Raw genomic sequence first — 576,716 nt, 5'->3', positions numbered from 1 at the left:
CTCGTGTTTTTCAGAAAAATGAACTCAGAATGGTTTGTTTAGACGTTTCTGCCAGACATGCTAAGATCATTTTAAAGCTTCCCGTTCCTCTGTGTTTGAAATGTCCATGTCATGGTGTGAAAGCGGCAAATGATGTGACAAACACAGCACAAGCGGTGATCTGTGTGCGGTTTTAAATACAGACCACATACACAGAAAAAAATCCATTTTTTTTCTCTGCACTTCCTTTAAGTGTAGAGCTCCCATAAGCAGGTGGATAACTAGTAATATCTTTAAAGTCGTGTGCGGTCAGATTTATGTTTTTGCCTGTTTTCATGGCTGTCTGTTCCTACCAAGTGATGCTGTCTGTTTTCTTTGTTCTTTTCTCTCTTTTCTTTCATTTGTGTGAACCTTTTTGAACTTTCATCACTGCCATCTTAGAGGAGAGCAGTGCTAAGCAGACTATTTACCCTGATGAGTAAGTTACTTCATGAGCTTGTAGTATATTTCAGACTCTAGTGTGTAGTCCTGCTAGCACTACTAGAATTTAGGAGTATGATGGGTCTGACGATTATAGTTTCTTTTTGTTTTGTTTTTTGCCTCATTACGCACCATAGATCTGACTGAAACCAAAGTAAGACATTGGTCCTCATTGATCAAATGTGGAAAAGTCTGAACTGTCATTTTCACATCAGGTTTGTGGTGCATTTTGTAAGTATATGAAACGCTTAAAACCTGGGCTCAGATCAGCGCAGCTCAGTCTCTCTCTGATGATTCTCAATAATTGAAAATTGTAGGGGTGCACCAGTTTGAAAATGTGGTTATGTATTTTTTTTTTTTTTTATAATTTTTTTTCTGCTACAGTTAATTATCGATATTCTAATATATATCTTTTCCAACACAGTGAAAAAAACAGCCAGACCACTGACATTACGTCTCTGCTTCAGTTAAACAGGCCACAGTCTTTCACTGCATCACCATCACTGTCACATGGCCGAACAAACACCATGTGGCCGACCTGCTCCAATCCAACTTCCAGAAACACAAACGGCAACGAGAAGAAAAAAACGAACATTGGTTGTTTACATTGGCTCGGTTTTATTTATTGGACCGATACGTTAAAATAAGACCAGCATTGGTCGATACCGATGTTAATGCCGGTTCATGGTGCATCCCTAAGAAACCGCAAAGGTTTAAGGTGATCATTTAAAGCAGATTGTTTTTGTTTGTTTTTTTCTCCGTTTGCTTTGATTTTTTTTGATAATGAGGCTCATTGACGTTACACTGTAATGTTTTTTATTTGTCACTCACTGATTTGTAGGTTTTATTTAAAATTTTAAATTGACCAACTTCTTAACTGTAGCGTGTTTCCAGATTGTAGACGGAAACGAAGGAAGCATGCTAGTTGGACTCAGTGATGATACAGTTTGTGTGTGTTAGCTGGTATTTATAGAACCATCAATATCTACAATCATTTTCATCTAATCATCCGTTATAGACGCCATTGAAAGTCCAATTAACACTTAGCCTGTACCACTTTCAGTTCCCCGTTTGTTTCTTAATCTTTCAGATTCTCTAAAGTTACTGGACACGCAATACTTTTCTTCAATGTCATGCTAACTTGTTTCTTTATTTTTCCTTCCTGCAGGGAGCTTCCTTCAGAAGAGCGCCAAGCTCTTCTTCCGGCGTCGTCACCAGCGCAAAGAGCCGGGGATGAGCCAGTCGCACAACGACCTGGTTTACCTCGAGTCTCCGGCTGCAGTGGAGCGGGCCAGCAGAACCGCCACGCTCAGCCGCATGCTCGTCCGCAAGAGCAAGGGCAGCAAGAACAGGAGCAAAGCTAACGGCTCGACTCCCTCGGGGGATCCGCGCGCGTGACCTCAGCCTCTCTCACAGCCACCATCATCACCTCCATGTCAAAGATGCACTGGCAAAACATCAAGGCTAACCTTGCTCCTCGCTAGCGCCTAGCCTGCAGTCGGGAGCCACCGCACTGTGAACAGGAAGGCTCAACATAAGTACTTCCTGTAAAGTCCTGACATTTTACAAACTGCATGGGTTTACACGTCAACAAAAGCGACCTGTCCAAGGTCGATGGCCGATATCATTTAGCTTGGTTTCTTTTGATCTATTTTTATTTTCCTTTTTTGGGAATATTAAGTGCTTTTGCGACCCCGTCACAGACCGATTGGGACTGATGCGGGCCGTCTTGTCTTTACCTCACCGACGCAGAAATTCTCCCTGGTGTACGCCGCTGGGTTTCCTACGGCGGATCAGCAGCACCAAAGATGAAGAGCGGAGCGCCGTTTTGGATGAATCGCACGAGTAACTTAAATTAACCGTGGGATGACACGGTTAAAATTGTTCGCAAAGGGAGATCAGCATCATCGGATTCCGACTTTAACACTAACGTTACAATACGAACGGGTTGAAAATCATGAAATTTGTCTTTTAATATGCATTTGCAGTGGATGCAAAATCTCTACAAACCTCCCACCCTCTTATTTTTTTTAACTTATTTTCTCTGAATGTAGAAGAAATGTGATGATGATGATGATGATAGATCTAGTGTAGCATGAGTAAGACATTAATTTCAACATAAAAACGTTTCACAAGTGAGCTCTAAGTACACTGAAAGCATTGCGTAAAGGTTGTAAAGCGGTTTTCTTTTTACAAAATTAGCTGTTTCGGTTGAATTATCGGTTGTAGAGAGGTTATGTTGCCTTGTACCACTAGCTTTTATCACAGCAGCATGCTTCCAGCTCGCTGTGATGATGCATGTCTAGTCTTCCTAAAATATTCCTCCTGTTCACTACTGCTGTCAGCGGTGGGCCTGTCACGATAACAAATTTTACTGAGCGATTAATTGTCCCAAAAATGATTGCGATAAACGATAATATTGTTTGAAGACCATTTTTAAATTGATGTAATGGTAATGACATAATAATGCAACAGATATCATGCGAAAAGAAATGCACTTGATTTTCAAACGAACATTTAACACTGGAACTGGAAAACTACATTCAACCAAAAGAGTGCAGATTATGAAGTCTATGCTATGTTACCCTTCATAATCATTAGATGTAGATGGACACATCCAACTACCTTATGCAATAGTTCACACTACACGATTTTTCCCTTACTACAATCTTAGAACGTCTAACGTTTTAAGATTGGACTTGGCTACAATCGCAACTGATCATCCTGCAGTGTGTGGTGTGTTCGGACTGATTGGGTCCAGTCGGTCCGCTCAGATCTAAATCAGGCATATTCAACATGTTGGATTGTCTTGGCCAGTTTATCACTGCAGCCTGTGGGGTTTTCCCCGACTGGGGGGCGAGAAGGCAGCCCGTTGAATGTGACAGGTAGCCAATCAGAAAGCAAGGGGAGGAATCCCAAACAGCTGACACGGCGCATCCCAAAATTTAAAATTGACCACGTCATCTCCGATATCCGGAGAGGACATCGGAGATGTTGAATAAACGTTGATGTTCATTCAACATTTGACGAGGAGAGGAGTTGGAGCAAAATTGCTACCGCAGCTGATAAACCCGGTAACTTTTCAGCTGTTCGTCATTAACGTGACATAAACGGGTTATAATGATAAGGTTATTCATTCAGTCAGGACTTGACGCTGATACTACATGCATTGCAGGTAGACTGTAGTAAAACATTGATTAACCAGATTAATGCCTGGTTTTAAAATTAGTTAACTGGACTTGGAGCCAATATTTCATGCCCATTGTTGGACACCACACGGCACGACCAAACCGTTAAACCTATGATTTCTGTCGGCTGGCTTGTGGTCTGTCAGGTTTTGAAAATGGGCCGACGATTCCAAAATCGTGTAGTGTGAACTGGACTTTACGCTAAGGAAATGAGGAAGGGAGTTGAGTCTTTTTTCATCCATCGTCATCAATAGAAAGAGAAAAAGACCGGAAGAAACGATAAAGCCGATGAATTAAAATGAGGTCGATAATTTTCATTTATATTGCGATTAAATTGATTTATTGTTTATCGCGACAGGCCTCGTCAGCGGGGGTATTGGTGTGTCCAAAGGGAACTGATGAACCTTAAAACACTTTCATGCTACATGCTTCACAAACCTGCCAAAATTGTTGGCCCCTTCTCCTCTCTGCTTTGTCATTTATTCCATTGTTGGGTTTTCATGCATTTCTGGAGCAAACCAAATAGTCTGGCTGCTTTGTTTAAATCCAGCTAATGATTGTATTTCTCTCTCGTTACTGTGCGTCCTTTTTTTAACTGCTGTTTATCTGTGATGTCTTTGCTCGGAGGACAGATGCAGCGCAGAGACGGCGCTAACGGATCGCCTTATAGCTCCTCGGAAAACGACTTCAGCCACTTTAGGCATGTTCCTCAGCTTTCCTCATCCATCAAGACTAAAGGACTGGAGTGTGTTGTTAGGGTTGCCCTGAGAGACAGCCATACAACCTCTTGCACCATCAGCTGTGTTTGTAACCTAGAAGCCTATGCACATATCGAATTCCTGGATGTTTACGTTACGGGACGATTAAAAAAACACTTCTTTTGTTTTTTATGTCTTAAGGACAACGCGTCCTTCGAGGTTGTTGGCTTCCCTGCATCGTTGTACATTCATGACAGCAGTTTAAGTCTCCTACTGTCTTTTCTTGTTTGGTTTCTTTAAGAATCGGTCACGACTGAGGTCGGGGAAGAGAAAAACGATTTTCTCACATCTCCTCCAGCTCCGCAACCCTCAAGAACTTCCCTGTTGTTCATTCACTAATAAGCATCAGGGCTATGTATGTTTATCAGAATGCTTAACTTTGTATGTTTTTCATTTTGTTTAACGATGTCTGTTCTGTGCGCATGAATTGGCTGCAGTGCTGCTGCAGAATGTCAGATTTTGGAACTGAAATCCAATGGAGTTATTTAATTTCCAGCAATAAATACTGAGTGACTACACGAGGCTGTGCTGATGCTGATTGAATGATGTGTACGTTTTCTGTGTGCCGTTTTAAACAGACGGTGGGATACGAGTAGTCCTTACGGGACCCAGCAGCTGAAGTTTAAACATACGTCAGTTTTATTTGTCTACTTTTGTTCCAGTTTAGACCACAGCTCTGACTTGTTTTTGCTGATCATTTCTCAAAGTATGAGTTTCTTGAAATGCTCTTTAAACTTTTCATCCATCCATCCATTTTCTAAGACCCTTGTCCCTAGTGGAGTCACCGTGGACAGGTCGCCAGTCGATCAAACACAGAGACAGACATGACAACCATGCACACACACACACACACCCACACCTAGGGAGAATTTAGAGAGTGAACTTTTTATTTGCTGTAATTATTTATTTATGGTTTCAAAATGTAAACAATTTGTATTCAACTCAATATTTAGAGAGGTAATGCTTTGTCTGACGTCTCAAAAGTTGTCTTTGGTCTTTACTAGATTTAATAGCCAGGACCTCAAGTTGCATACGCGCTTCTTTTTTCTTTCTTTCTTTCTTTTTTTTTTTTTTTTTACTGCAAACCACCTTGGCTTCAAGCCTTTAGCAGTTTGTAAAACGTTTTGCTTCCTGAATGTAGCTTCACTCATCCTCCTGACAAGCTTCACGTCCCTTACTGCCTCCCCTCAGCATAATGCTGCCACCTCCAGGTTTCCCAGTGGTGCGTTCAGGGTGTTTGCTCTGAATATACACCCCAGTTTTGGGATAAGCAGAAACTTGTGGGATTTACAAAAGGGTTTGATAGTACGGGGATCGAAAAGCTAATTTCATACAGTTTTCACACTTAAGTTTTTCTTTCGTTTCACAATTAAGCGTCATGTTTTTTCTTTGGCTAAAACAGACAACAACTCGAATATATTTACGTTTCCAAAGCAGCATGAATACCTTTGCAAGATGGCGCATATTGGCTTTTAAATAAGCTACATACTTATAAATATGTTTATGTTAAACACATTCCGTCATGATATTATGTAAAACAAACACACGTAGTCATGTTTTCATAGAGTAACGTCAAAGTGAAACAACGCTCGAATAACAAACGGCGGCAATAACTAAGGTCTTTTCTCGTTTTCTGCTTTGAGCGCTAAAAGAAAACCCAAACTGTTCCCAGCACTACAGCTCCCAAGATGCAATGGGCTCGGCTTCGCTTCCGGTCCTGCGCCGTTTCTGGAGCGGATTGGAACCCGGAGTCAGGACTCGCTAAATGAAGGCTGTTTTGCAGAGAAGGTAACGTGTTTTCCTCACTCATTCACTGGCGTTTCCGTCAAAATGGCGACGCAGTCTGCCAGCGGAGGTGCAGCCGGTGTGTCCGGGTCGCCCGGGCCTCCTCTGAGCCGCTCCCACGGCTCTCACCCCGCCGCCGAACAGCACCGACTCCGGTTTGGGGGTTTGCGTCTCCGATCCAGCCGCCATGCCGACTGTTCTTTGTTACATTGTGGAGGAGAGAAGCCGCTCAGATCGGAGTTAAAACCCGGCTAGAGCTCGGGCACCGCTCAAATCCTGGATCCCGACTCTCACACGGATTCCTTAGATTGGAAGGAAAATAAATAAATCAATAAATGCAGCCTCATAAACATGGAAATAAAAAAAAACAACAACAACAACAAAAAAAAACGGAGTTAGTGCCTTCAAACACGCTGTCATATATCAGAGGGGTTGATGTGTTCAGGTACAGCCGAAAAGCACCGTAAAAAAAAAAGAATACTTCTGCGGGTTCGTCTCTTTCAAACCACTCACTCCTACAAGTAGTTGCGTTCAAATGACCACGAATGTTGTCTGCTTCCTCCTCTCTTCACGGCCAAACTCGGAATAAAAACCCGTCTCCTCTCTGTGCAGGCTGGCGTAATGGCTGAGCAGACCCCAGATGAGTTCATCTGTGAGTATGGACCCACCCGGCGCTGTACTCTGACTCTTGACAGCGTGGGAGCAGGCTGTGGTGACAGATGTGATCCCTTCCACAGGGTGCGAGGACTGTGGTCAGTACCATGACTCTGAGTGTCCCGAGCTGGGGCCCCTGGTGACCGTGCAGGACTCCTTCGTCCTCAGCCGGGCTCGGTGAGTTGGGAGCACTGAAATAGTAGTTATTAAAGTTAGAACATTAGAAGCACAGGTTAATATTTTTTAGATTTTTTTGGTTGTTTGTTTTTTGTGGCAATGCTTCAGATCAAACAAATGTGTTTATAAAAATAGCCTGGGCGACATGAAATATCGATACGAAACACGATATTTGTGTTTCATATCAGTCGATGTCGATAATGATATGCTGCCTCTTTTATCCACAATTTAATCTCGAGGTGTTGTTCTAATATCCTCCCTTCACTCCACGCCATGATTTTTATATGTATGTATAAAACTCGGCACTTCCATTTATTTTGGAAATAATAAAAATGTCCGAATCCTATCTATGATCATACTAAATTGTGACGTTTTACTACTGAGGATGGACAATTATTGGTGGTGCAGTTATGAGGCATAGTGATGAATCAAATTACTCAGCAGGGGTAACCAAAGAGCGAAGTAAGTTAGTTGATGGCACCTGTGAGAAGATGAGGCTAAAGTGTTTCCTCTGCCTACATCCCCCAGAATGCTGTACGGTTATGGAGCAGAGTACAGTGACATTATTGAACAAGCATTGTGCATTTTCTGTTGGTATTGATGACGTGTCTGTCGCGATATAGATTGATTTATTTCCCAGCCCTGATATAAAAAAAATGCACCCTGAGTAAAGACTAATTGTTTTGAAATTATTTCCTTTACCAAGATACAAAAGAAAAAAAAACATCTTGATGCAGCAACATCTGCCATTAAATGTTTGAAAAACTTGCAGTGAGTTTTTGCATCACTGTGGAGGAATTTTGTCCTGCAGTTGTTTGCATTGGACATAAGGACGGGCCGACATGGACTTCTACATTTATTGCATTATTTGGTGGTGCTATTGTAACAAAATCAAAATGATAATAAAACCGCATGGTAAAAATGACTTCTCCGGGACACTGCTGCACAAAATAACTGCATAGTAATTTCCAAATGGCTGATATTTATCGATGCTCTCGCAGAACAATCAAAGGAGAAAAGAGCGAACGTAGCATTTTCCATAATTTGGCCTTTTTGGGGGAAGGAATAAGGTCATTAATTAAAATTTATCTAGACAACAATACATCGAAAATTTGATCACAACGGGACATTTTCCACAATAAATCATAAACGGTGCAATAAATGAACACCACTACTTGGTGCTCTCTTAAAGAACAAAATTAAAAAACACTCAAATCCTGGGTGCAACTCTTTTTATCGTCTCTTAATGTACAATGATGAACTTTGACCTCAACTTGTTTTCGGCTTGTTTCTTTAAAAAATTTGGACTCCAAACTCCACTCTAAAATTCAAACCAACAAAATAAATAAATTTCAGCCCCCTTACTTCACCTGTTTAGCTATTTCCAACAAACCCCACTAATGCAGGTATTATTAATGTGCATCTCCTTTAATCCTGCTGGATTTTGCTCATTTTTTTAAACAAACTCCCGCTCTCTGTCCTGCGTCAGATCGTCTCTCCCTAACAGCTTGGAGATCAGAGAGGTGGGTAACAGAGAGGAGGGGGTGTTCGTCCTGCGTCGACTGGTCAAGCGGACCCGCTTCGGACCCTTCGAAGCAAAGAGAGTGCCGGTTCTGGAGAACGAAGGAGCATTCCCTCTGAAGGTGCGGCCAGATAAACCCTCACGACTTAAAGCACGATTCAAGCCCTGCTTTGTGCTGGGAAGATTTCGTCCTGGCATGTGTACTTTGTCGTCTGTCGGGCAGATCTTCCAGAAGGACGGAGCCGTGGTGTGCTTTGACTGCAGCAGCGAGGACGACTGCAACTGGATGATGCTGGTGCGACCTGCCGCCGACCACAGGCACCAAAACCTGACCGCTTACCAGCAGGATGACGACGTTTACTTCAACACGTCTCAGGTACCCTCGCCCAGCCTGGCCGGGACATCATGCTATCCGAGGGTTGCACTCTTCCTACCTGTGGTTCTGCTGTTTACCAGGACGTGCTCCCAGGAACGGAGCTGAGAGTCTGGTATGGCGCCTTCTATGCCAAGAAGATGGAGAAACCGATGCTGAAGCTGCCACCACCGCTGCCTCCACCAGGTAACCGGAAATCACAAACCTCAGCGTGTTTCGCATGGATTTTATGCGACAGATTAAAAGAAAGTAGCGCGTAATTTATTATCGGCGTCTGTGAAGACCAGTTTTCAAATCTTGCAACAGATTCTTGGTTGCATTTCGGTCTGGTCTTTGACTGGGCCACTCTGACTCATGATTCTCGAATTGTAATACGAGCTCCATCCAATCCATCGACCACCACTGGTCCAGACCAACGCACCAGATTGAAGTATTTTGTATTTTGGCAGAAAGAGAGCAAGGCATGAGAAAAACAATCATGCAAGTGGAAAATATTGACTTCATTTTAATTTTTACCACTTCCAATACAAACACGTCCCATATTTTTTGGGGACTTTTAGTGGCAAAAAACTGAAACGAGACTTGCATCCTTTTCCTCTTCACAACTACACTCTGCTTTTGTCGCTCTGCCGCATGTAAGGGTGCCCTCATAAATCAGCCTCAATTTTTGTAAATTTGGGAAATGCAATTGGCCAGCATCTATTGATCCATCTTCTCTGTCTCCACAAAGGTCTAAAAAAAATCAGCCACCGTCTCCTGAAGCTCTCTGCATGTGTGCGGTTAACAATGGTCACCCCACTATTGCCAACCAGCAATTTTACCACTATTTTTAGCAACTTTTCAAAATAAATAAATACATTTATCAGCCAAATTTAGAGTTGGCTGGTTAGGCTTTTTTTTTTTTAATTGGGGATCAGTGAGAAATCTGCAGTCGGTGAACCCAGAGTCTGATGAAGTCCCAATAAAATCCAGTGAAAGTTGTGGTTTGCAGTGCGGCAAACTGTGAAACAGGTCCATGAACACCTTTGAGTAGCTCTGTGCGTCACAAAGACTTTACAGCACATATTCTGGTGAGCCGGTGTAGAAACAACGTGCCGTCTGCTCTTTCCTCCTGAACAGATGTCGCATTGTCCTCTGCTAAAATGAAGATATCAGACGCCCACTTGCTGCTTCACACGGCTGAAGACGACAATGCAGGTAAAGCAACTTGACGCATCAATCACCTGAATTCCCACAAATCTGTAAAAGGCGGCTTTAAATTTCAGTCAAGTTTGCAATGCTTTCTCTGAGCTTTCTGTCCTCAGTATTTATTCTTAATAGGATGGGGATCCAGACATGTTTCCGTGCTCCAATACATTTATTTCCCTTTTACTGATTCCAGGTATAACCCTGGATCTCAGCAGTGAGGTTGCCTCAGTGGAGTCCTTGGTTGCCCCCAGTATTGAGGAAGGGAAACCCCACACGGCCCCGGTTTGCCGTAAAAGAGGGCAGGGCCGCGGGAGGAGGGCCAGGGGTCGCAGGCCTGGAGCGGCCTCCTTCACAAGCAGGACCAAAGGTAAGAAAGGAAAGAGTCCGGCTTCTAAGGAATTCACCAAAAATCTGGCTTTTTGGATGAGTCTTAAACAAATGAGCAGATACTTGGATTTTGATTCTTTGACCTTAAAATTTTTTACATCTATTTTTTCTTAAATTAGTTTCAGATACACTAACTTGGACGGCAGAGATGGAGAAAATCAGTTTCCCACTTAAATATTGGCTGAACCTCCCAAAGTTAACTAAATCGGCGCAGCCCTACGAGATACTGCAGCTAAAAAGCAGGTCTCCTTATGTTGACTCATCAGTGTGTGTGTGTGTGTGTGTTCTTGACGTGTGCAGACATAAAGCCCATGCTGGGAGGCCTGGAGCCGGTGGCCTCGGAGGCGGCCGCAGCCTCAGAGAGCAGCAGCCTGCTCACGCCCTCCGACGGCGCGGCTGTCCAAAGGAGGCACAAAGCCAGAGAGCACAAGCGGGTTTATCGCTGCTCCCTCTGCAGTAAAATCTTCCAGAACAGCAGCAACCTGAACAGACACATCCGGTCTCACGGTAAGAGCCAGGTGTCGTCTTTCGCAAACCGGAGTCGATCGAGCAAAGTGGCTGTGCAGTGTGTAACATCGCAGGATTCCTCTGCGCCCGTCTCAGGTGATAAGCTGTTCAAGTGCGACGAATGCGATAAGTTATTCAGCCGCAAGGAGAGTCTGAAGCAGCACATTTCCTACAAGCACAGCAAGAACATGGTGAGTGACACTCCAGAACGCCTCCTCCGGCTTTGGACCTTCTCCCGCTTGTTGATGTCTTTGTGTTTTCTCTGCAGCCTGACCAAGACTACAAATATAAGTGCAACACATGCGAGAAATCGTTTCGCCTGGAAAACGCTCTAAAGTTCCACAACTGCCGCACAGGTGCCGTTTCTCTGCTCTTCTCGCAAGACGCTCCGAGGCGCTTTCGTGTCCCGCCTGGATCTGCTCTCTCGTTTCATTCCGTCCCACCTCTCACGTCCCCAGATGACAAGACGTTCCAGTGCGACATCTGCTCGCGATTCTTCTCCACCAACAGCAACCTCTCCAAGCATAAGAAGAAGCACGGCGAGAAGCTCTACTCCTGCGAGATCTGCAACAAAATGTTCTACCGCAAAGACGTGATGCAGGAGCACCACAGGAGGCACAGCGTGGGTGAGTGGCTGTGACCGGAGAGCAGGATCAGGAGAGCCGGGGAGAGCGGTTTAGTTTGTGGTGGAGATTCTTCTTCCAACTGGACAATGACCCTAAACCAGTCTTCAAAATGTTGGGACGTTTTCTTGCGATTGTTGCAGCATAAAATGACTCATTATCTGGCAACTTTCTCTAAACTTTGCGGTCAGAGTTGCACTTCTTTGGTATGTTTTACTTTTGCAATAACATAAAGAAAAAAATGGAATTGCTGCATATAATCATCCTAGAACAAGTTTTTTTTTGCATAGTTGACGTTTAAAGTCCAAATAACCTTTTCAAGTATCTTCTTAATACGTAAAAAATCAACTTCTTGAAAAGTTGTCAAGATGCAACTCGAGTTAACGTGAACTGTTTACATAGTCGAAGCAATTCCTACAGAACTGAGCTACTTTGCAAAGAAGAAAGGGCAAAAATGTCATGCTCTAGACATGCCAAGCCGGGCCATCCTCATCGTCTTCAACTTGTTATACTTGTAAACAGGCCCAAAACAGATGAAAAAAGAAGAGCTGGAGGCGAACGGAGAGGAAGGGACCAAGTACAGGAAGGAACCGTCTCCCTGCCCCATCTGTGGCAAGGTAAGAGTTCGTCTCAGGCGCTGCCGGCGACCGGTCTGATGCCTGGTTGGAAGCAGACATGCAGTAAAAGCGCTCTCGGATGCTGTATTCGTCACACACGTACTGCGTGCCTGTGCGCGCAGGTGTTTTCTTGCAGGAGCAACATGAACAAGCACCTGTTGACTCACGGAGACAAGAAATACACCTGCGAGATCTGCGGGCGGAAGTTCTTCCGCGTGGACGTCCTCCGGGACCACATCCACGTGCATTTCAAGGTGACCTTGAGTCCTGCTCCGATCTGCGTTTTCAACTTTAGGAAAGATGTCTGTTAAAAAAAAAAATCATTTAAATTAATGGAGTTGTTTTGGTTCCAGGACATTGCTTTGATGGATGAGCAAGAGAGAGAGGACTTCATCAAGAAGATCGGCATCTCGCCAGACGACAGCGATGAAACGGATGAAGAAGATGAGGACGATGATCCTGACCACCACAAATACAACTGCAAGAAATGTCAAGTAAGCTTAATTTTTTTGGTTTAAAAAAAATAGCAGAAAATGCAAACCGGACAGGAGGCTGTTTTCAGGGATCAGTACGTGACCCAGGTCATCTGCTTCCGTGTGCCTAGTTGTCGTTTGCGAAGGGCAGAGATTACCTGAAGCACATCATGGAGCAACACAAGGAGAAAGGCCACAGCTGTGCGATCTGCAACCGTCACTTTGCTCTGAAGGCCACGTACAACGCTCACCTGGTCATTCACAGGGAGCAGCTGCCCGACCCTGCAGTGCAGAAGTAAGTCAGCAGGGAGCGCCTCTATTGCGCGCTGCTTGAAACTACATGAAAGATGAGTTAAACTGCAGCTGGTTCTGTCCTCCAGGTACATCCATCCGTGTGAAATGTGCGGTCGAATCTTCAACAGCATCGGCAACCTGGAAAGACACAAGATTATCCACACTGGTGAGCAGCGCGCCGGGAACTCTGTAGGATCTTAAAACGGAATAACTTTAAAGTCGCTTTCATGTTGGACACAATATGCTCTGAGCATGCTTTGTTCAGCCTTCCTGTTATCTCCTTAAAATAGTTCTGGGATTTGCTAGTCAATCGCTAGTTCTTTAAGGCAGACAGGAACTGACCTCATAAAAAAACAGTCGGCTGGCTGTTTTTGTTTTTGTTGAGCCCATTTTCCTTTAGTTTACGGCTGAAGAGGGTTGTTCTCAGCTAATCGCACTTTTGCCTGGTGTGTTCAATCACCGCAAAAAGATTTTAGTTGAGGCAGTTGTATCAGCATTGCTTTCTGAATGGTCTCCATCCTTAAGATATTCTTTAATTGATATGTAGACATTGACAAAACACTGCAACAACATATTAGGTGAATTATTTTTTTCCATTTTTACCTTCTGGAAAGAACTGGGGAGAAAAAAAATCCAATTATTTTCTTCTCCTGTTTATTTGAATGCCAAAACATATCTTTGATGTCACGATCCAGGGGTAAAGAGCCACTGCTGTGAGAAATGTGGTAAATCATTTGCCAGGAAGGACATGCTGAAGGAGCACCTCAGGGTTCACGATGACAATCGGGACTATCTGTGTGCAGAGTGTGGGAAAGGTTTGCATCACACCCCTCATGTTTTTCACTAAGTCGAAGCTTGATCCCTTAAGTTATACTCGGATTATAATTATAGATTGGCAATGTCTTCCTTTGCAGGCATGAAAACCAAGCACGCTCTGAGGCACCACATGAAGCTTCACAAAGGCATCAAAGAGTACGAGTGTAAAGAATGCAACCGCAAGTTTGCCCAAAAAGTCAACATGCTGAAGCACTTCAAGAGACACACAGGTGGTTTGGGATGTTTCAGTGAACTTTTCCATTTAGCTGAAACATTCATACTATTGCTGATTGACCGCAATACCAACTTGGTTGCAGGTGTTAAGGACTTTATGTGTGAACTGTGTGGGAAGACGTTCAGCGAGAGGACAACCCTGGAGACGCACAAGCTAATCCACACAGGTCAGGCTCTCATGAGAAGAGGTTTTGTTAATGTGTATTATTTTGAGACTTCCTACATTGTCATAAAATGCAATCTTTAAAATGTACTAATTAAAATAGTTGCGTTGTACAAAACATTTTATGTAGCCAGCATTTTACAGAGTGATCGACTGTGTCCTGAACTGACCATTGTTTCATTGTGGCTGCAGTGGGTAAGACGTGGAAATGTGAACATTGCGACAAGAAGTACCTGACGGAGTACATGCTGCAGAAGCACATCCACCTGACCCATGAAAAGGTGGAAGCCCAGTCGTGTCACCTCTGTGGGACTAAGGTGTCGACCCGTGCCTCCATGAACCGCCATCTGCGCCGCAAACACCCCGAGGTAAGCCCGGACGAGCCCCCAGGGGAGGGATGATTACATGATCAGAGGTGGGTAGCAATTACTTAGATTTACTTGAGAAACTTTTTGGGAGTAGTTTTACTACACCATACTTTTTAGTTTTACTTAATTGAGATTATGAAATATCACTACTCTTACTTGAGTAAAATTTACATATAGATATAAATATATATAGTCACAGCAAGTAACTTTACTAAATGAAGAACAAGTTATATATATATATATATATATATATATATATATATATATATATATATATATATATATATATATATATATATATAAATGCAGTTGTAGCTTAATCACTGCTGTAGGGGTGTGGTTCTTTCAGAAAACTGCCTTATTTTAGTTTGTATACTCCAGTTAACAATTAATTGATTAGTAACATAGCCAATGATTTTTTTTTTCAATAATCACGATTAGTCTGATTAATCATTTCAGTCCTAATGAAGTCATATGTTATGAACTCAAAACAAGGAGTTTTGTGGCATTTTTACCAAATCCTTTCTCACTTTGACTTTAGTAGTTTTGTTAGGTTACTACTTTGTATTTTTATTTGAGTAAAATTGAAGTAGTGCTAGTTTTACTTGTGTGAATTTTGTTCTGCGCTACACACTCCTCTGTATGATAGCAGTCAGACCTGACCCATTATCCCACCTCACACCCAGACTCCCTGATGTAACTATTCCTTTTTTTTTGCCTCCAGGTGGCGCCAATGAGAATTGATGAGTATGATGATTTTCAAGAAAATTCAACAGTTACTAATTCCTCCATCAGTATTGTGCAGGTTTGTTTACTCTTGAGGATTATATGGAGATATTATGTCTCAGTACAGAGAGGGACACTGGTTGGAGACAGAAAAACAAATCTGACTTGGTCTGTTGCTGTTGTGCTTTTTGTGAATGGTCCGGTCTGACAGCCAACCCTCTCCTTGGAGAAAGACGGCATGTCCCATGAGAAGCCTGTCCGACCTAACCGGCACCACAAGAAGAAGCAGAGAGTCCCAGTGGAACCGGAGCTCTCCGAGTCTGACGACTACAGCGATTTCACTGAGCCCAGGCACACGGCCATGCCTGAATTCAACACCGTCATTGTTGGCGAAGAGACGGAGACGAGCTCTGCTGTGCAGAGCATCCAGCAGGTAGATGTCAAGTTTTTATAAAAGGCACCCCTTTAAGAGTTTGTCATTTTTAGAAGAAGAGAGGAGACAATGGGTTTTCCTTAAGAAGAAATAGATGCAACAATATTGTAGCGAGATTACGATTGAATATTCGTCAGAAGGAAAACTGGAGTAATGTTCCTCTCTGTGACGTCATCAGTGAATTACCTTGTCTGGTGTTTCAGGTTGTGGTCCTGACTGATCCCAACGCTCCATCAACCCCCTCCCCTAGCAGCTCGGTCGGACTGACCAACATCACCGTTACACCAATCACCAGCCATTCCCAAGCCCAGTTCACCAGCCTGCAGCCGGTAGCCGTGGGCCACCTGACCGCCACCGATCGGCCCCTCACACTAGACAACTCCATCCTCACCGTCACCTTCGACACCGTCAGCGGCTCCGCCATGCTCCACAACAGACCGTCTGAACTTGTCCCGGAGACGGTGGGTCCTACCAACGGTGGAGCACCTCAGTCCGTGGCCCACTTCATCAACCTTACCACTCTGGTCAACCCGATTAGCCACCAGCTGGAGGCGCCAACTCTGGCTTGGAGGCCTGTGTCAACTGCTGAGGGCAGCCAGGTCACCCACATGGACGGAGAACCTCAGGAGACCCAGAATCAGGGTCCAGATCCAGCCCAGAGCAATCCCACAGCCACCCAACAACAACAGCAGCAGCAGAGCAACTCTGCCCAGCAGATGTTCAGCTACTGAGTACTTACTGGAGGCGCCGGTCACCTCACTTAGACATTGTCACATAGCAGATCTTTTTTCTTATCAGACTGATTTCCCTCAGATGCCTCTGAATCTAGATGAAGTGTACAGACTTGTTTTCCCTTTTTTTTTATTTTGACAGAATTAAGTGGCTGCTATTGACAAAATAAAGCATGAAACAAATGGTATGTCCACCCAAAACCCAGCGACCTACCACCTGTAGTCGAAACCAAAGCAATATTTCTCAGACATCCACTTGCCTTTTCCAGCCTTTCAAAGCATGCCTGTTATTCAGATGAATCTGCATTGTAAAAGTGAATTTCAAAGGAGAACTTTATGTTAAAGTTCACTGATAAAATATTTTTTTGATTCATGTAAAATGTAGTTTTTGTTTATATTTAAAAAAAAAAGTTGTTTTTTTTTTCAGTTTTTCTGTGTTTGTGTGTGTTTTCTTCCACAGAATTCAATACCACTGCATTACAACTTTGCAGCTGGTACTTGACTTTGCAAATTCATAAAGTACAACAAAAGTAAAATTCATGAAGTACAACAAAAGTATCTTCGGCATACATATTGGTATGTCGAAGATAAAAGTAAAAATGTGGGCACATGGCATGTGTCCTGAACTGTAGTCAAAATGATGGTTCAATCCAAAGGTTATGAAAGTGCAAGATTAGTATGTCCCTCTTGATTTTCAGCTTTTTATTGAACAACTTGGGATATTCTACCTTTAAGGAATTAGTATTTGGAGCAGTTAATTGTTGCATCCAGTTTAAAGCTTGGTATCTGGACATTTTATCCAGGTCTGAATGTTCTAATTGAAGATTTCCATCTTAACACCATGCTCTTTATTTCAGACAATGGATTGTTGCCACATATAGACTTGTACACTATTACCAAAACATTGGTTATACCTTCAGAAAATTAAATTAAAATTCATTTTTTTAGACAAAAGCTCACTGAGCATGCGCAGAAGGAACTAATGTTCCGTGGAACCCCGACATTAGCTCGTTATACCCCACTAGGTTTTCCCCTTACAACACCATGTTTTAGAACTACATTCCTTGAATGTTTTTTAGATACATTTTTCTTGACACAACTGTTGTCGAACAACGAAGACAAAGACGGCCTAACGTGCGTCTTCAGGAAAATGTAAACTTTTTTAAAAAGTTAGCTTTAGCTAACATATAAAAGCTCATTAAATACTTGACCGCTAGATGGCGACAAAGCCTAGCAATTTTATTGCACACGGGCGCTGGAACGTTCCAAACCGTTAACGCGATTAAAGAGTCTTCGCCTCGGTAAAGAAAAATACGTTTTTATTCAAGTAGATGAAACCAATCAAAGAAACCGGTGAAAGACCAAAAAGGTTCTCTCTTTTTTTTTTTTATTGTAATTGTAATTCAGGGGATGGGAACCCGTCCGAGACTACATTAGCATTTCGTAGAATGGCTCGATTAACGGTTTTTGACTTTCACCTTTGAACTGCCCCCTGCTTCTGGTAATGGCCTCCAGGGCCACCGCCTGCAGGGAGAGAGCACTGCTCGCCTCACCAGCAGCACTCATCTCCTCTTGACAGTGTAATTAGGCTCCACGGCCTTCCTGATGACATATTTATTCCTTTGATCTGGTCCTTCCAGTTTTTTTCATTAGCCGAGGAGGTGACATCATGTCTTCAGTGAATCCAGGTGGTGGAAAACAAGCTGCAGACATTCATGCATGCAGAAATCCTCATACTGTTGATGAAATGAAGAAACACAAACACTGAAAGAAACATCGACCTGTTTTCAGTTGGTTTGGAGGAATCTACCCTTTTGAACCTTTTGCAGATTTCGTCACAATAAAACCATGAACTCTGTCTTTTATTGGGGCTTTATGCAATGGACAATAACAAGGTAGTCCAGAATTGTAAGACAAATGATGCAGGCTTTTTACTATTCATTAATGTTTTCTGCCAATCAGTATTTTGTAGGCTCCATTTTGTTCCAAATACAGGTGCAAGTCCTTGGGGTATGTCTTGACTTCTCATTTGTGATCTAGCTTAAGCTCCGTCAGGTTCAATGGACTGCATTTGAAAACATCAATTTTCATGTTTTGCCCCAATTTCTCAATTAGATTTAGTTCTGGACTTTGACTGGTCTGTTCTAACACATTAATTTCCTCTGTGATTAGGGTAGCTGAATCCTTTAACAAGTTTTCTTCCAGGACTGTCCTGTAATTATTAGCTTCCCATCACCCTGCAGGACATTGAAAAGAACGACCACAGTCCTAAATACTACAAAGCCCTTGCAATGGGCTTTGTAGTATTTACTAATGAGAAAAATTTTGAAAGCATTTGGTTCCACTGGATTTTATTTAAGGACATGAGAGTCAAGAATCCTGGATAAATGCAGGACTAACCCTGAACTAAAGAAAAATGCTTTTAAAAACGTGGATTCCTTTGTGCTTTTCATTTGTTTTCAGGTAATTTAATTTAATTTACTTGTGTACTTTCTAATATAACCCTGTGTTTTTTGTTTGTTGTTCCAGGGCGAGAAAGCCAAGACCTTCGGGGTGTCTTCAAAACAATCTGCAGTGCTACTGAGGTGCCTTGCTGGCCGTCACTTTTCCCTTATGAACTTTTCCATGTTTCAACATCCAGATGATGTCACAGCAGCTAGCCCAGCCCCCATACCTGAGGAAGTGGGAGGAGTCACGCCGGGAAGTAGACTCGGGCAACAAACAAGGAAGAGCTCACAGGCTGTTCAGGTTAGTGTTTGTGTGTGTGCTGCTACACTTTCTATCTTGGAGACGAAGGAATACAGGAATTATCCTCCCCCGGTTGGTGGGTCCCTCGACATGGATATGGACGTCCCGGACTCCCCTCACGAGGACATGGGGCTGCTAAAGACGTTTGACTCCTCTGAGTTTGGCAACTGGGAGAAGATCGGCTCAGGTGGATTTGGGCAGGTATACAAAGTGCGGCATGTGAAGTGGAAAACATGGCTGGCCATCAAGTGTCCTCCCTGCCTTCATCTGGATGAAAAGTGAGTAATAAAAGCCCCCCGTCTTGGCTTGGGCTTAAAGGAATTCAGCTCTCCTCCAGCAGAGCTGAGGTGTGTCTTATTTCTGTTCTTGTCCGTCAAAGAGCTGCATTCACAGACCTGACCCACGGCTCAACCTTCTCACCTCCCGTTTCACTCCCCTTTCTAAGATAGAGGCGGGTGACTCATCGACTTGTAGTCTGGACGCAGAGTGCCTGGAACAGGATATTTCAACACAGGGGAGATGTGTGGAGTCACGACATCCTCATTTATTCACAGAACAAGCACTACCTCCACGCGACTCCAGGTCATTCAAAGCTACTACACCGAGCTCCCAAATGTTTCTTGCCTCCAGTCAGAGATGTTATCACGCTCTGACCCCGGGGAGCGGCCCATTGAAGTCGATGTGTGGGGGTAGCAGAGGGATCTTCTTTCTCACAGGCGCTCCTGACGATTGCGCAAACACCGAGAGTAGTTTAGCATTTGCACATCTGTCACTCCTGAGTTCTTCAACAGAGGGGGGAAAAAAAGGCAGTTGAGGCCTTTTCCACTTTTTTTTCTCTTCCAGGTGTTTGTGCCATGCTGCTGTAAGTTCAGGTTCCTGCAGGTCCTTATTAGAGGTCGTTCTGTCACAGAGCCTTTGAGTGGAAGCCTCTTTTGCTATCAGTTTTGTTACTAATTGCTCTTTAAAGCACGAGATCCCTTCCATTAACCCTCCTGGACATTCTTTTTTGTTGACATAGCTTACATAATATTTGTATATATTTTTTTATTACTCTTACTTTATCTTAATTTTTCTTTTTTTTCCTGTTTGTTCTTTTAAAATGAAAAGAGAAATCTATGTCCTTTCTAAGATTTTTGTATCCTTTTCTTCCATTTAAAATGCTTTTTAAAAACTTCTGGGAATGTATGGAATTTGATTTCTGTATGTCTGAGTAAGTAAATAAGAGTATGGAAAAGTATCAATAGTTCTACACTTTGATTTTTTTTTTCATTGCTTCCTTCCTTCCCTATTTCCTTTTCTCCTTGTTTCATCCCTTATTTTCCTTCCCTCCTTCAGCCTTTCCTACTTATTTTGTATCACTGCTTTCTTCCTTGTGCCCTACCTTCTGTCACTATTCCCTTATTTGTCTCCTTTCCTTATTTTCTCTTTTTCTATTAAAGTTTCTGGATTTGGCAGGTTCCTTATTGAAAGACTCGCTTTAAAAAATATGCACCACAGATTTGTAGTTTTTATTATTATTTTATTTATTTATTTTGAACATACAAAAGTAAAAGTAAAATGAAGGAAGAAGAAAAAGAAAATATTTTTATATTTTATATGCCAATACAAATTTAAATGACTGAGAACTGGAACGCTGAGTCGAGAAACGTACAGACTGTTTATAATAATTTATAGTCCGCTTGGTGAAGACATTTCGCCATGTACTGGAAATTAGAGTTGAGTGAATGATTAATGTGATTCGAATTTTAAGTGCTCATTGTAAATCTATCAGGAAATTTGTTTGGACAACTTTTTGTTGTACTTGCAAAAACAGAAAAAAAGAAACTGATCAGAATCTGACCTCAAAAAATCCATTTTGTGGAGGAAGTTTTCTAAAAAAAAATTAAATGAATTGCAGAGGAAAAAAATGGCATTGAAGAGATTAAAACTCAGAAAACGTGTTAATATTTATGTCAATGTCAGCGTGAGAACGGTGGGAAAGAGGTAACTAACAAAAAATGAAGAGATGAATGTGATTTTTTTTAATAAGAGAGACACTGGTGGCGCTTTGACCCTCAGCCTGTTGTGTTTAATAATGGTGATGAAATCAGCTGGTTGATACCGACACATGTCACAAAAACATTCGGAAACTTTTGACTGTCAGCTCCCGTCTCATTCATGTTGCTTGAAGCCAAAGGTGTCATCTCCTCCATCAACATCTGCTGAGGTACATAAACAGTCATCTGTCTTCAGGCTGTGCACTGACCCACACATAACATCCAGCAGCAGGTACTGAAAGCCACCTTTGTCTGGCTGCCACTGTGTGGCACAGACAATATAAGAAGTGGCGGAACCGGTCTGTCCAGGCCTCCCTCTGTTAAAGCAGAGACATTGTTTGATCTGGATGAGCTACTTGAATTGGATGAAGCATTAACCAAACAAGTTCCTACCTGGTTTTCCATCTAATGTTCGATTTTGCTCCCTTCCAGGAAGGGTGAAATTCTGTCCCCTGTATTTTTGCACTTGTCTCTGATTTCATATTGTTCACGTTTGAGAAGCTGGATTCCCACTCTGGCTCACCACATTTCGCCTCTTAAAGCTCATGCTTGCGAGTGGCAGCGTAGCGAGAGGGATTTATGCTACTTTGATCCGTCCTCTTTAGCAGGCTAACAGCCTGCCTCTGAGATAAGTGAACCGAGGTCATGCACGAACTGCACAGTTGTGTTTGGGATATTGCAGCAGGCTCAGTGAGCTGATAAAGCGGAGCTGTGTTCAACCCCCTGTGGATTTTGCGAAAAACTGGAAGGTTTTCTAGGCTTTGAAAGTGCTACTGTGCGATTTAAAGAGTGCTGCTCACTTTAATTTAGGATAAATGAGTGAAGTACAGATATTCATAAAAGTGCTCCTTGTCATGTAGCTTATGTTTGAACCAAGTAATGATGTGTGCAGAAATTCAGGTCGGAACGAAAGCAGGTTAATGTTTAATAAGAGGGAACATTGGATAGAAAACCAGAATGACTTGCATAAATTTCACCCGCAGTTTGATTGCACTTTACCGTGCACTTTCCGACAACGTGTTCCTCTGTTCCCGTTTTGTGTGGGGTCCCACAGGGCACTGAGTTAGGCCCCCTTCGTTTTGCTTTTTATTCGTTTTTATTCTGCCTGGCCCTGCCGCTGAGGAAGCGTGTTGTGTTGCACTTTGAAACAGCAGTCCACGTGTTCTTCATAACACAGTGAAATCACTCTTAGGTGTTAGTGGATCCTCTATTGCTCTGCTGCAGATGAAAAAAACATGTGCCGTGAGTCCGTTAAGTAGCATAATGTGAGCACATTTGTCTTGTTTTTGCTGCATTTCCTGACACTCCCAAACATTTTAGGACTCATTTAACATTTCTTTGTTGTCGCCTACCTTGTCTTGCCCTGTCCTTTCTTTCTGAGTTGCAGCTCAATAATACACCCTTCTGTTGTCATAATCAACTGCTCCTCATTGCTTAGACGGGTCAACGTCTCTGCAGCTCTTTTGCACTTTTTAGGCCACTTCTGTTCCAATTTCTTCAAATTGGCATTTGAGAAATAACCCTGATTTCCTTCATTTTAGGACACTTTTCAATAAGACAATATTTACATGTGAAACCAGTCTTGTTCACTGATCTCTTTTACCTATGCTTCTGTCTGAGAGACCTGCTCATGAGGTCACTGTTGCCAACTTAGCAATATTGTTTGCAACTTTTCAGACAAAAAAAAAAAATCAGGTATCGTCAAAAATCGGAATCGGCAAGGCGGACATTTTAAAGTTTGATGATCGTCCAGAAAACTACAATCCGTGCACCGCTACCTTTGATGGTACTTGAGATGCTAATGTAGCTTTTTTTGGGTTATTTTTAAGTATTTCATTTTATGGCAGGTCTTCTATGTTTTTCTGCAGTGTAATAATTATATTGGCTTTTATCCCCAGTCTTTTTATCGTAGCTTAAAACTGCTTTATACGTCAAACTGACTGAGTTATGCTGGAAAATCTGGCGTAATTGTTTTGCACTCTAAATGTGAACTCTATTCCTTAACTAAGGGATCGCTCTGAGCTCCTCGAGGAGGCAAAGAAGATGGAGGCGGCCAAGTTCAGGTACATCCTGCCCGTGTACGGGATCTGCAACGACCCTCAGGGCCTGGTCATGGAGTACATGGAGACCGGCTCTCTGGAGAACCTGCTGGCCAATGAGCCTCTGCCCTGGGAGCTTCGCTTCCGCATCATCCACGAGACGGCGGTGGGCATGAACTTCCTGCACTGCATGAACCCGCCGCTTCTCCACCTGGACCTGAAGCCCGCCAACATCCTGCTGGACGGCCACTACCACGTCAAGGTACGGAGCGCTGCTTTGCAAACAGTCAGAGACGGAGAAACATTTCATTCCTCATTTCTGCCGTTTCGGCACCAAAAGCGTAGGAATGGGTCCGTGAAAATATTGCAAAAGATTCAAATAAAACACAAAAATTGTGTTTTATTTGTCCCCTCACCTTGACAGGTGTTTCTGAGGTTTTTTTCTGCAACCTCTAGGCAGTTCAGCTGTGCAGCTTGTAAATGGATGGGAACCGTCTTTTCTAGAGCTTAATACCTGGATGTAAACACCTCAGTTGGGCCTGTCCCAACAGGATCAATTTAGCTTCCATCAAATCTCCCTCTCTGAGTGTGTGTGTGTGCTGGGGTGTGCACTCCTCTGCACAAAAATACAGGGCCTATCCTCTTCAGCAGGTTGGGACATGGCCGTGTTGCCCTCATCATACCATTCAGCGCACATAATAAAAGCTTAGCTGCCTGTCACACTCGACGGGCAAAGTTAGTCATCGCTGCCGTGGCATTTCACGAGAAATCTGACGCCGGTGATGCGATTGAACTCGGTCTCTGATCTCCTTTCAGATATCTGATTTTGGCCTGGCCCGGTGGAATGGCCTGGCCCAGACTGATGACATCAGCAGAGAGGGCTTCTGCGGCACCATAGCCTACCTGCCGCCAGAAAGAATCATAGAGAAGGACAGAGTGTCGGACACGAAGCACGATGTGTACAGGTTGGTTTCCCCAGAACTTGACACGCAGTTTGTTGATTGTTGATGCAGATGTTCCTGTTCAGATTTCTCATCCATTATCATTGTTGATCAAGTGTGGTAGATTTATTTAGTCATAAATTAGGCAGTAACTGGCATGAAATGACAAACTAATTTGTCATTTCATGCCAGTGCTGGATTTAAAAAGATTTTGGCCCCTGGGCTGGAATTAATTTGGTGCCCCATCCACTAGAAAAAAATAGTTTGCTAATGAAAATTACAGTGTTAATAGGTAAAACTATATAATTAGGCAGGAACTGTTGACACCAGCTGATGATGATGAGTTAAATATGTCTCCTGGCCAGTAGCTCCATGTTGTTCCCCCCAAAAATGAGTATTATGTAGTCATAAAATCCCAAAATATTATTACTACTCACCTGATATGAGCTTACCACTCCATGTAAAGTATAATGTCTGCAAACCATTCATTTACTAAAGTAGAACAATAAAATCTGTGCCCCCAATACAACAGAGCTCTGGACTATTGCCCCTTTAAGCCCTTTCTAAAGTCTGGCCAGTTACTAGCATACAACAAAACATCAGACAGCATTCCTAAGCTATCTAATATGCAGATTCATCATATTTACACACACTATTTGTAAATCTTCCCCAAACTCTTAAGTGGTGTTTATTTCATTATTCTGCCAATGGCCGTTCTTTTTCCTTCCACGCAATTTTGCATCAGTATGCTTGGATACAGCACTCTGAATACCTGGCCTCGTTAGCGATGTTTTACTGCTTAGCCTCCTTTTGGAAGGTGATAGTGGCCAAAGCCTCAAGGACCAGTAACCTGCACGTTTTAGATACCCTGATTCAGCAAAATCAACAGAACGGTTCGTTAGCATGGCTCCATAGAGCTTGGGGTCATGCCGTTTACATCAGCTATGTCAGAGCAGGGAGACATTTAAACCTAGCAGGACACCGGGTTCTTCAGGACCTGAAGTGGACAACCCTGATCTACAGGACAAGTGGCAATTTAGCAGTCTTTGCTGTGATTTTTGTCAGGCAACGCTGAAAGTTTCTGCATTAGAACAATTTTTCTGTTTGCTCTTATGGGGCATTCTGAGTAGAAAAACTAGTTAAAGTAACAAAATGTGCTGCTGGAGAAAGAACATGTGCATTGACGTCACTGGAACAGTAACCTTGGACTTCTATAGCGTTAGATTAAATACCAAATTATATGCAGTTTAATGTTTTCTAGGAAAATGACGCCTCTTTATTATTTTTTTTAAATCTCTTTCAGCTTCTCCATCGTGATCTGGGGCATTATCACCCAGAAGAAACCCTACCAGGGTAAGGCCTGCTGCACAACACAAGCAATAACGTTTTTTTGTGACGAAAACCAAATGAGGCTAATACCGCCGGTTGCTTTGACAACTTTTCAACTGTTTCCATCTTAATATCAATCCTCCCTTTTATTTTTAAACTTAGACCACAGTATTCAAGGCTTGTACCTGAGTGTGTTTATTGTGGAAATTCCACAGCAGGCAGGTGGACTGGGAAAGGTTGGAATTTTTTTCTTTCGTTTTCCCAGGTGTATAGTGTAGCCTTGTTTTTTTTTTTTGTTTTTTTTAACAACTGGCACCTAGTTTAGGCAGGGTTGGCGCTGCCTATATTGACCCAGACAAAATGAAAAAGTGAGGAATTGCCAGGTTGATTACTAAGCCGCCCCCTTATGGCTACAATAGCTGCTTCAAGCTGTTGCGTCTTCTCTGTGAATCACTTGAATTGGCTGACTCCCACCGCTGGATAGAACTGGGTCAGACCATTTAGGCTGCCGTGGGAAACGAGCACACGGTGTGCGGGCGCTAAGAAAGATGGTGATAACACTGCGCATCACTGGTTGTTCTTGTAGGTAGAGGGACGTGGTGCACTCTGATGTCGTTTAGGATGAAATGTATCCGACTGGTATGGTAATAATTAAACTGGCATTTTCCTCCTTAGGAGAAAACAACATCCTGCAGATCATGGTGAAAGTGGTGAAAGGAGTTCGTCCAGATCTGGGTTTAGTGCCAAGAAGCCGACCTTCTACCTGCGCCGGTTTCCTGAGCCTCATGCAGCGCTGCTGGGTCAACAGCCCTAATGCCAGACCCACCTTTCAAGGTTAGTGTGGACTTTTTGTTTTATCTTTGCACTAAAGGAAAACATCAATGACACAAACTGTCTCATGTCTGCTAGTATGGGATGCTTTTTTCCTTTCTTTTTGATCCAATTTCACTTGCAAGTGACGGTTGATTTAATAATTTCTTCTCTCAGAAATTACATCTGAAGCTGAGGAGCTTTGCTCCAAACCTCAAGATGAGCCCAGGACTCCAAGGTTATCAACGTCATCGGAACCAGAACCCTTGTCCCCTAACCCAGTCGCCAGTGACAAGGTAAGTCATGTCAGAATTACACACACTGATTTTGAGATGACGTATTATCTTTATTAAATAATTATTGAGGTGGCTCAGGCTGTTAATTGGGACAAAATGTTGGATGGAAATGAGGGAAGCTGAGCAACCAACCAGACTGTTCTTGGTTGACACCAACATTCGTTTCTTTTTAAGGTCTAATGTGCCAGCACTGACTTCCTCCAATCACATTTTGTTCCAAATACTATATTTGCATAAAGTGGAAAAAAATGTGCTGCCAGTTTTTCCTAGAAGTTGGTTGATGCTTTTATGAGTCCATCCAGAAATCCCACATTTTTTCACCATAATGTAATATTGTGTTTATTGTTTTATTTTTACCAAAATGGTCAAAAGCGTTGGTTTAACTCCCATCCACAGGTGCTGCCTCAAAATTACTTTGTCAAGTAGCAGACCATGAAAGATGTAGCAAGTAATGAAACTCCAACTATTTAGGTTCTTCAAAGGCATGAAAGTGTTTGTGTGTCCAATCTGTCTGCTTGCTGTTGTTTTTCTTATCTTTTTTCTTCTAGATGTAGATTTTGTAAGGGAGTTAATGAGGAGAGAATATCGCAAGATTCAAATATTTCAGAAGTCACAGTACCAAATTAGTGATTTTGATTGCAAAAAGTAACAAAAATCACAGAGGACTGTTTTATAAATTAAAAAATGGTTAGAGTTCTTCGCTTTACTGCGCTTCATGAATAAAGGAAAAAAGACTCAAAATCACGTCTAGCCAAATAATTTCTGCATCGGATCAGAATCCTAAATCACAAATCACATTGTCCCTCTCATTGAACAATCTACAACCAACATCAGTCCAATAGAACATTTTCTTTAAGCTGTAGTCCACATTAAGCCACTTGAGTTCTGGCATTCTGTGGATTTTAAAATAAATCAAACGCCTTTAGAATTCCTCCATAGATGACAGGACTCCTAATTACTGCTCTCTAGATGCGTAGGTTAAACATGTGTCCTTAGAGGTATTTTAACAGCCCACTTTAGAAAAACACAGTAGAAGCATTTGTCTACTTTTGCGTAACAGCCTAGATTATTATCAGGTCTTAGTCAGGATTATCTATTCAGTGTGCACATGGTTTAAAAGACTCCAGCTTGGCTGATTAGAAAGGCATGAAGAGATCCGCCCTACCACATGTAACTTCTCTGCCCTGGCTGTCTGTTAGATTTTATTTGAGGTTGTAAAGTTTAACTCCTGACACTGAAGCCGTTAAAAGGCCTCGCACATAAACACGTCTCAAACTCTCTGGCCTCTTATGAGAGCCTCTGGCTACTGAGATCTGTAGATTGCACTTTTCAAACAATTACCCAATCACCGCCCGTGACAGGCTGAGAATACTGAGTTTGGAATTATGAACTCGAGCTGAACTCTCTTGTTATCATTAGATGTAGATGTTTAATTATTAAAGTTCTGACCGTAACAGTTTAACAGAATGTTTTGAAAAGCCACTGAAGACCTCATTTTTATGCTTGGCAGCTTCTTGCTTTCATTGCATCGGCGCGCTGCTTCGCTTATTAATATGTTACCAAGGAGGTTATCTCTCTCCAGTGTATCAGATGAGGTTATGACTTTAAGTCAGATGTTTGGTCCAGAGCAAGCATTTCGTCATAGGAGAGGAATGCCGACCAACCTGTGTGTTGCACTATGGTTTCCAGCCTGTTCAGGTGTTCAGTACGTGACTAGAAGCAAACATCCAGCTCCGGCTTGGTGAAAGCCGATAAGCAGCGACGTCCGTAAGAACAAAAAGGAAGTTGTTTAAAGTCTCCAGCTGCATTTAAGGCACAGATTTTCCAGTGAGCTGACATTGAAAGTGAAATATGAAACGAGTCCCAGCGGCATGTTGGAGTGTCAATGTAATGGCATGTACAGAATGTCAAGGAACTATTTGTCCAAAGGTTGGACGCTAACCGAAGGATTTTTCCACAGAGTGACGCCAGCAAACCAGTGCGTCCAAAGTCAGCCATGCTGCCGGAAAAAGACTACAGCCTGTCAGAGCTGCTGAACCAGGTGGATTCTGGGATCTCGAGAAGCTTCGATCGAGTGAAGGAGGACAGCATCCACAGCAAAGAGAACACCTGTAAGAGACTCTCGGGCATCTCCTCCGCAGATTCAGCCTTCTCATCCCAAGACTCCATTACCCTGTCCTTTGAAAAGGAAACCACATTTGGTAAGAGATAATTAAAGGCCTACAGGTGGAGGTGTAGCCCAAATGAGTTATCAGTCTTCTAAAGTCCGTTTTGGTCCTTTCCTACTCTCCAGATTCCGCTGAAGTCCAGAAGCGGAAGCTATGTGACGCCATCAGGACCAAAGACACCGCTAAGCTAATGAAAATCCTCCAGCCTCAGGATGTTGACCTTCCTCTTGAAGGAGGAGACAGCCTCCTCCACTTTGCCATCACTTTCGGCAATGAGGAGGCCGTCAAGTTCCTTCTTCTGAATGACGCCAATCCAAACCTTCCGAACGTCCGCGGTTCCACGCCTCTCCATCTGGCCACAGAAAAACACCAGAAGCTACTGGCCGAACTTCTGCTCGGTCGGCGCAGGACTAATGTGAACGCCAAAGACGAGGACCAGTACACGGCTTTGCACTGGGCGGCCCAGAACGGAGACGAGGCCATGACGCGACTGCTGCTGGACCGCGGGGCAACTATCAATGAGACTGATGGCCAGGGACGCACACCGGCCCATGTGGCGTGCCAACATGGCCAGGAGAACGTGATCCGGGTGCTGCTCAGCCGCAACGCCGATGTTCAGGTCAAGGGCAAGAACAATTGGACGGCACTTCATTTTGCCGCCTGGCAGGGACACCTGGGCATCGTCAAGCTGCTGGTCAAGCAGGCCGGTGTGAACGTGGACAGCCAGACGACAGACGGCCGTACGGCGCTGCATCTCGCATCCCAAAGGGGGCAATACAGAGTAGCGCGGATTCTGATTGAACTGGGGGCGGATGTCCGCGTAACGTCATCCGAGCTAAACACGGCGCTACACATAGCGGCAGAAACGGGCCACACCAGCACCTCCCGCCTGCTCATCAAACACCAGGCAGAAGTAAACGTCCAAAACGCCCAAGGACTCACACCACTCCACCTAGCGTCTCAGCGCGGCCACCTGGCCACAGTCAAGATGCTGATCGCAGAGGGGGCTGACCCATACGTGTCCGACTGCGCTCAGCGCATCCCCTGCCACTTGGCAGCAGAGAACGGACACAGTGAAGTTCTCAAAGAGCTGATCCTTCACTGTCCAGACGGCGGTGGTCTGTCGGACCAGCAGGGACTCAGCCCGCTGCACCTTGCAGTGCAGGGCGGACACTCGAACGTCATTACCATGCTGCTGCCGCCACACATCTGCCAGGACTTAAAAGAGAGCGCAGTCCAACCCGTGGCTGAGGAACCCCCTGCAGCGGAGGTCAAGCAGCTCCAAAGGAAGATTGTTATTCTCAAATTGACGGAGCACAAGGACAAAGACTGCCCACAGTCCCCCAGCCAACAGTCCCCCAGCCCACAGTGTGCCTCTGCACCATGCTAACAGGAACAAACACACTGTGGACTTTGTACAGAACTGTCTTCCGTACTTACCAGCTGCCTCACACATTGGTAGGGCATTTGTATTTTTTTTTTTTTGAAACTCTTGGACCAGTGTAGATGTCTCCCAATTGTGATAAAAGCTATATGTAGTGCGTGCACTGTAAATAGAATGTATAAACCTTTTTGTTCGACTGTTTTTGGGGAAGTTAACGTGTATTGAATCTGTGGAATACCTTCTTTGTTGACTTTTTGAGTGCCTCCACAGCTCAAAGAGCTGATCCTTCACTGTCCAGAAGGATCAGCTACTGATTGGTCACTGCTGCCTGTAGATAACAATAACACAGACTGTATTTGCACCTCAGTGTTTGGAAACGAGATATTGATTTGTAAGCTGTTAAAATTGGAATATGATTTTTATTGATGTTTTGGAAAGCCGCCTTTAGGTACCAATGTTACCATTGTTACCTTCATTGGTACCAATGTTACCATTGTTACCTTCATTGGTAACAATGGTAACATTGACACTGTTCTGCAACTCGCTGTTTGAAGACAACATTATTAATCTTAAGCTGTTAAAATTGGGATATGTTCTTTGCTGTAATCTGCAGGTAAGAATAATGGAACACCGACTGTACTACACCTGATTGTTCAGATATATGTTTTGGAGCTCAGTCTGTAAAGACCAAGGATGTATTGTATTAAAAGCCTTTGAACCTTTTCCAGTGAACTCTGTTTTAATTTTTGATAATCATTAAACGTGGGAATGAATAAGATATTGAATTTTTTCCGATGGTAGAATACGCCAATCAGTCGGCCATTCAGTGAAATCAGACGATTGATCAAATCCTGAAAATTTGATCTTTTTTCTTTCTGATTTTGATGTATTTTTGTTCTTTTTCTATTGTATTCAAGCTACAAACTCTGTAAAAGAACCTCCAATATATTTATTGTATTGCAAAACAGAATCAGCCAGTCAGACATAGTAGAACAAGAAAAGCCTGAAATTGTTCAATGTTGGCTTTCCACAAACTATTGTTACGTACATAATCTTACGCTTGTTTCGTTCGCCTTTTCTTAATATGACTGGTTCTTTAAAAAAAAAATGTAGGAAAAGCCAGCCCCTCGTGTCACTGCAGGCTCGGAGGAGAAAGTCTTTCAGAGTCAATTTGCCACTGCTCCGCCTACACGTGTGTGCAGTACCTTTCAGCCTTGATCTGGACAAGAGTTGGCATGTCTGCATCTGCAGCCTCTCCTGCAGTGTTGTTATTATCTTTCTGCTTGTGCTCAGGAGCATGCTCAGGTTGGCACGGACCATGGGAACTGCCCCTGAGGGGGATCTCAGGCTGTAAGATAATGGATGATTGAGAAGGGGCGCTGATGTACGACCTGCAATTCCACCCTGTTGGCTAATTCCTCAGACCACTTTAACTTTTCATCACTCTTAAACCAACACACCAGCCCCCCTTCACCACCACCACCACCTCCCTCCGCCAACTGACGCCTCGAGGGCTCGGCTTTTTGCAACCGGAGAAAGTGTGTACGGGTGGCAGATGCTGGAGGTCGGGGCTGTTTTCTCACCTCGTGTTTGCTAAGGGCCCAGAAGATGTGTGTAATTTAACGCCTCCGTCGTGCGCACAATAGACTCTGCTCTGCCTGTTGCCTGGTGACGAGTCTCATCTTCCGTGAGGGAAGAACAATGTGAACTTGTTGGCCAATCTCAGTTCTCATCTCATGTCAAGTCCGTTGCCACGCCGGTAATCCAAGTTGAGCGCCCGCTAAAAGGAATTCATGCAATCAGCTCCACATTACTACGGCTTGCAAATGAAATCTGAATTATTGCAGCGCGCATTAATATTCCTCCTCCTATGCGCTGATTTATGGAAAACATGCATCCACACAAAAATGCATCTATGTGTGTGTGTACATAAATATCTACAAGAAAAAGAAACAAAAATATAATTTTTTAGGCCAAACTAACAAGAGAAAGTAAAAACAAAAAATGCATATTTCTGCTTTTATTTTGGTCCTTCATATTCTTGCACCTATTGAGGTTACTCACTATTTTGAGTTGGTTTGTCACATAAATTTTCAAAAAAACGTTCATTTTGTTATAGTGGTGATGAAAACTGTGGAAAATGTTTAACTTCAGTCCATCGCAGGGCAACATGGAGTCTTGCAATCGTTTTGTAGTCTTTGACACCTCAATCATTTCTGGAGTTGAGGGGAACGGTGAAGTTACTTAGTGCCACATGATTGTATGAAAAGTGTTCTGCAAAAAAACATCTTGTGTTCTAAAAAAAAAAAAAGGTTTCTCCTTCTCGCTCTTGGATCGGGTTTAAAAGATGGATATGGAAAAATGGCCTGTATTCATTCCTGGAAACAGTAAAACTAAAGGCCTTAATGAGTTTTCGTTTCAGTACATACATCCATATTTGAGTTGATCTGTCGTTCAGCTACTGTCACAGCATTACTGGACACTCGTGGACATGGAAGGAACATGCTGTCCAAGCTGTCACAAAGCCATGCCATTCATATCTTATGGTGAAAACAAACAACCTGTTCTGTCGAGATTTCTTCTGGGAAACGAAAACAAAAACCTTCAGTAAAGGATTTTAAAAACGGACGGGATCCAAAGGGTGAAGTTTGCTTTGCAACCACAAACTGGGAACCACGAGCCATTATAAGTGCTAATTAGAGTTAGCCACAGGCCAGGTAGGACCGGTAAAACTGAAAGGTGGCATTCCGGAACACTCCATTCCCACCAAAACCTAAAGGACTTGAGACTAAAACTGCGGTTAACTTTCCAACGAGTCAACGGCCCTAAAGTTGCATCCGGAGGGCTCACGGGATAGTTTGACCAAAACATGTTTGTGTGTCAGAATGGTCCAGTCAAAGTCAAGAACTAAATCCAATTGATGGCAACACTGGAAAAGGGATTTTCACAAATACGCTACATTCCATCTAACCGACCCATAGCTGATCTGTAAAGACTAATAGGCAAAAATATCAAAGGGTGACTCTGCTCAGTGATTCAGATTCTTCTTAAGAGTGGAACTATCTAAACAGCATCATTTTCCTTCTTTTCACAATTGCATGTTTTGTTGGTCTGTAACATAAAATCCCAATAAAGCACACAGGTCTGGTTTGCAGCTAACTTTTCCTCACAGGACCCGCTGTGTGATCAAGCAACGTCTCAGGGATTGCATGGCTTCATTTTTCTGTGAATTGTTTGTATACTTTCTTTGTGTCGCAGTACCACAAACTTTTCCACTCAGGTGAGTCACGGCTCTGTCAGACTCGCAGACGGAAGCCCTCGTGAATCACGGTGCGTTCGACGCGCCGGCCAACGGGCCCCGTATCGCGATACATCGGCAACATTCACTCAAAAACATCAAAACAGTAAAAGTTTTTTTAGTAGGCTTTTTTTTTTTTTTTTTTTTTGCAGCAGATCACCTGAAAACAAAACTCTAATCAGAGTTGCTCTGGCTTCTTTGGGGCCCGTGTGTTTTTCCTCTTTTATTTTTAATCTCACAGAACTCGCTCAGCAGGATCCAAGAGATCGCTCGTCTGAGCGGCGAGGCAAGCTGCGACACGCGGACAAAAGCTCCGGGGATGTGAAGGCAAATCTGCAGCGATGAGCTCTGAGATTTACGACTAAGCAACCCCAAAGCGCTCGGTGGTAACCGAAAGTATTAAAATCAAAAGTATGTCGGCGTCGAAGTAACTCCGTGCTGAACAAAAAGCTCCGGTACAAAAAGCTCCGGCACGTTGCTCACCTCCTAAATGTTTGAATCGGGCAAAGAAACCGAAGTCTGCGGGTGAGAGTGTGATTACTTGGGCAGGTCAAAGTTCAGCATCTGTGGAGGGCAAAGCGTCTGCGAGGCATGAAAACGGGCGCGGGGTCGCTGCACAGTAACAACGCCTCTGCCACCGCGTCAACGTGTGGCCCTCCTGTTTGTTCATGGAGGAGCCCAGAGAGACGTGTCAGGATTTGTTTTCAGCGTGACATCAGTCTTGGCAATATTTGTTGCGAGCGATGAGGCAAAAGAGCACATGTGCGATGGCAAAGTCTGATTCGCCGACTTGTTCTTATGACACTGGCTCTCAAAGAGCCGTGCATTCACGTGTCTCTGCAAATGACACATAAATCAGTGACTGCCAGTACTCCCGGCCAAAGTGTTGGTATCCCCTTTTCGCCTTTTGCACATTTTGTTCTTCAAAGCAAGCGTCTTTTAATGGGACTGAGAGTGAGTTTGGGTTGAAACTTTGACTAGGCCTTTTCAACACTTTGCTTCAGGCTAACTGTATGTTTTGGGGTTGCTATCCTTCTGTGAAGTGAACCTGCTCAACCCAGTCTCACTTCTTTTTTTTTTTCTTCCTTTTTTTGTTTTTTGCAGCATCTCTCCGGTTTTCTACCAGAATCTCCCTGTATTTAGCTTCATCCACCTTCAATCAATTATCGCCAGTTTAATGTTTAACAAAACTAACAATTATTTTTTATTGCATTTTTTTAGCCTGCATCTTGGGGTTGTGTTGAGTCGTTTTGGAGTTTAATCTGTTGATTCTAGTTTCATTATTATTCTGTGTTTCTTTGTTTATGTTTTACTTCAGTTCAGCTCTTTCTTAGTGACTCTAGTTTATTATGTTAATCTTTTGCGTCTGGTCATTTAAAGTTACTCGAGTCTTATCATCTTCATTACGTCCAGTCATTGTTTTGGTGTTAGATTCATTTCCTTGTCACCCTGTCTACTCTCTCTTGCCCCCTGTGCCACTTTCTCTCTCTCTCTCTTGACAGCCTGCCTTCTGTCCCCTCATATCTGCAATCAGTTAGCTAATCAGCCCAGGTCCATTGTCCCAGCATTCACTCTCCCAGTACTCACACACCTCGTCTGTTCTGACTCCTTGCTGGTTCCTCCCGTTACCTGCCTGTCTGCCCCCTGCCACTCTCTGCCATCTTCTCATCTAGATTTCAGTTTTTTGCTCTTCTCTGGTTCCCCGTGTTCTCCATGATTTTTGTTGTAAGTTTTTTTCTTGTTGTTTTTTTTTGTCTTAACTTTTTCATTAAATTCACAGAACCTACTTGATGCCTGCCGCCTGCTGAATTCGGGCTCACTTTAAAACCACAAACCATGGCACTGTGCTCGTTCAGTCTGCCAACAAGTCAGTTGATCACTTCAATAATCAACTAAATCCAACATTATGCTAATAGCATGACATTAGCCCTCCTGCTAGCACCATGTTTTATGGTGGTGCTCAGATTTCCTCAACAAATGGGGTTGTGTGTGTCGCCCTGGCAGTTTTGAGTTTGGTCTGATTTAACAGAGCAGCACCTCATTCAGTGTTTTCTTTGTCCTCTACTATAATTTGGACTTCCTCAGTCATCGAGTGCATGATTAACAGTTGTCCCTCCCTGTTGTTGTCTCAGCCGATTCTTTCATTAAAAGTCTCCTTGCCTGGCCAGCCAGTTTAGACGGATGGTCATGCCCGGGTAAGATTACAGCTGTTGTACCAGTTTTGCGTTCGGATGAACGACAATGCAATGCTATTGAGGTGCTCCAGTCTTCTGATGTGATTTCCTAACCTAACTGTGCTTCAGACGTCTCCACGACTTCCTCCCCGTCCTGTTGATTGCGCATGTTGGTCTTCTTGAGACTTTGTTCTGTAATTGTCGCAAACTGCTGCACTTGCCTTCAGATCTACGTATGAAAAAAGATCTACGTATGAAAAAAACTCACTCAGAATAAATCCTCTTTCCCAAGAGTGTCCTGGTCAAGATGGCAGCGAAAACAAGCAAAGGGACCAAATACAAACAAGAGACACGTTAAGGTTTCGTGCTTATGAGTTAAAGCTGATAAGTGAGCCTTCAGAACCAGTTCTCCTTTTTTTTTTTTTTTAACAATTCACTTGAACTGCTCCAAAGTTATAAGGGGTATTTTAAGGCCCTTTCACCCAGTTCAGGTGTAACTTTTGGGACTTGCAAGAGCACAGACCATAATGACTCAAGTTTCTACACAGAAACAAGTACAATGTATAGGAAGAAGCCCCAGAATCTCTTTCAGTGAGGCTCTGAGATCAGTTAAAGGGGGACATTTTGTCGTAGCACGCTGTGAGTAATGACACATTTGACAAAAAAAAAAACAACCAATGTCATATAATGTGTCAGATTTTTTAAATTGTTTTTTCCAAAAGCTGGGCTGAAGAGTTCATGAGAAGCAGATCTAAATAATTAATGATGATCCAATTTAAGTTTTTGCTCAGAAATTTGTTTCTCAGTAAGATTTATCAATCACAATACCTGAATATACGTAGCATCGACCTTTCGAGCAGTTAGCAAGCCGGGGAGGAGTAGTGGGTGTTGTTTACCACCATGCTTTTGATTTATCTGCATTAAAAACCAGCTTAAGCCTCATCAGACAGCACTGAATAAAATCCACGTTTAAATGATTGAGAAACTGAAGAAGATGGATGATAAATAGCCGCATCATCGACATAAAGATGGGATTTAGCATCAGGCAATTTATCACAGGTTGTTGACACAAATTATGAACAACAATGGCCTGAGTAAGGAGCCATGAGGCACTCCTTGCTTGAGCCTGGAGGCACACCCCATGAAACAGGAAGGAGGGAGAAAAACGACACGAAGCCTGGACACAGTGTGTCCTGCTGTGTAAATAGTTTGAGAACTGGCTCCAACTTGAAGAAGACGCGACACCATTTTTTTTTTCAGAGTCGATTCATCAAGACGTGATCGAAAACTTGAGATGAGTCGATTAAAAAAAAAAAAAGGTGCATGATATTTAACATGTGTGTTGTCATTTCCCACTTTCAGAGAAGCAGATGTTGGATTGTGGTTTTTACAAATGAAGGAGAAGAAGAACAACAAGAAAGATTGACTGGAACCATTTAATCTAAAAAAATATATATACATTTTTATTTTTTCCCCGCAACCAATTTATTTCCCAGAACGTCACTTGTTAGCTTCAACTCTCCTCACTTGCTCAAGAAAATGTAACTTTGCTTTGCAGAGCTGCATTAACAGAAGGCAGGAGAAAGTTCTGGTCCCGGCTTGCATCCGAGCACAGCTTTGAGTTTTGCTTGAATTACTCATGTTTCTCCAGGAGGGGGCGCCCGAGTCACTGCTGAACAGTCACTGGGTCACATTCTAGTACCGTCTGGATCAGTGGTATTTACAGTAGTATTCACTAAATACTACTGAAGTATTTACAATCCTAGCCTAGGAACCAAATGACCAAATGAATTTAAAAAATACTTTATTAATTCTAGAGGGAAATAAAATAAAATAAAATAAAATAAAATTAAATAAATAAATAAATAAATAAATAAATAAATAAATAAATAAATAAATAAATAAACAAATTTTGCAGGCTTGTTGAGAAAAGAAAACCCAGCTCTCCAGCTACTAAATAAGGAAATTTGTAGCTGAGCCGCCATTTTATTGCGCCTAGTGGGTTTTAAAAATGATAAAAAAGTATACCTTTTATCCTGTTGATCCCACACAAGGATCAACTTCCTTTGTATGGGATGTTGATATTTGTGAAAAATGAAGTCGAGTGGAGGCGGGACATAATCTCTAATCTCATGCTAAGAATTTGCTGCTGCGTCTGAAACGCGGATCACTTTCTGTCAAAGTTATTTGGAGCCGCTGTGGAGGGTCCAAAGAGCCACTTGTTCCTCTGGAGAGGAGCTCTGGACTGCATCAATAACAAGCTTCAATGATTATCCATTGAAAATTGATTTTATTTTTGCTTGTTCTTGTGAAACATTTTTGATTGTTCTATCAGTAAATGAGATAAAACAACAAAAAAGAAGGAAAGCTATTCTCTGTAGCCCACTAACCCTCACCCTGACCCTGACCCTTACTCCCTCTCTCCCCAAAATGTGCCACTTGTATTATGCTTTTTTTTTTAAATTTTTAAATGTATTTATTTATTTATTTTTGCAAAAACACTTTTCACTGCAAGTACATCTGCAACGCTGTCCCAGACAGAGACTAAAATCTGTCCTCACCGGTATCTTGCCACAGAATGTCCTTTAGATTTAGATCTTTACTTTGACTGGGCCACTCCAGCACAACCATATACAGGTTATGCGCCGGCCTACATTACTCTGAGATTATGTTTAGGTCAGTCATCTTATATAAGGGTGAATTTCCACCCCAGCCTCAAGTCTTTCAACATTAAACAAAAACGCAACATTAAACAAAAACGCTCAGACCAGCATTTTTGTCCCTGCTCAAGGAAAGCATCCCCACAGCGTGATGCTGTCACTACCATATGTCATCGTGGAAATGTTATGTTCAGGTGTGATCTGACCAGAGCACCTTCTTCCAAGTGGCGAGTATGCAACTATTAGTTTTTCTGTCAGGATATTCTCCCACTGATGTGAATCTCTGCAGCTCCTCCAGAGTGACCATCGGTGCATCTCTGATTAACGCTCTCCTGTTGGCTTAGGCAGAAGGTTGTATCTCTTGCTGGTTTGAACTCTTATCACTTTCAAACAATATATTACGCAGTGTGATGAGAAATGTTCAAAGCTAAACCTGTGGTTTCATGACTTCCTGCGTGTAACAAAAAAAAAAAGATAAGTAAGGACTCAAAGGAAAAGTTTACGAATGAGAATTTTAAAGAAAATATCAGCGAGTAAACAAATAAAATTACTAATTAAGTCTCTAAAATTAGTCATGTCAACGTGAAGGGGGAACATGCTGAAATCAGACTTTGTGAAGACAATATCAGGATTAATCAACATGTTCCTGATACTTTTCATAACTTACTATCAAACACTTTTTTATGAGTCATATGCCACAGAAGATATCCATCGGTTTAAGGACAAGTACAGTCCAGCTAACAAGCCAAATGCATTATCAATATTATGAAGAGACATAAACTGCAAAATGCTGCAAAGTAATAATAATTTAGTTACCTAACGTGATAGCATTTTAAATGTCAAAAATAACAGCTCGGAAATAATAATAATAATAATAATAATAATAATAATAATAATAATAATAATAATAATAATAATAATAAGTATATGTAAGAATTTCAACGAATTCTTTTTTTTTATGTATTGTTTAACAGTTGTTTCTGTTTAGCGTTAGGGGAAGAGAGGGTCTGTTGTGTTGTCGCCTTCCAGACATGTTGGGTGAACGTGATTTACACTGAAATCATTTAATCCTTCAAAATAATAACTCCAGCTCCGGGTGTCTCGCGGCAGTTCCCCGCGTGCCCTGCCATGTTCCCGTAAATGTCAACAGGAAGTAGTAAAAAAAAAAACCTGAAAGACTTGTTCGATGTAAATATATTAATATTTGACGTTGTATATTTCTAATTGAGAAATTGTTTCCCATATTTTTTGTGTGACTTGTGATTCTTTTTTTTTCGGGTTTTTTCCAAACATGCGCGTGTTTTGGTGACGCGCGGAAGAGAAGACTAGTTTGAATCGTAGGGGTGCCCTGGCGGCCATTGTTGTCTTTGGGCCGTTCATTTAACAAAGTTCTGTGTTGGAAGAGGAGCGCTTCGTGAGGGAAGGGCGCTAAATATCATTTTGTTCTTAGGATATTTATATTGCCGTCAAAATGTCACATGTCTAAGCGTATAATTACTTTATGCCCCCTCACTCCGAAAAGTGGTTCCTTCCGCTTAGATGCTACAGAGGTTCCTGTGGCTTCCTCGGATTCACCGTGACGCGCAGCCTCGCTTAATGTCTGAGGTCCCCCAGAGACCGTGAACTACCGAGGTGTCCACTCAGAGAGAAAAGCTGTCCGAAAAGAGCCGTCGGTTGAGGGGTAAGTTCGCCAGACGTGGTGTGTCCAACGCTGAGAAATAAAACCCCGTTTTTCCCCTAATAAGCCTTCTCTGTTTAGCGCCGCGGAATAACGGTCACGAAGCAGACCGAGGATGCGAGTGAGCTGCTAGCATAACTTCTTGTTAGCACTCGTTTGTTTAACGCTCTGAGGTGGAACACTTTGCGGGACACTCGGTTCCTCTGAAACTGTAAAGTGTCTGGCTTATAACTCCGTGTGCTTTTAGGCATTAAAGAATCCACCAGTCGCGGGGAGAACCGGTTCTGAAGGTCATACGTGGATGCGTTTCCACCGACATGGTGGAAAGTTTGTCAAATAACCGAGTCTCTTTGTTGGTACAGTGTCAGTAACCACGTCTTATGGTTTCATCTGCAATTTTGCTCGTTTTAGGATACTAGGGGCTGGGTTCATAATGTACTCATTATTTTTGACAGTGTGTTGTCGAAAGAACAAAGCGAAACAGAGCTTTCGAAATGACTGAAGGCTGTTTACCTTGAGCTGAACCGGTCGAGAAGAACCAGGGACATTATTTCTATCACCTGCGAAGAGAAAATGGAAGCAAAAGATGTGACGCTCTGTTGAGTTGCTAGACTGTTATGGTGGTGCTAATTTGCTTTCAGGTCTAGTTTATAACAAGGGGTGCTTCAGTTGCGTTCACCTCGATCAAGAATTGATTAGAGACAGCATCATGCAAGCTCTCTGTCATGTAGAGTTTTGGATCATGATTGGTCTGTGATGGTTTTTACTGACTGAATGTCCCCCGATTTAGACAACGCCTTTAATTTTGCCTGTGTCATTTCTCTATTTTTAATTTCCAAGAATATTAATGGGTTATTTTTTTTTTATTTAAAGCAATAACCTACCTTCCTTTATTCTCTCTTGTGCGATGAAATAAGTTGAGCTACTTCACTTTCTTTAAAACTCACACTGACCCTTAACTTTGTCAGTCAAGGGTCAGTGTGATTGGTTCGTCTGAGTTCAAGTGAGCAATAGTTGGTTGGGGATGCTCATTAAAAGCACAACTATTCCATAACTCTCTGATTTGATGTTTATGGATGCTAACATATGAACCACACTTTTTTTTGTTTTTATTTTTTGGACAAAGCAAACAAAAACATTGACTAGAGAGTGCTTTTTTTTGTCTGTGGCTCTTCAATTTAATGGAAACCATTCCCAATGTGTTCTCAGTGCGTTCAAACTATTCATACATAATAAGATCACTCAAGACGGTGCCAGGTCTGAACGGTGTCGACATTAGCATCCTTTTTATTGTATCACCGTGTGGAAGGCTCTGTGTCTTTGCCGCATTTTTTTTTTTTGTAAATTGACACAAAGTAGAAGCAATTCTGAAAGCTGTTGACGACTTGAATTAAAAAGCCAAACCTAACCTTTTGGGGATGCCATCACCATCTTTTAACGGTTGTGTTTCAGAAGAGGCACAATGGATGAAGAGGAGCAGTTTGTGAACATCGACCTGAATGACGACAATATCTGCAGCGTCTGCAAATTAGAGACTGAAACGGGGACCCTGTCCTTCTGCCACGTCTGCTTTGAACTCAGCATCGAGGGTAAGAAACTGGAGAAGAGGAAGTGAGTTGTTTGTTTGTGGAGAGCAAACAACTTTTTATGTTGTTTGCAAAGTTGGTGGTGATGGATTATCCCTCTTCTCCCATTGGAATCAACAGTTCATTCAGCTGCCAGATACTTGTTCTCAACTTTAATGATTGTAAAAATGTGAATCTGTAACAGCAGAAACGAGGTAATAAAGCCTTAGCCTGTGAAATATTAGGAAATGAGTATTTGGTCATTGCCACATATGTCACCATAACAAGTTTAGCTTACCCCAGTAATTATTGCGATAAAAAATAATATTGTCATTTTGAGACCATTTTTTACTCTTATAACAATGGTGCATGTACATCTTCTCAGAGAATAATAAAAAAGAAAGTAATTTCTACAGAAAATGTATCGCTGGAACTGAAAAACATTTTACATGTTCATAGTAAAGAACCAAGACAACTGTAACAACAATAATTAAAATAGATTAGGAAGTCTCGGCAATCAAAATTGCATTTTAGTAAATAATAATCATTCAGCTTAGACAGGGAAAACAGGCAAAAGTGGCAGGTAGCGCAAACTAACTCCTGTGTCCAATGTTGGCAGCGTTTCCCCGAAACGTCGGCTTTTCAACAATCTCTATAACAACTGCTGCCCAAGTGGAAATTATTGTGCTCATTTTATTTATCACATGATTAATTGTTTTGACTTATTGTCATAGGTGTAGCCTTGTAAAAGTTAAAAATTTATCTTATACACATTCACAGTGGTCTCCTACCTATTCATCTTTCAGTATTCGCAGATTCACCTTTTCCTGGATTGTTTTGTGGACCGCAGCATTAAATTATTTCCGGAAAATTTGCTGGTGTGTGGATTTTTTTTTCTCAAAACATTCGAAAGGAAATGCAGCGTGGGAAGCCGATATACCTCGCGCAACTATTATAATAGGCACCTATAAGCATTTTTGGAGTTGCTCCTCAAGTACTTGTGGATTTTTATATACCCTCCACATGGTTTTAGCTGCTGCAGGTCTGTAGCATTTGGAGGAATATCCAGATTAGCAGAACTCTTTGTCCAAGCAAATTCATACTGCTTCCATTTATATTTCCCTAAAAGATTTTCCATAAACAATTGTTATCCTCATGAACAATTTATAAGCCTTATATAAGAATAAAAGCTTTTTATGACCAAAGCATTTATTATGACAAACTACAATGATCCCCCCTCCTGTTTGATGTGCCACTCCAGCTCAAGTGTGTGTTTGAAGTTTTTTTTTTTTTTTCATCTTTTAATTACTGAGTGGCCTATTTGAAAAAGAATGGGGAATCATCTAGGGCTCATCTCATACATACACAAAGGCTTTTTGTTTTTCTGCACACAATATGACTTTCAGCTACTTGTTAGCATGCTGTTCCAGATGCTGACGGAGTTCCCGTCATTTTCACGTCCGCAGCTGAAGCGGCCGCTGTGGATTTACACACGCAGCCTGTCACGGTGGAAGGAGACGGTGTGTGGGTACTGAGGAATTGTTGTTCACCGCGCAGTAAAGTGTTGTCAGTGAATGTTTGCACGCTCATTAATCATCATGCAGGCGACAAGAATAGTAGCCGTACATACGCTAGAGAGATGCCTGCAACCTAAATAACTCAATACAAGTGAATTATGTCAAAAGCCGGTGTGAAGAAAGAATTCATACGTCAATCGGCGTATGTTAATGTTTCAGTTTCGCACGGTCACACACTGTTACCTCAGCAGCTGGCAGTTTTTTGGTGGCTTTCACTGTTATGTTTTCCTGCAGTTGCACAAAGGAATCATTCCGGTTTGTAGTTTTATCAGGTGAGAAACTCAAAAATCCAGCCTTTTTCCTGATCATTGAACATAGCCTTCGTAATGACCAATGACCAGTAGTCTGGGGTTTTGCAGACAAGCGCATGTTTCTGATGCAGCTCTGCATTTTATTATTATAAAAAGGCTGCCACATTTCTTTTGGCAACTTTTAGGGCGAGTGAGTGACAACAAAGGCCAAAGCCTGTCTTTGCTGATTGCTCATGTAGACTTAATGGCTTTTCTTTGTGTGTAATCGCTCGTTGAAATGGACTGCCAAGTTGGCATTGTTTTTCTCACACAGACAGATGTACTCTGTGAGAAACCTCTCCATCACGCAACTGTTTTTCCCCCAAATTCATTTTTAGCCGCACGTCCCTTCATCTGTTGCCTCATGTTGTTGGAATACAGCGGTAATGACGGTCACAGTACTGATTTGTGGAGTCACAGCAGGACTTGGAATTGTAATTGCTAACGAATGAATACAGAAACATGGACTCATCATTGCTATTCTCAGATAATTCTGCTTCATTTTGGCACTGAGTTAATGGATTCTGTCATGTAGCAGACAATGTTTGCTGTGTTCTTCATTGTAGATTTTGAAAGAGATGTTAATTATTATAATTCCCAAAATGTTTTCTGATGAAATTTGACAGAAAATGTTGGGTCTGCCAGGCCAATCGATGACGGTGTAACGCTGCTATAGAACGACACAGAAACACAAAACAATGACACTGACGTCATTGTTCAATAAAAGACCTGGCTCTCATACACAGATGTAAACTTGAAACTGGCATCCTGAAAATTATCCGCTTTGGAACCCAATTTCAGGAATGATCTTTTCTGATTTCTTCTGCTCAGCATGTCTGATTTTCATGTGGGCGCACAGCCTAAACGAGAAAAAAAAAAGTCTGCGGATACAGCTAGCATCTTCTCTGTGGAGTTTAAAACCTACCGGTGTCCGATCAGTAATTTTTAAAAAGCATGACATTCCAACATCGGCCAATATAGGATTTGTATTTATTTTTTTGTCTGAAAAGTTTTTTTTTTTTGCTGATAACTATACTGAGTACTTGTGGCCAAAGATAGAGCATTAAAATGGCATCTACAGGAAATCAGTTGATCTATAAAATAACTAAGAGATGGTATACTCATAGCAGAAATCAGTGCGACGCTATGTGACCTTTGTATTCATTTCCGCCCCCGGCATCCTGGTCGTTTGGATGTTTGTACGGAAGACTTGTCGAGACTTGCTTGTAAGAATGGTTGCTGCTGGCTTGCTGTTTAGTCAGATTATCTACAATCAGCTATAACTTTTAACAATTTGTCCTTCTGAGAGTTCCAAAATAACTAATCAGCCATGTTCCAAAAATCATGAAGTACATAAGCATAAAGCAAAGATTTAACGCTGTCTGCGTATGAAACTGATTATCCACAAGCAATCTCTCCACAGCGATGATGAAAACACTAACTTCAATAGGACTTTGGGACACAGTTTTACACAGGAAGTGAAGGCATTGTTGTATCTGAGGAAACCCCATATACCTGTGTGCCAGTTTATTCAAAATAGACATCACTTGGCTTGTTTCTGCGTTGCTCACCCTTTGACTTAATATTCTTTCTCTTGGAGATGTTTATTTTCTCCTCTCTTACTGCTCCATCTCAATTGGGTGCTTCGCATTGCCCTGAGCGTCAACACAGTCGGTCTGTTGTTCAGAAGCAGAACAGTTGGAGCCAGTTTAGCTAGTTGTTGTTTTCATTTAACGGCAAACGCAGCGTCAACCTGAACCAACATGTAATCCAGAGCTGGGAATTTGATACTGGCTAACCTAAACCACAAACTACCAAACTTCACTTATTAGTGGTTGTTTATATCAGCTGTTGGTTTGAGTTAAATTCTGAACATAATCCAAGTCATAATTTGCTGTGGTGGAAGCACATAATTCCAGACAAAACATTTGATAGCTTATCTATCGTTTTTATCTTTAGTTTTTGTAGCTTCCTGTCATGCTAACTACAGAGCAGGCATGCAGTTGTTTGACTGTTATTAGTTCAAACATAAAGAAAGTATTTGTGGTAATAAATCCTGCAAAGCATTGGATAAAACCCATCGGTAGATTTTCATCTACTGGTATCCAGTGAATTGAAAATACATTTCATGCTAAAAATATAACGCAAAGAGCAAACTTTGATTTGATTTTAATATAAATCCATATGACGCTGTAAAAAAACTAATCAGATTGTCACTTCAGCTTATTATAGATAATGAAGAGTCTATGCTTGGATAACATACTTATTTATTTAATAAGACCATCTGTCTGATTCCCTAAATGGCTGATTAAAGCCCAAGTAAACTCACTGGTACCGGGCCTGTTGGTCCCATAATTAGGCTGCTGAAGTAAGTGCGTTGTTCTTTGTTCAAAATAATCTATGTGTTATTTAAGCCGCCTCAAGTATATTTTTGTCCCACAACAGCATCAGCAGAGTCGTTCTAACCTGACACCTCGCACGTGCCAAGCTGCGTGTGTAAAATGTGTTTAGGGTGACCACAATCCTCTCCTTTCATTGGTCTTTTGGTCATCTCTGGCCGCTTGTTAAGAGCAAGGTGTCGAATTCAGCAGAATTCCTATATGTGCTTACATAATGCAGATGCAGATATTCGCTGAGTCCTCGTAACACAACGAGCCTGTTTTCAGATCGAATAAACAGAAAAATCCCACAGCAGGCGCCTGGCGAAACAGACGTCGATTGTTGCAGCTCTACAGGGTTTATTGTTACGCGCTCTTCTCAGCAACTAATTTACCGAGGCTCAACTCTTCACCCCGCCTGCTATAGAGATGCCTGGTAATATTGCTCCCTGTCGCAGCTATATAATTGAACACAGAAGCTGTTATGACGAACGCTCCAGAGCCCTCCTGCTTACCATTATGCTTTTGCTCCTTCAAAAAGATTTAGTCTCTGTTAACCTGGCAATTGCAAATAAACTGTCACTGTTGAGTTTGGTCTTTGTTTCATTAAGCCTTTTATAACAGGCTTTGGTCAGAAGGCAAAATATTTTTATCATGTAAACTCTTGAAAATCCTCTTTTGTCTGAGTAACACTTTTAATTGGACGTTAAAGGCATTTTCTGCCATAACATGAGCCAGTTTGAGATTATTTACACTGCACAAATACATGTGACCATATATAAACAGGACCTTTATCCTCAGTCATATAATGCAGCCATTTATGCTCCTTCACAAAACAGAATAGAGCCCACGACATCTCAAAATATGTGATGTCGTGCTAAAAATATAACGCAAAGAGCAAACTTTAGGGTGACCGCTTGTTAAGAGCAAGGTGTCGAATTCAGCAAGTTACTCTCCCATCCCCAACACAAGAATAACAAAAACAATAATAGTGTGTCCAACCTAGTATTTGTATCCTAAAAGCTTTGACCTGCTGTTATATTAGCTTGACAATTTATTATCAAGATAAATCTGTTAGCGACAGGCTTGCCCAAATTTCACTTTTTCACATAAAGTTTGTCCAACGGTTAAAATACATTATCAACATGCAGAGCGCAAATACTTGACACTTGACATTTAATAACCTACCAAATAATGCATTCACGCTATCCTTTTCAGTTGCACTATTGAAAACACAGATATGGTTACTTGTTTCGCAAATTTGACGAACTTCTCATCTTCTATGCTTTTTATAATACCGCTAAAAATCCCTCATGGATGTCGTTTGTTCGAGGTAGCTCTTCAGTTTTGGATTGACGAAGCAGCTTGAATCATTCAGCCATGGATCTAAGAAGCCATTTGTCTTCGTCTGTCTTCTTCCAGTCACAGAGATGGGACTCCTGAGCAACATTTCAAGGCAGATGGTGGCCAGATGTGACTGTGACTCGCTGTGTACCATCTGTCCAATTCTGCTCTACAGTTATCAATAATGAGATCCTGAACAGTCTTTTTGTTACGTTTGTTTTTCTGATAGAGTTGATCTGTTTGTTTTTTTACCGTTAAAAATTTTTACATTACTACATCTTTACATTGAGTAATCCCAGTAATCTTCACGTTTCTAGAAGTTTAATGTGAACCGAACTGTGGAGGGGTGTGGTTACTGTTTAGTTAGTGGGATTTCCTGCAGTTACACTGGAAGGAAGCGTTGTGGAGTTTGCAGTGGTTGGCAGGTGTTTGAACCGTTTTTCTGGAGCTCCCTGCTTTACATATTATCTCAGGGTTGATGAGAAAGCCGGCCTGCTTCCATGCTGTAGCAGCAGCTGCAGCTAACAGATTCTATTGAGCTGAGGAAAACCTCTGATGACCTCTGTCCCACTTGTTCTCACTACCAACTTTCAACCGTCCACTACTCTGAAGTGTGTCAAGGATCGGGTGTCCTTCCCCAGCTCTTCCACCTAGAGCAAAACCAGATGGCTGGTTGATTCTAGCCACGCCGTGTGCTAGCCTTGGTTATCGCTCTCAGCCGCAATATGTCTCAATATGAAACATGCTTGAATAGCAAAAAAAACTTTTTTTTTTATTTCCACGATCAAGTTAAAGAAATTATAAATGACTGAATTTGGCCCTTTACACAGTGACTCAAATATTCAACTAAAACCTCCTGTTCAAAACAGGCATTTCAAAGTGAATGTTTTGAAAACTAATGACATACAGGGCCACTGTGCGTTTCCTCATAAGAAACCACAATGTTTGCTCTCCACACACTGAGATATCTGTGTTGGAGAAGTGAAAAAGTTGTAGCGGCTCCCCTAAAACCAAACTGTCCGCCTTTTAATAACTCCATCCTCAAAACTAAAGACATGTTTTGCATGTTTAAGGAAATACCCAGTAAAGTACCAGAGCGATCAGGGGTTTCTGTTGCTAAATGAAACATAGATTTGCTGTTGCCACTCAGTTGGCTTTGCCTCTCCTTTACCCAAACTGCTTGACTAATGAACCAGTTAATATCAACTCATTTGAGTTTTTCTACAAAGAACAGAACAATAAAAGCTGTAATAATTCCAGAAATTAGAACTTACTGCTAAATTTAGCCTCCTTTCAGTTTTTAATTATATATTATAGAGAATGTAAATGCAATAATCGGTGTTAGATTAGATCAGCGAGAGCGTGACTAATTGCGTCTTTTCTATTTTGGAATAGACGCAATTAGAGCCTATTAAAATATAGTTTTAAACCTTTGTGTAAAAACTTTGAAACTGTAATATTTAAGCTTTAAGGATAGGAGTGGGGATTTGGCCCTCTTTTTATTTATAGACTTTGCTTGTTCAGTTCTTGCTTGACTGATCCCAGTGCTGTAGAATAATTGACTCGGCTCGCAGCCACTGCTGCCTTCAGACTGAAACAGATCAATAATACCAGCTGTTTACATTTCAGAGGTTTCTGTCAGACTTAACCAAGCACGTTTTCCATCTTTCTCTGCTGGCAAGTCTGACTCCTCCCTCAGGAGAGCAGAGGAAAGAAACCCCAAGCGTATTGGTCCGTGGTGTGTATTATCGCTACTTGTCACAGCTCAACAATGTTGACTTCACCTCCACTGAATAGTCTGTGTGTTTGTGCTTAATGTGTGCGCCCATGAAAGGCAGCAATGCTAAGCTGCTTAGGCTGAGTGAGGTCTTTGGCTGGTTGCACACTGCCCTGGTTCTGGGCCAATGTTTTTTTTTATTTTTTATATATATTATTGTTATGAAGCTAGTGGTAGAGAATGTGCTTCAGTAACTGATCAGCTTACTAACGCTGTTTGACTGAAAGCTTTTGCAGCTGTTATTAAAGGTCCTTTGACCAGAGTTGCAACCAACTTGGATTACGTAATGTGGTTTCCTCACAAGGCTAATCCACAGAATAAAAATCTGTCTTTCCAGGCACTCTGGGCCAAGCACAAATATGCAGAAGCTAAGAATAGATTCCCAAACACACGGTTGTGTAATGGTCTAAAACTCTGCTGTGGAAGAGAGCCATTAAAGCTAACGATCCAAACGAAAACCACATTTTGAATCTATTTGCAAGCACTAAAAAACTACTTAAGAAAATTAAGGAGAAAATGAAACATATACTGTCTGGTTTTAGACTTTCTAGCTAGTTATTTCTGGAGTTATTCCCTTCTTTTCACTTCCGATATGATGCAGATATCTGAGGTTCAGTATCGTCTGATACCAATCTGATACAGAAGAAAAATGTTTGAAATGTTTCTTTTTCTGTCAAACACGGACATAAATGTGCTGAATTACAAAATTATTTGATAACTTTGCACCAATACAGCGCACTTAAATACACTAATAATTTCACAGGTTTGGTCAAAGAGGTAAAACCACAACATTAATTTGTGCTGTCAGTGCATTTAGGAGCAAAAACAGGCAATGTCAAGACAAACTTTCTGACAAATGGTTCAGAAAGTCCAATTAGAAATTCTAAATAAAATGTAAAATAAATGATAGCCATATAGTCTATTAGACTCTAAGTCTAATAGATCTGCCCGCATGGATTGAGCACATTGACACGACACCCGGTCTAGAAATGTTTTTAAATATCGGACCGATGCAGAGATTAATATTGGATCGGTGCATCACTATTCATTACTAGAAAATAGGTTCCTGAACACTATAACAAAGTTTCAAGAGCAGTCAGCTTGGACTGCAGTTGCTCCAGTTTTAAATGCAACATTTAAACTGCAAGCAAGAGGAGAAAACATGATTTCTGCATTTCCTAAGATGTTCAACTATTTCCTTTCTGGACTGTCTAGTCTTTGGCAGCTCTACCTGGTGGAGCTAGATGACCAGGAGAGACTTGAATCTAATTTGCTTAATCTAGTTTGACACCATCTTGTAGCTGCAAATAGAAAAGAACCAGATTCAGGTGTAAAATTTTCTATGAGCTCATTTGTAAACATTTTATGGGTGTTTTAGAGACACTTTACTGTTAATGGAACAGTACATTAAAACATCAAGGGACATTTCTACACTGTATCCGGTGGCAGATTCTCATGTTTTGACCTGTTTGGGGAGTAATTTTGAACGGAGCTGTGCTCCAGTTTTGACTGCATTTTGCTTTGTGGTGCAAAAGCGGCCGTGGCGATTTGAAGTGCAAGCTAAGCGTGCCACAGTGATCTCCTGTAACAGTTTAAAGATCAGTTTCTGATCTCCTCAAGTCATCATGTACCTCTTACCTCCTGAGAAATGTAGGCCGTGCTAAGAAAGCCACCACTCACTCTGCTGTTTGTCACACACTCCTCTCTGCAGATTCAAACACACACACAAGAGATTTTCACCTTCAACTTCCCTCGGTTTATCAAGGCGACCCATTTTACAGGTGCTCTACTTCCTGTCTGAGGGATGGAGGACTTCACTGGGGAAATTTATTGAATAAATTTAAATAATATTTTTTTCCCAGAACAATTGGGAGCCAATTGTTTGGCCCCATTTTCCTTAATCTTCAGAGATTGGTGATCGGACGATACTTGAATGAGAAACTGATCGTATACACAAATCTTGTCTACCTCCTCAAAGGTCTAAATATCATTAATTGTGTGCGGTTATCAACACACAGTTTAGATTTTTAGACACAGTTGAAGAATTATGAACCACAAATATGTAGAAAAACCCAATTTTTTTTTTTTTTTTTTTTTTAGTTGTGGCGCTAATCCTCTTTGTTTTTGTCCGTTTCTCATGCAGGCGTCTCCTCAGCCTCCTTGTTGCACTCGAAGTCGCTGCGTGGCCACAGAGACTGCTTTGAGAAATGCCACCTCATTGCCAATCAGAAGCTGTCCCATTCCAAGGTCTCCAGAAGTGCCTATGAGGGTATGAAGCTGGCCCTCAGCCAGAAGCTGAACCGCATCATCCAGTTCGCCCAGAACAAAGACTCGCTCTCCTCCGGCGGCTGCACCAGACGGGGAGCAAAGCTCCTTTGTTACAGCCAGCAGGACGAGCGCAAGCTGCTGCCCCAGTCTGACGCCCAGGTGCCCCGCTACGCCCCCTGCTGGGACAGGGCCGGGGCGATGGGGCTGCCGGCGTACGCAGCGGGGATGCTGGAGAGTCAAACGGCCGAGGAGGTGGAGCTGCTGCGCGAGTCGCGGGCCGACGGTCGGAGCAAGAACGGACGGAAGGATCTGCACAACTGGAAGCAGTCGTCAGGACAGAAGCAGCACAGAAACCAGGGGCACAGCAGAGACGAATGTACGCTATAATAATTCCCTTTTTTGTAGGAGTTAATGTAGATTTTAAATCTTTTATTTCTTTGTTATTAAGTCAAAATAGAATATTCATAGGAGGTAAAGTAGAAGAAATTAGATGTTTTTTCCCCATCTTTGCATCTCATTCCACCCTGCAGAGTTCTTTCTGTACAAGAATTTAATATATGTTCCTCTAATAACAATAAACCAATGTGTTCTCTTTCAGTGACTAAAATGAGTGTGGATGAGCTCCATCAGCTGAACAGCCAACTGCTGAAGCAGATTGAAAGTAAGTTTCCTACCAACATCATGGGATTCTTTTAGCTGTGTATCTGAATCCAATATTCAGATTTTAATATTATTTAAGTTCATCCAGGTTATTCATAATTAATCTTCATCTCAGGACTGCAACATATTCTATATCTGATTATTGGACCATTTTGTATCACTGAAAACTAGGGTCAGACAAAGAAATGTTTAATTAAAAGGTAGACTATTACCAGACTATTACCAGAAAAAAAGACAAAAACACCAGAAGAAAGTCATGAGAGTGGTTTTAATGAGACCAAGCTCCAGTCTGTGATTTTTTTTTTCTTCTACAAAATATATGCTGAAGTTTGGAAAACCATTTCTAGTTATTCTAATAATATTTTGATGCGTATGTGTTAAAAAAATGTTTTCTTATTTGTTAAAGTGATACCAAAGTAACTTCACAAGATGCTCAACATTCCTCGTTTTAATATTTTATTGGTTTTCATGTTGGAGTTCTCATAAAGTTACTACTTAATTCAACTAATGTTACGGCTTTATTGTGGTAAAATTATTCACGTAGAACTACTACTTTTTCCCCCTCACATTATTGTGACATTATTCCAATAAAGTCACAAAATGACTTTTTATCTTGATATTACAAATTTACTCTTGTGAAGACTTAATTCTTGAATTACTTTTTTCTAAATTTTTTTATTTATTTCATCCTTTTCTTGGCCGTAATGCTACATCGTAATTTTTACCCTGGCATATGTATATATATTTCATTTTTTTATTTTTTTAAAGAAAATAAACAAATATGTAACTTTGAAGAGATGAGGGTTGATTAACTGATTTACTACAGCTGTGGTATTCCAAAAGTCAGATCTGGTCAGGAGCAGAACTTGGCGAAGCCTCTCCATTCTAGTTTGTGAGGAAACATCGCTGAAGTCGTGACTTTTTTGTGCGTTTGCTCACAATGCTTGAAGAGATTTAATCCTTTCATACGTGTGTGTGCCGCCCGTCTCCACAGAGGTCTTTGAGGAGCTGACGGCCGCCGTGCAGGAGAAGGATGCCTTGGCGTCAGAGCTGCACGTCCGTCATGTCGCCATCGAGCAGCTCTTTAAAAACTGCACCAAACTGCCCTGGCTGCACATCAGCAGGGCCGGCGTGAAGGCCAGCACCAGCGGAGCCGCCGTGGAATAAAGGGCTGGAAGACGGCAGCACCCCCAAAGATGGACTCTCTGAAAATGATGATGATGATGATGAAGTGGACTGCCACAGCATGGAGGAAGCGTCTGGATTCCATTAGACTTTTACACTATGTCGCCATTGGGCCACCGGCTCTGCATCCGCACAAGTTATCAAGGGCTCTGTGGTTCTGCGGGCGCAGAAACGATGCGAGAGTTTTCAGTGCTTGGCTTGTTGCGGCTCGAGTTGCAGACTGCTGATTACCCAGGATGCATGTTGAGAACGGCGAGTTCCAGACACGCCACAGCGTAGAACTGGAAGGGAACGTCTTGCGTTTTAACGTGCCGCAGATTCTTAAGAAAAAACAAATTTTTTTATATTGACTTTACATATTTACTTATTTTCTTTTACTGTGAGTTTTATTTTCTATGCTGTTCAATAATTAATCATTTCATTGTGCCCGGCACAATTTTACCTTCGTTCTCTTGAACGAATGTAAAATAGCTACGGACCTTCAGTTTTTTTAGTATTTCTTCAATTCGTTTTCAGTTCAGAGATGAAGATCAGTATTTTGATCTTTGAAAAGTGAAAAAGCATTCTATTCAATCAAACTTCTTAGCTGCACAATAATGACCCAAAATAGCTAAAGAATTGAGGTGTCGGATTGTCTTGAAACTGCTCTGTTTGGATTTGAAGACTGACTGTCTGAAATCAGCAAACCGCTGCTTGTCCATTCATATTTCTTTATAGTTAAATTATGGAGAAAAAAATTGTCATAAAGTAATGTAATAGTTATTTTCTGAAAGCTTTATTTTCTACCATATGTCCGTTTATTGTCACGCTGGACCTTGTTTGGATCAGATGATTATGGTCCTAGATCTAACCAGAAGTAATTTAAAAATGACTTATACTCCAGCTTGAGGATATTGGTTAATGTGAGTAACTTCACACCTTAAAATACTCCAAAAGCATCAAATTTCCACCGATTCAGTGTTTGGGAACGACATACAAACTAGACTTCTGTTAGTTTGGCTTCCAATTATGTTTTCAATCATGACTTTTTACACTCTGTTGACTGAGGAGACGTGTTATGTGAAGCTTCCCTTCAGTCTATGACCATTCTGGTGTAATTAGTTTCCCATTTTATACAAAGCAGTGTGATGTCTATCGTGTAGCTATCAAGCACCATGGACGGTTAAACACTTATTAAAAAAAAAAACAAAAAAAACATAGAGCTTCTGAAAAGCAAATTCAGTTGCAATACCAAAGTCTGTTCTTCATTTTATTTTTTAAAAATAGAAGAAATAAAACACCATATGACGATGATGCAACACCAAACAGATTTTATAACCCATGTGACTTACCCTTACTTGTTTTCATGTGTTCAGAGCATACTTTGTTGATTCGTTCTCAAGTTGCTTTCTTTCCCGCCTGTTCAAATGTGTCGGAGCAAAGTGTCCACATAGCAATACAAACAGGGCGGTTTGGTCTTCAGTGCCTATGGACGTCCCTAACTTTTAAAACAAAGGAAGACAAAGGTTTATGAATCCTATGCAAGTTACAGACTAAAATACATACGGCCTTATCGAGAGAGTATTGGTTTGACTTTTCTTCAGAGGGCGAGGTCACCGATTTTAAGAGTTTCTAAGCTTGATGTGTAGAAAAACTCAGCATTATGTGTATTTTGCTCTTTGTAAGAGATTAGATGTTTTTGACCCTTTTTAGGGTCTAAAGAAATGGTTTTAGCTCGGTTTTAAGCTTCCCCCCCCCCATGGGTTTTATTTTAGTCGTCTTGCTTGAGTGAGTTTTTGTTTGGTTGTTTTTATTTATTTATTTACAGCCTTTTAAATCTTTGGCTGTACATTTGTTTTTGAGTTGCTTTCGTGTGCTGTTAGAACATGTCTGAACCTTTCTCCCCGCTCGGTGGGAGAACCAGTCCCATTATCTCCAGCTCAACATGGAGGCATATCTGTTACACTTCTGCAGTAGTTGTAGCCTGACTGCTCATTTTCTTACATTTTTTTAAAAAATTTGTACTTGTTTATGACTGAATCTGTCTTCGATGTATTTGCATTATATTTATTGTGTGTGGAAATAATTTGTCTTTTGAATTGTGCTTAAATGACTTGTTTTTTCCAATAAAAATAAAAATGCAGGTATTTTTACATTATCTTGATATGCAGTTTTTTTTATACCAATTACAAACTTTTTTTTAAATTGCATTTTAAAGTATTCACACCCAGTTTGCCTCATTTTTATATAATTGGGAATAGGAAGGAAAGGGAAAACATGTTCTACAATTGTGAGTTCTGAAAAGCTTGCTGTGCACTTTTATTCCCCCAATAAATAAGACGATACTTTGTGAAGCCACTACTACTTTTCGCTGCAATCACACATCTAGAGGCTGAAATGTTGATAAATTCTTATTTGCAATTTAGTCTTAATAGTATCTGTTAATCCTGCTCCTTTTTTCCTCCCCATTGTTGAAAGATATAATCCAGATCATTTCAACTCTGTATGTTTCATGCCGTTTGTGGATGAAAAGCTGAAACTCTTCCCCAGTTTCCAGTCTTTTGCAGCCTCTGTTACTTAGCCAGCTAAGGGAGGATGTATCTTGGACAAATGAAAGCAAAAGTTGAGGTCACGTTAAAACAGTTTTTAACACCAGACTAGTTTTCATTAGTAAAACTTTAGAATGAAAGAAAGGGATCCATAAAATATTACATTATTTTATGGAAATCTCTATGATCATGATTCTCCAGATAATCCAAAGTATTTTCCAAATTCAATGAAGCAAATGATCTCTTATTAGGTGAAGATTATGGGGGGCGGGTGTTTTTGTATGGCCAAATCACTGGTTGCTTGCACAAAGCACATCTTTGTGTCCCAATATTCCACTCTGTGGTGCGACACTGCCCCCTGCAGTTACACGTGCAAAGTGATGCTGTTATCTTCCATGTTTACTGAACAAGAACAGGCAGAACAGGCCCAGATGCTGTCAGCCCCCCGAGTCCTACAGGCTTTGTGCAGAGCAGCTGTGTGGGAGTCTCAACCTGACTCAGGAGAAGGTTCCACTGAAAACAAAATGACAGATTACTGTCCTACTTCCACAGGAGGGCCTTCCTGCCCACAGCCCTCCTGGGATAAACACATAAAGAGCGCCACCCTGAGGACAAAAAAGCGCATAAAGCTTTACAATACTTTATAAAAAAAAAAAACTTAGTGTTCTTAATTCTACGGCACCTTCCGGTTGAATACAATTTAACATGTCTTTGTTCACCGTTTCAATGTTTGAGGACGGGTATCGTATCGCAATGTTACACCCGTGATTGCAACCCACAGAGCTAACGATATGAGTCACAGAAATGACTCACCATTGATAGGCATATATTCGACCAATGAATGCGATGCACAGCTCAATTTTGACCAATGAGAAAATGAGTAGGCGGGACTGAAACTGTAATGGGCGGAGTCACCATGGAACGTCAAGAGTTTTCCGTTACCCAGTCACCTCTGACCATTCATTCTTAGTCCATGCTGCGAGGGACGTCGTTGATTTATATAAGGTAGGCTGTATTCAAACGTTTGGGTGCTGTGGTTTAATAAGAGCGGGACCGTGTTGTTTTTCTGTCACATTGTGCTGTCGTATTCTTCCTCTGTAGCCGTGGCAACCTACCTGGACTGTTGGCAAGATGTCAGCCGTAACATAGAGTGGTGATTAATGTAGCCTGCGCTCGGTTTCGGTTATAACAGGACAGTACTTGTTTTCTACGCTCCCGAGCGACTCTGAGCTACAGCTAAAAGGCTTACGCCGGCTCCTTTTCAGTTCTGAGTTCATTTATGAGCGAAGCGAGCCCACTGTTTTCGTCCCCAGCCGTTAGCTTTCAGCTAGCCTCGGTTAGCTTTGTTGTGGAGCGTGCTGTGCGGGAACAAACGGAACCTCTGCGTCACAGCCCGCCTTCCCAGGACCTATTTGATCAACAGACCGTTAAACTTGAGCGGGTTTATCCCCTCGTAGCTTTTGAGAGCAGCCTTTTGCCATTTGTGATGTATTTCCCTCATTGTGTTGGAGTTTGTGGAAAACAAACAGACAAACGCTAAGAGTGAACGTTAACCAGGGCGGTGAGCTTTTCTCCAGCTTCTAAATGTTTTCTCTCGAAGACTTAGTCGGTAGTTTGTAAAAAAAAATGAAGGCATTTTTATCGACCTTTTATTTCAGACACTGGTCCAGCAGTATACAGTAAAATTATATAAGATATAGTGACCGATCCGATGCAATTTGTGTAAATGTCACACAGAAATGCAGCGATCATTAACCATTATTTTTCTTATTAATAGAAATTCTGAAAAACCCAGTCAATGAGATGGCATGTTTTTTTACATTCTCACAAGGCTTCTAATTTCACCCTGATTATTTAGAATGTTGACTTTACTTTAATTACACCACCAGTGAGCTCCATAAAACGAAAACCGGCCATCTGCATGGGCCAGTTTGCTGTCTGTGCACTTGTAAACTTTACATTTCCAGATGGCAGATGTGCTTGCATGTGTAACTTGGAGAAATGTTTACAAACAATATAATGACTTTTGGTGTGGCCTCGGTATTTTGTATTCATGTTTTTCATTTTTAGCAAACTTGTTTGTCTGGGGGTGGGGGCTCAGAAGATCTTTACTTTGACACTTTGTCTGCTAAATTAAAAGAAATTGGAACATTTTATGGCTCTTAAAATTGTTGTATTCTATATTTTCTGTGGACTTTTAATTTCCTTCACAGGTGAGTATTGTGCTGTAGGGGTGCGCAGATTCCAAATTATTTTTTTCCCCCTGAAAAGTCTGTAAATATAGTGATGAAGTTGGCAACAGTGGGGTCTGGCTCTCACATAAGAGCATAACAGGACAGTGGCTGATTTTCAGACCTGTGCAGAAGTAGATAAGTTCAGTTTCACATGCAAGTACCAAACTGATTACGTAATGTTGGCTAGCAATTTTGTCTAAAGACACATTTAAAGACATAAGCCACTTTTCCTGTTCCGTGAGTCTCATTCAATTCCAATTTTCTTGCAGAAGCTCACGAGCCGTAATGACCAGACGTGAAACATGATGCGAGAGATAGCAGCAGTGGTTTTCTTTCTCAAGAGACTCGTGAAGAAAGGGGAGAAGCTGGAATCTGACAAGATTGAGCTGTTTATTGAGAGGCTGGCTGTTGCACTACAGGAGAAGTTCAAGGGTCACTGGTACCCTGAAAGCCCCAGCAAAGGCCAGGCATATAGGTACTGACGATATTTAACAACACTGACTGTGAAGTAAGTCTGTACTGGGAATAAGCTTTTAGTTGTTAAACAAAACCTGGTCTTGTTTGGGGTTTTTTGGGTGATTTTTCAGGTGCATCCGAATAAACAGAGTCCATAGGCAGGATCCGGATCTCCTTCGGGCTTGCCGGGAGAGCGGGATAAAATATAGTGACCTAGGACTTCCCCGTGAGCTCACACTGTGGGTGGATCCTGGAGAGGTTTGTTGCAGGTGAGACTTGGTCAACCTTTCTTCTTCTTCTTCTTTTTTTTATTGTTTTTGCCAGATGTTTTCCTGGGTTGTTAATATTACAAGTGACACAATTCTTCTCTAATAAATATAACAAAAAAGAATTGTCATAACTTCTTGACGCAACTAATAATAATTTTAATAACTGATTAAAATAATTATGATAGATGTTATCATCTATTATTTAGATAACAGGAGAAAAAAAAGGCATATTCTGCTTTTTTTTTTGTATTTCATATTTTTTATTCAACATTAGAAACATCTTAAAAGATGCAAATAAAGAAATAATGTAATTCCTTATTGAAATAACAAAATAAATATTCCCTAAAATGTGATAAAATGTTACCTACTCAGTAAACCTGAACCGAGTGAATTAAAACGGTTTACCACCTGAGGAGTTTTGCAACAACATATTTACAGACAATATTGTTTTTATCTTATGTGCTTTTTTTTTTCTTTTGCACAGCTTTGGCTTAATTACTGTTCTGAATATGTTGTCTTTCATACTCTCTGTTCTAGTTAACAATTAGCCTATTATTAAATTTGTTTACGATTATTTCAATAATCGATTAATCATCTCAACCCTAGATTAGATTTTTTTTTTTTTTTTGTGCAAAAAACATATTTTTTTATTTCATTCAAAAATAAACAAGTATCCCGTCCAGCATAGAGGTCTAGACGCTTTTCTTCTTCTCCAACAGAATGCTCTGTAGTTGATCTTTTCCTTATTTTCTCCAATTGCCAGGTATGGAGAGCAAAATCCTTGCTTCTCAGTCGCCACTTTCAGGAGTGATGATGAGGATGATAAAGATGTTGCAAAGAAGGTGACCAGCGCTCTGGAGAGAGTGACATCAGACTACCATTCAGGTTCTTCTTCTGACGAGGAAAGCACCCGTAGTTCCCCCCTCACTGTCCCCAACAGCCGCTGGACCCACCAGGTACTGTGCCCGATGCTAACCTGTGTCGGATCTTGTAATCCTGCCCTTGTTCTTTTCATATACTCCTCAGTAGCTGCATTTCCGGTACAAATGTGCTCGAAACATTGTTGACATTCTACTAATGTCAGAAAAACAAATTTTTGTAATTGCGATGTTTCCAATAAATAAGGAACGCAATTAAAATTCCGCGTGAACGTTTGTTCACCCGATAAGTTATTAAAAATCATGCCACGCCATTGTCTTCCTCCCACTTCCTGTCGTCATCTTCATCTTTTCCGCCAGTAGTAACATTTTGATCATGTGACTCGTGTGATGCGAAAAAAGTGTTTCCATTGCAGTTTTTGAGAAATATAGTGATGTCAATACATCCCAAAAACCACCTCATCCTAGGGCAAAAAAACTTTTTATGAAAAGATGTGAGATTTTCCAATATTGCATTGTTCCCATTATGCACATTTAATTTCAGACATCTGGTAATATGGTCAATGGAAACACAGCTAATAAGTAGCATTATCGAAGTATTATGCAAAATTAACTTCTGAGATTTGCATCATGTCATAATGGACCCACACCTTGTGTCTTGCTTTGCTTCTTTCATGCATGTTTGAAAAACCCTTTAGTTTCCCATTGGAACCATTTAGCAGTGCAAAATACCTGGTTGGAACTAGTGCTGCCTTCAAGGCACATCTCCTCATCAAAGTTGCAGTTTCAAAATTACAAGCGCACCATCTCCTGTGTCTCCCCCATTCAGGTCCTTGAGACTAGCCAGCAGCATTTAGCAAATACTCGGTGGAACCGTGCATGTGCTCGTTAGATGGACTGTTTCTCAGTGAAACTGCTGTAAAAACATTTAAAAAGGATTGATAGAGGAGCAATGCGATGGCTTCCTGGAAGTGGAGATTCAGAAAGAGGAGGAGTTTTTAAGGAGACAGAGGTCCAATTTCAAGGCATTAAATTATGAAATAACATTTCTTTTTTGATGTATATAGCATTTTTTTATAACAACTGAAGGTGGCATATTTACCTAACTGTGATATAAAACGGTTTAGTTGTACAGTGAGAACTCTTGTGTAGTTTGAACCACAAATGTAATAAAACAATACCGTCTTTGCTCGACGATTATGATGCTCCATTGATTTTGTTCGGCGAACCAGAAATAAAGCTTCTGATGGCCTTTCCTCCCGTTTTTAGACCATGAATCCTGGAGCTCCTTCTTGGCACCCCAAAAAGATGGTGCCAGGGAAGGGCCACGTCCTTCCGCGGCCTCACTACTGCTACAGGCCGCGTGGCAGAGCCTCCCACACGTTGAGGAGTAACGTTTGGATCCCTCCTGTCTACAGAGCGGGCCCCGAATACTGGGACACCCACCAAAACGTGGCACATAGTTACAGTTAGGGACCACGGTGCTTGTGGATCACACTGGACATTAGACCTAGAAAAAACTTTGAGACTTAAAAAAAAAAAACATGAATTTTTATAACACAAATATTGTTTTTCAGTCTTTTTGCACTTTAGATGTTTTTGTTATAGTTGGAATAACTTGTATGAAATTAGGCAATAAAATTGGAATACTACATGTGTAATTTTGTGAAGTACTGTATTTTTACTACAGGAGATGTTCATGTATGCAGCTTAATGTCCTTTGTGATGAAATGTTTTATTTATTAAGCAAAGATTTTCAGATGTATAGGCTTAATGTTATAAACTTTTATTAAACATTTCCAAGCATCACACCTTGTTTATTCCTCTGCTGTTTTGTTCAAAGAACGTATAGGTGCATAAAAAAAAAAAGGGTTGCGCTGACTTGAGGATTTTTTAAAAATTCAGTGGATAAGCACCAGATGACGCAACACCCCAAACAATCACTGACTGGAAACGGCAAGCAATGCCTCTGCGAATTTCCCCCAGATGTTAGTTGACCAATTATTTAATTATTAAAGGTTGACTTCCATATAAACAGGCTTTGCACCAACAAGCAACAGTTTCAGTACATGTCCTTTTCTGAAGATGTGTTTTGTTCTGAGGGAAGAAAAAATACATATTGAATTTATCTTGATGTGAATTTCAAATCCTAAATATTACCATCATATGCCTTAACATCTGGCTGCAACACTAAAACACCTCGGAAGAGGATTTAAAGTAGACAACCTGATATCTTTAGGTTTGCAATCTGCAGAGCTGTTTTTGTTGTTGGTTTCAATCCTTTTAATGCCATCAAATAAATTAGAACATCTGTTCTGAGAAGGTATGAAACAATTTTCATTAAGATCACATTTCTATGTTAATGGTTTTCTTTTTCATTGGACTGATGTAATCTTCTAATCTATATAGTTTAATTAGCCGTAAGCAGAAAATCGTAATTGGCGGTGATAAAAGCTTGATAACATCAGCTTGTGTGTACCGCTTCACTCAGTGAGTTAAGTCGCTGACAAGTATTGATGCAAGATTGTGAAGCAAAATGGAGACCGACCTCCTTAATAAACAGCCACATTTCTATTCAATTTTGCAGAGAACCGCAAGTTGTGGTTCAGACACCAATTTCAACTGCATCAAACACACAGGAATATTTCCTTGCAGCGCATTCAACGCTGATACTGCAAGGAGTTGCCTATTTCTACTGGAACAGGGACCCCCTATTGTTTGTCCTTACTGCCTCTTTTGACCATGAAAGTCATATTGCCCATATCAAAAACTATCTGCGTATCTTTAATCATGCATACCTTACTTCAAATGGAAAAAAGGACAAGTATATTGATGACTATCAACAGGCCCGTGCACAGAAAGAGACACGATATGATGCTGGAGAACCCTCCATTTTTCCCTGGATAAAAAAGTGCCCTTCTGATTTTTTTTTCTTCTTCTTTTTACAGTGTGGTCAGGTTTTATGTGCCACACCAGATGCTTATTTTCATTCTCAAACACCTGGCCCCCATTATGTATGTGCACATCCTTGAACATCAATAAGAAATACGCATATGCAAGTATTCTTTTATTGCTAGGGCAGCTAATTTTCATCTGCAGTTCCTCAGCAGAGAATATATAACAAGTACCAATTATTGCAGAAAAAAACAACAGCCACATGATGCAATATCATAAGATCTGTTGTATATATTGTATAAAGAGCCTAGAGCAAAATGCATTTGCTATGTGCAAGATGAAAATTCAACACTTCAATAAGGGTTAGCGTTCCAGATTAAGAAAAGACAGAAAAAGAAGGGCCTGAACAGGATCAAAAATCCATTACAACCAGTGTGTGCATGTGCGATTATTATGCATACAATAATCGCACATGCAGATTTGGTCTGTGACAATTCACCTTCAATTTCAGAGGTCTAAAGAGAATTTCTTGGCCTTCATTGTTTTGTTTTATTCAATGTCAGCCAGTGCCCTACTAATTCTGGTAGAATGCACATCATTGGGTGGACTGAAATCAGGTCATTTCAAGGATGATCAGCGGAAATCAGATGTACCTGAGCTCAAGTCTCAGTTAACAAAAGCTGCAAAACATATATTTAAATGTTAAATTTTTTCAATTGATTAGGAAAAAAAATAAATCTGAAAATAAGCTTTTACTTTGTGATTAAGGGCTGTTTGATATCATATTTGAACCCATACTAGTAACCCTGTAACGTGACAAAATGAGGAATAAGGAAGCAAAGGCTGTGAATATTTTCTGATGCTGAACGTTCACCTGCCACGGACTCCAATTCTGTTTTAAAAGGAACTTCTTTTTTTTTTAACATGGGTACTGAACGTGTCACCTCTTTTCCCACATATCATTGTGTATTATTTTCGTACTGAATCTTAGAACAGGACGAAAGTATATGAAGTGTTAAATCCATCAAATGATTGCTGAAAACAAAACTGTTCTGATACAATGTATTTCTCGATGATAGATTTAAAAAAAATAATAAAATAAAAAGGCACCGAGGACAAACACAAGTTTTTATTTTTCGCCAGCAGAGGGCGACCGTGAACCGTCTAAACGCGCGTCCTCTGGGTTGTCACGTGACAGCCCGAGGCGCGCTCCGCTGTGCACCTGCACGGAGAGAGAGCGGCGGAGGAGGAGGAGGCGGAGTGGAGTTCGGATGCTTCGGTGGAACAGAGCGAGGCTGACGTTTCCCGGTCGGTGTCGGTACAACTTCTTTCGGCAAGTTTCTCCAAAGAGCTGTTGGGATATTCGCCACAAGGATGGAGCTCCCGAACCCCCGGCTTTGCGTGGTGCTGTTGAGCCTCCTCCCAGGTAAGTTCCCAGACGCCACAGCGGACTACTTTGATGAATTTTACTTCCAGTAAAAACGACAACGGAGCAAAAAAATAGGGCAGTCCAACAGAACGGTCAGTCGTTAGCCTCTGGCGGGTAACTGCTTTCGTCGAGCTTTGACCAAGTGTTTAGTTTTTGGAGGGTTTTGTACCACCTGAAGTTGATAGTTAATGTTAACTATGGCACATATAAATATATAAATGACCACTACTAGTTAAATGACTCCGAAACTGGTAGTCAAAGGTCGGTTAGTTAGCTAGGAAGCTCGAACCCGCGTGCAACAAAGTGAGATTTAAGTGAAATAACTGTTTAAAAGTTTGATTTTTAATAGTTGTGCTATTTGTTTTTCCACTAATTTACAGAAAATAACAGAGAAATAAAAATTCTGCAGTCATTTACATTATTTCTCTGTTTTATCCTAAGCAACCACCATGTAAAGTTACAGGGATTTAAAATGTATTGATTTATGATAGCAGCTAAAATACCAGGGCTTTTAAAAAAAAAAAATTTATTCAATGTCAGAAACGTCTGCATGTGTGTCTTTTGGTTTATCGTTCGCTGGTGAACACAAAAGCTTGATCCGCTTTTAAACCTGTGGCTGGAGGACTTCAAAGTGCTGCTTTTTTGGTCTGCCATCTGCCAGCGCCCCTCCACCCCACCTCCCCTTCTCTACCCCCTTATCCAGTCTGAAATCCCGGCTTTCATATCAACTTAAATACACGTTTGCTCATGTTGGCAGATTTATTTTCTCTGCTGGTTTAAATGATTCAGAGGAAGGAAGTCAGCTGTTTAAAGTTTAATGAAGGGATTTTTGTTGGCTCTTGGCCTTTCTGAAAGTGCATTGTGTTGTGTAAAACATCTGATTGGATGAGTTATTTCTTTTTTCCTCTTGTGCGATTTTGCCAGTTTCTAGTCAAGATCATATGTTTCAGTGAATCAAATCGGAACGTTTTATTTTAAAGACGCATCGTGTTTTACTTTGAGTTTCCAGTCACAAACTACTAGTCGGACGTTTGTGTAAATCAAACAAGCTTTAGGTAAAGTTTGTCACCAAAAGAGTAATATGTTATTGTCACATTTTGTCATTCTTTCGTTTTTGTGTTTTGACACATTGTCCATGTGCCTTTGGTGAGATCACAACATAAAACTAATCGGTGTTCTTTAATTTCCTGCAAAGGTAGTGACTTCATGCAACAAAACATTTGAGCTGCATCTTAGTGCGCTCTAGCCTCTGGAGTTGATTTGATTTTACCCAATTGCGAACGTTTGGCTGACATATGTAATGCTCTGGCTCCACCATGAAGAAGCTTCCCAGAAATTGCGTGCACCGTAAACAATCATCCCCCACAAAAAGAGACGTAGCACTGTTAGCCCATACATCTTAGCCAATGTCTAGCCTGTCTTTAAACATTCATCTTATTCTGACTTTAATTGTTTAATATTTAGAATGTGGCCAACACTGACTGAATGTTGTTGTTTGCTTTGTCCACTTCCAAACTCCAGCCCGACGGAGGCAGGCTACAATTCTTAAACAGTGCACAAAATTGATGTCATCTTTCACAACTCCTTCTGTTTGCTGATTGGATAAGATGGAATGTATTCTGAGGAATCAAATTCAATGGGAGAAATCTCAGACGAAGCATTGACGGGAGATGAGAATCTAGTGGAACGGCTTACCTTTGGGCCAAATCAAGATCATGAAGGCTCATACAGGGTCGGTTGTGCCAAAATGTATTGCTAAAACCTGTTCACAAACGATTAAAATATCAATAAATTCTTAAAGTTAAATAATATTGACCATCTTATCAGTCCCTCCAAGATTTTGTGATTCTTTTTGTGATTTTTTATTTTTTTTTGTTGCAATTTATGGTACTAATTTGGAAATATTTGCACTTATTTATGAGAGTAAATGTGACTTTTGATGACTCTGTATAGATCATGGACTATAATCTGATATGATTTACGTCTGAGGCAGCTGTTTAGTACAGGTAAAAAAGTTTCTGGCAATTTTTGAGAAAAATTTGCACTAAACTCCCAGTTATTAGTGCAATTTGTTAATTTTGTGTGAATTTCCAGGATAATTCTCAAGAAAATGGAGAGACTGATTGATATAATTTGGCAGTAAACAGATAAAAACTGCATTCATTTGATTGATGACTCTTAGTGTTTAGTCTAGAATCTAAAGGGCCACATAAAAAGTCAGAGCGGGCCAGATTTGTCCCACAGGGCTTGAGTTTGACACACGTGACATACACTATGCATATTTCGGGACTATTTAGGACCAATCAAAACCCATGGAGGAGGTGATAAGAAGTCAGACTAGATTAGATTGTAAATGCTTCAGAATTATCTGAAATTTGTCAAAAGTAGTTAATCTGTGGTAGTGTTTACTATGGCCACCTGGTCAAAGCCTCGTGTGACGTCATTGATGCAAATGGGCATGAATGTTTTTCTTCGGTGTGCTTTCAAGAAGCTTCACATTGTGTGAAATGTGATAGTTGAAATCTACAGACCGTTATGCAGCTGGGTTGTTTTTATCAATAGCGTGTATTTGGTAGTGTAAAAAACCCCAAAACAAACAAACCCGACTGGTGTCTTTAATGTTTAGCACTGTTAGCCCATTCTTTGTTTTGAAAATGAGCAAATACGCAGCTTGATCTCATTAGTACGGGCGTGGCATTTGGTGTGCTGGAATTTGAACTGAAACCGCACAATCACTCCTCCCTCTGAAGAATAGGGTGAAACATTAGCCACCCAGTTGTCTTTTGGCTTCAGTCAGTGATATGTCATGGTGCATAATGAACTACAGGAGACTTTTGCTGGGTTAGCCACCGAGCGTCAGACAAGGGAGGCACATTCCAGCGGTCTGACTAGTTGCAGAATCAGACGAAATGCAGAAGTTCTTTGTTGCGGATCTTTGAGCCCATCTCTGCAATGTACCGATTCCGGTTATTGTGTGTAATATCAGGCCAACATAGTGTTGCTTTGAGTCTGTCTTTGTCCCATGATTCGTATTGTTGTGTCCACGCTAGTTTGGCCTCATTACCATCTTAATGGCACCGTGGTCTCGTTATGTGAGCTCCGTTCCACTTCGGCAGACAAGAACAGTAGCTGCAGGATTCATGGCATTCTTCTGACTTGGCTTTGAAATGAATGGTAACGTGCAAAGCTCTCTTTAATGGCTAAGCAACAAGTGGAAGATGTCTGCTCCATTTATTTGTTTGTTCGACGCAAGACGTTGACAAAAGAAATGAGGCAAAATGGCGGGCAAAAAAGTGAATTTACTGAAACAACCAGAAATGGTTTCTTTCCTCTCACTAGCTGCAGGTAAACAATAGACATATAATAGCACCAGCAAATAGTTTTTCTTCTAGCTTAATGAAACAGAGAGAAACATAAAAATGAGTCATTCTTGGGTTCTTAAATGAGTTCCTACAGCAAAGCATCTGTAGATGGGACGTTTAGTGGAAAACGTATGAAAAATAGCTTTTTCCATATGTTAAATTCAAATCCTTACTGCTGTTTATTTATTGTCTCTAATGAACAAAGAGCACATGTCTGCTATGGAGAGAATGAGAGTTTTCTTCTTTTTCATATTTGTCTATTTTAGTTGGTGTGCTGGTTATAAACTAGATCAAAATCCAAATACTTCTCAAAAAGAAGTATTTCTGTAGCAGGCACTTCTGGTGTTTCAAGAGAACAACTAAGTCAACTAAGATTTAAAAATTGTTTTTTTTTCGTTTCACCTCAATAATTTCTTCTATAAGTTGACCTGAATTCAAAGTGCAAATAAATAGAGGATGTAAAATGCTCTTGTCAAAGAAAGATTAAGCTCGCTGACAGCTCTCTGAAACCAAAGGACTGCCTTGGTGGGAAAATAATTTTCTTTTTACATTTTCCGAAAAAATGAATTCTTCAAAAACAGAAAGAACACATTTGTTCATAGATACATGTTTGCAGAGCCGGTATGTTACCAGTGATTGCGTTTTTACGCTTGGGCAATCTGCAAAGCAAATTGCGAGCTTTGTAGTACACACTTGCTGCACTGGTGAAGATCTGCCCTGTCAGCAGTTTTCTGCATGGAAAGAACTGGAATAGTCCCGCTTTCTAACATCCTCCTTTTAGGGTCACTTTCTGTGAAACACCGCGAGTTGGAACAGATCAGAGTTGGAGTTCATGTGTAGCATTTTGGGAAAGATTAAATCCCTTTGAAGTGAACCGCGGGTGAGGTTGTAACAGTGTTATGTGATAAGCCGAAAACCGAAGGCCCCGGCCAGCTAACTGGTTGCTTGGTTACTACTACAAAAAAAACAAGACGCGCACATCCAGGGAGTGTACTTGAGTGTCCTCCAATTGCCTAAGAAATCTACCCTCCCCCTTGTTCGGCTGTTTGTGTTTGTTGTTCGGTAGATGAAGCTCTTATATCATTTGAAACAGTTGTATGCCTTCACTTCATAACTCTGCTTTGGTCCCTTTTACAATCTGCTGCCATGTTTCCATGAACTGGGTACAGACACTGGGTGCAGACGCAAAGCAGTGAATTTGAGCACTTGTCGTTCGGCCTCATGCAGATGATGATGACAACTGGAGGTCAGGTTCACCTTCCATCATCCGCTGCTCATCTCCTGTTGGCAGAAACATGTTGCTGCTGCAAACCGCCAAACGCCCTCTCCACCCAGAAGCCCCTTGTCCTTGAGAGCCAAACGGGGACGCTCAGAATCGGATTACACTCCGGGGACAGCGGCCCGTCCTCTACGATCTGATGAGGGGGGACAAGCGCACATGAATATTCACAGCCTCAGACGTTAATATTTTAGCATGCCAGGCCTGTCCTGTTCACCTGTGTGGAAACGCTAAGAGCAGATCGCACCCTCACTTTGCTACATTACCCTCAGCTCTCTTTCTCTCTCTCTCCTCCACCCTCCATTTCATATCTGGATTACTGAATGGACAAATTACTGCCTTCTGGAGCTCGAGGGAAGGTGATTAATAGTGCTGCTTGTTTTGAAGTGCAGCCACTTTGTATTCAGAGCTCATTCCTTCCTTACAGGTAGACAGGGAAACTGCTTTCCAGGGCTGCTGAAGCTTTTTTGTGGGATGCCTTGATTCTGCTTTAACCTCACCGTCTTGAAGTTGGTGTCAGAATGACTGATCGGTCAAGCCTTTATACGTTTAGCTGCATCCATGTGCTGCCAGGTATTTGAGCCTCAACGCGTCATAAGTTGGTTATCCACCATGGTTTTTTTTACTGGCTATCCCAGCCAGCTGGTTTATTTTCTTCAGCTGCTTTCCAGAGGCGTGGTGCTATGTACTTTCCAATAATTCAGAGAAAAACAGATGATTCACTTTAGAAACTGATAAATGAGGCTCTACAATATCCAGCCTTGGTTGTAACTCATCTATTCTTATGTTAAGGTGTATAATCACACTTTCTGATGCGTTCTACTTGGTTCATTAATGCAGTGGCACTTTTTGACTGTGGCCTACTTCCTTAGGGTGTTTTCACATCTGGGACACTCAATTTGATTTGGAACCGAAGTTGCAACGTTTTTACATTTCCAGATGGTGCGTTTCGCTTTGACCTTCCACAATGCCAAACAAATAAAACCCTTAGAAGAAGCTATTCCTCCTCCTCACTTGTGGTGGCGCTGCACCAACAACCACTGAAGGAAATGACACGAAAATCTCTGAAGACACTGAGCGAATCTAAAATGTAAACAAAAGTGGGGTGAAGTGAGAATTTATAATCTAAAGGTTGTAGGATTTTTCTTTTTTCTTTGGTAATCAATCAAATTTGAGCAGCAAAGCATTTCAAAGTGCTATACATCGTAACAAACACAAAGTCAGGATACACAGAATCAACAATCAAAACATCACATTAAGTCAAGTTCCATCATTAAATTCGTAGTTGATTACGTTTTGAATACGATTCTAAACAGGTGGGTTTGTTGTAGAGTTTTAAAGGAAGCGCTAGAATTGTACGTTTGTTTTGATTGTACACCCAGAATGCTGTGCGCTTTAGTACGCTTCCCGATTTTAGTGCAGTCTTCGTCAGCTTGGTGTTCACATATGCATTCGAACAGCACCAGAGTTCACTTTGGTCTAATCAAGACCTATGCTTGTAGGCAGACTAGAGTTTAATTGTGCCTTCTCACCTCCAAAACTAACTTGACATTCCAGGCAAAAAAACTAAAGTCCAATTAAATCAAACACAACAGAGCCTTGTTTCATTTTTTTTATAACCTTTTAATACTTTATATGTTGGTCGAACTTCATGTTTAACACCATTAAAAAGTCTAGTTGTCCCTGGAGGCTAAAGTGTTTTTTCTCTCTCACATGAAAAGAGACACTATATACTTGGAGTTTCTTGGGTAGTATAGCAAAAATAATATTGCTGGGCATAAGGCTGTCAACAATAATTCAATTAATTGCATAATAAATTCAAATGGGCTCTATAATTTCCATTTTCATAATTACTTTTCTCATGTCTCTGTCTGTTTCTACCAATAACTGGATGACAAAATGCGTCAGTCAGGTGCATCGATCTCAACTGATCCGTTTTTGGAGGGCCAATTTTGTTTCCAGAGACTACAGTGTCCATTTTATTTGTTGCTTTGATGAAATATTTTGGATATTTAAATGTCTTTTAGTTCCAGAGATAAATGTTTAATAATGAAAGCTTATTGCTCTTTGAAAGGGTGTACTTAAATTATTAAGCCGTGAAATGACTGATTAAATGGTCTCAAAACAACAATAATGTCATTTATCGCAGTGAAGTCTAGGAAAATTTATTGCCAAGCAAAATATATTGTGACAGGCCAATTAGGGAATAAATATGCTTGCATACTTTGCATTAACTTTGCGCAAACCTTCCATCCGCCATGTTTGCTGCGGTTCCCTGAGCTCCTGAGCCACCAATAACAGGTTTTGGGTTTGTCCTTGTACCAGTTAGGGAAATAAGGGCTGAGGACTCTGGAAATTTGTGATTGGAAAAACAAAAAATAATTATGAGAACCAAAATATGTTGGATCCTTGTATCTTAAACATCTAAAACGCTTTTGTTCAGTGGTCTCCATAAGGCAGCATAAAGAGAGTGCGTGTGTGTGTGTAAAGGTTCTGTTTTAATGAATAAGACGTTGTATCTGCAATGTGTGATAAACACCACAGCCTTCAATGGTTGTTTTAACCTGCAGCACCTTCTAAGACAAAAAGAGAAAATAAATGATGAATTATATGGTCACCTTTTACAACGGAGAGAGATTTAATTGGCTGATGCCTGGTGGAAAACAAAAACCAGTTGCAGGTATGAGTTTCCTCTGAAGCGTAATCTGACAGCAGGAGCTGTTAGAATCCAAGTCTAGCAAGGATGGGGCAGAAAGACGGGATCTAAGGATTGCAGAGGGACTGTCTGTCATTTGAAACAAGGTCAAAGCATGGCCGCTTCCCCCGCCCCGCTCTCCTGAGTCCATCGGTCATCATCACTGTGTGGCACTGTGAGGGTGATAAACACCCCCCCAGCACATTCATCACTTAGCCACTACATGCTCGACTCTGAAGCTCCCACAATGCCCTCTGCTCCTAATGAGGAATAATAGGCCTTGTGACAAATATGCTTCTCTTAGGGAAAATAATTTTTGTTATATATGCTGGTTTTATATAAAAAAATATTTATAAATTGGCTGCTCCTTTTCTGCGCGTTTCATAAAAAAATACTACTACATAATACTAAAATACTCCTCAAGTTTTGGAACTTTAAGAAGTGCTTATTGTACAAAATCTGACTTTGTTTTTAAAGAGTTAGCATTATGTATTAGTATTGTTGACTTCTGAGTTTCTGCTCCTTCAGACTAGCCAACAGCAGCAGCAATTAGCAAACACCTGGTGGAACTGCACACCTGCTGTACTCATTATATGAGTTACTTCTCAGTGCAATGCTGGTGAACACAGTGTTGGTCAACAGAGAAGCGACATTGTGATGACTTCCCAAAGGTGTGGTTCCTTGAAGAGACAGAGGACCAATTTCAAGGTATTAAATATCAAAATCAAATTTATTTTCAGTCAAATTTGATATGTACAGTAATTTTATGACAACTGAAGGGAACATATTTTCTTTATTGTGCCACTTGCCTCGAAAACACATACTACTGCCCTTTTACTTGTATATGGCAAGTTTATTGTCATTGCAGTATTGATGTGATGAAGTTCTTGAATTCCTGTAAATATCCCTGTAAAGCAGATTTAAGTGGTTTCTTATTTACCACAAATCTTGTGACATTCACTAACAATGTGCCATATTGCATATTTTCCGTATAATATCCTTTTATAACTCATCAAAATGCATGGTTGATGTGCTGTGTATCTCAAAAATCCACTGATCAGAGATTTATGACTGATTTTCTATCTTTAGTGTTTCTGATGTTCGACCAGTTTTACTTGATCTGCAAAACCATCCAAAATATTCTTTCAAGCCCAACAGCTGCGAGCAGTCAATCATTTTAATCAGCTTTTAACAAAGAGAATAGTTCTCTACTGTTTTAACAATGTTTTTTTGTTGTTGCAGATTTAATTAAAGCTCATGTCAGTCTTCCCACATTAATGCAATAGTCTCAATCGAGATTGTTTCCAACGGCAGAAACTCTGAGTGCAGCTAGGAACGCGTAATCGAACTCTGATGCGGACCAAAACGGCAAACTCTGGTCTACAAACCTAGAACTCGTTTTGGTTGAAGTGAACTCTGGTGTGGTTTGAATGCACATATGAAAGCCAAGCAGACGGGAGACTGCTCCAAAATTAGGAAGTGTACTATAGCACAAGGCATTCTACCAAAACAAAGGCAAAGGTCTATCCTTAGCTGGAGAAATGACCCGTGGTCTTTGCCAAAGACAAAAGAGAAATCCCACCCCCACTAAAATCCGACACAGCTCTTTTGTTGTTTACATTTCATGCGTTCATGTCGACTTTGGAGGTTTTTGTGTCATTTTCTTCGATGGATCTTGATGCAGTGCCACTACAGGCGGGGAGGGGAACAAGTTGTCCAAAGGATTTGGATTATTTGACAGCAAACCAAACCAGCTGAAAATACAACATGTTCCAGTTTTGGTCTCCAGTCAAACCAAGTCTACCGAAATTATCAAGTATGAAAAATATCAAAAATATTGATATTTTTGTTTGTTTTGGTCAATACTTTACGACCGTTTTGTATCCCTCTGATAGCATCTTCAGTGTCTGAATGGAACGGATGATCAGAGGGCACAGACAGATCTTGGTGTCTGTAAACATTTACAGCTATTGGAAGCAGCTAGTTATTTCCCTGTGCTTTAATGATGCTCATAAGCTGAGCATTGGTGGGCCTTTAAGCAGCTTTCACGACTGTGTTCATAAATGCACTTTGATGTTGTAACAGGTTTTAGTTGGTGATGATAAACCCTGGTTGCAATGTAAATCATAAATAGTAGTTGACATGACAACCCGTTTATGCAACCAATGGCTTCTGCTCGCTTCAACATTCATGATAACATCAAAACATCAGAGCAGAGTGAAAAACGAGAGTTCAGCTCAGGGAGGAGACTAGATTTGAAGTTCAGAAACAAACAAAAAAAATCCTTTTTGGGAAGTTGAAATCAATCTAAAACAGTGTTTGACAAGATGTAAGCGTGGATGTGTAGAAACTCCCTAACCTCGTTCCGTTCCTGAACTATCCTCATGTCTTCAGTTCTCTGGGCTCGACGTCTCGGTGTGAAGATACTCAGTGTGGTTGGCAGCCCCTCAGGGTGCTGCAGCTGCAGTTGCTGGTGTGCTGCTTCCTCTCTGCATACCTGCTGGGTAGGTGTCAGCTCAGCTCTCCACATCCCTCAGCCTCTGGTAAATTATCTGTTGTGCGGTGTTTTTCTGCACAGCGTCGTGGAGGCCGGGTGAAAGAAAATGAAAATAATCCCTTTATCAAGAAAAGCAGGCTCCGCAATTTATCGTAACGCCACGTTTTCTTTTTAAATCTTTTCCCCCACAAAGCATAGTTTTTCAAGAGGTTGGCATTGTGTAGTTTATGGTGTGCATCACCTTTTATCAGCTGCTGTCACAGAATGGGTTTACTCAGAGCAGAGCGGCGCAGGGCAGGGTTCTGTTGTTCTGTCCTCCAGCAGAATGAGCAGAAGGTGAGGTGAATTGGAGGGAATAGCAGGTGGGGGTGAAGCAGCTGTTGAAGTAGCCATTTTTAGCACTTCATCTCATTGAAAAACATTACATATAGTTAACTGCAGGCATGGTGAAGAGGGAATGCAAGAATTGTGCATGGTGTGTGTAAATTCTTTATTGATTTGTTTTCACTTGGCATTTTTAGATGCATTGCAAGACTGCACATTATACTTTTAGATCTAATAGTATTATATTATCCACATTAAATTAATGTTTGCTGTAAATAAGGCCTGCTGATATAAACTTAGTGTTTTCTTATAAAATATTTACACATTAATTGGTTTTAAAATTGGATTGAATAATTTATGTGCAAAATATTTTCCAATGTAATTTGAATTATATCAAGAACAATAAAAAAAAAAGTTTCATCATTGATCATAAATATAACCAGTGGCCATGACCATTTAATCACATCATTTGTTGCCTTTATAACAAAGTCAGTGCTGAACTGAAGCCTTTGACTGCAACAATATGTTCTTATATGTAGCACATCTATCTTGCTTTGAACAGTTAATGTGTTTAGAATACGTCAAGGGATTAAAGGGTTAGAAAGTAGATAAAATGTTTTTAATTCTTTTTGTAAGTTTGAGCTTAGAGTAGAAGAAACATTGTGGAATTTATGATTGAAAAATGTGACCACAACATTCTAGGTAACATTGCAGCTCTCTAGACAGAATAATTTTCACTCAAGTAGTTAAAGCAGTGTTGAAAGTTTCAGGTTACCTAGATGATCAAATGTTATTATAAAGTGGATTTGCAGCAGTCAGGATTTTCCCATAGAAAACCTGCAAAGGCTGGTGTTAGAGGTGATAGGTCAGTCCACCAACACTGTGTTTATGTATTAAAAAAAGTTTAATACTTAAATAATGGATATTTAGTCTTCAGAGTTGATGTATTTGCTCTTTTGGACTGTATACACATACTTTATTAAGAGCTTAGTTCTTCTTTTCAGGCAGAGACCTAAAACTGGTTTAAAGGTTGCTGTCAAAGCATTTTTATGGCAGATTCTGCTTTGACATCCAAGTCAAAAGTTGCGGTGCACCCAATAAATCGGCCCCAATTCCCTTAATTTTGGGAGACAGGCAACCCTCTTTTGACCCTGCTGATGGGCATGGGTTTACCTGGCTATTATTACCTGATTCTCATAGTTAAAAATTTATGACTGGTTGCATGTGTTTAACTAAGATCAGGTTTTAGTCTGTACCAGGAGTTTTGGATCATGATTTCTGTGGGGCAGAGTGCTTGCTCTGGTAAAACCTACGGATTTAGGAATTTGACAGTAGCCGATATATCTTATCAAAAGTAGTCTGAGAAAGGCGTATTGGTGAGTGGCTTCAGGTCTCATTGATTCATAGAGTGACAGCTGCTCTGTGGGTCAGTTCAAATAATTTCTTCTGATTGTGATTGAAAGATGCAGTACAGTCTGCTTGGTAGCCACAAACCAATCCGGGTCTCCATAATGTAATGCCTTATGGACAAGTGTTCACGTTTGAATAAGTAGACCCACAGCCAGACAGACAGCAGAGCCGCTACTGCCGCCGCTAAATTCTCCAAGAAACAGCTGTTAAGTGTCTTAATAGAGCCCATGTATAATTCATAGGCACACACAAAGCTTTGTTGGATGACTGGCTTTCTCCAAGGGGCCAATAATTAGAAAAATAGTAAATCTACCGCCCAGTCACCGAGCCGCTTCCTACGACGCAGCTTTCTTTTATAAGGTGTGCGAGGGCATTGCTTTCATATTTAATCGCTCTGAGACAGATGAGCGTTAAGAAATTATTCATCTGCGACGGCTCGAACCATAACACACCTCAGCGCTCCAGCTGTCAATGAATGACCTTCGAGAATATAAGAAGATCCTCTTCTTTGTTGTCTTGACTTTTTTCTGGAAGCAGCTGAAGCAGCACATTAAGTTCTAATCTATATCATTTTTTTAATCTTTACAGTTGTTTTTAAAGTATTTGGTTGTTATTTCTCTTTTCTCAATTTCTATGTCAAACCCAACATATCAGGAGGTGAGAAGCCACAGTGCTGCACCTCAGAGAGATTATCTTGTTGTCCGACTGATCCACAAGATGTGCTATAAGCAGCGTTTGGCTGGCTGTCTGGGCTACTGTCGGTCAGACCTTTTTAGACGTCATTAGAGTCATCAGGGAGTTGGCGGTTTGAACAGGTTTCAGGCAAAAGCACTTAACTTCAGGTGCAACACCCTCAGCACTCAGATGACCTTGCAGAAGCTTTTCTAGGTGCCATTTTTCTTTTGACTGCGTGTGGACTGTTTGTTTTTAGTGGAATTCGTCCACTTTGGACCCAGATAGATGTAACTTACTGCTTTATTAAAGTTTTGCAGCTGATTGCTAATTGTCTGAAGTATATTCGACATAATGCAATATCCGGATATACTTTGATCTAAAGAATCCCAGTGGAAACTGTATTTCTGGAGTTGTACTCTCTCTTCCATAGATCCTCCAAATATTTCACACACTCGTTCCATTTTAGAGGGAGAATTAAAAAGCTGTGGTTATAGTTTAATAACCTACCTCTTCTTTAAAGCTCGTAAATAGTTCAAAGCAATTCATGATTGTTTTTCTTTCCTCTTTGCAATTCATATTTTAGGTTGATTTGTCACACAAAAGCCCAGTGTGGTATGTTGAGGTTCGTGCTTCAACACAAACCTCAGTATATTAACCTTCTTTATAAGATTTCCGTAGTAAATTCTGATATTACTGCATTTGCTTTTGAGCAAGCAAGTCTAATAATAGAGGCAATGGATAATCAAGCACAATTATCCCGGCGTTGCGTCGTCATGCTGTCATCGCTGTTTTAGTGGTAACGTAAGCTCATCATTTCAGCCGACACTTCTCCTTTAACTGCATCAAAGGAAGCAAAAATATTTTTTTCCCCCACACATCAAAAAGTTGATGCTTTTTGAGTGTTTCAATTAAAACCCACATAAGAGAAAGAATGTATGGAGTTGACCGGTTGATTTGATGAGAAAATAACCAGATTTTGGCTGCATTATTATTATTATTATTATTATTATTATTATTAGATGGATTCAAAGGATTTTACTGTAACATTAAACTCTACCTGCTGTTACCACGGTAACTACGCTTACAGCCAATCAGTTTGTGAGGAATCTAAAACGAGAAGCGCTGATTTGATTCCTTCTTAGGCACTGAGTGAATAATACCCAGTGAGAATTACACAAATATTTGGGGATAATTGGACAGAGATTTTAGATTTGATTTATTTATAAACATCATCATTAAAGGAGGGAAAACATCGAGAGAAATGCTAATAAATTAGATCCTCTTCGGTTGTGAAATAATGCAACCACTTTTTTATTCTGGTTTTCAGAGTTGCATTGTGGTAACTCAGTTAACAAATGCTTCTTGGAAAAAAACAACAGTTTGTGGCAGTCCATGCAGAAAACTTGAAACAAGAATTGCCCTCTCTCTTGAAAAGTTTGAAAACATGTCAGGGGGAGAAAAAAAAAAAAAATCCCTGCTGGTTTAGTCAGGTCACAAATTGTGGCATCACCATCGTGCGGGATGACTCCGCTCATGCAGCGGAGTTATTTTTAACATCCCCAATTGCGTCTTGTCAGAGTTGGATGTCGACAAGCCCGGGTGTTTGGAGCTCCCTCCTCCTGCCGAGGCGTGAATCAAAAAACTCCAGCGGTCTCGGTTAAGCTGTAACAACAACTGACAAGCTTTGCCCTGTTGCTTTTCCACGGAGCTTCAGCCGCAGAGGTGCGTTTTACTCCACCTGGATTCGCCAAGCTTTGAGAGAAGAAGAAACTGCAGCCTTGATAATAAATATCTGGCCTGTTCCAGCCCCGGCTCGGTTTACAAAGAGAGGAGGAGAAAGATTACCCATGCTGTTATCTTCTAACAACATCCTTATCTTAATGTCCTGCTGTAGAGTCTGCGAGGACAGGACGGCATGCTCTGAGTTGTTACTCTTCCACAAACTCCTCATTCGAACTCCTCTGACTGCCGTGTATTTTATTTTTTTTAAATGCTTTTAAAAAAATATTGACTTCAGCGGTTATTCCAAAGTGCTTTGGCAACGTTTCAGATTTGCTCGAGTCCCGAGGCAAAATTTGACCACATTTTGTTTGATGAAATGCACAATGTTTGACGGGTTGGCAACTATTGATGGCACGCTCTGAGAGTAAAACATACAGAGGACCTTATTCCTCCAGTGTCCAGAGGTCTAGCATTATACAATGCCCTTAAGGACAGAGAGTCTAATTTTAGCTTGGAACCTAGAGAAAATGGCATGATGAAAGCAGAGTCATTGTCTGCCTGCTGGCCAGTTCGGCCGATAGCCATACTTGTATCTGCGCTACATGGAAAGTGGGTTACTATGCAAATGTAGCATAAGCATTGGTAATGTCTTAATAGAGTTGACCTTTTTAAGTTATTAAGATCTTCTAATCACTTTACCACTTCATAAAGATGAATAGCTTTAGGGAATGTTGTGAATGAAACGTACAGCGCCTTGCAAAAGTATGAAAACCTTTTGAACATTTCTGTTATCTTCTAACAAGAGAAGATAACAGTTTGAAAACATGTCTTTGCAAATTCCAATTTAATGTTTTTTACTTGGATATTTTGATGTATCAACACAACAGAGTGTGTAATGGAGCTCCAGCAAAGTCAGATTAGATGGAGAATTTCTGTAAAGATCAATTTCTGAGGTTTGGATTTAGGTCGGGCTGTAACGATCTCAAACCAACACATAAATAAACTTTATGAAAACTATTTATCAATCAGCAAAATCTGACCGATATCGATATTGGCCCTATACAATATTACCACAAAACATACATTTTTGTACTTATTTTGTAATGTGCAATGTTAGAAAAGGGTTGGCTAAGTGCTGGAGCAGAGTACTTCTATCGGCATGCACGTATCTAAGACTGTACATGCAGGCCGATATATCAGAACTTCATCTTTAGCTGATATCGGACCAATTTCCGATAATATCTGATTGGAATATCCTTACCTTTTATCTTCCAACCTACTCTGACCGGTGTCCAAGTAGATTACAGCTAATTATTCAAGTGAAGTATCAATTTGTTTTGTTGGATTTAATTTGTAGCATTAAAGTAAAGGCTTTCTTAATAAACATGCATGCAACACGTTCTATTTCTAAAAACGTGTAAAAAACCTTCAATCATCTTCCTCCCGCTTTATAATTGTACTGTTTTGTACTTACTTGCTACTGAAAATCCAAGTAACTATTGATGTTTGTGGTTTTCAGAACATGTTTTCTGATTCAGTGGAGGGAACAATGCGGAAGGGAATGCAGTCATGCGGCGGTTTCAGTAATGGTCAGAGAATAGATGCCTGGAAGAACAAGGGAGGAACCCAGGAATTCAGCTGGAGCCCTTTCTGCCCGAGTATTCACTTGAATCTGCGCTGCATCTGCAGGATCAACTGGCAGCTTAATCCTTTTAGTGGTCTGGCGGTGAACCCGCAGTCGTCATGTCTCGGCGATATCTCGGGCATGTTTGCAGCTAAATGAATGCTCTCAGTTGAGCAGATCAGCCTGGCAGAAAAGTTCTGCGATTTGTTTCAGCTGGTATGAGGAAGTATTTTCTTATCGCAAGTCAGACCAGAGTCTGTTCATTCTCACAGCTTTCAGGACACACACTTCAGTCAAATATTTAAGCCTTACCAAACTGAAAAGATGAACTTGCTCTCCTGACTCATTCATTTATAGTTTATTATTTAAGGAGAAACCTTCTCCTATGATATTTGTGCCTGATTGGTGACCATTTTCAGAATTGTTTTTCAGGATTCCACACACCCAGGAGTGTGAATGAAGTAGCTGCTGTGCGATTCAGTGTTTGATCAGTGAAGTTGCCTCCGGATCACGGTTGGCTTTCTGCCCCGGGGCTCACACAAAGGCTGGGGCACCGATGGGAGTCTGGGTTGTATCCAGATGCTTTATTTGTTTTAGGGGTTGGTTTGGGGTGGGGGCAGATAGACGAGGGTTCAACATTGCTGCCTTGTTGCAACAGAGACGCCCCATTGTTATACCCCACCGAGACATGTGGTTTCCATTTCTTCTTTGCTTCACAGTAAACTGCTGGAAGCTCACAAGACAAATACCTGCATTTATTAGACATTGTTTGTTTAACAGGATCACTAAATCCCTGTGTGGTATTTAATGAAAGGGCAACAATATGAACGGTTTGGGTTGAAGGGTTTTTAGCCCCCTTTTATTCTACTTTCTCCACTTTCATGGCTGCAGATTGGTTAGTTTCAGAAATATTCAAGTTGTTTTACAGCCTTATTTAGTATATTAGATTTTTATTATTGAAAAGTTCATTTATTTCACTAAGCGAAACACACACACTGATGTTTTAAAGCCTTTGTTTTTGTTAATGAATGCGATTTTCTGCTTACAGTGAATAAAAACATGAAAATATTACATCAGACCAAAAAAAAAAAGAAAAATTAATACATAAATGTGGGGTTAATGAAAAGAAGGTTGAATTCATGCTTAATGGTTATTTTTTCAAAACGAGACTATTACGATATTTTTTACTTATTTACAAAAAAGATATGAGGTTACGATCCTCCAAAAAAAAAAGTGCTGAATTGACTTGAAACTTTACTTTTTCCTTTAAGATGGACATAAGTGATAAGTGTACTAAAAATGTATTTGCTAACTCTGCACCAGGATGGCACACTTAAATACACCAATAGCTTCACAAACTTGGTCAAACGTAAAAACAGCATAACTTTAAACAGTTCAGTCAGTGCAAATGAGAGTATAACAACCAATGTGAAACAAATAATACAGAAACTGTGACATAAATAACAAAGCAAGACATCAATCACAATAAATAAAGAAAAAAAGCTGATTTGTACTGAATATATCTGCCTTTATGAGTTGGGCACATTCTCACTAATACCTGATGCAGAATTTTTTTTCAGTATTGGGACCGATAAAGATATTAATATCGAATCGGTGCATCTCTACTTTTAAGATCACAAACAAATCACGTGCTGTCTCATTTGCACCATTTCTCCAGCCTTTCATTTTTCTTTAGCATTTCCTGCCTGTTTTTTCTTTCTAATTCCCCCATTAGCATCACCAAAACCGTTTGTGTGTGACATCTTCATTGACATTTTTAGAAACATGACATTCTGATGTCTCTCTCACACGCCTCATATTCAGTATGTACAGTTTGTCCTGTTTTAATTATTTCCTCCTCCTATGATAATATTGGCACATTTAGCATTGTTTCCCCCTGAGGATGATATCAGCGTGTTATCTGGGAACTGCAAGCAGCTCTGGCGCCTTGCCTATCAGCTCTGTGACAGAGCCAGCCCTCGCATTGTCACCAGCTCTGGCCATTTGCTTCAGCTGATTCCTGGAGGAAAGGAGCTTTTTATGGTAATGTGCTTAAGTTAGCTCACATTTGAGATGTTAAAAAGGCTGTAGAGAAGCTTGGTGTTCGTTTTCGGGATGGTGATGGGGACAGCAGAGAAAGGGATTCGTCAAAATCTGGCAGAGTTTGGGTGTAGTGGTGTTTTACTGACAAAATAAATATCACTATTTTATTTCCATTTTATCGATGAATATATTGTCTTAATTTTGAACACTAATTACCCATCAATGACAACCATAGGCTTGTGCCATAGCTGGTTGTTAGTAAAATGATACTAAAATAATGCATTTAGGTTTTTGGGGGGTTTTGACTTGCAGTTTTTCTGCCAAAATGTCACTTCATTATTTTAGAATATAGTTTTTACCAATAAAATAATAAGAGTAAGGGCTAATTGACCACCACTTTAGCAAACAAATCTTGGGTGTTTCAAATACTAAATATTTGGACCATTTAGGTAAAAGATAAAAAAAAAATACACTCATTTGTTTTCAAATAGATCCAACAAGGTTTTGTTTTCAAGAATGAGCTCCTGTTATGGTTCTCAAAAGAAAAGTCAATACTGAATAATATTCTGCATTCATGGGGTCACCAAGAGGTGATGGCACAAATGATTATATTTTCTTTTGTTATTAAACATATCTGCATTATTCTAAGGAAAATGCATCTCAGGAAGCTGAAGTATCTTTGCTCAATGCTACCTGACGCGCTATTGGTTGGTGTTTGCAAAGCAGCCAATCCGAGACCACCATTTACTGTACTTTCTGGACTTTTATTCCCCACAGTTCCATAAGTTACTGTGACTTGTATGTTTTTTCTGTAATTAATCAGAATCAAGACCCATAACATAACATGAAAATGGATATCTTTAAACCGCTGGTTGAAATATTTCCTCTTTCAGAAGCTGAAAGTTTTCCCCCATCATTCTCAGTTCTGTCAAATAAGTAGGCTAGGATTACAACTTTAAAGCCTGCCAGAGTGTTTAGGCTTCATTATGTCCAGCCTGTGCTACAATAAGTCAGCCTCTACCCTTCACAGTAATTTAATCAACAAAGGAAATGAATAGTAAAAGATAAGATGAAGTCAACATACCAATTAAAGTATTCATCATTTCTTGTTAGTTTGGACCTGAAGTTTGGTTAATCATACCCAAGACTTGGTGTGGGATTTCAGGATCCTGCCTTCATGTCCTCATGCCTAAAGAAGCATGAGACGTACACCCTACACCCGTTTCTTTAACTTTTATTGGTTTGTGAATCTTTAAAGCAATCCATAACTGATTAAATTCTGCTGTATTTTTTTTAAAATGTAGTTTAGTGTGTCAGCTCAGAGGTCAGTAATTAAAACTGAATCACTCATTATGAAATAACTGAGCTTCGCTCTGCCTCTACTTCCCTTGCTGTATTCCCACAGTTGTTTAATGACTTTAGTTTTTTTTTTCTACTGGTATGGCAGGATTCCAGATGAACTAGAATTTATCTCATAGTGGCTTTCTTTCTACCCGAGTAGAAGGGTTTCTGGTAAGCAAGGCATTTCATTAGTCTTTAACTAATGACATGAGCTTTACTGCTAGAATTGATGTTTACGAATTCAAATTGGATGTTGCAGACATGCAATAACCACATCCTCTGGGGGCCTGCACTAAAAGCTGTCAAACACTCAGGCAACGGTGTAAAGTGCCAGTCATTCATCATTCCCACCATCATTTAATGTTCAATTATGTCAAAACAGCCTTTAGGTCCTCTTCACTGGGGGATTGATGGCTGCTCTGTGTGGCAAGTGGAGCTTTCAGGCTGCATTATAACACAATCAGTATGGTTCAACAGTCCCAGCTCTCTGCTACATTAAATAAACGCCAGCCAAGCTCCCTCTCTGGGCACCCACCCCGGTTCAAATTGAACGGTTCCAGCAGGAGCGCCGTGGCTGCCGTTCAGAGCGTTCGTTCACACCGGCAAAGGAGTTAAGGAGATGGCCTTTGTTGTGCCGGAAATAATTGATGTGCCTCAGCATTGGTGAGAGGGATTGGCTCGCCCAGGTTTGATTTGGAGTTTGGCTGCGCTGGGTTATTTGCTCGTTCCACAGCCCCACGGACTGCAGTTACTGTAATAAATCACGAATGTTCGTTCCAACATTGCTGCAGATCCAGAAAAATGTGAATCGCTCATCCAAAACTCTGTCACTGCGGTTTATGTTTCAACTTAGTTTTTGTTTCTCCTCTGCACTTTATTATTCAAGATTTTTGTTTTATAGACTCAAGACAGGGAGTTCACACATTCCTTTAAATTATCTAAATTAATTTTAAACAATTTGGTTGGGCCTTAAATACATTAAACACGTTACATTTTGAATTTTGCCATGATAGGACCACCTAGTCGCTCCCATTCTATGCATTTCTTTTTTTCCTGAACTTTTTTGTCATGTAAATGTTTGCCGACATCTTCATTACATTCAGTGACTAGAAGCAGTTGCAGCTAACAGTAACTAGCAGCTAATGTCCTCTTCCTATCAAATCAGCTAGCAGGCCAGCTTTTTTGTATCTGTCATGGGTAAAGAAAAATTTGTCAGTTGACTGGACAATGTTCATCTTTGCAATTAGCTCACTTCTGTTGCTAACCCATACAATGCTATATGTGTTAAGGGTGCAGAGAGTATGAGAAGCAAAAAGCTGCTGCCAAGAGCCACAAACAAAAAGATAATAGTTTTGCTTTTTTGATGTGCTGACCACTTCCACTGGAAGCTAGCCTTTTGGGTCACTATTAGCACAGATCTAAGAACATTTGGCACGACAAACTTAAAATATACACATTTGTTGCGATGAAGGCCTTAAATGTCATCCATAATTGTCTTAAAATGGTCCTGAAATGTCTTAGATTTGAATTGTTGAAACTGTTGGAAACCCTAAAAAGAATATTACTCTTGCTGGGTAATAAATAAAAGAGTGTGCCTATCTCTTTTCTTGGAACCATCTCCTCCATTACTGTCATAATACATTTCGCTATTTTCAGCTGATTGGCTGCAATACTTCAAAGTTGACTGATTGTGAACTAAAGCTGTCAGAGGCTCTGAAGCACGCTGTAGACCAAATGCGTAGTTTTAACAGGATTAAGGAGATGCAAAGCATGAAGAAGGTAAATAGAAGTAAATCCCAGCGCAGTGTAATTCACCTCTTTCACTTAGCCAAGCTTCCTCTGTCACTGTTGTTGCCTTGTGAGCCTGAAATAGCTGCTGGCTTTATCTCTGGGTGGTAAGAGTTGGTTTTCTGAGCTTCAGGAGAAGCTTATCATCCACCATGGTCTCTGCCAGGGCTTTGAGGGTCTTGGGCGTTGGGCTAACAAAGGTCGGCTTGTCAAACTGTAAGGCTTATTAATAGTAAAAGGTGAAGTCGCTCCTTGAAGCACATGACTTTGCTTTGTCTGTGGAACATTCAAAGTTAAAACTGATGGTTGAAACCAAAAATTTACATATGCTGAGTAACAATAAATATATGTACAGAAGCCAAAGACCTTGTGAAGATACAGGATGAAACAAAAAAGATAGCGTCACTGTTCACTGAAAATGTGTTCTGTATCAACATGGACTGAAAGGTCACTCAGTGAAGAGGAAGTCATAATTCAAAAACAAAAAATAGCAAAATTGCAGTTTAAAAAGAACAAAAACCTTCACTTTTGGAGAGATGTTGGAGATGTGTAATGAAACTAAAGTGGAACTGTTTGGTCATAACGACCAGCATCGCTACATTTGGAGGAAAAACTGGGATCCGAACCATGAAGTATGGGGATTACAGTATCATGTTCCTGGGCTGTTTTGCAGCATGAAGAACTTGATAAAATAGATTGGATCATGGGGAAAAATATGTAAAGATACCAAACAGGAAGTTGAAGCTTGGGCTCAGATGGGTCTTCCAATGGGACAATAATGTTTAGCATACATCCAAAGTTGTCTAAGGACAACAAAGTCAATGTTTTGGTGTGGCCTCCACAAAGCTCTGTTCTCATTCCTAGAGACAATCTGCAATGCTATCAAATACTGAGGAAATGTATTTGACTTCTGATTTTGAAAACGTTAGTAAAACAAAATCTGACATTCTCTCATTATTGAGGCATTTAGCTAATAGAAATAATGTTGGTAATTCCAACTAACCTAAAGCAAGAGGAACTTGATCTGATGTAACTTCAGACAGTGAGGGGGAAGAAAAAGGTACTTTTATTCGCTGTCTGTAAACTCCTGGCTTCATCTGCGTCTGATGAAATCGACCTGTGTACACATCAGTGGAAAAACTGAGCTACTTTCAAGTACTGCAAGACAGATGAGAAATGCAGGCCAGTTATCTCAGCATCTCATCTCATCTGTAGGTTTTCATCATTACCTCTGGAGAGCAGCTGCGGCTCAACTGGAGCTACGATCTGCCTTCTCTGTAAAAACAAACTGACTGGGGAATGTTTAGAACTGCAACGACATTAAAATTTGTAGAAAATATTGAGGTTGATGTTGTGCAATAATTACTCAGACCTATGCGGAATTGTAAAACAATAAATTTATCTCAATTATCTCAATTAATCGCATGCTGAATTAAAATAAGTCCGATTGTTTCAATTTTTGCTCACAGGGACTTGATATCTTGTTTTCTTAATTTATTTTGGATATTTAAAATGTTTTCCACTTACACTGTTGTTGTTTTTTCCTTTTTTGTAGAAATGAAAACATTTTTTTACGTTTGAGAGTTTACTTGCACTTTTATACTGTACCAAAATGACAGTATTATAACTTGTAGCAAAGATTTCTGGGGCAACTTATCGTCCAGCAACATTTGGTAACGTCACACACCTTATGTGTGCCACACACATAACGTTCGCTTGCAAAGCCTTTTCATCAGTTCTCCTACTTAACTTCTCTCTGTTGCTCCTCAACTCCTTCACCGCCTGTCTCTCTTCCCCTCCCTGCGTCACGCCGCCCCTTGAGCACCACAGCAACCTTCACCGAGGGATCGGTTGCCAGGAGACAGGCTTCTCGCCCCATTGTACGCCGACAAAAAGGTGGATGGGGTGGGTGGCGGGTTTACAATCAGCAGGCCCGCGGAGAGTCGGAGGCCAGGGGACTCTCGCACTCCACAATCACGATTGTGTTAAAGAGGAGGAGGGCTGGCGGGAAGGGCAGGAAGAGGCCACTGATTGAGTGAGCGCAGACTGGAGCAATGCTGACACCCCCCGACCCCGAATTCCTCGAGCTTACTCCAGATCTCCCAGTAATCGCGCTGGGTGTGCTGCGTCACGGGAGGATGGAGATTGGAGGCAGTGGGCGACTCGCAGAAACCCAGCCAGACGGGATTAGTTATTATAACAAACTTTTTAATTAGGCAACACGGCTCCTCCCCCGCTGCCCTGCAACCTCACCACCCGGCTCCTGCAGAGTAAAGACACACAAACACACACTGGCATGCATCTTAATTTAACTACAGACACTAGGCTCATGGAAATAAATGAGTGTCTGCTTTGCGTGCATGGCTGCATTTACCAGCAATCCAATTTTCATTTCATTTTCTTGTTTTCCTTGGACTAAGATGATGGCCTTTCTTATCAATCCATTATATTCACTTAAAGCTAGAAGGCCAGTTTACTTTTGCCCCGGTGCCATTACTCTAAATAACGATCGCATTCACCCTAAATAAACTAATGATTACATGTAGCAGCCTCACACCGCAGCGTTCTTCATTCATCATTGATGCCTCTGAGGAACATCCTGCAGGGTTCACACACTGTACAGAGAAAGTGCTGCAGATAGTTACTGATTAACACCCTGAGCTAATTTCTGTTTGCATGTCAAAAGGTTTGATTATGGTCTTGTTTTTTTTTTTGTTTTTTTTACCAGAAGATCTCAGTGGTAGGTTAGGTAATTAAAAACAGTATTTTTTTTGTTTGGATTTCTGTAGTTGCTTTGTTATTGTTGTTGGTTTTGAAAAATGTCAGAATACAAACTTTCTGTCAGAATACAAACTGAATTAATTCTTGGAATTAATTCAGTTTTTTTTAAAAGTTTTTTTTATGTTCCACTCATTTTTTTTCTCCATTCTCTTTACATGTGTAACTTGTGTGTGTTAATGCTGGAAAAAACAGCAGCAGCATTTTTTGGGGGAAATGAATGTTATCATCCAATTATTAGTCGGCCACCTGTTAGAGAAATTAATATTGTACATTTTATAGTCATAAATGTTTATAATTGAAGTCGCAAGATTGAATGTTTTTCAATCATTATTGTACATTATACTAAAGGTATGCTAATTTATTGAAGTTTTATTTGCCATGCTCATATTTGAGTCAAATGTACCAAACTGTTTTGCTCCTCAAGCCAGCTATTTAGGCATCCAATATGACTAAAGTTTAGCCATTTTGTAAAGAAAAAGCTGTCAAACGTTTCTCCTCTATATGCCTAGAAGTGGAGCAGTAATCACCTTACCAGTCATTACATTGACAGTGATTCTACAAGCCTTGCTTCATCTTCTATGGTACTTTGTGCTGGTCCTTCACATTTAATTCAATAGAAAAAAAGGGACATGGATACTTTTACAAGGTAATGTAGTTATTTAAGTTTTTAAGTTACCAAAACGTGATCTTTGATGTGTGAGTGCCCGAAGCTGCAGACTTTTTCAGTTTTTGGTTTCCGAATGAAGCTGAGTTCCAACCTAGACAAATAGTTTATGAACCCGGGGTGTCACAGATTTAACAGATGTATCAGACTGTTCCCTTTATTACCTGCCAGAAATCAATCACTTTAGTCTACTGTTCCAGCTGAATGCGTTCTTCTTCTTCTTCTTTCCTCACAATACAATCTTCTCCGCTTTTGAAGCAACTGTGAATAACGCCCCAGCTCCTCGTAGCGCATGATGAATTGACACAGCTTTCCTTCATGCGGATGACAAGCCGAATATCCGTTTTGACATTGATAGACACATATCTGCTTTTTTTCCCCCTCCATTTTACTCCTCCTTTCCTGAGCCCCCGCTGAAGGCAATGGATCACTCCCCAGTCAAGGGCGTCTGTCAGAATCTGTGGGCTCAAACGACCAGCTGCAGCTCCGGCAGTCGGAAAATGAAACCACCGTGTCACACGCTTACAGGCTCTGAAATTCAGCTTTAGTGGATGTGACTGGGATTGCTTCATGTTGTGCATCTCATTTAGTTGTGTGTCGATGCTCAGAGTACGGTTCTGAAGTTGAAATGGAGCAAATAGAGATAAATCTGCGACTGTTTCCTGTGAGCCCAAATTTTCATCAGTAGAATGATCCTTATCCTTTCAGCTTCTTCATCAAGAAATGATGGATTGACTTAAAACATGTTTTTTTTTTTAAACACCCATAAATGATCTGAATTACAAATTCATTTGATAACTCTGCACCAGTAAAGCGCATAAGCTTGATGAAACACAAATTTATTCATTCAGTACTATTTGGAGTATAAGAGCCAATGTAAGAAAAAGAAACTGACAGAAAAAAATAGATTGATGATCTTGGTCAAACATGTAAAAATAAACTTTCTTTCAAATGGTTTAAGTGCATCAAGGAATTCTAAATATAATGTAAAATAAACAATAAAGCATTACATTGCTCTGAGCATGAAGCACAGAATTAGACTGAATAGATCAGCCCCTATGGATCAGGGACATCATAACCGAGAATATCTGACGCATATACTAATATTTGACTGTGCATCTCTATAGAGTATTTAAAATGTGGCATTTGTTTGCCTATGAATTGCATGACCGACCATGAAAGGAAGCATGGCTTTTCATTCGCCATGGTTATGAAAGCATCGACCATCATCATACAAATTGTCAAAAAAAAATTGTGATGATTTATTATCGCAATAAATAAAAAAAAAAATGTCAAGAAATTGTCCCAACAAATTATTTCGGTAAATGATAATATTCTCATTTTGAGAGCATCTGGAACTGATGTAATTTCCATAAAGAAATACAAATTTCCCTCTTCCCTGATTGTCTTTTCACACGACAGTAGACTCTTTCCGTCAGTGGGAAGGCACTTAACTGTAACGCTGATGTAGCCAAAGGAAAATCCCATGTTTTATTTATTACACATAGAGCTTTTGGTATCAACAGAACAGTTTGATTATAGATATGTACTTAAAGAAATCTCCCCAACCCTATTTATTTATCGGTATGTGGGAGGTTGTCAAACGGATCTTAACACATTATGACAGCGTGTGACAGCTCTATTCTCTATGGGCTGCATTTCTGTCACAGCTGAAATCTCCCATAGAACGAGATATTTTAGCCCATTTTGTATCTGGAGAAGAACATCTGCAGCTTCTTGTCATTTTTAATGGACCAGTTTCTCATTGTGTCATTTATTTCTGTTTTTTTTTTTGTTTTGTTTTTTGTTTTGTTTTTCCATACTGCGCAGTTATTTATTTTCTGAAAACATGTGGATATAATTACAGAGAATATGTACCTATTACTCAGCCAGAGATGAGAACTTGATCATTTTCCCTTAATCAGCAGATTCAATTCCAAAAGTCTGTTTTGTATGCATCAAAATGAGGAACTCTCATCTTCTGACTATAAATGAATCAGCTGACTGACTTCAGTTTGACTGTCATTTATACAAATCAGATAAAAACTTTAATAATGGGGGAAACTTTGTGAGTCTTTCATTTTCGACTTTGAAAATGAAAGAATAACAATCTTCTCATTCTATCAAGAACCTGTAGCACAGGATTTTTCTTCTATGCTTTCTACTCCTGAACAGGAAACCATAATTAATCCAGGCGAGGTTCCTCAAAAGGCTCGGTCTGTTTGACACAATGCAGTTTGAAAGCAAACCTCACCAGCAGAAAATGTAGCCTGTTGCTATTTTTGGTCCCAATCGAACTGTACCGGACCATCAGTCGTGAAACCACCCTTAATCTGTAAAATCCATTTCCTACTTTGTTGTTAAACAATGTCCTCCTTTTAATCTGAATAGTAATAAATAAATCTTACCCTAAAAGTTTGGTCTGAGTCCTATTTTCCAGTGCTGTGGATCCACTGATTATGACCATGACAGGCTCATAAACTGTGTTTATAATAGCATTAATAAATCAGGCTGATGTCAACAAGGCATCTGTTTGCAATGATACAGAGATATATAATGTTTTATGAAGTAAAGCAATCTCCATCACTACTACCCGACTATGGTATAAGACAAAATTCATCCCAGGCAGAGGAGAGTGTCCAGCAGATTTTACGTGCTTCAGGTGAAATATTGCTAAGTTTGTTGCTCGACATGTTACAGCTTTGACTTTGACGTTCTTTATCCCTCTCTGTCCAGCCTTGGTCTCAGCTCTACAGATCACATCTAGTCCGACTGCACCTGTAGAGAAGGCCAGCGGGCAGAGCGTGAAGCTGGACTGCCAGTTCTCCCTGAGCTCCTCAGACACTGGACCTCTGGACATAGAATGGAGTTTGCTGGCCTCCGACAACCAAATTAACGACCAAGTGGTACGTGACCATGTTTTTTTTATATATATATTTTGAGCTTTTTATTTGTCTTTGGTGGAATTCTTGATATTTCTACCATCATTTCTGACTTGAATAAAATAGAGCACAATTTATTGTTCTTCACTGTGTTTATACCATTTCATACCTATAGGACATGGTGACTGTGTGTAGCTATAGCTGAGGTTTTCTTCTTCTCTTTCTCTCTTTCTCCTGTGGCTTTAGTGACTGTTTTTCCTTCCAAAATTCTTTTATTCTCGTTAGTCAAAAATGGGTCAGTACATCGTCATTAGGTACCTCTGTTAATAACGCAGCCCTCTCTGTCTGCTGACCCAACAAGCCCCACTCTGACTGGAGAGACCTAAATCCTCCCCTGTTCACTGGTTTCTGATTTGAACTGATCCTTTCCAGTTAGGATTTACCTTCTCTTTCTTCCCCTCGACGAAACTAAGGCTTATTGTTTTTAAGTATCGTTTCACGCGCTTTGGTTTCACACGGCGTATGTTCCCGAGAATTTAAATATTTCCGACATCTCTCGGGGAACACATTTGTTCTCCTTGACCTGTTAGATTCCCACACGTTCTAGTAGCCTTTAACCAACACATAGTCACGCACGGACTAAATTCTTCGCAATTAGTGGCACATTAATTCCAAGTGGCTGTTTTAGTATATGTGACGGGGATAGAATTAGGCCAATGTGCTGCTGTGTCAGACAATGAAAGGAGAGTGAAAGTTTATAGCCGGAGGCTCCCAGATGCTCAGGAACCATGATGAACCTTTGCTCACATTAAAGGCGAGTAAAATCCAGGCTGGACTCAGCAGGGCAGTTTGCTACAACATGTGGGCTTGCCTACAATATCTCATATATCAGTATCTTTTTGTGGCTGGTGAGCCGGAGCTAATTTGTGGCGCTTTTGTCGGATGGAGTGAGAGATGCCTGGGATTCTGGAACCAACAGTCATTTGCATTTTTTTCTCACTGCCTGGCCGCGGACTCGCTAAAGGGAGAGTCTGTCCTGAATGTTTCCCACCACGGTGACGGCGACACACGGCCCATTATCAGACTCTCACGTTATTGCAACTTTGAGTAAAGTTGCCGTGGTTTCCAGGTCTGCTGTGTAAATAATGTAACATAATCATTGTCTTAATTGTTTTTTTGAACATTTATTTTACTTTTGAGTTTGATATGCAGACTGTTTCAGTTTCCAGAAATATACATATTACCTAATTTGTCCTTTTGCTTTAATTTGAGGAAAAATAAGGGAGGTGTGAAGTGTAAACGTGCTGATAAATCAGCTCAGATTTCCTTAATTTTGGGAGATTGGACAATAGTTAACCAATCTGATCCACTGATCTTATCTTCCTCCATAAAGGTATGAAAATCTGCCACTGTCATGATAGAGCTTTCACCGACACACAGGCTCACCAAGTCACGTCTGGACTGTTCACAATAGTCTCTGCAATGTAGCTTTGTTTCGTACACAGGGTCTGGGCTCTCGGCTTTTGAGAAAGAAGATTAACAACATCCAATTGGCACATTGCGTCATGGAAAACAGTAGCGATTGGGTAAAATTTAAAACTCCAGTCCACATCTCTAGATGTATCCGCAGGCGACATGAATACTTTTGAGGAACATTCAGATGCATTTATTTGATGTAGTGAGGAATTAAATATAGATTTTTTTTTTTTACGATTCTTCACCAGACAACTACAAAGATACCAAATGGCTTAAAAACCTCATGTATGGAAATTTCTACGTCGTTGTGCACAAAGGAAGCCGTCTGCAGAAATGTGTGTCGCTCTCTACCTGACTGCTTCATAAAAGCAAAATGGAGAATGTGGGGAGAGAGTAATCTAAGCACAGATCCCATTTAAATGGAATTAATGTGGAAAAAGGCACTTTGACATTTCCATTAGTCATTCTGCCTTACACAGCAGACTGGGCTAGATCCACAGGATCCTGAGCAGAAATCTTTATGAATAATTGTTGTGAATTGAAAATTTATTTTTGACTCAAATCATGGACTCAAAAATCAGAATCGAATTGAGATGGTGAAAGATTCCCAATCCAACATGTGGTGACTTTTCAGGCAAAGATAAAGTCAAAATCAGTAGGAAATTACAATCAGTGCACCCCTACTGAAGTTGTGTCACCATGTGCTCTATACAGGAGATAACACTTTTCCTTATATCTCATAGAAAAAATGTTAATTGTATGAATACTATGTTAGCATTTTTTTGAAACGGTGACTTGTTAAAAAAACAAATCACATATCTATTGGTACCAAGAACTGACCCAGGCCTTTTATTTATGAAACAGTTTTTTGTTTGCTGGTGGAAAATAGTGTAAGAGTTGAAGGATTTTAGGAGTTTCGGGGGGAAACAGGACATTGCTTTCACATGCTGATGGCCGTGTCTTTTTTTTTTCTTCCCCATAGAAGTTAATCTGTTAACCTTGAGCCTAATCAGAAGCAGAGATGTGAACTTCCAGGCTTGCAGGCTGACTCATTCAAATGAAAAGCCTCGGTGGGGAGCAGAGATAATGAAACGTTGCTCTCCCTGAGCCTGTTTGCAGTACACAGGTAACGCGGCTCTCTGCTTTGCCTCTCAAATAAGCACCGCCTCCACCTTTAACTCTCGTCGCAGACGCGTCACATGACGGTGATGTCATCCTAAAGCGGATCCGGTGAAGCCAAGGTTGAACTAATAACACTGTGCCGTGTTGTCTGTTGACAGGGAAGGGTCGGTTGCTACCGGTTATGAGCGTGGCGCTGGCTGCGCCGCTCTGCCGTCCTGACCCTGACTTGGCTCGCTTGCCTTCTCATTGGCCCGTTTCATATTCCTTTTTCCCAGACTCTCAAGGTTACTGTGCAGTTTTAGGAGCTCGAGGTGTCTGCGTGTGTAAGCACTCCCATCTGTTTGCTCACAAAGGGGCTAAGCTGGAGGGAGACCTCATCCAACCCACCTTGGGGCGTTTCCATTTCCTTTCTTTTGTGGTCTTGTCTCACATAATGTTATTCCTGCTGGGTTTGCTGTCCCAGTAAAGTTACTGGAATCTGCCTTCCTCCCCAGAGAGCAATGTGGAGTTTTAACAGAATTACCTGCTTTAATGGTTGAAAGTGTACAAGATGAGTCATGCACTTTCCAAGAGCTGTTGGCCTGATACTTTGGAGACTAGTGTTGCTGCAGCAAGTACGCAGCTGTCACCAGAGGAAATTCCAACTTAAAAACAAAATTTCTGCAATAATTTGAAGAAAAGGAAGATGAGAAATAATTTCTTTACATTGACGAGGATCAATCTGGTTTTCTATTAACGGTATCAGAATACAGAGCAAAGTAATAATTTAGTTAAACTGCTCTATTTAATGAAAGATGCATTGATTTAAAAACACTCGTTTTTGTAAATCTTTGCTCTTCCGATACCGGTTTTTGATTATTTGGATTTAAGAATATTTTTTTAAGATGCGTTTCGATTATAAAGTTGTGCAAATCTTTGTCGACATTCTGCTAACGTCCAAAAAAAACAAACAAACAAAATTTTGCAATCGCCGCCTAAGTCATTGAAAAAAATTCTTGAGAATTATACATTTTGAAATGCAGTGGAATAATTTTAGTCCAAATATCACCAGTTCCTAAATGGTCTCTGACGATCAGATGATCAGAAGCTAATTTCTATTATAAACCTGATGACTTTTCAAAGAAGTTGATATTTTGTGTTCTTAATACTGAAACTGTGGGAACATTGACGTTACTAAGTTGGTGCAAAATAATTTCTGAGATTTCATACAATTTAATTTAATATAATTTCATGTCTACCCCCCCTTTTTTTTTTTTTTTTTTAAGCAAAGTGATTTCTAGCTAGAGAAGAACTGCTGTAATGAAGCAGCAGTTTCAGGACATCGTCTCTTACTGGATGTACTTAATAAGTGTCTCTTGATTAAAATTAATCTTTCAGTCAGAAAAGAACATTTTGGATCATCCATGGATTATAATATCATATATACTACCCAGCATTCCTTGTGGTACTTTAGTTGTTCTCTTTTCTTTGCATCCTTAAAACAAATCCTACCTTCTGAAGCTGCAGGTTATAAACTCTGGCCTGCCAAGTGTTTCGAATCTGATCTTTAGAGAAACTGAATTATGTTTGAAAGAGTTGAGAAGGAAGAGAAGTGAGTGGATACAGTAAGCTCCTTACTGAGAGGACAGGCAGCGCAGAGTTGTTTTAAAGGAGAGAGATTCGTGGAAACTCTCCAGTCACACAACACACACACACACGGCCACACACACACACACACACAGCCACACACACACACACACATGCGCACACACCCGTGGTTAGTTTGATGGTGCTGAAAGCAGCTCAGGGTAGTGAACATCAGCCAGCGTTCCTGTATTCAGCAGGTGCTGCTTGTCTGTCTGTGTGAAGTTGCCAACTGGAGGAAACAAAGGCAGCGCTGTTGTTCCTGATTCTGTTCAAAATGAGTTTCTACACAAACACACACACACGTATGTATATATATATATATATATATATATATAAAGTTCTAGTTATTACCGGAGTACTGTTTGCAACTGTCTCACTGAGTGTTTATGTAGTGGAATGTTTTCTGTCCTTATTTGGTTCAGACTTCCATTATAGATTCATCATCCTGCTTCTTCATGCTCCTCACTCAGGGGTGTTGCTGTTCTGTCGATAGTGGCACAGAAAACCTTGTTGATCACTGTCTCCATGGAGACTTGCAAGAATATGATGGTGCGTGGAAAAGAGAATGGGAACCCTTTTCATTATGTGCTCTCCTTTCCCCTCATTTTGATGGTGATGTCTTCTTCCGACACCATGACTGTCGCAGGATTCCTATTAGCTTCACCTGACTGTGTGTGTGCTTTGTTGACTCTGCGGCTGTTGGTTTTTCTCCGCTGTAGTGGCTTTGTTTGTTCCACCTTCACTTTACTTGAGCAGAGAAAGGACATAGTGACACAGTGGCGGGTTGAGGACCACTCTAAGGTTGATCTCCGTCTGTTTCATTTGTTCTTGGCTGCTGTAATAAGCAAGGAATTTGTTGCATGAATTAAAAATTTCGTTGTGTTTCCTCGCACAATGACAATAAAGCAATTCCAATTCATAAATAGACCATCTCTCCTACTATTTTTTTTCTTATTGACAGATTTTATTTTCTTTGGTCAAAATTATGAGTAGGGATGCGTGATCCACTTTTTTCACTTCTGGCACGGATAACGTCATATTGTCCGATATGATCCGATGCAAAAAACAGTACTGAATTTACTTAAAACTTTTCTTTTTTTTTTTAAACACAGACATGTATGCAGTAAATTTGACATTTATTTGCTAACTGTGCACCGGTTCTTCCCACTTAAATACACCAAGATCTTCACAACCTTGGTCAAACATGTAAAAACAACACAACTGTAATTTGTTCAGTCAGTGTAAGCAGGAGCAGAACAGCAAACGTAAAACAAATAAAAGAGAACTTGGTGGGGACATGGGGAAAAATAAACTGTAGCAAGCCTTTCAAATAGTTCAGAAAATGCAGTGAGGAATTCTAAATTTAATGCAAAATAAATAATAAGAAATAACATAACTGATTATTTTTTTTCTGCGTCCAGGTGATTCTGTACTCGGGCGACCGGGTGTACGAGGATTATTACGAACCCATGAAGGGTCGAGTCCACTTCAACACACCCGATCCGAAGAGCGGCGACGCCTCCATCAACTTGACCGGGCTGAAGTCGACGGACACCGGCACCTACCAGTGCAAAGTAAAGAAGGCTCCCGGCATCAGCAGCAAGAAAATGCAGCTGATTGTCATGGGTGAGAACAATACGAACTCCTCTAGAGGTTCACAACCATTCATCATGGCCAGGAATGTCGTACTCATTTATTTTCTATCTGGTGAAATCATAGCACAACAATCTAATTACTTTTTAAAAATAATGAAAACTGAAATGACAAGTTTTTATTATTTACAGTGGGCTCTTCAAATGCTTTTTGTCAGCAAGCGTCTGCTGAATATTTAATCGCTTTTCCTTCAAAAGTGGAAGAGCTCTTCTAGATGAGTTGAATTCCTTTCCTTTTAACCTCGGGCATCTTTTTGAGACATTTGTTCAAAAATGTTATGCCCAAAATATCAGCAACCTCCACGGTTTATTTGAATTGTTCTGCTTTCAAAATGAGGTTCAGACTTTAGAGAACTAAAAATCAACACTCCTGTTACTCAGTGAAAAATGTAAAAAAAATTTAAAAATTCTTGATAAGAAAATGCACTTTGTGATGTGAATATTCCTTTGAAAGCGTGCAGTTGCTATGCAGAACATCGAGCAAACAAACCGACAATTTATTGTGCCAAAATTCATGGAAAAACAGTGAAGCTAAGAAGGTTTGGAGAGGTATCAGGTGATTAAAACCCAATCAAACCATCCAAATGGGCAACTTTGGCACAATTTAGTGTTTTGTGTGCCTTTTGAAATTTCTCAGGATTCTTTCCTAGATTCTTTTTTTCTCCACTTATAGTCATTCCAGCTAATTGTTTTGGGAACAAAATAAGAATCCAAGTGCCATTAAAAACATTTCTCCATTCACTCTCTGCTCTGTGTCAGATCATCAAAACCAATGAGAATACATGGGTTTTGTGTTGAATTTATCTATTACCATTATTATTATTTAGCTGTTATTTAACCAGGTGAACTCTTATTCACTTCTTCTTTACAAAACTCAGACATCACTCACCAATCACAGAACACATAGCTCCAATTCTTGATTACATAGCTCTAATTGAAAATGATTGTATCTCTAATGTGTTTTATTACAACTCTCACAATATGACTGATCGTTTTCTGTATGCAGAGTCATTTTGTTTTTCACTGGGCAGCCAACAGGAAGTAAAGACTACGCGCTCCGCTTTTCATCCACAGACGGAACTGGATGACACATCATAGTTGTATAAGTCAGATGATTTAGTCCCTAGGCAAACACGCTCTGTGGCCTTGCTGATCAGTCAACCAGTTAAATGATGTCGAAAGTGAATCGCCTCCCGAAACTCGCGCTCCATTTGCATACGGGACAAACACATGAAACTCTAATCTCTGTTGTGACGTGAGCTGCTGTTATTATGAAATACACAGGTCGGAGAAGACTTCCTCCGCTTGAAATATAAGTTTTAGAAATTGGCTGCTGTTCCTCTTAAAATAATGTGCGTATGAAAAAAATCTGGGCGTGCCGAGAACACAAACAGGTTTGTCAGACGTTGTTACGGCACTGACCTCATCAGTAATGATAGAGCTGAATGTCAACAAGTGTTCTCAGCATTTATTGTGGCTACAGCTGACTCAGAAACCATTAACACAGCATTTTATGACTCATGCACATTTAAAGGCAGACCCGAACACAAGGAACATGGAAACATTGGGAACTTTACGAGTTGTTGGTAGTTTGAATTAACCTTAAGATCCTGATGTACGTTACGTTTATGGCTCTTCTTAAAGTGTTGCCATCAGCCCAGCAAGAAACTTTCAGTACTTTACTCCAAGCACAAAATGGCAGCTAAAGAAAAGAAAACATTTCTTACTTGAAAATTAGAGTTTTAAACATAGATGCAGGATTTCAACCCTAGATTCCACACCATCCAATAACTATAACCACTAATCTTTTTTTATGCCTTATGTTAAAAGTAAGCACACATAGTTATTCCCAGTGAATGGATTTTTTTTCTTTTAATGATTCTTCGGTTGTCCTGATGTTCTTGGCCTTTCATTGATTATAAGGTGTTATATTCCAGTCTTTATCAGCAAAACAACAAGAAAAACAGACTTGAAATATTCCACTGTGTGTGTTTAATAAACCAATATGATTTGTGTTTTTTTTTTCTGGAATGAAACAAAAATATATATTCAACTTCTTTAATGTAAACTTGAAAAAATTACAAACCCCCTCCTTTCATGGTTCAGAGCATGTACAAATAGATTCAAATGGGGGTAAAACCACACATATTACAGTAAAAAGCACTAAATTAAACTAAATAAGGCACCTCTATGCCTGAGGCTGCTGAGATGCACAAATGTGTGTGCATAATAATGGGTGGTTGCTGGAGGCCATGGCAGCATACAGGCTGCTAGCTGTTGACCTCAGGGTCAAAGCAACATTGACAAGCAGAGGTGGGGACATGTTGCTGACTCTGCATTTTTACCTTGAGCTCGTCTCCTTAAGAGGAGAGGAGTCACGCATGTAGAAGTGTACACACAGGTAAACATTCCTCAAGTTCATTTGATGTTCATCTCTTTAACACACTCACACACTGTAGTCCACACAGTGTAACCCAGGTAAAGGGGGCAGTGTTTCCTATTGTGTGGGACATTGAAGTTAACAGAAAGAGAGCTTCCAGAAGAAGCCCAGCTCTGCATGTCAGCAGCTCCCCAAACACCTTGTGACCACCGACGTTCCATTGAGCCGCATCAATTCACAATACATTTACACGTTAGACTTCATCAGAATTCAAAAATACCCTGAATCTGAACATTTTCACTGATTCCAGGCCATTCAAAAAAAGATCCAAATTAAAATCCTAAAGTGGAAAGTGCAAGGCGCAACACTGAGTGTTCACCGAGGTTTTTGTTTTCAGTTTAATTCCATTTTTTAGTAATAGGGGACCAAAAACATACCATGGCTTTTACTAAAATCAAATGCGCACCCATTGCATGCTAATAAACGTGGCACAATACAAGAGGAGAGCCATATCCGATTCTCCTTGCTGAAAAGACAAGCAAGCCATATTGTGAGCTGTCTTTATGTGGCTCTGAAAAAAAACAGGTCTGAGTTCATCACCACACCCAGATTTTGGGCCCTTATGCCTAGTTTCTAGCTTTAATAACTGAAGTTGTTTGACGCTTTAGGTCCAAAGTTAACTTCAGTTTTGTTCCTGTCATGACACCTTGACACATTTATCTGTTTCGAGTCACCTTGTGATATTGTAATGTAGAGTTGTGTATCAACAATAAATTATATTTATTGTTGTAACCTGAGCTAGTGGGAGCATGTTGATATTAAATTGGAGGAGTCCAAGAATTGAGCCTTGTGGTACACCACATGTGATTTCTATCCACTCTGATAACTTATCTATTAAAACAAAGAAATCCCAGTCTACATGCAAACTTGTTAGTTCCTCACATTTTATTTTTCTATTCAGCCGTTTGTCACCATGCTCTCCTCAGCAGTAATGCATCTCTGTTCTCAGTGGGTATCTCATGAATTTCCTCAGAGCCGGGTCACGGGTGCCGCTGCCGACTCCGTCAACCCTCCTCTTTGACCTCATCTCCCCAACAAATAAATCTGCTCCTCGGACAGCCGACCTAACATAGGGAGGCGCGCACCGCGGCCCCGCAGACGTGTTGGGTTGACTTTCACCTTTAAAAGACGCGTTCAAAATGTCATAGCTCCCTGACATTTGCGGCGCGATGCGCGGATGCGCGCGTAGGCGGAACATGGCGGCCGCATGAAGCGAGGAGACGCGTAGCTCTGTTGCCACGTGCCCGTGGCCGCTCACCTCATTTTTGAACTGTCGCCCTGTGTCCTTCCCCTTGCTTGTGTTTATTAGATTGATAAGAGCAGTCAGTGCTGTCAGCGTCCTGTTAATCCTTATGCTTATGTCTGCTAAGCTGGCCCCTCCCGACTGGCACCTGGCTGCCCTCCCAGCAGCCCCCACTGCTAAACGGGGTTTTTGTTCCTGATGCCATGATGTCACTGTTCTGTCAGTGTTTGCTGAGCGCAGACCTTAGCCTCAGATTCACTCTATCCAAACAACATCAGAGTCCCGTTCTTTGCTGTGCTGGCCCATGTACCTCCCCTCTTGCTGGCCTGTTTTTAATTTTGAGCTGTGTTTGCTTTAGACCTCCCCCGTCTCATATCCTGGCTACACTGTGACCCGACTGCTCACATTCTTCTGCCCTGATTTCACACACACAACGGCGGTCCTGTATCGCTTCTGCCGAGCGGCATATTCACCTGCATTTGGACTCCCAGACGTTCACAGCTCCCTCGCCACTCGTTTGTGGCGATTATCCTGAGTGACGGCTCCCTGTAACGACGGCAGCTGTATCAATTTCTCTGATTACTGCGTTCGTTCAGCGGATGACTGCTGCTTGAGCCAGAAGGGGGAGTTGAGTTTTAAAACCGCAAGGAGCTCATACACATATCGCACACTGCAAAAACAAAATCTCACCAAGCGTTTCTGGTTGTCTAGTGCAAATATCTTGGTATTTCTAAAAAAGCCAAAGCTAGCTTACAAGTGACTTCAGCAAGATATTGGAGCTTGTTTAAGGTCTATAATACCTTAATATTCATGAAAAAGTATTTCTTCCACTGACAGATTGTTTTTTCATTTATACCAAGACATTTTTCCCATGTTATAACTAAAATAATCTGCCAGTGGAACTTCTTTTTATTGAGGAATTATTTTAGTTTGATTTAGTTTTGCTTGTTTGGATCCCCATTAACCATCATTCAAAAAACAAATATTTATTATAAAAGTAGTTACACACACTTACTATAACATTAGTATCATAGCATATGATAAATATACAATTATGGAAACAACACAAAGATGACTTGGCAAGATTTTACGATTTTGCAGAGCGCACACAGCAGAAACAGACTTATCTCATTCTAATCTGGATGTGTTTGTTGTTTTTTCTTGTCTTTTGCAGTGCGGCCATCAAAGCCAAAGTGTTCTGCCGATGGTACCCTAGAGGAAGGCAAAGACATTGTGCTGAGATGCTCAGCTGCAGAGGGAACGAAGCCGATGCAGTACAAATGGGAAAAAACCAGTGACAGCAAGCAGATGCCTTCTACTGCTGTGATGGGTATTTCACATTTTCACCAGCTGAAAATGACCGTCAGTCACCCCTTCGCTTTAATTTCCATCTGTAATCGGTGGGATGTTGTGCATTTGCCTCCTTATCAGACCCCGTGGAAGGAACCGTCAATGTGAGGAACGTTTCTGCCAGTGCGTCTGGTAGCTACCGCTGTGTGGCGAGCAACCGCGTTGGCTCAGAGGAGTGCATCCTTTACCTCCAAGTGACCCCACGTAGGTTCTCCGTTAACATTTTCTTAACTGTTCAAGGAGTATTGATTGTTTAGATCACATTTGATTTACAGTGTCTGACAAGGACAATTATATTTTAACATTAGACTGCCTTAGTTCTAATAACTTATTCTTTTAACAAATGAAAGCATGAGTTATATTTTCTCAGTCTTTTTTTCCAAAGATCATGAAACATTTTTGTCTCTAGTTTGCTCCAGTAGTTCAGCTGGAGTGAGGATAAAATGGCTCTTTGTACTATGTAGGTTATAGATTCCTGTAATAAAGCAATGAGAGGAGTTATAAGTGGAAGCACAGGATTAAATAGTTTTCAGATGTTCAACAGATAAACTGAAGACTCTAGCAGTTAAGATTCTTCTGAATGTATTAGTTGTTTTGGATTTTATTTACAAACATCAGAATAAAGGGGTTTAAACAGGAATATACGCCACACTTTTGTGAATTTTAGTAGATTTGTATTTAAAATCTAAATCTTTAATGCTTTTTTCTTCCACTTCACGACACTGAACCATAAAGTTCACTGGTACCATAACAAAATGCAGCGGAAGCTGAAGAGAAAGCACTTTGACAAGTGCAAAGGCTGGCTGGGCATTTTAAGCTTCTTTATGAAGGATTTCTCTTTCCATAAGGCAAAAGGTTTATCAGAGCATTGACCTGTTAATAACAAGAACGTGCACTTTCTTTTAAATCAAGAAAATCAAATATAAATTCTGTGGCGAAAGGTTTGCGTGTATTTGATTAACCTTAATTTAAAACTGAATGCACAGGAGATCCAGAAGATCAAAGCTCACGTACAGAAAACGATGTCGGCACAAAAATAATTGCATACCTCTGATGGTACTGTTGTTCTCAGTGAAAGGACACCCAAATGGAAATCTAATGCTTTGTTGCAATAGATCACAAAGTACTGATGTTTTATTAAAACTAGAATTCCAATATTGAAAAGCAGTATATGAAAAACGTATTGGTATTGAGCTCAACCTTTTTACCCACTCACTCACTCGAAGTTCAAACAGAAATTTTTGAATTTTTTTCTTTTTAATCTGAAGAGCAAACATATTTCAAAAACAATAAATAAATAAATATAAATATATATATATATATATATATTTAACCAAATTACTTGTACATGCCTTCTTTAAAACTCTTCTTCTTGTGTCTCCCAGCGCGCAACACTGGAGGCATCATCGCAGGATCCATCATAGCCGTTCTCCTGATCCTGCTCCTTCTCGCCATCCTCCTCTACTGTTTCTGCCGCGTTCGCAAGAACAAGAAGTACGAGAAGGAAATCTGCAACGAGATCAGGTACAGCATCCAAAACGCCCTGGAGGTTGGCTCCAGTATGGAGTTTAATTTGAACTGGGGGAATTGCCCAGTTCCTTGTAAAAGTGAAGGTTTGTGTATTTCACTGGGATTTAAAGTGATAGGCCACCACAAATCGGCATGTAACTGTGGAAGGAAGAGGATAGGTGGTTTTTAGAAAACATCTCAAACAAACCTGAATTCTTCCCACAACTATTGTTTCCACTTAAATTCAATAACACACAGTTGACTCTTTTTGCCAGTCAAGCCTCGCTCATACCGGACAATTTTTATTCCTGTTTTTATCCTGATTTCCAACTTCTGACAGCCTTAAGTACTCTCAATTATTGAGATGACTCTAAAGATGATATTAAGAAATATTCCTGTTGTGTGTGTGTGTGTCTAAAATCTGGGATATTCAACAAGTTTGATCGACTTAACCCAATGTGGCAGCGTATGTGGTGTGTCCCGGACAACAAACGACTGCACAGCATGTTGAATGTGACGGAAATATGGATAGGAATCCAAAGATACACAAATGACAAAGCCACTTCCGTGGCGCTCCAGAAGGTTTGGTGAACGTTGCGTCAAACTATCACCAGTGCTTCCTCTAAGTCGGCCATGTTTGTTTGCTCTGAACTCACATTTGCTTTCGAGTGCCACCAGACATCTATGTTGGTGGATGAAATCTGTTGGTGTGTGTAGAGTTGCTGTGAATCAGGCGTTGCGTGACTTGTGAAGCCAATTGACTTTCTTTTGGGTCATCATAACAAAACACTTAATTTGCAAAAACCATTGAAAACGTGAAGTTGGTCCGTCGCATAAAAGCAACTGAATTTTGTGTTTTATACATAAGAAATGTAAAGCAGGTCTCCAGCAGCCATGCAAAAAGCTTTTTCTCTATCAGCGGTTTATTTTTTATTTTTTTCACCTCTCCTCAAATAAACAGCTGTGGTAATCAGTTTGAAAGCTTTCTTTGCTCTGTGGATCCTGTGTCATGTCTGCCTGTGGCTGCCTCCCCACCACCCACCACAGATCAAGCTCTCTCCTCCTCCGGCTCGTCCACGGCTCCATCCGGCCTGTGGGCTCTCCTGCTATCACTCCGCCGCGGACTGAACCACCACGATGTGACACTGCTCACAGTGGAGGACAAAGAGGATTAGACCTCTGGTCCCGTCTCTCTTCCACACATTCGCCGACACGTTGCTGCGCCACGCTAACGGACTAAACAGGCTGTGGCCCCTGAGGCTATATTTGATTGAGCATTTAACTGGATTATTGCTGCTTATTAGTTGTTAATGTGGTGGCAGAGGGAGGAGAGGGCATAGTTGTACTTGGATTCTGTGCGCCACCCTGCAGGCTGTTGCACAGTGTTTGTGCTTTAGCAGTGCAGACATGGCTCCATCAGTTAGATTCGCCGTGTCCAATTATCTGTCTCCTTTTTATTGAGTCCAGCCATGTTTTACTCTTGAAATGACTCCTACAGGTTCTATGGCAGGGTTCCTGCACTCTATAGAAAAAAAAAATACCGTATCTACTTAAAAAAAAATCAAGTGGAATTCTTTAAAGATGCAGTATATATGTTTTACAAAAAAATCTTTTTTTCCTATTTGTTAAAAATGTCACCATGCATGAGTCATGATTTTGTGGAAAGATCCATCCAATTCGCCTCTCTGAGCTGCTATTGCCATCTGAAAAAATTCACCGCTGTCGACCAAACACAACCAGAGCCAGGAGGATCTTAGCGCTGTCAATCATGGCCGTATACTTGCTGCTAAATGGGATGGTGGAGATCTGTAGTCAATGGTGGCCATGCTAACTAGCATAAGCATTCTGCTATCGGGTAGAATCTGGAGCATAGCAGAGATCAAGGGGGTGTGAGCCTCTAATAACACAAAAATGATAGGCAGCGCTAAAACCCTCCCCTTGACTCTTATTGGTTATTTCTGACTGATTGGTTTATTTGGTGGGGTTTTTTTCACAGATTTTGTGTGTATATATATATACGGATATATATATAAAAAGCATTATTTTACAAAAGTTACTACAGCTTTAAGGTCAAAGCCAGTCAGAAACAGCCTTGTTTAAATATGGTGGCCATGTGAAATTTCAAAGGCCAGAACCATTGCTGACCAGAAAGAACTTCCTAAAGACTTTTAGGTGAATATTCTGTGGGCTATCAAGGCAAAAATTTTACTTTGGATGTATGTCCCATTACATCTGGTTGGAAAAAGAACATCAGCAATCAAACAAGGTGGTGGTGATGGTGATCTGAATTTCCTTTCCTGCTTTAGGTTTCCCATGTTTGATGGAACCGTGAATAATATTTGTCCTTTAAAAATGATGCAACATCTAAGTATTAATAAGTATTAATTTTCTCCAACATGCAAATGAATGTTTTGTCTGTGCTTCCTTCCAGAGAGGACGTCCCCCCTCCGAAGAGCCGCGTTTCCAGCACGCGCAGCTTCAGCCAGATGGGCAGCCAGCGTTCGTCCCTGGGGTCCATGTCGCCATCCAACCTGCACGAGTACACGCTAAAGTCCCAGTACTCCATGAAGTCCCAGTACGACAAGATCCCGTCCACCGAAGAGTACGAGCGCCCGCCGAGTCAGGTCCCGCTGCCCCCGCCGACCGCCGCCAGAATGGCCGGCCCCAACCTCAGTCGCATGGGGGCCATTCCCGTCATGACCCCGGCCCAGAACAGGGACGGCTCCATCGTCTAGAGAAAGAACCCTGGACAAAACGGCAGTTATGGGGAAAAAAAAAAATGAAACGGTTTTGCTCGACAGCATCTACAAAACGAAAAGGTCCTCCTATGAAGACATGGCCCTGCTGTGTTGGTGATGTGCTGTGCTGGAAATAGAGCACATTAACTTTTTATCAAATACAAAACGACGACAACAAAAAAGATAAAGAAAAAAACACTTATGCATTTAATGTCATGGATCTTCTCCCAGGAAATGATCGGTGTGGATATATAAAAGCAAGAATGGTCAATATACAAATTCTATTGTACATAACTGAATGCATGTTTTTTCTCTTTCTTTTTTTTTTTTTTTTACATTGATATCTTGCTGTAGATATACTGTTTAAAACACAATCAACCCCTTAGTTGGCACCCTGTACAGCTGTGTGCATGCCTCTGTGTGTGTGTAAACAGATGTCTGGAAAACTTACCATTTCTTTAAGTCAAAGCCTAACTCTTCCTTTACCTGTCCGGTTTTGATTGGTTGTGGCTTTCTGATTCAATATAATTTAATATAGCTGTTATTTGTTTCACAGTTCACTGAGAACAAACTGACTTCATCCCAGAAGAGACTCTACAAGTCAGCTGTTTGCTAATGAACTGTTGTATTTCTTTGACTTTACGTAGGGGGGGCTTTAAAGGGTCTGGATTGGCTGATAGGGAAAGAGAGGTTTTGGTTTCCATGAATTGTGTTTGGATGGATGATTGGTACTTGACCCAACTCTTAAAAAAAAATCCATTCTCCATTCTTCCTTTGAGGCTCTTAGGGGGGAGTACGGGTAACAGCTGGACAACAAGGTTCACTGAGCAATCAGCTTTGATTGTGCTTGACTATATAAAGCCCTGCCACCCCCACCACAACCCCTCTTACATCCATACACACCAAATTAACAGGACAAAAGGAGCATCCCTTGGTCTATCTGGCTGTGCATCGTGTGTAATCCCACGTATTTGTTGTTGCGCCACAAGGAGGCGGAACCTTGATTAACCTTCTCCCTGTGGTCGATACGAAACCGGTCAGAGCTGATGTAGCATTAATTTGAGATTTTAATGAAGGACGGTAATCACGGCTGGATGAAGGAGTTTCCCACAGAGCGGAATGCGGCTTACTGTTTCACTCTACATTAAAAGCTGACCTTCGTTTCCAATCTCGGCACAATCAGTCAGTTTAACCTACAATAACCGTGACCTTGCTACTCCTATCTGCCGTTCTCTAAAAGCCTAACTTATCATCTGGATCCCATCTTTTTGGACAAACAGTAGAAAGTGCAAAACTTCTGGTTGTTTTCTTCTTTGATGCCTTATTCTATCCTTGTTTTTGGCCTTACACTCTTCCCTTCGGTTAACCTCTTATTGATCCGATTCTTTCTTGCCTTGTTGCCTTAGTTGAAATGTTCAAACTGTGTTTTGTGCGTTCTTCATGGCCGTCGCTTTCTGAGGACTGTGACCATTGCTGTAGACATGGGCTGGGACAAACCCCACAGTTCCCTAGTTGGTACACAGGATTTTAAACTAAAAATATTCTGACAGTTTTAATGTAGCGGTGTCCAAAGTGTGGCCCTCAAAACAATTTTGTTCCTTTACATGGTTAAAACTTTTGCCAACAAAATAGAAAACAATTTGTTTTCTAGAGGGAATTTCAATCACCCTGACCTTTTGATGTAAAATAAATTATTTGAACAGTATGACAGAATTTTCATTGGCAATAGCAGGAAGCAGCCCATATGATACAAGGTTTCGCCTTGATTGGCTCTCATCTTTAAGATCTCAGTCTTTGTTTTTTAGCTTTTTGAATGAATTACAGCAAAGATGAATTAAAAAAATGTATGTACTTTCTGTTAGAAAAGAAATAGATTCTGGCTCCTTATTGAAGATACCTATTGAAGTACCAACAAAACTGAATGAACGAAGCATCAAATATCCTGTTTATAAATATATGTGTGTGTGTGGGGGGGTGAGACTGTGAGACACTGCAGATCTATGTGTAAAGCTGTGTGTATGTTCTGGTGCCACTATATGGAGTTTTATATTACTTATTCCCAAAAAGCAGCAAAAATGAGACCTTAGCTGAGCTACACAAAGCTATACATATATCTGTCATTTTTTGTTTGTTTTGTTTTGTTTTTTGGTGTGTGTGAGCAGCTGTATTTAATACTTGTTGCTAGGCAGGATGTGGCCCATGTAAAGATCAGCTGGTGAAGTGTACAGAGCTATATTGCTCCTCCATGCTCCTAACTTTAATGTAAACAACTACTAACAATACTAACAGTAGCTTTGAAATCTGTACTAATACCGTATGAAGACTCCCTTGAGGTGCACACTGTGTTCAAATCATATTTTCTCTCTGTGTATTTTTGTGCTGTATTTTTGAATAATAAAAGTCATTGAAATGAAGAAATAGTTACGTTTTTTGTTATTTTAAGGATGTTTTGGCTCCACCGCATACGTAAGAGCGTGGCGGTTGAATACCGGAAACGAGGGGAGGATGACGGAAGTGACGCGAGAGCGGAGGGGGGACACGTTATTTAGTTTCCCGGCCAAAACGGGAGTCTTGACAGGTCTGCTGGACTGGCCTTTATTTGAATGTAAAGCGGTTTGACAGAGCGGGAGGATTCAAACCTGTGACGGTCACATCGAATACGGAAGGCCTCCGTCCGTGGGTCGCGCGCTTCAGCCCTGCGTCATCGCCGCGACAGAACAAGTTGCTGTTAGCTTGCTGAAGCTAGTTAGCATCCTCCGCTCCGGCCGGAAGCGCGGCCTCCTGCAGCTTTTCCACTCTGATTCATTTCTGCTTCTCACTGTTGATGTTGACATGGGAGGATAGATCAATGCCTGATTATTAGCCGGTGGCTCCACTATGTGTAGCCCGTTGATAGCTAGTCAATAAAAAGACTAAAGCACTTAGTAGCAGTGCCAAGCGGACGTCCATTGCTATAATTGGATGTCAGTAATGGATAGGGCCCTGGAGCATTGATCTGTGACTGGTCGAAGTCTCTGCAGGTCGGCTCATCTGTGGTTCTGGTCTGAGATCCCACTAATGGATGTGAACAAACTTTAAACAGATTTTAATTAAAAAAAAACATGTCATGACCATTTCTGTTTTCTATTCTGTTGTAAAATATTTAATCAAGATAGAAATGAACTCATCAAAATGGGCTTCCATCTGCAGATGGTGACGTCAAATAAGAAAACTGATCAGTGTCAAATACAGATTTTAATCTAGTTATTTCTTCAAATCAGGGGTGATTCCAAAGGGTGGCCTTGGGGGGTCGTGGGCCCTGTAGATAAGCTTCCACTCAGTAATAAATTAAGGTCATACAGACCATAAAGTCATACATAAATATAAAACCCAATGACCACACATATGAATGAGCAAACATATATTTATATATGTATTTAATTTTTGGTGTGGGATTGTTAAATTTTCGGGGGGCACCACTTTTTCAAAAGAGTGTGCCTTTAACTGATCTTTTACTCTTGATTTTTCTATAAATCACTCTGAATTGTCTTTTACACAAACTGTGCTTTGCAAATAAAGGTACCTTCTCTTTTTTGCAACAAAACATTTGAACTATACGAGAACACGGAAGCAGATCACGAATACAGCCAGTGTAGACCGGGATGTCTGGATTTCTTCATCAGAGCGCTACAACAATCCTTTTGAGCCAAGTTGTTTCAGAACTAATTTTTCCACCAAGATCAGAGCTGCCATAATTGGTAAGATCAATCAATCGCCATGGTATGCTGCTAGGCAGGATGTGGCCCATCTACAGTATGAGCGATATCATTGGAAAGCTGCTGAGATATAATGTGTGGTAGGGTAGGCTGTTATAATTCAGACGTCACGCATTCACTCTCCGCATATTGATATCATGTTTGCCCAGTTGGATGATGGGCTGTAAATGCACGTATTGATGCTCCCACCTGAACGATACCAGTGGTTTCTCAGATACAAAAACTCGTAGATCAGTGGGGACATAATGACAGAGAGAAAAGTGGCAGGAAAGGATAATGCTCCCACTGCAATTTTAACACAATTTCCTGATATCCTGCAGCTATACGATTACAATAATTTCGTAAAAATCCCAAGAATTTTTCCTGTCGGGCTTCTGCATCATCAGCTACCTCAGCCCAAAATGACATAATTAAAAGGAGCCGTATCCTATAGTTAGCCACACCTTTCTTGCGATGGCGTTATTCCAGTCAACAGCAGTAGTTAATTTCATCGTTGTTGGAGTTCTGCCTGTGTGCAGTGCTACTGCTACAAGCATGATGTGACATTTAACAGGTTGTACATTTTCAGAACTAACTCAAATGCTCGACAGACCTCAGTTCTTTTGATGTGACGTAAACAAAGCTGAGTAAAGTAGTTTTTACTCAGTGCATGTAAAAAACAAACAAACAAAACAACAAAACTTTGAATTGTGTGAAATCCTGCTGGTTTTTTATTATCTGCACACGCTTCTCAGTGGGAAATAATACACCAGTAGATAGCATTTTAATGATTACACATTCATTACATTCATTAAGAAGACATTAGTGACGTGTTCCCCTGCATTACGTGCACATTACATTTATGGACTAAAATGCTGTTCCCTCATTGAGTTAATGTACAGTGAGTCATACATCATCCCTTTGTGTCCTTCTGTCCAATATCCATTTCTGACTTCTTCTATTTTATATATATATATATATATATATATTATTTTTACCTCGTTCTCATCCTGCCAGCGGAAGGGACAGAGTGGTGCTCTTGCGCTAAGCACCACAGGGATTTACGCCTGCCTCCTACTTCTGTCTCTGTCCTCTCTGCCTGGATAAGGTATTAATTGTTTGCACTGATAGAGAGAGAGGAGGGGGTTGGTGGTGGCGGGGAAATCGAGGTTCTCCACCAGGGTTTCTTTGGCAACCTTATCTGCTTGTACACAGTCTTAAGCCGGCTGCCGGTGGGATGATTCATCTTGTAAGGCGCGAATCGCTCCCCGCTCACAAAAGGAGGCCTCTAAAAGCACGGGTTTCATCAAAGTTGCTCTCCTCCGGCGCCACGTCTGCTGTCACGGGCGCTAAAGCTTTTCTGCTGTTTTCAGAAACCCCAGCCAGGTTGGGAGTGAGCTGAAGAGGGAATTCTGCTCGAACAGCGGAACAGTGCATACGAATGAAGGCCGAGCTCAATTAGTGCTATCTGCGCGGCGGTGCAGTCACAGTTTTGGCTCGGCGCTCGCAGCACTCTGGATGTCAAATGACAGATTACAAAATGAATGGAGGCTTTTTACAGCCGCCGTGGTTGAATGACTGAGGAGTTCGAAGCAATTTTCGGACATTTCTTTCTTCCTTTGGTCCCTTTAGTGTTTCTGAGAGTATAATCGGGATCCAGAGGAACTCCCGGAAGTGGGAAGATGCCTGCACACGCATCGTTTCCCTTTTGCACGATGTTTTGAATTTAATTTCTGTCACGCATAAGTGTGAGTAATTTTACTGTCCCCTCAGTAAATGAACTCAGTTTCTCAGAAGTGAGTGTACACTGTTGAAATTAAAGCTGACAGTCTGAACTTTAAATGCACAGTCACTGTGCCATGTCAAATGAAAAGGGATCGGGAGGAAGGAGACGTCTTGTCAACGTGTCACCATGCAAAAGTTCACGGTGCTCGGCCGTACGTCTCCCTGTGGACGGTCACCCCCGGTCTGTCTGCTGCTTTCCTCATGGAGCTTGTCCAGCTGCCCCCCCCGTCGGTCCCATTTGCTCAATAAGGAATCATATGTCAGAGGTCAAGGTGTACTCCTGTCGCAGCTTCGCATCACCACGTTGAGTCACTTTCACCACGTTTGGCTGACCAAAACGTGACTTTTTATGAGTGACCTTCCCCTCGGTGCTTCGGGGGGGAGATTCGTTTAGTCATATTTCCCCCTCCCCCCCCAAGATTCCCCTCTCTTTCTTTCTTTCTCTCTGGATGGTTTCATGGACCCGTGAGGTGATGCTCGTCTGCAGGTTTGACATTTTACCCCTGGCAGCGGGAACATCGCGTGTCATGAAGAAGGCGGCGGTGCCCTGCGAGGGGGCCACCCCCACGTGCAGGGAAATGAAAATTGCCCGAGTTTCTAGAGTTTGGAGCCAGGACACCTGCTTCAATTTCCTCTCTCATCACGTCTTTGATGCTTTCATCCACCTTGTGCTGCTACCACGCATCTTCCTTGGAGTCAGGCAGAGATTGCGCTCAGGATAGCTCTGCCGTCTGAAATGGGGCTTACTCAGATCAGCTGGGGTTTTTAAAAAACTTTTTTTTATTGTGATTTGTACTTTTAATCTGAACCTCTGCTGGTCTCCATTACAGGTGATGACACTTCAATGCCGTAACAGAGCGCACAGTAAAATGTATCCTTGGTGAGCAACAGGAACCCTGTTTCCATTTCCTCTCCCTCTGATGATTGGGGTCATTGTCCTTATTACCAGTGCCGATATATCACAGGTGTGCCTCTGAGCCATGCCTGTGCATCTATTAATGCACTCTGCTGGGGGAGTGGTTTATGCGTGTGGAGTCATCACCCAGAGTGGACACAGCCAGGTCAAAGGTCAGGGTGGTGATTTAACAGATTGGGGGCCATCCCTTTTCCCTGTCCACCAACCCAGGGAGAACTCGCCTCACCTCAGGCTGTTTGCAGAGATTAAATCCTCTCTCCATGCTAGACACGTAGCTCAGGCCAGCACCGCAAACAATATCCATCCCTTCCTGCAGTCAGAGGACCGAAACTCAGGAGGAGGCTAAAAGGTGGCTTCTAGTTATTATTGTTCTGGGTTTGTAAAGACAGTGTCTACGTAGAATTCTGACCATTGAATTTAACCAATTCCTATAGCTGGTTTGAACATTATTCACACTCTAATTTTGTGTCTTTTAGTTTCATCAGGTCATGGACAGGGCAGCTCTTGAAGAACTAATTGTAGTTTGATTTTCATATCGCTCTTGAAGCAATGGTTTCTCCAAAACACATTCATCTTTAATAAACACAACCTCTCTCCTTCCAGGACTTTGTATTATACTTGTATATGACTGTTTGTCAATTGTACCCAAGGATGAACCAGGCTTTGTGAAGGTGCAATGTTCTCTTCCTGACATCTTGGATGATTTCCTTTGAGTTTCTCATGATGTCACAGCTTTTGTATTTAAATGCATGCAGATATTGTGTTAAAAAAAAACAAACAAACTTAAAGAGCCACGATGTCTTCAACAGGAGTTTTACAGATTGTTTAAAGGGACAGTAATCTTTATTGTATGTAACGTTACCATGCTGAACAAAGCAATACAAATGATCTTGCACGTCATTCTACAGCTTAGCCAATTTTGGCAATCCAACCAGCCAGTGAGAAATAAACACGGTTTTAAACAGCGTGTATAAATATCTGGTTTTATCTGTCGTCATGGTGCTGGGCAGAAGGTCGCGTCCACTCATCGTTGGCGTAAAAGTCTGCATCAGGTGTGTGAAGGATGTCTGGAACTCTCCTGCTGGCAATAAAAGTGAAAAGCCCAGTATGATTAGGTTGCTTGGCTTTTCCGGAATGAAATCATGTGAGGCATAATACATTACAAGTACTAAAACGCAAGATGCTCAAAGAGACCCCCGAGAGCTGTTGAGCTGACGGGTAATCTTCTTCAACAGCTGCGATGTCCTTTGCTGCTGTGCATTTCCCTTGAAGGTCAAGGCTGTGCGAGAACACGGCTGTTTTCATTCCAGCCCTCGGAAAGGCTCAGCTATCATTTCCTTGTTGATAGCTGCCAGCTTTCCATCAGCTCAGCAACTTGGCATTGATGTTTATCCATCCTACAGGTTAACGGACTGGTGTATTAAGTGTTGTCCTGCAACTTTTAGGTTTGCACACACCTGGATCAAATGACTGAACTGCATCCCTTGCCTGCAGGTGGGTTTGACAGGGTTCTGCTAATAACCATTTGATTCATGTGTGTCAACAAGTGTTTGGGCATTGTCTTCTCTCTCTTCCTGTTTGTGCCATTATAATCTAGTTCCGTCATAATTTGTTCCTTTAATTCTTTAAGCACATTGATCAAGGCTGTTGTATTTGACATGCCTTTTGAATAAAGCTTATCAGATTAGATTTTATTTATTTTGTTGAAGCAGACGCATCCTATAGGACACCGGTCTTCAAAGACTGAAGTTTGACACCAGTGGTTGGAGATCTGAAATTAGCAGAAATATGGTTGCCTTTGATGTCTACCAGACGAGTCATAACCCTGTATTTTTGCTAATGCATTGTACTTTTCTCATATTCAGTGATGTAGCCTGATGAACACCTAAAAAGTGTATTAAGCCCATAATAAACTTTGCTGTGACTGGAAATGTCCACAGATATTTAATAGGCTAACCAAAGCTCATGCTAACTGACAGTTATTTGAATGTTATGCTAACTGACCCTTAAGACTCAAGAGTGTTAATTTAACTGATGATAAGATTAACATTCTATTGTTAGACTGTTAATCTGATGATTAACATTTAGCGATTTGAATGTCATCTAAGCAAAAATTAGGCTAACACCAGGCTAGCTAAAGATTTAGACAAGCTAATTGAAAATTAACTGAGCCTGCCAGAGTTAGCATTTAGCAGTTCAAGTTCAGAAGACGCCATATGAGCAAGTCAGTTTTTTATGGTCTTGTTTTGTTCCCCTTCTTAGCATTCATTCACATGTCTGTCTCAGAGTGTTTATCCTGTTAATACTGTATTAACTCTACTGTTACTGTTAATTTCATAATCTTGCCAGTTTAGCAGCTGGTGCAGCCAGTCTGTACATCAGTGCATCCACAGGCCTCCGTGATGCGTCTATAAATGTTCCTACCCCAACACCTTTGCCCCCCGAGTGACGTTTGCATTCTCTGCACCAGTTCTAGCCAGGTGCATGCTAAAATTTGCTGACGTACGTCTGAGCTGCACAGATTTATCTCAATCTCTGCTGGGAATCTCAGCTTACGCAGGAATGCGCTCCCAGTCATCCCAAGGTTTCATAGCATGAGCGTCAGGAAAGCAAACTCTGGGTTAGCTTGATGATCTCAGAACCAAGCCTGAAACAGCTGAATCTTGGCGATTGCACTGTTTTAGTTTATTCGTACAACTGTGATTGTTTTTCTCAATAATCCTTTGAGTGTTGATTCCTTTTTATTGGTAGTTTTTTGTGTCTTGGTTCTTCTGAACCAGTGAAAAGTGGTTGGATTTCTCCCGTTGTACCACGGTGCTTCCCCAGTCCTGCTTATTGATGCTCTCTGTCAGTCAGCCGACTAAAAGAAAGGAACAAAACCCTTTCTCTTGCTTACAAGACAGACAAAATTAGCTGCTTTGTGAGTGACTGATAGGCAATGATGAAAAAACATGTCTGGTCAAGAAGAAGATAACTGGCTATTGTGCTGTGGATTTTGGAAACGTATAAAATTATTAGAAATAACTGCTGCTTTCCTGTTTATATACAAAATAATCGGATGATGTCAAAAAGTGTGCGGATGATTTAGCACACTTTTTGATTTTGTGCTAAATCAAAAAGTGTAAAACATTTGAAAGATGAATATTTTTACTCAGAAATAGTTCGGTAATAATCCCATACTATGCCTTGTACCCAAAAGCAATTAAAAACTGAAAGACTTCATCTCAACACAGCAGCCAGTCCAGCTGTACAGTTGGTGTGGATATATAACGCACGTCTGTTTCATGGCTCCATTAGACGGCTTAGTTCTGAGGCCGAGTCGTCCTCTTTTGATCCTTTTCAAGCACCAGGCTCCCCCTGACACCCAGATAGGCGTCCCCATTTACACTGTTCAGCTAATGACGAGCAAATGAGCTGTTGGAAAGGCTGAGCGTCAACTTAATCCCAACTCGACGGCAGCGCCGCCGGGCCTTTAGTTTTTACGTCTCACGATGGAACGGGAAATGGAACTGGGATGTCTTCCCATTTCTGCTGGTGTTTACAGGCGACCAACCATGTTTGTTCGGCGACGATTAGAGTTCAGCCTTGGAGAGATATACATACTGTGGGTATCTTTTTCACACGGTAACAAATGATAAACAGTGATGTGGGGCTTGTGAATTGTGTGCTGCCACAATAGGTTCGTAGATAGCTTTGTTTATCCCGCTGAACATGATCTTGTTGTGTTTTGGATTACTGAGAAACCAGGCATTTCCCAGAGGCAGGTTCTGTTTACAGTGGCGGCGAAGCGTCGGATGTTTCTGTTTGCTCAGACGTAGAAGCAGGTGGGCCGCGTGTCACCTGGCAGAAAACCAGGAGGAACGGTGGAGCTCTGTGGTGCTGGGTGAGATCTGTGGTTCACGCACTACAGACACAGGAAACGCAAGGAGTGTCCTTGAGGCACACCATGTCGTCCTTCTGGTTTGACAGCCTGCGTGACGTTCAGATACCGAAGCGGCGCTGGTCAGAGGAAGTGGAGCCGTCAAACCGGTTAGTCTCCTATTTCAGGTGGCCTCCACCTGCCATAGAGCACATGATGACAGTTCAAGTCTTCCCTGCCTGTTTCCGTCTGCCTTACTTTACATGCTGGTACTTTGGTGCCACCTTGTGTTCACAAGGCAGAAACCACTGGGAGGTTTTCAGAACTTGATGGGATTTTTTTATTTTTTAAATATCTATGACAGCCTCAAGGATTCCTTTCAAACCTCTGAGAATTAATTTCAACCTTTTTAGAACAATGCATAATCACATCATTGCTGATCTTCCGGTTCTGGACCCCACCCAAAAAAACAAATACCCAAGGGAAAAATGGCAAACATTTAGTATTATTATATTTCATCTAAAAGCTGTAGATCGTAGATTGAGCCAATTTGTTGTTTGATAAAGTTAATAACTTATTGTATGCTGATTTATTATCGCTGGTCTTTCTTTCAAATGCTCATAAAGGATCAATTATTCAATTGGTTTTGCAGTGAACATTGTTTAATTTTAATGACAACATAGGATGATTGTGGGTTAGCAGTGCTGGTGTTTTGTGTAGTTTCTACACGCGGCTCCACGCCGTCTCTGTTGACGTTTCAGATGTGTTTGAAATTCTTGGGGGATTACTGCAGAGCTCTCTGCATTTATTGGCTTCTCTTTGTAAAAATGTGGAAAAGCCCGTAAGTTGAATTCATATGTATTGAAGTAATATGATCTAATCCAGAGGAAAAATCCCAAGGTTTCTCAGTGTTTGGGAGTCATGGTTCTTGTCTCAGACTCAGGATTTCTAGGATTTAGATCTGGGTTTTGTTTTGGTTCCTGAGTGTATTTGGTCATAAATTGATTAATTGCATAATAAATTAAAATGAGCCAATCTTCTCTGTCCTGGCTCTCTTTCTACCTAAATCTGGATGACAAAAGTCATCTGTCTGGTGTTTTGGTCTCAGCCAGTCCTTTTTTCTGAAGGACATTTTTGTTTTGAGAAAGTTCAGTGTCCATTTTATTTGTTGTTTTGTTTATTTATGTTTGGATAAATAAAATGTCTTTGTGTTAAATGTACATTAGAATTTAAAGTTTATTGATTTTTGAGGATGTGTTCTCACATTATTATTCCATGAACAATATTTTATTTAAAGATAGTGTCTAAACTACAATTTTATCATTTATCGCGATAACTCCTGCGATAATTTATTGCCCTGCAAAATCAGTTATTGTGACCGGCCCGTTTGGTCACATCTTCCTTCTGAAGCAGGTTTTGTGTTTGCATTTGCTCAGTTCTCCACACAATAATTCATGTTGAAAGTATGCACAATAATTTTATTTTAATATTTACAAAATTTTATATTGCAGTTGTTGACATATTAGCTTTTATTTTGTTAACATGAGCAACTTGGTAACAAAGCAAGTTGTTACCAAGAATCGTTCCGAAAAAGTTTATTTCAGGCACTCTTTGTATTTTAATGTTTTTTATTATAAGCTTAAAACTATTTTTCCTTTTTTTTTTTTTTTTTATCAAATATTACTTATTTATCAAAGCTTAGTTTTGATTTATTTTTTTTGTAAACCAGTTAATTAAAGGTCCTAATTCTCCTTCCATCATAATCAGCAGCTCCAAACTATTATCAGAACAATATAATATTTAATAATTAAGAAAGTGCAACATGTTAATTCCTTTGTTCCTTTTCTCTGCTGTTTACGTATTTACATAAATATGTTATTTATCTAAAGTTAAAATAAAAAAGTGAAAAAAAAAACCCCACTGAACCTTGTGGTACAATGATGACATGTACTTTTTAAGAGTACCTGGCAGGTATCATGGTTATGTTTGTTTTCATCACAAATAAAAAAAATTAAAAAAAGAAAGGTTTGGCAGTGTCTTCAAACCCTTTTTAAAAATTCTGTCCAGCTTTTCCATGTTTTCACTGGTAAATTATCTTTAAGGCTAGAAAGGCCTCCTTACCATCACCCTAAGCTTTATCACCGTTAAGTCGGGATTCTGGCTGGGCCTCTCCAAACGTTAATGATTCCTACAGCCACAAGAAACATGTTGGTAAAGGTAAATGAGTTCCCTAAACCAAAATCTGCCGATAACATAAACAATTTTAGGCTCAACTGCTGCTTTTATTTTGTTGCCATTTCTAATTTTCAACACACATCTACTTTACTTAAATCTGATGTTGTTTTTGCTTTGGGTTAGAAGAAGAATGAGTCTCCCTGTCCTGTCTTAATTATACCCCAGGGAAACGGGAAGTCATGGATTACCAATAGGAACGTCCTGGAAACATCAAAAGAATAGGATACGCGGTGAAAAACCCCAGCTGCAGTTCAGTTTGATTAGATCTAGTAACAGTGCCAGGAAGTGTTTAATGTGTTGTTTTTTTAGCTTTATTGCACAGTTTTGTCACCTGTCAGATGAAGCTGTTTTAGTTTTCAGTAGTCTGTATTAGAGTGGAGCAAATGGGATCAGGACATGGGAAACGAATCATTATTTTGAGATTATAAAAGACACCGGAGCTGCAGTTAGAGTGACATAAGGATCGCAATGGGTTAACGTCCTGGATATATTTATCTCACTTCAAGAAAGTGCTGCATTCAAAAGGACTGAAAGGATTTATGTTTGGTATTATTGCAAGAAAAATCATTCTTTTCTTTTTTTTTTTTTTTTTTTTATTTTCCAGTGGGGAAATAATAACCAGTCGGCATATTGCAAAAAAAACGTAAGGATTTTGCAATATATCTACACATTTGTGTAACTCTTTGCTTTAATGAAACAGTCTCATTGGGTCTAAATGTGTCAAACCTTGTAAATGTTTGTCGCCCTCCACTGGTGAACATCCCAAACTGCAGCGTTCCAGATTTGAGAGCTGGGTTTCTGGCTGAACTGAAACAAAGTAAATGCAATAGGCTCATCATACTGAGACATTTTATTTTACGGTCGGTTAAAATGTAGTACAATGACAACACAATCAGCATCAACATGTTGTTTATTTTCAGGTTCTGTGGTTGGATCAGTAATGTTTGCTTTGTCTGAGATTCTGGGTTATTATTAAAAGTAACCCAATTAGACCTGTTTATGTTTGACTATGGACTCAAAATAATTTCATAAACTTACTCCCACTTCTTACAAAACACTTCCTTCAAGCAAAAGCGAGCCCAGTGCAGCCACATGTAAGAATAATAACAAGAACCTTACCGAACCTTGATTCAGAATTTCTGGTGAGAGCTAATTTTGAGTCCTCCAAATTACAACATACGTCTTAATTGTGCACATCACTATGGCCAGACCTAAAGGGCCATCGGCTTCCTGCACCGTTCCGCTTGATTAAAATGTCACTTCACAGGCAGTTTCTCCCATTTACTTGGATTCCCTCTGCTAGAATTTCTACTGGGCCAATCAGCGAACAAGAATAGAAGTTGTAAATGATGACTTTTTTTCTTTTTTTAAATAATTGTAGTCTGCTTGTAGTTTCAGCAATGAAGCCGAGGAAGCAAGCAAATCTTTTTGGGCTGCATTGAGATGCTGAATTAGCATTAGCATCCATGTTCAGGCCCTGGTATTTACCAGGTTCAGATCAGACTCCAATAACAGAAGGAAAATCTCTCAAAGCCGACACATTCATTTTATTGGAGAAAGCTGACAGCTAATGCATTTCTCCACATCTATTAACTAAGCTGAACTATTTACAGCACACCTCCCATTTAAAAAGCCCTCTAGAGCCTTTTATGTCTGTAAAATGGAAAATTAGAGTCGGTCTCAGAGGCAGGAGGTATTTACTTGGAGGGAATAAAAGCAACTCACATTTCCCCGCAGTAATGGATCGAGTCTGCTTTTGATGGATGCCTGACTCAGTGCTAAACATTAGTCAGAGAAGGGTGCATGAATGCTGTGGTTATTAAGTGTAATGGGAATGTCAATAACTCTTGCATCCTCTGATGAATACACAATCACTGTGCCATGATTCATCGGCGAAGGCTGCTGATGTTTTCAGAGCACCGTTATTGAGCCAAGCACCAGCAGTCACTTGTCAGAGTCATTTTGCAGTGTGCCAGCTCTTTCTGCTGCAGCACAGGGAACTGTGAAAGGTACTCTGGATTGAATTAAATTCCTTTAAAAGCAATGAATAATGTAATGGATTGTTTTTCAGATGAGCGCTGTTCTCAGGTTTCCTCTGCGGAATACAGAGAATGAAATTTCACACAAATTACATCTTTTAAGTGTGTATACCTCTTCCAACTGTATGATCATAGAAATGCAAAACTTTTGAATTTGGATTTTAAGTGATGGACTAAATGCATGATTATGAATTGAAAGGATGAGGATAGAAATCTGAAAAATTTGCTCCATCTCTATAGAAAAGCATCTAAGTGATTATGATGTAAGGATTGCGTTACAATTGGCTGATCTATTCACGCCTGATTGGTGGATTGATGCCTTTCTGGAAGGTTCCCCTCTTTCTGCACCGGCGTTCTGACAAGACTGACCATTGAGTCTCCTCTCTGACTGAGGACTTTCTTACAAAGTTGCTCAGGAAGAATCCTGCTGGTTTCAATATCGATCGATGATAATGGAGGAAGCAGAAATGTTTCTGGATCCTTCCCCAGATTTGTGCCTCAAGTCAATCCTGTCTCAGAGGTCTACAGGCAGTTCCTTTGATTTCACGACGATGAATAAATTGCTGCCAATGGTGGACCAAGAAACTATTAAGCAAAGGCTGTGAATACTTACATAAATGTGATCTTGATTTTTTTTTTCATTTTTAATACATTTGAAGTACTCTCAAAAATGTTTTTTCCCCCACAATTTTCATTAGTTATTAGTGCGTAAAAATTTGAGGAGAGATTAATTGAATACAGTTTGTAAGAACAACATGTGGGACAAAGGAAGCGGTGTGATTACTTCCCGGGGTTCACTGTGCTGATTGAGGGTGACTTCAGCAGATCTTGTTTCGGTTGCAACATGACAAAATGGCTCAAAGACAGCTAAAGTACACATTTTTTAATAACATGGCACAATTTACATATCACAAGTTTAAATGAGGAACATGCTGAAGATTCAGTCGCTTCATTTTTTTTTTGTACATGAGCTAGAAAGTTTTTTTTTTTCTCCCTCTGTACACGGTAAACAGCAAAAGAGTTTCTCAGGTAACAATCTTTTTGCATTACGCATTAACTAACCACTATGGCTCTGGTGGACAATTTTATCAATAGATTAAAAAAAAAAACCCACTGCACAACATGATATCACAGAGTTTTTTTTTGTTTGTTTGTTTTTTTGTTTTTCTTTTGAAGCGCACAACTAAAACCTTCAGGAACTACTAAAATAGATCTCTGCGAGTTAGAAACGAACGGCCCGTAGCTCAGACTTGCTTTTTTTTTTTGTCTTTTTGTATTTGTAGGTATGACAACTTAGGAAAGCACTTAATTACACTGTCCGACCAACAGAACTTCATTCCCGAAACATGTACTTTACACACCATCAGCTGGGCTAACGTGCCTTCCTGGTGTTGACTGGGCTGCATTCCCCCCCCCAGAACCAGAACGATGGGAGACAAAATAAACTATTCATTGAGAAGCTACATTTAAGAAAATACTTTAGGATTCAATACAGGAATGCAGATTGTCACTACAATGATAGGATCATTCTTAAAAACGATCATTTAGTTGAATCCGAGAACGTGGAGCAGTTAAAGGGGACCTATTATGCCAACTTCACATTTTTGCAAGTTTTTGCACTTTTAAAAACAGCCCAAGTGCTTAAAAAAGAAAACATCCAGCCAGTTTTTGGCAATAAGTTAATGTTTTTTGGTGTCTTGTAAAGGATCTATTTCAAAAACCCTCAGAATGTAACGCCACAAATCAGCAGACCAACCCCAGAACCTGATCTTCATCATGTTTGGTCAGGAGGTTTTACCACAGTATGGGCTGTGCAATGGCTGCTGGAAAAGACAAGTGTTTTTGACTTACAATCTCAAAACCACTTGGTGTACTATTGTTGCTTGTGCAGGAGGCTCCATTTCTGCTTTTCAAAGACAAATGGTAATATAATTGTGCATCAGTTTGCAATCATTTTCTCTTGTGAGTGTAAACATTGAGTTAGGGGGCGTGGACAGCAGAAGCTTATTTGGATTTAAAGCGACGAAGCTCTAAAACAGCATAAAGTCTCCTTATTCAGGAGTGATTTTGTAACGAACATGCGCTGACCTATCGTAACCTGATCAAGGAAGCATAGTAGGTCCCATTTAAAGCTTGTGTGTTTCACTATGAATTTTGTGTGGTGAAGAGAATTCAGCCATCTTTTCCTCTATTGGTGCACGATCAGCAGCGCTGAGAAGGCCAGCTTTCAGAACAGGAGCCCAGACGTTTGTTTGCATAGTTGTATGTGGGGGTGTGGGGTATCTGGAACATGCTGAAAAGAAAACAAATAGCAAAAAGCACATTCTGAATCAAAGCCTTAATACTTCTAGATTTACATTTAGTCAAAGTAAAGCTTTCGAAACACTCTTTTGCATATTTGTACCATGATTTTTCAATCCATACAGAGTGAGCAACAGCGACTGTACATTATCTACATGACTGTCAGTGCTAAAGTAGCTGTACATTCCAAAGTTTAGTCTTACTCCACATCACTTTTGCTATACAGGATAAACACACAAAACCATGGAGCAAACTAAAAAAAACAACAACAAAAAAACAAAGGTCCTTTCATTTTAGTTTTATACAAAAACATGTGTAGACACGTCTGCCTACATAAATTATTCACAGCTATGTTACAGTCTCGCTTTGTCCAAAGCTAAGTGCTGGGTGTGAGTTTAGTGACGGTGAGGCACTGGGCTGACGGGAACGCCGACACAACTCATCGCGCCTCGATGTCTTTGTGAGTCGGTCTGTCCCTGATGTCTGTGGCCAGCGGAGTAGTCCGTCTGGGGGAACCGGGCCGGGCACCCAGGGTCGGGATGAGAGGCGGGGGAGCGCTTAGCGACGCTGTGGGTGGCGTTTTGTTTAAGATGCTGTTCTGATGCGCCGCGGCAGCAGCGGCTGCTGCAGCTGATGGGCTCACCCTGGAGTAGTGCATGCCTGGGAGCCCCGGGCCCATAAGGCCCGAGGCGGGGTGAGGAAGGTGTCCGTCCAGGACCGGATGGTGCATGGAGGGATGGAGGCGGCCGTGCTCGTAGTCCTCTCTGAGCATGTTGAGGCGGTCGCGTTCTTCCAGTTGTGCGCGCTCCTGCTCCCTCCGCTGCTCCAGGGCCAGAGAATGGACATGGTCGCGGTTGAAGTCGTGAGGCTCCCGGTCCCGGTAGGAGCGCTCGGCCTCGTAAAGGCGTGGAACCGCAAGCCGGTGCAGAGAGTCGTTCCTCAGCAGAAGGTCCCTGGCCAAAGGGTCCCTTCTGTGGATGTCCAGGCCTCGGTAAGGGTCTCTCATTGGGTCCCAGTGGAAAGCGGGATAGGGAAACCTCTCAGCCCCAGGAAGGGGGCTGGCACCCATGAAGGGGGCCACAACACGAGTTCTCTCCAGACCACTGATGCTGTTGATGGGGTGGACCCCTGGCATTCCCATTGGAACGGGCACCGAGGAGGGTGGGTGGAGCGTTGGAGTGGAGGGTGCCTGTGTCGGGGGTTCACTGATCCTCTCTACTGCCCCATCCTGCTCCTCCTTCCTCTCCTCCTTCACTTTGATCTCACTGTTCTTCTTCTGCTGCTCGTATGGTGGCTCCGCCTTCTTCTCCAGGACCTCCCTGCTCAGACCGCCATTAGGACGCTCCAGGCTGGTCTGCCGAACGTAGGGCGACGTGGTTCCCCTGCTGGTCACCTTGTCCTCAGACACTCGGCCATCATGGATGACTGGTGCGTCCTTGTCACTGTGCTGATTGTCTTTAAGCTTGTGGTCATCTGCGTTGTCCTTCCAAGAGTCTTGGTGCTCCCTTTCTCTGTCTTTGGCCTTCGTTTCCTTGTCCCTCTGAGGGTCCCCAGAAGTGGGAGGCAGGTGGTTTCTGTGGTGCTCAGGGGGTCGGGTGTGGCCGAGGAGGTTGATTGGATGGACGGGGACCGGGGATGGATGGCTTGGCTGGCGCTTCTCTACCGAGTCCCTAGAAGAACACAAAGGAAGTCGTCCTCATTAGCTTGCAGCACAGTAACCCAGAATAATTACATCTCCACTTATTAAAAAAAAAAGTTAGATACATTCTTATCGTTTTACCTGAGGAAAGGCCAACACCTCTTAAAAGGGAACTTTGGCAGTTTTTCTCCGGTTCACTTTAAACTAGGGGTGCACTAATCTTTAGAAAACCTGATCGGCCGATTCTGGCTGTTACAGATTATTTTTTTCTTTACTTAAAAGCCCCTGAATAAAGCAGAAAAGTTGCTAAGTTGGCAACAGTTGTGTCATTGTTAAGCACGCTCCACTGTGACCTAATGTGTTTGTCATTGTGACATAATGAGGAATTGGTTCTTCACTACATCTACGATAATAATAAGCCTAACAAATGGCTAATGGAAACTGCAACACTGTTGTCCAAGGAGGATTCTGTCTGCAGAAATATGTGGCGCTCTTTCTGTGACCGTTTCATAAAAGCAAAATAGAATAAGCAGAAGCCGGAAGAGTGTCCCCCAAAGTGGTCTACGTTGTTCAAAGATGTGTCTGAATACGTTCGGTCCACAATCATGTGATTGTACATCGGCTGTCCAGCTTCGGTTGAATAGACCCTTCAATATCGGCAAAATGACAATCATAAAACATCAAGGAGATCAGGGCTGATTTATCGGCTCACCCCAACTTTAAATATTTGTTACGGTCAGTACCATTGATATCAGTGGAGAAGAGCTGAATGTGAAGACCAGACAATGACTATGGCAAAGTGTTGGATCATTTGTTGAGTTCATTAGTGATTGCTAAGAAAATTTGACTGATAGTGCAAATGGTCCATTTTTTGTTCTCTCAAAAGATAAAGAAATGGAGACTAATTGGACATCTCTGGAGCACTCACCTCTCTTTGTCATCTTTACCGACGGAGTCCCGCTTATCCGAGTCCCGATCCCTCTCATGCGAGCTGACTGAGGCGCTCCTCTCAGAGTCTCCGGGCTTCAGCCAGGGCGGCGGCGTGGGGAAGGAGGGCGGCGTGCGGTGGAGGCGGTTCCACGGCTCCTGGTGACTGCTGTTGCTGCTGTTTAAGTGCTGCGGTGCGTTGGGGCCGTCCTTGTGGCCGAACACGGAGTTGGCCGCTGTTAGGGATTCAACACGTGGAAAAAACACAACAGGACACAAGTTAAATGCGTATCTCGATTATTCTCTCCTCTATGTCGGTGTCTGATGCGTCACGTCGTAGCAAACTGCTCATCGCGAGGCTGAAACTCACTGAGTGCTGGATTTCCAAGCCCCCCGAAGGCCGATGAACTGAGAGACCCGAGTCCTCCAAACGATGACGGCCTATTGAAAGGCTCTGTGGCGAGGCACAGAAATAACATGTTACTTCACATTTAATTAACAAGGGAATGTTTCATTTCCTGGAACAAACCAAAGGGGAGAGTCCTCTTGCCTAAGTGTGATGCTGGGGTGAGGAAGTTTCCTGGATGAGGGGGAGGGTGGCCGAAGGGAGCAGCTGATGGGTGGGTAGGACCTGAAGAGGACGAGACGACCAAACACCATGATGTTACCAACTTAGAGCTGATTGTTGTTAATAAAAGTCGACTCAATAGGAAAGCTGCTTCCTACTGTTAAACATGACATATACGACCGACCTGCAGCAGAGAAGAGCGTAGCAGGCCGTGCCAAGTCACTTGGGTGATGGATGGCACCAAACAGGCTGGGGCCTGGATGTCGACTGAGGAACTCGGGCTTGAGGCCAAAGTCTAGCTTGTGAGGGTCGACCTGCATCTGCTGCTGGAAGACGCCAGATCGACACAGAAACGCATGTTAGACGGGACTTCCTCTGTTTTCTCTCTGACTGAATATATGACCACTCTTATCTTCAGAAATGGTAGACTTCATGTAAGTTGGGTGTTTTCTTGCCATGAAGCTGGTCTGTGACGTCACTCTGCATATTTTCAACAGGGCTGATGATAAATGAGGCTTTTGTAAGCCTCATTTATCCCCAAAACCACTTGTGGTGCGCTTGTGAGATAACCGGAACACCTAACCATGTCCAAGTTTGAACCGGCAGACCAAATAATGATGCTGTTCAAGACAGGAAACAAATACCGTTTCCAGTTTTATATTGTAATGTCAGGAGAGGATACAGTGCAGAAGAGAAGACCCTATTCAGCTATAGCACCATGGGGGGTAACAAAAACTCTTCAACTTCACCTCAAATCAACAGCTGGTTCAAACTTCACAATTAGGTGTTCCAACACAGCAATAATCCCAAACACATTAAAACTGGAAACATTTAAACAAGACTATAAAAGCCAAGTCCGTGGCAGGAAACCCAACCAACATAATTGAGCTTTATTATTTCTGATTAGCAAAGTAGTCAAATACCCAGCATTTTGCCAAGATCTCGCTAATGGATACAAGAGGTGCTTGAAGTTCAGCCTCCAAAGGGACAATTATTATTAATAATACTGTTATTAACCTTTATTTCACCAGGAAAATCCCATTATATTAAACAGCTATTTTACAAGAGAAGCCTGGCAGCAGCACAGAGTTTTTTTTCTGTTTTGTCCAGACAGAAAACAGAAAAAAGTTAACATAGTCATTAATAAATGAGTAAAAAGATTGCTGAGTTAAAACATTTAAAGGCAGATAATTCCTTCTCAACATCAGCAAAAAAAAAAAAAAAAACGTCGCCTTTAGATTCATATGTTGCTGCAACTGGTTCCAAGAAGATGGAGCAGAAAACTGAAAAAGATTTCTTTCCAAGTTCAGTTCGGACTTAAGGCATGGAAAGTAAAAGTAAGTTCTGATGACATACAAAAGTCAAGCATGTTGTTTAAAAATGTTTGTGTTGTATGAAGCTGCTTGTTGCATTGCCAGCCCACCCAACAAAGAGCCGATATGCCTCACCTAGCATTTAGAATAACTTCGATATCATGAATTTGACTTCAGTTCACAGAAAGGTAATGATTATTAACGACTATCAAAACTGGTTGGGAACTATTGAGAGACAGTTAGATGAGCTCTCACCTTCACTTTCTGTTGGTGGTGATACGTCTGCCAGGCGATATGGACATGCATGGCACACCACTTCCCAGGTTTCTGTGGCCACGAGACAAACACAGTCACTAACCCATCAAATAAACAACCACAACACGCAGAACGCCCGGCAGAAAACTTCATCTTAAAGTAATCCTTTAAGAATATTATATTTCTAATTTCACTGTATGGAATTAAAATTACTAGCTGTGATACAGAGTTGAACAATTGAGGAATAAATCGACATGCAAGTTTTTTCAATTTTTACTTGCATCGATGCAGCTTTCCTTTGTTATAGGACAGACATTCCAGATTGAAAATCTAATCACGGCTCAGATTTGCTTGAATAAGGACTTTTTACGTTCGACTCCTTATACAACATTCCAAAGGAAGAGCAACACTCGTTTAGTCCGTGCACATTTTGTAGACTGGATGCCGTGAAACAAAATTACAATGATTGGTTATAAAACAAAGGTGGTGGGGCAATTACAACAGATTATAGCTTTTTTTTTCATGGCCTTGTGCTGAGCATATTATTGGGAGAGAGAGAAAAATAAAGATTTCTAAATCCTGATTCTGCATTTACCTCCAAACACATCTGATATTGATACCACCCACCACTCAGTCTAAAGCTAATCAGAAAACTCTTAAAGTATAATGGCTGTTTGTGTGTTCGCAGCAATGCAAGGACTGAGATGACTCACCCTCAGAATGGGCCGAAACGGATCCGTTAACTACAGGACAGACAGAGAAAAAGATGCAAACTGACTCCACAGTGACATTATTTAGTGTTGAAACATGAATCTGACCATAGCACACGTTCTCACCCTCGGGTCCTTTTGTAAGAACGTGTGAGGGACCGCCCCGGGTCTGCTGGACACGTCCAACGGGTTGGAGGTCTACAATGCAAACGATGTTGATTGATCGGTTAAGAGTTTTGAATGTAATTTGTGGTAGGCTGTGACTAATTTAAAGGAAACACGCACACACACAAAAAAAAACCCTGACAGTATGAAATGTTTAGAGATGCGTTAAGAAATGGTGACGGGTGACCAGAATTGGATGATTGAAAAGTTTGACCTTTTTCGATCTATGAATCCACCAAACCTAAATGCTAATGGCACTGATGATTTTTTGGGCGGTTATGCAAAACAGACTTAAAATATGTTTAAAAATGAAATCAAAAAAAGCTCAGAGATGTAAAAGTTTTTTTTCAAAATGAAGATGTAGTTTTTGTGATAAATGTAGGACGGATGCCAAGACATTTCTGTGGTTCATTCAAACTACAAAAGATTGAGAGAGCAACCAAGACTTCCAACAGGAAGGCTGAATGGACCATAGCTAACTTGCCACATTTTATTATTTTGAGCTTCTGACCTCTTTGTACGTCATGAAACAGGATTTGGAGATGTTAGCAGGCTTTTGAGAATCTCAGAGTGATGGTAAATTCACTCAAAGTATCACAGGCGACACCTGGTAATTACAAAGTTAGCAGCCAAGGCTGTCCAAAATAGTATAAACACCTTTAACTTCCTATTTTAAGTTCTAACACTAAATACACCTTAGCTCTGTTCTCACACACGTAACATGATGTCACCTCTGCCCCCACTGTAGAAAAATATCTTGGAATGCCCTTCTTATGTGTTCTTACATCAAAGTTCCTAAGGAGGGATAGAAATATTGGTAATGTTTGGCCAAAGACGATCAGATATCGACCATAAAAGTCTGATTGGTGCATCTCTACAAATTTGAGTGACTAGAAAAAATATTAGGAAGCAAACAAACAGAAAAATTGTCGACATTTTAATAAATTTGAAGTGAGACGTTGCGATACTCTTGTTGGTGTCTTACCTTGGGTTGGAAGGCTCCCTGCAGGGAGCTGAAGGGCCCGGTGGGAGGAATGACAGGCGGGAGGCCAGACATGGCTGGAGGGTATGAGTGGAAGAGCTGGAGACCAAAAAAAAAAAAGAAAGAGAGAAGGTTCATGGACGTTTCCACCAGGGTGAGGAGATGGAGCAAACAGTTAATATTCAGATAGATTCAGCAGACTGACGTTAACTCGGGAGTTCTGTGGATTTAAACGGCTCAGCGTGACTGCTGACATGTTCCACCAACTGATGTAAAAACACTCTTCTCTGCTTGTTTACATTAGATTTAATAAATTGGAGGAAAACATCCCTTTGATATGGAAATTAGAATGTTGCAATACAAGCAAATCGCATGCAAACCAAACAAGTGCCAAAGGCTTACATATATTATCTTTTAGCGATGGATGTTTAATCGACCACTTGCTACGCCCCGCTCTGGTCCAACACATCACTTTTCAGTTTGTGCTCTTTAACCATGAGCGATGCAGCAGTTATGTAAACAATGGCTTCTGGATTTGAGCGATTTTCAAAGCATTTGTCAGCTTTAAAAACAGTGCATTGAAAAAAATGAAGACAAACAGCGTTGGCACACAAGGGTAGAGGTTATGCCTGATATAATTCTCAACTTGCAGAGATAGAAAATCTCATGCTCTGGTTTCTGCTGTTGCTTCACAAGTGGCAACTACAGGCGATGTTGAAGGATGAAATGTTGCGGCAAAGGAAAGCAGTCAGTAGCTGTGTTTCCACTGCGCAATATGACATTTTGAAAACGAACTTGCTTAATAGAAACACAACAATTTTGAAAAACTTTTTTGATTGAAAGTTCTGGAACTAGGATGAGGCGGTTTCCAAGGCCGTTTTGAAATTGGACACACTTTTGTCGCATTAAGTGATTTTATGCTTGAAAAATCAAATTGCATGATTAAATAGTCAATGGAAATGCAGCTACACACACACAGAGCGACAACAGGAGCAGTGGTATGACAGGAAAGCAACAATTAGTTGCACACTGAGATAGTAGACAGTAGGGAAACTCACACTGTGTCTGTAGAAGGGATCGACTTTTGTTGGGTATTTGTCAAACTGCAGGAGAAACGAAAGAGAGCTGAGTACAGAAGTGTAAAGAGGAGAGGTCAAACGGCTCACGTGTGTGTTACCGGGACTCCAGACATAACAAACTACATTCGAGGACCAAGGACATGCAAACAAAACAAGATCGAAGACGGGAAATAAGATTCGAGTTAAGCCGCCCTCAACGCCAGCCTGTTTTTATTCTCCCTGCTTGTGATCATGTGAAGACCTTGTAAACCAGTGTGGGCTGGCTCTCATTTGGTTGCAGGCCCAGGGCGGACATTTCCACAGTCGAGACTAAACACTGTGGCCATAAAGAGGCTTTTTATGGCCTCATTAGCTGTCAGAGGCTTCGCCATGATGCCTTTGAGGTATCTTTAGAGCCAAGCCCATGCTCTGCGGGCCACGCAGTTATGAATGCGTGAGTATTTATGTCGGGCACCCATTGCCTGTGGTCGTCCCTAACAGACAGCAGTGGTTCTGGTGCAGCACATTTGCCAGTAATGAAAACCCCCAAACGGGACCAAATGATGTCATTAAATTCAGAATGAATTAAGTGTATTATGTTCTGAAAGCTGGCTCTGAACTTAACATGCTTTGGGCGACTTATTTCCAATTTAGAAAATAACAGCACTCAAAGCCTGGAGTTTCAGAGTTTGCCAGAAAAAACGGCAAAAAAAAAAAAGAAATAAAGAGAGAAAAAAGATTTTCTGTGAGAATAAAGGAGCTGCTGTAGCGAACACATGGTCATCATAGAAGAAACCGACAGGGAACCCTCAGTACCCCACAGCTCACCGCAGCATGCTGCTGGCACACCATGTCCAGATGGTGTAAAATCTTTGCTCTCACAACCACAAACCGCCTCCACCCTCCCCCCTTTATAACAGCGATCATTAAAACACAGGCCTGAAAACCCTTGAACCCAACAACGGCGTGTTCTACTTATCCTCACATTTCTGGTTGGGGTACGCACCATGGGTGGTGCTGGGGTGGGCATGATGGCGTGGGGGAAGGGCGTGAAGGTGTGCTGGTGCGTGTGCTGGTGGGTGTGTTGGTGCTGATGCTGGTGTTGGTGCTGGTGGAACTCCGTTCGCAGGTAGGGCGGTGGGCCCAGCGAGGCACCGCGGTCTGCGCTCTGAGAGGCCAGGAATCGGGTGTTGAGCTCCTGACGGAGAAGGTCTTGTTCTGGAAACGAGAGGAAGAGCCGGTTTGTGAATCAGGCGACTTGAAGGAACAGGTTCTCTAGAGGAAAACGGACACACACTTAGTATTGGCTTGATGTTGGAATGTTAATCAATCAAAACTTTTTACTCTGTTGTGTGATCCATAATAAACACAAACTCACCTAAGAACAACAAATCGTTATTATTGAAAGATGCAAACTTAAAACTTTCGAGGCAGATTTATGCAATATTTGTAAAATCACACTTTGATTTCTGTCATTAAAAAAAAAATTGCTATAAAAATACCTAATTAACGGACGATGATTGTCACAATTTAAATATTAAACTTCAGTGGAAAATTGCATAACTACTCACGCTGTCAATGCGCCCTCTGGTGGACTCACCAAAGAAGACCTCTACTTTTATAATGCGCACATTTTTTAAAATGACTTCTTATTATCAGACTGTACAAAACTGCATCCAGTTTGTTCATGGGAAGCAAACTTATCACTCCACCTTTATTATTGTTTTTTTAATCTATATTTGTTGCCACTCTCTTTAACTCGTACTCTTTATTTTTACGATCGCAGTGAAATAGAAACAAACAAAAAAAAGAAATAAAAATATCCTCCTGGGTGGATCGCTTTCGGCAGATGCGCAAATGAGTTAATGGTACGGATTGTGCTTTCCAGACAGACTGTGGAGTGACACGTTTGTTAACGATTTATGCTAGGAGCAGAGGTGACGTCACACCGTGTGTGTGAGAGAAAGTCGACTCACTGTAAAACAAAGAATGATCACAGAGTAGAAGTTGAAACTGTCTTCAACAAATTTATTGAGAAATGACTGGAGTTTAGAGCAGCCAGCATTACTAAAGCTGTGATGTTCCCTTACATTTAGTCTTCCAGATAACTGCAAAAAGTCTCTCTGGCTCTGGATTGAACGAACCACAAACATGCCGTGACATGTGGTATGAAATACAATTTTAGTTCTGGAAGCCTCTTCAACTTTTTTAAACACTCCACTGCTGCTAAAAATAGCAAGTGTGAACCCGGTCCCCAAGTAACAACAACCACACCGAAAGACCCTGTCGGTACTTTGGAACAGTCCATAGATTAACTTGTGTGATTTCATGTTATTTATCTCTCTAGTAAGATATAACTTTCATTTCAGAAAAGTCTTCAGTTGCACCTTGGACAACTTTTGTTAATATCGTAACTTGCTGGTTAATCAGATAAATTGCAGCAATATTGGAAGGAGTCCAATCTTAATATGTTATTTTCACTTAAGGATGTATTAGACTAACACTGCTCCAGAGTCATCATTTCTGCACATTCCCTATGCCTTGAATGATATTAGATGTAAAAACATCATTGCAATTAACAGGAAGCCACTAAACCATGACAAAAAAATCAACTGAAGAAAGAAGCAGGAAATGGAACAGGGTCATCGGCGTGTCACGCTGAATTTAAGCAAAGCTCAAGTTGATGCGGTCTGTCTGACCAGTCAAACGCTTTTTTGATTGCACACACCGTGGCCCCTCTGAGGCAGCAGCATCTGCTGTTTTAATAATCTTTATGCAGCCTGTGGAGAAAGAATGGGTGTCCTAGTAATTAACTTCTGAATTCAACAAACTCTGACGTGAGAGACTCTCTCCTCCAGGACAACCTGTTCACTTCTGTTCCTCTGTGAACTGTTGCGATATACATTTTCATTTTCAACTTTATTTGGTTGAATTTTCTCCTCATAAACGCTTCATGAGAATTTTTTTTTTTTTTTTTTAGCAAAATCCAAATCCATTTATTCTGCACAGAATAAATTGGCATCTTCCTCATGAACATTTTTGCTGGTGAAAATGGAAATAAACACTCTTCATTGTGTCATGACATTTGACCTGACTGTTGCAAAGTCCCCTGGCTGTCAGTTTGTACAGTGGTGGTTCTTGGTTTTATGGCCCCTACCTTTTATGTCTCCTCCTATTTATGTTTTTAAAGACGTAATAAATACCTCTCCTGTTTCAGAATTTGTTTTAAGTCATTTCTGAGCAGTGTACTTCAACCCAGTCCACGTTTTAGATATTCCTGTGAGAGCAGATAGCATAGAATTACACTGAATAGATCTGTCCTTATTTTCCCCCACTATCTGGAATGATAAAAATATTAATATTTCTAGATCAGATGCTTTGAAATCCTAAAACATTCTAAATGTCATGCAACGTTTATTTTCTTTTTTTTAAAATGTTGTTTTTATTTTTATGGGAAAGTCCCCTGACACACCACTTGGGGGCGACATTGTTTCCAAAGGAGCTTGTGGCCTACCTGAATAGGCACTCCCAGCAGTGGGATGTCCAGTTACCGGCAGGGTGCTCGATGTCAGTGGTGGTGGTGGAGGCAATGCTGCTGGAGTCGCAAACATATTGGGGTGATGAGGATGTGGCGAGGACTGCAGCGCAGAGGGGAAGCTGTGGGGGGCGCTCTGGTTGGCCGCCAGAGACAGAGGGAAGGCGGCGGCTGTCGGAGCAGGCGGCTGGTTGGACAGGTGCAAGGCGGGAGCAGAGGATCCGTGCAGCTTGGTGCCTGGGGTGCTGCTCCTGCTGCTGCTGCTGGTGGCGGAAATGGAAAAAGCAGGAAGGGAAGAAGGAAGCCAAAGTTAAGCCAGGCACGATTAGACAAATTTAACACTTGTTACTGCACATCCCCGCGTCTCCATCTGTTTCCACATTCAATTCCCAGTACGCTGTTTTCACACCTCCGCTGCCTTCCATTTACAATCTCCTCCCTGCCTCACTCTGGTGTTTTCACAGAATCCAGGGCTAACCGGATCTGTGAAAACACCAAATTCGCAACACCCTCGGATGCAAATGAAGCGCCACTGGCAAACCACAGACTGAGCATCTGTCTTTGAACAGCTCCCGCTAAAGCACTTCCTCCAGAGCCAGGTAGGGAACATGTGCATCAGAAATGGGATGAGAGGGATAGAGAGCGTGCGCAAGCATGTTAGCAAACAGCCTTTTGTGGTGTGTGTGGGTTCTCCCCAGGGGCAGTCACAGAGCCTGCGTCTCCGCAGCTCCCTGCTTTAAGCCTAAAAGCTCATTTGCAGCGCTCGCTCCTCTCGGTGGGCCCCGGCCGTGATTATTCACAGCGGGTGCCAGGCCGTGTTGCCATGCTGGCAGGCTTTTGGAGCTGGCGCAGCGAGGAGCGGGCAAAGCCAAGTCCCAGGAGCCCGTGAGGCAAAGCTGATGATGGGACCGAGTTGATTCTGAAGAAGTCTTAGATTACCAACAGCCGTAAAGGACCCAGTGGACTCGCATGGACAATAAATCAAGCTTGATTATGCTTTGTCTGAACAGATAAATTGGAAAGCTACAATAGGCTTTATGTAATATGGGGAAAATAATCCTTACAGTGAAGGATTTAGATATTTAGACCGCATGGCTATTTCAGTTCTGCTCCCATTCAGAAATGTAAACCACAAATAACACAATAAAACACAGCTGAGGAATGTCAAACGTAGCCAAGGGATAGCTTAAATCAGGGGTGTCCGAAGTAGGGGTGCACTAATCACAGTTGTCTGGCTGATCAGCAATCACTGATCTTCAAAGAGCCTGACCTGCCGCTTCTGATTTTGGCCGATCACGATTCTGGGCATCAGCCAAAGATACCACAATCCAAAGACAAATGAGAAATCCTACATCCGCTAAAATCTGACGCCACTCCATATTTTGTGAAGGAGGAAGTTGCATTCATGTCTTGTTCAGAGCTTTTATAAAGGGTTTGGTTTGTTTGACACAATGCAGTGTGAATGTGAACCGCAACAAAATGTAACAAAAGTTGCAACTTTGATCCCCAATCAAACCAAGTCTATCAGACTAACAGGTTTGAAAAGATTTGAAACCTGAAAAAAAAAATTGTTCATTTCTACTTTGCTTTTTGAAAAATAATGCATGTTTAAATCACAAAAATGTAATATTTACAGTTTCTTAGCATGTTTTTTAATTGGAAAAAAGTGCATTTAACTCAGAGATTTTAGACAAAGTCCAAAAAGTTTGGACACCACCAGCTTAAATTAGCCGGGCCAGAAAGGCTTTCAGCTCAGCGTTTGTGGAAATGTTGAGATCTTGATGTTTTGATGCATTACCTGTGGCCGTTAAGGTTGAGGCCGTTGTAAGCAGAAAGGGGCCTGGGGTGGCAGCGTGATGGGGGCCGATGAGGCCCCGCCTGATTGGGGTGCTGTTGGTGGGGGTTGTGGGTAGGAAGGGCGGGGGACGGAGGGTGGGGATGAAGACTCGGTGTTGGTTGAGGTCTTGTGTGGGCAGGGTGTTCTGGCTGTGGCTGGGGTCGGGGAAGAGGAGGCGGTGAGGTCTCCTGGCTCTGGGCAAGAGGCAGGGCTGCAGGGGTCCGAGGGGCGGCGGGAGCCTCGGAGCGTGGAAGAGGCGGGGCCGGAGTCGGAGCCTGGGCGGAGCTGTTTGTTGGGGTCTGCAGCGGGGCCGGGGTCTGGGCGACGGAGACCTCGGGCTGCGGCAAGGCGAGAGCTGGACTTAAGGTGGTGGACTCAGGAAGCTGAGGGTCCCTGCAGCTCTCCTGACTCCTTTCCTGACTCCGTTCTAGGCCTGAAACCTTGAGGAGGCCCGGGCCGTGAGGCTCCTGGCTGCCATTGGTGGAAAGAGCATTGATGCCAAAATCTGGACCTATGAAAAACACACAAAGTAGACGAAGCAGGAAAAAAAAACACTTTTAGTAAAAACGATTGGACCAAAACTGATATAAACAGAGAACAAGAACTAGAATAAATTCATAATCCAGATGAAATAGAAATATCTGACATGAAATTGTGTCAGATATTTATTATAAACAATTCTGGTAATTATTGGCAGCAAATAAATTTTTAATTTAAACTTTACTCACTAATACTTCCCTTACAATCTGTACAATTCATTTTTATAAAAAAATTGCAATAAGTTTTAAACAATAATCCCCTGCATCTGGTTCAGAAAAAACATGGAGAATCAGTCATCATCATCATCATCATCACCATCATCACCATCATCATCATCGTCATCACCAACTTCACTAAAAACACAAACAGATCCATCTGATGAATGTTTAATGTTATACTTCTATTTTTTATGTATCTTATATAAAAGATTGTTTAGATTAAAAATCTTTAGAATCAAATTTTTGCTGATTAATCAATTAATATTCTGAATAATTGGTTACTACAACAATCGTTAGTTGCAGCCCTGATGTATAATAACAGTGAAGGTTTCAGCTGTTACACAAGGAGCAACGGTTAAGCTAAGGTTAGAAACACTGACTGTGAAGTAACTGATTACGTATGATCATTCTAGTCAGTCTGGTGAGATTTTGTTTGATAAAACGTCAGTAATTGCAGCAAACATGCTATTAAAAACACTAACATGCAAATTAATCCAGCGAAAGAGTAATAACAGCTGTGCTGTTGAAGCCACACAGAACAATAGATAATAAGCTCCATCCAGGGTATTCCTCTGCAGGGACCTCATCCAACAGAACAAAGTGCTCAGACATCAGCAGTCAGCTCTAGAGGCAGAGAGGCTCATGGGGGATGACAGCGCATACATAAACTGTAATTAACGCTCCCGGGGCCTCATGGGGTTCTGGCAAGGGGCTCTCCCTCCCCCACCACTTCCTGAAGCCAACTAAATCCTTTACCTGCCAAAAAGGTGTATATGGGCCCCAGGTCCCCTGGGTGGAGACAGCAGCCAGCTGTCACTGGGGGCTTCCATCTCCCTGACAAAACTCTCCCACCAGCCCAACTCCACCGGGAGCGAGCGCCGTCATTAGCAAAGAAATGCACAGCAAGGACTCACAGCTCCATGTACAGGTGGTGATGTTATTAAAAAAGGGCAGTATGTATTTTCCTGACACATGGTGCCATTTTAGAGCATGTTATAAAAAATTCAACATATGTCAAATATGACTTTGATTTCGTAAATGAACAGCTCAAAATTGGTTCGTTTAAAAACTCACGTTCTCTCTGAAACTGCTTTTAGGAAGTCATCGCAACACTGTTCCTCTTTAGCAATGTTTCAGCTCGTATGATGAGCTCAGCAGATGCGCAGTTCTCCCAGGTGCTTGCTAAATGCTGCTGGCTAGTCTGAAGGAGCAGACTGCGAGAGTCGCATTGGAGGGCTCCTCTGTTAGGCAGAAGCTGGAAAGCTTGGATACTGCAGCTCAGTAGGAGGAGCTTCATCTCGAAGGCAGCGCTAGGTCCAGCCAGGCGCTTGAAACAATTAAAGGATTCCTCAAACGCGCACAAAATAATCAAGTCAATGATGAGAAAATAACATCACTTGATGTGAAGCTCGAAGAAAGTTGGTTTGATTGTAACGGTCAGAGAAGGCCATTGTTGATAGATCCCAATCAGGACGCACTGAGTCTTGCACCAGGCTTGGTTACTTGTACAAACAACTGCTCAAAATGCACATCCTGAGCTTCAAAGTTAGTCTTTTTTCTTTCCTGTCATGTGCACCACCTCAGCACGAAACCATCCACTCAGCCCTCATGTGCATGAGCAACCAAGTAAGCAGCAGTCTCCCTAATCCACGTCAATCTTCTCCACTTACAAATGTTATTATCGGTCAAGAGAGACTGCTGCCGGCAAACAACTTCACCGCGGCAGACGGGGGGAGAGGAGGAATTCCCCACTCTCCCGCTGCACCCCGGCGTCCCTCAGGTCCACGGCTTGTTTTGAGAATGTGCTAACACGCTAAAAAGAAGGTGTCTATTCTGGTCATAATGAACACTCCAGGGCCGCGCAGAGCGGAGAAGAAGAAAGGAGTAGTATCCGCCAGCTTCCCTCCCACGGGGGTTCATTTGTCAGTCTTCTTCATCCCTGAAAACAAATAAGTGCAATTCCCACTTGGGATCCTCAGAACGTAGAGCCCTTGCTGTTTCTCAAGGTTTCAGTGGTAATGCGGTTTCTAACTAGTTCACGTCGCTTGGCAGAGCATAGACGAGAAAATGAGGCCTGTGTGTGCTTTGAGTGTGTGGTCAGAGAGAGAAAAGCTTGACTTTAGAAGTAAAGGAGATGCAGGAGGACTTTAGAACGATCAGCTGGGGTTGTGTGAGTGAACAGGCAAGTCCTTCAATAAGATTGGATGTCATTGGATGTAGTGATAAACTTGGGGGTATGAGTCATTATCTGAGGGTAAGCCATGCCCAGTTCACTATTAGCTGTACCTCCCTATGTGCTCAAAGGTACACAGCAGCTCAACCAATATGTCTGAAAGATAGAAAAATAAAACCGTTTTCAACTGTGGCATCGAACAGGCACTTCTTACCTCTTTCGTGGGATGTTGTGTAATGTCAGATTAAAATTTAACTTGCCCGAATTTCAGCTTGATCATCCCAGACTGGACTCCATTTGACTGGAAACTCAAAAGTCCACTTGTTTTCTGATCTTTAAGTAAAGTAGGTTGACAACACTGTGTCAGTAGGGTAACATAGTCAACGTTTACCTTGTTGGCTACTATCGTTGGAAAACCTGACAGTCTTTTATTGACCCAGGACTTCACCTAAAGATTCCCATTCTACTGCATATACCAAAAGGTTTTAGCAATTCATTTAGCTACTGCTGATGTTGAGTCTTCAGGGTTAAAAGACTGATCAGTTTACAAAGTTTCATTAACAAGCTGCCACTTGAGACACATTTTAAACCCTCATTGCACAAAGTGCCACAGAGCAACAAGAGGCAGTGCATGCCAGCACCAGTTAGGCATGCACTGTGGTAATAATGAGAAGAGCTAAGCATTTTGCATACTGCATTTGTGTCATCACTGGAAACAGACAACCTTATATAAATAATTAATAGACAGATTCCAATAACACCAACAGCTTTCAGCCAAACACCTGTTTCGCTACAAAATACATTAGTGATCACCTTGAGCCAAAACCGCTTTGCTTATCCCCGGGATTCAATGTGTGTTTATGTGCGGGGTTATTACAACCAGCTGAGAGTCAGGTGACGTTCTGACAAATTGATGGCTGCAGAGACCTCTGTGACACGCCAAGCCTCCCATCCTGGCCGTCACTCCTTCCGTCTGTTTCACCTTGACATAGCGCCTCCACGCATTCCGCGGTTGCGTACTCCATTACAGAATTCAACCGAGCAGGGGTCGCATAGCTTAAATCATGCTAAACCAACAACCTAACACATACCACAGGAGGGACAGGACTGGCAGCCAAGCCCTGACTACTGTGTGTCTATGTTACAGATATGAAGTTAGCATTGGGGCCTGTGGTCCTTGTCTTACCAGCTCAATGAAGGAAAAATCTGCAACCATTCCTCTCTGGGAAGAGAGAAGTGGCAAGCTGAACGAAATGTTAACCAGCAATAAAACGTCTTCAACGTTCCTCTCGCTGACTTTAATTGCTCAATATTTGGAAGCGTGGCTAACAAGGACTGAATGGCTTCAATCGCTTCCTCCGCTGCCATTGCCATGTCACAACTAGAGACAGACTGCAATACAAAAAACAGCGCAGGAACTCAACATCACCATTCACAACTCTTCCTTTTTGATTGGCCAGGATGAAATGCATCCTGAGAAATCTAGCTCAGTGGGGGAAATCCCAGACAGAACACTGAAGGGAAATGAGAATTGAGTGGAATACCATAGAAAGGCAAAGGTGGGACTCACTGATATTCAGTTAATCAACACATCTAATTTACCTTACCTTCCTAACTTACACATGAGTGGTAAAGGTTTTCACCATTCATCCTGCTTCAGGCCTTTGGTTTTTGGGATATTGAAGCTTACAGTTAAAAACATGCTTCCTTTTTTCAACCATGTTTAAACAGCAGGGTAAAGGATTGACAGTGCAGTGGACCCCTGGTTTTTGTAGTAGCTAGCCACTTGCAATTTAACTATTCAGTTACATGTAGTTCAAACACCAGATGTACCACAGAAGCTAACATCTACAGTTTTCCTTATCGTCACTTCTGAGTTTACAGCCAGTCAAGGAAAATGAATGATGCTCCTGGATTGGTTGCTTTGCAAAAGCCAGCCAATAGTGAGTCAAGCAGCATTGTTTTTCAGTTTCCCCAGCTGCATTTTCTTTTGAATATTTCAGAAATAACCCACAAATCGGTTAATTTTTGGCAATACTTTCAGTCAAAACGAAAGCCAAGGGGAAATAACTGTCTGGCCCCCAGGTTGCCACACAGTAATCTATGGTATGACACCGTGCAGCATAAAAATCCCTTTAAAAAAAAAGTGCTGACATCTATAGACCACAGAGCTGTCCGTCACAGCTGTCGGAAACCTCCAAAGGTCCAATTGTTCACTGTCACAAGAAACATTTCTGCGATTCTCCATCTCACTTTCTTTTTTTGTGAGCATCAGCAGAATCCGGCCCGTACCCCAGATATAACATTGATCCCGAATCGATTCATTTATGCTCATACCAAGTGTAGCGGACTTAAAGCAGATAAACAATTGGCGGCCTCGATGTGAGGAGGCTCCACTGTCTCCTCGCATCACACACACTTTCTGCAGGAAGCTGAAAAGCGGACACACACGGTTTGCTCAGGTCGAATCAATTTAAATATGCGCCACACTGAATAAGAATTCATGTTGCATCAGCGTGTCTCGGTAAACAGTAATTACAATCAGGACTCCCCTCTGTGCTGGGCTTTCAGAAACTGGTTCCATAAAATCTGGCTGAATGGTTTTATTGTCTCCAATACTGCAGAATGCCTGAAGACGTTTTGTCCTCAAGCTTCAGCATGAAAACAATAGAGTTTCTGAGGGGAGAAAGCATTCCTGAAACCTGCTCGTCCTCCATATTTTGTCTGACGACATCAGGGTTGTAATTGAACGGCAAGTGTAGGTGGTTGTGTGACCTCGGGAGAGGCTTACATAGCCTATGTCCCCTCAGAGCTCCTTGATGAAGCACTGTGCTCCTGTTCCTTCCTAATGAAGCCTGCAGATGCGCTAATGGGAGATGTCTTTAACAGAACTCCCTGCCTCCCACACAGAAGAAAACAATAAACAGGACGCCACCGCTTTCTTTCACAGCTTGCCAAGATAGACAATACACAACACAGCCTGCTCGGCTATCCTCAACATATGTTTGTGCCACTGTTTGCAGGAATGTGCCCAACTTACTAGGTAAAGCACACACAGGATTGCTGTGAAGTTTCATTCGACTAATGTAACATCACCCAACACAGCAACATAAGAGGTGATGAAAGTAAATGTGGGATTGGAATACAGGAGCTAAAAGATGCAGGGAATGCAGGAGTTTGGTCCGGGCATTGGATTCATGTTTTCGACGGGCTTCACTTCATAAACTAGATGTTCCACGTTCTACAAAACCTTTTTCTTTTTACTCAACTTCCCATGAATATGTTTAGGTCTCTTTGTGAACAGCCACCTTCTGTTAGCAAGTAAGCACTCTTCTCCATTTGGTCAAAGCATTAATGTACTAAAAGGAAAATTCTCAATTTTTCTTACAATTGCCTTTGCATTTTCATCAGAGTAATGCAATATTATTAATTGCCAAACTATTACCATATTAAACACTCAAAATATATAACTCTGCATGCCATAGCTGTATAGAATGTTTCACTTTTTGAACTGATTTACTGACATTTACTTCTCAACAATACTCAGATTCACCTGTATTAGACGCAGGCCGATATTAGATCCTTACGCTGTCATAAACACACAATTATTATGATTTTACAGGACCAGAGTATTTGCGTTAAAAATGTAAACAAAAAGCAAAATGTTCATTTAAGAAGAAAAGTTGTGTTTGCTTTAAATGCTTCGCTATGTTCTTGCATAAATATTGCCCAGCGTAAACCTGCTCCTCTTCATCAGCCTTCTTTTGCTAATGGATATGAACCCAGTTCTTTGGTCACTGGTTTCTCTGGACTTAATTCCAGGAGCACATTGACATCCATCATAAACAGCAGTGATATCAAAGTCACGCTGTCATTCTGCTACCTGGAGTTGTTGCCAGAAAAATTTCCCCCTTGGTTTGGAGAAAAAATAACAAGCTGAGAAAATGCAAGTGCGAGACCAGCAACGTAAAGTGGAGTGCACATATCGAAACACAAAAATACACTTACAAGCAAGAAAGGAGTTTATTGTAAACAGTTTTTGCAGCAGAGTTGTGGGCGAGATAAGTATACATTAGAGCAAAAAAACTACAACTCCTGCTCCTGCACGTGGTAGTGTTCATATAAATATGAATTATTATTGCAAATTTAAAAAGTTTGCTCTTGTTTATGGAAAATATGATGTCATACATCCTCCATGCCACATACACTGTTGGGTATTTTTTGCTCTTCTGTGTAGCATCAAGATCTTTCAGAGAACGTTCACCGACTGAACAAACTGCAGCAGTATTTCTGCAGAAATACCTTTTCTTGTAGGATTTAGAAAAGGTAGAGACCACATTTGATGCAAATGTAGCAATGAGATAACATCATAATGCAGAAATGTATTTTCTCATAAGTAGAAAGTATGCGTGTGTCAACTGAGTTCTCTGTAAAGACGCCACATGGGATTTCACTGAGAAACCAGCTTCGCCTCACTTGACCAGCTACGCTGAAAGTGACTAGCTAACAAAAATATTTACGTAAATGCTCATGTAAAGTAGAAAAGAACAGGCCCACTGTGAGCTCGTGGTACAACTGAGGAACTGCAGTTCTTGGCCGGTAACTTTATCTGGAAGCTTTCCCTGTGCTCTCCCAGCCAAAGCCCTAAGAGAATATCCAATTTATTAGCTCCTTATCCGTTTCCTCTGCAGCTCTGAGGGCATTAACACCTTTAAATTTAAAAGGGTAGCAACATCGCCTTTAGCAATACTTCTCCCTCGTCTCTGGAGCATCGGAGAACCCCTCGGCGAGGAGGAGTCATTCGAAACATGCAGTCCGTCCATTTCCAAATAGGAGTTCAGGGTTCTTGGGGTGCGGGCTCCAGACTATGTCATGTCAGCGGCTCTCGACAGCGAGAGCCAAGGGAGGTGCAGGGTTACACGGCCTGGACATCCTGCCATGTGGAGGGTCTTAGACTGGAGCTGTTTTATTAGCGACTCCCAGGGGTGGTTAGGTAAGGAGAGTGGAAAGCTAAACAGAAATAAAGTTGGCGTTATGGGAGGGATGTGGTAGTCGAGTAGAGCAACTATTCTGGCTGCGAGAGCGCGACGTGTAGTTTTTCAGCGAGAATACCACAGCATGTTGATATCGCCTGATGGTAACACAAACTGCTGCTTTAACAAGCTGTGATTGCTCAAAAGGCCAAAAGCATGGGGGGGCGAGAGGAGTGGGGCGGTTAGGCTTACACTCTCAACATTTATATTTCATGCCTTTCTCATTTGGGTTATGAATTTTGTATAACAAGCTGGGAAGCCGAAGCAAGTGCACATCCATGTAAAAATAGCGCCTGTAAATGCTGTGATGTCACGGAGCACAGAGTGCGTGGTTAACCAACACGCAAATGCATGACTTGAGGTAGATACACCGTCTGGGAGTGTTATCCTCCGTGAAATGGCTGCAATTTTGGGTAATTGGTCTCCATAAGCCACTGAATGTTCTGAGCTTCCCTGACAAATGTAAAAGCCATAGAAGAGCAGCTGCCAGACCACAAAGAACAAGCACTTACACACATTTTCTGTATGACAGAGTGAAAGGGCCACAGAGTGGAGGAAAATGCACGAGTGACAGAAAGGAGCAGAAAGAAAAGGGAAAGAAACTTGCTCTGTTCTGCCTCCTACCTTTGCTAGTATCCATCTGTGCTCCATTCACACTGTCTGGGAAGACGGAACGCTCTTTTGTCTCCGCTCTCTCGAGTCATAAAGAACACATTTGCTAACAGAGAGCCGTGGCGAACATATTCTTCCACCCACAGTGGCTCTGATTACAGCTGTTCCTGTAATGGCTCCTAACAACCTCTGTTTCTCATCCTCACTGCTAGCTTCGGACCCCAACACCACAAGGAGACCTCAAGCATTCTCTCAGGGCCTTAATGTTTGATCACCTTTCCCGAAATCATTCCACCCCTTGCCTCTCGCCCCTCAACAACGCCGTCTTTTCGTGGACATGAGAATGTGGCTGTGGGATCAGAGGTGTCCCATTTCTAGCTGTCCTTTTTGAGAACAAATCTTTATATATCCCTTAGGGTGTGAGGTCAGGCTGGAGGGAGCGTAAATGGAGAAGAGCCGGGACAGGGTCTCTTGATGATGGGCATGCTGGCACAGGTGACCGGCGGAGGGGCTGGAGTGGAAAACTGACCAGATATCTCCCAGCAGGGGTCTGTGCAGGGCAGCTCTCGGGGGACCTGGGGGATGTTTGGAGCTGGCGGCTGACAGATTCTCTACAGGTTTGGCTGTCATGTCCCGGCTCACTGAGGCTTTGAAATAACAGTAGCATGTAATGTGTGAGATCCATCCAGCTCGCAGCAATGGGTCAGTACACACAAACCCTGTCAGAGTGGTGTAAAGCTGCCCTGAAAGACAAGGCAGCTGTGGAGTCGACCAGACCATTTAACCCCCACATGTCACTTGTACATTAGCCAGCAGATGGAAACCCTCTCCTTGTCTCGTGTCACCGATAGCGAGGAGAGACAACTTCTCCCAAAATAAAGACATCAGACTCCTTCTGTGTCTCACTTGGTCAACAAGCCTTAACATTTTCAACATTTATTACTGAAAATATTCAAATACAATGTCAAAATGGCAACTTCCATTGACGTTTGTATCTGTAACTACATCATGTTCAGGAAAGATTTGACAATATATTCTGATTAGTTTCCAATCTAATCAATGAACAGGTGCATGTTTTTACAAAGCTGTTCATTTTTGTTCTCTTGTACTTTTCTGACATTCAGAATTCGTGTGAATGTGGGACAGTTTTATTCAAACGTAGTGAAACACGCCTGCCATCACTGCAACTTCGTCCAACTTTTCTGCCCTAGCCCAGCTCCTTTTTCAAGCTTCTCCACAAACACACTGTAGGTAGGTTTATGTAGTTAAAGCGACACTTTAGATTAAAACACCCTCTTAATCCATGCATGAGGTAAAGTTATCACAGGATGAAAGTGAAGACATCCTGAAAACAGCAACTGGACTTTCTGGGAGTACAGGAATTTTCAGAAGTGTGTGAGCTGAAGCCAAGCGTTTCGCCACGCACCGCCTGGCGCTGCAACACGTGTTTCTTGTCAGTCATTCTGGCAGCCTGGTGAAACAATAGCCAGTCGTTAGCAGAAACAACAGGCTTCAAGCACACAACTGCCTAGTCTCAATTACAGCCACATGCTCATAAAAACACACAGCTAGTTACAAACAGCCACCCCTTTGCCCCCCACTCACATCTGTGGAGTCACAGTGGTCGACCAATCATCAGTCCCAACGCCACCCTGGGTGGACTTCCAAAGCCTGAATATGTAAAACATGTGTTGATGTGTAGCTAACACAGTAAAGATGTTTTATTAGTACAGCTATTGGAATCCAGTGTGATTCATTTTTCTTTTGAAGTATGAAACTTCTATAAACAATATGATGCTTTACATATTTGTCACCATGTGTTAGTCAAGAGAGATAGTTTGAAAAAGAAAAAAAAAAAGGTATGTCCTCTCTCTTCTCCCTGCGGTCCTACAGCTATTTGCAGAAATTCACCGATGTCAGAAACAACCAATCAGAGCTAGGAGGAGGGACTTGGCGCTGTCAAACTAAAACAGACCTGTTTTGAAACTTTGAATAAGTACGTAAATTCAGTTCAAAAACACTTTATTCTCCAGAAAAATGCCACCCAAAAGTTTGTGTTTTTCTTTTTTTAATCATCTGTTTTTGGCTGGCCAAAGTGGCCTTTTTCCAATTTTTCCGACAGTGAATAGACAGAAAAGACGACAACTGCTTGTTTCTGCCACTCCTTTTTAAAGTCTTTGGTTAGAAACCAGAGCAGAAAGACGATGGAGTTGATGTCTGACCGTTATGAAGAGACCGGTCGAAACGTCAGATTTTATACCAAAATATAAACATTTGATTGATATTGCTTAAAAATAAAATTTACAATTTTATTCAGTTTTGTTTCTCTTTATTCTTAAAAGGAAATGACAAATGACAGGAAATATTTTCAAATATTATTTCAGTCGTCCCATCAGTGAGGTGTACACTGGAGCATTAGGGCCCGACTACAAGATTTATTATTTAAGAATGTAGTTATAGTATTAATAAAAATGCTATTTTGTCAGAACAGGTTAAAAATATGAAAAAAAGTTGTTTGAATGAAGAATTTTTTATTTTATTTTCCTGATATTACAACTTTATTATGGTAATGAGGCTTTATTTTCATTACTACAACTTTATTGTTGTAAAAAAATAAATCTTTGCCTGTCCCTTATATGTTATTGTTGCGTTAACTTGAATTCAAAGTAGAAACTGTAAAACACTCTTGTTGAACAAGACGACATCACTAGCCTGGACCCTGGAAACCACAGGAGCTGAAAAAAATTCCAAATTTTCCCAAAATTTTATCCAACACCAAAAATTTGATTGTCCATGAAATCAATTGACTTAAGTATTAAGTAAATAACCTTCCTGTTCGTCTTATTCCACCACTTTCTGTCACCTCTGTCCGTAGAACCAGAGAGAGATCACACATCCACGGCATCATCCTTCCATCTGGGGAGTGCGAGAGACGGAGGGGTTGGAAAGAGAAATCTGTCCCCAGAGTGTCATCAATCTGGGCCTCTTTCTTTTTCACTCTCAGATGGGCCAACTGGTTTTACACACATCTGTACCAGCGCCATCAGGCAGCCACCAAAGATCGGGTTCAACTCAGCTTGTACTCGATGTTAAAACGATTTCAGAAAAACCCATTCCTCAGGGGTAATCGCTTGGACGCGAGGATCGAATGGCTGCAAATCTGGCGAAGTATCAATTTGCATGTCGGCCTTTCTCTTCCTAAACCCTCGCTGACATTACTGAGGCAGCCAGTGTGTCTACGTGCATGTTTGTCAAGTGCCGTCTCATTACCCCCCCTTCCCCGCTCGGGTTACGCTGCAGCCAGATTAGCGAGACTCTCGGGGAGGGAGGTGAGCTAAACCCAAGGTGCTACTACTCATCTCTTCTCCGAGCAGCTTTTGCTTTGTTTTTAGCTCGGAGCTGCTGCGTACGGCGTCGTCAAGGTGGCGATGGAAGCGCCGCTTGTTGAGGGCGAGCGCGTCTCGAGCTCTCGCCCGTCCTGTCTGGCACTCCCGGGATGCTTTCTCAAGAAACCATCCGAACGGCCACATCAACCGGGCCTTTCAGCAGAACACCACAAACACGCTGAGAGCTGTTGGCAGGCACCACGGCGATGAGCTACGGCTGTGGGCCTGGGATACTTGACGAGGGAGGGCTGGTGTTGGTGGGGGGGTTTGAGCTGTTTATTTGAACTGCGCCGTCGACCAAACAGTCAGCTGCCTCTCTGCTCCCTCTTAAAGCCCTGGAGCTTAAGCTAGGATTGCAGTGTTGGTGGGGAGAGAACAACTTGATATCCCCCTTTGGGCAGAACAACCCTGAGCTTGGGTTACTTTGGTTTGAGGGGTGTAAGGGGGGGGCACAATGCTGGCTCTGTTCGCGGCCTCCTCGGTGAAGACACGGGCTCAGACAGGCTAGCTAGTGTCAAACGGAGCGAGGGGGAGGATTCATGCATCACAACGGCGCTCGGCAAACTGTTTGAGCTCCGGCTTTAGAGAACATGACTTCCTAGCTTTCCCTCTAAACGGCCCGGCATTATTCCCCCCACCCGCCCAATCTGAGCAAGTTGAGAGCTAAACCAGACGTGCCGTCCATGCTAAAGCAACAATCTCCCCTTCCCTCCCGGCCTTCCACTTTTGGGATTTTGGTTTTTTGTTTGACACTGTTTACAGTAAAATCTGACACGTGGAAGAAGGAGGAGATGCTAGAGCTCTGAAATCAAATAGCTCCCTCCAGAAGCATCCTAATCTGTAACAGATGGTGACAGTCTGAGGGATGTTGATAGATCTGGGCAGGCTTCTAAGAACGGAGGCCAAAAGCCTGTGACGACGAACGAAAAAGATGGTGATAAAATGGAAAATTCTGCTTTGTTTAGATCAAATACACATGCTTTAACGATTCTTTCCCAGGATACATGCTCTAACTTTACACACTCACACGCAAAACACCCACCGCAATTTAAACACGTCGTCTCCAGCCAATCTGCTCAAGGTGGGGTGGTGACAAGAGCAAACCCGACACAAGGGGGGGATGTTGAGCCACGATTTGCCAGCTACGGCTTCCCAGCACACCTAATGGCTGATTGAGCAGAGACAGTAGTCTGTGGCCAAATAATGAAATGTGGGTTGAGCGGGATGAAAGCCATGCCTCTGTGTGTGTGTGTGTGTGTGTGTGTGTGTGTGTGCAGGGCAGAAACACATGCAAGGGATCTACCGAGTTCTGCTAACAAACCACGATCCTGCTCTGCAGCCGTCTCTAATCTGCCCCGAGGCTCATCAGGGCTTTATTTCTTCACTGCATATTTATGAGAATCAGAGAAGGGGTGAGAAGGGGGAAGAAAAAAAAAATAAGCTAACCTCTTTTCTAGTGGGAGCAATTAAAGCTGTGCTTTCATCAATCCTGATCAGAGTCTCTGTGCTCTTGCTCTGTCTGAGCTTTTCTGTCTTTAGACTTTCACTGCTTTCTTCTGGCATCAGAGAAGAGAGCAGGGAAAGCCCTCCACCGAACGTCTTCCCTTTCAACAAACAGACAGAGCCACTGGATTGGAAGTGGGAGTTCTGCTTTGTGCTAGGAATGTAATAACACTGAAATCGCTGTTATGTTTATATATATATATATGCATATCTGTGAACTAATTCAATCAATTAGAATATATAGGTTCCGATCAGTGTCGCTTGTCTGAGTATAAGTAACTTTTTGAAACAGTTTTTTTTTCCAAAATCACTTTCAAATTATTAAGCTATTTATGTCAGAAAAATCATCACAAATAACAAAAATAGTCTTTCAAATATCCATCTGTTTGTAAATTATCTATATAAAATGTTTCACTTAGTTATAAAATTCCTGAAATAAATGTGCTTTTAAACAACATTTAAATTTATTGCGTAGGTCTGTATTAGGAAGTTACAGACTCCAAATAATGAGGTTGCTTCAGTTTTCACAACTTTTATTCTGCTATAAAGTGCCACAAAACGTATTACAGACATGGAGTGTATGGTTCATTTACAACATAAAACCGTTGTAAACGATGGTAATGCTGTTCAGATCAGCATCGCCGTCAGTAGTGAGGACATCTGTAGCTGGTTCACATGAAGCTGCTCTAATTAGCCTGCAAACTTTATAGCATGGCTCTAATGATGTTCAAACAGGGAGTTCTGCAGTGTGAGGTGATCACAAATGGAAAAGTGTGAGTATCTGCTGTAACATTTGGTATGAATCTGAACTGCTACTGACTGGATATTTGCTACAGGCTCCTCGTTATTGACTTTGAACCAGTTATGCTTATTTATGGACGATGCAGTTTTGAGTGAGTAGTAAGATTTGATGTAGAGTTAGGTAGAACTTAATGTGGGGTTGGTGAGGTACAACAATGTTACATCCTCATGGCACCCCAAACAAAGTCGGGTACAAAACAGTCGGAACAAAACCCCCCCAAAAATTGCAGCCTGGTGAAAACCTTTAATTTCCTGGCAGTTGAGAAACGATTGCTTTGGTTAGCAATTTTACATCATCGTTCACAACTTTTCATTCTATTTGCTGATTGGCCTAGTTAAAAATCTACCAGAGAAATCCACTTCAATGGGAGAAATCCCAGACCGAAGAGTGGAGGGAGATGAGAATTGAGCATCATTGCAAAGGCCAAGCTATAAAAATCCCCCAAGTATCGTTTGTAGCAAAGGATGCATGTGGAGCTTAAAAAAAATATTCTAAAATCAACATGTGAAAAAGTCAAACATTTTCTTTAAGGTTAAAGTTCATTTGTCCTGTTAATTCCAGTCCTTCATATGCTTCAAGTTATTCAGTCGAACTATTATTTTTTGCAGAAAACATGGGGACAGATAGAAAAAGCCGAGAAGAGTGACAGAGTGCTGTCAGACACACATGGTGGATTCACAGTAAAAGGCTCATTTCAGGCTGACACTCCTTCTCTTATGCATTCACACACACACACACACACACACACACACACACACACACACACACACACACACACACACACACACACACACACACACACACACACACACACACACACACACACACACACACACCTCAGAGGTACCATGTGGCCTCATTAAGGTGGTCGGCTCTCTCTCGCTCTTTGGCAATGTCACCTTAGCCACAGGGACCAAAGAGCGATACAGGCATAATTGGCCTGAACGCGCCAACAGCGAGCTGGGAATGGCCCAGTCCTGGTGTGTGTGTGTGTGTGTGTCTGTGTTTGGTGCTTTGACCCTGTTAATGCTGCACAGTTGGCAGGAGACTGGCTAATGCCACATTGGATCAGTGAATGCTCCTGGTGAAGGGGAGGGGACGTCCCCTGGGGCAAGGAGAGTGCTGCTTTCAACACCTCCAACTCTTTCCTCACTTTCTCTAGTTGGTGGCATCTTCATGTCAACACACGAGGTGGTGGTGACATGGAACAAAAAACATGGCGGCTAAAGTAAAATAAAGAATATTTCTGCCTTGGTGCCAAATAGAGTAAAGAACGTTATATATTGTGGTTCAAGACAGTGCTGGTTTTGACTGGACACTGTTTAGATGCTCAGTGCACGTTTCACTCAGGAAGATTACTGGTGACGCACCGCCTCCTACTTCCATTTTCTATGTAAAAAAAAAAATCTGCAACTTCTGTGTAAATAGCAGTTGATGAAAATGTTACAGTGAGGTAAAGGCTTGTAAAACATTTTTGAGACCACAGTTAATTTTAAAGGGGCTATATGTGTATTTTCCAAACACACAGTGCCATTTTACAGCACTAAGGAAAGCTGATGCGTTTTTGATGAGGGAATAACTTTACAACATGACATAAAGCTCCAAAGCAAGTTCATTTTACAACGTTACATAATAAGGTGGTAATTCTGCTTTAGTTTCGTTCCCACTGGAATTAGCTGCCAGCTAATCTGAATTTCAATCATAGCCCCGTTACACAAAACACAGACTATTACTTGAAACACCCCACCGACAAAAACTTGGTGAGGTTGGACCTAAATAAGGAGAATTCTGTTCTTCGGTTGGTTACATTTCCCCTGAAATCAATCCACATTTCAAAGTAAACCACCATTAATCCTTCTGCGTTGCCTGGACAGCTGCAGAGTCGGCCACAGAGGTGCGTATGGCACAAAGCTGCTCACCATTCAGCCCCGGCTGGCTGCTAAACAGCCACATTTCTCAGTGTGGTGGAGGGCAGGGAGGGGAAACAGGGGGGGGCTTCAGCAGGAAATCTAAGGCCTTTCACTTTGATCTCTGGAGCTGAGCCCATTCAAATGTTTGTGTTTGAGATGTAGACCTTTAATTTTGGCCTGATGGGTTCCAGGCTCTTCGGGTTTAGCCTGGCATGTCGGATATAGGAGTGTTTACACAATCTCCCTGCAGCTCTCCTGGTGCTGAAATAAGTGCATTAAGATGGATGGATTTACTTAGTCTCTAACCTCAGGGACCGAGGGAACAAACTCTGAACGACCTCTTTGTGCTGCAGGAGAGGACAGAGGGAATCTGGCACACACTGCAGAGCCTTTCAAAGCATCCTCTCACCGACCGCTCTCCCAAACGCACTCATTCATTCCCTCAGATATTCAGCAGAAATTTGTACATCTTCCTGGTTGCATTTAGCAAGCCAAACATTTGCATAAGAGACATTTCTCTGCAGAAGTATTGGGGGGAGGGGAAAATAAAAAGAAAAAAGGGTTGGCTCATAAAACCGAAGCCAGATTCATTTTGAAACCAAACAAGAGAAGCTGGAGTAATGACCTGCAATCAATACAGGCTTTTAGATGTGATTTTGAACCACGTACAGCTGGAAAATGTTGCTGTTATTTCATTTTTCCATGGAGGCCGAGTCTATTGTTTGCGCCAGCGAGGCAGTAAATCAGCCGGAGCTTCCCTTGATTTGTTAACCTTTGTCTGGCTGTGTCAGCAATGAGGTATGGCTGGAGAGAACCCCCCGCCCCCTCCTCACTGCCATGCAATACAGCTTCTGTCTCTATAGTTGCCCCCCCACCCCAAGCACGAATCCCAACGCACGATATTGAGCCTCCCCAGGAGAAAAGGCTGGATTCTTGTTTTTTGTTTGTTTTTCAAAGGAGTAGCATTCTGTGTTCTGGTGCCATTTGAAACTCCGCCTTCAGGAGGTCATCACAACATCGCTCCTCTATTAACCCTTAATCATCATTTTTACCAGTGTTGCACTAAGTCGCAACTTGTGCAATGAGCTTAGCAGATATGCAGCTGCTAATTGCTGCTAGCTAGTCTGAAGGAGCTGAGTGAGGCAGTTACAGGTGGAGGTGCTCTGTGAGTTGGAACCTCAGCACGGAAACCGCAGCTATGAGGAGGAGCTGCACCTCAAAGGCGGAGCTAGGTCCAACCAGGTGTTTTCTACAGTTGAATGGTTGGATGGGAGATGAAAGGGTTTCTCAAACATGCATGAAAAGACTCGAGGGAATACGCCAGGTCAGTTTCTGATGAGGAAATAACATTATAACATGATGTAAAACAACAAGAGTCAATTTACACTTTAAAAAATGTTTTGAGCATTGACCTTTGCCGCACGTCAGTGTATTGACATGCAGCAAAGGTCAACGGGTCGGGACTTGAACATGTGACTGTCGTGTAGAGGGGCTGAGGCCTCCATACTTGGATTGCACGTTTTACCCCAGCTCCACTGCCATGCCCCAAAATTGCTGGATTCTGTTCAGTTCTTCTACAAGCCCAGTCAAGCAGCTCTTCTTCTTTCCATCAGGCTTCTTTATTCAGTGCAAATATTAAAATTATACCAGCAGTTACATCGCCATGACCTCACAGAGGCGGTCTCCGACTGCTGCCGTTTCCCCTGAATGCACAAAAGGCCAATAGCAGCCGGGTCGTCTTTCCACCGCGCATCCGGTCAAGTTCCACAGGCAGCCTTGATTTCTCGACACCCAAACCCACACAGACGGCAGAGGTCAGCGTGAGGGCAGAGCGGGGAGCCCGGGGGGCAGTAAACCAACACTGATGCTGCAAAAGGCCAGCCCTCTCTTTCCAGTCCACTGAGTGAGTTAGGAAGCTGCCAGGGTGATTTGTGGCGTGGTTGTTGCTCTCTATATCACTTGAGATTACAGCAGGTGGCGGCCCCGCAGCCTGGATCAGCGGTCCTCCCTCTCTAAAAAAAAGAAAAAGCCCTCGGCTCCCTCCCACGCGGGAGTGATACGCTCACAGGCAATTTTGCTGCCAGCGGAGCTCTCCACGACGATCCAGGGAGCTCTTCAGCTCCGATACGCGCCACAAAAGTTCACTTCTGCTTCTCCATTTCCATGATTTTTCTTTTTTTTTTTTAAACAATGCCATCAGCACTGCAAATTACACCTTCCACATTTCACATTACTCTTTCCTCCCGGTGACAGGCGTACTCAAGCCTGACACACTTCACTAGTGGCGCTCTTCACTCCGGCGTTAGCCTGGGGTCTCACTGCAGCGCAGCTTCATTTTCACATTAACTCCAGGAAAGCACGCTGAAATCAGCCCTGCGCTGATATGGGGGCCTGGAAGGGGCGGGGCCGGGAATCGCTGCGTCGTGCACTTTAATTCACCCGCTCACTCAACTCTTCATCGTCTCGCATCGAAGACGCAGCTGCTGCAGGAGACGTCTCATGAGGGACATTGCTCTGCGATACATCCACCAGATGAATTTTTAAAAGACACGGCGCGAGCGCTTACTACAGCCGGACCAATCAGATTCCCGGGTTTCATTAGCAGCTGATCTGCTGATTGCCATTTTGACCAAGTTTTGTCTTCTTTTCTACAAACTCTTTAAATAAAAGTAGTAGTGTGTTTATGTACATATGTATGTTGCACAATCCGACGCACAAGCAACATCTGCAAGCAACAGCAATGGACGACCTACTTTTGCTTCAAGAAACGAACTGAATGAGAGCCAGAACAGCAGTACATTCATTTTAATTTATTAATTACATAGATTTTAATGCAATTAATCACTTTTGTTTTTTTAACAATCAAAGGTCCATCCAGAACTTTTGTATTTAAGCGTTTCTGGTTTGCCCATAAATTCGACGCACAAAACTATCTGCATTAGAGCCAAAACATTAACGCAACATTTTCAGTTAATTCAGCACAAGTTAACATTTTTAGTTTTATATCATTTTTTCTTTATGCAATCTCTGTATTTTCTGGTACGCCTCTAAAACCGAAGTACAAATTAGTCTAGCCTTGATATTTGCACTAAAAACTAGACCAAAAACACATGATAAGATTTAGTGTTTTTTGCAGTGTATACACACATTTCATGTGGATTACAATGTTCTAAATTAAAGCGATTTTGGGGTTCATTTTCCATGTTCAGCGACTCATGATTCATATATTTCAAGATAATCTACGTGACTTCTCCAGCTCCCTGACAGGAAAAGCTTCACGTACTTAAATAAACCCCACTGGACACCATTTTGATTTTCATCCTGCTACAGTAATCCCGTTGCTGGACGCCACAGAGCGAACAGAAGCCTGCGGAGTGAGCTCAGGTGACTCAGTCTCTCTGACAGCGCGCGGATTGACGGATGGAAGATATTTTTGTCCTTTCGACAGGGCTTTAATCATCCGCTAGACGTGTGTCTGCAGACCTTTTGAGGTGACGAGTAGCGCTGCTTTGTCAGAGTCACCATCTTCTCCCTGGACGGCATTCACCGCGCTAACAAGGTTCTCTCTCTCTGAATCGCACCCACGGCAGCTTGGGAGCGGCCCAGGCTTCAGAATAGCTGTTTATTTCTCCAGCGGCCGATAGACTCCGTGACTGCCCCTCGCTCCCAGGCAGAGTAAATGAATCAGGTTGGCTAGCTGACACCTGCAGGTGCATCGACAACCGTGGTAATTAGAGATAACATTTAATGACTCGGAGCTAATGAAATCCATTCCTGGGCAAAGGGAAGCCAGAGTGAGCAGGAAGGAAGGAGGAAAAACACAGAAGGCTGATGGGCTCCACTTCAGACAGCACTTGTGAGCAGATGCGAGGAAAACAAGTTAGATTATCTGCTGAAAATGCATCACGTACACAGCACCTCCATTGTTTGTGTGAGTGTGGGGGTGGATTGAGGTTAACGTCACACAAGACTTACACAAGACTGCTGAGCGATAACGCAAATAATCAGGAATGAATTGATGAACTGATGCATAGTCGGTGTAAACACCTCTGCTTCAGAACCAAAAGAACCAAAACGCCAAAGGAAAGAATGGCGCAGGGACAAAATGACGAGGGCCACTTTCACTTCTTGTAAACAAACCGCTCCATGTTCATCTACGTAAACCCCTGCATGTCATATTACTTTACGTTGTAGTTTTCCAGAGTTACGCAAACAGACAAAAACTCAGGAAACTAATGTGATTAGTCGTATATTATTTTTAACTTTTATAAAAAAATTTTTTTTACCCATATTTATTAAAAATGTCACCATTTTATGACAAGTACAATCTGAGACAAATAATATGTGAAAACTGGAGATCCTCTGCTTTCTCCCACCACCCCCAGTGCTAAGTACAGAAACACAGCAGTCAGTCAGAAACAACCAATCAAGAGCCAGGAGGAGGGTCCTAGTGCCGCCAATCACCGTCGTGTACGCTGCTCAATGTGAAGAAACAATTTATCATCCCAGGAAAGCTGTTTATCTGCCATCAGCTAACCAGCGTTAGCATTTGTAGCGCGCTGTGCTGTCGTGAACCAGCTGCGATGTTTCATAGATTATCTGTGTCATACACATAATCTGTGATGATAGTTTTAACAAATATGTAAAAAAAGATATTTAGAAATGTTACACACTGCAGCTTTAAACTTTGCTTTGCACCCTCCCCTCCCTGATTGAAGCTCTGATCCATGTTAGGACCGTTGGACTGATGAAATGCAACACATTCTGAACGCCCACAAAAAACAGAATGGCACCAACCAATCAGAGCCATAAATAGAAATTTGACAATTTTCCCTGGTTTAGATCCTAACTGATCTTTTTTGCCTTTATGGTTCAAAACGAAGTAAATGAACCATTTTCAGGTATAATTGAAGTTTGTTTGACTTTAAAATAGAGCGAATAAAGGTTAGACTCACGCTTTGATGCAATAAATTAAGATAATCTTGTAATCCCTTCATTCCTCTGTTGCTGTCTTAAACATCCTGTTGCATATCTCCTGTCTTTGGGCTCAGAAGGGAAGAAGAATCACATTTACTAAAAATTGGTATCAAAGAAAAAGGGAAATTGGCCGGGCTAATCCTGATTGGTGCATCTCCATTAGATAAGTCTAAAAACCATCCTACTGGTAGATATTAATTATAGTCAGACATTTATTATATCTATTTTGAGTAACAAAGTCTAACAAAACACTGAGCTATGTGAAAAGTGGGTAGAAAACATCTCAAAAGTATGAATAAAATATGCTTTTTTTTTTTTGTTTTTACCCAGAAACGTTGGATCTGAATGGTCCAAAAGAGCAAACATACAAATTGGTGAAGGAGCAAAAACAATCAGCAGTAAATATGCTGATTATTTTTGAATCAGCAGTTGAAGTTGAAAGAGTTACGCTGCTTTATCCCAGTCATCATGGTTTTACTGTGATGTTAGTTTTGTATCTGAAATGTTTTTGTCTCCCAAGAATCAGAGGTTTTAGGAGAAGACAAATATTTAACTTCTTTACCAACCTGTTCTGCTGCTTTAGAGGTTATTACTGCTAATAACCAGTCAATTGTTATAATAAAGCTTTGTCTGGGTGCTGCTTTTCCTCTTAACTTTCCCAAGACGAGGATTAGAGAGATTTAAACATTTTTATTGTACAAGCAAACAAAATACAAAAAAAGAAAAGAAAAGGAGTTCGATTCAGCAAACAAACAGACTTTTTGCACCTGCCTTTGGGCAAATATTGACACTGAGCACGCCGCAAACGAACTCTCCGTCGTTATTTTTGTTGGAGCGGCCGCTTATCCCGGGTTTGGATTGCATTAGAGCGCTGGTAATCCCTTCCAACAAAAACCTCCCCAACTCTTTTAATCCCAACCCCAGCCTCCATAAAAATACCAGAGCTCTTTGCTCCTCGTGCACCTGGATTCTTTTACTCGACACGCATTAGCATACGGCAGGAGGGAGGAGACGGCCACGGTAGGAAGGGAAGAAAAGAAGGGATATTTAAATGCAAATGGAGGCCAGGAGAGCGGTCTATCACAGAGCAGGGAGAAAGCAGATTTTGTGAACCTTTTCCCGACTGAGGTCCTTTCATTGAAAGGGGGGTAGAGAGGGTGGCCCTCTGTTGGTTTAGGTCGCACAAAAGAGGTCTTAATCCTTTCAGGGGATCCAAATCAGTCCACAGAGGAGCACGTTCAAAAGGAAAACCTCCCTGTTCAGCGGCGGCGATTGAGCCGACAAAATAAAAAAAATCAAGCACCAAAGGGAACCCGATGCCAGAATGTGGGAAATGAGCGTGGAGGTCCGCTATCATCGGCGGTCGGTCCCATTCCAGCCACAGCGGCGGAGAGGTCGTGACCCTGGTTTCAGAGTGTCCCTCCCGGCCCTCCTGCCCTGAAACGGTGACGCCCCCACATTACGGAGGAATGTCCATTCATACGAGGCACCCCACCATTATCGGTGAGCCGGAGAAAATAGTGCTGCTTTTAACAGCAAATTAGTGACTCGATAATGAGGTCACATGTGGTGTTGGCACACTGAGACCGTAAACATATGCTTCCCCTGCCCTCGCTCTGTTCCCCGGCAGGCTCCGAAAAAAAGCCTCCGTTTCCTGCGCCGTCTGCAACAAAAGGCCGCCGACGCCACTAAATGTTAGCCGCTACACGCTAACATCAAAGACAAGTTCGTACGTTTACGGGGCCAGGCCTCGGACTCAGCATTTCATAGATGATAACTGTCAGAGCTCGGGTCAAAATGTCAACCTGCATCCCAGCTTAGCTCAGCCTGGGTTTAATTGGATTATGTGTGTGGCATCTGTTTAAAGTGACAATACAGCCTCATGAAGTAGAGATGCACAGATTGGGCTTTTTCAGGCCAATTTCTGTGATGTTTGTCTTCCCAATTCTGATTTTGACCAAATCTAACACGCAAAATAGCAAAAATGTACAGCAGGTTCACTGATGGAGGCAGTAATTTTGAATCCAATATTTAAAAATATTTGAATGCCAAGATTTTCCTGATTTTTGGACCTAAATTTGGTTTTTATTAAACTCAACAATCTTTTAAATCCACAATGTTTGGGAATGCATTGAAAGACTTCAAATGGTGACAATTTGCAGTTCTGACATATCTAATAAATAGGAAAAAGAAAACCCAGAGTTGAGAGAAATGGGCAGATTTAGATTTTTGACTGGAGCATCTCTAAAACAAGGCACACTGTCAGAAACTCTAGCCAACAACACCAGCAAGATGATGAGGATGATGATGCACCTGCAGCTCCGCAGACACATTTAATAAAAAGGAGCAAAATAACAAAAAAGAGAGAGAGTCTGTACCTTTAGCTGTTGCTGTGCTGAAAAATTTCTCTGAACTGGCATCGGAAACCTGGAAAAGACGAGAAGGAAATGAACAAAAACGTTACGTAAAGCACAGAATTATTTTTCCAGCCGCGCTCCTTCAGAGGGAACAGCAGGGATGAATCTCATTTCACATATTCCTTCTCCTATCCTTTGGCACTTAATGCAGGCAGTGACTAAAATTTCACACAGAAACACTGAACATTTGTTCAAGACGTTCATCAGTTCTTATCAAAACATCCTTAAATCTGCTTCTATTTGCCATGTAAACAGTGAGCCAACCTGCTGCAGACATCACTGTAAGCTTGTTAAGGCAGAACAGCTGCAGCCTATTGACAACTACAACATCTTTAATGTATTTGAAATGTTGTTGTACAAAATATGTGGCTTGCAGGCACTCAAATATTAAACACTTGATTCTATTGATTACTTAAAGTACCTGCAAATATGTCGGTATTTCATGTTTGGTGCATTTATTTTTCCAGTGCAATGAATCAGAAGACAAACAAAAAAATTAGTTTTCTGTTTTCTGCCTTTGTGTTCTTGTGGCAATATATTTCAAAAGATTTGTGATTTTTAAAAAATGTTTTTTTTTTGTGTTTCTATTTTATTGTTGATGACTGAAATCGGCATCAAACTAAACACATTGTCACACGCAACAAACTTCATATTATACATTTTTTTTGCCATACTAACATAATTTTAATTGGAACATTTTCACTCATCCTATTTTCTTTTTCAATATTTAATACTGATTAGCAATCTTTAACGCTGATACTAAATTGGAAGGCTTCACAGTCGTCATTCTGTCCATAAAACAAATACAATATCATCAGATTGCAACAAGATTACAATGTTATTGTATTTGCTGAGGCATAAATGTGCCCTGAACATCAGTTTTGGGGGTGCTGAGGTGGCGCAGGGATTAAACACAGCCCACATATGGAGGCTTATATCACAGGTTCAACTCCATCTTTCCTGTCAATTCACTGTCAAATAAAGGCCTCTAGAGCCAATGAAACCTTTTTTAAAAAATCAGTTTTGCAGAGTTGGAAAGCTGTGTCCCTGTAGGGTTTTTGTTGTTGTTTTCTTTAAATATAAGGTTGAGTGCTAAAAGTGGTGAGACGGGAATCAGACTAAATCTGGTTTAAATAAACACTTAGCCCGGCTTTGGAGCAAATTAAATTACTCAACTCCACAGGATGAGTCTGTCTATAACGCTTGATTTTTTAATCATTTTCAGCCCATCCAAGGAAAACACGCTCGACAACAAAACAAGCTGTAGTTCCTATTCGCCACCACTTGGTGGCACTGTTGGCCCGCGACAAAAAAAACACAAGCCGGTCCGCGCGCGCGCGTTCTCCCCCGGCTGAGCACCAGCAGGGACGGCGCGAGCAGGGACGGGATTTAAACCAGAATTAAACAATAAAAGCTTCGCGTTTTGGCAAAAAGCGCAAAGGAGAACAGCGTCTGCACCGAAAAAAAAAATAACTTGCGTTAACAGATCAGACGCTTCGTCTGAGAGGAAATTTGACCCGAGTTCATTTCGAGGATGTAATGCATTTCTAATAGCCGTCTGGGAGGGAAGATGCGCCGCAGGATTACAGCGACAAATGTCAAGCGCGCCCGACTCGAGCGCAGCGCGACGCCGCGTCCGGTGACAGCTGGATGCGCACTGCGCTGCGGCTCAGGCGGCGTCAGACGCAAAGTGTTGCTCCAAATTCAAATAGGGCAAACAGCGCACGCACCGTCCCGCTTTATTCTTAATAATAATAATAAGAATAATAATAATCTCGATGCAAACAATGAAAGCTGCAGGAAACGGAAACGCGTCCAGCTCATTTTTGGCCACCAAGAGACAAATATTCGCAGTGGAAAAAAACCCAAAACAAAAACAGCGCTCATACCTTTGATTTTGGAAAGATGAGCAAAAAGCAGAAAAGTGAGGCTTTCTACTTTGTCCCGCTTCACATTCTGCTTTTTAAAGAATATAATCCACACAGGAGGCGGCGACGTCTATTCCCTAAAAACGGACCAGAGCCATGCAGAAAGAGAGAGAGCGACAGATTCAGAGCCTTTCCAAGAAGAAGGAAAAAAAAAAAAAAGAGGAATCCACAGCCGCTCTCCGCTACTGAGCCTTTTGGACAAAGGGAACCATGCGTCCCGCTCGGCAGAGCTTCGGAGAAATAATAACCCTTTGCTTCCCGACTTCTTTTTCCTTTCAACGTGCCTGTTCCCGTTTATTCTCCCGTCGGGAAGTATCCTTGAGCGGTGACGACCAGGATCCCGGAGGCTCTGCGCGCAGAGAAGGGAGCGGAGCAAAGCGATCCAACAAAGCGCACGGCCGCTTCCCTTCAAGCAGAGGTGAGGCGAATCACAGAGGTGGAGAGAGAGAGAGAGAAAAAATAAAAATAAAAAACCTCACAAGCCCAGTTGAAGCTCTGTGTTCTGTCTAAAAAGGGTTCCCGACGATCACGGGCGCGCAGCAGCCTCTCCCCATCCGTTTCCAAGAAGCTGACAAACTCCCATTCATCCAGTGAGCGGCGGCTCCTGCTGCCTGCCTGCCCGCCCGCCCGCGCGGCCCCGGGTCCTCCCACTTCCTGGTTTCCAGGCGGACTCGGATCCAGCCTCGGCAGCGCTCCTTCACAGGATAAACACACTCGTGTGTCTGGGCTTCCGAAAAGCTGTGGCTGAATGGCGCACGGTGATCTTTTGCGTATATGGCGCGCAAAAGGAGAGACAGCAGAGCTCCAAAGGTACATAAGGACGCAAAGAGAGAGAGAGAGAGAGGAAGAGAGGAAGAAGGAGAGAAAGTGAGAGGAGGGGGGTTGAGAGAGTGGAGAGGGAGGGGAGAGCTGGGGTAGAAAGATATTCTTTCACTTGGTACAGAGTGAGATGATGTCAGCCGCTAATGAATTCCCCAGCAGGGTGCTGCTACCGTGAGAGGAGGAAAAACAAAACGCTCCTTTATGAGCAGCTTCCACCTCCTTGCAGCCCACAGGCGCTGTCTTCCAGTTGTATCAGCTCCCAGTGCTGTGGCCTGGAGGCAGGTCAGCGGGAAAATGCAAGAGCCTCAGACTCACTCAGCCTTCCCAGATTTGAGCTCTCCACGGCCCACTGTAACAAAAAACCTCCAGCTCGGAAAAACAGCAGATCCGGATCTGCCTCGGAGAGCTGGTGATTACTTGGCAACTTTGCCAAATCCTGGAGATTTGGTTTTTCTCAAGGTAATTCCACTACAAGAAGCAGGATCGTTTCTGGGGTCTTTCTTTTGCCCCCGTTGTTTCCACTGGATGTAGGGAGCCACGGCCAAATCAGATTACCAGGGTTGGAATCTGCCCCGGCATGGCGGCAGTGAGGTAATTGTTGGACAGACCTTGAACTACAGACGGAGTTTTGTGATGGACGGTGGAAAAACATTTCTTGACGGTCGATTATTCCCAGTATTTTGTTTCTGCTGCTCACAGGTGTAATCTGCACTTTCGGCTGCAAACATTTAAAAGCCAGCCATGTTCATAAAGTCATAAAATCAAGATGATGTGGGCAACATAAACTTTCATTCTCACACACACATAGATGCAGTTCTAATTCGCCTATCATGGATGTTTGACTAGAGCCACACTGTCTAAAAACCACAGAATCTTTGATGCAACTTAGAAAGCAGCGTGGAGTGTTAACTTGGCTCAAATTATCCTGACCTCCAAGCTCCATCAACATTTGGCAGTTTGGTAGATTTACAGCTTTGAGGGTTCTTCTTTTCTGCCCTGTTCCTTCTGCAGTCTAACAGCAGACTGTGCTGGGAAATCTTCATGGTGTAAATCCTTACATGTCATGGCTTGTCTAATGTGAATCAACTGGGTGGCTGGGAGGTCAATAAAAATTACAATAGATCCACACCGCAGATCTTCTTGAACAACTCCGAGCCACGACTCGAATCGCAAGCCGAACTGCCGAAATCAGATCTCACTGTTGTAATGGAGGGACGAAAATTGCGTCATTTTGTTCGTAACCCTTCGTCGTCGTTCGGTCCTTCTTGCCACAACATCCCCGTTGAACTTTTTGCGTGGCTGGTCAGAATTTTGTGCGTTTTTTTTTTTTTATGTGGAAAACAACACCCACCAAAACACTCCTCCTGTCCGGTTCTGGTCCGATGCAGCGGGTGAACATCCCACCGCTGCTTTCTGTTATTTTTGAGATGTTGTAGTTTGTCAGTTTGTCCTTATTTCCTCCTCCGAACTTGTGAGCTCATAATAATTTCTTTCTGCCATGATTACTGTGTTTACTACAGCGTTGAAAGCCACATATGGCAAAACATCTTGGCGTTTCATTTGGTGTGTCGGCTCGGTGTGTCTTGTGTACAGCGCAGGGTGTGTGTATTGATAGTCTGACTTTGGTCTGACCGTCCTACAGGTGTTTTAAGGTTGGCATCAAATACCATTAGAATCGATGGTTTCGGTCTTCAATAAGAGACCAGATGGACTCCGTCTCCTTGGTTTGTCTTGGCCTTGAAGCCTCAGGAAGACCAATGAGACATTCTTCTTGATGCTGGTGATGGATTGTGGAAACATCTTTGAGAACTCCACCCCGCTGAGGATTTATGCCTCTACATGCTCTAAATCATTTTCTACACAATTTGCAAACGCACTAACAGCGTTTCCATGCAATTAGACCACACTGATTCATATGTTTGAGGCTGTGATTAGGACGACACATCAAGAGCGCGCTGTGGTTTGGCTTCAAAAGGATGACAACAGTGTCTTGCTAATATGTATTTATGCGACTGCTGCTGACAGAAAATGGCTACCAGTCCTTCTCGGGCTTCCAGTGCAGCAGCAGCAGCAGCAAGGAACGGGCTGCTGTTCTCCATTTTATACGGTCATTATCAGATTTGAGAGCGACCACAAGTCTGTGATTACAGCCACACTGCCAAACAATTGGCGTCCGGCTCTCACACAGCGTATTAGTTTTAATTCAAATGAAATGCTGACAAAGAGGAGCACGCTCTCACTGAACAAACCAGAAGCCTGCACAGTTTCACATGGAGAAAAAAAAAATACAAAAAAACAGTATCTGTGGAAGGGAGAGAAGGACTGAGATCAAACACAATCTCTGCATTTGCGCTATGTATCCCCATAATTGCTGTCTGGGCATGCAAGTTCTATCTATAGACCATCGGCTTCACGCTGACATTTTGTCATCTTTTATTCTGTTTTTTGGGATGTTGGTTCCCAACTTCAAAGAAACCAGACTCATGTTTGGCTCCCCCGGCCCCTCCACCCGCTACCAGGGTTTAATTTTACAGGAACTCTCTGAGATTACAATCGCAGGGGACTGGTTTGGCTTTATGAGGCTGCCTGCCATGATGACAAATCTCCCCCTGCATTGAAATATTCCTGATAAGTGTAACATGAGTGGCTGGCAGTGTGATAGGCTAAAAGCTTTTGGTACGTTTTGCCTGCTGACTCCAGCCTGTCTTTGTTTTAGGGAACCGTAAAAACGCATTGCATAGGGATATAATGCCGTAATTGTGAAGGGGAAGGAAAAGCAATGCGCCAGTCGTGGTGGCAGTATGTTGGAGTATCTCTTTTGATTTGTTCTGTTTGTAGACTTTCGTTTATAACTTTTTTTGGTTGAGGCGTTGCAGGTTTGAACAATTATTCCGTCTGGTTTTCGATGCTAACATATCGAGGTACAGGCAGACGGAAGTAGCTGTGTGTCCATTACATATGTGTGCAAAACATTGTCGATATTCAGCTAATGTTGAAAACAGTGTTGTAATTGGTTAGTTAATGTGCTCAGTCATTAAAAAACATGTAGCACCATGATCCAACTACTTAATCTTATTTGTAATCTTATTCATAACACCTGGTTGTTGATCGCGTGACGCCAAAACCGTATTCCCATTGCAGCTATGAGAAATACATCCCTATCAATATGGCCGAAAAACCCACGTCAACCTAACATTTTATCAAAAAACATGAGTTTTTAAAACTTGTTTCCAGGAAACAAATTTATTTTGGCAATTGCAATCTGCTCAGGAAAACAGCTCATGTTAAATCGAAAGAACTGAACAGAACCTCCTCAGATCTGAACAGATCCGGGTGGAGACACGGAAGTGTGAAGTGTTTTTTTTTTTTTTTGGAATCCATCAAACAGGAGTAAAATGAAGTTAGCGGAGGAAGTTGGAAAGGAGCTGGCAAAACCCATTCTGACAGGCCGAGTCTGTAATCCTGCGGATCCTGCGACTGGATCGCTGGTTCTGTTACTAATGCTACCATTCATTCTAGCAACACGACACAATGAGAGCAAGCAAAAACACATATTCCACGCTAACTGATATGTTTTTTTTTATCACGCCATGTTTACAAAAGCTATTTATTCACTAAAAAAACCTTGAGGATTATAACATGTAACAGCCAAACAGCATGAGGCCCAGATCTCATTGTTTCAGGGGCTGCTGGAATCCAGCGTTCTGACTACTGGAATTATCAGAATAATAAATGACGGCGTATACCACTGAAAAGAGAATAAAACCTGCTTTACAAGGACGTGTTAAATTAATCCTCCACCTCTCGGAGAAGGAGGTGGGGTTAAATCATTCCCCGCTTGTTGCTTAACATCAGACGGCTAATGTAGTCCGCAGCAGAGAGCTGTGAAATATCGCTAATTGCACGCCTACAAACCCACATGCTTCCACTTGCCAGCAAATCCTCCTCTCCCAGTCATTTGAAGGCGTCGTGTGACTGTTGTGTTTATTTCTATAAATCTTATTGCGTTACATTCACACGTTTTTGGTTTTTTCTCTCTCTCTCTCTTTCACCCAAGCTCGTCCCATCCGACCTTATCTCCTCGAACCTTCAGCGGTTTGTCAATGACAACTGGCTCTAATCTCTCCCCCCCTCCTGACAAGCAGCACTGACAGGCCCTTTCTTCCCGGTTCCTCAGACACATAGTCAGACATAAATTAATCTGTCACTCATCGCCGGTATTAATGTGGCGGATGACACACCGCTCCGCACACAAACACACACACTGACAAACTGTAACACAAACTGGGACAGCAGCGCGTGGAGCAGGGAGGACGGGAGTCGGGCTTTTGGAAAAGTTGACAGCCTTTCTGTAAGGAATCATCAATCAAGCGTCCTGACAAGAGAGAAAGAGAAATCTGAGAAGCCTTAAAAGATGCGACCTGTATTCTGGGAACATTAAGACTGACGGACGCAGGGAGGGGAATGTCGATGGGATCCGATGGTTGTGCCTCTAAAAGCAGATCCTTTGTTACATTAAAGCTTCCAGAGATATACAGCTCAAATCACGTCAGACAGTTGCAGCTGCGGAGAAGTATTTCTTCCGGTTGTTAAAAGCCTGTAGAGACTATGTTATCTGCTTATGTGGATCTGCTTATCTCCCCGCGGCCTCTGAAAGCAAGCCGAGGCCGCAGGAGTTCAAGATAAATGGCCTGATCAATGGCAGACATTATCTGGATCTGGGAGGCAATAATCAGATCCAGTTGACATTGTGGGCATAGAAAGGAGCGGCCTGTCAGCGGGGAACAAACCGGCCGCGCCGGCCATCAGTTTAACGTCGCCGCTGTAGGACTCACTTTGCAAAAACAATGCAGACAAGAAAATTGGTTTAACCTTTCCTGACTGAAAAGCTCCGGTTTCATCCCGAACGCTCCCCCCGTTGGAACGGCCCAGCAACTCCTCTGCCAGTACTTTGCCCAGTCAAAAGCAAAACGGGAGACCTTTTTGCCTAAATTACAGACGTTGCTGAGGAATGCAGGCTGTGGGCTACGATGCCGTGGATAATTTCAGACCAGTCAGTCACTCCGTGTGCTTCTTACACAAAGAGGGAGTATGGGCTGTCTGCCTCAGAGCACACGCGGCCTGTTTTTATTTTTTAAGCACGACTTACATCAAAAGTTGTTTGCATTTCATGTCATAGTCATTTTTTATTCTGAGATTCAAGCTAAATCGTTTTGGAGGCTGACCATGCCTCCAAACATAACCCTCTTAAGCACACTGTGTATAGTACTTTGAAGTATATATAAAGCTTGGACAGTTTTTTTTTTACATTATACCTGGACAAGTCAACTGATTTCATCACAATTTTATTCTATAGATCAACACAAAGCAACACCTTTTCGCAAAAAGGGGAGGATTCAACCCATTTGACTCTATTACACTTTAATAAAATCCATCTTAACCACTTAAAGTTACAATATAGCAGAACAATGACGCTAACAATACAGCCAAGAAACAATGGATTGGTCTAGATCAGGTCCTTAAGATTGACTGTCCTACAGGTTTTAGATGCATACTTGTTCCAACCCAACTAAATCAAATGACTACCTCTTCAGGATGCCACCAAGTTTGGCAAAGACCAGGTGTGTTGGAGCAGGGTAGGACCTAAGAACTTCAGGACGACCTGAGTTAGACCAGGACTTTTGGTTTAGTCCAAAATCCAGGCCTGGAGGGCCCGTGTCCTCTCTTGTCATATATTAAAGGATCTTTTTAGCCAGTCAAATGAAATCCAGATGTCATTTTAGTTTTAAGACAAGGATAGAATTACTGTCAGCATCCTTCAATGTGAACCTAGTTTTCTCAGAAAAGTTAAGTGGAGCCACATCCCAGACAGGAACATTTCTAACACATAAAACGCATCACTGCGTAGCTTTAATTTTTCTCTATAATCTGCATGTCTCTATATTCGCAGAGACCCACCAGACATATCCAACCAAAGAACTCTGGCGCAGGAACCAAAAGCCCCCCATGAGGCCTCGGTTTAATACTAACCAAGAGCAACTGTGCTGGCAGGGATAATATTTTCCTTTTTTGTTTCTTTTCTTCACAGCAATCCAATGGGAGCATGCAGACTGGGGAGGGCAGAAAGATAAAGGAGGAGGAACTAAAGAGGAAGGGAGCACAGAAGAAAACACAACAGGAGGAGACGAGGAGAGACAGGCTTGATGGAGAGAGAGAAGGAGCCAAGCAGGGAGGAAACAGAGGGGAAAGAAACAGCCTGCTGGGTCTTTTTTCAAAAGGAAATGACTACAAGAAAACACCAAGGAAATCACTGCTAAGGTACTGGGGTAAACTCTTCCAAGTCTGTGCTGCCTCTCCCCCCCAAGCGGTTTGCCCGGCTGGGAGACTACGGTCAGAGGGATTAGGCTCTCTGAAACGCTCTGTCAAGACCATTCTGTCAGGCACCAATGGAGGCAGTCTGAGCCACCCCCAGCGCTATCCCTATGCTCCTCTCAAACAAGCCTCTTCAAGGCTCTCTCTGTGCTCAACAGCGCCAGAGTGGGGGCCGATGATAGGCTCTCTGGAGGATACAAGATGGGCCCCGGACTTCAAAAGGCAGCAGGGTGACAGACAGCAGGGAGGTCCCTGCCCATCCTCCCACAGCCCCCGCGTTTCTGTTCTGTCACCGATGTCCTTTCTGTCTGTCTCGTCTCGGTGTGTCCACCGCCCTCCTCCAGGACCAACCGCTGAGGGGGACCTGGCTGCGTTTTTGCAGGGCCTGAGCTAAATGAGACTGTTGTTCCCTCCACAGTAACCTCCCTTTGGGGGCACCTGATGATGAGGGGAAGCAGAGAACCCTGAAGTTGAGATCCTTTTTATGGCTCACAGAGGGGAAAGATATCTGGGACATCAGAATGAAAATGTAGTCAAGAACCTTTTAGTCTTGGGACTCAAGACACATCAGGTGATGTGTCTCCTCAAAGGATTACCACTCAGATCTTTAAAACTCTACCCTGCGCTGATTCAACAAGACAAAAGGGATGTTTTTCCCTATCAGAGTTTCATATTGTCTGCTGTGAACCCATTGCATTGGCTTAAACATACCACTAGGATAACACATGGATGTTCTTTCTCCCTGACCTAGAAGCCTCCTCTCTGCAAAGAAAGATGAGTTGAACAAGGCAAAAACTGTGCGCAGGCCAGTTTGATCAGCAGATCGCTTCCTTTCCCCGGGTGGTGCCTCAGCAGTGGAAAAGTGAGCCGATGGTTTTTCCACTTACATGCGAAGCTAGTTTCAGGGCAAAGACCGGGGCCATAGCCAGGCTGCAGGGAGTCTGTGTGTTGACAGGAACAGGGAGGCCCTTTCCACTTTGAAGCTCTGTATATTTAAATATTTCATGACCCCTTCATCTCCAACCCCTTTTATCGGATTTTTGCTCTGGCTCGAGGCTGCCTTTCATTAACAGCACAGCAAGAGAGGGGTTAGTAACAATCTAATGCGCCCATCAGCAAGGCAAATCTGAGGGAGCCTTTCCCATCACCAGGCCCTTTTGGCACTCACGATATCTGCAAGACGATCTTGTTAAATGCTAGTAACAATTACGCCAATTACAGATAAGCTTTAGTGTGTCAAAGACACATGATGTTTACAATGATTAGCATGCAGCGTTATCAGCAGGGGATGGTAATCAAGGCTCGTGTGCCTGGCGTTTCACAAGATCACAGGGCTCTTTATCTGTCAGTATCGATAAGGGGCCACCAGCTGAAGACGGACCAGAGCGGAGCTGTCATGTTTAGCGCGAGTTGTCTTCTCGACAGATACGCAGGGGAAATTGGCTGGTAGCCATAGTTAGAAGATTTTCAGCAAAATCGGCAATGACCAGCGACTGCTACTTTGGGAATATATTTCACCAGTTAATCACCGGTCGCCTAGGCACTAAACCTGTTAAGATAGATTATGAAGAAAGACTCTGTGTTTTATTCCAGAGACAGATATTTTAGAAGAAAGTCAGTGTTAGCTTATCAAAGCAAACTATCTCAGTTTGAGAACCAGCTTTACTAAATGTCATATAAAATCTAATGCTATGAAAATGTTTCAAACGTTCCATGTCACAAATAGCAGAGACCATGGCTGTGGCTCTGCTTCTGAACTCACTACTACATCCAGAACCAGAAATTATGCTATTAAGCAATGAAGTGGACCTCTGCGTAGGCCAGTAGATTTCCACAAGGTGCCTGGTCGCTCAGTGTGGGACATCACTCCAGATGTGTATCTGTAACACTTTCGATCAGTCCATAAGGCCCCGCTTGTCTGCTTGTAATAGAGATGCCTTTGAGAGCGGCCCGCGTCTAGCCACAGGACACATTCCAAGCTTTCCTCCACAAACTCTGAACCGCCATCAAGCTCTGCGTCCTAAATGTGCACATTGTCAGGCTGCCCCACTGGCTGCCTGACAGCAGCACATTCACCATGGGGTTATTTGAGTGGACGCAAGATCCCAGGGTGCACACAGAGCATGCTCTCTCCCTAAATATATGTGTGATTCTTTCCAAATCTTTTTTTTTTTTACGTTATGTGATTGTGTCAAACAGAAAAGCCCCAGAGTTTGCTTTTCATGCATAAGTGATATGCATGAAGATGGGCAGCAAAGTGAGGACAACACGAGTCGTTATGGTCTAGGATCTGATGTTGTCTTTCGGCTCTGTTGTTTTTACTTGCTGCCGAGTGTCGCGAAGGGCAACTAGGGACCACCGGTGCTATGGGCCACTAGGGACATGACCAGCGGTAAGCCCAATCATCAGTGTCTGTCTTAGCTGGGCTTACTGTGCACTATGTTTACCAACACCAGCTTCAACAAGATGATCTGGGACAGCTCGCTGTCTGCCTCCCTCTCTCTCCCTCGCTGACACACACACAGAAGAGGATTTGCTCTGGCATCAGGGACAGGCAATGTCACTTATCCGCATAGCAAGCCAAGAAACCGCAAACGGCTTGGACCAAGCCACGCATGCCTCGACACACAGGTAAAGGTCCAGAAACACAACAGCAGAATGCTACGCTTTAGACAAGGAATTCACAGCTTACTTTACCTAAGCCTGAGATTGATATTGGTACCCAGGTTTCAATTGGTCACAAAATCCAAATTTTGGTAATTTTCCCAAGCTTTTCTGGTATTGGTGAAATCTCGCAAAGGACTATCAAATTGAAGTTATCGCGTGACCTCCTAATTAAAGTGACTGCTTTAACGTCAACACCTTTTATCTATGTATAAAACTCTTATTTTGACGTATAAAAGGCAGTAGCTTTTGGGTTGTTGTTCAATTAAGAAGATAAATTCGGCAAGTAAGGACATCTGGAACAATAACACTCGGTTACACATACACAAACTGTTTGTATGGTAACATTGTGGGCACTTGGTGAAAAAAAACACAGAGAGTGATGGACAAGAAATCAAAACTTCTAAACGCTGAACATACCACAACTGGAAAGTAGAAATGCTAGAAACGCTGAAGTCGGCATTTGCTCTGTAACCTCAACTTGGTGCTGTTTGGTGAAGTATTGGACTGCAACTGATCATTTTTAGATTACGATCTAAAATACTCAAATCTGATTCTTTAAAAAGCGGTCGAGGTATATGCAACTTATGATTGGATTCATAAAATATCATCTATTTGGACACATTTCTACGACTAAAAATACAAACATGGTGTGGAAGATACAACAACTTGCATAGTTTGGAAGCTTACACTGTTTTGAAGCTACCACATAAGCTAACATGTACAGTCTTCCTTATTACCCATCTTTTGGCCAATCAGGGTCTCATTTTCAAGAAAACCTTCAATAATTTATTAGAAAAAATAACTATTTGTTGCTTTTCTGTGTTAAACCAATTCATTTGTTGGTTTCACCTCTTCCATTCAGTTTTGTGAAACTGATATTTGCACTGCTACCGTGAGAAACTCCTGCCAGTCTGTAAACGAATGAACCCAGTTCAGGTTTTAACCAAATATTTTTTTTACAGAGGAAATAGAACTTTGCATTAAGCAACAAACTGCTGCAAGTGGAGCTACACTGGTTTGCATTAGTTTTGCATATGTGGGATGTGATCTACCATGCACAACACCTGCAACCTGCAGCTGCTCTCTAGTCTTTTCTGCTTTGTTTTTCTTTGTTTTGTTTTTTGTTTTTTGCAGTCCATGCAGCAGATAAAACCAGGCCGTTTCTCTGTATTTTTATGATGTGTTTTTATTGGCTCTCCTGATTAAAGCCTGTCTGTAAGCCAAGACAATAAGAGTGTGAATGGACTGTTGGTTAAGGAAGGGCTGGCCATGTTTTCCTTCAGCAGCGGACCGATTAGTGCGCTTCGACGGCCACATTGTTACGTGATAACAGAGGGCGGACGGTTGGCTGCCCCTGAGGAAGTCATTCAGCGCGAGTTCACTGACTCGCTGACCGGGGATATTAAAGGAAGGTCTTTTAGCCATGCTCGACCGAGACCAGGCTCTGACTCCTCCACAGCCTCTGCTGTGCGGGGGGGATCCAAGGGAGGCCTGCAAACACCTGTCATCCAGCAGCGCTTCAGGCGCGGCAACACCTGAAGACCGCTCGCAAATTCACGCACGGCGGGACCCGCACGCGGCACGTCATGCTTACACTGACCGACCATCGGGTCCTGACGCGGAGCTCGATAACTGCTGATGTGCATACGTGGAGGCGCTCCAAATATCCACAACAGATGCGCGCGAAAACAGACACAATTAATCACGCCATCACACACAAAGTCGCTGAGTGCCGGAGGAGCCCTCCAGAGACCCCTGAGGTGACAGATGTGTCAAAACAACATATTGGTTTCGCTCCCTGTTGCTGAGGTGTTGCTTTGTTCTTTCACCCCAAGAAAAGAAAAAAACAAAAAAACGTAGAGGATGTGATTTTCTCTGCAGATTGCTGATGCATTTTTCACGAGTTACTCTGAAAACACCATGTTCCTCGACATTAAAAAGCAATTTAGCACTCGCAGGATTAAAAGCGCATGTTAAATTGAAGGCTACACTTGGTGTGGGCATGAAAAATTGAGTGGCTCTTTATATTAACCAGGTTGAGCGCCGCACACAGCATTTAGACAGACGAAATGGAATCTTTCAGCATTACTAATTCATCCGGAGGAAAGTTGTGCTTGAGACGTTCACGACTCCACGGCTGAGTAGGCTCGCACGGAGCACTTCCGTGTGTCTTTGGATAATTGCGTGTGGCGGCGGTTATCCATCAGGCGGAAAGTGTTAAATATAACATTATTTCATCAGTCATCTTTCGGTTTATTAAAGCTCCACTTGATCTGCTCCCTTAGACAAGCTGTGAGCTGTCCTTGTAAAACGTCGTTCAACAAAATCCGCACTCCTCCGTCTGCACATTTGCGCTTGGTGGAATGAGACCGCTCACACTTTAATGTGACATCACTCATCTCTTCTCAAAACCATTTTAACCGCCACAGTAGGTTGGATCCTTTTGTTGAGACTTAAAAAAAAACACAAGAAAAACAAGAATAGAGCCGTGAGCCTGTGGGAAAAGCCCGACTAAACGCTCCTGTTGAAATTGGCTCCGATGCCAAAATGTTTCCTCTCACCGTAGTGAGAGAGCGCTGGAGGAGGGCAGAGGAACGAGCGGGATGAACACTCATTTAGTGGACCGTGGACCCACTTAAACATGATGATGGATGCTAATGATGCCCTTAATTACAGCTTCCAAAATGGCAATAATTACAAATCTTTTATAGCTCCTTATCTGCAGACAATCTTGATAATGACCATTGGAATGATAAACAGCGATTGTCATCGTTGACCTTTGAAAGCACTAACCCAACAAGGAGCTGTGGGACGAGACAAACGTCTTACTGTCGACAAAGTAGACAAAGGTGCCACAAACAATCTGAAAAGTGTGGCATGAATCAGTATTCAGACCCTTTTACAGCCTTCTAAAAATTCTACCCAAAAATGTCACTATCATTGAATAATTTTATGATTCGACTTCAGTTAGTGGATTATGATGATGATAATACTGGACAAAAATCTCAGGCAAACTGAAGTGTTTCTTTTTAATTAGCTAACTGCAATGAAACACAATGTAGCAGGACATGTGAATCCAGACAGAAAGAAGGGACAGAATGAGCGTGAAAGTCAATCGGGTATAGAATTTGAAAAGTTGAGTTATGTTATGTTGTATACTTGTATTCTTTCCTTTTCTGTAAGTGCTTGCTTTGTGTGTTTATGTGTCCTTGTTTAGACATCCTATTTAGGACAATTTCTGGCATATTAATTTTCTGAAGACCAATGGGCCTCATAGGGACCAAAGCCCGGCTTTGCTTAGGGTCAGGGGTCAGATTACAGGTGTGAATTACATTTTGGTTAAAGTTTGGAATAGACCAGTAAGAGTTAGGGGAAATGTTTGGCTTAGGCAAGATTAGTTACTAAAATGAATGAAAGTCAATTCAAAGTCCTAACAGGGATAGAAATGCAGTCTTTGTGTGTGCGTGACCCCTTGGTCCAGATCTCTGCAGAGCATCTCTTGGTTTCGACCTTCCTCAGCAGTGATAGCTATCATTGTTGCTAATACAGCCTCCCAGGATGACACCTCACACACACACACCGATACACACAGAATACAACACACAATCTGAAGACAGATCCATCCTGCATGTCCCCTGATCTCATCTTCTGCTGGAATGAAAACCAGGCAGACCAAGCCGACCTTTTGCTCTGAGCTACGACCCTGTGCCAGTCGTACTTCCTGGATCAACAGACCGAATCTCTTTGTGCCTGTCTGCTGCTTCATGGCTGTTGGTCGACGCGTCATCTCTCAACGCCTTCTTATGTGTGATGATGTTGTTGAAATCTGACAGGAGTCGACCCCACTGATGATCAGTTTGGAGAACACGAGGATCCCACATTTGATCCCGAACTTCATGTGTTTGTTGCAATGTGGAGGAACTTCTGTTTCAGTACTATAAGGAATAACTGAGACATCCACAAACGTGTTTATATATCACATTTTTAAAACTATATACAACCATGAAGTCCTTGTAATTTTGCCAAACAAAAAGTAAAATTAAACTAGAACAAAGTTGGAATACAATATAATGACTAAAAATTATTTTACTCAAGCAAATTAAAGAAAATCAGATGTTATTAGACATTTAAAAGTCTATTGCTTTCCATGATGTTGGTTCTATCATATCTATCTGGAATTTCTGGAAGAAACTGGTTGATAGAACAAATAAATAAATAAGATAAGTTGGGCCCTCTAGGACTTTAAAAGTAAGAATATAATGTTTAGAAATTAATGTGAAAATGGACAGAAAGCCCAGGGAAAGATTTCAGGGTTGATGGTGTATGTTGGTGCTGTTTTATTACAGTAAAAAGAAAAGATGAAACATTGCATAAATGCTGCAGGGATGTTTGATCTAGATTAGCATAAAAAGCATTAAAACAGCGTAGAAAAGAGGTGATGAAAGCATCAAAAACCTGGTTGAGACCCTGTACGAAAGTAGAGTTTGACTTTAGTAATAACTTTTAGCTGGAAAAACTGTACTTTTAAGAGCAGTGATCACTGAGGATTAGATTAACCTACTGACTTATGTCTTGTTTGCATTTAGGGTCAGAATGTTTCGTCCACATATTTCTTTCATTCCGATACTTCAGTAGTCAGGAATGTCATCAGTATAATGATAAAATGGGATGTTGTGCGTCCTAAAGATAGCCCTCAGATAAAAACCCCCCAAAACCAAAATAAACAGAAGAGGGCCCAATATGCATCCCTGTGGGACACCAAAGTAGAAAAGCACAGTCAAAGAAGAATAACCCAGAGGTCCTGTTTACACAACAATACTAGGACCGTATAATGCATGTTCAGTTGCATTGTCTTCTTGTTTCCATGGCAACAGCATTTTGGGTAGCACAAAATGCAAAGATTTGGGAATTGGCTCCAGAGTGAAATGTTTTAGAAAAGCATAAATTAAGGCCACTGCTGTCTGTGCTGCTACATGCCTTCAGATTTTGTTTGGTGCATTAAAGCAAACATCTGTTCTTTATATAAAGCATTTATGCATAGATTACATGCAACAGATCACGTGTTAAACGCACCTCTGGATTAGAAAGCTGACTTAGCCTCACTGCCTCCTACAGGCCTGGCATGCACACTACATCATTTACAGTGATATTTGGCTTTTCATGCCACTGTTGTGTGAACGCTAATTGCTTTGGATATGCAACGTATTCGAAAAAGTCAAAAATCTGCCCGTCTAACTTGTAATTTAAGCCAGGACACAGATGTGCTTTTCACACCAGAATGTTCTGATTCACACTATCGAAGGTTGCTCATAAATCTAAAAATAACAGATAATAAAATGATGTTAAATAACATAATTAGGAAACCCCAAAAAGAACAATCTCAGTCTTGCGATCTGAATCTCCACACATGCGCCGACAATCCTCCATAAGACTTACAGGAAGGTTCCTGGTCGTTTGATGAAATCCCAGTTTGAGTCGCACTGTTTTCCCAATCGAAACAAACCTAAATGTCAACACATTCACGTCGAATCCTATTAGATGATACTTTTGCACTGCACAGATGACATGCAGTACAACCCTACATCCATCACACCAAGTCATGTTCCTTTTCCGAACAGCAGACTGCTCACAGATCGTCTTCATTTTCTGCTGCCATAAGACTTTCACAGCTTTCCTCAAATATCTTCATGTCTTTTAAATTCAGTTATGTAAATCGGTGTTTTCTCGGGTACATGTGTTTTTTTTGGCTTTGTTTTGCTTTGTTTTCGAGATGACATGTTTTTATATTCCCCGCGGCTGTTTCTCAGCTGCACAAATTAACATGTTGCACGGCTTGTGTAATTCTCCTCCCCACCTTCGCTGCCCTCGCTTTATTACTCCTTTTTCTTTATTGCTATAATTCACTGTTTTGACACTTTGCAATCAGGAAAAAAAAAAAAAAAGGAATTATATATGTGGTGCCAGAAGAAAACTGCTACACGCTACTGCTGCAAGGTGGGGTGTTCATACTGCAAAATCTTAATCAAAGCCTCTGTACTGAGCACGACATAGGAAACAAAAAGTCTGTGGTATTTGTAAAAGCACAATAAAACGTTCAGTATGTGACTTCTAATAAACAGAACTGAGTAGCAGTTGGGTGGTCAGGCAATAAAATTGCACTTTATGAGGTACAGCTTGAAGTTAGAGGGTTGGATCCAATTTTGCCTCCAGCTCTGCCTTAATTCTCTGTAGTCTATACTTACCACGTCATGGGAATATTTAGAGATTTAAGTCCATCACACAACCGTGGCTGACTTTCGGCCTGAGCATTCTCGATGGGACTGTGATGGTGGCTATGAGGGGCAGTGGGAGTACACTTGAACATACGTTCAAGAAACCAGTTTCAGATGATTTGGTTGTTTGACTCTTTCAGAAGGGAGAAAAAAAAACCCAAAGCACCTCAAGTGAGCGTAAATACTTTTTATAAAAAGTTGTTTTTGATGTTGCCGCTTCCATCAACATTTTCCAATGCAGTCCTTCAAAATGTGCATAAAAAAGGGTTGAAAATGTCTCTTAAATCCTATCAGTCAGCACATTGGTGACTGTATGATGTTGGAATGATGTAAAGCACATTGAACTGTCTTGTTGCTTAAATATGCTATACAAATAAACTTGATTGATCGATTTAACATTGTTAAATCTATATATATTCCTGGTAAGTTGTGCGCTTTCGTATATCGTAAAAATAATACCGCTGGGTTGCAATGGCCAAAAATGCCGAGGGAGCGAGAACATTGTAAATCATTTGTTCTTAATTTAAATTGAGTTTTAGGAAACATTTTCATTAGAGGTGCACCGACTGCAGTTTTCTGGCCGATCGCCAATCATATCTTTAAGAAGCCTGACCTGCTGATTTTGATTTTGGCCAATATCATTTTTCTTGTCTGAAATGTTGCCAAATATAGAAGGAAAGACAATAAGTGGGCAACAGTGGGGTGATTTTTAACTACAGACATGCAGACGTGACCTTGTGGGTGGGTCTGTGAGTCACACCTTTTTCACAGCTGTTGAGAATAAATTATTCAGTGTTTTCTTTCTATCTCTGTTAGCTAGTTGCTAAGCTACACCTAAAGGAAATAACATGTTAGGAAATGCAAATGAGAGCTCGGGGTAAAGGATGACACACGAGGGAACGCCCTCTTTGGGCCGTAGCTTAGATAGAGGGTAACAAAGCAGATCACAAATTGTTCTTTGGGCGCCATTTTGTCTTGCTAGCTCTTAAATGTAGCATGTGAAATGGACCAGCTGTCCAGTTGAATCTTCTTTAACCTCATACATCAAGAACTCAGCATGGAGAACAGATAATTCTCCACACAGCGTAATGACAGATTTTTTGATACGATTGGCTTCACATGTGAGAATCGGCCGATCACTAATCTCCCAAAATTACGTTAATCAAGAGCTGATTTATCAGTGTGCCCCTAATTTTTATATTAGGTTGCTATTGCCAGTATAAAAATTAAAAAAGTCGACAGAGACTTTCAAAATGCTACTCTAAAACAACCTGCTGTGACTGAAACCTTAAGAGGCTTACAATGAGAATTTCTACAAATTTTGACATGAACAGCTGTAGTCTATTCTTAAGTTCTGAGGATTGGTGATTCTCACTCAATGAATCAAAGTTATCAACCAACTGCTGCTCATTCAGCAGAAGTCCTCTTTGCCACCATCAAGGACCTCTTCAGTTCACTCCACAACACTTCACGTCTGAGCCAAGAGCATTAAGAGGCCTCAGCTCAGTTCAGCCACAAAAGAAACAGCAACTGGAGCAAAGCTCTATCAAGGATTCAATATCGAAAACAACAAGAGGCTCCGCTGAAGGTCCCCTTTCAACAGACAGATGCAATTAAGTTCTAATTTAAAGGGGTGGCAGGCCGATCAGAGCAGAGGAGTCACCGTCAGCATCGCAATCAGCGGGTAAACACCGATCCTCCACGTTTCTCCATCCTTTCGCCTATCCGTCTACATTTGCATTTCAATAAGTTATGAATCCCACAGACAACTTGATTTATTTTTTTTTTTTCAGTAATTCAATTCAAATAGTGAAAGATTACACAGTGGGGTGAATTTCAAGTGTTTGCTCCTGTCATTTCAAAAGCATGATGTCTTGCTAAAAGTGTTTTTTGTTTCTTTTTTTTGCCGAGTGGCCTTGAATGACATCAACCCTTGGGCAGCAGCATCAAAGACTCTGCACATGGTGCACCTGCATTACCAACTGAACCACAAAATGGGGATTTTTAGTTCAGAAATGTTAGATTATGGCCTTTAAAATGGTGTGGAAGATTGGTGCCTTGATAATTGCCCAGCAGAAAGTCTGATAGACTCCATGAGGAGGGAAAGTCAGAAAAGGTCATTGCTAAAGAATCTGGCTTTTTACACCTAATATAGAAATCTTTCCTCGGTTTTAGATGCAAGCAAATTCACTCTGTATCCCAACTGCTCTAATGGACAGTTGAGTGGAAGAAAAAAGTCACAAAAAAAAAAAAAAAATCACAAGCAACAGCAGTAATTACAGACTGAGATGCAAAAAACATTCAGGAGGCAGACTTTGCTGGATTTGGTGGTTCTAAAGCCTCTGCTCAGAGCCTTTTTGTTAAATGGGTAGTTTGGGTATTTTGAGGAAAGTTTCTGAGAAGTTATTATCCGCAACAGTCCCACTAGACGTGATCGTATAAAATGGATATCACTATAAGCTTGTCAGAAATGTAAGTATGACAGAAGGTGGTGGGTAATAGGAAGCTAGCCGGATGTATCCTGTATCAATCCACCTCATGAGCCGATTTGGGACACATTTCAAACTATGAGAGGTGAAAAGCACAGGAACATACCATGTATTGCTGGACAACACACAAATCCAAAGGTTTACTCCGTTCTTGGCAAAGCTAGAGTGGACTGTCACTGCTGCTCTGGCAAATCAATACAGCTGGCTAACTATGTCCATGTGCTAGTACATGGATACAGGTGTATATTTCAGTGAGCTGACATTGTGCATTCAAATCCTTTTTTATCGTCAATGTAAAATACATATCTATAATATTCATATTTTCTGAGAATCTGAATTTTGTCCCTTTTCTTGTCCTAAGTCGTAGTTGTCAAATGTATCATTCGGTGTGTAATGACCACATATAACATGAGTTTTATTTCTTGAACAGAATTACTGCAATAATGTCACTTTTTGATAACATTTACAGAGGTGCACCTGTATTTACAACAGGTCCTCAACAAGGGCACCTGCTCACAGTGCAGCAAGTGTCTCTGGATATAGAAAAGCCTACTTTGTATAAATAGATCCTTTGCCTTCAGGAAGAGAAACAAAGCGGTACAGGTGATTTATTCCCTGTCATCCGGTCTGAGGAAAGTGTGGCGCTGCACTGTTTGGCAAACACCAGTTGAGCCTGGGAGAAGTGCTCAGTTGAGAGTCTCACGTCGTTGGGTCTTGAAATAATGACGACAAAGGCTTTGAGTAGAAATGATTTGATTAGTGCGTTCAGGTCTAAAAAGGAACCTGGATGCGTACCAAATGACTGTAGAGAGGGAAGGTGCGACAGAGCTCTTAATTGCTAGAACTGCACCGAGAGACTTGATGATTTGTGACATCTTATCCGGTGCTCTGCGCGAACACTAATAACTGTTAATTAACTGTAGCAAGGATACCGGAGAGTGGGAAGCGAAGGGAGGAGATGGATGCACACTCTTCCACACAGCCGCGCGTGGCCTCGTGTGTTCTCCAGATTAAAGGGAGAAAAGCGTCTCCAGGGAGGTGTGCAAGATGGAGGGAAGATTTTGGAGGTCAGGGCACTTGCTGTTCTGTAATGCTAATGGGCACAAAGGAGCCACAGAGCTATTAAATGAGAAATAACAGCAAAGCCATTATTGTTTTCAGATTGATCTGGCTGTGTAAATCTGTTAGCCTTAATTGGTCCACAAAGACGGAAAACAAAGTCAATGTTCCGTTCCAAGGCCAGCTTCAATTTCCAAAGCAGATGTTCGCAGATGTCGTTTTTTTTTTTTTTTTTTTTTTTTTTTTTTTGTCATCGGAAGCATCTGCAATCAAGCTCTTTAGAGCAGTGACAGGGGAACGCATGTGCTCGCTGCTTTCCTCATTAAAAGCAAAGTGCTGTTGTGGCCTCATTCCCTCCTGTGTGACTGCGAACGCGGAGTGCCCCGGAGACGCCCGCCACTGGAAACCCGCGGCGCCCTGCTTAATGCCGTGCTGAAAGCCAGACCACGTTTAAAGTGATTAATAACAAATCACAGAGGGCCTCATGAGTCAGGCTGCTTGATGTATCAGTCCTCTGTTTGGACATTAACACAGAGCTTACGAACGGCTAATGATGTCTGGAACAAAGCAACATGTGCATGCACGCTATATCCAGCCACGTTTATTCATTGCTACACCTTCAAGACTGCCAGTGTCGGCATGCATTACTTTTAAAAGTAGCCGGTAACAGCAGTGGTACCACTAGCTGCGTCTCCATTAATGTGTGCAAATCCTTGTCCACATTTTGTCAATGTAAAAAAAATAATCACAACTTTGCAATTGTAGTGTTTCCATTAAATAGAAAAATGAGCAGAAATCACATGTGGATAAGCTTGTAAAGAAGTCATTAAAAGTTATTTCTTGAAACTCCTTTCTTATATTCTGGTGCTTTATTTACATCAGAGGTATCGGGTCAGCGGGATCCACCATAGTCAACAGCCGTGCATGTAGACTTTAATGCCAGACGAGCATAAAATGAAAACAGCGTTGCATCTACAGACGATTAAGGCTTGAGTTGTTTGTTGGCGTCTGTGATGGCTGAATCTCTTCTTCTTCCTTCCCTCTTCTAAACAGCTGTCATGTTTCATGAACGTACAGAGCCGGAGAGCTGGGACCGTCTCGGGGAAACAAATGCGTCTTCACTGTTTCTGTACTGGGTCCCTCTGCCTCCTCCGGTGCTTTCCTGCACGAGTGACAGCGACACAAAGCGACACGAAGCGCGTGGCCCCGAAGAAGATAAAGCGGCGAACGCCTTCACACGTCACCGCCGCTTGGACTGACGGGGATGCAGGGAGTCGGAAGGGTCGGCCTGAGGCATGCCGGCGCACGTGTGCACGCAAGTACACAAAGGCATATCCTCAGTAATGGCTTTTCATTCAACCCTGTTGTGCTTGAGTTAAGCCACTGCCTTCAGAAGTCTTGCGTTAAACACACAGGGGCGGGCAAGGTTACAGATTCCGATTGGCGAATTTATATTTTCAAATGAGACCTCTACACTCTATTAAGCTCCAGGATACGCCGCAGCCCAGAGAGAAATGGAGGGAGGATATGGAGCAAATAGATTGACAACCCGGCAAGTCGCTCATTGTTATTTCACCAAGGCCTCCGAGTGGCTGTGTAAACTCTATGAAGGACATGGAAGATCACGCTGCTGTCTGCTAATCAGAGGAGGGAGCGCTGATTGTTTTGTTTGGTTCAGAGGCGCCTCGCTTCTGTCACACATCAAGGTAAGACCCTGGAGCGCTTTAGGAGCCGCGCAGGTGGGCAGCAGTTCTGCTTACAACATTTCAATTTGACAATGCCGACGCTCTGGGGTTTTAATGTTTGAAGATACTGTCAGCGTTGCGCCAACAGTGGCAGACGGGCCGAGTGATGAATGGAAGCGTGCCTGAATCCGGAGCTCTGGGTCTTTTAAACAACACAAGAATGGAGGAAAGTCTTCTAAGGAGAGCTGCAGATGACAGTTGTGTTTACCTAAACTCTAATTTCCTTCAAACAGTTTTCTGACAGCCCTTTTTGTCGAGGTGTGATGTGGAGTATTTCTACATTGTGTCGAACAACTTGCCGGCATGTGTCGCTTTCATTCCTGAGATCCCACTGACGTTTTGACAGATTGGCAAACGCCGCCACGTTTGCCCGTCTGCCAACATCGGAGCTCGGAAAGATGGAAAGATTATTCCCTTCCAAGCCAATTAAAGAACGTCTAATGAAGATGGGCCGCATGCATCCGCTGCTGCCGACGCTTCCGACAAAGCGATCCAGCCTGAGAGTGGAGTTGTCAAGTTTGCGAAACAGAAACTATCGGAGCCAGAGTTTGGCTTTTCTTTTCTTCTTTGTTAGATTTTGTTTTTCTTCAAATCTGCAACACATTGTCTTGGATTCCCATGTTTGTGTGGATGTAGAGTTTTATTGATTTGCACAACATCGCCTGCAGCAGCACTCCAGGAAACACCCACATTCCGTGGAGTTTTGTCGTGTTGTCTGACAAAAAGTGTGAAGAATAACACTGGCTTGTTTTTCTCCTGTTTTTTTTTTTTTCTTCTCCCAGCCAATTTCTTTCACGAGTGAAGGACAACTGTGACAAAAACCCAAAGAGAAGCAGCCGGATGTGAAAAAAAAAAAAAAAAAAAGAAAGTTCAAGGTGAGCAAAAACCTCATCTTTAGCTCGTCACTTTTTCCTTTCACTCGGGCATGGGGCGGGTGACCTCTCGGATAGAAGACTGACCCCTGTTTCACTTTTGGGCCCGACATCCACTGACAGATGACTAACCCGTGAAAGGTCAGGGCCGGCCAGGCTGAGGAACACCTGCTATCCGAGACCAACTCCTCTCTTCGTGCTCCGGAGAGCAGAGGGAGCTGGGATCCAGTTATCGGACACGGGCGGGAAAACTTGGGAGTAAAACAAAACTGTTTTGAGGAACTTGAACGCATTAGTCTAGAAGGAAAACAGATGTGGATTTCTTTGACTCAGCGAGTGGGAGATAAGACCAGGAGAGGTCAAGGGGTCAACAAGGAGAAACAGAAACCAAGGCCTGGTGTGGTTCAGTAATCTAGTTAAGTAAACAAACAGAACAGAAATATTAAGTGTTACATTCAGCTGCTGAGAAATATAGATTTTTACACTGTACCAAATTGGGAAAGCTCATATTTGGTAGTAAGGGAAGGTCAACCATACTTATTATTAATTTTCCTATTCCAAAATATATTTTAGTTATATGTGACAAAAGACTGAAGCTCAGTATTACCATTTGCTACATTTAGACAGGAGAGTCCAAACTTTTTGTATCGTAATCTAGAAAATAAAGTAGTATTTTGTGTAGGAAAGGAGTGTTTGTTATTGTGGATCCACAACTCTAGTTTCAAATTATTATGGGCTTGACTGAACAAATTTACTCTGAATTATAAGAGTGGAATATTTAGCCAAATCCAATAAATTAAAAAAAAGTTGATATGAATGTGCAAATTTGGCTTTTCAGCTAAAGTCTCTGAACAGGCATGGATCTAATTATTATAAAAGTTTAGCTATAAATAATAAACACTTTGTGTTGTACTTATCATAACTTTACCTTGATTAGAAGCGAAAAGTCTTGATCTGGATCAAATGCCTTTGCTTGATGGACCAAATTCTTTAATTGCAAGGGCCACAAATGGTCCCTAAGCCGTAACTTGGACATCCCTGCATTACAGCCATTAACTTCAATTTATTAAATATGGGCTTTGCAAGAAACCATAATGAAAAAATTCATGATGATGGTATGTGTGAAAGAAACTACCATTACACCGCAATGACATGCCACACTTTTCAGATGTTTTATTAGTAAAAATAAACATTTGGAAACAACTGTAATATGACAAAATGTTTTTTTTTTTAAAAAACACACACACACACACACACACACATAAGGTGCCAATATGTTCGCAAGCCACTGTAAAAGTCCAGCCGGAGCGAGTACGCGATGATCTCCAGAGCCGCTAATCCGTTTTCCTGTTTGCACAAAAACAGAATCCAGGAAAAGGAGGCTGAAGGAAAAGCCACACATTCCAGGCTAACATGCCAGCTTATATCTGGCTCAACTCAGGCACAAGTTTCTAATCTTCAAAAGCTGGTTTTATAAGTGCGTAATGAGAGAGGCCACAATAGAAAAACAAACCATTTATTTTCCTCCCCTGGAGAGTAAGTGGAACCATATGGGCCAACGCAGAGCCAGATCCGAACATCTGGGCGGAACGGCAGAATCAAAGCCAACTGGTGCCGAGGACCCTGGTGAACCGCAGCAACCTCTGCCTGCCCTGACAGAATTTTTGCTCGGTAGAAAAACAGGTTGGAACTGTGTTCTCCTGAGTGTCTGAGCTTTCCCTTCACTTGCCTTTCTTTCTTTCTTTCTTTTTTTCCAGGATAATTGCTAATCAAAAAGCGACTGTCGGCAAAGCTCCGGGCACGGTCCGTGGCGGTAATCACTGGCAGATGGCAGCTTGACTTCCATTAGAACCAGCTGGAGGAGACTGTGGCGAATTCCTGCGAAACTGTTTCTGTAATATTAGGTGGAGGTCACAGACAGTATCATCCTGGAAGGGATTTGTATTGATTAAAAAAAAAAAGAAAAAGAAGAAAAAAAAGGACATACCGTTGGGTAGCTACGTTACGATGTAAAAGCACAAAACAAAGACGTGCATTTATTGGATTGTTTGAGGGTTGAGCACTGTTCAGAGCTTTCATAGCCATAAGAGACTTTGCTTCAGCCCCTAATACCTAACAGGGTGATGAAATCCCTCGATAAGGACCGAGCGGCAAAGCTCGTTTTAATAGCCTTCAGCAAGTCTGCATTGCTCTCCAGCCGACAATAAAGAAACATTCTTATCAGACCATGCAGGCCGAGGTTAAGAAGCTGCACCTCCTGAGGGCTGCGCATCTTCCACTAAGCCACTCTCATCCACCGCTCCTCCCTCTCTCTGTAAGATCTCGATTGGCTCCCAAAAATATGTCGGCACAGTAGATAGGAAAAAAAGGAATCAATTTCCCCACAAAAACGCTCAGAAATTTTGAGTTTAATCTCAGAAAGTTCCAAGACAAGAAGGTGGAAATTTCTGAGTTTCAAAAGTGGAACATTTTAAACTTTTGATCTAAAGTTTTTTTTGCGTGTGATTTATAGCTTATTTGAAACTTTTCAAACTCTAAAATGTTTTTCTTGGAAATTCCTGAGAATTTTTTGACAGAAATTAGGCATGCGCGGATAAATCGATCTGTCGATAAATTGATTGGCCAATAAATCGGCCCTTATTTCCTGAATTTTGGAAGGTCCGTGATTGGCCTACAGTTGCATGTGAAGCTGATTGAGTCCACCAATCTATTTATGTCTCATCTACAATTAACTACTGTCCTCATTTTGAAAAAGGTTTGACTGAAAGCTCACGTTTGCAGTTAATGATAGTCATTGGTGTCAACTCAGCAACTTTCTTGCTATAACTAGCAAAATTTCATATGTAGTAAAAAAAAAGCAAACAAAAAAAAAAAAACAGTATCGGCCGGAAATAAAAATCGGCAGGTCAGCCATTTTAAAGATTGATCATCGATGATTGGCCAGAAATTTGCAATCGGTGCACCCATAAAATTTACTCCTTCCTTTTTTTGTTCTCTGTCTATAATGTTCCTAGCACTCTGTCGCCGACAAAGACAATAAAAGCAACTGTCTCCTCTCAGGTCACAGTGGATCAATGGTGGACTTTATGATCTATGATTACCCAGTGGATGCTGAGAGGAGCGCACACAAAGGACGTGTTTTTTTTTTTTTTTTTTTTTTTTTTGCTGCGTGCCCTGGAGGTGCAATCATGTATTTTAATGCTCAACAAAGATAAGGTGGAGAACTGAGCGTATCCGTCCTCTGGGAGGAAGGGTGGGGTGGGGCTGCCTCCCTCATGTCCAATCACATTATGCCAAAAGGGTTGTGGCCATGCTAATTTATTCCCTAGTGCTCCTTAGGGAGAGTGTCTAGTCATAAAGACCCTGTCAGCCCCTCCCCTTGACTGGCATCGCAATCTGCAGGCGCAGCGTTCCCGGGGGAGACGAGCCCCGAAGGCGTATTCTACCGTGATAATGCCACTGTCAGCCGTCTGGGCACCTGGAGGGGCTTAGGCCGGCTGCAGAGGAGGCCGCAGCGGCAGCGGTGGGATGATGTGACGTATGACATAATCCGTGCTTTGGTGGGGTCCAAGCTGCAGATGGACAACGGGGTGCTTATTTCTACCCTTCTATTTCCTCGTTTATCTATAGTAAAGCCAGTTCTGGGCCTTCTGGGACAGAAAAAGGACAAAAAAAAAAGTCCTCCTCATTACAGCGGCCCTGGGAGGGAGCTCCAGGCTTGTCAACATGGAGCCGTGGAGAAGGTAGACCGCTGGCTCCATCCAGCTGCACAAGAATAATGTCATCTGAGCTGACTGCTGGGAGCCGAGGAGACACCCAAGGAACCACTTTATCTTCTTCATTAGAACCACTTTAGTGCGCGAGCGGGAAGGGGGGGCGAAAAAAAGCGAACATCAATTTTTCTTAAGTCTTCTGAACAGAAGGAACAGAATTAATTGCACCATTAGGCCCCCAATAGACAATAGTGATGGGCTTTTTCTTTATAAATGCACATGTGCCTACACATTGCTCATGAACAGGCAATTATGGCATCACTCTCCATGTAAGTAAATGTTTATTTTAATGGCTAATAAATGCAGGTAGGAGGCGGTGTTAGGTCTGAGCACAGAGATGGCGGGTTTTGTTTCAAAATTAGCTTCGTATGACGCTTTTTTAAAAATAGGTCCAATTTTGTGAGGGTTACAAAGAGCAGAATGGGCCTTTGCTATTTTCAATTACAGAGAAGGAGTGTGGTTGTGTCAACTAATAATTAATATGGAAAAGCTAAATTTGCAGCTTGTGGCGGAGCGAACGGCGTCGTTACAAGAACCCACTAATACTAGGTGTATAATAAGGTGAAATATGGTCACATTAGGCAAGTAAATATCAGACGTTTCATCTGGAAGCTAATTGCTCCTAATGGATATTTATAAAAGACACAAGAGTAAAGTCACCTTGTTCTTCGAGAATGCACAGGTGAATTCATGTTTTCGGTCCTGATAGTCGAATACAACAGAAGTAAAAAGGAAGGCTATAAAGCAATGCAATGCCTCCCCCAGTTGCTGAATGTTTGATAAAAGGCCAAAATGAATAGATACAACACAGTGGAGTGTGTACGAACATTAGCAGCACATACTGTGGCAGCAATAAGAGACTTCAATGCCTTCTAAACAAAGAAGCAAACACCATCGTGTTTTCCTGTAACCTTGGCCTGAAAAATATCACATCTTAATGCAAGGAAGCATTTTCTGCACAATTTTGATCCCCCGATGGACACATCTGATTGAAGCTTAGTGCCTCAGAGCTGAGCCACTTAGAAAGCATATCTTCTCTAACCTATTGTGGTCTCCAATCCCCCAAATCCCCAGTCTTATTGCTCTAAGCCATGTGCAGCCCTGACCAGAATCCCAGCATGCTATCTGGAGTTGTAGTGAAAGATTAAGGCGGTGTCGGGGTGTGTGTGGAGCAGATGGAGGTTTGGGGTGGTGTGTGTCCGTGGAGAGACGTGCCTGCTGGTCACAGTAACAGCGAGGGCACCTATGGCCATTAGTGCAGGGCTCCAGGACATGGTGGTAGCATAGACCCCTGCAGAGGACAGCTCAGCTGGAGCTTCACATCTCACTACCTCGCAGACAAGAACATCCCCCCATTAGAGTGGAAAAGGGGCCGATCAGCACACAAACACACTCCCGATCATGTTCAAGTGTAAGTGTGAGTCACACAGTAATGTCTCTTGCCAGAAGCCGAGGGGAGGCTGGAGACACACTTCAGTATCTGGGATTGTTCCTCAACACTTTCCCTTTTATTTGAGAGAACTGTTTATGAGCCCCAAGCCTGCAGCACCATTAGAAGGTGAAAAAAAAGTTATATAGAGATTTTTTCCACACACAGTCTCTCCATTGCAACTTTTTCTAATTCAACCCTAAATCTGAGACTGAATACAAACTGAATAGTATCTTCCATTTAAACCCTGTTTGTGGTTTGTGGTCTTTATTTTGTCTTTACCTTAAAATAAGCAGCTATACCAGCATGCTAATTAAACGCAATTCAGGGAATCATAATAAAAATATTTTTTCTCCCATCTGCACATGCCACGCAAATAAATGAATAAATAGATTTGACTTTTTTCTTTCTTTTTTTTTTTGAAGATTGTTCTGCTAAATAGCAATTCTTCATGAATAAAAAAGCCCTATTCCTCCACCTTCTTTATCCGTCTCCCACCCTTCCTCCCCCGCCTTGAATCCCTCCCACGGCCCAGTGCTCTCCTTTAATGAGTAGCTGGAAATGACAGCTTTAATCACCGCCTGTGGCCAAGGCGAAGGACCCGTTAATGATAGAAAAAGAACAGAGGGCCATTTGCATCAATCAGGCCTAAATCACTTTTTATGATAATGCAGTGGAGAGGGAGGAGAGGCTACTGGGATGACTCCTGCATGATGATCCTGATCAGGCTCTTTCCTTTCTGGTCTTGTGCCCGTTCTTAAAGGGACAGAGCTTCTCTTTTTTCTGGGTTCTGACACCAGCTATATTTCCATTACAAATGTACGCAAAAGTCTCTCTATTTTCACCTAATGTCGAAAAAGAGTGATGTTGCAATAGTGGGAGAGGCACCATTTTTACACGTGAGCAAGTTTGTTCATGCAAAAAGTCATAAAAATACATTATCTTCCAGTTACTTCCTGTTGTCGCAATTTGGCAACATCTGGTTGTTGATCATGTGACTTGTGAAGTGAAAAAGAGAGTTTCCATTGCAATTTTGAGAAATAAAACAATTAAAAAGAAACACCTCAACCTAGCACCAAAACCTTTCATCCAAAAATTTGTTTTTTAAATATTTTCCATTAAGTTAAATTATATTCAAAAGTGTGTATTTATCTACTCAATGGAAATGTAGCTAGTACCGCTACAGAAGCACAGATATACATCTACAAATAAGAACTGGATTAGCTAAATTAAAACATAATTTCATTTCAATTCAGTTCAATTTGTGTTTAGATAGATGATCAGCAGGAGTTTTCTGGCCTTTAAAAGGCCTCAACTGCTGGTCTGATTTTGGCCGAGACAGAAGTTTTTGTCTTGGGATATTCTTACGGAATAAGTGATGTCTACCAAGCTGAAGCTCAGTAAGAATTGCTTAATATATGTTGTTTCCTGTTAAATTCTCTTACCAAAGACGTTCAGTACCAACTTTGACACGTTGTTTAAGTAACTTAATTAGAAATGCTGCTATCATATGATAATTGTATCAAAGGATATCACAGCTTTTAGAATTAGTTTCTAAAGATATGGTCTCAACACAACTAAAACATTCAACAAACTCGTTTTTGCTCTCACGGAAAGTGTTTTTCTAATACAGCAGTTTGCTAAAGCACCACGTTTCCATTAGCGTGTTTGTTCTCGGTTTTGATACGACTTGTTGATAAATCAGGCCATAACTTACAGCATTTCAATGTGTATCAAGTTGTTCATATGCAAAAAAGCCTTACATTAACTGTTCTTTTTTTGTCTGGTCACTCTGACCTAAATGAGAAGCAGACTAAAAAAGATCCGACATTTACTGCCCAGTGAGGATATAAGAAACAGAGATACACAAGGATCAATTAAGTATAGTTGTTCTTTTTTACATAGGTATATATACAGATATTCAGGTAGTAGCAGCAGCTGATGGCAAAAACAGCAAACTGACAATTAACTTTCACTACAATCCCAATTAAACACGACCTCAGGAGGAGTGCTAATATTTTTAAGTACTTTAAATCCTCACATAATGAGCAAAACTGGCACAGCTATCTTTTTCCATTTAGTCAACAAGCCATCTACTGCCTAATTATAAGTGATGTGACATTCTCTGTTTCCATAATTAATTCAAAAGTGCACTGATTAAATGCAATCATTTCAATTGTTAGCACAGCAGGGGTTGCTGAACGGAGATCATCTCCGGAAATATAATTAATGCAATCAGATGACGTCTCATTTGCATTTTGTTGTGTTGGAACACAAAAAAGAATATTAAACCTGAATAAAGAACACGCTTTTTCTTTGAATTGCCTTATCTTTCTGTTTTAAAATGAAAAGGACTATCACTGAATAATGTGATAGTCAAAAAACAACGTTAAGTCATAGAACAGAAGTCAGAAAGCCATAAGGGAGAAGTTCTACCACCTGAATTTACTTTCAGCAGCTACTGTGAAAAATGATTGAAATCAGCGATGAAAGAAAGTGCAGCCTTACCTCAGACACCATCCAGAGCCTTTGTTATCCGATGCTAATTTCTCGCCTCAGCATCGCAGAGACAGTGAGTTTAATCCCAAGGAAATATTCCACTAAATAAGACACTTCCATTTAATAATAATAATAATGATAAAATAAATAAAAAAAACGTGAAGAAAACCCTCAAATGTCCACGATCACTGGAATATTACTGACCCAAAGGGTTGTCCATTCTTGGCAGGTTAAAACAGCAGAACAAAACATACCAATTTGCGACAAAGGAAGACTCTGACAAGCGCAGAATCCTCCCCAGCACACAGACAGGCATGACAATGCCCCTTCAGGCTATTGCCTACTTCTGTTCAGTCTCTCCCTCTCCCTCTCTCACTGTTCTCACTCCCTCACCTAATCTCTCTTTACCACAGATGGCTTCTTGTGAGTGCAGGGGAGGGCACGGCAGTTCCACAGTAATCCCCAGCCACACAGACGGAAAAGCTTGTTAGAGCACTTGCTGATCACCACAAAAAGTCAAACTCGAGCCAGGGAAAGGTCAGCGGGAATTAGGCCCTGCTCAAACTCCAAAGACTTGCCTAATTCCTCTGATAAGCCCCTTTGAAACTCAACCTGTTCTGGCTGTGCCATGAGCTCAGCCTCGCCTACAAGTAAAAGCCTTCTCTAAAGCTATCTGGAACTCATTTACACAGAGGAACATACACAAACACACACACACAAGTGCAGCCGCACTCCCCGAGTCCCAGCCAAGGCCTTTTTCTGATGACTAGACTAGAACAGTCAAATAAAGATTCAATGATTCCCAATGTGTGCGGAAGCTGCTTGGATGCAGCGTGTTTGCTTTAAATCTGGGCTTCTTTCTACATGGGGAAAGATTTAAAGCAAGGAGAAGGCCTCGGGTTTGGACTTCACGCTGCTGTTGTTGTCAATTATCCACTTTGGATAAGACATCAGAGGGAGGGGTGGGATGTGAAACATTAATGACTGAAAAACAAAACCGATTTGAGTGAAGATGCACTGATAAAGCTGCAGTTTTCTTTAAAGTCCGACCTGTTGATTCCAATCTGGACCAATTTGTTTTACTTCTAGTGTTTGTAACAGAGGGGAAAAGAAAAAAACGGTGATCAAGGCATTACTTTTGAATCCAAAATCAGATTTGATATATGTTAAAGTGATAAAGTTAGGAATATAGAAAGGACTGACTATAGACTCAAAAACAAACACAGGCTCCCTCGATATGAAACAATGCTGCCCTCAACGTCCCCTTTCTCTGAGCCTCCATGCAGCTCAGAGTGCCAGCATACCCTCAGCATAAACACAGAATATCCTGCCCTCCAGGTGGATCAAAGAGTCAGCGGTAGGCGTGCAGCTATAGCTTCATCCTCTTGGTCGGGTTGTTTACAGCGAGGAGTCGCTGCAGTGATAGTTCACTATTTTTTTGCAATAATGTTGAAAATGACCCAGTGTTGACTACTATTCTAATTGTGTGTGTGTTACTCCAAAAGAGTCCGTTTTGGGAAAGGCTATTGGAAAAGGCTAGTCAAAAGCTATTGCTTCCATAGCTTTGGGTTAGCTATTGCGGTTTCTATGCTTGTCTCAACTTATGGTCCTAATACCAAAACATTGACAAAACCCCCATAATGCTAATGGCGTCTCCCTTTATGTGCGTTCACAAATACAATCAGGGCATTTTCATGCTCCATGTTGTGTTTTGGAGAATCTCTGTTCATTGTAGGATGATTAACTTTACGTTTCAGTCGTCAATCTTTGGAACAATTGATTGAACATGTTAAAAAAGCCGTGAGAAACGCCCTCAGATAACACAAATAGAGAGCTCCTAATCAAATGTAAACTTTAGCTTAGTTAGCGGCTAACGATTAGCCAGTCACAACATTCTTAGGGTGTTTACAAATGGTTTGAATCTTGTCTTTTTTTATTTTTTGCTGTTTCCTTTCCTATTGAGCGTCTAACATACAGCCACACACTCCTTAGACATGCTTTAACAGATAAAGTCACAGGCTGACAGCACCTTTATAGAGCTTCAGACAGACTTGATAAAAGAAAATAACATGGCCTTTTAATATCTTGGTCTCTTTGTGACGGGTGCAGTATATGGATTGATGGATGGATTGCAGCTGCATCTTTTCACTGAAGTGTGGCAGATAGAGCTGCGACGATTCCTCCAGGAGCCCCAGTGATTTGAATGATAAATCCTTCGTTTATTTCATGGAAATAATCCACGTTTTATAGAACTAGACTGGGTATCTTTCTCCCACTCAATAAAGTAAATCATTGTTTCAAAGTTCATTCATTTTGTATTTATTTATGTCTTAGTCTGATTTGTTTGATGATCTGAAGCATTTTAGTGTGAGAAAAAAAAAGATATCAATATTAATGAATAAGATTAGATTTAGCAAAGAGCAGAAAGAATGAAAAGAGGAAAAGACACAAACCTTCATTCTAATACAAATGCCTCGTGATTATAGTTTTTGTCTCCTTTTAATTAAACATCAAACTATTTTTGTGATGCCTTCTCTTTTTTTGTTTCAAACTGTAAATTGCTGGTTACACTAGTTGTGAAACAAAGCACTTCAAATCGCAGCCTGGAGGGAAAATAAAACAAACAACAACAACAAAAAAGGAGTTCTGTCTTTACACACACCTCATAATGTCGCCGCGTTTGCTTTCTCAGCCTGAGTGAAAAGTGTGGCCTCAGCTCGAGAGGTGTGACGTTATTGTTCATAACCTGGGGCGCTGCTAAAAACTGCCGGCCCTTCTGGTATCCGCGCCGCTAACGGAAAGCTGTTAGAGCGTTTACGCCGCTTAAAGTGCCGCCACACTCTCCCACCATGCAAATGAAGTGATAGCAGCTCCGGTGCTAAGTGAGCGCCAGCCTCTCCACGGCGCAAAGAGCTGTTTGGCGTAGGCTGGTGAGACAACAGGGGAAAAAAGGCAGATGACTGCACTTCAGAGCCAGGGAGGATGAGGGGTCCACTTTAAAAGCTACGACCACGGACAGGAAGAGAAAATGATACTAAATGGAGGACGAGGCGCTGAAGAGCACCGGGATGCACGAGGTGGCTATTTGCTCTTGTGAGTGGGTGGGTGTTAGGTGCATTATCAAATGAATGTAATGCTATTTGACGGTAGCGAACAAAAAAAAAAAAAAAAGAGAGAGAAAAGGAGTGGGTGTGGAAGCGAGCATCTTGGAAGAAACTGAAATGAAAGGCCAGACTGAGTGTTGAGCTGGTTTTGGTCGGCGTCACCTCGTTTCAGTGGGCGAGTTCAGGAACAGGTACTGGGTTCAGAGGTCACAAAGGAAGATCGAGAAGGTGGGAGGGAAATAAAACAAAGTTGTACATAGAAAACTTGTATGAAGGTAAATTTTGTGTTATGCTACAAGTTGTGCTAAAACTGTACTTAGAGAATTGCAATTGTCACTTCATTGTTACATATTCTATCTAAATTCCTATGAACACTTTGTCGATGTGTTTTTTTTATGTATTTCATAAAGTTATGACCAAGTGATGTAGGATTGTATTGCTGGATTATGGTATACTTTTTTGTATACTATTTGGGTGGAGACTATATAAACCTATTGGGCTATTGCCTCTTCCAGTGCAGTTATCATTATTATTTTTCCTTAATATTTTTGATTTATGACTCTTTTTAGGTTACATCCCTTTGATTTGAACGTTATATTTTTCTCTGATTCCACATGTTGTGATGTCACAATCATAAACCGTAAGGTATATTATTCTGGATTTAAAGAATTTTATGACCAATAGAAACGCAACTTGCGCTCACTCTTAGGAATGCTGAAGACAAATGCATGCCAAACTTTTCAGATTTTTATTAATATATACAAAAAATACTGAAAGCCATTATCCTTTATTCTTCCAGTTCACAATTAAGCACCATTAAAAAAAAAAGAAAAAAAAGAAAATCATTAAAGTCTGTGATTACAACATGACAAAATCAGTGCGAATACTTTTGCAGTGCGCTGTATGTGTTCACGAATATCTGCACGTCCCTGCGTGGACGGGATGAAGGCTGCTGTCGCTGATGGCAGGAAGCCCGAGCCGGGGCCTTCACTCCAATGCTCCTCATTATCAGCTCATAATGGCTGGCAACATTGTCATGCCACCTTGGCTTGGTCTCATTAGCAGCTGGCAGCAAGGTTGGGAGATGGAGTGGACGCTGGCGACACTCCACCTTCGCTCAAGTACGGGCATGGGAGCGAGGAAGGAAGCCGAGAAGGTGGCACAGGAGAGAAAAAAATCTTCATCTCTGTAGATTTAATTAAAACGGGGGTGAACAGATGGGGAAGACGGAGTTAAGTCCAACAGGAGACGGCTCATCTGTTTGGGCTTCCGCTTCTCTCTTCCCATCTCACTCTCCCCTCTTTTTTCGTCTATTTTTTTTTTAAGATAAATTCTTGGCTTTCAGACAGTCAAAGCTTCCACACTGGAACTGTGACAAAAAAAAAGTAAAAAATTGAAGTCGTTTCTATGCTCTCAAAGGAACGCGAGCCTTTCGTTTGCTGTGGATAATTCTGGGCGGGGCGGCTATTGGCTAACCGGGACGGGGATGATGTGCTGCCGAAGAGTGGCTAAGCTCTTATTAAAAGGTAATCCAGGCAATCCTTGTGTAAAATAACAGAGCCATTTGTTTAAAATAGAGGAGAGCAAAGCAAAGATGGAGGCAGACAGAGGGGAAGGTCACACAGTGTCGGGGTTTGAGATCAGAGACACAGATCAAGCCTGCCTGTGGCTCTTTTTTTCCCCTCCTCTCTCCCAGAAGAAGTCGCTTTTCATTCAAATGTAATCATCACCGCGCAGTAATATGACCTTCATGGCTGCATGGTAAAAAAGAGTGAAAGCAAAGCATCCACATCCTTCGGTCCCTGTGGCCATTTCAGAGTGAAGAAAGGGATCACAGGCACAAGTGAAAACCACCAAATGAATTCAAAGCAGAGCTGAATGATAATATATATAAATATATAAAGGCTTTTGCTTTGCAAAGACATGTAAATGTGTCTGGAGTGCATAAGTGGTAAAAGCTGCAACAATCTCTAGTATTTTTACACAGTGTTTGACACACTGTATCTTTGATTGACATTTGCAGCGAGAGCATTATCATAATCTCCTAGCAACCACAGCCACACATAAACATAAGTCGTAAGAAGAAGAAGAAAAAAAGAAATGCTCCACCTTGTGCAACAACGCCACGACTTTAGCATTTTCTTCTAAAGAAAATTTCTGCCTTAGCTCAATTCCCTGCTACATTAATCTCATTATCCTTTGAACCTTTTCACCGTTCATGCCAAATGCAATTTGTATTCTGAGGCCAGGCGAAAAGCCCTAAACTGATTATCCCAATTTGAACCGTGGCGGTCCTAGATATTGTTGCGTCTGAAAGGGCCATCTAGCCGGTGAATGGGCTCTCTCGCATGCCTTCTGAGTTTCATGACACAATGTTGCGTCTGCTTTGCAAGGGGATAAATTAAGCGTGTGAAAGTCTAAGCAAAGCCCTCATTTTCCAGTTAATCAAATCTTCCCCTAATCAAATTAGCGCACATAATTCCTCTGGATGCGTGGTACAAAAACAGCATTATCCCCCTCTCTCCGGAGCTGAAAGGCAGGGAATCAGCATGGTGCCTCTCTCTCCTCTGCATGAGCGGCCCTCAATAGGAGAGGAGGAAGGCTGGGGCGAGAGGGAAGGGGGTAAAAGGGAGTCCAGGGGTTGATGGTGTGTGTGTGTGTGTGTCTGAGGGGGTGGGGGTTAGGTCTCTTCCCAGTGGCCTAACAGAGAAAGGCGAGGCCGGGGTAAACTTTGGCAGCGTTTAAGTTCCCAGCTCATTAAAAACCCTGGCTCAGTGGCCACCTCCAGGGAGCACTGAAGCGTTGGCTAATGAGGTACTTGTTTAATTTTCTTTCAAAGGACTGGACATCTGTGACACCCCTCTCCCATCCCCATCCCTATACACCAATTCTCCCCCCCCCCCCTCAACCCCAACCCAAACGGTCCATGCCTCATCTTTTTTTTTTTTCTTCAAACCCCACACAAAGCCCATCCATCAATGGGCCGCAGGGTTCTCTCCAGTTTGATGAAGTGTCTCCCTCTGAATGAGGCAGATAATACATTTGGAGGAGCGCAGAACAATCGCCATTAACTCTGATCCCTTCCCCCTGTACCCTGTGAACAGTCAAAGCCCATCATGGAAATTCAATAGCGGTCAAGCTAAATGAATAAATGTTCACAGTCCGGCGGAACGTTCTAATTGATTTCCCTTCATGAGATAATCCACTTTCTCGTCCGCGGAGGTCCTTGTCGCTTCCTTTCACCCCCCTGCTGCCCCTCCGTGGGGTTGCTGCGGGTATCTAGGGGCGTCATAGCTGAAGAGCTGGTGTGCGTTCATCTATTGGACGAGCGTCAGGTTTGTCTCCCCCGTTTTGATGCTGCGGAGAGGGTAGAGTCTACTCGCTGTGACCCCGGCAGCCAACCTCTGCAATGCCGACTCTTATGTGAGACTCTGCTCTCGTATGTAAGCCCCACAGCGGCTCATGAGACATTAAAAGGCGCCTCGCTCTCTGCAGGGTTGGCTTAATTGGAATTCAAAGCAGCTAGTGCGGCGTCTCTCTTCATTGGTCACTTCCACTTATTTCATAATGCGTCTCGATTCTTTCATTATGAGAGCTGTCTGACTCATATTTGCACCTTGATGCCCTCGTAATGTCCAAGAGCGTGGGAAGAATACCAATGTGCTCTTTCCGCCGCCTGCGATCTCGTGCTTGTCCTCATCTGCAGCCCTTCCGCGCAATTCGCAGCTAACAAGGTAGAAAGGATGGAGTGGTTACGCGAGAAGCGAGAAGGTGCACAATGAAGCGCGCCGGGTCAGAAATATGATGCTGGTGGAAAGGGCTCATGAAAACATTTGTCAATTTCCACAGTGTAAACAGGTTGTAACAATGTGCGTGGGGGTTAGTGGGTCAAACCCATGGATCATGCATCAGCTGGCGCGTGGTTATTGTTCAGCTCATCCTGTCAAAGCAAAGGGGGCAGAAGGGTGTGAGCTGCAGCGTGTGCGACAGAGAGAAGATGTGAGGAGAGAGGGACAAAGGCCTTCAGGGCGATCGGGGCGAAAAACACTGAGCTATTATTAGCATGACACCAGAAAGCACCATCTGGGCTGCTTAATGAGCCTTAACCACCGTGTTAAAAAGAGCCTCGAGTTAATTTCCTGAAACAATATGCTTATAAAAGACGATCAGGTTGTAAACCAAAATCGCTGAACAATAATGGAGCACAAAGAATTTGGCAGAATCAGAAAATGCAGCCTGTTGCTTTTATCTTGTGAAGAAACACGGATGTGCAACTTTTGTTTTTAGGAGATGGACACCGTCTGTTGCCTATACCTGCTTGACTTTGCAGGGTCAAGCACCTTTGTCCGGCGGTTATTGGTGTGAGGTGTGGGCTACACCCTGAACAGGAGTGATGAAAATATGTATTTTACTCAAATGGTATACAAAAATGTCTGAGTCTAGAGCAACAAGGAAAAAGCATAAAATCAACTGAATTTAGGCAAGGCAAAGCAACTTTATTTATATAGCACATTTCAGCCAAAGACAATTCAAAGTGCTTGTACAAGAAAGTTAAAAGCAACATACGACTAGAAGATAGTAAAAGAAAAATCATTTAAAAATTCAAGCAGATTAAACATAGACAGTAAACTTTACAAATTTTAAATATAGTGACTGAATAGAATTCAGAAATGTAAGAATAGGCATCTTGCTCATTATTCATAGTCAGCAAGATGCCAACTACATTTGAATACTCCATACTAATGTCCTCTTTTCTTAGCATCATCTCGTAGAAGCCTCAGGAGCCAATAATGTGCAGCTAAACAAATGGGCCGTGATCTCGGTAGTGAGGATCCTGGAAATGTGGAACGGACTGCCTCGCGGTGACCCATGGCCTGGCCTTGGATTTCTCCAAGCTGGTTGACTCGGTGTGCAGGTTGGCCTGAGGCGGTGCAGAGATGCTGCAGACAAACTGGGCTGAAATGCTGATCATGGGGGTGGAGGTCAGCACTAAGGGACAGCATGAGGGCAAAGGTGTGGGGTTTATGTCATCCACCTTCTGCCTTCAGGCTTTTATCAAGCAGGCGGGTTCAACAGGGGTCAGACAGCTTGGTAAGGTCATTTCAGGCATCAATCACACTGAGCGGTTAACTGAACAAGCTTGTTCACAAATAATATAGATGGACGGATTGAAAGTGATACATTTTAAACAATGTGTGTATGTATGTATGTTTGCAGAAAATGTTTGAAATTTCTCTGATATTTGTTTCAGAAAATCAAACTATAGTTAACAGGCTAATTTGTAGCATAGCGAATTAATGAATCCTGTAAACAGAACCTGTCTGACAACATGAAGTAGGCTAAAGGATCTAATAATAAACACATCATTCCCCAGTGTAAAGAAATTAAGGAAAAGTTCAGAAATAAAGTTACTGACATCGAGCCAGAAACTATTTCTAAGGCTCAGGGACTTTCATGAACCATGGCGAGAACCACTATCTATAAATGGAGGAGACATGGAACAGTGGTGAACCTTCCTAGGAGCGGACAACCTCAACAAACGAGCAAAAATGGCATCAGAGTTCCACGGCCAAAACCGCTGCTGCCTGAAAATAACCAAGAACACAGAGATCCGTTTCGCATCCATCCGTCGCTCTATTCCTGCAGCGTTTGGTGCTTATCTACAGTAGTCATTGGGCGAGAAGTAGGGTACACCCTGGGAATATCGCCAGTCACTGTGGTGCACATGCACACATTCTAACATAAAATACTTTAGAGTAATTAGTCATACTGTGAAACAATTGTGATTTTGGTCAAAGGGAGGAAGCTGGATTACCTGGAAAGAATCCACACCGGCATGCAGAAAGGCAACAGTGCTACCAACTGCTCCACTGCACAGCCCACATCTCATGTTTTCCAGAAAAAGCCTTGGCCATCCTCAAGACTTTTGGGAAAATATTGGTAGATTGACGAAACAAAAGTGATGTCGAGTGTAAAGAAATCATCACACGTCATGAAAATAACATCATAGTCAACCGATGACGTTGGCTTGGTTTATGCTTCAGAACCTGGACAACTTGCAGAAACTGCTAAAACCATTAATTCTGCTCTGTACAAAAAAATCTCGAAGGACACCGTGCGGTCATTCGGTTGTGAACTTAAGCCCAAGCACAGAATGTGGATTTACAGGGAGCAGATGCCTTTTCGCAAAACTGCATTTGTACACATTTCTTTGCTTCCAGTGAGCTTTAAATAATAAACAAGTACAACCTCTCTGCATCCATCACAGCTACAAGTGTTCTGTCACAGTAAAACTTCCTTTTCCGATGCAGTTAAACTCAAATTGTGATAACCTGAAGATAAAACACCACAGAGAAGCAACCGCAGACACTTGTCGATCATGGCTGGGGGAACTGGATAGAGTTGTTGCTAAAATAACGTGCTGTCAAAGTAGAAACCCATCAGTGAAGGTGCTGAAAGGTCAGTATTCCAGGCTGCAGAACACAGAGTATTCCTGCGTGAGTGGAGGATGTTAGCCCACAACCATGCTTGATCGGGGCATCGCCTTCAGCTAAACTGCTGGCCGGAGCCACCCGTGGTGGTGGGAGGAGATCAGTTTGTTTCTTTGTGGGGCTTGAGGGCTGCAAAATCTGCCTCCTGGACACCTGCCAACCCTTCGACTGACTCATCAACAAGAGCCCAGGAGGACACCTCCAGATACACAGAAAGTACATCCTTTCATGCCTCTGATATACCTAGGAGTGGGGTTAGGCCTTGATAGGCTGATCTACAGTGGGTTCTTTTTCTTTTCTCTGTCTCCTGTAGGCATCATGTTGGCAATGATGCATGACACAGCCCGAGGCGCATACACGTGGGTCCAGCGCCGAGCCGTAAGCCCTATGAATCCATGTCTGTATTTGAACAGAGTTTTATTGGAGCAGACAGGACAGCAACAGCCTTGTTAGAAATATCAAAAACCCTGACGCTGCATGAAAACAAAACCCGGGTCCAAAGCCAGACCAACCACTCGCTCGAAGATGTATTATGTGGTCGAGAAGCTGGCAAGGTAGGGATCAAAAGCCACAGAGCCAAGTTTCATAAAATATGTCCTCAATTATGTCAAACCAAGGCCAGTAATCAAGCAACCTCAAACACGTCATTTCATATTTGTCTCTTTTAATACTGAGTGACAGGCAGAACAATCAAATTACATTCCTCTCAGAAAAGCCACAAGTGTAATTATGCACTAAGTAGAAACAAATCAACACACGCAGGGCAGCCGTCAAGCAATGATGGCACCGTTTATGACGAGAGTGGGGAACAGACGACAACGGAAAGAAACAGTTATATGTTCACTAATACTTTAAAGTACTTAATAGGCAGATTTACTATTTAAAAAAAGAGCAGTAATTCTCCAAAGTGAAAATTAGCAGGGCGGTGTCTGTAGTAAAATCTCAGGATCAAATTATTTCCAATTTTTCCAATGAATCCTGTTTGAATTATTTGCTGTGTGACATGCTTTATGTAAGACGGTGGTAATTTTCTACCCCTCTATATTACTGTTCTTAAACTGGATTTGTATTATATCAGAGATTTAAAATTGGTTGCAAAAGGCTGATAAGCCATTTTAATAACTCAGGAAGAGTTTTAATGAATATGAATCTGTTTGCATTATTTGAGGTCTGAAAGCACTGTGTCATTTTTGTTATTTTGACCATTTCTCTTTTTCTGCAGATAAACGCTAAAGACACATGTCAGTAGTTCGCAGAATAAAAGAACAACAGGTTTCAGTGTATTATAAGCCTGGCGGGACACCAAGCTTTCCTTTTGCCCCCACCAGACTTAAAATTGCTTATTTATTTTAACTTTTTTAAAAAATGTTTGCATTTTTTGAGGCTTTATAATTGGTATTCAGATATTAATCTTCCAACAACACATGATTATCAAGTGATATTTTCAAATTTTGTGTCAACTTCAAACATTTTTTAACTCAAAAACACAGCAGGCCGCTGAATGAACGACTGCTGAGCTCCCCAACCACTGGGCTTAGCAGGATTTCTGGAGGAAACCTTGAACAATGTTCATTTTACTCAAACATATACCTATAAAAAGTAAAATCAGAGAAACTGATTGTTTTAAGTGGTCTCTTAATATTTACCAGAGCTGTACATTAAGTAGAGCATCATGACGAAAGCCGTAATGCTCACTGTCTCCCTTTAAGCCAACAACTCTGAGTGCCACAATGCTGGACAGGGCACGTTGTTTTGTTTTGTTTTAGTGGCTGAAGCATGGCAGAAGTTACTTACAGGCCAGTTAATTAATTAACTACGGGTCTCATCAAGAGATGTAATTAAACGCTGTATCCAAGGTTGGGGGGGTATTTTTGAATTGAAGGTCCTCTGTGTGTACCTGACAAGCTCTGAAGGTTTGAGACAGCAGGATCATTTACCTTCTGCACAGGGATGCGATTCCTGCTGTTTAACACAGACACTAATTACACTGACACTGGAAACTCAGGCTTACAACAGGCACTGATTTTCATCTTGTTACGCCGCTGATCCACACAGCTATACTTCTGACTTTGTTTTCTCTAGTACATGTTTATAACAAATATTAGGCTGAAGTATGGAACTATATATATGTTCATTTCCAATACTCACACCTGTACCAAGAGGGTGTTTTGGTGGCATATCAAGGTGGCGATGTGATGAATCAACCAGCGGGTGCAATCATTGGAAAAAAAATTCCCCCGGCAGATGCGCTTGTGTGCGCGTCTTTGATTAACTTCATTAATATACATGCCTCGCTCTGATACACAGGCTGTGGCATATGGTAAAAAGCAGGAACAGGAAAGAAGTGATTTGCTGTTTGCTCTGGAAAACAAACAAGCCAACAGGTCCTAGCAGATGGCGCTGTGCGCGACGCTGGTGGGAGGCGGCGCGCTGCATCGGCGCCGCCGCCAAACAGGAGCTCTCATGTGGATGAAGAAGAGCCCCACCATCGCCCTCGGCCTGCCGCATGGTAAACAAATAAAGCATCCTTCTGCTTTCCTGTGTGCAGAGTTTTTTTTTTTTTTTAGTTGTTTTTTTTTATCCCGCGCCGATCTTACCTCCTGATTTCAAAGCACAAGAAAAAGAGCTTGTTTTTTTGGCAATTTAAAGTGCTCTAGGCTCAATGCTCTTCAAAAAGCAGCTTAAAGAAGAAATGTGTTTAATAATGGCTTGTTTGTATGCTGCTCTCATTTCCCTCTTTGCTCTCCACGTCTTCCCTCAGCATGCCTGCGAGCACACATTCCATTTTGCTCCCATTTAAATAGCAAACTTGGTGGCTCATTTGCATTGAGAATAGATGTTGGTTATACATCAGCAAGAAATCTGAATTAACATGGTTTTTCACTTCTGTTCCACATTAACAGCAGCGCGAGCAACAAATAAATACAAGGGGTAAGCTGTGGTAAAGGGATATGCAAGCAAGTGATGAAAAGTCAACGAAACGTCGATGTAATATGTTTAATTTTACATCACAAACACTTGAGTGCAAAGGAAGAAAGGAAAAGCAGGACTATATTTGATGTATTATAAATATAGTTAGCTCCAGGTCCAATAAAGCAAATTGTACCGGGTGTGTCTGAGAAATATCAGCGTTTTTTTTCTCTCAATTCACTCAAAGATCAATTCTCAAAAATTCAAGATTATATGGATTTCTTTTTAGTTTGTTTCCTGCTGGCTTTAGCTATTTGACATAGAGCGTCTCAGTTTAGTTGCTGTTAAGAGTAAATTATACAGGTGCACTCAGTAATTGTCTGACTCAACGTACTTTAAACTTCACTGGCTGGAACTTGTGACTGGTTGGTTTGGAAGTGGCCAAATGCAGTACAGCTTCCTCAATGTTCATGATTCATCAGTGGGGAAGAAATTGGGCAAAAAATAGCATCCATGGGAGAGAACAAAAGCAAAAGACAATCGCCTGAAGGAGAAACAACAGTGGAAATATTTATAGAATATGTGCATCCTGAGACAAAAAACTACATTTCATGAAAGGAACACAATGCGAGGTTGAGTCAGACATCCTGGTGGTAGTGTGACGATGTGGATGCTGTGGTGAAACTATGAATTCTGCTCTTCAGCAGAAAGTAATGAGGAAACAATGTAAAGCTACCACTGGCAGTTGTCAGTCTGCCTAATTATAGTAAATGCCTAATAATAATTAAAAAAAGCAGCAGCCAGAAAATCTTGTTTTAAATCATACTTATGATAAACAGTAAAAAATGATAGCTAGCTTGTCATAGGTAGAGACAAGTAGATAATTATATAATTAGTTATTTACCTCGCTAAGTAGATTCTAGCAAGGTAGCTCAGTAGCTAGCTAGTTAGATAACTTTATTAATCTATTTGGGACATTCCTTAAAAAATAAAAAATTTGACATCTTCATCCAAAGAAAATTTTCTTTGGAATGGCCGGGTAGTCGAAGTCTGATTAAATCCAGTCTGGTTGATGTTTAAAGTGTAGATGCTAAGGCTAAGGAACAGAGTGGTCCAATATTTCTCCACAGTGATGTTGCCAGGTATCAGTAATGCATGATGACTGTTGGTAGATGTTGCTGCTAAAGGAAGCATAATCAGTTATAACTTTTCTTCAAATAGGGGACAATATTTAGATTTTAGATCTAATTCAATTCACTAAATAAAATTACTTAAACTGTATCTTGCATTTAGTGTTTTTTTGTGTGTGTGTCTAATATCAAAATTTGCTTGTTGATTTGATGAATTTAAGTGCGTCTCCTCATCACTCTCCTGTTGCGTCGTTCCTGCAGTCCACTGTCCGGTTACCCTCTCTGACCTTCCCAACCAATCACTTTGAAAAAAAGCACAGCCATTACCTGTAATTTTATTTTCAACTAAAAGGATAATTCTTGTTCACTGAGTTCCACATCAAGCACCAACAACATGAAAGAGTGATCTCATTCTGAGCACCAGACAGGAAGCCAAATGCGGTTTCTTGTTTTTTTTTTTTTTTTGTTTTACTTCCAACTGCATGGCTGGGAAAAACACATGCATAAAAAAAGATCTCAGACCCTTTCATGTTTTCTGCATGTTCAATTTCCAAGGCCACAATTAGGGTGCAGCTGTGCCCATCTGCATTCTTCATATTAGTATTTTTATTGTTTACAGTAAAGGCAGACTCATCACCTTGCCCTCTCCATCCTCCGACATACACTGTATGCTAATGAGAATGATTAGGAAAGTTGAACGGACTGATTAAAAAAGTTCAGCTTAATTAGTGAGTGATAGATAGCCGAGTGTGGCGTGTTCCTGATGAATTTGTTGCACCAATCAGTTGCTGACAGATGAAGATTGAGAGTAAGAGAGAGAAACAGAAGGAGAAGGGAGGAGGGGGAGAGAGAGGGAGAGCAGGAGCCGCAAAACTGATGGTTTGGAGTCCATAATTAGGCAGCAGTTTTTCCTCTCTAACCATTTTCCCAAAAGAAAAGAAGCCTGACTACTTAATTGGAGGAATCAAATTTAGTCAAGCGCCCCGTCGGCTCAAACCTACATCATTAAAGTTGCCAGCTAACAAACATCAAACACGAGGCAGCATTAATGAAGCAGATGTATTAATTTCCCATTTATGAGCAGCTAAGCAACTCCATGCTGCTCCCCGCTCTCCCTCCCCCTCGCTGCCTTTTCTCCCTCGCTTTCTCTGACAGCACTATTAATGATCTTTAATGCCCCACAGGCAGTAATAGGCCCCACTGGGAGAGGCGAAACATTGCGATTTGTATTGAGGATTTAGACGTAACAGTGGGGGGAGACGAAGAGTGAGTTCTTGGGGACGGCTCCGCGGTGCTTGATCAGGGCGCCCCCCGCGGGCCTCCTTCGCAGGGGCGTCTGCTGCGTCGGAATAACAAACGACAGCCACGCGATTAAATCAAACCTTCTGTTTCAAAAGGGCCAGAGCGGCTGATTGTCACTAACAATCGAGCCGCTTTTTTTAAACACCCCCGGGAAAAGAAATCAAAAGCAGACAGCCTGAAAAAAAAAAAAACTTCAACTGCAAGTCTGGCTCTCAACACCTGACATTTAACATGCATTGGTAGAGACAGAGCAGAGCCAGAGAACAACCAATGAGGACCGATCACTGGCAAACCTCAGACCGGGCTTGTTATGAAACTACCCATAATGCAACAGTCTGCTCCACGCTTAATAATTCACATAGCTTTTCTGTCAGCAACATCCTACAACAAACAGCACTCAGATTTGATTAGGGCAAATCCCACCTATATTCATCGTTAAAACTTCTGAATACATATTGATGAAAACCGACTGTTGCCGTTTCTGTTTGATGCCAGTCTCATATCAAAATGTTTGCTGTCTTTGCAGGGTGAACAAGAGAAAATAACACAATGTTTATAGTAAAACATTCTGGTGTAGTCTTATGATGTTGGACTGATTTGACACGATGAAACCATGAATTCTGCTCAGCAGTAGAAAATCTCAAAGAAGAATTCCCAGTAATCATTACCGTTCCATGAAGAGTGTAAGTTTACTTTCTGCTGTCCTCACAAACCCACTCAACCATAAACTCCAATCATCCCCCCAAAAAATCAAACCAAAAACAGTTTGATAAGTTACTTATGAGACACAGTAAAAAATTATAGCAAACTAATTAGCTATCAACGCATTTCATCTGATAAATGATATCAGGTGATAAATACTAACTGATTTAGATACCTGCTAAATAATAGGTGAATGACAGCAAACTAGCCACGTAGCTAGAAGTTGTCATGTCCTCCAAAAGAAAAGAAAGATTCGGAATGAGTTAGTAATCACAGCATCCAGTCTCGATGCTGTGATTTTGACTGGACTTGAAAATCCTCTGATGTAACAGAATGAAGCGGCACAGTAGGCCCAAATTCCTCCACAGTGATGTGGAGGCTTGTTGCCAGTATGAGGAATGGATGATGGCAGTTCTTCCTGCCGAGTGAGTACAATTTTCTTTCATATAGGGCACAATATTTAGTGTTTCAGATAGAAGACACAGACCTCTACAGACGTCGTCCGGCTGCTGCATGTGCACATCTCATTACTGGGTGCAGACGATGACCTGGAAACAATCCTCGTCTCACATGGATCTACAAATTAGAAGCTTTCCAGACCTGCAGCTTTCTAGTGTTCCTCCTAAAAAAAAAACTAAATTAAAAAAAAACTTCTTGTTCCTATCTTCATTAAGCTCATTTACAATTCTCCAGCGGCTGATGCTGTTTTGTTGCAGAGATTTGTTTGGGAGTCAGACAAAATGCTGATAAATCTGACCTACATACACCGAGCTTTGTGAGTGCAACACAAGCTGGATGGTGAGGAAAAACAGTAATACCAGAAAATTCATTATGTTTTCTTGTTTAGGTTGCCAAGCTTTAACAAGAAACTGCTTTTTGTTTCTTTGGTAGCTGAATATATCCAGAGTTTCTTGTTTCTTCACATCATTGAATGAAACAAGCTCTTTTTACATTGCTTTTATTCAATGCCTTATTATATTCAGACCCCTTAAACTTTCTCATATTGTGTCATGTCACAAAAATACATTTCTTTGCTACTAATTCCCAATCAGATTTAGGTCTGGACTTTGACTGGGACATTCTAACATATGAAAAAGCTGTGAATTAATTAATGATTTCATCGCTGAAACTGCTTCAATAGTAGACGATGTTAACATGAATGCAGCACCAAATATGGCATCCAGTCAGTCTTTCGCTATGTGTTCCTGCAGACACCCAGGTTCTGTGATTGTGTTGCATGAAGGCAAACCTCCAGCCAAGTTTTTACAATCGTGTACTCGCAGTCATACAGAAAGCTGCTCGAACCGAGCATCGAACCATTTTGTGTGCGACACCGGGCAAGGAATCGAAGCGTGGCTGCATCTCTGTGCAACGCTGACAGGTGGGTGGTGGCTGCCCTGGTGGAAAAAAAAGCACCAAACGAGCATCCACTAGGATTGTGTCAAATGAAGGAATTTGTTGCAAATCATCACGCTCAACTCTGAAATCTCAATCGTCTGCAAGTGACATTTTTCTGTCCGCTAGTTAATGGACTGTGGAGTGTGATGCCAATAGCTCCGTCATGTCCATACTGTACCATTGTCCCATGGACCTCCAACTGAAGGGGAGCCCAAGAATGGTGTGGCATAGGTTAGTTGTATGGGTGGCATAACAGAATTCACTCTGATACTATCCTTCATTTTGTTCCCTATTATGATGCTGCTGTCACCATGTTTCATGGGCGGGATGGTGAGTCCAGGGTGATGTTTAGGATTCTATTGCTTGAGGAACAGTGGTGGGAAGAACTCAGAATGTAACCAATAATCAGCCTAGCAACAGTGATTAACACTAATGGGACTCATCATCTGATTATACCTGGCAGCTGGTGGAATATATTCAGTTTATAGCAGCATTTACTCAAAATGAAGACACTAAATAGCATATTTACTGCAGTTAGGCTGTACATAACAGCTGATAAAATCTCAGCAGAACCCCACTTCAAAAATCTTAAAATATCTGCAGCAAATTGCTTTGCAGCAAATCCACCTTCAGAAGCTTACCTCTATGGGCGAGCACTGTCCCTGCAGCAAGCAGGGAACATAACCGTCACCGGGTGGGTGATCGGTGCAAAACGGTATGGGTGAACTCCAGTAAACCCTGTTATACTTCACAGGCTAACATCAAAACAGGCACTTTGTGCCCCATCTGTCTTTCCTCTCGGTCTCCTCAGACGGCAGCGTTTCAGCACTTCTTCTTCTCTGTGGCAGGCAGCAGAGAAAGCTGCCAGAGATGCAACGATAGTGAGAGGGGGGCAACACAGCTGGGGGCTGAAGATAGCAGATTCTGTCAAACAGTATCAGGGTGCTGGTATAATGGAGTTAGGATGCCCACAATAGATAAATGAAACAAATAAATAACCTGAAGACAGAAATGGGAAATGGATTTTACTTTTAAAGCATCTCAACAACAGTCAGAAAAGGCAGCAGAAGCCTCAGCCTCAGTTAGAGACTGACCAATTAGAAACAGAGCATAGGAACTGTTTTTTTTTTTTTTTAATCTTTTGCTATTTTCTGTCTTATGATGACCCAGCTGTCTCCTACAGCATTGGGAATGTCATTACAAAGCCACACAGTTATAATCTTGTCCAGAAAAAGCTTTCCCCGTTACGAGGCCACACCAACAGCTGTTCGTTAGCTGCACTTATCATTTCACTAAATATTCTGACGTCCAATAATAACAAAAAGAAAATTATTGCACTCCAAAAGACTGATTAATTATTATGCCTGGATGTGGTTGGCCAAAATTAACTCAGCTGTCAAGAAAAACTTTGTTTCTGTCAGTTAATTCGATATTTAGCAAAGTGTCACATTTACATTTTCACAAAAGGCGAGTTTAGTTTGACTGCTTCTTTCCTTGACTTACAAAATTATCATTTGACAGCTACGTTTTGTTTATCTGTATGAGTTTGCAGAAATCTCTAAGGTAGCAAATACTTTCCATAGCACAGCATATTTTCTACAGAATACACATGAAAACAGCAGTTTTACTAAAGCTAACTGTACTAATCGCTAATACAAAATGGTTCAGAAAATCAATAATAAAACTTTGTCCTCAATTTACTGTCCCCTCGTATATGCTGATCTGATGTCTTTTCATATTGCAGGTCAATTGGTATTATCAGTTCAGAGGTTAATGGAAACCTGAGTGGTGCATCTCTAAAAAATAATATGGTCTTAATGGTTTCGCTCAGTCTCTGTTCATTTTCTATGGATTTTACAAGATAAATACAATAATTGCTTTTCTCTCCTCCAGTCAAGTGACTCGCGAAGTTTGTAAGTGTGAAATTTCAAGATCAGACACGTGGATGTGCACACGCAAGCTTGTGATGCAACACAAGACAGGTGAAAAACGTTCAACCTTAGTCGATGTCGTCGCTATCGCATCACACGGGGCTGCCAGGTGGCAGAAACGTTTGTCTCTTGCTGTCGTTCATCGCGGCCCTTGTGTCAAGCAAATTAGCAGTCATATAGGAACAAATCTAAACCATTTAAATTGCTACAAAATATTCCCAGTGATTGGTTGTAAATTGAAATCTGTTTTCTAGTTTATCAAATCCAATATAGAGCAGATTTTGTTAAAGCAGAATCGAGAAGACTCAAAGGATGATAGTGCGATGACTATGTAGTACTATGACTGTCGCTTTTCGTAGGTTTGTCTAAAGAGCTGATGCATTTGTCATCGTTGAACGCTGCTCGATCAATGCCTTCTTTATCATGATATGTTTCTAAAGTGACTTCTAGCCCCGCCACCGCAAACACAACGCAACACACACAGAAAACGCCTGCTCATGCATCTGGCCTGCTCCCCGCAACACCCAGTGATTTCATTAGTTCCGTATTAGGATTGATGGGACTCTTCTGTGGGACATAAATCAATTTGAGAACACTTTCCTAAACCTCAGTCTCAACCTGCGATGGAGCCATCAAGCACAAGGGGCTGGCTGAGAGGTGGGCGTCTGGAACAGCCACATTAGTCGTTTGGTTTTGCACAGGTGGGAGGTGTGAGCGGTACACAGAGGGAGGTGTTGGGTGGGGGTAATTTTGCCTTTGGGGTTTATGATCGAGAGAGTTCTTCCTTCATGCTCTGCGCACCCTGGAAAGCTCTGCTTCCACCCATTTGCCTCTTCCAGAACCATGTTTTCCCTTCACCTCCATCCATCCCCACCACTGTGATTTACAACTGGTACTCACGCTTCCTGGGAATTGATTTCCAGGGAGCGCTGCCTTGTGCCCATCCTTTCTGCAGGAGCCATAACGATCACGCTGTGGATCATTAGGCCGGACCACTGTTTTCCACTGCTCCGCTGGCCGGGGGCCATACATCTCTCCCCTCCTCCTTCCAAGTCACCGCCACTGGTAAATTGCCTATCCCTTCCAGTCCTCTTCTTTCTTTCTCACCCCCCTGCATCCCCAGCTGCAGTCACACCTCATGATTCTCATCTGTCTTCTTTTCCACCAAAGCATTTATCGAAAAGCGTGCTGCGCCGCAGCCAAACCCCGGTCCTGAGTGTTTATAGAGCATCCGGGACTGAGGAAATCCTTCTCACGTTTCTCCCGTACTGACCTTTACTGCCACAGCCGGGGAGATGGCACATCCTTCAAGGTACTTGTGAGGGAAGTGACCAAATGACAAATAAGGAGGCCATATTGGCACAGATGGGGCTTTTTTGTTGCAGATGCCGACTGAGGGGGAATATGAATAATAATAAAAATGAAAAAGCCGATAGAGTCAGTTTGTCACTGAGAGGGACAGAGCGGAGCCGTGGAGCTCATGAGTCAAAGGCGCTTATTTCACCCCCTGAGGAACAATATGTTCTGATTTGTAGCATTTGCTTCTTGACAATGTGCCAAAATGGAAGGCATGATTGAGCTTCCAGGGGTACTTTCGAAGACCAAAGCCAGTATTTTTCCCTGAGTGCTCAGCAAGCTACCATTTTCCTGCTTTTCTCTCACCCTGCAATCTTAAAATTGCCAGAACAATGGGGTAACACTAAGGTTTAACTCTAGTGCTAATCACACTTGTTCAGTCTTGGGGCTGCAATCATGCCGGCGCTCATCTGCAACGAACGGATAGCGTGCTTCCATTGTTTTCAGAAAGACAGATCGAAATAAGAAGAGTGGTGGGAAAAAAAAAAAAAAGAAAAAAAGTAAAAATGGCGTCCCGGTATTAAGAAATGTTTTCCACGGCTCGTTACCCGCTTTTCTTCTCTTAAAAACGACACCATCAAGACGAAAAATTGTCTCCAGCTGCTTTCCGAGTTGGATCGTTTTTCTCAAATTCAGCCCTGTTTTACAGCTCGCTTGATTGATTGTGTTTTTATGGGAACCAAATGCAAAAGTGGTCAAACAAACAAGCGTTTTTCACTGTATTAACAAGCCGGGCTAAAAACAAACATCAGCACAGATCAGCGGTCTCAGCTGCGTCTAGTGGTTCTGTAATGTGCCCTGGCAGCGACACTGGAAGATTCTCGAAGTGAAGCCCGGGTCTGGCACCGTGCACTGGCAGCCGTGATTTACAACAGCATTTAAGTGAATCTAATAAGCAGAGTGAATGCTTCCCGTCGCTTTGGCATGGCCCGTGCCTGGGCCCTAATCATTCAAATATTTTGGCAAAAGGCAATACCCCGCTCCTCTCCAAGAGAGAATAATGAGACACGGAGCTCTTAATCACAGCAGATCAGTTCAAATAAATGAAAAGAGAATCAAACGCATTCTTTGCCGAGGCAGCCCCTCTCCCCGTCCAAATGAGCTGACGAAGGGCCAGATCTGTGAGATGGAGATTTACCCGGGAGATGGAGCAGATTTTCCATGATTCCTGAAACCCTGTCTCGCTCTGGCAGACTGGAAATTAAAACTGGAAGCAGCAAGCTTTGCATGGACTCTCATTCAAAATGTTCAAGCACAGCTGAAACCAGATATTTACATACTCTATTTTTAAAGACACATAACCGTTTATTCTTATGCAGATGCGTTTCCATTATAAATCTGCGCTAATTCTTGTCGATTTTTTGCTAATGTCGAAAAAACAAAATTTTGCAATTGCAGTGTTTCCAATAAATAAGTAACATGTGTGAATACGTTTGTAAATGTGACATTGAAAGACGCCACGCCATGATCCTTCAACTACTTCCTGTCGTCATCTTCTTTGTGGTTTGTGCCAGTGGCAACATCCGGTTGCTGATGATGTGAGAAAAAAGTGTTTCTGTCGCAGATTTGTGAAATAAAACCAAGAGTTTTTACAAAGTTACAGAGTTTCTGTGAAGCAAATGCATATTAGAAATTTCTCTCATCAGCTGTAAAACTTTATAATCATCGCAGATCCCAACAAACTCAATAAGCGTTTACATCCCTGCTGGCATTTGCACAATCATTTGCAGTATTTTTTTTAGTCATTGTTAAAAATATTTCTGCTGCTGTTGTACTTCTGTTTCTACACTGATATACTGCAATGTAAACAGCCTGCTGTTCTTTTTTTAAGTTCAACACATAAAGTACATCTTAAAAATGTCACCCAATTCAGTTGCACGTCCCTTGGATCATGAATATGATATTGCTATCCTGATAACTGCACAGCATCTTTATGTTATAATCTTGAATAGTTTATTATTATGATGATTATTGTTGAATCTTGTTTTTATATATATGTCTATACATGTTTGAACACTTCTGGTGCTTTTTTTCCCTAAAACTACTTTGAATATTAGGTTAAAAAAACTAGTGCTAGTGTGACATCCGCTAGTTCGCCTATATATCTGATGCGGCTGTGATACCTGAATTTCCTCTTTTTATACAACAGATAAAAATATCAGGTTAGAACTTTGGACACTTTTTCTGACCGGTTTCAGAAAATTCTGGCCCACTTCTGTGTCACTTAAGCACTTCGTCACACTTGTTCAGTCACACCTAAGATGCTTTCTGGAAAACCCACGCAGAGCAACGTGAAAGCGCCGACACCTCATCCAAACTCAATAATTCACCGTGCCTTTACTTGCCAACTCTTCCCCCCTGCCAATCTGAAGCCCTTCTGCTTGCTGAGACAGCGCTCTAACAAACGATGCTGTCAGTTAACAAGATGGAAAAACATTCTGTTAATTTCTTCTCTCCCTCCTTCCCTCCCCTCCTTGGCGAGGAATCTTGATGTGCCGAGACGAGGGCTGGATCACAGCTTGCCTGGGGGAAGCCTGACACAAGACAGGCTGCCGCTGACGTGATGAGCCTCGAGACTGCTGGCACATTCCTGTGATGTCACTTCCCCTCCCCCGAACCCGCTCTCGACAGCTCTGACACCCCGGCGCGGGGTTCTGGGAAGACGAGGAAAAGAAGGAGCTGCTTGCTGGTGGAGGTGGGGGTGTGGGCTTGTGAGGGAGGAGGAGAGGCGGGGGGGCTTGATGAGAAGAAACACGGGTACGTCGACTGCACGGCTCTTCTGTTTTCTTTAATGTTCCCGCTTTTATCAGTAGTCGGAGCTGTCAGCGGTAATCACATTTGTAGTGAAGAGCTGCAGAGACGATAAGCCCGGCCTGTCAGAACCGCATCCTCCGCCACAGACATATGCTGCTGCTCTCTGTCTGTCTTTATGCATGATGCCACTCTCCCCAGAGAGAGCAGAGAAGAAAAGGACGGAGAGGGGTGGATCATCCCGACGAGGAAGATGGAGGAGAAATAATCACATCTCATCCTCACAAGGACCGGGGTGTGTTGGTTGCATCTCATTTATCACAGGCATTTATGACATTTTGAAAGCCGTTTCCAGAATATCACAGGGCAGAGGTAATGATACAGTGCCTCGCAAAAGTATTCACGCCCCCATGAACAACTGCAGACCTATTTTATATGGATTATGTGTTATAGATTAACTCACAGCGATGCAGACTTGGAAAGCTGAAGGTAAAGAATATGTTTTGTTTTTAGTTTTTTATTAAAGTAAAAACTAGACTTTAAAGTTTATTTTGATCCATTAAATGCATCAGTTTTAATGTGTTAAAATGTTAACACAATCAACTGCATATTTTTTGTGCATGCAAAGGATACAGCGGGAACCTTTGCATTTGAGTGTTTCTGGTACGGCAGTAAATCTGAAGTACAAGCGACATCCGCAAACAATGAAGCCGCTTCTCTTGGGCCACAAAGAATTGATTTCTGCTGGACAAACTATGATGCATATTAGTTTGTTAAAAGACAAACTAATCTGACTGGATGTTGGAAATGACTTTTGTGATGTTCAAGTTATGCTAAAGAGAGTTAGCTAATCAGCAAAGCTATATAAACCTAGCATAGCATCTCAGTGCCAAACATGTTGCTACAATACAAAATGTCCCCACCGCTAATGTCAGCATGAATGATCAGGGGTTCCTGAACTTAAAACACTTCAAAGCTTAATAGAATAGCACTTTCTATCTGACGTCTGAATAAACTAAATGTTTTCATGTGTACTTATTCAACAACATAACAGCAAAAATGGTTTTTGAAATGAAAATGTTGCTTATTTTGCAGTTTTAGATTAAAATGCAATTAAGTCGATTAAAATTTTTTATCAAGTCCCATCAACAGTAAAAAGCCTGACATAGATCAGTAATCAGCCCACTGTCATCCGACACCCCAAAATGAAATCCAACTGACTGTCTCCAAACTTCACCTAAATCTGTGTGTACTTTAATTTCTTTAGAAATACTGATGTTCTGCGTACGCCTCGGGGGTCTGTCTGAGCTTTAGTTATGAAAAAGTGTAAACAGGCCCTTCATGTGTAATACTGATGGGGAGACATGGGGTGGGTGAGGAAAAAAGAATGCCCCTCTTCTGACATTCTTAACAGTAAAAAATGTGAAAATAACATAATTTTTCTTCAAATTGGACTATTTTGTGTTGGTCTGCCTTTGAATAGAACTTTACGCAGAAAAGCTCGAGGAGGTAATGATGAAAAGATTTCAGAAAGTACCTGTCAATTCTACAAACCTTCTGAACTCATACAGATCTGCATCTTTGAATTTGTCAAACAAAATCTCAGAGAAACAGTTAAAAAGCAACGTTGCTCTATGTGAAGCAGCAAACCCACAATGAACACACGTCGCTTTAGAGTCAAACTGATGCCGCTTTGTTGTCGTTCGTATTTCCCCCCCCCCTGCAGCTATTAGCAGCCTGCTTCTCTGCTAATAACTGTCACAACAATCTGCAGAAATGAAGACAAATGTGGCCTTGAGTCGACGCTCACGCGTCATATTTTATGACTGCAAAGCATGATCATTACAGAGATGAAAGGTAATTACATGCACAGTTAACATGGAATGCTACCGCGGCATCATATGCTTGACAGGTGGCGTGCGGCATATAAATAATAGAACGCGAGGCAGTCAGAAGTCGCCGGGCATTTGGTTACCAATTATCCTTCTCTTGTGAACATTAAAGCACTGTGTATTGTTTACCGTTAACAGACATAATTGAATAATAAACCCTCGTCCCACCTGTTCACTGTGTAGGGGAGATGGCACTTTGGTTGGGATAAATGAGCTGTCCTTTCCCTCATCTTCCCCGTTCCTCCCTTCGCCAGCTCTGACAATGGTGATGAGAGGCCTGCCCTCGCAATAGCCATTAAAATAATGTGGCCTAACCTGAGCAGAGGTTAACCAGCTAATGTCCCCAGTACAGCTCCTCTGTGGACATGAATAATGCAGATCAGGTTTCTAAACAAGCACACAAATGAATCCATAAATCACCCAGGTCAGGGCAAAGTTATTAGGCCCCCTCCCCGGCTTCCTATCGCTATCTCACTCTGATTTGTCCCCATCAGGCTCCTGCTGAGGGAGATACGATGCATAAACATTAACTGAAACGTGCCACTGGTTTCATAGTGGGGATGTAAACCAAAATGCACTGATCAGAGATTATATACACAAACGCAACCTGCCTGTTTCATACCAGGAAGGCAAATAAACAGAGACCTTACTGGCTCAGGTGTCACCCAATCCCGTGTCGAGGAACCAGAACACGCAACTCTAACTGTGAAATGTCGGCAATGGACATGGCACTGTTGGAATGCTACTCCAGTTACCCCTAGCAGCAGGGCTACATAAAAAAACTGTGGGAAAAGTGGATGCTTCGATACCCACAGTTAAAACTGACATCAAAACATCTAACTCGGTGTTACAACAGCCACAAACAGCAGTTACTTTCTCAGCTAGAGGCCCAAGAGATACATCTTGGCTCAGACATACTGGGATACTGGTTGGGAACTAACATAACCCTGCCACCTGAGATTGGGTAGATGAGAATACCTTAGTGCACTAACAAAATTAAACATTAAAGCTCTAAGAATACATCAGGAATCTCAGACAATGGAAAATGGAAGAGAAAAAGTTAAAGGAATCATCTTGGGAGCAAAATACCACTGCAATTGATGTACCATCAGGGAGCCTGGCACGCTACTGGGGCAACTGGGGCAGTGACCCCCCCCATTCTGGAGCTCTCAATAGGTGTTTGATTGATGGATCGACCAATACATTTCTTGGTTCAATTGTCAGATGAAGCCGGCATTGGCATTGAACAGCTCTGTAGTTAAAGAAACTTCACTGTTTGATCTCTACAAACTAATAATGTTTATACGTTTGATGTTTGACATCTTATGCCAGGAATGAGCAAAATTAGCATGCTAATGCTACTAAAGCAATCACTGGTTCCTGTATAGAAAGAAAAAAGGGTTGATTTCAACTTTCTTCAGTCATTTGTTGATGTGCCCCTGGGCAGGGCACTTAACTCCATGATGCCTACCTATCAGTGAATGTTACTCTAGTATAAAGTGGTTGGAGTGGGTGGTAGTAAGCGTAATGATGGGACTTCAGAGTCCAACGCACTGATCAAATGTAAAATGGGCCCATTTGGACCAAGTGTTCTTTTCTGGATCAGTTTTTGACAACTAAACCTGCAAATCGGTTTTGGAATTAAAACCTCAGATTTAAAAGAAATGGCACTGCCCAGCATCCTATTTTCTTTCTCCAGGTTCTGCAAATTCATCGGCGGATGCAAAGCCTGGACGTGCTCCTGGGAGGCAACTCGCAGCAGAAGTCAGAGGGAGGATAGTGTTTGTGATGAGGGAGGCATGGGAGTTTAGTTCACACAGAAAACTAACCCGTCTCATTTGTCAAATCTAGTATGCGCTCCCACATACTCTATCAAACAAAGCCACTGCTAGCTCACAGAGTCATTTCCCTCTCTCCCAATTACAAATGAGTCCATTAGTGTGTCTGCAGTGAGCCCTGCGCTGTCTCCCAGTAATGGCTTGTGAGATTTCCATCATAATCATAATGGCTCCCAGAGCAGCCATGAGTGCAGATGGAAGGTCGCTCATAGGTAATGAGCTATCTCACCACCCAAAGGGCACGTCTTCTGCTTTGTTGTTTGCAACTGCATCACTACGACTGGATATGGCTTTTTGTTGCGTCACAAACTGTTATGGCATGTTTCTATGCATGAAGATGTCGGGAGAGGATTTAGAAACAAAACGGAGCCTGGCACCGATTAACACCGCTAAGTTGGTGTCTTGGCTTCAACTGTCGATGTTAAATCGCACCACTTGAGCCAGCACACGACGGCAAACACCGAATGTCAGCCACACATTAGTCTGCATGTTGAATTTCTTCTCCCTCCCCTGATTTGCCTAGTTTTTCCGAGCAGAAATAACATTAGACCCAGCGATGTCAGCATGACTCACCTCCGCTTGCCATTCAAGACACGTCACAATCTCTTCTCCAGCCTTAAGACTGCAGCAGCCAGCAAATCTGCATCTTCTGCCAATTATTCTCTGAATGCCAGTCTCGGAAACTGCTTTTTTTTTTTTTTTTGCGTGCACTCTCTTCACTAGTGCGGTCCACTTAGCCGCGGGGCATTTGGGTCTGGGTGGAACGAGCTGATGCAGCTCTCACTTATGCCTAATTGACCTGAGGGCTGTTGCACTGTTGTAATTTGGGTCGTATCAACGAGGCCTTGTCATGCATGCTCCTGGCTTTATGGAGGCCTTTGTTTGCCTGAGTCTTTGGTGTCTGCTTGTACAAACATCATATGGGCAATAGATGGAGAAGGACATGGCCACACTCATCCCCAGATGATAGGAGAGGGAGATCTGGGATTACAGAGAGCCGCAGGTTGGAGCTACGAGCTGGTTTCCAAATGTTTACAAGAAAAGTTCTCTGTGCCCTTTATTTTCACCCAAAACCTTTATGCCACATTGTGTAGTGATCAAAAAGTTTACTTTTGATGGAAATTGAGACAAGCATCTCTCAAAAGATAATTCAATTATGTAAAACAGGGATGTCCGAGCTTTTTCTAACAGAGACAAAAAAAAGTTAATGGGCAAAAATTAAAACTAAAATCACAAAAACATTTATTGATCATGACTTGAAAGGAAAGCAGAAAACGTGGTTAATAATAGATGAACACTTTACATTGTTCGTAACATTTTCGTGAGAAGATTTAAATTTGTGGGTCATATCTTTATCCTAATAGAGAGTTATTAGTTTCCATCTAATGACAAATTTGTATCATCACATCATAGAGGGTGCAAAAAGTCAGTCCTGGGTCCCCACCTTTACTTTACAATATAGTTAATTTTGAAAGGGAAAGTCTTATGTATTTTCCAGGCACATAGAGCAAATTTATAGTACAATCAAATGACTCTGTCACCTCCAATTGTTATGAAAATGTTATATATCAAATATGACTTAAGGGAAATTTGACTTTGTAATTTCACAGCTTGAAATTGGACCGTTGTCTCTTTCTGAAACTGCCTTCAGGGAGTCATAACATCATTCCTCTATTAACCTTTTTTTTTTCTTTACTAGTGTTGCACTGAAAAGTTGCTTGTATAATGATCTCAGCAGAAGCGCAGTTCCACCAGGTGTTTGCTAATTGCTGCTGGCTAGTCTGAAGGAGCCAAATGGGGGAGTTATTGGGTCTGCTTTGTGAGCTCCTCAGTTTGGAAGCCTGGAAAGTGCAGCTCAGAGGAGGAGCTGCGTCTGGAAGGTGACCTTCAGTCCTACCAAGTGTTTTTTACACAGCTGACTGCTTTCCATGGGAGATTGAAGAATTTCTCAAACATGCATGAAAGTATCAAGGCATCACTCCAGGTATGTTTTAGAGAAGGGAATAATATTGTAACATGACGTAAAGCCCAAAAAAGTCAATTTTGCATAATACTTCCTCTTTAAAGCTTCTAACATGGTGGCTAGGCCCTGGGATCTGGCCTGTCTGTTCCCTCTAGCTTAAAACATCAAAGACTAGATTACAAACATCCTGCTGTGGAGAATCAATTAACTGCCCATGTTGCCATTTTTTACATGAGGCATTGCAGTGCTTTAATGATGTGCGGATATATGTATATAAATGTGTGTGTGCCTTCTTGTGTGAGGTTTCACCACATCCTTTCAGTTTAATTTGAAATCATTGAGAGGCAAAAATGCTTGCTTCTTGATTTATCCCTTATTACATGGCTTCATAAGAATCTGAAAGCCTGCCTCATTAATTCATTCATCTCCATAAGCTTTCTCTGTGCCACTTAGACCTTGTGTGATCTGGGTGAGACCCCTTATCACTTCATTTGAAGAGGCGGGAGACCACCCGTTTCCAGCCCAGCATCTGGGCTCCGGGAGATCCGAACGGAGGTGTTTCAGACTGAGCCACAGAGAGAGAGCGAGAGAAAGACTACACAATGAAATACCATGCAGCTGTTCCATTTCACACACTATATTTAAAACATTAGCGAGCATTAGTTAAATATATTTGCAGCTTTATTGCTTACACTCCTTTCAGCGTAGATCAAAATCGACAGGCAATTTTCCACCGTGAGTCACTGATGTATTGCCACTGTGAAAGGAGAGACACTTAAAAGCATTTAGCTGGTGCCTAGCTCCACACAACAGCCTCATAAAGGCAGACAATGGCTGAGCTTAATAAGAGCCAGAATGGATCCCCCGAGTGGAAGACCCATCAGGATGGGGAATTTCATTTAATTTTCCCGGGGCCATCTATGTCTTGTACACATAATTAGAGTCCAACACGCAATGCTCCTTGTGTTTTGTCAATAATCCCCCAAGGAGCAATCAGGACAAGGGTTGGACATGCCTCTGTGACCTGGGCTACCTGCAACAAGCTCAGCCACCTAATTACACTCGCTCTAACGAGCGGTGGATGTGGTGGTTGAAAGGAGAGGAAGTGGGAGGGGTTCGGGGACCGGGTCTGAGCCCAGGAGCCACCAGTATGCAGAGCCTCTGCAGGGCTCCTGATATCATTAGAGCTGTTTTGTGGCCGTTGCCATGGAGTTGGTGACATCAAACTCAACATCATCCCATGAATTAACCTAAAGCCTCTGGTGAGTAACACAGCAGGATATTAGAGTTATCTGATAAAAAGTTCAGCTACAGTGCTGGTGAGAAGTTCACATTATTTATTGGTGATGTATTTGAAACATTCTTTTTTAAGGGTGGAATGATTGCACAACTCAAAACTTGGTGGCAGCCACATGATACTGAAGATGTGTGACTGCTTGTAGCACCCTGGAGTTACACAAAGTCAATAGAAGAATTAAAGATGTTTGACTAATTAAACCAATTTAGGGATTATGATCAAAAACTTTACCTATGCCTGCAAGCAAACCAATTTAAGGGTACATTCCTACCTGACACATTTGGTTCACTTCAGACCAGAGTTAGTTTCCCCTGTCGGTCCAGACATTTTGTGCGAGTGTAAATACACTGGTGCTGATCCATTTTTTGGGGGTGGTCTCAGTCCGCTTCCAAACAAATTCTGCTACGTTTTGCTTCGGGTGTGAATACACATTCACATTTCCTGCAGTTCCTGAACAACTACAGAAGATGTACATCTTTTTAGACTTTGCAAATCACTGTTGTTGGGCATTATGGTAAAAATGAGCCCTTCAGAGTTGCTAACGCTAATACTGTATGTGCCGAAATCGCACCCTAAATAAACGTAGGCAGTTTTGTCATGAAGAGGGGTCAAATATCTGGTCAAAATTACGGCTAAAGCTTTTGATGCCTACGAAAAGTGCAGTTGCTGAGAAGGTTGGGACTAACGCGTTCAATTTGATTAACTAATCACATAAATTTTAACATTAATATTTTTAACAAAATAATTTTTTTTCCTCCATACATACATACCAAAGTCGAGACCTGAAGTTTTTGTATTTGTATATTTCTGACACACAAGCAACACAGCAATCAGCAATGAGGAAAGACAAGGCTACTTCTCTTCGTCCTCTGGGGATTAAATTTTGCTTCAAAAAACAATCTGATTGGACACTGGAAAATGTTATTGCTATGCACAAGTTGTGCTATGAGAGGTTGGCCTATCGGTGAAGTTATTCAAGCCTATAATAGCATCTTAATGCAAAACATGACACCCCCAATGCTAATGTCGGAGTTCACAGTCTGTTTGAGAGTATTTATTTTGCTCAAATATGGTTTTTGATGAACATGTTTAAAATTTTTGATTTATTGCAAACCCTGCAATTAACTTGATTAAAATCTTAATCAACTCCCACCACTAATAATAACCAAAACACAGGCAAGTTTCATCTCTCCAAAATGGGGAAAAAGATTTATATCTGTCATCATTTGTAACAACTCAAAATAAAAATGATACTCATGTCTTTGACTGGTGTATGTAAACTTCTGACTGCAAATCTATATATCCTTCCTGTGTATAATAGTCCTGTGTCCATTTATGCAACTACAATAGATGGAAAAAACAAAAAAACAATTTAAATTATAATCTCAGATTTTATAATTTAGTTTCAAACATGCAGCCAGTTAATTTTTATGACAAAAAGCAAAAGAAGTCGAGACTTGGGTATGTTTATAAAGCCATTATCTGTGAGCTCAGGCTGCAGTGTGGAGACGGAGAACCAGTCATTTCAGAGGCAGCCCGCCTGCAAAAATCATCAGCTTGACAAAAGGGCAACGAAGGGGCAGAGGGCTGGTGCAGGTGAGGCGGGCCTTGACTGACATTCAGCGAGCGCAGTCAGAAAATTTAACCTTTCCCAGCAGGGAGAGAGAGGAGGAGACAGAGAAACAATGAGGGATGAAGACAGAGTGGGAGAGAACCGACATACAGTAGGTGGCTGCGAAGGGCTTCCTGCATAGCAACAAGGAATATTAGTTTTTTTTTCTTTCTTTTCTTTCAGAGTGTCCTGTTTCCTAAGACACAGGTTTGAACCCGAGGTCTTAGTCCATGCATTATTAAAGACTGGTAACTGGCAACGCTGCCTCATAAATAGAGATGAGGACTGACACCCGAGGAGCCGGGGTGCTGCTTACTTTTGATCGGTCACAGACACAGCGGCCATAACACGACCCAAAGGCTTCTGCTTACACATTGTGGCGCTTCGCACTCCTCCAGCCAGCAGCTCGGTTATCATTAGTGCACCTGGAAAACCGCGCAGTCCGAGGTCGGTTCTTAATTTTTGCAGGTCAATGATATTAAAATTTGCAATTAAATCTGAGTCAGCATGTTTGAGGATTGCTTTCCACAAGCTGCTGGGCCAGTTCTAGTAATAGGGTGAAATTAAAAGCATAGCTAAGTAGGTTCTTGTACTAATTACCAAAAAGGATAATAAGAATAAACTTCACGGATACATTGAGCTATTGATATGATATACAACATTTGGTTCACAGTAGAAAGGCAAAATAGAAAAATAAAATTAAAATCAGACAGTCTCTTTGTTTTTAAATATTATTTGCATCTTGCAATTAGCTAAAAGGTCCAGACATGGAATAGGATGGTTGAAGTTGACTTGCCAATATTATGTCCATATTGACATTACGATAAGATAATCATCATCCCAAACCATAAACAATACCTATTGATTTGGTATCTTCAGTACACAATAGCCCAAGAGACAGGATAGATCACTGACTTCAAGACTTAGATGGTTTTATCAGCAGTGTTAACGCTTCCAAACAGAGCAGATATGAAAAGCATCGCTCCACCCAGAAGAGCCCACTTTATCCTTTGTATCTCAAGTTGCTGATGTGCGTTTCCTCTAAGGCGTAAAACAGGATGAGGGTGATGTAGTGATATGACGCAAAGTAAAGACGGCGGCGTATCTCACATACCTATCTCATGCATATAACGTAGATGAACACTGAGGAGCTTTTAGCCACGCCCCTTAAAGAGTTATAGTCTACGTATTTTTGTTTTAAAGTAGAGATGAACAAATGAAACCAGATTACTAAAGAAATGGGCCTTTAGGACACAGGTTTCATAAGTTGACATCAAGACGCCAATGCAGACAGCTAATTTTTTTTTACTGTAGGATCCCTTTCATGAACAAAATAATTAACAAAAACAATAAATATAATGGCATTTTAATCATTCTAAATCTTTGTGCTTCAAAATACATAAAAACAAAGTTATACCGCATTTAAACGTTTGCATATTCGACTAATAAGGTCAAAAAAACTACTTTATTGTTATTCTGGGTTCAGAGGTTAAAAGCTATGGAACAAGTGCTAACTGTGGTCAGTGCTAACAGGAAGCCGCAAGGCAGGCGCTAATGTTAGCCACATTAGTTGCTAACATTTAGCCAGTCGTAGTGTTCATTGGTCCCTGTATTGTCTGTCGCTTATCGTTTTTCTGCTACAATCCAAGATGCTGAAAATAAACACTTCAAAAGGTGTAAAGGTGATATTTTTTGTTTCCGAGTGCTTAGCTGTGGTTAATTAACCGAAGTCTTTATTCACTGACTCTATCTACCAAAGAGGCCAATAGAAGAACTACTTCTCACTTCAAAGTAAGAGTCTCAATGTCATAAGCTGACAGCAACTGGAAACAAGTATTACACTTTGATGTAAAAGACTTGGTGTTTAACTCTTACTTACTGTGTTATTGCTACCTAAATGTCTAGTTATGCCTTAAGCCACTTAAAATAAATGCTTGACTTTATGTGAGGCTTCTGTTTCGTGACAGTTTTATACATGATTTGATATAATGCGCATGGAAACATTTTCTTTAGCCGTTCAGGTCCAAGTCAGAAAAATAGAAAGAAAAGCTTCTCTCTTTTTTTTTCCTCCTTTCCACATATCCGTCAAAGAGCATATGTATGGCTTTTGTTGCTGATGGAATTATTTTCCATTCCCTCTGTTCTCAGCTTGCTCTGGGAATTGAATCACTGCCTTAGAAGCATGATTCACTGCTGCGACTGTTTTTTCCCCCATCCATTCAATTTCAAGGACTTGGCACCCTTGTCCTATTCAAACATGTGCATTATTACATTTTATTGTTGGCCATAAATGAATGGGGAGGTAGAGCACTCCAGAGGCAAGTGTAACGCATTAGGGCCTGTATAATATCACGTCTCAAGGTAAAAGCCATACCCCCGACAACGCTGTGTTTCACCACCAACAGCTATTCTGCAAGCTATCACAAAGAATCGGGAGTCAATCTAAAAGGCAATGGTGATGCTTTTTATAGAGGCGGAAACATTTGCTCGGCTCCCTTCTAGCTGCTGCTGCATTTGTACTTATCTTTTAAAGATTTTACATAAGTAAAAGGATATAATAGCGGTACGTTAGCAGGAATAGAAATGATCAGGTTTTGAGACCTGACAATTATGGCAGTAAATGTACAAAGGACGGTGTTAGGCATTGGTCAATTAGTAGTTTCAAGGTATGCTAAACTTTCAAAAACCGAGCTATCTCCCTAAAAATTTTATAAAACTTTCACTGTCCCTGATTAAAGTATTTTTATTAATGGTGTCACAGGAGGTTAGATGTCACAAAATGTTTGTCATGTTTATTAAAGTATTGCTGTTTTGTTGGTATGCTACGAAGTGAATTAGCTACCAGAGCAGACAGCCCAACTAATTGAGCTGATATTAGCTTGTGCTCCATGTCAGTGGTGACTGGTCGTTAGTGAAATATTACAGCATCATTTTACTTTTCAGAAGTACTAAATTCAAAGACTGGAATAGTAAGTAGTGAAACAAATATTATGCAAAAATAACAGTTAATTGGTTTTTATATCAGAGTTTGAGAGATATGGAAATAGTTTAAGGTTTTAGAAGGTTCAGCATAAGGCTTTGTGTGATATTTTTAAGATCAGTATCATTTATTTTAACACCTACATACGTTTTGAGAAATAACTATGGGAAATTATTAAGGTAATTGTTTTATACATGCCCTGTGGTCTGATAAAACTCAAGTGGAATTGTTAGGCAACAATGCCCAACCGTACAGGGATCTGTTTCTGTTTCTCATCATATTGTGGGGGCTGTTTTGGTAGGATGAACTGGTGCACTGCAGAAAATAGATGGAAGATGGTGAAATAGAAATTATGTTCTGACATCAGCCAGGAAGTGAAAGCTGGGTTCATATGGGTCTTCCAAATGGAAAATGACCTGAAGAATGCAGCCAAAGTAATTCCAGAGTGGTTTAAGGACAAAAACGTTTATATTTTTGTGGGTCCATCACAAAGTCCTGATCTCAGTCTCAGAGAGATAGTGTGGGTGGATTTGAAAAGAGGTGGATGAGTGAAGAACCTACAAACCTCACTGAGTTCCAGCAGCTGAATCAAGATGAATGGGTCAGAATCCCATCAAAGTAGGACAAAGGTTGAAATGTAGCAATAGTTCCAATTCCTACATATTTACGCTGCCGTGAATCGTGGTAATGTTGATTAATTGCCACGAGTAATAGCAATTGATTGTGGTCATTAGTTATTTGATAATTTGTCCTAATCAAATAAGTTAAATCTTACTAAATACTGAGGAAATTAATCACGATTAATCACAATGCTCAACTTTGTAAACTTGAAATGTTTCCAGAAGCGTGCACATGGCGTGTTTATGAACATGCAAACACATAAAAATGTTTGTTTTCCAGGTTTTCATATTCAGAGTAAAGGAAGGCATTTTGTTTCTGCCTTTAATTTAGAATTGCTCACTACAAACTGTTGGTGGTCTGGTGGACACATAATTCACGATAATGCGATCAATCTGCATTGTGTAATATTGACGAATCAAACTTTTTAGATTAATCGCATGCTATAATGTTGTAACATTGATAGCCCCAATGTGTATATTGTGTACATATATATATATAGACACACACACACATATATGTATCATACTTCTACAAATTTAATATATTCTTCGTACATGATTTGTGAAGCAAGCCTTGCGCCCTCATTTGTACATTTGCCACCACCGGCAAGGTCCTGACCCCGCTGATTCCTCTGGGAACCGGTGGCTTAGACTTTGTTCCATTTAATTATGGGCGTGTCACTCCATGGGTAAAATACTTCCGCTCCGACCCACACGCTTGACCTGGAACAGTGTCAGCGCGGCGCGTCAGGTGATGCGCCGCGCTGCGAAGGAGGAGAGATTCTAATCGGCGGACAAGGTTGGCGTACATGGGCGTAAGTGTGGGACTGTCTAGGGAGTGCCACTGCCAGCTGACCCGCTCATCCATCAGACAGGGTCCATCCATCCACCCCACCCCCTGCTCACCTGCCTCCCCCACCGAGGCCTGTGAGCGTGGATCTCTGCCAGGCCCGGAATCTCCACATTAATTTCTCATCTGTGGCGCCCTAATGAGCTTCGCCTGCTCGCCCACCTCTGAGACCTTAGTGATTATCAGACAGGAGGGTGGCCATTTGTCAATGGCAAGAGGTGGCATTTACACTGCTGACCTTGCTGCCAAGGAGACAGGGAATCAAAATGCAGGAGAGGAGAGGTGATCAGGACAGATGAGGAAAGAACATGAGAACAATTACAAACTAAGGGATGCAACACAAACCCTTCAGCATGAACACAGTTTTATTCATGAAGATGTAGATGCTTCCTCATAGCCCATCTATCTCTTTTAGCCGACCGACTGAGAACGTAACGCGGGGCAAAAAATCTGAAGGTGCATTTTTCTTCTTTTGACGCACAAAATTGGGTTGAGGTATGTTAGACAACTTTTTGAGCTTTACATCATGTTATAGTCTCAACCTTTCAGCTGTGCAAAACACGTGGTGAGACTGAGCGCTGCCTTCGAGGTGCAGCTCCTCCCAGGAGTTGCACCTTCCAAGCTTTGGCCTCACACACCGCCCGTCCTTCTCAACTCCAACCACTCAGCTCCTTCAGACTAGCCAGTAGCAAATGGCAAACACCTGGCAGAATCATCATTATACAAGCTTCTACGAGCATAACCCTCATTAAAGGGTGAATAGAGGAGTGATGTTGTGATGACTGCCTGAAGGTGGAGCTTCAAAAAGAGCAGGTGTTTCTTAAAGAGACAGAGGCCCAATTTTAAACAGTTAAAATACATGGTCAAATTTCTTTTAAGGCATATCTGGTTTCAGTTGATATTTACATACACTGAATGAAAAGACGCAAACACATTTTTTTTCTTCACTGTCTGAAGTTAAATTTGTCCAAAACATTTCCCAAATGCATTAAAAGTTGCCGAGAATTTTTTTTTGAGTTTTTATTGCAACCCTTTTCAAATTAAAATGTTTACATACATTTTCGTAGTAAGTTTGATGAGTAGCTGTCTTTTAAAATGTATGACTCGGGTCAAACCTTTTGGGCTTTGACAGTATGCTGCATTTTTATAACAACTCTAGGTAGCACGGTTACTTGACTGTGCTATAAAACAGCACCATGTGCCTGGAAAACACATAAAACTGCCCCTTTAAAGTGGAATATTACGAAGGAACATTCCCGTTTCCTATTTGTCTTTGAATTACTTCTTTGTATGTGGGTGTAGACGTGAACCGGGGCTCGGACTCGACGGCGTGCGCCTCAAGAGGGAGCGGGGATTTGCTGGTTATTGGATGGAGGGGAGCAGTGTAGGTCTGTGACACCCGCTAACCTTGGCCAGGACTACTGGGACTCCGGGGGCATCCATCAACATGGCAGCCCCTAGACCTAGACTGGAGGGGCTGGGGGAGGAGAAACCCCCCCCCTACAGAAGTTGGCGGGGGGGAGGGAGAAGAGGAAGAAAAAAAGCTAGTAAAAATTTAATGCACTCCGCAGAGCGGTCATGTCATACTTGGTTATGGAAAATAATCCCAGATGCCTGCAGTGCTAAAATGGAGCTGTAATGTGCTCGCCTCCTAACCCGGCCTGACAGCCATGATGTACGACTACCATTACCGGAAAATATCACTTCAACTAACCCGTGATCCGGCTCCGCTAAGGGTCATATTATCCATGAGGAACAAATTACACTCCCCCAAAGTAAATACAAATTTCCTGCACTGACTGGGTACAAAGCACAAAGAGGGAGTGGGAGGGGGGTGGGCAGGCGGGAACGTTACCTATGACAACGCTCTGCAGAGTGACAAGGATGATAAAGTACATGACAAATCACTGGCTGACAGGGTACTCTAGTGCAATCAGCCTCAGCCTCGGCCTAGCGAGCACCCACTCAAGCCTGTAAACACTACTCTCTTCCTTTGGAGGGGGGCAAAACACATAATCTTTTAACGCTGACAAGTTGCTCTCTCCTTTTTATTACTCATCCTTCCCACTGCGGTGAAAAGAGGGAGGGTTTTTGGGGGGGGTTGTAGGGGAGGTGGGAAGAGGAGATAAAACGGTTTTATGTACAGCGCTACTGAGTGATTGAGAAACACAACTCGTCTGGTGTAATTGCCTGAGGGCAAACACAGCAAAACAATAAAGGAAGAGAAACAGCAAATATATTACCAGTTCAGATCTTTATTTTATGTCAAGGACAAACAGATACCTCGCGCCGCTCTAAAAGCCCCTCGGTTTCAATGAGGGCAGAGCACGGCAAATTACGGCACCCCCCCGAGCGCGCAGTCATTAATAAGATGCAAAACATTTCCAAAACACAATTTACAGCTAGCTAGTGACTGCTGATATTGAAGGTAAATAGTGCTTACGGAAGGTGCGGTTTAATATCGTGCCGAGAAATAAAAACGACACGAGGAAGAGCGAGTCGGCGGATCAGCGAGTCGGCACGAGTTCAGACCGAAACGTCTGACTGACATTTTCGAGGTGCCACTTATGAGAGAGGGAAAAAGTCACTTCAGGATTAGCAAGTCCAAACAAAGAGGGTCTGAGAGCTCTTGATGATATTACAAAGGTGAGGAAATTGACCACTGTTATAACAATTTATAATCCAGTGTATGTATTTTAAAATAAAAAAGCTCAAGTGCAGAAAAATGCATAAATGAGCGTTTCATCATCATTTGGGCAAATTTTCTAACTCCAAAGTGGATAAACTTGAATACTCAATAGGTTTAATCATATCAGGTGATGTTTATCTGTGTAATGAGGGTCAGGGTGGCCTAAGGAACACCTTTTACCAAGGTGTGCATGATTTTCAGGAGCTTATTCTGTTTATCTAAATATGTCAGAAAAACCAGAATACACAAAATTCTGAAAAATCAAAAATTGCCAAAAAATCTCTCAAAGGAAAGGTGAGAGTTTTTTTTGGGTGGAATTTACTTTTTTTTTCTATCTACAATTCCCCTAATCATCCTTCATGCAAGAAACATTCAGAAAGTATAACGCATAACTTAATTTCTGGTTTCTATGTTACCAGCACCTGGTGAAAATTTCATGCCAACAGCACTTTAAGATATTTAATATATGTTTACTATGGAAAATTACGATGTGTTCTCCCGCTGTAAGAAGTTTGGATTCGTACCAACAATCTGTAATCTCAGTGAAGAGAGACTGTTTTGGCTGATTAATACAGTAATTACTTAACAGAGCAAATGGTTGATAAAAAAAAAAAATAACAACAAGGGCCACACTACTCGTACCTGTGCCACAGTTTGAGAAGCATCGATCTTCTCTTTCACAGAGCAGTTCTCTGAAACGCTTCCAGTGAGTATTAATGATGGGAACTGTGGTTATAAATTAACCGCAGCATGTTTCACCGTTCCAAAATCAACTCTTGGCTCCATCGTACTTGCATTGTAAATGTCCATGCACTCCAGTTATGCTACCATGGAACCACAGCTCTGCTTTACACAATAAGCTATAAAACCAAAATCAGTTATAATGAGTTGACAAAGAAGCTATGCATTGAGTGTTTTTAGCAGTCAGAGTTGTTGGTTACAGTGAGTGATTGTAGCAGCTCAGTAAGCCATCCTTCAGGTTTACTGAAGGATAGAACTGCATCACCTAGAACCAATCTGAACGGTGTATCTAATTGGACCAAGAGACTAGAGATGACCCAATCCAATACTAGTATCAGTATCTGTCCTAATATGAAAAAACAGAACAAATTAAGCTTGGTTATTGGTGACAGTTTGCTCAATCCAAAGGGAAGATCTATTCAGTCTAACTCTGTTAATTCTTTGAGTGATGCTTTATTATTTATTTTACATTATATCTAGAATTCCTAATTGCATTTCCTGAACCATTTGCGAGAAGGTTTGTTGCAGATTATTGACCAAGATGGACAAAATATTGTATTTGTCAATTTCAGTTTCTTCATTGGTTGTTATACTCTTAATTCCACTGACTGAACAAATTAAAGACAGACATGTGTATGATCTTCACATGTCTGATCAAGCCTTTGAAGCTATTAGTGTATTTAAGTGTGCTGTAATGGTGCAAAGTTCTCAAATACATTTGTAGTGCGGTACATTTATGTCTGTGTTTAAAAATAGACGCGTTTATCAGTCAATTCAGTGCCATTGTCCTATATCATATCGGTATCGATCGTTATTGAACGTCAAATATCGGTATTGGTAAGAAAAATGCGAATTGGTGCGTCCCTACCTTAAGCAAGACTGCGTTATCTTTTTGAGCACTTTTTAGTGCGTTATCCAACCAAGAGTGTGTGAACTCTGCGCTCTACTACAACCTACAAATTATTCTGTAATTGCAGACTGCAGAGACTAAAGTGCATCTTCCAGAAGAAAATTAGGGTTTCCGCTTTACGATAGTGGCCAAGAACTCAGAAACCCAATCTATGTGATGTTGAAACACAGAATTATTTTGTCATGTTTCCTCTAAGAGCAGCAAAACAGAAACTTGGCTCTCCATTATAGACTGTTCTTCCCTATGCAAAACCACTGGTTAGGAACCCTTATAACAGAAATGTTAATGATAATGCACAAAGAGCTAATAACGTCGGTGGTGTGTGACGAGTGACTGCACTGAGCCTTCCACCCACCTGTCTCCCAGAATGCTATTAACATGTCACGTTGGAAAGGGGGCCCATCCTGCGGGTCACTTTATAATGAGCAAATGCTCTGGCTGTTTCCAGCTCGTTCAGACACAAGCACACGCACGCATGCGGGCAAACACACACGGGCATGATCTTCCGAGATGTGAATAGCTGTGTCTTATCGGAGCCTGGCAGGTCCCTCCGACACAGGGAGAGAGGCCTTCTATACCAGGCAGGACGTGATTTCTCCCGGGGACGCTTTTTCCATTTCCTGCTTTTGAAGGGAAACTAAATAAGCCACGTTTGTTCTCATCTGAATACATTTGACCCATTAAAAAATGACTCGACTCTCCCGTGTGTTTCCCTGCCGTGGTTTCGCGAAGCGTACCGCATTGCCCACAGAATGCAAATGTTCTAGGTGACTGGCAGGAGCTGATAGGGGGCAAGAGGTGCCTGGGACTCAGGAGGGGGTAAAAGTGTTGAGAGGGAGCTCCAATTACCCCCCTAGACCACGTGAGTCGACCCTAGTCGTCGGGGTCTTCTATTTACTAATTCACTCCTCTCTTACTTTAATACACAATTAATCAATGACAGGAAGGTGTAGTCGGGGCTGTTCATCAGGCGCGTAACGTGAGCCAGGGTGAATTAATACAGTCACTGTGGGGATTACAGCTTACCACGCTCTCTCTCTCTCTCTCTCGCTCTCTTCCTGAAACAAAAAGGAATTGCCACCGAGACAGGAGCAATTTAAATCGACAACACTGAGTAATGACTCAATTTGCCGCACAGTCTAAACACAACAAGCAAATGGCATTACTAAATCATTAGAGAGCATCCAGAGCTCTAGTTAGAAGTTAGTGGATGATAAAGCTGCTTTCAGGATCTTTAGGGTGCACTCAAAACCTTAAAAAACATTTGGATCAAGCTTTTATTAATGCTTACCATTACCGGGATCTTGTGAATACCAAAACAGCAATAAAGATTCAGGGAATTCATTACCATGTTTATTTGTCTTGCTCGATCCAGACAAGTGGTGTATGCTAGGTACGGGTAGAATAAAGTGGTGGTAAAATCCTACTTTAAAACAACCAGAGAGTCTGAAATTCTGAATGAAAATAAAGTGTTTAAGTGATGTTCATACTGAGCTGTTTTAGGAGTGGCATGGTATTTTACTCCAGTCAGTCAGTTAATTTCAAATTAAATATCAGGACTAGCAACCTGGTGGAGAAAAAGAAACTGTTTAGGTTGCTCATCAGCTGCGTTTCTATTGCAGATGAGCACAGATCGTTATCTATATCCTGCTAGTGTTAAAAAAGACACACAAAAAAACACAATTTCCCAATTGCGGTGTATCCATTAAATAAAAAATTAAATGCACAAAATATCAGCTAACTGTCATAAGTGACTCATAGAAGCAGATTTGATATTTCACAAAATTGAAGTCTTCATTGATAAAATCAAAACTGTGTGAGAGAAGCTTTAACACGACAGGAATGAAAACACACAATGATTTCCATTTAATTAAAAAGTGATAGAAGCATAGACAAGGAACGTGTAAAGCTACAAGAACTGGATCTCAGACTTAATGACGGTTTTGATTTGAGCAAAAATCACCACTCAAGACAGTTACAACTCCCTCATTTAAAACATCCCCAAACCCTAAAACCCAGATAGATTTAGATTTTGCTCCTCATTAAGTCATTCATAATTAATGTATAAGTAATTAAGGCCTTCTAGTACTTATTAAGTTGACGTTTAATTCTAATTACATGAAATCCTCAGTCTTAAAGATGGTCTCATTTTGAATATTGCTGAATATCTTGATGCCTGCAGCGCAGTCACTGGTGTATGAAGAGAAAAGCAGGCTTACCTTGTCTTCCTGGTCACTCTCTGTGTCACACTGCAAAAAAAAAAAGAAAAAAAAAGAAAGGAAAAGAACAAAAAGACAAGGAAGAAATTAGGAGAAATGCTTTCAGGTTCTTGGTTCATAAAATGAGTGCCAGTTTTTAATTCAAAAGCAACTTATTGCACATTCATAGACACAGTAAACAAATATCAGACCAGTTCATTAGAACACGCAAGAGCAACGTTCGCTGTGAGCCTCATTAACGGCGAAACCCACAAACTGCGAGATTCAGACTCGCCCAATCCCGCTTCCACAACGAGACTCGCAGCTCGAGGCCGGGAATGGCACGACGACAACGAGGAGGAAGGAACTGTGCGATTGAGGGAAGGAGAAAAAAAAAAGAAGAAGAAAAAAAAGGTGGCTGGATTTCATTTTTTCGTTCCAATTTCAATTTCAAGGTCCACTTAATTCTTTATCAACTAATTAGCGCGATGCTGGGTGACTGGCAGCCCTCAACGCTGTGCATATGGCTGAGGCGCACAGAAGCACTGGAGTCGGTAATGAAGAAGGCACTGGGGGTGCAGGGATTGTGGGTAAGGGGGCCTGGCACAGTGTGTGGGTAGGAGTGAACTGGTTGGCTTAGGGAGTGGAGGGGGATTGTTGGGTGGCGATTAAAGCAGGGGTGAAGGAAGGAGGGAGAGATGATTGACAGCCTAGGGAGTGAGCAACAGAAGGCCCTGCCTGTTATTTTTTTCCCCCTTTATCTCCTTTAACTCAAAGGTAGCTGGCTGGCTCTGAGGCTGATCTGTTTCTCAGGCTGGATGGTGAAGAAGAAGAAGACGAAGAAGAAAAAAAAAAGGCGAGAGGTGGTGGGGGGGAAGCCCTGCGAGCTCAGCAGGAGCATTGCATCCAATTTACAGGCCTGTCCCACACGGCCCCAGGGGCCGCCCGCGGCACACTGCCATGATGGTCAGCTCCAGCAGCTCATAAATTATGCAGAGGCAATAAACGCACTGGGCAAACACTCCACAGACGCTCCCCTGCTCCATTTCTGTCTCGCTCTTTCGCTATCACCCGCAGCATTCTCCCCACCCCACATTTTTTTAAAGAGAGGCATGCAGAGGACCTGCAGCCCCCGCGGCCTGTCAGAGATGACGGAATAAATGTGAATAACGACAGCTAAGTGCAGATCATCATTACGCGTTAGCGGGGTTGTCACGATCCGAGAGATTCTGACCTGACACCGATAACGAGCACAAAACTTGAATGCGTTCAGATTTTCTGAATGCATTCAGATGTTTCTAATAAAAATCCCCCCTCCCCCCAAAATAAATAGAATTGAGAGCACAGAAATATTTCCTCTGTGCTAATCGCTGTAGTGAGTAGCAGACAAGTCAGCAGAAATTTAGATATAAATGACCTTGAAAGTTTTGTTTTATCATTGAAAAATAAACATCAGCTAGCATTAATGGGGCAACATGTTTTATTCACACAAATAGTAGCACAATTAAGCAACTATCCCACCTTCAGTTGTTAGAAAAATGCTATATCTATCAAATATGGCTTGTAATTCAACACCTTGAAATTGGGTCTCTGTCTCTTTAAAAAGTCCTGCTCTTTCTGAAGTCATCACAATATCCTCTATTAACATTTTCACCGGCAATACCGGCCATCAACAGAAACTTCTTTATTGTTAGAGATTTGTGATTTATTTCTTTAAATCTGAGCATCTCTCCGCTGCCGTTTCATAACAACAAATCATACAACACAAAGAAGAAGCCATAGCAACAAAAATGGCTTCAGAGTTAAGAATATTGCTTGTTTTGTTATTATATGGTTTTTATTGAATTTTGAATAATGAATTACAGACTCTGTAATTAACTGAATTAAAAAATTTAAGGTGAAGGGTGAAGGTAATTTTGTTTATATAGCACATTTTCAGCAACAAGGCAATACAAAGTGGTTAAATCAAAGTAGATAACTCATTAGTTTAAAAGTACTTTTTTAGGACTAAACATGTTGTTTTTTTGTGAAGATTGGCAAACATTAAAAGAAGAGTGGTAAAAGCTGGACTGCAATTTGTGACATGACGTCCTTTGCGAGATGAGCTACATGTCTGCACATTTGGACAGTATAGTTGTTGCTAAGAAATCAATAACTCTCATGGTATGGCAGTAGAAATAAAGATTTCCATGTTGCAATTCCTGTTCACCTATTGCCATTTTTTTCATAAAAAAACCCCTTTGGGTCTTATGACCTCATCCAAAACCTAGAATAATGTGCAGGATATTCATACACCTGAAATGTTTAAGAACAAGTCAAAGAAATATGTGTGTTGTTTTCCCTCCACCAGCACAGTACAAATATGCAAATATATCACCATATTTAACACTTTTCTCAAATTTTCTCTCAAGTTAACATCTTCACACATCATACTTCACTCTGTCTTTGCACATTGTTATCACAGCTGAATAAAAAACAAATAAAGTTTTTTTTTTTTTTTTAAATCATGGCTGCTCCATCGGCAAAATACCTCAGAACAATCCTTCTGCCCTGCCTGCTTTAAACAAAGTCTTTTCTCAGGCTGTAGCTATCACGTTATGGGAGTTTTAACCTCCAAGCAGCTGCTCATTGTTTTAAGTCATGTATCAAGTTGAGAAAATTTAACTGCAGTTTCCAGTTCCCCTGTCAATGATTCACCTATTTGCAAATGTTTATATAGAATGTGACTCCCAACTATTTGAGAAAGTTCTGCCTAATTACTCTTTTTTTTTTTTTTTTGCAGAGCTTGACTGAAACATTCGAAAGCAAATGGTTCTAGGCAGCTTAAATGCCTCGGCTACTTGACATCACAAAGCAGCCAATCCAGGAGCGCCATTCACTTTCTTTGGGGCTGATTGGCCACACCCCCAAAAGTCAAGATAAGGAAGACTGTAGATGTTGCCTTTTGAGGAACGATCTAGAGGCAGCTTCAGTTATTACATCTAGAAACTATTGATCAATCCCAGAATCTGGGTTTAGTGATGGACTCTGACCAGAACCAAAACATTTCTAGGTCTAGAAGACTAATGTCACAGCAAGATCTAGAGATACTCATCCATGTACCTGGTCGCATTGATTACTGAAACAGTGCCTTCACAGGTCTGTCTGGCTCTTTGGTCAGAGAACTTACTTTAAAATTATCATTGTAATTAATAAACCACTGAATGTATCAAACTTCCACACCACTCAAGTCTTCTGGTTCTGGTTTGCTGTGCATCTCCAGAACCAGAACCAAACATGGGGAAGCAGCATTCAGCTTCTACGCGCCACAAATCTGGAACAAACTTCCATTGATGGATTCGGTGCCTGGCAACAAATAGGTGTGTCTCCTTACTGTGTCTTTTATATCGCCTCCCATGCAGGGCTGACTAATGCAGCAGCAGTCAAGATTAGCTTCCATCAGATCTTCCTGTATGTGACATCAGTAGTGTGAGAATGCGCTCATTAGCACCTTCTTTTTCTCCGTACAACACAACACACGCTCCCTGAAAACATCCGGCGAGCAAAATGGTTTAAATAATGGACATCATTTTAGTTTCTTCCACTGCGTTGTGATCCACAAAAACATGTCTTCTGTTTTTCTATCATGTTTCCCCCCCCCCCCCACACTCCTTCCTTTCTGTGCTTTCTCGCTGTGCAGCCAATTGCTTTGATTGCCAAGATAGAAGCCGGCTGGAATGACTTGCCCTTGCTTGTGAAGCAAATGGAACATGCTAATGGAACTCATCGTATTACCCGATGCAAAAGTGCCATAGCTCATTACTTTAAGATAAAAGGATATCATTGTAGACGGCGAGCAGAATTGACTTTCTGTGCTGCGACTTGATGATGATTTAATTAACTGCTCTCTTTCACTTCTCATCCCCACGCCTGTCGCTTTCGCAGGTGCCACTAAACGAAGCACTCACACGGCTAGTGGGGGGAGAGAAAAGAAAAAAGAAATTGCTGTCATTACTTTCTTCCCTGCGAATAGAGGTATGCAAATTTCCCAGGGCGACAAAGGGTGGCAGAAAGCAAAAAAAAAAAAAGAAAAACTTAATAAAATGGAAATACCTTTATAACGAGGAAAGTAAAAAATCCTGAGATCAGACCTGACAGGCGAGGGCAGGCAATTCGATCGTCCTTTCACCGCGCACAGCAAAGCCGCCTTGAACTTACCGCTCAAGCGGAGGGCGGAAAGCAACAAATAATGATACCTCTAAAAAGATAAAAACACATTTCGGGTGCATAAGCGAGTCAGAGCTGTCACTCACTGATAAGTGATCAGAGTGAACTAATGCGATCCCCCATGCAAAACGTAGCCTTAGGCAGGCGGGAGCAGAAGCTCTGCATATGTGAGATTTTTTATTTTTTACTTCTTAGCAAGTCTTTCACCAGAAACACATTGAAGACTAGCAGAAGTTCTCGGTGTAACACACAAAAGTAACTTAGAAGTTGGATGTGATTGAAAAGATTACCATAGTTTGTGATGAATAGTTGAATACTAGCATAATAGTTTTTTGAAGGAAAGGGTAACAATTGGATATTACCTGACCAGATCTATAATCTATAATCAAAATGGCAATAAAAATAACACTTTGCTGAAATTACAGATGCATAAATTTCTGGAATTCTTCCAGTAGTTTTGTGGGTTTGTTAAATATTAGGTTTAAATGCTCTTTTACTCAACCCGTTCATGTCTGTGCTTTATTTTATATTGCTTTAATCTTTGTTTAATGTGATGGTTAGTGTAATTTGTGAAGCATTTTGGTCAACTGTTGCTGTTTTAAATGTGCTAAACAAATAAATTTGACAATAACATTGATATTGACATCTATGTGTTCCTAGGCCTTTGTCATGGTGGGCTTTCACAGAACAGCTGGTTTTATACAGAAAACTGAATTACATTTGGGTAGACTTTCTTAGTGTTTGGAGACTATCATTCTGCCTTAATTTTGGGAGATTGGAGAAATTGATCTCCTGTGAGAAGAGCTTGACTGACCGACCCAGCGCCCAAGTCATATCTACGTGTTAACAATAGTCGTCCCACTTTTGCTAACTTTGTAACTTTGTTCTCTATATTAGTGTTTTTTCAGACAAAACAAAAACAGTATTGACTGAAATTGGAATCGGCAGGTCAGGCTTTTTAAACAGCGGTGATTGGCTAGCAATCTGCAATAGGTGAACCCAAAGATTTTATTTAGAGGCATCAAAGTACAACTGAAGTACTGCATAGTGGTACAGTTGGTAGCATAGTTTGCATGTTCGCCCTATGCATGCTGGGGACTCTGGTTTCCAAGTAGTTGGCTAAATTAGCTTTAGGTATGAGTGTGTGGATGGTTGGTTGTGTTGCCCGTAACGCTAAATGGACTTGTGCGTATAGATAGTGGTTCACTGCTGAATACCATGTATCATTTTCCTTCCACTTCACAATTATGCAGTACTTTGTGTTGGTCTTTCGCATGAAGCCACAATTACACACACGGAAATTTGCACTTGTGATATCACAAATTTTAAAAAGTTAAACGGGAATCATTTCTTCTCTGTAACCAGGGACTCGTCAAAGCAGCAGTGATGTACAGTAAGGAAGCCACCAATCCTGGGAGACGGCCGACAAGGAAAAATGATACTCTATCCAGGCCCGGCGCTATTTGCACAGCACCCCCATTATACCGTACAACTAAAACCCAAGTGTTTAGTTTAAGTAACACAGGAATGTCAAACATTAGCTTCAGCTCTAAGAGCTGTTGATGTTGGCTCGCATCCGGAACACTTCTGATTGCTCCTCTGCTTTCACTCAGACCTCTCTTTTGGCTGAGGGCTCTTACAAATTTCCCTACACTCGGTCCAAGCAGAGAGTCTTTTGTTTATATTGGTCTGAAAGTAGGAGTAAATTATTCTTGCACTAAATCCTCTCCAGCTGAGTGTAATACTGGCCCAGTAGAGGGGAAACGAGTGGGTTGGGAGGTAAGGGGGGGGGGGGACCCAAGGAGCCACGGGCTGAATCCTAAACGGCGCAGCCGCAGTGAGCAATGGACCTTGCCAAAGTCTGGCATAGTTACCCGCAGAAAAATGTTTGTACTAAAGAGGTAACCACATCACACAGGCATGCGTGCAAGGCAAAGCATGCCATGCTCTCTTGGCCAATATAAGCCTTTGGAAATCTACCGCTTCACAAATGCTAACAGATGTTTAGCAATTTAGGGGGGGAAGAACATAATGTGACAGCGGCAAATTTTAATGTCAAAAGAGCGAGGCTTATAATTCTCTATCTGTTGTTTGCGTCCTTATCGAATTATTTTCTTAAAGGGGCAGAATTATGTATTTTTAAGACAAATGTTATAAAAATGCTATGCGTCAATAAGAAAATTTAACTTCTTAATTTAACTCGTTGAAATTGCACCTCTGTCCCTTTAAAACCTCCACCTTCAGGCAGTCATCACAACATCGCTCCTCGATCGATCCTTTATCGTTTTTTAAATTTTTTTTTATCATTGTTGCACTGAAAAGTAGCTCATATTAAAAGCTTAGCAGATGCACAGATCCACAAGATGTTTGCTAATTGCTGCTAGCTAGTCTGAAGGAGCTGAATAGGGGGAGCTTGGAAACTGCATCTGCCTGGAAGGCGATGCTCGGTCCACCCTGGTGTTTTGCACAGCTGAATGGTTGCCATGGGAGATAAAGGATTTCTCAAACATGCATGAAAGAATCAAGGCAGATATGTTTTTGTTGAGAGAACAACATTATAACATAATATGCAGCTCCAACGAGTTGATTTTAACACGATACTGCCCATTCAAGAAGTGAATGTGAAGTGGTTGCATTAAATGACATTAGCCCTGGGTTATTGTTGCTGCCTCATCGCAGCCTGAGAATTAATTACGGCTGATGGGGGGGCGGGGGGGTTTCGTTAAGGCACCACCAGTCCACAAAGTGCGGTTTGTGTTTATCAACCTGAGCCAGGTTGTCCTGCAGGACGGCTGCAGGGGCTAACGCCTACATAGACACCAATCTGCCTCCGTGACTGAAGAGTGGGACAGACAGCATGAAGGATGGCAGCCACCGCCGGGGTCAGCTCTGACTGCGCCAATTTGATGTGCTGTCGTGAAGAGCCCCCTCATTCCCTCCTTCCTGATATAGCTGAGCGTCCTGATGGTTTTCTGATGCAAACAGTCGCATGGCAAAATGCTTCTCCCCCGGCTTTCCTCCTCCTCCTCCTTCTCCCAGTGCTTCTTCCATCCATCTGCTGCTGGGGCTTGGGCGCCGCCGACCGCCTGCCTGTCACAGCGTGCGTGGAAATTAGCTGGGGAGGAGGCGCTCGCTTGTGCTAATTACATTTTAATCATTGGAAATGTGTTGGCAAATCAAGCCTTGATTGCCATCTTGGAGCCCAGCGCTCCTCTCTGCAGGTTGGGGATGAGTGCGGGGACGGTTTGCGGGGGCCTAGGATGCATCCGAGCCCAGACCTGCCAAGTTGGAAACCTCTTCCTCCAGCATGGCTTGATGTGGCACCGTGCCTGGCCTACCGCTGGGTGAAGAGGTCTGCCACATTATTCATGGGGAATAGAGAGAGAGAGAGAGGCCAGGATGGTAAAATGGAGATCTGCGCCATGCATGTTTCCCAAATTCCCCCCACTCACACCTCCCACATCCATCCATCTCTCCTCTCCTAACTCACTTCCTCTTTCACACCCGCACATCTCTCTCTGTCAGCCCCACCAGTGTGAATTAAGGAACAACAAATAGAGCTGGGAAGGAGAAGACAGGTACACTGGATTGAATTTGCCCCCAAAAACAAGAACTTACAACAAAATGATGTCACTTTAAATGTATTCAGATTATTTAATTATTGAACAATTTTCACATTCAGCATGTGGTCCAATGAAAGCAGGGTTGTAAGCATCCCAGCTGTCTACCAAACAGGTGCTAATAACAATAGCTGTGTTTCCATTACAAATTAGTGCAAGTCTTTGTTTACATTCTGCTAATGAAGAAAAAAATACAACCTTGCAATTTCAGCGTTCACAATAAATAACAAAAAAAATAAAAATAAAATCACATCTGAATAAGCTTGTTCACATCATAAGTCATTAAAAATCACTGCTAAGACGTATGAGGTATACATATTTATAATTCTATCATGGCGCGAGCGCTCATCATCCATCAGAGGAGACGCTGGCGTCTTTTGACTCGTGTCTTATGGAAAAAGGTGTTTCTGTTGCAGTTTTGCAAAATGTATTCTTCATTCAGTATGAACTTAAATACCAAATAGTGGTCTGCGTGGTCTATCAAAGTGAATAGCGGGGTTTTAGAGTTAACAGAAGATCACCAGATGGTTTCTTACTGCATGTCTTCAGCAAAGGTGGAAATAAATGTGCCATAAATGGTTACTGATGTCTACATTCTGGGAGTGGGAGCAAATTCAACATGACACCAAGGAAGCATTCAAGTAAGGAAGGTTTTGTGGGGCTGACACTAAACATCGAGTTTCCACAGCAACTGTTTTATGTCAGGAAAGTGTAGATCTTTAAAAAAAAAAAAAAAGCCAAACACACCTTGAGTGTTTCAGAGGCTCATATGGTCACAGACTCACAGAGTCCCGTATGGTTAATGCTCCTCTACAAGCCAAAGTGCTTCATTGGGTCTAAGCAGATTTCTGCCTGAATACAACTTGCTAAGACCACTAAGCAGGCCAACATCTGGCTATAATTTCCATTCAAATGTAAATCTTTATCCAGAACATATCTAACTTAAACACAAACTTTGGAGAAAAGAAGGGAGAAACAAAACCTTCTGTCGAATAATACATTCATGGTCTGTGGTCTCTGGTTTCTATAGACTTAAACACTCAAATTTCCGAGTTAACTACAGAAGGGGGCCAAATCAACTCTGAATGTTTTCCAGATCATTTTCAATGAGTGGCTTTTTTTCTCTGATCCCAAATTCTTCCAAAATACAATTTTTTTTTTATAACTGTTTAATGTGGCTTCAATAATGTATAACGTATAAGTCATGCAAAATAAATTTCTAAGAGACCTCACCCAAAAGAAGCAAGACTTTCAAATAGCTTTTAAAGCTGGGATGAAAATAAATACTTTTGGGCCAAAGACTGCTTCATAAGAATTGGACTGATGCAGATTAAATAAATAGGACCATATGACATTTATCTCTGCTCTTGGCGGTACAGCCAATCAGCGCCAAGGATAACAAATGGGGCTCAACCAATAGCATGTCAAGCATCATTGCGCCAAGTTATGTGACAGATGCATTTTCTTTTGAAAACTTTTGATATGCCTCATGAAAAACATCCACAAATATTTAGGAGTTAAGTTAAAAATCCACAAATATGGGAATCCGCAGGTCACAATGTGTTTGAATGATCTAGGTCCCAAAAAAGTGATTGGCAACAAATCTGCAACTTCACAAATTAGCAAGCAAAGTAATGAGAATCCACAGGGCACGACTTGAAGTTGGTGGACACATAATGTAGCCAGAACCTCCAAAGACGGTCGGTGCAGTTGTACGGGTCGAGTACATAAAGCGACAAATCTATATTGAAATGACTCAAGAAACAGCGACGATAAGCAGCTAAAGAAACCAAAGAAAACCATCTCTGGCTAACGAGTCTAAAGTTAGCATTTGTTTTGTAGTTTTTGTTTGACTATTTCTTTCTTTTTTATTTTTTAAGAAAAGTGGACTCAAATTAACCAACTCAAAATATGAAGTACTTTTCAAGGCAAACCTTCACTGAACATAAATTCTTTCACACCCAGTGTGAAATCTTTATTCAACAGGTGAAAAACAACACATTGCATTTTCAATGCTTTTTGACACTTAAAACCACGTCAGATAGAGACAAAAGCCAAAAGCACAACATAGAGATCTGTCAAACCTGACTGAGTTAACTTCACTTTTTTGGGGAGAACAAATCTTAGTTTTCCCAAAAAATAATATTATAATGTCTTGTTTATCTCCTTTTATGACTTAGGAAGGTAACTGAGTAAATATGAAAAAAAAAACAAAAAAAACATTCCAGTTTAAGACCTATGCAAGAAGCACAAGAGCAAAATATGGCCGTTAACAGTAAATGTCTCTGAATGCTTGCTCAGATTTATCCCTTTTGTTTTTTTTAGGTTTTTTTTTTGGCTCTAGTAGCCTTTATTTGAAAGTGCTATAACAGGAAAGTAGGGTAATGAGAGAGGGAAGACATGCAGCAAAGGTCAACAAGTCAGGCACCACAACATCACCCCCACATTTATCCCCTTAAGTGAAGGTGGGGTATCATAAGATGTTGTTGCAATACTGGCACCAAAGCGATCCAACTGCATGGGATTATCATCAATGCTCCTATTATTTTCAATGATCCCATGTGACGTATCACTAATACGGTTGGAAACTGTACGAAAACCACACACACACACACACACACACACAAACCCCACAACTACCTCTAACATCTACCATTAGCTACAACATTTGTGGTTTATTTTCACTGGAAGTATGCCCTGTAAAGGCTACGACCCTCTGCTGTCAAAAAACATAAACCTCCTCTGCTGCTGCTGCTCCCTCTCTTCCCCTCCCTGCTTTCTCCGCTCTGACTCATAGCTGAGGGGGGAGAAAAACATCAGGATTAGGTTCTGTGCCTCTAATCACTTAACTCCTCACACCTGATGGCACACTATTAACTTTGACTGTCTCCAGTGACCCCGCGGGTCGTTGCCCATCACATCAAGTTTTTATTAGGGAATTTTCCTCATCATTAGCCATGGCCTGGAAACGAGCCATTAATATTCATACTGGCAAACCAAAATGAGGTCCCACTGATTTTCCATCATCCAGGCTATCCGTGCAGCTGCTGCCGTTAACAATCACCGCAGTGCTGCACATTCGCCACGTATCATTACAGAGCTCCATAGTTTTTTTGTTTTTTTTTTCCCTCCTCCTTCTTCTCCTTGTGCCGCCATGATGAGAAGGAGAGCAAGGTGGAGGGAGAATGCTGTGAGGCTTGTAGCCGGCTAGCAGCTGCCTGAGAGAAAGTGGTTCTCTCTGCCAACAATCTGCCCGGGAGTAAAGCCTATACCGGCGGCACCGTCGGAGCTAACAACCCCTGCAGGCTCTGCCAGGTACACAGCTGATATATGCAAAGCTCCCTTTGCTCTTACATTGAAGAACAAGCTGTTTAAGAGTCTGGCAGCAAGGAAAGTGTCGCTTTGAAGAGGTCAGAAATCTTGTACTGGACGCCACCGTATTTGGAGATCAGGCACGGCTTCAGTTAGAGAGCCAAGATTTTACTTTCCCATGTCACCGGATGGTTCACAAAGCAGGTAAAATTCAACACCATGCTGTGCGTATCTTCAAGAATGGCTCAGGATTAGTAAGTTAGATCTGTACAATGGCTTAACACAAATATTGGAACGATCAATTATTTGGCAGCATCACATAAAAACATCTCAGATTAACAAGACAATGGTTCAAAGATAACAGCTACACAAATCTTTGCCAATGTCAAAAAAACACGTTTTCACAATTGCGGCGTTTCCATTAAATAACAATTAAAATCACACATGAATACGTATGTTCATTAAAAACTTCTTCCTGTCATTGTATTTTTTGTGGTTTGTGTCAGTGGCAGTGCATGTCCCAAAAATGAAGGCAGTTCTGAACGATCCAATTTGGCCCAATCAAAGTGAGCGGTCAATGTTATTTTATAAAACAAGTCAGTTGGGACTCGAAGAAAATGAACCTTATGGTTCCATAGTGGTGGCTTATGTTGGCACATGTTAGAATGACAATCCTCTCATGTGTTACCATAGAAGTAACACATGAAAGCACCCAATAAGTTGTTTCCCTGCAGTATTGTCCCAGACAAGTCCCTCTGATAAGACTGACACTTTTCTCTACAATTTCAGCAGCCCTGAAAGGAACTGATCGGACGCAGGTAGCCGACTTCGTCTATGTCAAAAACTGGTAACGCCCTGACAAGCACACACTTTCCACTGTTAACAGAAGGCGCAAAAAATATCTGACAGATAAGCTCAAGCTGAGTTTGAATACAAATAACAGAAGAAAAATGATATCTGCAAGTGAAATATATCATTTCCAGAGCTAATAAGTGGGACCACACCCTGCATCCAGTTACAAATGGGGGTGTTTACCCTGAAAGGTCACTTAGGTGTCACATGATATTTTCTGCTGCCGTTGGAAGTCTTTGTTTGGGAAGTATCCGGTTACCTGGGTATGAAAATTGGGTCTTGGACGGATTCCGTCGTTGACAAGTTTTGAGTAGAACGAGGACATGAGGCGAGATGCTAAAACAGATGCAGCCTCTTCAGCACCGTCTCCCAAATAATTAGAGCTGCAGTGACAAAAAACACTTTGTTATCCTCCTGCTATGATTTGCTAGCTGTCACCGCATACATCTGAGTCGCCTCATTATACAGAAAGTAGTCAAATAAAAAGCCGACACGGCACACTCTTGTCAAGATTCTGTCTGCCACACATGCAAACAAGCGAAGATGAATAAACATTAGCTGTTGTCGAGGGCTGGTCTTTGAGCCGCCAGGCTCGCAGAGATCCGCTTTGTAGAAAATAAAAATATTTAATCTGAAAGACTGTTGCGAGGCAAAATGAAATTAAAAGGAACCCATGCTAACTGCTAAAACAAATTACACACAGCACACTAAATTACATTTGCTCCTCCATCAGCGAGATCAAACGAGCCTAGTTTGACTCTCCTGCGCTAATGATTTCCTGCACTCACCTCCTTTTTCATCCCAGGGGTGTTAATAAACACTCAGTCTGTTTTTTGGGGGGGTTTGTTTGTTTGGTTTATTTATACATATTCCAGCTTTTCTCTCCTCATCCAGCCTCCCCTCCCCACCCCTCGACTCCCCGGTTCTCCTTGCCCGTGCCGGTGGTAGGCCGGCTGAAGCAGATGGATCTAATGTAATCCCACGGACAGCGGGCTCCTGAAAAATGTGCTCAATTAAAGCGGGATGAGCCCAGTGGGAGCATCCCTGGTGGGGCGTGAGGTGACTGACATGGTCTTTTGGTTAGGATTAATTAGCATGTTAAGTAGTACAGGATGATAGCGTGCTGAAAGCTACGGACCCGACATTTAGCATCTATCAGCTCACAATATCAGCGCCACAAAAGGTTCAAACCAGAACAGCCTCATGCGGTGTTCAGACTATTTATTCTCGCAAGTGTGTAATCGAAGCATTTTAGAGGACAGCGCACAGCTTCCAACATGTTTTACGTACGCCGGTATGGTTGAGAAAATTGCGACAAAAATAAGCATGAAAAGCTTTGTTGACATTACAACAGGGTCCTAAATTATACTTTTTGAAATAATGTGTTTTTTTTTTGTGTGTGTTGCTGTTCAGCTGTAAACTGTCAGCAGGAGAAGCATACCAAGTTATTACAGGATGACAGCCAGAATCGTGGCTAACCTCAGCCTTAAGTGAAGGATCTCTCGGAGCTGACCAAGCCTGAGGATTGAGAAGGAACAGCTCACTTTGCTTAATGTCAGGATTAAAGCGAGATGTGTGCTTATTTAACAAAAAACATGCACTTTTCATATTCGGAAAGACCAAAACTCACAAGACATATTGTGGCCATTTTATAGTAATAGATCTATTGCACACCAACTTGTGGTGAAAAATGCGTGCCCTACAAAGAAGTACAAACAAATTAGCATGAAATCTGAATTCATTTCCCACGCACATAAATGAAACTATTGGTGAGAATCAGAGAACTGCACTTTATGAACCAACTCTTCACAAACTGCTATAGAGAAGATGATGAAACAGCCAAAGAGAACAGAAACTCTTTGGAAGGCCGGCCTCTTGTGGGTGTGTGAGGTTAGCCGTCATGTGGCGCAGCAACATTTTTCTAGGCCACCGGTTACATCCACACTGCTATCTTGTGAGCAATCTTTTCTGAAGAAGCAGCCGTGTTCCAATAAAAACCGAGCTGTCCTCACCTCCGCTCCGGAGCGCCCAAGCCAACATAGTTTAAGACAAGCCCTTCTATTAGCTTCCCACATAGAAGAACCAGAAGAGAAAGTCAAAATCACTGGAGTATTTTGTCAGCTGTAATTGCTCTCCGATTATATGGTCAAATATGACATAACAGTCCATTTTGTTGTCCAGACAATCTGGCTTTGATCAAGCTGAGGCAGAATGTGGTTTGAATTAGAGGCCCCGCAATGATGTATGCTTCTTGTCATGACAAGGATAACAGTGAGGTCAGCAGACCACGAACCACCCGCCTCCTCCCCCCCATCCCGGGGAGCAATAGCGGCCATACATCCATCGCTGATGTCTCCTCTCGTCTCTCTGGTCACTGCGAGCCACGGTATGGAGAAGACAGAACTGAGCTGACATTTGAACCAGCGGAGAGGAGGACAAGATCGAACCCTCTGGCGACAAAAATAAAACTGATGAAAAGGATTTGACTGCTTCGTTCTACCAATTGCCAAGTTACAAGCGAAAAATATGAGCTTACCAGCTTTATATTATTGGAAGGTAACGATCACCTGGTAGAGCCTTCATAAGTTTTGCTGGTACAAATGACTGAAAGAGTTCTGGAGAAATGTCCAGGATTCTTTCATGTGGGAAATTATCCAGATGCGCCTCAATTTTTATTTATTTATTTTTTAATTGCAGCCAATAGTGACACAGTGTGACATTATCTAAAATTACACCAGTCAAACGCAATATGATAAACAACTACTCGGGAAACGTTAGCCTTTCCGTGTTTACTCTGTAGACTCCAGTACAGAACGGATTATTATGGTCATCATGAAAACATCCATGGGAGAAAAATAAAACAAAAGGTGTACATTTTTGTGAGTTTTAGCGAATCACAAACACATTTTTTCTTAGGTAATAGGAAAATTGCAACATATTTAGGCCAATATGTCCAACTAGTCGTGGATCCTTTTAAAACGCTGATTTACATGGAATGGTGTTCTTTTTTCATTTAATATTATAGGTATCAAAGAGAAATTCAATACCAGGGGCTAAAAGCTTTACTCTGACTTGGTTTGATATTAGCCACCAAACTGATTCTATCTATCTATCTATCTATCTATCTATCTATCTATCTATCTATCTATCTATCTATCTATCTATCTATCTATCTATCTATCTATCTATCTATCTATCTATCTATCTATCTATCTATCTATCTATATCTATCTATCTATCTATCTATCTATCTATCTATCTATCTATCTATCTATCTATCTATCTATCTATCTATCTATCTATCTATCTATCTATCTATCTATCTATCTATCTATCTATCTATCTATCTATCTATCTATCTATCTATCTATCTATCTATCTATCTATCTATCTATCTATCTATCTATCTATCTATCTATCTATCTATCTATCTATCTATCTATCTATCTATCTATCTATCTATCTATCTATCTATCTATCTATCTATCTATCTATCTATCTATCTATCTATCTATCTATCTATCTATCTATCTATCTATCTATCTATCTATTTAATGTATCTGTATAGATCTATTGTTTATTGTTTCATTGTGACAACTGTAAACTGCATATCCAAACAAATTCTTCAAGGTTTAGAGATATGCACAGTTTACATCAGCAAAGCACTGTAAGATTTGTAGAAGATATTTCAGAGCAGCATCAATCTGGTATCTTTTCGGCGTGCTGTTGTTTCATGTGGACAATGTCACGGTTAAAGTTCGCCTCGCTGCGACGATGTGCTGTGATGAAGTTGATAGACCATTCATCACTTAACCACGCAGCCAAGGTCAGAGACCGCTCCCTGGAGGACAGCATGCTGCATCATACATTAACAGCAAGTGTTCGAGCAAAAATTAGAATGACTTTGAACAAGCTCATTTTAACCCAGCGTGTCCCCTGTTGGGAGAACAGCGATCTGACAAAAAAAAAAAAAAAAAAAGCTACTCATCAAAGAGACACATTTTACCCCAGCAGTTGGGCACAATTGTCCAACTTTTTCTGATCATCTGCTGGGGGATATCAATGGCATCCTGGGCCGGGCATAGCGTGTACTCTCTCCAAGTCGCCCCCCTCCCCACCCACCATCCCATCCCAGGCCCAGCTCCACGCTGGGCTTTCTCTGAGGATACCACCATCTGTGCTGCCCTCCTCCCGTTGGTAAACTGGCAAAGAAGGCAGAATAATCCTGCCTCTGATTTGGGCGTTCGGCCTGCGGGGTTGAAGTAGGAGGAGGAGGGTGGCTGTGGCGCGCCGAAAGACGCTCCCCGGTGGTTCACAGAGCCACTCCATAACACTTTCCTCATGAGCGCTCCTCCGGAGGGCTGCTGGAATGTCTCTGAGCCATCTGGGGAGAAGTGGAGCGTGGCGGGGAGCAGCTGGACGCTTACAGCTGCTATTTAAGCCCTGGCAGCAGAGCTCCCTATCAGTCAGTCTGCAGGAAACATGGGAGACAGCCGAGCAGAACCAAACAGTCCGCACAAGTCCCGCTCCACTCTAGTGAAGAGGAGGTTGCAGGTACGGAGCCAGGAATGCTCCGGCCTGTCTTAGATTAAAGACGTGAAATGTGGTTTGTGGAAAAATGTACGTGAAATATTATCTAAAACATAGAGACAAGTGTGATCGGAGTCAGACAAAGAGAGGTAGGTCACATTACTCTGCAAATCAGGCTTGGATAACAGCACCTCTCTATTGAAAGTAAATAACCTTGGGTGGTTCAGTGAAAACAAACTAGAGACTGGGAGAGTTTAATGCTTTACCACCGCAATGTCAATATGTGCAAAGGGCAGCTTAAAAGCAATATTTATTTGGTAAGTAGGTATATTTCAAATGTTATTCTTCGTCTCAGTGTTTTAATAATATGGCGAGTCGGATGGACTTTAACTGACATTGATGCCAACACCTTATATAGAGCTTGGCTGCTAAGATGTCGCTTGTGGAAAAAAGAAAGTTAGTGAGCTCGGCACCAGCACCTCCCGACCCTGTTAGGGACATGGGTGCAAAGAAAATGGACGGATGGATAAATGTACCAAACATCCACATATGCATTCAAACTGAATGCAGCCTGACAGAGACCCAGGTTTGTTGGCTGACCAGAGTCAGAGTCAAGTGGACCAAAGAGGGCCGGTGTGAATGCACCTTTGGTTTCCAGAATGGCCCCAAATTCAAAGCTTCTTTAATGGACTATGTTTTAATGTCAAGTTCATGGAAGATAACCAAAAATATTTCTAAGAAGAAGTGGTCAATAACCCAGCAGGAGAGATGAAAACAAAAATTGTCTCTGCATTTTGATAACAATAATGTATCCAAATATTTAGTAAAAATAAATGTATTATATATAATTAAATCTGTATATATGTTTCTAAAAATCACCAAAGTTTCAAACCAATCCACTAACATCCATGTTGACACCACATTCATGTTGCAAACAATGCTCTGTACATTCAGTAAGACTACTGGAAAGCCCTTTGATATGAGATACATACATTGTGAGGAAATTATATAATCTGTCTGGAAATCGGTCGTGAGAAAACCAAAGCTCATCATCATGTTTGCACCAAAAAAATGCAAAGCTCCAAACAAAAGGCAGATAAAACAAACCAGAAGAAAAGAAATCATTTCAGCAAGATCAGAGTCTGTGGCTCCAGTCTGAAAGGTGCTTCAAAATCAAAAGAAGCTTGCAGCCCAAACACAGTTTTGACTTTCAGTAGAACAGGCACACAACAATTTTTGCCCCGGCAACTTGAGAAAGACAGAGTTGGATTCTCAGAGAATGTCAATTGGCCCCTCAAGACTGCATGTGAGGTTTTCTCACAAATCTCTACAAGTCCTGATTCCTGTGTTGATCCCAGCAGCTCAGCCTTCCCCTCCACTTCCCCCCACGTGAAGCTATGGGAAAAAACTGCTTGTCAGGAGAGCATTAATTAAAGTGTTAAAGGTAAAAGAAGTATTGACTTCCTTTTCCTCTGCAACCTCTCCTTCCACCAGCAGCCGGCAAACCGCACCGCCCCCAGAGGTAACGTCTTCCACTCGCTCAAACCCAGGAGCTAAGTGGAAGAAAAGCCCCACTAAGACCAATTAAGGCCTTCACTAGGAGACTGAAAGGAAGACAAATGGAGGCAGAAGGCCCGATTACAAGAAACCTTTGTACAGATGTAAAGCAATTAGAGCGGTCTCAGGGGCCAGACAGTGCGGTACCTGAGAGTCATGGATCCTACAGCCCAGTCGAAAGTCGGAACAATCCCTCTTTTCTGTTTAGGGCCCCAGTCAGGCTGTGTATTAGTGTCATATATCAGCCGATAGGGCTGGTATTGGTTTCTCAAGTTCAGGGAAGAGGCAGCGGCCTGCCAAGGAGGGCCACTCCACCCTCCATTATTCGTCTGCTGGGAGAACAGGGGTTCTATTATCCTTTCTGACGGGGCCTTTTGGAGAAAACAAGGCCAGATAGGAAGTGTGGAAGCTCTCAGGTGTCTCCTTCCATCATGGCAGCTTGTAACACAGGTCATTCTGATAGAAGCCGGAGCAATTACACCACACTGATTACTAGTCAGAGCACATTTAATCAGTCCAGCATCATGGCCTCTGCACTGGGATGAAAGTACATAGCTAAAGTCCAAACGCCATCAGTTTAAAGATCTATAGGGAGATGTGTACAGTACCTGCCAAAAAGTATTCACACCCCTGGAACTCTTTCCAATTTTTGTTTTCGTCGTCACAAATTTCAGCTTATTTAACTGAGTGTGAGTGAATACTATTTAGAGCTACCATTGCAGCTCATCTTTTGTTTTTCTTTTTACCAAATCCTTTCGTCAGAATAGTTCAATCTCAGTACTGGGTGCATAGTGTATGCGAGTATCATTTCAAAGCTCTCGCTACTAACCGGATTAAGAACTTGACTTTGACTGGGCCATTTAACAAGGAAATGTGATCTATATCATTACTTTATACCTCTGGATTCTGTTTGTGGTCGTTCTGATGCAAGGGGAACCTCAGCCCAAGTCTTCCAGGATTCTATTTTGCTACATCGATCTTCCAGTCAAAACTGACCATAGTGAGTCTTTGGTTGACGAGGACCACCAGAATGATGCTGGCCCAGAGGTAAGCTCTCGTACACTTTTAGCTAATCCTTTCATTGCATACAGGAGGATGATTGACAGCGCTAAGACTCTCCTCCTGATTCTGATCGGTTGCTTTTGATCGGTGCTTTTTTGCAACATTAGCACTGGGAGGAGGTGGGAGGAGCAAACATCTTTCACAGATTATCTGTCTCATATCATTCTGTCACAACATGGTGACAGTTTTAATAAATACTGAGAAAACATATTTTTGTAAAAGTTTTGTACTGCAGCTTTAATCCTGAAAAGTAAAGAAGTTGTTGTTTTTCTAAAAATCTTTACAATTTACTTGTCCCTAAAGAAGATATTTATAGCCACAGCAAAAAAGGTTTCAAGATGGGTTACAATGTGCAGAGAGAAGGAAATTGATTGCTAATGGAAATTTATGTCATCGGCCTGATCCACAATTAACGAAAGCAAAAACCCTTCTCATGACCTAAAATTATGAAATAATTTTGACAAATGGAGGCCTGATCTATAATGACCTTTTTTCTCCCCCCCCCTCTTCCTCCAAGACGTGGCCGACTGCAGCCTTCATTATTTATGGGAGGCTTTAAAAAGCAGGTATAGGAGAATGAATGTGTGCTTGTCAGTGTGTGTAATGGGGCTAATAATGGCATCCTATGTGCTGCATAATGAACCCCCACCCACACAGAGAAACTGTCTTTTCCGCCGCTTTGACAAGCGCCGTGTTCTTTGGCAGAAAGCCCTTGCTTTACAACCCAGCACCGCTGTAAACTCTGGAGTCACCGCAAAGGATGAAAGCTATTTGGGAAAGTACTTCTGCAGGTGCTTCAGCCATTTGTCTACACCCTCATTTGCAGATGCTTAACACCGTCCAAATGAACACAAACAGATTTCCTGTCTGTTAAATCTTATTTTGAGAGGTGATTTAAAAGGACTCAAAAATGTCTACTTTGTCAATAGGGATCTGTATTTTAAATTTAACGACCTAAAGACAGCCCCAGAGAAAACTTGGTGTGACTAAGTGCAGGAGCCATAAATGTGACTATGAGCTGAATAGTAAAATATACGTGTGGCTGCTTGGAATTGCCAAGCGCAGTAAATCTGCACAGCGGTGCCTAGCATGATTTGGGAACCGAAGAAACCCATTTGACTTCACAGTTCAAGCTTGATGAAGTCCCTGGATGCTCCTGGTTATAGACTTAAGCAGATGGCCAAGTACTTGGCTCAAGAAAAAAAGCTGCGCTGAAAATCTTCTTGGCAAATCTACGAGCACAAGGAGAATGTTAATGCCAAACACTCAGTTTAAAAACAACAAAACAAGAATCACAGCTTGTCACAACAAGTATATTCAAAGTAAGACAGAAACCAGTATAATAATGAGAGCATCTATACACATTCGACTTTCTCATTTTGCTTCAGTTTTGAATATTATTTTACAATAATAACAGACAGACAAGGCTCTGATTCCAATTAGGTATGATGTAGTGAGCTCTATATATTTTTTCACATCCCCAAAACCTGGTTACCCTGACATTTAATAGCGAGTGAATACACATACAAGAGTATAGTAGCATTGGTTATTAATTAATTTCTTTTTTTATGTAAATAGCCATATACTAATACATATACAGAGTAGGATTAAACAAGAACTTGATTCTTCCTACTTTTTTCCAGAGATCTTCTGTTATTACTTTTTTCTTTTTTTATGTTGCCATTACTTCTTTTTGGTTTATTCAATTAAATATGTATCCTGTTCTTCGGTTTGTTTCCATGTCCAAAACAAAATCAATGACCCACAAAATCTCCACAATGCTGAACATTTAAAGCTACAAGCCACACTTATTGTAACACTACTACAACACATTTTACGTGCAACTTTTAAGCCAGAAATCAACATGTCACGGCGAGTTTTTCTATTAATTCTTGTTGTAAATCGATACCTGTAGAGGACATGTCTAAACCCTTCCAAAAACAAGCTTCCACACAGGCTTCCCTTTGGTGACATCACAAAAGGTGCAGAGTCTGTTTTTTTTGTTTTTTTCCCATACTTTATTTGCCTGTTTTTAGTCAAATCCTACAGTGGCCCAAAAGGGCCAATAAATTCAAAAGCTGCAACACAACAACAAAAATTACAACCCCACAAAAAGGAGGCCACAATAGAAGTTAAGCTAGGAAGTTTATGACTACCTCCACTAGCTAGGATTATCGTAATTATTGGAAATGCTAATGATGTAGGGACAATGATATTTTACTGATTTGGCAATTAATCCAAAAAAATAAGATGCACATGTTCAAGCATTCAGAGCTGATTTTCTTCATTAAGCCCCCCCCAACTTACATCTACAATGAGAGAACAGACTTGGACTGCATTATCAATTTCCCAGCTCACCATTTACAAAGAATTAATCAATTTAGTATTTCTGTGTTAGAAGCTCTTTCCGGATTATTCTCTCTATAAAAAAAAAGCCAATAGTCACCTTGGGTGATCAGTTTGAAAGCAGGCGAGTTTGTTATTCTAAGCTGAAAATGGAGAAAGCCAACAAGTCGTGACTCATTTACAAGGAACCACTCAGCATCTCAGGACTTATTTTCCTCTTGGAGACGGTTGACAATCTGTGCATATCCGACTGTTCCACTGCAGGAAATACATCATTACAGTTTCTCATTACAAGTTTCATAACTCACATCTGTACTCCAGTTTGCGCATGATAGTTATTATATATTGCTGCATCCTCGTGTTCTCTGTTAGTCAGCACTAACAGCTTAAAAATCAGAAATGGATCTATCTGCAAGGTTCTTCTTGAAATTGTGCTATTGTGCTAAGCTAACCTGGTCTTTTCTACCTATATCTGACTTGTTTCTTTGTTCAAGCCAATCTAAACACATCACAACATCAAATAAGGCAAAGTACAATTGTTCTGAGGGAATTTCTGATCATACGGACATTTCAAAGTGTTTTACTCTAAATCCTAATTCACCCAATCACATTCACACACTGATATGCAGATCAGAAGGCAACTTCAGGTTAAGTGCGTTACCCAGGGGCACATAGCCTGGTCAATGTCTTTCTACACAATTGGAGGGTAGTTGTTGACATCGCAGGCAATCGTCTGGCAAATTTCATGGCACAGAAAAATAATTTGAATAAATAGTTTCACAATAGCCGAGGTTCCAGACTGTCTGTACGAAGCAAACCATAGAACAAGAGGCTAGTTTGGGACACACTGAGGTGTGGCAGAAAGAAACTGGAATCAAACCTACAGCTTTTTGATTGCAAGACAACTACGTCTCACAATTACCCTCCATCGCTTCAAGTGATCAATATCAACACCTTCTGGTATGGCATATGTATCACAGTGGTTGAAGACTGTGTAAAATCCCCCCGCCACCCTCAAAAACCCCCCAAAAAACTGAAGAATAAATTTGTTTAAAAATGTCTGGATATGTTTAGCTCTTACTGTCGGCTTGACAAGAACACATATCTGTTTTATCTACGGCACAGTGTCAGGTCTCAAAGTCCTGTGAACGCACTGTTCTCTAGTAAAGCCCCCTAATCTCACGACTTGGAAATGAGATTGTAAGATTCTGGCTTATATAACAAAACACAGACTGATACTTATCCAAATTATTTTTGCCTCTCTGTGGAACTGTTTATTGTTTGCTTTATTACTGATGAGAAACAGATTCTTGCTCTAGGTCCTCTTTGGCATATTTTGAAATTTACATTTAATTCCCAATGTATTCCCAAATATACACGAGGTATAACCATAACTTTCAGTATTTATGGTAAAAAAACAACAACAAACAAACTGGTTAAACAAACCTTCAATGGGCTTTCTCTCTTGATAGTCACAGAAGAAGGAGAAGAAGAAGAAGAAGAAGAAGAAGAAGAAGAAGAAGAAGAAAAAAACGTCTAAGAACCTGAAAAGACATGAAAGTTAGATCAAGGACATTGTAGCCAAGCGTTAGATTGCTTTCACACCGGATGATTAGCTTCATCCATGCTAATTAAAATGAATGGAAACTAATTAAGAGAAACTATGTGTCAGCTAAAGAGGATTTGGGGCTTTGTCCGTCTTATATCATCATTTGCGAGGCAACACTCACCAGTTAGATTCTCTATAACGTATGCATAACCAGCCAGGGCAACAAACATCTAGCGCACGTACAAAGAGACGTAAGCACGGCTTGTGCACCGGGCGCAAAACTTAATAGGCAGAGCAATTAAAAGCTCGGCTAGTTGAACAGGAAAATGCGATTCATGATGATTCCCAAGGGAAGAGTTTTCAACTAAATGAAGAGAGCGGCGTGTTTTGAGAACCGACTTTCTTCAGTTCTCTCATTCGCCTCAGTGGGACGTCCAAATAATATCTGTGCTGCTGGTGTGAAGCTATTAGACAGCTCCAGCAGGACAGGGAAAATGGCAATTATCTAGGCGGTAGTGGCAGTTCCTCCTTCCAGGTCTTCCACCAGCTGCCTCTAACTGATTATGTCTGGAGGTCGGAGAAGTCGAGCCAGACTGGGGCCCCAGCTCAAAACTGCTGAGCTGTTACAACTGCTTCCATCTGATCCGACTGAGGCTCCCCCCTCCCCCCCTTACACAGAAATGTAATTCGATTAGGAGGACGGGAACGACGCTAAATAAAAAGATGAAAACCTTCGTGTGAATGCAGCACAACTGTGAAAGTAAGCAGCTCAGAGTGAGAATGAGCTCCAAATTGATGTCTAAGTGCAAAACAATATTTAAAAAAAGGTGTCTTAATGTGGGTTTGCAATGTCTTGATTTGAGCCCAGAATAAGACGATGTATACGTTCATCCTTGCATGTTCTTATTATGCAGACTCTTAATTATGAAGAAATAAAGGACGTTGTTCTCAGTGACTTGAGTATGGCATCAAAACAAGAAACTAAGAATGTTACAACTGTTTTTAAGTGCTGTGTTGTTTTTAGCGCTGATTATGGCCAGAGTTACAAAGTCAGAAATGGATCTGTCTGCAAAGGTATTATTGGAATGGTGTTTTTTTTTTTGTTCTCTTATTATCTGATTACGAAAAGGAAAAAGATTTGTTTCACTTTAAGATTACAAAGTGTCACAATCTCCCGCACATTGTTCTTTGGTGATTTCTGCCATTCTTGGTATCGCTACATGTGAAAACAACAACAAATCAACCACATATTTTAATTAAATAGTCGAAACACAGATCAAACTCAACTGCAATATGTTAAATTACATCGTCAAATTTTATTTAAGTCATATTTAAAACAACTGAGGCTAACATAGTTACTAGACTGTGCTACAAAATCGCACTCTGTGCCTAGAAAATACATGTTACTGCCCCTTTAAGTCTTCCATTCTTGATTTGAGTGCTGAGATATTGACAGGTGTCCATTGTGGGACAAAAAGCCAGGAGCCAGTAAAGCAGAAGCGCTGCTGATGCGAGTCTGAACACAAACACTTAGCGTACCTTAGCCTCTGCCTGGCTTCATTGGGAAAGCCTGAGCTTATAATTAGCCACACGAGCTGCAATCAGAGCCCAATGACAATACTTCTCCAATGGCTTGTTTTCCTAACCTCTGCGAGACCTCAGGCAGAGGTCCACTTACCCTGTCAGAACCAGCCCACAGCCTGAAATGAAAACACTGGAATCAGTCATTCCGCTGCAGCGCCGCTGATTAAATGTGCAGAGTGTAGAGTGCAATTTGCTAAATTACAAGTATTTTGCACATGTAAATATACTTTAATTACAGCAATTAAAGAAGATTATGGGAGATTGGCAGATGGGGAATGTAATGTTGTTTTAATTAGAGTTTGAATGCACTGTAACACAAACAGAATGTTAACCCTTCAGAAAAGAATGGGCTGTTAGGCGCTGACAAATTGTATCCTGATGCAGCTTTCTCAAAGCTTATAATCACCTGCAGCTACTATGTCTGCGGAGCAGAAAGACAAGTCAGGGAATAGAGTGGAGGGGCGGAGGGGAGGAAAACAAAGAGAAAATTAAAGCGAGGAGATGGAAAAAGTGAGAGGTGCAGCAGGATGTGGAGACAATGGAGAACACATGTAGCATTCTGTGAACCTGCTACTCTCAGAGTTGCAATATCGGAATGACATGAGCAAATATTTTGACTGCAATTAGCTCGGAATTAGAGTCAATTAGAAATGGACTGAACCCGACAATCAGTCGTTGGAAAATTATAAACAGCTCTCGTCAAAGACAAAGTACCACGCGAGATCTTGGAACGACATCAAAGCTTCAGCGGCGATCTACGATGACGTGAGCAAAAAATAAAAAATAAAATAAAAACATTTAGCCACAGTTTTACAGCTATGAGGAGAAAAGGAGATTGCTGAAATTGCTGTAGATTAGATGGGTAATGTTGACATTTAAAGAAAACAACTCTGTTGCCTCAGTAATTTACGACAGCGATTGTGTGGACAATGTGCGCGTTAAGCGACTGAGGCAAAAATGTTTTTCACTCTGAAGAAAATCAGGGTCATGTACCCCGGACTGAGAAAAAAAAATCCCCTCCTAGGAGCCGTGGAGCTGTGCAGAAACATTTAACGCAATCCAGTCGATACCTTATTAGAAATTCTAATTGAAAGTTCAATGCCCTTGCGTTAGGGCTTGCCTTTAGAAAGGCATTTAAGGCTTTAATCTCTTTATCATGCACTATTTGGAAAACTAACTTTGCTCTTGTTAGGGAGATCAATTGGATTAATTTAGAAAATGGGGGGAAAATGTCATCCTTCATCCTTTAATTCTCAGCTGGCTGAAGGAGCCGGATTAAAGATAGACACTGCCGCCTTGCCTCCATATCAGCAAAAATAAGAGTCAAGGGAGACTTGACCTACAATTTTTAATTACCACATGAACTGCTCCTCGCCTCAGATGGATCATGATATCCAGGGAACAAGAGTGGTAGGTCTCGGCCTCTACAGTCGTTCTGATTAGATACTTTTGCTTTAACTACATCTAGAAGATGCACAGAGAAACTGGCTCCTTAATAGAACTTGGCAATTTTTCAGCTTAGCTGGGGCCCTAACTGGTGACCTGACAGTCTGAGTCTGAGACATCCACTCAGTTTCCCAGCAAATACCCACCAGTATAATCAAGCTGAAGTAACAGCGACACTCTCTGGGATGGAACAGGAGAGAAGAGACCCGAAAAAAGCCACAGCAGGTAACAGGAAGGCTAACTGTACTACAGGACATTTTATTTTCTGTCTTAATCCCTTGAGGTTTTCAGCCTCAGTTTCTGGTTTTGGAAATAATGACGTGTTCTCTACAGGGAATATACATCAAAATTAATGTGTAGAGGTAGCAATGCTAACAGCATTAAACAGGATAAATGTAAATTTGAGATGTTGAAGATTTTTTATAATATCCGAAACACTGTTTGAGGGTGGCTTTACACCAGTCATGTTTAGTCCACTATGAACTTTAGTTTGCTTGTCTAGGAAGTCTGGTTCTTTATGGAAGGTGTGAACGTGGACCAAAAAGTGAACTCTGGTCCACCAAAAAGGTCACATATAAGGTCATATATTAACTCCAAGTGGACCAGAGACTAATGCAAAAGCATAAAATGGACTACATACAGCACATGGTATTCTGGGTAAATGCAACCTAAACAAATGCGAGAGAATGGCACTAGCGGGAAAAATCGTCTTTTGACCAAGAAAAGAGAAATCAAACAACCTTCAACTTTCAACTTCAAAAAGAAAGTGTCTTCTTCAGAGGTTATAAAATAATATGTCTATCAAGATGATAAAACCAGAAATGAAGTCTGAAGGTGGAAAGTCCTTACTTCAAATCTACATTATTTCAAACGTTCAGCACTCTGGGAGCCCCGTTTACAAGTTCAAAGCAGAAATCATCAACGACAGTGGTAGTCTGTGATTTACCTGGAGATATTTCTTGGATTTAGTAATAAAGTAATAAAAGCAGGAGTTTCAAATCATGTTAGTCTGAGGTGGTCACATATCCGTTAAAAAATGTTAAATTTTTATTTCTTAGCAGTTCAAACTGTGTCTGTATTTATTCTGAAAATGCCTCTTCAGCCATTTTTTGTATTATACTTAGAATAAGCACTTGGTTCTTTTGTTGTCTTTCCTTCCTTGCCAGAAATAACCCCAGAGTGCTTTGCGTGACTCCAACCTTGAACTCCTAAATGGTTTCTCAGGATGGTTCCTTATTTTGCCTTCATGTTAATTTCAATTCAAAGAAATAATAGCTTTGAACAGTTCACTGCACCTTCATTGTGCGGCTCTTGTTCTGCTTGTGCATCTGGGACATTTTTGTACTAAGCCAGTAATAATTAATCAAAAGCCAGAGAGAAGGACACAGCTCTGTGGAAATTATTGACATTTCAAATGTCAGTAGCTGTGCTATCTGTGTCTCAGCACCTGAATGCACAAATACTTTTAGAAATTATTTATGCACTTGATAAACTGTTGGTGAGAGGAAAAGTGATGTTGGTAGTTCAAAGGAATTTTGGGCCGCTAGATGAATGAATGGATGGATGGATGGATGGATGGATGATGGGAAGATGATATGAATGGTTTGCTTTATTTATTTATTTTTTAAGAAAAAGGTCCAACCAAGGACTTTTGCTTTAAAAAACTATCGAAGAAAACATCAGTCGCTTGTTTTTATCAGGATGGATGGATGGATGGATGGATGGATGGATAGACAAATGACCATATATAACAGACACACCAAAGGAAGGAAGGAAAGATGATGGGTGAGCAAATACGTAATAGACACACAGATGGACGGACTGATGGATGGTTGGATGATCAAATACATCATAGACACACAGATAGATGGTTCAACAGAAGCATTTTTTCAGAAACCCAAACAGCCAAACCAAGTACCATACAGAACTTCTATAGTCCTATCGGACGATCCTGGTTCTGGATGCCAAATAACCAGATGAAATCCAGAGTGATGACACCTCAACACCTCTGCTGCAAACCCAAACCTCCGAAGCTCCAAGTGTCAAGCTTGTGTCCAGCAAGCAGTGCTGAATATTTCATCTCTTAAGCAGCAGTGGAAACATTTGTCAGAGTAACCCAGAGCCTCATTCATCCTTACATTCTTTTTTTCCCTTAGTTTTCATGCTTTTCAGCTGAATTAAAGTCACCTGGGTCTTGTCAGAGTGCCCTGTAAATCTATGAAGAGCTCCCGTCACGGTGCTTTTACTGCGGCTTTTAACTTTTTTCCCCCCTTTGTCGACTTCTTTCTACTACAATCATGTGGGGAATGACAGATCACAGAGGGGGGAAAAGTATTCACTAGTAGTTGGGACAAGGAAACCTTAACATCCACAGTCTTTAAATTGTCACATAAGTCAGCAGCTTTAGAACAAATTGAACAAAATGGAACCTTTCAGACGCCTCGCTGAAGTAGCATGTCGGCTCCGGGCACAAAGGGGGCCCCAGCTACAGAGAGGCTGAAAGGCTGCATTATCCTCTCTGTGGCGGCCCGGTCCAAAGGCCCATTTCACACCTACCGCCACCTGCTACCAGTTCTCTTAAAGCCCTTCAAGGAGAATGCTTTTGGATTCCACAGCTAGGAACAAAAAAAGAAAACATGCATGCTAATGCTATCTGAGAGACAAAAAGCTATAGGCCTCCAAAACCATTTCTGATTTCTGCTGATTGACAACCGTAAGTGCAATTAGCTTTGTGAAAAGAACAAAAAAAAAAAAGGACTCTGAGAAAGGAAAATAAATCTGATTTTAGGCACAACAATATTCATTCAGCGAGAGATGCACAGAGGATGAGGTATTATCTGTGCAATTCGGGAAGGAAAATGCTGGACAGTTTTCAAACTTTTCAAAGTGTGCAAACATTTGGTTTTAAACCGCCTAAATGAAGAAACTTGTTTATATCAAGGGATGTCCCAATCAGTAGTCCTTTGATTTTTTTTTTTTTTTAAAGCGGCCGATACTTAGTCCAGATCTGATGCAATTATAAATACATTCAAGAAGTGAAGCCCGAGAAACAGATCAAGGATATCCTGAACCCATTATCAGAACACTGGGGCAGTGTAAATAAAATGCAGGTGTTTGTTTTGTTTTGTTTTCTGGGTTAAAAAAATAACACATTGGTTGACATGAAAACCTATTACATCACATTTAATCCAAAGCAGGATCCAAGTATGATCCTGCTCAACTGTGGCTTTCCAGAAGTCTCCAATAAAACCAGAGGAAGTAGCTAGATTTACTATTTCCATTTACGTCGTCACTATGTTGGCAACAGCTTAGCGATCGGCATTCAAACCGATGCCGTGTTCTGCTTCGCTTTGTGTTATTTCGAGACTAGTCCGACTTTGTAGCACTACATAGGGATAGACATTAATTGATATTATTCCCATTTGCATTTAGAATAAACAGACATTGGATTATGGTGGTAATCCAATCCATCATTGGGATGAAATGTTCCAATTCCAATCCAGTTTTTTTTCTCCTTTTTGTCCGTTCTTGCTGTTGTTTTTGCCCATTCTTCAATAGGAGCTTACCCAAGTTTTGACATGTTGGATAGATTACATCAGTCAGTATCAATTTTCAAGTTTTTAGGTTTTGCATGATGCTGCCACCACCATGAATCTCCAGGGAAATGCCCGACTGCGTCTTTAGCGTAGAATAAAACAATTTCACTTTGGCCTTACCTTCCACACGATTCCTGCACCTCCTGTATGGCTTGCTCAAAGCTGTGAATATTAGTTTTTCAACTGTTTTCATGCCATTCTGCCATAACTGTTAGATTTGTGTAGTTCATTGACTAATAAGCAGCTATCCTGGTGGTAATATGTATTGGTACAGTTTTTAGTTTCAGAGGGGGTTTAATAATGTAGTGATTTATATTATATTCCCTTGGCTCGACTGATGACTGTAGCAGCAGTGACTATATTCTTTTAAAAAATATATATATCTGTGTTATGATTGCATATGATTTATAAAATAAGTAATTCCTCAGGGTAAACATCTTAAAAGTCTATCTAATCTAGCGTGTGTTTACTATTTACCCATGAGGTTTAAAATTATTCTTCCCCTAACTCAAGGTGATTCCTTGGCCTTAACAAGGGCCTCTTCATGGCTTTTTAACGTGATTATGCCGCTGTACGTAGCACGGTGGACCTTCCTTCCTCTCTCAGCCATCCCATCAGACACCGGCAAATTGAATCCACGGCTAAATTAAAAAAAATTAGTCATGTGTGTAATGGAAATGATTTATCATGTCTACTTAACCAAAACGGATTTTGAAAACATTAAGCATCAAGGCTCAAGCTTGTTTTTATGGGACAAGCGACCGTTTTCTCCTCCGTCCAGCAGGTATTTTGAAAATGGTGACATTGGATGGAGGACATTATGAATAATGTAGGAATGGGAAGTATTGTAAACTGCAAAGTGCAGGGTTTTTAAGTTTAGAAAATGAACATAGAGTCAGTCTTTGCTCAAGTATAAAATTGTGGGTATTATAACTTCAACTAACGTTTTATTTATTTTTTTGCCGTTTTTGCCAAAAATATTCCCATCAATAAATCAAAGGATCCAGTCAAACATTTCAGTAATTTCATTCCAAAAGTCAAACTCATATCATGAAGGTTCACTGGTGTTTATTTTTATTCATTATGAGTGATATATACAAATTAAACTTGCCATAGAAAGTTTTAGCATAACAAAACAAGAAACTTTTGAAGTCAATTCAGCACAGTTTTTCTGTATCTGATCAGTATCAGCTGATGCAATACCTCAGATATCTGGACCGGAAAAAAGTGGATCGGTGCATCTCTAGTAATTAATTAAATAAATTAGGTTTTCAAAGATATTCTAATTTATTAAACTGTATGTTTATACTACCAAGTGCTGTACTGCCATGAGAAATGAATACCAACATATATTCAATATGGGAATCCAGACATCACTTAATTCAGTGCTATGGCAAAAAATCCCCGGTTGTCATGGTCAACGATAATTTCCCTGAACTCTGCTAAAAATCCAACACTGACGTGGAGCAAGACTTTGGCAGCTTGTCAAAATAAATCCCCAGCATCTTCATCACTGGGCCTGCTCCGCCCTGCAGACAGACTGTTCATGCAAATCAAGCTCACCATGACAGTGCAGCTGAGAGATGGATGCAGGATGAGAGGTGGTCCTTATCTAGCAGGAATCATTGACTGGCCGCCGGGGCCGGGGGACCCACTTTGAACTTCAAACCGTGGACATCAAGGTCCAGCCACAGGCCATGCAAACACAGGCTGTTCTTTAAGAGTGAGGATGATGAGCAGTGAGTTTCACCTGGGTGCCCTCTCTTCCCCGCAGCTCGTCAAAGGGTGCGTGGTTTTATAAGAAAATACTAATATTCTAACAAACAAATTATAAAGAAATTTGCTCCCATTTGAATATTTAGAATTGGTATGACTTATTTTCTTTCTTTATGACCCTCCAGCCCCCCCCCAAAAAAACACCCAATTTTAGACTCCTTAGGAAAACAATGCAAAATTTTAGAGATGTCTCACTTTCTATAAAAAAAAGACTTCAAAACATTATAAGCCTCAATGCAATTTTAATGCTTTGGGAATAGCAGGGCTCTGTGTATAATATGGACTTCTATGTAGCTGAAAACAAATCAAAATCCTCACTAGTTAGCTGGTATTGGAGTTTGACAAAGCCAAATTGTGAGTTCTAAGGTACACAAGTAGTCTACCTTGTGTACCTTAGAGGCATCTATGGAATTTGCATCAAAGCATATATGAATAAAAGACTGCCCCTAAAGAATAGAGATTGTATGACGTTTGGGTGATTCAAACGTCATACAAACAGCTGGATGATTTTCAGCTTAATCAACCTTAACCATTCATTGATTGCTCGGAAAGTCAAAAATCTGCTCAGTGAGTGCCCTGTACTTGATGTACCAGGTTGCAGTGGCAACAATATTCAACAGAGTGGAAGCTGTCACAGTCAAGACCTGTTTGGCTCCAGGAAAACAAGAGAGAGAGTGAGTCTTTCAACAGATAACAGGAAGGCTAAATGGAATGCTTTTGTCATGGTTTAAACCTTTATCTGTTCTTGAACATCCTGGTTTTGGAAATGTTGGAAACCTTTTGGAATGTTATGGTTTCAAATTAGTTTGCCATGAAAACTATACAAGACTTGCCTGGCCATTGCTTTCTCCTCTCCCTTCAGTTCTTCTTCTGGGCTGGTATTTCACCAAGCTCGCACCCGACTGCAGTTTTACTCATGCTAGCTCTGGTCATTTTTAAATTTGACAATAAAAACTGTTTTAAAATCACACTGCTCCTTATTGATGTAAATAACTTCTGTATAATGTTTCTCTTATATTTACCTAGCCTGTAACTCCAATGGAGAAATCAAAATTAGCCCAAATTAGTATTGACAGACTGAAGCTTTGCTGCTGGAAGTCAGAAATTGGCCCCAGGATTTCGATTCTCTTTTGATCCAGGATTTTGATTTTGATCCTCTTTATCTAAAGGAGTTAACCTTACATCAGTGTTAATAACACCTAAGAATACTCATTGGAAAAAAATGATCTCTAATAAACAAAAACAAAAAACACTGGGTGCGACTCAAGAACATATTAAAATATCAAATATCAAGGCAGCTGTGATATAGAGCTGTATATCACAACTGCAAGTAATCAATATATTTCTCACACCGTCTCTTTTTGTTGTGTGTCCGTATACGTCTGGTGGACTTTCCAGTGGTGCTGCATTAGGGCAACAATCACAAACAGACAGCTGCACTCCCAGGGGAGTCGACAATCAGCCGGCACAGAACTGCCTCTGTCCTTCAACAGGCAATTAACACCAAGTCCATTATAGCTCCCAGGGGAGCTGCTGGCCAGGGAGGCCAGGAAAGGCATCATCTGAAAGGTCAGTGCCTGCCGAGGAAACAGGAGGGGCGAGTGGGGGTTGATGGAGGCTCAAGGGTGGAAGCGGAGGGGAAAGAAGACGAGAAGGAGGAGGGTGTGAGCTGCCGGAGAACAAATGGAGTGTAAAGCAGGAGCTATTTGTCACCGCAAGCTATTCCCTCGGGAGAGGTTGCATTCATTTTCCCCTGGACAGAGGCATGTGTCAGCAACAAAGGAGATAAATTAAGAAAGCCACCACAGCCCGCGGTCTAAACTTAGCCTTACCAAACACCTTGGGACACGGCAGATCCACTCCAAGTTCGACAATCAGATCAGGGATGTTTTTCCCCCAGGTCAGATCAGTCACAGCTCATAAATGTTTCAAGGCCTCTACCTCATGTTTCTACTGATCCTTGTGTACGATGAGGGGAATTTATTCACATAACCCGCTTTCAATTCCTGCTTCCACTGTGGGAAAGAGTTCACGTTAAGTGTGGCAGTAAAAAACCTGCAGGTTTTCCTCACCAGGTCAGGATCTATCCTCAAAAATCATCAAGGTTTAAGTTTCCAACTCTGCAGCTCGAGGGAATGAGAAAACCAGCTGGCAAGACATAAGACTTTACAAGTCTTTTGGGTAATTTTATTGCAATGAGAAAGGCAGAATAAGAAAGATAAATGCTGTGCAGAGCGACAGACTTGGAAGAGCTACAATGGGAAGCTTAACTACATCACCATCAGGGCACAAGGGAAAATCCATTCTTGGCTGGGATGACTGCCACTGCTAAGCCTGCAGTTTGGAAAGAGAATCTGCACTTTGTCTTTGGAAACTCCCTCAAGAACCGATCATTAAGCAGGTCATTGATTCAAAAACTGAAAAAGCTTGGAAAAGAAAAGAAAAAGCTGAATAAACTGAGAAGACATGGTTAATATTCATAGCAGCTGATGTTCAGTGAATGAAGAGATACAGTTTCTCACGTTCCCTCATTTGCATTGGATGAACTATAAATGGGCGCTTCCAGGAAGGATATGAAGTTGTTTTCTGGCAAGCGTGGCACCAGCTAGAGTTTAGGATGATCTGGTGAATAGATATTTTTTGTGATCTTACTCTGCAACAATCAAATATTATTCTAACAGAGAATTATAAAGACATGACTATAGTTGTTTTTCCATTGACCATATAATTGCACAACTTGACATTTTGAAACTAAATTTGCTCAATAGAAACACGGCAACTGATGAAATACTTGACAAAAGTTTTGGCACTAGGATGACATATGTTCTTTTTAGTCGCAAACAACTAAAAAGAAGTATTAACTAAAGTATGCTTTATGATGACTCAACACGTGAACAAACTTATTCACATGTGATTTTAATTGCGATCCTAACATAATGTTAACAATGCAATTATTTTTTTTGACATTGGTGGAATTTTGACAAAGTTTTGCACACATTTGTAATGGAAACGCAGCTGATGAGGATGAATTTCAGTGACGCACTGAAAAATGGGGTGGTGATTAGCCAATGAGCCAAAGATTCTACATCGTTTTTTTAGGCAAAACCACTCATCAGTGTGGAAGTTGTCACTGCAAGAAAAACCCTTCAGTCAACTGTTTTTAGTTTCAAGGTTGTAAAGTTAGAAGAAGCAATTAATGTGAAAGACGTTTGTGAGATGACTCTACAGAAGCCCGTCAGGCTGCCATTTTTAAATTGTAGGTGTTGGGATGATAGTGAAATCAGAAGAAATTTGTCTGGTGCCTCTACAGTCTGATGCTAACAGCTAGTAATGCTAACCAAGCTAATTGTGCTAATCGCTGAATACAAAATGCATAATCTTTTGAGCTGTTTTCCAGTTTTATCTGCAGACCTCTGGAAGGGAAATCAAGTTCTCTCACACATTGTGGGACTGCACTTCAATATTGTTATTAATTAATCACCACAGTTAGGCTGCTAAAGACTTCTTTACAGAAAAGATAAAAGAATAAAAAGCTTAAAAATCTAACAAGTAACACAACATCACAGCTATTTTTGCTCAGCAATTAATTTAGAGTTGATTGTAATTTCGATGGATCTTTTAGAAAAATGTATTGGCGTTTTAAAGCTGCACAAAAACATGATAAATACAGTCTTGATTATGAACTAAAATATTCTGAGATAAATAATGCCTGCAATAATTTAGTAATAGCCTTTTGTTTTTCTTACATCTGGTAAAAGTATAAATTAACCTAAATCTTTTCAGATTCAGCTAAATGAGCTGTTGTATGCCAGGTGAGCACATGGAAAGACCCTTGAGAACAGCCTGAGGGCTATAAAGATGAAAGATAAAAAGAAAACATATAATATTTGAGGATAAAAGGTTAAAGTGTTATTCTGATAATTTTGGATATAAAAAAAATTATATTATAACCATATCAGTGGTTAAAAATAACCTCAAAAGGAAATCAAATCTATGCAGTTTTTGTGTGATGTCAGGCAAGACAAAAACATTCTTTAAAACCATTTTTAGGCAACCAGTATGAAAAGACTACAAAACATGGCTGGTATTTAAAAGAAAAGCAGGCATCTATCCTGAGCACTTTGGAAACTGAAACCTAATCTCTGGGTGTTGCATTTACCTTTTGGCAGATGATGTAGTTTTATTGATGTCTTTAGGTCATTGCCTATAGCATGAACTTGAGTGGATTGACAGTCAGCTCAATCCCACAAATGACCTCAGAGTCAGAGTCTCTGTTTGAGGTCATGAGTCTCAAACGGAGATGGTGGTCTTTGCCTCAAGTGAAGGGGTTCAAGTATCTTAACGCCTTGTTCACAAATGAAGGTAGGGTGTAGGAAGCGATAGATAGGCAGACTCTGAAATCGTCCGCAGTAATATGGATTTTGAGTATACATCTTTACCACATACGTCTATACTCTGACTTTTACTTGTGGAAAACAAGATATGGATAGTGACCAAGGAACAAAGGCCTGGGTAAAAGCTGCAGATATCAGCTCCATCTGATTGGGCTCATGTTTAGAGAAGTCATCAGGAGCTATGTTATTCATAGCTCCTGTACTCAGGAGGAACTCTGACTACATTTGATGCTTTTCTGAAAGGATTCATCTGAAGCGGTTCAAGAATCTTATGAGAAAACCTGGTGCACTTCACCTGGAAGGTTCTCTGGCATTGAAAGGCAACCCTGTAGAAGATCCTGATAGTGAAAGACTGAGATGAGCAAGACGATATATTTGTTCTAGTTTGGGAAAGTCAGAGTGGAGTTGGAGAGGGTTGCCTGGGTTATAACTGTAATCCAATCTCGGATGGATGGATGGACAGACTGATGTAAAAACACCCGAGTTCCCCAATGGGTATTTGGTCATAATACACTCAGTCTAGTCCAGGCTTGCTAATCTCCACTCAATGCTTTCCTCCACTTTCCAGTTTTAAAAGCAGCTTTCTGCTCATAGTTCTCTACTTCAAAAATTAACTGCGCTGGGTGGTAATTCTAAAGCTTTTAGATAATGTTATTTCCCATTCTTTGATTTCCTAACCCAAACACAACCTCAGTTGAAAAATAATTTAAAAAAAGATCAAAGTTACATTTCTGCCTCATTTGCAGAGGCTGCAGCCCACTTTGTATTTAAAATCCACTCTCAGGGATACACTTAATAGAACACAGCCGTACCAAGCTCACTTCTTACTCACCCTGATTTGCCCCTGTAAAGGGAAATGTTTAGCAGTGTGCGAGTCTAACTGAATTAATCCATTTATTGCTGCGTTAGAACCTTGAAAGCACTGACATAATTGCCTGAAAAGCTTTGATCGAACAGATTTAAGTAATTAAACAAATGTTGCCAGCTGGAACTTTCTAACCCCACAGCCCACTCAATACCATTTGGGTCCAGAAAAGGAAGAGGAAAACGCAGTTGGCGGGAGGAAACGATAATCAGCAGCAGATCAGCTTTTAAACACCAGTGCAAAAAAAAAAAAATACCTTTTCATCTTTTAAAACTGCTAAGCAGAAACTTATTTCGTAATGAATGAGCACTTATTGAATGCTGGGTGCTGCTGATATTTTTAGCGCCGCAGAGTGAGACAGAAAGACGCTACATAAGTCAGATATGATAGGTGTGATGGAGAGCCAAATGGTGCCTCAAAGGCACAGGGGATCGTCACAACATCCAGATGGGAGAGATGGCAAACAGTGAGGGCCATTAAATGCTGCTGTGTACATAAATAATACATCTCTCCTCACCATCGCAGCTATGGAGCATCACTTGTCTTTGGCTAACGTTCAACAACTTTATGACGCTAACATGCTAATTAGCGTCGACGGAACATCAGGGAACTCGGGGGGCTCATTGATTAAATAGGGACATTAGAAGAATGAGAGCCAGGGATCAATGGAGCTGATCGATGGAATCTGGAAATGAATGAACCAACAAATGAGTGTCTACTTGTATAAATTAGTATCAGCTTAGTAAGTGGGAGTAGACAGACAAAGGGCTGAAGGTGTGAGGAGATGAGGAGAGGATTATGAGTCCATCAATAAACCCATGAAAATGCATTAATGACGATAATGATTATTTGGCAAATATGTCGGTTAGTGATTAGAAAATAGAGAGAGATGAAGGTCAACAGCATGGCTAATCGTCCAAAACCATCTCTGTATATATATTTTTTGCAGAAATTGAGTCGGCTTGTGATATTAAAAAGGCAGTATTATTTATAATCAACTTTTTGAGCTTTACTTTATGTTACATAGTTATCGCCTCATCAAAAGGTGATAACTATAGCATATGCTGGAGTGTTGCTTTGATTCTTTCACGCGTCTTTCAGAAATCCTTTAAGCTCCGATGGCAACCATTCAACTGTGCAAACACCTAGGTGGACCTCGCACTACCTTCGAGAAACAGCTCCTCATGAGAGCAGCAGTTTCCAAGCTCACAAAGCAGCCCTGCCCTGCGACTCCAACACTCCTTCAGACTAGCTGGCAGCAATTAGTAAACACCTGGTGGAACTATGCATCTGCTGAGCTCATTATATGAGCCACGTCTCATATTATGTTGGTAAAAATGTTGTTTATGTGTTAAGTATCAGAAAGAGCAAGATGTTCTTAAAGAGACAGAGGCCCACTTTCATGGTGTAAAATTACAAAGTCAAATTTTATTTAAGTCATGTTTGATATATTTATGTAGTGTTTGCCTACTGAAGGTAACAAAGTTACTTGATTGTGGTATAAAACAGCACTACCTTCCTGGAAAATACATAATACCGCCCTGTTAAAGTAAACCTGTCATTTCATTACTTTTTGCTTAATTTCTTTGCCAATTCCGTTTCATTGGGTAGCAAACATCGGGAAACTGTGTTGAATTTCAAATCCATTTCCTTCCTCTCTATCTAATCTCTAGAGATGGAAGTGCTGTTTCTGCTATGGACGTCATGATGGTAGGATGGTGCAGTCCAGGACAGTGCTGGCCAACATCCACGGTGTTGGCCTGCAGAGCCGTGTCCCTGTCCAAAAGCAACCACATAAGCCCTGAATGTTGACATGACTCAACTCTTGGCCAAGCTGACAGGCTGCAGCTACAGTCCCCCCCTCCTTCACATCTCTCCCACTCAGCTCCTTCAGACTAGCAGTAGCAAATACCTGGTGGAACTGTGAGTCTGCTCAGTTCAATGGTCATAAGAACAATTGTAAGTGGCATAATGGAGGAGCATTGTTGTGATGTCGTGTCAGAAAAATGGTGACATCAAACATAATTTTGCAGTTTCACACCTTGAAACTGATCTCTGTTGCTTTAAGAAGCTCAATCTTTTTCTAACAGTGGAACAAAACATAGTAACTTGATTGAAAATAGCAATATGGGGCTGGAAAAAAACATAACACTTTTAAAATGTTTTAGCTTTGGGTTTGGCTTCAAACCCTCATAGCATAGAGACATGAAGAAATACAAGATGAAATCACACTATGTATTCCAAAAATATCATTCCGTGTTTAAAATAAAAACCTAAACGCAAAACAAATGTCATTTTTGAACTACTTTCCAAAAAGTGTAGCATAATTAAAAAACAAAATTGAAATCCCACAAAATGTGCTTCTACTTAATATGCTTAGGTGATTTCAGTCCAACTGGAAAACACCAGAGAGGTTTGTGTGAGGCAACAGAAAACCGTTCCCTCTGGTTTCTTTGACAATAATACGGCACGGCTTGCACAGGGGAATCTTTTCTCCTTTTACGAATTATGGAGAGACAGACATCCCCGCTGAGTACTGCATCCTTAACCGTGATATATGTCCTCTGTCTCTGTCATGGCCGGGTGAGGTCTGTGAAATAATGATATAGAATTCATTTGGTCTGAACACGGCCCCGGCTTTCTCATACATACATCAGCCGCGTCCTGCAGCAGCTCTTAAGAGCGGGGGAAAACAAGACAAGTGGTGAAGCCCGGTGGAAAACCACAAGCTACTCCATATATCTCCCCCACCTTCCCTTTTTTTTACGTCCCTCTCTTGGAACGTGGCCATCATTCTCTCACCTCATATCCTCTTCTTGCTTTTTGCTGTGGCATGCTTCCCTGCATCCATCCTGGTTCCCCCCCCCTCACCATCCTTCCAACTTGCCCTCCCCTCCCCGTCTCTCATTCTCCCCGGAGGTGAGCACAATCTCATTAACCACTGCTGGATAAGGCGTCCTCAGCTCTCAGGTTCAAGGTGATGGAAGATTAGGCCGTTTGGCCTCGGCTCATTCCGTATTCACACCGCGCCGCTCGCTGCCCATGAACACCAAATTACATTGAACCAGGGGAGTCTAACTCCATTAATTTTAAATGGAAGATTAATTTAACAATATGCAGCAGATATTTGTTACAAACCCATCATGCAAAAGTGACATTTGGTTATAAATGTGAAGGAAGCTTAGTCTGGCTGCCGGGGTCGCGGCGCAAATAAATCACAGGCATTTATAGCTAATCTCTGTTTCACTTCTATGTGAAGCCACACAACGTCAAATGATGTGTGCGAATTGTAACGGGCATTCACGTGCAAGAGTAGGTTTTAATAGAGTTGGAGTGAGAGAGAATGTAAAAAATTATATGAGTGGATTGATTGGTGGCTTCCTGGCCGATTGTCAATCTTTAAAAAGCCCGATCTGCTGATTCTGATGTTGAAAAGTTGATAAATGTATCAACAAATTTGCTAAGTTGGCAACAGTGGGGTGACTACAGAGGCACATGCAGACGTGATGCCAAGAAGCTGCCAAGAAGGAGACACCATGGTGAAGTGAGCGACAGAAGTCAGGCATCCGTTTCATCTCAAAACGCCTGGATTTCTTACAGACAGCTGACTGAAGCTCCCCTGGAACGCCAATTAAAGCTTACCCAAATGGCCTTGCCGCGGCCGCAACATGTCAGCCTGAGATATGCACATCAGTGCTCTGTGACAGTAACTCCTGATCGCATTACACACCTCAGCAGTGCTCATGTCCCATTACCGCCACCCAGCCCTGCCTGGCAGCGATTACACCCTCCCACACCCGACACCCTCCTCTCCCCTCACTGATAGCTGTAATGCGAAAGTGAAACAGTTGTTTTCAATGGGAGATGAAGACGGTGCGGTTGTGCTGGTGGGAGTTCTAGTGGTGGTGGTGGGGTACAGTGATTTAATGCTAATCCTCCCACATGGGTAAGACACATTGAGTCTGAACGGCCAAACAACCACCACCTCTCATTCCACTGCGCAGCCCCCTCCACATCTCCGCCCTCCCCCAACGCCAGCAAGAAAGCGGCCCTTGCGCGACTCATCTTTTGGCTCTTTAATGTGAAATTTCTTCGGGGAGCGTGCCGCCTAATTAGAGGGATTGATAACCTCGCCGCTTATTAACGAGGCCAATACATTTCAAAGTCATTAAAGATAACTGTGGCAATAAGTCTGGGTATAAGCATCACTAGGTCCCACAGTCAGCATGTCCATAGAAGAAATAAAAAAAAAATATATAAAAAAAACCTGGAGAAATGACAGTACGGATGTGGTGGAAGTAATTCCCAGTGAATCATGTAAAGGCTGGCTTATGAGAATCTTTAATAAAATAACAGATGAAAAAAAAAATCATGGCCAAATTTCACCTCTCCTCTGAATTAATGAGAAATTAAAGCTGTTATTTTCCACGTTAGAGCATTAGCAGTAGTTCAGGCTTTAGAAATTGTTGCACGACAGCATCGGTTTAGCCACGATGCCGCTCAACGGCTCGTGACCGAGCACTAGTCACTTTGTCACAACCTCCTATCTCTCACTATACCACTCACCATCACTCAGAACATTTCCCTACTTCATTTGGTGTCTTCATCATAATTTTTTTTACAAGGATTTGGAATCAAATGACCATTGAAATATGTCCAAGTGGGTAATTTTCAGATTTCTTCTAGTTTTTTCTTAGTCAGATTTGAGGATGTGCACCATATCTTGTGAAACAATTTACCGTATTTTACGGACTATAAGTCGCTCCGTAGTATAAAATGCATAATAAAGAAGTAAAATATAAGTCGCACCGGAGTATAAGTTGGATTTTTGGGGGAAATTTATTTGACAACGAACTGAAAACATGCCTGGTATGTTAACATATTAAGAGTTATTCAGACAATTACAGCATAAATAACATGCTAACAAGTTTACCAAACCAGCCGTCTCTCTCCAAATCACGAAACGCAATAAAATCTTCATCCTTGGTGTTGCCTGTAAACAACTCCGCAAACTGTACCACACACATTATCAACGCAGGCCGAGAGCGCCCTCTTGCAGTTTAGTGTGAAAATAACATGCGATATGATCTAATAATGTGTTAATAATTTCACACATAAGTATCCTGAGTAGAAGTCACACCCCGAACCAAACTATTGAAAAAAACTGCGACTTATAGTCCAGAAGATACGGTAATCAGCTGCCAATGCAAGTGCTGTGAAATCATAACCTGCAACTTGAGTGTCTCATAAGAGTTTCAATCCATATCTCCAGCTCTGTTGTTATTTATGTTTAAGTGAAAAATTTTGAAAACCATCGATGCCCTTCTCGAAAAAGCAATAGGAAAAAATCTTGATTAGCAATCAAACCCATCTATCTTTTCAACATCCTTTGGTTCCTTTGTGACTTCAATTAACTAGTTATTCTACAGAAGGACCAGAACTAAGACACTTCAATTCAGGTAACACAAGAACAACAAAACTGAGCAATTCCTTAGAGCCACCCAGCAAAAAGGAAATCATCAGTGGGAAAAATTACCACAATGAAGGCAAAGCCATTTGAAGTTCAGAGGTGGCTCAACCCAATTGAGGCATGAAAAATGACCAAAAGTGACAATTTTATTATACAAGAGTAGATAGAGCAAAACAACCTCTGGATGCTCTAATAAAAACAGATAAGCACCATTTGTTCGGCATGAAACAGAATTTGATGCTGGCATGATGGATGAGACTGTACTCAACTCCAACGCCGCCATGTTTGGGAAATGCTTTCACTACTGCTGGAAATGCGCTGTGCGCCTCTTGATGATAACAGCCCACTACGAACAAAAGCACCAACTACGGGAGTGCAAAGAAGCCTTTCATCTTCTCTATGATTGCTTCAGCTGGAATTCTGAAACCTATTTAAGGCAAAACATTAAAACCACTGAAGAGAGTAAACAGCTTTGAGGAGAGCATTAGGTGCTCTTCAGAGCACCGAACACACACGGAATGTGTCACGAGGGTCAGCTAAAAGGTTTCTGAAGGACACACACAGACACATATTGCATCTTTCTATCATCACAAGGACTTTGCATTGACTTCCATTCATTTTTCATTCGTTTCTCGAGCCTAAATCATGTTAGCTACAAAAGCTAGCATGACTATAACAATGATAGTAAAATAACAATAATCATCTATGAATAATGGTAATTGTAACACGGAGGGAATGAAGAAACTTATAAAATACTTGTTTATCCTCATTGTCCCTGTACATTGTTAATGTAGCTTTGTATTTATTTTTAAACTGATTTTGAATCAAATCCCAAAGTTAGCCTAAAATCAATTCACACCTTAGTCCTAATCACAACCTTTAACCCAAAAACATCTTTTCTTCTTATGGCCCCCATAAGCAGAAGTGGGTTCTCACAAATTAGTATGAGTCTTAAAAAATTGGTGAGAAATGCTTAAACACACACTTTTTCTTATCTATAAGAAAAAGAAAGGAAGCTAGAATATTTCAAACACAAGAAAACTTTTTTCCAAATAGACACTTTGGTCTGTACCACCTGAAAGCTCCACTGGTAGTCATTTACGATGAGAGGTTGTAAAAGGAAGCCAAATTGAAATTCAAACACACTAAATTCTGAAATTACACTTCAAGCACCATAATAAAAAAAAATAATATAGTAAATGCAAAATCCATCCAAGTTTTAGGATTTCTACTAAGTATTTTCATTTCTTCATTATTCATCTTATGTATAAAATACAGGCCCTTGCTTGGCTGAAATAATCAATAGTCAAACTTGGCTGTTTGGTCACAGAAGCCGCTATCAGTAGCTGCGTTTCCATAACAAAGGTGTACAAAACTTTGATATAAACTTATGTTAATATCAAAAAAGCACAGTTTTGTAATTGTGATTTGTTTTTTATTATTAATATATGAATATGCTATTGAAGCTATGAGTCATTAAAAAACTAAATCAAGCCATCATTCTACAACCACTTCCTGACTTCTTCTCTGTGGTTTCCAAACGTGGCGATATCCTGTTGTTGATAATGTGACTCGATTAATGTGAAAAAAAGTGTTTCCATTGCAAGTTTGTGACATAAACCAATTTTAATACTGCCAAAAAAAACACACCTCATCCTAGAGCCAAAGCTTTTTTTGTCAAAAAACGAGTTTTCTGGAAGTTGCCATGTTTCCATTAGGCCAATTTAGGTTTCAAATGTCAACTTGCTCAATTATACAGTCAATGGAAATGCAGCTATTAACAGTTCTCTAGTCTGTAACTGATTTTACTTATATGAAAGAACTTTAACTGAAATGGGATAGAAAACGGCATTAGCTATTAACATAGGTTAGAAGAGACCATGACTAAATTTGCACAGTGGAATAACATTAATGTCACTAAGCTAAAATTATGCTTGTGTGTTGCAAAATCCAAAGGTCCACTCCTGTCTTGTAGGGTTTAGATTCAACTGACTGGTCACTACTAATAACACAGATTACTGCAGCTGCTGCCTCAACCACTAGGAAAGTAACAAGATGATGTATGACTGAGGAACTGACAACCTTTCTTTCTGGTGTTTACTTACAGTATATTAGACAGTAGATGGGAAGAGAGAGAAGGTTGGAAGATGTGCAGCAAAGGTAAATTCCTTTGTTGCCCATCTGGGGTTCAGGAATCGAACCCCAGATGTTTATGTCAAGGACAATTAGCCTCCAACAGTAACTAAACTTAAGGTTATCTTTTGAAAGTGTTTTATGTCTGGTAAAAAAAAAAACTATCTAAAAAAGCTTCAAGTTGAGTTGTTTGGAATTGCTGAAATCAGCTAAAACTCGAAAAGGTGGAGGCTTGGTTTGGCTCGCTCTTTGCTTTCGCTGGAGCATTCATTCACCTTTCAACAAAATAAAGACGATGGCATCTGTCTTCTGCAGGTTCGAGAACTGTACCTGGCAATAACTCACTTAAAAAACTTAAAACTATCAGCTATCAAACAAGACATAAAAATCAATACATGTCCTACCTGTCACCGACAAGTGGTCATCTATCTGGGATAGATCTGGTTGATTTGTTACCTTTTTCAAAGCTTTATTTGTAGTTGACACTTTGAACTGGGCATGTGCCAAGTGCACAGTAATAAAATTATGTTATTGGGTAAAGTTCTCTTGAACTCCCCATATTAGTGGATACAGTTGGCATTGTTTCCAAACTGCCTTAGTTGTGTTCTACAAAGTTAAGTTCATTTCCGCCTCATATTATGTTCTAAGACCCCTCCTGATCTTCTCCATGCAGTTTGCCCGTTATCTCCAACAACATCTTGTTGATTGGTATTTCCAACGTCGGAGTCAACCACTCTGAATAACACCAAATTCCCTCAACCGGAATCCCTACTCTGACTTTTCAATGTCTTCTCAATCACACGTAATCAATCCAGTCATGAAAATTCTTGACACTTAATACTTGCTTTATATGACTTTTTTGGAAATGAACTTAACTTTGTAGAACACAACTAAGGCAGTTTGGAAACAATGCCAACTGTATCCACTAATATGGGGAGTTCAAGAGAACTTTACCCAATAAATTAAAGTTTTTCTGTTTTTTTGAATCAAACTCTGTTGTACAGAAACTTAAAACATAATTTTATTACTGTTTAATTGCAACAGTAATTACATTAATTTGAAAAGGTTTGCTTTCCAACTCGTCCTCCACTGAGTGCCAATTAGATGCAATTCAACATGGCACAGCTTTTTCTTTTCAAATAGGGAAATAATATGCCTTCTGCCAAGGCTTTTGGCCCTAACTGGGTCTCTGGAGGCTCCCCCAGGACCCACGCCTCCCATCCATAACTCAACAACACCTTCCGGGACCGGCACTTCACTTTTCCTAACCTCCGAGCTCATTATCAGAAGTCTCCAGGGCAAATCGCTAACCACAGACAGGAATTAGGATTTGCTGGGAACACTCGCGACCTGAAATGGATGATAGCGGGTAGAGAGAGATCAGCAGCACACAGAGCCCCTGGGAGTACAGCAACTTGCAGAATAAAGCACTTTTTAATATAAATTTAGGAATGCACCTGCTAAGAGGCGCTGAAAGGACACTGCAGCTCTCCATTTCAGAAGTGGCTGGAGATGATAAAGGACCTTCTGTGCATACATGGACGGAGGCCGTTGCGTTCTAAAAATGAGAAGCGGAGTGTGACCCGGCTTGGAAGTCACACAACGGATCCGATATGAAACTGCTTCACACACAGAATTGGAAACTTTTTCCAAATCTGTACAAGATTCTGCCTCAAATGAGAAATTGCCAGAATTTGAGCAAGAGAATGTAACATTTCATTTTATGGTTTAATATGACTGCTTTGGTCACATTTAATTCTAGTTGTGATTGAATCATCAATCACAGTTGATAGACGGTCACAGCTTTATGTGAAACACTGTTTAGTTGACTGCTTCTTAATGAACCCGTCTTAAATAAAAACAGAGAGGCTTTAGAATCAGCAGCCTCTCTGTAACGGACGCTGTCACCTTGCCAGGGAGCATTAAATGCCCCCCCTACACTAGAGCAACTTTATTGGCAGCTAAATAAATAATTAAAAAGACAAATAAAGCGAGAGGCAAATGAGTACGAGGGCGAGAGCCTCGGAGGAGAGATCTGCTCCGATTTCAATCTTTGAATGTTGCAAATTAAATTCCCTCGTCAAGACTCTAATCATTCACAGCAGATGGGGGCTTACGCTCTGTTTTAGATCTGCGGGAATTCTAATGGTTATTGTTTCTGTTTAAATAGGGAGATTATTGCATTTTAATAAGTCCTCCTTGGGATTTGCTGAAACAATGGAGTGCTGTGAATTACTGTAGATAGCTTTAACTGCAAGCAGAGGGAGAAATCAAGTTAGTAAGTGTGACAAGTTGCTCTTCCTCTCTATCCACCCGCTCTCCCTCCCTCCTAGAGACGGCTGCGAGTGTATTTACCACCAAATTAAGAATGTGCCGTGGGAATAATATTTTTACTCGACAGAGGGGAAGGGGAAAGGAGCTTGGCTGTGGATTTTCATTAAAATGACACATCTGTTCAGCAATTTCAGCAATGTAATTCTACTGAAAGTTTTATCAGCTAATTTTAATTATTCACTCCACTGACTTGAATACAGGATTCATCATGTTGAATTAATACATTCGACTATATTATCCTCCCAACCCCCCAAAACACACACGCACACACACACACGCACGCACACACACACACACACACACCCACACCCACATACACACACACACATACACACACACACACACACACACTCCGGTTTTTCACACACAGAAAGGCAGAGTGGGGGGTGTGGAGGCTGGAAGGAAGGCAAATTGATTTGTAATGCACTGTGGAGTAAGTTGTGATTTGTTAATTACAAAAGCTATATGAATGCCTGTAAGTTCAAAAAAATATGAAGAAGGATTATATTTTCCACATTTTTTTTTCTTGTCCCCCCCCCAGCACGGCATTTATGTATGTAGACTCCTACATTTTTATTTGAGCTGACTGAGAAACAGGAAGTAAAGTGGGCAACAGTATTTCCAACTCGTGAAACAAGATGAGGCACTACACTGGGGTCAAGAGAATGAGAAGAGTTTAGATTTTAGTGGGATAATTGTGAAAAGTAAGAGGGGGAAAAAAAACTAGAGGAGAGGTTTTCATGGGTTTCAAATTATGCGTTAAAGAATCTCAAACAATGTTATTTATAAAAGACAAATTAAAGTCTTACAATGGAAAATGTTAGGAACAACATTTGTCATTTAATAACCACATTTTAAATTCTCTTTAAAACATCTATCCTCTGATTTTTACTCGAAGGAAGACGTTGGTGCCCCCAAATTTGCTTTTTAGTTTATTTCATAAACTTGGCTAATTTGAGTTCATTGGTGGCTCACCTGAGAACATATTTTAAGGTAACACCTGAAACACATTGCTTCCTTTTGGGAAACAATTCATCCAGGATATCAGGAAGAGAATTGTGAAGCTGAACAAGTCTGGTTTGTCTCTGGGAACAATGTTCACAAGCTTGAAGGTGCCTCATCCATCTGCTCAAACAATGATACGCAAGTACAGACATGATTGGTAAATTAAAACAAGAGAAGTTTGTTCTGATTTCACTTCAGACATTGAGGGAACAAAGGCTTGTGAGTCTTTCTATTCCAGATCAGATACAGTTGAAATCAGAAGTCTATTCCGAGTTCAACTGTATCTGGTATTCCAGATCTGGAAGTATTAAAGACTTTCTAAGGAATAAATTTAGCTTATTAAATATGGAGACTTTTGATGACATCTTAAGGTTCTGCAGAAACCTGAAGAAAGGGAACCGTCAAAGGATCACGGCTACAAGAGCTGTAACTCCGACGGCATATAGAGTCAGCTGCGCTGATAACTCGGGAGCAAGAGGAAAAATCACAAAGCCTCGCTTGTCAAAGACCTCTTATTCGAGCAGAGTACATTCAAAAGACCTCCGTCATTCAAAGGCAACCCATTCAAGGGCTTTTTGGCTCTGCAGTCAAGTTTCTGCAGGGGTACTGCTTAACTGATGCTGCAGATTTTTTTTTTTTTTTGCTGAAACACAAAGCTCAGAAAAGCAGAAAAGTCCCCCCACCCCCTTCTTTCTCTTTATCGTTTTATCTCCTCAGGTAACTTTCCTTTGCAACTCGTCCCTGGAGACTATCACCTTGCCCTGAAGTCCTGATGTGCATCGGCACACAGAACAAATGAGACGCCAGAGCTGGGAGACGGGCAGATCGCAAAGTGATACCTCTTCGGTACGGCTTTGTGGCTATGTTGGGCTCTTCCACCTCCTTTCTGAATTGTGTGAAGTGTCCCAGAGGAGCCTTCTGAGGACTGAGGAGGGCAGCGAGCTTTCCCCGGACAAAGGGAGGAAACCGAGAACAACCCAGTGTATTAAGCAATAGCCTGAGGGAGAAAGATATGAGCTTGACTGTTTGCTAGCTTGACACCAAAAAAGTGCCAGTCAGCTGATCAATTAGCTTGTTTCCTCCTTACTGTGAGGCAAGGTCAGGGGAGCCGCATAAGCCATACACCATCATATTTCAGTTCAGAAAATGACATTATTACGCTTAAATGTGCTTTAATTCCCCAGCAGCTCTAGCTTTATATTTAGGCTGACTATCCCACTAAAAGGTGAACTTGCCTTGGCCTCCAGTCCATTAGAGCATCCAGGCCAGTGGTTTCTAAAGTTGGTCCCAAAAGGCCGGCATATGCAGCCATTGGGGATTATTACCTGGCCACAGCTGGAAGTCATGGCTAGGTATTTGCTAAAATCCTAGCGTAGTTTCCATTAGACATTGGGTGAAATCAGATCCAATAATTTAAAACCTCCAAACTTCCAGCAAATAGCTGTTATCCCAGACCTTCTGGACAAAGCAGAGCAAGAGGCTATTTCAGAACTTGATGAAACGCAGCGGAAGTAACTCAACTAATTGATTCAGGTGTGTCAGCTGGTTAGCCATACCGTAGGCTGGAGAGCCTACGGTCACCAGCCCTACCGTAGGGCTGATTTTCTGCTTGCACTGCCTTGTATTCAGCTCCATCCTTCCCTCTGACCAGCTGGGATGAAGTGTTGGGGGTTCAAATTCCCAATGAATACATTGAGTGTTGTGTTTGTGAGATGTGTGCAGCAGAGGACAATTGTGAAACAGCTGCTTCACATCAAACTGAATGACTGGGAGTCTTTGATGGATCTCCACTGTATTCTCTCCCTCCGTCTAGAATGACACATGGAAGAACGTTTCCGTCTCTGGACGCCAGCACTGGTTATCAAATTTAATAAATAAAGTGAGCAAAATCTGTCTACTCTTCATCTTCCATGCTCTCCCAGGATTTGCTTGAGCTGGTAAATTACCATTTTCGGGCCCAATATTCCCAAGGCGCAGTAGTGCTTTTTCCTCCTCTTCCTGACGGAATCAGATGAGTACAGCCAGGGGACTCATTGTTATCCACTCGCAAGTCAAGAAAAAGTATGAAAATGAGAAAGGGAAAGAGAAAGTGACAGCAGGCGCTTGCAGCTTTCCATATGAGAATCGGTGTCAGGTGGGAGATGGAGTGGGGGAGCGAACGCAGGCACTTCAGTTCTGCAGGTAAAAATAATCACATCAATTAACTGCAAAGGATGCTGAAATAAAATTTTGAAACAGCTTCTGTAATTTCTACAGGGGTAACAATGGTGCAATTTTAACATTTTACATTTTACTGTACATTATTAAACCTAATGAAAAAAAATTCCTACAACTTAAATTTTTGGGATGGAGACATCTTTAAAAGGAAAGTGAGCTGAGCCTGTGTTTGGATTCAAACTCATTTGTATCCCAGCCTCATTCCCAGGACTTCAGTGTGATGGCTGCTCATGTTAACCTTTGCGTCTGATTTTACAGATATTTTCTCTACTTGCTCTGGTTGTTTACTTGCTTTGTGCCTCAAACCATAGTGTTGGAACATTCTGATTTTTTTCTGTGTGTCTCAAGATATGGGCAATTTACAGCTACTATAGCTTTTGCTATGTTTTGTTACTGATCCATTTCAATTTTATCTAAGTTGATCTAAACGCAAACATAAACATTGTTTACAAGATGAATAGTAGAGTTTAGATTGGTCCTAAAAAAACCAAAAAAACCCTGATCCGAGCCAAAAGCCATTGTGTCCAAGCCCAATCAGACTAACTTTAATCATAGGCTTAAGTCCAGACATACCATTTAATTTACAATTGTACTGCTTTAGTTTTCCCCACTTTTAGCTTTTGTTTAGCATTCTCCAGCTCCATCTTGGTGCTGGTAACCATAGAGTGAATCAAGTGCAAATCATCTGGGATGTGTGACTGATAGGCATGCGCTGCAATTTTTAGAGTATGATTAACTTCTCTACCTCACTTTCTTTGTTTTCTCAACAGGTTAAACTTTCTGCTCCTCTATTTATACCATGATAAGTATATTATCACAACTTGTACATTCTAGTCCTGTTTTCTCTGCGCTGTATCTAACGCAGGGTTATTAAAAAAAACAAATTCAACTTGAAATTTGGGCCGAGTCAAGTTGAAATTATTTGCTTGATTGTCGGGTCGGGCTCATGCTTCAGTGGCCATAAAAAAAACTTGTTTTATTGGCTTATCTAAGCAAAAATCCTGGACTGCAAAAGAGGAAATAGCAACATTTTCAAAGAATGAGTAGTGATTGGCACAAGTAATCTAATCTTTACTTTTGGCTGCTGGACTTTTTATTAATCCAATTTATCATTCACTTCCTGATCTACTTCACTGACTTTAGGAGATGCAAATGGAAAACAGTTCTGAGTAAAATATACCAAAGACCGACAGGAAAATAAGTTTGGCAACATATGCTTGCAGTTGGAAGAGAAATAGCGTCAGGGAAAGAAGTGAAATTTTAGCCGTCACATCATGCTGTGAACATGACTACTTTATCTCAGGGCTCAGTGGCTTAATGCTTTCTTAGAATGTGGAACAGCGGGCTCCTATAGGCTTCATATGGTGCACTGGAAATTGGGAAAGGAGGTTACTCACTTGCAATCCAATCCAAGAGGATAATTGAGCACAGCCCCAATCCAATACAGTCCCCTAAACTGCATGTAATCCACTCAGGCAAACTGTCACACCAACAATGAACGCCCTCCCCCAACCCTCCTCAGGCCCGCCGAGGTTATCTAAGGAACACTTCAATAGCTTGTACCTGGCCTGCTGCTGGGACCATTATCCACTAATCCACACCCAAGCGGAACGTTTAAGTAGTTCTAAAAGGATTGGAGAGAGGAGCAAAGCTTTCACTGAAGCCATGCAATTAAGGGCAGAGAAATTATCGAACAATTTAGATCCAATTCTCCTCTGTGAGCAGACAACAAACAAGTGAAGGACTCCTTTCTTTCTCCTGTGGGAAACAAAACCCATCGAAAATATACTATCAGTAAACATACGAGGTTAAGACTTGCAATCAGACCTGGTTGTCTGGCATTAGAAAATAAACAAGCGTTGTAAAAACTGGTACAAGTCTTACAGGTTAGAGAGGAAAATAAAACCAAATGTATTAGAAAAGTAGCAGTTTCCTGAATCACAGATAAGGTTTCCTCTTTATATGCTTCAGTGGTCAAAAGAGGGATATGAGGGTTATAGGCAGGCAGAACAACATAACTGAACATTGCCCAGCAGCAGCTTTAACAGAAGTTTTCAATGTTAGGAGGCAGTGCTTAAGGACAGAAGTTGATAAAGTGCAAGGCAGGTACAAGGCAATTTAATCTTTAGACTAGTTCTTTAAGGTTCTACGAAATTATAGTAGAGCCTATAACCTAAAAGTTGACAAATCAACAATTAGCATGAACCAATGAAGGGCAAGAGTTCTTGAGAGTCATCAGTTCTTATGTTTGCAAAGCTGATGTCTGATTTTAGACATATCCCACCCAGATCCAAGACTTCATTAAATCATTGGTTTATCTCGGTCAGACTCTAAATGCAGTCCTCAAATCTTCTACTGGAGTTGCTCATCACTAGCCGGGTCTGTGTGGATGGAAGGTTGCTATTCTGTAAGGGTTCAAACTAAAGATTTTCAAATGAATAGATTTTTTTTTTTTAAAGAATTTCTTCAAAACAGTAATTCAACAAGAAAGGGGACAGAGACAGGGTGGAGAGGCGGAAAGACACATGAAGAACCGTAGCCTATGCTCTAAATAATGTGCAACATGACGCCAATGAATAGATTTGCTGTGGTCTATATCAATACAGACCGAAATAGGAATGTTTTTGACATCTTGTGAATCTACCGCATTAAGAATTAACACAGTTGTAATAAGTAAAATAAAGATCTTGCCCAGTTCTACTGCTTTAGCCCAATCAGCAGAAAGATGCTAACAGAAAGGTGCACTTGTTCTTTGAATTCCCAGCAGAACTTAACACACCAAAAAGAAAAAAGAAAAAAATTGCAGCGTCAGAAAGAATCGTCACCACAGCAAAAGAGTTTTGTCACATCTCTGGCTGGTTGATTGCAGCAAGATGCTGGATTTGAATTTCAACTGATTTTTCTCCAGCGCCTGTCATCTTTATGTTTGCAGCTTTAGGTTTCAGGTGAGTGACTCAACTATGTGCAGAGCGAGCTGCATAGCTGATTGCTGTTTTGGATCCGTTTACGTTTCCTTCTTCAATGTATGAAAAACCCTCATGTTCCCCAAACACCAGAGTTTAGCGATAGCTGGGATTCCTCCCCGTTTTGTTTTGGGGTCACTTTTTAAAGTTGCACTACTAACATATCATTGTGCATATTAAACCATCAAAGGCTAGATCAGATATGTACCTAGGAATGCATCTCGCACTACATATATTCTGTTGCTAGCTTAATATCAGAAGTTATTTATGTATGGACGTGTCTGCCAGAAATTTCTCCACACAGGATGGGTTTTAAATATCCAGAACTGAAATTCTATACAGACTTTAAAAAATTCATTCATTTTTTAAATAAACATATCAGTTAAAGAGATATGTACAATTAATTCAGATTTGGCAATAAAATATAAAACTTTTGCAGATAAATTTTATGAAGAAACCTCAAAACCACTTTTTGCAGTGACTTTAATTTTACTGTTCCCAGCACAGCATTTTATAGTGAAAATGCACAAAAACAAAGACTCTCTGAGTAAAAGGAAGAGTCTGGGGAGAAAAAAAAAAGCAAGGACGTCTTTTTAAATTAAATTTTAGCTGTGCAGTATCTCAGAGCAAGATGCCACCCACTCAGGACCTTATGGTTCCAAACCCATAAAATGGGACTGCTGTTCATCAGATGCTTGATGGCTCATTTATTTTAGAATCATGCAAAAAGAGCTGCAGGAAAATCTGCTTCCGACAAATTCTGTATATGTGATGTTGAAAAAAGACATACATATTTATGCATGTGAGCTATAATAAAACTATTTTATGTTAAGTGCCGCCGAATCTCTCAGCATCAGTTCATTTGGGTCACATTCAAGTTTATGAATATGTGAACATACCTGACATGCTCACAGGTATGTTGTATATGAAAGACTTGTTTAGTGATTTATTTTAATGGAAGAAGAAGTGAACGTCTCTACAATAGAAAATATATTTGTAAAAAGTGTAAATACAAGTAAGATTTTTGTGAAAGAGTGTAATCGTGGTGTGGAAAATGCTTTGAAGTCTCATAGCAGTCATCTCACCACACATAAAGCATCTTTAAAGTCTGGAAATTGATAAGAGAGAATTTAGAAAATGCAGCCATCTTGAGCATTTGGCTTTAAAACAGACAGATGAAGCCCTCCCCTTTTCTCCTTCACCCACAGTCCTTCTCTGTCTGTCTGTGGGGCCCAGAAGCTATAATATCCATCCTTGGTGGTTCACTTGACATTTACTTACCCTGCCTATGTTGCCACTCTCCATGGCTTGCCAACAGAGGGAGCAGATAAGAAAACGTCGAGGCGCGTTTTTCATAGAGGGGGGTGTTAAGAGGAGATAGTCCAGGTCCAAAACAGGTGAACAGAGCTAAAAAGAGCTAAAAATTGGATGTGTTTTGTGTTGACTTTGCAGCTCTGCAAGGTAACGCGTTATAGTTCATCATTGCCACTTGGGGGTTATCCTAAATCTCTGGACCGACGCGGCAACACTTGATGTCTGTGTTTGTGCCCCAGCTTTAAGCCTAAGCTAGAGCGAAACTAGGAAATAAAACGCTTAGGATTGTGAAGCACAGTTGTTCTCTTGTTTTTATTACCGCTGACACCATGTTAGTTACTTTCAGTTTTCATGCTCTTCGTCATGAAATCAGTTGCTGACCTTTTAGGATTGATTTTAAATAAATCAGCAGTTGCTTGTGTTGCAATACCCCGAGAGACTTATACCTCTATAAGACTATTGAAATTATGTCTTGTGTTTCATACCAACTCGACAATAAAATCGAGTTGGTCATGAGAAATTTGTCACTTTTCTCGTGACAAATTCCTTCATTTCCTATAATCTGAATGTTGAGCTTGTCGGACACCAAGCATTGTTTCTGCTACCCCAAGTTAGCCACCTCACTCTTGTTAGTGCTGTTTGTGCCGACTTTCAACCTTCTCAGCTTGGTGTCGCATATAAAACTGTTTGTGTGAACTGCATTTCCCGGTGCATTTTCCATCGCGACTTGTGGTACTTGTGGTAAAAAATTTGCCTATGACGAGACGTGTGTGTCCACCGGACATCCGCTTTGAGTCGGCGTTGAGTTCTCCTTAGGTGGAACTTGACTCCAACTTATTGGTGAAAAATTTGGCTACTTTGTAGTGCATATCTAAAATATTTAATCTAATATATTGTGGCAAGCTGACATTTGCTTAGCAGCACCATTCATTTTTCTTGACCCTGACTGGCTGCATGCCCAGGAGTGGAGATTGTGAAGACCATTGATGTTCGCGTTTTATGTAGTTCTAAAACAGTTTCCACCATGTATTTTGTGTTTGCTCAAGTAAAATACGCAGTTATGAGTATTTTTTAGACAGACTCTCAAATATTTGGGTTTTCAGATATCCGCAGGCAGTTATAGTCCCTAACTCATGTGAACAGGGAGTCCATTGTACTTAACTTTATGCTGTTCTCTGCAGAGACTCTGTCTGCACCGATGAAGATTTAATCACCTCGGTATGCTGAATGCTCCTTCTGATCCACCAATTTGTGATTAATTCAAGTAATAACTACTTGACAACTTGGGGGTACACAGTCCATTGATCTTTCCTATTAGTTGATCCTCAAACACGGAAAGAAATATAACGTTAACGCCATGGCAAAAGTAAGGTCCATTGTTTTCTGTTGTTTTAAACCATTCATCCTGATACACGTGCACCATACGAATAGAGGCACACAATTCAAAGAAGTGAGAGGACTTGATATTCAACAAAACACACTTAATATTTGATTCTTTAGAGACAACTGAACAGGTGTTGTTACACCAAAACACACAGCAAGACAGAAAACAGGACGTCTGGCTGCTTTGATTTTTTTTTCTTTGATTTTTGTTCCCACAATACTTCACTCTGGACAGGTGGAGATTGACAAAGATGGATACCAAAGAGGAATGCCGCAAGCCTTCTTCCACGAGGGGTGGGGGAGCAGATATAAGACCCCTGGGGCCAGAAGAAGTGGCTAGCTGCAATGTCTCAGAGCTACTTTGGAAAGGCTCACAGGCACTGCAACCTGATTAGATCTCAGCGCAGACATTTTAAATGGCTGGCCCCCTTTTTTACCCTCCATTTCACCTATTCTTTACAAGCCGCCCCCCCTCCTCGCACTGTCAAAGGAGCTGTCAGGGGGCTCTTTCTTCAGGCTGGCAGACAGGTCAGGGGTGGAAGGTTGGGGTGGGCTTTGCCCTTTGAGGCGGGGGCTGAAAGCACCTACTACGGATTTATGGGGGCTGAAGGCTGTCTTTAAGGTGCTGATAACATTCACGCTGATGTGTTCCCAAGAGGTGCACAAATGTCAACACTCTCCTGCTATGGGCGTATAATGCTATGAATAGAAAGGACAGAGGAAAGGCGAGAGAGATGCAGCACAGCGCTTTTTGTCAGGCAGGCTTCTGTATAATGTTTCGGTTTGCAGGCAATAAAAGCCCAGTTTTGTCTTTAAGAAAAAAGACAAAAACTGTAGAAACATGTTACTTATTTTTGATTGAAAAGTATTTGGCCCCAATGCAGATGTCTTCTAATTTTTACACTTAAATGGTTCAGATCACAAATATAACATGAGTACATACAATAACCATGTTTTTTATCTATGAAGGGGGAAAAAAAGTCAAAGTAACCTAATGTTTTCCCCTTTGAGAATTCACTGCAGCTGCATTTTCATTACAAATTTGCGCAAATCTTTGACTATATTTTGATGCCAAAAAAATAAATAAATTCACAATAGCAGTATTTCCATTAAATATGAAATGAAATGAAAATCACACATGAATAAGCCATAAGTCATTAAAAATCATGGCAGTGAAGGATTATATAATACCGATTCATGTTTCAGTCATTGCCCTTGTGCTCATCATCTAACAGCCATCAGAGGAGATGTTGGAGTTTGACACATTCGATAGACAAACTCAACATTTTATGAGCTGTGCAATGCTGTGAGAGCGTCAGTGGAGCCAGATCCACATTGAGTGAAAAAATTTAACAAAATCAGCTTCCTGTCTCCAATTGCTTCCTGTTCACTTCTTCTTCTTTGTGTGTTTTGCCTGTAGTAACATCCGGTTGTTGGTCAAGAAACTCGTAATGTGAAAAAGGTGTTTCTAATACAGTTCTGCAAAATACATACTTACATGTTTCGACCTGGCTGTAAAACTACGTCATCCTCGGTGAAAAATTTATCAAAAAATTTGGTTTTGCAATTGGAATGTTGGTATTACGCAAATTTATTTTAGTAATTTCAATTTGCACATTGTTATGGCTAACTGGAAACGCAACTTGTAATTACTCGCATTTTAATTCAACTTTCCTTCCCTTCCCACACCTGTATCAATATGCGACTGATTGCGTTAAAATTGTTAACATTTTAACGTCTCTCCCCTAATTTAAGTGTGACAAAAAAAAAAAAACAGCAAAAACTGAGAAAACCTATAAAAGACAAATGCTTTGTTTTTGTTTTTTAAAGCGGTGGCTATTTGCACTGAACAGACTGCCTCCTTCTTTCAATGACAAGATATTCATCTGACCTTATAATCTAATTCCACTCATCAATCCCCAAAACCAATTACCCTAAATGGATAACTCTTAATTGATCTCTCAGAAATCCCTTACAAAACTGGGCAGAAAAGTATTAGAAGTGACAGCCTATATTTAAACCAAGCTCTCCCTTTTCGCCTTGGCATGCGTTTCACCAACCAAGAGCTACAACATGAGCTTGGAAAAGCAGGAAACCTTGTCGGTGTACTGTCAGATAGTCGAACTGCGTATGTGACCGTCAACATGAGAAGGGCACGAAAGGCTGCAAAGCACATTAACTTAGAGAATTGGCAAAACGTCCTTTATTTAAGCGCAAGTACATCAAGAATTCTGAGCAAACCAGGTGAGACGTGCCTGTTAGGACCGAGCGGGGATATAGAGGTCCCATGATGGTGCTAAAAACTGCACATCAATTACGAGGAGCACTGATGCCTGTCCGCTCCATCTACATCAGGGTTCCGCCTCAAAAAAACGAGCCGAAACATCAGCCGTCTACGCAGAAAGATTCTGTTTCAGGAAGGGCAAAAACGTCAGTGCGTCCATGTCTTGGCGACACCAACGTGAATGTAAAGTATTTTCTAGAAGAAAGAAGTGAGTTGGCGCTCATCTGCAGTAAGCAGGCTTACGAGGCTTAAGCAAGCAGCCCGTGTTAGACTAATCCATGTTTTTTTTTATCAAGCACAAGCCTTGGTCTCATCAATGCCTGGAGAAAGAAATGGATGAATAAATGCATATTGTTTCATTTGGAGTTAGCCAGAGCTGAAGTTACAAATAGAAAATGGATTTGAGTCAGATGGCAAAAAAATTAAATAAAAAAATACAGAAGAGGAAGCTGGAGGCTGAGATGTAGAACACATTGAGAGAGAGAAAGTAAAAAAAAAGAAATACAGGTACACTGGCTGTTTTTACTCTTCTCGTTTTTCCCATAACAATGCAAAACTAACGGGGAGTCGGAGAGGAAAAAAAAAATAAAAAATACAAACGCCTGTGTTCTCATTTTGTGTCTGAGAGCCCCACCAGGACCACTGAAACTTGCTTGATTTCCCCAGTCCAATTATATCTCTGTGCTCAATCCTTCCAGAATAGCAACATCACACCGAGGGACGCTGTCTGCCTAAGCGCAGCGTGCCTAATGGAGTCCCAGAAGTTGACTCCATTTCATTGCGTCTAACTAATGGGCTGTGATATTTTCTCCCAAACCGACTGCAGCTCTGCCCCCTGGAAGCTAATCTAGTCGGTGCCGTGCCGGACCCCATCCCAGCGACGTGCCAGGTTGTCCCAAACAACCCCCAACCCACTGCTGTTGCTGCTGCTATCTTTATGCAAGCCAACGTCGCTCCTCTCCTCCCCTCCCAGTGGTCATTAGTGCTTCCCAGCCAAGTACTGATTGTCAGAGGGCCCCTGCGATGCTGGCCGTCCCTGTGTGGCAGGCCTGCTGCAGTGAATTTAAGAGGGCTTTAATCTAACTGGGCCGAGGAAGGATGCAGACGCCGCAGCACCGGGGACAGGTGGGAGATGGGAGTGTGTCGGCCAGTCCTGGATGTGCAATCGCAGGGGCCGCAGCTGAGGACGGCCACTCTTTCACCGCTACCTATTGCTCTCCAATGGATACTTGTGCCCAGAACACAAGAATGAGAAGAAATAGGCAAACATAAATTCCCCAAAATGGCTCCCATTCCAGTCATATTGTGGGCACAGAACAGTCATCCAGATGGCTGTGGGACACGCCAGTGGTGCAATACAATCACTAGTATGGCAGAAGGAGCAGGAATAAATATAAAGAGCTTTAGGTTTTTTTTATTTTTTTGTTTTGTCTCAGCAAAATCTTCCATTTTGATGACCAGTAATTTCATTCTTCTATTGCAGTTTCTTATTGTTAATACCTAGGTAATAGCTGTGTGTTACCAATTAGGGGGAGAAAAACTTCAACATTTTTTACGCCAAAGTTTCCTCCAAAGACATTAAAAAACCCAAAGCTTTAGTGTTTAATTAAAGTGCATTAGACTGATGTTTTTTTAAAGTGAGCCTCAGAAAACTGGAGGGAAAAATTGATCTGAAACTTATTTTCATCATAAAATCAAATCTATTTTTCAATCATTATTATAAAAACAAGAGGTAAAGAAAAACTTAGAAAACTACTAAAACATTGATACTTTTAAAGTTGCCTTTTATTAGCAGTAAGTGAAACATTGATCAAAATTCTAGCTGTATATTTGCTTGATGATTTTGATGATGACAATCGACAAAATTTGTAAATAAAAATTGATTGCTTGTTTCAGAATTGGTTACTCTATTATGTTTTTATGATGTAAAGTATTTTGAACTTCCATTTCCCTGGAATGCGCTACACAAATAAACTTAACTTGATTTAAAATAATATATTGGAATGTTATTTACCATCTTCATATTCCTGATTGGCTGCCAGTGAAATTTATCAAGCTGCGTTGCTCCTCCAGTTAGCATAGAAAGCTAGCTAACATCAAAAGGAATGAGTCAGCATTTATGCTAAATGAATACAATAATTATTGAATAGAGAATAAAAGTGACATAAACATTCTAAAAGTTGATGTTTCCTTACATATTTTCCTATTTTTGACTTGATAAGGCATAGTCAAAGGCCCTCTGGTGAAGGTCTCATATAACAGCATCAGGAAGAAAAAAAACAGCAGACAGGTCATAGAGAAAGTAGAAGCTGAAAGCAGGGTTAGGTTTTAAAATAATCTATCATCCAAAATTAGTCATATTACACAAATGCAAAGCTACCAAGGACAACGTGGCAGACTGAACAAGAGGAAGATTAATTAACCTCTGAAGAAGACGTAGACATCTTCCTTCTTCATAAAATGTAAACAAAAATGGAGTAGCATCAGATTTTGGTGGTTGTAGGATTTCCCTTTTGCCTTTGCAAAAAAAAAAAAGGCGCCATTGTTCCTACTAGCACTATCCCTGCATGTTTGTTTTGGTCCTATTTACCCAGAATGCCTTGCACTATAGTCTGCTTCATGCTTTGGGTGCAGGGTCTCCGGTTTGCTTGGCACTCACTATGCATTCAAACCACATCAGAGTTCACCTCAACTGAACCAAGACCTATGTTTGTTGGTCAGTTTGCCTTCTTGGTCCACCATCCGACATTCGTTTTCCTTCCCCAAATAATAACAGAAAGCACATCAGACCTTTTCATGGACGCCCAGGACAGCTTTTAAACATTGCCGCAATATAAAAACCAGCCTTATTTTTCTAACCTGCACTTTTTGGCGAGTGTCATCTCAAGTGAAGAGTGTCTAAATTGTAACTATGCACATTATTGACCTCCTCCTGACTGCTGCACTCGAACACAAAAAGATGTCTAAATGCGCTACAGCAGGTTGCCCTCATGCAGAGTGCAGATGAAGCTCAGGCAGGCATCGAGAGCTAATGGCAGCAAGTGTTGCTCCTAACACATGCTCTGGCTCTTTCAGGGACACAGGGGCGTTAAGTGACATGCTCCCAACTGCTGATTATCGCACCTTGGCCGGGCTGCCAGGCCTGCCTGCCCTCTATGAATTGATCTCATTTGGCCAGGAGATAAGGCTGTAATTGGATGGAGCTTGGAATCAGATGGCCCTGCCTGGCTTAGCTAATTCCACTCTTCCTGGGCCGCCTGGGCCTGGGGCCAACGGGGGCATGCCAAGGTTAATGCTATTCGCGCCCCCTGTTCCAGGGGGCCCCCGCACCACGCTTTGACCTTACAGGTAGCGCACGCAGCTGATGCGACTTCAGGAGTGGAAGCCGAATTATCTAATTAGCTTAGCGGATGTTTCACACTCAAACACTGCAAACTGTTGTCTCCATCTCATTATTAAAGGTGCAGAACGTCACTTTTATTCTTATTTTGTAAAAGCGATTAATGAGAGGATATGAGACAGATAACCTGTGAAAACATCGATCAGTTCCTCCCTGAGATGCTATTGCTGTTTGAAGAAATGCACACCTGACCAAAAACAACTAATCGGTCTAAGTGCTGTCAATGAACCCATGTATGCGCTGCTAAATGTACTAATGGCAGAAAAATAATTTACCATAATAGGAAAAATTGTTTATCCGCCATCATTGGTAACCACCTTCACTGGCCTTAGCAGTCATGACAGACAGGCTGACTTAGCTGCAGCGTAGCAGAGACAAAAGGGAAACATGGAGGAGTGATTGACAGCGTTGAGACCCTCCCCCTGGATCTGATTGGCTGTTTTTAGTTGGCACTGGGAGAAGGTAGAGAAGCTCAATGTTTTCAGATTATCTGTCTTTAACATACTGTCATGACAAAGAGACAGTTTCAACAAATATGTAAAAAAATACATTTAAAAAATGACATAAATACAATAAAACTAAGTACACATAACCAAACTTGTTGCTAAAAATGTACAATGAAATGACACCCAGGTTGTGACACCTATTTTAAAGTTAATGCACTTTTTGCCTCTCATTCACTGTACAGTGAATACTTTCCCATCAAAGATGGCCCCCAGATTAATCTTCATCTCTGTGTTCTATTTACACGTATTGTAGTCAGAGATTGGATTTGCCTGGGTGAAAATCGAGTCTCTCAAAAGGATCACCGCGCCTCATCGGTAGAGAATGCGGCAGTGGGGGACGCGCGCCTCACGGGAAATACTAATCTTCTTAATGCGCACGTTTATTCAATTCCAGTGTCAATATCAGCCTTAATCAGAGCGGGCCGTGTGACAAGCGCTTTATGTGTCGGCTGATTGTGGATGACAGGAAGTAGACGTAATCGCTTGGGAGAACATCGCCGCTGACAGCTTCAGAGCAAAGCTGTTCTGCTGCAAATTAATTGTGAATTGCAAAACAATATTTAGACAGCTTTCAAAACTTGGCAAATACACACTGTTGTGTTCAAACGCTGACCAAACGATAATTATATTCAAATATTTTATTGAAGTGGACAAAAGCAGATGATAATAATGTGAGTGATGATCAGTATGACAATTTTAGAAAGGGGATTGGAAGACATTGTGCCCAACACTTAATCTCTCTTCTTTGGCAGACATTGCGGTGCTATGCTGATGCTAATTCTCAGATGCATCAGTTTCATTGTGCTTCATATGCTTGTCTTCACATGTTGAGCATAAAACCTCACTTTTGGCCTAATAATTTTATTCTGTTTTACTTCATGAGCTGTTTTTATGAAAATGAATCTTGTTAAAATTATATTATCATGTCACTGTCAAATTCATTTTTAATTTAAAATGAGAAACTATGACATGTCTTTGCAAAGTCGCTCACCTATAGAATAAGTCCATAAAGTAAATAAAACTGGTAAGGAAAGAGAAAACAGTAAATTGCACAAATATCAAAGTAATAAAGTGAAATAGAGAGAAGGCTTTATTAAAACCTATTTTAATAAAGCAGTGATTTATTAGACTAGATTTCGTATCAAAGCAGGGGAGCAGAATCATATTGAATTGTAGATTGAGAAGCTCACAAACCAGAACTAAATTTTGGAGCTCTATTCAAAACAAGAGCTCGAAACGTAAGGCTGGATTTGAAAGACGAGCATCAGCTGGATACACTGTACAAGGAAAGTGTTAAAATAAAAAACACAGTAGAGGACATCTAGGAGTGGATTTTTGTACATGTGCTCTGCAAAAAAAAAAAAAAAAAAAAAGAAAACAAAACCCAATTAGAGGTGTGACGAGGCCAACACTTGTGTGTCATAAACCAGCACAATGGCCATCGTGCGGATTCCCGAGGCCTGACCTCCAATCTGCAGATAGATAAGTGCACATTAAAACAATATCCTACAGACAGACAGAAAAAAAAAAAATCATTCCTCATAGCTGTCTGTATTTACTGAAAGGCTGCTCGCCTCCCACTGGGGCAGAAACAAATGAAAATGTTATTTCTCTACTCATGAACTCCTACCTAGTCTGGTTTTTCACTGCTGGCAATTTCATTTCTTTTCCAAATTTGACTTAAGCCCACGACTTGAGGGAAATAATGTCTCTGGAATAATCTTCTCCGGCTGTAATTCCAGCAGCACAATCTCTTCCTTTCCCGGTATATCTGTCCGTCGGTGGGTCTGTCTGTCGGCGGATGTCTACTCATTTATCCTTGGTGCTGTTGCTTCGTGGTTTTGGGTACGGGGGGAAAAGGATTGCTCTGGTTTTCAAAATAAAAACTGTGCAGATCCAATTCTTGATGGCCGTCCAACCAGCTGCACCGGACAGAGCTCCGGGAAAAAAGGAAAAAGGACGGAAACACCTAACATGTTCTGAAAGCTTTTGTGAAACATTAACAAGATGATCTGAAATTGTGCAGGATTATTCCTTTGTTCGCAGTGTAACATGACTCTTACCGTCTACTTTTTCACATCTCCTCCTCAAATTCAAAGTTGGGCTTAACAGAAAGATCAAAGCAGAATTTGAGTGTGCCATTAAGGCATCTTTGGGATGACACTTTCTACAAGGCACACAGTGAATGGTAGCAGTTGCAACAATAAAGCAACTTATCTCAGCTAGCAGTTCTCATAACATTAATCACCACTGTAGTTTATATTTTGATCACATAGCAGTAAAACACTTACCTTCAGCGTACTGAGTTCCATCATCATTGTCTCAGTGCTGCAAAGTTTCCATCGCTTAGGTAAATTGGGTAGCGGTGGAGTGTCTGTGCTGTATAGGTGGAGCCCAAAATGTCTGTGTCGGTCTACTCTAGCTGGTGATCAAATCATGCATGTGCCATTTCTGTATCTTCCTTTGCTGAAGCACAAGGCAGAAAGTAGTGAAACAGGGAGATGTTCATGAGAAAGACGCTGTTTGATTAGATTATTTGGGGACTGAACCATTCATGAATAGCTGAAATCCAACAATACTCCTCTATAAACGTCTGTAACAACAGGTTGAGTAACTTGTGCATTGGTATTTTCAGGTTTCACCACTGCCACTCATAATTGCTCAAAAATAAGAAACAGCAGTGTGGAGTGAAAATTGTGTATAAAACAAGACCACCACCAGTTTGGTAGCACTTCAGATATTTAAAACAAGAAAGTAGTTAATAATTATCAATATTCTCTAATCAGACACATGTCTCATCATATGTTTCAGTCATATTATTTATAGACAGACAAAAAACTTTTTGGGTTCCCGAAAACCTTGTTTTTATGTGGATGTGGGACACAAATGGTTAAAAATGTTGCCAGTTTAGAAAGAAAAAAACATTACCGTTGTAGATGGGGCTTAAGAAACTCTGCTTGTGCTGCTAAGTGGAAGTGCTAAAACACATGTACACAAGATTCCTTTCAAAGATTGTTAGAGCTCCGTCTTTCCGAAGACTTGCTGCTCTCTGCGAGCTATGAAGTGTGACTGGTGGGACGCAATCACTGTTTATAGTTTTATTTCTGTAAATGCACGGCTGTCAAAGCCCCTGCTGAGACGACTGAACTGTTCAGCAGCAGGCATGGAGTGGAAATGTACATCGCTGGGTTAAATGACAGTTCTGGGAAAAGGAATTCTCTGTCCGTTTTCCATTCTTTTACGCCCTTCTCTCCGTCACATTCTCTCCCTTTTCTTGTGTTGACCTCCACCTGTAAATGGCCACCAAGTACCCAAAATGCAACTGTGGTATTCACTGGCATGAGTGACCATGCTTAACGATGGCTACTTTTATCTGAATCAGCCAACATCAGTGTTAATGCCAGACACTCTTCTTACTAATTTGAGTTTTTCAGTCAGCAATTTGGTTATCAGTACGCTTATCACAGTACAGTGGTTCATAAAAACACTTCTGCATGTGTTTTTAGTTTGCGAGCATGAAAAGGCCCTTCATACATTTACGCTCATGACGACAGGAATCTATTCATAAAGAGAGAGTCAGTTTATGGAGACCTCCTATCACAAAAGAAACAAGCATTTCCCCTTCTTCTTCTTCTTCTTCTTCTTCTTCTTCTTCTTCTTCATGCAGCCTGTTCCCACATTGCTCTTATTGCTATGGCAACCGGTTCTCTCTCCTTGGGCTCTGTACGCATCCAATCAGAGCGAGACCTTTATAGAGATTCCTTCGGGCTCCACTTATTCAAGTTACCCCACCGGAACAGCCTCCATGCTGAAAAGCCTGGAACAAAAGAGAGGAGAGGCTCCCTCGCCAAATCGTGGCACGACATCAAAAATGCGGGCTTTTAGGTTTCGGGTTACAGAGAATGCGGAAGTAATAAGCATCTGAGAGCGGGGCGCATTACAAAAGCAAGAAAAAAGAAAGAAGAAAAAAAAAAAGGTGATGGTGCATAACCATAGCCAATTTGAGTGGAAATTATACTGAATGGGATTTGTTATTGGAAGCCTCGGAGCCTGAATACTTGGCAAGTGTCACATGGCTCTGGCAGTGGTTTAAGCTTGATAAGTCAAAATGGATTCCGGCTGAGCCTATTTATGTCATTCCTGAAAACATATGGATAGGATTCGGGCGCTCAATACTTTCAACCTTCAACAATGACATTCAACACCACTTCTCCAGTCCATTAATCTTCCATGAGAATAGATTTCTCATCCGCAGCAGCGAGGGGCTAAATTCAGTCGGGATCAGCCGACGGTTCTAAGCCACACCGACAGGCCCTGTGTATCGGTTTCCACAATTAAAACCTGCATTTTCTTGCCGCGTCAGCAGGAATACAGAGACATCAGTGGTGCAGCGACCCACTGATGGCACTGATCAATCTACTTGTCGGTGATTTAACAGCAACCGTGGTCAAGAGCGATCAGGTAAGTGAGTGCTATGTCTTTCTCACAAGTCCCTTCCTCTTTCAATTGATTTTTCTCTTCTGGAGATGAAGTTGCTGCGTATCCATGAACCACAACATTGAGTAAATTGAAATTACGGAAATAATTTTGCTTAAAGGAAACGCGTCACTGTAGAAAAACAATTCTAGCTTTTGGCAAAAACTGTACTGAGGCATGTATTTCGCAAGTCACGTGATCAAAAGTTGGATATTACTCCTGACAAAAACGATGAAGAAGACAGGAAGTAGTAGGAGGAGGATAGTTTGTTTTTCCAGATATTTTGCAGTTGGCTCCATCAGAGCTCTCAGAGTCACACATTTAAAAAAATATCCCTACAATTAACAGTAATAAGCAGTAAAATTATGATGAGAGTATCCCATAAACTTTACAACAAATTAAAACTTTTGATTTGATGTGAAGTTGTCCCGAATAAATTACTTGGTAAAAACAATAATTAGTACACTTTACGTTTGTGCATTCATTTTATGAGTGGTTTTCAAGTTCATTTTAGGGAAAAACGTTGTTTTTTTTTTCCGTAAGTTAAAACATTTTATTTTACAATAAAATATTGACTCTAGCAGCATCTGTAGCCTTAATTTCAATACTTTGTAACCTTGAAAGAAAAACACTTGTAGTTTTATGGTGGAATTCTGGCAAGCACAGCTGCTGGCGTTTTACTGTAGAATTTATGTTAAAAATAATTAAACAAAAACAAAAACAAAACAGAAAAAATTGTGATTTGCTGTTTTCTAAAAACGCAGACTACAATTTCCCTAAAATGGCACACACGAAGACGCCGACGACGTCTCTGATTTTCTGATAGATGATGAGCGATAGACTAACATGTCTCCTGTAACTAGTTACATCCATCTCTGCCATGATTTTTAATGACTTATTTTGTGAACAAGCTTATTAACGTGTGATTTTAATTTCATTTTATTTAATGGAAATACCAATATTGCAAAATTGTGTTTCTGCGACATGACCAGAATATTTGCAGACATAAGAAATGGAGACACAGTTACTGAAAACTAAGCTGACCTCTTGAGAATACAGAGACTGGTTAGTGCCCCTGGCATTCACAGAGACAAGATATCCAGCGGGACCTTTCATGGGTCCCTGACGGACCTTCGGTTGTTGGGTGCTGGCAGGGCGATGGAGGCAAAGTGGAATTTTGTCCGACTGCCGTGTCACAAAGTGTCATATTTTGCTCTTGACATCTAAGCTGCAGGCAGTGAGAAAGGAAATGGGAATAAATGATAAAGAAGACAAAGAGAAGAGAAGAGGACTTGATTTGGCGTGTCAGAGACGGTAATAAGCATGTCTGGCCACTTCATGGGAGACAGCCTATTCATCAAGCTGATGTAGGTGGGGGGGGCAAGTCAAGTGGTCTCACGCCTGGATCCTTCAGGATGCTGTAAATGTAGAGACTGGAAGGACTCAGGGAAATAACGAGAAAGGCTATAGTGGCGAGAATTCTGCTTTTGGACTTTCTGGTTCTTTCTTTTGGACTTTCTGGTCCTGTGGACATTAGCACAGAATGTGCATCACATTCCACTGGTCAAATTATAATTTGTCCTCAGGGAAATCCACATATTAAGTCGTAGCTCAAGAATATCCCAGATTTTAGATCATCTGTTCTTGTGACCGGACCAGATCACTCTTAATGCACCACACACGGCAGGAATATCTCCTAAGATTACCTCAAAATTCATCCAAACTATCAGGCTAAATATTGATGTTGGAGGGGAAATCAGAACAAAAATCCTGCCATGTGAAGTAGGCATTAATGAGCAGGTATAAAACTATCCCACCACCTAATCTAGCATACTGGCCAATCAGAGTCATCATAGTCAAGAGGCCTATGATGACTCTGGAAGAACAACTGAGATACACAGTTCAGATATGTGAATATGCTGTACTTGTAATTAAACCAAAATGTGGTTCGACAGGTGACTCATTCAGGGGCACAGCTGAATAGAAATATAAGCCACACTTTTCAGATTGTTGTATGAAAACACTTTTTTAACAATAATGCAATACTTTTTATAGACCTGTAATCGGCTATCAGAAAACTGCAATCGGGTGAGCTAACTTAGCTAAAAGTCCAACATGAAACTCACAGCTCAGACTCATTTAATGTTTTATTTCTTCCAGAAACGTGAAATACACAAATGATTGTGCTGAGCTTTGTCCCGGATGTTTTAAAAACCCATTAAAATAGCAAAAAAAAAAAAAAACCCACATCAAGAAACACATCTGCCACTCATTTCACTGCATGGAGACGCATACGCTGAGGCTTCAGACAGTCCCGTGATAATGAGCTAATTATAGGTACAGCATTTCTACTTCCATATCTAAATGCTTGTCTCTAATAAGAAATATTTCAAATTATCGAGAAGCAGAGAGAGAGAGAAAGAGAGAGCGAGAAAGACAGATAATTGATGCAAGCAATTACACGTTCGGTGTCGGAACAAATTGGACAGCATATCTGGACATGTAGGGGAACTGTGACCTCATTTACATGAGAGTGTCAGGAAATAATTGGAGAATGTACTGAGGAGGTGGGATGGACACCAGCAGTGGCGACATTTTACACGAGCGGTTCGCTTGGACAGTGAGATTCAGATCGTGCGAGTAGCTTATGGGAACATACAACGCTCTAAGGTTAAGGACGTAATGCTATGCGTAAACTGGTATGGGGCAGAAAATCGAATCATAATGGTGGTATTCATAAAAACGGGTGCGCATTATGACTTTAGCCAGTTTCCAAAAAGTTGCAATTTGACTACTGGAAAGGGTTTTTACCACATGCACACAGGATTCCGAGTGGGCCATCGTGTTTTCATCAGAAAGCCAGTAATAACAGAGTTCAGTTTTACAAGCCGTAAGAGAGACTCGAGCTATGTTTGGGCTGTAACCACTTCAAAGAGCCTGTGTGTGCTCGACTTTTTAACAATATCACTTCCAGATGTTTTATTACAAAACAACATTCAATGGGGGGAAAATATATATCGTCTGAGGGAATCCAGGACACACAAGGTTAGATTTCAGAAAAACTTTAGATTTCAGTCTGGAACACAAAACCGTCTGGACTTCCTGCCAGTATGAAAGTCTTTCTTCTACCTTACGGTGGGCCGTTTCATACCACATATGGTTGGATGCGGATGTTTACCTACCTCACTGCTAAATCCAACTAAGCCTCCACTGCTTAAGCTCATTATTTGTATTTGCAAAATTACAGACTAATGAGAAATTTTACTTTTATCAAATCCCAAAGTTTACATTCACCAAGATCACTATGGATTCGCAATGTTTAAGCTAACTGGAGACACACATGTGCAAGTAATGTAAGACAACACCTCAAGCACACTGCTTTCTTGTTTAACACAAAAAATAACTTGATCCCCCCCATTATAAGGCATTTTCAGATGCCTTATAGCTTCATGTTTATCTGCTCAAACAATTGCAGGACATATAAACACTATGGGATTTATGGAGTTTACGGTGCAAAATATGTGATTGCACCCCTGACAAGGACAGAAAAAATATCTTGTGAATGAGGCTATTCATGAAGAAAGATGATCTTACCTCAAAAATACATTTCCAACACCATCTCAACTGTGAAGTACGGTGGTGACAGCGGCATGCTAAGGGGTTCTAATGGGGGGAATGAATGAAAATTCCAGCAAACAATTGTAAGAAGTTTCTAGAATAAATTCCAATCAGTCCCTCCATGACTTTGCAACAACTTTAGTGATTTTTTCTTAACAAAATTAGTGTCACAAATATTTTCAAGAATTTCTCAAAAATTCTTCCTCATTAAACCACCTCCAAAATGTAACATATTTATTCTTTCACGTACCTAAATAGGTTGATTTTTATTACTTGCCATATCAATCATGAGTTGTGACTTCATGTTATCTAAAGCTGAGAAAGGAGCAGTGTAGTCGCAGTGAGAAATACTGCTACCTGCAGGAGAGTTGCAGTTGCTTAAACCCAATGTTTTTGATCATTTTTTGCAAAAAATTTGTAAAAAAAAAAAAAAAAAAAAAAAAAAAAAAACTCTAGATTAGTCATAAGTTCTGGGGATCTGTTGATTTTGCAAAAATATAGTTTAAGTTACTACCAAAAGTATGTAATCTTCAAAATTTAAAGAAAGTAAAAACAAAATCTCTCTATTTTTATTCTCACATTTTGAAAAACAATTTTGTTCCCCAACCGACACGAACAGAAAACATTTTTTCCTGATTCATCTAAGTCAGAGAAGAACACTGCGTGTTTTTACGCAGCATACTAAAATACCTGGTTTTGACTGTGTACAAACGTGTTTGGAGCAACGTTGCCTCTGACTCGATATATCAGGCAGAATTTACTCGGGAGCCCAGCTGAAGCAGGCTTCGACAGGAAGCTTTGGCTCAAAATAAAAATGGCCACTGATATACGGGGGTGAATTCATTATAGCCTGCCTCTTGCGCCTCTCATCAGGTTGGATAACACAAACTGGCGGGCTCTGACCCAGCACCACAGAGCTTCTCTCCATTGCACCCGCCTCTCATCAAGAGCCTTGGTTGGGGAGCGGGAGGGAGGGAAAAAAAAAAAAGAGTAACATGCTGTTTACTTGCAATCCCAGGCCCGTAATTGCCAATTTATTTGATAGGCAGCCGGGTAATGATGGCATTTCACCCCTTGCCGCAGAGACTAAACGGGAGTGATTCATCCAGAGCTCCATGCCCTCCCCGATCCAGCAGACTCCCTCTGCTCAGGGCTGCCTGAATGCCTGCCACCCCGACTGAAGGGGTGGGGTGACGGGAGTGCGACGGAGGGGGTGAGGGGGATTTCTGCCATGTCGGCTTCAAACAAATCCAAAAGGGAACCCTGAGCTGCTAGCAAATACAGCTAAGCCTGCCAATTTAGCTGGGGTCTGGGGTTGAGGCAAACACTGGCGAGCTGATGTGCCATTTGTAGGCCTTAATGAGCTGGCAGGACGGAGAGAGGAGGGGAAGGCGAGAGGAGGGGTCTGCCAGGCACTGACCTCCTCTGGCCCCCGTCCCCCCCACTGTTAGCCAGTGCCAGGTCAGCAAACTCACTTCATCTGCTTCATTGGAGTGCAGTCAGACCGTGAGGAGGAGGGGAGTCCTGCGAGCAAATGCCATTAGCGGACTGTTGGTCTAACGAACAGTGTGGGTCACAGACGGCTCCTGTGTCACATCGCTCCCCGTTACTAACGAGTGACTTTGATGTTTCCTCTTTGTTTTCTGGCTGCATGGGAGCTCCCCTCTGCTGCAGAATTACATGAATGTAACAAATGCAGTGTGACTTTTTTTTTTTTTTTTTTGAGTAGAATAAGTATATTTTCTTTTCTGCTACTAGCTACTAGCTTTTTGCTAGCTATTAGCTACTTGTTTTATTCTCTAGTAGCTAAAAAAGTCAGTTTTTAATTAAATAAGATGGGAAAACTTGTAGTTATCCATGGCTGGTATGTAAGTTGTGGTACATTTTAAACTAGATTTTTAAAAATTGCTTTATTTCTGTACTGGCCATTCTTGCAAGGAAAAAAAAAAGTGGAGCACATGACTAATAGTTTCTGACGCCTGAGTTGTGGATCTCTGCAGCTCCTCGAGTGATACCATGTGTGGTTCTGCTGCTTCTCCACTCAGATTTCTCCTTTCAGGTTTGATATTGTATAATACTTATATTCATATTGGGGCGTGTTAATTTCAATTAAATTAATTACATAGAGTTTAACATATAGTTCCATTTTAGAGCACAATCGAGTAAATATGTTACTTTCAGTTGTTATAAAAATGCTGTTTACATCAAATATGACTTAGAAGAAGTTTGACTTCATAATTAAACGCTTTGAAATTGGGTCTTGGTCTCTTGCTCTTTTGGAAGCTCTGCCTTCAGGACGTCATCATAACATCACTCTTCTACTAGCCCAGTAACAAAGTTTTCACCAGCATTACACGAAGATGCCGCACATATCAGTTCAACAGATGCGCTGTTCCACCAAGTGTTTGCTAATTACTGCCGATTAGTCTGAAGGAGCTAAGTGAGGGAGGGGTGCTCTGTGAGGCAGAGGCTTAGAAACTGCAGTTCTCCGAGGAGTAGCTATGCCTTACAGGCGGCGCTAACGCCACTCAGGTGTTTAGCGCAGCTGAATAATGGCCACAGGAGACTAAAGGATTTCAGAAAGATGCATAGAAGAATCAAGGCAACACTCCAGCATGAATAGCATCTCAATTCTAAACCTGTCTACATTTTCCCAGAGGTTCCATGAATCGTTAGTAGTACAAGAAACAATTTAAAGCTAAATGGGTATAGTCGCACTATACATAAATCTGATGGTTGAATAACCTAAATAAAATTTAAAACAATGCTTATATTAGTTGGCGAGCTATTAAGTCTATTTAGTCGATCATTCTGCAGAAAAAAATGTTTTAATTGAAAATGTTGCTTATTTTGTCAACATTTAGTTTCAGATTAAAATCTAAATAATTGCAGTTAATTAATAACAGACTGAAACTAACTAAATTTTTAACTGAGTCCCACCACTAATTTGTAGGACACAGGCTGGTTGCGCTAAAAGAAACGCAAGCCGCACTCCCCAGATTTTTTATTTTTTTTAAGTGAAGAGTTAATTATGATGTCATTCCATTCAAAGGTTTGTGCTGTTTTCTCACGTGAACTACATTGAGGCAAATGTGACAAAACGTAAACAAGTTAAGATTGCGAATCCTTTTGCAAACCACCGTAATACATGAAAGAAATGCAGCAGTTCTTCTGTGCAGCAGGAAGGTTTGATCCTTTTTCAGATTTCGCCATGTTCTCCTGTAAGCCACGGGAACAGAGCCCTGGTCGAATGTGCCGGCTTGCACCTCTTGTGATGTGTTAAGTGGATTTTTACAGCATGGCTGAAGGGGACTTGTTCGAAAAACCTGCAGGGACTGGAACCGAAGCCTCATACAGTGAGACTGTCTAAAGTGACATGCGGGTCTAAAAGTCTTTCTACATCCCAGGCGGCTTTCAGCAGCTCATCTGAAGGCTCGGTCACTCTCATGTGGGGTGTCTTGACCAGAGGAAAAAGAGGAAACCAAGAAGAAACTCCTTCTTTCTCCTGTGTCTCCAGAGTGGAGTAGATGTCAGCTTAGGTAAAAGTGATTTAAATTTTTTTTTAAAAAAGCAGACGTAAATGTGTGACATGGCAAACTATGGTTTGTAGTTGTAATATAAAAAGTGTGAAAAAGTAGTACTGAAAGGCATTGCATCACTGCATATACATTTAATCCCATTTTACGTATTTATTTGTCAAGTGAACGTATCTCAACATATACCATGTAAATGTGACCAGGTCAGCTAAAGTAAGCTAATTGTTTTTGCTAGTCCCTTTGCCAGCCTGTTCCTTTTAAGATGTGATTTGAAGCGAAGTAATTTATTGAATATTAACATGAAGGGAACCAGAGACTGAGAGGAAAGCAGAACAGGATGAAAACATCAATGTTTAACCGGTTAAAATATATCTGGATATGATCTGTAGAACTAGAATCAACTCGGAGCAAATCAAAGCTAAATGCTGCCTCCTAAAAATCTAGTTATCAATATGATTAATCACTGTAACCAATCTCTAATATTTGTAGGAGAACAAATTACGTTATATATTAAACTAAATTAAATCAACATGTTCACAGAGGAAAAAGAGTGATAATAATTCTGGCTGAAGAAGTTTTCAGTTACATAGAAGTGACAGTAAATGCTTCATCATTCTCAGGCTCAGATTATTACGAGCATTCTGCAAAAGATATGCTTTACGCTCGACTCGTATTGGAATGCAGCTGCACTGTCGCCACAAAAATCAGCAAGTATCATTTCAATTTCTGTTGTCAACATCAAATTACTTATTTCATTTCATGCCCAGTCAAGCACTGTAAAGCTACACGCAGAATCCGCTTTGCTTCAGTTGTTCGGCCATGTCTTCCTCAAAGACAAGCTCGCCTCCCGACTGGCAGCTTTAATTATGGCCAGATATCTGATCTCTTCGCTGTGTTTTCCACGCAAATCGAGCAGTAGACACAGAAGGCCAGCTCCCAAAGTCCCAGGAGTCCGCTGGCCTTAAATCTCAGAATCTAGTGGAGGGACATACAGATGCTCTATTCTCCTCGTTGTTACCCTTCTGCATATTCATAAGGAACTCCTGGATATATGTTTGCTTTTGTGCTATAAAGTTGAAATCAGTTATTTATATACCCTTAGTAAAAAGGATAAAACCCATTTCCTGACATTAAATCTCACTGAACTTTTCTGTTTTCCTTTTCAGTTAGGATTTAAAAAAAAATATTTTTACTGCTGCTTTAGAAGATTTTTCTAATGAGCTTCTTGAAATTCATCCATTAAGATCACTGATGTAATAAATTGGGAAATCCTAGATAACATTATAATCAAATTGTGAAGATGTTGGCTAACGCTGGCATAAGGGTGTTACTACTTAGAGTAAAACCACAGCCTATAGGCTGAAAGGCCATTCGGTAAGGATGAAGCCATAACTCCAAAAATGAATTGGAAAAACAAGCCAGATTACGGTTTGCAAATCCACTCATAAATGGAAATCAATTTGGAGGAAACTAAAAACCTAAGGAAAGAAGCTCGGGTACAAACTGACAATGATCCGAAATATACCAGCAGTGGTTGAGGTCAACAAGGTAAATGTTTTGGGGTGGCCACCACTTAAGGAATTTGTAGGTAAGAGCATAAAATGTGTTTCAGAGAGGAAAAAAGCGATTGTGAAAAGCTTGTGGAAAGAAACTAAAGTCAGAGTTTAAAAGGTAATTCTACCAAACCCTTAAAAAGATTCCAATTTGAAAAATATCGATCACTCAAGCTTTCACTGCATTTTAGTTGATAAACTAAGACCTTAGATGGTTTCATTGCAATCTAAACTGGTGGATTTTCCTACAAAATATAGGGGGAAGAGTCAGTTTCTATAATGAAAACATTCTTAGTGTGGGTAAACTAACAGCTCTCAATAGAGACAGAAATCTCATATGGTAATCCATGTTTTACTCTATCTGGATTCAGTGAAACAGAAAATGCTACAGCAGAATCTGCTGTTAGAGTTGTTGTTGAAGCTCCAGCAACTGGATTTTTCCATGTTTTCAGCACTCTGCTTATGCAGCATGTTAGCCAGCATCGAAGAGGTAGGAGAGAGTATGGGATTCAGGCTGGTTAGAGCTGTTTTACATAATAGATATATACAAGAACACATATACATGGTGCAAACAAGGAAGAAACATCACCAAAAGTCTTCAGCCTTTTTGTATATCTGAGGAAATGATGATCTGGCCTCACAAGAACCACAACTAAAAAAATGTTCTGTATATATACATCGGATCTTGTGGTCACATCGTAACCAGAAATCCCTTTTCCGGGATAGAAATGTGAAAAAATATGGTGGCGTAGTTACACAGTTGTACTATTTCCAGCGAGTGATGAAAAAGATACAACTTACCTTCTTTTCTGTGCAACAGGGGAAAACGGCAACAGACATTACAGTTTTATAAAAGTGTAGCAGAATTTGCAACAGCTTTCTTCCTATTGCGGTCGATTATGTGCAGGCTGATGTGTTGTCTCATGGAGAGTGGAAAAAAATTGGCCAAAAAAATATACCAAACCTACATTTTAGTATAACTACTAGCTTTTAAGCTATTTTAACTGAGATTTCTCTGTAGATACAATAAATCTAATGATGTGGCTACGTAGGAATATGTTTTTGTCAAAAACAACAACAACAAAAAAATCTGGAATCATTTCTAATGTCTTTCTTGGAAATTCACAACTTTTGGATATTTTAGAGAATAGGAGTTTTTCTTCTTTTAAATATGTGATATTAGGGCTGGACAGGTATGGCTGAGAAACATATCACAATGCAAGTGGTCAGTCGATTTCAATAATTGCTGACATCAACTGTTTGTTTTGTGTTTGTTTGTTTAATATTTGAAATACTGCCAAACTGGTAGAAAGGCCTGTCCTGTTTTATTCATCTTCAGGTGGGAAAACCTGAAACTGCTGCTGCGCAAGTTACTCAACAGACTGTTGCTAGGTAACCAGAGATTGAGTTAGCTGAGGTCACCAGCCTTGCCCAGCTTGCTGTGAGAGGATGAGTGGTTAAACCCTTTCCTCTACCTACATTTCCCAGAATTCTGTGCAGTTCTGGATTGGAGTTCAGTGAATATCCTTTATGTTGAATACTGTATATTCTATCAGACGTTTTATCTATTATCACGCATCGCCAGGGTTTTCCCATTACAAACAATTGTTCGTTTTTTTTTTTTTTAAAGTGACAAAGAGTAAAAAGTTTTGGACACTTTCTTTAGGATGAAACAACTAAAGTGTAAATCTTGATATTTATTCCAATTGTGCATTTCAACATTTACCTTTCTCATAGTTTGTGTTAAGGAATGGTTAATGTCTTCAAATAATTAATTAGGCATATTTTAAAATTTCTTGCCAACTTTAAACATGTTTTAAGTCAACAACACGATGGGCCTCTGGATGACTGCCTTTCCACCCTCACCACCAGGCTTTCTTAAGGAAACCCTCCATCACGATATGTATCGTTATTGATTTATTGTCCAGCCCTATGTGAAATTAATCTAGAGAAATGAACTCCTCCATGGCCACATTATTTATTTTTTCCTTTGATCCACAAGTACATCCGTCCTACATGCTTTGATACGAGTGAGGTTGTGATTTTCCGGCAGAGTGTCAGCTCAGGTACTCACATCTGTCAGTCTGTCTCTGGAGCTGCTCCTGATGGAAGGCTTGGACTCGCCGCCCGCACTCTCACTGTCGCTGTCCTTGCCGTTGTTCTGCCCAGGTTTCAGCTGCAAAGACAAAAAACAAACAAACAAGGCAATCAAGGGTTAAAACTGTTAATATTACATTCTAAATTATCTACATGCACAGCTCTGGCTCAGCACGACGTTCCACAGAAGTCAGCTCATGAATATGGGAGAACTGGCAGGCTCTGCAGTGCTGTCTCTGTAAAGCTGTCATGCTTCCTGAGCCTGTTCAGTAGACGTCGCCGCGCTTGCCAACGATTGACGCCATCTGATCTCTCAGCACGCGACTCTTCTCGGCCCACGGAAAAGGGAACGGGGACAAAGACCCCTCCGGAACCTTCAAACGGAGCCACTCTCCTTCCCGAGCAGACACCACATGCTGAGGCAGCAGGAGCCCGGCGAGTGCCATCCTCTACGCACGCTGTTCGAGATGTGGATAAATGATGAGAAGGGAAGGAAAAAAAAAAAAGGGGGGGAAGGACCGGCCAATCTGGCAGCGTCTGCGGCCTCACACAGTCTGAGGAGCGATGGCGAACTCTTGGGAGTGCAGGGTTCAGCAGGAGGACGTGGGGACTGGACTACAACTGATGTCCGTGCTGCCTCTTAAAGACGAGCCAAATTCCTGGTTCTCGTGTTGGCTTTCGTACAAAGAACAGAAAATGCTTGCATTTTGAGACAGTAGTTGACAAACGTTTTACCACTTATAATGCCTTACAAAACTACAGACTCACGTCAATAAAATAAAATAATGTCTGAAAATATATTATTTTCAAATACTATTGAAAACAATATTCTTTCAAAAAAAAATTTTTTCACACATCATAAAATATGTACTGAAATTACAATGCCCCTTAGTGCTACAATCCATATAGTTCGATTGCACTCAGACGAGTTCCTTTAACCAAGTAGGTGACATTTGGAGGCCATTTCATTGGATTTTGTTTTGTTTCACAAACAAGCACCACTCAGTGTTGGTTTATTAGATAAATAAGATTTGTGGCTGTAAATGAAAATAGGTTCAATGGATATAAATAGCATCGCAAACTCAGTAGAACTTCTCTTTCCATCTTCTGCACAAAACGGACAAAGCTCTAGAGTGTGTGCGTTTGGGCGGATGTGTGTTTTCACCTCTCCTTCACTCGCCTCCTTCCAGGTATCAGCAATAATTTAACATGATGAAAGGGCACAAGGCAGGGGAATACCAAAGGAACCCTTGAGCTGAGCAGATAATTAAAATGAAAATGTTCCCTTTTCTGTAGCCATTAGTGGTGTGAAAGGAATCCCATTCCTTGGGAGAACTGCATGATGGGTAGAGGACTGGTGGCTTCACCGGAGTGTCGAATGTGATAAGAGAATCTCAGCACTGGGAATGCCTGACGGGGACCGTTTTAATGCGTGTGAAAGTTTGAGAAGGCTTGTGATCGTGCGTCCACATGGTGCAAAAAGCTTGGAAGGTGCGCTTTAAGACAAAAGAGTCCGTGCAGAGAGGGATGTCAAGCATTGTTCTGAGCATCAGAAGCACCTTGTAGCGTCAATAACCAAAAGACGGTTAATTTTTTTCTTTCAACTATGCTGCACACTTCCCTTTTTTCTGATATTGTGGAGGATCAAATATTAACAAGCTTTAAATATGTGTATCCCTATGATTTGATTCTGATGTGAATAGTGCATGCAAGGTTGGGATATTCTGATCATCATTAAAGGAAACATTATTACTTTTGTAGTGACATCACCGTCTCAACTTTTTCTCTATTTCAGGAACAGCCGATTGATGGAAATGTACATTTTAATCCTCTATTTGAGTGTCGCTATCTTGTGCCAAAAAATAGTGACACTTAAATAGTCTTGTCTTTGTCTCACAAAGACATTGACGGGGAGGAGCCTCAAAGCGGCAACCCACTGATTGCAGGGCAAACGCCTACAACTGGTATTTATTGTTCCAATAAATCGTAGTCTATCTTTAGTTTTAGCAATGGTAGCAGAAGAAAGTTGTTCAGTCAATGTCGGTCATGCTTCAAAATACTGAATTAACCCCAACAGCCATCTTGCTCAGCTCAGCACTTCTCTCTTTGCAGAGGGCGATGGATGATTGCAGTGCAGAAAATTTCCAGTAAGCTTCATAGCGTCAAACTGTTGCGTTACATTCGTCACAGGTAAGCGTTAGCGATTACCTCATCAGAGTCCACACATTCAGGAAGCATTTGTTTCTCAAAACTCCAGAGTCCAGAACCTCCGTATGAAGCAAAAGTGTAGAACAAGGGGCTGTTTTTTTTTTTTTTTTATCAGGGTAGCATAGTGTGTGAGCTGAGGCGAATTTTTGTCACGACTTCACAAATACCACTTATGTGGTGATCCACTTGTGTATGCGACAATGTCGAACGTGTAATAATGTGCAAGAGAGTTATTTGTCTACAACGACATGCCTTACAACGTCAATGAAAGGACAGGCAGACAAATAGGGCAACAGGGGTGTAAATGCCATTTTGTCCAAAGGGAAAGGAGAAAAATTCTTCGAGGGGAAAACGGGAACAATATCTCATCCAGCCTGGCCTCTGAACTGATCCGTGAAGAAAGCACGAGGGGATGCTGCCTCCGCCCCCAGTCTCATGCTCCTTCATCAAAACACATTGACCTATAATATTTATTAACCAACCGGTGTCCCTGTTGACAACAATGAGTCGTGCGCGCCAGCACACTCATGCATTTATGAATGCGCGCAGACAAAGAAAAGCCGCTACCGACTGTTCCATCAAATACTCTCTGCCAGGAACTGAACTCATATGTGCCGGGCTTATAAAACATATAATCAAGTAAGTGTGGGGGTGGGATGTGGAGAGGGGAAGGGAGCTATATAGACATTTGTGTTTTATTAATCAATGTGGAATCAAACTAGGCTCTGCTGCAGAAAAACCACATAATCACACCATCTGTGTCTTGGTTTATCAGTGGGAAAGGAGTCCATGAAATCAGAAATCTCGCATTTATTCAGCTGTATGTAATGTCTGAAGAACACGTCTAATAAAGACATTCCAATAAAGAGCGGCTCATCTTTCGGGGCTATTACATAGCTCAGGACCTGATTACACAGCTATTTGAAAACGTATCCCCCAGCTTGTTCCCTTTAATTTCCCCCTGAGCTCCTTTAAATTACTTCAGAGAATTGTGTACGTGTTCCCCCCCCCCCCTCATCTGCTCTCTCTCTTTTTTAACTTCAGCTGATGGATTCATTTCTTTTTACGGTGTGATTAATGGATGTCTTAAGCAAATGGAGGGAATGGAGCTGGTCAGTACGATCAAACAGGGAAGCTGAAATTTAATGACCTGCTGCCTGGTGATAAATCTAAATGAGAAACCCCCATGTGGGGCCTTCGGGGGCCGTCTCTGTGACCTGATCTGGGATCATTTGATCACTCCCACTTGAAACGGCATGGAAGGCATACTTTTTACGGCCTTTTAAACTTAGTTTCAGTTTTAAACCTTCTGTAATGAACACCAGTGCACTTCACCGAGGTAAATTACATAGGAGAGATGAGACGTGTGTGTAGGGACGCTGTGCACAAGACGTAATGCAAAGGAAATCAAGTGGGAGGTCTTTGCCTTTAAAGGGTAACTTTATCTGTATATTAGATGAAATTAGAAATAATACAGTTGAACATAATAGTTTAATTTCATACAAAATAAATACAACGATGTGTTTAATCTGCTATTAAGTGCATGGCAAACTTCCATTTGTAATTCTTCTATTCATCTAACAAAGTTATTTCAAGCAGACACACTGACTTGGCCAAAAAAAATGATAACGGAAAACATTCTGGTAATATTTTCTTGAAGATTCAAATAGCTGATTTGTAATCATTGGATTTGTCAAGGTTAGACCTACAAATTCGGACTCCGCTTCTCTCCAGTTTTCTCATTAACTGCTGCAGTATAATATAAGAAGAAATAAAAATACGTTTTGCATGAGCTCACATTTTTCACAGCGTTCCAAGTTTTAAAACTGTCTGAATTTAACGACCTTCTTCCTATCTGCTAAAAGTATTTTATGGCCTAAATGAACATGCCTCAACATATTGACCTTTATCATTTAAAACACCTCACAGATCCTGAAAAGAGCTAATAATGTCATTTATAGTTAGTCACAATATCCACTTTGGTCAGAGCTGAAAACAGACCACTTTGTTGGTGCACTTTTGCTTTAAAGATGCAAACACTTAAGTAAAATCAATAAATACATATAACAACCCCTGTGTAATTGCAGAAAAACAATTGTAGCACGATCACAATCTTCAGCTGTTATAAAAAGTTTGCATAAGAAATATAACTTAAAAGAATTCATAATTTAATGCCTTGAACTCACTCACTCACTCACTCACTGGTTACCCAGCGGCAACTTGTTGAGTAACTTGCGCAGCAGCAGTTTCAGGTTTTGCCACCGTGCCTCATCACTGCTTAATAATAAACAATGAAACTGTGGATAAAGCAAGAAATGTCACACCATCATCTTAGCAGAATTTGAGATATTTATAAAAACAGCAAAAGTTCAATGATCAATATCAATAATAATCGCCAAACTGATGTGAAAGTTTTTCAGCCATATTGTTGCAGCGCGAGTAAAACAAAAGTCAAAAAAGGCAATAATGTCCGTCCCAAATGATCACAGTTGTATGTTCTGAGACTCCTATCTGAGACGAAAGGCAAAATGAAATATCTAATTTAGCAGCGTTACCTTGAGAGCTGCTGTAAAACAGCTATTACAACATATTCCTGCGCATGTGGAGTCAATTATTTTCTCACTCACTGAAAAGTGCTCACCATTGCCATAGTGGAATTTTACAAGTGTATTGACCTATTCTCAAGGGCTGCACTACAGCCCCAATGCAATCAAGCACAAAAGTAGGCCTGCTAACATTTCGAACCACAAAGGCCTTTTTAAATGGAGTCGTACACAACCAATCTACAGCGGATACCCCGCCCTATCCCTCCTCCGCCTCTCGCCTTCATCCCGCAAAAAAAAAAAAAAAAAAAACGGGGGGAGAGAACTGGCCTCAGTTTTCTACTCTCCTCGGTGGGATTCTGCTGCCATCAGCTCCTGGTTTCCCTTAGTTACGCGCAACAGCAGCTGCGGAGCTCGGCGGTAATAAAACCTGGAACAATTTAACGGCTTTTATTGTTCTTCTGCGGCTTTCACAACAGCTAACCTGTCCTCGCAGGATCTGGCAGGAAGAATCCCCACTAGGGCAGCAATGAAAAAGGATCTCATTTACCTAAAAGCGCTTATAAATTTTTAATTTGCTCTAACAAGTAAATTAACAAGTCCCTCATTTGGGAAGTTTTATGGCTGCTTGCCACTAAGGGAGAACCATGAAAGTTTTATAGATAATCCACTGCTGAAGCTCTGTTGCTGCTAATAAATTGTGTTTCCAGCAGAACTGTCAGATCCCCTCAGCTTCTACCGCACCGCACCATGAATATTTCCCCTCATGCCATCTTCAGAGGTCTTACACACCAGCGAAGGAGAGCTTAATGAGTGAACGGTTAAAAACGAACTTAGAGAATTTCTTCCGACTTTCTGCAGATGTTCTCCCTCGGCCCGAGGACAGAGTAATGCGACGCATTAGGACCGCATTAAGCTTTGCTAATTATGTCCCTGCCAGCCTCCACATCACATCAGCCTCACAGTGAGCCTCATCCACCACCACCACCACCACCTTAGGCTGGTTGACAACAGCAGTTGGAAACTGCTGGGCCTGTTTATCTCACAGTCGGCCTTATCTGACAAGACTAATGTGAAAATGGGGGCCGCGGGACAGTCAGGACCTGCACGGGGGTTGACATTGGGCCCTATGTCATCTTTCTGACAGTGGCTGCGTGGGTGAGCCTAACAGCATGGCCCAATGGTGACCCTGCACTTTGCCCCTCCCTCCGTGGGCCCCCAAGGTCCAGCTGCTTTAACTTCCACAGACAGGCGCCCCGCCTGACGCTCTTGTCACCCATAACCTTTTCTGCCACCCTCGCTCACAGCCTGTCAGTGAGCATCAGTGCTTCGCTCGCACTGTTACAGATTTGTTTGCTGTTCCCTTAGTGCGGCAAAGAGGTCACAGAGCTCCGATTGTGATTATAACCCCAATTTAGCTTGTTTCATCTCTGTACTTGAACCATGGATGTCACTTGGGCTGCTATCAGAGTCAATATGTCAATTTAAATGACGTAGGACCTGCTCTTAGCCTCGGGTATTGGTACTAGCCTTAGGAGTGGGCGATTTGGACATTCTATTGCAAATATTTTGTGTTACTATAATGATAAAGATTGATTAAAAGAAAAACTATGTATTACTCATTACATAGTTTTGAGTAATGAAAACTACTATTTTCATTACTGCATGACACATCTTTCATAGTTCTTGAAAAACATTTCCATTTCATACTGTCACGATTTGTTTTTTTAATTTTATTTCACAATAAATGTGAAACGCACCGGAGTCCGCTTTTAGACCAGGAAAACAAACTATAGCACAGAGCATTCTGGGTAAAAACGACCAAAGCAAACGCACAAGTCTGGTGCTGGTGGGAAAAATGGCTTAGGGTCATTTCAACAAAGACAAAAGAGAAGTCCTACAACCATTAGAATTGGATACCTCTTTTTTTCAATGGAATGGAATGTGCACTCAGTGCCTTCAAACAGAGATTTTCTCACTGTCTCAGTGAAAGCAAAACTTTCAGCAGTTAACAGGAAGGCGGAACAGGGTCAGGAAAACTGCTGTGTTTTAACCTGTTGAGCTAAACCACAGCACATTTCATGACCTCCTGTCATGAGCTACGCTGGACTAGAGAATGTTGGCACAGCTTTGGACATTTAACAAAGATAGGCAATATGCATGGGTTTGCTCTTTTGATAATACAACTATGCTAATTGCTAACAGCTACACTAGCCTTTTAAAGTAACAGTGAAACCTTGTTTTGCAGCAACTGTTCTCTCACAGATGGTGTGACGTCACTTCTGCTCCTCTTCTAGTTAAATAATGATAGTATAATGCACATATGTGCTGTTCTTAGACAGTCTTATAAAAGCTAATGCATTTCTCCGTATCTTGTCAAAATGTTCCACAGAATTCAAATAATAACCTTTAGGACGACAAATCAAGAGTTTTAAACTCTACAAATGAGAAAACGAACCTCCATTTTGTTTAATTCTGCAGCATCCGTATGCGACGTATTGCGTCGAGCTAGCCTTTGTTAAACATTTTACGAGTGACGATTTGCTAACATGCACCCACTCCAACCCTTCTCAAGCCAATGAAGAGGCTCTCACGAGGGCTATGCTGGAATTTGGAGCCACAGATATGGACCCGATGAGGAGCAGACCCACAGCTGCAGGGCGAGAGCATCCTGAAAAGCAGGAGGCGTTGGAGAAATGGAGGCTCATGAGGGTGGGAAGTGGGAGGGGGAAGAAAAGGGAGAGTGGGGGGTAAACGCGGTTGAGAGCACTGTCTTTATCTCATCAGTCATACTAAGGACTCCATTTCCTCCAACCCCAGGCTGGAGGCTACTAAAGCTTGCGGCTGCATTTATACATCGCCATAAATCTCTGATGTATGACGACATTACAGACAAATCAATATGCTTTTAACATCCATCCTGCGCCCCGCGTCGCAATCACCCTCCTCACAAATGGTCATATAATGTAGTAGTGGAGTGGATTGAGTTATGGGGACAATTCCCTGATTTAATAATGAACTGGGCAGGTGGAAAAAAAATGTGCGGTGGTGGGATTGGGGGAGTGGGAGAATATAAGAGCAGTGGGGGACTTCTACTCTCTCAGATCATATCCGAACAACTTGTTATAATAGCCCAGCGTGGCAGTAAAATAACCTTGCAGCCCACTTTACATGCCGCTAATTCCCCGGGTGACGTTTCCCAACGTTCCCAGTGCAGGCCAGGAAAAAAAACTAGACCAACCGGATATTGTTACATGACGTCTTCCCAGAAGGGCGCCAAAAACTGAGAGCGATCACACTTATGGCTGCCCCGGCTGAGCGCTCATCAATGCATAACCGCACAGAGAAAATCTGCATTCTATTAATTATATGAATCCCCTGCTCTTCCCATATATGCTTCAGTGTAGTTCCTTCCATATTGGCTTTTAAACTCCGAGCCAACTAAAGAGGCCCGACGGCGTGCCAAAATCACAGCTCCCAACACTGACCGGACTGCCTCGATAAAGAACGGTATGGAAAAAAGGCGTCAGTGAAAAAAAAAGCTCCTCTCCTATCGGCTTGCAGGGGCTATCATTTCTCTTTTTTATTGCCATTTATTTTCCTCCAGGAATTCACTGCCAGTATATTGGCAGGCCTTCCAGGAGATGGAGGCAATGAAATTTAGCGCGGACACTTAACACTGGGTCAAGCTGTGTGTGAGGCTCATGCGGTAATATGATAGACAAGTGCTTCCAGTTTAGGGAAAGAGGGCTCTATTTGTGTTACAGGAATAGCAGTAATGTGCTCTCCCCGACACTCTTTGCAGAGCAAAAACATAAACTGGGGAGTGTTCATTGGAAGGGGAAGATAGGCGCTTCTGCAAAATGGCGAATCCCATACATTGGTTGGTGATGTGGCAGGGGGAAAAAAAAAAAATTAAAATCAGAGATTGGTCGACGGGGACGTACAAACCACTTTTTCTCTCCGCCGCAGCGGCGTGAGCTCTCGGGGAAATAGAAATTGATGGAAATGTGGCACAGCTAAGTCTGCAGGGGGAATATTAGTATTTTGTGTTTCTCTGAGACGTGACTGCAGGGACATACTTCAGACTCCATCGCGGCTGTCTGTTCGGCTGTCATGACGACACGGACAAAAACTAGAGACTGAAGCAGATGGAAGCAATCGATGTTCAGCATTTCTGCAATCAAAACACATCATCTCCGGCAAGCAAGATGTCTTTTTTTAAAAAAAAACACATTAGCTCAAATATGCTGTTCTTAATTTTACTTTTATTATTACTTCATATAAGTTGAATGTATAGAGTGCAAAGCAAATGCAGTGGATGCCCAGTTTCTGCATGCAAAGAGCTAAGTTCTGCAAACATTTGAAATCCCCAGAAAAATGCTTCTATTTGAATAGTTCAAACGCTAAATATACTTTAAAGGGGTAGCATTATGTGTTTCCCAGCCACATCATATTATTTTACAGCACTATCAAGTAGCCATTGTACCTTCAGTTGTTATAACAGTGCTATACATGTCAAATATAACTTAAAAGAAATTTGACTTTGTAATTTAACATCTTGAAATCGGGTCTCTGTCTCCTGCTCTTTGTGAAATTATGCCTTCAGGAAGTCGTCACTCCTCTATTAACCCTTTAACAGCGTTTTTACCAGCTTCTTAGAAGAAGCAGCATAGCTCAGCAGATGCGCAGTTTCACCAGGTGTTTGCTAATTTCTGCTGGCTAGTCTACAGGGTTGTTCTGTGAAGCGGATGCTCAGAAGCTTGGAAACTGCAGCTCCGAGGAGGTTTGTCACCAAAGGCAGCGACAGGTCCAGGCATTTTTCACAGCTGAATGCATGAAAGAATCAAGACGACACTCCAGGTATAGATGACGGAATAACATTATAACATGTCTTGAAAAATAAATAAATAAATAAATAAAGCTCAAATTTAAAGGGGCCTTTCATCATTTCTCAAGTTTTTCCTTGTTGTACAACAATGTTATTCAAGTTATCACAGATAATTATCACCAACATATCAGTAAAACTAATATGTGATAATAATACAAAAATATATTTCAATCTAAAAGTACAAATGAAGTACATCTATAATGATTCAACATCAGAATGTGGATTGGAAGCACAAAATAGCTCGGACTTACACAGAACAGTAAGAAAGTTAAGCAAGGCTGTCTTGTGTTAGCATTGCTTATCTGTTAAGCAATGCTAACAGAAAAACACATTACAGCACCAGAAACTAAATTAGTACCATTGAACTATTAAAACATGTGCTAATAAGTGCAATTACATGAATAAAAAATACAATATACACAATAGTAACAATAGAAAACCTTACAATACTATTTTTATTTAATTTGATCAGTTTCTAGGGACTTTAGCCACTTTTCAGTGTATTTATTGAGCTAATGCTAACAGAGCCTGTGTAATCACTCACCAATGCTCACAATGCTCAATCAATATTCATTCTGGCTTATGTTTTTAACACTGGGTTACACTCTCCTTCAACTTATTGGGCAACTTAAATACGACTAGGAGGTTCAGTCAATATATCTCCACATAGTGACACAGATGTCAGTTGCCTGAAAAACACACAATTGTTGATATAGAGACACAGCAATATCAAAGTAGCACTATAGCAACTTTAAACCATCTAAAATGTTTTGACCTTTGACTATTTTTCAAAAACCTCAGGCTGACACGGCATCTTTCTGCTACAGGTCAGCAAACTATTACCAAACCGTACAGAACCGTGCTTCAGAGGAGTCAAGCCAAACTTTTAAAGGACATGCTGCACACGTCTTAGTGCCAGGATACCACAGCACACGGGTCAACTGGAGTCCATGCAGTAACAGGGAACGTAAAACCCTATTAGGCAGGTGGTCATAATGTCACATCTAACATCAGTGGAGATTGTTCCAGGTTTTAAAAATAAACTGAAACAAAAAGAAAAAGTCAGAGTGTCAGGAACAAGGCAGGTGTTTCCATTTACCGTTGCCAATCCGTTGGTGTTGTATGTTGGGATAAGGCAACTAGCACCTAACTTTAACAGCATCCAGCTCCATCTGTGCTGCAACTTGGGGATTAGAAGTGTCGGTAAAATCCGACGGCGAGATATACAGTTTCTATTTGGCAGACCCAAGGTGTCCGCCTAAAGCCAGCACCGTTATCACCCGCATCGGCTTCTGCTGCTGCTGCTGTAAAGATCCTCATTTACACGCCTTCCTAAAATGCACGTGTATCGTTATCAAGTCATAAAACAAGACAGTGCAGCAGTCCCACTATATTAATAGCAGCAGTTTGTTCAAAGAGTGTGCCAAACATCTGCTCTGAAGGCTTCAACAGATTGATAATGGGAGTCAAAAAAGAAAAAGAAAAAAATTAAACGAAAAAAACCAAACCAAAACAAAAAAACAGCCAAGGGCAACCAGAATAAAGCCAAATAACATAAACGGAGATGCAGACATTAGGATTTTAGAGAAATGAATTCCCCTGGTGCAATATAACAGCTCGGCCGATGTAAACACATAGCAACAGCACAACGCCGTCCATTAACATTAGTGGAACAGCTTCTCATTTATTATCTAATGTTACAGACGTCTCGTTGGCTGTGGCCATTAAAACACCAATTCCAAATTTGAGTTTGTTCCTATGGCACAATGAGAGAAGTTCTTTAAAGCAATCAAAATTTGCCAACCTATGTTTCCTTTCCAGCTGCCAAGCAAAGCAGAAAATCTGGCCAGACTTTATAAACGCAGTGGATTGGATAGTGAGACCTGCCCCAGGCATTATACGCATCAATGTCTCCTTATCGGTATGTTTTTTTTTATTTAAGAAAAAAAAGTAGTGAAGAATAGAACATCTGCTTGTGATAATTCTGCTTAATGTGCAGCCCATGTTTTTCTGGAACAAGAATGCAATCTATAAAGTTAACTTTGCACAAAATTCCTTGACAAACGTTTATTCTTAAGACGTGAAGGACACATTCTTGAAGTCTTTTTGTCATTTGGATCACCTTAGAATAAAAACCTCTCAGTTTGGTTAAAGTGAGCTCTGGCGCAACACGAATGAATTTGTGAATATAAGCAGACGGCTGCAACAGCAGGAAGCGACTACAGCGCAGGGCATTCTGGGTAAATACAGCCAAATCAAACGGGCGGGTCTAGCATTGGAGAGAGAAATGGCTCATGGTCTTTTGCCAGACATAAGAGACATCTCAGTGTCTTCTTCGTAAGTTTTCATGCTGTTTCCTTCAGTGGTTCTTGGTGTAGCGCCACCACAGGCGAGGCAGGGAAAAGGTTTGGTTCAGTTTCCACAGTGCAGTGTGTCGAATGGACTGAAAACGTAAGAGTTGCACTTTTGCAAGTCTACGAGACTATCAAGTGTGAAAACACCCTTAGACAAGCATGACATAATGCAAACAATGTACAGCTAGTCAAACCTGGATTAGATTGTTCAACATTATCTTTAAAATTCCTTTCCTTATTTAGAAAAACGATATAATGGGAATTATTGGCTCCCCAGGCCCTAAAAGCTAAAATATTGCCTTGTTCTGGTAAAGTCAATACGGCTTGTGCTGCCTTGGCTCTCCCCTGATGTCGGATTACTCCTCTATTCATCACAATCATACTTTTATTGTTCTCCATCAGCTTCTAAACCTTAAAGCTTGGCTTGCTGATGCACATCAGCACTGCACTTTCATTAAAAACATCTTTGAGATTTTCTGCTTATTGCAAAAAATTCACAATTCTGTGCGATAAAATTAAGTGAACGCATACTCTAAACAAAACTGATGCAACACAACTGTCTTTCTTTGATTTCGTCACAGTTATAAACGTACAAGAGTCTCTCTCTGGTATTGCGTACTGCCAAAAAACCCAGAGCAAAACCTTTTTTTTTTTTGATGTCCCCCAGAGCCGTGATAATAACTAACCACCACACAAGACCTAAGAGCATCAAGCAATGACTTTAGTTGAAGAAATAGCTTTCCCTCATGTGTGAAAGGCAAATTACAACGCACAGGAGACCCGTTGCATTACAGCCAAGTTCCACACGACTTGACTTAAAGAGAGACTATTTAGGTTGTTTAAGGTGCTTATTTATGTTGAGAATTACAGCGAGATTGAAATGCTGTCAGATTTCTCCCCGCCATTACTCGACTTTTCTGTCGAGGAATATCTTCAGCAGCTATCAGTGATCTCGTGACGGCAAATGAATTGCACCATGACCCTCTTTTGCAAGCCATGCCCTCGCTCTGTTTGTGTTTTGGTCTGGGCTTCCTCTAGCGCGTAATGGACTTCCTTCTTCTCATAAATCATACTTGTACACTCCTTTTGATTTATTTTTCTACCCCCTCCCACCTCAGCTTCTTTCTTCCTCTTCATGCTTTAGTGAACGTACCACATCTTTGTTGCGCAAACCCCCCTACCCCCCCAAAAAAAAAACACAAAGGCGGCCAGACAATGCCGGCCGTCTCTCAGCTTGCATTTGGAGAGGCACGTTCGCGGGGACTAAGGGCCACAAATGTCAACCACAGGAAAGCTATTATAAGAGTAAAATTACTTCCCGACTGTTATCAATCCACTCCCTGGACCTGGAGAATGGTTAAAAGCCACCATGAAATAAGGCGCAGTTAGAGTTTTCTCATGGGTCCCAACCGGGGTTGCTAACCTTGCTATTAAAGGCCCGACAAGCTTTGTCAATGCAATCTGCTGAATGCCTTGAGTGACGCGCAATCGATATTCTCCACTCTCCCGGGTCATCACCAGTGACAGAGGCCTAAGTAATAATACAGCTCTAGCTGCCTGTCCAACTTAAACCCTTCCACCATCTCTCTCTCTTTCTCCCTCCATATATATATATATATAACCTCTATGTATTTGTGTCTTGCGAGTAAAAATTTCCACACTGATTGAAAGCAGGAAGATAAGGCGGGGTTTGGAGGGAAGTAGGGGAGGGCGTTGGAAGTGATGAGGAATTGTGCTGTGTGTCTGGACTGACTCTGGTGAGGGTAGTAAGTGTGGAAGGGCTGGGGGGTTGGGGGTGGAGGGGGGAGTGGGAAATAGTGGGGTGGGAGGGTGCCTCTGATAAATCGAAAATGACTGGCTGCCGAGTTGTAATCTGCCAGCGTCGAGCCCCCTGTAGCAACAAGCCAAATGAAAAAGCATGCTGACAGGCCAGAGAGATGGAGGGCCTGCGGTAGATTGCAGTGGCGCGAGAGGGAGAGAGAAGACGGAGAAGGAGGGAAAGGGGGGAGGGAATGCAAGCAGAGGACAGGACTGCTGGGGGAGTTGGAGGAGGGAGGATGGGGGTTGGGTCCCGCCTGTTCCGCCACGTGTGATGTCGAGCCAGGACAGTAAGATATGTGTAAATTAGGCAAATTGCTTGCACACTATCGAACAGACACAAAGTATGACAAGCCCAACACATAGGAGAACATTAAAATTTCTAATAAGCTCCAACATAAACACAAACAGTTGGCTGAGTCGTAGCCACCTTTAGTAAGCCGTCAGTTAGCCTGCCACTAAAAATGCACTTTAAGGGTTTATGTTTCTGGCGCTGCTGGAGAGGGGCAGGCTCGTAAATGCTACATAACACGTATGGATTTTGGATAGGCCGCTTCTGAACGAGAAATCTGCATGCACAAACACAGCAGCACACGCAGTGCTGTGGTGTCCTTCACAAACAGGTGAATCAGGCTCCGGCAGCAAAACCCAACACAAGAGCTCCACCTACTGCAAGCGCCTTCTCTGCACCCTGTCCTCAGCTGCTCAGGCAGACGGTCGAGCTCAGTGCAGTGAAAAAGTATAAATACCCAAACAGATTTTTTTTTCCCCTTCCTTTTGGTTTTTTGTCACATTATTTGTTTTTATGTCAGACCTATATAATTAAAAACAAAAACAAACAAAGCAGTTTTTTAAATAATAATTTCATTCTTTTTAGAAGGGAGAAAAATATGTTACTGGATCCAATGTGAAAACAAATTGCCTCCTTAACCTAATACCTGTTATTGCTACATCATAGCATCTCAATCAAATTTAAAACTCTGACAAGGTCATTGTAAGACCTTCATTTTGAGCCATTCAGAAGCAGACATACTGGTAAATAACCCAAGAATGCTTGAACATAAAGTTTCAAACTGATGGTGAAACTGGTGTTCTGGCAGAGAACCCCATACATGGTCATCCATGTTCTGTTGTAGAATATCATGCCCAGCCCATCCCACTAATACCACCATGTGTGACTGTGTGTGTGACGTTTAGTAGCTTGCTTGATTCTCATCTCCCTGCAGTGCTCCATTTGGGATTTCTCCCATTGAGCTAAATTTTTGTAGATCTGCCAATCCTGAAAACGATTGATGGACGTTTGCTCTCTCTGTGGTTTTCTGGTGTCTCAAAGCCCCCAAAATGACTTCATAAATCGCCTGGTAGATGTCAGTAGCTTGTAGCTTGTGTACATTGGAGTTGCAGAACTAAATTTGCTTAATGGAAAAAGCAATTTAGAAGAAAACACATTTTTTGATAAAACGTTTTTGTGCAAGTATGATGTGGTTTTTCAGACATATAGAAATGTGTGTATTTTGCAAAATTGCACAATGCACACAAGTCACCAATTTTGCAACCGGCAAACAGACGAAGAAGTCAACAGGAAGTGGAAGGAGGATGATGCTGTGGCTTATTTAACGACTTATCAAGTGACCAACCTCATTCACCATGTGAGATTAGTTGCATTTCTTATTTGATGGAAACTTCACAATAGCAAATTAGCGGAATTTCGACAATGTTTTTCCCCCTGTTTGTAAAGGAAATGCAGCTACTTACTGACTTATTTGGTGATAAATTTCATTAGATTGTGGCACAAGTCCTACGTCTACTTTGTGTTGTCAAAAAGACTATTTTCCTTTACATCCGAGATGAAAAAGGCAAAAGAGAAACAAAAACATAGCCTGTGGGTTCGCCATTTTCAATTCCAATGGTTTAGTTGTTTTTTTTTTTTCCCATTCAGCGATGGGGGGAAATCGACACAAGGCTAATAAGAGTGCAGCACTTTGGCCTCATCTTGCAGCCTGATACAACGCCAGCTGTCAAACGAGCTAACACCTACGCTGGCTCTCCCCTCCAGAGCGTAATCCTGATGCCTGTAAAACGAGGTCTTAAGAGTGGGGTAAAAATAAGGGAGTCTGTCTGCCTTACTGCTTGCTGGCTTGAATACACAACAGAATTTCCTTGCAAAAAGAAAGAAAAAAAAAAAGAAAAGAAGAAAAATCGCAAGGTCAATTCAGCCACGGCGACGACAAGCCCAAGACAGAAGGAGCATCGTAATTGGGGGAACTCTATAAAGCTCATGTGGAAAGTAATGTAAGACGGTTGCTGACAGCTCCCACCCACCAGGACCACAGAGGGCTTCAAGCAAACAGTCTGTCTGCACAGCCATCCATTTCCTACGCACAGTTTACACATCTACATCAGATGAGCTGCATATATTTAGAAATCACCAGTGGCCCAGCGTGGGGCCTAATGAATTCGAAAACAGCGGGAAGCGGCATCCTCGTATTTCCAGCGGAATTATCCGCAGCTCTTTGTTTATCCGCTGCTTGTTTTATTTCCCTCAGCCACGCCGCCGCCGCCGCCACAGCAGCAGCAGCAGCAGCAGACATGCCCGGCAAGGAAACAGAGGCCTTGAAACTGCAAAGACTCCATCCATCCATTTCTCCTCCTCCTCCTTTCTCCGCCTCCCCACCCTGTTTCATTTGCAGAGCCGCTCATCACAGCCGGGCTTGTTGAAGAGAAAAGCTATCTCGCTCACAGCATGGCCGCTGTTTCAGGGCAGCGCCGATCTGCTGCGTGCACCCCGACTTCCCGTGCTCCCACTGGGCTATTCAGGAAATCACGGCTGATACCGAGTCGTTTTGTCTGGCTTTTTGTGCTTACCCCTCGGTTGCGCCGTGAAAGAAAGAAATATATAAAAAAATATATATAAAATAATAAATCAGACTACATTTTTTTCCCCCCTCCCGCCTGAGGAAACATTGGAAATTATTTTTGCTACCCTCAGTGTGGAAATTTCAGTGAATGGCACTGAAAAAATTGAATAAAACAATTTAAAAGGCTGTCTCCGCGGGAGTGGGAGTCTGCCTGAGGCTTTCTGAGAATACTGGGGGGAAAGAATTGGGTTTTTCAGTCTGCGGGTTTATGACAGATAACTTCAGACGTTTACTGGAACAAAACCGGTGTAATCATTTCAAATAGACCGGAAGATGACTTTATCCATGCCACAAAAGCGCCCCACAAAAAAACATCCGCAGAGGTCTAATGAAAGAGATGCAGAACAAACTAACGTGAGCCGTTATACTTTGAATGCTTGCTGGTTCCTACTGTGAAAGTTTCCCAGTCAAAATGGCTTTGAACTACACACGCTGTCAATGGCGACCTGCGGAAAGCGATTCGGGGGGGGAATAAAAAGGATATTACAGAACTGCAATTAGAGAAAGAAAAAAAAGACAGCAATAAGCCGAACCCCATGCCGTCCGATAAGGCTGAGTATGACTTTAGAATCAAACAGATGTGAGATGCGCGTTCAACTGGTAACAGTGTGGATTTTTAGTTTAGTTTGTGCTTTTCAGGGATGATCAATGAGGATTTCTGCTTTTTTATGAGGTGCCCTGCACTGAAAACTAATCCAGACTTTAAAAATGTTCAAATTCAAAATGAAACAGAAGCAAAACCTTGTGAATTCAATCGAAATGAGAGCATCAAGAGCTGCGTTTCCATCACGAATGCGTGCAAGACTTCGTCACTGTTCCGCTAATGTCGACAAAAACACTTTCACAATTGCATTTTAAGTCACATGTGAATAAGTTTGTAAGTTGTTAAAAATCCTCCAGTGACTTCCTGTCGTGTTCTTTGTGTTTTGCATCAATTGGTGCAGTACCAGCCTGGTTTTAAAAGTGTGATAGAAGTAAGTTTGACATTGACATTGTTGGCTCTGGTGTCTCAATTATTTTTTTTGACAATACTCCATAGGTTCTCTATGGAGTTTCAGTGCGACACCAAATGAAGGTGAAAAATTTAATCAGCATTTCCATAAAGCTCGTCAGTATAGGAAACCAAGAAGCTCTGTGTGCCACTTTTGTCTTGACAAAACCCAGTGGACCAACAGCAGCAGATCACATGGCTTCCCACAAATCATTGCTGCCTCTGGAAACTTCCTGCTGAAAACATTGGATCCACATCCAGAGACATTAATTTTCAACTAAAAAACACAAACCTTTATTTAAAAAGATCTAAAATGAAATGTCCTTAATGGTTTTTCCTTCCACTGAACTTTCCAGTTTCTTTTTTTCTTTTTCTGCCAAACCTAACTCTTTTTTTATGCTTAAAAATTTTTTTGGGAAGAAAAAGAGTGGTGATTTTCTTTTTTTTTTTGCCAAAATAATTTTGGGTATTATTTTACCCAAAATCATGGGAATGATCTATGAGAATGAAAATGAGTGAACTTTCTGATTATATTCTAAATTACTGAGATACTAAAGGAGAGTGTAAAACAAACACCCAAACAGAAGAAATAGGGATCAAGGTAATTCATCATAAATTATAGAGCAGCTCTGAAAATGTAAACGTGAACTATACAAAGTATTTATTTATATCCCCACTTCCCCCTCCAAAGAAGTAAGACATGAAGCAGTAAAAAAAATATGCAGAGCACAAGGGGTTTGGGTGAGAAGTGCAGTTTGCCTCTGTGTGGTCTCACCAGAGAGAACAGAGAGAGCCAGAGAACGAGGGTAAAACAAGCATCCGCCGCCTTCAAAAGCTCACTTTCAAGTCTGCATTTTATCACCACTTCTTCTCTCGATTGTTTCCTGATAACTCCTCATTTACAGCTGCATATATAAACTACATGAAAGGTTGGCAACTTCTTCTTCTGTGTGTGTGTGTGTTGGAATGAAGTGAGCGCAACCTCAACAGAACGTTAAAATTCCCCAAAGCTGCCTTTTTAAACACGAGGCTAAATAATTCAGCACAGCCAGAACAAAAGCCTGAATCTAACAGAGTGTACCGGCTTCTCTGGTGAACGCTGCACTTTCTTTCTATGTCCCACAAGAAGCAACAACAAGTCGGGGGCACTTCTGCTCTCCGTGTGCTGCTGGAAAAATTCTGATGCTTTTCTGTTTTTTTTTTTTTTTTTTTTTTGGTTATTACTATTATTATTTTGGAGCAGAGAGAGAAAGGGAGAGAGAACATTTTGAAGCTCTGCTCAGAGTTGCTCCTGCAGCTTCAGTCAGGAGCTTTTGCCTTTCTTCCCTCAAACAAAGACACAGAACACCAGGCTGTCACCCCTCCGTTGACCTGTGGGTGGTGCTACATGACAGCACATCAGGAGGATGCGGAGTGGAAAGGCGATGGAGGCATTAACAAATGGGTAACAGGATGTTGGAGTGAAAATCCCGGATAGCAACAAGAGATCAGAGTTTGGGTTAAAAGGAAAAGACATGAAGACCAGATGTGTCTTTAAAGTAGCATTCAATAAAAGGAGACACAATGTCAAACAACAATCCCGTCTTCTGCATGATGTAGCCGTCCGCCTCTTCAATTATCAAACTAAACATCAAGTCTCAAGGAGACTCCTGTGGAGCTGCTTTGACTATTTTCTTCTCCACCGTCAGTATGATGACGACATTCATGTCAGAAGTTGAAAAACCAAGCAGCTGTGATACAGAATTAGCCTGAGCATCAGTGAAGGACGTATGTTTCTGGACACATTACAATAGGGCTGGGCCATAAATCAATAAAAACTTATATTGCAATAGACATTTGATCAATGTCAATAGATAATACATATAGAATACCGAATATTCATTGAGCACTGAGCCAGAACCGCACAGCATTCTGGGAGATGTAGGCTCTCAAGCATTCACCCACAACCGACCAAAGTTGGTGACATCAGCGAACTTGATGGTAACCTAGCAACAATCTGTTGAGTAGCTTGCGCAGCAGCAGATTCAGGTTTTGCCACTGTTCGTCATAAATGCCTGAAAATAAAGAAAGATGTGGAGTGAAAACTGTAGATATCACAAGAAAGAAAGAAATAGCTAGCAATATAATATATACTGTATTGAAGCATGTTAAGGAAAATTTGGTGTTTAACTATTAAAACAATTAGTTACAAGCATTTTTAGAGGAACTCTCATTTTTACTCATGTTACTGGGTTCCCGCCTTACTGTCCTGTTGGAACAGTCAAGTGGTTCTGTTTCAACAGACTGGTTATCATTCAATTCAGTTTTCTCTTTCTTACTTTCCAAACCACACTTCAAGTTTTTAAAGTGTTGCTGGGTCTCTACTCCTTTCACTGCTGCATAATGTGATCTACATTCAAGCTGCTCAGATGCTGGTGGCTGGTTCCTTTCGGGTATCAGCTGTAACATATTCCCCTGCCAAGTCAGATCAAACATCCCTAATAGATATCTGCTTGAATTACACAATGGAGCTTCTTTTTCTGAACTATTATGACTGATAACCGATGAACACAAAGGCCCTCTTGAATTTTCCATGTGAAAGAGGAGCTGACATTCAAAAGGTTCACCGAACAGGAGCCAGAACCCCTCCGCCGCCGCCCCTCCATCTTTGGCTCTCCGTCTCCTTCTAGCTTCGGGCTTATTGCAGTGATTTCAGATAATTGTTATTAAAAACAGGCAAGCGCTAGAGCCATGCAAGCTGAATCCCCTTGAGGAGAGGCCCCATCATACCGGGAGCGCCTATGCATCCTAATGGCTGCAGTGAGAAGCAGCAACATCAAGGACCTTTTGTTTTCTTTCATGTTGAGATGCAGACCCTGAACCGAATTCAGTGTTTCTGTAGAGTAAATAATTCTGAATGGAGCAGCAGGAAGCAGAAATCCTCATGCCTTCTGCAGCTATTCTACAAGCCACCCAGACATGAGTGAGACAGCACCAGCCAACATCTTTGATTTTAATATTAATTAAAATTAAGAGTAAAATTTTAAGGTTTTAACCTGTTAAACCATTTCAATCAGCTTTTATTTAGTAGAGCCAGAAAGCTTCATTTAATGGTTTTATGGTAAATGACATAAATCTGAACAAACCTGTGACTTGGGGTTCCTCAAGGCTCACTTCTTGTGCCACTACTACTTTACATCTACACCTTCCACTAGTTTAGAACTTCAGCATCTTCTACTATGTTGATGCAGATGAACTGCATTTTGTCACCTTCCTAAGATAATGGCCAAGGTTATTTTTTACCCTAAGAGATTTTGGCAACCACAACAAAAACACTTTTCTGACGGTCTATTACGATTTGACCAAATGTGTCCATAATATCAGGAAGTAGACGCATTAGAATTTCACCCAACTTAAAACAACAAAGACGTAAGTCAACATTTGTTACCCAAAAAATGAAAAGAGCAGGACATGGCGATCATCTACACGTCTAAAATCCAGAGACAATTCAAGAAACGAAGGTGTAGTTATGGTATCAGATCAGTAATAGACAAAGTGCATTACTTAACCACTGTTCCAAGTTTCCGCATTTGTAAAGCATCTCACTGTGAGTCTCTGGAGTTCCAAAGCTTCAGAAATGTTTTATAACCCTTTCCAGACTGAAACAAGGCAAAGTAATTCATATTGTTCACATATTTATGTAGGTTTAATTATTTATAGTCTGCTTCATGATGTCAGTCAGACCTTTCTTTGTAAGTTCTTGACTCCACAGGTGTGTGTTAATTCATGATTTATTAGAGAGCGGTTAGTTTTTCTACTCTGTCAAGATGGTGTAAGTAGGTTTTTACTCTCTGACTAATAAAATCATCGTTTTAAAACTGTTTCATATTTACTCAAGTTGTCTTTGTCAGATAATAACATGTGACAAACATTTAACAATGATGGAAGAAACCTCCATCACTGTGCCTGCCCTCTGCTCAAAAGCTCAAGCTTTAAAAAAAAAAAGCAGTGTTGATAGACATGTGATGTAAAAGACAATGTAAAGCTGTCTTTACTTGCTTTAGCCCAAACATTTTCCCATCCTGTTGCCAGCAGGTGCTCTGATTGATCGTGTCAGAGCGCAGCTCCCCATTGACCTATTCGTCTCCGTGATCGATCACCGAGCGACTCGGAGACGCTCGTCCGACCTGTGGCTAACAGAGCTAGAGATGCTTCTCATCACTTTTGTTCATTTATTTGTTGACTCGCCCCATGCTTTCTGTCTGCGTCACGGTGAGTTATGACTCGTGACATTGACTGCTGGCTGCTTCCGACTGCTCCCCTTTGACTTGAGCGAGTTTGTTGGTTATGTTTTGTGCATGCTGCTCGCGACGCGTTGCAAGTCGGGATTTTTATCCTATAGCCGCCCCCGTGGCCGGTCATTTTGCCGGCTGCCACCTTGCATCAGAGGCGACCCCGCTGGATAATTAGAATCGATTTAGCTCGAATTTAATTAATCGCACTGTTAAATCTCTGCTTTCTGACTGCCGGCGCTTAGTTACCGCTGTGTGTGTTTGTGGGACTCTTTGGCACAATGAGGGGAAAATGAAAACTGTTTGCATAAATTATTAGTGATTCTTAAAATAAAGGCACATTTTTAATATGTGTGCAGGTGAAGTGTGACGTAGGGAAGTGTGAGCTCCATTTGCAGAATAGTGTTTGTATTTAATTGTATTTAAATATGTCCTGGTATCCGAAACGTCTGATCGCTCTCTAGTGATTTTCATGGGGGCAAGACTATTCGCTCTGAAACTTTTAAGTGTGACGTAAAAGCAAAAACAGATGATAGAAGTCCTGGGGCAAATAGACCATACATTTATCCGCTGTCTAGCAAACTGATCTGGGGGCAGGTCCTTTGTAACAGTGACAACTGTCGGCCTCTGAGCTCCAGCAGCTTCTCTGGGGTTGTGGTGAGTGTTTGCTGTCTATGCTCCATAGCTTTCCCTGGAAGTCTGGCTGCCAATAGATTTTACAATCTGGGAGAATCAGCTGAAAGACAGGGGCGGGGGGGGTGGAGGGACTGGGGGCCGGGTGCAACCGGGGGTCTTCCACAAGGTGGATTCTCCCCTCTGCCCATGTTTAAAACATGAGAACATGTAAATACGTTATTCCGCGCATGCATTAATGATCACTGAGAAACACATTCTAAGCACCAGGGCAATTAATAAAAGATGGCACACATATAAAAGCCCAATGCCTCCCCCCAACCCCACTGTCTGGAGAAACCCCCCCTCCCCCAACCTCCATCTCCCACCCCAACACTTGATCCTCCGAGACACATTTCATGCCAGTTCTTAACCTTGTTTTATTTCTGGGCTGCTTGGGGGCGTGGTGCAGCTGGAGTAGCACTGAATAATAAATGGAGGCTATCGGAGTGCCAGACTACTGTAGACAAAGTCTGCTCCGCACAAGATACGGCGAGGGGCTCGCACACATGTGTGCAGGCACACATGTAGACCTTATTGGATGCTCCCCGGAGAGGAAATGAGGGAGCTAACCGGTCTCTGAGGAGCCGTGAAGCGAGGAGTCGGGATGGAACATAAAACATAAAAAAAACAACAACAAAAACCACGCAAGTGCACTGAAGTCGGAACGTACAAATGACTCGAAGGGAAACGTTCTCTGACCTTATGTCCAGATGCAATGCAGAACAAGGAAAGGCTGGAAGCAGACCCTCCACCAGGACCTGATGAAATCTGTTTTAATATTTTCCAGATTCCACTGTAGTAAACCCCCACTCACCCCCGCCCAACCCCAATTACACTTTAGATTTTTCTGGATCCCATTTTAACTACATTTATTAACCCAAAAACTATGTAATTATGGTGTAATGTAAACCAAAGAAAAATCAATAGCTAGAAGGTCAACATTTGCTGATTTTATCTGTATCACAAATGAAACAAACTACTGTTTTTCAATGAACCACGGTTGTTTTTGGTTTAATAAGATAATAAAAAGTGTCACCCCCATTCCCCCCAGCACTGTTTGAAATGCTTCACCAATAATGAACAACGTCTGCTTCATTTAATATTAATTAATATTATTCGGACCTCAGAGCAACAAGCACATTCAGCTCTCCCTTCAACTGACATATTTAGCTGTTTATGACTTAGCAGACATGACCGGTGAAGAAGCCAGCTAGCTACAATAATTAACAATTATGTATCGACTGTTTGGTAGTTTGTTTTCATTTAATAAGCTGATGGGCTTTCTGACCTACGTTACTAAAATTCATCATGTACTGGTGAGTTTTCTTGCTCAACCAGAAACGGGTTTTTGTGAAATCTGCATATCATTAAAGATCCCAAATATAGAGCTGGCTTTGTCCTCATTAAAAGAAAAACAGACAATTTCAGTTTTTCTGTGTCATATATTTCTATTTTGTTGGCCAAATTTATTTTCCATTCTTGACTTGTTGGTCAGAGGCCGAACAAAAATAATGCTAAGGGTCACAATGGCCACCGGACCAAACGTTGGACACCTCTGTTTTAGGCACGACGGAGAAAAGGGAGTTAAATAGATATCTGTGTCGAGATGTTCAGCATTTTACTCGTAAAAGTTTCTGAAAACATTTCACCATTTTGCACGGCTCTGTGTATATCAGATGAAGTCCCAATTAAACACACTTCAAAGGGGTGCGAAAATGTCTCTTGAACGTTTTTTTTTACCTCCTCCTGTTCAGTAAACCTCGACCTTTCCCATCTGTGAGGACAGATGCATCGCAAGTCAGCAGAGGCATTCACACCCACTCTCGCAGTTCTCAACAAGGGCGTGTATACGTCAAATTCCATATCAGATCTGTTATTCTCAAAGAGAAGCAAGGAAGAAGGCAGATGGCCGGGGAAAGCGAAAGCTCCACCGTGACTATTTTTTGTTCCGCCGAGAGCGAGCCGGCCGGGCTGGCAGCTTGTCAATCTAACCGACCGAAGAGGGACAAGATCTGGAGATGACAGCTCTTTCCCTCTCCGTTTCCCCGGCTTTCATGTTTCTCTCCCTGTCATTCCATCACTTGTGGGCAAGCAGAAGCCGACCTTCCACCGCCACCCAGCCTCCTCCCGTCAGTCAAGCTTGAAGGAACAACATCAGTGTTCATCCCACGTAGCGGGAAAACTGTGACGATAGATTTCTGCTGTTTTTGCGTCTCGATGTATCAAATCAAACAGTGTGCCTGACGTGAGTGAATATATGTACTTTACGAAGGAAAGAAAGCTAAAACTATTCTAATGTAAAAACTTAATCACCCTGCGCCCTTCTTAAGTCATAACTTTACCTTTTCCCTCTCATTTTTTAATAAAAAGTAAAATATGCTTTCAGATTAATGTAGTTTGTCAGATTGAAAGTACCTTAAAACCTTTAAGCAGAAATAAAACATACTATTCCTTAAGTCTACATTGTTTTTCATATTTTTTTTTTTTTTTATCGGTCTGATGTAATATTCTAATTTTAAATGTGTTGTCATTAGCTATAAGCAGAAAATTATTACTACCAATAGAAATAATGGTTTGAAAACATCACAAATGTACTAAGGCCTTATGATTTTCAAATTATTGAGATAATTGCAGAGATGCTCTGCCGAACCAAAGTGAACCACGATGCACTGAAGGAGAAAGCCGAGAGCAGAAGTCCAAGAGTGGCCAGCCAACCAAAATCATTCTAATAGCACGTCAACAACTCATCCAGGAGGTCACAATACAACCAAGGGCAACATCTCTTAGGGTCAAAGTTCATGGTTTTGCAATACATAGAGAGAAAAATTATATTTCTAGCAATATTAGTAGTGGTAGTATGATGTTCTGAGACTGCTATGCTGCCTGAGGGCTTGTGCTGCTTGTTGCAGCTGATTCAACGCCATAGCAGAAAAAGCTCAAGGCAAGTAAAACGTCACCAGTTTATAACCTCAAGCTCAGTTCACTTGGGCAATGCAGCAGAAACACAGATCTATAGAAAATGAGCAAATACGGCTAAATGGGTGGTTAAAAGAATCAAAAAGCGAAGGAAAGGCAAGTCAAAGTAAGGAATTCAATCTAATTTAGTAAACGGGCTTTTTAAACTGGATTCCCCACAGCGACGTAAAATATTCAATCCAAATATTTGAAGTCAGGTGTTGCAGCCAACGGTGCCATAAGCAGGAGTTAGGTCTAAGACAGAGGTCAGGAGCCTTTAAAGTCCACTGAGCCAGTTTTGCTCCTGCTCCCTCTAAACTAAATCCGTCAGGAGCCGTAAAACCTTCTGGGCCTGCGGAAAACGGAAACCCTGCAGAGCTTTACAACATTTCCTGCTGAGTTCATTTCATTATAAATGCTATAAAAACACAATGCTCATGTCTGTTTTTGGATTTTAGTACAAAGAAATGCTTAAAAGTTTTTAAATGAGTTTAAAAAAAATCTAGTGTTATTTCAGGCTAAGTGAGCCATTTTCTTATTTTAGAAAATGAAAAAAAAAACTGATACCACCCACATGAAATGTTTAACTTGCAGACTATTGAATACGCATAGGGGTAAAAATAATAATAATAAGTGAAAAAATAAAAAATCACCTCTGGTGTGAAATTCTGTGGAGACATTTTATAAAACTAGATCTTATTGGGGCCATATTTAAAAATATCACTTGTTTCTATTACTGATGTCACATGATCATGCTCCACCTGATATATATATGAAACTTTATTAGAAATTGTTTTGGGCTTATTGTTTAATATAAAGAAACACCAGTGGAAAAAAGAGAGAGAATGTTGGTGAAAACATCTAAAGGGAAAGAAGGAAATAGGAGTAGATAAGAGCGAAAGAAGCGAGAAGTCTGCTTCTACACCTGCAGAAAGCGAGAAAAAAAAAAAAAAAAACACAAACAAATGCATACAAAATTACAAAAAAAGATGACGTCACTGAATGAGTACACAGAACAAGATAATGAAGATTTAGTGGCAATCATGGCCCAACGTAGAGTGTATCTGAAAAACACCGGAATCCAAACACCTGATGTTTTAGATTTAATGGAAACAGAAGAAATCTGCAAGCGGTAAAATACGTTTTTCTTCACCCTCACACCACTGTAACATTTCCACTTTTGTTCCGCGTGCTCATTCGAAGTGACAGTAATCACACTTTATTAGCTCACTTTGCACCCCCTCATCATTTCTAAGAGCAACGGGCGCATATTAAAGCAATTAGACAATTAGAGCCATTAATGTATTACACTGGCCAATGTCAGACATCACACTGTGGTTGGAGAGAACAGGCAAAAACACTCCCGCTTCCTCTCCATTACAGGCATTTCAGCGGCTTTAAGCTGGCAGAAAATGGACTTAATGATTTCAGCGGGTGTACACCAGCGCTCTATTTAGAAACAGACTACATTTTCTTTCAAATTAACAGTGCAGGGGATAAAGGCACAAAGGGGAATAGGCTGTGCTAAGCAGAGAGCAGAGAGAAAGAGGAAGGCCTGATGTAACGAGGCTTACGCCGCAGCACTAATTAACACAAGGCCCCGTGCTCATTTCCCAAAAATTTATTTAACACAATTCACACCGCTTCATTTATCCGAGCAAATGAGCGGTGAGATGTGTATCTACTTAAGCTCCAGCAGGTCAATTACTGACGTTAATAATTCACAAAATGTAATATTTGGGTCTGACAAAAAAGAAAACCCTGTTCTGAAAACACTTTTACAGTGAATGCTATCGTAATTAGCATTAAAAGCACACCATGTATTAATTATTATGGGATCATTTCAGAGGCACTAAAACAAGCAATGGTTTAATTTTGCTTTAAATTCCCGCTCTTGAGAGAGACACAAATTAACTAATTACGGAGCCGACTCTGACAGACAAAAATTAAATAAAATCTTCGCCAATAAGTCACAGAGAGGAAGAGGGGAAGACGGAGAGAAGCAAGGGAAGAAGACGAGAGGGAAAGGAGAGGAAACGGAGTCAGCAGCTGGAGACTGCTCGACTTCACAGCCCTGATGGTCAACCTGTTCTCATGCAGGAGGGCTAGAAAGGGAGGCAAATCTGTTTCCTGTCATCTTCCATCTTGTCAGTCTTTGTTCAGACATCTTGCATCCGTTTTACCAGCTGTTTGCTGCCTGTGCTGACAGATGGCGTCTTCTCTTTGATATGCACTCTCATCTGGTCCACACTAACACACACACACACACACACACACACACGCATACACACAGATCCCTGCCCACACTCCTCATCTTGCAGGGTGGATGATTTCTGAGGGGAAAATTGCTGCTAAGGGTGAAGAAGATTTGTCAAAAAGAGAAACTTGGGTTATCACACCTGGAAAACTTCCTTTGTTTTGAGAACAAGGTGAGGGGTGACAGATCCTCCGCGACTCCTTGAGCAACAAAAACTAATTAGAAAAGAAGCACCAGAAAACACCAGCTATCTAGAGTTAGAGGAATCACAAAATGTGTAAGAAGTCCAGAGAAAAGAAGGCAGCAGAAATCAGAGTTTCAGCTGTGTTTATGTTAAATTACGAGTGAGATCCAGGTTAAGTGGACGGGTTGGCGCAGAAGAAACCACCAGACCGTGTCCGCGGACGATGCCAGGGCAGAGCAGCGCTGCCAGACACTTACACGAGACAAAACGCCATTGTTGGCCTCGGCTTTCTCACAACGAGTAGCATGTGAGCTGTCCTTCCATAAATCTGTGCCATTCCCACAGCTCACGTTGCCTGGCCGCCTCCCCTGTATGTGTATGTCTGTGTGAAGTGACCCGGCCTGGCACCGGAGCGTGCATTAAGCAACACAAGGCTCTTTGAGGCAAAGTACCGGGGTCTGCCCATGTAGCTCAGACGAGTGAACTGTGAGAACCACCGACGTGCCCAGTCAACCAGGAGGCCGAAACCAGAGCTGCTCAGTTAGCAGAAGCCAGGCAGGGCGCAGCATTCTAACAGGGGCTGAGGGAAGTAAAGCTAATGAAGTCTGCGAGCACAAAAATGATGATTTTACTGGCTAGCATGAGCATGAACCTTTCCTGAGAAGGTGCTGCAGATCCCTGACTATATTTTCTACCTAGTTTTCAACTAGCAAACTACACAGAGCTTTAAAGAGGAGCGGCAAAAGCAAATGAGGTGGATTAGCAGTGTTGCCAGGAGCTGATGATGTCATCCAGGAGATGTTGCTGTGGAATATTGTCTTTGCTACCTAGAAATGAAACTGCTAGCGTTTCAGGACAGCACAAGTCTATAGTCAGAGGCCTCTTCAGTCTAGTTTATTGGTAATGTCAATAAACTAGGCAAGGAGTTTAAATATTTAAAGATATTTAAAATAAATATGTTTTACAATGTGTTTAGACAAGACAGTCAAGAGATGACACTAAGGCTTTACAGAGTACAGCAAAGTTTCTTTGTTGCACTGTTTAAATGTAGCAGTAAAACTGTTTTCCACTGATGATTGGTGTATATATATAAATCCATTTTTACCTATATTTCTGTTATTTTATGGTACTTTAGGAGAAGTCGGAATCAATTTACTTCACTTTTTACAGGTCAGAAATTTGCAAAAATGTAAATCAGAAATAGTCAGAAAACTGATCTCTAAAAGCTTTGTTTTAATAACTAATGTATTACAATAGTGGAAAATATGGAAGTATTGAACAAAGATTGGATCAGACGTCCTCACAGTGAACCAAACTGAAGAAGTTAACGTTATGATATTTTGATGCCATCTATTCCTTCCAGCTTATACAGCTCGCAGTAACATTTCAGAAACATGTCAATTTACAGCGAGGCTGCTGTGTCGGCAGGCGGCCTCACGCTTTGCTAAGAACCACTGTTTTCCTTTTTTTTTTAAAAGTTGGTTAACGTCCATGCTTGAGTCACTGTCGTATAAACCATCACCGTTTTCTTCCTTCAGGTTATGTATTAAAGATGGAGATAAAAGGTGACAGGCAAAGGCATCCAACATGTGTGGGTTAAAGTTGTGTTTCCAGTTGGCTAAGCATCCACTCATTCGCTCCGTCCATCTGTCAGGCACGTCCCCAGCGCCTGCGCCAAGGGCCCACGCTCTCCCCTGCTTTCTCCCTGGACGGCGATTGTGCAGTGATCCAGACGGTGGTCAGTCGCTCCCTCTGTCTATTCTGTGTCCCGCTGAGGAGGCCGGAGACCAGAGACTCAGAGGCAGGCAGTGCCTTATTACAGCCCACTCACAGTGTTTACATCCAGCGAATTAACACAAACATAGTGGGGGAATATGAGATCCTGCCCAGTGCCTGACCCCAGGGAAGACTGCTACTTACATCACACACACACACACACACACACGCGCGCACACACACACACACAAACACGCGCGCGCGCACACACACACACACACACACACACACGCACGCACACACACACACACACACACACACACACACACACACACACACACACACACACACACACACACACTAACTACACAAATAAAGGAGTGAGAGATACAGTGGTTTGTCACTGTTGAGGATTCTTTAGACTATAACCATGCTAAGTAACATTTTGAATGTATTTCTGCAATTGATTTGCCAAGAGCAGTTATGAATTCAGGGATACTTAATGAATTTATACGTGTCTTTTTATCCGTCCATCCACCGCTTTCCACTTTTAAAGACGGGATCACCGAGGGAAGGGGAAACCAAGCTTCCGATCTGGAATACCAATGACCCACTCCGGCTCATTCTGGTGAGATCTCAAAATCTCATAAGCCAGAAGGAATACAAATATTCTCTCCAACAAGTTCCAGGTCTGTCCCAATGTCTTCTCCCAGTTTGCCATGCCTGGAAAACCTCCAAAGGGGAGGCACAGATTTTTTAGGAGATGCTGATGAGATTCACTCCATCAATTCACTCCTTCTTATGCAAAGCAGCAGGAGTTCTTCTGGAATGATAATGATAACAAGGGATGGTTTGTTTCACCATGATCTATTGTTCATCCATTTCCCTGGCCATCCTACCATCACAAATGAACAAGACACCAAGTGCTCCACTTGAGGAAGACTTATGCCTCATCTGGAAAGAGTCCAGGCTTTTCTAGTTGTGAAGAATGGTCTCAGATTTAGAGGAACTAATTCTCGGCCTGGTTATTTCACAGTTGACTATGAAGCAATAAATGCTGAAAGCCAAACCACATCGTTTGCAAAAAAGCGAAGGCAAGACTCCAAGGTTCTCTGTTCCATGACCAGTCCTTGAGGTCTTCTCTTTGGCAAGTGTCAGGGCTGGTGGAGATGAACGCACAATGAATGTTGAGGCAGCTCCTTCTTTGGTAATTCACAGATCTGATAGCCCTTGAGACCATCTCTGTCCCTGTACTCCTGCAGCATCCCACACAAAATGCCTGAGGGAATGCAGTCATAAGCTTTCTCCAGATTCTCTAAAGAACTGCACAGCAGACAACCAAACTCCAAAGGCCGCCCAGAGCAAATCAGACAGGATAAAGATCTAATCCACTGTTCCATGGCGAGAACAGAAGCCACACTGATTCTAAGACTTAACAATCGGCCTGAGCTTTCTCGCCCATTTAGCTTTTCATCTATAGTGTATATACTTCACACTTTGAAGCCAGGCATGAACGGGCAAACAACATGTTGTTCAAAGTCACTCATCTCATTAGGAATTACAATAGATTTAAAGGAGTAAAAATCTGACTACTTTACTCGCTCTAAGCTTCGTTGTCTACTCTGTGGTGGAGGCTTTTGTCTGACAGATGTTTACAGGGGATGGGTGGTGTTTTCTTGCTCTGCGCTGTCTGGGAAAACATCTGGAGTTTGTGAGGATTTACCAGTAATCCCTTCAGCAAGCTGTGGGGTACTTCTTTAGAATTTCAATGAGTGTGTGCAGCAGGAATGCTTTTTTTGGGACAGAAGTGGAAAGAAGAAGAAGAAAAAAAACAAAAACCAGGCCGCTTTGCGTCAAGTGTCGCAGAGGTCGAAAGTTCTGTAAGCTTCTTAGTGCTTTAGCTTTTAAGCATAAATAAGTTAAACTGGTTTGGCGGAGATGACTCCAATAAACTCTCATTAAAATCCTCTAAGCATGAATGAATAGGCAGGGGGATAAAACTTTCATGCAGATTACCTCATAAATTATTTGAGAAAATGGGAACGGCTCTTTCAGTTGGGATGGCAACATATTAGAAATGCTCTGAAGCGCTCAACTCCAAACTACAGACGGAGGCAAACCACCCAACAACACACTCCCACAGAACCGAAGGAGTTTTATTTTCTTTGCCAAAAGACCCACAGGAATGTATATATGTGGTTTAAACTCTCCGGGTTTATGTCTGAGACAGATGATACCACCCAGGAGGAATTTGCACAGGGCAACTCTTTTATATCATTGCATACTGTGGCATCATCCCTCACTGCAACAAACCTCTTAATGACAGTCCTCATCCCACTCCCTATCATTCACATTCATTACGGTCATTATCTTCACCCGCTATGTTCAACAAGCCAAGCCCTGGATGTAACTAGAGTAAATAGAAAGTCAATGCACAAGCCTTTTGTCGGCATGGGAAGAAGAAAAACACGACATAATCTAATCAAGGCCTCTGCTGTGTTTGTGCTGGACGTCTTATTCAGCTGTTTTCGAAGTGTTGTCTGGCTGCAGACGGTTTTCAGATAAGAATATCGCTATTAGGTTTGAGGACAGCAGAGTTGCTGAAACTATTTTACGTTGACACACAATTATATGCCTGTTGGAACCTATTAAGAATTAAATTAATGTACTATTTGCTAAATTATTATTGTTATTGATCCAAAGTTGTGGTAATGATAGATCTACTGTTATTTTTTTAGGCCCTCCTCCTCGTCAGGTCAGCCTCCTGCTGTGATTAACTTGCAAAAACAGTTTATATGTATATAGATATATATCTATATATAAATAAAACTTTATATATAAAGTTTTATATTCAAATTTATATTTGAATTTTTGTATCAAGTTAACTCGGTGAATATTTCTGCTATTTTCATTTCATCAGTAAAGAAATTTTTATTTTTTTGAAACCAGAAAAGTCTCAGTGAGTGTTTTTTTTAATTATTTTTAATGCATCAAACAATGCCTTAAAGCTGTAACTTTCACAGAAAAAGTTATTCTTTCTTTTACATGTTTGTTAAGATTTTCATTACGTCATATAATCTGTGAAATCCTCCTCGTGCGCCTAGAATTAACTCCAGAAATATACCACTAAGAAACAGCCAATCACAGCCAGGAGGAGGGTCTTAGCGCTGTCAATCGCTTTCTGCTACGCTACAGCTGGTTCAACACAACAGAGCCCGATGACGGCGGATAAACGGTGTTCCTGTAACGGTAAGTTGTTTCTCTGCCACTGACACATTTAGCAGCACATACACGAGATTGACTGTCAGGGCTACGATCTTCGTCCTGGCTCTGATTGGTTGTTTTTGAACAGGAGTGGTGCATTTTTGTAAAAGCAACAGTAGGTGGCGGTGTAAGAGCTTATTTTCACAGATTATTTGTCTCTTAATATACTGTTTTAACAAACATATATTTTTGTGAAAGTTACATGCTAAACCTTTGATAAGTGATCATTGATCAAATAGCTCTATTAGACATGCAAAGTCTATCATATGTAGCATTTATCTTACTTCTCATCCACTTTAAATAAAGTTATTATGTTTAGATGTACTACTTTCGCCAACGTACTTCAGATCAACCATCAACAAAGAGTCTTACAATAAAAAGCTTTATTTCAGAAAACAGCAATCTGGCCAAGATAAAGGCCAGAGTTACCACTTCAACAACACAACAGTGTGTGCTAAATTGAATTGGTCCAGAGTGAGGCAGGTCGCTGTTTGCCCTTTGTGGCCCCAGAGTTGGCCCACTGGGGTTCCTGGCACTGCCTAAGCAGACAAAGAGCAGTGAGCAGACACACAGAGCAGGACCTCAGTGCTGTGTGTCTCTTTCCACTGAGAGAAATACAACCCACCTCCAGCCTCCCACCAGCCGCTGCAACCCACTCTCACTTCAGGACACAAGCCCACACACAGGGGTAGCAATTACCCTTACCCCATAGTTGGATGACCCTGTGTTCTTGACCCAGAGGCAACAAAGCCCCGCGCCCCTCCTCACGGCTCGAGAGAGCCGAGGAGCTGATGGGGCGGCAGGCACTCAAAAATGGCAGCGCTTGTTTAAGGTCACTTCCTATTCTCATTCTGTTGAGAGCGAGCCTGTCAATCAGACGTAATCGCACAGTGGCTGGTTGCTCCTGAGGCAATGCAGCTGGGAGCAGGGAAGCAGACCACTGCATATTCTGATACAGTTTTCCCTGCGCTGACACCGTTCCTCTAACCACGTTCTGGTTTTGCTCTTCTGTCAAATTTAAAAGGTTCGGACCTTCTGCACATCTTTAAGAATCGCAACGGGGTGAAGATATGTCCTCTTTGTTAGATCATAAATTAGCTGTCATTACACATATTTTGGTTCATTTTTACTACAAACACCCAGGTCTGAATATATCCTGATCTACAGAATCAAGAAATCATTTAAATTAGAACATGTCTGACAACATGAGGTAAACTAAAAACGTAATTGGTTTGGATATATTTTCCTCTTGTATTGAAATTTGTTTGATTAAGTGAAGCATTTAAGTGGGACAGATAAAAGCCAAACATAAGAACTCTGCAAGGGGTGCAAAGACTTTTTCACAGCACTGTCGATGCATTCTCAAGTTCCTGCAATTGATACAGAAGGTGCTAATTATTGCTCAACAAATATTGTTATATCTTCACACCTAAAATTGAACAGAAAAAAAACAAATCCCCCAAACAATCCTTTCTCACCTTCTTCGATTTTAATTCCCTCCATTATTTTCCTCCTCCTTCCTTTAATCAAATGTGAAGAGAAAATGTTCTCACCTGTTTCACAGAGCGTCTCGGGTATGAGACTAGACTCTTTTCTTTCACTTTTGCACTAGACACAGCCAGGAAACACTCAAACTTGTCTCCACTGTTGTTTCTGTTTTCCTGTTTTCGGTTTAGCAAACTCTAAAACTAAAGAAATGCCAATGACACGTTCATAAAAGATTAAACAATGCAAGTCACAGTATCTGTGCAAAACCTTTACGATATTGGTTCCCCATGTTTAATAAGAATAAGTGATCCATAATTTAGAAACTAATTGAGGTTTGTCTGAATTCTTGTTCGGATAAAAGTAGATGTCGGTTCTCCGTGTTTGATTCTATGAGGTTCAAAACTTAGGTGTTTCTCTAAGTTTTGCTCTAATATTAAAAGTATAAAGTTAAATGTTGGTCTAAAGTACTCCACAGTTTATAGAAGGAGCTGAATGTTAATCTAAGGTAATGAGTATGCCCCACAATTTTCTAAAAGTAATAAACTAAACAGTTTTCTGTTTTAAATGTTGGTCTCAAAGTATATAAGTTCTCTGCAGTTTTTAAGAGCAGTAAAGACTGCAGCTGCAGAGATCCAAGATGTTGAGGGATTTCTGCTGACAGGACAGATATGGTGACACACTTCACAAATCTGACCTTAATGAAGATTACCAAGCGAAAATCCAACGCACTCAACTTTTTGGCCGACATTCAGAGTTCTGCGTGTGTCGTAAACTTACAATGCACATGACTCTGAACGCACCATGGCCTAATGCTGGTGCAGGTATCATGATTTTTGTAGCAGTTTTTAAAGCATCATTAGAGAGCATAGAAACAGATCAGAGTTGGAACAACACAACGGCCATCTTCTCACTTCTGAACCTCAAAGCTGCTGAAGTACAAAATGGAAGACCAGATGGAAGGAAAGCACCTCGGGCACTAACAGATGCTCCCATGTGGCCACATGGCATCTCATAAGGATTTTTTTTTTTTTTTTAATGATGCATGTTTCATCTGGCTTTAAAGAGGTACAGTTGCACAAGCACTGAGCGGGGTGCTGCTGAGCCGTGCTTGATGTAATGAGATAGCTCTGACGATGCCAACGGGACAGACACCTGATGCTAAATGCAGAACTTGATCAGTTAGCGTCAAAACCGTTTCAGGGACAAAACAGATGGTTTCTACTGGCCGATCCAGATGATGTCTGGCTGCAGAAACTGTAGATGTTTTCGTCACAGTGCAGGATCTAATGTCCAGACAATGATGTCACTGTGAGCAGTCAAACTTTATCGCTGTGCTACATCACGACGTGTCACGGCTAAACTGGAGGAGGGGGGTCAGTGTGGACGAAATATTACATTCATAAAACTGAAGGTTTTACGTTCATTTACTTCATCACTAAATTAGGACGGTTAAAATGTCATGAAGTAACACATTTAATACAAGCACTGTACATCAATACAACCACAGTACATAAGTACCTGTGCACCGAGCAAGCTAAACAGCGAGACTTTAATATTGTCTATTGGCTAAAGCGCCAAGAAAAACAAAGGTTTTCAACAAACCAACAAACATAGCTGCAGAGAGCGTGCGCAACATGCCCAGTGGTCATATGCACAGGTATTCACCATGGCGTGTTGTGGAGTACAGAGACAAGAACTGTGCAGAACTCACCTTCTCGTTGTACTTGAACTTGACATAAAACCAACTTGACTTGATCATCCTCCTGCCGTCAGTTTGTGAAAGCTCCGGTAAGCAAAGAACGTCAAAGTCTCCTCCAAACCCGCCGGATGGTTAATGATCTGTGCTGTGGCACTGAAATGTTTCAGCTTTCTTTATCCTGCAGGTCTTTGTGTGGGTTCCTTCTCGCTCCGTCTCTGACTTCAAGCCTCTGAGCCTGCTGCTGTACTGTTTGCTTCACTCCCTCGACTTAGTGGTGTAGGGTAGTGTGCGGTCGGGTGGTGTGTCTGCGTGTGCGTGTGTGTGTGTGTGTGAGTGTGGGTGAGTGTGGGTGAGGCAGGGTTGGAAGCCTGACAGCAGAGCTCCTCAGATGGGCTTCAGCTGTGTTCAGCGGTGTTGGCAGATGCCAGCAGAGAAGCAGCGCAGATATGTTTTTCTTCAGAGGGAAAAACTCTTAAGACTCGAGCAACCTCACCTCTCTCCCTCTTCTCTTGTTCAAAGTCTATTTTCTCCTTGTCCTCGTTCTGTCTTTTGGGCTGTTCTTTTTTTCCCCTGAACATTTCCCCCTTTAAGTCCTTTGTCCAGTCAATGTGTCCTCTCGGTTGCTTCTTATCGCTCCGTTTTATGCATCGGTAAGCTCTTTCAGCCTGACCCCATTCAACCCCGCTCTCTATCTGTTTCAGTCAGTTTCTTTGCCCTCTGAAGTTTGGCTGCCTGCAATATGACTCGCACAGACAGCGGCCCTGATGCCGGTCCGACCTCAAAGATGCCACAGACTCCACGTGTTCTGACTGCTGAATAAATTTGTCTCCAAACTGTTTGAATAAATTAGGATTTCCTGAGATCAGGTGAGGCACGGTTCTAGGGAAAAGCCGTGGAGCATTCTGGCTGTCTCACACAACTCAACATAGGATGTTAAATTGAACCTAACCTGACCCACATGATACTTGATTTAATTTAGCATTCATGTCATTTTAGCTGTAGGGGTCCAAACTAAGTATAAACAAAGCAAAAAGATGAACACTTCCCTTTTGAAAAGCTCTGCATTTGATGGCCATTTTCCACAAGGAAATTAGCTAAAAAATAAAAAAAATAAATAAAAAAAATCAAGTCAAATTGCCTTTTACTCTGTTTGAAATAATAAAAACAAGTAATGTGTACTTATGTTCCATGAGTTTGTTTTTTTTTTTTGCAGAAATGAGACTATGCCCTATGAACACTCTTATTACTGCAAAAATGTCTCACATAAATCTGCATCTATTTTCTCATTTTTGAAAATAGAGTAAACTGCATGGAGAAGTCTGTAATTTGGACTTGAATTTTTTTTTCAGCAACTGTTTGTGTAGAAAATAGTTTAAAAACCACAGACTATAGATGCTATATGGATAGACTGATGAACAGGAGAAGACTGGATATGCATAAAAGATGTTTGCCAAGTTTTTGAAGCCTAACTGTTAGAGTGACCCGAATAATTCTTTGTTTTTTTGTTTCATTTTACCATTATACACCAAAGCATTAGTGAAAAAGAAAGAAAAGGAGAAGTGTCATAGGTGGCTCACTTCATACTGTACAGACGACTCTGAAACCTGAATAAACATCAGGTTTATTAATTAATAATCATATATTAATTTTCATCAATATATGATTGAATAAGTATGTAAACGAGCTATTTAACTCATTATTAAAATCTTAAAGGGAATCGGTGATCTAATATTTTACAAGAATTGTGTGTTCCTTTTGGCCCTTTTCACATTTTGTACCATTACACCTACAAAATTCTATTTATTTTACCGAGAATGTGCAGAATGCGGAACGCCAACACAAGCGGCACACGACTGTAGAGTGGAAGGAGAATGATGCATGCTTTTCAACTTGACAAAAATCTAAAAAGTGTGATCTGCATTTGAATCCAGTCCTCTATGGTTTGATTCCACTACAAAAAAAAAAAAATCCAGTTCTGCCAATTTCTTTCACAAGTCATCCAATTAGTGGTCTACTTGTTTGCAATTTAAAGGGGCAGCATTACATAAAATCAGCCCTCCCAGAAAAGTCCCCCACTCACTCAGCTCCTTCAGACTAGCCAGCAGCAATTAGCAAACAGCTGGTAGAACAGCCCATCTGCTGAGCTCAATATACTAACTACTTCTTAGTGAAACAGTGGAGAAAAAAAATGATGCCAAAGAGGAGCGATGATGACTTGCTGAAGGTGGAGATTCAGAAAAGCAGGAGTTTAGAGAATCAATTCCAGATGTTAAATCGCGAGGTCAACTTTCTTTTAACTCAAATTTGATATATTTTTATAACATCTGGAGGTAACATAGTTGCTTCATAGTGCCATTTTGTAGCATAATGTGGCTTTAATGTTACTTAATTCTGTTACTTCATGCTGCTGGTGGTGGTCAGAGGGCTTGGCGACGTATGCCAGCCTCACTTTGGCCAGACTGCAGCTGTGGCTGAAATCCAGAAGCTTGCCACCATCAGCGTGTGAATGTGAATGACCTGAATGCAGTTGCTTTGGAGTCTGGACTTGATAAAGAGCTACGCATGGTAAACGGCTGAAAAGCTCATTTACCGTATCAATGGCCCGAGAAGACCGCTCAGTTTTCCCACAATGCAGTATATTTATTGAGACTGACCTCGAAGCGTTTCAGTTCAATATCGAACATGTGAGCAAAGCAAGCAGCGAAATGTTTGAAAGGTTTCTGCAGGAGAAAGTGAACAGAATGAAGTGGACCTTTAAACACCAAGTGTGAATGCTTACAGACAAAAAAAGGCTAGAGCCCAGCACAAAGAGAGGGCCACCCAGCCAATGTTTACATTCTGCCACTCCCCTCAGAACAGAGGACCCAAAGTCCAAACAGAAAACACTTGTGTGTATATAATTATGTCACATCTCACAAGGGCATAAGAAGCCTGCCAACTAAAATGGGCTCCTGTACCCCGCAGTATTTAACCAAATTTGGCAGCTCCAGAGTTAAACAGAGGTAACCTTTCTATCATAGCATAACAGAGGCTTATAAACAAAGGCAATTGCTCTCAGTAGTGCCACTGTGTTAGCATCCATGAAGACATAATTGGCTTAGAAACACTTTTAGCCCCCAAGCCAGTGCCAGTGCAGGAGACGGTCTGGCAGAATGCACTGCCATACTGAAACAACCGGGAGGACGCCACAAAAAAACAATGCTTGTTTTTAGAGCAGAAGTTTCCAGTGGATTGACTGGTGTCTGCAATGGCCGCTGCTATGTTACACTTGTTTACTTCTTTGTGTTTCTGGAGCACAATTGAAATTTTTAGTAGTCAACGTGACGCCTGAAATGGGTAGTGGTAATCTCGGTCTGCAGATGCCTGAAGCTGACGACGGGGGAGTCAGGGAAACGCTGCATCAGACCCGGGCCTACTTAGGAACTAATTACAGCCACTGAAAACAACTCCAGTTTTGTTGTGCCCCTTTTGAGCCACGATCAAATTTTTATGGTCATCTTTTTTTTTAAAATATGGACAGAATATCAACTAAAAATTCAGCAAAAGCACATTATGTAAAGCATTAAATTCAATTCCATCGTCTACTATGAGGTAAGAAGCAATGCTTCAGAAGAATTGTTGCAAGGGTTAGGGGTTAGGGGTTAGGGTAGGGCTTAGGCTAGCCAAAGTTGACTAGCAAAGCCGATTTTGGACCAATTAGATTCTATAACCTGAGCTGCAATGAAGTGAGGCTAAAGCTAAAGCTAAGAGCAAAGAATACTTCTAAAACAAGTTCAATCTCAAAAAAATGTCATTATGGAAACGAAATCTCATGAAGTGTTGTCATATTTGAACATATACAAAGAAACTAATAATAAAATAAACTAAATATAGTTTGGTGGTGGTGATCTCCCTATATAAGCCAGACGTCTTTAACCCCTTCTTTTGTGTACGGTTTCTTTAGATATTCCTTTCAGAGGGCCAGCAGTGAGGTCTTGTCAGGTGGGCTTATCCTCTGTGGTTGGTCTAATCAGAAGAAAAAACAAACAGCAGGTTTCCTAGACTCTTTGTTGCTGGGGGGCGGGTGTGTGTTCGCGCACGCGTGTGTGTGTGTGGGTGTGTGTTGTTGTGTGTGTGTGTGTGTGTGTGTGTGTGTTGTGTGGGCTGCTGTATTTGCTTTTCCTCACTCCTGTTTTCTCCTTCTTAGCCTTCTTTCTCTCTTGTCTTATCACTTCCCTCTCTCCTCATATCACCCACGGGGAGCCTGTGGTGCTGTAATGCTAAGTGACAGCTTGCCTGCCTTGCTCACTTCCCACACACATGCCTACGCCTGGCCATGTCCCCAATGGCCATCGCTTTGCCCATACAGCAGAGTTTCAAGAGCTTACAGGGACCAAATCCAACTAAACTGAAACAAGTAGTTTGGGGTATCAAATCACCGCCTGGAGTGTATTTATACACAACACACAGACTTGAGCACAACTGAAAAGGCTAAGTTAGTGGCCTGCTGATAATAGCATTAAGGACAGGCAGGTGTAAGGTTTTTCTTTAGTTCCTTTTGAACCGCTTCCCTCAAACAGGCAGAATAGATGACGGTTATTACAGAAGGTATTTATTTAAGATAACTTTGTTTAATGAGAATTGCTTCCAGAACAAAGAAACGGGGATACATGAAAAAACTGGAGGATGAAAAGTCCTCCAGTTTTTTTGGACAGAAACATGATGTAGCGCCGCGTCTGAAGACTCCTGCAGTCTCACTCCGCTTTATCTCTCGTTCAATACCACTTTCCCGCAGGATCAAACAGAGTAGTAGCAGAAGACGCCCACGGAGGCCCCGGAGCTGCCTGGCTGCACCGGAGCTCCACCAGTGGAGGCAGCGTCGCTCTCCAGGCTAAAGACAGACCCGAGTGGGTCGGCTCAGAATGGACATACTGTCAAACGACGGTGCCCGTCGTGGACGCTCCTTCCAGGGTGTCTGAGTGGAAGACGAATGTTTTGTGTTCATTGGTTTGAGTGTTAGCTCAACAGCTCTCCTACTGACTACATCGGTGCACGCGCTCGATGCCAGGGAACACCTCCAAAGTGCTCCGTTTCAAAAAAAAAAAAAAAGTATGCCGGGCATGCCAAGAGAAACATGGAACCCTTCCACTTTCTGCAACAGTCGAGGTTTACATTCCGAATGCCCGCACATGTGCACTGAACCGGCTGGCAGAAAACGGATCACTGTGATATCGGTGCCAAGAATAATATAAAAACAAAATATTGCATGTAGACAGCTTGCTATTCAAACATATTGTAATAAATGAACTATTATTTGTTGCTAGATCAGGTCTCAGTTTTCACCCAGTAAGGAAAGTAGCTGTTGGCTGTTCTAAAAGTCATTTGAAGTCACTAAATGGTGTCATCTACCACAGATATAATGTTGCAACAGATATTATATATGATTAACATTTATATATGTATATTTTCTGTGACTTTCACACTTTGTCTCAGTGTGAAAAGCAATATTTATAACAAAACACAGACATAGGACACTTGTGACATCCAGTAATGGGTCTAAGGTTGTTTTGTTCCTGAGGTTGGGCTGAAGTGGGACAGATAACCAACAGTAAAGCTTACACTATCTACAAAAATCCATACACACTGTAAGCGTCAGGATGTGACGGCGATTAAATCTTCATCAGTGCAGATAGAGTGTTGGAATAACATCGTGAGGAATAAAGTAATAGTTCCGGGTCACTGCTGAATAGTGCTTGCATTAACTCTGTAGTAGTGTTGTACAGTATATGTCCTGTATGTATGAAGTCTCCTAGTTGTGACTTTTATGTCACAGAATCGATCAACTTGTCCAAAGATCTGTGGGGTTGGGGTTTATGCTACGATAGGTTCTTTAGGACGGAATAATGGAAAGTAATTTAACGAATGTTGCTTTGCTCTGATGACGAAAGCTGATGATGGAAGGATTGAGTTTCCTTAAATGTTTTTCTGGTAAACTATTTGTTCTCTCCTTTTTCACTCTGCTGGAAGCAGCAGGAGTCAAAGGCCTGACACGACAACAGTTCACGTTCCTTTATTTCCTTCCACACTCTGTATAGTGCAGCAACACAAAGGTCATTTCCTGCTCTCCACACAAATATTAGACTTGTACCTCCGACTCTGATTGTCAGATAATAGAGACCCGAGTCCCATCCTGGCCTCAGCCAGGAAATCAAGTTATCCAGAGCTTCTCTGCCTGCTGATGCAGGGAAACATAGAACTACACAAGGCGCACATGCAGTACATTCTGCTCCAATCCGTCCGGGCGACTTCAATTAACATCCTTGACGAGCTGCGACAATGTGAATCCTGACTTTTAGGGTGTCTGTTCACAGGAGGAGGATGATAATCACACATTTATTTCTCTTATGAAATGCTGTTTCTTTTTTTACATTTTAAATTAAGCAGTTTTGCCTAATTCATTGTACAGCAAGGTTAACACATTTCAGAAAGAAATCTTGAATAGAAAATAAAACGACTAACTTCCAAAGATTATGGGGCAATAAACACTGTTAATTTATGAACTGAATATTCCTGTATTTATCTACATATCAAAATAAAACAACAAATTGAAAGTCTGATGGCAACGCAAAAGGATAAATGCGGGTGACCATGGGAACCGGCGACTTTCTGTCGTCAAGTTGTGCCTGGCTCCGCTGTGTTTACAAACAATCCGTCTGGAACCATGGAGACTGACTGCAGGCTGTGATAGAGGCAAAGAGTTAATCAGTAAGGCCGAACCGTTTGCCTGAGCTGCTAGATTATCAAGATATTTGACCTGTGTGATGCACATTGGCTGTGCACATCATTGTCTTCCAACATTATTTGATGGTGACAAAAACTGGACACTGTTGTGCAAAGCACAAGAGAAAAACCCAGACCCAGCGGTATTGCCTCATTTCGAAGCCATTTGGAACTGATTTCCAAATACATGTCAGCAAGCCACGGTTTAACAGGGGAACTGAGCTCCAGGGAGAAACCGAGAAGGCAGCGAGGAGGGGATATGTTCCTGTTCCAATGACTTTCAGATGTGTGAGTCTGCGCCACAATGTTTCGGCTCACCTCCTTCTCTTCTATATGCCTTTGCACGCATTCGACCTTTTTTTTTTTGACTGTTCACAAAAGGAAGCGGCCTACGAACCCCAGCTGTCCCCGTCTCTCTCCGAGCGTGGATCAAATGAAAGGAGGAAACGGAGGTAAACACAGACTAATTGCTCGCAGGCTGAAGTAACTAAGCGAAGGGCTGGTTGTGTGCAAGGGAGCTTGTAAGTCAATTGTTCAGGACGGCTGGATGTTTAATGAGAGCTAGCCAGGAACTCGGCTGACCAATTTCAGAAAGAGCAAAATAACTCTCTGGGAAACCACCACTAACAATCGAATTTAGCTCAATACACACCTCTGATGAACACTGTACGTCGCAACAAGCATAAATGTGGATTTCACAGGGTTGATTCACTCCTTTCTGAGCGGCACAAATATTGATTGCAATATATGAACTGAATGTGCAGCACTGATGGGAAAGATGCATCAGAGGCTGCTGGGTAATGACGATATTAAGTGAGAAAATGTTAAGTGATCTGCTGAACACGACCGCTGACTTAAGGTCACCTTTTGTCGGGATACACTGTACAGCTAGAGGTGAGTTGAGAAGGACCGGAAGACGTATAAAGACATCAAAGAACCATTTCCACTGCAGTTCTTAATGCAGGTCAACTCAAAGACTCTTGAATCGAGGTTAACGGCAGCCGAGGGGCCGGGGGGAAGCGCTACCAAAGTGATCCAAAGCACAGTAAAAAGGAATAAAGGAAGATCCTCCAGGAACTACCGTAGTTGACCTCCGGACACCTCACATTCTGTGCAAAGACGAGTCCGTATTTCAAATATAACCAGCGCTGTTCCTAACCCTTCTGAGTGAAAGGGCGGCGTGTGATTTTCTCGTCTGTCTTTAACTCAGCACAGAGTGGAGCGAGTGCATGTTGAGGACTTAAGCACCGCCAGCATGCTTAAATCAGGCAATTTGAGCCTGCACAATTTCCAAGCTTTTCAGGAATAGGAAATTGCCAAACATTTTACTCACTTTGGTAATGGACTTGAAAAAGTCATACGTATGTATTTTCCAAATAATTTTAAAGGTAACTGAATTTTCATGTATCGTAGACATTTTTTAAACAATAGGAAAATTACAATGCATTTAGGCCAACGTGTTCAACTCATCATGAATCCATTTAGTCCACAATTAGTTGAACACATTTAGAATTTTTTTTCAAACTGAATTTTTTAAAACACATATATCTCTTAATAGGTTCTTTGACCTCAAAAAATGTTGAAATGACCTCTTAATTTAAAGCCTTATGTCAATAAAGTTGTAAAAAGGTTTCCCAGCAAACTTATTTTCTTTTGCTTATTATATTGTGTTAGCTCTTAGTGTGACATTCAGACACATGAGCTACGAGAATCTTCAGCAGCACACACCCCTGCACACACACGCAGTCCATGCCTCACCCTGCTGCACTAACAAGGATGTATCCCAGCAAGTCAATCCACGAAGATTGGCATATTTTTACCTGAGAAATGACTGTTGTGTGGAGAAAACCCAGGACGGGTCGCCTGCTGCACCGTATAATAAGCTCGACTTATTTTGGCTTCATTATTGTCAGCTGGTTCCTCTGCATTTCGAAATATCACAGCAAATTGGCTCTAAGATGGACTGTAATAGGGAAGCGAGGCAGAGATCGCGTGCGAAGCTGTCTGTCAGAGCGGGCCAAAATTAAATAAGGGGTACGGAAAAGTCTGATTGGCTACAGGGGGTTAAAACCAAGCTGCTAAATAAAAATACGTTTCCTCAACCGTCTTGCTCTTAAAGAAATGACTCTGTGTGTAAAATGTACAGCAGATACAGCAACAGTTACCCTTTTTCTTCACACCACCGACTGCTTTTGCCCTGTGGACCTATAAAACACATTAACTCCGCTGTGAGGCGGCGTGTAGAACAGAAAGAGGGGCCACTCAAGGCATCCCAGTCTGTGCATCTTGTGGTTGCGAAACAGCTGCAGGAGGAAAGCAGCACCCGTTTAATGAGATCTCTCCAAGAAAACAGAAAGAGGGAGAGCAAAAGGCATTCTCTCCAGCTGGCAGCAGAGGGTGCCAGCACATCATAGAAGCACCACAAGGAGGACGCTCATACCAGAGCCTAAAGTCCAGCTGAGAGATATCAGGAATAAAGATGGAGAAGAAGAAGTGATTCTAACGTTTGCAGGCAGCAGGTGAGAGTGGAGATGTCAGAGTTATTCCAGGAAACCGTCTCATTTAGCAGACAGCGATGTCAGGGTGGTTGAGGTGGAAAATGTGTCAGTATTTCAGTTATTACTGCCCCTTTGCATTATGGGATGCACTCGGGTTTGAGATGCTTACGCCAGATTTAGTTGGACTCTTTCGGCCCGCTGACAGGGGCAGATGAGGCCCAGCGTCTGGGTAAATCACAGATGGCTCTTTCTGTTTTTCCGCCCTGTGCTGACGGGGAAAGCCCAGGGTGGGAGCGCCACCTTATCGGCACGCAGTGGCAGAGAGCTGGCACCGACGGGAGGGCGGGCCGAGGGGAGAGCGTGGCCCCTCGCAGCAGGTTCCCCAAAGAAACTGTCTCCCATCTGCTCATCAAAGCTGACAAAAAAAAAAAACTCTTTCGTTTCAGATTTTACTGCAAACACAGCCACAAACATGTTTAATCACATTTGATCACCTATGATTTTTTTTATCCAAACTCTTAGAAAACTTGATCAATTATGCATAGAGTGTTTTCTTCAGTTTATCATGACTTTCTACTGGCACTTGTCATGTGTATGATTAGGGCTGCCACAAAAACATCTCTGTTTTTTTAATCTAAGTGAGTTTGAAGGGGCAGTATTATGTATTTTTTAAGCACATATTGCCATTTTATACCACAATCGAGTAACTATGTTACCATCAGTTCTTATAAAAACAATTTATGCATCAAATATGACTTAAAAGTAATTTGACTTCATAATTTAACATCTTAAAATTGGGCCTCTGTCTTTTTAAGAAACTCCACCCTCATTATTGCTCCACTATTAACCCTTTTACAACGTTTTTACCAGTGTAACTCGTTTACCAAGCTCAGTTCGACCAGGTGTTTGCTAATTGCCGCTGGCTAGTCTGAAGGAGCTGAGTGGTGGTGTTGCATTGGAGGGCTGCGGCGTGAGGTGGAAACTTTGAAGCTTGGAAATTGCATATAAGAGGAGGAGCTATGTCTCAAAGGTGGTGCTAGGTCCACTCAGGCGTTTTGCACAGCTGAATGATCGCCATGGGAGATAAAAGGATTTCTCAAACATGCATGAAAGTTTCAAGGCAACACTCCATGTCTGTTTTTGTTAAAGGAATAACTATATAACATGATGTGAAGCTCAAAAAAGTAGCATTTACACAATGCTGTCCCTTCACATACAAATTATGTTAATTGCGTTAAAGGAAGCATAAAAATAGAAGATTTCAAAAGTAAGAAGAAAAGAACATTTGAAAATTAGTATTCCATGACTTTTTGTTTTTCTTAATTATTTTGCTGCCATATTGCGCTGAGTATTTTCTTAGTTTTTATTGTGGATCTGGGTTTAGACCTCCATGTCAGGTTTGTCCAAACAAAAGGGAGTTTTCCCTTTTGTTTGTAGATAGTAATAATAATCTCCATATTGTCTGTGATAATTAATCACCTTCCCTCGGTGTGGCAGCTCCATTCATTCCCCATCCATCTCTTCTTTGCTCATTACCTTACCTGTCTAGCAGTCCAGTAAATCCTACTGTAAATCCTTCTCTGTCAGATTTTGAATTTTTCTATTTTTTTTTCTTTTTCATTTGTTTTTTTTTTTAAACTGTTTATTTTCCCATGCCTGCCTCCTGCCTCCGCACTTTGCCATTCTCCCACAGTGCCACAATGCTGGTTATTGACTTGGTAAGTCAGCCCAGGGCTTCTGGACTCTGGATGTTTTTCTTCATCTTCAACAGGTGGAGTTTAAATAAAAAGGACACGCTGCAATGTAGAGGCAGGAAGAAAGCTGGCCATAAAAAACAGCAGGTAAACATACAAATTAATCCACTTATCAATACTATGCTAATGAGAAAAAAAGTAACAAAAAAATATTTGACAATTTACTGCCAGCTGTTTTCATTCTGAGAACAAATAAAGCAATAAAACAAAAGGAATGCGATCAGATTCTATCTGATCCAGGCCTAGCTTAAAACTCAATAATGTATCAGCTTGTTCAATCGCACCGTGAAATCCAACCAGTGCAGAGAGAACAATATCAGTCCCTTGTTGGTACATTGGTGTGCTGCCGGGCGGCTCTGATCATCATTCAAGAACGGAAATACAGTCCAGAAAGAGAAAAAAGAAAAAGAAGAAACAAATCAGTCGGTGATGAAAAGAGGGAATTCCTTTAGGCCTGCAAACACGTTACCTCCAACTCACGTTCATGCTCCGCTAAGCAGGAGTTCAGTGAGAAATTATAAGCATCTGAGAGGTGTTCATCTATAAAATGAACATCTTGTCAGCGATGTTTCTCACATCACCAACTCCTCTACACACATTCAGACGAAGAGTTTTATGAATAATGCATCTGCAAATTGATTCATTTTGCTATGCAGCCTAAATAGGAAACTGCGAGTGCCTTTGCATTTTGTCTGCAAGTCACTCGCAGTTTAAAGGTACCGATGGCATATTCACCTTGCCGCTACAAAAGAAAAACAGCGTGTTAGCAAGCTGTTAATTTGAAGGGACTATGTAGTCATTGACAAACAAAATGTCCACTGAAATGCCAATCAACATAATAGACCTTATATTGCTGCTCTCTTGTGAATACTGTACATTATATTTTCTATGGTGGAAATAAGAACTTCATCCATTCGGCTCCATGTCAGTGCCTGTCTAAACACTCATGCAGGCCAGTTGTGATTCAACATGTACGATACCGATTTTCCTGACAAGCAGTCTGTTATTTTGGGTGTTATTTTTGGACCAGCAACAACAGTGAGTCCTTGTTTCTGTCACTAGTACACACAGACTGATTTCTAATTCAAATTTCATGCAGCAGCATCTGGCTTTGCCTCCAAATCCAAGGCTGTTTCTCTATGGTTTAAATCACTGCATAAAGCTGAGGTTCACAGTTCTCTTCCACAAATGTGAAACATTACATCTGCATCAACTTAACTTATGAACCGTGGAACTCTGATCTAACATGAGAAGAAATGTCAGTATCCCATCATATTCCGAAAACGACAAGTTATAACGCGGCAACATAAATCAAATCTCATCAAATATATTTTTTTGGATTTTATGTGATAGGTCTGCGAGAAATATAAAAAAGGGATGTTGTTTTGTAACCCAATCCTGCTTTAAACTCTTACATTTTACTTCTTCTTCATACCTCTCTGTTGTGTTCATGAGGTAGTTTGTTCTCCTCTGTACGGTGGCTCAGAAGAGGCAACAAATGCAAAAGCCACAAAATAACAGCACAACCCATAACACGGCAGCAAAAAAACCCCAAAACAAAACAAAACACAACAAAAGCTATGCTAACAGGTTATCATAACTTCCTTTGTAGCATAAGCTTAGTTTTAACATAACTTCCATTTTAGTAAAAACTATATTTTAGCTTAACTTCTGATTTAGGATAGGGTAAATTTTGTTTCAGCATAATTTCAGTTGTAGCAAAATTTCCATTGTTTTTGAAAGGTCTCCTAATAAAAGAGGTCGAATATAAATTCTCACCAATTTTACAGATTTTCATGTGAACCCAAAAAAAAAAACATGCTATTACGGGTTTTTTAATATAGGGAAGTCTCCTTTCTCCAGCTAAATTATTGATCTATTGTCATGTAACAAGAAAAACAAAACATTTCACACACAAAATCAGCTGGAAAATGTACTGATTATATACAATAGTAAAAACAGAGTCCTTTTCAAATGCAACATGGAAGCCATTGTACAGACATTAGCCCTGACGGCTTCATTGAGCTGCAGAAAGCTACATCACCACTGGGTTGACAGTAATCAAATATCAGAGAATTGACTGGAAATAACTCCTACATGCACAAATTGCTCAGAGGAAATAGTCTGCTGTGCTCTAAAAAGACAGAAATGGAGGAAAAGGATAATAGAAGTTTCCTTTTTTGCATCTGATGAAAAGCAAATAAAGAGGATTTTCCAGTTCTGACTCAACTCGTGCAAATATGAGCTTTCAGATATTCTTCCTCTCTAGGCCATTTAAGACTTTCTCTCATTTCATGCCGTGAAGTAGCACCGCTTTTGCTAACCTCAAGTGCTCATCATGCGCTCATTTTCCAAGTTTAGCAGCTATTTATAGCGCTTGTCACACATTTAGGATTTTCTTTGGATGGATGATTAAAGGAGGAAAGAAAAAAAATCCTCACGGGAAGCTTCAAGATTAAAGAACAGAGCCGTTAGATTTGTAAAATAAATGATAGCTCAAACAGAAAAATAAAGCCACCGAGTTCATAATCTTTTTAAAGGATGAAGCGTCTGCAGTTTTATCTACGTTCTGTGATGTTCCACTTCAACAACATGACGATTAGAGAGACTAAGAATCTGTCATTTCTCCTTCACCAGTTATAATTATTATGTTACCACTCACTTTAAAGTGAAAATAGATTTTAGCTTGAAAAAATGAAGAAGCTGAATTAATGTGGTGTAGGTGATTCGAGTGTGTTTTAATCTTTATATCAGGAAGTTGGACGTAATGGATTTTATGAAGGGGAAAAAAGAATGTAAACTTAGTCCACGCTACTTTGTCTTTATTGGGGTTTGGTCCATTAAAATCCCAATAAACAACATTGAAATTTGTGGCAGGATGACAGAATAACACGAGAAGCCAACCAGTGAGCTTCCCAGTTCTTTAATATAAATCCAGGCAAGCTTGAAAACTCAGAATGCTTTGATGATAAAGTTTTGGCAGATATCATTATCCCATAAAAATATTGCCAGCATGTACTTACGTTTTGTATGCGAACTTCACCAGCCTTCCGAAACATTGCAAATAAATAAATAACCCACTGACTTCACCACTACTTCCATGAAACTCCCTTCAATCCTGGATGTCAGTCACAGACACATGACCAAACATAAACCACATGACCAACTTTCTCCCTCCCCCTCCAGAAACAAATGGCACAAATTTGGAAACAAATATTGGCCCAATATTTTTGTAGGACTTTTTTTTTTTAAATAGGATTATAGGACTAGTTAGAACAAAAACATTTTTTTTAAAAAAGGCCTTTAATTTTTCACAACAATATTTGTTGTAGAACTGAAAGTCTGTCCTGTATTGACGAATTCATTTCACACCAATATTATACGTTGCCATTCTAACAGGCCGGATATAAAGAAAAAGGACAAAGTATTTAAGTTCGACTGGCAACGCAGCCACACTGCTTTGTGTTTCCTGTAGCTGGAGTACGTTTTGGGGAATTAAAAAATCTCTTCCCCATCCAGAAGGACGAAAGCAATCTTTAGCTTGAGCGCTGTAAAAGGACAGCAGGCTGGGTTTGAAGCCCGTTTGACTGCGACGGGGCTGGACAACCACGACAAAAAGCTTCTCCAAACACTTACAGCCTACTGGCCAGCATTGACTGGCAGCTGGAATGGGTCTGGGCTTAAAGTGGCTGACACTTTAAGTACAGCCACTTAATTTTTCATGAGCTGATAGTGGGGGCTCTCAGGAGAGAGATCCAGCATGAGGCTGGATGGTGACCAGCAAGAGCAAATGTTGCCTGTCTTTACTCAGTCGATGTAGAGAGAGCTATGAAAAAGAGTCAGCCGTGAAGCAGGTCCTCTTTCCCCCTCTTTGCTGTCCTCTCTTAGAGGAGTGACACTTCAAAGGAGCATGTTTCTTTTAATGCAAGGCAAGCAGAAAGAGAGAAAGAGAAAAAAAAAAACATTAAACCATTTTCAAAGACATGCTAGCCTAGACTTGTCAAACAGCATCAGGGGGCTCCTGCTACAGACGGGCCTTTGGAAGTAGGAACAACACAGACACACGAGTCATCCGTAAGAGATGCAGCGGGAGTAGGCGGAAGCATGAAGTTACTGATACCGAGGTGTGAATGTGCTGTCAGAAGAGCTCGAGCACAGAGCGAAGAATGACAGTATGGAAAGTCAGAGGTACCAATTTGTATGAAGCATCGGTGCCTTCGCTACATATGTATGATCGCAGAGACACGAAGATCCAGAGATGTATGGAGGAACTGACATGACGACGCTGCTGTGGAAGGATCTCACAGGTCAGGTCAAAGGGCGAGGCAGAACGTCCAGCACAAGATGATACGATTCGCGATGTTGGGTTTAAAAAGAGACGATGTTTTAGAAACATATTCTTGCAAAAAGTCAAAATCCAGTTTCTTTGTTTGCACTGATGTCGAATGGTTCGCCATTAGTGCTTTTGAAAATCTGTTATTGAGAAGTGAACGTGTCGTCTCAGGTTTGGCTGGAACATACATTGCGCTCAGGCATGGAACCGAAACCGGCTGCACTGTGTCCAAAATGCAGCGCATGTTCCAATTTTGCTCCCCACTCGAACGGAGTCTACCGGATTATCAGGTGTGAAACCACTCTTGGTCTTTCAGCTACACATCAAGGTCCAACTAATTGAACAGCTACATTGAAAATGAATGCATACTCCCGAAATAATATTACGTCCAAGGAAGTTGCTGCGATTGTGATGATGATGGCGATTTGATCGCCCTTCGGTAAATCCACAGGCCACTGTCAAACACAGAGCAGCGTCACCATGTTCACACATAATGGGCATGTGTCTCCGAATAAGCCATAATGATTTGATTTGATCCAACGCCGCTGCATGAAGAGCTGCAGTGACAGCGACGGTTATCATCCCCCACAGGACGGATTTGGCATCTTATCTGACAATCAGGACAATGCTTTTCCTCAAATCTCTTACTGGCTTAAAGGATAAGCTTATTAAGGGTGACCCACAAAGCTGAAAGAGCTGAACATTGCATTACATCTTCAATAGAGATTGACAACCATGCAAGTTTGCCTCCATCTTGACACAATAAGGGCTTCAGTCCAAATATTTAGACAAGGACACAGGAGACAAAACACACACACACACACACACACACACATATATATAGTTATATATAAACCAACCCTTTGAGAGCTGACATTAGTGCTTTTAGCTTGATCTCATTACATGTGGCCTCCAGCAGGTTGAAGTGAAAGTTCAGTGTAGGTAAGAGACTGACGCTGGATAATAACACAGCCGCTGGCAGTCCTAAGGCAGGACTTCTCCATCAGGGCAGGCAGAGTGAGATTCCAGCCAGAGGAAATGCACAGAGAGCCAGAGTTCAGAGCCCTTCAGTTGACTGGCTGCCCTGCTTGAGACCTCTCTCTGAAGGCTTTTTCAAATCCCAGAGCTGGACAACACTTTCAGCACTGGACATGTTTCATTTGGCATCAGATAAAGTTGTTGAGTCACACCATACAGAAAGAACATGAGTGTTTTCCAATAAACAAACTATATATTTCTGAATAAATCTGTTTAAAAACTATTGCCTTGCAGCAAGAAGGTCCCGGGTTCGATTCCCGGCTCCGGGTCTTTCTGCACGGATTTTGCATGTTCTCCCTCTGCATGCGTCGGTTCTCTCCAGGTTCTCCGGCTTCCTCCCACAGTCCGAAAACATGACTGTGAGGTTAATCGGTTTCTCTAAATTCTCCCTGGGTGTGACTGTGTGTGTGTGCATGGTTGTTTGTCCTGTCTGTCTCTGTGTTGCCCTGCGACAGACTGGCGACCTGCACAGGGTGACCCCGCCTCTCATATGGAACATTAGCTGTAGAGGCACTAGCACCTCCTGACCCCTCTAGTGACAAGGATGCTGGATGAACGGATGGATGAATAAATTTGACATTTCTGGTAATGCAAATGTAGAAAAAGAATAAGAGCATTAACAGCTGGCTGTTGATGGCGTGCTGCGAAAAAAGTGGTTCCATTGTAGTTTTGCTGAATACAAGTGAAAACACAGCATTCTAGCACAAAAACGGAAAAAAAAATACATATTTGTTTCTTTTTTTTTAAATTGGCATGTTTACATTAAGCAAATGTTGTTGTTTTTTAATGTTATTATTCCTCAACTGCTGACAAACAAGAAGACAGGCCAGCAGACAGACAGGATGGTGGTTGTTCTGAGGCGTGAGGGGCTTTTGAGGAGGGAGATCCAACCTATCCTTTTCTCATCATCACCCCAGAGAGCAGATGGGCCTCACAGCACGCTGTTCTGTTTACCAGAGCGACTGTACAAAGCAGCAGCCACCTCAGGCTCCCACTCCGGCAGCGAGCAGAACAAAGCTTCCTCGGAAAAACATGACAACCTAAGAGACAAAATGCTGGATTTACATAATGGATAAGGAATGAGAGCGAGAGCGCAAACTTGCCGTGCTTGTTTCTGAGGCTATAGCAGAAATTGATAATAGTAGAAATTGATATTGTTGCCACGGTTACAGCGTCCATATATTCAACTTGCAATGCGTCCAGAAAATACTCACAGCGCTCCACTTTATTCTCAACTATATTAAATTGTAGTGTCTTTATTTTAGTGTCTTGCAGGTTCATTGAAAATAGAAAACCAAAAACATGAGATTCATATAAGTATTTACAGACTTTGCTTAATAATTTGCTAATAAAGCTCAAAATTCAGTCTCCACTGCTCATCTTCATGTCTCTTAAACGGAGCCCACCCGTGGTAAAATCAGCTATTGGGCTTGATTTGGAAAGGCACACACCTGTTCATATAAGATCCCACAGTTGATAGGCCAGGTCAGAGGTCAAACACCAAGTATGGAATCAAAGGAATGGCCTGTAAACCTCAGAGACAGGATTGTGCTGGAGAAGGATCCAGAATCGTTTCTGCTGCTTTCACTGTTCCAATGAGCTCAACGGCCTCCGTCATTGGTCGACAGAAAACGCTTGGAGCCAGCAGGACTCTTTCTAAAGCTGGCTGGCCTTCAAAACTGAGCAATGAGAGGGGGGGCCTTCGGGATCACTGGAATCACTGGGATCAAAAATCCAGTGATTGTGCTGTCAGAACTCCAGGGTTTCTCTGTGGAGAGGAGATCCTTGTAGAAGGACAACCGTCTCTTCAGCAACCCGCCAATCAGGCCTGGATGGTAGAGCAGCCACGCCTTAAAAATAACAACATGGCATCCTGTTCGGAGTTCAGCAAAAGGCACCTGAAGGACCCTCTGGTAGAGACTGCCACTCCAGTCAATGATAAAGGGGAAGACGATTCCACCAATGTCCAGAGACTCCCCAGATGAAAACCTGCCCAAGACCATCTGGATCTCAGAGTTCAGGAGCACAACGACCCAAATCACATGGCCAAGACCTCAAAGGAGAAGCTTCACAATCATTTATTGAATTCCCTGGAGAGGTGAAACCAGAGCCTGAGCTTAAATTTGATTGAACATCTCTGGAAAGGTCTAAAAAATGGCTGTTGAACGTCTCCATTCGACCTGATAGAGCTTGAAAAGAACTGCAAAGAAGAACGGGTCAAACTGGCCAAAGACACGCGAGAGGAGATTTTATCTCGTTCAAAAAGACCTGAGGCTCGAATTCCTGTCAAAGTGGATCAACAACATCTTAAACAAATGCTGTGAATACCTACAGAAATATTATGTCTTGGTTCTTCACATTGTCACATTTGTGGCAGAATTTTGAGTTTAAGACAAATTTCCAGATGGACTGTATCTGTGGGATGTGCTGGAAAAACAAGTCAAATCTGTGGAGGCCCCACCTTTAACTCAAACAAGTTAAAGGATCAGCTTGTTGGTGCCAAAAGCCACACCGCAGCCTCCAGGATCTAGTGTAGTCCATGACGCAACAGGTCAGGTTCAACAAAATATTACAGGTGTTGCTAATGACATGGCAGCTCACTGCATTTTAATGCGTCTTCTTGTTTTTGTAAGGATAGACATGTCGTGAGTCACCCCAAAAGCAAAACAGTATAACTATAGAGCTTGTCTAAAAAGCTGAGCAAAGTTAATTTAATGCAACAGTCTTTGACCTTTCAGGTCTGAGATGGTCATCTCAAGAAAATCAGTCTAACTTCATATGACACTGGAGACAAGAAACTAATGAAATGACATCAATAGCAGAGAGAGGCTGGGGATGCTTTTGATTTATTCTTTATCACTAATCACCTTATGTATGTTCAGTTTTAACCCCGACCTGGGCTCAATTTTCAGAGTTGGGTGTAAACTCAGAGGGGAGGCAACATTTGCAGCTTACAACATCCCATAGATCGGCACACTGGGTCAATGTCAAAGAGAGAAATCAAACGAAAAAGACAACAGAAATATTCAGGCTACACTGGGAGAGGCATCGAAACGAGGGAAATGTAATTCTTTCTTTATTCAACAGGAAATGTTCTTTTTTTCCTTTTTTGTTCTGCCATTGTGTTTCGGAGCCGGTGACGATGTTGATAACAGCCACCGTGCTTTCAGAAGGTAGGTTTTCCAAAAAAATGGAGAATTAAACCTTGATAGAGACTTCTGATATTTATAATGTAACCTTGAATAAGGACAATAGTTTCAGATTTATTTTCAGCGCAGCCAATGAGGAGATTACAGCTCTGCTGGCTAGCTCCGAGAACAAAAAAGGAGGTGGCAGGAGCCAAAGACGACGAGCTTTTCAATTATGCAAATGTCATTAAGTGTGACAGAGAAATTCTGCAGTGCGCATCAAGGTTCGAGGGTCATCTGCATGTTGAAAAGAACAAAAAAAAAAAAAACATGGTTCTAACAGTCGGAGTACGTGCAGCAGGAGTCTGCCTCATTAGGTCATCAAAACCATATTTGATACAACTGGAAGAAACACGAAAGGAATTTATTTGAAGACTTCTAAAGCGACACAATCATAAGACTATGTGTGTTTTGTAGACTATAAGAATCTACAAAACACACATGGACCTTTCACTTGGATCTTGTCCAGTGGATTTTATATCAGGTCGATCAGCGAACAAATTAGGGTTAATTTTATGAAACATTAAGTCTTCACTTATTTATGCTTCCTTTGATGCATAAATTTTGTATATTGCACATGTACTGTAATTTATATGATAGATTTTATGGTGTCGTTTCAGGTTATAATAAACATAGCACCTGTAGACTGTTCTATATGTGTATGCATGAAATACAGTCAAGTTGTCATCAGGTCTTTGCTCTAACATTTGAGTAGCACATGTGTGTAGGTGACTGTACCTGTTTTCTCTGCTGGAACTCACGCAGCTCTTGTGTTCACAGCTGAAATAGAGTGACCCTCGTCCAGGGAGACAACAGACCTTCACCTCAGAGGCTCTCTGTGCATGAGGGACTGTGTGCACTTACTGTACGGAAGCATAGGAACGTCTGTAAAAGTCATTGCTGGCAGAAATTTACCGCTGCATCAGGGTAACAAATATTCATTTATGACCTTGTTACTTTGACGCTAAAAACAAAAAAATCTGCTTCAATAGATTTGTTTGTAAATTTTCATCACTTCACACAGAGATCACTATGTCTATTTTGTTTTAACTGGTACTTTCTACTTTGATAAGCTATGACAGGTTCATGTTCTGGCAGTGTTTTGCAAATAAAGGAATGCAAAACAAAGTGATGACAGTAATAATTCATTGTATTATTTTTACCACTATAAGCGACTATTTTGTTTCTATTGATACCCAGCACTACAGTGATTCAGACACATTGCTGTTCGCACAACAAAGTTGATGCTTACGGAGGCATCAACTTTGCATGGTTTCTGTACTCACCATAGCGCTGAGACTCGTCAACGCGTCCAAAGACATCCACTTGAATACAGACTGCGGAAAAACCACAAGTGCTGGTTCTGTTGGACCTCAGCGCAGCTTTTGACACCGTTGACCATGATACATTATTGAAACCACTGGAGAATTGGGCAGGACTCTCCAGTTCAGTATTCAATTGGTTTGAATCTTACATAAGAAACTGGAATTTCTTTGTTTTGATAGGTAACTTCTCATGGAAGTGGACAGAAGTGACATGTGGGGTACCGCAAGGCTCACTCTTAGGACCCCTCTTATTTATTATCAATATGCTCGGGTTATTACAGAAAATAAGATTACCATAGTTAGGAAGACAGAGCACATCACCCCAGTTCCCAGAATAGACTTTAAAATATTGTTGATAGTTTATAAATCACTGAACGGCTTAGCATCACAATACATTACAAATCTGTTGTTGCTGTTTCAACCTGCCAGACCTCTCTGGTCTTCTGGTTTTTGGTCTGCTCTGCATCCCCAGAACCAGAACCAAACACAGAGTAGCAGCATTCATCTTCTATGCACTACAAGTCTGGAACCAATCTTCTATGCACTACAAGTCTGGAACCAACTTCCAGAAAAATGCAAAAGAGCCGAAACACTGAATTCCTTTACATCAAGACTAAAAACCCACAATCCATGGTTGATTTTGAACCATAGAAAATGGAAAATTGACCAACATATTTGATGTGTGTTGATGATTTCAATGATTTCATGCATCAAAATTGAATGGTTACTCGATTGTTGACTGTGTGGTGTTTTTTATTACTTCTTATTGTTGCATTTTTATTGTTGTTGAAATGTGCTAAACAAATAAACTTGACCTGCTGATTGATTGCTTGATTAACTGTGTTATCATACACCCACACAAAGTGGCTGCATTATTGTAGATTGTAAGGAAAATGATTCATGATTGTCCTTTTTTAGCAATAAAAATCCCCAAACAACCAAAAACAATTAATACATCTGAAATAAAAACCACAAACAACTGAAACCATAAATAAAAGGGAATAAAATGTCTCTGTAAACAAAAATGCCTTTAAAAAAAAATGAATCACTACAATCATTATCTGATGTTATGAGTTGATCTATCACACAATACCCAAATGGAACATTGAAGTTTGTGGTTATGATGTGACAAAAAGTGAAAGTGGGGTGCCAATATTTTACATATTAATGTAATTTGATTTATTTTGTTTTTTTGCTGTGTATGTGACGAAAGTACTGTTCGCTGTCGGCACACTAAATGCTCCTGAGGGTGAAACAGCTTAAAGTCTATGTGCAACATGCAACTTAAAGTGTATGTGCAACATGGCTTCAGTGCAATCAACGCAGCAGGTTCTTAAAACAGCTTATGATTATGGAGTCAAACCAGCAACCATTACTTCTGCAGAAGAAATACTCTCCCGAAATCTGAAGAGCTTTTATGAATGAATCACAAGACTTTGTCTGAAAAATAGCAACGCATGGCATAAGCGGAGACACGATCTCAGCAATGTGGCTGCGCTAGTGTAAAAAAAATAAATGAATAAGAGTAAGGTTATACATGTCAGCTCCCGGCTGCAACAGCAATATTAATATTGTCGTATCCATACGGAAGAATGTTGAAATATTAGCAGTGCTGTCATCTGATTAAAATATTTCATCACATTAATAACACACTGACAATGTGATTAATCCCTATGCCTAACTTTGTAAGTCTGAAACATAAATATGCACATCCCTCCTTCTGTCTCGCTCCACACCATTAAAATGCCAAATGAGCGACCGGCGAAATTTGTGCATGTGAAATTTCAAGGTAATGTGTTGCGACATTACACAAGAAAAGTTGCAAAACGTCCAACTTTTGTTGCCGTCACGGACGGCAACAGCATTCACCTTTCGCCTTTCACTGACGTTTGTCGCTCCCTGTGTGTCGAGTGCATTCAGTTCAATTAATCTGCATTATGTAACATAAAGGCTTTAAAATGTTCAGATTAATCACATGCCTGACCGCGTGATTAATCACGTTCACTGCCAACACGTTTGAATGCTAACAGCCCTGATTATAAACCCAAGCTGCTCACTGTGACTAGGGAAACACCAAGTCAAATAAAGTGACGTGAAACATACAACATAAACGTGCAGTTGTGGAACAGATGACGCCGAAAAGAAAGTCCTGCCAGAACACGAGCCAACTTGTGGAAAGTTCTTCTGAAACTCCACCTCTAATCTGACTTTACACATTAGCTGACAAGGTGAGTCGTCCTCTTATTTATAGCTGGCCATAAAAGTAATTGGCAGCTCTCATTTCTAGACCATAATCCACATGGAAATATGTTTATGCATGAATGCACTTAGCTCACCATCGTACGCTTCTTCTTCAGGCGTTTCTTCTTCCTCTTCCCCTGTGTGTGTGCCAGGCGGGGATTGTTCTCCTGGTCTGACGACTGGTGCTGGTGGTTGTTGTTCCTGCATGACTCCAGGCTCAAGCCGTTGGGCAGTTTGGGAGGTTTCTTCTTATGCAGGGGGCCGGCTTGACTCTTTCTGCTCTCCTGGGGCGCCAACGTCATGTTCTTCTATAAGAGAAACAAGAGCAGGAAGCGAAGTTAAAAAGAAGAAGAAAAAAAAAAAGAGATTTGATTTTCCACTAAAGCAATGCGCGTGACAGCACGAATCAGTCGTAACGGTGGCCTTAAAAGACTCCGCAGTCATCGGTGATTCGTTTTTCTATATCAGAGAAACCTGTTGGCAGACAGAGGAAAACTCATAAAAATCCATTTTGACATAAACCCAATGTCTCCAATGAGCGTCATAAAATTTGTTCTAAAATATATTTATGGTGCAGAAAGGATTTAGATCCAGAGTGGAGGACATTCTCCTGCAGAGAAGGGGAGCAACAAAAACGTCTTTCATCAATTTTCCCTCATTTCTCTTCCCCCCCATTGGTTGTACAAAGAAAGGGAGGAAAAAGAGACTCCAGCTGCATTTAAACCAGAGCGACTGAGCATGAAACCTGATTCTAACGATACACAAGGGATTCCTGAGCTTGTTTAGCTGCAGTGGAAATCACTTCCTGTCCACAACTGTCCATGCAGACAAAACAAACATCGGATGCTGACCAGAATTGGCCAGGCTTCAGCTCCACCGGCGCTCAAAAATCCAAAATGATGAACGCCTTATACCTACGTACCATGTCGTGCTGAGTCAGTACATCTCAAATAGTGGAGCTGAGGAATTCAATGAGATGAGACAGGAGATTTTTTTCTGTTTGTTTTTTTGCATTTGCAGTGGTCATTTTTAGTGGTTGAACTGTAAACAGGCCTCAGGTCACTAGGTGGCAACAGTGCTCACACTAATCAACAGTATTTAGCCCAGAAGAAGACGTAACCTATGATGCCAGGCACACCGGTGATCAGAGCTGACGGAGGAGAGATGGAGAAATTTGTGAAATGAAAAAGGGGCGGAGGTGACTGAGGGTTCACTGTGAATGTAAAATGTTATGCACTTTTTTGTATAGTCTAATAAGCTAAAGATAAGCTAAAACACAGTAAAAAAAAAACAAAAAAAAAAACTTAAGTGATCTAAAGGACTCCTGCGACTCTTAAAAACTGCAGGAGTGTTAAAAGGAAGCTGTATTTCTGATTTCATAGCCAACTGTAGCGAAGGCTGGATGGGTTATAGGAAAGTTGTTCTATTTTATTCTTTTGAATGTTTGACCTCTGTAAAGGAAGGTGCTGAAATTAAAATGCAGGCAGCTGCGTGGAACGTCCAAGTTGAAGAAAAGGTCAGCACACTCCAGGGTAGAGCTCAGCCACCTTCAGAATCTAAAGAACCATTTTTACCGTGGTTCCTACTAAACAAGACTTGTTTAGAGTCAAAGTCTACTTGACCTACATGAGAAAAAGAAACAATATAATGCATACTATATGGAATACACGGATCAATGTCTTTTATTTATTGAAAATGAGAAATATGAACAGATATGAGCTACCTGATTGCCTTTACATGTGAAACCTTGGCACATTTTCAGCCACATCTAAGGATCAGATCATCCTCATTATTCTAATTTTCAAGACAAGATGCACTGTAAAACGTGCACTGTCGTAATTTTGTTTTAATATATGACTATAATTCCGTTTTACTGGGAATGCTTTCCAACATTCACTGTGACTTTATCTCCAGAAAATAAGTTATGATCACTCACGGCAGGAAATGTAGAAAAACAAAATTTGAACACCAATAATTAAAGAAAAATCAGAAATAAATTGTATATGTTTAGTTTTATGAATCACATTTTGTTCACAAACTCTACTGCAAGGAGCGCGGATGATAATCCCTTGAAATTCACTTTCTGGAGTGAAATCTGGTCACTTTTTGTCAGACTTACCAGTATAACAAAAAGGAATCACAAAGTAGCTTTTGTTTTATGTTAATTTCACAACGGACATCAGCGTTTGTTGTCAAAGTAACCATCTGGACTTTGCCCTGAGTGTCCGTCGAGTTGTCTTCACTTGAGTAACATGTACAATAGTAGTCGGTGATGTAAACCAGCTGATGATGCCAACATCTTAAGTCGACGGCTGACAGGCATCACAGTGGTGAGCCAACATCGAGCCATGACAGCAGGCGCACTTAGCCACTTGCACACCATTTTTAATTAGCACAGATGGCCAGGCAACACTGTGAGAAAATACAGCTTTATTGCATTTGAGCTGCGAGTGAACGCATAAAAATCAGCGATCTGCAGACGCTGAAGTTATTTAAGGTCTAAAACTTGCATGAACAGGCTCATAACACTGACCACAAGAGTAAAGGACTGGCCTTTTCACTGTACACGACAGGGAGAGTCGATGATGAGTTAGCGTTGAGCTGAAATTCATTTATTCGTTTACGACTGCAGTAAAAATAAAAACATCTGTGGACAAATATTCTCAATATCAGTATGAGAGGATGAGAGATGGACCAATCAGAACTGAGAATGATAAGGAGGTACAATAACATTCCAGTCATTATCTATATTAGGAGCAGAGGTGACATTGTGCCAGTTGTGATGATATTTTAGCGTCAGCTTTAAAGATTGACAGTTTATATTTTAACCCATTTATGGCAACTGACATTAGCAATTAAAGCAGTTACTGCTATTAATGAACACACAATATTTTGTGTGTATTCTCTAAATAGTGTAGATTTTAAAAATGTCAACCTTTTCTAAATATAAATAAAACGGCAAGGCTGTTGAGCCTAGTGACAGCACCCAGACCGCTGGTATAGCTTGTAAATAAGCCGCCTTTATGCAGAAACTACGGCGCAACTACTTCCCTGTTTTAGAAACCAGAGAGTAGTTGCAAACTAAAGATTTTGCCCCCGTGTGATGTGGCACGTTAAATTTTATAAATAGTTGTTTCAGGCATCCAGTTGGAAGATTATGATCTATATTTTTTGTCTCACATGTAGTTTGTTGAATGTGTCATAACACATTAAAACCCTTATCACATAAAACGATACCTAACGCAGTTTTATGTAAATAATGCCGCACCTTCCTAAACCTATGATCCCCTAACAAATGTAATTTATTTCAATTTACTCCCCAAAATTATTTCATCTCATTTTACGCTATGCAGGCGCTCTGTCTGCAAATTAGACGACGACCTAAACATTTGTTTGATGTTTGGAAAAAAAAATTTATATGATACTACATCATAGTAACCGTGACGCAAATACGCTATAGAGCTAATATATACATTAAAAAAGTTAATTAAGTCATGTTTTAATCAACTTTTAACATATTTTTAGATGCAGTCTTCTTATACAATCTCAATATTTCTATCTTGGATAAACAATGATTACATAGCAAGTGTAATGACGATTGTCTCCCTCTTTTTAACATCATGAAAAGATTTAACATATTTAATTAGTGCATTGCAATATTACTACTGATCTAAAGGCTGTTATTATTTGTTTTTATGCTTTGTTTTAAATAGTTATTTTTTAAAAGATTTCTAAAACTTGACTTCTACACCTGAATATCACTCCTTACACAGATTCTCTCTGTATTTACTGGACAAGCAAAGGAAGAATAAGGAAAAAAAGAAAGATGAGCCAGAGTCCCATCAAATCCTACCTTTAGCCCAGCAATTATACCACATAGCCCAAAGTGAACTTCAGAGTTGGCAGACGGTACATATAAGGAATGAAATCACAGCCAATTTTCCATTATACACAGCTAAGAATAAATCCTCCACCACTCTAAAACAAGCAGTTGCTCACTGACAGACCACCCTGAAGTATGCTTTGTGTCTCTGCAGAGCATTATTTCACCAACATTACTGTTGTCAAAAAAGAAGAAAAAAAAAGAAAACATGGAACAGAAGCGAGTTTGAAAGGCGTGCTACAAACACTGACTCATGAAATCATTTCTGAAAGCCTCGATTCACTCATAGAAAAACAAGTGCATGCATCAACTAATCTCGTTTGCCTTTCCGCCCACTCTCATCCAAGGCAAATAATGCAACATGACATGCATTGTCGGAACAGAAAATAAGAGAAAACTTATGATGGGACTAAGAAACAATCACTCAGTACCAACACTGACAGCAGTAGCCATGCACAAAGACGATATTTGGTGGCATTTAGTCTGGATGTTTACCTACAGCTAACCTCAACAAATTACAAAGCCAGAAAAGACGGATTTTTAATTATCTTTTCTATGAAGCTAAATTAAGATAAATGTAATTACGCTAAAGGTCAGCAGACATGCCCACGGCGTCCGTGCGTCCAGGTGTCGAGTGAATTATTGCCTCTCAGAAAAAAAAACCCAAAACCGCCAGCATGTCTATCACTGAAAACGTTGGAAATACAAATGAAAAAATAAGAAATAATTGAGTCTGTGTAAAACGTTAGATTCTCATAGGACACATGTTTAAGACACAAAAATCTCAAACACATAAGTAGGTGATTGGTTACCTTTTTTTTTTCTTTTTTTTTTTTTTTTTACGGTATCTTCATCATGTATTGGTATTATTGGTATTATTTGGTCATCAAGGCTTCAATGCAGTTTTGTTTGGGCGGCTCAAAATTCCCCAGGTCAGATCTCGCTGCGCACTTTGAATGCAATCAATGTCACCGCGATTAACTGCTTTTAAATCGAGTCACTCTTCTTTGTTCTTTTTTTTTTTCATGATCCACTATAGTTGCAAGTGTAGCATCTCTAGTTTCTGGCTTTTCCGCTTTGCGTGTTTAGAGAATCAGACGCCGTAGAGTTGGTTGGGAGCAAAGCCAATAAGACGTGTGACGTAAACCGATGGGATATAAAAATTTATTTGAAATTGACATCTGGGAAGAACTGTGTCATCATTAACATTCAGCATTTCATAGAGACGGTCAGAAATGCTTGTGCTTGGTATGGCAGTCCTAAGATTTAAAACGATACATAACAGCTCTTCTGTACTGTATGCTAGCTTGTGACTCTAAGTTTTAACACCAAAGCAATATATTATTGGTCTAAGGACATTTCCAGAGGAAGCTACAGAAGGAGATAAAAACTAAAACAAAAAAAAAACTCAAGCGCTTGTCTAATCAAAGATAAATACACTGATAAAGGTGGATAAATGTGTCAGGCCCAAGTGGAGAGCGGAGTGTGTTAACTTCAACCATCTTGTTGAGCAGTGAATTGTCTCTAATGCCTCAGAGTCCCTGCCTGATTATCACATTTCCAGCCCGTGGTTAAGAGCATTAAGCCCACTCTAAGTGGTGAGTCAAACACATTATCAGAAAATTCACCGGAGTTGTTTCCCATGATGCAATCAGTTAGAAGTTCAGTTCGGGGCGTTGAACTGCTGCATGTGTGTGTGTGTGTGTAAGGGTTCACACCTCGCTGAGCAGGAAACACCGACTCCGTCTCTTGTAGCCCCTTGAGCCCAAGCCTTGATTGCAAGTGTGTAGAATTGACTTTTAGATACCAATATAGAGGATGAAAATCTTTTATTTTTACAATTTTGTGTGGTTGACAGATTAAAGGTTTAGAAAACGTAAGAGTCAGGGGGCGGAAAAAGGGCTTAGAACAGTATAAACGTCACGATTCTTTAAGTTCAACAGAATTAGTGGATCCATGATACTCCAACCAACCACATGGGTGGTCCTGTCTCTAATTTGAACTCGGATTAGACTCAGTTAGTCGATGTTTTCACCTTTTTTGTTTGTTTTGGGGTTGTTGTTTTTTTTTGGTTAAAAAAATATTCCATCATTTTAAAGGATGTTTCTTGTTAAAACTAGTGGTGAACTGTGTGAGTGGAGACTGTGCATTTAATGTAACTGGCAGAGTCAGCACTAGTGAGTTCATACTGACATCATGGGTCCATTGTTCCCTCCGCTGCACACGCAGATTCCCAGAATCTGATACATTGAAGAATACTACTACTACTACGACGCGGCTCATCTTTTTCCTTGCCTCTGCAAGAAAAAAGATGAGCAGCGTGCACATATGGATGATTGGCAGTGCTAAGACCATCCTCCCTACACTGATTTGGTTGTTGCTAGTTAGGACTGGAAGAACTCGGAGAAGGCAGATCAACTTTAGACCATCTCATCCTACAAAAACAATCTTTATCAAACAGAAAATATCTCTACTGCACAGGAAGAAGGTAATATCTGTTCAGTCCTTTTCTAAGTGTTTTATCATGTTTGCTGCTGCGGGACGAATTCATACTACATTACTCTATTCCTTGTTATATGTTGCTCTGACATCCACCCACAGGAGACTTCACATTACGGCACGCTTGTTGAATAAACCAATACAGCCGTTTCCCTAAGGACTACTTCACACATGAAAATACTGCATTCATCACAGTATTTACACTTGCATAGGGATTTGTTTAAGAAATCCAAACCAAAGAGCAATTACATCCTTTCTGCTTCATGAATGTTTAATTGAACACTTTCATCTGTTGGTGTGTATACACTTATATATATATATATATATATATATAAAGAAAAAAAAATCAGGATTGTTTTCTTGGCTGTAGTTTCCGTTGTACTGACAGCACTTGAGCACAACGGGTTATCCTGTCTACAAACATCTGCTGTGTTTGGCACCGCTCCGCTTTCCGAGTGCACACATGATTAAGGCTGACTGGCGTAATGGCAGCGAGCGGGGAAAACACAACCGACTTGTCGAAATAAAGCAACGTGACACTGGCAAACGCTTTCTGCCTCAAAGGCGGCGGCGGCGGCGGCAGGGTGGCCGGAGCAGTCGGGAGTGACGAAGCAACGGCCGGGCCTGTCAAAGTGAAACATTCTGGAAAAACGACACTTTTGCTTTCTGATTTACTCTGCGTTGGCGAAAGCAAAGAGAAGAAATGTGCCTCTGTACGTCTGTGTTGATGACACGGCCTTGTGTTTGGGTCCAAAAACACAAAAATCTGTCTGCAGCAGAACGGCGAGTCTGCAGTTCCTTCTGCCGAGCGCGGGGCTTGATGAAAAACAAACGCATTCAGTACGGGCGATGAGAAGCCACAACATTTACCCTGATGAAATAAAGATGAGGAGCAGACACAGACTGTCATCCTTTGGCTTTTTTTCTCTTTTTTGTAGTAATCACTGAGTAAGCAAAGCAGACACAGTGGCTTGTCGCTGGCTGCGCAAACATGGAGGCCGACACAGCCTCTAAGGCCGCTCTCGTTTATCATTTCAGCGGGACACACAGGTAAAGTCTCTTCAATACGCATGTCTCAGGTGCCAGGTTTTCTAATCCACTCAGGACAAACAAGACCCAGCGTGTGGAAGTCGATCTCCTTTGAAGCCGTCTTCCATGGTCAAGATAATTGCACCTAATTGCCGAGGAGGCTCTGTCCCTTTGTTCAGCAGTCCTGAGACGAGGGCTCACTCTACATTCCTGAATAATTCCATTTACGGCAACACTTATTTTCTCTTCGGGATCAATGGAGCCTTTAAGAGCTGAATTCAGCAAGTCAAACAATTGGAATAATGAGAAATATTAATGGTGATAAACAAAGGCAGCCTCCCTGTAAGAATACTAAAACCCTGACCATTTTCTTTTCTAGCTATACCATCACCTCTGCTACTAATATGAACATTTACTGACCACTTATGACAGAAAAATGATAGCACGAATGTTGCTCCTGTGTCTTTTTGTGCTGCATGACCTAAAGAGAAATCGGATAAAATCAACATCGACAAATCAAATTTTTATAAAACACACAGACTTAAATTAAACTGTCACTATCAGTAAAAAAAAAAAAAAAAAAAAAAAACAAGCTTTCTCCTGAGATTTGGAGTCAGGTGAAACAGAAATACTTGATTTTAATCAAACTGTGTCTTCGTAGTAAGAGCTCCCATTCCCTCTTACTCCTCTTTTTTTTTCCCTCCTCCGCCACTATGATTCACAGCAGCAAATTGACTCGGGAGGGAGAGAATAGCAGGTAGTGCTTTAGTCTTCTTGTCCTGAGAGCTTTCGCCCAACACGCTGTCAGAAACTGAAGCTGCGATTTACACACAGAAAAGAAAAAGTCACAGCAAATAGTTTCATTCGCTACTAACTGCGGTAGCTAATAGGAGGAGGTGGGATTCAGTCAGGCCGATGTCTCCGTCAAGCCCAAACTGACCGCACGTCATCTTGACTTTCTGCTTTAATTCGGACAGAAGCGGTGCTGAAAACGCGTCGGGTCGGCTCAGTATCCTGAGACAGCCGGGAAGAGAAAGTTTGACTTCGCACGCCTTTACCAGATCATAAATTGTTAAAAGTTTATTATATTTGTGAGGTTGCAAACTTTTGTTGCCTCCATCATCTCAGTGCATTTTTTTGCTTTAAATGAGACCAAAGCATATGGTCAGAATTATTACATGCTGAAAATGCAATATAAATAAATATCACATTATCCAAACCATCACAATAGAACCAGAACAAAAAAAGTTTGTCAATTTGCGGCACTACTTCTTATTCCAGAACTCCTCAGATCAACGGCACAAAGTTTCAGTCAGGACGCAAAGGCTTCAGACGCCCTGATCCGTGTTGCTACGCAACTGGGTACAAAAAACAAAAAGAGAGAGAGAGACAGAGAGAGAGAGCAAGAGAGAGAGAGAGAGAGATCATTAAATTGGACCAACACTCACTAAGTTCTTTGTTGGCGTCTGTGCAGCTGTTGGCCCCGAGCGCAGCGAATGCAAATATGCTGTTAGACGAAGCCGAGCGTCTGAACGATCGGAGTGATTTATGAAGTTGTAATAACTTGCGACACGGTCTTTTAAAGTGACTGTATTCGTCATTTCAAGTTGGTCAGGTAAACTCTGCCAAACATAGCATTAAAGACGGCCTCGGTCTGATCCAATAGTGACCTGGTGCTGATGTCATTCTTGGGTCGCATTCCTCATCCACTCATCCAAACGGCTTTGGTTCTGAGTTCTTGCACGACATATTTGGGTTGATTTGGAAGATACCTCCAACTGTTAAAGCAATAAATAACCGAGGGAAGAAAGTTCAGGTGTCTTCAGAGGAATAGCAAACTTATGACAACAAAAGAAAAGCTGACTAAACTACAGGAAAAAAAAAAAAAAAAGCAACCTCCATTTGCAATGGAGTGTAACGGATTGGAACGATCAAGAGCTTGTAGGAGGACTTCAACAAGACGTCGCAATGTTTATAATTTTAGTCCTTTTGTATGACTAAAATGTGCAAAAAAATATATTTATTTCAGTTGTATTCATTTTTTTTAGATTCTTTAGCTGATTTGGAAGCACTGCCAGTTATGTCCTTCAATAATGCATCATTACAGAGTCATATTTCCTGTAAACTTTAGCATTTTTTAACACAAAAGGAAGTGCTGGGCTGGCTACGCTTGGAAATCTACCTACTTAGCAAGTTTTCTGGGTCTTTTTTCATCGTTAAAAAAATAAAGAAAAGATTCATAAGACCTAAAATGAAACTGGATATTCATATGATGGTAAACAAAGCATAAATCTTTTTCCCTGTTACTGTTACAGCAAAAAAAAAAAAAAGAAAAAAAAGCTATTTAGTTTTCCCATAAGAGCTTAACAGATTACCTCATTTCAGTTACCGTTATGCTAAATCAATGAAGGAAGCACCGGCTCTGCTTCCTGCTTTTATAAAGACTAAAGACTGAAGGCTGCAGATTCCTGCCTTATTTATAGCCTACAGACGTTAAAGCTCATGGTGGAAGATGAGAGGCAGACATGCCGGGCCACAGGTGACAAGAATCCCTGCAAAAAAAAAAACATCTCTATCTCATGCAATGGAGGAGGTTTGTGTCAAAAAAAAACAAAAACAAACATGAGTTCAATTCATATAATGAAGTTTTCAGAGTAACGAGCTGTTGCTGTGATTGCCGCGACTTCCTCGCACCTAAGCATTCTGAGATCGAATGGCTGAAAGCGAGCCATTTTTAAGAACCTGGCTGACTTTTTTTGATGGTGCATTTTTTTATATGCAGTAGGAGAGGCTGCACTGTAGCTGCAGACGCTCTGCTGACACGGTGATCAGATGAGGGGATGCAGGATGATTCACAATGCAGGAAGAATTCAGCGACGTTTCACTCACAATTCCCCCTTTTTATTAAAAAGAAACAAACAATTGGATTCAAGCCATGCAAATTCAACAAGTCAAAATGACACCAACGGAGTGATTCGTCAAGCACTTTTGTTTAATTGAGGTATTTTGTGCAAATAAAAATCAAAGAACTCAGCTCAGCACAAAACCACGATGACTATTGAAGGTAAGAGGCTGACAATAAACTGTGAACTCCTAAGAGCCTGAGTCAGTTCGTAGCAGTCAGTTCGTAGCACAAATAAGTGTCCTCGTTTCCACGTTCTCTGTCAAGCTCCTTGAATTATGAGTGTCAAACTGATAGTCTTACAGTTCAATGGCTGATGCTTTACTAGCATCATTTCTTTAATCTAAAATGTCACTTGAATGCAACATATTCATCTCCGTGTCTTTCAGGAAATCCTTGACTACAGACTGCACAACTATCAGAGAGTTGTTAATGGTGGGGGAAAAAAAAAAAAACTAATAATCTGTCCGGTTTTGTGAAGAAAAAAAATCCATGCGGGTTTTTTTTAAACACAGCAAACTGTGTTTTCAACACTGCCCAAGCAGACTATCACAAAGATGTAAGAAATCAGACTTCTCAGTTGTTTTTCATGAGATTCCCTCAATTAGAGAAAGTCTATCCCTTACAATGCCATGACCAACTAGAGCTGAAATACTTGCAAGCTGCATTTTTAGTTTTCTGCAGGTTTCTGGCCGATCATTGACTTTTAAGCCTTCCAGACAAACAGGAGCGGCAACAATAAAGCCAAATTTACAGTTACAGCAAATCTGTCGCACATTGCGCGATCTGAAAAATTCCCCTTTTCTGAAAGCAGAGACGTTGCGCTTGCCAGCCAATATCGGGTGACTACAGTAATTTCACTCCCCACCGTAGCAGGGAGTGAAATTAATCTGAGGGGCGCTCTTTTAATAGACGGGAAAGTGCAAAAATAACTCGCTACATACTGAAAGTTCCCGTTGTTATGGATAGATGGAGAAATATGTATTTACCTGCAGGACATTTAAAGAACTGCCTACAATTAAAATAAGCAAAACATATCCAGGTGGACATTTGAAATTTAGGTCATACTACAGCTATATGGAGATAAATGTATAGCCAGCTCATCATTCTCTTGCTCCTCATGTGGAGTTCCGCACAGATCAATGCTGGGTTCTGTTCTCTTCTCCCTTTACTTGTTCTGCCTGACACCTGCCTTAAATGTCATCACATTAATTTCAGGTTGCTTTTCTTTTTTGTCTTTCTTAGAAACTCCAAACTGCTAAACTCTCGAATATATGACACCGTCTCTAAAAATGCTACAACCTCCTGCTTCAGTAACACCAAATACACCTTAAAATGCACATATATTTCACACCTGTTTAAGCAGCCTGCTCCTTTTATGGCCCAAGTGTCTGAGAGTCGGTGTGCTTTGTGACGAGGAAACCTTTGCTTTTTCAGACAGAGGACGCCGGACTGTTGCAGGCAGGCCGACTTTGGGCAAAGCAGGAGCAGAAAAATGACTTTCATTGTCCCTTGAGAAGAAAATGAAAGCTGCAGATACAATAAAAGCTTCAGTTAGTGGCTCCCTCAGTGAGCCGAGATGTGCTGAGTGTCAGAAACCCAGGAGCGTTTTTATTTTTTTATTTTTTTTTCCATTTTTCAGAAGTACAACATTATCCGGTGTTTATTTCAAACGGATTTCCACAGAAAAAGTACACCTTTCTGTTTATTTTACAGCTGCTATGAAAACGGGCGGCGACTGAACACGGTTTTGTTGCATTGAGCAAAAACGCCGCGTCCCTCTCATCTTTGTGATGTCAAAATCAATCAGTCAGCAACAGCTGAGTCATGCAGCAAGTTCATTTCCAAATATTTACTTGCCAGATCTTTTTAAGATTTTCAACTATGTTGCCTTCAAACACTTTTGACTGGTTTTATTTTTCTAAATCCAGACAAAAGCTAAAACAATTTGACCCAAAAACTAGCCAGGACCAGCAGCTTTTATAGTTGCACCAAATGAAAAAAACATAACAGCAGAATCTCCTGTTTTATTTGCAGGAAAACCAAAAAACGTGAAGGCATTTTTAAACTAGGTGGTTCCCGAATTGCTTACTTCTCATTTGTATTGCACCGACTATGAGAATAAAAATCACACACACATCTTCCTAGCAGTGACAAAGAACAAAGAGTCGACACACGACGCGCTGACAACCATTAGCACGTTCACGGTGGTGTCTACAGGCAGCAGCAGGGGCAAACATGGGGATAAATAAACAGTTCTGCGTGCCAGTCAAGTTGAATGACACAGCAATCATTTCAGGCCACTGAGAACTAATTAGTTCACAGCAGAGGAAGGAAAACAGAGCGAGGAGCTCCTGCGGGCAAACGAGACGATTTCCAGCCAGCAGCCTTCCCCTCCGTCCACAAGATCTGGATTGAAATTACCAACAACCACCCTAAAACATCTCTCCCCCCTTTCTGTTTTTAGATTGCTTTTTAAGGACGAACTCTTTGTGACTCATCGCTGGCTTAATTACAGTTGAAATGAGAGTGCAGGAAAGCTAAGACACATTCTGTTTGTTTGATTTTTTTTAAACTAAATCACCCTTACAGAGGAGAAACTTAATAGAGAGGCTATAGTTTGTCTGCAAAGTCAAACTAATTCCATCTTCATCTATACTTCAGTTGATTGGGCTTTAAATGCATCGGAGGAATAAAACTGAAGTGCCGAATCATGCGGCTTCAGTTTGAGTAAAAGCTGTTTCATTAAGGTTGTTTAAAGGCAATTTAAGAGCAAATAATGGAAATGAGAATGTTCTTATTTAGCGACTGAAGCCAAGAATTAATTAAGAGCAACTATGAAATAATTTTCCTTTGTAGGGATTGCAAATCGTTCTCATTGGCAGAATGAGAGAGAGGATGGAATGGTGTTACTGTCAACAGATTTTTTTTTCCCCCTTTCTTTTTCTAATTTTGGATGGGAGAAAACTTTTTCCCGCTATGCCTCCATTCATCTTAAGACATGAAATTTTAGAAACAAAGAAAGAAAAACAAAAACCTGAACCGGCAGAGTCAAAAAATGACACACTCTTCCAATTCATAACAAGCTTGTCACGACTGATTATCTGTAAATCATCTAGATCATCTCTCGGTACATACAGTATTTCCACGTCTTCTGCCTTTTATGTAATTATATTTTAAATGACAAATTCCCCTAAAACAGAAGCAGAAACTTCTGTTGGCTTTACTACGACTCAGGCCGGCGTCAGCGCCGCATTAGATGGAAACAAGCCGTTAAAATGTATTCCGGCATCATCTGCCCAGGATTCGAAGTGAACGATCTTTGAACTCCTCAAAGAGAGAGAAATATCACGGCGGCCAATCGTAGGAAAACAAGTTTGCGGAGTTCGTCAGAAGCAGACGACAGCGAGATAAAAACTTTGCCATCGCTTCTTTTCAAAGCTCATCAAACAGTCGGTGAGGGTTTAAGAGCAGTAAAGTAATTTAGCTGTCAGCCCAAATACACTGTGCCTCCGTCTCTGTGTGATCGCCGCTGTTTGTCTGTTTGTCGGATGAGAAGCAACTCAAAAAGCTCCCAACAGTATTCTCTAGCCACTAGAAGAAATAAAAAGACCTGAAGCCAACAAACACTGCAGCGCAGCTGTTAACTAAACAGCAGTGGTTGGCAGCGGCTGAAAATACAGACACATAATCAGACGGAGTGGATGCAGCTCAAATGCTCTGGAAGTGTGTAGATAAACCACAGAGAAGAACGGATGCTGCTCTCCTATAGAGCTATTTGAAAAGGCAAAGCATGCGGCTTCTCTGATCCGTCGCTGTGCCTCTGACGGCATTAAATGTGAATTGTATTATGAGTTAGTTGGATTCTGTAGCAAAGTCGGAGATAGCAGAAAGTTTCCCGACCAGTGGCTTCCAGTTTTCTTGAGCGTCTCGCCAGCCGATTCAGATCGTAACCGATTCAAATGTATTAATACAACGAAAATAACACAAAAAGGAAAAAAAAAAATTCACGTTTAGGAATATAGGGCAGTGGTTTTGAAACATTTGCTCCTTTTATTCAATTTACCCAGGTTTGTATGTCTCGGGACCTTCAGAGACATATAAAGACAGTTACAAAGTCGTGCTTCTATCACCTGCATAACGTGTCCAGGATTAAAGAGACCCAGCAAGAGCTTGAGAAACATGTCCATATGTTAATCTTAAATTGCATTTTTCTTGTTATAATATCTACAGTGGCCTGCTGGCTCAGATTATGACAAATTACAATTTCAGTTACCATAATTATGCAGCTGATACATAGCTCAATGTCACCAGTTGGCTATGAACACATTAAATGTTGAGTTACTGCATGGAACAAAAAATTGCATTGATATGCCATAACTTTCTTCAGATACAAAACTGAAGTTATCATCCTGGACACTACATTTAAACGATTTAGAGTAGAAATTCAGCTTCGGTTCCAGGTAGAAACTAGTAACTAGGCTTAAAATCATAATGAACGCATCCATGAACATTCAGAATCAAATAAAGACAGCAACAAAGTCGGCCTTCTATCGCTTGAAGACTTGTTGTGATAGCATCAGCCTTCCAGAGCACTCGGGTCTTCTAGTTCTAATTTGCTCTACATCCTGAAATGTAAACAGATGTAGAGTAAAGTGCTCTGGTCAAAAGAGACCGACATTAAACCACTTGGCCTCAATACAAAACCTTACGTGAAGGAAGTAATAGCATTACCTGTTGAGGATACTGCTTAGAGTTGATAGGAAGATGGATGTAGCTAAATATAGGAAGACAGTAAACCTGTTAGAGGATACAAATACTGGAGATCAGAGCAGAGATTCACCTTCCAGTAGAACAAAATGGCTTGCAGACAAAGGTGGATGTTTGAAAAACTTTTTTCTGTTAATTATGATGGTTTTCCCCTTCAGTTAATGAAAATATGACATTTAAAAGTAAAATGTTAAAGCAGACCGACACACACACACAAACACACACACACACATATATATATATATATATATATATATATATATATATATATATATATATAAATATATATATATATATATATATATATATATATATATATATATATATATATATATATATATATATATTATATATATAAAATTCTGATTAGGTTATCTAAATCTGCCAATCAAGACTTGACAGGATGCATATTCCAATTTATCAAATTCAGCTGCAGACTAAAGCACATCCTTGTGCTAAAGCAGTTCAGTTATTTGTGAAACAAATCTCATAAGCCATTGATTGCTTGCCTTCAACATCTACAATTATGAGATTACGTGTTCGTGTGTCACATAAATTCCCAATAAATAATGAAAAAAGAAGACACGGTGAGTATAATGTGACAAAATGCGAAAAAGAATTATTCATCATTTGCGCGGCAACACGTACCGTATCCTGCACAGATGAAATATGGCAGCCTGGGAGCGGATCCAGAAACCTGACAAATGGGGCTTGGAGTGAGGAGTGGAGTTAGGGACAAAGAAGAAGAGATGGCCCCTTAATGCTGTTCCCACAAGAAATACCCAATAATAGTCCATATAAGTGATTAAAAAAACCTCATATGATCACCAGTAGATAAAAATGTATTTTTTGACTTTATTTTAGCAAAATAAGTTGGATTTCTCTGTTTCAGCTGGTGACGATCTCAAACTATCGCAACAACTCTGAGCTTTCAGAGCAGATTAAATGGACATCTCCATCATCATGTGGTTCTGCGGTCGTATACGAGATTGATCTTTACGTTTCATACACAATGGATGCTCGTGGGTGCTGAATAGGCCACCACATCCCAACCTGGAACACAGTGTGCTCTGGCTCCACCGCGTTCGTATATCTGGCTGCCTGCCTGCCTCAAAGCATTAATGTTGATGTGCTCACAGGATAAAGCGAGCTGAGCGGCACCAAGGAAGTGACAGCTTTTACAGCCTGTATGGAAGTGCTGGAAAATGCACGACACGCCTGACACGCAGCACTCTGGCAGAAAATATGGCTCATGCTATTTTTTGTTCCCCCTTCTTTACGACTAATAACCCGTGGGTTATGCCTCGGCTTGTGCGGGGAAGTGGAATCTGGAGCATTTTTAAGGAACTGTCACTTTGTACTTCTTGGGTCGCCCCGCAGCACTGCCCCCTCTTTGTGGCAGGACGGCCTCCAGGGAGGCAAAATGCTTCTGGACCAAAACTAAAAAGGCTCTGCGACCTTGGTGGCAGTCCACTCTGCCTCCCACGCATCTGCACCTGTTCTTCAGGCGTCTCGGAGGTGGCGAAAGCTGACAGTTTTCACAAGCGGTGACAGGCGGGAAGAGCCGCTGCGCTTCTCTTGCCCTCCTTACACGTCAGAATCAAAGCCACCGCAACGGGGCCGACGTCGCCGCCATTTACGGCAAGAGTGACTGAGGCCTCATCGGGGCGCGTTGCAAGAAACGCTGCCGGTCCTGGTGAAATGTGTGTCGCCTGTCAAACATCACTCAGGTTCCACACGGTGGCAGCTGTCAGAATATTCGGGGAAAGTTGAGCGCGAGATAAAGATACTTCTTAGCTGCAGATAACGCCGACTGTAGTTTTGATTTAAAATGTATGTGCAAGTACTTGGAGGGTCAAACAGTCGGTTTTAAATCGCTGCCCCCATTTTGATCTGATTCCACTAAAAAATTTTCAGTGAAACAAATTGCTTTCAGAAATGAAACGTCATGGAGAACAACTCAACACCTCCACTAAAGTTTAGATGAATCAATTAATCGATCAATGAGAACTTTTCATACATGAAGTCAATATAAAGTGCTTTCCAGAAATGTCCTAAAATGAGTAGCTACAAAAATGACATTGGTTGAAGGAACAATGAAGATACTGTAGGTATCAAAGAAGAATTGACTCTAGAATGTGCTTAAAATAACAAAAAGAAGGAATAATAAATAAAGATAATACAGAAAAAATAACACAATAACACAAAAAATAACAGTTCAAACAACTGATGTAAAATGTCTAATCACAACAAAACAAACAAAAAAGAAATGAGCACAGTGAACATAATCATTTTAAGAAATAACTATGAAAAAAACTAAAGTGCAATAAAATGATATGTGCATTTAGGATAAGGTAAAGATAAGTAAGAATTAAAAGCCAAACCAAAAACAAAAAAAAACCCCAAAACAACTAATCATCAGTGGTTCCTTTTGCTTTCAGGTTTGAAACAAAACTCAGCACAGGGAGGCTTGTTCCATACGGGGGGACAAATATGGCAAACAAGACTCAATAAAAGACGAATTATAGCTGTGTCAATAAAAACAGTGGAAACTGTCTTAGCACTACCTCAGAGGCTAATATATGCAGGCTTACTGCCACAGTTGAGAGCCAATCAGTGCCGAGGAAAATCGCAAAGCAGGCTGGATGGGTCGCTTTACAAACACCAGCCTATAGCATGCCAATCTGCTTTTTCTTTCAAACATTTTAAATGGGCTCTTGAAGAAAAAAAAACTCCCATAAAAAACACAACTTGTGTTTAGATACAATTTAAAGTCCTTACACATGATATTATAATTGCACTGATTAGCATATAGCAGCTTTATCCGTCTCCTCTAACAGTCAGATTCACTCCTGAACAGCATAAACCTATATTTGGATGTTTAATCATTTGTAAGCAGTGGGAGCAGTTTGTAAGCCGCAGTAAATTTTAATTCGGCTGTAATTATGTGTAACAAATGACGCTTGCAATATGAACAAGTCATTAGTCTGTGAGTGAGCGAGAGAAGAGGACGCACTTAGTAGAGGAAACGGGACGGGCCAGAGCAGAGGGGAAATAAATGGCTGGAATATCGTAAACCTCGGGGGTGTGAGTCCAAGACGAGGAAAAACTCTAAACTTTAAAATATAACTGTATGTAAACAGCGACTAATGTGGAGTCGTGAAAGAGCTCTTTGGCTTTAATTCACCTCGTTATGGAGAGAGGAGCTGGAAAGTAGGAGGATACAGGTGGAATAGCCTGTTGGCCACTTCAAGTCCTATCGCATGTGAGATTACCGATGTTTGGAGAGGAAAATGTTAAGATGACTAAGTGGATTTATGAGGAGGAGTGTGAGAAAGCAGGACTAAAAGCAGCCACAGATGGACTGACAGTAAGTCCCAGAAGCATTCAGCGCCTCTGCAGGCACTTGACATTTCATGCTCAAAAGAACTAATGAGATCAGAAAGAGAGAAAATGCACAGCATCTTTTGGTTGCCACAGCTGCCAGAAAGAAGGTATCTCTTCCATTTCCTACTCGACGGGTTAATTATTTTGGCACGTTCCATTTTCTGTCAATCAACAATATGCACAGAATCAAAGAGAGCAATAATTAGTGGTAGGAAAACACAAAATACTCCTTGCCTGTGCAGAGAAAAGACTAGCAATCATAAGAGACACCTCAGTGAGTACTGAAAGCCTGAACTGCTCACACAATATTAGGTTTTTTGTGAAACGTTTTCCACCCCTGTTGTGATGTCTGATGTTTGTCCTTCAATAAACATTAGACATTCAGTGTGGGTGACCCTGCTGCTTGAAGTGAAAGTTCGCACAAAAGAAGAGGCCGAAGCCTTCAGAAAGCAGAATGTAGCATTATCTGAGGATGGTCGTTCCACGGTCGACACAGCTAGATTTTTATAAACGTCAGCCGATATTCAAAACCTGTCGAGACCTAGTCTTTTAAAACTGTCCCCTTGTCATACACTTTGCTTCGTCCACAGGGTCTGGACTCTCAGCTGTTGAGAAACGATTGCTTTCTGGATTGTTCATATGGCACGATTGGCCGTGATGTATGCCAGGCACTATGAAGCTTACCAGAAATTGCGCTGCAAACAGCCGTCCTACACTGCAAAGAGAAAAGTGCCAATCAAAATAAATTGGCTGAAAATAATAAGTCAATATTTATAAGTGTGGCCAACACGGACTGAACGGCTTAGTTCACGTCCTCTGATGCCTTTCCTAAAACCACAAGACTACAACTCTAAAACGGTGCAAAAATCAACATCATCGTTCATAACCTCTCCTTGTGTTTGCTGATTGGTCCGTTGGAAAATGTAGAAATCCAGCTCAATGGGAGAAAGTCCAGGCAGAGAACTCAAGGGAGATTTAAATAAAGCAGACTTGCATAGGGAGGCATTGGTCAGGCTTCTGAAGACCCTACAAGGCTGTAGCAGGTCCACATCTGGGCATGTCTGACCACATCTCAGTGGAGCTGATTCCTGTCTACAAGCCTCTGGCCTGCAGAACTAAGCCGACCACCAGAATAGTTCAGGTCTGGACTGAGGAGGCCTCCTCTGCACTTCAGGACTGCTTTGAGCACACAGACTGGAGTGTGTTCAGGGACGGAGCAGACTTGGAGGAATACTCATCGTCCGTTCTGTCCTATATTCAGTTCTGCACCGATGCTGTCCTCCCTGTTAAGTCCATAAAAGTGTTTCCAAACCAGAAACCATGGCTGGACAGCACAGTACGGGCCCTGCTGAAAGCCCGGGATGCTGCCTACAGATCTGGAGACAGGTTGGCTTATAGCAGGGCCCGGTCGGAACTGAAAAAAGGAATTAAGCAGGCCAAGCTCCAGTACAAACAGCGGATTGAGGAACACTTCATCAACAACAACCCCCGAAGCATGTGGAGAGGCATCAGGACCATGACAGACTACAAACACAGCACTCAGCTGACCAGCCGCGACCCCACCCTGCCTGACACCTTAAACAGCTTCTTTGCCCGCTTTGACACGTGGGCAGCAGAGAAGCTGTACATCTACCCCGACTGGAAGAGCAGTACCAGCCTCTCGTCCTGCAGCAGCACCAGGTGACGTCCACCCTGAGGAGGATCAACACCCGCAAAGCTACAGGACCGGACAAGGTGTCAGGCCAGACGCTGAAAACGTGCGCCGACCAGCTGGCAGGAGTGTTTCTGGACATTTTCAATCTGTCCCTGCAGTTCACCATGGTTCCTGAGTGTCTCAAGTCTTCCACCATCATCCCTGTACCGAAGAAGACGACCATCACCAGCCTGAACGATTACCGGCCCGTCGCTCTGACCCCGGTGATCATGAAGTGCTTTGAGAGGATTCTTCTGAGGTACATCAGACACTTCATCCCTGCAGACCTGGACAGCCTCCAGTTCGCCTACAGAGCGAACCGGTCAACAGAGGATGCTGTCTCCATCACTCTGCACACAGCCCTGTCCCATCTGCAGCATCCCAACACCTACGTCAGGATGCTATTTGTAGACTTCAGCTCAGCATTTAACACCGTCATCCCAGACAAGCTGGTGCTGAAGCTACTCAAGGTGGGGCTGCCTGCTTCACTGTGCCACTGGATCAGAGACTTCCTCACCAACAGGCCTCAGGTGGTGAGAATAGGTGGCTCAACATCGTCCCCACTGGTCCTCAACACAGGCACACCGCAGGGCTGTGTTCTCAGCCCAGCTCTCTTCACCCTGTTCACACACGACTGCGTTGCCATCCACCCCACCAACACAGTCGTCAAGTTCGCGGACGACACAACAGTAGTGGGTCTCATTTCAGACAACAACGAGACCCACTACAGAGAGGAAATTCTGCAGCTCACTCAGTGGTGTTCAGCCAATAACTTGGTGCTGAACACAGGGAAGACCAAGGAGGTCATTGTGGACTACAGAAGGTCCAGGAGGACGGGTCACACTCCCCTTCTCATAGATGGAGAAGAGGTGGCGCGTGTGGACAACATCAAGTTCCTGGGCCTCCACATCACGTCTGACCTCTCCTGGAATACCAACACCTCCCACCTGGTGAAGAAAGCACAACAAAGGCTCTTCTTCCTCAGGAAACTGAGACGGGCTGGACTTTCGTCACGGCTGCTCGTGAACTTTTACAGGGCGACGATCGAGAGCGTCCTCTGCCTCAACGTGACTGTGTGGTATGGTAGCTGCACAGCACTGGAGAGGAAACAACTGACACGGGTGGTGAGAACAGCACAAGGCATTGTGGGATGCCCCCTCCCGGACCTGGACTCTATTTACATAGGCCGGGTCAAGAAGAGAGCTGGATCCATAGCCATGGATTCCAGCCACCCGGGCCACAGACTGTTTGTGCCGCTGCCATCAGGCAAGCGGTACAGGAATATACGGACTACAACAAACAGACTGAGAAACAGTTTCTTCCCCACAGCCGTCAGAGCCATTACTCCCTGCCGCCCCCTCCCACACATATCATAACCTCACATACACCCCCCCATATTGTTCTGCATTTGCACTGTCACATCATCTGCACTTTACCATAATTGGACCTGCTGCTTCTTCTTTGGTGTGGTTGAGTGCCTTTAGTTAATTTTAGTTGTATATATTATTATTATTGTGTGTTTGTTTATTTAATATTGTATTTTTTGACTTTTTGCACGGGAGTTGCAATAGAAATTTCGTTGAATCCTGTTCAATGACAATAAATGCTATTCTATTCTATTCTATTCTATTCTAACCCGAGTTCAGAGTAAAACAAACATGGCTAACTGGAGTGCCGATAGTTAGTAACAACGCAAAGACGTCACCAACAACCAACATCCGTTGGACTTTCTAGGGCACAACAGAGTTAAAGTTTACCACAGAGAGCATAAAGACCCAAACTTTATGAATGATGGTCTTTGAACAGGTGAGAATGGAATAGTTTGGACACCTGAACACGACCCTGATGAAGACCACAAGCTGAAACACTTTGGTCTGCAAAGACAGTCGTTTTTTATTACTTCAACTGTTCTTTCTTATTCTTCATCTCCTCCGATCTCTGAACTTGGGAGCTGATGTGCCAAAAAGCTGTAAGACACCTGAACGGAGGACATGCTTTACATTTTAGGAAAGAAACTGCATGACAGCTTCAAGGCATGGAGGGGGAAGTTTCATGGTTTAGCAATTCTTTGGGAATCCACAGTAACGTCGACCGTAGTCACGAGGGTTGCTTGAAGAAATACAAGACCATCTTTAAAAAAAAGAAAAAAGGATGCCGTCTCTCAGAGACGACAGACGCAAGTATAATTTCAAAGAAGGCAGCCATAGCTAACATTTTGGAAGCAGAGACCTGCAGAGGGATCGATGACGGAGCCTTCCAAGCAGCATTCACAGACAGCATGCGGCGGCGGCAGCGTGATCAAAGCAAGAGAACAACTGTGAAGGCAGATAACATGGAAGAACAGACAGATGTGTTTGTAGGAGGCTTTTGGAGCTGGAAACAATCGAAAACCAAGTAGCACCAAGTGTTTCATGTGATAAAAGAAAAAGCAAACGATGTCGCTGAATGTCAAGAACGACAGGACGAGCACCAAGCGTTTCAAACAAACGCGCGCGCACGCACTATCATCTAAGAATAAGTAACACACATCCATGCAGCACAAAAAGGGACAAGCGGAATCTAAAATAAGAAGAAAAAAAAAAGATCAGAGCAGATTCATTGGGTCTGGCTCCGTTCCAGATGATCACAGTCAGTTTATTCAGTGAAACTGTTTCTGATGACAGAAGTGGACAAGGGCATGCCACAAGTCGGGCAGCAACATGGACAAATGGCGTGTTTGTCCTTGACAGTCCAAAAAACAGCTGTGTCAAAAGTGAGCCACGACACATACTTATTGACAAAATCTTTTTAAGCATTCATTTTCATTTTTCTTCCCTCGACAGCTATTATATCACCCTGACAATAAAGAGTGTACACTTACAGAACGAACAAAATGATGCGCATTCAAATTCAGATAATTTCATTGCCATTAGAATGAAGACTTTAATACAATGACTATTGTTAAGGGAATAAATAAGTCTTACCTAAGGTGAAACACTGAGTCAAAATGCATTTTGATTATTACTTTATTAAGAAATTAAGCAAAGAATATAGTGATGACTCCCCTGGCTAGTCCAGGGAAGTGAAGAAAAGATGAAGGTACATCGCTTTTAATATCCACCAGCCCTCTTACAAAGACTTGAGCAAAAGGGAGGATCCCACCAGCTTCAGTTTACTTCACTACTCTGGTATTTGGACCTGCAGACTGTGACCCTAAATAGATCAAACCCAGCTCAGAAATACCCTTTATTATGCGTTTCCAGATAGCTGCGTCCAACATGAAGGGCGCTTTATAACTAAAATTGATTGCTTGATTGACTGAAATAAAACAAAGTTTGACTTGACACTATTATTAAACCTAAAATAAGAGCAATATGACAAAGTTCACAATCTTAACAGCAGTTCAGAATGTGAGCAGCTCGTTGCAGAAAGCTGTGCAGCCGTCTGCTGGTTCGGCCATTAAATGTTGTGCAACCATCTGCTTGATGGCATGAGTTCAAATGGCCTCCCCGGTTCCCTTCACTATCCTCTGCAGAACAGGGCACATAATAATGTCCTTGAACGGATATTATGTGTTTTCCAGGCACATGATACTATATCATAGCATAATCAAGTAACTATGCTACCTTTAGTTGTTATAAAAATGCTAAAAGTTTACATATATATGACTTTAAAGAAATTTGACTTTGTAATTTAACAGCTTTGAAATTGGGCTAATGTCTCTAGAATATTCTGCGCTTTCTGAAACTCCGATTTCGGCAAGTCGTCACAACATCGCTCCTCTATAAACCCTTAAGCAACGTTATTCACAGCCTTCTACTGAGAAGCAGTTTATATAATGAGCAGATGTGCAGTTCCACCAGGTGTTTGCTAATTGCTGCTGGTTAGTCTGCAGGAGCTGACGGGGGGAGTCGGCAGGCAGAGGGAAGCTTGGAAACTGCATCTCCAAGGCGTTTTTCACAGCTGGATGGTTGCCACCGGGGATTAAAGGATTTCTCAAACATGCATGAAAGAATGAAGGCACCATTCCGTGTACGTTTTGGATAAGGCAACATCATTATAACACAATGAAAAGCTCAAAAAGTCTATTTTACCCGTTGGATTCCCCTTCTCCGTTTCAACAACCTAAATGCAACGAGTTCCCACTTTGTGATTGGCTAATTTATCCGTTAGTGATTACAAGCATTTGTACAGCTCTACTGAAGAAAGTGACCACTGAGTGTAGGAAAGAGCTTTGGCTACCAAAATAATTCACATTTTACAGAGCTTTCTTTGACTTAGTAAAAAAAATAAATGTTTTATTAGGAAATGTTTCAAGAGCTAACAATGTTGCAAAAAGACACACTTTTCAGAAAAAATGTGGCAACTTCTTTTAGTTTAGTTAGTTAATATACAGACTAGTTTATATAGCCTTTATAATTAAGCTAATTTGCAACATGCCTATCTCGATAGTGTTATGCAACTACATAAAAACATTTTGTATGAGGTTTAAAGTGCAAATCTAGAACAGAATAAAAACCACATGACCCAACATAAGGATTATCTGTGAAACACAACCACCAACAAAATACCTAAGAAAAGGATTTCCAGCACTCGTTGTGCTTCAATCTGAGTTCAGTTTTTCTTTTGCAAGTAAGGAATTCCTGATGCCGACTCTTTGCACAGAGAGAGCCGTTTGTACCCGAGGAGTTTAACTCCCACCGGATGGTCCGAGACTCACTGAACCAAACACTGTCAGTGCAAACAAAAGGTCGTCGAGCCTTTCCACTTAAACATCTAAAAATAAGTTTGAGGTTTGTGAAATTTTCAGCCACTATTTTGACTGTTGTGGTCTGATGAGTTTCACAGATCTTTAGTTTCTGATTTTATGCTGTAGCTTCTTATGACAGAAGGGCAACATAATTGCTTGAATGTGAAAAAACATTTGCTAAATGCATGGAAAATACTTTAAGCATAAAACATTATGTTGTTTGTAATATGCCTAAGGGTAGGCACAATTTGCAATTTTGCATCTTGTAGGCCGGCCTCTTCTGAACAGCGACGCAATGATGTCTACACACTGAAATTCAACATTCAAACACACTGGCGGTTCCCCCAAAACAGCCTCATGTAAACAAGCGGAGGACATCGTATTTCTGAGATTTGTTTGATTCTTTGCTATATAGAGCTTAATCACTGTCAATCACAAATCTGGTCCTGGATGTTAATATTCATGGAGCTGCTCTACCCTGTACAAAAAACAGCTGTGGTAAGTCATGAGTTGCCCATGAAAAAAAGCAACAAAAAACAGCATTTGCATGATATCGTAATTAAAGAGTACTTTCTGCACAGAGAAAAAAGGCTCTATATTCTCTGAGAAACTATTAAATGAACAAATGGATTTCAGACAAGCAACACTACGTTTTCAGTATGAATCGCAGATTTTACTAAGGCGAGCCACGAACAATGACGAGAAAGACGAGGAGAAGAAAGAGAGACAGCGAGATGGAGACAGAAGCCATTTCCATTTGTAATAATTTCCCCTCTGCCCCGTGATAGACTGATCGATGTCTCAAGGGTAGATTAAATGGAGAACACCCCTATCATCTGGACTCATTCACACACTAAAGCAAGCTCTGAGTGCACTCACAAAGGGCGTGTGGGGTGGCTGGTGGTGGGAGGGGAAACACAGGCTATGTCTTTGCTTTCAGCTGGATCTAGCTCATTACCTGTGTTTGTCTTGGAACGGAGTGCAATTTACATCCTGCCAGGCCTGTAAAATCACTTGAACCTCGACAGTGTAAGGGGTCACCCGCCGGAGCCGGCAGAAACAAATACAAAAAGGAGACATTTTTACTGGAACAATTTACATCGACAAAGCTCTTGATGAAACGACCGGCAGAGCAAATGTGCACTTTCAATAACCCGGAATGGCTTCATAGTTTGATGCAGTTTGTGGGTCAAAACCAGAGCATGAAGATTTGTACACAGGAGAGCCTTTAAAATAGCTAACACAACTCATGATTAATGTAGACAGGAACTTTCAGACAAGGCAACCCATTAATCTTATGTATCTTATTAACTTTTCATAATGTTTTTTTTTTATAATGCGCTTTTTATATTCTTTGTAGCAGAGTACTGCAGCCAATGTTAACTAAAGACACAAGAGGATGCCAGAAATGAAATGTTCAGAAGTGCCGCTTCAATAAATATACCAAAAGAACAATGAAAAATGGATAACATTTATAAGGTTTAATTTGAAAACTCAACATTATATGTGATACTGGTGTACACCAAAGCTCAGTTCTAGGTCCACTTTTGTCTTCTGAATTTGTTTGAACAAAATTCTCCCTGTATTTGTAGTATTGCACCATGTACAGAGAAGTCACATCTCTGTAAATATGACAAATCCAGGACCAGGTTTGTGATTGACAGGGATTAAAATATGGCACCATTTGGGAATTTCTGACTCTTACCCACACCCAATTTCATAAAGAGTTGGTTTGTTAGCAACAAATTCTGAACATTATTAGATTTTCAATCCAAATTTCAGACTGTCCTGCCAGACAAAAGTGCATGTTGCAGTCGTGAAAAGCAAGCAGGATAAATTACAACAACCGGCTAATAAAAATATTTTCCATATCACAGAGTTGAAAAACACAGCAGTGTGTCACTTAACTGTGCAACATTTCAGGAATTGATTTATTGATTTTAATATAGTATTGTACTGGGACTCGGTATTAATAATGTCTAATCTTAAATCACTGATTGGTGTCAGAGATAACAAGCTCAAATCAAGACAAACAAAATGCAAACTCCCAAAGCGTTAAAATATACATTAAATTTTGATAAGTGTTGCAAATGGTCAAGTTTATGACACTTCCATAAACGTTCTTTCACTTGTCAGGATATCGTCTAAAATTCCTTCAGCTCTTAGCGCTACAATGAATCGTTCATGTAAAGGTTTTCCACATGACTGGACCTCTGTGGAGACACTGACTCAGCATTGTAGCTTATATGCGATCAATGACCAGGAAGTCTGTAGAAATGAGGTATCGTAGGGTCAACATAGAGGTAGACTGGAAAAAACATTTAAGAATGCTTTGTCTAAAGACTCTCACTCTGACGTCTATTGAGACTCTACTGGCTCTCCGATGCTTCTTTCCAAGCTGCATAAACGTTGCATTGACGTTTAGGTGTATGCGACACGCCGGACCCGGGTTGAACTATTCCGCACATATTCTTTGCCCGTTGTGTGAACAAATGATGCAATTTCCGTTACATGTCTTCGTCAACGAGAGCCAATTTCAGCAGTTCAGATGAAGTATGTCGGAGCCTTAAGACTTAGGCAGGATTTAAACTGAACATCTTGATGTGTGGTATCACTGCTGGAGCTTACCTGGAAACATTTAAAACTCAATAAAGGCTTCGAATCAACTAAAACTGTCTGGGACGAGACAGAAAGATTGCCATTCGAATCCGACCGATTCGGCTTCTGATGCAGCAATCCCCTCTCATTATGTGGGCTCAGTCCCTGATGAAAACAAATGCAACGGCCAAAGCCCCGTCTTGAATCCAAACAGCCAGGTTCCATCAGCCTGCAGCAGCGAACCGGCTGCCGAGGCAAATGCAAACAGTCGCCGCAGAACAATGAGACAGTGAAGCAATGCTGGCCTCAAACAACTGAGAACAGGGCTCCAGTTTTATCTACGAAACAGAAAGTCTGTTTGGAGACATGTTACTTTTAGCTACCTAAAACACCTCAAGGACATACACAGCATGAAAAATATTTATGGTCCATCATTTACTACATTTGTAGTAGTAAACAAATGTTCAATAATAAAACTCGTTGAGGAGATTAACTCCTCAATGAGTTGTCAGATTCCTGCGATCCAGTGAGTGTTGTTAGACTGCTATTAATTTTGTGACTGTATCTTCGACTGACGATTATACAAATGGTAAATATTAGCTATAGCAATTAAAGCTGATATATTAATTATGAAAAAAAGCAAGAAACCTGTTGAAATCCCTATGCATCTGTTGGAATTACAGTAAAAGTCTAAAGATTATGCACTAAAACCAAGACAAACGAATATGCTTCTTCTCTCTAACCTACCCATGCCATTTCTGAATTGGCCTGTCCATCTCAATCATTGCTACCTGAGTGCCATTCATTCAGCACAATGAAGCTGTCAGTTGAACAAATGGCAACTTGATTTATTCTCTCTCCTCATCAAAAACAATAATAACAAAAAAATTGTGTCTGGTGGACCTTCCCACACCGGTGAAGACTCACTGAGAAGGTCTGTGGCGGCACTACAAATAGAGGTTTATATTCTAGGAACACGCAGATCCAGTTTTAACTGTTCAGTTGGGATAAAAAGCTCTTTGCTTAAAGAGGATAACGGCGCACTATTACACTACCTCACTGGTTCAACTCAGCAGGGCAACCCCACTACACTTTACCTCATATCTTTATATCATGCAACAATGTGTCCAGGTCAGCTATAAACGGCACCTATGTGCATTGTTGGAGCATCTAAGGCATCCGGAGGTATAAAGTGCATTATTTATGTCCTTCGCAGCTCCATGTGTCCAAGATGAATGAAAAGGAAGATGAAACGCTCTCCTGTGACAGCCGGTGAAGAGCTCAGGAATGAAAACATCCATCCATTCTGCCCGTTTCCTTGCGCATCCAATGAAGGCAAGCACCCCACTGTTCACACCATAACCCCATCGTCAAACCCGTCTGGAGGCGACACGTCGAACGGGACGGATGTGTGCTCTGCAGATGCGAAGACGTCCCAGTGAGTGAGAAAGGCAGTTTGTGTTTTAGGAGACTTACAGAAATGGAAACAAGAGACTCGCACGCACAATAGGAAGAATGCCACTAGAAAAAGTGGATCGGTGAATCCTTAGTTAGAACCACACACGTGTGAGAACTCCACATGAAGGCTAAATGAGAACACCACATCCACTTCTCCAATTTTAGAGGAAAAAATAAACATTGTCAGCAGTTCTGTCTTCAGGTTACGTACCAGTTGGATCAAATATGCAAAAAAAAAAAAAAAAAAAAAAAATCATCTGCACATTCAAACTCACAATCAGCGATAATCCAATAGAGTACTCCCAATTAACAACTGAGAATCACAACACATTGAAGAACTGCTTGTACATACATCCTCCTCTCTGGGCAGTTTGCTTAGAGAGCGCAAAGCAATAATAAAACAAGGGTGGCACTGTACATAGAAATGGCTAATCTGGGATTATGAGCTCTTAATGATCACACTGATGCCAATTATTATAATGCACTCCAAGAAGCCTGTTTGAACTGACAGCACGACGAAAACGACAGAAATTATATTATATTGTGAGAGGCAAATAACAGAAGTGAAAAAAAGAGACACAAAGACGTCTTAGAGAGTTGACAAGGCAGGGCTGTCCTCGAGAGCGTGTGAAGTGAATGCCGAGGACGGTGCTGCGGGATGCCGGCGGGGAACACTAATCGCCTGAACTCAGCAGTCAAAAAGAGACAAGAAGGCAAATAACGTGAAAGAGAAGCCAATATTCCACCTCCGGGTGGCAAGTTGCTTCTAATCAAAGGACTTTATTTGTCGTCTGAAAACTGACGACAACAATCCAAACAGATTCTTGGCAGAATTCCTGAAGATGTTGCTCGTCATTATGAACTGGACTGGGTGTCAAAATAAAGGAAGTCATTAGACATTTACACACTTTATCTGCAAATCAATCAACACCTCAGGTTGTGTTAGTTATAAAAACACACTAGGAAGGATAATTAGAGCTTAGACACATTGCTGTTGGTACAACATGGAGTATTAATGGTAAAGCTGCTTGTTTTGATTGAACATAATGAAAACCCAGCGAGCTGTTGAAGATGAGAAGACTGTATTTTCTCCTCCTGTGACAGTTAACCTATTTTCAGAATGATTAATCGCGATAAATCGATTGTTGAAATAATCGTCAATGTATATTTTCTTGTTTGGTTTTTTTTTGTTCTTTTGTTTGGTTATTTGATTTCTGTTGCTGGTTATTTGTTCTATTATCTGCTTAATTATTTGGTAGATCATCACTTCTTTATGCTTTTTGTTCCTATATTGTGTGTTGTATATACACACCTGTCGGTGAATAACAAATATCTTATTTTTTTTAAAAAATAAGAAAGAATCATCATCTAATTTAGTAATCAATTAATCATTAACTGGAGTATGCAAAGTCAAAAAAATGCCATTTACTGAAAGATAAACATTCTCAGAGCAGTAATTAAGGCAAAACTGCACAGATAATATACACACTTTCCAATTCAGATTAAAAAAGTGACATAGTTTTAGACTCACCTGGTTCAAATTCTGTCAAAAAAAACAAAGTTTTGCAATACAAGTATTAATTAGTTAATAAAAAATAATCAACAGATCAGCTCTGAAAGGTACTTATGTTAAGTCAAGAAGAAATTATCTAATTTATCATCAGAAGAATGGATTACCAATAATCATGAGTTCCAATCCCATTGAGAATCAATATACACAAGGAAATATAAAAGGAACAAATGCATATTCAAGTTCAATTAAGGATAACAGAACTAATGAGTACACTGTGAGCTGAGTGCTTTTGTCAGGACTTGAATTTTTTAGGGTGGATGCATTATGTATGACTTTACACACTCCTGCACACTAAGAATTTAGGATACGAGACACTCAATTAATTACAGTGTAAGAGTTTTGTGTGAAAGATCTCACTAAGTGAGCGAGAGTCAGTCAGCTGGTTTAAAATCAGGGAGAAGAAGTCAGAGGAAGTGCAGCAGGCGGAGCGGAAACAACAGGAGAAGAGACATTTCCACAGAGGGGCGAGAAATGGGAAGTGTAGATAATACATTTTGTTGGATGATAAATTGTCTCAGAAATTATTGCGATTAACGATAATATCGTCGTGTTGATGCTGATTTTCAATTAATATCGTGATAATGGTATAATAATGGAAGTTTGCCATTTGAAAGACTAAATTTATACAGAACGCGTCACAGTAGAAGCGGAAGATGTTTTAAATAACCAAAGTAAATACAGCTACCAAAAGCAATAAATAAAATGAAAATAAAACCCACAAACCACTGAAACCATGAACACAGTGGATTATGACGTTCCTAAACAAAACCGATCTTCAAAAAATAATCAGAGTGGAAATTATAGAATTCATTTTAATTTATCAAGCAATTAATTGGTTAATTGGTTTCTGTGACGGGGTGGGGAGATGAAATCTATTTTTAGAAGCGCAGGACGACTCTAATTGTTTTCCATTACCTTGGCCAAGAAAAAAAAGCAGTCTACTCTCAGCCACATGAACAGGAAATTGGCTTCATCAGACACACAAATGAGCAGAGGAGTAATAAAAATTGGGGATACACCGATTGCAGTTTACTGGCCAGTCACTGATCTTTAATAAGCCTGACATGCCGATTCCGATTTTCCAATTTTTTTTTGAATGTTAAAGGCAAAAAAGGTGCTAAGTTGGCAACAGTGGAGTCACTTAATAACTGCACACATGCAGATCTGGCCTGTGGTGGTGGTCAAACTTGGTTTAAGTATCGGCTGATCACAGATCAAACTAAATTGAGGAAGTCTACCGATTTATCAGCCCTGTGCTGCTAACACCGAAGTCAATGCAATGTAAATTGAGCTGCTTAAGAAGATGCAGCGCTTTAAAATCACACTCTTTATAAATAGGAAACGGAAAAAATATATATCCTCAGTGGATCAGACATAATCGAGGTCAACTGCTTTTCCTCAAGCGATCCGGTCCTTACATCACATATTATTACACAGTATAAATCAAATGTTATCTGCTGAATTTAAAACTTTACTGACCCATTTTCAGGAGCCGTTACACAAAGGGATACATTAAGCTCCTTTCTGCCTCAATCCTCTGCAGAGTTCTAGGTGAGAGGGAAGCTGTCTGGCAGATACGGAGCTCCACACATATGCTTGGTCGGTGTAATGAAAACCATCTGTTACTTATCGGACGTCAATGCAGTGAAACAATATGTGGGCTGATTGCTCCTCATTGCACATGTTAACAACCAACAACGTGCGTACGGCCCTCTGCTGTCACTTCTCACCCGGCGCCATGATTTTCTGGTGAGATGCTAAAGGTGGGCAAAGGAAAAAAAAAAAAGAAAAAAGTAAACGCAGGGCCACTGGGTGAAGAATGCAATGAATGACACATCTGAAATTCTAATCAAAATGCTCAGCGGGGGGAAGATGAAGTAAGTCTCGCCATGCTGCTTGGGTTGCCATCAGCTTTTACAAGGCAAGCTGAACTTTCACACACATGCACACACACGGTTCAGAGCGCCCCGGAATGACTAACGCTCAGGTGAAACAGATACTGCAATTACCTGCTCGACACAGAAAACTTCACTGCAGGGTTTCCCTGCTGCTCTGCCACTAACAGAAAATCAGATGCTGCGTTTTAAGCGTGGGAGCGAGGATTCGTGCGTGTTGCCTCGGTGGAGTCCAGCGCTATTCACACATGAGTGGAGTAAAACTCCAGGAGAAATTAAATTGACGTCCGTGCCGATGTGAGTAAAGTTTCACTGGGAGAAAAAAAAACTAATGAACAAATAAGTTTTCTGTTCAGAATTTCTCATATCATCCTTGAATATTTTTCTTGTGTCGTCGTCGGGTAAAGACAGTTCTGAATACACAACAGTGAAAACCTTTTGTTCTCCAGACCTGTTCAGCTCAATTCAAAAACATTTCATTCATCCCAAGTGAAATTAAATGCGAGACCCGCGAGTCCGGGATGTGGTCTTTGATATCACGTTATTTATTTGCCATTTGTTGCGATGATGACAATCAATACTTAAAAATCCATAGAGCTTTCTTGGCAATAAATTATACGGGAAACACAAGTACTTCTCTGATGCCTGATATATACTGTTTGTTGGCTTTGATATTGGATTGTATTGCAGCTTTCATGGAGAAAACAGTGAACAATGTATGAAAAGTTAATCAAAATGATCATTTTTCCACTCTCACAGTGAGCAAAGAGATGCCTCTGTTCATCGGACAAGTTTAATAATCCATCACGACACGAAGACTATGGCTATGCTTACAGTAAATTATTTAACAATTGAACAAAATTAACACCAAGCAAGAGTTTCTTCCGCCTGAAAATACTCCTAACAATGTTGAAGTTTAATATTTTTTTTTATAAGTCTTAGATATGACCCACTTCTATGTGCGTCGTAGCAACTAAAAAGGTTTGTGATGTAGTCTTGTACATGTTCTTTGTTCTGGAACAAATAGTTTTGCAATATTTCTAGGTTTTTTGTGTTCCAAAGAGCAGCTCTGTAACATAGCGCAGAGCTTATTTTACTTTCAAAATGCTTCATTTTCAGAGAGTTCGACGTTTAACTGTGAACAGAAAGTAGAACAGAACGTAGTTATTGACTGTTTTGAAAGAAAAATTGAAATCTAAAAACTTTGAAAAAACGTAGGTAAAATCTCGTACTGAAATCTTTGCGCGTCACATTTTTATTCTGCTGAGTCACGTCAGAGTTTGATGAAATTGAGCGACTGTAGAGCTTTCCCTCAGTTTTGGGGTTTTTGTGCGGCAGTGTAAATGAAGCAGCAAGGAGGCTGGATGTGTTAAAAGTTATTGATGTTTTGTTTCCCTTTCTGGCGTAGATGAAGGTCTACGGAATGCAAAACAAATATTGCGAAGGGAAACAATTTCTGCCTCGATCGCCTGCAGCCGAGATGAAAAGGCAGCTCGTGTTTTTCTCTCTTCCCTGCCATGTTTGTGTTCCGTGCAGGTAGCAGCGCGGAGGAGCTGCCCATCTTCGCCGGCGGTGCCTGAGCCCACATATCCTCCGACTGTCAGGGTGTCTGTTAGTTCGCTTGCCTTACTCTCTCTAGATGTTTGCTTGTCAGTCAGCTCCGTCCAATCTGCCTCCTCTTGTCCGTACACCTTTGCCTGTCTGCTTCCTGCCACTCTAATGTCTGCCTCTCCCTGCTGGCTTCTCCACAACACACACAACAAAGTCTTCTTGTAAAGCAAACATCCATTTTTTTTCCCTCTCTCTCTCTTTTTGCTCCTCTCGTGATGAAAGTCCCCAGGAGCACTTCAACAAAACAAATAATGTTCTGTGCTGGCAACCCCGTTCCTTCATCTGCCAGCTCCCACCTCCACAACTATCCATTATAACTGTGCAACATGTTATAAAAAAACAACAACAAAAAAACAAGTAAAATGCAAGCCAGGTAACAGTGCAAAAGTCTGAGACAAGCTGACCATTAGGTAACGGGGAGAAATTGGTAAAAAATAAAAATGAATGCATCCTTGCTGCTTAAAATGCAATCAGGAGCAAAAATGATTATATCTGCAATGCAAAATATAGAAAAAGACAATCAGTAAGCATTGTGTTTTTGTAGTTTACACTATTTTCATATTTCAGCTCTATGTAATCATAAAAGTAAAATACTGTCAATCATTTCAGCCCTAATAAAATATCAATACGACAAAGTAAGAACGCGATAAAGTCACACAGATTTCTTTGTCATTCCAGCTAAATAACTACACTGAATGATCTGTAGTTGAAAAATCTATGACCATATATGCTATATAACTATAATTATTACTATGTATACGTTTGCTTCTGTCCAATAGCTGCGTTTCCAATGACCATATAATTGTGCAATTTGACATTTTGTCATTGGAAACACGACAATTTCGGGGAGAAAAAACTCTTGTTTTTCGATGGCACATGTTGTCGGCGTGTCTTTTAATCACTTATTGTGTGAACAAACTTATTTGAGTGTGATTTTGATTGTGTTTCTTGTTTAATGGCAAAACCGAAAACGCAAAAATAGTGGAATATCGACAAAAGTTTTCCACACGTTTGTAAAGGAAAAACAGCTAATGATTTCTCATGGCTTTTGTTTCAGGATAATTTTAAAAAAGTCACAGTAAAACCACACATTTGGTGTTTTTATGTGATTTATGACGCAGTCTCCGTAAGAACAGATGGGTGAGCAAATACTGCGACTGCAAACATCCCGAATGTTGCTCCGATACGCTGACGAAACAAATGCGCTTCTCATCGTTTTTTTCTGAATCCTCCTGGAGATTCAGAGCAGCTTACATGGCATTTTGCAAAAACACATAGATATTCATATAGTTCATTATTACTGAGACAAAGTGTCTGCGCACTTGATGAACAGCGCATATATAATTGTGTGTATTTTTGCAATAAATACAACAAAAACAAAAAAAAAGACGAAAATCAAACGTAAATAGTTTTTCTCCCACCGTCAGCATGGTCAGAGGTTCTATCAGACTATCGATGAAAAGCACCTTGCTGACTTCATGAGGGCCCATGCAGACCAGTTCATCCATCAGGCCTGTCAGGGCTCTGCAGCTGCCGTACAGAGCAACAACATATCATTGACAAAGTTGGTTAATTCACACATTACTCACACTACTTTGGGACTGCTAAATGCACACCCCGCGGGTCTGACTGTGATTTAGGAGCGCTGCCCGTAGCAGACATCAATATCAATTACTGTTGCTATTTAGGTAAAGGAGAAAAAGATTTACCACACATTTATATAGCTAACAATGTCTCCATGCAATTTACTTAAGCAATAACCTTCTCATGCGCCCGCCGCTTGGAACTGCATTAAATGCGCGCATGTTCCTGTCAGAGTAGGATGTTTCAGCAGGATGGTTTGGCGGTTGGAATATGGTCGACTTAACTACGAGGAAGACGACAGACAGAGAAGAGATGGCGTCTAATACCGAACAGTGATGATAAATGGAGCGTTTCAGTTCAGATCGCAGGGAGTTTCAAGCAGAGGGAGGCAGAAAACGAAAAGCCTTCTTTCCCTTTTTCAGTGTGATCACAGAGACACAAACTGCTATTATAGCGTGAGGAATAACAGCTTTCGGATCTCCGAAGAAAAGTGCAGAAATAAATAGAAAGTGCGCCAAGAAGAGCCTTGTACACCAGTCATCCACCTTTAGCATACACTTCACAATTATCCCTGGGTAGTTTTAACTGGTGACTGGCTCAAGAACTTTATTTTGGCCTTTTAATTAGAGAATATTTTCCGAGGGGATGGATGAATTTGAAAGAAACATTATTTTTGGATTTTTCAGCACATGCAACCAGTTTTTGCAGCGGCCTGGAGAAATTGAATTGTGCAGTTGCATGTGAACATCACTAAATTACACATTTGTCTGCATGAAAGTTATAGGAGGCATTTGACAAGTTAGGACACACATCAGAAATGTTGACTGTGAGTAAAATGGGTCCCAGGACTGAGCCTTGGACTACACCATTTGTGATCTGGAGAAATGTGGCACTGACGCCGCATCGTGTCCTACTTGTCACGTAATCTGCAAATCAACAGGAAGCTTGTTTGGTGATATGGAGATGGAGCTTCAGCAAACGATCACATACCTTGGATAAGTCAGAAAACAGAGTGATGTAACCAGTAAGTCAGCATTCAGCTTTAGAACAGATTTATCCAACACTATCAGGATCAATTGATTTTTTTTTTTTCATTTATTCACATTTACTTCAACAAACGTAACCCCGTTACACAACCAGTCCAAAAATGTTTAAAAGAACTTCTCCCAGCTTTGTTGTCGCCCGGCGGCTCATACATGCGCCGCTGAGCACCCTCATATGTCCTGACAACAGCATTAACATCATCTTCATCATCTGTCTCAGGGGGAAATGCCGCCTGCAGTTCCCCTCATTGAATTACAGCTCACTTTTGCTTTCAACATTATGACACTTCTGCACTCGTACCACATCATTACCATCTGCCTGCACATTTCCCGTTTGATAAATTGGGAGTAATGGCTTACAGATAATCTCTGTGCCATTTTCTCGGTCTGTAATTGACAGTCAATTTGGTTCTTATTCATTTCTTGACAGCTAATGAAGATTGTCTAACAGCGTTGCTCGGCGTCGAGCTAATTGCTCGGTGGGGTTTTTAATCTACGAATACTTGCACCCGGTTGTAATTCCTCTTACAAACACCCTCGGTCTCCGTCCCTCCTCGGCCTCATCAGCATGCAAACGTACAAACCCTCGTCTGACAGCCAGATGAGAGGATTAAGTTTGGGACAAAGGAGATGGTAAAAGGTAGCACAAATCCTTCTAGAATACGTTTTATCATAATTGTCAAGATTACAGATCGGAAACAAGGTCTGCAGTTTAGAAGCCCCGTCTGTGTTTTTGCTCTGGGCGGGTGCAACGCTCAGATAAACTAGTAAATGACGCATCCTTTCAAGTCTAGTTGCATTTCGCAGTGTTTTTACAGGAATGTCTGATTAGCAGACATGTACAGGTGACGCCATCATCTAGTGTTTCCTCCTTTTCTATTGAAAGGGAAAGTCGTCCTTCATTGCCTGTCACGGCAAAGAAGAACAATGTTCAGCTCAAGATACTGTAGAGAAGACAGCCCTACTAAGTGCTTTGCTGGACTGATTTCAGTCATAACACTAAATCTTAAATTAAAACAGGTCGGAGGCAGACAGCATGATGATTGGCACTGGTTGTTGTGCATCAAGACTTTGGCAGAGATTGTTCTTAACACTCTGGAAATGTACATCTTGACAAGCCAAATGCATTTTTGTGTCCACAAAGAGATGAAAAGGAGGATTAGACAAATATTAATGTACACAATGTTGTGTACGCATTGGCTACGAATGGCTTTTAATAAGTGTTGAAGGCAGTTATAAACAATATCAGTCATTTATTCCAAATGTACCAAGTCGAGACAATACCTGATTATCAGGAAATAACAGTTTTTCAGTTTCGGTGTTTAAGAGGTTTGGTAGGTGTTCAAACTACCAACTCACAATGCAAAGTAAAAGGGAAAATAAAGACATTTCAATCAAGTAATGTTTAATAATATGTTTTTCTAAGGTTATGATCAGGAACACAGGAAGACCAGCTCCTCCCCCACCCAGTCAATCATTCGCCTGGATCTGGTCTGTTTGCTCCATCCCCGTCACCAGCCAGTCATTTGGCAGCCGCATGCGTCACCATTCCTCTGCCTCCACTACTTTGATCTGCTGCTGCCTGGCAATCTGCAATTCCTCTCCGACACCGTCCTAAAAATCTTTGTACGATAATTATCATAAACGTTTTGGATCACTCACCAACACTCCTCCGCTCTCTGGCAGAAACAAAACCCAGTCCCCTGAGCTCTGGAGCTGCTCCGCTTTGATCAAATCACCTCATTAGTTTTTTTTTTTTTCTCCTTTTTTCTTAACAAAATCCATCTCTACAGGTTTGTAATTTGTTCCTGCATCACAGTCTTTTAAAGTGTGACATCTAGTCTGAATGGAGATTATTTAAAATTGAATTTTAATGGTATCCTGCATTTCATAAATCAGAGGATAACTTCTGAAGCTTGTCTTGTCTTGGCATTCGAACCAACTTAAATCCAAACGATGGTGTGGATCGTTCTACAGCGGAAAATTATATTTTAAGATATGATTGTAAATTATTATTTTAGTAATCAAGTAATCTATTGATTATTGTGACAATTAATCGATTAATCAAATTTAAAAAATTGAAAATAAAATATAGGCAAACTGTCTTAACAGCAGTCTGAATACTGTCCTCAATATCCTCAACAATTACTTTTCTGTAGCTGTGAAAATTAACCTGTAACTGAAGGAGCTAATTTGTTAAGTGAAACTGAGCAAAAATTACACAAATATTTGAAATTATATTAAGTATAATAATAAAAATAATAAAGTAGCAGGCTGACAAAGACATTAAAAAATAATACTCCAGTCTGTAGTTTCCATTTTCATTTTCAGCCAGTTTAATAGATGAACTTTCACTTTGCACAGCCATGCATGTATATAAGAGACAAACAGTACAAAAACCACAACTAATATTCTCAAGGTTGAAATGCCAGGTAGAATGGGCACCATGGTTGATAATAGCATTCATGCAAAAAATTTATTCTTCTAACACTATCCATAAAAAAGCATTTTTGTATGTCTAAGGAACATAGGTGGAGAACAAAATGAATTTACAGTCAATTGGTCTGTGTGGTCATATTTTACTGAGCAACTGCAGTGTCTGCTACTGCCACAAAACAATAATGGCAATATTTACACTTAACTGTGAGTTTATGAACCAGGCATATTTGCAATCAGTCACTCTGTACACTTTTCTGAAGATGAACTACCTCACCCTCACCTGCGGTAGCAGTAAACTTTTTATAGGCAGCTGCTTGTCCTCAGTTTCATTTCCCCGCCTTACCTCTGCATTGGCTTCTATTTCAACACGCTCAAGTTTAAATGGCTAAACGTCACTCGATGCGCAAAACTCACAGTTTTGGCAGGAAGCAGCAGCTTGGTTACACCTCGCATTCATCATCTACTCAGATGTACGCTTTTCATGAAATATTTATCAAATAAAGTCTATTATTATGTTAATATAACTCAAGTAGTTGTGAATCCCTTTCAGGGAATTCTTGAAAAAAAAAATATGTTGGAAATGAGAATTGAATATTACTATTTGGCATAATCCAAATACAACATTGCAGAAAAACAAACAAACAAAAAAAAACACACCGTCTCTGAAGCATGGAGGTGGAAGTGTAATGGTGTGGCAACGCTTTCGATTTGAACGGTGTGATGGTGAGGACCAGCTCACCATCACAGAGTCCACCATAAATTGTAATATGCATCAAAGGTGCTTAAGGAAAATGTGATTAAAACATGATCACACCAAATATAACAGTAAATCCACCACGGATGAGGAGACAACTGAGAAATGGGAAGGCCGGTTCAAAATCCAGATCTTGTACAGATGTCAGTGTGCTGTGAAACCTTTACTACCAGAGTAAAGAATACAAATATAAATATATATATTTGAGGAAAACTGTTATTTACTGAGGCAATCTAAGTGTCTCCCTTACAAAAAAAAAAAAAAATCCAATGAAAGGACTTTCATTGGAAACTATGAATTCATACAAAATGTTTAGCTACGCATATTTTACAGTAGCTGTTGGGGATTTTGGTAAATACAACCCAGTGGTCCAGTGAAGCTCTATGACGAATGAATGGGGCAACACGTGGAAAATGGGAACCGCAAGTGACCACATGTGAATTTCCTGGGATTTTTTTGCAAGGGTAATGCCAGCTAAATTGGCCGTGATGGTTTCTCTAACCTTTAAAAGAGAAAGGTGGGAAGCAGGGCAATATCATTATGTATTATGCTCTGTCTGCACAGGGGCAATCAATACTTCATTTCACAGGAGTCCTACTGGGGGAAAGGCCACTCAGAGGAGGAAAAGAGATGGGGATCGACCATCTTAAAAATACACAGACTCAAGGGCCGGGCTGAAGCTCGAGTCCCTGAGGGGGAATCGCGATGATGATAGCCCTGCAGACACTGAAGAGCAGTTGACAAACAGCAGCAGGAGCCTGCAATATCAACAGAAAGCTCTCTTTTCTCAGAGCTGCATTTACAGGCCCATTTATCCAGCAGTGAAGGCCTGAAATCTGTGCATCCATGGTAGACTACCCTGTCTAAAAGACAAAGGAAATGTGATTAGTGACTGCAAGCACTGTAGTGTAGATACTGGATTGTGTGTGTGTGTGTGTGTGTTTTGAATATTGTATCAATGAAATAGAGGAAAATAGTTAAAATATTTGGCTAACCATTAATGCGTTTAGTACGTTTGATAGGCTCTGACTGATGATCAGCAGGTCAAACTCCAAAAGTAATCTTTTTTGCCTGGTCTGTGAACAAAGCCAACAATAACACACTTTGGTGTGGAAGTTGTTACAGAAGCAAAAACCGCTCGAAGTAGGACATTAGCACAACTGAATGGTTGATGGATTATTCAAACTTTTAAAGAAGTGCCTGGACTAGCGGATACAGGAAAAGGTGAACAGATTTCACTAATTCGGTACCGTTTCACTCATTTTAGCAGTCCAGTTCTATCAGTATATGTAAAGCTCTACTAATTGCATGAAATAAACACTACATAATGTGTTGAATATGAATTGGGTAATCCTTTAATCTTTATTTTGCATTAATAATGGAATCCACTTCCTCTGCAGAGCTGAGTAATATGAACGTCTCTAAAAGAAAAACTCTGTCTCTGGCAGATCACAGTCAGGTTTTTCTTCTTCTCTCATCCATCCTTCCATAGATATGAAATAAATATTTAGATGAACACATGGTGCTTAGAATACAGTTTCATCTGATTTAAAAACATCAAAAAAAAAGACTATCACATTTTTTTAAGGAACCCAGAAAGCATAAAACAACCTATTTAGAATATTATTATTTCTAAATGGAAACTAAAATTGGCTACAATCGGTACTGATGGATTAGAGGTTCACAAACTCAAACACTGCATATGAGCCACATAATCTCTGATTGGATATGCCTTAAGTGATTAATTCCCTAAATAATTATTCTTCTTTTTGCAGAGAAACTGATCACATATAATCTTGCATTTCTTACATCAGTATTAAAACAGATTTAATCTGAGTCAGTTGGTTGTTGTGAAGGATCAGAAATGTTGACTAAGTTCACAATAACACTCAGAGCTATCAGTTATGAGTTGTAGTCAAAGTATTTGTCGTGTTTCGGCTTTGCAGCTCGACTGTAAACCTGCAAACATTTCAGTACAGCAGAAAACTGCCATACAGAGAGCTGGTCGTTGCATCTTTGGTCAGAGATTTACAGCAGAAAACAAATGACTTTGAATTAAATACTCTATTCTAACCTCTCCACTGTGGGTCTTAGCAACACTTAAAAAAAATGCATTAACCCATGTGCCTCCGAGTGCAGCAGGAGTCATTTCCTCTCAGAACGAAGTCGTTGCATGTCTAAGCAAATGCAAAAGGGGAGAGACAGAGAAAAAAAATTCACGTTTTTCATTTTTTCTTGTTGCTGACAATCACCTTGATTGTTAAGATTCTAGCCTTAACTGTAAAAACGACAATTTTTTTGTTGTGTGGAAAAAAAATACCAGAGAACAGCCATATAGAGAAACACTCCAAGTACTCAACTACGAGCAAGCTTCAAAATATACCAGCAGAGTCTAAAACATCACTATCACAGTCAGTCTATTTAATTGGGAGCCTTGGGTTGTTCAAGCATGTGCTGCAGGGTAACTAGACAAACAGGAGAAAACAGAGCAGGCTATTGTGGAAAAACATAACAGCTTATCATTGGGTCTGCTTGCTGAGTGATAAGACCCATATGGATAGCCTGTGGGTTGCTTCCTCAGATACCTTGCTATTAACTGGTAAAACCAAATCCATCGTAAGACCTGGCTTTGCTGGAGAGAGTGTGATAATTCAAGCAAGGGAAAATGTGTGTGCGTCCTTCGCATAACACACACCATGAGAAGTGCTAAATCAACAAAGATCCTGCTGGCATTTACATAAGAGCACCTTTTGATTCGCTGTGCAAACCTCCCATTTACAAAACACATTTAATGAAACACACAACCAACAGACCCCAGCCTCAAAAAAACCGAGCATGCTCGAGCTCTAAAGGAAGTCATACTAGATTGTTCATATCAACAATACTTATCTCAAATTCAGCTTAACATAACTTATATTAATTGTTCCCTTTGTGGATCCATCACCTCGACCTTAACAGAGTGCTGAGAAGCCTTGTAGTCCCAGAGGCTTTATTGGTTTTGGGCTATGAAATAGGGGTGAAGCGATACAACAATCTCACAATACAAAATACAATTTTCTGATCACAATGCGATATGTATCACAATATCTGGCAAACGATACAATTTGATAGGATTCAATGCACTTTTACAATTTTCTGAAAGATTATAGAAGGACAGAGAGATTTTAGTGACATTATGTGTTGCATAGACTTGGATTTAATTAACTGAAAACTGATTAAAAGCACCGACTACACAATACCTGACTCTGATTGGACAGAGTCTAACAGCTGGACAAAATGAATCAAAAATGCAGTGAGAAAATTAGTTTCTGTCATTTAATTCATGTGGATCTGACATAAAACTCAAAGTTTCAACAGTGATACAGGAGCTGAGTGGGGAGTTTATCAGCCTCTAGACTCTCAACATGCAAATGATGGCGCTCATGTTTTTCTTTTGGACAAACTATGGCTGCGTTTTGGAGTTTAAAAAGTCTTTTGGACTACAGGAAAAACTTTGGCTCCTGGAGTTTGCCGTGGTTGTAAGCTGTTTACTACTAGCTGCTGGGGGAGCGGCTCTGCCTCACCCCGTAATGAACGGTGTAAGTCTATGGACCCCTATAGCTTAGCATATCGATACTCGCGGATGAAAAATCGATAAATATCATAGAATCTATATAATTATACAGCTCTACTATGAAATGTCACCTCAATGGGGAGAGAGGAAGGAGCTTTGGTAAATGATAGAATTAGACCTGACTAGTTGTTACATAAGCACTGGAGACAGACACCAGCACCCATCGTGACTCCACAAGGAACAAAAGTGTTGGCTAATCAATGGATGGATGGATAGAGGTGTCTTGTTTAAAAGATGAGAGGTCACTTTAACTTGACTGACCCGACTGCTTTACGTTTATTTTCCTCAAGTCTTTTACACAAAGCAGCAGCTTCCAAAATGGCAACCCATCCATTACCCCACCTTGCCAATTCAAATTGGCCCATCACGTCAAACAAGAATGACTTCCATGTAAATAATCACAAAAACCTTCAGCACGCACAGGTTATTCCACACTTCTATTACTTTGAGGCTCTACACACGTTCAAGCAGTCAAAATTCTCTCATTCCTACGTCTGGTACACTGGTGCACAATGGCGTGTTTAGAACACATTATTTAACTTTCAAGTAGTTAAGGAAAATTTAGTACATCCAAACACTGAACACAACTTGAACTGCAGCTACATTCCTTCCAGCTGTGGGGTTGCTCAGGGGGAGCAGGTTTGGGGATATTGACAAGCTCCAGCTGAAAGCCTCGGTGTCAGGAGTTCTCCTCGAGGGTCCGATAGTCGTCTGTGGTTATGCCATATGGTGATCAGAAGCAGACTCTTTTAATGCTTCACCGGCCCTGATCTGTGACTGCAACACTGTGAGCTACACAGTGTTGGTGTTTATCACCAATTCCTCTCCCTCTCACTACAACCCACACTGTGTGCAATGTTGCCTCTGGTTCTTATATAAATTATTACCATAAAGTTAAAGATCCATCACAGAAAGGTTCCTTATGGCTCCTATATAGTTATAATAAATGAATAAATAGTCTCACACATAGCAGCAAATTGAAGCTTTCCCCCCCCCCCAAATGTATCCAATTTTGAAGCTGTTTAAGGAAGTCAAAAGAACTCATCATATGGCACAGAGTTTGTTTTCAGATGTTGAAAAATATATATAGCTATAGTGAACTGTAATGCGTCTTGTAAAACAGAAAAAGGAGACATATTTTACTTCTTGTCCATTGGGTTTTATTTTTGGACCCCTCCGCCCAATGACCTGGAGAATTTTATTTTCTATAATTTTTTCAGTTCGGTTGTCAGGCAGCTCTGTATTGTGGGCCGTTTTCTTTTATTTAAGAAATCACTGTTGTAACATTTTCTTGTTGAGACGGTTAAGTATTAAATTTATCCAGAGGGCAGCAAAGGAGAATTCTGTTATTTGTGGCTCTTACAGAGAATCCATGTCTCCATTTTCTGTAACTGCAGCATCACAGGATTTTGGGGGGGGGGGGGGGGGGGTTCCATTTCCAACAGTTATTGGATGACCGATAGAAAACTCCATGCATTAAGACCCCAAACTGGGATTTGAACCCACAAGCTGAAATGTCTGATCAGTGCATCTCAATGAAGAACCACATGGAAAAATGCAGCTTTAATTTCATTGCTCCTTTAGGGATGTATATTCAACATGGAGTAGTTCTGCAAACCTATACATTAAACCTACAGTGATTAATGTATATCACCAACTTTCTAGCTAAATAAAAAACATGAAAAAATGCATTTTGACTTCTGGAAAATGGCTTGGCCACTTATCTAATGTCCAGAAAGCTTGCCTGTCTACAAATCTACAAGGACCATGGCGGAGAAACTGTATCGCTACGGGATGCGCAGTTAAGCAATGAGGTAAAAAAAAAATGAAGAAAAAATACTTCTCAAAATGTTTAACAATGGGAGAAGTTGAACAAGAAAAAGCTGAGTTCGACACCAGCCATGGGAATACCACTTCACATTCAGCCTTGACAAATATTCATATTCAAATATTTAGTGTGCAAGAACCTGCCAAAAGAAACTCAGATTAAATATGAAATAAAATGCCCTGGACTCAATGACTGCTATTGGCATTCATACCAGAAGAATGAATTTCTTAACTGAGGTTAAAATATCCAAATCTGTACAGAAGGGGGGTAATGGTACATGCATCAGTATTTAAAATGTCACTATTTATGGGTACCGATCGAAAACGCTCCTGTGCAACATTGCTGTACAGAACTGAAGCGCAGAACAATATTTTGCGCCACCAAAACCTTTAAAAGCAGCATCAAAAATAAAGTAGAGAGGAACATTACAGTTTTATTCTTTTACAGGGATGGAGAATGAGAGCTTGACCAAACCAGATCTTTATGTTGCAATAAGGTACGGTAGACGCCTGGTACTTGTGGAGGTTCGGGTCTGCAGCCGTCTATGAATAGTGAACATCTGCAAATACACGAGATTCCTTCCAAAAACGTTTAAAACTGCCCATTTTGTTTGTTTACATAAACCAAATATACCACAATATGCTGTGGTTCATGCTGTAAACCATTTTTATGCTAGTGCAGAAGCTAATATTGAGTCTTCTTAGTCTTATTTTTATACTGTTAAACTTCATATACACCCCTTTTTTATGACAAAGTTGGCTGCTTTTGAAAAAAGAATGTCTTGTGATTCGATTGAACATTTTGGTACTTGGATAAAGTGTGTGTGGGGGGGGGCAGAGTTTCGCCATTCGAGATTTGTTTATTTCTGAAATGGAAACAATTTTTCACATCACAGAAGTCACATGATCAACAACCAGCTGTTGCCACTGGCGCAAACCAATCCCTGTACCTGATAGAGCTGCAGTCCAATTGTATCATATTTCATCAATGGGCTGTTTTTGATCCAAAAAGGAATTTCAAGTGTCTTTTATGAGTAATCAAAGGCAACAGAAGCCTACACCAACAGGCCAGCATTTCAAACCTTGAAAAAGATGTAAAAGAATAGTTTATCCTCCTACTTCCTCCCGCAGGAAGTAGGTGGAGGATGATGGCAGGCCATGCGTTCTGTAATTGCGTTTATTCAATGACAACACAGCAATTGCAAATTTGTGTTTTGACAAACTTTCACGCGCATTTGCAATGGAAACGCAGCTCGTGACCACACATGACCAGTAAATTCAATGTTCTGATTCCATTTTGTGGGAACTGGGATCTGGCATCCAGGACGTAATGAATTTATTTTGTGCAATGCCCGAGTTAAGATCACGTTTTAAAGAGAATCAGGGCTACCGTTTTTTTTTCTAGCAGCAGCTTTATTACCAAGTGTCTCACTTAAATGTACAGACCGGGATAAGCATTTGAATGAAGGGGAACATGTAGGGAACGTTTCTTTAGATACTGGTATATAAAAAACTACACAAGGTCACATAAAACGCCTGATGAGCAGGCGGTGCTTAGAAAATGGGACATGTTCACTAATTACAAAACCAGACCAAGCTAATTAGGCAACAAAGTGGCGCTTGAAATAATTTCCCCTTTTAAAACTTAGTGTTTGTTTGCGTCTGTTCCACTTAAAGTCCATTTATTTAAGCAGAGCCATAAAGCTGTTGTTTTATGGCTCTGCCATAAAGCAACAGACAAGACAAGACATTTATTTGTCTTGTGTTTCATCTGCTTATATAGGGCAAAGCTCCATCACGTGGAATACATATATCCCCCGCATTTGAGCCAACAAAGTACCCAATCAGCTGAGTAACACCGGAGTACACCATCAGCCAAAGGGATCCAATGCACAAACAGAATGCTGAATGTACAGAGTTTATAAAGAACCCCCGAGTCAGCTCATTTCCCAATAAAAGACATCCTGAGCCTGTTAAACTACTGCACACCGAGAGGGAACAGCACCGGGACACGTCGATCTGCTTCATTAAGGCGTTATGACGTGTTTACGGCCGGGAAGCACAGCAATACCTTCATTTCTTTGAGGTCATATAAAACTTACAGCAAACCCGTTACTGGAATTAAAAAAAAGAACACACACAAACAAATTATCCGTCTTTTACTGAACACACAAATCTCTAGAAGGTGAAAAAAAAAAAACGGCTGAAAGTGGATCTATTAAGTGAACACAAATATCTGTCGAGGCGGCATGGTCCAACAACAACTGTCCTATAAAACCGGCTCAATGAGCAAGTTCTTGTCCCACCGGCTTTGATTTGTGAAACAAAGCTTAACAAACTGTCTGTCTCTGCCTTGTCCAGTTCTTTTGTCTTCCGCCGATGCATTTGATTTACCATTAGCTTGTTTCTTGCTGTGCATTATTAAATCGGTGTGTTTCTCACTGCCTGTCTTTAGACCCTCCACTTCTGGGGGTGAGCCAGACAAATCAATTGTTTTGAAAAAGCTGGCGTGCTGACAGAATCATCCCATGAACAGCACAGAGCAGAAAATGTCACATTATTAAATGGAAACCGACCGTCCGTACAGAGCTGTGTGGGAGCAACGCTCTTTATTTACTCAACACCAATATCCGGTCAACTTTCAGGTCTGACATGGGGATTCTGACTTAGATTGATACCAATGTTTTTTTTTCTTTCAGGAATGCAGACAAAAAGAATTGCTATCTTCTTTGGTCCAGGTCTTCGTTTATAATCTAACAGAACATCCAGGGATAACAGATTTATCTCCATCAATCCATCACTGACCTTTTTGTTTTAGCTAAACTCAAGTATGCATCATAGTACATTCACAATGTTAGAACTGCTTCGTTTTGATGCATTTAATGAAAAGCAGAAAAACAAAATCCAATTTTTCAACGTTTGCAGATGCAGATTGTAGCAAAAGCGCGACATACAAGAGACGCCGCCATATTTCTCATGGAGGTGGCCGCTATTTTGCGAGTATTAGTTTGCGAGAAAGCATGAGGTCACAATTTTCCTGGTGAAATTGTAAAGAAACTACCACAACTACTCTACAGCATCTACCACAACTACTACTACAGCATCGCCATGGCTATGTACGTTCAACTACATCACGGTCACGGCGTTCACGAACTGTCCTGTGGCCTCAAGAGTGTCAAGAAACCAGAAATACAAAGATATCATCAAGTTGTTGAGATTGTGGCAAAACCTAGACAAGTGCAAAGACTTTTTAGCGACATAAATTTAATCTTTTAATTTTTCTCGACAAGAACTATTACAATCTTGTCCCATCTCGTTTTCGCAAACGCCATATGGCTTTTCGTCTCATCTTGTAAGTTTTATGTATCGTTACACCTCTGATGATCCCCAGTCACAGAAAAAAAAAAATCAACGGAAAATTGATCACTTGGTCTGTCCATAATTGATTGGTGGATCTCTAACTGGTGTCTTGTCCCTTTTATCTCTCAGTGTGAAGAGCCAATCAGGTACAGCAAGTCATCAATTAATTTCACGTCTTGAGTCATGAAAATCCTCCCCACGCTCACACCCGGTGACCCCGGTTATCTCCACCTTATTTCAGGGGGAATCCCTCATAATCCCACCGTCTGTGTGCGTCCGTGAGACAGATTGGTGTGAAACTGGATTTCAGAGCTAATAATTGTTTGGGCCAGCAGACATTAGATCGAAGCTGGAAGGTAAATAGAATACACCGAATCCTGGTAGTGTGTCAGAGGAAGGAAAACAAAAATGTCAAGAGCAGAAAAATACAAGTGGAGGACTTTCACAGCCTTATAAAAAGAACATCGCTCTTCTTTCAGACGCAATTTTTAATGATCCATTTCATTGATTTCTTGTCAGAGTATCCAGTATTCAGATATGAAATTTTTTTTCCCCCAAATTTCTCTTTTCTTTCGCTTCAAATTCAATCAGAACTCTGTGTTTTACAAAGTAAATGTAATTCAAACAGTTTAGAGTGGAAAGCTCAACTCCAAATATTTGAGCCCGTCTCTAAAAACACATAACTGCCAGTTCTAATGGGCAAAAGTAACTCAATATGCGTTAATACAAAGGAGTGAAAATCTAGACAGACACAACGGGGAGCTTCGAAATGCTCAAATAAGCTGCTGCTAAGGTGTTTTCTCGATGAAAATGTTTCTGCAAAAGAATTACAAAAAGACACCTGTCACTGTGCCCCGTTTTTGATCTCAGTTGAAAAATTAAATTGTCCATTAACCCTTAGTCCACATTTTTCTTTATTTTGTGTATGAAAACTCGATTCGGACTTTTCTTCAACATTTTAGTTCCTTCTGCAAAGCTTTCATTTAAATGGCCTTCATCATTACTTTATGTCGAGCTAAAATAAATCTCTTTTTCCACAAGTGAAATTCTTGTGATCTTAAAAAAGTGCAGTGTTTCGCTGATCCTTGAGTGTTATGATCAACAAGCAGGTTGTTTAGATGGCTGTGAATCCATCGTATGGTATTTCTGAGGGAAAGATTGTTTTCCCCTAGTGTAGGCCTTTTGATATAATCCATAGCTCATTTATTATTGCTCATCTTTAAGCGATGAATGAAGTGATGAACTCAGAATAAATTAGCACAGTGGGGATTAGAAGAGGCTGTTTCCATCTGAAGACATTATCCACAAGAAGTTTTATCTTCTTCTCTCTACAGGGGGTGGATGTAAATTTCATCCGGATATTTTGCGGTACTATGATGACAACGATGAAAGTGACGATTAAACAGCATTCGTTATTCTCACATAAATAAGTGTGATTTGTTTCACTAAATTGCTCACAGGATCATGGAGTTAAAATTCTTGTCATGATAAGAAATTTATCATGATAAAGTTCATAATGTTACTCTCTATTCAAATTTAAGCATGGTTCTTAGGGGTGGGGGGAAACAGTTATTTTGTTCTCATTAGCAGTCTAATGAGACATTGGACTAGTCCAATCATCTGATGTGGTGTTGGTCCAGGATGTGAGCTTCTTTTTTCAGAAGCTGCCAACTCCTAGCTGACCTCTCTAAAGCCCTTTCCCAACAATCGTGGCTTTAACCTGTTCTTCCTCAGTCACTCATGGCCAGATCCAGCTCTATTTTGCAGATCCACACTTGCAACATCACTCCACTCGATGACACCACAGAGCACTAATTTTTACATTTCATATTAGAGACGTTCGTTTTAACCTTCACTTGATTGAATGTGGTTTTTAAAGTCTTCAAAGTACATGGTGTATCTCCCGGTTTATTATGGACCTCTGAGCCGGGTCATGGTGACACCATTGTTGCTCCTCTCTGCTCCATTTTCTGCAGCAGAGAGAGATTCGAGCTGAAGCAGGTAGTGAGTATGACAATAACAGACAACCAGGGTGACTACCTCATAGTGTAAAAACAAGTGCTGATGGTCTGTCTGCTTATGTAACACAAGCAACAAAACCTACACAGTGCTAAGTGTGCATTTAAAAAAAAAACCCTGAGGCATAACCGTAATATACTACTTAGGATGATGAGACCGAAAAAAACTCAGACAGTATCTAAAAATAAACTAAAGAAACCTTTTCAACTGAAGAACAAATCACTAGACGTGATACGACCACCTGGTGCCCCTCCAAGCGTAAGATTAGGGCAAGATGTCAAGGTTTCTGGGACAACAGCCAGTTACACATTATGTTACTCTGAATTTAATACAGCCTAATGAGAGCTCTCGGCCTCCGACACATGATCATAGACACACATCGGTACGGTTCAATCGGCTTCTTTTCGCAATCGGCTTTCCCTTTAACAAAACATGGAGCGTGACTACAGGCATGAACAAGTTCACCAGCCATCTCCCCTTTATGTCTGTTTAGTTTCAGCATCACTGAATATGTTACCAAGTAAGCACTAGCCCAAGAGATGCGCATTTGTTTTAGTTGTATTTACGCAAAATGCCCTGTGCAATGGTCCACTTCCTGCTTTTGAAGTGATCTCCGGTCCTCTTGGTATTGACATACGCATTCTAACCACACCAGAGTTCACGTCAACCGAGTCAAGACCTAAAGTTTGCGGGCAGACCTGAGATAATTGTTTTGGTCTATATCAGAGTTTGATTACACATTCACACCTCCACAAACAAACCAGACTTTCTAGTCAAACAAACCAGAGCATGATTAAAGCGGACTAAACAGGGCTGGTGTGAATGCACCCCAAGTTTCTTCTGGTAAACATGACCCCACAAAAACTTGCATAATTAATCTAGAAATAGCTAAACAGTTAAATTAGAATATTTAACTATTTAGCTAAATGTTATTTAGCTAAATATTTTTTTTTGATTAAAAAAAATCAGAATCAGTCATAATTTTTAAAAACACCATAAAGTCCATGAAAAGTCTTATTGGTACTATCACAGCAAAAACTGACACACATAGAGGGCTAAAAATACTATCCGTCCTCTACTGGCCCCAGATGTAATTTACTTGTGCAGTGAACAGATTAACAAGTCTGACACATATGATGGCATCATAGTTTATCACCAAAACAAGCAATATATTTGAAAATATCTAGTACAATTTTCAGATTCCACACCCAAGGAAACACTCGAGATGTTCTAGTGGCTTTTGGAGTCCCGGTATCTTAATAAAACATTGCTCCCTTGGCCATCACATATTTATAACAGAAAAATGTAACAGTTGTGCTCTACAAGTCATAATTCAGACCTCTGGAACACAGACTTGGCTGCGTTTGGATATCGAGGAAAATGGATAGCCAGCATGCAATAAATCACTCCCTCTCAGAATAAATTGTCGTAGTGCGGATCAAATTGCTTTTTCTCTTAAAAGTCCACAAAGACTCACTGCTGCCACAGCTGCACAGCTCCTTATCTGCTGGAGAAGTTGTGAAAGCATACCCAGAGCAGTACATTCAGCAACAATAGCAGCCCCTTTTTTTGTGACACAGATGGTAATCTCTGGCTACAGCAGTGCATTTAAAGCAACATCTGCTCAACACTAGATCGCAGAGCAGCCAAATATGCAGAGAGAAGGCAACACGATGGGACTTCCAAGAACACAGGCAAACCTTATCTTGAAATTTAAAGGGTCTTAGGTTCAATTTAAAGGCAAAGATTAAAAACAAATTTTTAAAAGTCAGTGACTCACCTCTAGAGCCTCAAGGGTGACGAAGCCTGTGATGGAGAAGCCATCGATGATGTCCTCCTCGGCCGAAGTAGACTCCTTTCGCTTCCTCCGCGGAGGTCGAGGCCGGGACGAGGAGGGCTCCCGTTCCGCCTCCCGCTCGGAGTCTGAGGAGAGGCGAAACACCGAGCCTTTGACGTGGTTGCTCCTTATCCCGTTCGATCTCCTCTTCCGATTCCTCTCCGACCTCGACTTCCTCTTTTTCCGCTGGTTGCTAGACCGAGGTCCGTCCACGTCCTTCATGGCGAACATCCAGGTGAAAACCCACCGCCCTCGAAAGTCTCAAACCTTTGAGTGAAAAGCCTCTGGAGGAGAACTTCCACAATATCCCAGAAGGTGTTGTCAGTTGGTTAGATCCAACACAAATGGGTAATATCCAAGAGATAAAGACTTTTAGAGGAAATTCCAAACTGCATCAAGTCACTCAATCGAGCTGGGTTCCACTTAAAGATTCCCAAAGGCGGTCCATCAAATCCATCATGCCATCACTAAGCTCCCAATTCCATCAAAGTAGGGCCTCTTCAAGTTAAAGCAAATGTCTGTTCAGTGAACTTATCCCTCCAGAGTAAGGTGAACAGGTGCTGCCACATTTTTCTTCCCCGACTGACACCTCTGGTCTCGGGACGGCGACCTCACACCTGCAAGAATCAAGACAGAAAAAGTGAGAGAGAGAGCATGCATTTGCACATGTTCACTCTGCAAAGGTCATTTAGTTAAGTCACTGTTGTAGAGGGTGCTGCATGCTACTGTGCACAACGCAGTATGAATGTTTTATGAGGACAGCTAGAATCACATCTGGTGAGTAAACTCTGGGTTCTCCCACAACCGGGTCTTTGAGCCTCGGAATAGAGATCGTAACTGTCGACAAACCTTTACCAAACGGGATGCTAAACTGCTGCCTCTTTCACAGAACACTCCGCTTTTCTACACACAAAGATGAGATGGAAGCTGCCTCTGGTCATTCATAAATCACTAATCAGCCCATCGATATCCTGCACACACACACAAGCTTTCAAAGACCAAGCCGGCAGAACAAAAGGAAGCGTGGAGCGGTACTCAGCGGAGTCAGGAGAGTAGCTGTATGGCAATCTGAAAGTTGGGGGTTTGATGCTAGCTTTCCCCACCACATGTACATGTCTTCTTGAAAGCCATGGCATTTAAAGGCAACAATTTGGTGTATGAAGGTTTGAAAGATTGGCTTGGTGGATGAGTGTCTTTGAACACAAGTGTTTTGTGAGGTCAGTCGGACTAGAAAGATGCAACATGAGTTTGGCTCTTTTTTTCCTGTGGAGTGGTACTCATAAAATGTGTAAGACATCTCCAATTCCCCATTTAAAAAACCGGAATAAATATGGTAACTGTGTGTGAATAACTTCTAGCATTTATCTGTCAATACAGACATGTAGTAGTGAGTTACTAGAACTTTTAGTCTCCGTTTGGGATTTATTTTTAGGAACCCTAAATAAAGCATTATGCGACTGTGAACTCTCTCCTGCTCTGTGGACCACACAAAAAACCAAGCACTGCTCCCTCCCCAACCTGTTGCTGCGCTTTGCTGGTGAGATGGCCACACGTTTGGTAGCCGAAAGATTAATTTTGTTCTGGAAAATGTGAAAAAATGTAACAAGCAGCACCAGTCACTCTAAGTAGAAAAAAGCTACTAAAAATTGCTATTGGAAAGCTGCAAGCCACATGTCCGTTAAGAAGCCTGAATGCAGACTCACTACCTGATTAATTAACCAACATAGCATACAACACAATTATACTGGCAGAGATTCCTAAATAAGATGCAGAACTGGAAGGCTTGGAGTTAAATTTTGTGCGTGATTCATTATTTGGATCAGTGTTCTGTATCGTGCCATGAAGGCTTTGAAACTTCCAAAGAAATTTCTAAAAATAAAGATGTAAGATTTTGGGATCAAATGTAAACCTTAAGAATTTCAGGTCCTAAGCAATAAATTAGCCCACATTTTCTTAATTTTAGGTGATCCGCCATCGGATCGGGTGATGCTTGCATGAGAAACCAGTAATATCCACCAACCTCATCTACTTGTGAAACAACAGTCACCCCGCTGTTGCCAAAATAGCAATTTAGCTACTTTTCATGCAGGGAAATCGTATCGACCAAATTCGGAATCGGCCAGTCGGGTGTTTTTTAAAGATTGGTGATCGGTGCACCTCCACCCCAAACATTAGCTTATCAGCAGTTTGAAATCACATCTGCATTGGTGTTGATCCAAAACCATAACAAATCATAGATAACACACACAGAGTGAACACTTTTGATATAATTCTGTCATCTAACCAAGAACAAAATAAAAAAAAACATCAAAGAGAAAGGAAATCCGGACAAATGCCATGACTCTTTAGTGATGTCATTCTGCACTGAACCACACCACTCACCAGTGCATACCTCCACTGTCTGACACTGAAGGCATGTGGATGCTTTATAAGATTACTCTGCAACATTCAACAGCTTGCAGGCCTATTTTCCATCCGTTTAAGGAATCAAGAGGGTGACAACAAACCCCCAGAAAATCATTCCGACATTGTCCTATAGCAAACCACCAGCCACTTAACGCATCCAAAAATAACTATTTTGACCCATTGCATCACTCAGACATAAAGGAGCACAAGATAACTTCACCCCGCAAACTTGAAGCTTTTTTCTGAAGAGCCCCTCAAGGCAATAGGTTGGAACAAAGAGGAGACACGTCATTTCTGCAGACAACTGATTTGTCTCAGTCAACCGTCATTCCCAACTTTGCATGACAGCCAGTGTGTCCAAGGAGACGATGCAATGGAGCTCATCTGGAATTCTGCAGCCCATGCAATGCACGCACACACACACACACACACACACACACACACACACACACACACACGCTACACCCCGCAAAGTATAAAACGTGCAGTTTTCCCATTAAAGAAAAACACAAATCCAAAACAAAGGCACGTCCACCAAGCGACCATGCAAGCATTTACAGATGCAGGGATCATTTCAGGACACATTTCATGCAGTTATGCCAATCCGGAGAGGAGAGGGGGGGGGGCGGCGAGGGGTGAACAGAAAATAAAAAATAAAAAAAAACACCTTCACTGTAACGTCACCGTTCGCTTGTTTTTTTTTTTTTTTTTTTTTTTGTCTTTTCTTAAACTATGCATTTAACCCTGAAGCCTCGTGCCGACACTCATCCGGTGACTCGCGCGCACGCCGTACACACACACACAAACACGCACGCACGCACGCGCAAGCTCCCCATGCTATTTGCTTATTTGAAACAAACTGTGTTCCGGCACTCTCCCTGGCTCTTCCTCCTCAGCGGAGACTCTTCGCCTCGTCCTCGCTCACAGTCCCGTTTTGTCCGCCTGTGCTGTCAGTACGGATCTCCGGCTGTGGAAACAGTGAAACCCGCGGCAGCGGCAGCGGACTGGCACTGCCTCCTGCTCCGGCTCGCGCTCTCTCTCTCTCTCTTTCTCTCTCTCTCTCTGTCTTTCTCTGTCTCTCCCTCTTCAAGCCTCATTTTCCACTATAAGAACACACAACAAAAGCAAGCCTCTCTTTTTTCTCTCTCTCTTTTTCCTTTCTTTCTTTAAGAGCTCCAAGACACGTCATGCAAAACCAAGAAATGCAAACCCTTGCGAGTGAGGAAGGGACCGTCCGGACAAGTTGAAGGCCTCCTGGTCAGAAGAGGGGGGGAGGGCTGGGATGGGGTGGGTGGGGGAGGGGGGGAGAAAAAAAATAGATAACGCACAAGAGCTGGCGAAATAAATCCCCGCAAAGGAAAAAACCACAGGGCACCTCCTCCTGCTCCACCACCTCCTCCTCCTCCTCCTCCTCCTCTCCCCAGATCCGAGCTCGAGGATCCCGGAGAAGGAAGGGAGACCGGGGCGCAGTGATACCGGCGATGCCGCAGTGCCGCTTTACAGGCTGAGCGCTTCCTCCTCGGCGCAAATAGTGCTGCCTCTGGACACAACGTCGGAGGACGCCGACAAACGCGCGGCGCGGTCAGAGTTTTCAGATGAGTGGCTCGCGGACACGAGGCGGCAGAGCTTCGGAGAAATCCGTATTCGCTGGCTGTACCTGTGATGACAAATAGGTGGAAGTAATTGTGGATCAAACAATAAAAGGTTTGGGAATACTTTGTTTTTTGCTATTCCAGAATGGTAGGGTTTCTTTTGCAATTACTTTGTGAGTCTCTCTTACTCACTTTTTTAAGTGACGTGCATAGAGCATTTCGTGCATAAGGCTACGTTTTATTTTCACTTAAATAAATACCACATAATATCACTGTGGTATTGAGAAATTCACAGATGCTCCAATCAACTGGTGAGAAACCAGAATCGACCTCTTTTCCAGTGAGGAGTAATGTCTAATGATCATCTGGTTAAATAAAAAAAAAAAACTAAGATCTTAAATTTATTCCCCTATTTATTAAAGCTGTTAGAACAAAGAACTCTGCACACATCAAATAACAGCATGTAGGCTCTATAAATTAGTTTTTTTAAATGGATAACTTGGCCATAGGATGCATATTTTTAATTGCAAAATGCCAAAGCTCTTCAGTGTTACTCAGGTTCGTAAAAATCCAAAAATAATACAACTCACCTGATGTCAATCTGTGAATTTTATGTAATCTACAGTGGCTGAAAAGTATGCATTCAAAAAAAAAAATACATAAATAAATGAAAAATCTTTGGGTTTTCCTAAATTTGGGGCGCTGTAAGCTTTTTATGAAGTCTGACTCAGCCAATAGGTGTCAGAAGTGTGCAAAAAGCAGGTTAAACTGTTTCAAATGCAGAACAACCAAATTCCACCTTCATCACCTTCGTCCCTCAAATCATAAGTGTCATGGCATGTTGTTTTAAAGTGGACCCAAATGCAGAAAGCCAGCTGGTAGATGAAGGATGTCTGTTAAAAACTAAGACAAACAACACACCACACAACAACAAAAACTTGCAAAAATCACAGGGAACACAGGGAGCCAGAGCAGAACAAAACCAATAATCCATGAGGAAAAAAGCCAGCAGGGACAACAATGAACAAACAGGACAAATAGCAGAGTATACTGGGAGAAACTGAGAATGGGTTGTGTATATACTGGGGAGGTAGATAACTAAACAAGGAGCAGATGGCTGATTACAAATGAGTTGCAGGTCTGAGGGGAGGGAGAAAAAGTGGCCTGGAGGACTAGGGAGAGTACACAAGGAAATAAACCTCACACTTAAGAACAACTAGACCTAAGAAACATGATTAAACTAGAGTGACAAAGAATATCGAGACAAAGAAATGAACTAGAATCACAAAGGACTGAGATAATAAAGTAAAACAAAATCAAGTCTGATCTAATAAAAAAAAAAAAGACAGAGACTAAAGAACACAGAAAAAGAAAACCTCATATTAACTCAGAACCCTAACAATAAGACTACTCAACTCCCATAGAGATTTTTTCATTGTACAAATGTAACCAAACAGGCACCTTGCAGGAGCTGGAGTTGAAGATGACATCATGCACCTGCTTCAACAAACCCCAAATCGTCTGGACAAAGCAGGCAGCACTGTAGGGAATATGTTTTTTTTTTTAAATTATTATTATTTCTCCAGCGCATCTAACACATTTCAACCTGATTTGCTTTGTCAGAAACTCCAGAGAACGCAGGAGGAGGCCTCAACAATCGCCTGGATCAATCACTACCAAAACAGAACAAATGTATTGGAGTGTGAGGAGTCACGTGTCTAACCAGGCGGAGCACCACAAGGGATAATACTCCCCCCCCATTTCATTCTTCCTCCGCACACGTCGTGGAAAGGGTCATATCTCGAATGTGAATGAGACAACTGCCGCTATTATGGATCACAGGAGAATCAGGAATATGTTGAAGAATGTTTTCATCCTGACGGAAGAAGCGGAGGCAACGGGGGGAGGAATCAATACCTTTGTGTCGCCTGCACGACAGACCAGACTGGAGATGAAACAGCTAAATTGACGGGACAGAGCTGTCACTTTTTTTTCTGTCTCACCTATTTGTGGCAGCGTATAGGTCTTTCAGCATTTTCAGCAATGTGTTGCAGACTTTTGTTCCAGAAAGAATGCTTCAAACCCGAAAGTTCTCGCAATTTCTTGAACTCTGGAAATCACATACAGATTTCTTGTAATTCAGTCCAGGTCCCTATTTCAAGGCTATGTCTAGCCCAGTTTCTCTCCTTTAATGCATTCTTGTCCTTGAAAAAAAAAAAAAAAGAAGAAAAATCTGAATCTGTCAAAACCGATTTGAAATGGGCAACGTGTGCTCGGAAAAGACTGATGGATGCATCTTTCTGACGTTGCCAGCATATGGCTGGGGAATTTCTCTGTAGGATTAATACTGCAGTTGAGTTGTCAGCTGGTGATTTGTGCGATGGAAGCGCCCCTAAGCTTCTTGCTGCGGGGACACCTGGGGCCAGCTAACTTCATCACCTCGCGTAACAAACGCCTGCAGAAGTCTGATCTCGGGGAAATGCGGCAGTAAATAATGTATCACAATAAGCACCAAATACTTTCACAGCCTCCTTTCAACATTGAAAGAAAGAATTTTCCTCAGAGGGAAGGTTTTCTCTGCTGACTGGGAATATTTAACCGATAGGTAATACAGTTGTTGGAAAGTAGAGGGTCTTTGACTGATTTATAGTGTGTGAGTTGTGTTGTATTGATGTTGCAGTTGATGTTGTATTGATGTTGCCCTTGAGAGAATGAGAGAGACAAACATGATTATGTAAGAGAGCGGTTATTTAAAATCCATAGGATGCATCGTTTGCTCGGAACAAATCCATATTCCCACTTTACCCTGGTTTCTTTAAAGAGGTTACTTTGCTTAGGGTTTTTTTTTACTATCAATGATAAGCAGCAACTGTTTACTTAATATTATTGTGCTAAATGTGTTTTTTCTATACTTGACCTATAAAGAAATAAAAGAAAACTCAAGAGTTAATCTGGTTTTGGATGGTTTCCTTTTTTTTTGTAATATTTTTTATACCTTTGTTCATGCAACAACCTTCAATTGAACATAATTACACAGGCAGATGAAAACAATAGAAAAAAAATGTAAATCCTAGAATTATGAGTTGCAACATATTCTCTTAAGCTCCGGTGACTCTTGATTCTCGCATGAATCTCCTCCCACTGACTAACGTGAAGAAAATCCAATAGATTAGACAGATAATCAATTGGTTCTTCTGTTGTATGCATTTTTCAAATCAGTTCAACAACATTCTTCTTGATTATTACTTCTTTATTGAATCCCTAATTGTGTTTTAAAGGATCTTGATTTTTGGGAAGAACTGTCCAGTTGGGGTCCAAGCGTTTTGAACTACTTCAAAAACACTAAAATAGCGCTACGACTTACCATCAAATCATGCGCTTCAATTCTCACAACTTTGTTGTCGACAGCCACTTTTGTCGGTGTGCAAAACAATTTTTTTTATATTGTGCTTACACGGTGCAGACCACAAGAGGCGCTCATTCTCTTTGACTGGATGCAAGAATACTCAGTAATAGAGAACTTTAATTAGAGAGAATTTAGTTGTTTGTTCACGTCTTCTTCTCTCGGTAGAAAGCCATATTGCCCATAATCAAAAACTGCTGATGGACACACACGTTCGCCATGCTGACATCCTAACCTGTGAATAATAACAGCATTGTAAACACATTTCTGAATTTGGTTTGATGATAACAAATCGGGAAATTTGTGGACCGCATAGCGTATTCCGTACTAAATATGAGGTGTTTTATATCTCATGAACAGATGTTTTATTAAAAAGCCTCTATGTGCACTGAGAATCCAGTGTTTTCTCAACCTAGACTTTGAAACAGGGGCCAAGTGGTGCAGCTCCGAGCTTGCTTAAACTGCTTCAGTCCGCTGTGCTTGGTGCAGTGGTGAGCCCGCCTGCCCGCCATCCGAAAGAATAATGCCAAGTGATACACATGCACTTGACCCTGTCTGGTCTTCCTGGAAGAGTGTCCTTGTGACAAAGTGGTGTGGCGGGGACCAGGCGACAGAGAGGCAGCTAATTCCTAGCTCCCCCTAGACTCACCTCATTTGTGGGGAAGACAAATGTGCTGCTCTCCCCTTCCCGTCTGCCTTGCTATAATCAGCTTTAATTACACCTTCGCCTAAACTTCATCTGCCTCCACAGCTCCACTAACTGCCACACAACTATCTCCATCCAGGGGATCGAAGTCTGTACAGATGGAAATCAGTCCTGCGAAAAAACACTTTAGGCCTTAGCGGCTTTTGCTTTGTCACACCGAAAATGTTCAACGCCCTCCAAAATATGTGCCATGCCAATGTTAATGGACGAATACATGTGATTAATCTAAGAGGTTACCTATTTTGACCTGGAAGCCTCTCTCCCGCAGAGGCTTACGTAACAGCAATGTGTTACGCAGTCTTGCACTGCGGTCAACAACACAGAGTTTCAAACGCGAGTGAAAAGATTCGTGAAAAAAACAATACAATAGATGTCAGGATGAAACCAAAGAAGCGTGTAGCCGACTTATTACAATGGTCAATTATTGTTCAAATGAAGAACAATCAATTTATAGTCAACATTTGTAGAGTAATTTTAAAAAATTGCTTATTTTAAACCTGAGTATGAAAGCTGAGATGTGTGGTTTAAGTCAATTAAAATAAACATATATTTATTTATTTATTTATTTATTTGAAACATTATATTAGCTTTTGATTAATTATTTACATATTTATAAACTTTTTGGGCAAACAATCACATGTTTTTACATCCAAATGTTCCAACCAGAACCTTTGTACTCACATGTTTACGGTACACCAGTAAATCTGACGCACAAGCGACATTCGAAAACAACAACATTGAACCCGTCTCTCTTTGCCCACTGGGGGTTAATTCTTGCTTTAAAAAGCGATTCACCTCAGGAAAAAACCATTATTGTATGCAAGTTGTGCTAAAATGAGTTAGCCAATCAGCGAAGCTATTCAAATAGCATCTCAATGCTAAAAATGTTGCTGCAGCACAGACGTTCCACATTTTTAAAGAAGGATTTTCTTCTTTTTTTTTTTTTCTTGTACGTTATTTGAACTGTTATTGTTAAATCAGGAGCTATGTGTAAATTAAAAGCTTTTATTACCATTTAACAGAGACCACCTGAGTGAAAAATTAAAAGTACAAGAGAGAACGTTGCTTAAATAAACCAAAATGTGTGAAACGCACCTAATCTGCATGTGTTACCCTCATAGGAAAAATAATAGATTCCTTCTGTTGCGCTGCTTATTTATCTTTAATTGCCAATTCAAAACGCAACACTTCATCCACTCTTCAGACAACAGATGGCGGTAATTAAGAGGATCTGATTTGCAAAATAAAGACATTCTCACCTGCTTGTTTGTAGCTTCTACCTTTATCTTATTTGGGTCTCTTCATCCTCATTATCTCTGCTTGTCAGGAGGGAGACTCAAGTGGCATGTAATGGCACTATGGGCGTAATGCATGCTGAATTGCTGGGTACTTGTAGAAACAAAGGTTTTCCAGGTAATCTCGAATTCTAATATCCTCCTTCTGCAGGTCTGTCTATGAGCCCTGTAACAGCCCCTATTACTTACACTTGGAGTGCAGAACAATAATGCTTGAATGTTCCCCTCTGTCGCCGTGCAGAGTTACAGGAGATGAAGCTTTGTTCTTCCCCTGTTATGTTCCAGTGGCAAATACGATTAGATGACGCTATTCATCAAAAGGTATAGTGGGGACGTAAGTGTCTCTAACGCGCCACATGTGGGAGGTTTAATATTCATCACTAATGACTTGTCCCTGAAGGCCCTACAAGTGCTTAATGCCCTTAACGTGCCTGTAATACATGACAAGCGCGTGACACGTTCGCCGCCAAATTGCGACACGTGAACTGCTGTTCAAAAGCTGACCTGAATTATGAATAATGTCGGCGTGTCTCCACTGTGGGATGTAAAAAAAAAGCAGCGGCACCGAGACCGTATTGTTCCTACAACAAAAAGTTAAATTAAGAGTGATTTATTATGGGCTGGAAGATCAGTTTGAGTGAGGCTTGTTCTTGTAATGATGACAGCAGGGACTGGAAAAAGCTCTCTGCTCTTAATGTATGGGGACTGTCAAATTCCTCTTAGCTCGTGGTTCCTCTGCTGGCTCACGCCATCAATCACTGTTGACTGTTTAGGATTTGGATAGAGTGAGACCTACATTTACCACTGCAGGAGGGAGGGAAAAAGAGATTTACTTCATTTCTTTTTGTTTTGGCACTCCTTCAAGCTACAGTATGTAACTTTTATTTTTAAAATATATATATATTTTTGATATATTTGTTGAAACTGTCACTATGTCGTGACGGCGTAGTATGATACAGCTAATCTGTGAAGCTGCCTTTTCCAAGTGCTTCTGATACTAACTAGAAACAACCAATCAGAGCCAGGAGGAGGGTCTTAGTGCTGTCACTCATCCCCATGTACGTGCCTCTCTGCCATAATACAGCTTTTCCTCATCAGCTGAGCCTGTTGTGAATGCTAAGGCTAGATAGCATGGCGACAGAGAGGCATCTAATTCTAATACATACATACTTATATGAAAGGATATTCTGAGTTCATACATATATTTAGAATAGTTAGTTTCCCTGATGATGACTTTCACTTCCAACTAAATTTCTTTTCATTGTTTGTGGCATTTAATGTGTCCTAAAACTCATCAAATGCGTTTTATATGCCAATCAACCGCTTGATACTTACAAGGTGAAATGCAGAGCAAACTTTGATTCATTCTGGTTGAATCAAAGTCGTCGTCGTTTTGTTGTTTTTTTTTTTTACAACAGCTTCTGATATGTGTTGTGCGTAAGGCCATTTTGTGGAAGTCCATCCACTTGAAATAGCACGGGTGACCTTTCAGTGCACATTTCAACTCCGAAATGTAATCATAGACCTTTATTGCCATCGTTTCAGAAGATGACTATATGCATTTTTTCCCCTCTTCCCCCTGAATATCAGTGGTATTCTTTTATCCTTGTACTCCTGCGCAGCAATTTTCTATTTGACATCTGCGCCGATGAAAGAGTTTCCAAACATAGCCTCATGGAGAGATAGAGAAAGGAGACTCAAACGGAAAATAACAAACCTTACACGGTACCTGGATCAATGCGAAACAAAAGTGCAATCTGCAGATTCCTTCCTGCAATAACAGTGAGTATTAAACTAAAACTGTTTCTCAAACACAAAGCTTTGACCGCTTCAACTAAGCAGCACAGCTCAATCACAGAAACATTTACTAATTCATGAGCGATCCAACATCTAGTTCAACCCCCGTGGAGCGAAAGAGGAAGAATCAGGACTGTGCTGCTCATGTTAAAATCACTGAGGCCGGATAGGAACATGTGTTCTCAATTCCAATAAAATGAAGTCATGGGGAGCCTTCGGAGGGTCCGTGAGGTCGGGGAATTCAGCATTTTGGCACCGTTGAATTCATAAATAACGACGGCTTGAAATTAAAGCTGGATTTTCATGCAGCTACAACAGATGTGTGTCAAATACTCTTTGGACCTGGTTCATGTTTTTTTTTTTTTTTCTTCTCCAGTCTAATTTAATTTTAGTTTAAACGTGACTGTAAATAATCCTTATGTATTCTTTTTCTCTGTCACCACCAGCAACAAGATCTCTGGGTTTTGCTGGGTGACCGACATTAGCAGAATTAGTCACAGCCGATAAATAAGACTTATGTGCGGAGGCACTCATTTCATAAAATGAGTTTTTATGAAAGTAGCTTTTCAAATAACAACCTTTGAGCAACCTTGAGTGGAGAGTTTAACCTCAATTCTCTGGTCCATTAGTCAATTGGTTTAAATCTTACCTAAGGAACAGGGACTTCTTTGTGTCAACAAATAACCTCATCAGAGCAGACAGAAGTCAAATATGGAGCACCTCAAGGTTTAATCCTGGGACCCCTCTTGTTTAATAATAAGTCAGATCAACTAAAATTGAAATTCAAAATGGGAAGACTGACAACAACCAGTTCACCAAAAAAAAAACAAAAAACAAACAAGTTAAATAAACGCCTTGAGTCCTACAATCCTCACTTGGAGCAGTTGAGGTCAGTGTTGACAATATGACAAAAAGAAAGAAAGTGGGCCAAAATGGCGTCCCTGGAAGAAATCTGGGAAATTCAACAATCAATTTGTGACCTTAACAATTAACGGTTATGCGGCGGGACAACGATCCAAGCCATGGAAGGAAATAAAAATCAACATTTCTGAAAAGCCTATTGAAGACTCCGACTTGAATTTGACCTGTCGCAGACTATTGCCCTCAAAAACCCAGAATTACAGCAACTCTGCTAGGAAAAGTACTTGATGGGAGTCGTCACGGTTGCCACGATCAGGTTTGTGGGTTTAGTGAAGAATTACTTTGTCATCGGGTCGATTGGGACAACATTTTCCCTTCAACTAATAAAACTGTTTTGTAAAATTTAAACATAAACTGCATAAAAGGCGAATACAGTTTCATGACACCGTTGCAGTCAATCCTGCTTCTGATCCTGTTGATAGCCTACATTTGTATTTATCTTGCACAGAGGAGAAATTGTGCTTCACTGAGCAATAGAGTGAGAGACAGAGAGAGAGAGAGGAAGGGGGCTTGTGTGTGAAAGCATAGGTGGGGGGTCTTTCTGTTTCCCACTTACTCTGCCCATCGCCCAGCCTCTGAAAAGGAGGCAAGTGGAGTTCACTTATCCCCCCTTGCCCCCAACAGGCAGCCCTCCCCTTTCATCCCGCTGCAGCATTTTCAAGCAATGCAGAAGATCATTCTAATAGAATTTGTAAACCTGCAAGTGAAGTGGATTGTAAGTGACACGAGAAGGTTTGTTTTTCCTTTTCGTTTTTTTTTCCCTCCCTCTCCAGGAAAGCGAGAAAATGTCCTGCCGGGAGCAGGAGAAGAGCAAAAATGGCGAAATGACTGTGGTGAACGCACTGCCGCTCCATTTCATCCCCGTTTCTCACCTCGCTGTAATAAGTTGCCGGCTTGCATTACTGGAGATGAGTCGTTTTACAGTCATTAATTTAGTGGCCCACCTTGTGAAGCAGCCCATTATGGAGGGAGCTGCGGTCATCAGAACAGAACCACAGGGATGACTGGTGGTTTCACTGCACGTTTCACTACCTGCACATAAACAACCTGCAATAGAAATAAGGAAACAGTTCTTAGAGGAAAAAAAACAACAACAAAACACACTGGACTGTGCAATAATTGTGGATCAGAGGATATCACACAGTTGCAAGAAAACCTGAGAGAGGAGGGAAGGGGGGAAAAATGGTGTTTATGGTTTCTATTTTTCATAACAGAGAGAAATTACTCCCAGAGATCTGGAAAGATTAAAAGAATCAGAAGGATTATCTGTTTCTGGAGTGTTTGTTCTGCAAAAAGAGAAGAGGATTTTACTTAGCCTCCATTTGATGCAGTCTGCAATTAAGAAACAGCAAGTGTAAAAAGATTTAAGTTAAATCAAGTGTGCTAATGCGCGTCAGTCCTACTTGATAAGTGTGATGGAGTGCAGTGTTGGCTTGTGATTATTCTAATTTGATTCGAATTGAATTATTTCCCATCCAGCGCGTTTCTGGAGGAGGTGCAACTTCAAAACATGGAAGTAAACATCCTAGAAAGGACACAAATAGCAACTGGATTTACTGAAATATACAGCGGCATTCAATAAATTAGAATTTTATTGAAAACTTCATTTATGTCAGTAAGTCAATTCACGTTATATGGATTAATTACACTCAGATTGATGTTTTCAATCCTTTATTTCTGCTAATTATGACAATTTTCCACTTAACAGCTACAAAGAACATGACATTTAAAATGATAATTATAATATAAGTGTTTGCTTTTAAGCATGTGTAATATACTTATAATTATTTTCAAAATGTACGTTTAATCTGACAAACAAGCCTCATCAGGATGCATAATTTACATTACTGAATACGACTGTAGTGTGTAGGACAGTTTGAAATGGGTTTGTCCTGAAATATATAGTTCAGGAAAAACTGATGAGGAACAAGAACGTGACAAATTAGAAAATTTGTTTTGCCAAATTTTAAGTTTCCCAAAAAGTTGAAAGCTTAAGTGTGAAAAATGTGAAAGAATATTACGCTGTTATACAATTACTAAAAATAACATACTCAGTTTTTAAAAAGTGTGCAATTGGAGTAATCCCCTCCCCAACCTATTATATAAGTGTATTAATGTATTTTTTTGCTTGCTTACAAAACAGAAAATTTCTCAATACAAACAGTTATTGGATAGAAACTACAGGTGGGCACAACAATGTGGTCAAAAATAAAAATTAAAAAAAGGAAGTTGTCAATAACATTGGAAATTTGCACTCAGGGACTGGCATTGGTGTTCCCGCTGTTATTCAGCAGAAAATAAAGTTCTGTGTTCAAATCCTCGCCGCCCTGTTCTCACAGCCCCACAAGAATCAGTTTCAATTGATGAAAAAAGTTGTACTTTTTAGTGGTTTTCCACTCACCTGGATCACACCAGGAGAAATTGGCTGGAAAATCTGCTTCTGGCATGAAGGCTCCTCAACCCTCAGCTGTTTACTCCGAGGGTTGAGGAGCCTTCGCGTCGCCGCCCTGAGGGAGCCGGGCTTCTTTTGACCTCGCCGTCCGTCTGAGTGAACCGGTACAAGCTTCACAGGATCCGTGTCCGCTGGCTCGGTGGTCAATATAACGGTTCGAAAGCCGACCTGGCCCCCGCCGTGCACTGAACCGTACGCAGACTTCTCAGATCAGATGGGAAAAAAAACAGTTCCCCTGTAACCTCACTGCATCACCAGATGCACCACATGAGACAAACTGGCTGATGATGCAGGTGCGCACTCTCACTCGGCTCGCTTGTCGTTTCAGGAAATTTGCATGAGCCCAAGAAAAAGTACGTCTGCTGCTGAGGCCACACGAGAAAGTCTGTTGATATTTGGTTTCTTTTTTGTTAATCAATATTTCTCTTGGCAGCATATTGATACCAATTAAAAATGCAAATGAACCAGCTTAAAAGCAGGAGTGCTAAAAGGGATTATTTAATGTATTTAGTGCAAAATCCTCCATTTGCCAGATTCTTTCAACACATTCAGCAGACTGATTCCATTGGGTTATTATTCATGAGATGTCAGAAACATGAAACACTTACAGTATCATTCAAAAGTTTACATGAATGTATGAATGTCATGTTGGGCATTAAATAATACATTTCAACTGTTTTGTTAGCTTGAATTGGTTTTCAAAAAATTTATGTTGATCGTTTGTACCATATGACGGCAAATATACACATACCTTCCGCTAATATTAGGTTAAGATCTCTTTAAATTTATATTAGTGGTTTCTCTCCTCTTTCCAGAATTTGTAGAGCTGTTTGAAATTGGTTGGGTTTATAGCACTGACTGGACTTTTTAAGATTAATCCACATAATAGAGATGCGTTTGGGGCTTTTTCCAAAGCTAAATGTTAGCTTGTTTTCTTTCACTGACAAACTAGTTTGGATGTTGGTTCAAAACACCCAGTCATGTCTAAATTTCAATTATCTGACCTCCAAAAAAAAAAAAAAAAAAAAGAAACCAGTTTGAATTCGCTAAGAAGAATGCAGTATTCACCAGTCTTCAACGCTCTCACAAACCGGACCAAGAAAGAAACGCCAGCTTCAAACAGAGCACTTTTTGAAGCAGAACATTCTCGGCTAAGACAAAGACTGAGCGGTTTGACCACAATAACAGGATGAATGTAAAGACGAGGCTTTCGATACTGCACAACGGTAACACTTGGTAACCGAAGCGTCAGGAACAGAGTTTGATTTACTGCCAGAGGTACAGGTGCACAAAGTGAAGGAATGTAAATACTAAAGACTGAGGACAATCTCCAAACTCCTCACAGGAAATCAACATTGTTGAAACCTTGAACAGAACTGGGATAATCATCCCAAACAAACATTGTAATTGGTTTTGGGAGCCATTCGTGCCAGAGAAGAGTGTCTAAAGGCACTGTGGGTAAACGCTGCAGGTACGACTGTTCACACGAGTTCAAGGAGAGTGTGAAAGATGGGGGGGTGGGGAGGAGACTTCTAATCTTTTTGTTTTTGAGTTTTGTCAAAGCAAAAAGCCAAACCCGTCATCAACTGTGGCCGGAAACAACCGCGCTCTTAGAAACCAGCAATTTACAGATCAAAATGAAACCGCAGCAAACGGCACAAAGACCTGTCTGTGTTCCAGTGTTAACGTTAGTTGTTCATCTTTGTAGAGGCCCATTGTTTCCTTTCAAAGCCATTGCAAAAATAATGAAGCAATGCAAACAGGGAGTTTAGCCAACAATACGCTGCAAGAGGCTGGCACAACATCTGCAGGAGCAAGGTGTTGCATAATCACCTGCTTTTTGAGTGTGTACACAGACAATTTGGTAATTGTGCCTCAAAGATAAATTGGGATCTGTTAACCAGCTGTGACACATAAAAACACAGTGTGATTGCCAAAGGGGGCTGTTCTTATACTTTTTGTCCCTGAGGTGAGGGTCGTCATCACAGCTTGCAGTGACACACGTGATCTCACAGCTCCACAGGTAACAGGGTGGTCCTGAAAGGCTCCAAAGATTTGCACAATCAGCAACAAAGTTCCAGAAATTTTCAGTGAGTGAGTTTGAAAATATTTTTGCCTTTATGTGACAAAAAATGTCTTCAATATGTGTGTGTGTTTTTTTTTTTTTTTTTTTTTTGTGACACCTAAGTGTTTGAGATCGTCAAACAAATGATGAAATCGGACAAAAAAACAGCCTATTTTGTTTCTGAAGAAACTATCCTGGGCAACCTGAGCCCACGCAAAACTGTAATTGACCCCTAATTCATCGATGCCTTGTAGCGCAATGCACCTATCGATTCTCACTGCAGAATTTTCACACAGAGAAGCTTCGGCTCGGAGTGGAACGTGTGTGGGGTCTGAGTTGGTGAAAGGGGTCTCTGTCTCATGCGGAAGAACGAATGAAGCGAGTGAGTGCAGTGAAAGAGCCGGCAGCGCCGAGAGTGGAGGGAGAATGTTCAACAAGGGATAAGATCAGCGTTTGATTAAGATCAGAAGACGATTGCGACGACTGAGACATAAAGCATAACTATTAACAGAGCCACGACAGGCCTGGGAAATTGTCTGAATAATCACTGGGTCTGCAGTTATAATTCATGAGCTAAAGATGTCACTGGCTGCTCTGATAAAAGCAGGCGGGCTGGGAACTCGTCTTCGTCTTTGTAAAAGCAGAGCGCGGAATAAAAATTTAAACACGCCGCACTTTTGATTGGCCTAATGGCGGGCGAGGCAAAGGTGAGATTTTTCCATTTCCTCTCCCGTTCCCGGCCCGTCCTTTGCGGCGACAGGATGCTGGCTGCGTTTTATTTTGTTCCGCCCGTGCCCTTGAGCGGGGGCAGACAGAAAGCCGAATGAGACGGCTTCATTTTTTTTTTCTCCCTCCAGAAAACGGAGAGAAAGGGAAGTAGATGAAATGTTTGGCTGGCATGCGACGCTCACTCCTCTAGTCCTTGAGCGATTATGTGCAGACGTTGTTCAAAGGATGTCTTCGAAGAGGCCTGAAAGTGATGAATTTTGCCATCAGAGGAGGTAAAATAAGAACCGAAAACCTCGAGGAATAATATTTGCACAAGCATTCGCATCCACATTTTAATGTTGAAGGAAAAGGAAAAATAAATGTAAAACATTTGCACCAGCTAGCGTTATGCTACATGGTCTTATTTGGTTAGCAATAATGTTGGCTTACACATGATAAGCTGCTTCCCATAAACCTGTGAGAAATCATCTTACAAAAGCATCTCGGAGGCTGCAAATGTCCTGAGACTGGGAAAACAACGTTTGGAGCTACACTGGCTAACTCAGATTCATGTGTTAGAATGGTCTAGTCAAAGCCCAGACTGAGAATGTGTGGCATAATTGGGGATTTTTAGGTCCCAGACTCTATTCATCCTATCTGAGCTTGAGATATTTGGCAAAGAATGATGGGCAAAAAAAATAATAATAAAAAGTCGATCTCTTAAACTGACGTAAAAACAAACACAACCAAAATCGTAAAGCTGTGAGTCCTTCTGCTTCCACTTAAAAATTACACACAGCGTGTCTTTTATGCAACGTCTCATGTCTCACATCTATTGTATAGACGTTGTAACAGTTTAAAGGGGAGAAAACATGACAGAACAGACATGAGCAGTGCTGTTAAGGGGCTGCTTCATGCTTTATGCATGTAGGCACTTACTGTGTCTGTGTGCACACACATGTGTCAGTGTCAGGACTTTCAGAGAATAAGAGAATTGCCAGCTATCATAACCAAGCACCTGTCAAATTATCCCTTCATTGCAATTACACCGCCTGCATTTCACCACTCAGTCTGTCAAGCAGCAGCCTGCGGTCCCTTGTCAAACCTTTGCTCTCTACCCCTCCTTATCTGTGAAAGAAGCATGGCTTCAGTCCAATGAACTGGCTGCGTGTGTGTGTGTGTGTGTGTGTGTGTGTGTGTGTGTGTGTGTGTGTGTGTGTGGGTGTGTGTGTGTGTGTGTGTGTAATGAGACATGTCAGGAAAAGATAGCAGCAGAATGGTGGGGAGGAGTGACGAAGGAGGAGACAAAGAGGCAGGAGGAAGGAGGCCAGGTCCCTCGGCCTAACCAAAGCCCGACGTGATGTTGGTGAATGTTGCATCATTGCAGAGGAATGGAAAACGGGAATGTCTGGGGATGTCAAAGCCAGAGTGCTGTTTGGCAAATAAAGCATGAGAAATATTTTGTATTTTTTCCCCACACACGTAATACCGAAGTCATTGAAGCTCAAAAGATTATTTATAGGGGAAGTATTATGTATTTTCCAAGCACATAGAGCCATTTTATTGCACCATCAAGTATATATATATATATATATATATATATATATATATATATATATATATATATATATATATATATATATATATATATATATATATATATATATATATATATTTATATATATGTCAAATACGATTTAAAAGAAAATTGGCTTCGCAATTTAACGCCTGTGTCACTTTAAAAACTTCTACTCTTTCTGAAGCTCCACCTTCAGGAAGTCATCACAACATTCATCAACCCTTTCACATTTTCACCAGCGCTACACTGAGAAGTAGCTCACATACAGTAATGAGCTCAGCAGATCAGTTCCACCGGGTGTTTGCTATTTGCTGCTGGCTAGTCTGAAGGAGCCGAGTGGGAGCGTCGCAGCGGGGGGGCTCTTCTGTCACGTGGAAACTCAAAAGCGTGGAAAATTTTCTGGGGCGGGTCTCAAAGAGTTTGTCCCACCAGTCGTTTTGCACGGCTGCATGGTAGCCACGGGAGATTAAAGTGTTTCTGAAACATGCGTGAACGAACGGAGGCAACACTACGTGCAACGCTTTTGGTGAGGGAATAACATCATGACATGACGTAAAACTAAAAAAAAAGTCAATTTTACGGAATACTGCTCCTTTGTTATATTTTGAGCGTAACTGTTTACTTAATGAGTGTTTGACAGTATGGCAGTTTCACAATCCAAGACTCTATTTTTAAAAAAAGTATAAACACATAGTACCAAGAATGGATGGACATGAATCCTCCCAAAGCCGCTTGTCAAAATACGCTCCTGTTTTTGTTCGGCCTCGCTCCGATCCCTGCTATCAACCCGCGGGGCGCCGAATGAAAAGGTTAACGTTCCCCTTGTCTTGTCTGTGTTCTCGCCTGCGCTCTGATCAGCTCGAAGCCAGAACCACCTTTTTTTTCAACAGCGAAACAAACTGACCACTAACAATGCAATCACCGCGAGAACGAAAGATAAACTGCAGATGAATGTCAATAATACAGATGAGAAAAGTGGAGTAAAAGAGCAGAATACTGCTGTGCAGTACACACACACACACACACACACACACACACACACACACCCACGCACACGCCCTCACGCAGCATGGCGGCTCATTACATCCTTTCATTATTGCCTGCTTTGTCTGTCCTCCTGTGGAGGAACAAACAACAGGATGATAACAGCTCTCCTGATCACTTAAATACTCAAGGTTAAATAAGTTTCTACTGTTGGAGGGATTTCGTTTTGGTTTCATTGAGTTAATGTCGTCTGATGTGTCTCCTCCAATCGGTTTCATCGTTCTAAAGCAGCTGTTTCGCACTGGCGCGTGGACGGTGGTGTTTTAAGACATCAGTGTGATGTTATCCCTTTCTGAATCGTGTACGGACTTTAGGACCAGTTGTGTGGAATTTGTCACTTTTTCATCGTGATCTGGGTTGATTTTTTTTATTTCACAATAAAAAAAAGTCAACCTATACACACTGATGCATAGGTTATTGGAGTGTTTTTTTATTCTTATCATATTCAACTCTTACGTGCTCCAGTGATCACTTTCATTTTCTCTTTCTTGGAGTCTCCTGTTGTTCGCTATCCTGCTCATTTTGTCTCCTTGTCATTTCTAGTTTTCACACATTTTTTAAGTCGTGCATTTGGACTCCTTTCAATTTACAAACCGCAGGGGGAAAAGATCAGCAATTTAAGGCAAATCCCTCTAAAACAAGCTCGACGTTGGTCAAAACCTTTCACTCTTTGGGTCACAGAGGAAGATTAGGAGTCATCCCAGTAAGGCAGCATTTGGGTCCCAGTGTGGAATTGGCACGCGGTGCTTTCACCATCTTGAGCAGCCCGGCCTGACTTGGCTGTAAGCTGCACCAGAGCCTGCTGGAGGCCAGAGAAACCAGGCAGTCTGCAGAAAGCAACGCCTTCATCCTGAATTTACTGTTGGAAGCCGTAGGTGAAATGCTCAAACATCAACAATGTTTTCTTTTTTTGCACTGCAGGTAAACACCTGAAGTGAACCTCGGTTTACGATTTAAACAAAGTGGCTCAGCAAAACTCAAACAAGACGTGAACCTGGACTCGTCCGGTCTGAATTCCCTTCCCCGACATATTTCAGGTCATTTTTTTATGTTGAGGGTCCCAGTTTGGATTATTTTTTTTATTATTTTTCTCAGCAGATGGTTTCACATTTTCCTCAAGCGCTCTCTGATAAATCTATTATGAACTCTTTCATAGTGAGCCGGCCTAATTTTACTGCAACAAAGCATCTCCAAACTGATACTTTGCAAGTTTAAAAAAAAAAAAAAGTATTATATAAATTGTTGTATTTGTTTTACACCTAAAAAATCTTTTGTTCGTCTGGCCCAATAATTAAAATGCAGACTCATCTGTCAATAAAACATTATTAGAGATGTCTGCATATATTTTTGAATCATGTGCAATGGAGATGATGTGTGACTTACTCCTCCTAATTTATTCCCCAGCAGGATTTGTATTTATTCTTCCATTTTGCACAACTGTAGACCAGGTCTTTTCTTTGGTTTTCTTGTTAATTAATTTTACCTTAATTTGACAGAGTTACTCAAATGTATCTCTTGTGTCAAATCCAAACATGTTTAAGAAAACTCTTGTTTAGGATTCTCTTAAAGTTTACAAATGATGCAATATTTATTACGAGCATCAGGCATCTATAAAATGTCTATAAAAATGTATGTAAATGATAAAATGACTTTTAAAAATACTAAATACATTCAGCTTCTATCTTTACGCAGTCTCTAAATTCTGTTTCAGGACTTTCCTTTTTCTGTGTTAGACAAAGATGATTTAGGAATTAGCAAAAACCTGGTGAAACAGCACATTTACTGACCTACATGGCAACTCATTGTTGTCATGACGTGCCGAAGGCGGAGTTTAAGAAAGAGTAGGAGCTTCTTAAAGAGGCAGAAGCCAATTCCTTTTTAAGTGATATTTGATTTACACAGTATTTTTAGAAGAACTGAAGGTATAGAGACTATCTATAAAATAGATAACGCTGCCTCTTTAAGACTGAAAATGGACCACACAGGGACACCTTTGCATACATTTCCTGCAATAACAAAATGCTTCTTTCTGCTTTAATGCCACATAGAGATGGAAATAGTTGCAACGTAAAACGCAACCTGTACAAGAACACAACGGTCATTTCTGTAAAACACTTTGTCGTCTCAGCTTCATCTTCGATTCGCTTCATCTTCGATTCGGGTCGGGACGTAATTCCCGTAGAAGTTGGCTTTTAGCAGCCTGTTTAACTTTCTCCCCAGCTCCTTCTCCCAGCAGAAGTCTGCGCCGATCAACAGCGAGCGTGTCTAAAGAAAAGAAATCTCTGTGATTCGTGGCACATGTGATGCAAGAGGCCTGAAATAAGCAGATTGAGAAACCTGCAGGAGAAACAACATGCAAGCTCATGGGCCCCAGAAAGTTTGTCTTGTCGGAGAGTATATATTTCTGCGGCGTGGGCGTCTGTCCCTTTTGCTGTGGATAACTGCGACGTTCCATCTCGTTGCTGTGTAAAAACTTCAACCTGGATGAAGGAGTGCTTCTGCCGTGGTTTGAACTTTCAAGCCATTCGTCAAAAAAAATCTCATAAATATCCAGAACGCTCGCATCAAAGCGCTGCTGCGTCTGGCTTTAATGTTCGTACATGGCATTAGTGACAGAGGGAGAGAAATACTGCTCGTGTTTGAACTGGCTGCATGAAAAAAAGATGAAACACTCAGGAACTCCAAAACATCTGAACACTGAAACCACTCCACAGCAGAAGTACTCCCATTTGAGCTGAGTCATATTTCTGACAGCTGCTTTATAAAAAAAAAAAAATATATATATATATATATATTTTTTTTTTTTTTTTTTTTTTTAATTTATCTATTTTTTTACATTGCCTGGAAAGCATCAAAGCTGTGACATCACAGATGTGGTAAAACGACTCGACTGCTAGTTATTATGCACTTAACAAATCGGGGCTTTCTGGAAGGATGGCAAGGAGAGACGGGGAAGCGAATGCTCAGATTTTGCCACACAGCATGTTGGAATATCTGCAAAAACCATCAGGTGAAAAAAAAAGAAAGAAATGAAGTAAATGCTGTAATTTCTTTTTTCTAACGTGCTCGAAAATAAACTAAGCTGCAATAATTTAATTAGTTGTCAATTTGTGTGGGAAATTGCAGATGCACAACGTCAAAAACCTTTGATGTTTCATCGAAAGAAAAGCTTCCGCTTGGCGGATTGTTTTTAGCATCTCGACTGAAAATAATCTAAACATTTAAAATCAAAAGTGACCGTACAAACAGGTCGCTCTCAATGAAGAGTATCTAGGCAGGTTTAAGAAAAGCATTAGAAGCAGATCTGGTGTGAATCAAAGCGCGATCGATGGAGTGTGTATAATTCTTGAGTTGCAGTCGCGGGCCGCATTGAATCAGTCCACAGGCCGCAAAAAGTCCCCCACCCTGCACTTTGGACACCCCGGGGTTTGTATTAGAATGGTCTAGTCAAAGTCCAGACCTAATTCTGGGACAAGAATTGAAAATTCCCTCCGTTCTTTGTGACTTAGCTATTTTTGAAAGATGAAATGTTTCCGTCAGAAGCGGAAAATGAACTTTGGATTTCACAACAACACACTAATAGATCCGCATTAGAGCTACCAGATGAAACACACACACACACAAAAAAAACATTTGGTGGGTTTCACTGTTTCATCCCATTTCAAGTCTAATCTGATCTTAATAGATTAATAGAATTTAAGCTATCGGTTAAAAAAATGTGGTAAAATGTTTTCTTTAAACCACATATTAGAGTCTTTTCTGACAGTATTCACTCTTAATAGTTTTACAGTTAATCCTGTTCAGTGTGCTTCCAGGACAGAAAGAGCTTTATTAAATTCCCACGATTCTGCCAAAGCGCGCTCTTCATTTTAGGCATTAGCTCAGTATTATGTGCTTAACAGGGCAAGGAACGTATGTGACCTGGCCCCCAAACAGGACCGAAATGTTCCAGCCAGGCTGCTGAGAGTCCGGCCCTCGCAGAGGTAATGAACCTAAAAACTAATGCAATTCCTCTAATGGCTCTGACTGACCCGGAGCATAATGTGCTGTTGCTTGTTTAATGGCATATTCCAAACCATCCAGCGGGATTTGATTTTCAGATCAGGTCCTGAGTGAGTCATTAGGCCTGATAGGGACATGCAGGGGATGGAGGCAGCAGACATCCATCAGTCCTCCGCTGTGAGCTCATGCATGCTAATCCGCACGGCTCCGCGTTTGGCTTCTGAAGCCGTGCGGCTCCGACGGCGTCCCCCACCCCCGTCTCCCGTTAGGAGAGACGGGGAAAGCGGCCGCCGTCGGAACGCAGCAGTTCCGAGGGCGAAGAGGAGCCGTCGGCGATGGTAACGAGAGGTGAAGGCGATCTAATGAGACAGTTGCAGCGTGTGAGTCTTGACGGTGGAGATATGTGGGGATGGAGAGGCTGCAAGTGAACCATATCTGACTTGTGTCGGTGAGATATTTCCTGTAAAATACACCAGGGCTGACTATGTCCAAAGCCAGAGGCGTTGGATGACGTATTAGAAACTGATTCTTACAGGATGAGAAAATAAAACATTACCATTACATGGTCTTGTAAAAGTATTCATCCTGACTCATGTTTGGTTACTTTACACCTGTCGGGTTTTTTTTTTTTCCAGGTTTGTTCATTTGTTGTTCTGCATTCCCTTGGATTCATGCAGCAGCCTGAAGTGACCCAAATCCTTTTTTTTTTTTTTTTTTTTTTTTGCAGATACGCGGCCTGTATTTTTTTATGACAGTATGAACAACACAGATCAGATTTTCAGAAAACGTTTCGATTCACGGTTGTAAATCCGACACGTATCTGACTTTTTTCAAAAACCGACCCGTGTATGTGCGGCTGGGTCGTCTTCACGTTCACTAGTGTCTCTTTAAAAAAGTGTGGGTTTTTATCATTTGAAACATTTCAGGATGACAAAAAAAAAGCTAATAAAAAAATTGAAGAAATTTCTAAATTTCTAAATTTCTGTGGAAACACAGAGGGATTACTCTGTCACATTTCTGTATATCCATATCCTCCATACAGACTGGTTATACTTGCTTTATAAACCTCTGACTTAAACGTCCGTGTCTCCTGTGGACACTTTTTCTTTATCAATCTATCGATTTAGTTATCGCTGCATGAAGACGTCCTGCGTCTTGTTTAAGCGTGCTGACTGGACTGGACGTGAAATTAAAACACGGACAGGGAGTAATATTGATCGCTTCCTGCTTATGGGAACCATTCATGAATTACAGATGAACTCCACCGCTTTTGTTTGCTTTCGCTGTTTCCATAACACAGTTTTCATGTCCTAAAGAACATGTTCACGCCCTTAGATGTGCCGTAGTTCCTGGACGAAAGGCGCTTACAGGTGAGGAAACGGCTCAAAGGCAATTAAATGACTATGGCAATTAAAACAACAACAACAACAAAAAAAAAACTAAAGTGTTGATGAAACGTTTTTTTACGCCAGGTGGGTTTTCAGCAGCAGCAAAACCTTTTCGGCACGACACGAGTCACGTGATCAACAGCCCGATGCCAGAGTTTCCTTTAGGCTCAAAAGTGGCTCTTCAGACATTCTTGGTACTTTATATTAATCGCTATTGCAAATCATGTGAAGTTGTGTGAAAAATGCAATTACTAATGTACAAAACACACATTCCAGTTTAATTCACGAGAGTAGAAATGAAAAGTTAATTTATCTTATTATGTGGAACACTTTACATAGATTAATTTCACACAGACTAATAAGTTCAGGCTCTCTTCTTCACGCTTTCGGTTCATCATGATGATTTTCTGCTGGTAGTTAATGAAAATAGGACATTTAAGATTATAATAGTATGTCAAAGCATTAATAAATTAAAAAACGGGAAAAAAACATTTAGATACAGGAATATGGGTTCAAGCAGTAATTTCAAAATGTAACTTTTACTCTGACAAACAAGCCACAAGGGGGCACGTATTGTGATTTCATGAATATGACTGCATGAATAACTTTTTTTTAATTTGTCATTACACTAATTTATCGGACCATAAAAAGTACCAAGACAGATATTTGATTCCCAGATGTAAAGCCAAGCGGTATAAAACTAGTTTTGTTCCTGCTGCCATAAGCTTCCAAATTTGGCACAAGTTTAATTATTTAAAAAAAAAAAATCTTGTCCTAGTGAGGATGCGGTACTGGGGGTGCGACTATTACCCAACAAAGTAAGAAAAAAATAACAAAATAAATCAAAATACAACATCTTTCTGCCAAGATGTTGTATTTTACGAGCAGTTCCATTAAAACGGAGATGATCCAATTTAAAAGTCACGGGCCTCTGGCGTAATACTGGAGGGAAAGGGGACGTGAGGTAAAGACATACATTTAGTTATTTCTAAAATGAGTGGGCCATTTATTTACTGCGTCTACTGTAGCCAAATCTACCTAACGGTATAAATAAGTAATGGCGAGGCTTCTGTTAAGTACCAATAAAAACACCAGGATCATGATAAATGGATAGGTCACACTACTGACGTGTGCTGAAACAGAACCACGCTTGACTCCGGTCTACGTGTACTTTCTTTAGCGTTCAGTAAATTATGCAGGAGAGTAGAAAAACGTCTGAGACGCCACGCCAGCCATCGAGCTGGGTCGTTCCACTGCCCGTCTCCTCAAGTTCCCTGAATATCTGAGGAATTTCCAAAAGCTGGCCTGAGGCAAAGCTGACTTGATTGCTGTCAATCAAGTCAGCTTTGATTGAGCTGACTTAGAAATGGCCAAAGGGATTATAGCACAACTGCTTTGTGTGACGGAGGCCAATATTTACAGTGCGACCTTTTTACATTTAAAAAATAAAATAAAATTCTGAGCTGATCATTTGATCTTCTCTGCAGGTTTGAGAACCAACCAAAGACTCTCAGTGGGGTTAAGATCTAGAAAGCGAATGCGCAGATCATCACTGAGCACAACCGAGCAGCGGTCTGACACATGGACCAATGCGTCATCACTTCGCAGCACTCAAGGTAACGCATGCCTTCTCCTCGCCTGACAGATGACCTACGTTATTTCCTAAACAACTGGAAAGGATATTTATCAGAGAGAAAATCACTTTGCAGTGGTTTTTCCTTGGTTTTTTTCCCCAGAGATTAACTGTCTGTTCTGGATGTTTTTCTTTTTGGGGAAAAAAAAACAAGACAGTTTTTCGGCTGCCTTCCTTGCTAAAAGGGTTCGTCTCGCTGTGCTTCCCAATCCACTCTCACCCACCGGCTGCCAACGTGAAACAATCTCTACATCGGTGGAAACACAATTCTCCAGCGCATTCAGCAGGAGAAAACTACCGTGTATGTATGATACATAACATGTACCATACACACGTATGGTACATGTTATGTACCATACATAACATGTGTGGTCCCATACATATAGTATGGCATAACTATTGTTGTAAAAGTGCTGGATATGTTAGAAACAACTTAAACCAAAATAGACTTAGACATTTGACGCATTAAAATTGGCCTCTGTCTCTTTAAGAAGCTCCCTGCCACAAATCTGGGGGAGTTGGGTGTGTGTGTGTGTGTGTGTGTGTGTGTGTGTGTGTGTGTGTGTGTGTGTGTGTGTGTGTGTGTGTGTGTGTGTGTGTGTGTGCAGATATGTGATAGAAGTCTCCAAAGTTGCTTTCACATAATACACCACCTTTTAATAACAAGCTATACAGAGAACGTGAGGTATTTCATGCTAAGCTAATCATGGCGGCATCCTTTTCTTCAGAAGCAACGACTTTCAAATGATGACATCAGTGAACACCGGTTGCTTTTGTAGCTCTTCCTGTTCTCATGCTTTGACTATGCTGAAAAGACATGTTTTTTTTTTTTGCACGGCTGTCAGTAAACTGCTTTCGCGGTGAGCAATTTGCACAAAATTCAAAATGAAGTCGAACGCAGGCCTCCAGGTTCGCAAAGCGCAACTAGTTGTGTTCCTGCCAAACATTCTGGCCTTGACTGTGGATTGTCCTGCGCCAGCCTGCCAGACCCCCAGACTAACCCTGCTGATGAAATAATTACTGTTGCTACTGCGCTGTGGCCAGAAACCGTCTGGCACTCGGTGTTCACAGTGTATTAGACCCATTAAAGTGTTAAGCAACACAGTGTTTATGAACCATAAATCCACAGTTGTGTCTGAGCCAAACAGAGAGCAAATTAAGTCACAATGAATGCTCTAAGGCTTATTAAAAATATAAAAAATTGGGAGCAGCTTTCATGTTAACAGGAGGAACACAAGCCGGCTGCATTTCTTAAAAAGAAAAGAAAATATTTCTGTGATGAACTGTCACGTGGCCTCGTGTCGTCAGAGTCGCGGCTGCAGATTAAAGCGTGAACAAGAACACGCGTCGGGGGGATTTTAAAATCCCCTGCGAGGGCTTCATTTTTAAAAAAAGAAGAAGTCCTATTAATGCCGTCTTGTTCTGTTCCTATTAGGTGTTCGCTCTGCGCCCAAGGAGCTTTCTCTGTCCTTTCAGAAATGGAACATAAGTGCCAGTCGGTTCGTTTTGCACAGACTCTGGGCGCGGACGCAGAAACAGATGTACGCCGAGCCATTTCTCTGCCCTGAGCTCTGCCGCCGAGCCGCTGGCTGCTTCGCTGCTTTCGCCGCTCCGAGCGACGCTCTCGGTCATTTCCATTAAGTTAATGTGATGTGGCACACTGCGCTAAAATCGACTCAGTCGTTACGAAGGTGGCAAGGAGACGTCAGGGAAACGAGGAGTTTCTTAAAGGAAAATGGCAAAAGCGCTTGGAAGCCGTGCAGCTCCACGGTCGTCCAAACGAACTCGTGTTTACGTTTCTCGGGCTGAAAGCTCTAGAGAAGCAATGCAGCCATGTGGATTTTTTTAAATGGCTGCCTCTTTTTTTTTGAATGGCTGCCATTTTTTTTTTAATGGCTGCCATATTTTTTTAAATGGCTGCCATTTTTAAAAAAATGGCTGCCATTTTTTTTAAAAAGGCTGCCATTTTTTTTAAAAAGGCTGCCATTTTTTTTATTTAAAATGGCTGCCTTTTTTTCTAAATGGTTGCCTTTTTTTAAAATGGCTGCCATTTATTTTAAATGGCAGCTACTGGCTACTGGTTGGAAGAAAGCCAAGTGGAGACTCCGCCTCTTGCTCAAACCGGTGGCATGCTTTTCATGCTCCACTACGTTTTAGGAGATAAAAATGCTGCAAAAACGTAAAGTCCTGCTGAAAAACCGTTTTGTTACAGTCGACTTCTACTCATCATTCCAGCTTATCTGGAGGAGGCCTCTTTTTTTCGTCATCATTATTTTTATTACTATTATTTTGTTTTGGCTTTTCCAAAAATCGGAGCGGAAACATTGGTTCATTTACCGCATTTTAGAAAACTCAGAACAGCAGCTGTTACAATCCACCAGACTGCTTCTTTATTGGCGTTCCACAGCCTCTAAGTGCAATTAACAGGCACTCACAAGGAATAAACAGAGCTTAAAACAACTGTTCAATCCCGGCTACGGAGCCAACTTCTGCGTTTATGTCAGAAGTATGGGCTTCAAACACAGTGAACATTTGCAGAGAGCAGCGGAGCCAATGAGAGATTAAAAATCAAGAAGCTGTCGTGTATTGGTCTTACTGGCAATGGAGGATAATGTGGATTTTTACCCCTCCCTGATTTCTTGTTTTCTTTTTTGCTCCTAGAAGCGGTTATAAACAGCATTAAGGAGAAGCACTGTGGTATATTGATGGGGGCGTCGTAAAAAAAGGAATGAGGCTCTTAAAGAGACGGACCAATCTCGAGACTTCAGATCCGGCTATGACGAAAAGTCTAATTTCTTGAACATTGTTTTTGACATGTAGAGCACTGCAATAACTGTCGCAGGTATCGCAGCTGCTTGGTTGTGCAATAAAACGGTGCCCTGTGCCTGCAAAATGCATACGTAAATCCCTTTAAAAAGTTGCATGCAATATTTTTTCTGGATTAGTAAGGGCTTCTTATTATATTACATACGTAGTTGAAATTTCTTCCTTCACGCCATCTGGAACTATTATAAAACCAACCCGGGCCCAAACAACGTCTGTGGCCTTAAAAACAAGGAAGCGAACTGCTGACCCAAATGTGACGCCCGCAATTAAAACGCAATCACGTATACTGATCACGATGATAATGATAATGGAGGACGACGTGGATTTTACAGTGAACGTAACGATTCAGCCTCGGTGAGTGCCTCAGGTGGATGAGCCGCCGGGCATCCTTCAGGGCATCTCAATGTTTTAACGTGGAGCTCGGCCTCGGCGTACGTTGCTGAGTCAAGCTGTTGCTCTCCATCGTCACCTCTGGTCTTTACTGAGGTAGCAGTGAGCCGAGGCGAGAGATAAAAACCTGTTCTTTTTTTTTTCTTTTTCTTCCTCCCCTCTACCTTCTCTTCCTCTCCCTCCTCCTCCGTCTCTTTAAAAAAAAAAAACAGGGCACGGGAGAAAGTCTGAGCACAAAAGCCGTGCTATTGGGTGTCAGGTGCCCTTGTTGTGCCTTCAGCTCACGCTGTGAACAAGCTCCAAACCAGCACCTTCATAAAACATGAAAAGGACTCGACATGTGTCCAGAGCTCTCGAATGCGGTTTCGGGCCTTGAGCAGACGCGGACACACGCAGGCACAACCTCATGACACGCTCGCACGGTCACAAAGAACATGTCTGAGAGAGAAAAACAACCCCAAAAAAACAAAAAACAAACACTTTAGGAGAGATTGGCATTCGTTGTGCAGGGCGGAAAGCGGCCCAGTTACTGTTGCATAGCCGCCGCCGCCGTGGAGAATCGATGAGGTGCGTTGGATTTTTACCAATATGACACACAGCTTTGTTTCTTCATGCTACGGGGTGTCAGTGCGCCTGTTCACATCCACGAGGGAGCTAAAGTTGCAGCCGAAGCTGTGATTGGGCTCGTCGGATAACGGTTGTGACAGACCGGCTCCATGATCATTTCCACCGTGACTGATGTTGGATTTGAGGCCGGCTTTAGAAACTCTCTGCAATGATCCTTTAAACGCCTGACAGGCGAGTCATTCGACTCTTTTAAAACTCAAACTGTTGAATATGAGCACTCATATCTATATATCTATAGCCATATAAATTGAGAAATAACAGTTCCGATTTCTTTCCAATAGGTTCAAGTCCGTATGAAGACACAAATTCAGCCACATTTGAGGGTTTTTGAGCATAAAAATCCAGGCTTAAACTAGGCCACTTTCATTGATATTCAGAGGTAAACTTGCCGATGCAGAAGGCTCAGTTTGGAGACTTCAGCCCCCCGTGTGGGGCTTTGTGGAAATAAAGCAACAATCCAGGTATGTGTTTGATAAGGTTGTGACATTATACAAGACAAAATGCAGAATTTATGCTTGAATCAGTTATGGGAAGTTGTCCAATTCAAGACCATCGCACTGCTGCCACCGCGTTTCAATACTGATATGATTTGCTTTTCTGAAAGATGGAGGATGTAACTCCATTCACCTCTTCCAGAAGGTTCCACTTCAGTCCCAAAAATTATTTTCCTAAAGACCTGAGCAACCATCAGGATATTTATTTATTTATTTTCAATCAAATGTGAGACTGGCCTTTGCTTTCTGCTGTCGGTTTTGTCCTGGAACTCAACCATGGATTTCATTTTGTTGACTCTGTTTCTCTCTTGTTGTCGGTTCATACACACTTCCTGTATGTGAAGCAAGTGATCCCTGCCTTTACAAATAGTTTCAGAGCTATTCCTTTATCAGAACACTTAAGTGATATAATGGTGTTGGAGATCGTTTCTCCCAGTTCATGTTGTCATGTATTTTGATCATTTCTTGAATAAAAAAAAGAAAGGTTTACATGTGTGGTTAGAGGCATTGAACAAAAAAACAAAGTAACTGCAGCTAATTTATGGTTTAAAACTGTCTTGGTTTTGCAGAGTTCTAGGGTGGTTTGGAAGGGTTTAAGTTATCTCTGTTTTACTGTAAAATTTGTTTCATAAAACATCGGTGAGGAGGTGAATACTTGTTTGTATGTTTGACATTATGGGGTTGAATCAACTGCTGATCTGGACTAGAGAATCCAGATGTTATCTGTTAACTAAAGGTTACACCAAACCAAGCCTTACTTCAGTCATACAAAACTGTAACCCAGATTAATTCTGCGTCGCCGTCCTATCACCCCGCTGTCAGTTTCCTCCAGTTAAATTATTCACTCTTGGGTTTTTTTTCCACCCCCTTCCATCTGCCGCGTATCACCGTGCAAACTTTCCGTGACCTTTCCGCGATCGCCCGCGCAGTCGCTGGCGAAATGAATTATCCATAGCGCCGTCACGTCGAGAGTCATTGTTTACATTATGCCGTGAAATCATCGAGCAAGGCATCAAGACGAAGCCCAAGGTTCGTGTGTTGCTCCACCGCCGCTGCCATTTGGCAGATGGCGGGAATCGCAGTAAACGTGGCTGCGAGCGACATAACAGCGGAACATCGACACGCTGCAAACGCCGCGGCGCGACGGCATCCACTGAACCGGCGTCTCTGTTAAAACAACAGATGTTCATTACGAGTGTTTTGTTTTGTCCCGTGTTTCACGGTGTCAACATTTAGCAGGCGACGCCAAACGCAACAATTAATCAAAACCGGAAGGTTTTGCAGGAGCATGAATTGACTGGGAAAGGGTTGCTTTTGATTGGAATCTGGGTTTTGTGCTTACAGCAATTAAAAAAGGAAACTGCCTGAGAAACCAGCTACAGGAAATGAATAGAAGCAGATTTCTTAGCCAGAAGAATAGCCCTTCAATTTCCGACATTTTCACATTTTGTTGCAACCAAAAAACCTTGAGATGGCTCATGGCATGTTTATAGCAATAAAAATATTTAAAATGGCAAATTTATTTGTTTAATGCTCTTTATTATGGAAAAAAAAAAAAAAAAAAACACGTGCCATCAAAAGTCAGTAAATTAATCTCAGTAGGAATTCAGATATGAATGCTTTAGAGGTTTGTTGGTGAACATTCGAGAACAAACATCACAAACGATCAATCACATTAATCACGATGGATTTGTTATTGAAATAATCGTCAACCGATTTAGTTATCGATTAATCGTTGAGCTTGCAAACTCAGAAAAAGGTAAATTGGTGGAAGACGCCATAGTTATTAAGCCAAAACTATGGCTACCGTCTGCAAAAATGAAATCTTGACCAAACAAGTTGAACTTTATGTCTAATGTACATGCATAAGCACTACTGTAAAGTATCGTGTCACATTTTGTCGTGTCCTGAATATTCTGAGGTGTAAATAAAATCAGGTCAATCACAAAAAGGAACATTTTATTACTAGATTTTACACACACAATACAAAGCTTCTGATCAACCCCCCGCCAACATCAACAGCAGTCGAAAGCGTTTCGTCCGCGGTTCGTCTTCTCTCAGACGGCGCCGCAAACCGCCGCTGGGATTCACCGGCTCTCGCTTCCATCAGTATTTATAAGAACAAAGCAGCTCTTCTGAAGGTGGTGTTCAGAGAGCAGCACGCGCGGGCCCGGCGCTCTCCTCCTCCACGGAAACACGCATCTGCAATTAGAATCTTGCTGTCGTCGTGGCGGCCAAGAGACCGGCCCATCAAAAGGAGGCGAGACTGAGAGAATGTATTAGTCTGACTCGCCACTGTGTGGGGTTCCCCTAAACCGCACAAAAATATGATAAACTAACCTAATTATCTCAAAATCTTGTAAACGAAAATCTGCAGACCTCTACATTCTGTGAAGGCTTTTCTTGATGATTGTAGATTACCCTCAGGAGCAAGGGGGGAAATTGCTGCATGCAGTCTACAACAACACTCCACCGCTGGCATTAAGAAAAGATTTAATTGGTTTGTTTTAGCTGTGATTAAAGACCAGTTTAAACCTGGCGCTATCAATGAAGGACAACAACTTGCAAACCTCTTCATTGTTGCTTAAGACAATTTATTTTGAGTATTTTGTTTTTGCAGTTACCTGTTTGAAATAATGGTAAAATAAATAATTTCAAAACCTTTGGTTTCCCTCTGTTTGACTTAAGCTGGCAGATTTTTATGTAACTATCACTTCACAGCATGACCGAGTAACTATATAAACTTGATTTGTTAAAAAAAAAAAGCTAACAAATATGACTTAAAAGAAATTTGACTTTTGTCACTTAGCGCTTTGAAATTGGGACTCTGTCTCTTTAAAAACTCCGCCTACAGGAGGTCAACACAACATGGCTCCTGTATTGACCCTTCAGCCACTTTTTCACCAGCGTTGCACTGAGAAGTAGCTCCTGTGATGAGCTCAGCAGATGCGCAGTTTCACCAGGTGTTTGCTAATTGCTCCTGGCTAGTCTGAAGGAGCGGAGTGGGGGCAGTCGCAGGGTGAGGCAAAAGCTTGGGGCCACTGAGATCTGGTGACTTCCACTGAAAACCAGATTTGGGCACACATAGTTTGGATAAATAAAAAAAGAGTGACCCGAACGCTATTTTTATTAATTAAAAACCAGACGATGATAATCTACCGGAAAACATTACATGCAAGATTCCTTCTTTATGTGTCTCATCTACAGTGAGACACATAAACACATTTCATGCTTAGTGTGTTGAGCAGAAAAAGTGAATGTAAATGAACCTGTTTTTGCAATTTTAATGATTTCTTTTAATAATTAAGTATCTTGAACTTGACATTTGGCTCCAGTGGGAAGAGATTTTGACACACCTGCGAACTGACTGAGGTACCGATTGGGGTTTTCTTGTTACATGTCACTTTCCTCGCCTGTTTTCGATCAAACTTCTTCATTCTGCACAGCTGCAGCGAAAAAGTCTGAGCCACATTTGTGAATGAACATTAGAAATTCACTCGGCACTAATAAAACCCATGGAAATGGTTTGTGATGAGAACCCGGCCAGACGTAAAAGACCAGATGATTGCATTGCAAACGATAAATTCCAGTGAAGTTGTTTGCTCTGGGTGATGCTTTTCACTGCAATGATTTTTTTTTTTTTTTTTTTTTTTTTTTGCTGTTTCCTGCAGAACTGCTGAATCACCCTCTACTGCAGCCGAACATGTTTCCTCATAATGAGTCCATCCGGTGAGGATGGACTTGCCTGCAGAGCAGACGACACCATCACCAGTCAACACCAGAGGAGAGACGTAGTGAAGAAACCAGCTACCATTCCCTTACCGTTCAAAATAATAAACTTGCACACACAGTGGAAGTGGAAATTGCTTGATTATTTAAGGTCGCAAAGCGAGAACGGGCCAGTTACGCATTTCACAAGAAAATCCGTCATTCAAGCAGGAATTTAGTCCGTTTTATTTGTTTAGGTTGAGGATGATGAATGCCATCACATGTGTTTCTTTCAGCTTTGCCATCCACTCCGGCTCAAACATATAAGGTTAAACCTTTTGAAATCAAAATAGGTTCAAAGCTTTAAAATCTGTCGCCTATCCAGTCCATCGAAGTGTTTATTACAGTGAAAAAAACAGAGACTATTACCAAGTATTTTTGTCGAATTAAAAGTGAAATTATATGCTAGAAGAACTAGTAATTTGGTTTTATCACCATTGAGGAATTATTCACTCAATACATAGGAGATATAGGTGCTTAAAAGAAGCTCCTATATCTGGCTGGACAGTTACATGTAAACTAGACAAAAATACTTTGTAAGATTTTGCAGCTTTTTAAAATTTCTTTTATTGACGCCGTACATTTGTAACTACTTGTTAGCGATCTTAAGCAAACTTGATGACAATCTTGTGAGCGGGACAATTTGCGTCAACGTCGCTGTGCGAGCACAGCCTCAGCCTGACCTTACGGGGAACACAATTAAGTTTTTCAAACACAGCATCCGTGCGAATTTTAAAATCCCCTCTCCGTTTCTCCCCGACGACAGAAAGCCCGTCGACTGGAGGAGAGATTATTGCAGAACGTCGAAAAGCCAACCCCAGCCAGAAACGAAACACACACAAAAAAAGGACGTATTTTACAGACGGTTTTGTCAGAGACACATTCTGTACAGTTCACAACAGGAGAAAGCAGACTTCAGTGCCAACGAGCCAGAGCCTACTGCTCAGTGCCTGGAGTCAGAGCGAACCACTAAGCAGTCATTTCAACACGTAGCCTGAAGACATGACAAGCTACACGCAGCAAGGCAGAGCAAATGTTCGATGTAAAAGCTTTTTTTGGATCGAGGGCTGGAAGGAAGGCACACAATTAGGTTGATAATTAATATGTGATGAGTCCACTAATGATGAGCATACCCCATGCCTATTAAACCGACAAGACTTAATTAGCTTTCATAAATTCTTCACCACTCTCAGATGCTGGGTATTTATATATTACTGTGATCCATTTTTCTGTGCAGCCACGGCAAATGGAAACCGTCGCATTCAGGGGAGAGGAAGTTGTGTCCGGTTAAGTCCCAAGTTTATTTATGTCACTTATGTTTACATACATATATATTTGGTTTAAAGTACGTTTAAGCAGGTATTAAACATAATTTTTTGACATTTCTGTTTCTAAAAATAGGTTTTTGTGTACTAATTTTAAATGATATGTTTTTATGAATTGTGATCTGAAAACCATCATTATTAACAAAAATAAAAGTTTTGAAAGACCCTTTTGTGTGAAATGAATCAATGAAATGTGTTACATTAAACAATAAGGTTCCTGAAATTAATGGGCTTTTCAATAATAGTCTAATTTATTGAACGGAAGCACAGGGCCGGTATCGCCGATACTGATACAGATACCAATACCGATACTTTTTATTATTTTAGTTTAATATGTCATCAAACTTCTGACTTATAGGTGTCTTTTTTTTAGGTGTCTCTAAAATTATTAATAATAAAAATAAAAATAATAAAATGTGAACGTCATAAACAGAGAGAAACAAATCTGTGTTTTTGTTTTCTGAATGAACAAAGTGCCAAAAAAAAAAAAAAAATCACATGAAGCAAATCAAAGCAAAATGTTTTATGAGGTAGACGTGAGAAACTACAATACTGAAACAAAATAACATTTCAAGAAGGAATCTGAAGCTAAAGTATTGATCCTTCCATGCAGGTGTCAATCTGATACTGGTATTGATATTATCAATATTTTTGGACCGATCTGCCCACCTCTTCTATTTGGTTTCATCAAGGTACTGTGTTGTTGGTCATTGTGTTTAAACACACACATTTGGTTGTTACAATAGCCAAAGATTTCTATACTTCGGTACCACATCTGTGTCAGCGACTTCTTATTTTCCTGCCCTCATTTGCTGACATACGGCGTCACCGGAGATCCAGCTGGCTCCCTGCACGCTCCCATCTACTGCTGCTCCCCTGACCACCTGCTGGCACGACCACTTTGGTCGCTTTTGAGTTTTTAATGTGTCCTTTTGTTCTTTAAAAAATAAAATACTGAAGCGGATCATCTCAAAACGTGCACAACAAGAAAACACCGGCGGGTTATTTCAGACTTTCTCTCTCATCTCATGCTGGTTTTGAGCCTGAACCTCATAAAACAGGTTGCACTTAAAAAGAGCAACATCGCAGGGATACGAACAATGCTTTTGTTCAAGATAAACCACCTCATAAACACTTTATGCTTTTCCATTTAAATTCCACACCCTCCTGTCCGTGCCACCGATTTTTACGTTTCCTCTGCACAGAACAAACAGCCCACTTCCCCCATCCCTCACCCACTCTCATCCCATTTCCTGTATAGCTGCCGTAATGAATCTTTTATGACTTTATAATACATCCAATTATTCCACTCCTGTTAAAATCACAGAGCACCACCTGGAACCACTTTGGCTTTTCCTTTCTTCCAATTTGCCTACCTCATTTGCTTGCATATCCTCACAATATATGTAAATGGAAATAACCAATCTTACCGAGTCAACAGAGCGGGGAGGAATATTTCAGACTTGTGCCGCCGAGGGTGACGCTCCTCCTGTCGTCACACTTGTATACATGAAAATGCTCTCTGTCTGCTAATTCGGAGCAGCCATGTCACGACATTAGGCGGCCGCCGGAGGCTTTCTGTTGCGTTGAGTTGCAGAGGGATGTTCATGAAAGCCGAGATAGCCGAGGGATAAAATGGTCAAGCTGGCACGAAAGGCCAACTAGTAATATGGTGTTTATCTGGATATTACGCATAATTTTTTTATTAGAATGATGCCGAAATCTTCTACTTTTCCTGATGGGTGAAATTCTTACAAAACTCAAAAAAATTGGAGAGAAAACAGCAAACTTAAGTCGGCTCTTAAGGGCCCTCAAATCACCAAGCTTCTGCCTCACCCTGCGACTCCATCCCCTCAGCTCCTACAGACTAGCCAGCAGCAATTAGCAAACACCTGGTGAAACTGTGCATCTGCTGAGCTCATTGTACGAGATACTTCTCAGTGCAAAGCTGGTGAAACGTTGTTGAAGAATTAGTAGAGGTGCGATGTTCTGATGACTTCCTGAAGTCCGAGCGCTGCAGCAAGTTTCTTAAAGAGACACTGGCCCAATTTCAAGGCGTTAAAAGAAATTTGAATTTTAATCATTGTGCAATTAAACTCCAAAATATGCCTGGAAAATATAAAATACTGCCTCTTTAAATATAAGTTACATTTGTCTGATAGAAAAAATAGAATTTGATAATCTAAAACATTTAAGTTAAAAAAAAAGGAGGAATAATTAAAGAGGGTAACATGTTTTTATAAACTTCTACTGGAAATCCGTTTTGTCCTTGTTCCTAAAAACAAATCTATTCCCCACACATCGTTTTCCTTACGCCACCGTAACGCACCGCATCGTGCAGAGCGCTCTGCAGCCCAGCGCGTCGCTCATTAATCAGAGGACTCGCCTGCAGGTTTCCCAGTTCCCCCTGATTTGACTGAGCCATGTCACAACCGGTGGAGCTCGCCTGCAGCGTAAATTTAGACAAGATCGTTCCCGTTTAATCTGTTCCAGGAGATTTTAACACCCTCCCAGACACACACGCACACCCAGGAGAACAATTCACACTCAGTTTCTGTTTGCTCTCTCCTGGTTCTTGTCATCGCTCACACTGCTGAGGTGGATCATTGTTTCCCAATAAACTATGAGAAGTTGGGCTTGTAGCGGCAGCTGAGGTGCCTCATTAAGATGGATTGAACACAGAGATAAATCTTCATGTGCAACTGGTTCCTGTTGAGCTGTTCAGTCTCTTATCATTATTGTGCAGCTTAGAAATATCCAATTAGAGACGACATATTATGTCCCCGGAGGTAATGTGCTTCCTACGTATCGCCTCTCTCTCCGTCTTAAAGATGTTAAACACACATATATATTGGATCGATGTTGTTGTTAATAAGGCTGCCATTCAGAGTCCTGCTGTTTCCACATTTTGTCACATTGCAATCCAACAACGAGGTTTTGTTTTAATACAGGTTACCGCAATATATATGATGGGTTCATTATTATTGCTCTTTTTCCGACACAAACCGGGGAACACAGTTAATGGTGTGAAAGACGGTGGGGCAGCATCATGCTGCGAGGATATTTCTTTCTCAAGAGCAAACTGAGGCACTCGAATTAACAAAACAACAGCGAAAAACAACGTGCAGTTGGATTTGTAGTAAAAAAATATATATGTATATTTCTAAGCACCACTGATTACAGTGGTGATGTGACAAAAAACTTGGGAAAAAACTCAAGGAGTTCCCAATCATGTCCACTGAAAAACCAAACGCACATTTTTCCAAGCTCAACTTTCCACATTTCTCAGTTTGTTTCCTTCGTTTTGAAATATTATGTTACATGTATTTTTAAAGAGGGATTTAAATATGGAACCCAGACAAACTAGAGAGGAAGGAAATGATTGAGGAAGATAGAAAGTAAGGGCGTAACAAGGACACAATGGAAGAAACAAATAAAGGAAAAATAACTTTCAGACAAAAGCTTGTACAGAATAAAGGCTAGAAATACAGATATTTTTCTTACGCAAACGTACTTTTCATCCTTAAGAACAGAAAGTCTTAGAGCCCCGCGAATACTTTAATGCGGCAACCCTTTCCAACCCTTCTGGTCCTCGGAGGCAGAGCAGTCCGCCTCTAGCATCCCGGTTGGTTTGATTAGTTCTCTGTAGCTGCATCCAGATTTGGAAACAAGCCTGACTGATTCTTGGCGCAGGTGGGAATAGAGGTGGAGGTCACCGGGAATCATTTGCCGGCGTGTCCGCTGGGCTGATTATCCGCCAGATTAGAAAACGCCCCAGTCAGCCGCTCAGACAGGCGGCTGGACCAGATACATCGACAACGGCGTCTCCTTGTGTCCTCATTCGACCAACCATAGAAGGAAACAGTCAGCCGCTTCACAGAGTGTGCTCACCATACAGCCGTGTACCACTATACGTTATTCCATTTGTCACTTATTCAGATGTCATACTTTCATGCAAAATCCTTCACAATTTGGCTCCATCAAACACAAAAGCAATTAGCAAGGGTGATTGTGAAATACCATTTGCAAAAGTTCTTTCGGTCAGTTGTCATTTCCACCATACAATGAAATCTGTTATAAACCATGGGTCGCTTATGTTTATAATTTGTTTTAATCCCTGCCATTAACCTGCTAGGAGACTCACAGATGAAAATCTAACATGAATATGTGATGCAGTCGTGCTAATTAACATGCATTGTTCCCTTTGTAAAATAAATAAAAACTCCATTCTCTCCTCTGTCTTTGTTCTGTCGACGCTCCCAGGACATCCGTGAACCCAATGGTCTGCAGTTCTTGTTCTCGTGCTGCAGAAAAAAAAAAAAAAAAAACTTCTGCTGGCGTTCCGTAATTGCAAGTCTCTCCGCTGACCCTGTCGCGCACAATTATGAAAGCAATGCATCTGCTAATTTCCAAAGCTCAATCCCATCAGCGTCAGTTGAAGTTGTGACGAACTCAGGGATCGCCCGGAAAAGCGACACCTGGAGCTCCGTGTGAAGGACTAATCAAGTCCTTCATGCTCTGACTCGGCGACATGATAAGTGGCGAAGCTGCAGGAGCCTCAAAGCGAAAGCTCTGCCCACATGAGAGGACCATCGGCTCATTCTGCCGCCGTCCTGTCGGGGATGACAGAAGATGCAATTACAGAGCATCTGCAGCACAAAGCGGCTTCAGCCAAAATAGCTAATAGAAAGACGTCATCCATCCTCGGGCCTCGAGTCGATATTACAACGCCAAAACAGAGAATGGAACCAGGTGAATGGAGAAACTGCCAGTGATTAATGCATTTATGTAGGTTTTTTTAAATCTACTTTTTCAATGTTCCACTTTAGATTCTTTGTTCTTGCTCTTAAAGAAAGTTGAACAATGAGGGTTTTAGCGCTTTGTGCTGCTGCCTCTCCTTCGATCATTCATATTGTACTGTATAAAAACACACATCCTTTTGTAGGTTTGATGATTCTAAGTCCCCATATTTACATTGCCTGTTCAAAAATTACATCACATGGTTGTTTGTTATTTAAATGCTGCTATCCCACACGGCAGGAAATTACAAACGCATACATTCGGCAAAGTTGGACCTCAAATCTGAAACAAACTTCCATAGAACTGCGAAACAGCAGAACAACCGAGTTCCTTTAAATCAAGCCTAAAAGCCCATCTGTTTAGATAAACTCCCCGGATGAGACACTTTGTTTGTCAGAGCAGACTCCCTCACTCGGCTCCTTCAGACTAGCTGGCAGCAATTAGCAAAACACCTCCTTGTGTGAGCTACTTCTGAGTGAAACACTTGTAAAAACATTGGCAAAGAGGGAACAATGGAGAAATGTCACAATGACTTTCTGAAGGCTTGAGTTTCAGAACGAGCAGGAGTGTCTTAAAGAGACAGAGGCCTAATTTCAAAGCACCAAATTTGTTCTCATAAGTCATAACTGATACATTTTTAAAACACAGCCATAGTTCCTTGGCTGTGCTATAAAATGACTCTATGTGGCTGGAAAACACATGATACTGCTCCTTTGACAGACCTAAATACGTCACCTGCAGATTTCTCCATCCGATATCTAGTATTGTTTCAAATGCTTTCCACTGAATTATTTCCTCCGTTCTCTTCTGCCAAGGACTCTATATAGATTTAAAAATCCACCTCACCATGCTCTCATTTCCCCTCGGGGTCGTTTTTCATCCCACAGGACATTCTCCCACTCCCCTACTCTGTGTTCTCGTTCCTGCTTTTTCCTCTCTCTCCAGCGCTGCTTGGATCGTTTTCCTCGTAGGAGGTTTTTGGACGGCGGGGTGCGGGTGGGGTGCCGAGAAGCGGAAGCGCACACTGGAGATGAGCTTAGCAGCTCTCTAATTGCCATTGAACCAACAGTCGGTAATTAATTGGACTCTTCCTCCCTCTGGGGGCGAGGAGGGATGTGACGGCTGGTCGGATGTGTTGTTGTGGCTACCTTCGCCTCTGTCATCAATATTAGCGTCACATCATCTCCCCTGACGGATGCTTCATCAGCTCCCATTACACCGCCACCGCGCCTCGCTCGTCCGCACGCCAGGAGCGGTGGCCAGAGGAGGAAGTGCGTTTCCTGCTTCCAGCAATCACTTACTCTGGATTTTCTTATTTTTTTCCCCCCCCACTTGTTCATTGATTTCTCATACTTTGCGTTAACTACTTTGTTTTTGGACCGAGTCACAGAGTAATTTGTCTCGATCCGTTTCAGCAAACTCATTTGGCAGAAGGTGAAAATCTTGTTTTTTGTGGAAGGGTGATCTGGAATGCCAAGACAACAAAAAGAAACCTGATGGCAGCTGTAGAGTGCGAGAAAGTCGTCATGGACATTTTGTCACTTGGGGGAAGCGAATGAAGATTCTTGGCTCCGTTCATTCTGGACTCAGTTGTTCTGACACACATTAATTAACGAAAAAACAACTTTTTTCACGATGATATGATATTCTTTTCTTTATTTGTTTTTCTTCCACTTGAGTAAATCCGCCTCGGAAACGCAGAAAATAACATCACTGCTTTGCAAAAGTATGCATACCTCTTTAACCTTTTCCCATGTTCTGCTCATCCGGCTTCAGTGAACCTCATTCGGACTCTACACACAACTTGGGGATAGTTGTGAACAAACCAGAAATGGAGGAGATTGGTGAACAAAATGTCATGCTCCTGGGCTTTTGGAGTGTTTGTGGTGTTTTCTTTCTTTTTTTCTCCCCCACAGCGTATCCGAAGAATTAGCACCTGGTGTTCTTGAACTACACTGAGCACCTGGTGCTGGCTGGATGCATGAATCACTCTGGCAGTCACTGAAATTGAAATTCAAATAACTTTATTTGTCCCCTCGGGGCAATTTCAAAACACGAGTAGTACAAATTGATTCAAAAAACGATAACCCAGTCAACAAAATCACGTACTCATAAATATATAAATGTAATTTTACGACAGTGTCAACCCAGTTTGGTAGAGTCTGGGCCTCCCTTATATGGTTTGTGTCTTTATATACAAATGCATGTTCCACTTTTAAGATTTGTTTTTTAAAAAAACAACATATCTGCTTTTTCCACTTTAGAATTAGAAGCTGATTTGTGCTGAACTATCACATAAAATCCCCCCCAAAAAACCCAAAACATTAAAATTAAATCAGTTTATTTGTATAGCACATTTCAGCAACGAGGCAATTCAAAGGACTTTACATTATAAAAACATAAGGATAGAACCCCATTATTAAGTATATTAACTATATTTATTTGCCACCAATTGTGAAACCTGTAACAGACATTACATTTTGTTAAATGCTGTCACTGAAATCATCAAAACACATCAAATATGTTGGTCAGTCTAACAGTTATTATGGTCCAAAGACAAATGTAAACAGGTGGGTTTTCAGCCTTGATGTTAAGGAACTCAAGAGTTTCAGCCGATTGGTCCAAAGACCTTCGCAAACAAATCAGATCGAAATGTGAAAACATTCAAGGCTCCTGTTATCACACCCTCCCACTACACACACACACACACACACACACACACACACACACACACACACACACACACACACACACACACACACACACACACACACACACACACACACACACACACAGGCACAACAAAGAGACATTCAATCCCCTTCAAAGCCACTTATCTCTGTAATTGACTGGGAGGGGGGCGCGGGTTGGGAGATTGTGCGGACGGTGGCAGATGGAGGAATTCGTGGCAGGCTCTGCCATTCATACTCGACTGCTCTCCCTGGCAGCTTAAGCTGCATCGACATGACATCTGTATGACACGCTAAATGCGTGATGTCAGCCACGGCTCAGACGATCCGTCCTCCCGGTGGGGACGGACGGAAACGTGGGCGGCGCGCGCGCGTCACGCACGTACTCCTGTTGCCGTGCTGTTGGAAACGGGCTGTCAAAGTACAATGTTTTTAACATTACACCATGAAAATAGATATGCTTTCAACACACCCCAACCCCGTTGTCCCTGTGGGATGTTATACGGAGGCAATAAATTAAGCCTGGCACACTTTCCTCCATCCTGGGATGCAGATCGGGGCGCTGCTAATTAGCTGGTATTGAAAAGTTGGAGCGCTGTTGGCGTGAGAAGGCTGGAGCGCTGACCTCCATTAATATTGGCTTTGTAATTAAAGGGATTGTGACTCTGTAGTCTACTTCAGTGTTTCTCTAAGTGGGGGCCACCAGAGGGCTCTATGGGGGCCTCAGAAAACCAGAGAGAATGATTCAAAAAAAAAAAAAAAAGAAATATATATATATATATTTTAGTAAGATTTAATCTGTTTTTCATTTATAATTCTAAAATACCCCAATATTTTATTGAACTGTTATTTCAAAAATAACATGTCATGGCGTGCTCATCTTTCTGATTGGCTGCCAGTCAAATTTATCAAGCTGCTTTGCTCCTCAGGTTAATGTATCAAGAGCAAAATGGACGCAAGCCCAAAGGAACCATCCTGCTGCAGTAATAAGTATGAGATACTGAATAAAAATGAAGAAACACAATCTAAACGCTGATGTTTCTTTACATATTTAGTAGCATTGTATGTAGGTTAGCAAACCTTAGCCAGAAGCAAACGCTGTTTCAGGGGCCATGGTATAGAAATGCTCTACTTCTTTGCACTGTTGCACACGTCCGCGTCACAGTTAGCTTAGCTAGAAAAACGTACCATGTCTGCACACAGATAATAGTGCTTTGTTTCCGTCCGAAGCCGGTGGCAACAAGGCAAGCTGACCTGCAAAAAATAATCAGCTGCTGTAATTTGAAACCCAGCAGCGTTGCTCATTCTTCGTTTCAGAACACAAGAGCGACGCCAAATAGCTACACGGCTGAAGCCTTTGAGGAAACAAAACGTTAAAATTAAAATGTCAGCAGCAAATGTCAAATCTAGTCTGGTCAGTGGAAAAAGGCCAGCACTCTGTGAGAAGGTGGTGAGAATTAGATCTCTCAGATGGGATGCATTGGCCATTTGGAGCATATGATATGATTTTTTACAGAAAGGCTACAGCACTCAAACTGAAGTCATGAACACTGTCCATCAATAATCTTATCCAGGGATTTTAGATCAAAATGGAGATAATCAGAAACTCAACCGCAAATGACTGCAGCGGAATCGTTAGCTTTAGTTAGTTAAGGTCAATCACTCCCGGCACATTGCAAAAAACAAAAACAAAAAACAGTTATTTAAACAAAAATAATGATGCGCACTTCTGCGACATCTTCTGTCTCTTCAGGAAGTTTCTCCCCCGTCCAACACTACCCATGTAGCACGAACAATGCTTCTCCATGATGCCGTTTACAACCGTCTATGAACACAACCGACAGAAAGAGAAACCCTTAGCGCGACACTACCACCGGCTGGTGCAGAGTTTTCAGGTTTCAAAGTCTGTCAGATATGTTTCTTAAGGGTGTGACTTTAGACTGAACTCTGCATTTGACAAAGTGGACCACTTTGAAGCGCTCACCATCAGAAGCACTATGAAAGTAATAATTCATAACTCGTGTAATTCATGCCTTTTATTACCAGCCACCTCGATTCCTGCAATGCACTTTATGTACGGGTGCTGCTGAATTTAGCAGGTGCACAACACATCAGCACATCTTGTAACTTGCACATGAATTTTGCAAGCTAAATGTGCCTTGTTTGGTGTTTTGTTTTGTTTTTTTCAAGCCTCCCACGCCAACGATATTCTCCGATTAATACAGAAGAGCAGGTATATTGAGGGCTTGGCACGGGTTTGTGGAACTTGTCGGAATTACGAGATGCAAATGTGATTGCAAGAAGGTTGCTTTGAATTAATGAGCAGAATCATTTGTGCTAATTAACAAGAGATTCTTATCAGAGCATGGAAACCTGCCACTCTGCCAGAAACGGCTGCTGCAAACGCACTGCGGGGAACAGACTCTTAGTTCCTTCGGCTATTAATTCCCGAAATATTGGCAGGGAATTGCAAAAAAACGTGCATGCAATTATCTACCTTTGGTTGCCACTCCCCAATAAGCACAAGTCTAGTGTGTGTTTTACGGCAACATTTTAATTGCACAGTTTCAAATCGGAGCAGAGAACCTGCTGGCTAAGAGGATGATGTTCAGATCGATGCGCACTGCGTACATTACTGAAACCCGGAGTTTAGTCAAACTGAACACACACAAGGCTAAGTTAGAAAAAGGATCAGCGGGCAGAGACGGCATGAAACAGAGAGGCAAGTTAGTTGGAACAATGCGTTCTACATTCCTGCCTTTTTTGGAAGAGCGGCAAGAAGAAAGTCTTTCTTTAGCAGAGACATGGAAGCTGGTCAGAACTGATGGGAAAATGGATGGAGCCAAAGTTGAGTCCCAAGTCCTTCATACTCTCAGCTGGTTTAGACTTAATTTAGACAGAATTGGTGGCTGAGATTTGACAAAATGTGGAAATGGTTTGTTGGGGAAGGAAAACTTAGCAAGGAAATGATGAGCCCTAAAAAGATCACAGTAACTGTGTCTTCATTCCAAATGTGCGCAAACCTTCGTTGACATGGCTCTGCTGTTGAAAACAAACAATTTCACAATGATGGTGAAAGAAGAAACAATTGAAATCACACGTGAATACGTTTGTTCACAAGATAAGTCATTAAGCAACATGTTGCCCCATCTTCCTGCTACCACTTCCTGTCGTCTTCACTTTGTCTTTTCTGCCAGTGGAATCACCCGGCTGTCGATCACACGACTAATTTTAATACAGCCAAAAAAACGCTTTGTCTTTTTTATAAAAAAAACAAACATGAGTTTTCTCAAATTTAGCGTTTCCATTGAGCAAATGAGTTTTTATATTTCGAATTTGTGCAGTTGTGTTCAGTGGAGACGTGGCTAAAGACACAAACATAACTCCTAGAAAAGTCTTATTCATATTGACTGGGTGAGAACAGTGGAAAATTGTTCCCGTGTCTATATTGAAGGTTGGAGATAGAAGGAGATGTGCTGGGAAAAGGCCGGCGTGAGGAACTAATGAGGAAAGAAACGAAGTAATTCAATCATATCCAGACATCTCTGTTTAAAGCCTGAATGTACTCTGACATTCAAACTAAAAGCGGTTGAATCTCCTCTCCCCCTCCAACGTCACACTATCCATGCTGTCAAAAATGATTTAGTGCTCCTCGGCTTGGCTTTGTTCTTTACCTGCCAACAATATCCAAAAAGGTTATTTCATTTCCCGATTCCCTTCCCAGTCGAGATCTTCATTCTTCCCGCCTCACACACACCCACACACACACCCACACACACACACACACACACACACACACACACACACACACACACACACACACGCACACACACACGCACAAGCTGGACGCCTCCCCTAAAACACTGTTTGAACCATTTCCGATTTGAACTTATTGAAATGCTACGTTTCACAGACACTGCGGATTAGCAGCAAATAGAGGAAGCCATGTTTAAACAGTGGCTAATCCGTTAATTGAATGCAGATTTATTCAAGCCCTGCGCTTGGACTGGATTTAACGTCCTCTGCTGGGAGCGGGGAGGGATGTTGCCTGACAGTGTGGGTCAGACTCGACTGCTGCGGATTTGAAAATTGATTCTCCTCCATTTTTTTTTAAGAAGCCACTGTCATTTATGTGCCGTATTAATTCCTACCCCGCTGTGCTGCGATGCTGGGCTTTAACCTCTCCTGGCTCCGATCTGACTGAACACACCTACCTGACTGAACTGTTAAAATGACCTTCTGGATCGCTTTGGTTGTGCAAATGAATGCCTTATTCAAGGCACTCAAATAGTCCCGTCGGTCGATTACACAAGGTTTCCATCAGTGTTGCAGTCCGAGATCACACCAGTCACTCCCTGCAGCCGGAGGCAGGGTGAGGTACAGGCGGTACTCTGTCACACTGCGAAGCGCTTGTTATTGCTCTGCTGCAACTCAAGTATATTTATGATGATGGCCGACGCGCCAGAGGGAACGCCAGCACCGTGCTGCGTGTTTTATGTGTAACGGCGGCAAAAAGGCGAATCATACGCCGGGCCCTCGATTTATGTGTGTCGGTATTGGGTTGTACGCAGATGGCACAAATAGGAAGGTTTGATTATGATCTGTCTGATGAGGCAGAGACACTCGAAACGAGCTACCTTCCACTTAACCGTGGAATCACGCGAATCGAAATAAATAGTAATAATTAAAAAAAAAACTGCAGCAATTTCAAATAAACTCAAGTTTTTCGATAAAATGTTTTCCCGCTCGGTTATATGCTGTTTTTGCAAAACTGCAAAGGAAGCAATTTTTTTTTTTTTTTTTGCATCCCACGAGTCATGTGATCAATGGCCGGATGTTACTTACTGGTGAAAACCACGAAGAAGACTAAAACTGATGGTGCAGGAATATCCTGTGTAAACACACAGCGTATTACGTGAAATATTAAAACAGCTGTAAAAGCGACATACTTTTTTAAATTAATTAATTTCTTTATTTATTTTATGATTACCAAGAGCACAGCAGTGCCATGATTGCCTTAGGCCTAAAAGGAGGTTTTCCAAAATAAATAAATAAATACAATAAAAATCCAATGATTCAGCAACATTTCGGAAAGCAATCGAGGTCCCGGAGTCCAGAGTCCGGTTATAAACCAGCGTGAATCCAAGTGAGGTGGGAGAATTATTGTTTTTATTCATGTGGGATGCAAAAAGATTGCTAAGCTTGCAAGAGGATTTCCCCTCTCAGCACACAGGAAGACATAAAACCGTATCTGACGGCGATGTTCCCTGCCAACCCCAGTGGTTCTGCCCCAGTGTCCCCTCCTGGCATCTGACACCCAGCTGATGGTCGGGCCAAAAACTCCAGGTTTTCACCGGGACAGGGAGGCTCCTTCTCCTACCGGGGAGTACGACTGATTAGATTACCGGCTGTTGCTTCCCGATTGTAACACGGAGAACCGAGCTGACCCAACGCCGACATAATGTCTCTCTTTGAAATAAACGCATCAAGCAAATTTGATGATTCTGCAGTTTGCACGAAGCTCTGAATCCTGCAGCCAGTGAGACTATTATACAGTATATCAACAGCTGTAAAATCGATCCACTCTGTCTCTGCTGGAAGATATTGAATTTACAGGCCTCACAAAATAACCACTGTGAGAAAGACATGAGGTAAAATCAGAGAGAGGGAGATAGAAAAGAAATCAGCAATCTACTGTCTTTGGAAGACAGAAACGACAAGAATCACAGAGAATCTGCGTATCAGCATGCGTTCGCTTATTTCCCTGAATAATTTTCTCATCGAAATATGTCAGAAGTCCATTAGGACATTCCCAGCTCCTCTGAAGTGCCAGTATATTAATCAAGTATTTTAATTTGCCCGTGTCCCCATGTTGCTCTTTCCCTGCTTATGAGGCCCATTAACCTTTGTTTGTGTACACTTTGCAAACCGCTGCATTAATATGCTGCGCAGACGGCGGGCCGAGCCGACAACACGGCGCGATGATTAAAACCGTCCCCGCCATAACTGGGACGCGCGTGGGAATGCCAAAGTCATTAAAAAAGGCGCTAATATTCTATCATTTCCTCCAGACAATCAAACTGAATAATGGAGTGGCGGTAAACGCCTCGGGCTGCACTCTTACTAATCAGCTTCGGAGGGCAAGGCCGCGCTTTTGCTCGGGCGCCTTGGAAAGCATCGCCGCTCAGGACGAGTTTACCCGAACGAAACGAGTATTTACATTTTAGTGAGTTGTTTCCTGTTTCCTCCCCATGACCCCCTGCTAAGAAGTGCAGTGTTTTATTTATTCCTTATTTCCATCATTTAATCATCCATCCCCTACATTTACACAAGAATTACTGTAAATTAAATTGCAGCTTCTGTTGTTTTCCTCTCTCAGCGCTAGGAGATGATTAAAATGTGTTACCACAAGCCTGAAGTCTTGATGATTAGCAGTTAAAATAGTCTTGATGTTTGCTTCACGCCATCTAAACGTCTTATTTAGTAACGGGTGGAGCGGGCAGCGGCTGCCTGACTGCTCTGCTTCCTTTACTTTTTTTTTTTTTTTTTAGCACATTTCACAGGACAGCTTGCTGAAAGAAGCAACCAAGCTAAATTATGTAGCTTGCAAACTAATTAACTAAGTAGCTCCAAACTGAATATTTAATTAGCCAACTAATTTGTTTAGTTTGAGGCTAAATATTTAGTTTGTGTTCATGTAGAGGTTCAAAAAACTCACTTTTTAGTTTTATTGTCTACTTCTGTCAAGTGATTTTTCATGCTATAGATCAGAAGATCAGAGCTACATTTGTAGTTTGGAAGCTAATTGTTTAGCTTCACACAAAGTATTTACTTTGTCATTTAAATATTTAGCTTTGAGCTAAATATTAAGGTTGCCACTATTTAGCAAACTAAACTAATCAAACAAGGGTTTAGTTTGAAACTGTGACATTTATAAACGGACAAACAGCCTGGTGAAAATGACGGAAAAATTTCGTTATTTTTCTCTTATTTCAGGCTAAATAACCCAATATATTGCTACTGTCCTGTTCAGTCGTCTTAGCTTGAATTCTGCTTCAAAACCAGCATCCGTATTAATCCTCGTTGTTGTGAAGCAACACGATGATGTGACCGTGGCTGAGATGTTTTGTGGCTTTCAAATAGGAGCAAACCCTCCTTTGTATGTCAGCCAGTTCCTCTCACACAGGACGTTCGAAAAGCAGAGTCCTACTCGAACACAGTAGAGCGGGTTTTGAAGAATGGATCTTTGTGACTAAGATCTCCTACATTCACATTTCCAGTCTTTGTGACTCCCTTTCTTTCCCTCTCTCTACGACTATATCTCTTTTCGGCCCCGTTCTTTGTCAGCTCAGGGAGAACTTAGCGGTGACGTGTACGAGAATGAGAAACATCAGCATCAGGACTTTTAGGATCCGAGAACCCGTCAAATCCTCTGAGGTGGAGAGCTGTCGAGATGAAACTTCAGCCTCGGTTTATGAAGCCGGAGTGAACTTCTTTTTATGATAGTGTATCTTTTTTTCTCTAGTAGGACACAACATCACCCATTAAAGGCTTTTAGGTGCAACAGAAGGTGAAAGCCGAGTAACAGATTCAACCTAACCTTTGCGTTTGCCAAATGGTCGGAGATGCCTTGAGGAACTTCTTAAAATAAACTTTGTTAAAGCCCTCCGTCTGGTGTGATTTACCGCCTTAGAGCCTCACATCACGCAGAAGGTGGAACTGAGTGGGACCTGCACTTAATCTGATAAAAAGGTAATCCGTTTCTACTAATATCAAAGATCTGGACGCTGCGGTCTGTGGAGGGAAAACAGAAGTGCGGATAAAAGCCTTTCCGAATATCCAGTCCCACTTACTTTATCCTTTTAGATTGCGCGCGTTGTAAAAAGGAAAGAAAAAGGATGTGGTTTGTGCGTCTGGGTTGTCTTGTCAATGCATAAGTGGAGAATTATGTCTCGTAAGTCGTGGCGCTGCAGGATTTTTTTCTGGGTTCTTCATCCGTTGCTAATAGCCTCAGAAGAAGCAGGAACGGGCCTGAGGGATAAAGAGAACTGCCTCAACATAACAACTTTCAGCTCAGACAGAAGCGAAAAACACTCACGCTCCATGAATGTGGCGAGATAAAGAGTTAGAAGATAAATGACAGAAAAGAAGGGACGATAAACTGCTCTGCCGACATGTAGTGTAATACACACGCACCTTTTTTTTTCTGTTAGATGAAATCAATTTGACCGGGAAATTTGATTTCTCTGTCATATCACTGATGTGATAATAGTATGCTGTAACCTTTCGGGGCCCCTGACAAGACTCATATCTCCCTTAGATGCGAAGACAAATCCTTATGATAGCAGATCTACTGTCTGAGGCAGAGGGGGAAAATGTGACAAGCTGATTTTACTTGGATTGTGCGTCGTAGGCGATACTGTTCTCCTCTGCACAGCTCGTTCTCAGATAAGGTGATGTTTGACAAGAGAGCAGCGGGCGGATGGGGATGGGTGTACAGCAATCAGGCCACGACAGCAGAATGAAGACGTTAAGGATGTGTCCGTACTGTTTAGATTTTCAAATGGCTTTTTAACTAAATAACCCTGCATCTTAGAACGAAATGAGAATTTTCGTAATGCACGGTGACACAAATTGGACACTGATGCTAATTAGCCTTCATTATTACATTACTACTTACACAGAGGTTTTTCCTTGTGGTCTAAGGTCAATAAAGGTCAAACATCTGAAGAGTCACTATCTTGACAAAGCTGCTACCATGACAAAGTAGGAGGAACAGAAATTTCGCACCACGGATAAGTACTGGTGCGCTCACACCAAAGGTGCGCATGTGGAGGCGCATCGAGGGGCCATTATTGGCACGGCAAGATTTGAACCATTTAGAGCGTCTTGAGCGTCCAACACTCCACATAGACCCTGAACGTAAACCAGAAGAGCCTGACGCTCAAAACGCGTTCGGCGTGAACGCGCCGAAATGCACACGCGTCAAACTTGAAGCGTCAGAGGCGGTTTTGATGCGCGTAACGCATTCGATGCCAATGCACCACAACTCTGAAGTGTACTTGCATCGAATAATTAAACGTACACTTTCAAAGTAGACTCATCCGTTTTTTCCCCCTCACGTCTGATCAGTGATGGGCTGGTTGGAAAACGAAATATTCCAACACGCTTCCCCGTCAGTGTTTACGTTTCCATCCAGCTGTCACGTGAAATTCATGTTGCCGGATTGCAGGTTTGTTTTGGTGCAGGATGGGAAAAAAAAGAAGAGTAGAGAATATTTCTCAGTCAGTTTATTCATGCAGACACGAGGTCGGCAGTTAGGAAACCATGTAAACAGCTCAACCTGGTGCGCATGACCTTAGCAGGAGTCAGGCCGGCAGCGGTTTGCACTTGGAAATGTAACCACTGGGCCATGGTGAAGCAAACGTAAGTCGGTCTCAGGTGTCAAGTGTAGATGCAGGTAGCACACGTGACTAAACGCATGATAGAGCACAGAAGTGCGCCTCCAGCCAAAGTAAGCCGGTGTTGTTATTGCGTCTGTGGCCAGGCCAGCCTCACAGCTGACTGGTCTGCTCGCGCTCCCAGCAGAGCACCGTGTGTTCGTCTGAAAGCTGCTGGAGGATGAATAGGCCCAGTGCTCCCCGCATGCTGTTCCCTATTAAACGGTAAGTGCTGCGGCTCGGCCCGCTGGGCTCGGAATATAGGTATTACCCCATCGCGCTTTTGTGATACGTAGAATTCAGTGCACTGTCACCTCCCTTTAAGCGCATCCCGAGTCGACAATCAGCAGGTCGGTGCCCAGCTGGTTCGAGGCAACGGCGGTGAGATTGGAGAGCAGCTTGCTGCCGAGCACCAGGTTGCGGGAAGCAGGAAGCGGTTCGCTAAGCGGAGAGCACTTGAGCCTGTTTGCTTCCGTGCATCTGGGGGGGGGGGGAAAGGCAACCTGTCGATGATAAAAGCTGTAGTTTATGCACTTCACATGCAGTTCGAACCAAATGTTTATACAAACTATTTGAAAAGACATCCATTTGTACTCACTGTGTGACATTAGTTCATAATAAGGTTTCCCTATTTTCAGTCAGTTAGGATGAGCGTAATTATTTCTATTTGATGTGTTTGTTACGTTCTCCAAAGTCAGAAGTTTACATACACTAAGCTTCTGACATAGTGGACATAAGACCATTATGCCTTAAAAAAATATATGACAAAGCCAAGACGATGTCAAGACTTTGTATGCTTTTTTTTTTATTAAAGGCGCACTTTCTGCAGCCAGGCATGTCACACTCTGTTTACGGACCAAATCCTAGCGAGACAGAAACCGCTAATCTCTTGAATCACTCAGGTCCCAAAATATACTTCTCTCCCCTAAACTGTCCAATATTCTAATCCAGGCAGGATAGAAAAGCAAGGGATAATCGCATTAGTGTAATCACGCTGACCACATGAGGTTTAGCTGCTTAGCTTTGAGTGGATTTTAGATGCAGGTGCTCGGCAGGGAGGCATTACAGCCCATAATGCATGTTAGCTTAAGCCCTGATGAGTATCTGTTTTGGTTACACAGTTCGCTCAGCCCGATGGCCCTTTTAAATCTGAACAGGTCCAGCACCTGACAGGGAGCAAAGGGTGTAAATACTCTCATCATGCACTCACCCGTCCAAGTTATGGAATTCAAGTCAATGCACATATTTACATGTTTAAAAATTCAGAACTGAGGCATATGCTCCTGCGGACGTTTGTCGATCTCGGGAGCTCACTGGATTCCAGCGTGATGCCATGCTGTCTTTGCAAAAAGTCCCACTTGGAAATTTCCTTGCTATTAAATGCTCCACATTTGGCTGTTAGTGGTCTTATAACAAAGTGGAAGTGATTAGATTGAAAGCAATTCGGCCACAAAATGCTAGGCCATGCAAAATCACACAGCAGAGTCAGCAGACGCCGATGTGTATAGCGGACAGTGGTGTACGGTCAGTAGCGTGAGCATTGAGACAGACGGCCTCGTGGATTGGTTTTCAATGACCAAGAAGCTGCAACCAAGTCATACGTCACTAAAGGTAAAGCAAAGTGTTGGATACAGCACACCACTGTTGGATCTGAGTCTGGATTCATTCCTTTCAGGCTAACCAGTCAATGCACAGATCTGGGTGGGCAGCTGCCAGAAGAAGCAATTGCCTTTCTACCTCATGTCATGTGGGAAGCAGAGGGGTTGTGACCTTAGCTCCAACTTCATCAAACCAAGAGCTTTCGGGTAATTCCAAGCTTCCAACTATGTGGAAACAGGCACACTGGTGTCTGGAAACTCATTTTGGGCGTTTGTATCCACCCGCACTCCCAGCAGACTCTAAAATAAATGTAAAGGATCCAATTTTTTTTCTAATTCGAGGTACAAATACAATCATACACAAACTGCGACTTCTCAGATTTCCACAGGGTATTTCCAAAGATCGCTGATGAGTGTCACCAAATCTCCACATCAAACATGAGATGCAGTCTACTCTCTGTCCAACGATCAGAAATATAAACATGTCAGGCTTGCTGAACTCTACTGTGACTTTAATTACATGGGACCAAGACTGAGAGTTTCAACGGCAAACACTCCCGGTGGGTTGCCTTGACACAAAGAGACCAAAAGACCATTGTCAAGCATGAAGAAAGTCCTTCAGGGCCACAAGAATGCTTCTCTTTGAATAAGTCAAAGAGTCTTTCTTATTGGAGTTCATAGCCTTGTGGTCTCTTTGACATAGCAGGAGGTTTAAAATGAAAGCTTCTGGGATTCTTCAAGTTTCTCTGCAGGGTAATGGTCCAAAAATATGGTCAAATCAGCAGAGGAATGTTTGGACCAGACAGAAAAACAATTCTTCGAAGACCATCTCAGCTCCCAGACGTACATCCTCCAGAAAACCTTTAAGCTGAGCTGCAAAGGAGACTGCAGCAAAATAAGGACTCCAGAGCCCCAGTCGAGTCCTCGAGGTGCAGTTACCGTCTTGTAACTTTTAGAAGCATCCTTACTCCCAACAGGCCGGGATCAGCACTGAACAGGCCTGCTAACCTGCCATTCATTTAGTTCAGGTGTGTTGGAGGAGGGAAGCATCTGAAAGCTGCAGGATGGTAGCTCTCCAGGACTGGACTTGAGCACCCCTGCTCCAGAGAGACTGTAAACACTGAATCCCTCTGTCTTTATACTCTGACCCTGACGGCTAAATGTTGTCCTGTTGGGAGAATGAAATGACATTAAGTGAACCTTTTGATTAACTCACTGAACGATTGTACTCAAATTAAGAGTTTGACCTTATAGTCTCCGGTAATACCACGGCGATAAAAGATTCATTTGTTTAATGGAATTTTGCAAAAACGACCCTGGCTGCACCGATGCAGGTCGTCTTCACCGAGATAACGCTTTCACATGCAAAACCTCCCACTGCACACGAACAAAACAAAAGAGAGAGATGATTTCTCTTCGTAAAGAAGAATCCCTGCGGCTGACTGTTCAATTACAACGATCACCGCACTGCTTCAGCAGGCCACGGAGAGCGATGGCAATAGGAATAGAAACGGTTGCATAAGCTGAATGCTGGAGTATCTGTTAAATCACGTCTTTCTCAACAGCTTTTAAAATCTGAAGTGGTTATGAATGTGTCAGCACGGAGAACACTTTATATTCACGCTTTCCTTCTGCGCGAGGTGACAGACTGAGGCTGGCGGCTGTAAAATTGAGTTATGCCACACGTCATTGTGTTTAAAATCTCTGTGTAAGCATCCGGCTAAATTACACAGTAAATTTGTGAATAGCGGGCCGACTGACAGACGGCATGAGCCCCTGCGGCAGGGTGAGAGAGGCGGGGAGGGAAATGGGGAAAACAGCCCTGTCTGACAAAAGCAAGACTGATGACAGTAATAACACAACGTCCATGTAATTCTTGTCAAATGCAGTGCCTCAAAAATATTCATACCTCACAAACTTGATCACATTTTGTCAAGTTATCATGACTAAGTTCAATGTATTTAATGTTCAGAAAGATGGACAAAGCTAGAAAATAATACAGTCCTGTGAATCGGTGTTCAGCGTTTCCAGATTTCTTCTGTTTTTGCCGTTTTGTCCCAATTAGGACCTTGAACATGATAACCGACTTATTATTGCCTATGGACAACATGCTTGAAGACAAATCCCTGCATCTTAGTTTTATTTTGACCGATTTGGGATCATTGTCCAGCCCGAGAACCCAAGTACGGTTGAAGTTTTTGTCACATAATGATGAGCAGAATGCTCCTCCTCAGGTTTTTGGAGTAGAGAGATGAATTCCTGGTTCTATCATTTGAGACAAGTAGTCTCAAAAGCAGCAAAGCAAACCCTGAACATCAGACATCCATCAGACTTCTTTTCAACGCTGTAATTCTACTTCTTTGTTTTTTATGTGCTTCGTTTTTTTTTTGTTTTGTTTTTTTTTTACCATTTATGGATTCCCATAGATTTTTTAAAGGGGTTTTGTAGCCTACTTCAGATTTTCTGACATTTCTTCCACGTTCATTTCTTTCTGTCATTTTTGGCTTACTCTGGATATTTTGGGCTGACAATAACATTTGTTTGATGATCTAAAACACTTAAAATTTGATTGATAAAAACAAAAGAAGAATCTCTAAGGGAGCAAATCAGTTGTTTTTCCCAGTACACATGGTTTTCAAAAGTTTCTATGAAATCTGAAAACTGTGAGCATGTATATTCATGAAAGCCCAGGTAAAACATCGTGCCTGTGATACTCTTTCATTCTCAGCGTTGCTCTTGTTCGCATGTTCTCGACATCAGAGATGTTCATTTACTTACAGCGCGCCTCCATTATTCTGTTATGATCTTAACCCTCCAAGAAGAAGGAAACAGTAATAAATGGTTGGGTTTTTTTCCCTTTCCTTCTCCTTCACGTCTCATTTCCGCAGGAATTCATTAATCTATTCATAGTAGAGAGGCTGTTTTATTTTCCTCTCACTTGTTTTAATTAATGTCAACCTCAAGGTTGTTGTATCTTTAGAAACAACATTAGCATAGGTATGCAAATAGAGAGACTTCAGCCGTTCAAAGCCGAGGTGACTTAAAGCGAGTGCAGACACAAAGCGGGATAAGAGAATACGTCTGATTTTGAAGGACGTCCCAGAATCCCATCGCCGCCACTCGTCAGCCACTCTGCTTTCCACGCCGTCTATGACTTCGCTAATTGAAACTTTCCCTTCCTCCCCTGTTCATCTCGTGCGACGGGAAAAATAATTTTTAAAAAAAGCCCTGGCACTTCCAAACTAATTACCACGCTGACTGTGGCTAATTAATTTCGAAGCGGTTTACTTTTTTTTTTTTTTTATGCCACGCAGCCCCTGTAACACGTCGCGAACAAAAGTGTCGCCGCGTGTCTCGCACCAGCTGCGCCTGTTTTCTCCGCTCTGCTGGCTCACCAGTCTGCGTACACGAGGGGAGGCCAACGAGGGCAGAGCCCAGCACTCCATCACGGCGAGGAGGGGGAAGCTGTTTCGAGATGACAGCAATGGTGGGGGAGGGGAGAGAGAGAGAGAGGCGTCTTGGCATGGTTGTTTCACAAAGGCCCACTGCAGAGACCGCAGTGTTTCCGGAGCGGAGCTGCTTGGGTAACCGAAACTTTCGGAAGCACCAGTCTAACTAGTTCATCGCTCCCATCTGATTATGCAAAAACGCTGATCCAAATAGACGGTAGACATTCAAAGATGAACGCAGCGACTGCCGGGAAACCAAAGCGGGCCAAGGAGTCTGCAGAGCTGCAGTGGTTCCTGCAGTGGCTCCTCGAAGGAGCTTTTTGTTTTTGTGTTGACCTTTCGGTTTAGGTTTTTGTCAAGCCGGCAGCTCTCACAGCAAATGCATTGGGGAAGACTTGTTTTTTTTTAAAGATTTGTTTTGAACACAATCGTAAGTCTTCTCTTTAAATCTTAAGTGGGCTTTCCTGTTGTTCCAAGTGGTTGATAATCCCTTTTTTTGTAAAGAAAAACTACCAGCTGCAGTCAGTCATAATCAGTGACAATAAGTCAGTACGCTTCAGTCTTGTCAAATAAAAAGTAAAAAAAAAAAAAAAAACTTTTTAAAAGATTCTGCTAGGGGTGTGTGGCATTGGCAATTGTGGTATTGATCAGATACCAAGTAAGTACATGGCTTTTCTCACCAATACCAAAACCGGTACAGATACTTGAATTACTTGGTCATTTGAGCATCGGTATCGCCAATATCAATATCGATACTTCAAAAGGTATATATTATGGAATTATTTGGTCATTTGAGTTCAGTTCGTTGGTTATACTTATAAACATCTTATAACAAATGATTTTTTTGATGAACTTACTACAATAGGAACATCATCATTACCTTATTACCGACCACTTTACCCAATTGATTGTCAGTGTTAGGTATTTTCCTCGAACCTACAATAAAATAACCACAGACAACGTATATGAATTAAATATGGTCAGGCTTCTGCAGAAGGAGAAGTCTCCATCAACAGCTCCTCCAAGCTGTTCATAGAGCGTTCTGATCTGCATTCACGTGAGCTCCCTCTTTATTGTCAAAGAACAACAGTCACATGGTGCAGGTCGTAAAACATTTAACACAAACAGACCAACAACTCAGTTCCAGGTGTGATATCTAATTTACAATCTGAGCCCAGTTCAGCTCTGGGTCAAACTGTCACCTAAGATTGGGTAGATAAACACCAGAGAAAAACTTTAGGGTCTGAGAACCCTAAAGTTTTACTATCTTGCATGAAGACAGTCGTAACCTCCAGGTCAGCCCATACACACATAAGGAAGAGAACACTTTAACAAAATGATAATATCAAAAAATCTCTAACAGTCAGCTTAACTGAATTTGAGACTGTGATCTGCTTATAACGTAAACAGGATTGCTATTTTTACTAAAACAGTTAATTTTTGGCCTTGTTCATATTTCAGGTTTCAGGTATATTTCTTTACATAAGTGTATATTCCTGAGTTCCGGTGAGACTTTTTTTTTTCAGCTGCCTGAGCAGATAATAATAAAGCTGTGGTTTTAGAGGGAGTTAAATAGATTGTACTTCAAAGAAAGCAGACGTTTTGATTGCAAACATTATAAAGGCATGAAATCCTGCTCTCAAAATGAAAATGTAATTGATATTATCAATATTTAGATCAGTGTGCCCACCCCTAGATTCTGCACCGCTCAATAAAAAAGTTAGTGAAATGTATGTAATGTATGCAATCAGTTAATCTATCGTCTACACCTGATTATACATGTCAGGGTTGCAGAAGCGGGCTGGTGCTCATCTCCAGCCATCATGGACAAATTAGTCACAGGACAAATAATAGATGAGCACACACACAAACACACACACACACACACGCACACACACACACACACACACACCCACACATGCACACACACACACACACACACACACGCACACGCGCACACACAACACGCATTATAAGAGCAATTAAATAGTTCCTATTAACTTAACATGGACATTTTTGGTTTCAGGATGTTCTTGCAGTGACAAAACCATGTTTTCAATTCTTGCTCTTAAAGTGCAACATTATTAACACATTTCCTACAATGAGTTCATGTGAACTTCCAATTGTAACTGTAGATGTTATTAGGGAAATGCTTGTCAATTTTGCTTTAAAGAGAGAATCTTGCACACGGTGCCCTGGCTACTAAACCAGGAGGGAAAAGGAAAGTTAGCCTGATGAGTACGTTCAATATCGCGATGCTGCATGACGCGCAGGGACTACCATGACAACAAAGAACTTGAAGATGCTTGATGAAACTGTGATATGCCATGAAAAAATGATATAGAACCCAATAAAAACAAAATGGAGTTGCAGCTCAGATGAAAAATTCTGCCACGCTGCACTCTGCTGACACCCCGTCTTGTGTGGAAAATGTAATTTGTACGGACTGATAGACAAGGACAGACAGAGAGAGAGAGAGAGAGAGAGGTGTGCATTTGCATATATTTGAATCACCTTTTATTAGACAGCCATTCTGCAGGGTGAAACGCCTTTTCCTGCAGATAAACACTGCAGGGCCGCAATAAAAATGCCTAGGACACAGTTTATATTCGTCCGCTGTGGCAGGAGCTGAAAAAACTCCCCGCTGACCAAAATGAAGTTTCAGTGTTCAAAGACAGAAGAATCCGCAGATAAAGGTAATTGCGAAAAATCCCCACTGTCTGCTCACAACGCTCTGCCTCTGACTGCAAAATCAAAAACCGCATCCAGTCGTCACTGAAACAACAGAGCTGTCTGTCGCAATTAGCGCACAAGTAAACTTTCCTCAGCAGAAAGCGAGGAAGGTTTGAAACGATAATATCGCTTTATGATTTAACCGGTGTGACGAAAGAGGCAGATATTTCTCACCCTGACGCCGCATTAAAACAGAGCCCCGGGTCTATGATCTAATCGGAGAAAACCGGCAGCGGCAATAACAGAAAAAATGACACAATGAAAAGAGATAACCTCGTGGGAGCGTCAGTCGAAACATTAATCAGAGGAGAACGAGATCAGGCTTCCTGTAAGGCCTCTGCAGGAGCAGCGCGTCTCTGTGACGGATCACAAGCTCACAGCGATGAAGATTCATCACTTCTTTCTCTTATCAAGTTGATAAGTAAGTTGTGGCAAGATATGCCCACCTGATGGAAACCGGATGGATGGGGGAACCTGGCCCCCTCTGAGTGGGAGAATAGCCACCGAGGAGGTGCTTCCATGCCCCTTTTAACGCGTTCAGAAATCAGTCTGTGGGGTTTCGTAGGCAGATGAACTACAAAGACCGGAGGGAAGAGAGTTGATAGCCAGGGAGGAAATTTGAACCCTACTGGCGGCTCAAACACGGGAGAGCACGGAGTCTAACAGGCGCTAGAAAAAGAGCTGTTCATTGCATGGCGGCAGGTGCGGCTCTTTAACGGTGTAAAATAACACCATGTCAGATTCAAACATCACTCATGGTCCTGAAAGCTAAAGGATTCAAAACTGAACAGAGAAGAGGAATGATGTGAGCTCCAGTGTTTCAGTTGTTGCTGATGTGAGGAGTCCATCACAGCAGACGGGTAGAAGCAAGCGTATGAATTATTACCTAACCAAAAAGTTTGAAAATATGTTTAATTTTCAATGTCCAAGCTGGCTCATGGAGGAAAAATACTTGTCTTGGATCAGTTGAAGGGATTTATATGTTTACAGAGCAATGCACGCTAGATGTTATTTGCATAACAGTGAGATTCCATGAAATGTATTAATTTATCATTTACCAGTTCAAGAAATGTAAAATACGACATAAAAAAACTAAACACAAGTGGGCCTCAACCAGAGTCTTGTGGTACTCCATATTAGATTGATGCAGTCTGATAGGCATATCCATAAGAAGCATTTTCTAAGGTTTTTCTTTTTTTCTTTTTAAATATGTATCCATTATGCATCGATCAATCAGAGCAAAAACATTCAGATAAAACAGAGGTTGGGAAGTTGCAGACTTGGTCTTGAGGAGATTTAAAGAATGATGTCGATATCATGATCCACATCATTTGGAGGAATAAAAAAAGTATAAATAGAGAAATATGGAGTGGAGAGATAAAAAAAAACAATAGCTACAATATTCCTCATTTTTGAGGTACATTTGCTCATTTATTATTTTGTTTTTTTTACAGTTTAGCATTGAGAAAGGTTTAGTCATGAAGGGAGTCGGCGGTTGAAGGACTTCTTTCTTCAGCGGATTGACATCACTTGGTTTTCACTCTTGAATTTTCTGATATTTGATAAAGCTCATGTTATTTAAAAGTTGTCAAACTCACCGTCCTGTATTAATCTAAAACTGGCTGATGTCACCATCTTCATGCTGTGTCAGCAAAATAATTATTCCATTTACCCACGGCCGAGTCAAAACCCCCGACAAACACACTTCCGCCAAAACTGAAGAGTTTCTCATTCAAAAATGTGGTAAAAGCCCGATTCTTGTTTCATGAGGCGGAGTCCACTCGGCACAGCTCCACTTGGACTCCAAATACTTCAAACTTGCTCGGTGGGAATAACCCGACAGCAGGGATCGTCACGTCATCTAAAGGGAACAAACAAAATAATAAAACGAATACATCTCTAGTAATCACCGACGCCTTATGAGCAATGCAAGGGCGAAGGCGTAAAAGAAAAAAAAAACTGATGGAAATAAATGGTATGTTATCATCCAGAAGAGCAGGATCAATATGTAATGATGTTTAATGGGCCAGAAAAGTGTCTAATAGAAATGATGGCAGCGGCGGGCGGCAGCCTCACAATGCATACACAATGAAGCCAAATAAATTCCCTTCCTTGAGAGCACTTTGCTGTGAGTATAAATGACACAGGGGGAATTGGTTTTTATGACCCCTGTTTATGTAAATATGTAGCCTGCAGTCTGTTTGGCTCATTATGCAACCCAGGCTCTGAATAAGAAATGTCTTTGTGAGAAAAATAGCCGGGTTTATAATGTAATCCTTTACACAAAAAGCTTCGCTGTCATGGATTTTGTTCTCGTCTTATTTTCTCTGGCAGCTTCATCTCACTCCCAGCTATTCATTATTTATTTATTTTAACAGTTTGAGATGATTGACATCCTCCTGTGTAAGCATCAAAGTTCAGACACAGGACAAGCCTTGTTTGCATCAATCAGTACATTACCGCAGGGAGCCGGCGGCCGTGTGGAGTATGTTGCTGTAACGACATGTTCTCACACAAATCAAATCACCTCACAGACAAAGAAGCAGAACGCGCGCGTGTGTGTGTTTTTTCGTCTGTTCATACATTAGCGCAACAGAAACTACACAAATGACCCAATTAATTCAATTAAACATAAATTATTTGAACAGGGCTTTGTTCTGCTTCTTAGTGGCGCTTTGCCTGTGCTTGTTTAACCGAGCACCGAGTGCTGCTGCTGATGCTATAATCCACTGTATGTGGATTTTTATCTTTTTTTAAAATTATTATTATTATTTTTTTTTTTAGAAATATATATTCATCAGCTCATGCTGACATCTGCAAAAGCCATTCGCGAAGAAACAGTCTGAAGGTTCGGTGGGAACCAGAGCAGACAGACGGCGCTTGTGTGTCGTCGCCTTGACTAAGCCTGTTGAGCCTGGAGTGGGCTGAAGGCGAACAAAGGAGAGGAATGCAGAGGGATCAAGACTCGCCAAACACCCCCGGCCCCCAACATCACGCAGACAGTGTGCAGAGCCTGCACCAGCATCACTCAGCAACGCTGGAGCTGAACGATGCTCACCTTCGTCCTTCTGTCAGCCATGACATGGTCAATGTGTATTTTTGCTTGATGATTCGTCAATGTGTTTTTTCTTCACCATTGAAGGCCGTGTGATGTTTTCATGATGTAAAGTGTCTTTGAGCTGCATTGTCGCTGACGTGTGCTGTACGGATAAACTCCTGTTAATCTGAATCAGTGTAAACAGCGTTATCAGCGGCGGCAATGGCAACCGTGGGTTGTCGTCGTTATCACCGTCTTGTTTCAGCTTTAAAATCATCCGCAGATTAGGTTTATCTGCAAGCGAGCATCAGCTTATACATGGTCTATACCCTCTTGTCTCTGTTCCAAAGGGAGTTTATATTTCACACCGCATCATTGGACATCACACATTTTTATACGCAAATAATAATCTCCTCATTCCTTAAGAGTGAATGAATCACTAGAAATCAGGTCTGGTTTAACCTGGAACTCGAGGTGTCAGGCTAGTGCTGACAAAAACACAACTATGTTGTTCTTTCTATATGTCCAAAGCCACTGCATGAGAAATTGCTCGCTGTGGACTCTTTCCATCAGCGTATAAAAGTGTTCCTTTAACGGTATGATACATTTTCAGACCAGTGTATCAATATCGTGCCTAAGATCTTTGAAGGACCAAATGCTTGAGGTTCTGCCATGCCGGGCAAAATGTTAAACGACATCCAACCGGTATATTTCTTACAATGACCTGCTGAACCGACCTCACGAAAAGAAAATACGTGACGGCAGCTTCACATCTTCCATTCCACCAAAGAGGACTCGAGTGTTCTCAGCACCATCCTTCCCTTTGAGCGAGCTGAGATGTTTTCTTTTTGCTCTTGCTTGGGTATTTTGCTCTGTTACAACACTTTCTATCTCTTTGTTCTATTGATTTTTTCCTCCTGCAGTCATAGATGGTTTAGTGTCTTTTTCTTTTTGTTGTTGTTGTCCCTGTCTCATTTGGCTCATCATTTTCCTGCCTGCAGGGAACAAGACAGTCTTCTGCTGGAATATCCATCAACTGCTGAACCTTCCCTGCACAGCAGACAAACCCTGCATATCGAAACTATGACTCTTCTAAAAGCTACAAGGCGCATTTTGCTACGTCGCAGCTGTCAAAGCCCCTCTTGTACTTGCTTTACTGCGTCTTAATCTGACTTGCGCTCCACTTCCCCAAAGTCAGCAACAGATTACATTAAATATATAAAATGCAAACCTGCCAGATAAATCTCAGCTAATCGAGCTGAACTTGCTCGGACGCCGATGTTTACGTGCGCGAATGCATGCGAAGTGGAGGCGAAGAGGTGCAGATTTTAGCTAAGTGGTGAAGTCACATAAAATACAAGATTGATGTTTTGGGGATTAAATTGTGTAGGAGCCTCATGACGAAAGGAAAAAAGAAAAAAAAAAAACATAAAATACGCCTGAAAGGAATAAGGTCAAACACTGCATGCTTGTAGCCTCGCAATATAGCAAACGTCACAATCGCGCGCGCACGCAGCGTCTGCTTTCCCCAGAGCTCTACAGGATGTAATGTGCTGGTGTTCCAGCTTTTTGCTTCCATTAATCAAATTTCCCTCTGGGTAGCTGCCTTGCACATTCAAAACAATTCAAGGGAAACTCTAACCTTCGCCCACCTCTCTCCAAAAGGGTAATATTGGTCAATTTGCATGATCTTACATCTTTTTTTTTTTCTAATGAGTGAGTATAAGTGTGGCCACGCTGGGCTTCTCGGTTACATCTGAGCAAGTTTTAATGTTGCAGCTGTTAAATTGAAGCTGTGGGGGCATTCCAGTGAAAAAAGATTTAAAAGAAAGTCTACCAGGCTGTAAAAAGACACTTTTTTTTTTTTTTTTTTTCATCTCATGAAGCAACAGAATTTCCCTGCTGATTACATTATGTCTGCAGCCTGCCTTGATGGCCAAACGGTGTCTGGTGTAAATAAAAATAAAAAAAACAACAAAGGAATTGCCCATAAACACTGTTAGAGACCCAGATACATATTTTTGAAAATGACCTTTTGCCTCTGAAGAAATGCACCAAACACCACCAAAAGCAACCAATCAGAGGCGGGAGGAGAGTCTTAGCACCGTCGATCAATCTCATGTAGTCAAGGCCCAATGTGCAAATGGCGGAGAAACTGTTTATTATTTTACTTGGGATATCAGTCATTTTATGTGCTACTCTCCTTTTATTTCCATAAAATAGCTGATTCATTATAAATGAAGTGTAACAGAATTTTACTCTAAATACGTCAGGACAAATAAATTTTGTGGATTTCTGGGGACATAACAGCAACTGAACAGAGTTCAGTGGATGAGGGAACCGGAGGGAATCGAATGTATTATCTTTTCAGGGAGAGTTTAAAAGTCATTCGTTGATGACCCTCGTTAAAGGCATGTCCTGTTAAGGTTAAATTCTTCTAATATACCCATAAAAAATACAGGTGTATTTCATGGTGGTTAGAGTTTTTTTTTTTCCTTTGAACTTTCCAATTGCCATTGCCTGCAGACATAGGAGAAGGGACCCTAATTGTGTAGTCTTAGATTGGTTGATCAAACAGATTGGACCACCAGACATTTGGGTGTATTGGACATCTCAATTCATGAAAGGTTACATAAGAACATTAAAGGCAATGAGATCGATTGCTGCTTTTTCCTCTTCTCCTTTCCCTCGCAGATAAAGCAAAGGCATTAATCAAAATCTAATTAAAGACAAAGATTTAAATGTGATAAACAATTTTTTTCTCTCTCTCCACTCTGACACTCTGGAAACCCCAAGACACTTCATTCCGAATGAGATAATTATGAGTGTATTAATTAATATCGACAAACTGCATCTCCGTTTTACACTGAGCCAATTAAACTGTTTTGCCATTTCTCTTAGCAGTCATTAAAATCTGATCCGAACGACAAATTCTCCAACCTTCTTTTACACGACTCAGTTTGCTACATCACACTACTTTTTTTTTTTCCTCCACTGCCCTATTCCTCGCCATCTAGGCTTAGTCTGCCGTCCATCCGGTGAAAAATCCTCATTTGTGAAGCCGCTTCTGGCGGCTTCTGGCGTGTTTGACCGGACAAACACGCCAGATAAAGCGCCAGAGTGAGTTTTCTTTAAAGAAAGTCCGATTCGAGCCTCTTTCACATGTTTGTACAAAATCAGACGTATCCAAACGTGTTCAGATTGCCTGCAGTCAGAACGGTCATGTCAGATTTAATCCGACTTTTACGACTTTTGGGCCAGAAAAAGCCAGAACCGACGTGAATGATGGCTGAAAAAAACAATTATAAAATCAAAAAAGAGGTCTGTCCCACCAAAGCGCACCACATCACAATCGCACCTCTCCAGTGTCTGACTTCACATCCAGGCTGACTACAGATGTCTCGGTGAACGCCAAGGCCATCGCCATTAGTTGTGCTATCTTCTTACTGTCTTCCTCTGTCTTGTGACGATCCTAGCGGCTCCCGTTGCTGAATACGTTTTAAAATTGATCCATGGACGGCAGCATCCATGTTTTGTTTAGTGAACAGTGCACCGCTGTGTGACGTCAATGCCCTTTCTCTGCACATGTGGGTTTCTTTGGGATTGTTCACAGAGAAGTCTGATTGTGGTCACATCATGGGGCGAAAGTGATATGAACAGAAAAAAAAATAATCAGCTTTCAGCAAAACAACAACAACAACAAAATTAAATAAAACCAACAGCTGCTATATAATATACCCTAAATAAACACCAGTTGCAATGAAGGTAAAACTGTGTGCACTAAGGTAGTACGCTATTAGCTGTCTGTTTTAATAAAGCAATTAGATCATGTTGTGCAGTGTGTTTTTTTTTGGTTAATGCTGTCAAACGGTAATATTTCCACTTCATGTCTGCATTCACATATTCAGCTTCTTTTACTCTGTTTTAATTCCAGCTGCTTCATTACTCCCAAACTGCCTGGGAGTAAAAGAGGCAAATGCACGACAAGTGTAATCAACGGCTGGTTTAAAACGAAGCGGAGTGACTCGGAATGAATTTCGCATAGTGCAGCAACCATCCCAGCAGCCGATGGAGAGAAAACATGTTGACCCTCTCCGACAGAAATATCCACATCGCCTCCGGCTTGTAAAGTCAGAAGCACTCAAGCACTTTAAAAAAAAAAAGCAGATGTCAGGAGTCATTCTGTTGCTGCTTATAAGGAAAAAAAAAACTATGTCAGGATGTGATGGAGTCGTCTATCCGAGTCAGAGTGTGTCAAGCCTCTGCCAGCTATTTCAGTGGGGTGTCTCTCTTATGTCAGCAGAGGAGCCAAGATGTAGCCAGCAGGGTTAATGATGAGCAGGGGGGGAGATGGTTTTGGTTGTCATCTTCAGTAATGGGTGCCACAGCATTAATGCCTCTGTCAACTTTTGCTGATGGACAGACAATCTCAGACCACCACGGTCACTCCGCTATGAGCTGGTAATGCCCTTTGCAGTGCAACAGTTTGCTTTATGCACTGTCCAGCTTTCAGGTCAATGGTGTGGGTGGGCACAGATTACCCAAGCTGCCAATTGTTAACCCTCAATTACTTTTGGAGCGGTTGAAATGATATTTGAACACTGAACCGTTGCTGCTGTTACAGCCCAGCAGCAAGAAGCTGAAACCAGAGTTGATTCTGCACTGGTTGCACTTTGCTATTCAAGTATCAACAATAACCTAATAATAATAACTTTACTTAATCCTATGTCACGCTTTGTGCCTGCGTCGACGAAGATTTTTATTTTTTAACGCTTTTCTCACCTCGGAATGCTGGATTCTTATAACTTTTATAAAAAAAAAAAAGTAGTTTTTGCATATTTGTCGAAACTGTCACTGACGTGACATTTAAGTGCAAGGCAATCTGTGAAAAACCCCAAAAACAATCAAGCTCCTCTTCCTGCTCACATTCCTAAGTAGAAACAGCTAATCAGAGTTATAAGGAGATTTTTAGCGCTGTCAATCATCCTTGTGTAAGCTCTTGCTTGCCCCCTTGCTTTCTGCTGTGCTACAGCTTTGTACTGACAGCAGAGCCAGTTGTGAATGCTAAGGCTCGTTAGTATAACCACAGACGTCTATGAATAAAAAATCTATGTCAGCTTTTTATTGACATAAAAAACTGACCATATGACAAAAAAATAAAAAGTTTTCCTGAAATGACAATTAGTGTCTCTACCATAACGTGGCACATTTAGCAGGAAGCGTGATGGACGGCGGCAAGACCTTGATTTTGATCAGTGGATGCATTTCTTCAGTCTGGGAGGAGGTGGAGTTTGAATCCTTTCACAAATACTGTCTTACATTGAACAAATATGTGAAAACATTTTTTTTCCTGAAGCCACGTACTGCAGCTTTCAAACTGAAAGTGAAACTGACTCGCTGACCTGCTTTCATATTAAAACTGACGGTGCCTGATAGAGCGTTGACGTTTCTATCATATGGTCAGCTAACCTTGAATACAAAAAGAAACAAAGACAGTAGCGATGCAGGTGATGTGTAGCCCGCCTCGGTGGCTGCCCGCTTTTTCCTGCTTTGGCTTGAAAACAAGACAAAGTCGCCCTTTTTTTATTATTTGTCGAGAGACTCTATGAAACTTTGTCAGCCAGTCGTGGATGGCACGTTCTCTTGGGTGTTAGTGAAAATGACAGCAGCAAAATGAACAAAGTACACGCGTGAGTCGGCCTGGAAGAGAAAAAGAGCCGTACTCGCACGGCTTGATTCCGTAATGAGGCAGAAGTGATTCCTCACGCAGAGACTTGGCTGCTCTTTAATTGACTTAATCATTTTATTACTGTACAAAGACAAATGATGAATGTCCTCTTATCTTTGAGGAACAAAATGAACAAGGCTGCCGCAGAAGACATGCTGAATCGTAGTGGAGGAACGGTTCCGATCATAGGCTCCAAAGGTCCACCGGGAAGCTTTATCTTCAAACATATTCGGCTGCAAAAGCCCTTTCATCTCCTTGATATCAAAGAAAGCTTTCTTTTCTTTTTTTTTTTCCAGGACATGCTTAGCATTGGGATGTCAAGAGACCAACACGTTAAGTCTGTGCAACCACAGGATCATGTTAGTTGCTTTGGTTTTTGACTGTATTATTGTGGAAGCTGTCACAGTCGGGGAGACTCACTTGAACAAAACAATTTGATGTAATAAAAATAATTTCCGGTACTGTTTTACACAGCCGGGGCTTTAAAACAAAAATAAAGTCTGCGTGTTTTAATCAAGGTATGTTTGACTGTGTAAAAGTATTCATAGCCCTAGAATCACAAAGTCGTTTGTGGTCACCTTCCGGTTCCCATATACTGTATGTCTGCATAAATCTTCAGTGAAACCTTTCAAAAATGTTAAGATACTTCATTCTGGAGGTGGATCTAGTTGTGCGCTCCTAGATTCGACAATGTTAACCAAACAAAAAAAAAAGCACCCATATTGACGCAGTGGAATTGACTGATGCTCCTTTTCTTAGACTCAAGATTTATAACCAAGGAAGTCATGCTGCTTGATTGTTTGCTGGAGTGAAAAGAAGCTGTGCCAACGGCTGGAGCTCAGAAAATTGCAGTGGGACAAATCTCCTCCAATCTTAGCGACACATTTATCAGCAGGCACTTTGTATTACACTGAGTCCCGTGTTTAGCGGCTGGATTAAACAATGGTATCTTTCCAACCGAACTCCAAACCTTAATCCTCATCCATCAGATCCAATGACAGACAGGTATCTGCCGCTCCAGCTTCGAGTCAATCAGACCATCGATGCAGCTTAAAATGATGGAGCAGCAGATAAACCAGCAGTGGATGGAGGTAATATTACACCTGTTTGGACAGAGATCAAGACCAGTGCTTTGTAATGAGCAATTTCCTCATGGGTTTAAGAGCTTTTTTTTTCTGCACCTTATTGTTCACAGGCTTTACTCAGATGTCTTGTGTGATAACTGGGCGCAGCTGTCTACGGGGAGATTGGGAGTACGTGACGGGAATACGGGAATTCAAGGACACGACGGCCTCAGATTTTCCCAGAGTGACCCGCGTCGCTCCCTTTATTTGATGGCTGCTCAGCGTTCTCTGTACTCCGTACAGAGAACTGAGATATAACTTCAGACAGGCAAATTCACACACACCCTCAGTTATTGCATAAACAAGAACTGCAAAGCATGACCTGCAGGCAGATTGTGTGATTGTGTGATCTGAATGAGCTCTGAATGAACAAAACGCTTTTGTTAAGCATCCAGTCGAGCTGATGGAAATTCTGTCCGGTGCAGGTCTCACCGTCGTTCTGGTTGCAGTGAATAAGCATCATAAGTGACACTGTCAGAGATAAAGCAGTACAGCGAGAATGGTAAAGCTTTTCAACTCAAAAGATTGCCAAAGAATGTTTGTTCGGCTCAAGATACCAGTGCCGACCTATTTTGTTTTTTTTTCCTCATCTTGGGCTCGGTCTTGTTCGACAAACTGGGTCGAGACCAGTTCGAGACTTAGTAGTTTTTGTCAAAAAAAAAAAAAAACTTGACTCCCTTTTATTTACACTGGCGCAACAAACTGAATTAAAAACAAACGCGTGCGATCAGAGCACATCCCACCATCTCAGAAAAAGTGCTGTTATTTTTGCTACTGATGATTAAATCTTGTTGCGTGTGAATATCACACCATCTGATCCTTGGATTTAAGAGATTTTTGTCAATCCCACAGATTCTACTGGCTCCAATGGTTTTGGGAATTATCATTAGTTTGTTATGACACACTATTGAGAACAGGAGCACATCCAAAGCAACACAGACGCTTCAACTACAGGAGTGTTTGTCAGAGAATTAGAAAAAAAACAAAAAAACAAAACACTTGCTTTTCTTCACAACTCTAGTGGTTTTATGTTGCGATTGGGTCGCGCCACAGATTGCAGGACTGGGATCAGCCTGAAAAGAAAGTCAGTCCCCTCCGCTTTGCAGTCCGTCAAATCGATGTCTCTCGAGTGGGAAATAATCCCCGTGGCCTCGTGCTTTGACGGGGCGCCGCCGCCTTTCATTATTTAACATCAATTTTCCACGGAGAGAATGAAAGGGCCACAATCAGATTACCGACAGGTACACTCCATCAGATAACAGCATCAACTCCCCAAAAAAAAAAGAATGGAGGGACTCAGCTGCTGGATGTAGATCAGTTTCTCATCCATAACCTTTTATATTATTTCTGGGACAGTGTGTGTGTATTTATTGAACAGGTTATTGACATTTTTTCACAAAACGTTGCAAGTTGTTTTTATGCCTTCTGGATGTGTTGCTTTTCTAAAGATATTATTCAATTGAGAGGTTTTTTTGGGGGGTTTTTTGTTTCCCCACCAACAAATATATGGTAATAATCAGTCCTCTAGAGGAAATCTGTATTTATATATTTTTTTATTTGCAGAATGAAAAACTTTTCTGTTACTTATTTCAATGTTCCGGCTATTGGGAATGGACGCCTCTGATTTTTGAAGTGTGAAACCTGTAAAAAAAATAAAATAAAATTTTTAAAATCATGTACTATAGTAGGCATCTCATTCAGGGATTCTACTTTGTTAATTTTTTTTTAATTTAAAGTAATAAATTTCATCTCTCCTTTAAAGTCTAAAAACTTAAAACTGCTCCCACTCGCACCGGAATATGAAATGAGACGAGACCGTTTCAAACCTTTCAAACAGATCTCCCTTTTAATTCAAAGTTCTTCAAAACGTGGCTTTGAATTTGTGAAAACGAGGAAAGATTATTCGAAGAGATGCCGATGCGGACGCTTTGCGGGGACGGGTAAACGCGGTTACGGAGACGCACAGCAATCCGAGAACTCCGGTTTCTGTGTGAGAATGAAACCGGATCTAAAGTGGGCTTGATTAATTTGACCGAAAAAACAGCTCAGGAGTGACGTTTACATCTTTTCAACGCTACCAGACAGTCATAATAATTCTCCTGTCGTCTCTGTGGAGGCCGGTCTGACCAGCACTGACCTGCAGATTGGAGCCATTCCTCTCCCGGTCCCTCCTGTTAGGTCTGCACCACAAGGCCTGTCCTAATCAAAGCAGTGGTGCATTTCATCTGGCGCTGGGCTGACACTCCATAGATTAAACCCTTTATCTCTCTTTCACAAATTCATCTGCTGCATTTTTTTCTTCCTTTTTTTTTCTGGGTCTCCTCCTTTTCTCATTTCTCCTCAGAGTTCCAATTACTCTTCTCTGGCTAAGTGTCAACAAAAGAACAAAAATGCGCCGGATCTGACAGAAGCCAAGGCTCCTTCCGTGGAACATTACAACATATAAACTGCTTTATTTCAATTTAATGACACATTAACTTAAACAAGAATTTTATTATGGGCCATTAAAATGTTATATGCGTCGAGTAAGGCCGGAGGGGGATGATGTTGAGTTTATGAAATAAAACTCATAATGGCTTTTCAGTACCCTCCCAAGCTATTAAAAACAGATATTTCCCTAAAGAGCTGTTCTGCCAGCTTCAGCTCTAATACTAATAATAATAATAAAAAAAGAAAAGCACAACTTCATCCATGCAAAAGGTGAGGGAGGTGTGGAGCTGATATAGATTAGTGTCGACAGCCCGTCAGGTCTGCAGAGGACTCCACCAGAAGTGTTTAAAAGCCTTGAGGAATGCTTTCAGTCGTTATCTAAAGGGAGGGAGAGCCCATTGAGTGCCATTGGCTCTGGCAGAAAATCAGTGTTCACTGAGCCACTAAAGCACCCTCTCCCAATAACGGGATACAATAAGGAACAAAAGCTGCTCCATAAAATCTGAACGGGATCCATTCTTCCTCCCCCATGTCGGGCTCTGCAGTGAAAGTCAACAGGTGCGGCTGGAGCGAAGGAGAAGAGGCGCACAGTGACATTATTGAGATCCACTGCCACGGCCGCAGAAGCATAAAGAAAAGTTTGCAAGTTTTCGGGCGGCTCTCCAAGGATGGACACAAGTCCATCTTTGGACTTGTGTCATAAAGTCCGAAGATGGACTTTATGATGCAATCTTCTCAGGACATCAAATAATGAAAATGTCTTTTTCAATTTATTCTTCTCTTTAAATCCCCAGAAACCTTTTTTTTTTCTTTACTATTACTACATCGCTACAGTTTTTATGTTTCACAGGAGAAGGCTTTGCCTGGTTTGGCTCAGCGTGTCACAGTAAAAGAAATGGATGAAAGGGAATATGAAGACTAGCTTAAGTAGCCGACGACAATATGGGCAATGGTGAGTTTCCAAAAATTGGGCAATTTGGCAAAATGCAAGGTTTAATGAACACATATCACGTTTTGTTGCGAACCATGAATTATTTTCCGTACACCTTCCACAACTTTGTCAGCTTATCATTTTCATCACAATAAGGTTTCTATTTGCGATTCGGGAAAATATGAACTGGTGTGAATTTTCTGGCTAGAAACTGTAATATTCAGTTTCAGTTTTTATTCAGTTTCAGATTTGATGTGCCATTAGTAGTAGTAGTAGTCCTTCATCTCAGTGATTGTTGCTGTTGACGCCAATGTTTGATGGCGTCAGTGCCGCTGTGGTGTTTTGGTGACATTTTCCATCTAAGTGCTGTAAAACTGCCTGAGCAGATGAGTTCGAGGGTGCAGAGTAGGCGTTGGGAAGGTGAAATCAGAGAACATCTCTTTTGTGCAAAGAGAAACAGGCTAAAGGTCAATCTCTTTGATATTTTTTTAGGTAAGTGCATACATTTTTATGGACGGTGTTTGAGTCATACAAATGGCTGCTCAGTTCCTTCCGTTTAACCCAGAGATGGTACATAGTTTCTTAGGTGTGCCATAGAAAATTTTAAAACCTTCATAAACTTTGAAAAAAGAAATAGATAAAACATTTAGCAAATCTCTCAACCCAATAATCCTTACTAGTTTAAACTTCTTGTACATCCACGTGCCTGCATATTTTTCAACACTATCCGTTCAGCCATAACTCAAAGCGCTTTATAATGTAATTATCTAAGGTGCATAATATTTACACACATTTGTAAGTAACATAAGGTTACCACAATATACATATTACGCTTGTGAGAAAAAATTTCTTACAATGCAGCCGTATTGTAGTAACATGAAAATACATTGTACAAACAAACTTTTTTTTAAATGTTTGTATAAGAATTTATAACTAAAAATGCAATATGAACATGGTGACGGTGCTAATATAACGTAAAAACCACATGGTAATAACAGTAAATTATATAATATGTGAAATACATCAGAACAATGCATTTTTTTCCATTGTAACTTGAGACAGCTGCATTTTTTCTTTGCCTGGGTGGCAGCTTTATGCTTCCACAGGTTTCACAGCACAAACGGCACGTAAGCCCCTCGAGACGCTCCGGGTGGAGCAGCTGGGCCCCTGGGGGATGAAAGCCAGCTGCTGTTCCCGCCTGCTGCCAGCAGCATCATCCACACCTTTCACCTGTTGAAACTGTGTGTGTCAAAGGAAGGTTTATGAAAGCCGTTTAACCAGCTATCATAATAAATGACGTCGCTGGCTTCTGCTGATTCTTTGACTAAAACCTAAATGTGTGAACCACTACGATACTTCTCGGTGATATGTGAAAGGCATCTTATCATAGCTCCCCATCTTCTTCTGTTTCTCTACTCCTAGTGGATCCTCACTTGTTGGAAATATGGGCCTTTTTTTCCCCTCTCCTGCTCTCGGTGAAGGCGGACGCTCCCTCCCTGCCTTGCTTGCTCTTCTTTCTGTCTTTTTCTGTACTTTTGGAGCCTTTCTTTGCCCATCCTCCAAATCTACATTGCAAAGCACTTTGCATTGCCTTGTTGCTGAAAATGCACTCTATAAATAAAATTGCCTTTGCCTTAGAATTAATGAATGGCCACAGGGATAATAGATTTATGCTTATAGGTTTTGGCATCCTGAACAGAGCTGCATTTTTCAAGCGTCAGAAATGAAAATGTGTTGTCTGGCAGAACAGCATCATCTAAACTAATGAGCCACGACTTTGACACCGCTGATGCACAGTGAGAAGATCTGTCCACGATTACCTCTACGGACGAAACATGTCGGCTTTACTGCTCACCTGACTGCTACAGAAGGATGTCTGCCTTCAAACATCAACTTTCACGGTCCTGAAAGAGTTTATTGAGCTACATAGAAGGACAGAGGAAGGGAAACTTTTATGTTGGTTATCTTTGTATATAAATACTAGGATATGCAGAGGAGATGCAATGATAAGAGTTTTTGGGTTTTGCAATTGGCAATGTCTCTCTTAGTGTGTTTCTTGTAAGAATTGAGGGCATCTTCCCACCTGATGGTCCGGTAGACTCGGTTCGATTTGGGACCTGAACTGCAATATTTGTTGTATGTTCAGCTGAGCAGCCCGCTCATCCCCTCGCCTGTGGTGGCTATGCACCAAGAATCATTGAAGGAAGAGACAAAACAATAGAGGACACTGCGCATGAAATGTCGACAAAAATGGAGCGGTGTAGAATTTCTCTTTCGTCTTTGGCATAAGATCTGGAGTCATTTCTCCTGCAGGTGTTAGACTTGTGTGTTTGTTTGGGTTGTATTTACCCAGAATGCCCTGCATTGATTGGTCTCTGGCATCCACATCTCCATTTAAACCGTGCCAGGGTTCACGTCACTCGTTCTAGGTAAGTTTCAATATGAATACATCAGAATTCAATATGAATTTTTGAGGACTGCCGTGTAATCTAAGTTATAGCAGCAGGATTAGCTTCACTGAGAAGCAGTGAAACTAATTGTTGGAATCTTCATACAACCACTAAGCTCTTGCCGAGAGCATCAACGCATTACAAGTTTAATCTAGGACCAAAAGAGGGTCTGTGCCAACAAATAATCTCGAAGTCCTCCTCATGTGCAGCAAACAACGGCGAACCAACAATGAATCGAACCGCTGAGAAAAAGCTTCGCTATGAAATGTAAAGGTCGCTCCAAAGACCAAGTGCTTTTTCCTTTGCGCTGTGTCTTTAAACCCTGAGGAACATAACGACGGAGGCGACCCACTGCGACACGTGGGATTCTAAAACAAACCTCTGACAGAAAGAGAGAGGGAATGTTTCTGTGTTTGTGCTGTTTTGTCTCGGGAAATGAGAAGCTGTGAGGCAGTGAAGGAAAGGAGCTGGCTTCTTCCTAACCCTGATATTAAAATTTGCTTGACAATTTAAAGAAATGTTTGCAAAAACAAACAATGTGACACCTCCACCCCTTGCAGGGTGTCTCTTTGCACCGTAGATATTTAGAGATTAAGGTTTGGGTTCAGAGCATGCTGGGATCACCTGGGCCCGAGGTCCCCGTATAAAAACCGTAGACGGTTTATTCTTTCCTGGGTTCACAGGGAATCTCTGAATCCCATTACAGCTTGCAGCTTTCGGTTTTCTTCATGCAACGCTTCACACAGGCCTGCATTCACACACTGCTGAATCGCTGATCAGCTGTGTTTCCATTGCAAATGTGCGCAAATCTTTGTGTTTTTTCTAATGACGGCATTTCCATTCAGTAGGAAATTAATTATAAAATCACACATGAATAATCTATAAGTCATTGAAAAGCATAGCAGCTTTAAGTTTGCTGTGTTTCCATTAAGTAAATTTATGTTTGCCAATTCAACTTGTGCAATTCTACCGCGGTGTCTCTTCCAATACAGACACCACTGCTGCTGTTCTTTATGTAATTCGGGTTTGCTTGCATTTGAAAATAAAAATACAGTTTCTTTTTGTTCGATGTCCTTCCTTCCTTTGCTTCGATCGCTTAAAGTCACTTACAACAAGTAAGAACAGAAGAAACCTGTAAGGTTGTGAATTTGCTTTAGATTTTATGAGGTATGTGTTGTCGACTAACTTATCAGAAAAAAAACAGGCAGAAGATAAAATAGAAAATGTTTTGTGAGCTCGACTCAATTCAGAAAGTAATTAGTTGCAATTTATTTTCATACAAAAAAACAACATTCAAGGATCATACAAAACAAGTAAGCAGGTCAACTTCTCATCCATTGTTCTTCCCTTTCCATACCATTAAGATCCAGACTAACATCGGTCAATGTATCACAGATTTTGTACATTTCTGATGACTCTTAAGTGACACTAAAAAGAAAAAACTGAATAAATCTCTTAGGAAGTATTATATATATAGATATATACACAAGCCTAGGTAGACAAAGTGCACAACGGAGCTGAATGTTTTCATAATTCCTGACGTGTGCAATACATGTGAATTATTCAAATGAATACTAAATGATGTGAAGACAGCCGTAAACATTTTTCCAGGTAGGCATGCGTTCTTGTTTGTGTTTGCAAACCTGCAGAAAGATTTGCATGAAACCTATGTGTGATCAGATCACGGCTGACAGGCAGTCAGAGCTTTCTTCCTAGCTTATGAATATTGATCGGCATGCTTTGATTAACAATAGCATGTCTTGTTTGAAGACGTTGAAGTTTAGGTAAGAGACAAAGCAGCGCTTTTGTGACCGCGCTCATTTCTAACGTGGAGAGCAGAGAGCAGCATGTTGTTCCGGACTCATCTTCTGTCTTTAGTGTCGACAATGGAAGGATGACTGAGTCAATTCGGGACGTTTAATGAGAGCTAAAGGCATGTTTTCATAAATATTTATCAGACAGTTTATGAGAATCGGCAGCAAGGAGATAACAAGGCATGCAATTAGGATATCTAAAGCGAGAATTCTTGGGAAAAACCCAGGCTATTATGTTAACAGTGATGGGCAGAAACCCGGCGCCAAAGGAGAATTTCAAGCAATGCATCTGCTGCCACCTTAGAGACGCAGCTCCTCCTGGCGTCAGGATGTCACATTTCATATATATATCATTTTTACTTGATTGTGCTATCAAACTGAAGTGAATACTGCAGAATACTGGCCCTTAGAACTTAAAACGTAAAATGTGTTTGTTGCGCAAGTATTTTACGCAGCGGCAATAAAAACAAATAATTTAAAAAAAAAAAGACCAACAAACATCTGTGATGGAATCATAAAATATTCAGGCCCATTTTAGCGTGCTAATTTCCGTTGGGATCGCGTTTCAATTATATCGCTCCATTTCATTTCCTCCCCCCATCACGCCCCTCCCCCAGAACCCCCCACGCCGGCAGCGTTTACCGCCATTTGTGTCGAGAGCGTTTCCTCACCTGTGGCAGTCTGTTTCACGGCGCGGAGATTACAGGCAGCAGTAATTAAAGCCGTTGTTGTATTTATAGAATTAGCGGGGTGTCAACTGAAGCAGAACGGGCCAAACAGAATGCGAACGTGCTCCTTTATCAGGCTTCGCTTTTATCTGAGAAGTCGGGGGTGCCAGCTGTATTCACAAGGCATGTTCATCCATCACACTTCAAAGACCCTCGAGGGGAAGCAAACGGCACAATGAGCTACTAGCAGGTCCTCGTTTTCAGGAGAAATCTCTCCGTACATCTGCATTTCATCACTGCCACGGTGGGTCAGACGACTCACGATGACCCAAGAGCTCCTTCAAAAAGGGTCAGATGTTCTGCTTTTAACCTGAAGGGAACTGAACCATATTTCCTCCTCTCTCTTTTCACTTCATGATGAATTACAACATTAAAAGTATTATTTTGGCTAACTTTCACTGCTACATGAGGGCGTGGCTTGAATGAGGCTGCTTAGGTCGACTATGCTGCATGTAAAATGTCCCAAATTTCATAAGGTTGCAACTTCTTTTCATCTGAAACAACAACATTTGTATATCCAAGTGGCAATCAAAACATCTGCAATGATCTAGTTGACTATCCAGATGTGTAAACTAATATGATGATGCTAAAGCGATATCTGGATGGCTTCTGATGGTATTGTGTGGTGCTTCTAATTTCCTGGGGTTTATAGCAACTAGAGAAAAAATACGAGGTCTTCATTTTCTCAGAAGGAGGTTTTTCATATTTACAGGCTGCCATGCTGATTACGGTTCTATTAGTCATCCATCACACGTCCCTCTGGGCTTTCTGACAGAAATTCGAGATGTAATGATGGTGCTTGTACATATATTCATTTTAACATAGTTTTGAGTTTTATTTGCGTCTTCACAAACGTGTTATGAGGTCAAATAATACATGATCATTATAATCAGCTACCAATAAAGTGTCCAGTGTGCAAGTTCTTGTCTGCCTCGGCCTACCCAACCCCAGATTTGACGCTGCTCCCCGAAGGCATCAGAGAGAGTTGGCCACCTGTGACCTCACTGTCGCCATGGAGATGTTCTGACCTTTGGCAGAAATTCTTATGTTTGTCAGATTTTTCCTCATCTAATACGTCATCTCTGAGGACAACATGATGTATCTCACCGTCTTGAGGTAAAGCGCTCATAATCAGAAGTGTGCAATACTGCATATTTTGCTTTCGATATTATGCCGTATCGGCCCTGTATCGGCGATAACAATACTGATACCGATACTTTTCATTTAAGTTTGATATACTAAACTTTTGACCGTTGGGTGTATTTGTGCTTTTTTCTTTGAATTGGACAAACTTAACCGGTATCCACGAAACACTTTGATAACATATTAACACAATTTGTGTGCATTTCCCCTCAAAATTAAACAAAGTGTCAATAATTATTCAAAACACATTTTTTTACGTTAAGTGAAAAAATTTACACAAAAACAACCAAAATTTCAAGAGAGAATCAGAAAACAATTGGTCTTACAGCACTGGTATTGATCCGATACTGATACCAACTTATCAATATCATCGATATATTGATCTCTTGTCTGTTATGCATGATATGAAAAGGTGACAAAACTTAGGAGGAATCAAGAGGCGTCCTGCTACCTAAAAATGAGATCTTACGCTTGTTTATCCAGTTGAAACATGGAGAACGATGAGCTTTAAAGAGAGGTTCGTGCTCCACTACACAGACAGAGCCAATGAGCAGCGCTTAGCTTAACTCGTACTGCTGAGCCAATAAAGCACGCCTGGAAAGTGTTTTTCCAAAAAGGCAGTGGAGTGACAAATCGGCCCCTCTCTCACGATGCAGTGGGCCGCATTGATTTTGCACCAGGGTCACTTCTGTCTTGCTATCAGACAAAGCATGCACAATCTTAGACAGACAAAAAGCACAATACTTTGGCCCAGATTTTACCTGAAAACAGTCTCTATTGAGCTTCTTATCGATATCTGTATCAAGCAAAATCATTGCCCTGCCTCAGTCAAGCACCTGTTCTTTATTAATACCTGCTGTGGCTCTGCGCTCCCGTCAATAGAGGGGATGGACACACCTATTACATGTGTTATCTGGTCTTGGTTGCCTGAATGAGACACCACTGAGTTATTGGCTTTAGCAAGGTCAAAGTGGGACGGAGGGGAGAAAAACTGCTGGCGCAGCACAATGGGCCTTTTTATTTTGTCGGGTCGGGTCAGTCGAGGCGATTAAGCCTTCAGCAAAGACAGACTATTGATCTGGTCATGTAGCAGTGTGGACCCACACCTGTTGTTTTAATTTGTTAGCTACCAGCAATTAGATTTGATTGTGGAGCAATATGATACTTGCACAGAGTCTGGATCACTATAAACTAGAGGCTTAGTATTGATAATATCAATAATGAGTCATTATTTTATCGCATTGTATCATATCGTATCGATAGGAACATGGTAAGATCAATGTTTTCTCCTCAAAACAAATGATTTTTGTATTATGGTTTTGGTTGAAGAAGGTGTTTAGATTTGCTCTCAAATTATATTTTTGAGAGCAAATATAAACATATATATATATATATATATATATATATATATATATATATTATATATATATATATATAATATATTTGTTTTGTTTTTTATTGTGTCTGTTAATCTCGTCAATCACATTTCAGAGGTGTGATTAATCATGATTGATCGCCATGCTTAACTTTGTAAGCTTGAAGTGTAAAAATGTTTAGGAAAATGTTTTATTGACTCAAACCACACATCTCAGCTTTCCAGGTTTTCGTATTCAGGAACGTTTAAAAGAAGTCATTTAGTTTCAAACGTAATTTGGAAAAGTCAGCCATAAGCATGGCCGTGCTTCGGTGGAGCAACGTTGCAGTAAGTAAGCCACATGCTAACTTGCTTTTATCTGAACATAGACACGTGTAAACTTTGTTCTTAATTCAAAGAAGAAAAGAAACCTAAAGCTCAGACATTTGCTGATATATCACATTTAAATCATTAAAAGTATTGGTATCGGATTGATATCACAATATGCAGTATCGCACAGCTCTGCTATAACCTACACATGAATCTCATTCTGTTCCTCACAGCTCATCTGTCCTGTCGCCAGCTTCCCTTTAGACGCATTGCTTTGGACTCTGAGCTGTTTCCAAGCAGGTGATTTAATATGACACTTGCTAAATATTACATATCACTCAGATTGGACCGGTGCGACCATCTGCACCGGATATCTCTTTGTATTCACAGAGAGGGCAGAAGAGAGCCCAGCGACAGAAATCCCGAATCAGTCCGTGGAAAAAGCAATTGGGTGGGCCGCTCAAAGTGAGAAGGGGGAGATTACAGGGTCACGCTGTCTAACAACCCTGAAACCCAGGCATTCAGAGGAAATAGCTGTGTATTTTACAGAGTGGGTTCACACAGCATTTGTTAGAAAAGCTGTTGAAGCCTCTGGATGAAGCGTGCTCTAAGCTGTGGATTTACACTTTAAATTATTTATATGGTACAAGGCTTCCCCTGTTTTCCCCACAGATGTTGTGCTGAGAAAACAAGATTCTGCTGAAAAGAACCTCCACAACACAGCTCTCTATCTGAGGCTCAGTCAAGAAAAGGCAAGCAAGTATATTTGACTTTGAGTTTGGGAGACATAAAATCCTTTGGCACCTTCAGTGCAATGGCAAAGCTGTTGCTGACTAAAACTAATGAAACAGCAAAAACCTGAAATGGAGAAAACATTGGTTGTTCAATAATATGTATATATTTTTTAAATGGTACTGTGTATTCATCACCCATCGATCGCAATACAATACCAATGTATGAAAAAGCTAAAACTACGATAACTAATAAAAACAATATTCAAGTAATTATTAATAAAAGCTAAAACTATTATGACCCTGCTCCCCAAAGCCGCTGTTAGTTCTCACATCACAGAAAATGAAAACAATAATAATAATAATGATAATACAGACCTTTGGGCACTTAAATAACTTAGAAACATCATATTATGTAGGAGAAAACATAAAATACATTACACATTACAGTCGCAAGCTCCTAAATGTTTTTCCTGGTAATGATTTATTCCAAATCAAAATGGACTTTTGTTGAAAACCTTTCAAAAATATATATGTCTGAAAAGTATTGTGAATAATTACAGTTCAAAATCCCTTTTACTCGTAGTCCGTTCAGTAAAATCCAGTTCAGGCAACTCTGTGGATGCCCTTTGATTAATAAACGCTGCGTCAGTTTAGCTCGTCAGTGAAACCTCGGAGAACCAACAAACGCAGCGAGAGGAAAAGACATAAAGATTCAAGCAGAGTTATATTATGAAATAAACTTACGGCACAACTGTCAGCCAAATTTACACATTTGATCAGAGTTGACACTTCTCTCGTTTGAGTTCATTCCAACATGATTTGCTGTCCTTGAGTCGGCCTGTCTGAAAAGATGTCAACACGGTCTTTTTTTCTCTTGCACTTGTGAAATAACCATTTTTGAACACAGAAGATTAATATTTTTTGTCTCTCTTTGGCTGAGCCCTGCAGCTGTATTAGCGTGACTCCGAGTTGTTCTCTCCGAAATAATAATGTCAGGTTTCAGGGAAGAAATCATGGTGAAAGTAAGGTTAAATAAAGAGAAATATGTCAAAAATTAGCAACAGAAAACTAAATAAACTACATTCTTGGCCCCAAAAAGAAATGTTTCAGTTTGGAGGTATTTTTTAATAGTCCAACTGGACAGGTAATTACTTTTTTTTTTTTTTTTATTAAACCGCCTTTAATCTGAAACAAATATTAGAATTTAAATACAGAAAGCACTTTCCATACAACCTCCCCCAATGTAAAACGGAAAGTAATTCAGTGGTTTGCAGAAACCAGGGCGATCAGGAGTTTGCTAACGTGGCCAATGACTCATAATACCAGAGAATCTGCAGCTGGCAGCTCATTTAGATTTAAGTCCAGTGTGCTTGAGTTTAGGTCACAAAATGATGCTCAAAAATAATAATAATAATAATAATAATATGTCATTATTATTTGGACACACCTTTTCATTCAATGAGTTTCCTTTATTTTTGTGACTATTGACATTGTAGATTCACACTGAAGACATCAAACTGAATTAACACACGTGGAAATATGTACTAAACAAAAAAGTGTAAAACAACTGAAAATACGCCTTATATTGTAGTTTCTTCAAAGTTGCAACCTTTTGCTGTGATTACTGCTTTGCACACACTCTGCATTGTCTTGATGAGCTTCAAGAGGTCGTCACCTGAAATGGTTTTCACTTCACAGCTGTGCCCTGTCAGGTTAATCAGTGGGCTTATAAATAGTCATGAAAATCAAGGAAACCCATTGAATGAGAAGGTTGCGTCCAAACTTTTGGTCTATACTGTACATAAGCAGGACCTAAAGCAGCAAATCAACCCCAGAGCATTGTTGAACTGTTACTGTGTTACTTTTCCACCCGGTGCAAGAACCCAGACATCGTTTTGTCTTGGATACTATTTCAAAAGTCTTGCGGTGATCACAAAGATGTTTTATCTTTTGGGCAAATATGAGCAACAGATTTGTGTTAGTTTTTTTTTTTTTTTTTTTTTTTGTCTTTTATTTCCCAGCCATGGTTCAGACTTTTTTTTTAAATTTTTGTTGTTTTTTTCAGTGTGAGCTCTGAGGCCGGTGAGATCTGCAGTAATTTAGAGGTTCTTCTGACTTCCAATCACGGCTCTCACTGTGGGTCGCTGGAGTCCCAAAGCATTAGAAATGATTTCGCAGTCCTCGTTGATCTGTTTTTCAAATATACTTAAGTATTTAGATGGTGTTAAGTTCTGTTAGCCTACTTCATGTGGTCAGACAGGTTTTATTTAAGGCTGGGTGTGGCAATTCATAGTGATTTTTTTAAGTTCATTTACGATCAGTAGCAATCACAAGAACATTAGTTTTTCACACAGGGTCAGATAACCTTTTCACCTTAGAAGATGAGATGATAATTTGACAAAATGTTTGTTGTGTTTTCTCAGGTTGTCTTAGAATGTTTATATTTGATGATCGTCAACATTAAATATAAAAAAATAAAGCATGACCTCAAAATCTGCAAATTGAGTCAAAAGTAAACATTAGTTTACGCGTGCCTCTCCCCAGTAAATGGAAAATGAATAATAATAACGATGAATGCGTCCAGTTTGCTTTGATTTGGCCCCGAGTGGGTCACTGAGTGGGCCCGGTGTTTGTCTCTTGAGCGCTGCCCAGTCGTCTCGGTGCTGACGGAAACGAAAAGCGAGGAGCCGCCGAAAGGCCACAGTCCCAATTACACGCAGCCTCTGCTCCTTAAATGCCAGGCTGCTTTGCTTTACCCAAAAGTGTGAAGGCATTTGGCTTCTATTAGCTCCACTAGAGTCACATCTGGAGCAATGTTTCCAATGGCTCCCCCCAGCAAACAGGCGAAACGATTCAGTGTCGAGATCTCCACTTCACATCTGAATGAGAAATGGCCGCCGATAAACCGAGCTTACCACAAAGTCCAATAACAATTGGACGGGTTGCATTGCTTTTTACGAGGACGGACGAGTGGAGACGGTCTTTTCAGCAGCTCTTGTAATTACTGCAGCCGCTGAGATTCATGAGCCTTCTTTCTACGCCGTCGGGTTCAGTGACTCCACTTCCATCCACGGCCTCTCGCCTCTTTCCACCAGGAGACCCCGCTGCTCTGACAATCGAGCCGCTTTCATGAGCGCTGCGCAGGGAGACGCAGGCCTGCGCCTGTTCTAATTAAAGCCGGGCTGGAATATTGCTCTTCTGCTAATATGACAGGAAGTGTGAGTCAGCGAGCCCGAGCGGTGGCTGTAGTTGTGCCAGGGCGTCCAGCTGGTGTTCCTTTAACGCTTTGTTCCCAATATGCGTGAGACACACTCAATCGCAAACACATGCCCCTCCGTCAGAGTCCCAACAGTCGCTGAACGTTTCTTACTTCCACGTGTGACCACGGGGAGAGAGAAAGATTCGTCGTGGAGAGGAGAAAGCATAACCAAAGATTATAAGCCGCTTTAAAGAAAAGCAGTTTGCCTTTGAGCCATGCTAATATTTCCTTATATCTCATGCACATCTGAATGAGCGCATTTAACAGGCTGAGTGCCTCATGGCGATGAAAAGCCATGTTAGGCTATCTGGTTGTGGAATTTTACAACTCGCCACGTTTAATGGTGGAATTAGGGAGAGAGTTCCCACAGGAACTACGATCGGCCTCCGTGCAACTGAACCACATATGTACACACGCTGAAGGTGTGGGAAAAAAAATCACACACACTCATGGATATATCTTCAATCACAATTCTACTGCAAAGAATCCGCAGGGCTTCGTTCAACCAACACGTGACCCGTATCTGACTTTTTCACCGCAGTCTGAGCGCTCCAATTTCGATTTTTTCGCCACAAAAAAATAAATAAATAAAAAGATCTGATCCGCTTCCATGTGTCACTGTGTCATCACCCATTGGGCGGAGGGATTTCGGTTTCCTGAGCAGCATTGGATGTCACGCTCTGCAAAAACATCTGCAAATAGGCAGATTTTCAAAGAACTTACTGACGTTTCATATAAAACCCAGAATACTAACAACGAAGTGGTCGACGCTACATACCCACGATGGGGTAAGTGTTCTGAAAACTACAGTATAATACAGAATTATTTAAAACCCGTCAAATATAATTTCTTAAAAAGCCAAGTTTCCGCTTTTTGTTGAGACGTTGAATACAGAAAACACCGGGAACGCCGAGCGTTCCTCTGGTTCAGTGCACTGCCTTGATTTTAGTGTGTCGGGAGCATTTTCGAAGCAGAGGGATTCCTTCACTGCTGCAGTAATAAACAACACCCTAATAGAGCCACAGAGGTGTTCATGAACATTCAAAGCTCTCAGCAGAATTCAATATGGCTTCCACGGGGAACATTTTCACCCTCGCCGCCGACAAATGGCCGGGCTTTTATAATCTGTCCTTTCACCAAACGCTCCGTTGTGTTGCAATCCAGCATCCATCCTCTATTTCTTCTTAACGAAAAAGGACTAGTTAGATTTCTGCGATGATGCCTACTGGATGTTTTCCCAACTACAGAGTGGGAAAACATCCAGTAGGCAAGAGACAGAAGTTCTTAAAGTCATCCGAACAGGAAAGAGACAACAGGAAAGAGAGGCAACAAATATTGATTTGTTGCAGTGCATAAGCCCTTGAAGGAGTTTTTTTGTTGTTGTTTTTTTTTATTTTGTGTTTTAAGACACAATTGTTTTGTGGCTCTGACTGAATGTTGAAAGAAAACAAAAACGTTTACAGACAAACCATTAGGGCTTTACTCATTTTTCCAACCTCCAAGGATTTATCTAATATATCCTCCCGTGTTTACTGAAAGACAGAAAAGCATTCTAGAGGAATACAGACTCCGATTAAAGGTCAATAAACAGCTGATGACCACAACAACGAGAAAAAAACAAAACAATTTGGTTACACGCTTTAATGCACTCATCAGCATTTGCTTTTTCCATAAACCCAGAGGAATGAGAGGAAGAGGATGAGGTGGTGAAGGTATTAGCATAGTTTTGTGTTCTGCAGTGTCATCTTCTACAAGGTTGAGTTTACAGGTTGAGTTTACATAATCATCGTTGATCTGATCTGAACTTATGGAGGAGAGATTCCCAGCTCGCCCCAACACTTCCAGTGTCCTCTAGTTAGGAACGGACGCTCACCTGTTTTGCCCTCTGTAGCGTAGAAACGTTTCAAACCGTTTTTGTACGAGACTCAGAAGCAAAAGAACAGCTTCTGTCTACTGGTGACAAGATATTTCCCTCCTTAATCCTTATTATTGAAGAATTTTTAAGCTATGTGTACGTTAAGCATAAGCCATCAAAATAGGAACTTAATGATCGAAAAAAATCTGTTATCTTTAGCTAATAGCCTGAGCTCCTCCTGTTAAACAATTTTGAATGGTAATTTGTCGTTTATGATAATCCATCACAACCAGGGGAAGAGGCCTAGCTAATCTGCTACAGACACAAATATCACAGATATTATGAGCTTCCACTATTCACTGCGGTTTTACAGCCTGTACTCATTTGCAATGATTAGAAACATTTCCTCAGTAGATCCCATAAAATAGGCTGCCCACAGTCTTATGAAGAAACAGAAGCTGTTTTATTGTGAAAAACTGAGCTTTTCTTTCATCACACGTGTCATGGGAGACCACAATTGTCCCTCGGTCTCTGGGTGGCAGACAATAAAACGGAGAAAGCAGAAAAAGAAACGTCAAAAAAACAGAAACCCTTGTGGCTCTCAGCACTTTTCGTCTGATGGGGTTAAAGACGAGGCTCTCCGTACATTAATCCTGACGGAGGGAAGCGACCGCCAAGCTTTCTGATCAGGTGCAAATCGTCGACATGCGGTTCTGTGAAAGCAGAGGCGAGAAGAAGAATGTCTGGCTCTCTAGAACGGAGCTGAAGACAGGGATTTACAGTAAGCCTGCGAGGAATCACGCTAGGAAAACCACGGGGGGAACGCAGTGCCACAGCATCCATAATTGAGTTGAAAGCATTGCTGAATATTTCATCTGTGCTATGGGAATTGGATTCTTCAGAGCTCAGCAAAAGCTAAGAGAGGACATGGTGTTATTTTTATATTAGCCTATTATATTAGATTTCGACTAAACCTTCATCTTGACCTATTACGCAAATATATATTTAGTCTGAAAAACAAGAAACCCTCATTAGATCTAACTGTGGCAATCTGTAAACAAACTCCATGCTAAATCACTTTCAGAGGGCTAATGAATGAAAACCTATAGTGTAATGGAGGCACTCTGGAGCAGGCCAATTACCACCAACTTTGTTCTCGGGTCAGAGCATAACTGGGGGCAAGAGGGCCGCTCATTAAACACCAAAGTTAAAGAGAGCCCAAGGACCCAAGAGAGGGCTCAGGGCCAGGCATTTGTAAGCACAAATTCACCGAACCAAAGGCCTCCCAAGCGCACTGAGCACACACAACAGTGTTATTCTGTGTCATCACTCCAGACCTCAGGCAGAAAGAACAACAGCGGCCCTTAAAGTTGCTGCTTATTCTCCTTCATCTGAGTGCAATCCTCCTCCCGTTTCTCCCAGTGGAGGAAATCCTTGGAGGCCCGGAGGCTCCAGTCATGGAAGGGAGCTAACAGGCTTTAGCATGATGCTTTCTGTCACAGGGGAGTTGTTTGGCCGCTTGGCCCCAGCCACAGTTCTTCGATTCCCTGGCTTTCAACAGATGGATCCCAGACGACGGTCCCTGGGTGGGTGGATCAGTGATGCTAACTCGAAATAAAAGCCTTTATTAGCCGTAGATAAAAGTTGGTATCATACATTGTGTTCAAAGTGTGATGAATTTCTCAAGTTTCTCTGTTTTCAGAGCGCACTTCAAACACTTCCAAACTTTTTCTACAATTGTTGCAACATAAGTCCTGTACAACTCAAGCGAAAAACGAACAAAAGGATTAAGACCTGGAATTACATAGTTGTGTGCGTGTGTGGGCGTGTGTGTGTGCGTGTATGTGTGTGTGCACAACCCTGTGATAAATTAAAATAGAGTTTGGCTGTTTTGGTAGGAATTTCCTCACATTAGCGTATTTTAGCTAATGTCAAAAGGTTACAGTAAAAGTAGAGTAGAATTTAAATGTATATCTTTATGTAGAGGTATTGGTCGAAAGAAGGGTAAAAGTTACACAGCATATTTTTACTGTTGTATAGAGAAGAGAGCCATAAGTGACACAAGATTTGAATTAACAAAAGTACATTAAAGGCCGTGTTTATTGTATTGTTTGCTGGGGAAACAATGTTATAGGAAAAATGTAGATTTTTTGTTGTTGCGATAGATTGCAATTAATAAAGTTAATGAAACCAAAATAATGAACTTCATTACATTATTTTCTAAAATTATATGTACCATTTTGTCCTCTGGTAATAAGACATTAATCCTTTACTAGGATGGCTAAAGTTAAAATAAATGTGAATCTAGTATCTGATTTATCTATTATATCCTGACCTGATTTATCTTGGTACAGAAAAAAAGGTTGAACACAAAACTACGTTGACCCCGCTGATCAAGTTTCAGACGTTTTGACACCAACAAAGGTGTCCTAACAACTAGACAAACATTAGCAAATGAAATTAGCTGGCTAAAACAAGGACTCAAACACACAGGAAATGCACAGTCTGCACTAAACGGGTTCATTCCAGAAAACAGCATCATGTTGCAGGTTAACATCGAGCTTTAGGGGATGCAGAGACTCTGCATTCATTCTGTAAAACCTCATTATCACAGATTGTCAAGGCATGTGTTTATTGAAGTAATTTATCTAACCCCACTCTCTTGTCGAAGAAGAACATCTTTGTTAATGATGTAATTTCAAAAATAACGCGTAATAAAGAGAGTTTTCTTTTTCTTCTGGTAACTCACCAAATTTCTGACACGGCAAAGCACCAAAACTCGACAGATGGAAAGTAGGCACTTCGCTGGTGGAAAGAGCAAACGGGGATACAGATTCTCGGCATGGAAGTGGTAAGTGGTGACAAATCGAGTGTCATAATGGCGTACAGTGGCTTTATCCAAGTGGTACACAGTAGCTGTGGGAAGCAAACAGATGGTGATCTGGGTGTGAGAGGGCTCTGCATGTCTACACACTGTGAGACTATTCTGGTGAATTACATTAGTCACAGGATAACATCCTTTTAGCCATTTGCTATTAGTGGAAAAACTACCCCGTCTTCGATATGACAAAGCCTCGAAATGCCGTATCTTCATTCCTTTGGGTTATCTTGAAAAATAACCCAAAGGAATGAAGCATTTATCAATCAGATTATCTGTTCTGGCAGTTTTGGCAAGTGAGGATAACAAAGTATTATGTTCGACATGATATCTTCCAGATATTTTTCTTGCAAAGCCATTGTTATGTCTGTTTGGTGAGCATTTTATTGCTAATGTGTACAAAAAAAAAACAAAACAGATTTACTGTGGGTGTCATGAGACGGTTTGCCAAAACTTTCAAGAGAGACAGAGAGCATTTAGATAGTAATGCTAGCTTGCTAATTATGTTGATTGCTTCTAGAAGACGCTGAAGATAATCTAAACAATTAGCTGCAAAAATAGATTTTTTCTTTCTTTTACATAAAATCTTGTTTCACAGCAACTGATCTGATGCATAATTGACATGATGCATCACCTGGTCTTGATGTTAAAAGAAAAAAAACTCACAGCTAGAAAAAATATCCTTATGCACTTATGCACAAATTGGCCAGACTATGATTCAAAAAAAAAAAAAAAAAAAAAAAAAATTTCCTTTTTGGGGGGGGAAGAGCAGGAGCTTCTTAAAGAGACAGAAGCCAATTTCAAGGCGACGAAAAGCAAAGTCAAATTTCTTTTCAGTTTCGTTTCAGCACTTTTGTAACACTTGAAGGTGAAACATAATATCTCATCTTCAAGTGTTGAAAACCATAATTATCTTGCTTTAACTTTTAGTTTGCTTAGTGTTTACACAAGCCAACTGGTCACCAGTACAGTTAGCCTCGACATCGACCGCCAGATTTTATGACACAAGGTGATGTTGATGTTTACTACTCAGACACAACAGCTCTATGAGCCCACTTTATAATGATCAAATACACATGAGAAAGCGTATTTGGATCAAATACACATTAGAAAGCGTATTTGATCACTTTATAATGATCAAATACACATTATAAAGCATATTTGATCAAATACAGTTGCTGATCTAATATCTGCTTATTTACTGTAGAGATAACCCCGAGATTGTTAAAATCAATAACAGGTCAAGTTACAACATCATGTTATCTAATTCCCCGTTGGGACTGAAAAGTATATATTTTTTAAATTGAATATAATTCAATGAAACCTTTTTTATTGAAGCTTCAATACGACTCAAACCCAATAGAAACATCCTGGCCCTAAATTAATCACCATTGACATAATGAAATGTACAAAGAAGTGTTTTGTTTTTCCTTCAGGTATAATTAAATTGAGTAAACTACTACGTGGTATAATAGGATGAAACATCAAGCTCAGTAAAAAGCCTGCTTCGCATTGTTATTTGTTTGTGGTGGACAATAAACACGGCAATCAGCTGCTTGCAACACGTCCAGCGTAAAAAACGCATCCATTCGCTGAGGTTTGCGTTGCGCCGGAACCCCGTTACGTCTCAATTTGTCCCGGTGTTTTTTTTTTTTTTTCTCAATGGAGATCAACAAATACGGGATTATCTTCGACAAAAGACAACAGGCTGGAAAGCATGTCGGCTCCAGCACATGCAGCCTCGTTCTGCTCAGACAGAACATGAAAAGAGAGACGGTGAACAATAGCGTGCCTGCAGGCTACCATCAGCGTGTTGCTGATGTACAGGATCCAGCCATATGGTGCCTATGATTGCTGCCAGTGGGCCCAGATGAGGTATGGGAGGCAGAGTAATTGTTTTCTTAATGACAGAAGACAAGAGAGAAATGTTCAACATGCTGTTCTGGAGAAAACGTTGGGAATCTCTGAGCTTAGCAGGTTGAGAACGGGGGCTTATTTTCTGGTTGGGTTCCGGTGCAACCAGGAGCAAACTATTTCCTCGGCCTACAAAGACATTTTATTTCATGACAGTGCAATTACCCAGACTCTTCTCCACCCCCTAAACAAACTTACTTAATGCACAAAATCTATATATATGTATTTCCTCAATAACTGAATCCTCACATAATATTGGTAGCAGATGACTTGATTTCTGCAAAGACTGAGCAAGTAATTTCCAGTGTTGCCACTCGTTACCCTTCCGCCGTTGAATTGTCTTTGGCTCATACGGTGAGTTATGATCTTTTACAAATCACAGTATCACATCTGTAAATCCTCAAGCTCCTCAACCGTTTTAGTGGCTCCCTTGAAGTCCCGCAGAAGCCTAAATTTAAGACACATGTTGGAAAGGTTTTCCCAGAGCGTACATATCAAAGAGTCTCCTGCGTTTCGCCTCCAAGGAACCCTGCGAAAAGATTACATCTCGGCGATGGCACCGACTCAAACGACATTTTACTCTGCGCTCACCGGGGTCATGATTCTGTTAACGCAGAAAAAAAAAAGTCTGGCAACGACTGACGTGGAGTTTTTAATCAAGAAATGTTTGCAGAGTACTGGCAGACGTCAGAGGCATGCGGTAGTGCTTATCTATCATGAACAAACCTCTGTGTTTTCTCTGCTAAACATTTTGCCAAAGCAAAACATTTGCTGTTACAGGACGAAAGTGAAGACTGAAGTTTATCAATGCCTGAATGTCATTAATACAATGGAAATCTGCCAGAAAAGCAAACAACTGGAACACATCTCAATTTCACTTTCTCACTTTGCATTTGCCAAGTGCAAAATACCTTTCTAACTTGTTTTTCCTACATTCTGAACGTACTCTGAACAGAACAGAGTTTACTGTACAAAATTTCCCGCCAAGATGTTGCTGTAGAATATTGACATTTGCATCATTTATTTTTCTCTTCTTCACAAGCCTTGTTGATTCTCACTAAATGTCATTTTCATCAGCACCTTGGAAAACCTATGGAAGTAAAAGTCTTAAGTTTGACACCACGTGCCAAAACATGCTTTCACAATTGACAGATTGGCTAATTTCTCAACTCTTTTCAGATATTTGACGATACTGTACATTGAAAGTCAAAAATTTGACTTGTTGGAATTTAATATCGTTACAGATATGTAGAGGCTGACCTGCATGGTAAAGGGTAACAGAGCGCCGTCGTGGTTTTTTCATAACCTCTCCACTTTGCTTTAATACCGCTAACAGTCGACTGATTTAACGTTTAGTAGCAAACAACTAGGGATGAATTTATCGCACTTTTAGGATATGAAATAAACCGACAACATGTTAGCTCAGAATACGTCTGAGCCTTGTGCTATTGCAAATACACCTGCAAATATTCTTCCTCCCCTATTGTTGACCCTGCTGTTCAATTTAAGGAGCAAGTTTTATTGTCGTTTTATTTTTATTAAATGGATTCATTGGAAATTTGTGACTTTTGCAGCAATAAATACATTTTGCTGGATTGATATTTTGACAATACTCACCGATCATTGGGAATAAAAGACTCAATGCGTGTCACCAGATTTATCATCAGCTATGAAGTAAAAAAAATAAATAAATAAATGTTAAAAAGTGCAGAAAATTAGCAGCTTGAGGAGCTGTACACAAAGCTGGCTGCAGACTCCGTGGGCCAGATACACATTCTGGGCCAAATTAGGTTCTGGTCACAGTTCCAAAAACAGCCCCTGTGGGAGAGCTCTGTGTTGTTGTTCTGGTTCTGAAAGCTGAGCAGTTTCTTTTAAATACACAGGCACAATTTTTATAATGAGCGAAGTGGTCCGCTGGGAGTGACGCAAATTGCTGCAGACGAAACCGACCTGTTAACAAACCAGGAGACGCAAGTTACAGGCCTGAAGTGGGTTGACTGAAATGCATTCCCACGAGTGTCCCGGGACGCCACGGTTTGATTTAAACGCATTTAAATCTGTTAGAGCCTCCTAGACTCAAAAACGTGAGCAAATTAGATTTTTTTTTTTTTTTTTTTCGGCATGTGTATAAAATTCAGGCAGGAAACAACAATAAACCTGTCGGAAAGATGCAACCTCTGCAGCACAATATTTTCATCTTTAAATAAATTGCAAACAACGGCTTGTTAGTAATTCTAACAATTACTTCTTCTGGTTGCGGAGGAATACTTAAATGAAGCTTCTCTTCATTTAAATATCCGTCTTTACTATAGCAAAGCAGCTACCAAATATTTTGTGCATTTGAAGACTTCTTGTTGTTGCTGTTGTTTGCAAAATAATTCACAGAAAAATCCAGGAGAAACTTTCCAAATCCCTTTCTGCACCTTTTTCGGATTAAAATTTCCGATTTCATTCAACATATACAAATACGAGGAAAATCTTATTTCGTTTTCAGAACTGCCTCGTGTGCAGTTCTGAAACTGCACACGCATTTAGCTTCTGAAACTGCACACGCATTTAGCTATTACAGTAGCTAAACCTTTTTTCTTTTACCATCATAAGATGAGCACACTGTGGTCATAAAGAGGTAAACAATGATGTTCAGGCAGACTGTGCTCTTTGAAAGCTGCTATGAAAAGACCCCAAATTACGCCACCAGCGAAGCAGGATTAATCCAAGTTTATGGCATCATTTATCCAACTATCTGACTGTCGCAGCTGAAATAAGAAGTCATTGCTCCATTCCATATGTTTGCAATCTGTTACTAAGCGACTAGAAGGTGGGATTGGCAGTGGCGTGTTGTCTGAGAGTTTGACTTTTTGTCCTTTTCAGATATTCTGCTGAAATCGGTTCAAACGAGCGGTTTGCTTAGCAGTCGTTACTTTCCTGTCATTCTCCCCTGACCTCTCACATTGACGAGACATTTTGATCCACACAACTGCTGCTCGCTGGGTATGCTCTCTTTTAGCCCGTTCCTTGTAAACTTGAGAGACAGGTGTCTGGAAAAATACCAGCAGATCAGCACTTTCTGAAATAGCCTGACAAAGCCCGTCTGGCACCAATAACCGTGTCACATTCAAAGGCATTGAAACTCCCTTACTTTCCTGTTAGGACTTTTAACAGTTCCTCTTTACCTCATGTAAAATGTTGGATATATTACAGCCATGTGATTGGCCGATTCATTATTTATGTAAGAAGGCCAGAGGCCAGCTATAACGAAAGCGTGTCTGTAAGTTTATGTGGATCCAGCTGCAGACTTGTGAAAAAACAGATATAATTGACCTTTTGAAACTATGTGTTGAACAGACAACTGCGACTGCATTGTTTTTGCAAATGTGGACTTCTAGTTGTTAAACTTCGGGTAATTTGTCAGTGGAAGTAGCGCACCCAGTTGGGGCCAACAGAGAGCTGGCTTAGAGACCAAATTTGTGTTTGCATCAAAAGTACAACTGTTTTAGCTCCATACATGACTTATACCACTAGGTCATAAATGGGTTTCTTCTTACATCGTAGCGGACGTAAAAACACACAAACATCTAAATGATCGTTCATTTTTTTGGACATGAAAATTGTTTGCTGCAAGTCCACGAATACACCAAGCGCTGCCAGTCCTACTGATGGGTGTTTGTTGTCCATCACCATCTTCTGTTCCCATCAAACACATACAATAAAGTAACACGTTTGTTTGCATCCTCCTCTGTTTATGCGGACAAACCACACAGCATGAGAAATCAACCAATCAAACGCAATATTAGGCTACCAGCTGTCTGTTGTTTGACACACTTTACAGGAGTTGACAAGAGCAAAGGTTATTGCGACTTCTGCCATGAGAGTGTGTGCCGCTCTCTCATAATATATCACTGGCATATCCAATATACTACTTGGATATGGAAAATGCACTAATTCTGATTCTTGCATGGAGCTTGTATGACATTCTAACACGTATTCTGTGCGTATTCCTGTTCTATGGCTCTTCAGTATCTCTATCTCACCAGGTAAACATGGCCAAAGAAAGACGGCCATGTTATCTGCACCCCTTTATTTCCAGAACAAGTCAGCCTGAATAACCAGATGACCATCATATAAAAACCTAAAGCGCCCCTGACGTGGCTTCCATTAGCCCAGACAGAGGCTCAAAGAAAGAGAGTAAGAGATCACAATCATCGCCCCTATCTGCTCCATCTTCCTCTCCCGTCACTCGCGTCTGGCCAGTGCAGGAATTTTTCACTCTCTGTCCTCTTTCTATCTCGGTAACCTCTGCATGACTCTATGAAATCAAGCCAGGTGGCCGGGCCGAGCTGTTGGACCAGTTGCTCAGGCTCTTCTTATTTCTCTGCATCGGCAGCTGTTGTCAGCAGAATCTGCACGTTGCACTGATTTCAGCCGTCCTGTTTGTTGTTGCGGCTGTTACGATGAGCCAGTTTTTCACAGAATTGCACTGGAAGCGTTTTTTTCTCTCCCCAGGAGTCAACAATCTGATGTTACTGCTGGCAGAAAAGACGTAATATATTACAGGAACTAGTAGAGGGATGATGGCGTGGATTGTTTGTCAATGTCCTGCCCTTATTCAAGTGTGATTTTTAATCATTCTGCTATTTTTTATTTAACAGAAACACAACAACTGAGAATTTGTGCTTTGCCGGCAGCTCACATATTCTAATAGCATTGTTGCGGTCACCAAGCTGCTGGACAGTCGGATGACGCTAACGTGAAAAAAAAACAAAGAAAGTCTATCAGAAACAATCTGGGATTTTTTTCTTTTCATATACCAGCTTCTTTTTTAAAATCAGACATCAGGCCATGTTTGTCTTACTTTGAGAGGTGTTAAAGCTTTAAAATTTGTTATCAGCTCAGACAAAATGACTGGACAAGTGAACAGGAGAAACAGTACGGCGTTTGCTACAAGCACAGGCAGCCCAGGTGACTAAGAGCGTTAAGTGTTTATATTCTACCAAGGAACGCAGATCTGCTCCTCAGTGAGCCCTCTCAACCGGTGGAAGGTCACCGCTAATGAACAGGCCGATGGCAACACTCAATGACTTAGCATATTAGTTGCCTGGCCTTTGACTCCACTGAGTGAGAAAGTGAAGGAGGAAGTAGAAATGAATCTCAGCAGCATCTTTTGTCCATTTAAAAGTGATTGAATGTGAAGCTGTAAAGTCTGGTGAACAACCTGTAACCAAGAGGAAGGGCAACCAAAAGCAGATTTGTATAAATTCACTGTTTATTTCGTCACCTGGACAGGTATTTTTAACTTTTCAAGGAAACCATACAGGAAAGAAATTCTACAAATTTCCAGATAAAAACTTAATATCCTGAAATTGTTCATTTTTGTTTAATAGTGTTCAATGCTTTCAGATAGAAGCAGGAAACTAATGTGCATTGTGTTGTTTTTGGGGTTTTTTTTCCAGTTCATACTACATTTTGAATATTCTATAGTGATTCTCAATCAGGCTCGTCGAATCCGGTCTGTAACCCGATGACGGTTCACCCAGCTAAAGAAAAAGAACGAACTTCCTTTAGAGGCGTTGCTTTGTCCGAGCATCCAGATGGAGGGCCCCGATATTGTAAATGAAAATAGCTGGAGCGTGTAGGCAATAATTGGTAGGTGAGGTAAAAAAAAAAAAATGCTTTTAGAGACACAAACTCCTCAGTCAGATCCATAAATATGAGGTCATGTTGACTGAAGCCATGTCATTACAGTGGCATCAGTGACAACAATGATCATACATGAGACCTCTACTAATGGCTGCTAAAGAAACTCTTACGTTAAACCACAAGCAGTATCTATATATGTGAGTGGCATTATAAGAAACCCCCATTATATCTCTGCCTCTCTAGTCATTTTGCCCAAGCACAAACAATCAACTATCACAGTCGCCATGGAGGACGCTCTTAATGTTTCACTGTTTACTGTTGAAATACAGGGGCACTTTAGCTGCCCACTAATGTGTCTTGAGGATTCCTGTATTAAAACCACTCATCAAATGCACCGACTTTCCCTCCCGCCTCCACAGCTCAAGGCTTTTAGCTGGCAAGATTTGGTTTTGGCTGAAAACCTAAGCAGTAATACTTAGGATTTACCATCTCTTGGTAATTGAGTCTGCCAGAAAAGATGCAAGAGGCAAATTTGTGTGTTTCTGAAAAATATGGTCGTCGTAGGAAGTGAGTCAACATTTTCCAGAACAATAAAAATCTGTTTCTTTTAGAGAAGCGAAGCGTCCAACCTTGGCTTACATGATTTGGGAATAGCCTGTCAGGTCCATCGCACAAACCGCAACTATTTGTGGGTTAAAGTAAGCAGGAAATCAATGAATGATGAGTACAAAGGCAGAGTGCAGAAATAGAACATGGCGGGTTTGTAGGATTGAAGTTGCATATCTACAATATTCCAAAAAGACCTAAGAGAAGTAGGAGGCTCAGAAATGGGAAATCTTTAGCGTCAGCAATTACTAAATATATCGCAAGTATTTTTTTAAATCAAATTATTAAACATTTATTTGTCTGGGCTGTAAATTTTCTTTGTCAAGAGGCTGGAAATTGGGCACTTAATGAAAGAAGTGAGAAGAAAATACAATTAAATGCGAAATGACAATATTGAACATAAAGTTATTCACTGGAGAGTAGTAGGAGAAAGCGCCAGGGAGGGAGAGGGAAATGACACGTAGCCTAAGCAGCATAACTATAGAGATAGCCTGCAGGGGCGTCAAACTCCAGTCCTCCGGGGCCGCTGTCCTGCAACTTCAAGCTGTGCCTCTGCTGCATCACACCTGAGTAGAGTAATTAGGTCGTTAGCAAGGCTCTGGAGATCTGATCTACACAAGGAGGTAATTAAGCCATTTCGTTCCAGTGTTTTGTTCCTGTGGCACATCTAAAAACTGCAGGACCGCGGCCCTTGAGGGCTGGAGTTTGACACCTGTGGTAGAGTAACATATAAACCACTCTAACCTCAGTGGATTCGTGTGGATTAGAAACCACAGCTGCTTGCTAATAGCTAAGTCTCTGAATACCTTAATTTTTACTACTAAAAACAATCTCTGAAAATACAATATGATTAATTTTATAATTCACAGGGCCCCAATTTTTTCATTTTTTATTTCTGTGAACAAAAAATAAATAAATTGTGGAGGGCCCCCTGTTGGTCAGGGGCCGTTAGAGTTGTCATTACTCCCCCCCGCCCCCCCTTTCACAGCACCCCTGGATTTATCAAAGAATCGCTTCAGAGATCTTCTATATCTGTTTATTTGGTTTGCTTTCTTTTCTTCTTTAAATTCAAACATACGCAGTCAGCAACTCCGTGATTCATAGCTGAATAATTATTAAGAAGCCATTCTGATCTTATTCTGGTAGCCAACCAAAATGTAACAGATGGCATATATCACAACAGACAATGGCTCTGTGCTGCGGAGGAAAGGAAAAGTGCTTTTACATGTGACGAGTTTTATGGAACAGATGGACTTCTCCCATCCTAAAGGAGCCGGGTCTATTAGTTTTTATTAAAGTCTTATTAACCTCGGTTAGGGAGGATTAATTTGGCACTAAATGTTTAAAGCGGGTGATCAAATACTGAAAACTGACAGAACATTTGTCTGACACGCAGTGTCAGAAGAATTGCCATTTAAAAGATGAGTCACGACATTAAGTTTAGGATTTGAAAGCATCTGCATTGAATAAGAAGTTTGTCTCTGACGGGAAATGAGACAGACTGTTCTTAAATAATAATAGGAGAAAGGAGAAGTTTTAGTTTTTGGGATTTTCTGCATGCACAATAAAACATTATTTATACCACTCTCTGTAACCAAAGGAAAATTCATTGAAGCGATCAACCCTTTTTTTTTTTTTTATAACTGTGGAGTATTTTTTATTTTTTATTTTCCATATTTTTTCTGGTATTTTGATTCTTTGGGAAAAGTTGGGAAAAATTAAAGGGGCAGTATTATGAAAGTCCCTTATCAAAATCATACCTGGAGAGTTGCTTTGATCTTTTTTTCTTGCATGTTTGAGAAATTGTTTGATTTTCCATGGCAACCATTCAGATGTACAAAATGCCTGGGTGGAACCGAGCGCCGCCTTCCAGGTGCAGCTCCTTCTCAGAGCTGCAGTTTGCCAAGCTTCCGCCTCACAGAGCAGCCCTCCCTAACAGCTCCCCCCACTCAGCTCCTTCAGACTAGCCAGAGGCAATTAGCAAACACTTGGTGGAACTGCGCATCTGCTGATCTCATTATACGAGCTGCTTCTCCATGCAACGCTGGAAAAAAACATTGCTAAAGAATTAACAGAGGCGATATTGTGATGACTTCCTGAAAGTTCAGTATTGCAAAGAACAGAACTGTCTTAAAGGCACAGATGCCCAATTTCAAATCATTACATTTCAAAGTCCAATTTCTTTTAAGTCATGTTTGATATATACAGCTTTTTTTTTTTTACAACTGTGGCAGCATAGTTACTTGGTTGTGCTATGAACTCACTATGTGACTGGAAAACACATCATAACCTTCCTTTAAGATTATTTTAATTCACTGCTTTTTTGTAAATGAGCACATTTATAATTCTGGGTCATCCTTGTTCACAATGCCTGAAGATGGTACCTGTGTTCTTCTGTTTAGCTAATTAAACGCAAGTAATAACTGCATGGTAAGGTCCAGCCATCATAAAGCTCAGGAAAGAGATGGGCTGTCAGTCCTATGGGCTGTCAGTCCTAAGAAGATAAATAAGTGATTCGCCCCCAGAACAAAAGCAGAAGACAAAAAGGGAAAGTTTCTGCCTGAAACCGATCTCTAGCCAGTGTGCTAACAGAAACTGAAAAGCCCATCAGGCAGAATGAGGCCAACTCTCTCAAAGCAACAAAGAAAGCCAAATTTTTGGCTATTTTGAAAAGCACATACCTTCATTTTCCAAAAATGACTTTTGGTTGGAAGTACCTGGAACCAAAATGTTTGGTGTTACAACCGTCTTCAAATCCGGAAAAGAAACAAAAAGCATGCGAGCCTGAGAACACGATCTCAACTGTGAAGGATACGTGCGCAGATGCTTTGCTGAAGGAGGGACTGGTGCACTTCTTAAAGCATACGCTGGGGAAATAACATCAGCCGGACATAATAAAGAAAAATCTCCAGACGTCTTGCATGTTATTGATCCCCAATAACATGCGAGATTGAAGCGTGTTATTGGGGATCAATAACATGCTTTATTGTGAGCCCACGAACATGACTGGGCTACACTAGTTCTGTCAGGAGGAATGGGCCAAAAATCTATCAAACTACTGCAAGAAGATTCTGGAAAGAAGTCCAAAACGTTCTGATTTCTCTACCAAATCCTTAAGGTGCTTCAGTATGAACCTACTCTTTTGTTATATTTGTCTTCATGTACTGAGCCCTCTGGTTAATATTAAACTTTTGGAAAACGGTGAGCTTCTTTCCATCAGGACTCAAAGAGTAGTAGATCTTGCATTGCTGTCCGTCATCACTTTGATTTAACGAAACTGGCGACGCAACTGAGAAAAGCTTTACTTTGTTCCTGGCAACTCCAAATGTAAAAAAAGGGAAAAAAAAACTCTAAAGTTTACGGTCCACACCGGACCCAGAAAGTCATGGCTCTCAAATCTTGATTGAAATGAGTTACAGCAGGAAAAAAAGGTCATGGAGAAAACCTGCTGGATTACCGGGGCTTTACAACAGTAACAAACTCCATGTGTCTGTGTTTCTGTTCGCTCTCAGCGGAGAAATGTGGAAAATGAGATCCAGCAGGGAGTTTTTTTTTTTCTTCTTCTTCTTCTTCTTCTTCTTTTTTTTGTAGCCATAGGAATTTGTAAGGTTCACAGCAAGAACAATAAAGGCTGTAAGATGGAGCTTGAAGTTGGAGGAAAAGGAGCACAACATTTTCAGGGTTACAATTCTTTGCTGTCAGTAGGAGTTTAGTCGTTAAACCCAGCCGCCCTCTTACCGCCAGTTTTCTTGTTTGTTGGTTTCTTTAGGTCCATCTTAACATCTATCCACGTCTACAAAGCTTAGTGGGACTTTGACTCAGTCAGTAAGAGGGCAGGGAACGCTTTGACAGCAGAGGTGGAAAGAAACACACATACTTAGAAATCTGCTCGGAGGACAAAATCAAAGCAACAACCCAGTTTCCCACAAGAATGTCAGAGGGAAAAGATGAATATTTTATTATTGATAGTTGTTTGAGTAACCACCTAAATTAGAAGCTCCTGATTGGGAAGCAGAGCTTGTGTAAATGTGATTGGTCGGTGAAGGTCGTAGAGGTTTGTTCAAGGACATTGGTGAGCATCAACCAGCATCACAGAGACGAGAGACGCATCGACCCACTTTTTTCTCTTCAGACACCAATACACATATCGGAGATTCAGTATCGGCAGATGCCGATCCGATACAGAAATACGATGCTGAACTGACTTAAAACATTTCTTCTTTTCCTTTTGGACACAGACACCTATGTATAAATTCTGTCGTAATTCAGACATAAATGTGCTGAATTATGAATGTATTTGATAACGCTGCAACGGTTCAGCACATTTAAATACACCAATCGCTTCAGAAGCTTGGTCAAACATGTCAAACTTTTCATTTGTTCAGCCAGTGCAAATAGGAACGAAGACCAAGGAATCCAAGCCATGAACATCTCAAAGAGGATCATTCAATCTATCATCTGGAGATGGAAAGATTATGGCAATCCTACAAATTTATATAGCTGTCAAGCCGAAAGGTCTGGGAAGGATTATCATGATCTTTCATGTTTTCATTTTGCATTACAGGATTGCTTAGTGTGGTTTTGAGTTTGTGTCACAAGACAATCTGTCTTTACTAAAAGCTTGTGTTTATTTTCCTATGATCTGATCTGCTTCCATATTCAGTTAAAAATACTTTGTTAATCCCAAATGGAAATTAAATGTCACGCTGTTCAATTCTATTTAAATCAATTATGCTTGTTTGTGTTGCAACAATTCACAACATATGTCATTTTCAGGGCACTTTACCACCTGTCCTTTGTGTTGTAAGAAGGCAGAGGAACAGCTGTTCAGGCTTTTTTTTTTATGTGTTTCTCCTTCCCTCCAGCACCACATGACCTGCCTCTCCTATTGTACGCCGAGTTCCTGTTTAATGAAACGAACGCAGCTCTTGCCATCAGCTGTCCTCAGATGACTACTGCCAGACCGCAGTGAGTCAGCAGAGAAAGCAAAAAAAAAAAAAAAAAAAACAGAACATGGATGCCACTGAGGGCTCAGGGAACATTGCAGCATCAGCTCACAAATCAAATGGCACTGTGAACCAGAGGGACCCCTCTGAGATGCACACTGCACTGCGATCTGAAGAGAAGATGTTGGAGAGAGAAGGGTTTGTCATACTGGGATCCTCTCCTCTCATATAACTTCATTTATAGATAGACGCAATTATAAACTCTGCAAACACAACTAGAACAGCTGCAAAATACTATTTAGGAAAAGACTTTCAGTCAAATTCTTGGGATTAAGAAATATTACATAATTGAACTTAAGCAATGTTTGCTAGACAATCAAAATTGTACCTGAATAATCAATGTTAATGTCACTAATTAACTGATGTAAATTACACTACTTTTAGCCATACATTGAAACACGTCATAAATGATAGGTCGTGCGTGTTGTTATGCATGTCCATTTCAATTCCTTTTCATTCCTTCCATCAGCCTGAGGTGAAAATGAGCCTCTTTGGCTAAATGTGACGTCTTTACTTGATGTGTGCACATGGATCAACTCCAGCTTGGTTTACATGCCGTAACAGTTCAGATCTGTCCGTCAAGCAGGTGCAGAATGGTTTTCAGAGTTGCCTTGGTCTTTAGCAGGATGAGAAAGGCTCAGATTGTTGATAGGACAACTAACTTCACTCTAAACATAATAGCCAGAGGTGCAATGCATTGGGAATGATCAATGTTATTGTCTTGGAAAGACTTGAGGCCATGGTTTATTATGTATTTTGCGTTATATTTAGAATTCCTAATTGCACTTTCTGAACCATAATGATTCTGAACAGTCATAGATGACTTATGACTGTCATGTTTGGGCAATGATTTATTTTACATTGGTTGTTATACTAATTAAACTGACTGAACAAATGAAAGTTGTGTTGTTTCTACATGTTTCACCAGGCTTGGAAAGAAATTCATGTATTTAACTGTGTGCTACTTGTGCAGTGTTAACAAATAAATGTGTAACTCAGTACGTTCATGTCTGTCTTTATTTCAGGTAGGTGCAGCGATGTTTTTCGGTATCGGATCTGTACTAATGCACAAAAAAATAAATAAATAAATCTCAGATATCAGCATCGAAAGTGGGCAAAAAAATGGATCGGTGCATCCCAAATTTACCCCCTATTAAGATACTGATGCCTGTGGTCTTATATAACACCATGGACACAAAGGGCGACGCCTGGTGCCGTTCTCTCTTCCTCTCCCATGTCAGCAGCAGTAAAGCCTCCTATCTTCACTCTGGTCACCTGCCGGAAACGGGGCGAGGAGCAAATGTGGGGAGTTTCAGCCGAAAGATGCCTGCCTGCTGCATACTTCTGCAGCAAATGTAGATGGAAAAACACCTCAGCAGGAATAAGAGGAGGAGGGGAAAGAGACAGTGGGAGTGGGGGGATGTTGAATGGCAAGTGGTGCAACACTGCCCCCCTGTGAGCAGAGGTTAAGAGTGTGTGCTGAACCTCGGTGTGTATGGTTGCTTTTGAAAAGCCGGTCTGTCTCTCAGCAAAGAGTCGTCCCACGCATCCTCGTGTTGTGGACCCGGCTGTCTTTTGAGTAAGACGTGAAGCAGCTTTCAGCCTGGATCCCGTGTCGAGCTTATATCCCAGCTCTTGAACCTTTGACATTTCTCCTTCTTCCTCTCAACCAGCAATTTACTTGTCAGTCAGCGAGATAAGAAAAAAAAAACAATACAGATGCAACAAACTGTCACGGAGGAATGGCAGCAATACGAGTCAGAGGTAGAAGCTCTCTCTGCAGATCACCTACTTCCTGTGAGATTACATGTTGAACAAAGTCTTAGATCGATGCCTCGCCTTACAGGGAAGGGTTAGGTAGTGAAAATGCTGTGAGGATGGTTAGTTATTCTGATCTCTCTGACCTTTTTGTGGCATGTTTGCATGCAGGCTTCATGAAAAGGGCAACCATGAAACGTAAGAGCCAAGCGGAAAGCAAAAGGGGGGGAAGCCTTTCTGAAGCCGGGAGCGTTTGTAATGCATGAAGAGTCGACTGCGGCTCTGATCCCTCGGGCTCCGTAACACAAACACAGCAAGAAAACCACAGAGGCGACAACAACAGCTACCAAACAGAGTGACGTCTGTAGTAATGAGACATATTTCAGGGATGGGGGACGGCAAATACAGACCATCATTTATTTGCATACAGAACCAGTTGAACTTATTTGTTTTCTCATTGTTTTTTTTTTGTTTGTTTGTTTTTTTTGTGATTTCTCATAATACACAGACACCATAAATAAAAATTCTGGAAAGTTGTGACCTGGATTTCTATTCAGCAATATGTTGTAAACCAGTTTTGATCACATTCATGCTGCAGTCTTTAAGGGTCCTTTGCATTTTGCAGAACATGCACTCTCGTGGGGCCAAGCTAACAGGAGGGGCGGGGCCACAGGCTGACTGGCTGGATTGGGCTTGGAACCAATCCAATCCTAGATGCAAGTTGATAACTTGCATCTAGAACTTCCAATAAAATGCTGTAAAGTCTAGTACTCTTTGTTTTCCTGTTAGACAAACACCGCAAAATCCTTCCCGTGCACAAGGATGATTATAAATTGATGTATGCACAAAGTTTTTCAAATAAGGCCGTGTTCACTAATGAGCATGTTTTCTCCCACTGTCTCCTGCATTTTATTCATAAAGGATTTTGCAGGAGAGAACAAAAAAAAAAGAGGAAGAGAGCTCCTTGTTGAGCACAACGGCAGCTTTGTTCCGAAAATAGTCGGCCTTGTGATTTTAAATTCAGTCTGGAGGCTTGAGACCAATGAGACGAGATCAAAGAAGTCTCTTTAGACTCACTTACTGCAGAAAAGAGAGCGGGCGAGAGAAAAATGCAAGTCTCGCCGGATCACACGAGGAAATTGTTCTCTGCTCGCCTCCACCAAATTATATTAGATTGAGTCACTGTGGCAGCCAAGGAAGATCATCTTTAATGTGCTCTTTAATGAGAAGGAAAATGTTTGTCTCTGGTGATTGAGGCTCTCGCTGCGCGAATTATAAGCGAATCAGCTCAGCAGCATGGGCTCCTGACTGATGAAAAGTGGCTGAGGGACAGCATTCAATTAGTGCATTAGATTGACACAATCAGAACATGTAATGGGTTTCAGGGCTTTGAGCTCCAGCCTCGACACTCTGCGACTAAATGACTCCTAAAAGGTCATTTTAAGATACCTGAGGAAGACTTTGACTTTCATCGCACACATAGACGCACACGGAGCCGGGGATGTTTGCACAGAGTTGTCAGCTGTTCCCAGAACATTTTTATGTTTATTTACAGAAAATAAGTTGGAAAATAAGAAAGCAGTCAGACGAGCAGTCCTCCTGCTGCCATCGGAGCCCAGCAGGGTTCGGAAAGGTTGAATTTTCATTTCTGAGACTTGAACCACCTGATGTTATTGGGAGTCAAAAAAAGAAGGTTAACAGTAGCTGGATTAATTATACACCACAGAAACACTAAATGTAACATCCCCTCCAGTAAATATCTCAGCCACATTAAAATAAGACGAAACTGACTTACATAGAGCTGTAGGAGTTTGTTTTAAGTAAACTAATTTGTGAATATTGATTTTTAAAGAAAGGTGGAGCAGGAAGATTCACATTTTCACCATTGAATCCTCAGCAGAAAGATGCCAGATCATTTTGATCTCCAGGTAAACAATCACAACATTTAATTTATCCAAGAAAAGTCAATGCAGTTTGTTTTGTTGTTGTTGTTTTTTTTATGTGATGACGAGATTTAGTCAGTTTGTGTATGACCTCTGTAGCATGTTGTTGCAACCAGAGTGTGTGTCTTTGGTGAAAGCGCAGCCATAGATTGCTATCAGGTGTATTTGCTTGTTTCTCCGTGTTAATTTGGCCCGTTTCTGGAACACTGCTTCAGTCATTATTTGGACTGTCAGCATGAGCCGGTGTGTGTAGATCAGTGCAGGTTCGTTACTTCACCCACTGAACTGGACTCCGCCACCGGAGTCATCTGCTTCCTCATGGAGAAAGAATAAGAATACTTGTGACACAAAAAAAAAAAAAAAAAAAACAGTAAAATGGTGTTATAAAAAAGCTAACAAATGATAATATACTTGGTAAAAGTTGTTGTTTTTGTAAATCCTCTCTATCCTTGCACAGCTCAGAAAAACAGAAATGTTACAGCTGTTGTGGTTCATGTCTATTGGACTAACTAGGCACTAAGAAGGTATAATTGAAGATGTCGAGAGAGAGTTTCGTCAGTCATTTGGGATGATATTATTACATAAAAAATGCTTTTAGTTTTTGCCAGATTGTGCTGCCTGTATGAATAAGGCACACTTCCCAAACTCCGACCGAGCCAAAGCTTCTCTTTGAGAAATACCAGCTCTTGTCATAGCATACATATACTTTTAGCAAACATGTTTGTTACATTGGAAACAGTTTTTTTTTTTTAAATGGAGACAGATGGTGAAAATTTGTCATTCGCTGTCAAATGTGAAATCTACAGGTGTCCAAAATCTTTGAAGATTGTGCAATAATAAAAAAGAAAATTCAAAATTATATTTATATTTTTAAAGGGGATTGGCTGCTGACTCCCAAGTGCCTGATCAAAGTTTTTTACAAACTATTGGTCAATTTGGATTTTCAACTCTTAACCATATTCCTCTAAATCCTATTTTCCAGTCCTAGTTGAGGTGTGACAGAGGAACATTGACATCATGGAGCGTAATCTCTTAGAGGAAAAGAAGAAAACAGAGGGTTTGCATGAAATAAGAATAACTTAAACAGCTTTAGGTCAGTCATGCTGCATGCAGACCCTGGTCTCTCGTTTATTATTGGGCTGACTTCCCACTGTGTGCTATCAGAGGATTCCTAAAACGTGATACAAAAAAAGCAACAACAACCAAACACCCTGGTGCTCATTTTAATCCCTGCTGTGATCACGGCGCCTGAAGTAAGTAAAGTCCATTTTTACTTTAGATTGATGGCTAGAACCTCCCCTTGACAAACATGAAGCCATTTCTCCCATAAAGGCTGCACACATCAGTTCTTTAATGAATGTCATCATGGCAACAGCTTCAACTATCAGCGCTAATAATATTCACACCTTATAAAGCTGCTGACTTCTTCTTACGCTCAGCTGTGTCTGTTGGCTGTCAGCGGAAAGCGGCCCTGCATAATCACCGCTAATAAATTAATCCCAATAGAACTGTCACATCTCATTTGGACTCATTTGCACATGATTGTGTTTGTTTGTGTTCAGTCTGTAGAAGAAAAAAAAAAAGCAGAAGCTTTGACTGGCAAATGGCTGGAATGAATGAATTTCACCGCTGCCCCTCTTCTGCCCCCCAACCTCGCTTGCAAGAGAAATCAAACTCCTTTTGCCAGAAACTCGACATGATGGGCGATCCTGAGTTGATCACAGCTGTCAGACGTCTGCAGACGTTCTGCTTTGATATGCCCTATGTGTGTTTTGGAGTTGATGACTCCCTTGGATGATTAGTGTGGTTAAAAAAAAAAAAAAGGGGGGGACAGCTGCCAGGAGAAAACGATCAGGCTAAAGATGATGACAGACTGAATAGTGGAGGGCTGTGCGAGCTCCAAACGATGCTCCCTTTCACTGAAGGTCCAATGAACCTGTGACCGACACGGAATGGAGATAGCAAAACAATAATGCAAAACCTTATTTATTTGAGGCATTTCAGATTTTTTGTTACGTTTCTGAGTATATGTCAGTATCACAAACCTTGCTAAAATGACGTTCAGTAATTTTTCTTTGTAAAACAAACAAAATAATCAATTTCTTGTAGAAAGATGATAAAGCACACATTATTTCTCAAATAGACTTAGTGAAGTGAGATTACTTGGGGAATGTTGTGGGACTGATGTTAACAAATTTTAATTGGGAAAACATTTGATAAAGGGATGTGGAAATGAAAGGATATTACATTTATAGGCATGGCATTTTTGGAATATTTCAGCAGTATTTTTTGACTAAATCCATATATATTATTTTAATTGTCCACTAATTTGACCCTTTGTGGTATAAAATTGTAGTTGACATAAAAAAATAAATAAATAAATAAATAAAACCCCATTTAAACCAGGGATACTAAAATACAACAAACTGGTAGATATCACCATTTGAACATATTGTTGCAAATTTATTGAGAAATGATCTAATCAATAAAAACAGTTCAACATTTTTTTTGTTTGTCTTTACAAGGTGGTTGGTTACTGTCGTTGTTGACACACACTTTAAACAAATAAAAACATTATAAAAGAGACAATAAAAGGTAAATATGCTCCAGCTCCTTCCCCCCTGCACGCGCCCGCTCTGCTGCGCAATGGAAATCACCATGACAACCACACACGTAACTGTCTTGATTTCTATTATGTGTTTGTTTTAAAAAAAATACTCGCAGGAACTGAGAGGCAGCTCGTCCTGTCCGCAGTTTAAGGGCCTGTGCGACCAAGTTATCGCCTCTTCTCGTCTGGTGAGTTTAAGCCAATCTAGCTAAACCGGGGACTTCGTGTGAAAAGCGTGTCTAGTTGAACAGCCGACGCTGATTTGCGCGCCGTCTGGTTGCGGTTGCTCCTTGCTCGTCCCTCCGACGTTTGAGTTTTCCTACTTTTCACTTTGTTGTTGAACGCAGCCGCGAAGCTCCCCTTTTACCGACGCCGCGGTGGAGAGAGATGGCTGCGTTTCGTTCACTCTGCCGGGCGCAGCCGCTTGGTGGCGCTGCTCGCCGGTTCTGGTGAACAGCCGTTGATTGGTTGGTTGGTGTGATCGTCCCGCTCACTCTGCTATCAAGGAGCGAGTCTGTTTCCCGGACACTGAGCTGCTGGAAAAAGCTCTCCCCTCAGGCAGATTCTGTGGGTCTGTGCAGTGGACTTCGTTGGAAACTGGGGGTGGATGATTGGACTATACCTTCCAGACCAACTCCGGTCTTCTTGGTTCTGCTCTGTTCCTGCAGCCCCATGACCAAAGTCAAACTCAGAGAGGCAGCATTCGGCTGTCAAAGCGGCTCGAACCCGGAACAAATATCCAGAAAACTGCAAAGAAGATGAAATACCGAGTTCCCTATTTAGAAAAGCCTTTGAGGAGCAGTAACTCGAAAATTGATCAATACATTTGATGATTTGGGCGATGGCATTAGATGAAATATAGTTATAATTGGTGATTATTTTATGTTTTTTTTCTGATGTAAATCACTTTGAACTGCCTTGTTGTTGAAATGTGCTACAAATGAACTTAACTTGGAGAAAAATACTATATGAACCACAAGGTGGAGGATGTTTCCTTCGACATTTTACACTACACTCATCCAGCGAAAAAGACAGTAGAATAACTTAAGCTTGTATTTTCAAGGCCAAGATTGCAACAGGGATGAGGTGAGAGCAATGCAGAGGTGCTTGAAGGTGAAGACGAGAAGAGCTAATTGGAAATCCCACCTTCACACCTCATCTGCCCCTCTTCTACTCAGTGCCCCTACCCCAAGCCCAAGTCTTGCTGGAAGACAGCTGGTGAGGCTGGACTCTGTGTGCGATCCCGAGGTCGCTCAAAGCCTGTGCCTCTCAGCTCTGTGGAGTACTCCATCTTCAACATGAGCCTGAACCTACAGAGGGACCCGATGACGTGGAAAACGTGCTGTCTCGTTCCAGTGCGGAAGACGCTACGTCTCTGTGCCTCCGAGGACTGTATTTCATTGGGGGCTGACGTCTCCAAACATGAACATCCTGCAGAGACTTGTCCAAGCCACAGCGGGTACTCTTGCAGTTTGCCCACCAGCCCAAGCTTGGAGTTGAAGATGCCGTCATTTTTCTGCTCAACCATGTATACGCCAGTCAGTGAGCATCGTGAGAATTATGTTTTTCTTTCTCCAAAGCATTCCACACCATCCGCTTGGCTCTACTGGGTTAGAAGCTGTCAGGGACGCAGGTGGATCCCCCCTGCCTTGTGTCTTTGTGACACAGTTTGAGTGTCGTAAGGCGTGGAGGAGGTTGTGTGGAGGGAAGAGGGGCCCAGGAGAGAGCTGTTGGGTCATGGGGCTGGTATGGCAGAGAAGTGAAGGAAGGGGCCCAAAGTGGCAGAGCATTCAACGCCAAGACAGGAAGATGCACTGAGGGAGAACAGGATCAGTGACAAAGGAGGGCGTAGCAGAACAGCTGAAACTATTAGAAAGGCCTGTTATTGGCTCAGAGTGCCGGTGTGCGTTTAGGAGAAATAGGCTTGAATACCATTTTTTGAACTTTTCTTCGATTGCAGCCGTTTGTTTATGCTTCGTGGAGGTTCAGGACCGTTGAAATGTATCTGGGTTTCACAGGGACGTCCACGTTTCCTGATGCGTCTCAGACGGGACTGAGCTCCCGGAGGTGGTCCTGAAGACACGCTTTTTTTCCACAGACGATGCTAGTTTTGCTGACTGTGCGAAAAACAATATTTGAAAACATAACAGAATGTTCAAGATGTCAACGTACCACGGAGACATTGCCACAGCAACAACAGACTTAACTGGCCTGATTCCCATTGTTTGTTTTTAAATTAGTCGAATTAGTTGATTTTGCCCAGACTTTCAGTGTGGGATCAAAGAAGCCCCCTCTTCTCGTCTGGTAAGAATAAGCATGATTAAAGCAGAGTTTTAATTTGAAAATGTATCTGTTAAACAAGTACATTGACTATTAAGGTCTGTTATTGGGTGAGAATACAAGTGGATGTTTTATTTTTACAATTCTAGGATTTATAAGTCTGAATAACATTTTTATTGTGTTTTATTGTAATTTCCTTTTAAAAAGGAGACTTCTTCAGTTGTGATAGTTTGTTTATATGTTTCAGGACTTTTGAAATTGCTCCATATATGATTAAAATAAATAAATAAATAAATAAAACACCCCGGGGTTCACAGGACGCCCCATTTTGCCCACTAAGCAAAAGTCTTTTGTATTTTAGATCAGATTTAAGTCCTGAAGATGGTTCTAAAAACAAAATAGTGGAGACAAGTGTATGTTTTCTTTGTTATAAAAAATGGTTAAAATGTCACAAATATGGTGTGCAAATATGGTAATTGCCACGACAACAACTGACATGATTTCTACTGTTTGTTTTCAAATACTTGCAGGAACTAACTGAGATTAGTTGTGTTCAAACTTTCAGAGAATCCTCTCTTCTTCTCTGGTAAGTGTAAAGATAAGCAGGGATTTAAAACGTACCTGTCAGACAGTTAATGCTAATTTTTAATCTGTCATGTTGGAAACAAATCGGTAATTTATGCATATTCTAAGATACTATCAGTTACTCCTATTACAAATATCTTACAGTAAAATTATTTCAAGTCTTTCGACAAAGTATCGACATTTTTAAGGCATACAAATAATTCCAAAATGAAGCGAACTATGCGCTAGTTTTATATGATGAATTGTGAATGTGGTTGTGAGGGACCGGGCCGGTCAGCCATGAGTACACAGTAGCAGATTTTCTAAGAACATGGGTTTTAAACCCCAAAAATAACACAATTCAAACAATTATTACAATCATCTCTCCTTGAATGTAAGCTAAACAAAGGAGATTGTTGCAGTTTTCAGGAGAAACGAGGTTAGGTCGTGCCCTATTTACGTCGTGGGAGAAGACGTTGAGGTGGTTGTGCAATATAAATCCTTCTGTGTTCGCCTGGGCGACAGACTGGACTGGAGATGCAACAGTGAAGCTGTCTATAAGAAGAAACAGAGCAGACTGTACTTCTTGAGGAAACCAAGGTCCTTCGAGGTTTGCGCAAGTGTGTTGTTGAGAGTGCCATCTCTTCTGCTACCATCTGTTGGGGCAGCAGCATCAAAATCAGGGACCTGAAAAGGCTCAACAGCTTGTAGAAGAAGGCTGGTTCGGTTCTGGGGACGACTGCGGAACATTTGGAGATGAGGATGCAAAGAAGGACATTACACCAAGTAAAGAAATTCATGGACAACTCTAACCATCCTCTTCATGAGGCTGTCTATGGAAAACAGAGTGTCTTCAGTCAGAGGCTTCTTCAAATTAACTGTAATACAAACCACTGCAAGAGTTACGATAGTCGTGGCCATCATAACTGCAGAATTTGATCAACAAAGTATTTTTAAAATTGAATTTAAACATACGGTTAACAGTACGTGTGTCTCTATTTTTACTGCAACACAGGGACACGCTCAGCTGCTGTACGTCACTATGACTAAGGCCAATGACCAACTGATGACCCAGTATAATGCAACAGTCATCACACCATCACCAGAAAACCGGGACCCCAGACCGACCGCGGACAGGTCACGTGGCTCAGGCTTCAAGGGGTTCTGCGCTAACTATCTCTTTAGCCAATATCCTTTGATGATTATTTCAGGTGATATTTGTATCAAATAACAAGTGTTCTTTAATTAACTCTCCATTTTTTTAGACTAGTCAAGTTGCAAAAGTTGTAAGTTGTTACCTCAACCTGCATTGCAATTGAATAATTTTATTAGGTTTTGTCCTTAACTTCACACACTTGGGCAGGCTCTGTGGCCTTTTTGGTCATACTTGTTGGCTGTCTTATTCAAGGAATTTACGTTCCTTGCACAGCGGACTATTTCCTGCAAAAGGTGAGCGTTAGATCCGAACTCATTTAGTCACTTGTAACCACGAACTGCAGTTGTTGTCTGCCAGTAATGCATGAATTTAACTTGTTTCCAATCAGATTGCGTCCCGCGTGATGCTTGGCTACTTCACTGTGGAGCTGATAATCAGAGTGAAGGCCCTGGGCCTCCAGGACTACCTGACATACTACTGGCACAGATTTGACATCTTTGTTATTTGTATCGAGTTAGTAACCCTATAAAACTCAGGTCAATTTTGTGTCGCAATGTCAACCATGTCTGAAACAAAGTAAATGAAATATAAAGTGTTGACAGAACATCAAAATCCTCCATAATACTTTTTTTGTGTGTGTTTGCTACTGTCTCCTCAGGATTTTGGACGTAAGTCTTGAACTTTGTAATATACACCTATCACTCTCCTATTCAGTTACCCCATTGCGACTGTTGAGCAGAATTGAAGGTAATCTTGACGGTCACTTGGACATTTCCCACAGTCTGCACACTTTACTGTCTGGATGCAAAACAATACTGGTCAGCATTCCTGCACAGTATGGATGGATGAATAGCTGGGCTTTATTTAATGTTCTCCTAGAATTCATCCATCTGTCAGATTTCACGTTTAAAGTCTCACCAAGGCAGAACTATATTTATATTGAATTTTCACATGAACTATGTCTGCCAGTTATTTTTATTAGATTGTAGTAAATAAATATGTCAACGTTAAAGTGAGATGAAATCCCAGGAATTTGTGCAATGCCAGTCTATCAGTTAAAAAATTGCTTTCAGTGGTCAGTTCACATCTTAAAGGGGCAGCCTTATGTAAAATCAACTTTTTTTGAGCTTCACGTCAAAAACCTTGTCCTGATTCTTTCATGCATGTTTGAGAAGCCCTTGGATCTCTTGTGGCAGACACTCAGCTGTGCAAAACAACTGAGTGGACCAAGCACCGCCTTCGAGCGTCCAAGCTTCTGCCACGCAGAGCAGCCCTCCCCTGTGACTTCCCCTCTCAGCTCCTTCAGCAGCAATTACCAAACACCTGGTGAAACTGCGAATCTGCTGAGCTCATTAAACAAGCTACTTCTCAGTGAAGCGGAGGATAAAAATGTTCAGGGATTAATGGAGGAGCAGTGTTGGAAAGAGCAGGGCTTTCTTGAAAAGACAAAGGCCCAATTTTAGGGCATCGGATTACGACGTCAAATTAGGTTCATATTTGACTTATGCAGGATTTTTATAACAACTGAAAGGTTACATAGACACTTGGATATGATCTAAGATGATACTACGCAGATGAAAAACACATATTGCTGCCCTTTTAAAGCTGAACATAGAACCACAGACATCAATCATGACACAAAAACAACCTGAGTGAGACAGACAAACCTGAAGCTTATCCAGTTGTCTTTACCTCTGCAGAGATGCGCAAGTTGGTGACCATGCTCGTAGGGATCCTGCCCATGCTGGGAAATGTAATCTTACTCTATGTACTCGTCATATACATCTTTGCCATTGTGGGAGTCCAGCTGTGGGCGGGGGACCTGCTTAACCGCTGCTATTTGCCTGATGAGATTCTTGCGTAAGACACCCTCCAAAAATCTTTTCCTCTTCTCTCTCCTGCCTTCATTAAACTCTTTGGGAGTCTTCAGTCAGTGACATCGTTCACCAGTCAACTCGTTTAGTAATCGACTAATCATTAACTTTCGCATACAGATTGTAAAACATCCCAATTGGTGAAAGAACAGCACCCTAAGAGCTGTTACTAAGCCAAAACTGCAAAGACTATCTATGAAATACATATACAACCAAGGACACCTTAAGTGTCATAGTTTTAACTTTACAGCTTAAAATTCTGTAAAGAAAATAAATAAAATTCCTAAAACTGTGTTAATTTTAGGGCAAGAAGAAAGCTGTAGTTGGAACAAATGATATATGCGCTTTAGGCAATATAATCTTTATTGTCTCATTTAAAAATGGAACTGTATAATAATATAGCCTCTGTTTAAGTGGTTGAATGAAAAATCTGCAGCTTGTACCAATTTTTTAGACTCTGATTGCTGGATTAGCTGCCCGATATGTGATGGAATAATCGATTGCCACAATAGTTGTTAGCTGCAACCCCATAAAATAGTTGCGCCTTTAATTGGCCCCAATATCTTGCTGGTTAATCTTTCATTACCACTTTGAACTCTCAAGGTTGATGGCCTCTGCCACTGAGAAAAAATAACTTTTCAATGGACAACAAGGCCATATTTCAGAAATATGATTCATTTTTATATATATATATATTTTTTAAATTTGAATCTTTCATGTGCTTGTATTAACACAGAATATACAGCAACTTAACTCCGAGCTACGCGTCCATCCCTGGTGAAAGAGCTCCCTTCATCTGTAGCCTTGATGATGGCATGCGGTACTGTAAAGACATCCCTCCCAGTCGTGAAGGCAATCTCACCTGTACATTACCCGTTCCCCATCTGGATCCACTTGCTTCGACCCGTAATGGTAGTCAATGTGTCAACTGGAATTCATACTACAACATATGTCGGTCGAGTGGAGAAAACCCAAACTTGAACTCTATAAGTTTTGACAACATCGGCTACTCCTGGATTGCCGTTTTCCAGGTGAGTTCCAGATTTTTCTCTATTTGTCTCTCTGTCACTTTCTCCATGTGCACTATGTTGTCAAAAGTATTCAGTTTTCTGATTTCACACACATACCAACCTGAGTGACGAGCCTTCCTCAATCCGTAGAGGTCCAAATGCTGTCTGCCGACCCCCTGCAGGTTTAACAGCTTCAGCAGCTCCAGGGTTTAGGGGTTTGTTTGTTGTAATGTTTGACTATTGTTGCAGGAGTCTTTTTATGAGGTCAGAGACTGACTTTGGAAGAGAACAGCATTTTACTCAGGCCAGTCAAAATCTAACACACTAAATTTAATTCACCTCTGTGTCTTTATTGACTTTGCGCTGTATTCAGGTCATATTGAAACCAGAAGGTTCAGCCCCAGACTTTTCCTGGAGATTTGGAAGCATCAAATTCTGCAAAATATCTTGGTGTGCTGAAGCACTCTGCATAAGGTTGACACTATGATGTGGTTCCACAGAAAACATCCAATCATTGTCCATGGGTAGAGTTCACTGAGCTCCTGATAGCAATACGTTCTGTTACAAATGTTTGTAGAAGCAGGCTCAATGTCTAGGTGCTGGTTTCTGAATTCAATGACTTGGATGGGGAGTGAATACTTTAAGCAATGTAGAGTGTATACCATGAGCCAAATTAGGAAGAAGAATTTTGGTACTTGTAATGTTTTGCCTTTTAATGTCTAGCTCAGAGTGGACCACTTCAAGATTTGCATTTCTCTGCAGACGTGCAAGTTTTAAATTAGAATTATTGTAAACTCGACGAACGGATGATCTGAACTTAACAATTATCTTATCTATCTTCTATTGTGATTGGACTTCTATGTGTTCTTCCCATTTTTTTTATAACTCTGACCCACGAGATCTTGGTTTCATTTCATATCATCAGAGATTCAGTTCACATTTCAGACTTTTTTTTTTTACTACATTTTTCCCATAATTTTTTCTGTGTCTTTTTCTCTTCAGTCTGTCACACTGGAAGGCTGGTCTGACATAATGTACTATGTGATGGACGCAAAATCCTGGTGGAGTTTTGTGTACTTCATCGTCCTCACTATTGTAAGTTTCTGTCTCTATCAGCTGGCAATCTATGGATTTTTTTCTTCTTCTTTAAGTTTGAAAAAAACCTCAGGGCAAAAGGTTGTAGAGAAAATGGACATTTTGTATGCAGCACTCAACAACTGAGATTTCCACGTCTGTAAATGATTTGTTTAGTCGTTTTTTGTAGATGATAGGGGTATTATTTTTTTGTTTTGTTTTTTGTGCTACCTCACATTAGTATCGCAATACGTTTTGTGTCCCATTGCAATAAATGAGCAAATACAATCAAAACCTTCTATTGTAGCAGAAGTACTTTCACTATTCAAGATGCTGCATGAACAGACCAGTAAATACATTATTGCAAGAGAACGCAAAATGCATTGCAAGGGAACGCAAAAGTATTGCATAGGAATGCAATACTTTCACAAGAATATGCAGACTTTTTTTTGCTAGGGAATGCATTACTTTTGTGAGTATTTTTTGGTTTTTTTAACCTTAATGTCCGCACAGTCATTCAAACTTTGCCATCAGAAATTCAAATGTATGTGTATCACAACTAAAAGCGATGGCTGCTATTAGCTAGCAAGTTTTTTCTCAAGGGTTTTTTTTTATATAAAAAAGGGGATGATTCCCCCAACTTTCCTCTCCACCCCACATCTAAACATACTCTCAGCATGATCTTGCTCAAGATGGCAACTGCTACAAAGTTATTGATTCAATGCAATCGGCTGGGCTTCAATTTTTCAGCATTAGCTTAGCATTGTAAACTGAATTCCACTGTATTTGATGCTTTAATCTGTAAACATGTTTGGTGTGGATTTATTTGTGCATTATATTTGTATATCACGTAATAATGGTTCTGTTTGTCTTTCGTGGTGCCTTTTTCACAGTACAGTTACTGTGGATTGACCCTCACAAGAGCAAACTGAACTGAATGGCATAGTTAATATCTCATGCAAGCTACAACCTAATTATTTGTTGTTTATGTCTTGATCCAGCTCGGCTCCTACGTCATAATGAACACATGTGCCGTTGTTATTGCCTCCCACTACTCAGATGCCATGAAACATGAGCCTGGAAGGAGGTTTCCTGGTACTATGAGCTTCCGTGTACTTTGGAATGGTCTAACGACAAAGGTTTCAAAACTCATCTCAAGGTTAGAGTCACATAAATAGTTATGAAAATATTCCTTTAATTGTGACAAACATCACGGATGTGTGTTTTTTCTCTTTTGCATACAGTACATGCGGAATAATTGAATACTGTAAGCCTTTCTCACGCGGCCATCGTACTCTGTGCTATAACATTAGGCTTTCATGAGGCGTGTGTCTTAATATCTCGTTTTGATCTGAAGTTTTATATTCTTTTTCTTTAGGATAGAAATGCACCACATACCTGTGATATAAATAGGAAATGTACATAAGTAAGAAAGAAAAAAAAAAACAGTTTGGACTATTTAAATTAAATTACACTATTTTTTGTAAAGGATCGATTTCAGAAGCACTTCTGCTTGAAAACAGCACTTCTTGGTTCTTTGGGAATTCATGTTGCTCTTGTTGTTCCCTTTAATTGTCAGCATGAGTAACAGAGTGGGCGAACACCACTTAACGGAAGCATCACCACTGGTAAGAGCACAAACAAATTCCCAACAACAAAGTTGTTCTTTTGTTGTTGTTTTTTAATCTACTACTAACCAGGGCTTCCCTACCTGACTCTATTGTTCACCAGGGCCGGTGCTGGCTGCCTATCAATAGGAGGCTGAAGATGCTTGTGACAGGGGACTGGTTCAACAGGTTTATCACTGCTGCTATTTTTCTCAACATCCTCTCCATGGCCGTCGAGCACCACGAACAGGTGAAATGTCTGCATTTGTACGTGTTTTGAAATGTTTTTGGCTACATATGCAGAGGACATGTTTTAATATGAATTGTGATTCTGAGTCACATTGTTTTGATTGCTTTATATTTTTTGAAAAGGAGTATTTCAAGCTCCGCCTCTCACGCGTCTTCAAAGGAGTTTCAAGCTGCCTTGTTTCTCCATTACGGATGCACCGATTCACTTTTTTCACTTTCGGTACTGATATAAATATCTGAGATTTAGTGCCGTCTGACACTGATCTGATACAAAAAGACACATCACTGAATTGACTTAAAAAGTTGTGCTTTTTAAATATAGATTTAGATATAAATGTAATAAATCACAAATGTACATTTAAAAATACCAATTGCTTCACAAGCTTGGTCAGACATGTAAAAACAATACAACTTTAATTTGTTCAGTCAGTGGAATGAGGAGTACAGCAGTCAATGTAAAATAAATAAGAAAGAGGACTTTTCCTGATACGTCATTTCCTTAGCCATACGTGTGTATGTGCGTGTAAACATGCAAGTAGCTTAAAGAGATAGAAGGAAACACAGAATCATTTATTCTGAAAACATGGCATTGCTTAGTTCACAAAGCATAGAATTAGACTGAAAAGATATGCTCTTTAGGCCTTTTGCAATAAAAAAATTAAACAGTTAATCAAATTCAGTCAATATTTTCTCAGCTTGTTGTTTCTTTGTGCCTTTCTCTCTTTCTACTGAAGACGCTGAGTGACAAAAGAAACAGCTAAAGAAACACTATTTGATATTGGGGGTAAAAAACGGCAAATGGAATTGGCTTCAAAGTCAAATGCAGCTGTAGCAGTGTGGGAGCACTTTGGGATCAAAACTGGTGAACTGCTGAACCTTTGTGACCTTTGGTCGCAACCTTTGGTGTGACGCCTTTGTCATTTTTCAATGGACAGCGGACAAAAAGGTCGGCACAAACCACTTTGCGCTCACACATAGACGGTGTTGTTCACTTAATCGCTAAAGAGATGCTGCCCATTAATGTTGCAGAAAAGCTGGCATTTGGATAAAGGTTACAAACGTTTGGCAGCCAGTACGAAATCCCTGGGAAAACAAACGTATCATGAACAGCAATTCCACAACTGCACAACAGTGTTACAGAGGACATACGAAAGGAAATCAGAGACATACCATTTTGCTCTGCCCTGTTCAAGTATAACCCCTTATATGAGCTTGACCATACAGTGTATAGCTGTTGACTGGACCCTGCAAAAATTCAGAGACCAGATGTTTCCATACCGCTGACACCGTTGGGGAAAACCTGAAATCTGGTTTAGCAGACTGGGGACTGGATGAGCACAAACTGGTCTGAATCACAACAGAGAACAGTACCAGCCATGGCCTTATGGATTGGACAAATTGTCACCAAATCTATAATCTTTTTCTATATCAGGGCTGGGGCAGATATTATCAGATTGGTGCAGCTCTAATCTCCACACTCGCTGTACTCAGGGTTTGTATGGGAGCTTGAAATCCTTGAAAATGCTTGAATTTTAGCTGGGGTTTGGAAAGTGCTTGATTTATGTTTGAAGTTGATATTCAAACTCTGCAATTCTGTAATTAAATTCAATCTAAAGTTTTGTTTGGAAAAAATTATTGACAGTTCAAACCAGATATTTACATACACCTCATAAAAAGATACGTAGACATTGTTTTCTGATAGAAAGTTAAATTAGACTAAACGTCTCTTGTTTTGGGTTACGTTTGAAGTCAGAATTACCTAAATCATTTCCAGGGTGTGTGTTAGAAATACATCTCTAAACGTAGAATTTTGTTATTTTCTAGTTTACCTTTTCCTTACTGTTGAATGTACACAACACATTTTTAATAACAGCAATAAATTATACCGTATAGTGAATTTGTTTAGTTCTTTTGCATTGCTTTGTACCTCCAGAGAGTCATGCTGGAGAAGCTTAAAAATGTACCATGAAAATGCTTGAAAAGTGCTTGCAGTTTTCTGTGGGAAAAGCGCATGAACCCTGTGTTTCTCGTCTTCCTGCAGCCAGAGATGATGACGAAAGTGTTACATATCTCTAACTATGTCTTCACGGGTCTGTTTGTCGTGGAGATGGTCCTGAAACTGATGGCCTTGGGGTTGCACTACTTTACGGACTGGAGCAACAACTTCGACTGTCTCATAGTTATCATTAGGTATGATCTCACGCAAGTGAACATATCCCTTGACTCATAGGTTTGAGGCAGTGTCCAACGAAATTCAAACAGACATCGCATTGTCCCTTTGCAACTACGTCACTTAATCGTTTGCGGCGCCATGATGGATGACAGCAGTGAGGGACGGGAGTTTTCAACAGAGCAACTAAAATTGTTTTTGCCAGTTTAGCCACGGCTTCTGCTTGTTTGAGTCGGGCTAATTTGCCTGTGAACGTATAGCACACTTGGTTGGAGTTCACAGACGGGGGTATTTACAAAAGTTGGAAATACCTAGCTTAGAAACCGACCCATACTTCCTCCCTCCTGACGCGTTGATCAAATTACAGACTTTACCTGAATTCAAATCGAAGGATTTTTGGTAGCATGTCATAAACAGTGTTTCTCTTTACCCTGGAGCAGCGATAAAAACGCACGAAAGACTAGAACCAAACCAAACCAGCTGTTGGTTTGGTTTGCATCCTCATCTGTTTGTGCAGCGCATCATCCTGTGACCATTTTTAAAGGGAAATCAACTAAATAATAGCAATATCAGGTTGTAGATGTCCGTTTTGTGGATAGGTTGTTTTGACGTCCATCATGGCGTAGCGGGCATGAAGAGCATGACGTCGCGTGCAAAGGGTCAATATGCAGCTCTCATGTGACGTCACACTTTCGTGAACTTTGTAAATGACAGCCATTTTAGCAGCAGGTGTCTTTGACAACAATAGCAATCTTCAAGCATAGAGGTTATAGACAGTTATAAATGACAGTGTTGCCTCATTCTTATCTAACTTGTAAATAAGATAAGTACATTACAGTCTTTACTCGGTTACAATTTTTGAGCACTCTACCAACCTGCCTGTCATACTAAAATAAATATCAGTGATATCTGTTGTAAAATGAGCTTAGTTAATGCAGCTTTTATCTCCAAGCTAAGACAGATATGCTCTTTGTGTTCGCTAAGTGGTTAACCATATTGCAATATGAGATCGGATGCATGAGCCTGCCTGCTAAGATAGCGCAAATCACTTTCAGTTCAGGGAGCTATATATTTAAATTTCAAATTATACATTAGATGTAGAGCTGGACGACGTATCACGACATCAGCATGTCATATTGGTCAATATTGATAGTTATTGGTCAGATTTTTTTCGTTGAAAATATCTGAAATGCTGTCAAACTAGGGGCGTGACCTTTCATGTTTGATCCACAGTTTTCACTCCGTGCGGTTTTCTTTTGTTATTTTGAAGCAGTTATGACTAGGCCTGTCACAATAACTAGTTTTCTTTGACGACACATTGGCTCAGAGGTTATAGACAGTTATAAATGACACTGTTGCTGTTTTAAGACCCTTCTCAAGTTATATAATAAGAACATATTCTCAAAGAAAAATAAACGATACTTCTATCAGACATTTAACCCTCGAGCTGGAAAACATGTGAAATATCCCAAAAAATACTAAATAAACCAAACGATCAAAACAACAAATAAAATGAATTATGAGGTTTCTGTAAACAGAATTGTCCTTCAAAGAAATAGCTAGCTGAGCCCAGTGCACCAGACTGAAGACTTTCGTTAACCAGCTTTTGGTAGAAAGAGAGAAAAAAGAAGAAAACGATAAATCATGCAAATCGAAATTATTGCGTTCGCTTTAGTTTATCTTGCCATTAATTGATTTATTGCTTATTGCGACAGGCCTAGTTAAGAGGTACGGTGGCAAAACCTCATACTGCTGCTATGCAAGTTGCTCTACAGGTTGTTGTTTGGCAACCAAAGAGAAAGCGAGTCAGCTGAAGCCACCATCTTACTTTGATTGCCATGAGAAGCTGAGCAACTAAATCCTTTCCTATCAAACATAACATCTATTGATATTGATCATGTGTCTATTGCAATATGTATTATTAATTTATTGCTCTGCCCTAAATTAGACATTAACAGCAAAGCAAACTAAAATGTTTGTGCTTTTCAGTCTGTGGGAACTGCAAGATGATTCTGACAGCAAGCTGTCGGTTCTGCGTGCATTTCGAGCCCTGCGGTTTGGGAGGCTCGTGCATTTCCTCCCCTACCTGTACAGGCAACTGATGGTGCTGAAGAGGACCATTGAGGAGGCAGCCATGCTCTGCTGGCTGCTGTTCTTCATTATCTTCCTCTTCAGGTGGATTCTCACACAGAACCTTAAGTCTCGCAGAGGACAGATGAGCAACTTTCACTTCCATCTGGTTTTGTCCCTGCAGCGTCATGGGAATGCACATCTTCGGCTGCAAAATTAAGGGAGACATGCGTGAGACCGGCAGCAGAAACTTCGACAAGATTGACGCGCGGAAAAACTTTGACGACCTCCTGTGGGCCATGGTCACAGTGTTCCAGGTGAGAATTTTTTTTTTTTCTTTGCCATTTTTTGCATTGTTGTTTAGTTTATTTATTGATTTGTTTTGATGCTCATTCAGGTTCTGACGTTAGAAGATTGGAACTTTGTCCTTTACAACTGCATGGCCTCCACCTCACCATGGTCTGCTGTGTTTTTTGTGGTGATGATTATCGTGGGGAAGAATGTGATTCTCAACATCTTGGTGGGGATTGTTGTTGAGAACTTCCAGAACCAGGTCAGAATCAGAATTTGCCACCCCATCACCACCGCCACCTCCCAACCCCCAATCCACTTTCAGAGAGTGACTACAGTTACAAAAATGCATCGTCTTTTTGTTTCTTTTGTTCTTTTATCTGAAAGCCCGAAGATCACGCAACACTTTCAGGAATTCCTTCAACCGTTGACCGTGTAAGTCCTTCACTTCCTCTCATTATTTATTTCGGTAATCCCTGTTGTCAGTAATATGATGGAGTATTAGGGCCAGGCTATGAGAATTTCCGTTAACTTACAAGAACATAGTGATAATATTAGCTAAATACAGGTTCAATCCTACCAGAAACCAAAAACTTTGAGAAATAAAATTATATAACGTTAGCAAAATATGACGTGACAGGTCTCGTCATCATTAGCTGGGGGTAAATCCAGCCAAGCCCAGATCAGCAGTAATCAGAATACTTTATTTCTGTAAACTTGGTTCTTTCTCATATTATGATGCAAACACGAGCTACTCTGAGCAACACAGAGGATCCCACAAACAAACCAGGAGCCCAGGTGAACTTAAATACGCTCAGAGAAAATCAAATGAACAAAAACGGCTGCGTCAATCACGCCCAGGTGGCAGGGATGACGAGTAATACTACGGACCAAAAAAGCCCATCATGACAGTGACTACCTTAGTCTGTGTTGATTAAAATATACACAATCATTTCAAATACTACTGCTACTGATAATAATTTCATAGCACACTCGTCATGATGGTAGATGGTTGGCAATGGGCATATCGGCATCACTCTGAAGGTTTTCCAAAAATTAATCATAAACCATAATTTTGATTAACCAATAAAATCGACTTGTCACCCACTTCTATGGCTATGCTTTGATCTACTCAAGTTCTGCCCCCGAGGTCCACTAGCCCGTCTCCTTTAAACATGAATCACATTAGCAGCTCTTTACCAATTAATCAATCAACCTGTCAAGTTTATTTCATCAATAAGGCAGCTCAAAGTGCTGTAAATCATAACACAAAAAGAAAAAGCCATAAAACCAACATACAGTCAACAATTGAGAAACCATTGATAGATATTACGTTTTACATAATCAAAATCATCAGTGTTACATTTATTATGGTTCAAAAGCAGCTTCAAGCAGGAGGGTTGTTTGGCCTTGATTCAAAGGATTTTACCAAGATTTTATGGACATAGATTAACCAAATAGCACATAACTGTAAAATAGAAAGAAAATATTTGGTAGTTTGTGTCATTAGTTCTGATCTGACTCTGATCAGAACTCATTCTGATCATTCGTAAATATTTCAAACATTTTGTTTTATTTTTTTTCAGGGCACTACAGATACCGAACAAGACGAACCGGACTCTGAGTCCACCTCCGTTCAGGTGCAGCCACTCGAAGTGGAAGAAGTTAGAGCTGTCCCGATCGACCAGGAACTGGTGAGTCTGTGTGAAAGACTCGCTTTAGCAAGAGGCTAATTCTGAAATTTGTTTTATTTTTAAATGTTTTTTTATGTGAACGCTGGGGAAGCTACTTCATTTTTAAAAAAGGACTTTGAATTCCATTAATGTTTTTTTTACATTCGTAGTAATTTTTTATTTACCTTGTATTTAAACCAATACAGAGGTTTGCAAAAGTATTCACACTAGTGTGTCCCGATGTATGGCATGTTTTAAACATTTCCCAAATTAAGGGAATGTACATCTTTCTGGAGGTCTTCATGACATGCTGAGTAGTGAACAAAGGCATTTGAATCAGCTGTGTTGAAACAGGAGCACGTCTAAGAACATGCCATACCAAAAACCATCAAATAATTTTAAAGTGGCACATCATGTGCATTGTAGACATGGGAAAAGACCAGTGAGCTTAACCACTTGCTTAATGACCAGGCTGGTTTTATTTTATTATTTTTATTTCATTTTTGTGGTGATGCGATGCATCAAACTGCGCCGTATTAAAATGTCAGCACTTTTGGAGCATCTGTAAATATGACCAATACTACATAATGCTTTTAGGTCCACTGATTTATGACTTAATTTGGATTGTCATGAGTGCAAATAATTGAATTAAAATTTATTTATTTTCATTAAATTGTTTTTATTTGTTAGTTTTGAGATTCTGTATCTGTGGATTCAAGTATTGTGGGCAATGTCTTCAAGTAACACAATTATACGGTGACATTTGACATTTTCTGTCATCTTAACGTCTTTTTATTTAAAAACACGGAGGTCTGCTGGTGGACCGCCTCGGCGCCCCGACCAGTGGGCTTAGCAGGTTTTCTGGGGAAAACCCTAAGTCACCTGTGTGCTTCCTTTTGTGCCATAGCGACTGACTGACAACAGATACACAAGTATGTCAGAATTCAGTCCGCTACAGTCTTATGATTTCATGCTTTATGTTTATTTTGCAATTGTTATTAAGTCATCGTCTGAACACAGAGGCGGTTGATAAATTAATTTAAGCACCAGCTTCTGATGAGCTGTCAGAGAGTTGGTGTGTGGGCCACTTTTTTTTTTTTTTTTTTTTTTTAACTGAACTGAAACACACCAAATTCCACAGCACTTATATGTGTTAAGTTTGTGAAAGTCAAGCTAGCATAGCGGACATACTACCTCTGCAGTTTTATGCCCTACAGCAGGGACATGCACACAGGGATACAGCGGATACGCTACAGGGCAACGCATCCGCCCCGGAGGTCATAAAGCAAGAGGGACTCACTGCAGCTCTGGATGATTGCATAACAGGGTCCTGCAGAATGTTGTCACCATAAAAAACCCAACAATACAGAAAAAGTTGTTTTTTTTTTCAAAAGAAATCTCTAGAGGAGTTGACAAATTGACAAATTTTATATGTGAGCATCAATGCTTGTTCTGCAAATCCCACCAGCAGGGGGGAGCGGATTGATCCAAAACACTTATAATATTGATAACAAGGCTGTATCAATATCGGATCGATACTAGAGTGATAAGATCCATACTTTAATTTCAGATTTCCTCTTGAAATTGTGTTTTATTTTTGTAGTTGAAGTGTCTCAAATCTGCCTCAAAACAGAGTTTGTTTTGATTTGCTCTCAAAGAAATCTTTTTTGCACTTTATTTTTGGAAAAACCTGCACATAAATCATGTTAAGATGACATTAAAGTAATTTGTAGCCATCAACAACCTTTTTAGAAATCTGTCTTAGATTTTAGCAAGATAACTCAGAGGAAGAAAACAACTGAAACACCTGAAGGTCAGAAGTTTGATGATATATCACACTTGGAGAAAAAAAATACTGGCCCCGAATTTACTTGGTGTTGGGTTGATACCAGAAACTGCAGTATTGCATTCTCCTAGCCCTCAGCTCATTCCCACACTCCTTTGTGTTTGCTGAAATTTTTCAAAATATGTCAGGCGTTGGGTTATGCTTTCACAGCTTAGTTACGCTTTAAATATACTCATGAGTTCCTGGACTCTGTGCCTGTAGCCATTAAGCACAGCCTCAGTTGAGTTCAAGCAGGAAAACTGCTTGAAAACCTTCAAATTCTTTGATTCATCTTGTTAGAAGGGAGGGTTAACTGACTTGTGACTGATTTACCCCATAGCCAGCTGGAAGCTGGAAGCGCTGGTTCAAAGAGCATGAAGACTGGTCCTTCTATGTGTTTTCTCCACAAAACAGGCGAGTCACACACACACACACACACACACACACACACACACACACACACACACACACACACTAAGAAACAGAAGTGCACTGTCGGTGCATGTAAAGATGATGTGTGAAGCTGATTAAATCTAATTTATTGACCTCAATGTTGCAATTTAAATTATTGCTTAGACTATCAAATTCTTAACATCTACATTGATATTTAAATCTCTCACAGCTTGAAGGAAGGCAGAAAGTAACATGATCTGTATGTTCAGAAAAAAATGATCTTCTTTAATATAATCTTCTGTTTCGTCATCTCCAAATGTTTAACAACTGCATCTGTGCGTTCTCAGGTGGCGTCTATTTTGCGACAGACTGGTATCCCACAAGTATTTCAACACGGGGATTCAGTTCATCATCATGCTGAACTGCATTACTATTGCTTTTGAGAGGCCCACCATTCCGCCTGATAGCAACGTGAGAGCCACTTCACACACAGACGATCTCCCCCAGTCCTCTTTTCACACACACATTCACAGACAAACACGTGCCGATAATAAGAGGCGAGCTGCACGTCCTGTGACGTGTGAGACCCACTGACACGACACTGAAAGAAATTAGCTGTGCTGTGGAAGTCGTATCATGTGAATTGCTTTGTGTTTTCAGGAACGATTTTACTTGGATAAAGCCAATGACTTCTTCTCCGCCGTCTTTCTTGTGGAAATGCTACTGAAGGTCAATTTAGCTTTTCAGCAATTTTATGCGATTTTAAACAGATATTTTGTGTTTCAAACATATCAGATGTTTCTTTTATTTGTTTATTTTTAAATCAGATGATGGCACAAGGACTGATCATTGGGGAGACCACCTATTGCCACAGTGGCTGGAACAACTTGGACGCCTTTCTGGTACTCATGTCTATAGTAGACGTCGCCATCCTACTGGGGACGGAGCAGGAAGGCGCCAGACCTCTGGCCATCCTTAAAATACTGCGTCTGCTGCGTACGCTCCGTCCCCTCAGGTGCGTCCTTCATTAATGAAGACTGACGTTTTAATGTGTCTCTAGAAGCACGCACCGACCGACTGACAGATGCTGACATGTTGTGTTTGTGTGACGTAGGATGATTGAACGAACCCCCCAACTGAGACTGGCCGTGGAGGCGCTGTTGGCGTCCGTTAAGCCCATGGGAAACATCATTCTCATTTGCGGCATTTTCTTTTTCTTTTACGGCGTCCTTGGAGTGCAGGTTGGTTGGAGAGCTCACTCAACGGTTTTGGGGGTTTTTTTTGTCCGACACTTTTAACTTTTATTGACACTTTCAATGAAAGATAACAGATCGTACATGTACCAGAAAAAATTTCAAATGGTCTATAAAGGCCTCCCCCACATAACAAGATGTCCAATGTCCTTCTAGTTATCTAGACTAGATGACTAGAAGTGTACCTCAAAATGACTAGGAGGACATTTTGAGGTACACTTTTTTGTAAAAGTGTACCTCAAAAAGAAGGAAAACATCTCCACTGCAAGTATCCACGATCTAGAACAGGGTGTCCATATTTTAAAAGTCTTATTAAGGCCTTAGAATACCTTAATTTCATTTTTAAAAATGTACTTAGCCTGAAATATGTTAAACTATATACTCTCCTAGGATTTTTGTGTCAGGGAAAAGTTTAAAATTTTCACTGGCCAGTTTGGACAGTTTTCAGGTGGAGCCACTGTGACGACCATATATGATTTTCCTTTCACATTTCTAACAATTCTCTACTTTTTGTTGGTTTATCTATCACTATTAATACTCGGTGAATATTTCACAGTTTTTGTGGTAAAGTGACAAAATAGGCCTGTGAGCTCTTTCGTTTCGTGGTAAAGCCTGCACGACAGGTAGTAAACTAAACACTGTACTTTTGTCTTTCACTCCAACTGCAGCTGTTCAAGGGAAAGTTCTATTACTGCCAGGGTTCCAACGTAACGATGATCGTCAACAAGACGGACTGTCTCTCGTCCAATTACGAATGGATGCTGAAGGAGTACAACTTCGACAACCTGATTTCGGTAGGAATTGTTTGCTGTGTTGTTTTCTTTCCTTTAGCTTTATTGAACAGCTGATCTTATGATTTGTCTAAAAATAAAGGTTTTTTTATTTTTAGACCAATAGTTCAACAAAGCTGAGACAGACTTATGGAAAAATACTGTTTCTTTTTATTTTGTTAACTCATGTTAATGATATTATGAGCCCATTAAACCTTTGGTGGGCTTGTGTCAAAGTTTTTGTTAATCTACTGGTTATGCAACCTTAAAAAAAAAAGAAAAAGAAATTCCAGTTGGCCAAATCAGAACTGGGAGTTCTGCAATGTGTGTCAAACTTGAGGTCTGTGGTTCCAATCAGGCTATTTCTGTGGTCCTACCAAGTCTAAACTCTAGAAAAGAGAAGAAGTAGAACATTATGATAGTGGCTGTTTGATTATATATTATTTTACCAGTCAAATCACATCAGATTTTATTTGTTCAGTGCCAGATTACATAAGGGTTAAAAGATGATAAATATAATTTAATCTTCAGGCTTCATCAGATGTGGGGAAACGGTTTGATAATGGGTAGTTTTATCAATGCATTCTCCTTTTGCAGAGTCCTTTTGAGGAAATTCTTGATCTTCAATGTGGCCCGAAATATAAATGAGTTTGACATCTCTGCTCTGCAACATAAGAGTGGCCGCCAGTAATCATGTCCTCTGTACCTTTTTTCTTAACATTTTCAAATTAAAGCAAGCCCTGATTCGCCAACATTTCCCCCATAGCAATCACACGCTTCAACCTTTTTTGACATAACGTCACGTGAACGTCAAAGCAGTGAATACTTATTAACTCAGAGCAAAAGAGGTGAAAATACATTTTCATTGATGTACTATCCAATGATTTCTTCTTGGATTACCCCTTTTTCAGCACAGTTTATCCTTGTAATAACTCTGATCATCTTTCTGTTCTTGCTGAAGTAAAACATCCCTTAAGAATGATGCCACCGCTACATCTCCTCGTGACACAGTAGTGTACGCATAAAGATTTGAAAATGTGTCGTTTTGATCTCATATGAGTTTCCACATGTTTGCTGAGTCTCCTACAAGACTCGTGGCAAACTGCACTTTTGACTTCTGGTGGCATTCTTCCGAAGGTGTAGAGCACATCAGCCCTGAAGTCCTTCTTCCAGCTCAGAGAATAGACTTTAAAATACTTCTGTTTGTTGATAAACCACTGAATGACCTGGTCCAAAACACATTAAACGCCTGTTATTGCAGTCTTCTGGTTAAAATATGTATGTATGCATCCCCAGTATCAGAACCAAACACGGGGAAGCAGCTTTCAGTTTTTATGCTCCTATAATCTTGAACAAACTTCCAGAAAACTGCAAAACGTCCGAAACATGGAGTTCCTTTAAATCAGGGTTAAAAATCCACCTATTGAAAGTTGCCCTTGATTAGTAGTAAGGGAACATTAATATTTGAATTATATTTGCGCGATGATTTTCGATTATGGCCTTTGACACAATATGTTTATTGCTTAGCATTGTGCATCTCTTGCAGGCTCTGATAGCAGTGTTTGTCATGTACTCCAAGGACGGCTGGGTCGAACTGATGTATGACGGGCTTGATGCTGTTGGAGTGGACCAGCAGGTATTTGGTTTCACTCCTACGTGCAAGTAGCTTGACAGAATGGAAATTAATTATGGAAGAAAGATGTGTATTCCTGAAGATTTCCCAGGTTCTTTTGTAAAAGCGCCTGCTGGTAACTTTACAAAGAAGATTAGTTTAGTTGCAAATAGGGACTTTTTAGATCTTGCTTACCTTTTCTCCCTAAGTTTGCTGTGCCTGAACAGAGCACTGCTTCTCGGAGCACTGGTGTTCCATGGGCGCCCCCTACTGGTCCGCAAGACTGCCTGTTGAACTTACGTCATTTGGCGTGACGTGAGTTCAACGTGCGACGCATATCGCTGGCTTACCAAAGGATTGTGTTGCAGAATAATAAATGACGAGTGGCTTAGGACCGGGTCACTCTAAAGAAAAACTAAACATGCAGGTGGAAAGAAAACACTTACTGACTTACATGATCAGAGGAAGTCGTACCTGCTGAGAGCATTGTTCACATTCTACTGTTCACGAGCAATTCAGTTCTTTTGACAAGAACTCAGTTGGTGAAAACGGTTCTTTATTTTAATGGAAATTTTTACTCAATTATATACATTAAAATGTAATTAAATTTAATTTATTAAATACAATTATTGATAGAAAAAGGTGGTCCATTTTATATTTAAAGGTGCAGAAGAAGATTTTAGTTTCTAGCAAAGCAACTCAAGTCTGTATTTTATTATTCTAAGTAAAAGAAACAGAATGATAAGGGATAAGAGGTGTGTATTAATAAACTTGGTAGTGAAGAACAACTTGCTTTTTGAGTTCCATGTGTTTGACATGAATAGAAAGCGTAGAATCCCTCACTTTCAGTACCTGTAAATAACCCAAAATGCCCTGAGTGGACAAGTTCATTGTCAGTTACATTTACAAACAGCATGGATGAACAAAGAAAGTTACAATAAGTGCATTAAGAGACTAATATATTAATTTCAGGTTGTATATATTGAGATGTTGTTAGGTGGTCCGTGTGTTTGTTAAATAAGTTAAGTCATCCTCAGCCTGAAAAGGTTTGAGAATCACTGTTTTAGAGCAAAGCAGCATTCCTACCACTTGTGGTGTTTTTAAGAGGGAAACTTTATTGCACCAACGTCATGCAGGTACGGAGACTCCAGTGAAGGAACATAGATGTTTTCTGTGTGTGTGTTTGTTCCCAGCCTATTCCCAACCACAACCTGTGGATGCTTCTCTACTTTATCTCGTTCATCCTGATGAGCTTCATATTGCTGGACATGTTCATCGGGGTGATGGTGGAGACGTTCCACAAATGCCAACGGGAGCAGCGAGCGGCTCATAAAAAGAAGGCAAGGCCGTCCTCTGGTAAGACCGGTTATGATCTGGCTTATCCATCGTGACCACAAACATCTGCACCAGCCGAAAGCAGCAGTGTACGGTTCCAAAAAGTACCGAGTCAACTTGTGCTAAAGACAAATGCCGAGTATAATGTTCCTTCCACATTGCAATTCTACTCTCCTTTATGTTGACACAGGAAGACAGTGGAGTTTGCAGCTGTAACATGAGCAAATGTGAATGCTTTCTGTAAGCCAGAGTCGTTATGCACGTATGTTTTCAACGTATTCCAGGGAGCAAAGACGAGACGTTTTTTCTGAAGTATTCCTCTCCACGTCGGAGAATACATTCCATCTGCACCAGTCCCGCTCTGGAATATTCCATCACGACCTGCATCTTCGTCAGCATGTTCATGATGGGAGCAGAACACTTCCAGCAGTCTCCGGTAACACCCTCACACAGGTTGAGACAGACTGAAAGATTAGCTCGTTTCAGCTCTCGGTAAGAGATTGAGCGGGTTGTGTCTTTGTTCAGCGTGTAACAGTTATTTTAGAGTGGGTCTTCTACATCTTAACCATCTTGCTGGCCATTGAAATCTTCATGAAGTTCATCGCATTTGGCATTGTGAGGTACCTGAAAGATAGGTAAGAGACCTTCTCTCGCTGCTTCTCTTTTCTACTTCAGTTTCCCGAGCCCTGCAACTACTTAATGTGTCTTCTCAAACACGTTCAGCTGGAACATGCTGGACATCGCTATCGTCCTGATTTCCATCGTCAGCATCGTTGTGGGTCAGGTGAAACACACTCAAGCGATCCCAATCAATATGGGCATCTTCCGTGTGGTGAGGGTCCTCAGACTTGCACAAGGTACCAAGCCAAATGCTGAGGTGAAATGTGTTGTGGTTCGTCTCAGACTGCTCCTCCTGACAGTTTCTGTTGTTCCTGTTTAGTTCTCAAGACCACAAAGATCAAAGTTTTGCTCAAAACCATCATCAGGACTCTGTCGCAGGTGAAACACACAACGTGGTATCTTGGATTTGGAAAAAAAAACATAATAAAATGCTTCGACCTGGAAGTGTTCCAAAATAAATATTTTTAATTGCCTACACAAAGTAGTTTCAAACATCAATAATTTGATCCGAAACAAAATTTAAGACGGGAAAACAAAAAGCAAAAAGAATGTTTCATAATTTGCTCACCTTCGGTTATAACTCTTAACACAACTATCAAAGGGTGAAGATTTTTCTTTGAATGACAAAAACTGGATGCAGCTGTGACATCACAGCTGCATTCACGTGCATAAAATGAAGGCCTTAAAATGTCTTCAATTTATAAAACAAAACGTAAATTGACCTTAAACACATTAATCACAACTCTTAAATTTTGTCATGACAAAATTATCTAATCTCATATATTCTCATGTGTAGTTTTAAGTAGGGATGGGGCTTAAGAGTTCTATCACAATGTTTTGTGCTGCTACAGTGATAATGATAAAAGGTGGCAATGAGAACTATCTGTTACTGTTTTTTAGGCAATCACAATCTCTTAAGAAATATGCCTATTTGTCAAACACATCTTTAGGACAACAGTGTGATTTGTGTCCTTAAAATCCACACAGAAACTGCACATGAGTGTATTTTCACATTTCTTGATATTTATTGATACAAGCTGTCTGCAACCCATCTTGACAGAAAAAATGAATAAAAAAATGTAGAAAGTTCAGCAAATTTATCAAAATAGAAAAAGCTGAAATATCACATTGTCACTGTGACCATGTGATATATGACACTTGGTAAATATACCATGCATGGTAAATATCACACAACATCATCTGTGATATTTGGTGTGTGTGTGTGAAGAACATTAAATCTTGTTAGGTTCCCACTCCTTAGAGCAAATGATGAATAAAATTCCACTGAAATACTGAAATAGGCAGCAAACACTGTGCTTTACGTTTTCTGCTTCTGCACTGTGCAAATTTCATGACCAGCACATTTAACCTGCTCTTTGATTTCAGGTTGGAAACATCAGTCTCTTGTTCATGTTTTTCTTCTTCATCTATGCTGCCCTGGGAGTAGAGCTGTTTGGCTACCTCGGTTAGTCCCACTGTTAACGCACTAAACACCGAAAATGGGCTGCCCATCAGTGCACGGTTCATTCTTTGGTTTTTCCATTTCCAAGCAAAATCACAAGACGAAAAATTATTATTAGACAAAAAAAAAGTTTGTTTCTGTCTTTAAAAATGAACAAATGGGAAATTGAAATACAACCTAGAAATGACCAAAGTTGTTTCTAGTGCCAAGTAAAAATGAAATCCTCCTGCAGATGGCGCACTTATGAAATTTTAGTCTCAAATCTGCTTGGACCATTAAAATATATATTTGTGTCTTTTTTTAATTTTGGAATTGTTTTCAACTTTGGTTTTAAGACAAAAGAAACAAGATTTGTTTTTGTTTTGAAACGGAAAAACCGAATCAAATACAGACAGAATTGTAAAAATCATGTCATTTGTTCAATATTACCGCTTTGCACATCATCAGACAAACTCGTCCAGTTTCTATGCAGAAATAGAGTACATTTCACAAGCCACTCGTAGAGGCAGATTGAATTACATACAGTCCAACTCCATTCTAGTTGGAAGTCAAGTTTAGTTTTATCGCTGCATTTGACAAAAAAGAAACACATTTAGTAGCTAAACTACAGGGATAGCTCAGGGTAGGCTAAACCACTCCAACTTAAAGTTTTGAGCCTGGACTAAAACCAGGGGCTGGTTTCACTGGAGCCTGATGACTATTTGTTGCTCCTCTAGACCTTAATATGTGGTACTGAAACTCTTCAAACAGATCATTAGAGTGTAAATGCTCACAATGCACGAGACAAATGTCTTGAGGAATTTTCTTTGTCTCTGCGTTGACCAGAATGCACCGTCGACTTCCCTTGCCTCGGCCTGCACCGCCTCAGCGACTTCAACAACTTCATGGTGGCCTTACTAACGCTGTACAAAGTCAGCACAGGAGATAATTGGAGCGGCATCCTGAAAGTATGTCTGAACACAGTGAATTATTAAATGATAACACGTGAGCATAGTTTATTAATAATGTGCTATATTTAATATGTGGTACTGAAACTCGAGGTATAAAATCTCGTGTCGTTTTCTAATGGTTTATTTAGAGTTTCTCAGTCATTTTGGTGTGTTTCTCAAAACAGATTTGAAATTCTCCACACTACTTGTTCAGCGTTCAAATTGTTTTGGCTGGCGCATATCAGGAGAGCAGGAAAGGAGTTGCTTATTTCTTGCAACAAGTTGCAGATGCTTTCGTACATCACCTAAGCAACTATGTACTTTCTCAGTTTTTTTTCCTACATTCTCAATTGCTATTGTCAGTAGACTGTCTCTCACAAGTCAATCTCCAAAACCCGCACATTATTCCTAAGCATCACCATCTGATGACCCTCCTGATATCCTGCTGTCATTAGACATCAGGATATCAGGAGGGTTAACACAAGCTATTTCCAGAGGATGACGTGAGATCAGCTGGCCTTAGGATTGTCGGTGGAAAATGATGCATCTGCTCGGTTATACACCACCGTGTCATCTGCCGTGAATTGAGACGGAATGTGGAAAAAGAAAAAGATGGAAGACCTTCCAACCTCGAACAGTTTTGAAGATTTATTTCAATTCATGGACCGGTGAAGCAATTAAGATCCGACTGTGCAACCAACTTTCTTGAGCTCCAGGAAGGTGCTATGTACTCGCTGAGAGAACCACGATTGTGAGTTCCCAAGCTTAGAAAATGGACTTAATTTATATGCCGCTTTTGACCACTCAAAGCGCTTTCCACTGGAGTCACATTCAACAAATAAACATTTTCCATGTTTATTTGTATTTCAACTCTTTTGGCACTGAAAGAAAGTAATGCCAATAACAGGATGCCCACGCTTATCAATCGTCGAACGGTTTCTCTATCTGCACAACTGTTAATGGACACACAGTGGGAGTAGAATATTCCCGCTGCTGAATTATTAATTTGTGCATCGCTTCTATATTTATTGCATTTTGCCATTTGTGACCCTAGAAAATGCTAAATGAAATCTCTGCCGCGCAGGACACGATGCCAGACTGCGCAGTCGATGACGCAAAGTGGTGTCATCCCTACCTGACCGTTGCTTCTCCCATCTTCTTCACCTCCTTTGTCATCACGGTCCAGTTTGTTCTCGTGAACTTGGTGGTGGCAGTAATCATGCAGGCGCTGGACGACAGCAAGAAGGTAAAGTTGCCAGTTATGAACCAACATAAATTGTGACTAATCTGACGGTACGCTTAGGCCCTTTGTCCATTTAGTGTGCCTAACCCTCTCATGCATGAACAAAGGTTCACTGCAAAAACACAAAATCTGAAGTACTTTTCATCTCGTTTCTATTGCAAATATCTTATTATATTGCAAATAAACCAGCAGATTATTTCACTTGTAATAAAAGTGTCTTGTTATAAGTTAAATAATCTGTCAGTGGAACAAGTACTTTTTACAATCAGTTTTAGGAGTGCTGAGGGGGTTAAGCACAACCCATATAGAAGCCTTAGTCCTCAGCGCAGTTGTCGCAGGTTTGATTCCCAGCCTGGTAACCTTTGCTGCATGTCTTCCCCCTTCTCTAATTATGTAATACATTGGTACTGACCAATGTATTACATAATATAGGCCTCTAGAGCCAATAAAACCTTCTTTTTAAAAAAAAAAAAATCTGTTTTAAGGAGCTATTTCATTAAAAGAAGTTTTTTTATATTATTATTATTATTCTAGTGCACTTTTGTGTTTTGCAGTGTTTCCTTATCAAGGTTAAATAAGATGTCGAGCATGCGGGACCCTTTCAGGTCATTTGCGGTTCACACTGGAGAACACATACGTCGCATATTTTTGGAAGTGTGAATGGCATAAAAAAAAAGAAAAGAAAACAATCAGATTTGAATGAAGTCAGAATTGGGTGACTTCGGGCTGCAGTATGAACGCAACCCTAAAACAGCCAGTCCACTCTGTCGTCTTACACGGCCTGTCAGTTTTATGTCTGAAATGCGGTGGCTGCCAATCATTTTGTCGCAATTAATATATATGTCTTTGATTTCCGTCTTTGAAATTGAAACGTGGAAACGCTTACCTACTTGATGTTTCTTTCTGGAAAAGGAAGGAGAGGGGGAATCACAGATGAAAATGATTGTGCGTCTCAACGACCCTTCCATACCTGAGCACCTCCTAGAGGAGTACATCAAGTAAACTCCAGAGAAAACGCCTTATGTTCTTTGTATTGTTTCAGCAGCTGTTTGAATGTTAAAACACAGTTTAAGGATGTTCTTGCCTTGTTTATGTACGAACTATGCAATGTTTAAACGTTGCATGTAAGTTTTTACTCAAGCGTACATAGACATGTCACATGTGTTGAAGAACTGTACAAACGCTTGTTAAATTATTGAATAAATGTATTTGCCTAATTTTGAACCAGTAATCTATTTTTTTACATGCATATTCATTAAAATGTGTACTGTTTTCTTTATAAATGGAATTTAATTATAATTTATTTATATTTTTCATGTGACATTGTATAAAACAGTGCTTCCCAAAGTGTGGGGTGCGCCCCCTATGGGAGGGGCAGTGCCATTGCAGGGGGTGACAGGGTACCAGTATGGGTGAATGGGAAACAGGAAAAACAAACAGTTACACAGAAGTGTAAAGATGGTTTTAGTGTGTTTTGTTGCAACCTGGAGTGTTAAATACACTTCGGTGGAGGAAGCAAAATGTGTTTTTCCGAAGCTCCAGAGTGAAAAACCAAGAAGCTCCTTCTCAGCACAAAGCTTGAGGCAAACTGCCGGCCTGCACTCGTTAACGATGCAGCGAACACAGAAACTGCAGAGAGGCTCTGGAGCCTCTTAAGGTGGAGGAGAGCTCCACAGATAAATAATGTAAAGCCTCACAAAGTGAGACATGGCTCCCGCCAAATCAACGTGACTTTGTTCAGTAGCTGGCTGCGTCAACATCCTCGGCCTTCCACATACGTCTCCCTCTGCAGCGCCTGATGCACAGGAGCATCAATAATCACTCAGCAAGCATTTGGGAGGGGAGCACAAAGGAGCGACTGCAAACGAAACGAAAATATCATACAAATATGTAAAGATAGATGCGTTTCTGTTGTTGGTCGTTTCTAAACCAGCCAGTGAAAAGCTCAAAATCGCTCTTGAGAAACGAAACATGAAAATAAATTTAGAACAAACGAACAAAAGGATTTCAGGATTTAGTGTCTTCCTGTTTTACGTGCAATTCTGGCTGATGTTTATCAAGATTTCCAGGGTTTACAGGAACAGGTGAAGTTTAGATGTAATCTGTATATTTACTTACATCTGAAGATCTGGGACCCTAAAAAAAGAAAAGAAAAGAAAAAGAACATTTTTCACTTAATTTATTTTTAGTTATTTGTAATTTTTTTCCTGTTTAAGAGAAACTAAACACATGTTCCTACTCATCCTCAATTTTACATGTTTTGTGTACTGCAGTTTTTCCTTCCAACCAACTTTCCAAAGCCATGTCCTTTTGTACCTTTCCTTTAATTGTCCGTGTCAATTTGGCGTTCATTGTCTTAGGTATTGAGGCCGTAACATGGGGATATTGTAATATTTATAGATTTTTTATTGAACTCTTGTGTTATGCCAAGTTTAAAATAAAAAAAAAACATTTTTCTATTCACCGGAAATCACGATCCTCAAAGCCTGCAGCTAAGCTGAACTTGCGCCTCTACGGTGCAGTTTTTGCTCGTCATTCTTGAAATGTTAGTTCTTTATTTATTGTTAAAATGACATCTGAGGACGCAAAAGAAGTGTGGCGAGACGCAGGTCCGTCTGGAGGACGACGGCGCATGTTTCCAATTTAATTCAATTACCTCAAAGCGACACTGAAACCCGGGATGTGAGAACCGGCCTCAATGCTGGACTTTCAGCAATTAGTGTTTAATAACGAGAGCTGTTTGCACCGAGGACAGTAAGTGTCCCACGTCCTGAGGGGGAGCCCTGGGCTCTTTGCCCTTCTGACAAGTTAATAGTCATGACCGCGCCTGTCAGGCTGGCAATTAAAATACGGGCGAGCAGAAGTTATTAAAAGGCAAACATCACCACCATGTGGCCAGGAGCTCAATAAACTGATCCAAAAGACAGAAAGAACAAGAAGTAGATCCTGGACAGAGTGGTTTTTATATCCACACACTGATCATAAGTGACAGTCTGTTAAAATCAGCCGCTTGTCTCCATTCAGTTCTGATAAAACCACAGTTTTATCAGGCGAGTGTGTTGAAGGTGAGGTCAGTACGGCTTTATATGGCAGAGACACCCCCACCTGCCCCACCCCACCCCGGGGGAGACGTCGCCGACTGGAACCCTGATCTGCCCAGGTCCATTCGACAAGAAACGAGAAAGCAGCTCGACGACGGCCTGCAAGCGTTTAACGGAGATCCACTCAGAGACGGCTTCATCGACGGGTCATTTGGGGTCAGAGGAGCGCTCATCCGCAATGGGTTTAACAACACGCAACTTTCCTGGGATATGAGAGACGAATTCAGACATTGATTTCTTTCTCCCTCCCCTCCCTTCCTCTCTCTCGCCTTTATCTGTCCTTAAGCTTTGAACCGGAGCAGAGGACGGCTGCTCCTGGTGTAAAATGCACTTCTAATCTATCCCAACACCACATGCTGTGAATTAACCCGCCCATTAGTCAGCGGCCATAAAATTCCCAGCCCTTTGCTGCATTACGTGGATCACCAGGGGCTCAATCTAGGCTGGAGGAGGGAGTTTGAAACTGAATTTTAAGTCAAACCCTATGTTATTAGGGTTATTATGTGCAAGTTTTGTGACCAGGTTAAAGACATATTTGGAGGCTTTACCATGAATAATAATTTTTCCTACATAATTGAATTACCTTTACGAAGTATTGACAACGGACAGACAGGTGATGTGAACCAAATCTATGTCTATCCAGGTGATTCCATGAAAAGTACTTGGACATATTTTATATGGTGAACTGAGACACCAGCTGCATCTCCACAGCAAATGTTTGCAAAACTTTGTTGATATCCCGCTAATGGTGAACGGAAACTGAGCCACTGAGACAAAATGCCTCCTATGATATTCCGATCTCACTTGGAGAGACGCACCCAACACTTTCGTCCCACCGATTTCTTTTGCCCGGACAGTTTGACAGAGGAAACGGGAGTTTCGTTCTGTTCCTACCCGCATATGTTTAAGAGGATGCAAACCAGTCGAAGCCGGTGGCTGTGACCTGAAGTTGTCGGAGAGAGGCTGAATCAAAACACGGCTCTGGGTGCTTGGATTTAAAGTTTGTGAAAGAAAATAGAATCAGTAACATGTACACAAAAAAGAAGAAAAGAAATAGATGTGAAATTACTTCACACATCTTTGAAGACAAAAACCCAGACTTACCAATCAGGCAAATCTGACGTTTTGTAATTAGATATTTCAGTGCCAATAGTTCTTATTTTTGTTTGTATTTTTTTAAGGAGCATCTGACGGTTCAAATTTTCCACCTCACAGTTATGTGCCGCTTTGAAATACAGTTTTATTAAATCCCAATAAAACATGTTGAAGTTGTGAGCTCACAAAATGGAAACAAATTTAAGGGATTTAAAAAAAAAAAAAATTTCATCATTCGAATGAATTCAAAGCGGTTCGAGTGAAGTCTGACGGGTTTTGTGATCCGCAGGCGAAAATGCGTTCAGTTGTTTACAAGAAGGCTTCAACTTTATTCTCAATCGTTGGTTAACATGTTCGGTTAATTACAGGGTCAGTACTTGATTACTTGAAAACTGTACATCAGCAAACTGAGCAACATTTTTAATTCAAAAACCCTTTTATGTTGCGAGATTATTGAGCAAATGGACACAAAAGCTCAACAACGAAGATTTAGTTTTGTTCTTAGCCTGGTGTTGAGATTAGACTCATTTTACCCTTTCAGCTTCCGGGTACTGTCTTTTATTCATGGACTGTCTTCAGAAATGCTGAGATTAGCATCGGGGGCTAATCGTGCTGCAACATGTTTAGCACTGCCATGCTATTTTAGGCCTGTACAGTTTTGATGATAGGCTAATTACTCTGCACATTTTGAACACAACGCTAGTCTTTCCCACTGTCCAATCAGATCTTTTTTTTTTTTTTTTTTTTTTTGGAAGCAGTCTCCAGTGTTGCCGTTGCTTGCGTGTCAGATTTTCTGCCGAACCACAAAAATGCAAAGGTTCCGTCTGGAAAAGACCCATAATTACGTAGCAGGCTAATTTCCTGAGACACATTGAATTTTGCATTTTCTGTAACGCGTCATCCTCAAAATCACAAGAAAAGGTCGCTTGAAACCGCCCGCGTTCTGTCGGAAACATGAGTCCCGCTTCACCGTTCCGGTATGTCGTTACCATCCAGCCGCTCCGAGCGGCGTTCCTCTCGAACGAAGCCCAAATTAGACGGGAAAGTACAGAGGCGCCAACCCCACGTTCGCCGAGAGACGCATCGAAATTGAAGCAGGCCCGGCGCATCTCTGTGACGCGAGAGAGCGGGGCTTTCAGGTGAAGACAGCCGTCACCCTGGTCTGCAGGCCCCAGCAGCCAAATTGCCCCCGAGCCGCTGGAAATGATGCACTCATTGTGGAGGAAATTGGAAATCAATTCTTGTCATCGCTGAACATAACTCCCCTCTCAGCAGAGGCGCACGCCTCACACACGTTTGCGCACAACTGCGGCGGCTCGGATGAATCGAGTGTCACAAGCTGCCTTGCAATGGCGCCGTGACTCTGGAATGCTCCGAATCTAACTGCACTTTACTGTGACACCTTATAATTGTAAAGAAGAAGGAAGGTGACGTACTCGAATGAAGAAATCGAATAAGAATAATGATAATAACGTGACGACTTAATGACAAAGTTTCTGGCTGAATGAGGTGAGACGTTACAACAACAAAGTTTCCCGTTTTAACGAGATATAAAATCAAGATCCTCTGACTGCTTAAAAACACAAATTGTCTCGCTAAGACTCTCCTTCTTATCACCTCGTCGCCGTTTTACTGTTGCGACCTTAAAGGAGGATGTATTGTAGTTTTTAATGAGCTAGAAATCTCATTCCAATCAGGTTTGTTTGTGTTTTTAGTTTCGCTGAAATGAGAGAGTTTTGGCATCACGACGTTTTCTAGTTCAAACAAGACGCTGCTCTGAATTCATGTCTAAGCTCTGGCAGTTTTCAGTCCCCTTTTGTTAGAAACCCCTAAATAAAATCTAATATTAAAAGCGTTTACCCCCTTCTGTATCTTTTCTAAAAGTAAGTAGGTCTTTGAGGGAGAACTTTAGTGAGCAAACAGCTTCACGCGAGAAGTTTTGTCATCGAGGCGATCAACTAAAACACAAACTAGATCACCCAGACCCTCTCACTGAAGCATGGCGGTGGTAGCATTATGCTGTGGGGACGAGTCTCCTCAGCAGAGATAAGAAAGCTGGCGGTAGCCAGAGCTACGATCCAATCGACGCTTTAAATTCATTTGAACGGTCTAGTCAAAGTTTGGTCCAAATCCAGCAAGAAAAAAAAAAAAACTCCCCAAGACACATTAAGGACAAAGTTCACACGCATTCAAGAGGTATAAATACCGCTGGACCGATGTGACACCCATCCTAGCAGAACCGATGAAGAGTGCGGAGCGACGATTGCATTACCTGCACGACCCCGAGGCGACAGCTGACCTCCGGAATATTCATTTCTAAACATAGACTTGCCAACTAAAGATTTCCCCGTCACTCCGCCATGCTGTCCTCTGGGTGCCGAGCGCTCATTAGAGATGATTCGTGCCAGTAATTCTCAGTAATGAGTTTTCTTAACAGGTTTGCAGGCGGCGAGAGCGAAGCTTCGGTTTCCAACGGAGGTTTTGGCCCCGCCGTAAGAGCGACGTGGAGCTGATGTCAGGAAAAGTGCATTAATGACCGCGAATCAGAGCAATTTTTATTTATTTTTTTTTAATTCACAGCCCCGATGCAGCTGTTGTTTGTAATCATGCAGGTCGTAGCTGGAGGCCAGACTGCGGCACGCTGAGAGCCTCATAACGACGCTCCCTGGTGGGGGAGCAGGAGGGGCTCCGGCTACAGGAAGCAATCAGGCCCTCCATCTTCCCATAAGGCACTGCTTCGACTCAAAGGGCCATCCATTACGACGCATCAAGACCTGCAAAACAAATCTCCTTCAACAGAACAGTGTCAGGCGTGATGAAGAACAATCGACCGAGGGGAGGGAATAAACCCGACAAAATAAAGAAAGAGAGAAAGACAACATTCCCTGGATGAAAAAAGAATCCCGCTCTGCTCTCGGACGTCCTCCTCCTGTTGTTCTCTGTTTGCCTTGTTATTCAGGCTGTGCGTCTCTCGCGGGACGCTCGGCGAGGCGCGAGCCATTCGTCATCCTAATTGGCTGTGTTTAGAAAAAGCGACTGTTGTGTTTTGATAGAGAAGCTCCTCCACTCCTTCTGGTCGGAGCGGAGCCGCTGTCCGCCCGTCGGGAGACGGATCGCCGGGGGAAACGGGGAGTCGCCACGGACGGGTTTTATTCAGACGCCGGCCTCGCCTCTTCTCGGGAGGAAGGTTTCCGCCGCAGCGAGACCCCGGCGCCCTCGCCTCCCGGCGCCCTTTGTCGCCAAACACCCGAAAGCAAAGCCAGCCTCAAAACGCTGATTCGGATTACTTCTGCTAAAGGTCGTTTTTTTTTTATTACTTCAAAATTCAAGTAAATCGGAGAGTGTGCAGCTCTCACTTTACATGGTTAGATTCTGTTTTCAAAGTCCCTGACTAAAATCATGTCAACTAGAAGTTTTTTGTATTTACTTTTTTAAATCCAAAGCTGAAAAACATTTAAAAACACATTCTTGGGCGACTTAGCGGCTTCAATTTGATGTTTTTGAGACATCAAATTGTCAGGACGACAAATTACACCCTTGAAGCGTTCCCCAGCAACAACGTGTCGCTGATAGGACTTATCAGCGAAGGACAAAGTCGGCCGCCGCTGATGCATCGGACACCGGAGATCTAAGGGAAATCCATCTCTGTCAATCGGCTGCTTTACATGGTGGCCGTATTTCTCCTAACGGCCCATTTGTCACCCCATCTAATCTCATCACATCTCCCATTTCCTCCCATCCTCTCCTGTCAGACGGACATCATAGCAGCGGTGACTGACCATCTCTCAAATTAACGAGCGTCGGCCGAGGAACCGAAAGCCCCTTTTCACGACTTCGCCGAGCCTCGCTTGGCCGGGAAAGATTAGAAGCCAGAAGTTCGTGCAGGTTTTCGGGAAAGCGCGGCGAGAAGTTGTGGCTTTGTGAATGCGATACGTGCGGTGAACACCGTTTGATAACCACTTCAATCCAGTTTGGAAAGATTCTGCCGTGCAATCATGACCAGACGAATGTACTTAGCGGCGGGCAGATTGATGCAAAATATCAACTCTACCTCCAAAAAGAGAAAAAGATCAAAAGTTGGCTTATTTTGGGGGTGAAAATTTACACAAACTTGTTTTGTTTGTCTAGATCCTTTCCCAGGTTTTAACAAAAGTATTCAAAGGGGGGGAGCTTGATAACACATCAAACCGATAAAAAGTTATCCAAATCTTTGTGTTGCTATTATTATCTCATTTCATGTTGAATTAAATTCCGTATCAATTTTTTTTTTTTTTTTTTTTCTCTGAAGGGGAGCATCTGAAAGCCCCAGCAGTCTGAGTGAAGTCGGTGTGGCAGCCAGGTGTGTATAAAAATGCACATATGAAACAGACGAGGCCCGAGCCGCCCGCTGCCTCTGTCGGTGCTGCCTTCGCGGGCCGCCCTCCATCTGCTGCGCCCTCGCCGCCGCTCCAGCCAGGAAGCTCCGCAGCCATATGCCGGTGTTTGGATCGGAGACGTCCGCCTTTCATCTGCCTCTTTGATGAGCGTCGCTGGCCCTGCAGCTATGGAGGAGGAGGGGGGGGCAGAAGTATGTCCAAATATGCACCGAGCATAATAAAGGCTTCAGTCAGCGCCGCCCGTGTTCATCGAAAGGATCAACGGGGGGGGGGGGGAAGGAGACGCATTCAAATGCACGCCACACTTTTCAGATTTAGACACCTAATCACAGTCCTTCCGCTTCACACTGTAACACGACGAGGCAAGGCAAAAAGCTCAATGGGCGTGAACATATTCACGACGTGCCGCACTCGACTCCTGTGCGTAATCATCACCGGGCTCCATGCATTCAGCAGGAACCCGCCGCCTCTCCGCTGACGCTGCTTGTTCCAGCTCCTGCTCTCGGCCTTTTGCGGAGAACAGCGGCCAGGCCGCCACGTCCAAAATGTGCGTCAGCGCGTGCGTTACTAGTCCAAAACCAGCGCGAGCCGCGATCCATGAGCGCAGAGAACAAGCCGAGTGTGGATGAGGGAAGTCAGAGTCGTGACGTCTGTGTCAAAGCAGCAATTACACGCCTGCCTGACTTCCGACGGTAAACAGACCAGCGACACCAGAACCAGGAGCGGCGCCTCGCGCTGCGACAAGGTCCCTGAATTCAATTAGTGACACGCAGTCAACTCACGCGCGCTCGGGCACGCGTTCGCGCGCGGCTTGCGCGTGTTGTGCAGCTAGATCTGGTGCAGAAACCTTGAAATTTCCAATTTAAGTGGGAGTCATATTGAGTCCCCCCCCCCCCCTCGGCGTGTTCATGCCAGCGTGACTCCTCAAGTTTCCTCGGCCGCACACGGAGCCGTCCGTCACTCAAACCTCCCCGGAGATGAGCGTGGACTCCCGGGCCCGGCGCCGCTCGGCCTTCTCCAGAGCCACAAAAACGGAACGCAAGAGAGAACCGCAGCTGGAGCTGCAGCCATCAGTCTGAACATGGAGGCCGGCCTCCTCCTTTCAAACCTGCTGGTTTCCATTGTTTTTAATAGTCACTAAATGGGATTTTGTGCAGCAGACCAGTGAGGGGCTCCAGTGACTCCCTCTGCAGTGGCTCTTAGTAACTTTGGCTAAAATTGACTATCTGTCAATAAAGCAGTTTTTATTCCTGAATGAATGAATTTATCTTTTTTAGTTGAACAGAATGAAAAGAGCCGGTAGTGTTTGCTTAAGTCTATTTTCTCAAACATAAAAACATACATAATACGTTGCTTTTTTTTTTGTAACGCCACAATTTCTTATTGCAGGTATGTGTCTTTTCTTCTCAAAAGGTCATGTAATATTTGAAGCTTTATTTGGCTTTGCTGAATAGGAAACAACAAGTAGCTCTTTGGATTGTTGGGAGTTAAGAGGAGTAAAGGAAACTCAACCAAGACATAAAGAATGCATATAGAAACGTACTGTATACAGAAAGCTAGTTTTATTGCAGAAAAGAACGAATGATGCTGTTGTTGTTTGGTCAAAACGGGCCGGATGACGTGTTAAGACGTCTGCAGGTTTTGTTGTTTGCTGATCCTCCCATGTTCTCTTAGCAAACCCGCGTCAAATCCCACCGCAGCACACTGGAGCGACATGAGAAATCACAAACAAGTTCCATTTCCGGAAGCTCCGTCCAGCTTCCGGCGTTCCTCCAGCTTCCAGGCTGACTGCTTTCGCCGTTTTCCCAGAGGAGGGAACAGTCACAGTCCTACTGGGCCCCATCAGCTCGACGCTGGGATGAAAAGCACCATCTGATTGCCTCTTGTAGCTAATTGGAGCTTCGGCTGTGCTAATTAAATCAAGGAGCCACCTGGCTGTGTGAGCGTGTGCGTCCTCGCGGAGGAACACTTAAAGGCTTCGTGCAGATATCCCAGATTGTGCTCCGGCTGATTTTGCGACATCTTCTCCGCTCTCCCGCCTCGCTTAGCAGCCATTTTGGAAACCTGCCCGGGTGTCTGCGCGACGACAAGAGACCCCGTGAAAATGTCAGGCTCCCTTGTTGGTGATTCCAACACGCAAAAGAGGCAATTATGCTATTTTCGTGTTTCCACTGAGGCCCCGCTGCCTCCGACATCACTCCGACACACATGTTGAGGCCTGGTGTCTCAACATTCCTCCGCTTTGGCGGGGAAAAAAAAGAGAGAAGAAAATAAAAACGTTCACTCTCCCCGCCATCTGCCTCTCCTATCTCTCTCAATCACCCTTATCTCTCTCTCCCCCAGCCCTCACCTCCTCTCTCGTTTCTATCATTTGGGCGACGCGGCGGCATGATTGTGGCTTCCGCCGGAGGAGGAGAGCCGAACGCCATCATCGCTCCCAGGGCCGTAATCAATAGTGTCAGTAATGGCGGCGGCGGGAGGAGAGCGGCGGATTGCTGCAAGGCCTTTGTCTCTTCCCCGGATCTCCCAGCAGAGCTGCTGAATTATTCTGCAGGCGTTCCCGCTGTCAGCCTCGCTTAACTTTAAGGCCGCACAAAGGGTGAAACGCGTACCGTCATAAAAAGGTATGGGGCTCATATTGCCCCTTGAATGGGCTCCAAATGTATTGTTACTGGCGAGGCTGCGCGTTTATAAAACAACTGAATTTCTGCAACGGCCTCAGTCATGTAATGGGCTTCAACAGAGCTGCTTTCTGAATCCCTTTATGTGGCTCGGCTTGGTAATAAAGCCAAGTTTCACCTCTCCATTTATTATTTACTCCGTTGGCTTTTGGCGGTTTTTGTTTCTTACCGTTTCATATTACAGTGTGGATGTCGGTTTTCTTTGAAACGTCAATATAATCGTCGCGCATGTACAGCTCTGCATGTGGACGCTCTACACAGACTTGCTAAAACCGAGTCCTGTATTATTCATTTGAACCTAGAGGAAGTTTCATGACGTGTGCATCAGGGTTGCCAGATCTGACTCAGTTTCCAGCTCCAAATAAAACAACATAAAACCTGCCCAACTGAAAGACATTTAAAAAAAAAAACAATAAATGCACTGATCTTATTTGATGCTTTTCCAATCATTTTGACCACTCCATCAACATGTCCATGTTGATGGACCTCGACCCCAAATGTGTGTGAATGCGACGCAGGAAACTGGTCAGCAGAGAGTCCGAATAGTGAAATGTGCTTCATTTCTTCTGCCTATTAAAAGTGATTGTTGATACACCAACATGACAAAAACAAAACAACAACCATCCATTTAAGTAAAACTGGACACTGAGACGTCGGTAAGTAGTTGGTAAGCGAAACAACTTGAAGCGATGGCCGGTTTGCCATGACTTTATTACAACCCGCTTGAAACCGAGCGTTTGAGCTGCGTGGGGTTCGTCCCCTCTCAGCTCGGCGCCACCTTCAGCCAGCCAGGTGTCAGCTCCAGTGAAAGGGCACCTGACCGTGCGGGAGCAGGGCCAGAACACCTTCACTTTGAAGAACGTAGCACTTTGTTTTTGGAACCAGAGAAAATTCTTCGTTCTTTTTTTGTTTTTTTTGCGCTGCGACAGGGAGGAGAGCAAGAGTGGGGGAGGGGAGTTAGCAGAAAGTACACAATTTCACAGCTGAACACGCCCGCTTGGTTTTCCAGCGTGAGCAGGAAGAGATTTCACACCTGAGGTAATGACAGAGCAAGCATAGAAGATAGGATCAGGTTTTTTAACACCACTACCCTCTATTTCTCTTCATAAGGATAAATAGTGTTTTCTGCTGGAAGCACTTAAACTAATGCATGCTTCGAAAAGGAATCAGTCTGTCTTACTTCCCTTTACGTCTGCTTGAAATGGAGACCGCAAAGGTGAACTAGCACAAAACAAAGAGTGATTTTTTTTCCCTTTATCATACGTTCATAAACGTTTACAGCATGCATTTACCGCTACTTTTTTCTCCTAAAGAAAAAAGAAACCTTCAGATTATGTTCCACTTCAATTATTATGCATGCCGTAAAATAAATAATAAACCGAAACTAACAAAACAACAGGTTTGACTACCTTAGGTCAAGCATGTAAAACATAAACTGCAACAGACCTTCCCAGCAACTGCCAATCTCAACTCCTTCAGACTAGCCAGAAGGAGTTGGTAAACACCTGAGCTCATTAAATGAACTACTTCTCAGTAAAGGTCTGGAAAAACTGTTGTTAAAGGGATAATAGAGCAGCAATGTTGTGATGACTTCCTGGAGGCGGGGCCTCAGAAAGAACAGGAGTTTCTTAAAGAGACATGGTCCCAATTTCTTAAGTCACATTTGATACCTACAGCATTTTTATAACAATTGAAGCTAACATGACAAAATGACAGTATGTGGCTGTAAAAACCATCATACTGCAGATTAAAGAACTGAACCACAGAATGAATCAAGAACCTCTGTTTACTTCCTGCATACCTTTTTTTAGTACAATGTGAGTTTATTCATTTATATAACCAAAAAGCAACCAACTAAACTCTTTGAAGCAAACTGTGTTGTGTTCTCAGAAATGCCATTGGAATCCATTCCAACGCACAAACGACCATCTTCATTTTCCCCACTTTCCCCCTCTAACCTTATTCACTTCCATCATGTCCCAGACACCATCAGTCACGGCGGCCAAATCCAATCTTCTGCTCAAGAATCAATCTCCCATCTCACTGGTAAAGCAGCACCTTATTGCTGTGGCACAAGATAATCAGCTCCCCCTCCCCCCCCCAGCCCCTAATTGCTTTTCAGATCAAAACATTAACAGGATTTCTCAACTGTAATGCATTGTGGCCGCGCCATCAATATGCATATGACAGTAGAATTGAGCCATCTGTTTAGCTTCCGCGGCGCTGGCCGTTTTCCAAAACAACAATAACAAAAAAACGGGCCGCTCAATTTCAAGGACTTTATTTTGACCCGCATCCACCGGCGGAATGATCCGAGCGAAAACCAGCGCCGGGAGAAAACCCGACGACCCAAATTGATCCATCAGTCAGCCCATTCAGACAAATGTTTATTCAGCTATGCCTCGGCGCAGTTATTCACAGTCGCGGATGAAGGGTGGAATAAAATAAAATAATAAACGACAGCAGGGAATAAGGAATTTGACAAACAGGGGGAGGGGGGAGGAATAAAAAGATGGCGGCGCTCCTTTTGCCGCGGTAGGTGATCGCCTTGGGTTACCTCTGGGTGGAATCAATTATACAGGCTTCTTGAAAAAAAGGCCCTTCCTGGGCTTCACAGGAAAATGTGAAGCAAACAAGCTCCCGAGGTATACGAGCATTACTCCTTTTTATGTCTGAACATCACACTTTCCCCTTCAAAACTTTTTTTTATTTATTTTTTTTCCCCTTAGTAGTTACTGCCAGAGTGGAAATGTGGGGCACTGTGGAGATGTTCTCGCCAACTTCAGTCGCCTCCTTCCCTCTCCCTCGCGACGAACGCGTCTCCCTTACAAAACGCGAACGTCGTCAGAGGAACTGTGCACCGGCTCCTGGGTGGCGTCCCTATTTTCGTCGTGGCTGTGGGAGACGGGGACATTAAGAGAAAATGGGTTTTAACGGGCGTTTCTGACAGCCTTGCTTTGCGTTTCGGGACGAGAAAGCAGAAACCTGACCTTGCTGTGACCTGAGTGTTCCCAACGACTCCGAGGGGCCATTTCATCAAAAAACACGCCGTATAGGCGGATGTTTGAGGTTGAAGTTGTAAAAGAAAATAAAATAAAAAGGTTCCCAAAATAAAATGATTTCAAGTAAACAATTTTCTTAACCCTTTCAGGTTTTATCCAACTCGGTTTGACTCCAATTCAGAAACAAAGCGGGGGAAATGACATTTGTTACAAGTAACTGAAGAAAGTCTGAGTTCATACTCATAGAACACGTTCAAAAATTAACTATGAAATCACAAATAAGCTCTAAAAACTGAAGAAGACTGCAACACTGTCTTCAGTCAGAGGCTTTTCCAGATTGGTTGCAAGACTGACGGCTACTGGAGATCCTCACTGAAGGTACTCAGATTATGAGTACTGAAAAGAATATAAAAATGGAAAGATACCTAAAACTAACTAGAACTAAAAAAAAAACACCTTAGTGACAAAAACAACTGAAATGTATCAGAAAACAAAGTAGATATTCACATTTACATGTGGATCTAAAAAGTGCAGCCATTGTAGGACTCCGTCTTTCTTTTCTCGCAGCGTAACTGAAACTTTTCAGGTTTTTAACGGGGAGAAGTTTCGCTTCACTTTCCTTCCTCTTCCCAGCGACTCTCCGCTTTGCGTTGGTCTATATCACATAAAATGCATTGAAGTGAGTTACTTCAGCGCGGGAAGCCGCTTTAAGGCCCCGCCGCTTCCAAAGCGAACCTCATTTGGGAACGAAGACGGGAAGGAGGAGACGTTTCCGTTCGCCGCGAGCGGCGTTTACAATCTCTTCCCCTGAACCTTATTTGCGGAGGCTTCTTGGAGTTAGCAAAACTCTTAAAAGGGAGCAATTTCTCACATCTTCCTAGCGTAGCTTCAAGCTGAGCGGCATGCAAACAGCATGCTCCTCTCTTGTCTCTTTTTTTTAAATTTTTTATTATTATTATTTTACCTGCTAAAACATTGACGCCTCGCCTCTTTTTTAAGTCTGCGGTTAATTGGCGAACTTGCCTGCACTCCCTGAGAGCAGGAGTCGGCCTGCGGGGAGGAGAACAGCCGCCATGACACTTCCCGAGCTTCATCTCTTCTAATTAGTCGCGTGTTTAAAAGCGGGAAGCCTAAACACGCCGCTGACACGCTGCCAATTAATGTTCAATCGCAGTCTTCCCGAAGCTCTCCTGCCCCGCCGAGGGGAGCGCACGAAGTAAAAACATCTAAACTTGTACAGGCTGGCAGTGAAAGCTTCAACGGGGCCTTTTTGTTCCTGACAGCACATGGTAAAACCTGCGTTTAATCAGTTCCCCTCTCACACCCCAAGCAGAAAACATGGCGGGGATCCAACAGACAGCAGCGTCTTCTGTCTCCTTCCTGTCTTTGAGGTTCATCCTGAACTGATCCTTTAATTAAGAAGAGTTGATATTAAAACGTAGCGCTTTGTCCAATGTGAGAATGTCAAATTGTTGGCAATCGGTCACTGTTACAAACAATTAATGGAAGACCCAATACTCTCTGGAGGTGAGGGGATTTTACACCTCACCTTAAATCAGTACTGCTACTCATTCCTTATCAATGATGGCTTAATTGAGGGCAAAATTCTTATGCAGTACATTATTTTCAGGCTGCAGCCAAAGTGATTCAACTCTCAACTCAAAAATGTCAAATTGATCCCGTCTGCACTGAATGAATTTACACGAGAGCAGT

At 41.4% G+C, this 576,716-nt stretch overlaps 8 protein-coding genes and 2 long non-coding RNA genes across 38 annotated transcripts in view; 9 read left to right on the top strand and 1 right to left on the bottom strand.

Moving 5' to 3' along the window:
• The window catches only part of LOC129368792 (C2 domain-containing protein 2), a 19,873-nt gene extending 14,947 nt beyond the window's left edge, over positions 1 to 4,926 (top strand). The window contains exons 13-14 of one of the 3 annotated variants that reach the window (XM_055043935.1): positions 421 to 457; positions 1,628 to 4,926. In XM_055043935.1, coding sequence (XP_054899910.1) covers positions 421 to 457; positions 1,628 to 1,823 — 233 coding nt within the window. In that variant the 3' untranslated portion in view covers positions 1,824 to 4,926. The other 2 variants (XM_055043937.1, XM_055043936.1) reach the window with 2 other exon arrangements.
• A 1,098-nt stretch (positions 4,927 to 6,024) lies between these two features.
• Positions 6,025 to 16,905, top strand: prdm15 (PR domain containing 15). Of its 4 annotated transcripts, XM_055043927.1 has the most exons (24): positions 6,025 to 6,193; positions 6,803 to 6,842; positions 6,928 to 7,021; positions 8,511 to 8,664; positions 8,767 to 8,919; positions 9,000 to 9,102; positions 10,036 to 10,113; positions 10,298 to 10,471; positions 10,792 to 10,998; positions 11,095 to 11,189; positions 11,267 to 11,354; positions 11,457 to 11,624; positions 12,144 to 12,238; positions 12,361 to 12,492; positions 12,592 to 12,732; positions 12,843 to 13,006; positions 13,092 to 13,171; positions 13,701 to 13,820; positions 13,920 to 14,051; positions 14,139 to 14,222; positions 14,411 to 14,586; positions 15,311 to 15,391; positions 15,524 to 15,745; positions 15,949 to 16,905. In XM_055043927.1, exons 2-24 carry the CDS (start codon positions 6,812 to 6,814, stop codon positions 16,474 to 16,476), a joined length of 3,300 nt encoding a protein of 1,099 aa, XP_054899902.1. In that variant the 5' UTR covers positions 6,025 to 6,193; positions 6,803 to 6,811; the 3' UTR covers positions 16,477 to 16,905. The 4 variants fall into 4 exon arrangements, with proteins under 4 accessions (XP_054899902.1, XP_054899901.1, XP_054899900.1 ...); XM_055043926.1 differs by having other exon boundaries at positions 11,267 to 11,624; XM_055043924.1 differs by having other exon boundaries at positions 6,145 to 6,193; positions 8,511 to 8,919.
• A 2,197-nt stretch (positions 16,906 to 19,102) lies between these two features.
• On the top strand, positions 19,103 to 30,950 carry ripk4 (receptor-interacting serine-threonine kinase 4). Its single transcript, XM_055043933.1, is given in 9 exon segments — positions 19,103 to 19,234; positions 19,237 to 19,502; positions 23,270 to 23,561; positions 24,116 to 24,264; positions 25,544 to 25,593; positions 26,245 to 26,403; positions 26,557 to 26,675; positions 28,636 to 28,876; positions 28,969 to 30,950. Coding segments are annotated over 9 exon segments (2,658 nt in total). The 5' UTR covers positions 19,103 to 19,117; the 3' UTR covers positions 30,234 to 30,950.
• Positions 30,951 to 39,923: 8,973 nt separating this feature from the next.
• On the top strand, positions 39,924 to 55,213 carry cunh21orf91 (chromosome unknown C21orf91 homolog). Its single transcript, XM_055043946.1, has 5 exons — positions 39,924 to 40,040; positions 41,490 to 41,626; positions 51,112 to 51,612; positions 51,835 to 51,897; positions 52,891 to 55,213. The coding sequence occupies exons 2-5, from the start codon at positions 41,500 to 41,502 to the stop codon at positions 53,061 to 53,063; spliced, it is 864 nt and encodes a 287-aa protein (XP_054899921.1). The 5' UTR covers positions 39,924 to 40,040; positions 41,490 to 41,499; the 3' UTR covers positions 53,064 to 55,213.
• A 1,298-nt stretch (positions 55,214 to 56,511) lies between these two features.
• btg3 (B-cell translocation gene 3) lies at positions 56,512 to 61,255 on the top strand. 2 transcript variants are annotated; one of them, XM_055043948.1, is made up of 5 exons: positions 56,512 to 56,614; positions 58,113 to 58,318; positions 58,431 to 58,568; positions 59,332 to 59,524; positions 60,716 to 61,255. In XM_055043948.1, the coding sequence occupies exons 2-5, from the start codon at positions 58,146 to 58,148 to the stop codon at positions 60,917 to 60,919; spliced, it is 708 nt and encodes a 235-aa protein (XP_054899923.1). In that variant the 5' UTR covers positions 56,512 to 56,614; positions 58,113 to 58,145; the 3' UTR covers positions 60,920 to 61,255. The 2 variants fall into 2 exon arrangements, with proteins under 2 accessions (XP_054899923.1, XP_054899922.1); XM_055043947.1 differs by lacking the exon at positions 56,512 to 56,614 and adding an exon at positions 56,655 to 57,170.
• Positions 61,256 to 63,586: 2,331 nt separating this feature from the next.
• cxadr (CXADR Ig-like cell adhesion molecule) lies at positions 63,587 to 108,425 on the top strand. The gene is made up of 7 exons (XM_055043942.1): positions 63,587 to 63,767; positions 90,712 to 90,881; positions 96,503 to 96,707; positions 101,591 to 101,746; positions 101,848 to 101,970; positions 103,152 to 103,290; positions 105,707 to 108,425. Exons 1-7 carry the CDS (start codon positions 63,716 to 63,718, stop codon positions 106,008 to 106,010), a joined length of 1,149 nt encoding a protein of 382 aa, XP_054899917.1. The 5' UTR covers positions 63,587 to 63,715; the 3' UTR covers positions 106,011 to 108,425.
• A 13,024-nt stretch (positions 108,426 to 121,449) lies between these two features.
• On the bottom strand, positions 121,450 to 426,679 carry auts2a (activator of transcription and developmental regulator AUTS2 a). 23 transcript variants are annotated; one of them, XM_055043900.1, is made up of 19 exons: positions 426,624 to 426,679; positions 422,833 to 423,506; positions 370,482 to 370,694; positions 310,996 to 311,097; positions 234,056 to 234,085; positions 159,404 to 159,452; positions 135,833 to 136,382; positions 134,014 to 134,297; positions 131,485 to 131,717; positions 130,500 to 130,544; positions 129,445 to 129,540; positions 128,421 to 128,492; positions 128,298 to 128,327; positions 127,585 to 127,656; positions 126,201 to 126,342; positions 125,978 to 126,079; positions 125,819 to 125,902; positions 125,450 to 125,696; positions 121,450 to 124,552 (listed from the first exon to the last, which is right to left on the bottom strand). In XM_055043900.1, exons 2-19 carry the CDS (start codon positions 423,118 to 423,120, stop codon positions 123,322 to 123,324), a joined length of 3,870 nt encoding a protein of 1,289 aa, XP_054899875.1. In that variant the 5' UTR covers positions 423,121 to 423,506; positions 426,624 to 426,679; the 3' UTR covers positions 121,450 to 123,321. The 23 variants fall into 23 exon arrangements, with proteins under 23 accessions (XP_054899875.1, XP_054899877.1, XP_054899874.1 ...); XM_055043902.1 differs by lacking the exon at positions 426,624 to 426,679 and adding an exon at positions 426,506 to 426,559; XM_055043899.1 differs by lacking the exon at positions 426,624 to 426,679 and adding an exon at positions 426,156 to 426,528.
• Positions 426,680 to 426,712: 33 nt separating this feature from the next.
• On the top strand, positions 426,713 to 429,798 carry LOC129368802 (uncharacterized). Its single transcript, XR_008606894.1, has 3 exons — positions 426,713 to 426,999; positions 428,345 to 428,429; positions 428,511 to 429,798. It is a non-coding gene; the product is annotated as an uncharacterized LOC129368802 (long non-coding RNA).
• A 105,723-nt stretch (positions 429,799 to 535,521) lies between these two features.
• On the top strand, positions 535,522 to 537,313 carry LOC129368711 (uncharacterized). Its single transcript, XR_008606887.1, has 3 exons — positions 535,522 to 535,591; positions 536,098 to 536,153; positions 537,147 to 537,313. It is a non-coding gene; the product is annotated as an uncharacterized LOC129368711 (long non-coding RNA).
• Positions 537,314 to 537,492: 179 nt separating this feature from the next.
• On the top strand, positions 537,493 to 561,972 carry LOC129368852 (voltage-dependent T-type calcium channel subunit alpha-1H-like). Its single transcript, XM_055044011.1, has 31 exons — positions 537,493 to 537,580; positions 537,676 to 537,800; positions 537,946 to 538,034; positions 538,988 to 539,147; positions 539,898 to 540,192; positions 541,174 to 541,266; positions 542,247 to 542,404; positions 542,825 to 542,873; positions 542,977 to 543,102; positions 545,143 to 545,291; positions 547,261 to 547,446; positions 547,526 to 547,658; positions 547,739 to 547,894; positions 548,020 to 548,067; positions 549,219 to 549,326; positions 551,471 to 551,544; positions 551,871 to 551,994; positions 552,184 to 552,252; positions 552,351 to 552,538; positions 552,638 to 552,764; positions 553,445 to 553,570; positions 555,093 to 555,182; positions 556,352 to 556,514; positions 556,778 to 556,929; positions 557,019 to 557,128; positions 557,217 to 557,350; positions 557,434 to 557,492; positions 558,501 to 558,579; positions 559,402 to 559,523; positions 560,590 to 560,751; positions 561,661 to 561,972. The coding sequence occupies exons 2-31, from the start codon at positions 537,691 to 537,693 to the stop codon at positions 561,748 to 561,750; spliced, it is 3,729 nt and encodes a 1,242-aa protein (XP_054899986.1). The 5' UTR covers positions 537,493 to 537,580; positions 537,676 to 537,690; the 3' UTR covers positions 561,751 to 561,972.
• Positions 561,973 to 576,716: the final 14,744 nt, after the last annotated feature.

The sequence above is a fragment of the Poeciliopsis prolifica genome, unplaced genomic scaffold (assembly GCF_027474105.1).
Source record: "Poeciliopsis prolifica strain line A6 unplaced genomic scaffold, Auburn_PproV2 SCAFFOLD019, whole genome shotgun sequence".
Taxonomy (NCBI): Eukaryota; Metazoa; Chordata; class Actinopteri; order Cyprinodontiformes; family Poeciliidae; genus Poeciliopsis; species Poeciliopsis prolifica.
The sequence above is the reverse complement of the archived record's forward strand: the minus strand, read 5'-3'. Positions and strand labels throughout refer to the sequence as shown.

Coding starts and splice junctions, on each gene's coding strand:
- cunh21orf91 (XM_055043946.1), top strand. CDS start 41,500: ATGGATGAAGAGGAGCAGTTTGTGAACATCGACCTGAATGACGACAAT. Junction 41,627..51,111: donor CTTTGAACTCAGCATCGAGG/GTAAGAAACTGG, acceptor TTTCTCATGCAG/GCGTCTCCTCAGCCTCCTTG. Junction 51,613..51,834: donor GGGGCACAGCAGAGACGAAT/GTACGCTATAAT, acceptor GTTCTCTTTCAG/TGACTAAAATGAGTGTGGAT.
- btg3 (XM_055043948.1), top strand. CDS start 58,146: ATGATGCGAGAGATAGCAGCAGTGGTTTTCTTTCTCAAGAGACTCGTG. Junction 58,319..58,430: donor AGCAAAGGCCAGGCATATAG/GTACTGACGATA, acceptor GTGATTTTTCAG/GTGCATCCGAATAAACAGAG. Junction 58,569..59,331: donor CCTGGAGAGGTTTGTTGCAG/GTGAGACTTGGT, acceptor TCCAATTGCCAG/GTATGGAGAGCAAAATCCTT.
- cxadr (XM_055043942.1), top strand. CDS start 63,716: ATGGAGCTCCCGAACCCCCGGCTTTGCGTGGTGCTGTTGAGCCTCCTC. Junction 90,882..96,502: donor ACCAAATTAACGACCAAGTG/GTACGTGACCAT, acceptor TTCTGCGTCCAG/GTGATTCTGTACTCGGGCGA. Junction 96,708..101,590: donor AATGCAGCTGATTGTCATGG/GTGAGAACAATA, acceptor TGTCTTTTGCAG/TGCGGCCATCAAAGCCAAAG.
- LOC129368852 (XM_055044011.1), top strand. CDS start 537,691: ATGCTTGGCTACTTCACTGTGGAGCTGATAATCAGAGTGAAGGCCCTG. Junction 543,103..545,142: donor CCGTCGAGCACCACGAACAG/GTGAAATGTCTG, acceptor GTCTTCCTGCAG/CCAGAGATGATGACGAAAGT. Junction 552,539..552,637: donor CGTACGCTCCGTCCCCTCAG/GTGCGTCCTTCA, acceptor TGTGTGACGTAG/GATGATTGAACGAACCCCCC.
- auts2a (XM_055043900.1), bottom strand. CDS start 423,120: ATGTTCGCCATGAAGGACGTGGACGGACCTCGGTCTAGCAACCAGCGG. Junction 370,695..422,832: donor TCACCCTTGAGGCTCTAGAG/GTGAGTCACTGA, acceptor TTTCTCTTATAG/AAGAACATGACGTTGGCGCC. Junction 125,903..125,977: donor CAAGAGGACTCTCCCCTTTG/GTTTGTTCCAGG, acceptor GCCTCGCCACAG/AGCCTTTCAATAGGCCGTCA.
- prdm15 (XM_055043925.1), top strand. CDS start 6,812: ATGGCTGAGCAGACCCCAGATGAGTTCATCT. Junction 10,472..10,791: donor CTTCACAAGCAGGACCAAAG/GTAAGAAAGGAA, acceptor TGACGTGTGCAG/ACATAAAGCCCATGCTGGGA. Junction 11,190..11,266: donor ACAAGCACAGCAAGAACATG/GTGAGTGACACT, acceptor TTTTCTCTGCAG/CCTGACCAAGACTACAAATA.